This window comes from Bos grunniens, chromosome 25 (genome assembly GCF_055505025.1).
Source record: "Bos grunniens cultivar Pamir isolate PY7600 chromosome 25, Bosgru_T2T1.0, whole genome shotgun sequence".
NCBI lineage: Eukaryota > Metazoa > Chordata > Mammalia > Artiodactyla > Bovidae > Bos > Bos grunniens.
The window spans coordinates 4,882,072-5,425,669 of NC_141189.1; the positions used below are offsets into that span (position 1 = coordinate 4,882,072).

Genomic DNA, 543,598 nt, shown 5'->3' on the forward strand with positions numbered 1-543,598 from the left:
CCATGAATCGCAGCTCGCCAGGCCTCCCTGTCTATCACCAACTCCCGGAGTCTACTCAAACTCATGTCCATTGAGTCGGTGATGCCATCCAGCCATCTCATCCTCTGCCGTCCCCTTCTCCTCCTGCCCCCAATCCCTCCCAGCATCAGGGTCTTTTCCAATGAGTCAGCTCTTCGCATGAGGTGGCCAAAATATTGGAGTTTCAGCTTTAGCATCAGTTCTTCCAATGAACACTCAGGACTGATCTCCTTTAGGATGGACTGGTTGGATCTCCTTGCAGTCCAAGGGACTCTCAAGAGTCTTCTCCAGCACCACAGTTCAAAAGCATCAATTCTTTGGCGCTCAGCTTTCTTTACAGTCCAACTCTCACATCCATACATGACCACTGGAAAAACCATAGCCTTGACCAGACGGACCTTTGTTGGCAAAGTAATGTCTCTGCTTTTGAATATGCATGATATAATTATAATATTCTGCTTTCCACTTTTTTCATTTAATACAGCATGAACATGTCCCTTAGTTTTTTTCTTTCCATGTAGGCCAATATATATTTTCTATTATCTCCAATAGATATATCCAATAACTTATCTTTTTTTTTTTTGGCCTTGCCACCTGCCTTGTGGGATCTTAGTTCCCCAACCAGGGATCAAACCCATGTCCCGTGCAGTCGATGTGCATAGTTCCAACCACTGGACCTCCAGGGAAATTCCTCCCATAACTTATTTAACCTCTTTTCAAGAAGATCCTGACTTTTCCTTTTTTACAAACAACTCCACAGAGTGTATTTCTTATTAGTTGCTTCCTTTATTGATAATTCGTTCCCTTTTATGCTCAGAAAGACCTTCCCCTCCCCAGGATCAGATAAACATTTTCTACTAAATGTCTTGTTTCTTTATGGCTTTTAATTAAACTCTTTAATCCATCTGGAATGTATTTCGATACCATAAAGTAGGAGCTAAGAAGTCTAATTTTATTCTCATTCACAATAACCTAATTGTCCCAGCATCATTAATCAAAGCAGCCAACCCTTCCACATTAATTTGTGAGACCACCTTTAGATTCTGCTAAACTTAGTGATTCTAAACTTATCTCCACGTTGGCTCTCTGTTGGGCTCATTGCTCTGGCTCCCACCCACGTGGGCTGGATGGTCACGGCTCTGTTGGTCACAAGGCATCACTTTGTTGAGTCCCATGGACTCCACCTCCCAGCGCTGGCCACACGTGACAAACAGGAGTAGCCAAGCCTTGGGCCCTTCTCCAGGCTGCGCTGACCGCCTTCACTACCTTTTCCCCACTATGAACAATCCTATATTCCTGTTAAGCCCAGAACTCAGCTCCTCCACGCCCAGCCGCATCCCTCCACGGTCATATCCATACTTAGAAATGTCCCAGCACTTACGTATTCAGCCTCCTCATGCGCAACAGATTGTGTTTTCCGAAGATGGCCTCACCAGTGTATTTATTTATCCTCCATGCTCTTCTTACAGACCTTGACTGACTTGCCCCACCCCGAGAAGTGGAGTCAGAGTGCTGTCCCTGGGAGTCTGGACCCGGCGCTGCCCCATTCAGCAGAGCAGCGTGGGCAGAGGGAGGCCGTGTGACTTCTGGGACAAGGTCACAGAACGGATGCAGCTTCTCCTTCCTTCTCTCCCCCTCTCCCCTCCTTGCTCCTCTCTTTCTCCCTTTCTCTCAGCACTTGCCTTCAAAATCCACTCACTAGTTTTGCAGGAAGCCCAGGCCTCCTGAAGAGGCCATGTGTGGGTGTTCCAGCCCGCAGCCCCACTCCCCTAAGAGTCCAGCGGCTCCAGCCAGTATCAGTGGCCTGACATGTAAGTGGATGAGATGCTTTTGGTACCTGGCCTTCCAGAATTTCAGCTCAGGACCCAAACATTAAAAAGCAAAGACAATGCAAGGAACGGAGGATGGGGAATTACTGATTAATAGGGGCGAAGTTTCTGTCTGGGATAATGAAAAAGTTCTGGAAATACTGGTGATGGTTGTACAAACACCGTGAACATGCCTAAGACCACTGAACTGTATTACTTACGATGATCAAAATGATAAGTTTTATGTTATTTATATTTTGTCACAATAAAAGTAGACACCATACTTATCAACGGTGTGAAACTGGGCAGGTTACGTGATCTCTCTGGATCTCAGTTTCCCGAACCATAAATATGGACATAACAAGTTATTTCAAGGAGTTGTTGTGAGGATTTAACAAGATAAATGCATAATAAATCACTAGCAAAGGCTTGGAACGTCTTTAGGGTTCAAGAAATATTGACTCATTCACTGCTCATAACAGCTCTATAAGGTAGGTATATAGTATCAGTCTTACAATCTCCGTCTCACCACTGGAAAAAGTGAACCGTGGGGAGATCAGGCAGACATGCCCAGGAGTACACAGGTAGTGAGGGGTTGGCCCCTGTGTCTCCTTGCCAGGGCTGTCAGCAGTCCACAGACGAGGCAGCTTAAACAACACAAGTTAATCTTCTCACAGCTCCGGGGGGGAGGAGGTCCAAGATGAGGGTGTCGACAGGGTGGGTTTCTTCCCAGGTCTCTCTCCTTGGCTTAGAGACAGCCGTCTCCCACCCCGTGTCTCCACCTGGTCTCCCCCTGTGCTTCTCTGTCTTCTAATTATAAGGACATGAGTCATAAGAGTTTGGGACCCACCCATATGACCTCATTTAATTGAATCACCTCTTTAGAGGCCCCGTCTCCAACTACAGTCACATTCTAAAGTCCTGGGGCTTGAGACTTCAGCCCATGAATTTGGAGGAGACTCCAGCACTCCAGCCTGGGGAATCCCACAGACAGAGGAGCTTCGCAGGGCTACAGTCCACGAGGTCCCAAAAGAGTCGGACACCTCTGAATGACTAAACAACAACAACAGTTGAGCCCATAACAGTTCCCTTCCTGTTATCTTGGGGTTCTCATTCTGAATGAAGTGGAAGGGTCAGGGACCTGGGTGCCAGCATCTCCTGTTTCTAGGGCCCCGTGTCTAGACCAGGAGGAAACACGCAGTTGGGAAGGTGCATTCAGGGTGGACTGTCTGTTTCATGCGAGGTGAGGCTGACCTGCCTCCACAGCCGCCGTCATCGCCTTGGCAGGACTAGAAAGTGCTGGAAGAACTGTGCAGAGAGACGGTCTTTCAGACAGGTTCAGGCCAGCAGCGTTCAGCTCTACACAAAGACCCGGGAGAAGGGAAAGAGTATCTGTTAGCTAAGTGGAAAAGAACAGACCTTCAATTAATGACTCCCTGGGGGCTGTGGGGGTGAGGCCTGGTAGGGAGGTGGCTAGACAATAAAAATTTCCATCCTCAGTGGCTGTGAAATCCACCGGGGTGTCCTAGAAGAGGAAAGACAGACGTCAAGTAAAAATAAACAAGCAAGATGATTTCAGACAATGACGGGGCGGCCGTGAAGACAGCGAAGCTGTGTGATGGGGTCGGGGGTGATGGGAGGTACCCCGTTTCTGTAGGATGGTCTGGAGGGCCTCTGAGAACAGGTGGCGTTTGAGCAGAGGCCGGAAAGAGGAGTGAGTGGAGGAGAGGCCTGGAGCTGAGTTGCCCTGCCTCGGCACTGTGGATGTTGGGGCAGGATAACTCTTGGCTGTGGGGGCGTCCTGTGCCCTGCGGGGTGATGAGGAGCCACCCGCCTCCACCCTCCCCTCCCCACCTCTGCACTAAGTCATGGAAACCAGAAATGCCTCTAGACATAGTCAAATATCCCCTGGGAGGCAAAATCGCTCCTGTGGAGATCCACCGACCCAGAGGAAGGGCGTTCCGGGAAGAGGGAACAATCAACATGAAGGTTCCCGAGGTGGGAACAAACTCAGCAGATTCTCTGGGAACAGAACTTTCCAGAAGTGGAAGTTTTCAAGGAAGTGACAGTTCAGGGGTGGAGTCCAGGGAGGGAGAGGTGGCTGGAGAGGCAGGCAGGGGCCTGATGCTGTGGGGCGGGGACCTCGCGATCCCCCCCAGGGTGAGGACGGGGAGCAGGTCTGAGGGCAAGCGCTTGAGTGTCCTGGGTCTGCTGTAATAGAGCACACGAACTTGGAGGCTTAAGGCCACAGAAATACATTCTCTTATTCTGGAGTGCATATGTGCATGCTTACTCGCTTCAGTCGTGTCCGACTCTTTGCGACAACACGGGCTGGAGCCCGCCAGGCACCTGTGTCCATGGGGTTCTCCAGGCAAGAATGCTGGAGTGGGTTGCCATTTCCTCCTCCAGGGAGATCTTCCCGACCCAGGAATTAAACCCAGGCTTCCCTCATTGCAGGCGGCTTCTTTACCATCCGAGCCACCAGGGATTGGCAGGCAGGTTCTTTACCGCCAGTGCAACCTGGGAAGCTGTATTCGGGAGGCAAGAGTCCAACATTGAGGTGTCAGCGGGGCCAGGCTCCTTCCTGCCTCTTCCAGCTTTGTGTGGCCCCAGGCCCTCCTGGCTGCGTCACGTGACCTGCTTCTCCCCGTGTCTACTGAACCCACCCCAGCAGGCAAGGAGGACGCGGTGGCGGGGGGTGGGGTGGGGGTGGGGGGGCTGCTTCCGACCCCCCAGGCAAGAAGTGGTGGGGCCTGGGCCAGGGGGCACTGGGGAGACAGAGCGCCTCGGTCAGACTGGGCTGCACACACAGCGGACCCGCTGGCCGTGCCCCCAGCGTCTCCCCCGTCACAGGGCGGATCCAGGCCACCCCAGCCTGGTGCTGTGTGGGGCTCCCCTGCTCTCTCTCCTGCAGCACTCCCGGCGCTCCTGGGCTCAGAAGTTTCTGAGAAAGCACCATTTAGCCCCCGGCTCCCGCCTTCCCTTGAAGCGCTCCTGTGAATATTCTTCAGGAACGGAGGTTAGGAGCCCTGATCTCCGAGCCCAGGGCTACACAGAAGAATGTCGCTGGTTTCGGGGCCTGCCCTCAGCAGCACCGGGCTTGTTTTTCAGGTTTAGGTCAATGGAGGGTTTTTGTTTTCTACAGGAACGAAACCCAGGGCGCTGGGTCTCGTCCTACTGGGAGACATGGGGCATCCTGGCAGATGGGCCCAGGTGTTCTGGGCGTGTCTCGCCCACCCCCGACCCCCACCCCAACCCGCACCGGGAGCCCCTGCCTTCCTGGGGGTGGGGCAGGCCCCCTCCAGGAAGGAATGTTCCACCTAGGGAAGCCCAGCTCCCTCGCCAAGGCCCCCCTGTGGAGGTGGGGGCCGAGGGCAGGCGGGTCTCAGGGTGAAAGGGAGGCATTGAGAGATCAGGGGCGGGGCGCAGAGGCGAATGGGCAGGGGCGGGAGGAGGGGCGTGTCCCGGCCGGTCCCTGGACTGGGGGTGCACGCGCTGCTCAGCCCACAAATCGGAGCAGCCCCCAGGACTTGCCCGACGCAAGCGGAAAGCCCAGGGCTCCGCCGGCACAGAGCTGCCGCTCAGAGCCCGAATTCTTGGATGCAGACAATTCACTTGCTCCCCCGCCACCTCGCCCTTCCACGGCACTCACCGCTCGTGGGGGCACAGGAGCGTTACTGCCCGCGCCTTCCACGGAAACTCAGCACGCAAACCCGCAACTGGCAGACGGCAGGTGACAGGGGACCTCTGACCACCACCCCTGCAGCCCCAGCGCCAGCCGGCGGGGACTCAGCCGAGAACTGCCCCTTCCTGACTGTGCGTGCCCGCTTCTAACTTAGGACCAAGCGGAGCTGCCCTGGCATCACACGAGGCGGCCGGCTGCTCACCCCCAGGCCGACAGCCTCCTGAAAGGGCAGACTTGCAGCCTCTCCCTGCTCCTGCTGGGAGAAGCAGGCGGCGTCTCCGGCATCTCGTGGTTTCTCCCTCTTCCGTGAGGCCCACGGAGTTGTTGTTGTTGTTTTCTTTGCCTTCTCTTTTTATGAAGATGAAATCCACACAACACGAAACTATTTTAAAGTGAACGATTCAGCGGCATTTATTACGTTCACAATGTTGTACGAACACCATCTCAGTCTAGTTTCAGAACATTTTCATGGCCCCCAAAGGCCCACCCACGCTCTCCCCCCAGCCCCTGGGGCTTGGTGGGCCAAGTTTATATGATGCTGACCAAATTATTTTTATTTGGCTGTGCCAGATCTCTGTTGCCACGTGCAGGATCTAGTTCCCTGACCAGGGATCGAACCCTGGCCCCCCTGCATTGGGAGTGTGGAGTCTTAGCCACTGGACCGCCAGGGAAGTACCCTGCTCAGATTATTTTTAACACTCCCCTTCTCTATAAGACAAAATTGTTTTCAGTAATAATTATGGAAAGATGATTATTTTCTAGATTTGTTCCTTGATTTTCAAGCCATCAACAATTTAGGAAAGAATTCATTTCTATTTTTGAAAATGTGATCCCAAATCAGTAGACTATTTCACACGTGAACTAAATGTTAACACTTAATAAAAACATCACACCTTGCAGTTCGCACTTTGTTTCACAGTTCTAAAACGAAATGCAAACCCCCAAGTGGTCCCCTGAGAGGACAAAAGTGAAGAAACTCAAGTTCTGGGTCTGGTCTTTATAATCTCTCTCCCTGGAAGATGAAGAGACACCACGGAGGGGAGAGACACAAACGATACCAAAAGCTGGCTCTAACAGCTCTGCGCCGTTCCAAAGTGGTCTGTGCCCGGTGGGACCAGCTGCCTAAGTGTGAGCTCTGCGTTAACCTCCATGGAGAATGCAGTGCTTGTAAATAAAGATGTGGGGGACATCCCTGGTCACCCAGTGGCTAAGACTCCGAGCTCCCAACGCAGAGGACCTGGGTTTGATTCCTGGTCAGGAAACTAAACCCCACATGCTGCAACTAAGAGTTCTCATGCAGAAACAAAGATCCTGAGTGCCACAACCAAGACCCAGCGTAGCCAAATAAATAAATCTTTCTTTAAAAAAGAAATAAAGACATGCAAATTTGAATTTACATCTGTGTTTTTAAAACCCAACAGTAACTGCAGCAAATTGAACAAAAAGTAAACCAACCATAATCCTTTTTCTCCCCAAAGAGGAGTATTTTATCATTGACATTACTGAGAGTTGTTGGCACAAGGTGATCATAAAAATCAAATGAACATTGGATCAAGCTTATTGTTATTAAATCCTCAGCAGATAACGCCCTTCCTCCTTGCCTGCAGTTGGGGTGGGTGGTCTGCTCCTCCAGCACCGCCCTAGTTTCCCATTGGCTGGGGGCTCCTGGGAGAAAGATGGAAACAGCTTTCCAATCCCTCCCTGGACGCAGAGGGGAAGCCCACAGCCCTGGTGGCAGTTGGTCATCCCCATGTATATCAAGGAGAGCCTGCTGCTGCTAAGTCATTTCAGTCGTGTCCAACTCTGTGCAGCCTACACTTCGCAAAAGAAAGGGAAGAGACAGAAGAAATCAATACTGAAGCGGGCAGGTATCGCCTCTGAATATACATACGGACCTGAATATACATACAGATGCTGAAGGTGAAGCGCCAATGCTTTGGCAACCTGATGGGGAGAGCCAACTCATTAGAAAAGCCCCTGACGCTGGGAAAGATTGAAGGCAGGAGGAGAAGGGGATGACAGAGGATGAGAGCTGGATGGCATCACCAACTCAATGGATGTGAATTTGAGCGCTCTCTGGGAGATGGTGAAGGATAGGGAAGTCTGGCGTGCTGCAGTCCATGGGGTTGCAAAGAGTCGGACACGACTGAGTGACTGAATGACAAATACATACAGACCAACAATGGCCACACCATACAACAAGATAGAACTCTGACCCCCAGCCTCTGCAACACCCAGTCCAGAGCCATCAGGACTTGCCTAGCTGCCAGTTTCTCATGTTCACTCAGCGTATTGTGGTGTTCATTTTATGATGTATGTGGGTTGAATCACCACGTCGAACACCTTAAACTTAGTGTGGTGTGTTAATTGTATCTCAGTAAAACTGGAAGAAAAAAGCACTTTGGGTGACTGAATGCATCGTGGTATCCTGGGTTGGCCCCAGGAACAGAAAAAAGGACATCCGTGGGACAGTTGGTGAAATGTGAATAACGCCTGCGTTCTAGAAGTCAAGCTGATACTGCATGGCCCCAGATCAGAGATCAGATCAGATCAGTCGCTCAGTCGTGTCTGACTCTTTGTGACCCCATGAATCGCAGCACGCCAGGCCTCCCTGTCCATCACCAACTCCCGGAGTTCACTGAGACTCATGTCCATCAAGTCAGTGATACCATCCAGCCATCTCATCCTGTCGTCCCCTTCTCCTCTTGCCCCCAATCCATCCCAGTATCAGAGTCTTCCAATGAGTCAACTCTTCACATGAGGTGGCCAAAGTACTGGAGTTTCAGCTTCAGCATCATTCCTTCCAAAGAAATCCCAGGGCTGATCTCCTTCAGAATGGACTGGTTGGATCTCCTTGCAGTCCAAGGGACTCTCAAAAGTCTCCAACACCACAGTTCAAAAGTATCAATTCTTTGGCATTCAGCCTTCTTCACAGTCCAACTCTCACATCCATACATGACCACAGGAAAAACCATAGCCTTGACTAGACGAACCTTTGTTGGCAAAGTAATGTCTCTGCTTTTCAATATGCTATCTAGGTTGGTCATAACTTTCCTTCCAAGGAGTAAGCGTCTTTTAATTTCATGGCTGCAGTCACCATCTGCAGTGATTTTGGAGCCCAGAAAAATAAAGTCTGACACTGTTTCCACTCTTTCCCCATCTATTTCCCATGAAATGATGGGACTGGATGCCATGATCTTCGTTTTCTGAATGTTGAACTTTAAGTCAACTTTTTCACTTTCCACTTTCACTTTCATCAAGAGGATTATTAGTTCTTCTTCACTTTCTGCCATAAGGGTGGTGTCATCTGCATATCTGAGGTTATTGATATTTTTCCTGGCAATCTTGATTCCAGCTTATGTTTCTTCCAGCCCAGCATTTCTCATGATGTACTCTGCATATAAGTTAAATAAACAGGGTGACAATATACAGCCTTGACGTACTCCTTTTCCTATTTGGAACCAGTCTGTTGTTCCATGTCCAGTTCTAACTGTTGCTTCCTGACCTGCATACAAATTTCTCAAGAGGCAGATCAGGTGGTCTGCCCCAAGGCCCTGCCATTAGCCACATTCCTAGACTGCCTGGTGTGGCCCAAGGCCTCCAGGTAAGTGAAGACACTCATCATCAGCACAGACATTCCACGGATTACAGGTCACTGCCTAGGATCCAAGGGCAAAGGCCAGACCTCTTTGTGGATGGGATCAGTCCTTTACTGCCTATGAACTGTTTAGCATAAAGCCGACTTTGGTGGCTTTGAAATCACCACTGCCTTTCAGCAAAGCCAAAAAGGGGCCAGGGAGGCAGGTTTGAAAAGCCGCAGTTGAGTCCCAGAGACACTGGGGGACCCCGTTCATGGTCCTCCCATCAGTCTTCCTTAAACTTGCCCATCAGTGGCTCCCTGGGCGTCTGGGAACCTTTCCAAACAAGAATGTTTGGAAGGAGCGGGACTTCCCTGACAGTTCAGTGGTTAAGACTCTGTGCTGCCAGTGTGGGCGTGAGTTTGATCCCTGGTCACTGAAGCAGATCCCACATGTGAAAGTGTTAGTCACTCAGTCGTGTCCAACTCTGCGATCCCAGGGACAGTAGCCCGCCAGGCTTCTCTGTCCATGGAATTTTTGAGGCAAGGATTCTGGAGTGGGTAGCCATCTCTTTCTCCAGGGGATCTTTCTACCCCACATCGTGGGGGGACTGTACTCCCCAATGCCATTCACACCTGAGCCCTTGCGTCGTCTCCACAGCTCAGCCCATGTCCCGGCCGGGGTCAGCTCTCCCCTGGAGGAACGTGCAGCCTCCCCGCTGGTTCCTGCATCCCTTCTCCCCGCTCCTCTTCCCTCCTCCCCAGTTCCGTAAGATGTCAATCAGACTGTTTTATCTGTTTCTCCATTCCGAACCTTCAGTGGAGGGTTGAAGATATTAAGGAATTGTTTATTTTTGGTGATGCTGGTATTGTGGATTGTTTTTAAAATCAGACACATTTATCTTGGCGATGCCAGGTGAAATATTGGCAAATGAAAAAGGTAGGGTGTCTGGAATTTGCCGAGTAACAGGGCAAGGGGCAGGAGGAGCTGAGACGGGGGTTGGCCTTGAGTTGAAGATTCGCTAAAGCTGGTGACCAGTGTGTGTGCTGGGGGGCGCGGATGGGGAGCTGTCCTTATAGTCCATCGTCTACGTTTGTATGTTTGACATGTCCCCGGCCAGAAGTTAAGTGGAAAAAACCCTTGGGGGTCCCTTGCAGTGAACTGGACAGAGTCCAAGCCCTGGACCCGTCGCCCCCTCACCCTGTGGTCTGGCCTCTGCTCTCCCCACCCCCACCCTCTCTGGGCACTAGCACACACCCTGCAACACGCCGCACACCAGCTCTAACACTCGCCCCTGGTCTTCCCCTGTACCGAGAGCCCTGAGCTCTGTCCTTAAGTCACTCCAAAAGTCTGCTCTCCCCGGTGCGGGACCCCCAGGCTGGCTGGGTGCCTTGGGGGCTCTCTGCGTATTTACAGCCCCAATCACGTCGTATTTCTGACACTGTTTGCTTATTGCTCAATGCGTTCATTCATTCTAGCAGTCAGTCAATCAGTCTCTATCCAGCATTTTTAGTGAGCATTGAATCCAGCCACTGGGGATACGGTGGGAACCACGTCAGTTTAACCCGGACCAAGATCTGCCTCATTACCGCCCAGGTGATGGAATAAAACAGCTGAGATGGGGAACAATCAATCCACCTGGAACTCCATCCCTGGCTCACAGAACCTGAACTGCAGGAAAAAGAGGCAATGTTGGGCGTTGCATGTCTGAGTAAACGAGCTCAGAGGTTCAGAGTGTCCCAGCGTCCTTTCCGGTGGGCCAGAGACCACACGTTGGACCTCACGGTGACTTGAGGGAAAGTCTCCTCTTTAGGAGTCTCAACAGGGTCCGCTCTCCCCTCCTCAGTGCAGCTCTGGCTGAGAGGTAGGACCCCCAGGCAGCATTCAATCTTGTAGCAATAAAGGAGAATTCTGCAGACACCACATCAAGCCCTGGTGATAAAGGACAGAAACCTTTGACTATTGCCTGTCTCAGAGGCTCTACAACCCTAGACTTGTTTTTAAGATTAAAAAAAAAATTTTTTTTTTTGCACCAGGAGCAGCATGTGGAATCTTAGTTTTCTGACCCAGGATTCAACTTGTGCACTCTGCAGTGGAAACACAGAATCTTAATCACTGGACAGCTAGGGAAGTCCCAGACTTATCTTTTTTAAACGAGGAACTCAAGTGAATTTCAAGGAAAAAAATACCGACACATCATTAAATCCCACAATCTCTCTGAATGTTCTTTTAATCTTTCTTGAGAGCCTTGGGTTTGTACACAGTTGTAATCCATAGGTACAGATATCTGGGGTTGTTTTCTCTTCTTCTTTTTCTTAGTCTGGCGTTTACTGCAGAGACTCCGTGTAGTGTGATGATTTAGCTTAAAGACCTTGTAACTAGCTGCCTGGGTATGAATCCCAGCTTGCTGTGTGCCTCTGGGCAAGTTACTTCATCTCTCTGCCTCCATTTCCTTGTCTGTAAAATCAAGTTGGTGACAGTACCTTCCTCACTGGGCTGATGGCAAGATTAAATTAGTTAATATGTGCGTGCATGGGGCTGGGCCATGGCTAACGCAAGTGGGCAGCTGCCCAAGCCAGAAACTCAGAGCCACACGCTTGCCTCCCCTCCTCCCATATGCAATTGATGACCACGTTCTTTTTTTTTTTTCTTATTTGGCTATGCCAGATTGTAGTTGAGGTCCACGGGATCTTTGATCTTATTTGCGGCGTGTGGGATCTAGTGCCACCAAGGGTGGCACCCAGGCCCCCTGCATTGGGAGCGCGGACTCTTAGCCAGTGGACCACCAGGGAAGTCCTGATGACCGTGTTCTGAGTTGCCTCTAGGGAGGGTTTCTCCAGTCCTCTCCTTTCTTTTCATCTCTGCCGTCGCCACCTAGCCCATCACTTCCTGCTTGAATGGTGCAAGTGTTCTCTCCTGACTGGTCTGCCCTCTTCACTCCATCCTGCTAACTTTTCAAGATAGTGATTTTGTTTCCTTTAGATAAATACCCAGAGGGGGGATTGCTGGATCATATGGAAGTTCTCTTTTTAACTTTATCAGGACCCACCATACTCCTTTCCATAGTGGCTGCAGCAGTTTACATCCCTGTCGACAGAGTGCAAGTTTCCCTCTTCTCAACACCTGTCTCTGGTCGTTTTGACGACAGCCCTCCTAACAGGTGAGACAATAGCTCATTGTGGCCTTGCTCTGCATTTTCCTGGCGATCAGTGATACTGAGCACCTTTGCATGTACCTGTTGGCCACCTGTATGTTGTCCTTGAAAAAAAAATGTTCTGTTCCTCTGCCAATTTTTAATTGGATTATTTGTTTGTTTTTGCTGTTGACTTGTATAAGCTCTTTACATATTTGGGGCATAAACCATTTTATCAGATACATGATTTGCAAATATTTTCTCCCATTCTGAAGGATGCCTTTTCATTTTGTTGATGGTTTTGTTTTCTGTGTAGAAGTGTTTTGGTTTCCTGTAGGTCAGCGTTCTTTATAAATTCCCCCAATATTTGTCCACCCTCCTCTCTCCTTGCATATTTAGCCCCCATTCCTGCCTGTCTCTGAGATGAACCTTTTCTCAGAAATGCCGAAAAATATGTGTGGGAAATGTTTCAAGTGATGGCCCTGGTACATTTGGTGAGCTGTCAGAATTATCTGCCTTTTAGAAAGATGTGTCACTCAAAGATGCTGCCACTAAGAGAGAACGGAATTCTGTGGAGCTGTGTCTGTGTTGTCTGGTACGTAGCCTTTAGCCACATGCGGCTGTTCACATTTAAATGTGAAATTCAGTTACTTTGTATGGTGACGTGGATTCCTTGAGGAGAGAGGCTGCATCTCACCTATTTTATTTTGTACATCCTGCTGCCCCTATTATAAAATCTGGCACAGATTAGCCATTTGATGTTATTTTTAATTTTAAAAACTCATATCTGTGCCAGGATTCCTGCCATGAAGTCTGAGATGGCTTACGAAAGGAAATTGTGCAACAAGATCATCACAACTCAGGAGGATGGAATCAGGGCCAATTAAATGGGGGGGGGGATGAGTGACAGCTAGGGACCAAAGTCAAAAAGCAGTCAAAGGCTGACATAGTTGCTGTACACAATTCTCTTATTTGGCTCAGAGCTTCCTGGCAGGCAACGTGAAAAGGGGAACACCATCAGTCATATGCTGACTATCAGAGATGCCAGACATCTCCCCTTTATTGCATCAGATCTACTCTCAACCCTTCCCTGGGACATTCTCTGCCCTGGGAAGTGGAGCCATGTAGACTACACCAGCAGGTTCCTGTGAACTCCGGCTTCTAGCTGGGTTCACTCCACCAGAGCTCTGGCACAAGATCAGAGGTGAGAGGAGAGTGAGGTAGGGCTAGTCATCTCCCCCTCATCCTTTAAGGGCAAGTTGCCTTGAGTTGGCTGTCATCTCAAGTGAAGGTCATCCCTCCATCCCTAGCTTTCTCCCCTCCTGGGTTCTGGTAACCCCTTCTTCCCTACTCTATCCAGCCAGGGGTGATAACAACTCAACGTTGTCATCCACACCTTTGTAAACAGCTCCATTGTAAATAAATTCTCCTAAAATGATTCTATTCTGAGGGTGCCATCTGGACCCTGAGGGACCTTGGCTGATAAAATATGCATTTCTCGGGGAAGCAAGCTTTTTTGGCCCTAAATTTGAAAGTAAATGTCTCATGTAGAATGTGATGTAGGAGACAGGGAATGAGGGTGGGTGGGTGGTGGTGAACCATGCTCCCCCCAGCAAAGGCAAAATCGGCAATGAATTTCAATGCACCACTTCCTTCATGAGAGCCAGGAGCATCTCATTCATTCAACAAATAATTCTTGAGCACCTACAATGTGCCAGGTACTTCTCTGGATGCTGGGAATTACACTCGAGGACAAAAGGCAGCCTTGTGAAGACAGCTATGTGAGCGGCAGAGGTCCTGCATCCTCATATGTGGCCTTGGGAGGGGCGGCTCTCAAACATCAGCATCTATCCCCTCCCACCCCCCGGAGGCTGGTTTAGACACAGATCATGGGCCCCACCCCCAGTTTCTGTTGCTGGAGGTCCAGGCTGGGGCCTGAGAAGGTGCCTTTCCAACATGTTCCCGGGTGATGTTGATGCCTCTGGCCTGGGTACCACACTGACTTCTGATGCCCAGATCTCAAAGGTGGCACATAGAAGGGCTCTCGGGATGAGCGCATTCTTTTTCTTTTTAATATAAAATTTCTTGACTTGGCTGCGCTGGGTCTTAGCTGTGGCACACAGGCTCTTCCGTCTCTGTTGCAGCACATGGGAGCTTTAGTTGCAGCATGTGGGGTCTAGTTCCCTGACCAGGGATGGAACCCTGGCCACCTGCACTGGGAGTGGAGTCTTAGCCACTAGACCACCAGGGAGGTCCTGGGATGAGCATATTCTTCATGCCCTCTATCAGCGAGGCATGTTCACCTTGTCTTTTGCAGGCCACTTGCTAAAATTCCCTACTCTTGGTTGACTAGGGCTTAGTCATAAGAAACCAGGGGATGTGTGTTTATGAAAACAATGGCACTAATTCTTGGACTCTGGCTGGCATGGGAGTGCTGAAGGATAAGACCCAAACCTTCTAAGTGTTTGGAGATGCTCTTCTGTGTTTCTTCACTCTGGCGGAGGCTGCCAGCTGTCTACCGTATCTGCTGGTCCTTAATTTCCCAGTAAATGGAAGCCTCAAGCCTTAGCTGGCCACGCAGCCACCTAGACAAAGAGCCTACATTCCCCAGCTTCCTTGCAGCTAGGTACGGCCACATGTCTAAGTTCTGACCAATGAGTTTTGTTTTTAATTAAAATGTAACTTGTGTATCATAAAATCCACACTTTTTAAAAAGGAAATTTCAGTGGTTTTCAGTGTCATTCACAAAGTTGTGCAGCCATTCAGTTCAGTTCAGTCGCTCAGTTATTTCCGACTCTTTGTGACCCCATGAACCGTAGGACGCCAGGCCTCCCTGTCCATCACCAACTCCTGGAGTCCACCCAAACCCATGTCCATCAAGTCGATGATGCCATCCAACCATCTCATCCTCTGTTGTTCCCTTCTCTTCCTGCCCTCAATCTTTCCCAGGATCAGGGTCTTTTCCAATGAGTCAGCTCTTCCCATCAGGTGGCCAAAGTATTGGAGTTTCAGCCTCAACATCAGTCCTTCCAATGAACACCCAGGACTGATCTCCTTTAGGATGGACTGGATGGATTTCCTTGCAGTCCAAGGGACTCTCAAGAGTCTTCTCCAACACCAAAGATCAAAGCATAAATTTTTCGGCACTCAGCTTTCTTTATAGTACACCTCTCACATCCATACATGACTACTGGAGAAACCATAGGCTTGACTAGATGGACCTTTGTTGGCAAAATAATGTCTCTGCTTTTTAATATGCTGTCTAGGTTGGTCATAACTTTCCTTCCAAGGAGTAAGCATCTTTTAATTTCATGGCTGCAATCACCATCTGCAGTGATTTTGGAGCCAAAAAAAAAAATAAAGTCAGCCACTGTTTCCCCATCTATCTGCCATGAAGTGATGGGACCAGATGCCATGATCTTTGTTTTCTGAATGTTGAGCTTTAAGCCAACTTTTTCACTCTCCTCTTTTGCTTTCATCAAGAGGCTGTTTAGTTCTTCTTCACTTTCTGCCATAAGGGTGGTGTCATCTGCATATCTGAGGTTATTGATATTTCTCCCAGCAATCTAATCTTGATTACAGCTTGTGCTTCCTCCAGCCCAGCGTTTCTCATGATGTACTCTGCATATAAGTTAAATAAGCAGGGTGACAGTGTACAGCCTTGACGTACTCCTTTTCTATTTGGAACCAGTCTGTTGTTCCATGTCCAGTTCTAACTGTTGCTTCCTGATCTGCATACAGGTTTCTCAAGAGGCAGGTCAGGTGGTCTGGTATTCCCATCTCTCAGAATTTTCCACAGTTTATTGTGATCCACACAGTCAAAGGCTTTGGCATAGTCAGTAAAGCAGAAATAGATGTTTTTCTGGAACTCTCTTGCTTTTGATAGTGCAGCCATTACCCACTATCAAATTCCAGAATGGCTAATGATGTTTAAGTTTCCAAGAACCTTCCTTGAAAGATAGCCGTCACAAACTTTTTGCCCCTTCTTTGTCCTTACTTCCAGTTTGTAATCTGGAATGCGGATATGATGGCTGGAGGTCCGATTGCCACCTTGGACCATGAAGGTGGGACCAGACCCTAGGGATGGCGGCTGCTGCTGCTAAGTCACTTCAGGCATGTACGACTCTGTGCGACCCCGTAGACGGCAGCCCACCAGGCTTCCCCGTCCCTGGGATTCTCCAGGCAAGAACACTGGAGCGGGTTGCCATTAGGGATGGCAGAGTGGGACAAAAAGGAGCCAGGATATCTGAGGCCTTTGTGCTGCCAAGACTGTTTGATCAGACTTTTAAATGCGAAAGGAATAAACCTTTGTCTTGTTTAAGGCTCTCTTATTTGGGAGTCACCCATATTCACAGCTGAACCTAATTTCTAACTGATAACCAGTAATCTGATGAATCAGCTTGGGTTCTCAGTTGTAACCACAGAGACTAATTCTAGCCGGTTTGAGCAGAACATGGATAAAGGGTGTTCACAGAATCTCCAGGAAGACTGGAGAACCTGGCTTGGAGTTTCCACCACCAGGAACAAGCCCCCAGCACACTGCAGAGTCAGTTTAGGTCGGACACCCCTTTAGAAGCGAGCGGCAACCCTTTTGCTTCCCCTCGATCTGGCACTAGAGGCAGTTTCGGACACCCCACTTCAAAGTGGGTGTGCTTGCTACCTGCTTCTCTCTCTAGGCTCTGACTAAGCAGCTGTGCGTCCGATTGGTGGAACATGGTCAGGCGGCAGGACCCTAGCTTCACAGGAGGCTGGGAAATGCTCGGCAGCCTCCCGTCCGTGCTCGCGCCAGGAGCCAGAAAGAATGATAAGAGCCATCCCCCACCCATCTCTGGCATTCCCCGCAAGCTGTCGCCAAACCACAGCCTCAGATAGCTTCTTGCTGAACGGAGCCTCTGGTTTATGTCTGTGTGGAGGGGAATCTCTGATGGATGGGGCGCATCTCCAGGGTTTAATCAGTTGCGCCTTTTAATGCTTTACGTTGCCTGTCCCTTGGGACGTCACCGAGCCCGTGTGGTGCCTTGTGAGGTTCACCTCCATCCCAAGGAGAAGCGTGTGCACCTGTGGCAAGCTGGTCACAGGGAGCAGGGAGCCCCGATCCAGCAGAAAATCCCCCCTAAAACTCCTGCCCCGGAGTTCTGGCTTTCTCTTCTTTATCCTCGAGAGGAGAAGGGCTCGGGCTTCACGACCAGCACTGAGGAACTGCCTCATGATGAGACCTGAACTCAATGCAGGTTTTTCGTCCACAGAGAGCGCTGGGCTCCACTCCTCTGAACATCCTTCCGGCTCCGCCCGATGTTCTGTGGTTCTGTGGTCCTGCAGTTCCTAAACCTCTGGGGTCCTTCCAGGATGCAAGTGTTGTTGACACCAAGGACCGGGAGCCAGAGGACTTCCCAATTGGCCTCCTCTCCATTTCTTATTAATATTAAATAAAATGCCTGCTGGCTCCGCAATTCCATTTCTGGGTGTATATAAACCTCCAAAGAATTGATAGCAGGGACATGAGATCTTTGCACATCCATGTCCCTAAGCAGCGTTATTCACAACAGCCGAAGGGTGGAAGCCACCTGCGTGTCCATCTACAGATGAATGGATAAACATCGTGTGATCTCTCCTTACAATGGAGTATTATTCAGCCTTAAAAAGGAAGGAAATTTTGATGCCTGCTACAACATGGGCCAAGCTAGAAGACATATGCTGGGCGAAATAAACCAGTCACAAAAGGAGAATATTATGTGAGTCCACTTATATGACGCACTTACGAGAGTCAGATTCATCAAGACAGAAGGCAGAATGGTGGGTGCCAGGTTGGGGATGGGGAATGATTGTTTAATGGGGGCAGCGTTTTGGTTTGGAAAGATGAGAAAGTTCTGAAGATGGATCGTGGTGATGGTTGCACAACGCCGTGAATGCACTTAATGCCACCGACCTGCCCATCTAAAAATAAAGCGTCGCGTTCCATGCTTTATATATTTTAGTATAATCATCATTTGAAAACGTCTGCTTGCTGAGAGCCCAGGGTCTTCAAAGACTCTCTCTGCTGGATCTATGTTAGCAGGACTAAAGCCAAGTAACCAACTGCCAAAACATCATCTCTCTCGGTCCACTGATAATTGTAATCAATACACAGAAGACTGACCAGCCAGCCCTGCTCTGTTCTCTCATAAAGAAGGCAGCCCGTGCGGGTGGCCTCGAGCCTGGACCCCCCCGCCCCGAGTCCTCACACCAGACTCATGGAAAGGTGCCGATCTCTGCTGCGATGTTTCAAAACCTGCACAGGATGTCTCGTCTGTCCCCACAGAAGCCAGCTAGCGGCTCCAGCTTCTCTCTGCGCACAGACACAGACACCCAGATTTGAATGAAGACACGACAAATACAATTTCGTCTCCGCGGCTCTATACCTTGCTCAGAAACAACGCAGCAGGGCCAAGTCGAAAAGCTCCCGCCACCACCAGACAACAGCAACCTCGAGTCAGATGCGAAGAGAATACAGGGAGCGTGGCCAACCACCCCGCCAGAAATAAAACACTCCACTGCCCTCAGCCGAGTCAATTATCTCTCTAAAAAAGGGCATTTTTTTTTTTTTTTAACACCTCGCAGCAGGCAGCAGATTTGGAGAGTTGGGTGAGGATAACAGCTCATAATCAAGAGAGCAGAGCCCAAGGTGTACCGTAAAACACGGACTGGCTCAGCTGGGAGCAGCGGCACCCTCGCGCCATCAACACAAATGTTTAGAAACGGATGTTATCGTCCCCGGGTCACCTGGAAGATCTTCCACGAGAGAAAGACAGTTTTAAAAATTCTTCACGATTCTCTACTCGGGAGGCGATGGCTGGTAACCAGGTCTTTGTCCCTGACTGGATGTCTCTGAGTGGAGTCTGTGAATATCCCTCGGCTTAAAAACAAAAATTAATACACACAGAAAGCAAAGCTTCCCCTTTTCCCCTAAAAAATACTTCAGGCTCATTATAGAAAAGTGAGAAACTACCAAAAAAAAAAAAAAGAAAGAAAGAAATGAATAAATTAATAAATAAAGGGAGGCAGAAAAAAATGAAGAAGCATCCGTAGTTCTGCACTTAGAGACAGCCATGTTAGTATCCTAGTATTTTGGTGACTTCCTCCCAGTCCTTATGAATATGAACGATTTGCATATGAATATGAATATGGGACTACGCTGCCTCCTCTGACTTCATATGGCGACATGGCATTTCCCCTCGTTCATGTGGTCACTCCAGTCCGATCACTTCTACCTGATCCCTCTTCTTGTGTTTTAAGGCCTTCTGGCCTCTGGCCTCTGGCCAGGCTCAGTCTCCTGCCTCACACTTCCCTTTCTCATGTGGCCTCAGTGCAATTGTGATTTTCTGGTTTTTATGCCTCCCCGTTTGCGTCTCTGTGCTCGGGGCTGGTGCAAGGCCGTGAGACCCTCCTGGGTACCAAACGGCCAGCCCTCTTGGACCCGGGTTCCCTGGCCAGGCCTCTCATCAGCCAAGGCAACCTCTGGGGACAGTCCCCGTCCCCGCCTCCTTCAGCTCTCTCACCAGCCTGGATATAAATGGCTCAGGAGGCCTCGAGTCTTTTCCTTGAGATGCTTTCTATTTTATTATTCGTTTCATTTGGCTGTGCTGGGTCTTCGTTGCACGGGCTTTTCTCCAGTTGCGGGGGGCTGGGGCTCCTCTCTAGTTTCACCGGCTTCTCAGTGCAGTGGCTTGTCTTGTTGCAGAACTCTGGCTCTTAAGGCGAAAGGGCTTCGGGAGTTGGCACCTGAGCTCAGGGCTTGCAGTTCCAGGGCTCTAGAGCACAGGCTCAATAGTTGTGGCACACGGGCTTAGCTGCCGCAAGGCATGTGGGATCTTCCCGGGTCAGGGATCGAACCCATGTCTTCTGCATTGGCAGGCAAATGATTCCTTACCACTGAGCCACCAGGGAAGTCCTTGAAATGCTTTCTTGAAGGGTAAAGGAGTTCGCGCTTGGTTTTCTGCCCGGGAATCGTTAGCTTACGTGGCTCCTATTCCTTATCCATCTTGATAAGAAGAAAATCCCTGGTGCTTGTTCTCAAAAGAGTCTGGGGTGTGGCCGAGCATGACCCACATAAACACAGCACAGGCAGAGGAGGACAAAGGCCGGTTCCAGGGGTGCCCGGAGGTGTCCACACACCCACGCCCGGCATTCCCAGGAGCCAGAAATCTCCGTCTCCAGCTGAAGGGCTGCTGGAGGTGGTTCGTCCTCTCAGGTCCTACGACAGACCTGCTGTCGGTCCCTGACGCCGGGGCCCCCTCTGCCCTGTCCTTCCTGGGGTCCCACCAGCCCTTCTGGACTGAGACGAGCCTTACCTGTCCACTGGTGGTAGCCTTGCAGTCCCTGAGGACAGGTGAACAGCTGGGACAAGGCCATTCTCCCCCAAGAAGAGAGCAGGAGTGAGGAGGGAGACTGTGGCCCTGGACCCAAGTGAAGTTCATGGAGGAAGGTCAGCCTCCCTGTGAGCCCTTCCTGCTGCTGATCAAAAGCTGCTCGAGAACCTCCCTGGTGCTCCAGTGGTTAAGAATCCACCTTCCGAAGCAGGGAAGACGGGTTTGATCCCCGGTTGGGAGACTAAGATCCCACGTGCTGTGAGGCAACTACTGCCCTCAACTAGAGAAGCCTGAGCTGCAACCAAGACCCAGAACAGCCAGAAACAAACAGCTCTGCCCCCAAGGGCATCCCACAGTCTCTTCATCCTCAGGGAAAACTAAAACGCCCCACTTCCCGCACCTGTAATACGGGCACGGCTCCAGTCCCAGAGGGCCCTTCTGGGATGCAGTGGAGTAACGCACAGGATACATCCGTGTGTCTCCCAGGACACAGCTCATGACGGAGCATCCTCAGCGGTGTCTGGCTTGTCTGTCCCTGGAATCGGAGAGAGGGACACACACTCACCCTTGCGGAAGAGCCGCGGTTCATGGTTACAACTGGATGCGCAAGGAGCAGTAAAAAGGCCGTTTCCAATCAAGCCTGGTAATTTAAAAAATGGCCACAGCTCCCTGTGCTAGAAAGTGATAAAATCACTGAGCATCAGAGAAGGAACCACACCTGTCGGAGGACGTTGGAACCACCCTAAACAGCCTCAGGCACAAGCAGGTGGGGCACGGGGAGGTGCAGGAAGTCACCTGGGCCACCCTGACTTGGGCCCCCGGCAGCTGGGGTGGAGCGCAGGGCCCGCTCGTGATCCGAGGCTTCCTACTGGGCAAGGAGTCCCAAAGAGCCCCGCAGGATCAGGCACCAGCTGCCAACAGCGGCCTGTGGTTTATCTGGGTGACTCCAGCCCCCTTTCTGGCCAGTCTGGTTCTGGGAGAGCTGATTCCTTACTTGTCACTGTCTTTGGGGTCCCATCAAGGCTTTGTTTCCCCAGCCTTTGTGGTCAGACAAATAAAATAAAGTTCCCCTTCCATTGCCCCCTCTCTGGAACACCTCAGGCACCTCAGATGGGACTGGGTGGTATTTGCTGAAAGCTAGGAGTCCCTCTGCCTCGAAGTTTCCACGCCTCGCCTCGTGAAATCCCCTTCTGGCCCCGTGCCAAAGAAGGATCACGTTCACCAGCTGATGGGTCTGGGTGAGGCCCCACGCGACCTGCCCAGCCACCCGGGGCTCACGTGCCAGCCCCGCCCTGGTGAAACTCCCCTGCACAGGCCGGCCTGGCGGGGCTGATGCAGGTGGTCACCCCTGTATGTCAGCCTCTGTTTTACGGGCTTGGGGCAAGGGACGCTGAGCCAGGCAGGGCTTCCCGAAGCAGCCTAGCTCTCCTTGTCTCAGAACACTAACTCCCGACAGCAGAGGCCTTGTCTTCGTGTTCATTCTGGTGCCTGGAGCCCAGCCCAATGCATCACAACCACCTCCTACGTTTGTTGACATCACCAGTGAACGATGGGTGAGGAGCAGAGCACACGCCCTGCCTGAGAGAAGCCCTCAGTCCACAGACACTGGGGGAGGAACCTGAAGAGGCGTGTGGAGAGCAGATGCAAGTTGCATCAACAGCAAGAAGGAAGGGCCTTCTAGGTGGACGGAACACCTCCAAGGTGAGAGGCTCCATGTGAGTAGAACAGAGGCAGGAAGGGCTGCCGGCTTGTCCAGTAGGAGGCCTTGGGTGGACAGGCGCAGGTGATGCCCTTAGGCAGAGTGGTGACGCATCTTCCCTTCGCCTGGGAAGATGACGCTGCGGGAGGTGGATGGGGGCAGAAGGGAGAGGTGCAGAGGGACGTGGTGACCCTCGGGGCGGCGGTGGTCAGGTGAGAGCGGAGTGGAGGTGACAGAGATGCAGGGTGTGTGCTCAGTCGCATCCGACTCTTTGCAACCCTGTGGACCATAGCCCACCAGGCTCCTCTCTCCATGGGATTCTCCAGGCAAGAATACTGGAGCAACTAGCTATTTCCTACTCCGGGGGATCGTCTCGATCCAGAGATTGAACCTGCATTTCTCGTGTCTCCTGCATTGACTGGTGGATTCTTGGCCACTGTGCCACCTGGGAAGCCCAGAGAGAAGCAGAAGGCATCACAGTAAAACCCTGTATCTGGCCGAACAAGGGTAAGAGGGTTCAACCTGCACCAGATTTTCTGGAGAAGCTTCCGGGGTCAGGGGGTGGGTGCCCATCCAGCCCTGCCTCTAGCTCAGCCTGCCGGCTGTGAGGTGGTGCATTGGCTGGACACTTGGGCGTCAGCCCACCTGGGACCCGACACGCCACGAACCCACAGCCACTCAACAGCGGTGGCCGGAGATCCACTGGTGACGGGTGCGTTCCAGCAGTGAGGATGCAGCCGATAACTCAACAGAGAGGGGTCCTCTCACAGGACTTCTGTTTCAATGGAGGCTGACAGGCAATACGCCGACGAGCTCAGAGAGTGAAAACGGCTCTGCGGAATGACGGCATGGAGTCAGGGGTCAGACAGTGACAGGGACAGGTCACCACGGGAGGCAGCAAGCCGAGATGTCCCAGCATGTTCTCTCACTGCCCAGGGCAAGGACCAACTGTAGCTGACGCTTGACAAATTCTTGAGGGTCTGATCCAAGAGCAGGCCCGCGGCTTTGGCTGGACCCACAAGGAGGAGCCGCCAGGGATCCTGGCAGAAGTAGCGGAGACTTGGTTTCAAGGATCCTCTGGTGATGCTCTGAGAGGCTGCATAGGGCTGAGAAGTGGCAGGAGAGCAGTGGATAGCCACAGAAGAGCCGGGCTCGGGCCTGGGCACAAGTAGCCACCAAGGGGGCCGGGCAGGAGGGAAGCGTGAGTCTGGATGACGCAGCTGCCGACACCACCTTGGTGCGCTGTGTCCTGGCCGCTGGGGCCCAGAGCGCACGCCTGCTCCCTTGACCTCACGGCGGCAGGTGACCTCATGGCGGCAGGTGACCTCCCGACTGCCAAGGTTCCTATCAGTTGCGTTCTCAATAGGGGTAGGAATTAGCTGCTGAGCAGGCCAAAGAGAAAAGAAACCCGAGCGTTCATCGCTGGGGGAGCTTCTGTCTCTCGCAGTGGACAGATTTAAATTGTTGAATAACTACTGCCTGCAGGTACCATTTATTCCCCCACCCCGACCTCAGCCCCCACCAGAAAGCAGCCCTAAGAGGGCCTGGGGGGGCGCACGTAGGGCACTTTGGCCCACAGCCCTATCCACAAAAGGTCTTCAGTATATGCTTTTGACGTTACTCAGTTTTTAAATAAATATATATTTATTTATTTGGCTGCATTGGGTCTTCGTGGCGACGTGCACGATTTTTTTTAGTTGCAGCACGCGGGATCTTTGATCTTCGTTGTGGCAGGCAGAATATTTAGTTGCGGCAACGTGGGATCTAGTTCCCTGACCGGGAATCGAACCCCGAGCCCCCTGCATTGGAAATGTGGAGTGTTAGCCTTGGATCACCAGGGAAGTCCCTGACTTTATTCAGTTTTCATTTTGAAACTCAGCAAGGACTCTGGAGCCAGGCTGCCTGAGTTTGGATCCTACCTCTGCCCCTTACTAGCTGTGTGACCTTCACTGAAGTACTTAACCCCTGTTTCTCAGTTTCCTCGTCTGTAAAAAGGGAACGTCAGTAGCTTACACTAGTCACAGAAAGCCACGTATTGAATGATGCCATTTATAGGAAATGCCCAGAGTAGGTAAATCCATAGAGACAAAGGGCCTCCCAGATGGCTCAGTGGTGAAGAATCTGCCTGCCAATGCAGCAGACACAGGAGATGTTTATCTCTGGGTCAGGAAGATCTCCTGGAGGATGGCAACCCACTCCAGTATTTTGGCCTGGAAAATCCCATGGACAGAGGAGTCTGGAGGGACAGTCCACGGGGTCGCCAAGAGTCATACACTTTTGAGCAGGCGTGCTCGGCACGGCACAGTCTAATGTGGTGGCAGGTCGGGTTGGGAGCTCTGCTGCACGAAGTCATTTAGAGACTCAGGCTCCATCTGTCTAATGTCTTCGTCATATACAGACAAAAAGTAGATGGCGTGGTTTCTGAGGACTAGGAGGAGGGACGCAATGGGGAGTGACCGCAAACGTGTACAGAGTTTCTTTTAGGGATGATGAGAATATCCTAAAATTAAAGTTTAAAGAGTTATTACTTACATAGTGCTTAGAGCAGCACCTGACACATAGAAAGTGATTCATAAGTCACTGGTGAGTAAAACTCACTTCCACAAGAAGGCATTCACCCTGTTGAGCTTGGGGGAAAATATGCTTATAACGTGATTTTAAAGTGGTATCTCCTTCCTGAACCTCACTGTCTGTTGAGTAGTTTTTATAAATCCTGTAACTTATCTTGTGGATAGCATTATTCATTCATTCATTTTACCATATTGGTGCCCTTCCCCGCCTCCATAAATGGATGGTGACTCTAGGCTCTGAATGGCCACCACTTCCGGTGAGCTGTCCCTGACTCAGCTGTAGACAAAGGATCTGAAAGGCAACAAAAGGTGAGAATGTCACACAAAGGCATTTAGAAGGAGGGCTGGGGATAAGGTGCGTGGCCTTTGTTTCAGTGGTGGAGGACTAGGAGGAGGTGACTTCCAAGCTGTGTGGTCTCTTTATTTGCTCAGAGCCGAATTAAAGTAATGCAACTACAGAAAGGATTCAGGTCAGGAAGGGGCAGTCATAGGGAGCTTATGGAAGGTGCCCTATGGCAAGACCAATAACAAGTGGTTCTCTAGGGGGAAAAGAGCTCTGATTGGTACTGTTTGCCAATTTCCATCGTGTAAATACTCAAGCTACAGGCATGACAGCACGGGAGTCAGAGCTGGAAAGAAGTGGGCAGCAGTACAGTGTTATGTAGCGTCTCTGCTGTATAGCTATGATAGACGTAAATAACCCCGAAGCATACATAACAGTAAATGTAGTAACATAATTGATTTTTAGTATATGTAGCCTTTGCTTTTAATAATAACTTTGAGATATAATTCACAAACCACAAAGTTTACTCCTTTAAAATTGATTTTAGTATATTCACAGAATTGTGCAATGATCATCATTATTTAATTTTAGAATATTTCAAACAGCCCCCAAAGAAACCCCATACCTATTAGCAGTCAATCCTCATTTCTTGCCTTGGCCTTATGTAGTCACACACCTAATTTCTATCTCTATGGATCTGCTTAAGCTGAATACCTTATAAAAATGGAATCATAAAATATATGAACTTTTGTGACAGGCTCTTTTCACTAAGCGTATGTTTTCAAGGTTCCTCTATGTTGTAACATGTATCAGCACTTCACTCCTTTTTATTGCTGTATAATATTCCACTTCAAGGATATAACATTTTGTCGATTCATTCTTCAGTTGATGGACATTTGTGTAGTTTCCATCTTTTAGTAATATAAATAATGCTGCTGTGAATATCAGTGGACAAGGTCTGATGTGGACATATGTCTTCATTTATAGTCGGTACATATATAGATTTGTTGGGTTGTGTAGTGACTGTATGTTTAATATTTTGAGGAGCTGTCAGATTATTTTCCAAATCGGCTATGCCATTTTATATTCCCATCAGCAAAGAACAGGGGTTCAATTCCTAAACATTCTCACCAACACTTAGGATTTTCTATCTTTTTATATACCACTGACAGGTGTATATTGTCACCCTGCTTATTTAACTTCTATGCAGAGTACATCATGAGAAATGCTGGGCTGGAAGAAGACAAGCTGGAATCAAGATTGCCGGGAGAAATATCAATAACCTCAGATATGCAGATGACACCACCCTTATGGCAGAAAGTGAAGAGGAACTAAAAAGCCTCTTGATGAAAGTGAAAGTGGAGAGTGAAAAAGTTGGCTTAAAGCTCAACATTCAGAAAATGAAGATCATGGCATCTGGTCCCATCACTTCATGGGAAATAGATGGGGAAAGAGTGGAAACAGTGTCAGACTTTATTTTTGGGGGCTCCAAAATCACTGCAGATGGTGACTGCAGCCATGAAATTAAAAGACGCTTACTCTTTGGAAGGAAAGTTATGACCAACCTATATAGCATATTGAAAAGCAAAGACATTACTTTGCCAACAAAGGTTCGTCTAGTCAAGGCTATGGTTTTTCCAGTGGTCATGTATGGATGTCAGAGTTGGACTGTGAAGAAAGCTGAGTGCCAAAGAATTGATGCTTTTGAACTGTGGTGTTGGAGAAGACTCTTGGGAGTCCCCTGGACTGCAAGGAGATCCAACCAGTTCATTCTAAAGGAGATCAGCCCTGGGTGTTCTTTGGAAGGAATGATGCTAAAGCTGAAACTCCAGTACTTTGGCCATCTCATGCGAAGAGTTGACTCATTGGAAAAGACTCTGATGCTGGGAGAGATTGAAGGCAGGAGGAAAAGGGGACAACAGAGAATGAGATGGCTGGATGGCATCACCAACTCGATGGACGTGAATTCGAGTGAACTCCAGGAGATGGCGATGGACAGGGAGGCCCAGCGTGCTGCGATTCATGGGGTCGCAAAGAGTTGGACACGACTGAGCGACTGAACCGAACTGAACTGACAGGACCCTTATAGATACCACTGCCAGAACCCTCTGGATTCACCCATTCAACCCAGTTCAGCCCTGCAAACATTTGGGGTACCTGCTGAATGCCAGATCCCCAGAGATGCACGCTTCTGCAGTACTAAACAAAATCTATATCCCGTGAATCCAGCCCTCGGCCTGAGCTTGCCGGCAGGACAGACAATGGCTGTGTAGTCATTCAAGTGGTGGCTTGGCTTAAAAGAAACATTGGAAAGGACTGGACGCAGGGGAGAACAGCCTTAGGAATGCTGAAGACGTGGCTCCTCATTTTAGGGATCCAATCCCAAGTTGTTCCAAAGGCTGTTTTGTGACTCCTAGAGGAAATTAAACAAAGCAAACAGGTTCTCATTTGCTTTGTAAATTCTCTAACTGGAAGTCTTCAAGACTTCAAGAGAAGTACTGGGCAAAGGTGTGAGCAGTGAGGTAGTTTGTTGGGTAAAGGTTTCCATTAGACACCATCCAAGGAATGTGTACCTTAACCCCTCTTCTGTGAAGTGGAAAGGAAACACGTTTTCTAAAAAACTTTTGGGCCACTTGAATAATAACGAAACCTGCTTTGGGATTGTGATCTGATGTGTTGTGGTTGGAACACACTTTAATTATGACTAACAACGAAGATTATGAGGCAGGGCTTTGGCTGGGCCAGCACTGCTGTGAACACATCCAGGGACTCCTCCCGGGACAACAGCGTGAGCATTCGCCGGCTCCCTGAAACTCAAAGTCCGGAGCTTCCTGATCCCAGTAGAAAGTAGAAGCACAACAGGTGACTGTGTCTCGTTTCTCGACCTTTGCCTTCCTTTCCTTTTGCACATACAGATCAGCAGACAGCCATGGATGCTTTAACCCAGCACTTCCACATTCCAGCTATTTGTTTACTTAGGTGTTTATTGTCTTGCCTTATATGTCCAACAAATACTCCCTGGACATGGTCTGTGTGTCCTCAAGGGATCAGCACCGCAGAGAGCTGGCATTCAAGATGGACTTGAGGCGTCCGGAGAACTGGGGCGGCCCCCCTGCAGCCAGTTGGTAGTGCCCCATCTGATAAGATTCAAGTCAGTCCCTCTCATGCACACACTGGATTATGAGTGTGTTCTCTGGAAAAGCCCAGCATTTTCCCAGCTTCCAAGCTTCTGCTCATTGTTACTTCTACCTGGAAAATAATTTTTCTCTCATCTTTCTGTGGCAGGATGGTCTCTCCTCACCTGCTGGCTGGGCCTTGTCTCTTGGTGGGGAGAGGCGGGCACCCAGGCCAGGCACTACTCCTGTAGAGAATGCCTCCTGGAGCCAGGCCTCCTGCCCATGCCAGGCACCCACAGCTGACACATGCACTGTTCCTGTCTTTAGGGAGCTTACAGTCGCCGGAACCATACAGCCTGGCAGCCGGGATAGCAGTGGGGACTAGGAGATGACAGTCATTTCTCCTGGGGTTGGGAGAGGCCTCCTTAGATGACTGTATTCTTCAGGTGAGTTTCCACCTTGGAAAGGGAGTGTGCCAGATGGCAAAGAAAGGACAGGAAGGGCACTCTTGTCAAGGGGAATATCTTGATCTCAGGAGCCGAATTAGAGGGCGCGAGGGGAGACAGAATTCTATTTTTGTCGAACTGAAATAAAAAAGCCCAAAGCTCCTCCGTGGCTGAATAGGTCAACCTAAGAAGAGTCTAAAACGCCTATTACGAGTAAAAAAGGCTGAAGACAAAAGGGGCCTATTTTTACACATTTTTAAAATACTGAGAAAAAAATTCAGGACGGATTCTGGATGCTTTTCATTGTCTTCTTATACTTAGCTTTAAAAAAAAAATTTTTTTTTTTTTTTTTAATAATTGCTGGCATCCCCTGCTGCCCATGGACGCCTGTGTCTGCAGGGGGCGCACCGGCGGCCACCGTCCCTCCGCCAGGGCGGTGGGCGGGGTCTCCCGGGCCGGTGTGGAACTGACGACTGGCGGGACGGGCTGTCTATCACGGCGTCCCGCCCCCGCCCCCCCCACGTCACATGACGCAGCCCATCATGGCGGTGGGAGCGCGGCCGCCGGGGCCCGCGGCTCTGCAGAGCGGCTGCCGTTGCTGTTGCTGAGAGGCGGCGGCGCGGGCAGGCGGGCGGGCGGGAAGGATGGTGTTTCCGAGGTCGGAGCGGTGGGCGCGGACCAGGAGCCGGGCTGAGGTGTGGCCGAAGCGACGCGTGCCCGAGAGCAGCCGGCGCGGGTGCCGCTGAGGCAGCGGAGGGAGGCAGGACCGACCGGGGGACAGACCGACGGACAGGAGGGAGGGCGACCCGAGAGCCGGCCCCCGGGGCCGCGCGGCGGGCGAGATGCCGGGGCCGCCGCCGCCGCTGCTGCTGTTGTTGCTCCTGGCCGTGGGCCGCGCCGGGGCCGCGCCACTTCCGCAAACAGGTGCAGGTGAGCGGGCCCGGGGCGGGGAGCCGGTGGCGGGGGGCGGCCGGGGAGGAGGCGGCGGGCCCGGCCCGGCCTCGGCGCCGAGGAAGCGGAGGGCCTGCCCGGGGCGGGAGGCCCGGCGGAGCCCATGCTGAGGCGAGGTTCTGCCGCAGGGGCGTGAGGTGGGGGCGGGCTGCCTCTCCAGGGCCGAAGCGGGGGCGAGGCGCTGCGGATGGAGCTCCGGGAAGGCTGCTAGCCGGGCGGCAGCCCCCAGCCCCTCCCCGGGGTAGGCTGCGGTCCCGGCTCTGGACCTGTTGCCCGAAGGTCCTCAGCCTACCTCGCTTCCCGGCAGTTCTGCTTCATTCCCCAGATGTCACCTGCCTCCTGCGCTTCCCCCCCCCCTCACATTTTATAATAAGAACCGTTTCTTAACCCTAATCGTACTTTTAAATGCAAATGAGTTTGGAGAGCTTCGCAGAGTTTCCTTCGCTCCCTGCAACTCTTTCCGAAGTTGTCAATTGATTTCAAAACGCTGTGCTTTTTATTAGAATTGGATCTCTGGGGATGAGAAGGAAGCAGCTCTATAAATATCTTTATTTTAGGAAGCCAGTGATTAGAGTAGCAGCCTTTGAATAACTATTGACAAAATGGCCCAGGGGGTGATTGAAGTTTCTATTTTAGCTATGTCAGTGTGTGATTTTCTTTTTATTTTTCTCCCATCGTTTTCGTTTGTAGTTTATTTTTCCCTATAAAACTTCAATCCAGGAAAACATATCAAGTTGGATAATTTTCTTTTAAGGAAAAAAATAATCTAGGCTAATTTGCTGTTATCTGCTGCTACTGATCGTTGGATTGAGAGGAGACTGAAATTTCACAGAATCATGGAATTTTAGAGATGGAAGAGGCCTTAAAGAAAATTTAGTCCAATTTTTATCGTTTTGCAATTGAAGATAGTGAGGCCCTGGGGGTCCAATGACCTACCCAAGGTGACACAGCTAAATTGTAGGTGGAGCCACAAATAAAACCAAGGTCTTAGATTCCTCTACTTGTGTGATTTTTCTGCTTTACCATATCAAGTCTCTTAGCTGTTTACAATACTCTTGAGGTCAAGAGTTATTTTAGAATGATGTTAATTGGGTACAGAACGTGGAAGGTACTGTCTCTAGTAAAGACATATTTTTCAAGCACATCTACAATGGAAGCTAATACAGTTGTTTCCAGAGACACACCAGGTCATGTCATTGAGTGCCCTTTAGTGGAGTATTAACTGTTATCATTGTAACATATAGTGTATCACTAAATTTCAGCCACTGCCTTAAATCAGATATTTGTGAGGTGAATGCTGTTTTCTGATCTGATAGATAAGAGGAGCGAACATTATGAGGAGTGTGTAGGCAGCCCAGGTAAGAGTCCCAGAAAGTACCTGGGAAGTTATAAAAGAATATAGGGAGGAATGTCAATGTTGATATTGAAAGATATTCATGGTGAAATGGAAAATTAGCTGCAGAGTAGGATAGTGGGTAAAGAATGTGGATGCAGAAGGGATTCAGGAAGTGTCCAGATGACTTTGCAGTTCATCGAACTTTTACATATTTTGGAGAACAGATTCTATGTAGGAACCTTTGGAAATGTGTCTGCCTATAAATCTCTTAACATGTATTTTATTCCCTTCTTTTCAAATTTTATCGAGGTATGAGTAAAAAAATTGACGTTTTTGTTGGAGTGAGACAGCAATCGGGAAAATTAATCTGTAAATATAAATATCAAATCTTGGCATTAAAAAAAAACATAAAGAGCTATTTGGTGACATATAACAGCTCTTGTAGATTTTCCCTTCGTGTTTGTTGCTTGGAGGGTGTTATGGTGAGACTTGCAGCATGTGGATGACAAGTACTTGCCCGGGTTAAATTATTGGGAAAGAAGCACAATCTCACATAGATCTGGGAGTTTGTATTTCCATTCAAAAGAGATTTTTAATATTTGTAATGGAGATGGATTCTTGACCAAGATGTATTAGATCAAGAGAAATAAAGAAACCTTTGAGCTCGGTGATCAAGAAAGAAGAAGCCCTCTGGAACATACATGGGAGATAAAAAAAACAGTTAAACATTGAAAACAGTAACTTTTAAAGCTTTTCATTAACTGGGGGCCTGTACTCCTTACGTAGGGAAGTCTGGCCACTTTCAGATTTCGAGTAGATCCACTGTGTTGGGTCTTTGCCCCCTTGATCTTAATGCTGCTTAAAGTTCTAACTAGTTAATAGTGTCTTGGAGAAAGCATGGCTTATCAACAATAGGTTTGAAAAAGTACTTGCAATTTAGCCCTTGCCATGGGGAAATGAGATGGTTAATTAAAATTGGGCTTTTAAATCGAAATTCGTTTATCCAAAGATTTCTTTGTCATCCAAAATTGTTTCTAGATTCTGAAGTTGAAAAAAGATCATTTACCCATCGGTCATGGTGAGCTTTGTGAATATGCAGATTGCCTTTGCCATCAGGCACGAAGGCATTTCTTGGTTGAATTGCGGCGGTGGATCTCTTTATCACTTAACATCCCTTATGTCCTCCCTGGGGTGGGGGCTCCTTTTCTGAGAATCTGTATTTCTGCAAGGACTGGTTCTCACTTAGGAAGCTTGCGTAAAGAGAAGATGTCCACTGTTATTTACACACACACACACACACTCTTCAGTAGGGGGGGGCTCCTTTTCTGAGAATATGTATTTCTGCAAGAGCTGGTCCTCACTTAGGAAGCTTATGTAAAGAGAGGAAGTCCACTGTTTTTTACACACACTCTTCAGTTACCGAATGTTTTTTAGACACACTCAAGCACTTCAGTTACCAAACTAAGATTACAGTCCGGTCATTCCTACCTTTCTTCTCTTGGAAAATACTTAGGTGCCTTTTGCAAGACTCTGAATTCACATCGTAAAGAAAGATCGGGTACACGTGAGGCATTCCTCCGAGTCCACCGCTCGTTATTAATACCAGGATAGTGGTGAGATTGGGAAACCCACTTGCATTGTTCTGTGGCATGTTAGGTCACAGAGCACAGAGGAAGCTTTTAGCAGCTCCAGATACAGGACCTCACAGAAGTCTGTGAACCCGGTGGGACTCAGCTACTGATTAAACAGTAGCTTGTGAAACCTGGGCTTTTATTTTAGATTAAACAAACAAGCTTGTGTCTTGAAAAAGATTTCTGAAGTAAAGGAAGTGCTCTTTAAAGTATGAATTTTTGTTTGTTTTAACAGCTTCTGAGAAAAATTATTTTCAGCAGATTTTTCGTGCAGATTCTTGTCAGTCTACATGACTGTGAGGCTTGAGATCTGATTTAGGCTGGAAATGCTGTTAATTGATTTCAATTCGTGATACTTTGGGGTTAAATAAGTACTCTTATTTGCCTAGTAATAGGAAATAGGGCCAGCAACTTTGTAGCATCAGCATTGAAGTTATCAAATCTCTGCAGTTTTGCTAACTGTTGATGTAGTTCTCTTGAAATTTAGAGTCCTTGGGCCCTCTGTATCTCCTGTGGGTATAGAGATAGCAGCTTTATATTTAATAATAATAATAATAAACCGCCCTGTAATGTAAATGTCACGTAGGGGATGCCCAGGGTTCTGAAATGGTTAAACAGACAAGTCCTCAAAAAAGTCCCACAGGCAGGCATATAAAAAGGATCCAACTTTTCAGCCCGGTTGGGAGTAAAATTCAGCCTGGTTGGGAGTACCAATCACAGGAGGAGTAGGTCCTGCAGCCAGAACTTGGCCTTTGGAGTTGGTCTGGGTATGAGACCTTCCTCTGCCACTTTAATAGCTTTTAAGACCTTGGCCCGTCACTTGACCTCTCCGAGCTTCTTAGTACTCACTCAACTTTTTAAAAAGGGATAGTGATGATATTTACCTAAGGAGTTGCTATCACAGGGTAGCCATGTCTGCTACAGGTCAGGCCCTTGACAGCGTAGATTTCTTTGTAGATTTGGTGGGTCATCATAGAGTTGACTAATGGTAGGCGCTGTTGTCAAAGAAGGAACTCAGCATGGGAGCCGCTTAAACATGGAGTGCCTGAAACTTACAGATGTTAAAAAAAAAAAGTCTTTGTTTCTCAAAATAACAAGTTGTGATGGGTGAAGATGAGATCCTTTAGAGAGAAATCTGGCTTACTGAAGTATGATCTATAAGCTGGTGGTGTTGCTTCTTGAAATTCACAGCCTTGGGGAATTATGCTAGAAATTTTTAAGATGATCTGGATCAGTGTTCTTTTATATAATAAACCTGTTTTTGAATGTCAAGATGACTAAAGCTCTTGGATGTGAACGACTGCTGGTTTTAACTTATTTAAAGGAACCGCGGGTGATCTAAGTTGGTTTGATCCCAAACAAAAATTGTACACTCGCAGAAAGCATCCGTGAAGGCAGCAGGTTCACCCGGGCTGTGCTCGGACCAGCCCAGGGCTGAGGTTTCCCCTTAGAAAATGTCATTCGGAGAGATGAATGTGACAGACTTGCTTTTTCTCTCTCACTCACTCACTCTTAAAATCATGTGTGTTTGCAGGCTTCTAGTGTTGCTTCACTCGGAAATTTTTATGTATTACTCAGACATGGGGAAAGGGATATTATAGAAAGGAGAAGCTGGACAAGCATTCCTGGTAGAAAACAGACTACTCTATCTGAGGTGGTTTTTCGATTCAAATCTCTATTTTTCTGTGACTCCTCATATGAAGACACTGTAAGAACCCTGAAGAAATGCAGTGAAATCTATGTCGGGGCAAAATATTGGAGTGAAGTATTTTTAAATTGTAGCGAATGACTAATTTGGAACCATGCCTTGGCATTACAGTTATTTGCCACAGAGAGAACAGTCATATCAGAAAAATAACCTCAATCTTTCACAAGAAGGTTCTGTGCAGAGGTTAGCTCAGTGCAGAGATTGCGAATTTCATTTGACTTTATTGTGATTCAAGTGGGGAAACATGAGAACAGCTGATGCCAAACATCTCAGGTGCCTGAACCCACAGCCCGGTGTGCGCCTTTCCTCCTCTGAAAGCCTCTGCCGTTTCTTCTTGGCTGCATAAGAGCGGTTTGCTCCCCTTCTGCCTCCCTGGGGCTTCAGCCGGCTGGTGGTAAACCTTCCATTTTGTTTTTGGCAGCTTGGCACATTTTCATTTTACTATGTTATGTTTGTTTTAAAAGGTTGGAGTTACCATCACATCAGACCCCTTGTGCTGGGGTGGGGCTTGGGTAGCCCCCGGCCTCCAGCCTACGGCCCCTGCTTGGGCAGCATTGGGCAGAGAGGTCATTGCAGCTGGGTTTCTGCTGCCCTGGCCTCTGCTCACCCCACTTCATCACGGGTTTTTTTTTTTTTTTGGCTGCACCAAGAGGCCTGTGGGATCTTAGTTCCTTGGCCAGGAGTGGAACCTGGGCCCTCTACAGTGGAAGGGGCAGTCTTAACCTCTGGACTGCCTGGGAATTCCCCTCACGGCACTTTCTTACTAGCTAAACTGATCTGCTCAGCGTTTGCAAAATATGCTGCTGCGATTCCTGTCTTCCAGTGCTTCACATTCTGTTAGCAGGTGCCTGACTCTTCGCCATGTGTGTCTTAGGTGCTGTCATCTCTTTGTCTTTTCTTTTCTTTTAAACCTCTCTACAACCCCAATTTCCCTGCTAAGACCTCTTTGCCCAGGCTTAGTGATTGCTGGACTTCCCTGGTGGCTCAGATGGTAAAGAATCCACCTATAATGCAAGAGACCTGGCTTTGATTCCCGGGTCGGGAAGATCCTCTGGAGAAGGGAATGGCAACCCACTGCAGTATTCTTGCCTGGAGAAGTCCTTGGACAGAGGAGTCTGGACGGCTACAATCCATGGGGTCACACAGAGTTGGACACGGCTGAGCAACTAACACTTTAGTGTTTACCTCCCCTAATGAACCCCTAGAGTGTCCCCTTGTGGGGCAGGAGGTTCCAGGGGATGCAGGATGAAAACTGGTCTTTTTTTGACATTGGAACTTTTAAATTTATTTTCATTTCATCCTTAATGTTGGCTTTCGTGAAGGTATAGAATACATTGGTACACGAATGCATTTGTATGATTTTGTAAACAAATTTACAAGAAATGGAAGAAATACAGAGAAAACTTACTGGTGAGCTGTGTCATCAAAAAAAGGTTTGGGTTTGTGGTACAAGCCTACCATGTGCATTTATTAAATACCACCTTTGTAAATAAAATTATAACTTGGAGTGTAGTTGGTTTACAATGTTGTGTTAGTTCCAGGTGTATAGCAAAGTGATTCAGTTATACATATAGCTATTCCTTTTCAGATTTTTTTTCCCACTTAGCTTATTACAGTATATTGAGTAGGGTTCCCTCTGCTCTACAGTAGGTCCTTGTTCGTTATCTATTTTAAATATGTGTGAATGTGTTAATCCCAAATTCCTGGTTTATCTCTCCCCCCGCCTTTCCGTGGTGGCCCAAATGGTAAAGAATGCCTGCAATGCAAGAGACCAGAGTTTGATCCCTGGTTCAGGAAGATCGCCTGGAGAAGGAAATGGCAACCCACTCCAGTCTCTTTGCCGGGAGAATTCCATGGACAGAGGAGCCTGGCCAGGCTACAGACCATGAGGTTGCGAAGAGTCAGACATGACTTTTCCTACCACCTGTTCTAAGTCCTGTCTCTTCACCTGGATTGCAAGCCTCAGTATTGCTCGTAATTGCATGGTATCTCACATTTAGTTGAAGTTTGTGGGTGATGCTGAAGTTTGATGAAGGTGGTGCTGGAGAACTGTTTCCCCCAGACCAGTACTCAAGTGTCCATGAGTTAAGACGAGAGGGTGTCAGCTTAGAGCCTCTCATTCTCTTAACTTTACCTTCAGCCAGCCCTGTCCCTCACCCAGAAGGAGGCCGTTTATAGTTGTTTTATTTTTAGTTGTAAATTTTTTTCTTTTAGAACAATTCTAGATTTACAGGAAAGTTGCAAAGATGGTACAAAGAGTCTCTGTGTATCCTTTGTCCAGTTTTCCCTTTTGACATTTGTAACAACCAGGAGCTGGTTCTAATGCACGATTATTAACCAGCGCCCAGACTCTATCAGGTTTCTTTCCTGTTTCCCTGACATCCTTTTTCTTGTTTCGGGATCCCACGTGTGTCTGGTCGTCACATCTCCTTGGGCCCCTCCAGTCTGCTCCCTGTTTTTGGTGATCTTGACACCGTGCGGAGTACTGGTCGGGTGTTTTGTAGCATTATCCCCCCAGCTGGTGCGTGTTGATGTTTTTCTCAGGATGAGGCTGGGCTGCTGTGTTTGTGTGGGAGGAAGCCCGCAGAGTGACAGTACCGTTATCATCACGTCATGTCAAGGGTATGTGCTCTCACGACGATGGGCCCTGGCCCCTTGGCTGAGGTGCTGTTTGTCGGCTGCCGCCTCTGCCAGTCACACACGCCCTTTTCTGTACCGCACATGTGCCCGGCCCCTGCGAGCAATTCGCCACCTCCTTGAGGGAGAAGCATCTATGGAAGTTACTCAGGATTCTGTGTAGGAGATTTAACTGTTCTTCCCTGTGTATTTCCTTGTTCAGTTATTTATATCAGTATGCACATGAGGATATTGATTTTTACACTTTGGGTTATAATTCGATACTGGTATTTGTTTTGCTGCTTAAATGGGCCGTTGGGAGCTCTTTCAGTTGGCTCCTATGTCCTGCAGACACACATCCATCTTTTTTTTCCAAGCACTTCCTTGTTCTCCGGCCCTGTGAGAAGCTGTGGCTCCCCTGCTCCGGTCCACGTCTCTAGGGCTTCCTTTTATTAGAAACCGGGGTCTGGGCCCCGGATTTGCCCACTGCTACTGCTTATAACAGGGTTTTGATCCTCTGCTTCCTGTACCTAATGCCAGGTGCTGGGAAAAGAGAGCAAGCGAGGGATTTGGCGGGACCAGGGGCCTCCTGGGGAGGGGTGACCCTGTGCGTGTTGGACCCTGTCACTTGGCCGCCTTTTAACTTTTTTAACACCGTCGTAAATACTGTACATCCCGTGCTTGTGGTATAATGGTACTGGCAAGAAGTTATTTTTATTTTTAGAGCAAATATTGTTGTTGGGAGCTTTTATTTACTCTCTCCAAGAGCAGCCTCATCTAGAAGAAGATGAGGGAAACCTTTTAAGCTTAAGGCTACAGTTAGAATTACTTCAGGGAGTCTTATCAGCTTTGGAAATTGTTGAACGGGATTATAGGCAACACCTTTAATTGGTGAAAGTTCAGATGAAATGTCCAGTGGCAAGTCACTTGAAGAGCACAGAGGGCTGGAGCCTTGCTTTGATCTTTTTACAGAGCTTTTGGCTTCTTTTCATTTCTTTATTATGGAACATTTCAAACATAACACAGAAGTAGAATAAAGAATATAACGAACCGTCATGTGCCTGTCACCCAGCATGAGCAGCTTTAAATTTATAATGTTGTTCACGTGGGCCTTTTTCACCTGCCTGGCGGTCCCCGTTGGTTTGATATCAGTCCCGGCCATAGTATCAGTTCAGCTGAAAATGTTTCAGGAAAAAATAAAGCTGTTTTTATAAAACAGAATCATTTACGTCAAGATCAGCTGGGTGCTTGTAGAAATGCAGATTTGGGGGCCCCCAGACGCACCAGCTGAATTGGAATTCTGGAGGTTGGCCCAGAAATCTGCATTTGTAATACTTCTGTGGTGATTTCTCCAGCCGCACAACACGAAATGCTTGATCGTGCTGCACTCGCTTTCTGTCGTTCAGTCGTGCCTGACTCTCTGTGACCTCCTGAACTGTCGCCCGCCAGGCTCCTCCTCTGTGTGTGGGGCTCCCCAGGCAAGAACAGTGGAGTGGATTGCCATTCCTTCCTCTAGGGTGTCTTCCCGACCCAGGGAGTGAACCCACGTCTCCTGTGTGTCCTTGGCAGGCAGGTTCTTTCTCACTGAGCCACCTGGGAAGCCTGTCGTCTACTAGAGGCGAGATAATATCAGTTATTTAATAGGAACCTGTTAACTTGGGGAGCTTGTGAGACTCAAGGAAGGAAGAACAATTTAAAATTAAAAAATTAATGTCAACACTTAAGATCTGAAGAGATCTCTGCTCCTGATCACCGTACGTGAATATTGTTCTGAAGAATCTTCCTGTGAGAAGTTATGTGTGCTATAACCACAAAGGAATGTAAAAACTTCAGGGCAGAACACACACCACCTACCACTCCAAAGGCCTTTTTTTTCTTTTCCTCTGTAATTTTAACCCTTTCTCTGGGAGGCGGTGTAAATAATAATCTCTTTACATTTTATAAATACTCTGCATAAGTAATCAGTTATAGAGCTGTGAGCTGGTGGCCTGACAGTCAGCTGCCAGCGCTGTGAGCTGAGTGCCTCGTGGTGCAGATGGGCCTGCCCCGGCCTGCTGGGTCTTAGCCCACTGCAGCCCAGACCAGCAGGGAAACTCGGCAGGTGGAACTCAGGATGCTCCCGGCTCCCCGGGTGACGCGTGTGCACGCTGTGTGAGAGCCCCTGGTTCTCGACCTACAGGACAGCCATGTGGTGTGATAACCATGTCATTAACACTTTACTATAAAAAAAAAGTTAGTTTTTCTCAGCCGGATTCTTTTGGAATAGCTTCATATTTGTAGCCCATTTTATATTTTTCAACAGGTGACTGTTTTTTTAAGCTTGTTGATGTATTTTAATGTATTTGCTGTGAGTGTATTGATATGTACAAAATATGATGAGCTAAAGAAAGAAAACTCTCTCTCAGAATGCTTCAGTGTGACAACTGTGTAATGAGTTGGGTTTGATTAAGGACATCATAGACCCACACACTAGTACAGATAATTTGGGACTTTTTTTTTTTTTGCAACATGTATGCCTTACCTAGGAGAAAAGAATTTGATTTTAAGCATCTAGGCTAGTGATTTTTGAGAGAGAAGTTGCTCTTATCCAAAAGTGAAACCACTGTGATGTCAGTTTTAAAAACTCAGTTTTTTTTTTCTCTCTTTGAGGTCCACGTTCAAAGTCCATTCTGAAAATGTCTTTTTTTCCCTTTTTGCTACACTGAACAGGAGGCTTGCGTTAACGTGCTGTAATTGCAGCCTTTAATTATGGTGAGTGAATCTCTAAGCCATTCTGGACTTAGAAGTCAGAGGTGGATGAGTTTGCAGTTATTCTGCACATTTAAAATATTTCCTCTGACCAACCAGTAATTGTAAAATTCTGTAGCTTCAGCTTCTTACTGTAAAACTGAAGGTTGTGATCTACTGGTTACCTCTCAGATTAGTCTCTGAATTTAAGTTTAAAGCATCTTTCACGCTGCAGATTCTTCCTCAGAACCCTCCATAAATTCAACCTGCGCTCCTTCCAACAGGAAAAAAAAAAACTCCTTTTTCCCAGGGCTGCCTGGCAGTGTGCCTCCTGGAGCGGTTCAGCGTCAGCAGCAAGTGTTACTTTCCAAGGATGCAGCCTGCCGGTTCCGGGCCCAGAACCCCCCGCACCCTCCCCCCCCATCCCGACTCTGACTTTAGACCGTTATTAAAACTCAGCGCACCCGGACACTGATTGCTGGTGAGGCACTGAAAAATAACAAACTTAACGAAAATAGTGCCCTGAGAACACTCCACCAGAGGCCTGCTGCCAGGGTACACGCCAGAAGTCTGTAATTCAACTTGGTTTGCTTTTTAAAAAAAAAAAAAAAATTAACTTCAATAAAAGATCTGATAACCAGTTTTCACCATTTTTCACTCACTGTTCAAGTGAGACACTTGGTGGACTCGTCCAGGTTTGGACTTATAAAATCTTTGTGTGAGAACTTCAGAGCAGAAAGGCCAGTTCTCAGGGGAGGGAGGTGGGGCCCTGGGACAGGGAGCAGTCAGTTCAACGCCGTGGAGCCGTCAGAGCCGGACTTCATCGTGGGCTGAGGGGACCTGACGCCTGCCCGCCCAGTTCTCAGGCGCTCTGCCTCGTGCTCACAGGACACTTTGATTAGAGTGATGCACGTGCATGGCTGCTCCCGGTTATTTTTCCTCTGGATATTTATTTCCGTTTTTTTATCTGAAAGTCCTAGGTGAAATTCAGAGGTATCTATTGTTTAATTGACCCTTGAAATAGTAAATATAATTCCTTATGAGTTAGGAGACTGACATGCCGACTTCCATAATAAGGCTCAGAAAAGCACATTCTTTTTTTTTTTTTTTTAATTTGTTAGAACAACCACTGCTGCCTCTGAGTTGAGTTGCAGTGTTTAATTAAAGGTGATAAAAAATATTTCTGACTTGAAAGAAATCTAATCATAAACTTGTAAATACTCACTTGTGAACACGAAAAGTACTTCAGGTGCTGTGATTAAATCAGTGCTGATGAGGCCTGGACCCTGTCAGGAATCTGCTGGAGGCTGTGGATCCCAGGAAGAGTGCTGGTGAGCAGATGGCTTGTGTACGCATGGTGAAGCGTCTCGGGCAGGTGTCAGGAAATGTGCCTGGCGTCCTGGACACACCTTCCTCAGCTCTGTAAGACCAGCGCCTTGATGGGTGCCCTTGACCCTGTGCTTCCTCAGCTCTGCTTCCTCCCAGGGCTCAGGCAGCTGCAGCAGCTTCCGGGTTCTGTCCTGGACCCTCTCCTGGTTTACTTATATTAGATGATTATTTAATGTGTATATTTTTCTGTATCATAGCTTTATTCTACTTTGGAATAACTTTGTTAGTATAAGTTTTCAGTTCAGTCGCTCAGTCATGTCCAACTCTTTGCGACCCCATGGACTGCGGCACACCAGGCCTCCCTGTCCATCACGAACTCCCAGAGTTTGCTCAAACTCATGTCCATTGAATCAGTGATGCCATCCAGCCATCTCATCCTCTGTCGTCCCCTTTACCTCCTGCCATCAATCTTTCCCAGCATCAGGGTCTTTTCAAATGAGTCAGCTCTTCGCATCAGGTGACCAAAGTATTGGAGTTTCAGCTTCACCATCAGTCCTTCCAATGAGTATTTCAGGACTGATTTCCTTTAGGATAGACTAGTTGGATCTCCTTGCAGTCCAAGGGCCTCAGGAGTAGTTAAAAAAAAAAAAGTGCAAACCATTCTTTCAGTTCTTTTGCTGTTGATCACCACGTTTCTTTCCAAGTCACTTTTAAAATGCTGTCCTCGTCTGCTTTCTGTGCAGCTTGTGCCCCTTGTCTCCATCTGTGTCCACAGCATCGTCATTCCTGTTTGACCCTGTTTCTTTATCCCATTCCTTAAATTTTGTCCCCCCGCCCCAGCGCCTCTGTTTTCTATTCTATTACCCCTGTGTGCTCTGTTTGTATAAGTTAATGCACGTGGATGTTTGTAAAGTGAAAGTGTTCCGGAGCTTATGATAAAAATAGCCTGGTGAGCCCCTGTCCTGTCCTTCCTCATCCCTACTCTTTGCTCCCCCTCATCTTGCTGAAGAACTGTTCCTTGGTTTAAGTAGATACTGAGTTTCTACCGTGGAAGAAGAGAATGTATGTACCCATACACTCTTCCCCTTCTCAGCATCATTGTTTACACTTCTTGGTTAAATCAGCACTCAGCGTTCATATTTCTATGACTACAGATTATTCACAGCTGGCCCTATCGTGTTTCTGATGATTAAATTTCTCTGACATGTCTCGTGTTTCCTGGACGTTGTTGTCATTTCCTGAGTTTTTCGTGCGTGTGTCATTAGTTCGTCCCGCCCTCCTCAGCAAGAGTTGAATCTCCGCTCAGCGGCTGTGCCCGGGCCAGGCCCAGGCGGGGGCTCTGCTGCCGGGCCCTGGGCACCTGACTTCCTGCCTGCGTGCCCTCGGTTCCCCTCCCGGGATGGGAGCTTTGGGGACCTCGTCTCTGCGTTCCGGAAAGTGGCAAGGCGATGCCTTGGCGTGAGTCTTTGCCGTTCGCCCCACTCACCCAGACAGGTGCTCTGCGGGTCTCTTGAATGTGGAGAGAGGGTGTGGTTCCAGAAGAATCTCGTCACACATTTTAAAAGATCCCTTTTCTTTCCCTTCTGGGACTTCTGTTGGTTCAGTGCTGGGCTCCTTGGAGTGAGTCTTGACGCTTTTTGTTCGTGTTTCATCTCTTCCTGCTTCTCTGCGGCTGTCTTTGTTTTTTTCTATTACATTTTATTTCCAGGAGTTTTTCCTCCCCACCCCCTTCTAAATAGCATCTTCTCATGAGTGTAGTATCTTCTTTTATTTCTGAGGGTATTAATTATAGTTTTGTATAGTTTTTTTTTTTTGTTAAACCCTTGTATCGTCTGCCTCCTTCAAGTCCCCTTTTTCTCTCTCTGGGTCCGTCACTTGCTTTGACCGTTTTTCAGGAGGGTTTTCTCAGACGTCAGGTCATCTTTGAGAGCCTGCCTGTGTTGAAGAGTGAGGGGCACTGATGGGAGGTCCTCCACGACCCTTCCCCTCACACTCTGTGTCGCCCCTACCCCCACGTCCTGGGCATCCCCACCCCACTGCCCCGGAATGAGGCGTGCCTCCTGCTCCCCACTCATCTGGGCATCACCCCGTGGGAGCTCTGTGACCTGGGAGAAGCAGCTCTGCCTCTCCAAGGCTCAGCTTCTTCTCTTTAGTGTGGGGCTTCAGATAGACACCCCCACCCCAGCCACAGAAGGTTGCTGTGGGGTTGGTGAGATTAAAACAGTGCCTGGAGCATAGTAAGCACTGCTAAGTGTTAGCTGTTTTCCTAACCACCTGGGGCCAAACCACCATCATCTCTCATGTGAATTCCCTAATATGAGAATGTGTTCCCTGATTACTTGACAGTCTCCCCTGCTTTATTTTTCCACATGGCTCATCACCATCCCAGGTACTGTATGCTTTTTAATTTGCTTGTGGTCTATCTCCCTGCAGGAGAGCAGACGCCGCAAGTGCAGGGCTCCGTTCTTCCCACTTCCGTGCGTCTGAAACCTGCAGCTGTGTCTGTCCTGCAGGAGATGCTTGGTGAACACTTGCTGAATGAGCCAACATCTTGGGGGTTGGGGTCGCTTCCTGATGGGTGAACTTCACAGTTGGGTGATGGAATAGCCGTTTCCATGAGAGACATGCTGGCCCCAGGACTCCTCTGATTATCTGTAGGTCTCTTGTCTTGGGCTGGACGCCTAAGTGTCTGGAAACACCCAGTTGTATTGGGTTAAATTGTGATTAGGTTTGGTTTTCTGTATAATATAAAGACAAAAATCAGGGCATTATCAGGTAGGAGACCCTCGGTACTCTCCCCTTGATGCTCTGCAGAACCTTGTCCACTGGTGTAAGCAGTTTCCGGCTTAGTTATGAAGGTAGTGCTTTATTATGGAGAATTTTGAACATTTGTGAAAGTAGAAAAGTACAGTGAATTTTCTGTACCCCTGCCCCAGTCCATCCGTCCCTTTGGCCAGTCCAACAGCATCCAGACACCATCTGCTTCCTCTCTGAAGAGAGAAGTTTTAAACACACTTTGCCTGGAAATGTGTTTTAATTGGCAAGAGTTTTAAGTTAGACCTTAGGAATTCCTGTCAGAAAGGTTCTAAGACCATTCGCTTCATCAAGGTGTTGTAGGAAATTTTAGAGAAACAGGTGGGCACGTTTTTCTAGGACGTTAAGGGTCAGCCCTGCCTGGGAGGTAAGGAGCATCTAGGTCATCTCTCATTTCCTTTTTGGCCTTCTGTGCAGAAAGTGTTAGCTAAGTGTTGTGAACACAGTACTGCCATTGACTTGCCTGCACGGTGCTGCAGGCTTCAGCGGGAAGTGGCATAGAAAGCCCGAATGTCCCTTTCTCTCGACGTCAGTGGTGCACCGAAGGGAGCGGTTGTGAGGGACGAAGCCCTGGGACACTGGCCCTGCGCTTCTGCTTCTCGGACCAGTGCTGCCTGGTGGGCTGGCGTCCCCGACCGCAGGGAGGTCCTGACTCAGAGTGTTACAAACATCCGACACCGTGGATGACTCCGCACGTCGGCTGTGCTGTCAACCTAATTAAGGTTCTGGTTTCTAAGTGTGGCTCCTGCCGCCGTTTTCCTGTGGTGTGGGGCCTCGGCGCCTGGCGGGCGTTATCTAAACCTGGCATTCCCTTGACCAAGCCATGCCACCATGCTGCGTCGCTCTTCTGCGGTAGCCTCCGTCCTCGTCAGTGCTTTTAAAATTGGAATGAAACGAGCCTCTGGTAACAGATTTTATTGGAAACAGCTGAGAGAAACAGCAGCTTCATCTGAAATGATCTCATTCCCAGGTACTCAAAGCGCACCACGTCTGCAGCTGAGCAAAGGGGGCTGGGCTGACCTTGGAGAGCACGCCACTGATGACCACACCGCGTGGTGTGTTCTTCTGGGTTGTTGATGTCCTGGCTTCTGGGTCTTTGTGGAACCTCTGATCCATCCACATCATGTCAGCACGCTACTTGTTCAGTGCTGGGCTTCACTTTCCCTGCCTCATATTAGAGTTCATCGGAGAGAGTCTAGAGTGTTGAATGTTATTATAAATAGGTGTATTGTTAGGTTGAGAGGCCAGGAAAACCTTTAGTGACTGAAGATTCCATGTACAGGAAACCGTTGATAGATGGGTCTATAATCTTGAGGCGTTAAATAAAAATGTGTGATCTGCTCTGGTGGTCTCCATATTTTTCCTCAAGTAGTATGATGATAATTCATTCGACTCGTCTCCAGGGAGGAGAGCTACTTGTCAGGATGTTGGAAGAGGAAGATGGACTGGATGTCAGGACCGGTTTGGAAGACTGCCGGTCCTTCGCTTCCCCAAGTTCTGCCTGGTCAGTCCGGTGGGCACCAGCTTCAGTTGTCAAGTGGACACCTGAGTGTCTCACGTGTGTCTCCTGAGGGTGAGGGTGAAGAGCAGAAGGGTGATGCGTGTGTGTGGCACTCACTCAAACGGCCGTTCAGTGCGTTCCCGTTTTCACACCACAGCTTCCTGGGAAGCCAGCAAGGAAGGGGAAGGCAGTGGATACTTGTCTCTGATGCCGACAAGGAGGGGTCCCCTGCCAGCGAGGACGGTGTTCCTAAATCAATCCATTTACCGTGTTAGGGGCCCAGCTGAGCCCCCTCCAGCTTGGAAAGGTGACTGTATCGGAGGACCAGGCCTTTGAAGAAGTGACTGTGTTAGAAACGAGGCCGTTAGCTGCTAACCCAGTATGCCTGGGGCCCTCGCTCGAAGAGGAGGTTTGAAGCGAAGAGCCGTCGGACGCTCGCGAGCAGCCGGCCGCGGTCTGCAGGCCCCAGGGGAGGCCTTGGGAGGAGGCGGCCCCGCCGGCCTGGGGCTTGGGCTTCCAGCCTGCAGGGTGCGCGGCGGTCGCGGAAGCTGCCGGCCGTGGTGATCCGTTACGGGGTTCGGGCAGGCTGCCGCCCCGCGTTCAGACCCGCGCAGAGCTGGCGTTGCGTCTGTGAAGGCGGCCGTTGCGGTTCCCGTTCCCAGTGTCGGAGGAGGCCCCGGGGGCTCCTTGTGTGCGGGGGGCCCTCCCCGCGTCCGGCGCCCATGTGGGAGAGGGGCCTCCGAGCCTCCTCCTGCCGCCGGCGGGACCGCTCTGGCGGCTTCACGGGAGAGGAGACCTGCGGAGAGCGGGGCGTGTGGGTCAGATTCTCATCACAGGAGAACGTCGGCTCCGGCAAACGCAGCTTTTAAGACATGGAAGAGTTTTGCGGCTAAACAGGCGTTGCAGAACGGACAGGTGAAGAGTGTGTGGGGAGCTGTGTGTGAGCTGAGGAGCCAGTGGAAAACTGGCGGGGGCGGGGCCCCAGGCTGTGGACTGAGAGTGTGTGGTGGTGGGAGAACCCTTGCTGAGCAAGAGCACAGGGAATGCTACTTTTTGGTCTTATTTGTTTGACCCCAAAAGTCTGAATTTATCCTGTTAACCGGTACGTCTATGATGGATTTTGGGGGAGGGGGAGAAGGTGAACTTGAAGGCTGAGGTGACAGAGGGTCCATCTGGAAGGACTGGGAGTGCCTTTGCTCCCGGTGGAGAGCCTGGCCAGGGTCTAGAGGGCCGGGGACTCTGCACGGCTTGTTAAGGAGCTTGGACTTTGGGCTGATGACCCAGGAAACCCTTCTGTTGAGACAGATGAGAACACAGAGCACCCCTGGCGTCCTCCCTGGAGGCGCCCTCTCTGGCCCGCTGGTGACCTCGTGTGACACTGTCCTGACCTGTTCTCTTTCTTGCTGATTTTTTTTGTTTTCATTTAAACGTACGGCCTGCAGATGGGTTAAACCGAACACCTATCCTGAATTCATGCACCGCAGCCCTAACCTCTGATAACTCAGAGTGTGAACTGATTTACAGACGGGGTCTTACAGAGGTGACGAGGTGAAGATGAGGTTGTGAGGAGGGCTGTGGTTCAGCATGAGCGTGTCCTTGTGCACAGGGGACATTTGGACACAGAGACAGACAGGCACAGGGGGAAGGCCGTGTAAAGATGCCAGGGAGCCGCAGGCCGCGTCCCACAGCCCCACGGAACCAGCCCTGCCCACCCTTCATCTGGGACTTGCAGCCTCCAGAACTGTCTGTGCCAGTTCGTGCTCCGGGACAGCGTTTCCAGCAAACTAACACACGGATTGTAAATTGTTATAGCTACTTTTTTCCCCCCTATTTAAGCTTTACTTAATAGATGTGAAGAAATTATTTAATAAATGAAAAACTTCAAACATACATAAGACCAGACGGGCTACAGTGAGTTCCTGTGTACGCACCTTTCACCCAGCTTGAATCCGCTGGAGGCCAGCCTGCTTCATGCTACCCCCATCACTTTCTCTACCCTCATACTACCTTGAAGCGAATTTCAGACATAGCTAAGTGGGTCACCATCTGTAAGAGGTTAAGACTACTCTTAAGAACAGAAGCAGTGTCGCACTCTTCCCGGGAGAACTAAACCATGCTTCTCTCATGCGGTCACTTGTCAGTGCACAGATTGCCAGCTGTCTCAGTGTTGTCATTTTTTTTTTTTCTTACGGTTTTGAATCATGTTCAGATAACACCTGTACATTGTACTTTGTTGCTATGTCTTTCTTAAACTCTCTTCTAATTCCTTCTTCATCTTTCTTTCTCTCCTTGTAATCCATCAGGTTTTTCTCCTTGAGTGTTTTTCGTAACCTGAATTTTGCTGGTTATGTTCTTGTTATGGAATTCAATGCATTCCACTATTCTATTTCCTGTTAATTGGTATTTAGACCTGGAGGCTTGGTCAGATACAAGTTTGATATTTTGTTACTATTGGGTTGTTTGGTTTGGGCAGTACTTCTGTAGTGGGTGATGGTGTGTTTCTCCATCTGGAGGCACATAATGTCAGATTGTCTTTTTGAATCATTATTGTTCAGTTGCTAAGTTGTGTCCAGCTGTTTGCCATCCTATGGACTGCAGCACACCAGGCTTCCATGTCCTTCATGGTCTTCCTGTCTTCACGGTCTGTTCAGATTCACGTTCATTGAGTCAATGATGCCATCCAACCATCTCATCCTCTGTCATCCCCTTTTCCTGCCCTCGATCTTGCCAGCATCAGGTCTTTTCCAGTGAGTCAGCTCTTCACATCAGGTGGCCAAAGTATTGGAGCTTCAGCATCAGTCCTTCAAATGAATAGTCAGGGTTGATTTCCTTTAGGATTGACTGGTTTGATCACCTTGCAGTCCAAGGGACTCTCAAGAGTCTTCTCCAACACAATTCAAAAGCATTAATTTTTCGGCCCTCAGCCTTCTTTATGGTCCAACTCTCATATCTGTACATGACTACTGGGAAAACCATAGCTTTGACTATATGGACCTTTGTCAGCAAAGGGATGTCTCTGCTTTTTAATATGCTGTCTAGGTTTGTCATAGCTTTCCTTCTAAGGAACAAGAGTCTTTTAATTTCATGGCTGCAGTCACCATCCACAGTGATTTTGGAGCCCAAGAAAATAAAATCTGTCACAGCTTCCAATTTTCCCCCTTCTGTTCGCCATGAAGTGATGGGACTGGATGCCATGATCTTAGTTTTTTGAATGTTGAGTTTCAAGCCAGCTTTTTTGCTCTCTTCTTTTTCTCTCTCCGCATCAAGAGGCTCTTTTGCATTATTAGCTATTGGTAGTGAGTGTCCCATCATGCATAATGCTCCCTGGTGATTCAGATGGTAAAGAATCCACCTGCCAATGCAGGAGACATGGGTTCCATCCCTGGGTGGGGAATATCCCCTGGAGAAGGAAGTGGCAAGCCACTCCAGTATTCTTGCCTAGGAAACTCCGTGGACAGAGGAGGCTGGTGGGCTATAGTCCATGGGTTCGCAGCAGAAGAGTCAGACATGACTTAGTGACTAAACAACAACAACCACAAAATACTATTCTTTTTGTTTTTTGTTTTTTTTTGAAACAACTATTTAAGAATGTAAACACTATTTTTAGCTAGCAGGCCATACCAGAACTAACAGTGGGCAGCATTTTGAGCTATTGGTAGTGACCAGTAGTTTCCTGACCAAACTGACCATAGTTTCCTGATTCCTTTTCTAGGCTATATATACCTGTGACATAAAAGGAAATATCCATTTGGTCTTTGTCCCCTTTTCTGGCCCAGAGTTCCTAAAGCCCTGGGCATTTCCTTACTGGGAGGAATGATAGCATCTGTTATTAATGACAAGCCCCTCCCACCACACCTGAATTTATGTTAATGCAGCGAATGTTCAGTTCAGTTCAGTCACTCAGTCGTGTCCAACTCTTTGCGACCCCATGGACTGCAGCACGCCAGGCTTCCCTGTTCATCACCAACTCCTGCAGTTTGCTTAAACTCATGTCCATCGAGTCAGTGATGCCATCCAACCATCTCATCCTCTGTCATCCCCTTCTCCTCCTGCCTTCAGTCTTTGCCAGCATCAGGGTCTTTTCCAATGTGTCAGTTCTCCGCGTCAGGTGGCCAGAGTATTGGCATTTCAGCTTCAGCATCAATCCTTTCAGTGAATATTCAGGACTGATTTCCTTTAGGGTTGACTGGTTTGACTCTCAAGTGTCTTCTCCAACACCACAGTTCCAAAGCGTTAATTCTTCAGTGCTTAGCTTTCTTTATAGTCCAACTCTCACATCCACACATGGCTACTGGAAAAACCATAGCTTTGACTAGATGGACCTTTGTTGGCAAAGCAGTAATCTCTGCTTTTTAATATGCTGTCTTGGTTGGTCATAGCTTTTCTTCTAAGGAGCAAGCATCTTTTAATTTCATGGCTGCAGTCACCATCTGCATTGATTTTGGAGCCCGAGAAAATAAAGTCTCTCACTGTCTCCATTGTTTCCCCATCTATTTGCCATGAAGTGATGGGACCGGATGCCATGATCTTCATTTTCTGAATGTTGAGTTTTAAGCCAACTTTTCACTCTCCTCTTTCACTTTCATCAAGAGGCTCTTCAGTTCTTCTTCGCTTTCTGCCATAAGGGTGGTGTGTCATCTGCGTATCTGAGGTTATTGCTATTTCTCCCAGCAATCTTAATTCCAGCTTGTGAGAGTGTTGGAACGAATGTTGGCAGGTCCCTAAGTAGCTTCAGGATAGGGACTGGTGGATAGAGGAACTGTATGATTAGAGAATTTGAAGCTTCAGTCTCACCCTTTATGACTTAACCCCTGAGCAACCGAATAGTAAATAGGAGGCAGTTTTCTTTGTAAAAGCGTATCAGCTGGTAACCGAAGAGGGAGTGACAGAATGAGAAGGCCAGCACGTTGCAATCCCCTGTGGATCTTGACACTGATCATCATTTCTTTTTTATCTTTGAACCTTGAAAAATTGTAATTTAATTTGAAAATGGATTCACAAGTGACTCTTCGGTTGATTATGCATATATTCAAGTTCTGATGGGGCTTCTGGGCAGGGCTTTATAATGGTGGAATTAATGATCGGGTGGCACACTTCCCTTACTCTGAGTCATTACTGAGAAATCGTGTTCCCCAGATTACCTGTCTGTAAAACAGATAATATGCACCTACCTCTTTGAGTCTCTCAAGATTTTTAACTTATTAAATCAAGTGCTGGATAGATAACTATTAAAATGGTTTGGGAACTAAAATGAAAACTTACACCGGCTATACCTTTGAGATGCTGTGTGTTTTGCATCGGAGTCTCGGGGAGGCGTACGAAGCACCCCAAACCTCTCATTATCCTTGTTCCCAGTTTGTAATCAGCCAGGCGGCCTCGATGTGCGGAGGAGACACTCCTGTCATTATTGATGTTTTTCCTTAGGCAGTGATTGGTTTGACTTACACGTTTCTGAATGCTTCAGCCTGAGAACGTCAAAGGAAAGCTGCCTTTCTTTACAGTTCCAACCTGCTTAACTGTCACAACGAGGAACCTTCTAGGGGCCTGGTTTGTAGTCTGACCTTGGGGGCCACGGGGGATTTCCTTGTAGTTCCTCTTGTCTAGAATTTGCTTCCTCTCTGCGGTTTGTGCAAACCCAGCTCACCTTGCAACCCACGGGAGGCTGGTTTGATTTCTTCATTTTATGCAAGTTCTTTTTTTGTGGAAGTTTTCTTTGTTGATATACAGAGCTTTTTTTCTCTCTTTTTAAATTACAATATTTTGGGTCAATCAAAAGAAAAATGCTGTCAACGAAATAGTTTTTAGAAGTGGTAAAACTGAAAATTTCTGCTCGAGGCTACCTAGTAAATTTTTCAGGTTATTGATTTAGAATTCTCTCAGTGGGCTGGCTGACACTGAGGTGAAGTAGACTTGTGTACATTGAAGAAATCTGAGTCCAGCAGAGCAGAGGTCCCTGCAGTGTCTTTTTAAAAATTTTTTATTTATTTTTAATTAGAGGATAATTGCCTTACAATCTTGTGTTGGTTTCTGCCACGCGTCCGCATGAATCAGCCATAGGTATGTGTATGTCCCCTCCCTCTTGAACCTTCCTCCCACCTCCCACCCCATCCCACCCCTCTAGGTTGTCACAGAGTCCAGGGAGGGTTTGAGCTCCCTCCCTGCAGTGTCATAACAGAAATAAATACATTATCATGGACGGGCAAAACTCAGCATGACTAGTTATTTTTAACACGGGTATGACTTTTCATGCCTACCTGATGACTCAGAGGAGATAGTTTTATGAATCAGATCATTGAGCTGGCCCTCAGGCAGTTTTGATCAAATGTTATGATAGATGGTAATGATAAAAAGGATGAAAAGAGAGGGAAGAGTTGTTTACTGTTCACTCTGTGGAGTTTGAAGGGGAGCCCCCAATTGTGAACTGCTCTAATTATAGTGAGAGGCTTCCGTCTGAAGCACTTAGGTTAGGCTGTTTTTGAATGTTAGAAACAACGAGACGGAACAGTGTGATATTGAGGGAATTGGGGCGGAGAGGAGGGCTTTTGTCCAGTACTGTGGACCCAGTCTGGCCTGGCCACCTTCTCACCTCGTGTTCCTGGGCACGTCGGTGTCCTTGTTTGGGACACGGAGCTGGTGTCCTGATGATCAAATGAAAATAGCACTTATCCTTTGTGATATCTCAGATGTGACCAGTTATAACATTCCCTTATTTTTCTGCCATTAAGAAAGAAGAAATGCTGCCAGTGAAAACCGCTTCCTCTCAAGTATAAAATCCCCCTGACATGTGGTGGTCTTAAACCGCAGTGGGCAAACCACGTCTTGAAGATCAGTGTGATACAGCGTATGTGCGAGCGCTTTGCCGCATAAGCCTCAGAAGTGGTCTTTGGGCCTTAGCGCACGAGTCAGGGGAGTGAGACGGTTCTGAGAGCCAGCACCAGCGAGCAGCACAGCCCAGGCTGGGCTCGGTTCCTGGAGGCCAGCCCTGCGCTCGGGCTTCTCGCTTGGCTCGCGTTCCCAGATGGACGTCAGTGTCCCTCGTGGGTGAGTTCTGTGGTCTTCCTTGTTCACGTGTGGGTTTCCCTCTGCGTTCAGTCTTGCTGGTCTAGAGCTTGCAGCTTCTGGACAACCCTTGGTTAACGGTGTTGTTTTTAGGAAGGAAGGCTGCAGTGGATTCCAAACCCCCGAACACAGCAGGTTTCACAGAGCTCTCTCTCAAATAGACCTTTTGTTGTTGGAAAAGAATTTAGTCCTGCATTGATGTGCAGGCCTCTTTGCTCTTCAGTGAAGTCATGTTATGTTCGAGAATGTGTTTTACTCACATAGGAGTGTGCTCAATGTTTGTTTTCTTTTCACGTGCTGTTGTCTTGTTTAAGGAAAACGGTGGCATCGTTCCTTCACTTGTCTCCAGGCTTCCTCCTTGGTGCCTTTGAACACATAATTAGCCGTAGGTGGAAAAGTTTGTTTCTGACTTTCCCGTGGCAATCGTTTCACAATATATACGTACATCAAATTATCATGTTGTACACCTTAAACGTACACTGTGCTATATGTTGTATCTCAAAGCAGGAGAGAAAGAAAAGTATATTTCTTTGTAAAACACCAGTAGGTGAGACTGAACGATTTGCTCTAACAAAAAATAGAAAGGTTCAGAGTAAGCCTACTTGAATAAGATGATGTCTAGATAACTGAATCTGTGCTGAAAGTGAGCTGTCAGAGTCTTTATGCTCCCGACAGGGGTTGCAGGCTTCTTATTAGTGGCTCACATGCAGTGTCTACTGCAGATTCTTTTCGAAACAGCCCTCTAAAGATGTAGAAGTTATTCTGAGCTGTCCCCGCCCCCAAGCAGAAACGGGTCACAGGCCGTCGTCGCAGGTGTGTTGTGTTCGGTTTCTCTGTCATGACCGGGGCTCCCTGGAGAAGTGGCTGATTCTAAAGCCAGAAGAGGGAAAATATAAGGGGAGCCTGGAGCCTCCTGTAGCACCAGAATAAGGAAGTGTTGGAGGTTAAAAAAAAAAAAGAGGGGGGCATGTCCGAAGGACCCAGGCATCAGCTTGAAAGAGCTCCCCGCGGGGCCAAAGCTGGAACAATCTGAGCTGCAGAATCATGAGAATAATGGCTTATCACCTGAAGTATAGAACAGAATAAATATCTATGAGTTCATAACTTTATCAATGACTGAAAAGTGCAGAAAGAGGGACGGCTCTCCTTTACAGAAGAGTCCCAAGTAATATGTGTTTAAGGACTAAGGGAAATAGAAAAACCACCATTAGAACATCACAGTGTGGAGGTTTCCAGAGACCCAGTGTGTGGGCAGAGCCTCAGCGCGTCCCCCCTGTTTATCAGTGACTGTAGTCATTTTAACCTACCCCTGCACACCCAGTAACACTGCTCCCTCCAAGAAGCACAGCTGAATGCCCCTCCCCGGGCGTGTGCCCTGGACTCCGTGACCGGCTTCTGAAGAGAGGAATGTGCAAAAGGAAGAGGAGACTGTTCACTGTGGTGGTCTCCACCAGGGACCCCAGGACCCGGCTTCACGTAACCAGTAGTGAGCTGTGCCAATATCACGTGCCCCAGATACGATGTCACGGGCAGGACGTTTCGCCCGGCTGTATTCTAGATTCTTCCCACATACTTGTAACCTCAGTCCAGTTCTGAGAAGACATCAGGCAAGTCCAGTTGAGGGATAGTCTGCAAAGTCACTGACAGATATTCTTCAGAAGCATCACAGTTTTGAAGCACGGACAGAGACATCAGAGGTTGGATGAGACTAGGGCCATGATGAGTAAATGGAACATCGGTGGCCCCGGTTGAATCCTGGCAAAGAAAAAGGGTGTTGATGGGAAAACTGGTAAAGTCCAGGTACAGTTGGGGGTTCAGCTGGTGGTGTAATATGCGTGTCGTTGTCTTAGCTCTGATAAACACGCCATGTAGGATGTTCAGGCAATGGAAGCTGGGGGAAGAGTGTACGGGTATGCTCCGCATTGTCTAACTCTGCTGTAAATCTAAAATTGTTTCGAAATCAGAAGTTAGAGAAAAAGAAGACTCTCAACTTCTTATCCTAGGTTGGTCATCAGCTTTATCTTGAGCATTTGAGAATTATTTTATTAACTGGGATATTATTTATCCCATATTATTAATGGGATATTATTTATCCCATTTATATCTGGCAGAAAATATATTGATTCGCTTATTAAAGTCAATTTTGGAATGCCTGTGTTAACATTGTTTATTTCTCTTTCCAGGGGAGGCACCTGTTGCAGAAATTTCCATGTCTTTTGTGATCCTCTCTGTGGGCAGTTTAATGATATTAATAGTGTTAATTGCGAACTGTGTATCCTGCTGTAAGGACCCGGAAATAGACTTTAAGGTGAGCACAGATGGGAGGAACTTTTAAAGTCATCCCCTGATATGTTTATCGATAGAATAGCTGTATATCATGGTCCCTGGGGAACAGGGGTGGCAATTTTTTTTTTTTTCTGAATGGGCCAGATAGTAACTATTAAAGTGAAATAAAGAGCTGTTGTAAATAGTAAGTGCTGTGGGCCATGCAGTCTCTGTCAAGGCTGCTTAGCTCTCACCTCTGTCGTCGTGGCCACGTGAGCCCCAGACTGCATGGGAGCAAGCGGTCAGCGCTGTGCGTGGGTGAGGCGTCGCATACTCAGTGCGGTAGGCCATCTGCATCTGGCCCCCCGGCGGCAGGTGCCAGCTTGGCCTTGGAGCCTCGTGGACAGTAACTGCCCGCCTGTTTTAATGGAAGTTTTGCTGAGTGAGGAATAAGGAACGGTGATTCAGTTCACTTGCTGTAAAGCCTGTGGGGAGAAGAAGGCCAGTTTTGATTCTTTTTCTAAACTTGCAAGTGCTGGTGAATTTGTGGTTGTTGAATCACTGAAGCCAGGGGAACCCCCAGTGCCTTCTGTTTGTCAGGAGCAGCATATTTCTGTTTACCTCAAGCCCTGAGCTCCCTGAGGAGCAGGAAAGAGCAGTGCTGGTAATAAAGCTGGCCCGGAGTGGGAGGTGGTGGTGGGGGGTGTGCGTGTGATAATATAGAGGTGCTGGCCTGGTAGCTTCTGGGCGGAGTCTGCTGGAAACCAGCTGGGATATCCTCTCTAGAACTTGCAGCTGGCATGCTTTAGGGCTCAGTGAAGACTTATTAAAAAGGAGTACATGAAAGAAGGGGAAAAAGAGGGATGTGTGTGTGCAGAGAAAGTGGTCCTGCAGGTAGAGCTTTAGTGCCTGATGACAGTCGTGGGGCTGCCCATGAGCCCTGAGGACTGAGGTCAGGGTCGGGGGGAGCCTTTTCTGTGGACATATGGACCTTATCTCTCCAGCCTCACACCTGTTTCCTCTGTGTGTCCCCTTTACCTTGGGTTTGGTGGCAGCTCTGAGGATGGAAGATGTGCTGTCCCTTTGGCTGGACGCCAGCGTTACACGTGTTGCGGGGAGAGGAAGGCTGAAGGGGGCTGGAGGAAAACTCCCTAGCACGGGTCATTGTCTCTAGAAGACTCCCCGCCCAGAGGACATGAACACCGAGGCCCTGGAATCGGTGCAGACCCGTCTGGGGGGCCCTGGTGACTGCACCGCCTGGGGGCGCAGTGGCGGGCTCTCAGTCTAGCTGAGGGGCCGCGCACAGACACCTGGCCCTTTGGGGACAGACGTGAAGGCCAATCAGTGTTTCTGAAACCGAAAGCCAGTCTCTCTCTCGCCACGAGACCTCACTCTTGCCTTGAATCGTTGTTACCCCTTGACGCTCAGCGTGGGCCCAGGGCGTCCGTGACGACGCAGACTCGGAGTGTGTGTTTATCAGGCTTCCCCAGGTGACTGCTGCAGCGGCTCAGGGCCCACACTGGACAGAAGACCCCCCAGCCTCACCGTGGGAGAAGGAGGGAGCCACCGGCTAGCACTCGCGGTCTTCCTTTAGACTTGGAAGCGTGGCGCTCCAGAACCCATCGGCCCCGGAAGTCATTTACCGACCAGGAGGCTGCAGCCTGCTCAAGCCGGTGGCCTGCCGGAGCGCGTCCAGGCAGTGCAGGGCATAGCTCAGAGTGACCCAGTGTCCCCTCACGGCCCCATCGCTGTTGCTGTTAAGCTGTGTTACCTCTCTCAGGGAGTTGGTGATGGACAGGGAGGCCTGGCGTGCTGTGATTCACGGGGTCGCAAAGAGTAGGACACGACTGAGCGACTGATCTGATCTGAATGGTATATCACGCACTGCCCAGGTTAGGAGTGATGGGTGAAGTCTTTTCTTAAACGAGAATCTTGAGGAATGTCCGAAGGGGAAACCAGGTGAAGCTCTTCTGTTTAGGGGTGACCTCACAGATTGGAGTGTCCTCCTCTCCCCTCCCCAGTAGACAGTGATGGTGTCCTAACGCATTTGGCAACACCTGTGACGGGTATGAGGACATAAAATGTTACATCAGTGACATCCATCCTTACACCCGGCAGCTTCTCCCGTACACGTGGTGGGGTCGAGGGGGGTGGTACAAAAGAGTGGTCACGTAGAGGGCTGGAAGACAGTCTCGTTCGGCTTCTGCCATGGCGCCTGGCGGGGAAATGCTCATTAATTATCTGAATGAGTGACCTTGATAGTTGTCTGTATCTATGTTAAATTAACACGGACACCAAGACAGGCCCAGCTCACTGAGTGATGACAGCAGGAGTCAGGGTAGCTTTCTGCTGGACAGAGTCAGTTAAAAGGGTTCCGCAGCTCGGTCGGTGCAGCCTCCATTTTAAAGTCGCCATCTTTAGGAAGCCAGGCGTTCTTAGAATGTTTACTGCACTTACGTGCCTCAGAGTTTAATACTCACCTTCATGGTTCAGATCCTGATGGTCTTTCTATCTAGTTTAGTACGTTTATGCATTGTTACTCTTGCAAGATGAATAGGACTCACTTAAAAATATCTTTTCTGTGTCTTTTAACTGTCTTTATTTTGATTGAAATTACAAGAAACCAGAAATACATACACAATCGAAAAATAAATGTTTTTATTCAGTATGCAAAGAGATCTGTGAAAGTGAATAATAGTAGTAAAAAGAATGCCTTAAACTGACCCAGATTCAATCCCTGGGTTAGGAAGATCCCTTGGAGAAGAATACAGCAAGCCCACTCCAGTGTTCTTGCCTGGGGAATTCCACGGACAGAGGAGCCTGGCTAGCCCCAGTCCATGCGGTCATAAAGAGTTGGACATGGCTGAGTGACTAACACTTTCACTTTAAATGAGATGGATGAAACTGGAACCTATTATACAGAGTGAAGTAAGCCAGAAGGAAAAACACCAATACAGTATACTAACGCATATATATGGAATTTAGAAAGATGGTAACAATAACCCTGTGTACGAGACAGCAAAAGAGACACCGATGTATAGATCAGTCTTATGGACTCTGTGGGAGAGGGAGAGGGTGGGGAGATTTGGGAGAATAGCATTGAAACATGTATAATATCATGTATGAAACAAGATGCCAGTCCAGGTTCGATGCACGGTACTGGATGCTTGGGGCTGGTGCACTGGGACGACCCAGAGGGAGGGTAGGGGAGGGAGGAGGGAGGAGGGTTCAGGATGGGGAACGCGGGTATACCTGTGGCGGATTCATTTCGATATTTGGCAAAACTAATACAATATTGTAAAGTTTAAAGATAATAAAATTTAAAAAAATAAGTAAAATTCAAATATTGAGCCTAGAAATTAGAAGTTCTGGGGTCATTTTAGAAAATTTTGCATTTAACTTCCAAGTTGATCAGTTTAAAAAGTTACATATGATATAATTGATTTTCAGATCTTATTTATTGTGTTTAGAGTCACAGAACACAGTTACTTATGCTTTTTGCTTGAAGGCAACATGAATTGGAAAAAAAATTATGGCAGGGTGTTCCCAATGAGTGAATAAATGTTTATGTCTTACGTGTTAGCGTGTATCTTTGGTATTTGCTCTCAAGCTGATTTATATTAGATACAGTATCGCTCTTCCTTTGCTTTAGGAATTTGAAGATAATTTTGATGATGAGATTGATTTTACACCACCAGCAGAAGACACGCCCTCTGTCCAGTCTCCAGCAGAAGTCTTCACACTTTCAGTACCAACGGTCTCACTACCAGCCCCATCACAGTTCCAGCCTTCTGTAGGTAAGGCCGTCCATCCTGATGTCATGTTGCCATGAATAACTTCTGAGTCCTGAGAAAGGAAGCCTTGCTACTAATCATAAAATGATTGGACTGTGGGTCTCCTCTGCTTGCTAATTTTTCTGCCTTCTGCTCTTTGGTGAAGCTCAATTCTGGCAGTCACACTTAAGTTCATTGACATTTCAATTTGTTTCTTTCTTCCTGCTCCTCAGACTGGATAATCTCATTTGACCTGCCTTCAAGTTTACTGATTATCCAAAATCTGTTGTTGAACCCCTCTTGTGAAAATTTTTTTTTTTTTCCAGTTCTTGCACTTTCAGCTCTAAAACTTTATTTGGCTCCTTTTAATAATTTCTCTCACTTTATTGGTCTTCTTTCAATTTCCTGTGGTTCTTTGCCTGTGGTTTCCTTTAGCCCTTTCAGCGTGTTTAAGACACGTGATTTAAGCTCTTGTCCAGTAAGGCCAGTGTCTGTTTTCTCAGGGACACTTTGTTTTAAATTTCCTTTGTAGCAGTTCATGTACCATTATTTATTGTTCTTTATTTGTTTTGCAATTTTCTGTTGAAAACTGGATATTTTGAATAACATGATATGCAAAAAAAAAAAAAGGGAACAAGGAAGAGATGCTGTCTAGGTTCTGACAGCCTGACTCTGTGCCAGGGCAGGTGCCCAGCCTGGCCGCTGACAGCTCTGCCTTAGCCTTCAGTTCCTGCCAGAGGTGACGCCTCTGTTCTTAGGTCTCTTCTGAGCAGATGTCCTTCCCTGAGGATGCACATGGCTCTCTAGGTTGCCCCGTATGTGTAATAATAGCTTTTTAAAAAGAGCTCCTTCCCCCCACCCCAGTTTTCACTGAGCTTTTCCGTGGAAGCTCCAGTTGGTGTACTGTTGCCTAAGTTGTTTTCTGCCCCAGGGGGCAGCACCTTGTCCACCTGGCTTTCCTTGTTTTGAGGCACATGAAGCCTCCCCATCCTGATAGAGCCCAGTTCAGTGGAAGAAGGGGCGCCCCTGCAGCAGGCCTTCCGGGAAGCCCCCGTCAGATCTAGAGAAACACGGTTCCTGGGGAAGGAGGGCACTCTGCTCCCTCTGGGACCAGCACCCACTCTGGCACATGGCTTGTTTTTAAGATGTGCTATGAGGGAGGTGGGATGTAGGTGAACGAAAGGCCACAGAGAAATTCTCCCTTTTTCAGTGGCCTTTCTCCTGGTTCCCTTTGATTGCTCTAAACCTTCACCGTCTTCCAGAGTTCTGATGAGGTGGAGTTTGTGGCAAGAGTTTCAGTGTTTCCAGAGAGGAACAGTCTAGAGATCCCTACTCCCCACCCCACCCCCAACCCCCGTAAAAGTAAAGGCCAGTGAGTGGTGGTGACTGGTGGTTACAGCAGGGCTGTTGATCGGAGTATTTGGTGCTGGAGCTCAGAGTCAGGGCAGGATACTTTTTCACAAATAACTGTCAGTTTTAAAAGTTTCTTTTTTTAATAATTTTGTTTACTTATGTTTTGGCTCTGACGGGCCTTTGTTGCCGGGCGTAGGCTTTTCTCTCATTGCCGCAAGCAGGAGCCTCTCTCTGGTTGCCGCACTGGGGCTTCTCATTGCTGCGGCGTCTCTTGTTGCAGAGCACAGGCTCTGGGGTGTGCGGGCTTCAGCAGCTCTGGGAGGGCTCAGTAGTTGCAGTTCCAGGGCTCTGGAGCACAGGCTCGATAGTTGTGGCTCATGGACTTAGTCGCTCTGCAGCATGTGGGATCTTCCCAGATCGGGGATTGAACCTGTGTCTCCTGCATTGGCAGGCAGCTTCTTTACCACTGAGCCATCAGAGAAGCCCTTAAGTATTTATTTCTGTCTTTATTATCATAAACGTTAAATTTATATTAGCATTTGTACTTTATAGGTAATATACTTATTATGTCTTTTTGTTAAATACTAATCTTTACTTCTTAAATGTTCTTTTTCCTACAGAAGGTTTGAAGTCCCAAGTTGCCCGCCACAGTCTGAACTACATACAGGAAATTGGGAATGGCTGGTTTGGAAAGGTAAAGTCTGCTCACCTTCATTTTTTCCCTCCTGTTACACTGTTAGAATGCAAAGCTGCTTAAGTCTTACTGTGCGTGACATTGCACATCTCTCTACACACTGTGGCATCAATTGACCTCCATTGGCCCCTGAAACCATGTAGGAGTGTGAGCGTCAGCGCTTCTGGGTGTGTGAGTTTCCCCAAGAAGGCCTTCTGTTTCTTTATCAGAGCCTTTTCTAATTGTTGGCATAAGAACGGAAAAGAGATGGGAATTTTAGAAGCTTTTCATCCTCCTCCAATTATTTGTTTTTCCTCCTTCCCCTACGTCCCCATATGACACTTAAAGCACGTTTTAATGGGAAGATAGCATGGTTACAATGAAAACCGTTGTGAAGAACTGTTGCGTTTCTCATCTTTGGCTTTAGGTGCTCCTTGGAGAGATCTACACAGGCACTAGTGTAGCGAGAGTAATCGTGAAGGAGTTAAAAGCAAGCGCAAGCCCAAAGGAACAAGACACTTTCTTGAAAAATGGAGAACCATACTAGTAAGTAAACCATAGCATATGTTTTTTAAATGTGGTCTGTTGAAAATCAGGTGTTTAAAACCACTTTGAGATTTCTGGTTGTAAAATACACAATTTAAATAAGATCCAGAGTCTCATAGCACAAGACCCAATATGTCCAGGTTTCAATCGAAATTACTCATCTTTCCAAGAAAAACTCAGCACAAGTAAGAAAAGGCAGCAGATGGTGGGAATGTGAATTAGTGCCGTCACTATGGAAAACAGTATGGAGATTCCTCAGAAAACTAAAAATAGAGCTACCATATGATCCAGCAGTCTCACCCCTGGGCATATATCTGGACAAAACTGTAATTCAGAAAGGTACATGTACCCCAATATGTTCATAGCAGCACTGTTTGCAATAGCCAAGACACAGGCGCAGCCTAAGTGTTCATAGATGAGTGGATGAAGAAGGGGGTATGCACAGCATATACAGTGACTACTACTCAGCCACAGAAAAGAGGGGAATAATGCCATTTGCAGCAAGTCAGACAGAGAAAGACAAATACCATACGCTATCACTTACATGTGGAACTGAAAGTATGACACAAGCGAACGTATCTACAAAACAGAAAGACTCTCAGGCAGAGAATGGAAGTGTGGTTGCCACTTGGGAGGGGGACTGAGGGAAGGCCGGGCTGGGAGTTGGGATTAGCAGATGCACAGTATTGTATAGAGAACAGGTAAGCATCCAGGTCGAGCTGTTACAGCACAGGGACCTATATTCAATATCCTGAGATAGATCTTAATGGAAAAGAATATGAAAAAGCATGTGTATCTGTAAAACGGAATCATGTTGATGTATAGCAAAAATTAACAAAACATTGAAAATCGACTATACTTCAATAAAATAAATACACAAAGACAACAAATACCAACACCAAGATGAGAGTGATGTTTGGATTATCTGACAAGGATTTTAAAGCAGCCATTGTAAAAATGCTTCTGTGAGCAATTAAATTATAGTGCCCTTGAAACAAATGAAAACATGCAAAGCCTCGGCAAAGATATAGACGACATCAAGAAGACCTGAATGGACCCTTCAGAACTGAAAAAAATAGTAATCAAAATAAAAATTCAGTGGATGAGTTCAACAGCAGAATGGAGAGGACAAAGGAGAAACATCAGTGAAGTTGAAGATAAATATTTATCGCCCAATTCATGCAGCAAAAAGAAAATAAGTTTAAAAAAATGAAAAATGCCTCAAGGACTTGGGGGACTTGAACAAAAGATCACGACGTCCCAGATTGAAAGGAGATAGAAGATGGCTTAAAAAGATGTTTGAAGACGTATTCACTGAAAATTGTTCCACATTTTGCAAAGACAAAACTACAGATTCAAGAAATGGAGCAAATCTCAAACAGGATAAACCCAAAGAAATGTGTGCCAACACACATCATAGTCAAACATCTGAAAACAGAAGACACAAAGTCTCAAAAGCAGGGACAGGGAAGCACTATCTTACCTATGGGGTCGGATTACATTAGAAAAGGGGAGTCTCAAATCAATAATCTCAGCTCATACGTTAAGGGATCAGAAAAAAGGAGCAAAATGAACTAAATGCAAGCAGGAGTAGATATTAAAGAAAAGAGCAGAAAGACAGTAGATAAAAATCAGTGAAACATAGAGCTGGCTCTTTGGAAAGACAGTAAAGTTGGAAAACCTCTAACACCACTGACAGAGAACAGAAGAGAGAGAACACACAGATTCCTAATACCAGGAATGAAACAGACCCTGCAGACATCAAGAGGATAGAACGGGACCAGCAGCTCTAGTGTATGTATTTGACAACTTAGATGAAATGCACCAGTTACTCAAAAAGCACAAGCCGCCACAGCTCACTCAGTATGGAATAGGTTATTTGAATAGAATTATTAAAGAAAGGGAGTTTGAAACCTAAAAACTCTTCAAAAGAATCTCTGGGGTTGGACAGTTTGACCAGAGAATTCTTCAAAGTAGGTGAAAATGGTGCAGTCACTGCAGACACTTTGTTAAAAAACTAAACATACACTGACCCACCATACGTGTGAGTCACAGCTCTCCAGAGAAAAAGAGCCGCGGGGTCTGCAGAGAGGTGGACATCTAGGTGGAGAGACGGACGGATGAATAGGTGGGTGGGTGGGTAGATGGGTAGGTAGATGGGTAGGTGGTGGTAGGTGGATAGGTAGGTGGGTGGTAGGTGGATAGGTAGGTGGGTAGGTGGATAGGTAGGTAGATAAATAGATGAATAGGTAGGTAGGTAGACAGACGGATAGGTAGGTAGGTCGACAGAGGAAAGGCAGGTAGGTAATTTATTTTAAGGAAATGGCTCATGCAGTTACGGAGTCTGGCAAGTCCGCAGGGCGGGGCCAGCAGGCTGGAGACACGGAGCAGAGCCACTGTTACAGTTCAAGCAGGGAGGCTGTCTGCTCACAGTATTTCTTCTTCACTGGGGGAGGCTGGTCTTTGTTCTCTTAAGGTCCTCACCTGATAGGACGAGGCCCACCCACATTCTGGAGCTCCGTCTGCTTTTACTGAAAGCCAACTGATTTAGTGATGATCTCATCCCCAAACGCCCTCACAGAAGTGTCCAGGATAACATTTGACCAAATATCTGTGCACTGTGGCCCAGCCAAGTTGACACAAAATTAACTATCACATCCTATAATCTAGCTGTTGCAATCCTGGGCATTTATCTCAGAGAACTTATTTCCACACAAAATCTCTTGCATGATTGTTTATAGGAGCTTTGTTTATAATAGCCTCAAACTGGGAAAACTAAAATGCCATCCCTAGGTGACTGGTTTGGACAAACTGTGGTCCATCCAACCCATGGAATTCTGCTCAGCGGTAAATGAGAAGGGACCCCTGATGCAGGTGGCAACGTGGGTAATCCTAAAGGCATTATGCTGAGTGAAAAAATCAACCTCAGAAGGCCACACACCGTGTGATTTCATTTACATACATTCATTTACATAATCTTCTGACAATGAGACATGTGGAAAGGAGACCAGATTAGTGGTTGCCAGGGCTGAGGGATGGCTGGGGGGGTTGTCGGGGTGTGACCATGGAGGGTGGCACAGAGAGCTTGGTGGTGGGGGACAGTTGTGTGTTTCTGCTGTGCAGTGGTTGCACGAATCTACACACTTGGCAACAGGACCCAGGCGCACACAGAATACTGCTCCCGAGCGTCAGTGCCCTGGTTTCAGGACTGCATTGTGTTGGGTGTCACCAGGAAGGAAAACTGGGTGAAGGGAGCCTGGGCCCTCTCTGTACTGTCTTTGCAACTTACTCTTATTTCATTATTGTCTTATTCTTATTTCATTATTGTCTTCAAAATAAAGATTAAAAAAAAACCATTTTGGCATATCCTTTTTTTTTTTAGCTTTTAGACAACATATTTTTCAAAAATGTTTGCATATACAATGATTTATAAAAACAGTATATGAACTAGTTACTTAACATGTAGATTGAAATGCTTATTGAATATAGTCCTCCTTTTAAATGCTGCTTCAAAATGATAGCTATAAAGTTAAATTACCAGAGTTAAAAGATTCTGATGACATAAGTTGGTTTAATTTGTGAAAATGTTCACCTGCTTGCCTTTGAATTATGTAATCAATACGTAACTTAGAATGCATCTGTTAAATATAATCTTCTGGTGCACTTTTCAGTTGATCGTATTTAAATTGTTAAGAATGTTCAATTTGGGGCTACTGTTTGCACAGTTTTACTGGCCTGCTCCCTCACGAAAACTGCTGTGACTTTTATTTTTTACCAGTATCCTTCAGCATCCAAACGTCCTCCAGTGTGTCGGACAGTGTGTAGAAGCAATCCCCTATCTTCTGGTGTTCGAGTTCTGTGACCTGGTAAGTTTTAAGTACAAGGTCAAGGTTACGTATTTCAGAAGTTTTTACCAAAGTGTTTCTGGCAGATGGAAATGCTGGATGAGGGATGGCTTTCACTTCTATTCCAAAGAAACATGGTTAACAAACTGTATATATTCGCTTTCAGTGGATTATGTTGCAGTAAACTCTTCCCCGCCCTCTCCCCTAGCCTCAGTGCCTGAGCAAAGTGGTCCGCGTCGGCTCGGGGTCGGATGTAGCTCCCTTCCCGGCTACTTTCATCTCCACTCCAGGGTCAGCGTTTTATTCTATTGTAGCTGCTGCGGGAAATGTGTATTCTGATGATCAGTACAGTATGTCTGTGTGGGTCTTTTGGGTCAAGTTTATGAAGATGTTCAAATCTCCTGTTTCCTCCTTATTTGTGGAGAGGGGGCAAGAGCAGAGGCAGCCTGGGTCAGTTTTCTATTAGGTATTGAGAGGAGTGTTAAAATCTTCTGATTACGTATTTTCCTTATTTTTTTTCTTACAGTTCTAGTTATTCTGTTTCGTACATTTTGATACCTACCGCATCAGGGATACAAATTTAGAATAGATATAACTTCCAGTAATTTGAAACTTTTATTATTATGAAGGGACTCTCTTTAACATTAAAGCATTACTGAGGATAGTTTTTTTAACAATATTAATATAGCTATGCCAGCTTTCTTTTGGTTAGAATTTGCCTGGTTTAGTTCTGCCAATCTTCTGGTTGACATCTCTTGTAAATAGCTTATTGTTAGAATTTTATTAATCTGTCAGTCTTGGTCACTTAAAGTGGAACAGGTTGTCCATTTGTATTTATTGTACCTGCTGTGATGTTTAGAATGTTACCTGCCTATTTTTTATTGTTTTTCCTACCTGATTCAACTTCTATTATTTGCTCTTTTTCTAGCCTTGGTTTGGATTCTTTTTTTTTTTTTGAGGGGGTGATACAGAGTTTATTGAATTAGATTTTTCTATTTACAACTGAGATCACATCTACATACTATTTTGCTAGTCTACATGGGTACATTATTTCTAACAAGTTTAGACTTACGATGAATGGGCTCAGTCATACAAAAGTACAAGCACACACTCACACTAATTGTTTTAAAACATTAGTGCATTCATTATACTCCTCCTATAAAGCCAGCTTTGATTAAAAACCGCTAGTTTCAAAGATCAGTCTGATTTTGAAGATGAACCAAGATACACGAGGTATGATTCTAAAATCCATCTTAGCCATTTTGTACAGTTGCTATCTTACTGGACTATAGTATATATTTTTTAAAAGGACACTGATGAGGGGCACTATCTGGTATTAACTTTAACCAGACAGCTGACTGCCTCCTCCTCCCCCCAAAACCTTTGGCCAAGAGTTCTCCACTGTGAAGACTGAAAGGACCTGGTGATACTACAGCAGCAGTCCCATTATGCTTGGAGGTTACAGAAGCAGGGCCACGTCAACCTTTAATTCTACCACACTAACGCAACTCACGAACGGTTCTGAGATTAGAACATTTACCGCCGTACTCAAAACACTTACAGACATGGAGAGTCAGCTAAAACAGAGGGGAAAAAAAAAGTCATAGGTGGTAGGAATCTTAATTTTTTTTGTTTTAGTTTTCCCCATCTCCTGTTGTAGATACTGTTTCTAATTTGGTGTATGGTTACACCAGAAGTTGCAACATGCACTTTAGGTAACAAAGTTTAAAATTAATGGATTTCACTCTCCTCCGGAGACACCTGCTAGAGCTCTGTCTCCTTGTAAGGAAACCAGAGTCGATCTCACTGTTCTCTGTGGCCCCCGGCGGTTTCTCCCATCATGGAGGCTGCTTCCTGATTGAACACTTGCTGCAGAAAGGCAGCTCCCTGCTCTCACAGGACCCAAAGAGAAAACTGGTCATTGTCCTCTGGGTCTCCTGCTTAGAGGGAGCAGACATGTGATAGTTGCCATTTAGCCGGGTTATTTCATAAAGTGAAAGTGAAGTCGCTCAGTCGTGTCCGACTCTTTGCGACCCCATGGACTGTAGCCTATCAGGCTCATCCGTCCATGGGATTTTCCAGGCAAGAGTGCTGGAGTGGGTTGCTGTTTCCTTCTCCAGGGGATCTTCCCGACCCAGGAATCAAACCCGGGTCTCCCGCATTGCAGGCAGACGCTTTACTGTCTGAGCCACCAGGGAAGCCCAGTATTTCATAAAGGTGTGAGAACAGTGGGGAAGGAGTTCCCTGTTGTGTTTCTGACAGTTTTATTGCACAGTTGATTTTGGTTATCTCAGTGTTATCAGAGGTATAATATGCATGATCCTTGGTTATCATTAAATAGAATATGAAAATAACTCCTTTTAACCTAGCTCTGGGTGACCAGTGTGACAGGTGACCCAGCCTGTGGAGAAAGCACACCAAAGATGCATTTTCACGTGATGAGACAGGTCTGCTTGTCAAAGTTCTGCTTTTGTGAGATATTTAATGGTGTCTTTTTTGGGTCCCTAATTGGCTCCTGATACTGATTATAAACAGCAATGGGAGCACTCTCTGTGAGCGAGCATAAGAGAAATAAGTGGGAGTCACCATCTTCCTGAAATGGCACATTTGCAGGCTAATCGAGGTGGTTTCTAAAACCAGCTCATGTGCTTTGGCATTTTCTTATTCTTCACCCAGTCTGTGCATTCCTGAAAGTCTTACTGGGCAGTGTTGTTGTTTTTCCTGGAATAGTAAAAGCTTGATGTTTTCTTCTGAATGGGTTCAGGTGATGAGTTTAGTTTCATGTCTACGTACATATTCAAATAGTTGAGCACAGAGTCTCATTTTCATGCCTATGTTCATAGCAGCATTATTCACAGTAGCCACGAGGCAAAAGCAGCCCAGGGATCCATCAGTGGATGAACAGATAAGGAAAATTGGGTCTGTCGTGAACTGGAATATTACTCAGTCATAGAAAGGAAGGAAATTCTGACATCTGCTGCCATATGGATGAACCTTGAGGACATTATGCTCAGTGAAATAAGCTAGGTCACAAAAACACAAATACTGTAGGAGTCACTTGCATGAGGTTCCCAGAGTGGTCCCTCCGGGGTGAAGGTGGTAGGGTGGGTGCCGGGGGCTGGGGGAGTTGCTGTTTAGCAGGGAGCAGAGTCTGAGTTTGGGAAGATGAAGAGAGTCCTGAGGGTGGATGGGGGTGAGGGCTGCACGATAGTGTGGATGGACTTAATGCCGTGGAAGTGGACACTGAGAAGTGGTTGAAGGGGTAGCCTTGTGTTACGTGGTTTTTATCACACAAAAGACATTGGTGATCATTTACTTTTATGTAAGGGGCTCTACCAGTGTAACCTACACCCAGCGGAGCCTGGGGTGCTGGTGGAGTCTGTCGGTCAGCACTCAGAATGACCAGTCTCATGTTAAGGAAAGGCTGTTAACCTAGGGAGCCCCCCACCTTGCCTCTGGTGGGGTCACATCTATCTCTGAGGGAGTTCCCTGCTCATCAACTCTGGACCCTAGTATATGTTGGAGAGACCAGCTCCCCAGCAGCAGGGGCTGGGCCTCACTGGGGGCACTGTGGTCAGGGTCTTGGGCTCAGCATGCTCAGAGCCTGGGTGACAGAAATGCTCAGCTCACATTGGGCCCATGAGCCCTGGAGATGCCTGCCTGCCTGGACTGCAGGGATGTCCCCAGAGCACCCCGAGGCCTGGCTTCCCCTGAACCTTGCTCCTGGCCTGGGTGCCCCAGGACCCTCCCAGAAAGAGGCCGGCCTGAGCAGAGGCACGCCATCCAAGGCAGAGGCGCCCTCTGGCCAGGGTCCAGAGGACAGAGGCTGCCGGCCCAGGCTCGGGAACGAGTAGCCGCGGCCACCGTGACAGGGGCCACTGTCTTCACAGGTTCTCAGCAGGTCAGAAGCTGGCGAGGGCACTTTGACCTCTTGCGTCGTCACCAGGCGGGGAACATGCTCAGAGATACCATCTCTTGAGGAGAAAGGAGAGAATGTTTTCGTACTTACTTAGGTCATTCCTTGTGAGATGGAATTACCGGTCTCTTTTTGAAAAACATTTTCTCTTAGAATTTTTATGAAAGCAAGTAAAAAAGTCTGCAGGGTTTGGTAGCTGGCCTGCAGCCACCAACATGTCCTGCCGAGGGTGGGTGCAGTGCTCGTGGGCAGAGGGCTCAGCGCAGGGCGCCGTGTGGAACATGTGGCCGCGGGGGCTGTGGCACGCCCCGGGTGTGTCTTTGGGCAGGCAGCGAGAGTGGGGTCAGGATCACTCACTCAGCAAAAGTGTGTGAGCACCTGTTGGGAACCAAGGGCTGTGCCCCGCGCTCTGGGGAGCACGGCAAGCCACCCCCGTCCTGCCTTTTCCACCTGGAGGGCCAGCTGGGCCTGCCTTCACACGCTCGTCCTGCCACCTGCTTGTGTGTCTCCCTGGAAAGGCCCTAACCTCATGAAGCCTCAGTGTAGGCATCTGTAAAGTGGGCGTGATCCTGCCTCTCCCAGGCCGAACCATAAGATGGTGAATATGAATCGCTGGGCACATAGTAAGTGCTCAGGAAATGGTAGTTAGGTTTATTCATTTTTCTTATTTTCTAAAGTTGATTGTAATTTAAAGGTTTGGTTAGTTCTGTGTAGCGGTTCTAAGTAGGCTTATTGGGGTAGGCTTCACAAAGAAGGTGATGTTTGGTTTGCATGTGGACGGGCGGGTGGATGGACTTTGCTCAGCAAGAAAGGGTCTCAAGGACATGTAAGCCAGGCAGGGGAGCTTGATGGTGTGCACGTGTGGGGTTGGGGGTGAGAGCACCACGATCGGGGAGGCAGATTGGTGTCTGCTGGGAGGGATCGGTTGGAAGGGAGTCGAGCAGAGACCAACCACTGGGAGGTCAGACTGCAGGCCAAGGTGACAGAAGGAAGCAGGTTCCGCACCGCTCTGTCTTGCTTCCATTAAGAGTCAGCAGTTCTGCCTCTGTCCCCAGACCCCGAAGCGGAGATGCAGAGATGAGAGTCTTTGGCCAGGAAACGTTTTTGGCGTCTGGGTAGACTTCCACGCACCTCTGTGACCAGCTGGCTCCAGCAGCTCAGGAGAGGCTCCGGGGCTGATGAAAGCATGGCCTTACCCGCCCAGGTGTTGGCGGGGAGACGGCCCGACAGCGCCGGGCCTCGTGCTGGGCACTGAGTCTTCCGAGCAGGTGCCGCAGCTCCATATTACGGATGAGAAGACTGCGGTGAGGGAGGGACAGGCCCTGCCGGCCACGCCCAGGACCACGCCTTCTCCTGGCTGCCTCCTTGTCGGAGTCACGTGTTTGCCGTGGCGAAGCAGGGATTTTTACTGATGGCTTAATTTTATTCTACATACTTTTGTATCAGGTGGGGTTAATGCCTGTACATTTGTGTTCCATCAGCGGGAAGCCTCCCTGAATTGGCCTTTTGTTCAGAAATGCCATGTCTTGTTCATGAATGAACTTGTGAAGTAAGCCCACGCACGGGGACCGTTCCAGACACATGGAGATGAGTGATGTGCCCTGTGCCTCAGGAGTGTGAGGAGAAGAGAGGGCATGGGCTTACGGTGGAGCAGAGGGGACACGTGGACAGTGTCCCCAACTCATAGCCCGCAGAGGGGACACGTGCCGAATGACGACACGGCATGATCAGGCTTTGCGGTGGGGCGATGTGGGCGGCTGGTGGGGGGGGTGCCGTATTCCCAGGGCCCAGCCAGTGGCCCTCTCCTCCCCAGCATGTGACTGCTGCCCTGGGCCCCGTGGCCCAGGCTTTCTCTGACTATAGGTCCAGGACTTGGTGATGGGTGGTGGTGGGCATCTCGGGACAGAGCAGACTCCAGAATGAGGACTCTGGTTTTGGCTGAATGCCCTGGGAAAATAGAGATGCCAGTTCCTGAGATGGAGCAGATCTCGGAGCTTTGCACTGTGTGCGTTGGGTTGGAGGTGCCTCTCGGGCATCCCAGGAAGGATGTCGAGTGAGCAGCTGACAGATGAGCCTGGGGCTCGGGGGTTGGGGAGGGTCTGAACCAGAGAAGCGTGTGAGAGATGTTCAGTGCCCGTGGGATGATACGCTCACCCGGGAACAGGTGTCGCGGCAAGGAGGGACGAGGACCATGGGCAGAGCCCTGGGTGTGCTGGCGCCTGCTGACCAGGGAGAGGGAGAAGGTTCTGCAGGGGGCCTGGAGAGGAGTGACCGGGGAGCTCAGAAGGAGGAGGCCCTCACTGGGTTCTGAGTGGCTGGGGATAGCTGATGGGAGCAGCTGGAGCCAAGCCTGTTGGGGGTGCGGGGTTCTGGGGGTAGGGAGCAGGCCAGCCGGCAGGCCCAAAGCCCTGTGTCCATAAGAGGGAGGTGGGATGGGCGCAGGAGCCGGGTATGCAGGCAGAGGGGTGCGCGCTGATTCTTTGAGCAGAGACGGGATGGGCTCGGGGAGGGTAATTCTGATGAGAGGAGGTGCTGTGTGGGTGTGGGCGTGGACAGGCGGGTCTCGAGTGCCGCCGAGGGCAGGAGGCGCAGTCCGCGTGAGGAGTGAGGACCCTGGGCTGGCGGTCCCCAGGGCCTCCCGCCTGGTGCAGAGGCTTCATCTCCTCAGTGGGCGCTGGGCGCCTGGCTGTCCGTGCCATTCCTTCGTCCTTTCAGTCAAATTTTTGTGTAAAAACATAAAGTTTTCTCCCAAATCCTTCTGTTAAACGTATGAGCAATTGTAATTTCTAATCTATTTGCTTGTTGGGTCTTTACGCCGTGTTGAAGTGAATTCATGGTTCTCCGTGTCCGGCGGAAAGCTGGACAGAGCACTCAGGGCAGCCGGTGTTGGGGTTTGAGAGGGTCCTCCCGAGGAAGCATCTGAAGGTCCGCGTGCCTTAGTACAGAGGGGGCCAAGCTGCTGCTCTGGTGTCTGAGGTCTCAGTACCAGCGCTTTGCTGCCATCTAGCGTCGTAAGGTTTTCTTGAGTTTCTCACGGAAGGGCATTAGGGAGGATGTGAGAAGTATTTAAAACTTGGATAAAGGGAGCTTTGTTTTGTTTCAGTATACATTGCTGTTCTGTGTTTCTCTTTTTAAATAATAGACCAAAGTAATAATCCCAGTCGACTCGCTAAGCATCATTAAAACGTAAGCCAGATACCTAAATTTTTACAGCTTTATCTGTTTTGGATAGAATAGATCAATTTTTAGTAGTTACAGAAACATCTTTGCTATAGTTGAAGATCTTACACTGATTTTTCTTTTGCACGGTGGTGCCAGGAGAGCGCTGGAGTTCTTTCTAGAACATAGAAGTAGCCCTGGGCCCCTCCCAGCCCATCGCAGGTCTCGACCGTGAGACGCTCATCTGCTCCTCAGGAACCGCTGATGTTGACTCCGCAGGTTAGAGACGTGTTTGCCCGGGCTGTGCTCACCCTCCCCCTCTCCTCCCCACCCCAGTGCAGGTGGGGAGAGACTGAGTTTTTGCCAAGCTGGAAACCTTCAGAGCTGAAGCAAAATCTCCTTCTGTTTATTATACTTTATCTCCTGGTGAAATTTGGGGAGTGGCCTATTGTGGAGAGAAGATAACTTAAGAACAGTGAGTGGTAAGGAATATACTTTAGGTAACCTTGAAAAACAGCTACACCCACTCCGCCGTTCCTGCCTTCATGGCCAAAATCACTTGGGAAGTGTTCGCTGTTGGCTGGAAGCTCCTGTTTGCTTTGAGCATTGGCCAGACGCAGAGCAGCACAGTCCTGCTTTTGTGTGAGGGTGGTTTTTTCCTTAGATGGACATTGAAGGAAGGGGGTTAGACAGATGCCTTTTAAGTTGTCATTTCACTGGTAAGGTGAATAAACTTCAGCTCTCTGTTCTCATATTTCATTTCCGTGTGGGCTACCTTATGAAAATCCCATGAGCCTGTAGTCCCCATACTTTCTGCTGGAGTTTTTCTGGGTTAATTTAATTGTCACCCAACACAGGGTTTATTCCCGCCACTTCTGCACTGGATAGAGCCTAGCCTGGGTGAAGGTGGGTTGGGTGGTGAGGAGAATGTATTTTTCTTAGAGGGGGAAAAAGGTGTTTCTCGTCTGGAGCAGCTTGTAGTTGTGCGGGGGTGCAGAAGGGGAAAGGCTGTGTTTGCAGAGAAGCAGGAGTGCGGCGGTGGGGGTGAGCACCCACCCTGGTCCGGGGCGGCAGCTCCCGTGGCGGAGCAGCTCGCTGAGTCGGGGACAGTCCTAGAGACTTTAGTTGACTTGACATTCGTTCATTCTCGTAAAATAACTGATTTGATCTGCATACTAGTTGGATCCACTCACCAAATAGAATTTTCTTGGCAAGTAAACAGATGAGTGGAAGTGCAGGCACGTTGTTTGTTAGCTCTGTGACCTTGGGCAAAGTTCTCACCCTCCCTAAGCCTCTTCCATGTCCGGAAAGTGCTTCAAACTGTGAGAGTTATTTGCGGTAACAGGTGCAGAAACTCCCAGCACAGTGCTCGACTCCCGCTTGAAAGCTCAGATGGTAACAGTTACTGATACCCACGTTGTTGTTGTTGTTCAGTCGCCACGTCATGCCTGACTCTTTGCAACCCCATGGACTGCAGCATGCCAGGCCTCCCGTCCCTCACCATCTATCACAGTTTGCCCAAGTTCATGTCCATTGAATCGGTGATGCCATCCAACCATCTCATCCTCTGTCACCCTCTTCTCCTTCTGCCTTCAGTCTTTCCCAGCCATGAGAACCCCATGATACCAACATTAACATTCATATAAAGATCATTGAAATGGAATGAAAACAAATTTAGGTTCTTGGTTTGGACTTAGACGTTCCTTTAGAATACACTTAGTATTGAGTGTGGACAAATGCAGCAGAGGAATGTTGTGTTTTAAAGTTTAATTTGGGAGGTTTGATCAGTTTGCTGTCTTCAGTAGCAGTCGTTAGGAGGGCATTCAGTTCTTTTAATTGGTCAAGGAATTTTCTTTCACAGGCATCTTTTTTGACTCACGTGTAAAGAAAACTGAAAGCTTTTGACTTGCTTTTTCTAAATTTTATTAATTGATTATATATAAAGCTTTACCTTGGAATTACATCACATCAATAAATACTTAATCATGTGGTAAGCAGAACATGGAAGATTGCCTCAAAGGTGTATTTCCCCAAAGAGATACATGGTACATGCCCCAGGACATACCACCCTGAGAGTCAGGGGACAGAAACCGAGAAAGGCATGTATGTGTTGGGGGGGGCGGAGTGGGGGTTCCTTCGCGGGTACCCGGGACATTGAAATGCCTGTGTGCTGGGGTCTAAGTGTGAATTTGTTCAATTTCCTGTCCTTTGAACAGACTTAATTAGAGTCACATCATCAATGTTTCTGAAGTGGCCCTAGTGTTCTTTTTCACAGGGGGTGTGGGGGAGCCGGCAAAGAATTGCAGCCATTACCGGCACTTGACAACGCTTTTTCTTCCTTTCCCATCCTTTTTTCTTTCCCTCTCTCCCTCTGTGTTGTTGCTGAGAGCTTCTGTGATGTGACCTCCCCTGGAACCCTTGGAGGTGGTGTGAGCGGCTCCTCTTGCTTACTCTCCATCTTGTTCTTTCAGTGACCTGGGAGTTTCTGTGCCTCTGCAGTAAATGCAAAGTGTGTGTCAGTGTAAAATTATCTCTTTTTATTTTTATTATTTTTTAGCCGTTGTTATCCATGTGTTTCTATAACAAAGGTAAACTAATGTTGAATTTAGAATGATCCTAAAAGAAGAAGGACATTTTCTCAAGCTTTGAAGTATTTGGTTGGAATTGCTTTTTTTGTAATTTTAAATGTGTTCAGTAAGATTCTTAATTAAGCTCAAATCTGAGTAATTTCCAAGAAGTCACATCAGCATCTCTGTCAGCTGAGATGCCCGTCTGTCCCCCTGGTCCTCTCTGGAAACTGACCTGGGCTGGTTCCTGCAGGGCGACCTGAAGGCTTACCTGCGTGGTGGCGAGCCAGAGCCGGCGCGGGGGGACGCACAGACCATGCTGCTACAGAGGCTGGCGTGCGAGATCGCAGCGGGGCTGGCGGCCATGCACAAGCGGCACTTCCTGCACAGGTGGGTCCCTCCGCTCGCGCACCTCCCCCACCCCTAACCCCAAACGTGGCACTGGCTCTGCTGGAAGCCCAAGGAGGACCAGCTTTGGGTGTGAACTTTCAGTTTATAAACAAGACGTCCCCTCCTGCCCAGGGTCAGAACAAGGGTCGAGCTGGGCTCCGTCTAAACCAGCACCAGGGAACAGAGTGCCAATACAGCCTAAGACCTAGAGGTTATTGCCAGAATCTCAAAGCATGCAAATGGGTGTGATGCTCAGAGTCGTGACGGAGCAGTTCCGGTCTCCCTTCCGGACCCCTGCCTTGGCATCCCCCTCGCATCAGCCTCAGGCTCCGCCTCTACCCGCTGGGCGTCGTTGTCACAGTGTGGCCCTTTCCAGTTCTGGAGGAGGGCTCTGAGGGTCTGACGTCATCTTCTGATAGAAGGCCCCAGTGTGGGCCTCTGGTCGGCACTCCGAGAGGCCGCCCTGACTGGGTCGGGGGTGCTGGGGTTGGTGTGAGCAGCACTGGGGTCGGGGTAACACATCTCTCCAGAGATGCGTTTCTGGCCCCACTTGAGCAGCCACAGCTCTCAGAGTGCATCGTATTTTGTTCAGATCATCCACATAATTGTTTTATTTAGGATGGCAAAGGGCTTTGAGTCCTGAGATGATGATTCTTTAAACTCAGAAGGAGACTCCTGCTTGTTCTCCTCCAGCCTTTTCAGCTCTGATTTGTGTTTGAAATGTTTTCTCAGGTCTGTGGACAAATTGGGCAGAGTGTGTGTGTGTATGTGTGTGTGCATGTGTGCGCGCGTGTGCATGCATGTGTGCATGCTCAGTCACGTCTGACTCTTGCGTGCTCAGTTTGTGTGTGTGTATGCACGTGTGCATGCGTGCATGTATACTCAGTCATGTCTGACCGCCCCCCCCCACCCCCCCGGCCAAGGCTCCTCCATCTAATACTGAAGTGGGTTGCCATTTCCTTGTCCAGGGGATTTTCCTGACCCAGGGATCGAACCCATGTCTCCCAAGTCTCCTGCATTGTTAGGCAGGTTCTTTACCACTGAGCTGTCTCTTTAGTTGACTTTAATTAAATCATTTTACTCTTTAACAATCGAAAGACCTGAAAAGGAATACCTGTGTGTACTGACATGGAGACATAGGTTGCACAGGTTGTATATTTTATATATACACATATGTAAAATGTTTTTAAAATACAACACCATTAAAAAAAGAAAATGCTTATATCTGTGGGGGTTTATGTGAATCTCTGTGTGTATGTGTATGAACAGATATGGAAAAATACCTATCAAATTCTTAACATTACTTCAGGGTAGAAAGAAGAAAATTAACACTCTTCTTACATATCTATTTTGTTTGACTTGCACGGTGGGCAGATCATTCTGATAAGGTGCTTTTTAAGACACCTGAAAAAATTATGAATTTCTTCAGGCCCAAGGCAGAAGCCCTTACACAAAACTTCAAAATATAAAGATCTATTTGTTTTATAATGGAAAAATCTTATATTTTGCTTTTTCCCCTTGTAACAGATTAATACCCAGCATATTTGTATTGTTACTCTTATAAAACACAAGTGATGATTACCTAAATAGTGGAGCATTTTCAGAGAAGATCACATCAGAATCAGCAACAAAGTTAACAGAGACAACTGGAAATTGTTTAAAGCCCAGATTGGTTTCTATGATTATATTTTAAAAATTGGCAAAGTAAATGTTACCTTCCTGTGAGTTTCTTTAGGTTAAAGTTTTACTTACTTTAGAATCTTGTTTCAAACAAATAAAGATGATAAATTAACTCACATGATTTGGATGTAATTCAGGTACATAAACTCAAGGTAAAGAAAATTCCTGAAACCATTGACAGCTGTTTCATTTTATTTTAAAAAGTAGCCATATTTTATGTAATTTTGTGTGCTTTATTTTTTTGTTGGTAGCACACTGTAATAGCATTTTATACAGTTGAAGTAGAGTTGGTCTGCAGTGCTGTGTCCCAGGTGTACAGCAGAGTGGCTCAGTTGTATACATGTTTTTCAGATTATTTGTCAGTCTAGGTTGTTATAAGACACTGAGTACATAATAGCATAGTTTTAAGTTGGACTTTGGAATATTTATTTGTTGACTCAAAGTCAAACTTTCTATGTTGGTTGGAAATAGAACTTCCCACACATCGAACTGGAAGCTGATCTAGTAAGGCACTCCCAGTTAATTTTTACTTTTACTTATTGTCTGAGAGAAGACTTAAGCCTGGGTCTTGGGCAGGCTGCGTTTCTGCAGTCAGAGATGGCGGCCGTGAAGGCCACGTAAACAGCAGGGGCTGCCAGTGTGCCACGCTCCGCACCGTCCTGACCTGCTGGCCGAGCGCCTGGGACTTCCTGTGCCCGGCCTGTCAGTCTTCCTGGAGGAGCAGGAAGAAGCCAGCAGGCCACTGTGATGAGTAAGGGCACAGGGCATCCAGCGGGTGGCATGGGCGTGTCTCTTGTAGCTGGAGACCCATGTGACCGTGGCCTTAAGGTGTACCCAGGCCACACTGCATGAGGGGACCTCCTGAGGGACATCCCTGGGGGTCCAGTGGTTGGGACTCAGCGCTTCCTCTGCAGGGGTGCAGGTGCGATTCCTGGTCGGGAGACTAGGATCCCACATGCTGTGTGGTGCGGCCAAAACAACACACGAGACCTCTTTAGGATTTTCCCATTTTAAAGTTAAAAGTTACTTTCTGCTGAGAAACACCGAGGTTAGTAAGTCCTCCAGCCCTCAGAGTGTGGGTGTCCAGTGTTACAGGAGCCCAGCATCTGCAGAACCCAGTTTATGGGGAAGGTGTGTGTGAGAGGGTTAGGGAGGACTGGCCACAGGCCTGGGTTGTAGACCTTGTCTGTGCTGTGACATCAGGGAAGAGAAGCGGGATGCAGACTGACCTGATGAGCAGGGGTGAAAGCTTTCCAGATGCTGAATGAGCCCAGTGGCCTGTTTGTGCTGCGTCTGAATCCCCTGGCCTTGCTCCTCAGCCGCTGCCTCCGCGAGCTGCAGCCACCTTCCAGTGGGAAGCGGCAGAGTCTCTTCACAGCCCACATGGGGATTCATTTTTATGCTGTGGTGGCTGCTGGCGGCGGGTTGGTACAGTGAGCTGAAGCTATTAAGTGGCCTCTCCTTCCTTAATCCTCTGAGCCTGTTTCTTCCCTGAAACAGGGTAATCTTGCCCTGAAGTGCTTTTGTCAGGATTACATAAGATAATGTGGGCCGCGCCCTGGAAGAGTGTTCAGTAATGTTGGGTTGTCGCTTGCTCTTTTGATTAGGAATTCAGGTTCCTGGGAGAGCCTTGGTGGGTAATATGTTAATTGAATAGAGGACAGAGTAGTTTTCAAAACGGCTGCAGCCCCTCTGAGCTACTTCCACAAGACCGATCTCCTGGAGGTGAACGAGCTCTCACGCCAGTGGGAGCTGAGAACAAGCCATGATGTTTCCTTGTGAATCCGGGCGGAAAACTGTTTAGAACACTTCTGTGTACCTGCTGCTCCGCTCACCTGGCGGGGTCCCTGCAGTCACCACTGAGGCCGCCGCACGTGTTACCGCCCAGGGGGACGGAGCCCAAGCTCTGAGGGCCAGGTCAGTTGGCAGCTTTGCTACTAGACCTGTTTTTCAACTTGAAAGAAGAACATACTGGGTATGTTTGTATTTCTTGACCCAAACCAGCCATTGACGTCAAGAGTTAGCTCTGCTGTTAAAAAGTTACACCTTTACGGTTTCCTATTCTTTAGCTTGGTACATTATTGGACCTTGGAGAATATGTATGTTTTACTACTTTTGAGTTGAATTATATCATTTTGACTTTGGACAACACTTTGATGTTTTGAATATTTTGATGTTTAAAAACTGTATTCTTATAAAAACCTTATGAGTTAACCCTTACAGGTTAGCGCACACCCCCTCATTTTTTTTCTTTTTTTTTTGCCAGGGAGAACTGAGGCTCTGGTGTGCTAATTGACTTGCCAGAGTCACACAGTTACGAGTGGTGGAGCCAAGAGTAGGTCTCCGGTCTCTGACTTTGTCCAGTGTTTTTGCACTGTCCTCCGGCGACCAGGATGTTTGGGGTGGGGTACAGGGCGAGTTTAGAGGAAGTTCCCTCGGTCACACCATCGTTTTCCTCCTCAGTACCCACAGTGTTCAGGTAACAAGAGGTGTTTCCTCCTCTTCTCTCTCTCTCTCTCTCTCAGACCATAAGTCGAATTGTAGGAGTTTCACAGTGTCATGTACAGAGAGCCCCAGGCCCTTTGCACATATATCTTTTCACCTTTTACCTGCTTCTCGTTCCCCGTGTCTATAGACATGCAGGGACCCTGTGTGAGGAGAAAGGCGTGGAGGGAGGCGGCCGGCGGCCCTGGAGTGGCTCGAGTGGCTGGAGTGGAAGGTGCCAGGGGCCACCCTGCAGGTGCCCCCCACTGTGGCCTCAGGCTGCCACCCTGCTTCGGATGCCTGCACGCTCCTGGGCGGGGGCCCTGGCACCCAGATCTTCATTCTGCTCCCAGAACAGAGGTGTTGGGAAGGTTGAGGAGGGTCTGTCTGCAGGGGCCTTAGCAGTGCGAGCCAGCGGTGCCCGGAGCCTCTGGGGCAGGACCCACAGTGTCATGCATGTGCGGCTTGTAGTCCAGGGGCCAGGCGGCCAACAGCCCGGCATTCTGCTGCCCGCACGTGGCCACCTGTCCTTCCTTCCTCATCTCCAAAACCCAGGGGCCACCTCTCTCCTTGAGATGGGAGGTTTCTACGGCGCACCTCGTTCTACCACGCTTCGAAGATGCTGCGGGTTTGCTGGACGCACCGCCCCCCACACACACAGATCAGAAGTCTGCAGCAGCCGTCGTCGGGCAGGTCTGGCGGTGCACCTCTCCAGCAGCGCTGCTCGCTTCCTGTCTGCATCACGTCGGGTGGCTCTCACAGTATTTCACACCTTGTCGTCATTGTTTGTTACGATGATCTGTGATCAGTGATCTTCAGCGTTACTATTGAAATTATTTTGACATTTTTTAAGCGATAGTATTTTAAATTAAGGTTTATACATAGCATTTTTTTTTGTTTGTGTTTGCTTTTGGACACATAATAGACTACAGTGTAGTGTGAACATGACTGTTCTATGCACTTGGAAACCTAAAAGTTCATAGACTTGCTTTATCAGGAGAATCTCTTTACTGTGGTGGGCTGGGGCACTGATCCCCCCATGTGCGTGCATTTCGTCTGTAACATTAGAGGTGTCCCGAGGTTTCCCCAGACACTCCACAGGCCTGGTGGAGTGCCGTGAAAACACTGCTTGTAAAGATGGTGTATGGAGGGATTGAATACATCTGACTGGTTTCACTACATCTAACTAATTGAATACATCTAACTGCTTTCTTATCTTGGACTTAAAACTTTTATCGCTTAAAAAACGCCAAAAAAATTACGGTAGTAACACTGAAGGTCAGTGATCACAGATCATTATCACAAACATAATAACAGTGACAAGGTGTGACATACTGTGAGAGCCACCATGGTGTGACACAGACGGGTGTCCACTGAGGTCAGCACGAGGTCGGCGTGTTTATTGAGGACCAGCCGCACAGACCGCAGTGAGCTCTGACCGACTGGTCACGGGTTGTTGTTGACGGTTATTGATGGTGAGAGACAGAAATACTGGCCCTGGAGAGTCGCTTCAGTTCCTTGTGCCTCAGTCTCCTTTTCTGTAAATGGGGACATACCAGTACCCACCTGGGAGGCCTGCTGTGAGGATGAAACGAGTTAACACGTATCAGGTGCAGGAGAAACGCCTGTGTGTAAAGTGCTTTCTGAACACGAGCCGGGATGGTGCGGTGGGATCCGTGGTGGTGCGCACCAGCCACTGGATTCCGCCGGCGTTCGCTCTCGTGTCCTCATCCATGTTGTTTGCTCTATTTCAGACACACGAGCTTTGGAAACTAAAATCACTGAAAATAATTTGATAACGTTTTTGATTTTTGGCCATATAAAGACAAACGTTTTAAATTTTGGACTATGGAAATTCAGTTTCTGAGAACTTTTATTTAAGATTTAAAACTGTAAGTTAGGTATTCAGTTCTATTTTAGTTCAGTGACTTTTTCATTCATATGCCAATTGATAATTTAAAAAATCCCAAGGGTTAAAGCTAAAATCCAAAAAATGTAATCTGCTGTGTCTATGGGAAGTTTTTTTTAGAAAAAGTAGGTTTTTACTTTTCAAGTTAGGCAGTTTTTAAAACTAATTTGTTCTTAAATAAACTGAGTAAATCGTTTTAAGTCAGTCTTGAAAATACGCTCTTTGCCTCCCTCTTGGAGAGGTAGAGTTTGGAAGAGAAGAGAGTGAATTGGAGGGGGCTAAATCACTTATTTAAATCACTTATTTGGGGAAGGCAATGGCAACCCACTCCAGTACTCTTGCCTGGAAAATCCCATGGACGGAGGAGCCTGGTAGGCTGCAGTCCATGGGGTCGCGAAGAGTCGGACACGACTGAGAGACTTCACTTTCACTTTTCACTTTCATGCATCGGAGAAGGAAATGGCAACCCACTCCAGTGTTCTTGCCTGGAGAATACCAGGGACGGCGGAGCCTGGTGGGCTGCCGTCTATGGGGTCGCACAGAGTCGGACTTAGCAGCAGCAGCAGCAGCAAATCACTTATAATGCTTGCATATCTTTGAAAAAGGAGTTAAAACAAACATTTTTAATAATGCAGATTATTTTAGCGTGCTTGAAGTTGTAACTTTATTCTTTACTTGCAGTTAAGAGACTACTACTAGACTATTACTCAGGTAATGTAAGGTATTTAAAATAAATTCAGACAAATTAGCCAGTTTAGAATTCTTCTGTGGTAACTCTAAAAATACCAGGAAATGAGCCATAAGTCTGGTATCAATGCAGAACAAGGTACAAATACATTTAGATTTTAACCTGTTAGCAGTCAGAGTGATTTACCAAAAAAAACCAAAACTGATCATCTCCATTCTTTAAGTAATTAGGAATATGGCGTTGCCTTTTTCTATGAAAAAGGATTTTAAAACATAAATTATTTATCAGGGAACTCAATACACTTACCACCCTGATTTCCCAAGAAAGCCTTTTTCCACAGCAGTTCCATGTCATGTCATCCTGGGTGTTGATTCACCTTGTTCTCATGTTCACTTCACTCTTTCTGTTTTCAGTGACTTAGCCCTGAGAAACTGCTTTCTTACCTCGGACTTAAATGTGAAAGTGGGTGATTATGGAATAGGATTCAGCAGGTACAAGGTAAGCCAGAGGTTTAAGGGTTCTCTCTCTGATCTAATTTAATGCTCATGAAGTGGTCATATCACAAAATGCCATGCCTGTTTGGAAAGGGAGGGTAAATAATTATTGCTGCTATATAATAAAATATACACATCATATATAAATATTTCTGTTACATGTTTGGTAAAATTTCAGCTCAAATCAGTAAGCTTGGGATTTGAGTTTTTCAGCTCTCATAAATATATCCCCCAAAGAAAATAAGTAAAGTACCTGTGAAATTTTTATTTGTGTGTGTTTGTTTAGCCCAGCTGAGTAAGGTGGCTTACTCTGGGGCAAAAAAAAAAAAAAAATTGATGCAAATGTAAGTCTGTTCTTAGTCTCCATAGTAGCTCTAGTATCTTGAGCACTTGCTGTATGCCACCCAGGCACTATGAAGGACTTGCCCGCGTGGTCTCATGTAGTCCTCATTGTAAAGGGAGGGCTGGTGCCTCTTCCTGATCTTACAGGTCAGGAGTGAGGCTCATGTTTGCTGCTTGCTCAAGAGTCACAGAGCTGGTAGATGGTTGAACGTTGACTCAACAGTCTGTCCAATTCGAAAGCCTGCACTCTTACTCATTAACCACCCTGTTCTTCTGCTCAGGAATACAGCCCAGCATAGTTTACAAGATATTTTGCTCAGAGTCTGTGTTCTGTGCATCAGACACGGCGTACTTTCCTTTTCCAGGAAGGGAGACTGAGCAGGTGTTCATGGTTCAGAAACCAGCTCATGAGGCCCAGGAGGCTGATTCAGAGAAACCCTCCACCCACCCTCTGCCCGGAAACTCTGTCTCTGTGTCCATTTCTTTTTCTGACTTGTGTTTTTGGGTAGAGTATGTGTTTTCTGAGAATGACCTGGGATTAAGTTACTGAGCTCACTAGAAGTGTTAGAGAATTCAAAATTCTGTGTGCTTTCTTACAAAACAGGAGGATTATATTGAGACAGATGATAAAAAATTTTTCCCTCTGCGGTGGACTGCTCCAGAATTAGTAACCAGCTTTCAAGACAGACTGCTAACTGCAGATCAAACTAAATATAGTAATATCTGGTATGTATCGATTTACCATTCGATTAGGCTTTTGTTATTAACAGAGTCCTAACTTCTTTCTTCTCAAGTACTTTCTTAAGGGAAAGTATAATAATTGAATGAGATGTAGGAATACCAGTGACTGATGATGTGAAAGACAATTTATTGACATCATAGCAGTGATCCCAGTTTTTGCAATGGTGCAATAACTTTTACCCATTCAATAGTAATAATCTCCATAAAAGCAGGAACCAAGGCTGTTTTCTTTGCCTACTATAGGGCCTTGTTTATAGTAGATGTTTAATAAATATTAATTGAGTGAATGAAAAAACTGAAAGAGGTATGTAAGACTAACAGTTTCTGTTACAGCTTTCTAAATTTATATCTACCTTTTTTTTTGGTGCTGTTGTCCTGCTTTTTCTATTTTTTTTTTGCTTCTTACTTTCTTATGGAATTTTTTTCTTTTCCTCGTAGTTTGGGAGCTGTGTAGTCTATTGCTATGATTGTATTGGCTACCCTAGAAATAACATGCATACTTAACTTAGTCTAACAGTAGTTCTTACTTTGGCCCCTTTCTGAGCAATACAAGGACCCCAGGGTATTTTAACATGCTTTAAATTTACACACACACACACACACACACACACACACACACACACACACACATGCAATTATGTTCATCATTGTGAGGTATCTTATTTTTTTTCTCTTAACCCCACAAGATGTTATTTTTCTTAACATCAGTGTTTGTTTAGGTTTATCCACATAATTAAATCACTTTGCTTTTTTTCTGAAATTTCCCCCAAATCTCAGACCTTCTGTTGGGGCTTACTCTCCTTCTATCTGAAGTATGGCCTTCAGAATTCCCTGTGGTGCAGTCTCCCTGGTAACAGACTCTCAGGTCTTTTTCTGTAGGTCTGAGCATACCTCTGTTTTGTCCTCATTCTTGAAGTGTATTTTTCACTTGGTGACAGTTATTTTCTCTCCGTGTATTGAAGATCTCACTCCACTGTCTTCTGGCTTCCATCGTTGCTCTTGAGAAGTCAGCCGTAAGTCTCCCTAAGCTCTTTGAAGGTAACGTGACTTCTTCTCTCTGGCTGCTTTTAAACTCTTCTCTTTGTCTTTTGTTTTTTTGTAGTTTCACTGTAATATGTGTGGGTGTGGACTTTTTTTGTTTTTCTGCTTGGCATTTCATCTTAGGTGGGTGTTCTCAGCCCTTATCCTCCCAATAACTGCCTCAGCCCCATTTTTTCTTCTTTTGGAAGTCTGATTAGACACGAGTCACGACCTCTTGCTTTGTCTTTTGTCTCTTATTCTCTCCTTCAGCTCCCTGTGCCACACTCTAGATCATTTTTCAGACCTGTGCTCTAGCTGCTAATTCTTGGTCTTTTTAAAATTCCTTCTTCGGCTGTGTCTATTCCTCTATTAAATCTCTCTACTGAATTTTATAGTTCAGGTAATTGGCTTTTCTGTTTTAGGAGGTCTATTTGATTTTTTAAAAAACTGTCCCAGAGTTTTTTAAAGTTCAGTTATGATCTGCATCCGATAATTCCCGTATCTGAGGTCTTCGTGGATTTGATCTTCCTGGTTCTTGATGGTGCCTTGTTTCCTCGGGGCCTTCTGATGGTGAGGATCCTGGAAGCCTGGCCTTGAGAACATTCCCTCAGAGAGGGTGCACCCGTGCTTGTGTCAGCTCTCTGGGTGTCCTGGCTCGGCAGGGACAACAGCAGCCCAGGGCTTTCTGTATTCAGCCTGAGGTCTTTGGGGCACTCGGATGGTGTGAGCTTGGGCTGCGAATCCCAGTAAGGCCAGCTCTGTGGTCACAGCTTCTTCGGGACTGTCCATCCCCCTACCCCTGCCGCAGGCACACGCACACGTGTACTCAACATACATGTACACACACACTCACAGTCACAAACGTGCACTCACTCACAGGGCCTCCGTGCCAAGCCAGCTTGCCCCCCCGGGCTCCTGGGGGGCAGGTGTGTCCCCACCATGGTGAGGAGGTCTCTGTGAGGCCCCCTGTTGGGCAGGGCCAGGGCTTGGGCCTGTGCACCGTTGAGCCTTGCTCGCTACAGACAGGTGTGTGGGTCCCGTGCTCCGGCAGGCGCCACGGTCAGACACAGCGTGGCATTCTTTGTTCTCTGAGCTCCAAGTTCTGTCCAGTGAGTTCTCTGCCGGCTTCTCTGTTGTTGATATGTTTTATACGAAGTTGCCTTTCACGCATCATCCGTATTGTTACTGTTCTCAGTGGGGTGATTGACCTGAAGACTTACCCTGCGTTCCCAGAGACGGAGCCTGCCCATTGTTTCTGATGGGGCGAGAAGCCCTGGCGCAGGGCTGCCAGTGGTGTCAGCTTCTGCCGGAGGCAGGGACCACACTGCCCTGTGCTGGGGGTGACCTGAGGGTCTTGGTTCCATGAGTTTGGTGGAAGAGGGGAGAAGAGCTACAGGACGTTTTTCCTTCCAGAAGAAAGCAGGCCACTGGTCCTTAGGGAGACAGGGAATGGTGGGCAGCGGCTGATACCGCTTTTCCTGAGGAGACTGGGCAGAAAGACGAGGGAATAGGGAGCCGCAGGATGGGCCTTGAAGAGGGGGACACGTCTCATCTTCCTTGGTGGCCTGCGTGAGAAGACGCACGAGGGATGCTGGAGAGAGGTGTTAGGAGTGGGGAGCTGAGAAAGCCCAGGCCTCATGTGCTCTGAAGAGCAGCGGAGGGGCTGAGGAGAGGGCTGGTTCAGGAACAGGCCTTATTGGGGGAGAGAAAGGGCGTCAGGGGTCTGGAGAAGCTGAGGTGGGCAGAGGTACACGCCCAGGATCAGATCAGGTGCTGAAAACACTCACTGTGCCCCAGTCAGAGACTGCCTTTGTGGTCTTTAGCATTTCATGCAAACTTTTTATTTTCCTTAATTAAATAAGTTGGTAATTCCCTAAAGTCATTGACAGTGTCTTAAACTTCTTTTTCATCCAAGATGGCTCTCTGCTCCTAGCAGTTCTGTACCAAGGGCACGTCTCCCTTCTTGAACTGGACTAGAGATTTGGGTTCTTTTATTTCCTTGATAGAAATGCCCTCTCCACCTAGATACTGAATATGTTGATTTACTCACTGATTTGTGAGATAAGCGTAAAGAGAATTTAACTCGTAAGTTATATTGTACTCTGCAGTGTCAAATAATAGATTGATGTATTCAAATACAGCTTATTTTTCTGGTGGGTGTCGGTCATCGTCATGTGAATCATCAGTAGCTACATCTGACAGGAGTCACAGCCACATGAGAGCTTTCTAAGCATGCAGCCATGCCTGCATCTGCCAGCTAAGAGTCCTCAGCGGTGGGTGCTCAGTACCAGCGTCCGGGTGACACAGATGACCAGCCAGGTCCAGGAGCCACTGCAGAAAATAGATTGTAACACACGACGGGAGGGGAGTGGTGGGAAGGAACACGGAGACCACGTAGAGGAGGTATCCCCCCCAACCCACCAGCAAAGGCCATTTCCAAGGGGACAGCGCTGGGCACACGGGCGGGCGGGGCAGGTACAGAGAAGGTGGTCCCTTGCCTGTGGTGACGGTACCCGTAGGCAGTGAGTGATCCGGGCAGGTGGCCTCTTCCACCAAGCAGTGAAGAGTCGTCCTTCCTGATAGCGGAAAGCCCTGAATACTCAGAATAACTACAATAGGAAACACGCAGGTCAACAGGGAAGACCTGTTCACTTTGGAAGTTCCACTGCTTACTACTGTTGTGAATGGGATTCCCCCCCACCGCCACCAAAACCCTCAGAATTCCGTGTGTTTACCCTATATCTAGCCATGTTGCTGAATCCTTTCAAGGCCATTGTGATGATCTTTTATGATTCCTTGAGTTTTAAAGTTGACAGTCATTTGAATGCTTCCTTGTGATTATTCCCTCTAGCTCCACCTAATTATTATTTTTTTTTTTACCTTGGCCGGAACTCCTAAAGTAACATTCTGTTAGTCAGTCTGAGGAGGCGTTCTTGCTGTGGTCCACACCTTAATAGAAGTGCTTGCTTTTTAAGTCATGTTAAAGCTCTATCTTGAATAACCTCTTCCGTAGCCCCTTGTGCTTGAAATGACTGATGGCTGTACGTGTAAAACTGTGGGTGTTACAGATTCAGTATCTGAAGAGAGAAAGATGTGCTTTTTTATTCCCCCACAGGTCCCTGGGTGTGACGCTTTGGGAGCTCTTTGAGAATGCTGCTCAGCCTTATTCCAACCTCTCCAACTTAGATGTTCTCAACCAGGTCATTCGAGAGAGAGACACGAAACTCCCCAAGCCCCAGCTGGAGCAGCCCTACTCCGACAGATGGTGGGTAACTTCACGTCACCTTCTCTCAGAAGGCGAAGAAAGTCTGTCTCCACAAGTCTTAGTTATATATTCCCTGATTTTCAACAGTAAATGTTATGAAAAGCAATCATTTATATATTATTCATGACTGATTTTAGAATTAACATCTAGTTTTTAAAATGTAATACTGTTTAAAAAAAATGTAGAACCAGCAGGAATTTCTGTCTTATACATGTGATAAGAAACTTGTTAAGTCTGAGTTAATTCTAAGAATCAGTTTGAGGGCATTTGCTATCGTGGAATTGTTTTTGAACAAGGCTGTATGTGTGACACTCAGCGTGTGACGAGACAGGTAGCACAGACATGGTTGGGTTTGAATTGGCACCTGAGGCAGTTTGCATAATGTGTGTTGACATTTGCAAAAACAAATTTACTTCTTAAGAATCTCCAGACCCGTTCTTACCTCGGTTTCCAGGTAGAGTCAGGCTCCCCTGTGTCGAGGCCCCTGTCCGTGCCACCCTGTGCTCAGCGGGCGTTGCCCCTGCATCTGGTTGCCCTTATGTGTGGGCACTGCTCAGCCCCTCACCCGACTTGCTAGAACTAACTCACCCAGAATAACTGGATGTTTCTGCCGTAAATTTAATACCATGACATCGTCGTCCTGTCTTCCCTTCCACTCACGGCCGCAGTTTAAGGCGTTGCCCGTATTCAGCCAACCCTTTGAAGACCATCTCCTGGCTGCCACCTACTCTGGGCTTCTGTTTCTGCTCTTGCTCTCCACCCTCAGCTCCTTTGGTGGCCTGAGGGAAGCATGTGCTGCAGAAGGTCGTGGTGTTCCTTTCTGTCGGGGGAATCGTTAGAGAGTAGTCACCACGGCCTGTGTCTGGGTGAGTCCTTGCAAAATAGAGTGAGTAAGTCTCATACGTTAGACACGTGCATCCTTGACTAAGCAGGAGACCGATGGCAGTTGTGTTCAGAGGAGAGCATTTTAGGGCTGCTTGTAAATTCAGTGGCTGAGCGCGTGGAAAACACCAGAAGAACAAACGACAAGGCCAGAAGAATTGCAGTGATGCTGCACAGGGTCCTAAGGATGCAGAAATCAGTGGCCAGATTTTCTCTCTCCATTTCCACTTTCCCCCAGAGCTCACCATGAACCAGACTCCTGCTGGTGGCCAGCAAAGTGATTCAAGTGTTGGGACTTCTTGGGTGTTGAGCTGGCCTAGGGGGTCCTTGTGAGGTCTTTTCTTGTTTTAAAACAATTTGTCATCTGTCCACTAATCTCCTGTCTCGCTCAGGTATGAAGTCTTGCAGTTCTGCTGGCTGTCACCAGATAAGCGGCCAGCAGCGGAGGACGTGCACCGGCTGCTCACCTACCTGCGGATGCAAAGCCAGAGGGACCCGGAAGTGGACTTTGAGCAGCAGTGGAACGCACTCAAGCCCACCGCAAACAGCAGAGACGCTGCAAGTAACGCCGCCTTCCCCATCCTCGACCACTTCACCAGGGACCGGCTCGGCAGAGAGATGGAGGAGGTCCTCACTGTGACCGAGACCAGCCAAGGCCTGAGCTTCGAGTACGTCTGGGAGGCGGCCAAGCACGACCATTTCGACGACCGTAGCCGGGGCCCCCCGGATGAAGCCTTGTCCTACACCAGCATTTTCTTCCCCACGGAAGCGTTTGAGAGCTCGCTCTCAGACCCCGGTCCTGGCAAGCAGGATGACAATGGCCAGGATGTCCCCCTGCGGGCCCCCGGGGTGGTGCCCGTTTTCGATGCCCACAACCTTTCTGTCGGAAGCGACTACTACATCCAGTTAGAGGAAAAAAGCCGTAGCAACTTGGAGCTAGATTACCCGCCCGCTCTGCTCACGACAGAGATGGATAATCCTGAGAGGCTTGGGGATGGCGCATCCCAGTGTCTGACGCTCAGGAGCCTGGAGCTTGAGGAGTCCAGTACAGAGGAGGATTTCTTCCAGAACAGTGCAGACCCCAAAGACGCCAGCAGACCCGAGGAGGCGCACAGCACCAAGAGCCCTGAGAGCCCTTTCAACAGTTTATTTAATGACCTTGACAAGTCAGAGGCTTTGCCCAGTCACCAAAAAATATTTGACTTGATGGAACTAAATGGAGTCCAAGCTGACTTTAAGCCTCCCACCCTGAGTTCAAGTTTGGATGACCCCAAAGAGTCCGTAATCGCACGCCACTTGGAGAGGGAAAAGCCCCGTAAGCTTGACTGTGAGCCTCTTTACTCCACAGACAGACTCGTACACCAAGATGGTTTTGATCAGCTGGACAGTGAAGAGTTGTCAGAAAACTTTTTATTTCTTCAAGAGAAGAACTTACTGAAAGACTCTTTGTCCAGCAAAGAGCATGTAAATGATCTGCAGACAGAACTCAGAAATGCTGGCTTTCCTGAATCCATGTTAGAAACTCCCAGTAGAAAGTCTGTAGAGGCTGAGTCTAAGTTTGCTGAAAATAAACCCTACTCTTCGCTGCAGGAGAGCATCAGCGTTCACAGCAAGGAGTCGGGTGCAGCGCCCAAGGGTGGCACTGGGGCAGCGGCCTCACCTTGCTCCCCACAGCCGCAGGTACCTCCTACCTCGCTCAAAACCCAGGGGCCGCCTCATGATGTCCCCCCGGGGGCGGCCCTGAAGCAGGGCGGAGCCAGGCCCATGCATCCAGAGGGCGGTGTCTGTGAAGATAGCACCTGCCGAGAGGCAAACCCAGACTCCACGCCTGCCCCACCGGACACCCCCGCCCCCACTGGCAACGGGTACCTGGCCCTGACTCAGCACGGGGAGGGGGCCGTGAGCCTGGCCCAGAGCGACCCCAGCCTGGTCCAGGACACCGCTGCCAGCAAGGTGAGTATAGGGAACGGCCTCCCAGAATCGAGGCAGAACTTAAAAAACCAGCTGCCTTTGGAAGACCACGGCCCTCGAGGCCCGCGGGAGAGAGCCCGGGAGGCCGCCGAGGTCCTGGGGCAGCTGGGTCGTAGAGATGCTGCTGCAGAGGAGGGCGGCTTGGTGTCCACCCTCTCCTCAGACTCGGCCAGTCAGGACAGCCTCCTGGAGGACAGCTTGTCGGCGCCCGGCCCTGCCTCTGAGCCGTCTGTGGAGACCCCGGACTCCCTGGATTCCATGGACGTCCATGAGGCTTTCCTGGGCTCCTTAGGGCCTCACGCGCCACAGAAACTCCTGACCCCCGACAAGCCAGCGGACAGTGGTTACGAGACAGAGAACCTGGAGTCCCCCGAGTGGACGCTGCACCCGGCCCCCGAGGGCACTGCGGCGCCCGACACCGCCTCGGCGGGTGAGGACACGCCCACCGGGCTGCCTCCCAAGCCCGTCATCGTCATCTCAGATGCCACCGACAGCCACAGAGGCACGGAGGTGACCTCGCAGACCGCTGCGCCTGCGTCCCAGGGCTCGCACCGAGACTCCGCGTACTTCTCAGACAACGACTCTGAGCCCGACAGGAGGTCGGAGGGGGCCCTGGGCACCTCGGTGTCAGCCCTGGGAGCAGACCAGCCCCTGCCTGAGCCTGGTGTCCCGCTGCAGAGTCCCAGCCCCCTGGACAGCTGCCTGGACAGCAGCAGCAGCCCGCCTGACCCTAGCTGTCCTCCTGCTCCGCAGAAATCCCGTCACTTGGAATCCAGAGAACCCGCAGAACCAGCTCCCCTTGACCCTCCCACACACACACTTCGCCCTGACGACGAGGCTGGCAGCCCCTCGAGTCTGCAGAACTCGGAGCTGAGCAGCGGGGACGACCTCGAGGCCCCCGAGGAGCCCCCCTGCACGCTGGCTTCCACCGGCACTAACACCGACGAGCTCCTGGCGCTGACCCATGCCCCTCTCCGCTGCGGCGGCCCCGCGGCGCCAACTCCAGAGAAGGCCTTGTGCGGCCACTCCGAGGGCCCCAAGCTGAAGGAGCCGGACGTGGAGGGAAAGTACCTGGGGAAGCTCGGCGTGTCGGGCATGCTGGACCTTGCCGAGGATGGGATGGACGCCGACGAGGAGGACGAGAACAGCGAAGACTCGGATGAGGACCTGCGGGCCTTCACCCTGCACAGCCTGAGCTCCGAGTCCGAGGACGAGGCCGAGCACCCGGTGCCCGTGGTCCTCAGCCGCGAGGACGGCCGCCACCTGCGGAGCCTGCTGAAGCCTGTGGACCCGCTGCCCGGCTGCAGGAGGGAGAGGAAGGCGGTGACGTTCTTCGACGACGTCACAGTCTATCTCTTTGACCAGGTATCTGTTCCCTGTCCCCTCCGGGTTGTCATGTTGGAGATTCCAGCATGTGTTGGGGCAACGAGCGTGCTCGGGTTTTCCGACTGCTGTTCTGAGGACACTGACTGTGATTTCTCAGAAAAAGGAGTTTGGGGGTGGTTACAGCATCAGTTTGTGAGGTCTGCACGGGGAACTCCTGTCACGTGAAGGGGAAGGGTCTGCGTGCTCCTCCCGGGTGTCCCGGCAGAGCCGCCCAGTCACTCGTTCTTCCAGAGCAGACGAGTGTCCGTGGGCGGTCGGCAGCAACGCCCACTGCCCAGGAGTGGCTGGAACCGTCCGAGGCTCACAGGTAGCCCTGGAGACACTGACCAGCCGCGGTGCCTGTGGAGCAGGGGTGGGGGTGGCAAGACAGCGGGGCAGGGCGAGAAGGGATCACCTGGCCTCAGCGTTTGTGTTTTGTCAAAAGCTGTTGAAATTCACGGGTCCCTTTCTTCACCTTCTCGGTGCACTTGAATTGTTCCGTTCACAGAGCGGATGACCTGTAGGTGGGATGACAAAAGAGTTATGAATTGTGTGTTGTGAGCAGTGTGGGCAGGTGCTGGGGAAGATGTCTGGGGGTCTCACTGGAGCAGTGAGGTGGACCCAGCCCCGTGGAAGCCGCTGCCTGGTCTACGGAAGGGCTGCACTCGTGTGGTGACTTGGTGGGGAGGAGGTGATGTTTTGATGGGTTCTGGAGACGGGGCAGGATCGCCTAAGAGCCAGACTCAAGGCACGAGAACAAAGGTACGGAAATCAGGTGTGAGACACGCTCAGTAGGTGTGAGATTTGTCATAGAGTGGAAAAGTGGGTCAGGTCCCAAAGAAAGTCCTGAAAATCTTCTGCAGTGGCCAGTCGGTCCCATGCGACTTCCATGGAGTCGTAGCTACCCGTGGGTTCAGACTGATGGCTGGTAGGTACCTTCCTGCTCTTGCTGTACAGCTTCATGAGCCTATTTTGAAGTGGTTTGGTTTTTAAGTGGTTTGAGTTCCTTAGCTCCAGAGTTTTCACTGAGCATCATGGGTTTTGGCAGCTCTGCCTCGGTTATTTCCCCATTGGCTCAGCGGGTGCTTGGTGAACGCTGACTCAACTTACTTGTGACATCACAGCCCAGCAAGTGAATATCTGGGTGCCCCCCTTCCCACGTAGGGTCTCCTTAGCTTCGCTGTGCGTCGGGGGGTCTCCCAGCGTTCCTCACGGGCCCTTCCGTGAGCCTGGTGGGGGTGTTGGACCCTCCGCTCTCGCACAGCCCCCTCTGGACCCACAGTGGGTGGTGACGCTTACTTGCAGGTGAGGTGACACACGGCCACACCATTCAGCCTGTCACAGGGCAGGTGAGCTCTGCGCTCAGTCCTGTGCATCCCAGCGTGGGTCACTGTGACGACAGGGCCTGGCCCGGCGGTGTGGGAGGTAGTGTCACAGCCCAGAGCCCCCGGACTCTGAGGTCCTGGGGCAGACGGGGGAGCTGGGGGTCTGTGTGTTGCGTTTCTTTAGTTCATTTGGTCTACAAAGACATGTTCCTTCAAAAAGAAAAAAAATTCAGTGAGCGTAAGGAAAAATACTTTCTCAGGAAAGATTTTTTTTCAATTTAAAGAACAGAAAAACACTCAAGAAAACCAAACTTCTCAGTAATTGCTACCGCTTCTCTCACATACACACACCAGAAACTAACTTTAAGTGCTGAAAAGCATTTAAGAAAACAAAACTTGTCTGTAATTCCTACTGCTTCACACACACACACGTAAGTGCTCTCCATAACCGCCCCCTGCAGAGTAATAGGACTCTTCCATCCCCACAAGGTCCCTGGTTCCCGCCACATCCGTCCCCTGGCAACCACTGACCTGGAGTTCTGTCTTTTCTAGAACCGTGTAAGTGGCAGGAGTGTTGTTACCGTTTAGTCATTAAGTCGTGTCCGACTCTCTCACAACATAGAGTGTAGCCCGCCAGGCTCCTCCGTCCCCCTGATTTCCCAGGCAAGAAGACTGGAGTGGGTTGCCATTTCCTTCTCCATGGGATCTTGCCGACCCAGAGATAGAACCCATGTCTCGTGTGCTGGGTGGCGGGTCCGTTACGGCTCGGCTGAGCCGCCCCGGAAGGCCGAGGGCGGGATTAGACCGTGTGTGACCTTGAGTGTCCAGAGACTCACTCAGTCCAAAGGTCAGGGAGTCCCCACCGCCGCAGGTTGTTCGTTAACCTGCTGGCCGGTATTTACACCAACTGTTTCTATTCTTATTTTTAATCTTTTTAAAAGTTAAACAGTAAAATTGACGCTTTTTTTTGTACAATGCTGTAAAACTGTAGCGCTCGGGTCACCCTCCCCAGAACCACGAGAGACGCAGCTCCCTCACCCCAGAATACGCCCCGTGCTCGCTCCTGCGCCCTGAGCACCCCTGTATCATTTTACATTCCCACCAGCAGCGTGTGTGACCCAGCATGTAACCTTCGGAGGCTGACTGTTACACTCTGAGCCGTAGAAGGCGTCGCTTGTTGCAGTAGTCCCTTCCTTTTAGACGTGTTCCATCCTGCGGACATGTAATCGTTGTAACCATTTACCTGCGGAAGCACATTTGGTTTTCCGCTTTGGGGCTATCACAAATAAAGCTGCTTTGAATAACTGTAGGTTTTTGTGTGGACACAATTTTTACTTTGAATCTGAGATAAAGGCCCAGGAGTATGATTGTTGGGTTATATGATATGTGTGTGTGTTTAGGCTTTTTTTTTTAATTGAAGTATAACGAGGGACAGGGAAGCCTGGTATGCTGCAGTCCGTGGGGTTGCAAAGAGTTGACCAACGACTTAGTGACTGAACAATAACAATAGTTGATTTATAGTGTATGTTTAGTTTTTAAAGAAAATGACAAACTGTTTTCCAGAGGGGCTGTATCATTTTACATTCCGGACAGCGTACGTGAGGTCTAGTTTCTCGTGGTTTGTTTGTTTTGCTTTGGCCGCACCGTGTGGTTTGTGGGATCTTAGTTCCCCAAGCAGGGAACGCACACGGGCCCGTGGCGGTGAAAGCACCGCGTCTTAACAACTATACTGCCAGGGAATTCTCATTATTTTTTATTTTGGCTTTTCTAACAGACGTGAAGTGATACTGCATCATGGTCTTAAACTGGATCTCCCTATTGGACCGTGATGTTGCTGTCTTTTTGTGGGCTGCTTTGCTATCCACGTGTTCAGTGAGGTGCCCCTTTTGCCCATTTTCTGGGTGAATTCTCTGTGTTCTTTGAATTTTGGAAGTTCTTTATAAGTTCTAGATGAGAGTCCTTTGTCAGATATATGGCTTGGAAATACTTCTCCCAATCTGTAGCTTATATCTTTCACAGAGCAAGGGGTTTTTAAGTTTTGATGAATTCCAGTTTATAATTTTTTTTTTTCTGTTTATGGATCATGCTTTAGGTATCATGTCTAAGTTCTTCACCAAACCCTAATTCCTGAATATTTTCTCTAAAAATTTTATATAGTTTTGCATTTTTCATTTAGATCTGTTACACATTTTGAAATAGTTTTTGTATAATGTTTAGGTTGGGGTTCATTGTTTTGCCTCCGGATGGATGTCCAGTTGTTCCAGCACCATCTGTTGAAAATACTATTCTCTCTCCATTGAATTGCTTTTGCACCTTCATCAAAAGTTAAATGGCCATATTTTTTTTTTAATGGATCTGTTTCTGGACTTTCTGCTCTATTCCATTGATCTGTATGTTTTCCCCTTTACCACAATCTTGGTTCCATTTGCTCCTTGCCAGTATGCAGAAGTGTGGTTGATTTTTGTATGTTGACTCTCTATCCTACTCTACTGATTTATCAGTTCTAGGAATTTTGTTTTCAAATTCCTTGTGGTTTTCTACATGATCAAGCATGTTGCCTGCAAATAGGGACAGGTTTATTCTTTTCCAAACTGTATCTCTTTCATTTCTTTTTCTTACCTTATTACACTAGCTAGGACTTCCAGGACAGTGTTCAATAGAGGGTTTACCTAACATTGCTTGATTTTTCAATATTTAATGAGCCTTGCATTCCTGGGAAGTAAAGCCCACTTGGTTTAAGGTATTCTTGTTACATGTTGCTGGATTTGATTTGCTGGTTATCTTGTGGAGGATTTCATGTTGTGGAGGTCTGCATATTGGTCTGTAATTTTGGGGGGTGTTTGACTACTTGGCTGACTTTACTCTGGTGCTGTCTTTGGTTTGGTGTCAAGGTAATGCTGGTCTCATAAAGTGAGTTGGAAAGTCACAGTCGATTGACTAACACAGGTTGGAACGGTGTGGGTCCACTTACACGTGGGTTTTTTTTACTAAACACCTACCAAATACTACACGATCCAAGATTGGTTGAATCTGTGAATGTAGCACCTTGGGTATCAAGGGGCGATGGTACAGTTACAGGTGGATCCTCAGCTGTGCCGGAATCAGTGCCCTCGCCCCACGGGCATCAGTCGGGTCAGCTGTATTCCCTCTTCTGGGAAGAGATTGTGTGGATTTATTGATCTCTCTCTGAAGAACTGCTTTTGGTTTCATGGCATGTTTTCCTTTGTTTTCTGTTTAATTTTATCAATTTCTATTTTATCTTTTATGTCTTCTGCTTGCTTTGGATTTATTTTGCTCTTTTTCTGGACTCTTCCAGTAGAAGCAAGGGATTTGAGACCTTTTTTTCATTTTACTATTAACATTTAATGTAGTAAGTTGCGTTTTTCATTCAAAATATTTTCTGATTTTCCTTGAGACTTTCCCTTTGACCCAAGGATTACTTATTTAAAAAAAAATACTATTTAATTTCCAAGGGTTGGAGGGTTTTTTTAACCTTTCTGTTACTGATTTCCGGTGTAATCTGTTTTGGTCAGAGAACATGCTTTGGAGGGTTTCAGCTCCTTCCTCTGCGTCGCTTCGTCTGCAGAGCCAGTGTGTGGTCTGTCCTGGTCAGTGGGCCACGTGCACCTGAAAGCGTGTGCTTCACTTCTGCCGGGGGGCTTGTTCTCTGAACGCCACACGCGCTTGGTTCCTTTCTTCTGCACTGTTGCTGATTCTTCTGCTGCTTCTATTCCTTCGTGAGAAGTATTCATTGACGTCTTCGGCTGTAATTACGGATTTGTCTGTTTCTCTTTTCGTTTCTGTCCATTTTTGCTTTGTCCGTTTCATAGTTCTCTTGTTAGTACATTTAGAATTAGTACATCTTCTTGGTGAATTGGCCTTCTGTGTCATGCTGTAATGTCATTCTTTATTCCTTTGTCTGAAAGCTACTCCAGCTTTCTCTTGATTAGTAGTTGCGTGCTGCTGCTTTTTTCCATCTTTATACATACCTGCATCCCTGTAGTTAACAGCAGTTTCTTCTGGAAAGCACGGTTGCTGCTGCTGCTGCTGCTAAGTCACTTCAGTCGTGTCCGACTCTGTGCAACCCCATAGACGGCAGCCCACCAGGCTCCCCCGTCCCTGGGATTCTCCAGGCAAGAACACTGGCATGGGTTGCCATTTCCTTCTCCAATGCAGGAAAGTAAAAAATGAAAGTGAAGTCGCTCAGTCGTGTCCGACTCCTAGCGACCCCATGGACTGCAGCCCACCAGGCCCCTCCATCTGGGATTTTCCAGGCAAGAGTACTGCAGTGGGGTGCCATTGCCTTAGGTGGTTTTAAAATCTGTTCTGAAATTTGTTGTCTTTTTGTTCATCGTTGGTCGTTAAGTCACGTCCAGCTCTTCTGTGACTCTGTGGACTGTAGCCCGACACGCTCCTTCGTGCAGATCTCCCAGGCAAGAATACTGGAGTGGGCTGCCATTTCCTCCTCCCTCTTGTCTTTTAATTGGTATGTTTGGGCCACTTAGGTTTAATAGAATTGTTCAAGTCTGGATGGAGGTGCGCCGCTTCGTTCAGTGCCTGTGTTTGTTCCACTAGTTCTTAACGATTTCCTCTTTCTGCTTTCCTTTTGGTAATCTGAACGGTTTTCAGTCTTCTCTTTTATTTATTGTATTTTTTACTGTATATCTTCTTTTTGTATAGTTTCTGGAATGTTCTTGGAGTTACAATGTACATGCATTTCACCGCCTCCTTAGAATCAGTGTTTGGCCATGTAAAGTGGAGTGTAGGGGCCTCTGTGCTCTGCAGGCCCGTCACCCTCTCCTGGGCCTGTCCTCAAGTTGTCCAGTGTGCCACACGTCCATTGACTGAACACCCTCCCGCAGCGCTCCCTGCTTCACTCCCTGTCATCAGACACGCTTTCAGGAGCTGCAGAGGAGTAGGACTGGGCTCACTCAGGCGGTTACCACTGTTCTTTCTCCATTTCTTATGTCCCGGGTTCCTTTCTGTTAGCATTTCCTTTCTGTTTGTTTGGCTTTTTTTGTTTAAAGCAAATTCCCCTGGTTTTTCTTCACCTGAGAGTCTCTGTATTTCCCACTCATTTCTTAAGGATATTTTTCCTGAGCATGGACTTCTCAGGCCACAGTGTTTCTTTTCAGCATCGTCTCTGACTGCCCTCGGGAGTGTCTTTGTCGTTCAGGAGTATGATTATGGGTTTCTGGATTACAGGCATAGATTTCTTTGTTTCATTTTAAGTTTATAGAGCTTTCTGAACGCGTAGTTTTGTGTCTTTCAGCAGGTTTCAGAAGTTTCCAGGCATTATTTCTTACATACACACATATATTTTATGTATATATATATATATATATATATATATATTTTTTTTTTTTTTTAATACCACACTCTGTCTCTGGGACTCCAATGTTATACCTTTTGGTCTCTATTATATAGGGGCTTCCCTGATGGCTCAGTGGTAAATAACCCACCTGCCAATGCAGGAAATGTGGGTTCGATCCCTGGTTTGGGAAGATCCCCTGGAGGAGGAAATTGTAACCCACTCCAGTATTCTTGCCTGGGAAACCCCATGGACAGAGGAGCTTGGCAGGCTACAGGCCATGGGGTCGCAAAAGAGTTGGACACGACTTAGTGACCAAACAACTAGTCTGTAGGCCCTGAGGCGCCATCCCCTCTCCCCTCCATTCTCTGCTCTCGCTGCTGTTCAGGTTGGATCGTTTCTGAGGATCACATGCACACATCATGTCCTCTCTCACCTCCATCCTGCTGTTGAGTCCAGCTAGTGATCCCAGGGACGGGGGAGCCTGGTGGGCTGCCGTCTATGGGGTCGCACAGAGTTGGACACGACTGAAGCGACTTAGCAGCAGCAGCAGCAGCAGTGAAGTTTTAAATTTTGATGATTGTATTTTTCTATTCCAAAATGTGCATTCCGTTATTTTTATACTCTTCTTTTTGCTGAGACGTTCCCGTTACTTCCGGAGTGTTCTCCCTTACTGTATGGGGCGCATTTATAACAGTCTTCTTCAGGTGATCCTAGCGTCTAAGGATGACTTGGCACTGGCATCTGGCGGTTGTCCTTTCTCCTGTAAATCCAGGTTTTCCTTATTCTCTGTTTGCTCAGTGACTCTAGATTGTACCTTGTATTTTTTCATTATCTGATTCTTTGTCTTGTTTATAGACTCTGTGGAGCATGTAGATGTTTTCATCTTAGAAGGCATTAACCCAGTCGGGTTCAAGTCTCAAGTTCCACACAGCCTCCCTGGGTCTGGGGTCCCCTTTGATAGCCTGTCCTGGGCATGTGCTGCCCCTTGGCCAGACTGGGCCTCGGCAGTGGTCCCCCCGCAGTTCCACCACCAAAGCCTGGTGAGCTGCTTGGGGTCAGGCCTGCCCTGCGTAGCCGGGCTGAGACCCCTGCTCCCCGTGGAGCCCCTGGGCCGTCCCGCATCTTGGGCCTCCTCTCTTTGGTCCTCCTGCCAGAGGGCTGCAGTGTGGGTTACTACACTGCCCTGTGTGGCTGCGAGACCGGAGGACAGGGGGAAAAGGCAGTGGGGGTGGGGGTTCCCCTGCCCTCTGCCCTACGCCCGCTCCTCCAGCTTTAGATGAAGCTCAGCGCCCTTTGGATCACAGGCCCCGGGGTAGCTGGCGGTGGGAGCAAGAGAATGGGGGAAAGAGAAAAATCTGAAATTTCCTCTCCTCTTTTGTAAGCATCAGAAGACCCCCTTCTGCATCTGGAGCCAGAACCCAAGTGTCAGGGGTGGGGTGGGTGGGCAGGCTGTGTGCACAGCTGGCTTGGTGTCCTCACTCCAGCGTCCTCCCCGTCCTGCCCACTGTCCTCCTCCTCCTCAGCCTCCTGGAGCCACTTGATGTGTCTGCGGGGGTTCCAAGCCCATCCATGGGAGGGAAGGGGTGTGGACTCGCCCGTCTGCCCCAGGGTGGGAGGCACGGGTCACAGCTGCTCAGCCCGCCCCCAAGAGCAGGTGTGGGCCGTGGGCCGACGGGACTTGTGTTGGGCTTTTCAGGAAACCCCGACCAAAGAGCTGGGCCACGGCGGGGGAGCTGCACGCAGCCCCGAGCGGAGCAGCCCCGCGCCAGCAGCGGGCTCCCCGCACCTGAGCCGGGGCCTGAACTCCGAGAGCTCCACCGATGAAGAAGGTACTGCACTCGGGGGCAGGCTCAGAAGGCAGTGAAAGATCCATGGGGTGTGAACTGTTCTTGAGGATGACCCCACATACCGCTTTCAGGGACCCCCCTGACCTGGGCGGGGGGCAAGCCTGCGCGTGTGCACAGGGTGGTCTGTGGGCCCCGCCCTGTGCTCTGCTCCTCGGTGAGAGAGGAGGGTGAGTCCTGGCTTACTTCCAGGTGGAGGCTTCGAGTGGGACGACGACTTCTCCCCAGACCCTTTCCTGTCAAGGACGACGAGTCACCTCCTCAGCTCCAAGCCGGCCCTTCAGACCTCCAAGTACTTTTCCCCGCCGCCGCCCCGCAGCGCGGAGCCCAGCTGGCCGCACGCAGCCCCCTACTCCAGGTTCTCCATCACCCCCGCCAGCATCGCCAGCTTCTCGCTCACGCACCTCACGGACTCGGACATGGAGCAGGGAGGTGAGGAGGCCGAGGTGCTGGGGCGGGGGCGCGGCTGAGGGGCTGTCCCGGCGTCCCGGAGAGCGTCATGCAGATCCCTCTGAAGGGCTCACAGCCCGGTGCTCTGGGGCCTGTTCTCTGCTTCCTACTGTCTCCGCCCCCCTGGGCTGGGGGACTAGGGCTGCTCCCCGCTTTCTTCTCCCTTTTCCCTTCTTGCTGTCAGCTCCTGTCTCCCCTCCCGGGTACCCCCCCAAGGGAAGGGCTCTGAAGAACACTTGGCCATGATGTTGGCCTTGAGCCCAAATCCACTGGGGCCCTGCCCCGGGAATGTTGATTTTACCTGGTCTTCGCATGACACCAGGAGGCCTGGGGCGGGGCAGGAGGAATGGGCGGGGCCCTTGGGGTGGTCGCTGGGCATATGGAGCCGTTTTTCCCCCACAACTAGATCGGAAGATACCGGTTAGTAGGTACACTTTCTGATGTGGCGTCTGCAGATCAAACAATAACTCTGAAACATAAAGACCGCTTGTTTGTCCCCGGCCTCGCTGTGCTGATTAGATAGCGGCCATCACCCCCGCTCTGCCGGGGCAGATGTGCGGGCCCGAGCTCTGACACGGAGCCGCGTGTGAGTGCGCACACGTGTCAGCCGGAGTGCCTGCAGGTGCCGCAGGCGGCCAGGCAGGTGGCTGAGGGCCGCCCTTCTGGCTTCAGTTCCTCTTTCTACAGTGAAGATCAGACACCGTCCATGCTATTTTTACCTTTGATGATCCGTTTTAAAACCCAGCTTTGCTTGCTCTCCTTCTAGGAAGCAGCGAAGACGGAGAGAAAGACTAGGCGATGCCTAGGCCCCGCGGACCCAGGCTGTTCCAGCAGCGGTGTCCCGGGCCGGGACGAGGCTGTGGGCGCCTGGCCAGTTCTCCTGTACCAGCTGCCGCCCAGGTCTCCCCTGCCCACCGAAAGGGCTGGCGTGGGGGCTGTGGGCTCCAGGTGGCTTCCGGTTCCCACGTGGAGTGTCCTCCGCATACACACCTGTGTGTCCCGTTTGTGTGCAGGGCCCCGCGGACCACAAGGGGAATTGGCACCAGTGAGCCATATTTATTGTTTTTAAAGAAATCACAAATTGCTTTCTGTAATTGCACTGTGGATAAATGTCCTAAGAGTCCCTGATACTGTACAGAATCTTAAATTATTCAAGGAAAATAAGGCAGGTCAAGCTGGTGCTACCCACTAGTTTGATTTTTTTTTTCTTCTGTTTTAGTTTGTTTGCTCTGCATGGTACTTGTAAAGCTTAAGTATTTTGAGTGTTATGTTGTCTTTAGAAGTTGTTGGAATTGTACATATGGTACTCTTTCGTAAATGATAAATGATTCCGAATGTTAGTATTTTATGTTCTTATAGGAAATATTTTTGATGAGTCGAAAAAGACTGCTCTGTTTCGTTGACTGAATGAAACACATCTCTGTCTGTTCTCTGTGAGGTGGTCTGTCCCTGTTGTAGATGAGGCTTCTCCGAGGAGCTGACGGGCCTTGCAGCCCCTCTGTGTGATTCTCCCGCTCGCCCCTCCCCCGACTTTCAGAAAGCCCTCTTGGTACAAATCAATGGGTGGTTCCCAGAGCCGGCTGCAGTTGGCACGTCCAGCCCCCTCCCAGCTGGGGCCCGAGTCCCCTGTGCTGGGTTTAAGCAGCACAGGTGGCAGTGGCCTGGGGCCCCTGTGGTCACGCCTGCCTTCAGGCGCAAAGAAGCTGCTCCGCGAAGGGCTCTGGGAGCCAAGGCCTGTCTGGGCTCCTCCTGTCTGTGCACTCGAGGTGTTGAGATGCTCACAGCCCCCAGAGCCAGTCCGGATCACGTCTCGCCCGGGTGAGGCTGGTGTCTGGAACCATGGGTACTCACTACACCCCTTGACTGTGAGGGGGGACACGGACACCGGGGAGTCGCCACAGGCAGCCCGTCCTCCCTGTCGGGGCCTGGGGCGGCCCGAGTGGCCGTCACCCGCACTGACCCCTCCCTTCTGTGTTAAGCCCCCAGTTCTCCCCTTGCTATGAGAGGACCGAGCCCGTCCAGTGCAGTGTCGTGGTGTTGGCTGGAGCCCGGCGTCCATGGTGGAAAGCGGCCCTCACCCTGCGGTCCCTGAGTTCTGCTTTGCCCACAGCGGTGCAGCCGGTGCGGAGGGAGGCTGGCATGTGGACGGGGAGCCCCAGAGCATGGGTCCCGCATGCCGGCTGCTCCCCCGGGGTCTCCCGTGCTGACGTGCTTCTCTGGTGTTAGCAGGACGCCGGGCCGACCCTCCAGGCCTCAGGCTGATGCAGGTGTGTTCGCTGGCGAGAGTTTCCGTAATACATCGTGACCTTCGTTATCAAGTCGGGCTTGCTCCCTTTTTACACTAGCAATAACTTTCCAGAGCAGGCCAACTCCAGGTGGCGGGAGCGCCCCTCCCCTCCCCCGTGTGAGCCCGGCACACTGCCAAGCTGGACCCGGGGACACGTGTGTCGAAAAGACAGCTAACAGGGCATTAGGAGGTAATTTTGCCAAAACTGTTGTAACTCTCAATTTCTTGCTATGGAGACTTCCTGTGTGTTCTGAGTTTTTACATCTACCAATCTTGGTTGAAAGAAAAATGAGATGCAAGTACACTAGTTTCGTGGTTTTTTTTTTTTTTTAAATTATAGGTTTAAGGAGTTCAGCTCTAATGACTAAAATCAAGCAGATCCATAGTATATATAGTCTTATACAGTCAGCCCAGGGTAAATTTATTGATTCTCTGGGGCTGTACATTTTTCAGTACGATTAAGGAGATTTTAACAACATAATTCCCATTTTAATTTAAGGTCTGTATCACTCATAAATTGCCAAAAACATTTTATACAAGGGGGTGGGTGCAGGGGTTGGAATAGTAGGTCTTAGTGTGGTGTTGCATGGTTGGGAAGATTTTATATTTATAATAAACACGTGAATTAACATGTTCTTTTGAAAAATCTCAAGCAATACACAGGAAATGATGTACAGGAAATTATGTAGATTAAAAATTTCAGCCCATTTTTGAGATGTCAGCACATGCTTTGTTGTTTGATTCAGTTTCGTTTTACTCAATTGGTTACCAGTAGTGGGTTTCTAAACCACTCCTGTTCTCAGTTACGCAGTGAAATAACATCGGTGGAATTCTCTAGATGATGTCGGTGAGGTTCATCATACCTGGTTCACAGCGGTATTTCCTGGCCTCCTTTGGGATCTGTCGTTCTTTGGGAGAGTTCACGTATCTTAAATCCCACGATAATCTATCCTTCACCTCCTCCCTAGCTAGGTGTTAACTTGTGTTACCCAGCGACTCAGTCACAAGCCAGAAAGAGAAGGGTAGGAAAAGTGCTCCCCCCAGATCCTCCTGAAACTTGGGCTGTACGTCTGGGTGAGAAGCCATTCATCTTAAGGCTGAAGAAGCTCCAGGAAGCTGAATGGAGAACAGAACCCATCTGTTCTATTTTTAAATGTGCAGGCGATTGTTTCTATGGAAATGGATTTATCTCAGAAAAGTCTTTTTCTCTGTCTTGCTGCCATAAAACGCCTTTCAAAACCTCTTCCTTTTATCACCACCTCCCATGGGGTGTCTGTGGGGTTAATGACTTACTGCATGTTTGTCCTGAGGGCCCCGGGGCAAGGGAGGCAGCTCCGGGTTTTCTAAAAGTTCCACGAGTGAACCGAGTATGAGGCTGCAGATGGGGGCTTCGTCACCAGGGGCTTCAGAGCATTAGCCTTCTGAGAAGTAGCCTTAAGGCACGAGTGGGTGTAGGCAGTTACTTCCGATTTAAAACCTCAGAAACACTGTTCCTAAGTGGTAAGGGTGTGGGGGCGGGTTTGGCTCAAGTTTTGGCTCTCAAAAAGGAAAGCTGTCTTTAGTTACATAAGTGAGTTCTCAAAAGATGTGTTGACAGTATTGAATCACCAACAACCTGTTACGTGAATGGCTGGAACACGGTTAAGTTCAGGTTGGCACAGGCACAGACGGATGGCAATCACAGACCGCTGTGAGTAGCCACTGCCTCATCCCAGCTGCCAACGCCCCGCAGGGCTGTCCCACCTCCGAGGATTCACTGTTGTGTTTAGACTCGGTTGTAAGAGGTTCACGGCAATATAACAAGTTAATGAACTTTGAGTTTAAATTGTGTACATTTTTAAATTGTAAGATTTTTACTGTATATTGATGCATAGTGTGATTCAAATAAATTGCTTGTAATTTAAAAACTATTTAATATTCAAAATAAATATAGTTATATATTTATAAACTCTGTCGCTGCACTGATTCTGTGTTCCACTGTGTGAGGCCCGAGGTGGGTGGCCTGGCCCTGCCCCAGAGGATGCTGGAAGCCTGAAGCCCTGGGTCCCTTGCTGCCCTAGTCCCTAGAGATGGGATGCCCTCTGCTGTGCCATACCTAAACCCAGCCCCTTCCACCCTCCCGAGAGCAAGGATTTGTATAGTCACCGGGGGGCTGGTGGGTAGTGTTTGCATTGCTATAAAGTGTGTCTGTAATTCAAGGTGTTTGCACTTACGGATGAACTTCAGAAGCATTTTAATTTCGGAGATCCAGCCTCTATGGAGCTCTAATAAGCCCAGCGGCTAATCAGCTCAAAACCAGCCTTTCTGTGCCCTGAGTGGCCCCTCCTTAATGTCCTGGTCCCAGCTGCCACCAGCCAGGAAGTCAGCCTCCTTGTACCAAAACAGGGGTCTGGCCCCCTGTTGGTTCAGGTTACACCAACTGCGGAGTGGCCCTGGGCAGGTAGATGGAAGAGACCTGTGAACCCCCATTTGGAGAGCCCAAGGGGGGCAGCAAGGGACCCTGTCCCCGAGGTGCGGAGACAGCGCCGACCCTGGGCCTGCAGGGCCCGAGTCCGGGAGGGGGTGGTAGCCCATGGTGTGTGCCACCGTGGGGTACCACCTGCCCTCCGGCTGCCTCCCTTCAGCCCCAAGGAACCCCTGAGCGGTTGCTGCCGTTAACACCGTTTAGTGCTGCCAAAGGTGAGGAAGCTGAGGCCAAGGGCGATTAAGCAGAGCAGGTAGGTGGCAGCCAGTTTTGAGCTCAAGCGGCCGCGCCCCGGAGACCTCCGAAGGAAGACCGCTGATCAGTTGTTGCCCGGTGATCCGCCCACCGGCGGCGGAGCAGGTGCCTCCGGCAGCCTCCGCCCCCTCGCACCTGGGCCGGCGCCGCGGGCTTGGCGGGCGGGCCCGCAGCCCGGGGTGCCGCAGGGGTCCTTCCAAAACGTGGGGTGAGGGTGCGGGGGCGTCCGGGCTGCTGTTCTATCAGGGTGGCGGCCGCGGCCAGTTGGGGACCCTAGCATTACTGCCAAACGGCTGCTCCACGAGTTTGACTTTGGCTCACAACCCCACGGCCGGGTGCTCCCCCTCCGGACCGGCGGGTTCGCGGCGAGGCCTCGGTGCTCCCATCCGACCCGCGGGCCGGGCTGCGGGGGCCAAAGCTCCTCCGGGCCCGGCCGGACCACCGGTTCTCCGCCCGCAGGTGCGCCCCCGCCCCTGCAGCCGGGCGGGACGCACGGACTCCGGCCCCGCCCCGCGCCCGCCCCGCGGGCTCATTTACATGCGGCCGCCGCCCCGCCCGGGTCGCCTAAAGCGACGTGTCCTTGTCCCCCGTGGGCAGCCCCAGCGCCTGCGGCCGCGGATCCCCAGGTAACGGGGGGTGGGGGTGCGGGTGGGGCGGCGGGGAGAGGACCCTGGGGCAGGACCCGGGGTGGCAACTGGAGGGGAAAACCTGGGTCGGGGGTTCGGGTCTGCAGCCCCCCCACCCCCCGGGGCCGCGGCCGTCCATCCCCGTGGTGGGCCTGGGGACTGCTGCGGGCTCTGGCCACCTCTGACCTCCTGACAGCCGCCTCAGGTCCACAGCCATTCTGGCACCAGTGTCCCTGTGTGTGTGACGTCTTGGGGGCAGGACGGCGAGCGTGGTGGGGCCGAGCTGCTGCCTGGCCATCCGGGCAAGCAGGAGGCAGCGTAGCCTCTGGCGGAGGGGCCGCACCTCTGGGTGGTCTCAGCAGAGTGTCAACCGGCCACCTAAGCTCAGTAGGCCCTCAGGCGGCAATGAGGGTCACGGGGCCAGAGAAAGGCCCAGGGGCAAAGCGTATCACCCACCAGATCAGGAAAACGCCTGAGGGGTCGACGTGAGGTCTAGCGGGGCCCCGGGGGTGGGGGTGGGGTCATCTCAGCGCCGCGAGGTGAATGGGAAGGACTCAGGGGTCACTGTGCAATGAGTGGTCGGTCAGCTGCCACTGGGGACAGCTGCCCTGAATGTCCCCTGGCCTGCTGAGTGACTGCGGGGTGGCCTGTGTTCTGGATTTCAGCTCCAAAGGCCTGCTCCCTCTGAGAGCCACCACCTGCAGGACAACCAGTCTGGAGCCATGAAGACCAAGAGCCGGCCACCCCGGCGCCGGGCACCTCCACAAGACCCAGAAGCCACCCCAGGGGAGCGGACGCCCGACAGGCCACCGCCGGGCTCAGGAGGGCCGGACGCGACCAAGGCTCTCCGGAGCCGGACAGCGCGGGCGCAGGGGGCACGGGCGGAGGGCGGGCGCCGGCGGCCAGGGCCGGGGGGCCGGCGGGAAAGCAGCGTCCAGCGGCGGCTGGAGAGCAACGAGCGGGAGCGACAGCGCATGCACAAGCTGAACAACGCCTTCCAGGCGCTGCGCGAGGTCATCCCACACGTGCGTGCTGATAAGAAGCTCTCCAAGATCGAGACCCTCACACTGGCCAAGAACTACATCAAGTCGCTGACCGCCACCATCCTGACCATGTCCAGCGGCCGCCTCCCTGGCCTGGACGGGCCGGGTCCCAAGCTCTACCAGCACTATCAGCAGCAGCAGCAGGCTGCCGGGGGCACGCTTGTGGCCGCCGAGGCCCCGCCCGAGGGCCACCTGCAGAAATACTCCACCCAGATCCACAGCTTCCGCGAGGGCTCCTAGCGCACTGCCGGGGCCTGGGCCCTCCGTGCCCCGGGCTTGGGGTCCCGGATGCTTAGAGCCTCCCTGGACCCGCGCCGGCCCCCCAGGACAAGGCCGGGTGAATCGTGGTCTGGTCCAGGCCGCCGCTCTGGACAGCTCGAGGCCCAAAGCTCCTCCAGGTCCCAGGACCTGCTTTTTCATCGAGTAGGCAGGAGTGGGCCGGCCTTGGTCACTGAATTCTCATCACTCCCACTCTCTCCCCAGGCGAGGGGAAATTCCATGTACAGGGTTGCTTGGGTAAGTTCCCCTGTTACTGCTGAGACCCGGGCCCAGGGAGGAGGATTCCCCCGACCCACACCGCAGCCTCCACATTCTGGGTAAACTGAGGCGCAGAGCAAACACAGCGCAAGACCTAGAGGGGAGTAGGGCTGAGCGGAGGTGCTCAGAGCCTCCAGTTCAGCATCTGTCAGGTGGAAGCCCTTCAGATTTCTTCCTGCTGATTCTAAAGGGAGCTTGTCCAGCTAGAGGGCCGGGGGTCTCTGCTCCCTCCTCCCGGGTGGGGGCTCCTGACTGTGGAAAGTCTGCGGCCAGCGGCGGGGTGTTGAGGGCTCTGGAGACAGGACCGGGTGGGAGAGCAGAGACAGAGGCTGCTCAGGCCTGGTTTCCCTGGAGCGGTCGCGGGTCTACCCCTGCAGGTGGAGGGTCTGTCCCCCGCCTCCCTCAGGGTCCCCCCAGGTCTGCCGCTTGTTGTCGAATCTGTGGTCCTGTCCGTGGCAGACAGGGGTCTGGGCAGACGGTGGTCTGACAGACTTCAGGATGTTCCTGGGTCCTGGCTGCTCTCGGGGGCCCGTGTGGGGCCGCGGGGGCTCCCGTCCCCCACCGGGTGCTCCTCAAAGGTGGGCCTGGGTGGCCTGGCAGGTCTCCGCCGCCTCAGGCCACACTTCCTCCTGTGGCATTCCCACCCCACCGGCCTTGATGGGCTGGGTGACTCTGCTCTCAGCCCTGGCAGCTCGTCTCCCCTGTCCAGTTGCCCAGGGCCAGCCTGGGGAGGGGACGGGGCGGCCCTCAGGCGGGCGCCCCAGCCACAGGGGCTACAGAAAGGCTGGAGCGGGCCTAGAGCCCCCGGGGGCCAGGCCCCTTGTGGGCACTGTGGGTAGAGGCTGAGCCCGGCCGGCGGGTGGAGGGGGGTGGTGGTCACAGCCCAGGACCCCTCCCCGATGGACGGGATAAGCCTCCCAGCCCTGACTGTCTGGACCCCAGCCGCTTCACGTCCTGCCTGTCTTGGCATCAGCCCTGGCTGCATCAAGGGCAGCAGGTGGTGCCCCTGGAAACAGCCATTAGGGGCTTCAGTTCCAACTTTCCAGGTCATCCACCAGCCGGACACCCGCCCCCCGCCGGCCACCGCCAGGCCCCAGGGCCAGGCCCTCTGGAAGGCCCGCCCGGGGAGGCCTGGTCCGGTCCCAGCCCCTCGCCCCAGCCTACCTTCAGCACGGGTGAGGACGGACCCCAGGTGCACCTGGCTTGTCCCCCAGGGGAGGCCACTCAGGAAGGTCAGTGGTTGGTGTCCACCAGTGGGCGCTGACGTCGAGGGCGACTCCAAGCTGGGGACAGATGGGGCCCCTGTGCCCCTGCTGTGGGCGGCGGGGCCGCCTGGAACACGGGACGGGAAGACACACAAGCCTGGAGGCTCTTTTCTGGCTGAGGAGGCCAAGTCAGGCTCAGCTGGTCCCTGAACTTGGTGAATGAGCCAAAGACTGAGCCAAAAGCACGGAGTGGGGGTGGCCCAGCAGAGGCTCCATCCAGGAGGTCATGCCTGGTGACCGGGGGTCTGTGGGTCACCACCTTGCAGGACAAGAGCCTTTGTGACTCTGTCCCAAACTGGCATCTGCTTCCCAGAGGGTCTCCAGGGCCCTGTCGTCTCCTCTGAGGCCGGAGTGCACCTGCCTGCCCTGTGCCCATGTCACGAAGGGGCCCGGAAGGTCCCGGTTCAGATTCGGACTGTTGAATATGGGGAGGGGGCTGGCTGAGCCTGCTGCCGGGTCTGCTCCGTCGACCCTCGACTTAGACTCCCAGCCCAGGCTGAACCTGTGAGGACGCCCGGCCTGGCCTTCCCAGGCTGTGTGTTTCCTGAAGTCGGAGACTCCCGCGTCCTGAGCCCGGGGCCGGCACCTGGGGCCACAGACTCGCAGGCAGACTAGACCTGCGTGAGCTCGGGGGCGCAGGGAATCCGGAACTGCGGCTTGCCTGTGGGGAAAACCTACCTGGAACTGCACGGCCAGTGCCCCCGCTGTAATTATGGTGGAAATGTTTCTTAAATGAGCCCAGTTTGCTTTCATGTTTCTTAATGGCCTCTTCAGATACTAATGAAACCAAAATAAAAGGTCCCATGGGGTGATTGGTGCTTTTGCCCCATGCTCGAGTGGGTGGGGAGCTGTTTTAATCATAGTGGTAGCAGTAAAGAAAAAAAATTATCATGTCCTTGACATTCTGGCATTAAGTTTTTATTGAATAAAGCATCCAAGGAATCAAGATGGTTCAGTGATGCTGAGCTGGGGCGGAATGGGCGCCCTGGAGAACCAGCAATTCACAGCAGAGCAACAGGGCCACCGTAGAAGCAGCCGTAATGCCCACTTAGAGAGACTTGACAACTTGAGTGTAAACAGATAAGAGGGCGCCGACCCTTCACGAGCTTTCCCCGTGCTGCCCCCCAACTCCCGCCTCCTGGGCCCACTTTGAGGCGACCCAGCAGTGGCTGCCAGCTGTCCTCCAGTGCCCCCTGGGGAGGGGATCCCAAGGGACACCTCCTCAGAGTCAGCTTCTGGGCAGCAAACACGAGGCAAACAGCGCACAGCTGAGCCCTCCCGGCGGGCCTCCCGGGGCGGCCAGCGGAGTCGGCTCGTCAGGGTCTCAAAATGAGCAGAGATGGGACATGGGTTCGGACGAATCAAATCACCTGGTTGTGGGAGGCCGACTTGAGGCTTCAAGTGCACCGTTTTTCTGGTAAAAAGCAGCTGTACACTGGGAGTGGGGTCTCTTGTGGGTGGGGTGGGGGGGTGCCTCCCTAGGACTGGGCTCAGGCCTGCCGCCTCCAGGCTCCTCTCGCGGGCCAGTGGTCTCTACCCACCCCACCCCCTGCAACAGGATCTGCCGAGAGAGGAGCCCCCCTGGCCCCCAACCACGCCTGGGAAAGGGTTGACTGAGGGCCGGGGATGCTGACCTTGCAACTGAACAGCAGGCCGGCGGTCCTCCGTCCACCCTGTGAAGACGACACCCCTCCCCAGCATTTATTTCCAACCCCTTCCTTAACTTAGGAAATGAAGTCCTATTTGCGAGCCCTGTTCTGAGAACTGACCGGGCCCAGGCAAAACCGTCCTGAGCCCCGGTGCCGTTTTTCCTGGGGGAGGAGGAGAGTCCCGATGCCATCTGGGGCCATCCAGGGTCGAGGGGGCTCCCTGGGTCCTCTTCCCTGGGGCAGTGTTCCTGGAAGGCTCCAGGCTCCCGCGGCGAAAGGCAGGAGGCAGAGGGGCAGGGGGCAGGCAGTTGAGGCCAAGGCAAGGGGGCCCCCCACCCCACGTTCTCCCCACGGCCGGGGACACGCAGCATCCACAGAGCTTCACATTTCTGGGCCATTTCAGAGCCTCTGAGACGGCCGTGACCTCAGGCCAAGTTCTCTGCATGGACTCTAGAGTCTGGGCCTGGTGACGCCACCCCCCAGATCCACGTTTCGGGGTGTTCTGCGTGAGCACGGCTCCAACAGAAGTTTCACATCAACGTTGGTCTTTGGTGCCCAGTGCCACGGCTGCTCCCAGTGAGGGGAGGCGGCCTCAGCAGCAGACGGGGCCGGGGGTCTGCCACGGGCCACCGGCCACGCTCGGGGGCTGCCCATTCTGCTTGCTGGCTGGCTTCTGGGATGAACTCCTGGGGGCCCTGGTGGCACTGGCCCGGATGGAGAGGTGATCCCAGCCCCCCTGGGAGAAGAGAACAGAGTCACCCAGGGCCACGAGGAGGTCAAAGGGCAGAGACCTTCCCTCCAGGTCGGACCCTTGAGGGGCTCTGCCCAGGGCCCACCCCCACCTGAACCCTGGGTGCCTGGAGACCCCAGCCAGCACAGCCGCCCGATGCCTGCTCACCCCGATGCCGTAATCCCAGCCCTGCCCCTTGGGCTCCAGGGACTGCACGCCCGTGCGGCGACACACGGTTCCGCGGCTCAGGCTGTGGCTCCCCTGGACTTTGTCAGCGATGACCCAGACCTGGAACAGAGACCTGCTGAAGCCCACTCCCTCCCCCTCCTCGCGGCACAGGGTCCATGGGGACAGCAGCAGGGGTGGGGGGGACCAGAACAGGAACCAGACCCCCCCTAGTCCCCGCCCCCAGGGGGAGCATCCACCCTCCATCCCTGTGTCCCCAGACCTGGTCCAGGGGCCCCACAGACACGTGGCGCACGTTGTTGGACACGTGCTCCCAGCTGTCGCCCTGCGGGTGGCTGGGCGTGACCCCCTGGCGGTACCACAGGTTCCCTAGGAGAGAAACGCAGTGGCGTGAGACCCCAAGCGTCTGGACCCCCCTGCAGGGTCTGCGAGGCCGGGAGGTCTGACCGAGAGACGGGCAGGCAGGGTCTCTCTCTCTATCGGCCTGTAGCCTGGGCCAGCCCTGCCCTCCCAGGCCTGCCTGTGCCCCGCTACATCACTCTCGTGCTGGGCCCAGCTGGCACCCTCGTCCTCTGTCCACGCATGAGAACCTGAGGACAAGGAGTTCTTTAAATGACACAGTGACTCAGGCTGGAATAAGAGCCTTGGGATCCAGCTCCTTGCTTTGCTCATGACAGGCCAGGAAAGGGCGCGGGCAGAGCCACTCGGAGTTGGCCTGGGTAAGGGGCAGGGATGGCCCAGGCCAGGCAGGTGACCTCCGAGTCCCAGGCCTGGGTGGCACCATCTAGAAGATGCTCCTGGGCCATGGCGCCGCGCTCTCTGCCCGAGACGCAGGCAGACCTGAGCACCTGGGGAGGGGCTGGTGCTCCCCACCCTGCATGACTCCGGGGAGGGCCTGCAGGGAGGCCAAGCTCAGACTGGCAGCTCTCACGGGGCTCATGAAGGTCTCATGCTGGGGCTTTGGTGGGTAAGGGTCTGATCTCATCTCATTGGGGTGCTCAGGGAACCCCCTCCCCGGGTGACCCCTGGGAATCAGAAGCCACTTGCCGTTTTCGTCCAAGGCGAACACCGAGGTGTGCCCCACGGACACCTGCTTCAACCTCTGTTTGGGAGGAGGTGGGATGTGGTACCAGCAGTCGCCTGCGGTGGGAGATGGGTTGGGATGGGACCTGGAAGCACCACACCTGTCACCCAGGTGCTCCTGGCACACCTGGCCTCCTTTGCAGCTCGCGGGGTCGAGCGGGTGCAGCCAACCTCTGTCCCCAGACCGGGTGGACCACACGAGTGACAGGGCCCGGCGGGAGCTGACCTGGGTCCTGCTGTCCCTTCAATGCCCTGGTCTGCCCGGGGCCCTCCCGAGGCTGCGGCGGCTTCTGATGGGCTGCTAGCCCTAACAGGGAGGGGAAGGTACCCGGCCAGGCATGCGGTGGAAATCCAGCCATAGGCTGCTGTGCGAACCCACTGCTCCAGGTGGAGGGCACGGATAAGCCAGTCACCACCCACCCAGCAATCCCTGTGCCGGACACTGTCCAGATGTCCAGCCAAAAACAAGCCTGCATGACCTTTGCTCCTGGAGAGCAGTCGAGGTCGACACTGTGGATGGGCCGGGGGGGCGCCCAGGCAGGTCCCCTGAGGGGCGGGAGGCCGAGGGTGGTGAAGGACAACCCCGTCACGGGGTGACCACCCCTGGGTCATCCCAGCAGAGGGGGTGTGGACTCTGGGGGTAGCCCAGCCTGGCCCCATGCCGGGTAAACGCTCGTTGATTAAACGGAGCCCCGTCCACCGGCTTCCTCTGGAAGCGGAAGTAGCCGTAGCCGCCCCCTGGCGCTCGACCCAACATGGCGGCGGCGGCGGCGGCGGGCGCAGGGCGACCGCCTGAGGCGAGGGTTCTCACCGTTGGGCCTGGAGGGGGACACGGAGCTGCGGTAGAAGGCGGAGCCGTCCCTCGCCACGGCCCACACCTGGTAGCAGGCGCCGATGGAGACGGAGGTGAAGGGCTGGTCGGTGCCCACGTGCATCCAGCAGAAGCCCTGAGGCGAAGGAGGGATGCTCAGGGCTGCTCCGTCCTGCCTGTCGCCCGCCCGGCCCCAGGGCGGACGGCTCGTCACGCCAACCTCGACCTCAGCTCCAAGTGCCCGCTGGCCTTAGACCACCTCGGGCCACTTCCGGACCCAGGGACCCTCCTGGGCAGGCCCGGGGAGGCCAAAGCCCAGCCCTACCCCCACGGCGGAGGTGTGTCTCGGTAAGAATCCGCTGGACCCCTGAAGGGGGGGCTGGCGGGCCGGGCAGATCCTGGTTTCCCCCACCGGGTGCCCACCTCGGGGTTGAGCTCGGACACACCCAGACGGCACAGCACGTCCCCCTTGTCACTGATGGCCCAGAGCGCGATGTTCAACCCGCTCCCGTGGGCGCCTGGGCTCTCGGGGATGATGGACACATCTCTGAGGGCCACGGAGGTCACCTCCAGCCAGGGCCCAGTGGTCACCAGCTTGCACTTTCTGAGCAGCAGAGAGAGCAAAGCCCCTGTCACCCTGGTGGTGCTGGGAGCCCCAGGGCCACCTGCTCTGGACAGAAGGGGCAGCTAGACCCCTGACCCTGGGAGGACCCACCCTCCTGTGCTGTCTGCCCTGCCCTGGCACCACTCCAAGCCAGCCCCCCCCAACCCCCCAGGATCCTGCAGGGCCCTGCCAATGACATTTCTCTTATTTGTTCTTGAAAACAAACCCTTCAGAAACAGCCCTGGGAGCCCGGGGGCACTTCCTGGGCTGACATTTATTTTGATCCTGTTTTCTCCTCCCCAGTTGTAAATTCCCCTTTTCTTCCACAGGGACTGAGGCCGAGCAGGGAGGGGCGTGGCCACACCCCCCAGTTACCTGCCTTCTCACCTGGCCCAGCACCTTCTCCTGACGAAATCCTTCATGGTTTTGTACTTGTGGTACGAGCTGCAAGAGGAAGAAGCTGAAGTCAGCACCATTCTGTGGAATTTTCTAGAAAGCAACGCTGCACACTCATTCCTTCTCCCGGGGCCTCAGTGTGAGCTAAGCAGGGGCAGCAGGTAACAGGACACCATCCTCCTGCTTCAGGGGCCTCCAGCCCCACCCAGGCCTCCCTCGGGAGGGGGTCTCCCTGGGGTCAGGGTCTCCCTGGGGCTGGGACCTCACTGAGGCCACGACGTGGCAGCTACCTGGAGGTGGGTGGTGGTTTCTAGCTAAGGGGCCTCTGAGCCTCTGAGCCCTCCCCATCCCAGGCCTCATATCACTCTTCTGGGAGCCGTCAAGTTCAGGGCTTGAGGTCAAAGGGAAGGCTCAGATCAGGATAAACCTCCTCCCCGCCGGACTTCATCTGCTCAGAAGCCTCAGCTCAGGCTCTGGTTCGGTCTTTCTCGGCTCCATCCTCCATCTGAACGCGACTCGTGTATCGTGAAGGGCCTGCGCCACTGGGCAGGGTGGAGGGGCTTCGCCCGACTTCGCCAGGCCTGACACTCGGGGCCCCAGCCCCCCTGAGGGCCCCTGCCCACAGAGAGAGAGAGATGCTCACGCAGGGAAGTCACTGGCGTACTGCCACCCCTCCGGGTCCGTGCCGCCAGGGACGCTGAAATCCACGAACCAGTCAGAAACCTGGAGGAACAGGCGGGTCGGTGTGGGCAGACCCTCTACTGCAACCTCTGCCCCACCCCCAGCCCGGAGCTCACCCAGGTCCACTGCAGGGACGGGGGCTTCGTGCTGGCCTTGGTGCACTCCTGCAGGCCCGTGGCGTCACTCCACATGTACCGGTCGGTGGGCAGACCCCTGCACGGGACACCAGGGGTGAGGTGATGCCAGAGAGAGGGGAACACAGCACCGCCACCGCCCGCCGCCCAGGTGCCTGCATCTCCTGTGGGGAGGGGTGGGGCGGGCAGAAACAGAAGGAGCTCCAGACACCAGCCAGCCAGCCCACCAGCCTGGGGCCTGTGGACCCCACCCCCCTTCTCTTGCGTCGTGTGTGGTCGCGTCCTGCGGGCGTGACCTTATTTGGAAAGGGGGTCTCTCCAGAAGGCCTGGCTGAGATGAGACAGTTGCTGAGTGGGCTCTACTCCACTATGACAGCATCCTTACGAAAGAGGAGACTTGGACCCAAGCTTCCCAAATCAGGAAGCTGATGTGAAGACCAGGAGAAGGCCATGTAATGACTAAGTGATGCCGCCACCAGCCAAGGGAACGCCTGAGGCCCCTGGAGCCAGGAGGGAGACTGGAACAGATCCTCTCCACAGCCCTCACGGGGAAGAGACCTGCTGACACCTGACTCAGACTCCGAGGCCTCTGGAACCTAGAGGATGGATGTCTGCTGTTTAAGCTATTAGCCCGTGGGGTTCTGTTACAGCAACACTGCCTGACTGACACTCCCAGCACTCACAGTGCCGGATGGTCTCCCCAGGTGGCTCTGACCCTGGGGAGCCCAAGGACCAAGGTGCGAGTGAGCAAGAAGGGCAGAGGCAGGCAGATCAGCACCTGTGTGGACCCTACACACAGCTGAGGCAGAGGTTTCCAGAACACATGCAGGCATTGCGTATAAGCTGCCTTAGAAGAGCTCAAACCCTGATATCCTGAGATGAACAGAGAGACACAAATATTTACATGTGAGGAAACCCTTTAAACTGTCCGTATGAAAGGTCACAAACGGTCCACCCATCCACGACTGAAGAGAGGTTAGATAAGCCTGTCCACCCTCCGGGATTGAGTTGGGAGGCTGTCACCCACCATCTCTACGTGCCTGACTGTCCCCCTTGCCGCCCCCACTACCAGCAAACGCAGGCATACAGGGACAAGTAGAAGAACACTGCAAGTGGCTGCTATCTGGTTAGTGGGATTAGAGTTTTTATTCTTCATGTTACTTCGTAGTTCTTTTCATCAATTTGAAAAAACAAGGAAATTTAAAAAGTTTGTGCCAGTTATCCTAGTATCAAAAATATGAACCATATAAAAATATAAAAATACCATTTTTAAGATATCAAGACCCTCATCTCGTAGAAAATCACAAAATGTTATTAAAAAGAAATTAAAAGATCTACATAGGACTTCCTTGGTGGTCCAGTGGTTAAGAATCCTCCTGCCAATGCGGAGGACAGGGCTTTGATCCCTGCTGTGGGAAGATTCCCCATGCCATGGGGCAGCTGAATCCACTTAACCACAACTAATTTACTAGAACAACTCACAGAACTCAGGAAAGCTCTCTACTTAGGAGGGAACGCTCGTAGTTTTATTATACCAGGACCAGTGGAAAGAAGAAACCCACAGGGCAAAGTCTTCCCCGGAGGCTCCCCAACGCTGAACTTAGATAAGACTGCTCTGGCCGCTGGAACTCAACGCAACGGCTTTAAGGGCTGAGAAATACCGCAACTTGTTTACTTTCTAAAACAAGCAAAAGAACGTGTCCCAGTAAGAGTGTGAGAAACATGTTTCTATGCTGAGAGAGCAGGAACTAAGAAGAGGCATGCGATCTAGCTTTTCTAGAGTGTCTCCACTTCTGTCCCAGACACAGTGCCACTGACTCTCTTGTCCCAAAGCCTCATGTCTGGAGAGTTAAAATAATTTTTGGTGGAGGCTACACTGTCCTCAGTAGCTTCCATTAAGCAGAACTTTTTTAAAAAGTCAAAGAGCACCAGATGGGATGGGGAGGGGGTGGCCATGTTCTGTCTCTTGACCCTGGTAGTGATTATGTTGGGGTTTGATTTCTGATAAGTCAGTAATACACAGGCTTCCCAGATGGCACTGGTGGTAAAGAACCCGCCTGCCAGTGCACGAGTAGGAGGTGTGAGTTCAGTGCCTGGGTCAGGAAGATCCTCTGGAGGAGGGCACGGCAACCTACTCCAGTATTCTTGCCTGGAGAATCCCATGGACAGAGGCGCCTGGCGGGCCACAGTCCATGGGGTTGCAGAGTCGGACACGACTGAAGCGACTTAGCACGGTGAAGCACGCACACGGTGATAGATGTGGCCGTGTCTATGTATGTCTACATGGACTTCGATAGACACATCTCACCGCATGTATGTATATGCACATTTCATGAGCTTGATATATGTTATGCTCTCCATAACTGAGTTTTTAAAATATGTGTTATACTTAAAGATTCATGGAAAAATCCTGCAGCCAGTCAGATCCAGTTAGTTCCACGCTGGGGGCTGGACGCCAGCTCTCCCACTGCTCGGGACGCGGCTGTCCGACTGGGCCCTGCTTCCGCAGGCGCCCGCGTAGCCTACCTGCTGCTGTAGCCTGTGACGGGGTTCCAGCGCTGGTTCTCGTAGATGTGGACGCACTTCACGTCCCACTGTGTGAAGACGTTGCTGGTGCTGCTGGCCAGGCCTGGGGGGAGAGGAGGTGGTCACACCTAAGCCACACCGGCTGCCCTCCCGGCCAGGTGAGAGTAGGCAAGCGGGCAGCCCGGGAGGGCTTGGTGGGCTGGCTGGCTGGGGTTTCTCTCTTCCTGGGGGCAGGAGAACCTGCCACTCTTCTGCCGCAGCCTCCCAGCCTCTTCCCCCTTCGATCTCACTTACCTGGCACCCGGCAGGTGTGAGGGCCCCCCCAATGCCTTACTAACAGAGGTGCCTTGGACCCCTCACGTGACCCCCACAAACCCCATGTTCTCATCTGTAAGACGGAGACAGAGGGAATTCCTGCCTCACAAGCAGGGATGCCGTTAAGCCCGTGTAGACGTGTGTTCAGCGGTCTCAGTGGACCACAGTTCCAAAGGGCTAGCCACCCTCACTGTGCGGCGTGTGGGCCAGGGCGTGAAGTGTCCCGTTTCAGGCTTTGCTGCTGCCTCCGTTTATCCCTGCCTCTGGCACACAGGGAGCCCACGGGGGTTCAGCAAGCTGTCACCCCCTAAGGCACAGCCCCCACTAGAGAGGGACTGGAATTAAGCCTGGGAATCGAGAGACCGTGGTTCCGGCAGCTGTCCTCCTGAAACCTGCACGGTCTCCGGCTCAGCCGTGGGTGCCCAGGAAGGCTCCTTGGAGGCCAGGCCTTTGTGGGCTCGCACCGTGTGCTTTGGCCCCGGGACGTGGAGGTTGGCAGAGGTGAAGGTCACCCATCAGCCAAGCGTCAGCACGGGGGCAGAGAAGCCAGCCAGGGATTAGAGCGGGGTGGGCCTGGGGGAGAGGGGCCCGCCTTCACCTTGGAAGCAGCCTCCGCCGTAGCCGCCTGTGTAGACCCAGGCCGTGTGGTCGTAGCCGATGCCCCACACCACGCCCCGGCTATTGGCTTCCACCACCCGCAGGTGGCCACCTATCTGCCGCCAGAACCTGCAGCGTGAGGAGAGGGGGACACGTCCAGCAGGCCTCTCCATCCTCGTCCCCTCCCTCCGCGGCCCGCCACGGCTCCCGTTTGACTCAGCTTTGGTCTCCAGTGACGGACGCGACTGAGAACGAGGGAACCTGCTCGGCTTCCCCAGGGGGATTAACCAGCTAAGGGGGCCCAGAGCGGGAGCAGGAGCCGGTCAGGCCTGCGGTGGGCAGGGCCTTCAGGAGTCCCTGTCCGTGGAGCTGTGTGGGTAACGGGGACGGTTGTGGGGAGCTGAGGTCGGCACCCTGAGTTCCCACGCCCCGGGTCGGGGCAGGTCATGGCAGAGCAGAGTGAGCCACCGCATGGGCCGGCATGGTCTCCCAGATGTGGGGGGTGTGGCCACCTAGGTCGCCTCCTGAGGGCGGAGGCCCTGCACTGTCAGCAGGGGGGCTCGTCTGGGCCCCGGGCACACAGGGCCACCAGGAGCGGACAAGCAGAGGGCGAGCGGACATGCCCTCTCCCTCCTGTGTGGGGCCCCGGCCTCACCCATGTGCCCCCAGTCCTCGTGCGCTCTGGGTGACGGGGGGCAGCGGCAGGACCGGAGCCCTGTGTCCCAGGACTCTGCTCACACTGTCCCCCTCGGGGGGGGCCACACCTGCCTCACCCCCAAGCCCTGCCATGTTCTTGATGCCCGCTTGGGGTCCTCGCACAGGTCGGGCCGGTGGGAACCCACATCTGGGGTCAGGCCAGGCCCCAGCCCTCAGCCCCCAGGCCTCAGCCCCCAGCCCAGTCGGGTGCAGCCCACACACATCTGGTCGCAGGGCAGCCGGCGCTCAAGGCCCTCGAGGTCCGGACTGGGCTCGCTCACAAAGATGTCCCCCTTGCAGGTGACGGACCAGATGGCCTGTGGGGAGGGGCGGCCGTGCATCCTCCGGCTCTCGCAGCAGGACAGGTTGAGCAGGGTGAGCTGGCGAGGGGGCAGGCGGGTCAGCGAGACCGGGCTGGCCCCAAGATGGCGGCCCCCGCCCCCGCCCAAGGGACCCCCGCCCGCTCACCCAGTCGCTCATGTCCTGCTCGGTGGCAGCGGCCAGGCGCACGGGCCACCTCTGCCGCGTTCTCTCGGGGGTGTACAGGGCGAAGGAGTGCTTGGCCTCACTGAACACGGGGACCAGCGCCGTCACCTCGTTGAGGAACACGTGGATGTACTGCATGCAGAGCGGGGGTCAGCGGGACCCTGGGTGGAGCCCGGCGCCGTGGGGGAACAGGGACAGAGGGCCTTGGGGGCCCCAGAACGATGGGGCTCCGTGCGCAGTGGGAGGCACGGCCACTGTGGGGGCTCGCTCCTGAGCAGAAACCTGAGTGACCTTTTTGATGTTTAGGACTGGATTGATTTGGTTCAAACCCCAGCCCTGGTGGGAGTTTGACTCTGCCTCCAGAACCTGCTCCCTCCTCTGGAACTGGAGGGCCGGCACATTATGCCCCCACTGCCCGGGATGCGGCCACCAGCTCCCTTCCCTGGAAGACCCCTCCCCTACACACGGCACCACCCCCCCCGTACCTCCCCCTCCCCTAGACACCCCACCCCATTCTCCCCTAGACACCCCCACCGTACCTCGCCCCTCCCCAGACACCCCCCACCTCCCCAGCCCCTCCACAACACCCCCACCACCTTCTTCTCCTCATGGACCACGTAGTAGATGAAGAGGATGCTGTCCTGAGCCCCGTCATGGCCCGTGAGCTGCTCCAGGGCCACGTGGACATCCATCCACTTGTGGGGTTTCCAGTCACACCACCACTGCAGGGCCCCGGTCTTCACCCACACAGACTAGGGCAGAGCCGGGAGCACAGGGGTACGGAGTCACAGGCCGGCCCCGGGGGCCCCAACACTCCAGCCCTGCACCCAGCACCCCAGGGCCACCCTGCTCCCTTCGTTGCCTCAGGGGGCACTGGCCCCCCCCCCACTTCACCCTAAGAACAGAAGTGACACCATCAGACACCCGCCCGGAGCCAGGCCCCCAGCCAGCAGGTTCTGTGAGTCTGGGGGTCAGCACCCCACTACCCTCTGCACAGGGTGGGGAAACTGAGGCCCCGGGTGGTTCTGTGCCCAATGCGGGGACCCACACCAGCCAAGACGGGGCCAGGTCCTCTGTGCTGGGAGCATGGTGAGGCCGCGTACAACTCTCCTCGGGGCGGGCGTGCAGCAGGCACTTAATGGATGCCTGCTGGAGGAAGTGCCCCGAGCGTTGCGCACCTGCTCCACCGCTTGCTCGTAGTGCTGGAAGTTCTCCAGCTCCCGCTTGGTCCTTTCCGTGAGCTGCTGGAAGATCTGCTTCCGCCAGGCGGCCGTCTGGGCCGGTGTGATGGACAGCGAGAGCGTCTGCACCGAGGGGCACAGGCCTGCCGGCCAGCACAGCCTCAGTGCCGGGCGGCAGGCCAGCCTCAGCCCTTTCTTTCCGGAAGGCTAGGCTAGCATCTCTGTGCAATGTCCTGTGAGCCCTCCCTGCCGACATTCACCCTTGTAGGGAAGCTGGTGTCCCCCCACGTCAGCCTGGGACAGCCGCCCCTGCTGGGACGGGGAGGAGAGGGGTGCCAGGCCAATGCCCTTCCTTTCGACTGCCCGACTGGTCGCGGAAGGCTCCAGAAAGACGGGCTGAGCACGGTGGGGGCGCCAGGCTTGCTCCAGATGCCCCCGGGTCACGTCCGTGGCGCTGGGCGGCTGCACTTACCCGACTGGGTGGTGAACCACTTCAGTGTGGTGTGGGCCTCCACGGCACAGCCTCCGCCGGACACCCAGGCCCACAGTGCGTGGCAGTCGGCGCTGTCCGGCTCCTCCAGGCCTAGCGGGAGGAGCCTCAGCGAGGAGAGGTCGGTGGCCTCCGGAAAGTTGGCAGTTGCGTGGCTGGGCCCTTTCCAGGACTCCTTCCCACGCAGCCCAGCTGGGCTGGAGGCAGGGCCGGGGACCTCCCAGGAGGCATCCGTATCGCCGGGACCACAGGACTCAGCACTGCCCCTCACTTCGTTGCCAAAGAAGCAGCCGGCGCTGGAAGGAAGGGGGCAACCTGTGACTCCCTTGGACACATACTGTGGGACCCCCTGGGCAAATCACTGCCTCTTTGCCACAGACACCAAAACCTTCTCCCCAGGGAGCAGGAACCCCAGGAACTTGGAAAGGTCTCTGCGTCACACCCGGACCAACCAAACCAATGTATCTTGGGTGGAGATCTGGCAGCGTTGTGGCTTTTTTATTGAGGGATGTAAAATGTACCATTTAAAATTATAAAATGCAGTGGCATCATGTACATTTGCAGTGTTGTGGAACCACAACCAACTTCCAGAACCTCACTGCCCCAGATGTAAACTCTGTAGCCATTAAAGAGGCCCTCTCCACTCTCCTCTTTTCCCCCTAGCCGGCTCGAAGTCTCCATGGACCCGCCTGTCCCTGACACTTCACGCTCATGGCATGGTCAGACTGTGGCCTTTTGTGACCACTGCCGCTTAGTTTAATGATGGCAAGGGTCATCTGTGCTGTAGCGGGTGTCAGCTCTTCATTCCTTCTTATTGTTAGATAATATTCCATTGTATGGATACACTGTTTTATCCATCAATTCTTCCACTGACAGACATTTGAGTTGTTTCCACATTTTGGCTATTGTGAGTATAAGGGGTGCGTCAGTCGCTCAGGCGTGTCCAACTCTTTGCGACCCCACGGGCTCTAGCCCACCAAGCTCCCCTGTCCACGGGATTCTCCAGATGAGAACACTGGAGTGGGTTGTCATTTCCTTCTCCAGGGGATCTTCCTGACCTGGGGATCGAACCTGCGTCTCCTGCATTGGCAGGCGAATTCCTTACCACTAGCAACCCCTGGGAAGCTCATCCGTGCTGCGATAAATATTCGTGAACAAACTTTTGCTTAAACGTCTGTTCGGTTCTTCTGGGCCTCTTTCTGGGGCTGAAACTGCTGGGTCCTGTGGTAGCTCCGTGGTTAGCCTCGTGAGGAGCTGCCACGCTCTTCTCCAAAGTGGCCTCCGCGTCGTTCACACCCCCAGCAGTGCAGGGCAGGAGGGCGCCGGCTTCTCCACATCCTGGCAACACTGATTCTGTCTCTGCTTTTGATTATAGCTGTTCTGGTGGGTGTGAAGTGGTATCCAACGTGTTTCATTTTGTCTTTGTAACGTGGTTTTGTTTGTGTTTCCCTCATGCCTCGTGACGTCAGGCATCTTTTCCTCTGCTTGTGGCCACTCACGTACCTACTATGCAGAAGCATGTGTTCAAGTCTTTCTCCTCCCTGCTTTTTCTTTTCGTTTATTTGGTGCCTTGGGCCTTAGTTGAGGCGCGTGGGACCTTTGATCCTCATTGTGGCATGCACACTCTGTTTTTAAAAATACACGTTTATGTATCTGGCTGCATTGGGTACTGGTTGCGGCACGCGAAATCGTCGTTTTGGGATCTTTCTTTGTGTCTCATGGACTCTCCAGTTGTGGCACGTGGGATCCTAGTTCCTCAGCCAAGAAAAGAAGGGCATTGCAGGGCAGATCCTTAGCCGTGGGAGCTCCAGGGAAGTCCCCCCTTGGCCCTTTGCAGTTGTTTTTATCTGTTGTTGAGTTGCAAGAGCCCTTTATGTATTCTAGATAGTAAGCCTTGTCAAATATATGATTTCCAGTATTTTCTCCCATCCTTTCGATTTTTTCATTTTCTTGAAGTGTCCTGAAGTGAAGTCGCTCAGTCGTGTCCGACTCTTTGCAACCCCATAGACTGTAGCCTACCAGGCTCCTCTGTCCATGGGATTTTCCAGGCAAGAGTACTGGAGTGGGGTGCCATTTCCTTCTCCAGAAGTGTCCTTAGAGGCACAGAATTTTCTTAATGTTGATGAACTCTGACTTCTCTATGTTTCCTTTAGTTTCTCGTGCTTTGGGTGTCATATTTAAGAGGCCGTTGCCAAACCCAAGGTCACAAAGATCTGGCATCAATGGTTTTGGAAGTTCTCAGCTGATTCCAGTGTGCTGACCACTTAGAAAACTACTGGCTGAAGAGCTGCAACCCGCAGGTAAACCCCACCTGGCCGGCCTCCTGGCCCCTCTAGGCTGCCGGTGCAGCCGAGTGCTGACCGCTGAGCTAGGGGAGCGGAGGGTGGAGACCAGCGTCTGAGGGGGCCCAAGCTGCAGACAGGATCGCGGGCAGCCCCTGTCACAGAGCAGAGGCGGTGCCGGCTGAGGCGCTGGGTCACCTGCCAGCGTTCCCCTGGTCAGCGGGCAGGACTGGGCCGTGTCCCCCCTCTAACCCCAGGGAGCCCAGGGCGTGGTCCCCAGAGCTAGGGCCGGGCACACCTGGGACCTTGCGAGAAAAGCAGAACCTCGAAAAGGAAGCTCTGAGGGCTGGGCGTGGGGATCCCAGGGAGTTAGGCCTCCAGGAGTTCTGGGCTCAGTCCCAGGCCTCGCCTCCTGCTTAGAGACCCTTCACCTTCCTTCCTGCTCTCCTCTCCTCGGACACAGGGCCTGAGCATCCCGGGAAAGGAAGCCTTATCTCGCCCAGACCCTGAGGCTTTGAGACCAACAGCCAGCCCACTCGGGACAGCCCCAAGCCCCGTATGGACGGACGCCCTGGCCTCGCCAAGCTGCCCACTCCCGCCTCCCACGCACAGCGCTTGCCCTTGGGCCCGGTAGGACCCCGGCCCAGGAGGGGAGGAGGCCCACTGCCGCAGGTTGCCATGGGTCCGGCCTGACGCCCTCCTGCCTCCTCCCACCCTGCCCGCCCAGCCCGGCCTGCCAAGCCCGTCAGCGTCACCTGTGGAGGCTGAAGGAGCTGCCGGACAGCGAGCGGTCGCCCTCCCGGCCGGCAACGATAACCTTCCACGTCTTCCCGCTGAGCTCGCTCTGGGTGACGCCCTGACGGAAGTACAGGGCCCGGTCCACACAGCCGATGCCCCAGACCTGCACAGAGAGGTACTGCTGAGTGGGCGGTGCGGAGCCCCCTTCCTGTGGGGGGTGGGGGGACCGCGTGGGGCGAGCACCCCGGGTCTAGGACACATCTCGGGGTGTTCCTGGGAAGGGCCTGGGGGCTGTGTGCCGAGTACAGGACTCGGATGCAGGAAGCAGAGGCCACAGGGGCCGGGGCGGGTGCAGCTCCAAGTCCTAGGGAAGCAGGGACCCCTGCCTGGCTCCACAACCTCAGGCCGACTCAGGGCTTTGGGGCACCAGGGTCCACAGAGGTGCCAGTGCTGGTGGGCGCTGCGTGGGGATGGACTCCCACCCGTGTCCCCATCCTCCGTGTGGCATTTTGTGAGAACGAAGCTGCTCCCCAAGTGAACCCAGAGGATGCTCCTGGTCTTTCTGAAGCGGCAAAATAGCCTTCTTGATTCCAATCTCATTTTTAGGGGGAAGATGGCCAAGCAAGCCTCCTGCCCTCTATCTTTGGGCGCTGAGGAAGGTGGGTACGTGGGTAGCTGAGGGGCCCAGAGAAGGGGCCCTGGCTCTGGGGGTGCCCGAAGGCAGAGCCGTGGCCCCAGGAGACCTTGCTGTGGAGATCATAGCATCTCTGTCACTTGGTCATGGCCCATGGCCTCTGTGATCAGGCCCGTGGGCACCAGCTAGCGCCCACCTCGCCCCTGCCCATTGTGCCCAGCCCACCAGGGCGGGTGAGGAGGGTGAGTGGGCACAGGAAAGGCTGCCACCCCTGCACCCCGGAAGCACTTTTAGAGCAACGGGAAAGGCGTCACCCGCACCCTCAAGTCTTAAAAGTAGCCAAACCTCTGTCTACGAGGAGGAGGCTACCCTGTAGGAACCGTGCTTGTGGTGCTCGTGATGCCGGCGAGACACCGCTGCTAGAGTTGGAAAATGCTTTGCCCTTTACCTGTGCGCAAATACCTCTTAGCACGCTTCCCAGGCTCCAGGGTGAACGCCCTGCCCAGATCGTGCTCGTGACCACTGCTCTGGGGCTCAGCCGGAATCGGCCCCCCAGCTGCCCTCGTGGGCTTGCAGTGTGTGCCGGCCCTAGCCCCCTCCCCTAGCGGCCTCACGAGCAGGCCTAGTGGAAAGGGACAGTGGGGAGCAGGGAGCACCCGCTCTGAGGCTGCCCTGCCGACCACGGCTCAGAACCACACACACCTGGTCATTCAGGCCCACGTTCACCATCATCATTTCTCCAAACATCTCGATCCAGCTGGTGCCACAGGGATTGTGAGAGTTGACACCTCTTCGGAACCAAACCTGGGAAATCAGAAATAAACACACCCCCCTGGAGTGCCACTCAAATGAAAGGGTTTTTTTTCTTTCTTTAAAGTCTCAGGAAGAATAAATGAGTAATTTGGTCCTTTGGTTCAGGCCACAGATGAGCACAGCACACCATTCAGAAAGGATGCCCTTGGGCCTCCCTGGTGGCTCAGCGGTGAATCCCCCTGCCAATGCACAGGACACAGATGTGATCCCTGATCCAGGAGGGCCTACCTGCCGCAGAGCAACTAGGCCCGAGTGCCACAACCACTGAGCCTGTCTCTAGAGCCGCACCGCGCCGGGCTCTGCAACAAGGGAAGCCCCTTCAGTGAGAGGCCCGCGCACTGCGGCTGGGGGGCAACCCTCACTCCCTGCAACTGGAGGAAAGCCCCAACAACCGAGACCCAACACAGAAAAAATAAATGATTCTTTTAAAAAAGAAAGAAAAGATGCCCTGGGATGAGAGATAGTGGAAGCAAGAAGAAAAGAGATTGTGAAAGCAACTCAAAATAAGCTTATTTCACTGGACTTGCCTCCGATAAGGTAAAAATGAGCACTTCCTGACGGGAGGGGGAGGCAGTCAGTCAGCTGAGAGTCTGCTTCTGATATTTGGAATGCTGTGGCCTGTTGAGGGACAGTCATTCTGTGCTTGCTACAGGGGTGCAGGCAAGGCGGGGGAGGGGTCACCAAAGAGCTCAGAGATCATCTGCGACAACAGCAGAAAAACGCACAGGGTTCGACTGATGCCGGCTATGTTCTAAAGAGGATAATTTTATTTACTTTTTAACTACTGGCAGTGCTGGGTCTGTTGCCGTGTTGGCTTTTCTCTGGTCGTGGTGAGCATGGCTATTTATAGTTTGGGTACAAGGGCTTCTCATGTGGTGGCTTCTCTCGTTGCAGGGCATGGGCTCTGGAGCTCGAGGGCTCAATAGGTGTGGCCCACGAGCTTAGCTGCTCTGCATCATGTGGGATCTTCCTGGATCAGGGATCGAACCCATGTCTCCTGAATGGCAGGCGAATTCTTTACCACCAGGCCACTAGGGCAGCCCTGAAGAGTTAAGACCACACTCACAAGGACAAAAACCCACATGACCGTCAACATTAAACTGAGCCCTCAGACCCAGCCCCAGGGACCGTCTTACCTTCCGGTCCTTAGTGACGGCCCAGACCACGCAGACGCCCGTGGAGACATGCAGGATCCCATTTTCAGACGTGGGCGGCTCCACTGTGGACCAGGAACTTCCTACCCGACCCCAGGAGGAAGTGCAGGCAGCCCCCATCACTAGGAGCTCGGGGGTGGGTGGGGGGTTGAAGCCGGGCGCCCCCTACCCGCCTCTCCCAGCACAGCACGCAGAGCCGCCCACCTTTGGGGTTGTTCCTGTTGATTCCTTCCCGAACCAAGGCCTGGCCCTCCCAGAGCGTCACCCACAGCAGGTCGTGGGGCCCACAGCTGATCTGAACCGCCTCCCCGGGGGTGTCCACCAGGGACCACGACGAGCCTTCGGGGTTGTGGTGGCTGACGTTCTCTCTGTACCATACCTGGGAGGCGAGGGATACCAGCAGGGTCAGGCCAGAGCTCCATGCCACCTCAGCTTCCAGAATTCGGCTGTATCTGCATCAGCCTGTGCACAGCCCAAACGTGGGGGTCTCCAGAGGACCCGGGGTCTCGAGGGGACCATCCAGATCTCCCTCACTTTGTCCCCGCTGCCATCCAGAGCCTCGAGCCAGATCAGACGTCTCCTGCCTATGCTAGAATACGCGACGCCGACACGTGGATTTTGGCGGTCCCAGGGGACAGACCTCTTTTGTCACCTGCTTGACTTGTGAGAACTCCAGCCCTGGCCTGGGTGTCCTGAGCCCTCTAGTGGCCAAATGCTCTCAGCACACCTGTCTCTAAGAGAAACAGGGGGCTGGGTGGCTAGATAAGAAAACCTTCAACCCTCCTTTTTAGGAATGTTGGACTTCCCTGGTGGCTCAGACGGTAAAGCGCCTGTCTGCAATGCGGGAGACCTGGGTTCGATCCCTGGGTTGGGAAGATCCCCTGGAGAAGGAAATGGCAATCCACTCCAGTACTATGGCCTGGAAAATCCCATGGACAGAGGAGCCTGGTAGGCTACAGTCCAGGGGGTCGCAAAGAGTCGGACAAGACTGAGCGACTTCACTTTCACTTTTCAAGCTGCAAGGAGATCAAACCAGTCAATCCTAAAAGAAATCAATCCTGAATATTCATAGAAAGACTGATGCTGAAGCTCCAATACTTTGGCCACCTAATGCGAAGAGCCGACTCATTGGAAAAGACTCTGATTGAAGGCAGGAGGGGATGAGAGATAGTTGGATGGCATCACTGACTCAATGGACATGAGCTTGAGCAAGCCCCAGGAGATGGTGAAGGACAGGGAAGCCTGGTGTGCTGCAGTCCATAGGGTTGCAAAGAGTCAGACACAACTGAGTGACCTGAACAACAACAAAAATGTTCTTTGGGCTTCCCTGGTGGCTCAGATAGTATAAGAATCTGCCTGCAATGCAGGAGACCTAGGTTCAATCCCTGGGTCAGGAAGATCCCCTGGAGAAGGAACTGGCAACCCACTCCAGTATTCTTGCCTAAAAATTCCATGGACAGAGGAGCCTGGTGGGCTATAGTCCATGGGGTCACAAAAGAGTTGGATATGACTAGAAAAACACTTCACTTCAAAATGTTCTTTGCAAGGACTGATGCTGAAGCTCCAATACTTTAGTCACATGATGAGAAGAGCCACCTCATTGGGAAAGACCCTGATGCGGGAAAGGCTGAAGGACAAAAGAGAAGGGCGTGACAGAGGATGAGATGGTTAGATGGCATCACTGACTCAGTGAACACGGAGCTGAGCAAACTGGGAGATAGTACTGGAAAAACAGGGAAGCCTGCTGTGCTGCAGTCCACGGGGTCCAAAGAGTCGGACAGGACTTAGCAACTGAGTAACAACAACAAAATGTTCTTTCTGTCCTTAACTGGATGACAGGGAGCATAATCCGATATTTAAGATGGAACCACCTGCTTCTATTGCCCAAACCATGTGGCTCATTTCATCTGGAGGGGGCGGCATGTCTCTGTGGTCCTGGAGGGCGGGGGTCCACGGCCTTCCAACCCTGTCACCTCAAGTTTTCTTTAAAAATTCTTTATTAGTGAGATTTATTACTCATTAATTTTATTTATAAACTTTAAATTCTATGCTATCTCAGCACAGTACTATAATATTTTTGAAATATGTAACATGGTCTCGCTTATGATAATGAATAAAACACTTCCAATGACTTAGTATAAACACTATTTTCCAAGGGAGAAAAGGGACACTGGAGTGCATAGGTTATAACTCTCTCACCATCGCCCTCATGCGTTCCATGTAATGGGCCCTATTTGCACATGAAGTTTTGCTGGGTGCTTCTTCAGACAGTTTACTGCTGCTGCTAAGTCGCTTCAGTCGTGTCTGACTCTGTGCGACCCCATAGACCGCAGCCCACCAGGCTCCCCCGTCCCTGGGATTCTCCAGACAAGAACGCTGGAGTGGGTTGCCATTTCCTCCTCCAATGCATGAAAGTGAAAAGTGAAAGTGAAGTCGCTCAGTCATGTCCGACTCTTCGCAACCCCATGGACTGCAGCCTACCAGGCTCCTCCGTCCATGGGATTTTCCAGACGAGAGTACTGGAGTGGGTGCCATCGCCTTCTCCTCCAGTGACTGAACCAGCGGCTGGATCCACAGCCCCCCACACTGCAGAACCAGTCCTGGGCAGCCCCCCTCCTGCTGCCTGCTGGGTTTGACCCGACTGTCTGCCCAACTTCGCCCAAAGCCCAGGTCCTGGTTCCACCTTTAATGGACTGCAGGAGTGACACAGGGGAGTGCTGGCTCACACCCAGCACGGCTCTCAAACCTGTTCTCCCCTCTCTCTGCATCCAGGTGGCCCCGCAGTGGCGCTGCATCCGGTCCAGCTCCCCAGCACCCTTCAGTGTGGCTAAGAGAAAGCCACTACGGGGTGGCCTCGGCCTGGACCGAGCAGGACCTGGAGGTAGGCCTGATAAACACCCGCTGGGACTGCTCCAGAGCCATCCAGAGAGCTTTGATCAGTTTACATTTAGAGCACTGAGGACTCAGAGTGTTAGATCCCTGCACCCAGGACCGTCTGTGTCGCTGTCACTGCTGCCGCCAGGGGTGGGTTTCGTTTCTTTGAATCACATTTCCTAGATCACAAGCTCCCGAGTGAAGACGCTCCTCTCCTCTCTAAACCTGCCCCCATCCACCCATCTATCCACCCATCCGAAAGCCTTGCATCCATCCATCCATCACCCACCCATCTACCCATCTATCTACCCACCCACCCACCCACCTAGTAATCCACTATCCATTCATCCATATACCTGTCTACCAACCCATCTGCTCATCCACCCATCCATGCATTCATCCACGTAACTATCCATCCATTTATACACACACACCCACCTATCCACACCCCTCTGCATCCATCCACTTATCCACCCATCCTACCCACCCACCCTTAATATACTGGACACTGCTGTGTGGGAGGCACCACAGGGCACTGGGAAGGGAGCCTAGCCTTGCTCTGAGGAGCCAAGCCTGATGCGACCCAGCCCAGGGTGGGCGCCAACCAAGGCTCCAGGTGCTCAGAGGAGGGACAGGCCAGGACCAGGCACGCAGGGAGCTCAGAGGCCTCTAGGAGGACGAGGACCCAGGGGGTCCCCAGGACAGCAGGGTCGCAGGACGGGGGACTGTGGGGCCCCCAGCGACATGCCACCTGCTCAGGCAGCCCCCACTGCTGGGACAGGACATGAAGAGGGCCCAGGGAGCGCCCTCCTTCGTCCTCCCGGGAGGCCGGCGGGGGCAGCCTCTCCCCCACCCGCTCCGTGGGCGGCCGGTCCGCCACCTCCCACCCGCAGCTCTGGGGTGGCCTTACCTTTCCCTGCAGGGTCACGGCCCACACGGAGAGGCGGCCCACGGGCTCGTCTGTGACCTCCCACCCGCCCACAGAGAGGTCACTGAAGGGGTCAGGCAGTTGCTGGGGGTCGTCCTCCGAAGGGATCTGCATGGAAGGGGTGGGAGGCAGGAGGCCTCAGTGCCCGTGGGCGCCTGGGCCCGGGGCGGCGCTGGTCCGCTCCTGCGAGCCCCCACCCCGGCTGCCCGCCAGCCCTCAGCACGTGCCCTCTGTCCTCTAGCCTGGCTCTGCTGACTTCACAGGAAGGGCAGCATTGGGCGGAGGGCCCCTCTGCCGTGTCCTCCCCTCCACCAGCCCCAGGCTGGGCTGCTGGCCCCAAGGGCTCACAGTGGCCCCCACTTTGCTGTGACTCCATCTTCCACAGAGAAGGAGCTAACCCCAGAACACGGCCGTGGGGTGGGGGCTCCCGTGACCCTGGCCGTCGCCCTGCTGCCTGGCTGCTCGCACCCCAGGGCCAGGCAGGCTGGGCTGGCAGCCCCACCTCGTGGCATGGGCCCTCCAGAGAGGTCGGGCGAGGGTCTGAGGCCTTCCTCTCATTCAAGGCCCCCGAGCACCCCAGTCCAGGCCTCACACCCCTTGGTTGGTTTTTCTGGGTCACTGGAAAAATACAAGGGCCTGAGTGGCTCCTGCATGGGGTGGGGTTGGGGGATGGGGGAGGAAGATGTACCAGATCGAGTCTCAGTCCGGGACAGGGCAGTCCAGAGACCAGGGCAACGCCCTGCTGTGCTGCCCTGGGCCACAGTCTGGCCCGGCTCCCGCAGCGGCCACCTCCCAAAGGAAGGGACACTGGGTCACAGCGTTCAACACTGGAGGGGGTCAGAGGCCAGGCCCCAGGCTAGGCGTGCGGGTCCACGCGCCCTCCCCGCACAGGCCCACCACCTACGTGCCCCTGGCCCCGCAGGCCCCAGACCTTGGCCCAGGCGTCCTGAGACTTGTATCTCCTGTACCGGATCCACCGCCGGCGCCGCACGCAGGAATTCCACTTCTTGTCCCTCGTGTAAGCGGCAGGGAAGTCGATGGCATATGTCCAGCCCTGAAACATCAAGGTGGGGGTGGGGGGCTCTGGAAGTTTCCCGGGGAAGGCCAGGAAAGAGCTGGGGAAGGGGAGCGGGATGGTGGGGGGAGGCAGGAAAGAGCTGGGGAAGGGGAGCGGGATGGGGGGGTAGGCAGGGAAGAGCTGGGGAAGGGGAGCAGGATGGGGGCGGGGAGGCAGGGAAGAGCTGGGGAAGGGGAGCGGGATTTGGGGGGGAAAGAGCTGGGGAAGGGGAGCGGGATGGGGGGGGAAAGAGCTGGGGAAGGGGAGCAGGATGGGGGGGGGAGGCAGGAAAGAGCTGGGGAAGGGGAGCAGGATGGGGGGGGGAGGCAGGAAAGAGCTGGGGAAGGGGAGCGGGATGGGGGGGGAAGAGCTGGGGAAGGGGAGCGGGATTGGGGAAGGGGAGTGGGGGGGGGGAGGCAGGAAAGAGCTGGGGAAGGGGAGCGGGATGGGGGGGGGAAGGCCAGAGAAGAGCTGGGGAAGGGGAGCGGGATGGCGGGGGGAAGAGCTGGGGAAGGGGAGCGGGAGTGGGGGGGGCAGCGTGTGGCCTGAAGCGTCACCCGTGGGCCCCGTCCAGCAAGCAGGGAGCGCGCGGCCCAGGGCGAGGCCCAATGCCACGGGGCGCGGGGACAGCACTGGGGGTACGGGGAGCCCCGCCGGCAAGACCCGAGTTCACCTACCCCTTTCTCCGTGGGTTCCCCTCCAAAATTCTCATCCACGTACCAGTCCGACTCCCACTCCCAGTGCAGCGAGGGCAGTGCCACCCCATCCAGCGGCCGGTGCTGGAGCCCACTCACGTCGCTCCACGGCCAGCGGTCACTTGGCAGGAGCGTCTCACAGAAGCCGCCCACGGGGTTCCAGCGCTGCAGGCGGAGGCAGAGACTGGCCTTAGGCCCGGGCGGTGAAGGGCTCTCCAGGGTCAGCAGGGCCCTCGCCTCGTCTCCAGGACAGGAAGTGAGCAGACGGCCACCAGAACCGCAACCTGAAGGGCAGGGACCTGCCACCCTGGGTGGTGGGGGGCACGGCTGTTGTGAGCTCCCGGAACCCGCCCCGGAGCCTGTGCAGACCCGGCCAGTGGCCTGGGTGAGGACAGGACGCGGCGGGCTGCAGCAGCTGCGCGGCCTGATCTCAGCAGACTGAAGGGAACAGGCGGGAACAGGCCAGGCGTCGGGGGTGCAGGCCTGATCTCAGCAGACTGAAGGGAACAGGCGGGAACAGGCCAGGCGTCGGGGGTGCAGGGCTGTCTCCCGGCGACCCCGCCACCCCTCGGACCCACCTGATTCTCATAGGCCTCCTCCTGGCAGCGGATGGGGACATCGCTGGCACCCACGAGCACGTACACCTGGTGGTCACAGGCGATGCCCCAGCAGCAGTCCCTGGCCGCGCTGACCCGCTTGAACTCCAGCTGGGCGTCCCTGCACGGCTCCCAGTGCTGCCCGGCCGTGGACAGCGTGAACACCCTCCCGAACAGGTCCACTGCCCACAGCGCCGAGCTGGGCATGGCCGCGGGGGCTGAGGGGAGAGAGGCAGGAGGGCGAGGTCAGTGGGCACGGCCGCTCCAGGACCCTGGCCCCGGGGACTGCCTGGTGAGGCAGGGAACCCCGGGGTGATGCTCTCTTGCTGCAGGAGGCTGAGCACCCTCCCCACCCCCCAGCAAAGCAAGGGCAGAACCCAGCTTCAGTCCAGGTTCCTTTTCTGTTCTTTGCCTTTTCTCCCTCTCATGGTAAGGATTTTTTTTTTCTCGAAATATACAAAAAAATCCAGAAAAAAAAAATATGTACTATCCAAATACCTCCTGCCCCCAGTTTAATGAATAGTGTTGTCATTGGGTCACAGTTTGCATCTTTCTTGTCTAAAGAATAAATGACAGGTTGCAGATCTAATGAATCCTTGAAAGGCCTCCCCATAGGCCCCACCCTCTGGTGCACAGGGTCCCCCTCACATTGGCGGGGCCCCCCATGATCCCCCTTCCTCTGGGTTTGGTAGGGGCGTCCGCACAGGCCCGGCACCCCAGCCAGAGTCCTGTGTGATCCTGTAGGAGCCGCTCGATTGAGCGGGTGGCAGGGATGGCAGGGGCCTGTCTTTACCCGCCTTCGGTGGCCACCTCCCCCTGACCCCCTCCTCCTGCCATTCTCCGCTGCTGTTCCTTCTCTCCTTTCCCCTTCTGCTTCGTGGAGGGTGTGCAGGCCCACACCTGTGCTCTGCCACTGACACCGCACAGAGCCCCGTGGGGCTTCTGGGCACAGGGCCTTCGTTTCTTTGACTGTAGAGGATGGCCTTCATTCAGCCTTCATTCCCTGAGTTCCAAGGGGCAGATTCAAGCAGTTGGTAATTAGGGAAGGGAGGGACAGTCCAGAGCAGCCTTGGGGCAAGGCCCTGGTTCCCATCACACACCACAGTACCTTTAAGCTACCCTGCAGACACTGAAACCCCCTCCAGGTGGGAGAAGTTAATGATTAACCATAGTATGCTTCCCACAAGCACGCAGACCCCAGGCCATTGGACCTGAAGGTTGATGACGCTGAAGGCTGATGATGGTGGTGCTGACCTCACCACCAACCCATCAGCTTATCCATGAGCTTACCACACCCTCTTTGGACAATTACTGCAAAACTTGTCACTACGTTCCCCACGTGGGGACGCATGTATCTGAGGGCGTTTAGCCTGCTGTGGTCCCCCTTGCCTGGCAGAGCAGTAAAGCTACCCTTTTTAACTTCACCCGGAACTCTGTTGTCATTGCTCAGTTGCTAAGTTATGTCTGACTCTCTGCGACCCCTGGACTGCACCATGCCAGGATCCTCTGTCCTCCACTATTTCTCGGAGTTTGCTCAAGTTTATGTCCATTGAGTTGGACGTGAACCTCTCTAACCATCTTATCCTCTGCCACCCTCTTCTCCGTTTGCCTTCAGTCTTTCCCAGCATCAGGGTCTGTCTCCAAGATCCAGTGTGGCACTGGTGTACAGAGAAGCTGAGCTTTCAGCATCACCACTGACCGCCCCCCACCCCCCAACCCTGGGGCCGACGGGGCTGCTGCTCCCTGGAGCGTGACTCCTGGAGCCGCGTCAAGGCCACGTGGCCAGACCTACGGCAGCAAAACAGAGCAGCTGGATGAGGGCAGCTGGGGGAGTCACAGCGAGCAGCTCTGCCTGATGGAGCAGCCCCAACACCCAAGACCGAGCAGCGCCGCAAAAGGAGGACATAGCTTGTCTGACTTGGAAACTGGAGCGACCAGAAGACGGAGCCTGGGTGCCTCACAGCTGGAGCCAGGCCGTTCTGCTCGAGATGCCCGGGGGCACAGAAAGCGTGACAACTGGAATGGCTACATGGGTGACGGAGCACCTCTGAAAACAGGAGCAACTGCTGTGAGCAACTAGGCTCGTCTGGAACAAAGTGTGTCTTACAAACATGGAGAAGAGAGTGTGGGCTGCAAGGAAGTGACTGAAGGATAAATAGGAAGTCGGGAAGTGGAGCACGCGCCAAACTTTGGAAAACACCCAGGACAGGCAGTGGCGACAGGAAGAATGGAGAAACGTGATGCTTCCACCTGGGGCACCAACATCCAGGTCAAACATATGGGAAGTCAGGACGCCAGCTTTCTGAAGCCATTTGAAAACTGGCAACTTCATCTGGGTGCCTGAGCTGGGACTCCTGAGATAGCTGTGGCACCTCCAGATGCCTTCTGCTCTTCCCTGGTCAAGCCTGAGAGTCCACTCTCCCCCTGAAGCATTTACTCTGTGACTCAAGAGTCCCAGAGTCACACTGGACCCAGACTGTGGGAATTTGGGTCCTGGCCCCACTACCATCTAGCATGAACAAGAGTCCACTGACTAACCTCTCTGTGCCTCGGTCTCCTAATCTGGAAAAGGCAGAAAGGAGAACTGACCTACTTATGTAGTTGTTGTGAGACCTGAAAGAGGTAACATAGGCACAGAGTTATACCAGATTGCTCAGCACCCAGCAGGAACTCAACGAGTGTCACTGAAATCATTTACTTCTGGGCATTTACTATCCCAGACTGCCAATCTTCTCTCTCTTAAAAACAAACAAACAAAAAAAGCCCTTTCTGGTCAGTCTGAGTCCTTGACCTCCTCATTTCCTCTGTATCTCCCAGTGCTCTGCACAAAGTGAGTGTTTATTCAAAGTTACAGAAAATCACTGCCACCTACATTCACTGACTCCCTGCGCTAAGATGGAAATGCGGTTCCGGGGAAGCCAAATGTCACACATGCTTCAGGTTAAAAGTAAGGTCCTAGGTCATGCTTCCCTGGTGGCTCAGTGGTAAAGAATCCGCCTGCCAATGCAGGAGACACAGGTTTGATCCCTGGGTTGGGAAGATCCCCTGGAGAAGGAAATGGCAACCCAGTCCAGTATTCTTGCCTGGGAAAGCCCATGGACAGAGGAGCCTGGTGGGCTCCCAGAGTCAGACACGACTTAGCGACTACACAACAACACAACAACAAAGCTTCTAACAGGTGGACAGGTATGCGATAAGGCGAGTATGTTAAGCTGTCAATGGTAGAGTCCAGGTGGAGATGAGTATGTGGGTGCTTACTGTATAATTCTTTCAATTTGACTATGTTTGACAATCCTCTTCATAAGTTGTTGGGGAAAAGTAAGAGTTTTACATAGGGAAAGGCGGTATGTCAGTTCCCATGGTGATTTTTTTTTAATAAAAAAAATTTTTATTTATTATTAGGCTGTGCTGGGTCTTAACTGCGGCACATGGGGTCTTTAGTTGCAGCATGTGGGATGTGGGAGCCTGGAGTCTTAGCCTTTGGGCCACCAGGGGAGTCCCCCATGGAGACATTTTTAATGTGAACCCAGTCTTCAAAGAGATTTCTTGGCTCACTGTACAAGTAACGTGAGGTCAGGCCCAGTCTGCATCTTGAGCTCAATGAATGATGATGCTGAACTTAGTTATTTGGAAATGACTAAGCGGTCATTTCCAAACAGACATAATTGAGCCTTCTGGGCAGCTAACAAACAGAAGACTCACCTGGGGGTGATGTTTGTAAACTCCCTCTGGAGTAGAAAATCCTGGTGCACATCACTTCCCAGCTAAAGATGACAGGAGGTAGCCATCCTTGGTTAGTCCCACCTCCTTGACCAAGATGTGGTCTCAATTTCTCATAAGCCAGTTTCTGGCTGTGAGGTGATGGGGTAACACGTCTAGGGACATCGGGTCACTGGGTCAGAGGACTCTTGAATGGGAGGTTGAAGCATTGAGTTCCACAATTCTAGGATTTCTTGGTTTTGTAGAAGTGAAGAGGTAGAGGCAACATCTCCCAAGCAAGTGACCTCCGATTCACCAAGAAATTCTGCATGATGAATTCCAGTTGGTGCCTCAGTCATTCTACTCAGAAGACTTGCTGGCCACCCTCAGAACCATCTGCCTTTCTGCACGGTTAATTAACAGATTCCTTCAGAGAAGTGGAGGTACCCAAGGGAAGGTGGGGGTGGAGAGAGTAGGCTGGGGTGTGGTAGAGGAAGGGAGAGAGTCCCAAAGGAGAGCCTGAAGCGTTTATTTCCCAGTCGCCTTAGGACTGCTTCCTGCAAGGTTTTCTGATGTTTTTTTTTTTTTCTTTTTATCACACCCTGTCACACCCATCCCCTGGTCAGAGAAAACCCTTTGCTACTAAAGCGGCTCACTGCCTGCCTGACAATTGTGAGGGCTGCTGGGAGGCAATGTTAGGGTCAAAGCGGTGGGAAGAAACAGGACATGCAAGATAGTTTAGCCCTTCCTGAGGAGCTGGGTCCATCCTCTCCCACATTTGGCAGCTCAGAAAATAACCCCCCGGCTGTCTGATCTGGGCGGTCAGCCTGGTTTCACTCTGGTTCCCAGTGGTGGGGCGACAGGTGGGCCCCTTGCCCGGCCACCAGTAGCATCTCAGCGCCAGCCCTGACCATCTGCCTGAGCTAATCCCAGGACAAGCAGCTTTGCTGTCATAACTGCCCACAGGAGAGGAGACGGGCTCGATCCTCTCCACCCTCCAGCCTCTTCCCAAGTCACTCCAGGGCAGATGCTGGTTGGGGTGTCATGTTGGGGCGGGGGGCCGGGGGCGGTGCGCCCGCGGGTGTGCAGCAAAGAGCACCAGCACAGCCCCTTCCCCACTCGGCACGCGTGGGACAAACGCAGTTGCTGCCTCAGCCGCCCCAACCTCTGCAGGAGGGACCGAGGCGCCCATCTGACCTCTCGGCCACCGCTGCACTCACCTGCGGGAGAGGGGCACCGCGCGGGCGGGGTCGCGGCGATTGCTCCTCGGCGGCTGGAGAGCGGCCCGGCCCTCCCGCGAGGCGGAGGAGACCGTGGGCAGGAAGCGGCTGCCAGACCCACGCCCATTGGTCAGCTTTGCAGTGACGCAAAAGACTGCAGGCGCGCTATTGGCTGCGGCCTACTGCGTCCTCAGCCGGCCTCTGGATCTCGTCGGGGTCGCGCGCCCGCCCACTTCCGGGGTCTGATTGAAGTGCTGCGAAGCCGCGGTAGTTCCGCGCTCTTCCCGCGATCCCGGGGCCGAGGCGGCCCCGCACATGGTCCACAGGCCCCCGGGACCTGGCCGATCGCCTCCTGAGGTTGCCGGCCGCCCCCAGGGTCTACCCATTGGAGCAGGCGGTGTGTTCTCAGGGCCGCAGGCGAGGAGCGGGGCAGGGTCGGGAGGCGCCTGGGTGCACAGCCCTGCAGGGACTGGAGGAGCGGGCTGCAGGGTAGTGGCGCGAGCCGGCTTGTGGGCGCTTGGAATCAGGCACCAAAACAGGTGTCTAGGTGGTTTCCACCTAATCGAAACGTCGTCTTGCCTACACATAAAGCTTTAACCTTCTTGGGGAAAATCCCAGGACAGGTGATTTTGTGAGTACAACATGGTGTGGTAGCAATAACAAGTCACCAATTTGTTCCGGTTCTGTGTTGCCAGTGTTTAACTACCCTCGAACACCTATTTCGAGGTAACTTTATGTAGTAATGCCAACATGTGAGTGCTCGATGGGTGCAAGCCTCTGGTGTAGGTGCTGTACGTGGACCTTCTCAGTTCATCTCTCCAACAACCCAGAGAAGTAGGAGATGATTTCCCCAAAGCTGGGCTGGAGAAAGAAAAATGAAAGCAAAAAAGATGTGATTGAGGAAAGGCCAGGCACAGCCAGACACAGAGGCTGAAGCAGTATCAGTTGGACTGTGCTTCTCTCCCTTTTTCTCTGGTTCTTGTTCCTTTCTGGGGACCCACAGGGGAAGCCCCACATGGATTGTCTCCAGAGGGAGAAAAAGCTGAAGCCTCTGGGTCACCCTGGATGGCTCTGCGGAATCGTGTGTGTTATGAGGGAATGGCATGTGTGGACTGACTGAGCCTGGAGAACTGGGGTGTTTTGGATAATATGTTTGTGTTCTCCCAGGATTCATAATTTGAAGGCGATGGCACCCCACTCCAGTACTCTTGCCTGGAAAATCCCATGGACAGAGGAGCCTGGTAGACCGCAGTCCATGGCGTCGCAAGGAATCAGACACGACTGAGCAACTTCACTTTCACTTTTCACTTTCATGCACTGGAGAAGGAAATGGCAACCCACTCCACTGTTTTTGCCTGGAGAATCCCAGGGACGGGGGAGCCTGGTGGGCTGCCGTCTATGGGGTCCCACAGAGTCGGACACGACTGAAGTGACTTAGCAGCAGCAGCAGGATTCATAATTGAAACTCGGATCCCTTTAGAGATAGGACCTTTGAGAGGATTAAGTCATGAAGGTGGAGCCCTCATGAGGAGACTAGAAGACCTCACAGCCCTGCCTCTTGTAATGCTATAGCAAAGAGGGTGGCTGTCCTCAAGCCAGGGAGCAGGCTGTCCCCTGACGCCGTATCTACTAGTGCCTTGATCTTGGACTCTCAGCTTCCAGAATTGTGAGAAATATTTGTTGTTTAACTACCCAGTCTGTGGTATTTTTGTTGTAGCAGTCTGAGCTGAGACCCATAGCATAAGGGCCCAGCCAGACAGAGGGGGTGGTTCCTCAGAGGAGAATTGGAGTACTGTTAGCAGGAGCGTGAATGGCCACTGGTCTGCAGAAACATTAGTCTTAAAGTAGAAAGAACTAGATCCTGTTCTGCGCGTGACACTTTGTAGCTGTTTCCTCTCTCTGGCCTTGGGTTCTGCTTTAGAACAGGCCATTGACTTAGGAGCTCTCCAAGGTCCTTGCAGTGTTCTGTGCTGTGACAGAGTTCGTGCCATTTTTCCTGGATTCAGGGTCTGCCAAGTGGATCTTCTGGGGACCTGTGTTCCTCCCCAGCCCCACCCCCACTCCCCAGTCCTTCCAGCCTTTGCAGAGCTGACCTTTCAGTTACTGTCAGGAGGTCTGCATTTTTCTGTCCTCACCACAACTGATCATCCTCATTCTTGTTTCTGCTTTTTAAAATCTCAACTTTCATTTCCTGTTTCTTCTCCATCCTAGCTTTGCCACTTCTGTCCCCGGAGTTCAGATTCCAGGTCCATCGCTTGCTATGTGAGTCACTCAGCTCCTGTATCCTTATCTACAAAGTGGGAAAACATCATCATCTGTACCTTTGGGTGGTGCCGAGGATGAAGTGAGGAAGTGTGTATAGATCGCTTACAGCAGTGCCTGGCTCCCAGTGAGGACTCGTATATTTCTAGTGTTATTATCATCTCTGTGTAATTGGGCTGGTGAACTTGGCCATTAGTATCACTGCTTTGTGAGAGTTCCAGAAACACTTTAGACTAAACAACCCTGGATCCAGCACCCTTCCGGATGATTGGTAGAGAGCTCCTGTCAGGATGGTGGACATTACTGTGTATATTCTGCTGTTTGGGGCAGAGAGGCATGGCTGGACTGATGGCCAGGATGGGCTGACTGGATGTCTCCAGCGGTTGCCCATCAACCATAGGAAAGAGCTGAGGTTCTTCCTGATGGCTTCCCCCACCTGGCTTCCCCTTCCGTGGTAGCCTCAGCTCCCCTGAACCTTTCAGCTTGAGCCTTGGCAGAGCTCCATATGCGGGCCCTCCCGTGCTCCATCAGACCCCTCGGCTTCCTGCACACAGACCCCGCTGTCCCACACGTCCTGTCCACCTTCCTTCTTCCACTGTCCATTCTCATGCCACCTTAAGTCTCAGATCAAAGGTCAGATCTTACCAAGGGAAAATAGACCTGAGTCTACACCCTCATACTTTGCACATTCTCCATTCTAGCCCCTCCTGTGTCATATGCCAATTGTTTGTCTTCCCATCTGTCTCCCTGACCACACCATGAGATCTCCGAGGGAGTGCCTCTCTTACTTATGTTGGAATTTCCAGGGCTTTATGATTGCTCAGCACACAACAGGTACTTGATTTTTATAAAGGAATGAATATCCCTCCCTCAGTCCCCCAGAAAGAAGGGTAAATTCATACATTGAGAAATGTTGGAAGAGCCTGAACGAAAGGGCAGAGATTAGCAGAACTGACTCACACACATTCACCCCATGGCTGCATTTCAGCCCCCCCATCAGCAATGTGTGGGGCTGTCTTCACCCACTCGTGACATGGTAGGCTGTCTACCGTGAGCTAAGCTGAGGTGCTTACGTTGTTCTTAAACTGCAATGGCATTTCTCTTTGTTAGCCACTGATGTTTCCTTTCTCTGTGGACATTATTTTTCACTGGGAGTAAACGCTTACTCACAAGCAGAACACAGTCTTTTCACTTTAATTCTGCTTACAGTCGTTCCTCCCTCTGTAAAGCCAGTCAGTCATATGTTGGCCATGAAACCGGCGCTCCTGGGGCGGGACCCTGGGCAGCCTCGCTCCTCAGCTTGACGACCCCTTCTCACCACTCTGCCAGTGCTGGCTGGCCCCCGGGGCAGCCCACGCCATACAGCTCCTTCCTTTACTCTGCTGATGAATCGGATTTCAACACTTTTGTTTTTCACTTGATACTTAAGAGATAAAGCAGCTAAAAATGTAGGATTTCCCCCATCTATGGTAGAGAAAAACTTGCAGAAACACTGTGTAGAAAGTGCAGCTCATGTGCATGTCCAGATTCACACAGCCAACGTCAGCCACCCGTGCCTTCACGTGAAGAGGGGATGTTTTGTATCTAAGAGAAAACCTACACAACCTCTAACAAACAGCGAGCTAAACCTGGAGCCAGCGACAGTCACTATCAGCTGCCTGACCCCCACCCAGTCATGCAAAGTCATGTAAACACGGCCGAGTCAAACGTTCACGTGACAGACATTTTAGGAGTGCTCACTGTGTCCGGCCCTACTGGGGGTTCAGATTGGTCAAGAGACCTCTTCATCTGGATGAAAAGGTCCAATCGGGGAGAGAGAAATAGGTGAGAAGGCAGAAAAGGCTGTAACCTGTAGGGGTTTATTTGAGTTGGGTGTATAAAGGCAGATAATCAAGGGTTAAGGAGGATAAACTGATGAGGTCAGTGGTGAAGTACAAGGGTCAGGAGTGGACCAAGAAGCCCAGGTTAATATGCTTAACATAAGCTACACTCCAACAAACAACATAAAACTTGCACTCATGGGACTTCCCTGGTGGTTGGTGGCTAAGACTCCCCACCAGTGCAGGGGGCCCTGGTTCAGTCCCTGGTCAGGGAACTAGATCCCACATGCCGCAACTAAGACCCAGCACAGCCAAATAAACAAACTTGCACTCGTACCTTCAAGTCCCTAATGTTTATATACCTGTGGAATACAGGTCTGGATATTTATCTGTTCTCCACCAGAAGCCTTTCAGGCAGGGCCCACCTTCCACTTGCCTTATGCTTCACCCTGTACCCCACCAGGTGACGCCTACTGGTCAGGAGCAGTTTGAGGAGCTTCTCATGGCACTAAGTGAAGTGAAGTGAAGCCGCTCAGTCGTGTCTGACTCTCTGGGACCCCATGAACTGTAGCCTGCCAGGCTCGTCCGTCCATGAGATTTTCCAGGCAAGAATACTGGAGTGGGTTGTCATTTCCTTCTCCAGGGGATCTTCCCCACCCAGGGATCCAACCTGGGTCTCCCACATTGCTGGCAAACTCCTTACCCTCTGAGCTACCAGGGAAGTCAAATGGCACTAAAGTCTCACAGAATATTCAAAACCAGACCGCGATCTGTGTTAGACCTGCATAAAAAAGGCGTGTTCTGTATATTTGACTCCAGGAATATAATTTTCCCAGCACACCAGTTGCACCTAAAATGTGCTTCATTGTCAAGATATTTACAGACGAAGTTTTTCACTAAGCTACTCCAGAGTGGCGTTTCCCATCCCAGACCCCATCAGCAACCCTCTAGCATAGAAGAGGAGCCCTGCCCACGGCCAGCACCACAGGTATCATCTACCCTGGAAGAAAAGCTTAAGGAAATTCTACAGGAATTTCTACAGGAAATTCTGCAGTAAATTCTTTTACTTTTGAGAGTAAAAGCGATGCTTATTGGGACAGATGCTAAGAAAAGGGGCACACACCGAGACGTGACCACGCTAATCACAGGGCCAAGTGTACGAGACCAAACAAAGCATCATGAAGACAGTATAAGAGAACATCCTAACAATCTTGAGGGAAGGGAGGATTTCAACAAAAGATGCAAAAAGCACCAACCTTAAAGGAAAAAATTAATATACTCAATTACTTTGTTATTTAGTTGCTAGATCAGATCAGATCAGATCAGTCGCTCAGTCGTGTCTGACTCTTTGCAACCCCATGAATCGCAGCACGCCAGGCCTCCCTGTCCATCACCAACTCTCGGAGTTCACTCAGACTCATGTCCATCGAGTCAGTGATGCCATCCAGCCATCTCATCCTCTGTCGTCCCCTTCTCCTCCTGCCCCCAATCCCTCCCAGCATCAGAGTCTTTCCCAATGAGTCAGCTCTTCGCATGAGGTGGCCAAAGTACTGGAGTTTCAGCTGTAGCATCATTCCCTCCAAAGAAATCCCAGGGCTGATCTCCTTCAGAATGGACTGGTTGGATCTCCTTGCAGTCCAAGGGACTCTCAAGAGTCTTCTCCAACACCACAGTTCAAAAGCATCAATTCTTCGGTGCTCAGCTTTCTTCACAGTCCAACTCTCACATCCATACATGACCACTGGAAAAACCTTAGCCTTGACTAGATGGACCTTTTTTGGCAAAGAAATGTCTCTGCTTTTCAATATGCTATCTAGGTTGGTCATAACTTTTCTTCCAAGGAGTAAGCATTGTTTAATTTCATGGCTGCAGTCACCATCTGCAGTGATTTTGGAACCCCCAAAAATAAAGTCTGACACTGTTTCCACTGTTTGCCCATCTATTTCCCATGAAGTGATGGGACCGGATGCCATGATCTTCATTTTCTGAATGTTGAGCTTTAAGCCAACTTTTTCACTTTCCTCTTTCACTTTCATCAAGAGGCTTTTTAGTTCCTCTTCACTTTCTGCCATAAGGGTGGTGTCATGTGCATACCTGAGGTTATTGATATTTCTCCCAGCAATCTTGATTCCAGCTTGTGCTTCTTCCAGCCCAGCGTTTCTCATGATGTACTCTGCATAGAAGTTAAATAAACAGGGTGACAATATACAGCCTTGATGTACTCCTTTTCCTATTTGGAAACAGTCTCTTGTTCCATGTCCAGTTCTAACTGTTGCTTCCTGACCTGCATACACATTTCTCAAGAGGCAGATCAGGTGGTCTGGTATTCCCATCTCTTTCAGAATTTTCCACAGTTTATTGTGATCCACACAGTCAAAGGCTTTGGCATAGTCAATAAAGCAGAAATAGATGTTTTTCTGGAACTCTCTTGCTCTTTCCGTGATTCAGCAGATATTGGCAATTTGATCTCTGGTTCCTCTGCCTTTTCTAAAACCACCTTGAACATCTGGAAGTTCATGGTTCACATATTGCTGAAGCCTGGCTTGGAGAATTTTGAGCATTACTTTACTAGCGTGTGAGATGAGTGCAGTTGTGCGGTCGTTTGAGCATTCTTTGGCATTGCCTTTCTTTGGGATTGGAATGAAAACTGACCTTTTCCAGTCCTGTGGCCACTGCTGAGTTTTCCAAATTTGCTGGCATATTGAGTGCAGCACTTTCACAGCATCATCTTTCAGGATTTGAAATAGCTCAACTGGAATTCCATCACCTCCACTAGCTTTGTTTGTAGTGATGCTTTCTAAGGCCCACTTGACTTCACATTCCAGGATGTCTAGCTCTAGATTAGTGATCACACCATCGTGATTATCTGGGTCGTGAAGATCTTTTTTGTACAGTTCTTCTGTGTATTCTTGCCACCTCTTCTTAATATCTTCTGCTTCTGTTAGGTCCATACCATTTCTGTCCTTTTTCAAGCCCATCTTTGCATGAAATGTTCCCTCGGTATCTCTAATTTTCTTGAAGGGATCTCTAGTCTTTCCCATTCTGTTGTTTTCCTCTATTTCTTTGCATTGATCGCTGAGGAAGGCTTTCTTATCTCTTCTTGCTATTCTTTGGAACTCTGCATTCAGATGCTTATATCTTTCCTTTTCTTCTTTGCTTTTCGCTTCTCTTCTTTTCACAGCTATTTGTAAGGCCTCCCCAGACAGCCATTTTGCTTTTTTGCATTTCTTTTCCACGGGGATGGTCTTGATCCCTGTCTCCTGTACAATGTCATGAACCTCCGTCCATAGTTCATCAGGCACTCTATCTATCAGATCTAGTCCCTTAAATCTATTTCTTACTTCCACTGTATAATCATAAGGGACTTGATTTAGGTCATACCTGAATGGTCGAGTGGTTTTCCCTACTTTCTTCAATTTAAGTCTGAATTCGGCAATAAGGAGTTCATGATTTGAGCCACAGTCAGCTCCTGGTCTTGTTTTTGTTGACTGTATAGAGCTTCTTCATCTTTGGCTGCAAGGATATAATCAATCTGATTTTGGTGTTGACCATCTGGTGATGTCCATGTGTAGAGTGTTCTCTTGTGTTGTTGGAAGAGGGTGTTTGCTATGACCAGTGCATTTTCTTGGCAAAACTCTATTAGTCTTTGCCCTGCTTCATTCCGTATTCCAAGGCCAAATTTGCCTGTTACTCCAGCTGGTTTGTGACTTCCTACTTTTGCATTCCAGTCCTCTATAATGAAAAGGACATCTTTTTTGGGTGTTAGTTCTAAAAGGTCTTGTAGATCTTCATAGAACCGTTCAACTTCAGCTTCTTCAGCGTTACTGTTTGGGGCATAGACTTGGATTACTGTGATATTGAATAGTTTGCCTTGGAAACGAACAGAGATCATTCTGTCGTTTTTGAGATTGCATCCAAGTACTGCATTTCGGACTCTTTTGTTGACCATGATGGCCACTCCATTTCTTCTAAGGGATTCCTGCCCACAGTAGTAGATATAATGGTCATCTGAGTTAAATTCACCCATTCCAGTCCATTTTAGTTCGCTGATTCCTAGAATGTCAACGTTCACTCTCGCCATCTCCTGTTTGACCACTTCCAATTTGCCTTGATTCATGGACCTGACATTCCAGGTTCCTATGCAATATTGCTCTTTACAGCATTGGACCTTGCTTCTATCACCAGTCACATCCACAGCTGGGTATTGTTTTTGCTTTGGCTCCATCCCTTCATTCTTTCTGGAGTTATTTCTCCACTGATCTCCAGTAGCATATTGGGCACCTACTGACCTGGGGAGTTCTTCTTTCAATCCTATCATTTTGCCTTTTCATACTGTTCATGGGGTTCTCAAGGCAAGAATACTGAAGTGGTTTGCCATTCCCTTCTCCGGTGGACCACATTGTGTCAGACCTTTCCACCATGCCCGCCCGTCTTGGGTGGCCCCACGGGGCATGACATATATATATACACACACACACACATACACATACATCCACTCTTTTTTAGATTCTCTCCCATACAGGACATTAGAGAGTATTGCATAGACTTCCCTGTGCTATACAGTAGGTTCTTATTAGTTCTCTGCTTCACATGTAGTAGTGTGTGTATGTCAGTCCCAATCTCCCAGTTTGTCTCTCCCCCTTCAAGTACTTTAAAATTGAAAACTTCTGTTGATCATTAAGAGGGTGAAAAGGCAAACCACCTTGAGATCGACATATACACAGTTACATTTAAAATAGATAACCAACAAGGTCCCACTGTATAGCACAGAGAACTCTGCTCAATATTATGTAGCAGCCTGGATGAGAAGGGAGTTTAGGGGAGAGTGGATACGTGTATGGGTGAGTCCCTTTGCTGTTCACCTGAAACTATCACAGTATTGTTAATCAGCTATACTCCAATATAAAATTAAAAGTTTTTAAATAAATAAAATATTAACAAACAAGGCAACCCACTCCAGTACTCTTGCCTGGAAAATCCCATGGACGGAGGAGCCTGGAAGGCTGCAGTCCCTGGGGTTGCTAAGAGTCGGACACGACTGAGCGACTTCATTTTCACTTTTCACTTTCATGCATTGGAGAAGGAAATGGCAACCCACTCCAGTGTTCTTGCCTGGAGAATCGCAGGGATGGGGGAGCCTGGTGGGCTGCCGTCTATGGGGTCGCACAGGGTCAGACACGACTGAAGCAACTTAGCATAGCATAGCATTAAGAAACAAACAAACCCCCAAATGGCAAACCACCAAGCCGGAGAAGATATTTGCAACACCTGTTGCCAACAAAGAGCCAAGATCTAGATTATCAAAAGAACGCCCGTCAATCAGTATGAACGAGACAAAACACTTAAAAAAAAAAGCAAAGGACTCGAATCAACTTTTAAGAAAAAAAAGGGGGGGAAATATGGATGGTCAGTAAGTGTAGGGAAAAGTGCTCGACCTCAGCAAGCAGAGACATGCAGATAAAACCCACAATGCGACACCCCCCAGGAAGGCCACATGGAACTGTGGGCTGACGCTGTCACTGGGGAAACTGGTCTGACATCATCACTTATCTCTGACGCCGAAGCTGGGACTGGCCCGGGGACAGTATCGCCTTAGATCGTACACACAGCAGGAGCGGGTGCAAGAGCGTTCTCAGCAGCCGTGTCTGGCACGGCCCGAGTGTCCATCACCAGTAGAATGGATGAATAAATGTGGCCTATTTATTTATATTTGGGATATTATTGGTAACAACAAAAACAGAATGAGGCACAACAGTGTAACAACGTGGGTGAATCTTAAACACGTGCCAAGTAAACAAGCCAGAGCCCCAGAGAGCCTTGTACGATCCTTTTACAGGTGAAACTCAAAAATAGGCAAGAACTTAATTATAACATCAAGGGATGTACGTTTAATGGTCAAAGCATCAAGACAGTGAGTACCGTAATGTCACCATAGCAACCGGGATGTAGATGCCTTTGGTGGCACTAAAGGGACATACTGAGGCTTTGGGATTGTTGCCAACATTCCAGTTCTTGACCCATGTGGTGATTACATGTTTTGCTTTAAAATAATTCACATTTACATCTTCTATATTTTTCTCTGTGTTTTATATTTTACAATTTAAAAAGGTCTTTCCTTTTCTTTTTTGAAAAGGATGTATAGTAAAAGTGACTGTCCTAGTTTTGCATGAGTGGGATGACTTACCAATGACAGCATCACATGATTTTTTTTTCTTTTGGCCTCACTCTCAGCTTGTGGAATCAAACCCGTGTCCCATGCGTTGGGGAGGTGGAGTCTTATCCACTGGACCGCTAAGGAAGTCCCCCACACGTGATTTTTAAAAAGGCCGTAGCTGGAACAGTCCAGAAGATAAGACAAGACGAGGTGAGCTGGGAATCTGAGGCAGAGAGAGAACTCTGGGGTCACAGTGACACCAACGTTGAAGATGACGAGAAGCTTGAGTTAAAAGTCATTTCCAGAAAAGTAAGAGTGAGAAAAGTTTTTTCAAGATAATAATTTATCCCAAATGTGGCTTGAAAATAAGTACCTGAAGCCAAGTTAGCAAATATTATAGGCATGTATCTCATTCTCATCCTCAAAAAACTGAGCCCAAGTGAACCCCATCCTTTGCAGGTACTTCTCTTGGGGAAAGAGGAAGGTCCTCTGAGTTCACACAGCCCCTGAGCCCTGCCTGACAGCATCCTTGGGTTCCCCGAGGGAGAGTAATTTGCCCACGTTCACACGGCCGCTCAGGATTCTTGGGTCACAAACCAAACCATAAAAGAGGATCCCTGGTGATGGGTTTTGTTTAGCTTGTGGAGTCCGCACCGGGCTGCCAAACCAAGTTCAGAAAACAGGCAGAAGCCAAGGGCCCCTGGGAGCTCCGGGGGCCATCTGATCAGGAGGGGTGTAGTGCGGCTTTCAGGGCATTAGGGTTTCTCTGATGGGGCGGTAGTTTAGCCAAGGCCAGGATACAGTGAAGGTGTGAGGATGCGGGGGAGGGAAGTGGACAAAACGATCGTCAAGTGCAAAGGCCCGGAAGCAGGGACTTTGGCCAGCTGACTGTAGCCAGGGCAAAGACGGCCTAGAGGGAGGTGGCCTCTGGGGCCATGGCGAACCTATGAGCTCATACTGATGCTCTGCAGGGACCCGTTACTGTGAAGGGTGCACAAGGCTGGTTGTAACACAGGAGTGGAGGAGTAATGTGTCTGTGTGCATGCTAAGTCGCTTCGGTCATGTCAGATTCTGAGACCCCATGGACTGTAGCCCGTCAGGCTTCTCTGGCCACAGGGATTCTCCAGGCAAGGACACTGTACTGGAGTGAGTTGCCATGCCCTCCACCAGCAGATCTTCCCAACACAGGGATCAAACCCAGGTCTCTCTTGTCCCCTGCGTTAGCAGGAGGGTTCTTCACGCTGGTGCCACCTGGGCAGCTGGGGGAGTGACAGACTGTGTTTAGCTCTCACTGATTTCACCATCTACTCAGGGTGGTCCCTGAGGTCTCTGCCCCTCCCCCATAAAACCCCTTCCCTGGAATGGGGGCTGACGTGTAACAACCTTCTAGCTGGCAGAATAACGCAAAGAGAAAGGGATTTTGCAGGTGTAATTCCAATACCACATCAGTTGAGTCTTGAGTTATTCAGAATGAAGATTATCCTGGGTGAGCTTGGCTTATTTATGTAAAAGCCCTTTGCAGAGGGACTTCACTCTTGGAGGCAAGAAACTCTCTCTCCTGATGGCCTTGCGGAAGCAAATAGCCAGGCTGTGAGCAGCCCCTGGAGGACCATGGGCAGCCTCTAAATCCAAGGGCGGCCCACAGTCAAGAAGCCGGTGCCCTCCATCAGCAGCTTCCAAGAAGTGAATCCGGCTGGCAGCTTGCATGAACTGAGCAGATCATTCTCACTTAGACCTCCAGGTAAGATTGCAGCCCAGTCAATCGCAAACTTGTGAGACCCCCGAGCAGATGACCAGTGAAGTTGAGCCCAGACTCCTGACCCCGAGAACTGTGAGACCATTGATGGGGTGCTGTGTTCAGCTGCTAAGTCTGTGGTCTTCTGTTGGGCAGCACAGAAAGCTAATCCAGGGGCAGCTGCTAGCACAGAGCTGTGCTGTCCTCCTCCCATTATAAAGTGATGCTGCTTACTTGTTTCTGTCGAAGTAGAAACCAGTAACTGCATGGACCAAGGGACAAAGCCACTGGCCCCCCAGAAAGCGGGAAGTGTCCACACTGGTGGTCACTCGAGAAGCAGGAGGGGTCTGCCCTAGCACTCACACAGAGCAGCCAGGGAAGGGGTGGGCTCAGCAGGGTGCTCCCAGATCCTGCAGCCGTCTCCCCAGGTGTCCAGGAGGACTCAACCCTTCATTTCATTAGGCAGCCTTGTTAATTTTCACACAATACTAACAGAGCAAACATAACTCTTTAATAACGCTAACAGGTCAAGTCACTAATTCATAATGATAGGACTGCGTTAGTCAAACATAAAAACCCAGAGATGGATTATGTAATGGCCCAAGAATTTCGCTTGGCTTTTTCTATAAGAAGTTACAGAATACCATCAAGCAGGACTACAGATGGCATCATTTTAGGGGAGAAACAAGCTGGAAAAGGACTGAAACCTAACTGAAGGGTTTGAGCTTTCAAATCTGATCGATGCAGCAAATGATGTTTACTTATAAACAGCATCTTTAGTCTGATGGCCCTGGGAAGAGCAGTCCAGATCCGGCTGCATCCAGGAATTCCTCCATCTATAACCAAAATGCCTTAATCCAGCTGATGAGAGATGGTGTTCCTCTTCTCTGGGGGCTTCAGTCCTGGAAAAGTATCAAAATAAATATAGCTGTAATCTGAAAAAGGTATTTGAAAAAAAAAAGAGAGGGAATAATGAAGATGTTAGTTAAATCCATGATGTTGCTACTTGGGGTAAGAGGTTGGCTTGGTAATCATTGCATTAATATATGCTTTATTTGTTGTCTGAGGTGTTTGCAATATTCAAAAGAATCTAACCATGCCACACTTATAACTGCAGGTTACATTGTTTAATGTAACTGTTTAATGTAACTGTTTAATGTAATTGTTTAATGTAATTGTTTAATGTAAAGAGAACTACTTTAATGTATTTGTAATTGTTATTTAGATGTGCCAAAAAAGAGAGATTTGTAAAATCTGGTTCACTGAACATGAATTGAGTTCAACAGAGTGCACGGCGCATGGGCAGTCCTGGGAAATCATCAACAAGGGAAAGGAGACTGCAGTCTGATCTGAGGGGGGCCTGGCCTTTGAACGAGCGGGGGCATATACACTGGTCAGACGGAGGATGGAGATCATGGGATCTCGGAGGAGGAGCCAAGCTCTCCAGGGAGAAAAGCAAATTGCACAACAAAACAGAAAGGTGAGCCCATGTGGGGAAAAAGTCAACCCTTGTCAAATTACATGCATGCATGTTTTTCTTTAGTCGCTAAGTCTTATCCAACTCTTTGTGACCCCATGGACTGCAGCCCACCAGGCTCCTCTGTCCATGGGATTCTCCAGGCAAGAATACTGGAGTGGGTGGCCATTTCCTTCTCCAGGGGATCTTCGCGACCCAGGGATCGAACCCACATCTCCTGAGCCTCCTGCATTGCAGGCAGATTCTTTACCACTGAGCCACTTGGGAAGCCTCGCATATACATGTAACAAGAGCGATGACAATTCCCACCTTAAACCACTCGCCAAAACTTCTGGGGCGGGGGGGTGGGCGGGCCGCACCCACGGTCAGTGCTGTGTGTGCCACGTCCGCGCGGGGCCCCCAGCAGCGCCTGGGCTCCGAGGCAGCCCCACACTCTGCTGACGGCCGCCCACTCAGCCATGTCCCCTCACAGAGATCCGATGAAGTACCTCATTTTACTTGGGAGTCCCTGGGACTGCAAGGAGATCCAACCAGTCCATCCTAAAGGAGATAAGTCCTGGGTGTTTATTGGAAGGACTGAAGCTGAAGCTGAGGCTCCAATGCGTTGGCCACCTGATGTGAAGAGCCTATTCATCGGAAAAGACCCTGATGCTGGGGAAGATTGAAGGTGGGAGGATAAGGGGACAACAGAGGAGATGGCTGGATGGCATCACCGACTCAATGGACATGAGTTTGAGCAAGCTCGGGGAGTTGGTGATGGACAGGGAGGCCTGCTGTGCTGTAGTCCGTGGGGTCGCAAAGAGTTGGACACGACTGGGCAACTGAACTGACTGACCGCATTTTACAGGTGAGGAAACTGAGTCACAAGTGGGCTCCTCCTTAGTGGGCCAGGACACGCAGCCCCGAGATGGAAGAGCAGGCTGTGTCCCTTTTAAAAGAGAGACCACACCGTTAACACCTGCAACAGGCTACAGGCCCTGGTTCCGCCAGGTAGGAAGGCAGAAGGAGACCGTTTTAGGAAAGGGCGCCTCTTCTAAATGAGAGGTGAGGGCTACTTAGTGGGAGGCACCAAAGACCCAGTCCTATGCTGCAGCGTCCAGGTCAGCTGACTGTAATCGTGTGACCTGCAGGGAAAGCCCAGCCTTGGAAGCGGTTTCCTCGGGCAGGGCAGCCCATGGGGAGCCCCGGAGCCCTTCACGTGGCCACATCTGTTAGCACTGTTCGCGGCAGCAGCTGAAAGTACTGATGGTCGTGATCACGGGTCACGCCTCTGGGCTCCTCTCTGGCTCCATGCACAGACCCTGGGCCCTTCCTCCTGGCGGAGCTGCAGAACCCCCGTCCTTTCCTTGGGTGTCCCTGGAAACTGGGAAGGAACTTGTCCTCAGAAAGCAAGGGGAGCCACCACGGAAGCAAAGTAGGGAGCGGCGGATCCATTCGAGGGGCGCCTGCTTCCTGGGGCCTCAGCGCTCTGCTTGCTGACAGTCCTCCCCGCCGCCCTGGGGGACGGGAGAGCCTGCCCCCTTGGGTCCTCACCTGGCTGCTCTGGGGCTTGGGCTGCTTCTGCTGCTTAGTTGCCGAGACTCTTCTGTGACCCCCTGGACTGTAGCCTGCCAGGGTCCTCAGTCCATGGGATTTGCCAGGCAAGAGTACTGGAGTGGGTTGCTGTTTCCTTCTCCAGGAGATCTTCCCAACGCAGGGATCAAACCCACGTCTCCTGCGTTGGCAGGCATAGCCACCGGGGAAGCCCCTACCACTCGTTTTTGTTAGTTGCTCAGTCTTGTCTGACTCTTGGCGACCCCCTGGACCGTAGCCTGCCAGGCTCCTCTGTCCACAGAAGTCTCCAGGCAAGAATACCACTCCTAAGTCGTGGCTTTTATCAAGGATCCCCTGGACAGTGGTATTAAACGGGCTCCTCTCTGAGTGCCCCAGCTGCCAGAGGTGGAATCCGGACTGTGGCTTCTTCCCAGCGGTGGCGACTGCAGGCTCAGAACCTGAGAACCCTGGATTGTGAGGCCGCATTCTATGCCCCCGCGGCCCACCCTGCCCCACTCCTCCCGGCCTTCTGCCCGCAATGGCCCCGGCCCCGGGGCCTTCTGTGTCCCTCATTCATGTCGCCCCCAGCCTCCTGCTCTCTTCTACTGGAGCGTAAGGGCGCTCTTCCTGGCCCCATCCGCAGGCTCCCTCCTCCCGCCCAGGGGCCCCTTGCTGAAGCCAGCCATGTCCACCGTGCAGGCGGCAGGTAGGAGCGGGGATGGAGGGGGTGGGGGAGAGGGTCCCCTCTCCTTCCTGAGGACCCCTGCCCTCCTCAGTCCTCCAGGCCCCCCGTTTTCAAAGCCAGGGCTGTGTGGCTTCTGCTTCTCTCTGCGGTTGCAGGAAAAACGAGCTGTAGGGCTCGCTGACAGAATAATGACCAAGAGTGCAGATCGAGGCCCTCCCGCACCCTGCAGGGCCCTGAGCGAGCACGTGCTGGGGGGTGGCCCACAGAGGGCCCCTCCTGACCCCAGGCTGTGCCCTTTCCTCTCGGCGTGAGAGTGGTCATTCACTTGCCCCCAGCCAGAGAGGTGCCCAGGTGTCACCAAATTCACTGCTTTGGTAAAGTGTCACAAGTCCGTGCGGCGGCAGATTTCAGAGAGAAATCCCTTCTGTCAGTCTGAGTACCTTTCACTAACATCTGGCAGAGGGTGGAAATTCTGTCATCACAGAAAATAGAGCGGGTCCCAAAGAGCAGGTGTCGTCTTAACAAGCATCTCCCTACTATCTGGACACTGGCTTTTTAAGACTTTTTCAACGTGGACCATTTTTACATCTTTATTGAGTCTGCTACAACACTGCTTCTGTTTTTGTGTTTTGTATTTTTGGCCACGAGGCATGTGGGATCTCAGCTCTGGATCAGGGACCAAACCTGCCTCCCTTGCATTAGAAGGTCGAGTCTTAACCACTGGACCACCAGGGAAGTCCCTGGGTCCTTTGCTTTTGTAAAACTGGGAGTGGCCTTCGGGAATGATCCAGACCTATTTCTAGCCCAAGGGGCACAACCTCATGGTCTCTGGAGCAGAGGGACCTAGGTGTGACCCCTCCCAGGCAGGCGACCTTGAGCTCCATTACATGTTCATGGAACATCCGGCAGGTTCCAGGCACTGGGGTGCAGAAATAAGACACCAGGGGCTCAGTGGACCCGACTCAGTGGGGAGATGAACCGTCTCCCCAGGTTGGGGTGGTGCCCAAGCGTCACAGCCCTGATACGAAGTGGGGGCCCCTGCGGTGTCCACCCGCTCTCCGAGTGGGACACACGGACTACGCCCTTGAAACGGCGATTCTGCCGTGGAAGGTGAGGTGAACCTGCCCCCAGGAGGGGGACACTGTTATAATCCTGAGGGATGTGCAGTGTCTCTGTGTAAGGAAGCCGGGCTTCCAGAGGCGAGGCGACTTGTCAAGTCACACGGGGAGCGTGTGGGACAGGCAGAGCGGGGACCGGAGCTCGCTTCCTCCCGCAGAAGCACCCTGCTCTGCCCCTCTGAACGCAGTAGTGACGAGGGGCATTCGGTTCGCCTTGCGTGTGGTCGCCACAAACGTGCGGACCTCGTGTTTTAGCCCGTACTTGGTCTAGACACGCCAGTGACATCTTTTGGTACTGTAGGGCTGCTCAGAGGTGTTGAGTACAGCTGCTTGGCAACTTACTTAGCTAGAAACTTGCCATCCACAACTAGCTCTGTTCCTGTGAGAATTACTAGGAAATTCTGACTTCAAGAGATGATTTCTGTGATCCACTGCAAGAGTGAATGCGTTCCTCCGGGCAGGATTATGCAGAGAGGCCCACCTCTGAGAGAATGAAGGGTGTGAAGGTGTTTTACTTTTAGATCTTATTTTAAGTGATGTAGTTTTGGCTGCAGTGGGTCTTCGTTGCTGCAAGTGGGCTTTCTCTAGTTGAGGCAAATGGGGGCTCCTCCCGTTGCGGTGTGCGGGCTTGCACTGCGGTGGCTTCTCTTCTCGGGGAACGCGGGCTCTACAGCGCACAGGCTCAGTAGTTGTGGTTCCAAGGCTTAGTCGCCCCATGGCACACGGGATCTTCGTCCCTGGACGAGGGATCGAACCCATGTTTCCCGCATTGGCAGGCGGATTCTTAACCACTGAACCACCACGGAAGTCCCAGTATGGATTTAAATACAGTAATACATCCAGGCAGACCCCAGAGGTATTTTGGGTTTTGGTTCACCGCAATAAAGTGAGTCACAATTTTTTTTTCTTTCCGCAGTGCATATAAAAGTTATGCTTACAACACCCTGTGGTCTAATAGCATTATGTCTAAAAAACATACATACCTTAATTTTTCTATTGAAGGATAATGCTTGACAGAATTTTGTTGTTTTCTGTCAAACCTCAACATGAATCAGCCATAGGTATACATGTATCCCCTCCCTTTTGAACCTCCTTCCCCATCCCCATACCTTAAAGATACTTTATTAAAAAATACTAACCAACCCCTGAGCCTTTAGTGAGTCACAGCTGTGACATCAAAGATCATTGATCACAGATCACCATCACAAATGTAATAATAATGAACCAACTTGAAATATTGGGACTGTTACCAAAATGTGACACCGACACGAGGTGAGCATGTGCTGCTGTAAAACTGGCTCTGACAGACTTGCCATGGGCTTCACTTTCTTTAATTAAAAAAAAAAAAAAAAGCAGTATCTGCAAAGTGCACTGGACGAGGTCTTGCCTTCACTTTCAGTAAGACTCACCACGTGACTTGCATAAAATTGTCGCCTGTGTGGTATAAAAAGCATCTGTGCTTAATTTATAAAACATTTAGAAAGATTTGTCTAGTAGAACCATAAGGCTGGCCACAGGCTTACCATCAAACCGAAAACTCGATGTTTATCTAAGAGAAACATTTAGCAAATATTTGGTAAGGGCTTTCTCTGAGGCAGGCAGTCTGTAATCAGTTACAGTCTTGGATTTTGAAATGATATTTGCTTCCTCCTCCTTTTTTTTTTTTTTTTTGCCACAATCCCAACCATGTGAGACTGTAACTTCTTGAATGTGTGAGCAGCCCATGTGATGGGCTGTTAGCACTTCTCAAAGCCTGCCAGAAAGGGCACCATCCTGGTTTTGGTTTTCTCTGACTACAGCTGAGGACAGTTCTTGGCGACTGTCAAGGTCTGCAGGGAGGACAGTGGCAGCTTCTCTGCCCGCCCCGCCAAAACCCTCCTCCTGAGCCAGGGGATAGCGCGTCCACTACCTGACCACGTGGACCCAACCACGTGCCCTGCTGAGGGCTCGCAGCAAAAACATGCACACATACCAGTTAAAACCATATTCTCACTTCTGTGGAACTGGCAATGCTAAGATATATATTTTTTTGGTTAATGTACTCATGATGTAAAAGTGGATTAGGAGCAAAATTTCAGCAATCTGAAAAATATGCACAGGAGGAAGGTATTTTTTTTTTTCTATTTTTAAAAATGTTTGACTTTGCTGGGTCTTCGTTGTGGCGCGGGCTTCTCTCTAGCTGTGGCCCCTGGCAGCACACGGGCTGCTCACTGCCGTGGTTCTCCTGCTGCGGAAGCACGGGCTCTAGGGCCTGCAGGCTTGCACAGTCACGGATTCTGGACTCCAGAGCACAAGCTCAGTAGTTGTGGCACATGGGCTTAGTTGCTTATCGGCACGTGGGATCTTCTGGGAACAGGGATCGAACCCGCATCTCCTGCACTGGCACACAGATTCTTTACTGCTGTGCCATCTGGGAAGCCTGAGGAGGTATGTTGCCAAGTCTTCTTGAAGAACATGTTTCTGTTAAAATGAGCATCCAGTGGCTGGCTTCTCTGGCGCACCTGGCATGGAGGCCCGGTTCATTCGGGTCAGGAGTGCTGGATCTGGGATGCAGAGACCCACCTTCCGTGGCTCGGGGACCGTGGAAAGGCCCTGCCACCTCTCTGCCCAGGTTTCCTCGTTAAGTGGTTGGGGGACTTCTTGGGATGGCCCCGGGATGAGCTGAGGTAGGAGGTGGCTTGGAGGTGAGGTTACTCCCAGAAGCGGGTCTTGCTTCCTGTTTCACACAGAGGCCATTGGAAGAAAGCGTCCCCTCCACCCATGCGCCACCTGCACAGGCACCCACGTCTCCAGGATCCCGCCAGGGACCCCATCCCCTTTCTCCCCCTCCCCCAGCCCCTCCTCCCACTCCCCCTCAGCATCTGATTGTTCCCACCAACTTACAAACCTGCTGTTACTTCCCCTTCCATTCAAACACCTGCAAACTCGCAACACACAAGAGCTGGTCCTTTTGGCCTCCTGTGGGTAGACTCTCCCACCTCCTTCTATACCTGCGCACCTTCCGGCCCGGCCTGCTTTGAATACCAGTGTAACACGGCCCATCCTGCTCACCCAACCCCCAGCACCTACCGCTTTGCAGCCCCGGCCCATTAAAGCATCAGCTCCATGAGCTGGGCAGTCACTGGTGGTGTTGCCTCCTGGGGCAGAGTGTCTGCTCCAGAACACTTGGGGGTGAGCGGACACTGAGATGGTCTCAGGTCTGTATTCGAAGGGCAGCGCCTCTCAGATGCGCATGCTTTCCTTTGCTCAGTCTCTCTCCATGGTATGTAAGTTTCAAGTGTTGCTGGGCTCCTTTGCCTCCTTACCTGTCCACCCTGGGGCTCCCCCCCTTTTTTTCTTGATACCTTAAGAAAAAAATCATTTATTTGGCTGTGCCAGGTCTTAGTTGCAGCGTGTGGGATCTAGTTCCCTGACTGGGGATTGAACCCAGGCCCCCTGCATTGGGAGTGCAGTGTCTTCTCTGCTGGCTCCTCTCAATCCACAGCCACCACCATCACCTGAGCCAGAAACCTGAGCATCCGGAGTCTCCCATATCCACTCTGGAAGTTGCCGGGTCTTAACAGGCTCTCCACCTCCCTCACACCTTGACTCTCCTGTCTCCCCAGCTGTCCCTTCCCCATTGATTCCCCAGCCTCCTTTCATTCCACGCTGCTGCCAGTCATTTTCCTAGTAGTAAATCTGATGCTCCTACTGCCCTGTTCTGCTCCCAGCAATTCGGCCTCCCCCCGGGGCTCCGGCCATGGCAGGTGACTTGGTGTCTCAGCAGGTAGTGGTTGCTGCTCTCTGGACCGCAGTTCACTCTTCCAGGCATGCTTATCCCCAGGCCTTCCTTCCAGGTGAGGCAGCCAGGGCCCATGGGCACCTCTAAATGACCGCTCAAGCCTCGCTGCACTGCCTTTGTGAGTTTTTACTGTCTGGCTGCTTCTCTTCTGCATCCCTGACCAGTTATCTTTGTCCCTTGCAATCTGTGCTCGGGTGGGGAGGCGGAGCTGGGAGAGCAGGTTCCCATCACCTGGCTCAGTGATGGGGAGGGGCCTGCTTGTTGGGAAACCCCACGTCCTCTCATTCACAGATATGGGTTTCCAAGCTCCAGTGGAGGCACCGCTGGGGGTAGAAATCTGTTATAGGAAGAGAAGGGAGCCAAAGGTTATGGTTCTGTGGAGTTTGATCTGTAAACAAAGACACTGGAGAAAGGGAAAATTAACCCTGAAATTGAGGGAACATCTGCCAACTTAACTGGAGTTGGATAGGAAAGGCTTAGGGGAGGGGGGGACGGGGGAAGGATGCCCCCCACCTTGTGTCCACAGCTGACCAGTATTAGGGGGCCTGCCCAGAGCCCACTTTTTCTCCTTGGTGAGGCTTTGGGTTGACCCTGTTTTCCCTGGGGCGCGGCGGGGGGGTGGGGGGGCTCTTGGTTTCACTGCTGTCACTGTGGTTGGTTACAGCTCAGACTTCTGGGAAGGCATGGCCTCCCTAGACCTCTCTGGCCGGAAGTCGCTGGCCACTCGAGTCCAGCCTCCATTCTGGACTGGGAGCCCTCCCCACCCCCATCTGGCTGCCCCTTGTCCCTCCCCACAGGCTTGTGGGGAGGCCTGCAGTTGAGCAGTACTGGGATGACAGGTGTGGATGGGGTCCCAGGAGCTACACTCCTGATAAAGAATCACGATGCTGTCTTATGAAAAGTTAAAAATGAGGTGGGGTCTGAGAGCTGTCCCTGAGCTAGATCAAGGTGCTGGTCAGGTGAGAAGGCTGGGAAACCCCAAATGCTGCAGAAGGCGGGGAATGGGTGCAGGGGGAGCCATGGTGTGGCCCCAGCATGCACGTCTGTCAGGTTCAAGTTTATTACCAAACTATCAAGCGCTGGGTGCGACAGGCCCAGGGCTTCCGTCAGGGCGTGCGGCCCAGAGGCCTTGGAGGTCCCGTTTAGGTCCCTCCTTTCTGAGCTGTCTCCGGACTGTGGACCGGGGGTCAGTACTTCCCGAGTTGCTGGGAAGACTGTGAACCCAGGAAGAGCAGGGGGCCGCGCCCGCCGTCCCCAACAATGCAGTATTTGTAATCAGAGGCCACAACCCCATACATGACCGATTTATCAAAATAAAACCGAGGCACTGAACGCCAGCTGGGCGCGAGCAGGCCCGGCTTGCCGCAGCTTCCACTGACCCTGGGTGCTGCCCGACCCCGACCCGGGTCGCTCTGGAGGCTGAGTCCCCGGTTCTCCGCCCCTGGCGAAGACGACCAAGGGGCGGCCCGGGGACCCGAGCCGCCGGGCCCGTCCTCCGGGCCGCCCCTGCCCATGGGCCCCGGCCCTGCTCCGGGACGGGTGGGTTCGGGCCCCCGGACGCCTGGCGGGCCTGGGGTCTCCGTCCTCTGAGATCAGGACCTGGCGCTGGGAGAACGCGGCCAACAGGCCATGAGGTGACGGCGCTGGCGCGGTGCCTCTGGAAGTCTTGCGTGTTCGTGTGTCTGGGGGGATCTCCTCGGGGTGTGAGGCCCGAGGCCGCGGAGGTGGAGTTGGGGCCCCCGGTTGGGGAGGCGCGCCGGGTCTTCATCGACAAGGCGGCCGAAGAGGGAGCGGCCCCTTTAAGCGCCGCCGGCCCCGCCCCCTGCGTCTCCCCCTACTTCCCGCCCCCGCGGGACGCCCAGCGGGGAGGTGCGCTGGGTCTCCGTCGACTAGCGGCCCGCGGGGCGGCCGAGGGAGGGCGCGGCCCCTTTAAGCGCCGCCGGCCCCGCCCCCCGCGCCTCCCCCCGCCCCCGCGGGAGCCGCGCCACGTGACCCGGGTCTTGTGACCGGCGGGGGAGGCGCGGGGGGAAGCCCGCGGCGCCCGCCTCCAGGGGCCCAGCCCCGCCGCCGCCGCCGCCGCCGCCGCCGCAGCCGCTGCCTCCGCCGCCGCCCGCGAGCTGCGGGTCCCGCCGCCGGGCGTCCGCGCGTCCGAGCGAGCCGCAGTCCGGGGCGAGTCCGAGCGGGAGCCGAGCCGGGCGCGGGGGGCGCCGCCCGCCATGGACCACAAGCCCCTGCTGCAGGAGCGGCCGCCCGCCTACAACCTGGAGGCCGGCCAGGGCGAGTTCGCGTGCGCCCCGCACGGCTACGGCGCCATCGCCGCCGCCCCGCCGCCGCCCTACCCCTACCTCGTCACAGGTGGGCCGGGGCCGGGCCCGGGGCGCGGGCCGGGGGCCTGGGAGCGAACTTCGGGCGGAGTTCCACCGCGACCTTTAACCCCGAAACCAACTTTTCTCCGGACGTGGCGTCGGCGGGGGGCGCGGTCGAGGGAAGACCCCGGGGTCCGGACCGTGCAGGGGGTCGGGGACGACGCCGTTCTGGGAACTGGAGGTCGGGCCCCCGAATTTGGGCACCGCCCGACTGCCCTGAGCCCATCTGCGGGTCGCTCGCGCCCAGTTCGCTCTTCTTGGAAGCACGTCCATCTCTTTGCAGTTTTTAAGTTTATTAAGGAGGCGCTGTCCACAAGTTAACGTTTAATTAAAGCTTATAGTGGGCATTTAGTGGACGCAGCTGTCGTTCTAATTTTGAAAAGGATGCGAGCATTTGGTGGGGAGGGGGGAGGGCAGGAGAAGTGGACCTCAGACCCTCTTTCCTCCCTGCCCTCTTCTGATGTGTCTTCCTGCCCACAGGGATACCCACCCACCACCCCAGGGTCTACAACATCCACAGTCGGAATGTCACCCGGTACCCTGCCAATTCCATCGTTGTGGTCGGAGGCTGCCCAGTCTGCAGGTATGTCCCAGGCCTGGGGGCTCCAGAAGTCACTAAGGACACGCTCACAGCCTCATAAAGGCAGGATCTGGGGGAGACATGGTCAGTCTCCGGCCAAGCTGCTGACCTGAGCCGTGGGAGAGAGCGTGCCGGTGGTCCTTGGGTCCGTCCAGGGTTCGTGTGGCAGAGGGGACTGGGTGTCCGTCCCTCTCCTCCCGTTGCTGTGCTTTTGGGGCCATTGAGCCCCATGGGGATGGGATTCAGAAATGGCAGCAGTTGGACGGACTGCCTGCTATCCCTGGTTCTGGAACCTGCAAGGTGGCTCTGTGGTTGCTTCTCGAAGGTGGCCAGAGGTTCCCTTTTCCCTGGGAAGGGTCCGTTTGGAGAGCTGGGCAGGAGAGTCCAGACTCAGGTGACCAGTGTCTTGGAGGAGCTGAAGGGTTGGGGGTGACGGGTAAGGGCTGCTCCATCCACATCTGGCCGGCAGCCGTGCAAGGACAGGGACATCGAGGTTCTTTGTTTGGGTGGGAGCGGTATTTTATGTCCTTAAAAGTCCAGCCGCCAGAATCTTCTGGTTTTATAGGGTTTGAGACATAGCTACTAGATGCTGTCCTGAGGGTTCAAATTTCTTGTCCTTGGTGGATTCTAGTGCATGGACGGTTCCAGAAGTCAGGGCAGATTTAGCCAGAACCGGGTTTTCCATCTGCCAGGGGGCAGCCTGTAGGGGTGGGGGTGTGGGTGCGGAAGTCAGAGTTGGTGAGATGGAATTGAGAAACTCTGGTTTCCTTAGTTTCAAAAGTGTATCAGGAAGGCCCCAAGCAGCGTCCAAGGGAAGTTAACAGTTTTGAGTTTTGGGCATCAGCCGTCTGGGGAGGCCTGGAGGGCTGGGGAAGGAGGACGCCTAGGAATGGGGGCAGAACTGGACCCCCAGAGGCAGCCACGCGCTTGCTGAGGGGCCGGTGGGCAGGGGAGAGCCCTCTGGGTTGCGGTGGCCGGGGCACCCTGAGTGGTGGACCTGAAGCAGGTGTGTCTTCTGACACGGCTGGCGACAGTCTGGCCTTTGGAGAACGTGAAGAGGGAAGGGAGACAACTGGCCACCTGCAGAGCCGCTCCCTGCCCCAGGCACCTGTGGGTGGCAGAGCCGATCGGTTGGAGGCACGTGGATGGGCTTGGAGTGGGGAGGCGTGGCCCGGGAGGCTGGTCACGAGCTGCGGGGCAGGGCATGGGTCAAGGCTGGTCGTGGCCAAGAGAGCCATCGGGGGAAGTGGCACAGCGGGGTGGGGAGAGGGAACCAGTGTGCTTGGCTTCCAGATGGGTCCTGGGCGCTCAGGCTTGTGTGTGCGGCACAGCTGGTTGACTCCAGGGGCTTGTTTTGGGCATGAGCAGCCTCAAGCCATCTCCTAGTCGAAGGAGGGCATCAGGCTGGCAGCCGAGGAGTCTGAGGAAGGCCCCTGGAGCGGAGCCCTCCACCTGGGGTTTCAGCGTCTCAGAGCGGGGCCCAGCCTTCTGGGAGCCAGGCTCCCGTCCTGGCCGTGCCAGCTGCTGGCGGGCCCGGTGCCCCATCTGGGTAGGGGGACGCTGGTGGATGCTCCAGGGTCTGGCTGGCCCCGGGCCCTGGATGGAGGAGGGGAGACCAGCAACAGGTTCTGGGGGCTGAGATCCCCGGGCTCCTCAGGACGGGAGATTCCCATGGGGTGGGACCCTGGTTCCTGCTCTCAGCCCTGTCCCTCTGCTCTTCTGGGGAAGGGCTTGGGCTTGGGGCTGACGAAGGCTGGGGTGGGGGGGCCCTGCATCCAGAACTGGCTTCCTTCGTTGGGTTGGGGTCGCAGTCCTCCCGGCCTCGGGACAGTGGGTGCAGCGAGAGGGGAGCGCACGTACTGAGGACAAGTTTTGGGGCCTCGGTCGGGCCTGACCCCCTTGCTGCCTCTGAGGCGCGTCCTCCGCGGCCCTGATGTTGTCAGAGAACAGAGGGCAGCAGCCGGGCTACTCTGCAAGGGTGCTGCCCCGCTGCAGGGCCCCCTGCTGCCACAGGCCAGGGGCCAGGTGTGTCCAAGGAGCCTCTGTGGGTCTGGGGAGTCGGCACCTCGAGGAGGCTGGGGAGGGTCCCCCGGGGACTGGCTGGCCCGTCTGGCGGCGGTGGGTTGGGAGATAGGCAGCTTGTCCTGTGACCGTGTTCCTTCCTTCCCAGCCCCCCCACCTGGCCATTCTGCCCTGGGAGCCTGGCGGGCATCTGCAGGAGTCACACGCCCGTGATTCCCTGAGCGAGGCCCCTGCCACTTGTTCCTCGGCCGCCGTCGGAGCCGCGTGGGCAGCCCGACCCCATCGCCTTTCATTAGCAGCAGCAGACGAGTGTGCGCACACATCCCCTGGCCGCCCTCGGCCCCTGTGGGCCGTGCACCGCCTGGCCCAGGCCTTGGCCTTGGCCTCGGCCCCGGCTCTGAGGTGGTCCTCCCCCGGCGCGGGGCCTGTCCCGGGATGCGGGACCCGGTGGCAGGGCTGCGGGGGGCGGGCCTGTGCACAGGGCCCCTGGCCCGGTGTGGAAGCCAGAGGTGAGTCCAGGCCTAGGGTCCTGCTGGGCACCGCTCGGTGTTGGTCCTGGGGTGACCGGGCGGTGAGGGGGCTCCAGGGTGGCCGGGGTCTTGGAAGCTGAGACGGGCACGCAGGGGACAGCCGTGGGGGGGCAGATGCTGCCCGCAGGTCAGGGCAGCGAGGAGGCCAGCGCCCCAGCCTCCCCTGCCCAGGGGCATCCCCGGCCTGATGGTCCACAGTGGGCGGGGTGCGCAGAGCTGGCGGGTCCCCTTGTTACCCGCCTCCCCGGAGCTCTTGAGACCTGCCCCGGGGAAGGCCTGCTTGGAGTCGGGCCCTGGGACCCCGGGTGGGGCACATGTGTCCTGAGGGGACGAGACGTGACCTGGTCTAAGGGGGCTGCCCAGTGCTTTGGGGTGCCCTGCCCTGTCCCCACCTGGCTCCAGGCTCATGGCTCCTGGAGGAGGCGGAGTCCTCTGGCCTCTGCCCAGGAGGCTGGCTGGTGCTGCTGCCGCCACCGGGGTTCGGAGGGCGGGGGGCTCAGAGAGCAGGGCCCCTGGCTGGGTCTGGGCTGTTCGTGGCCCCACCAGGTTTTGGTCCAGCTTCCTGGGGAGGAAGCCCCACCTGGCCGAGCGCCCAGCTTCTCTGTGAGGTCAGAGGCAGCGAGATGCGTGTGTTCAGTTACCTGATTTTTCCAGCTTCCATATCTTTTTCACCTCTGTTGCGGAGGAACACGGACAGGGCTTTGCTTAGTCTGGATTCAGAAGCTATTGGTAAAGAGCTGAGCTGATCGGGGCTTCTGAGGGGCTTGGAGGAGGAGACACCAGATTGCTCAGGAGGGGCTGGCAGGATGGGTGGGGGGGCCCACAGGGACTGGGTGGTCTGTACTCTGGGGCTTGTTGCTGTGTCAGGATTGGCCTAGAGACCAGGCTGAGTTTCTCAGTTTAAAAAAAGTAAATCACATCCACTCTGCTTTTGCGGTCCAGGCAGGCAGCACCTGTCGTCAGCAGCGAACGTTTCTGCAGCAGGATACGTTCGCGTGAAGCAGACACGTTGAGACTGTAAACGGCCGCATGGTAGTTGAGGTCACAGTGGCTGTGAGCTGAGTGTGTTACCAGCTTTGTTAAAAAGTCCCGCGTTCAGAGCCTTCGGTGTTTGAGGCTGTAGCTCAGGTGTGGGCTCAGGGTGCAGGTGAAGCTTGTGGGCTCCTGGTCCCTGGGGCAGCAGGGTGTGAGCAGAGCCTCCCTCCCTGCCCAAGGGGAGCGACCCGGCACCTCCCCAGAGACTTGGGGGTGGCCTGGCCCCCCCTGGGGGAGAGGTGAAGGGGAGTCGTCCGTCAAACCCGGACTCCCACCAAGGGCGTGGGAAGGGCTGCCCTCTGCTCTGGCTGGAGGGAAGGATCTGCACAGAACGCGCCGCAGGTCTGCGGGCTGAGGCGTGTGGGGCGCGGGGCGGGCGGTCGGGGCCCCCACGTCTGTGCCCTCAGGCCGCGGAGGGGCCCGATGAGAGCCTGCCCCCTGTGCCGTGTAGACCGGGTCTGGGTCGGGTGGGGCTGCTGTTTGACCCTTGACCCCAGAGGCCAGGAGACATCCCAGAGGGGCTGTCTGTGTGGACAGACAGGGCGGCTGGGCCGGCCCTGCCCATGCCCTGGGGGGAGGTGGACGCCTCCAGGTTTCTCCAGCCTGGCGTGCCCCTCATGTCCTGGAGCCCCCGAGGGGACGCACAGGGTTCTAGGCTCTGCCTCTTAGCAGTTTGGGCCTTAAGTGAGATGACAGGGCGTCCAGCTTGGGTGGGTGCTCGGGGAGTGTCTGTCGTTGGGTCCCCCTGTTCCTGGAGGGGCACGAGGCACCCAGTGACCCTGGGGCAGGCCTCTCCTGAAAGGTCTCAACTGGTGCAGCTGACCCAGCAGGAGGCCTGGGCCCTTGTCCCCCATTTCCCCCTTGGATGTTCTGACCAAGCAGACAAACCACTGACTTGGGTTCAGCCACAGGTAGAGAAGGTGGGATAGGTGCCCCGAGGGGCCCTGGCCCCCCAGCCATGCTCCAGTGGCCTGAGGGGCACCCCCGCCTGCGTGGGGCCCTGGCGGTGGCATCCCCCAGCCCCCCAAGCGTGGCTCTGGTGCTTTCTCAGCGGGGGCTCCTGCCTCCTGGGCTGCGGGCCCTGGAGCCAGGCAGGTGCAGCCTGGGTGGGCAGGGGCTCAGAGGTGTGGTGCCAGCCCTGTGCTTCCCCTTGGAGTGGGCCTGGCTACTGCCCAGCTGCTTGGACCTTTCCTGAACTCAGCGCAGGTCTCCAGGGGAGGGCAGACAGCCGGAGGTTTCCCGAGAACCCCCTTTGACTTTCTGCAGCGTCCTGGGGCGCTGGAGGGAGAGTGTGCGTGTTTCCTTGAGGCAGTTCCTGCCGGCGTTTGTGGGCGCTGGGGCTTCAGGAGGATGGGGAGGGCGTGGGGTGGGTGGGTCCCTGTTCTCCCACAGCGCTGCCCCCCGCAGCTCCGGGGCGGGAGGGAAGCGGTTCTGGGGATGGGGGCTGGCATCAGGCGTCTCACTGCAGCCGTCAGGGCACATGGCAGCTCCTGCTCCACCCGCCTTGGGGGCCTTGGAGAAGGACCCCGGCCCTGGGTGGTGACCTCTTGGGGATGTGGTTGGGGGCTGGCCCCTCGTGGTCCTGGGGGTCATACATTGGGCACATGGAGGGTTAATGTGACTTTTTCCAAATTTTCCAAAGAGGGGTTTTGAGATTAAACCTCCCAAGGTAAGTGACATGGTGTGAACCTGAGTGGTTTCTGCCCCCTCCTCCCACAGTAAAAGCCACACACAATCCAAACTATCACTGTCCCGGAATTTCCCTCTAAGGAGTGGAAAAATAAGTCTAAAACTTTCCAACAGTGGGAAAAACACTGTACAGTGGCTTGGGTTTCGTGTTCTTAGGATGTAAGTGTTTATGGGAACCAGCACTTGCTGCTCGTTCCTCATCTGAGAGAACACATGGCTGAGCGCTCCGCCGGCGCCCCCCGCGTCTCCTCTGCAGCGGCGCCCTGACCGCGCGCCCCCTGTCTCCGCAGGGTCGGGGTCCTGGAGGACTCGTTCACCTTCCTGGGCATCTTCTTGGCCATCGTCCTGTTCCCCTTTGGGTTCATCTGCTGTTTCGCCTTGAGGAAGCGAAGATGCCCCAACTGTGGAGCCAACTTCACTTAAAGGGAAGAGCACACCCGGCTCTCCCACACCCTGCTTTTTCTAATGTAAATGTCGTGTACAATAGCTTTATCTGATGAAGCTCCTGGACTGTTTTGTACAGTGAGGCGGGTGGACTGGGCGGGCGAGGAGGGGCACAGGGAGGAGTCGGAGTGAGGACGTGGGCAGCTCCGCTCCCAGGCGACGATGCTCAATAAAGCACTGCTTTTATTTTTCGCAGTCTTCAATTTGAGAAAGGGGAGAAATACTGTTTTAAATAAATGAGATCCATACCATTGTTTACCTGGTTTTGCTTATTCAGTGTATGCACACTGTCACAAAAGAGCCTCCCCAGCCCTGACCCCCCAACACCGTCCAGGTCGGGTGACCTTCCCTTACACAGCTCAAAAAGTGCTCGTTTTCAAGTTTTATTCTTGCAATGAAGCCTGATACCTTGACATTTGCAGAGCACGCAGCCCATGCTCAGGACCCACCGCCTGGCCTCTGTCCTGTGAGCAGGGGAGTGTGCGCGGCCTGGGGACCCCAGGTCCCAAGACCCCCTGCGCCGCGGTCTCACAGCTGCATGACCGCCAAAGCGGGTGCGGGACCCCCGCCCCTTCACGAGCCTCCAGAGCCTCCCCACTATGCCTCCCTGCCTCCACGGTGGGAAGGAAACGGCCCCATGAAGGGAGAGGAGCCGGGCCCGTGATGGACCCGAGCGTCTTGGCTGGCGGACGCGGTGGCTGCTGCTGGACAGCTGCCCCGAGGGCCCTCACGTGGCCCCAGACCCCCGCCACCGAGGGGTCATCTGCGTGGCCCACCAGCCGCGAGGACAGCACCAGCCTCGGGAGCGCCACGCCTCACACTGTCTACCTGCGCTCAGTCGTTCTCGCGCTTAGAGAGGAACGACATCACGGCAGAACCGAGAGCCGCCATCAGGAGCGAGACCCCGCGGCGACCAGCCTGGGTGTGTGTTTGCCCCTCATCCCCTCCTCCAGGTGGCGCCGGCCTGACAGCAGAGCCGACCCAGCGCTGCCCTGACTGCAGGGCCCCGGCGCGCAGGGTGGGGCTGGGCTGGAATGCTCCCCCCGGCCGGCTTTATTCGGGCTGTTGGCCGTCTCAGTACCGACTGAAAAGGAGAGAGACTTGTACCCGGAGAGGTTTCGGAGTAAACAGTGCTGGAGGTAATTTTGGTCAACTAGCTTAGCGAGAGGCATCTGGTTCCCGCCCGTGGAGTCTCCCGAGGCAGGTGCCACCCTGTGAACCAGGCCCCTGTGAGGCACAGCCCGGCGGGTTTCCGTGGGTCATTCTAGTTAGGTAACAGTACCAAGCTGAGTCCCTCTGAGAACTACTCAAGTACTAAGACCCCAGCTGTGACAGGGCCAGGCGGAACCTCAGGGCTCTAGAGCTGTCTAAATCGTGAGAACCTGTGGGATGCTTCATCTTGGCTAGGGCTATAGTAAACAGAAATTTTAAAGTTAAGTTAAAAGAATTAAGTGTTGTACAATATCCTCATAATTTATATTAAGATTATTTGCATGCTAGGATGCAAATTTATATAGTATTTTCTTTGAACATAATGCTATTTAAGAACACATGCTTTATAAAACTGTGATCTCATTTGCATTTGGGTGCAGAAAGCCAGTCACAAAAGCATCCACTGTCCCTTACTCTGGCTATTAATAATCAGAATATTAAAAAGTGATACAGTAAGGATTAGAACCAAATTTACTATTTTTGAACAGAATAGGAAAAAACTTTTAAATGATTGAGTTGTAACTAAACTATGATTTATCTTAAAGAAATGTGTAAACCCAACTATGTTAACTTAGAAAATGTGCTGATTTGCTCAAGTAGAATACACGCAAAATCAGACGCCCTCTGGTGAAGTTTTACACCTGGACGGCGCTTGTCACACACAAACCTATCGTTCCCCAGCGAGGGCCCAGCGGGGAACCAGGAGGATGCTGGAGCCGCCTTCTCATCGGATGATTGGCGCTGAGCGGTCATTCGTCACTGTTGGGCGGAGTTTCACAGTAGCAAAGGGGTTCTCTCCACTGCGGGGGAGAAAAAAATGCTGGCAGAAATACTCCAAGACAGGGATTTGATGTGAAAACAGCCAATGACTACCCTTGCTCTGTAACACACACTTTAAAATTTCAGGCATTTTCTGAATATTATACAGTTCGTTCTGGGATGGTTCTCTCCATGCCACCTGTTATAAGCACTGATTTGTTTTGTTTTGGACTTGGAGGGGACTGATCCCGAGGCCTCAGGCCTGTGGGTCGGGCGCTGGATGGGCTTGGCTTCTGCCTTGATCCAAAGGGAGGGCCCGTCCTGGAAGGCTCTCCCACCACCACCCTCCCCTGCACCCTAGGCAGGACCACAGAGAGGAGGGCACCCCTCTGTCAGAGGTGGGCACTTCCCTGGCGGTTGGGTGGTTAGGACTCAGCACAGTCACTGCCAAGGGCCCAAGTTCAGTCCCTGGTCGGGAACTAAGGTCGCGAGCCCAGGCCGCCTAGGCTGAGCTGGGAGTAGAGGCCCTTAGGGAGGAAGTTAACTTACCTGAGGAAAGGAGGCTTTGCAAACCCATTTGCATTGTTCTGTGGGAAAGAGAAAGAGGACGTTTTCATAAGACCTGAGGGTACAGACATCTGAAGCCCACATGCTGCTGAAAGCAGAGCAGAGAGCTGCCCCGTCTCCACTCCCTGGGGAGGAGTCATCTAAGTCCCCTGAGGGATCAGGGCCAGAACGGGAGGCGCTGGGCGCTGCTGCTCGCCTGGTCTGCCTGCGGTTAGGGGTGGCTTCCTGGAGCGTGGTCCTGACAGGTGCCGTGAGGAGCAGTAAGTCAGAAGGAAGCCTTGTTGGGTTTTGGTGCCCACAGACTGGTGCCAACGGCCAGCCAGAGACCTGAGCTCGTAGGAAGTCCTGTCGGTGTGGGGGTTGGGGTGGACGGAGCAGCACAGGCGCCGTCTCCACCTTGGGGCATCGCCCGGCCCTCCCGGGGCTCGGTCCCCACGTGGCCAGGGGCCAGGTGAGGGTGTGTCCTCACCCCCCAGACCTCTGCTCTGGCTCCCGCACGGGCTCGCTGTCGGAGCTGGCAGCCCAGGAGGGAGCAGTGTCACGCCGGGTGACCAGCGCTCCCTGGGCGGCTCTGCGCGGTGCCGGAAGTACAGCCCCTCGAGGCAGAGGGCCTGGGGCCCCGGGCTGCTTTCAGACCTCTGCCTGCAGGCCTGGGCCTCTGGACACCGTGGCCTGGACCCGGGGCCAGCCAGCTCATCCTGAGGGGGCACCTCGCCGCCAGGGCACTCAGCCTGGCACCCCGATTCCCTGTCTCCCCTTCGGGGGGAAGCCCAGAGCAGCTGCCCCGCTTGTCAGCATGACCCCAGGCCTGTCCCCACAGGGCATGCTCAGCAGGCCTCGGCGTAGGCTGTTCCTGTGTTACGGGGGATGGAGGGCTCATTTACGATTCTACAGACATTCCCTGATGCCTGCTGTGCAGCCCCACTTGTGCTCAGGGCGCCAGGTGGGGAGGCTGAGTCCTGGCTGTGGCTCAGGGGTGGTGGGTGTGTCCTCCCACCTGGGAAGCGTTCTTCCTGCTGAGACTTCCACCCCGGATGCGGCCTCCGCAGGGCAGGTAACGGAAACTCCCTTCCTGCCCGTCCCCAGGGCAGGACACTGTCCCCCCTCCCCTGTGTGCCCTCATCTTAGAAAAGGCCCCTGCTTGCTGAATGTCGGCACCCCCGCTGCCCTCGAGGCAGAAACCTTGGAGCTCGACTGAACTGTGAACCGAGCTTAATCGGGGTCTCACGAGCTGTGTCATCTGGGGACACGACACTCAAAGAACAAGATGGTGAAGTAGATGCATCCAAGTCCAGCCCTGGTGGGGAAGTGGCAAGAAGTAACAGCCTATGCCGTGAGGAAGGAGGGAAAAATGACTCTTAACGGGCCGCCTGAAGCCACCGGCCCTGGTGTGCATCCTGTGCCCCCTCAAGCCCACTCCAGTTGGTACAAGCCACACACACGCACGCGGGCACCAAGATACCAGCTGGGCGCTGGGAGCACCCTGTCCTAACAAGAGGGCTGTCAGGCAAGGCATCTCTGACATAAAAATCATCAATCACATAAAAAGCAGCAGTGCTTTCTTAGCTCAGTCTCCTAAGGCAATAGAAGTAAAAGCAAAAACAAAACAAATAGGACCTAGTCCAACTTACACGCTTTTTGCACAGCGAAGGAAACCATCAACAAAACGGAAAGACAGCCTACAGTCTGGGAGAAAGTCTTTGCAAATGATTCTGCCAACAAAAGCTTGCTTTCCGAAATGTACAAATAGCTCACACAAGTTAAAGTGTTAACCGCTCAGTCGTGTCCAGCTCTTTGCGACCCCACGGACTAAAGGCTGCCAGGCTTCTCTGTCCATGGGATTTTCTGGGCGGGAATACTGGAGTGGGTAGCCATTTCCTTCTCCAGGAGATCTTCCTGATCAAGGGATCGAACCCAGGTCTCCTATATTGCAGGTGTATTCTTCACTGTCTGAGCCACTTACCCAGCCAGCTTGTACAATGCAATAACAAAAACAACCCAGTCCAAAGGTGGACAGAAGACTTATCAAATAGATACTTCTCCAGAGAAGACACACAGATGGCCAACACGCACATGAAGAGGTGCTCAACATCACTAATTACTAGAGAAATGCAAATCCAAGCTGCGATGAGGTACAACCCTCCCGTGGGCTAGAACAGTCATTGTTAAAATGCCTACAAATGACAAATGCTGGAGAGGGTGTGGGGAAAGGGGAGCCCACCTACACTGTTGGTGGGGATGTAAAATGGTGTAGTCACTGTGGAGAGCGGAGAGCAGTGTGGAGGGTCCTTGAAAAACTGAAAACAGACTTGCCCTCTGATCCAGCAACTGCACCCCTGGGCATATGTCCGGATGGCCTAGAGGGAGGGTATGGGGAGGGAGGAGGGAGGAGGGTTCAGGATGGGGAGCACAGGTATACCTGTGGCGGATTCATTTCGATGTTGGGCAAAACTAATACAATATTGTAAAGTTTAAAAATAAAATTAAAAAAAAAATGTAATTCAAAGAGCTGCACGCACCCCAGCATTCACAGCACCAGCTGGGAGGCAGCCCCCGGGGTACCCTAAGCATCCCGGTGTTCAAACAAAACTTCGGGTGACTGACCGTGCTCGGTGGTTGTGTGAATGCAGAGTCTGCACGTAACCGCTGTGACGTCAAGCTGCTGTGCCCGCTTCCCTGGACCCCAGCGTTTGGCCCTGGTTTTCTGCAGCGTTATCAGCTGCTGTAAACAGCTTAAGGAAGAGGAATTACCAGCCCTGCTGGGCCTGAGAACCTCTGAGATATGGAATCCCAGGGCTCAGGCTTCGGCCCTCGGGGCTCCTGGACAGGCCTGTCGTGGGACCTGCTCCTTGACCCTCACCTTCCGGATCGGTTTCTAAATGGAATCTCGTTCTCTTTCGAGTGAGCTCTACCAGGCTGTCCCGTATGGCGGCTGCTTGCCATGTGACTAATTAACACGAATTTAAAATCCGAGCCTCGGTTCCTTCTTTGCACTCTCCACTTCTCAAGTGCTCAGCAGCCCGTGTCCAGTGGCCACTCTGCTGGCCTGCCTGGTTCTGGAACATTTCTGTCTGACCCATCAACTCTCTGGGTGGTTTACTGACGCACAGATGACTCAACTCTGTGCCTCCTGTCTTTGCAAGAGGCCACCAGGACCCGGTGAAAAACGGGCATCTGCACCTGCCCCGAGGGGCTCTCCTGGGGGCAGCACCGGTTACCCGTCTGCCCTGCAGCTTGACTGCCGCTTTGGCCTGGTACCGCTTCGACCCAGTACCAGTGAGATGCAGGAGCTCGTCTCACAGACAGGACAGGGCGGGCAGAGGCGGCGGTGTCGAAGGCTGTGACAGAGGTGCAGTTTCATCTCCGGCAGTTTGCAGAGGATCGTGAAATATTACTTCCCGAGATGAAGCGACAGAAATGGAATAGGAGTCAGCCGTCACCCAGTCACCAGAGCCTGTGCTGCCACCCGCAGGCCTTGGGTTTCCTCAGAGCTCTTCCTCCAGGACTCAGCTCATGTGCTCGCCCCTAGGAAGCCACTTTGGATGCCCCACCCTGGAGCTGGAGCCCTCCCCGCCTCCTGCCCCTACACTTCCTCCATGGCCCCTGCATCACTGCTCCCTGGACTGGACTCCTGGGTTGGTTTGTCTCCCTGGAGCCTGGTGCAGGCCTGGACTGTGATCAGCTCGTCAGGGAACGCGCCCCGGTCGAGGCCGGGGGACCTGCAGGCCCTCTTCGCGTGCCGGGTGGCCATGTTCCCGAAGGTTTCAGTCGGTCAGTGGAGTCTGACGCCGTGGAAATGTGCGCTGCTAACGTCGCTGTGACCTTGCTATAGATATCAACTCTATGCCTGTTCCCTCTTCATGGAAGGTTTTGCTTATCATGAAACAAAGTGTTCATCAACACTCATTCTGACATTTGCAAAACCAGCGACAACCAATCACCATGGGAACTCACACAAGGAGGGCCTTTTCATTAGATAGGTAGGGCTGTTAATATTCTTCCAAGAAATCAAAAATTAAAGGCCACTGATAAAAAAATCAAAGACTGAAAAAGGCCTTCCGGCTTGTGAGACAGAACTAAGGGGGCCTGACCCGAGTGCCAGGGCTGCGCTGGCCTCACACAATGAGTTAGGAGTTCTCTCCTCTTTACTTGTAAGGACAGTTGGAGCAGGTCTGGCATTCATTCTTTGAACGTTTCACAGGATTCACCAGTGAAGCCATCGGGTTACAGGCTTTGTTAGGAGACCTTAAGTTACTGACTCGAGGGTGACAGGACACGGTGGGGAGCAGGCTTCTGCCTGGGGGCCGCCAGGACTGCATAGACAGGAGCCCAGAGGCTGAGCTTAGGCCCCACACCCGGTCCTGGTGGAAGGGCAGCAGCTTCCATGAGGACTTGCCGGGGCGGGGGGGGGAGGCGGCCACTAGGCCACCCTGGGCCTAGGGAGAGAGACGTACTTAAGGCTCTGCTGCTCAAGGAAGTGGAAGGAATAAAAAGGTGGGTGCAGTGTACAAGGCTGTGCAGCTGGTCCTTGTGCTTCCCAAGATGGCCTCCTGGTGCTGACAGTCTGTTATGATCCAGCCAACAGGGAGGTTTAAAAATAAAGTTAGAGCTCATTTAAACTGCCAAATGCTTAATAACGAACATCATCACGGACTGTGCCGACATCTAAAGCCAGGATTTTTTTTCACTCTATCCATTCAGTGTGGTGAGAACCACACCGATGCCTTCTTCATTGAGCTTCATCCACGTGGTAAAAACACTGAAAGTTAAAACATGTTTTCTTCTGAATTCAGTGCTGTTAGCTAAAATGTGTTTTCATTTATAATTCCAGTGTTAGCTACGATTTTAGGGCAAGATTCTTTTACCTTAAAAGGCAGTATACAGGCAGACCTCATTTTATTGCACTTGACTGTGCTTCACAGATACTGGGTTTTTTTTTCCCCTTACAAATGGAAGGTTTGTGGCAAGTCTGCTGGCACCATTTTTCCAATGGCATTTGCTCAGGTCATGTCTGTGTCGCGCGCTGCAGCACTCCGGGCTTTTCGTTATTATCACAGTCACAGTGATCACTGATTAGTGGCCTTTTGTGTCACTGCTACAATGCACTGAGACTCAGCTAATCGGCATTTTTATCAAAGTGTTTTTCAATTAAGGTATATACATCGCTTTTTTAGACACAACGCTATTGCACACCCAACAGACTGCATGTATGTAAACATAACTCTTACACACACTGGGAAACCAGAAAGCTCATGGGACCTGCTTTATCGAGACGGTCTGGAAGCTAACCCATTACATCTGAGGCCTGTCTGTGCAACCTTTATCAAGTTACAGAACTGTGTGGCCATTATCATCAATGGTTGTCATCACAGAAGGAAACCACCAGACTGGCCCGCAGATGGACTGGCCACCACCACAGATGAAATGCTCCCGCCACACAAAACCGGCCAACAAACAACAATGGCAGATTCTGACCCCGGCTGGAAACAAGGGAGAAAGGGGAACTCAATACAGGACACCATGTGGACGTAAGCAGCAAAATCCAGACTGGGGACAACCTCCAGGACTAGTAACCTGGGTTTTCTACGTAGAGATGACACAGAGATCTCTAGGTACGGAAAGGCGAGTCATGAGACTTGGCCAGATCACCAGCGATGGTGTGGGGAGCTGGCCTGGGTCCAGATTCAAACAACGATACCATCAAGAAATTTTTAATGAGACAATCAGAAATTTGAAGTGACCAGGTGATGATATCCAGGAGTTAATGCAATTTTAAACAATACGATAGTTGGTTTTGTGAGAAAAGAGGACCTTTAACGTATTTACAGATGAAATAATACGAAGTCTGGAACTGGCTTTGCTGATCTGGGAATGTGTAGGGAGGAGACGAAGCAAGATTTATAAATGAATTATATATAAATCTGGGGGACCAAATCAGTAGATTATTCTTTCCACTTTCACGTGTGTGTGAATTTTTCCATAAAAAAAGTTGAAAATCAAATCCAGAAGAAGACACTGCAGACCAGCAGGCCCACACCTGTGCGCCTGGATCCTGAGTTTTGTGACATGCAAATTGTAAGTTGATTTTTTTTTTCAGCACAATGAATTTTTATGCTTTTAGAAGTGCCTTAAGATCATTTCCAAATAGTTTGAGTATTGTTTTAAAATATACCAGGCCCTTTAATGAAATAGCATTTCAGATCTGCCCTTTCAAGCAGCATCTCCAGTTTTGACATCTCTCACCAACAAAATGGGAAAGCTCCCTATCCTTCTGAAAGTAATTTCTGGAGTTAGAAAGCTGGAGTGATTTGCAGTGATGACAGTGAAAACAAGGAGTCACGCAGTGTGCTTATCTAGGAAGAGAAGCCAAAGACATTTCTGAATGAGATTCCAAAGTGGCATTTCCAGGACCCAAATCCGCACTGCAGCCTGCGAGGAGGCAGGCATGGTCCCCCCGTACCTGGGGCCCATCTTTCAGAGCCTCATTCCCTGTAACCGACTCCGCCCGGCACCACTCAGAGGCGAACAGAGGCCCCCGGGGGTGGTGACACCCCATGGGGGTGCATGGCTCCTGCAAGCACCACAGAAAGAACAAACCCATGACAAAGAAGAAGCGGTCGAAGCGGCCCAGGCTTATTACAGCACCAACCGCTTATGTGCCCTCGTCTCCGGAGCACACTCACCGTCTCCCTCTGAGAAACAGCTACGGCACAGAGTCTCTTCTTTCAAACCTGCTCAGCGCCACTCCGCCTGCCCTGAGGGCCACCTTTCCCTTGGCACTGAGATAGCAAACGTCGGCCACTCCGCCCCAAGTCTGCCCTCCCCGCTGGCACAGGGGACCCGCGTCCCTGCTCCTGGCGGGCCAGCCCCTTCCTTCTCAGTCAGCCCCTTTTCCTCCATCCTCTCCGCCTTCTCTGCTGTATAATCTATATTGTGGGAAAAGAGGACAAGAACCCCCTCTAGACTCCTGCCGAGTACACCCCGCTGGAGCTGTAAACTCTGGCTCCTCCTGTCTGGGAGGCGCCTCTCTTGGCTCCTGGTCTCGGGGCTTGCACCCGCCTCAGGACGATGGCTCTGGCTGCGGAAGTGGCCTCAGCGGGCAGCGCTCCCCAGGAAATCGCCCCAGCTAAGGTCCTGGCCCAGAGCTCTCGGCGGGGCTAGTGGGGGCACCCGGCTGCCTCTGCCTTCCAGATGCTTCCACAGCTGGGGACACAGCCCACCTCATCACTGAGTCAGCATCCCAGGAAAACTGACCCCTGACCTCCATCCAAGTTGTCTCTGCACCCCCTGTCCTCATGGCACCTGGCTCCATTCCCCCACGGAGCTCCCAGCTCTGACATTTTTGTCTATCTCTCACTGTCTGCTGCTTATCTTATCACTAGAGCCTAAGCTCCAGCAGAGCCAGAGCTGGACTGTTTATCTCAGCTCCTCCAGAGCCCACCGGGCCTGGCTTGAAGACAAAGTCACTGTCTCTGGGATGGATGAAGTGACTCATGGCCTCTGTCCCAGTCCCGGGACACAGTTCCTGAAGGCGTGGTGATTAGATCACTACTGTGGACCTTCAGTCTTCCTCCAGAAAACAATATGAAAACTGAAGAAAGTGCAGAGAAAGGTGATTAGCGGACGAAAGGATTGTAGACATGATCAAAAGCAGGAGAGCTTGAAACCGGACACAGTCTGGGAAACGATGGATCTCGTAGGTGCCAGCCATCATTTACAGATGAGATAAAAACAAGAGGAGCACAGAAGTTAAGGCGGCTGAAAGGCTGCGTGACAGACAGAATCTGCAGGCCCTGGGAGCAAGTGCGTGCCCCGCCCGAGGGTCACCCCCTTCCTGCTCGGAGGGAAAGGGGCCCCGCACCCCAGAGCCCACTCGGCAGATCGGGGACCTACTCACAGGAGGCGTGCTTTCTGGTTTGGGCACCGGGGCTTTATGGTTAGAAGCCTTCTGGGAGATGTCTTCTCTCTCAGCGGCGGCTGCTCCCGTGGACAGACACTCCAGGTAGTCCGGCGGGGGGATCACGACGCTGCTCTTTTCCGCCAAGTTCGTGGTGCTCACGCTGCGGACAGGCGCCAAGCTAGCGACAGGAATGGAGGACGTGGGTTAGAGGAGACCTGTCCCTGCACCCCAGGCATCCTGCGTCTCCTCCGGCAGGAACTGTGTGGATTAGATATCCACAGTGGTGGGGCAAGAGGAGATTACCACACACACAGCACTGCAGTGTTTCTCGACTGACTGTTAATCGCTAAGTCGTGTTCTACTCTTTGTGACCCCGTGGACTGTAACCCGCCAGCTCCTCTGTGCAAGGGATTTCCCAGGCAACAGTCAGTGTTTCTGTGTGCCAGTGTTTCTGCTGGCTTGCACATGTACATTCAAAAGAGATTCTTTAAGAGACCTGACAAAAGGAGAGGAAAACTAGCTCCATTAGAGGCTGACTCTTGATCCAATTTAAGAAAATATAGCGAAAGCACTGAGCATGCCAGAGTTTCAGCACCCTGAAGACACTCAGTCTCGTTTCTTGGCCAGTGGCAGCTGAGCTGTTCTGCAAAGGACAGACACACAGCTGGCCGTGAGCAAGGGTCACGGAAGGACTTGGGGCAGTGTCTGCGGTCCTGGGGACAGCGGGATGGGTCGGGGGGTTGTTCTGACACGGCAGACACCGTGGCCAAGGCGGTTTGTGGTCAAGGTGATGCCACGTTCTGTTGGGACATGTTTCTGAGGACCCGAGGGACAGCCAGCTAACTCACACAGAGATCTTCCTGTTTCGGCCGGGAGAGACCTGCCTACATTAGTCTCGTCCTGGCTCCATCACTTCTGGCTCCCTGTGCCCGTTTCCTCAATTTTCAATAGGGGCCCCACCTCACAAGGTCGTGTGAGAAAGAAACGACCTGGTCAGTGCAGGTGGCCAGCTCCTGAGCAGCAGTGCCAGTCATTCCTGGGTGGGACACAGAGGTGCTGAGTGGAGCCCCTTGATGTGACTCGAGCCACAGGAGCAGACACGGTGGCTCAGGGAGCACGAGAAGGAAAAAGGACGAGGGTGGGTCCCAAGGACCCCACGTCTGAGCAGAGGGCAGAGGAAAGGCCTGAGAGGGGACTGAAGACAGGTGGCTGGCGAGGGAAAGAGAGAAGAGGGCAAATGCAGGAGAACGTTCCGGCACACGTGTTCACCAGTGCAGACAGGCCAGGCGCGTGGCCTGGGGCTTCACTGTGGTGGGCAGCGGGACTGGGAGGGACCGTGGGCCAGGAAGGGGGCGTCTCTTCCCAGCAGAGGGTAGCGCCAGGACGACAGGAAATCGGGAAGGAACAGGCAGGGAGCAGCACCCGCACCCGCCAGCCCGGCCGTGGCGTCGCCGCAGGCTCTGCCGCTCGTCCAGATCCACCCCCATGTGCGTGCGGACCCGGGGTCCTGGCGAGCCCCGCCGGCCGAGCTGCAGGCGCTCCTACCTTGGCGCCAGCTCACTCGCGGCCTCCTCCTCGTTCTCCTCCAGCAGCTTCGTGTAGGATGACGGGAACCAGCCCCTCCTGCAGGCAAGAGCGGGGGGAAGACGACCTTGCTGGGGTGGCCGACATGCAGGCCACAGACATGCCTGCAACGGCCTGGGGGCCGCTCGGGGCCGGGGGTGGTGGGGTCGGCTGGGCCACTTGCGTCCCATCCCATCAGAGGCGTCTTACACGTCATTTCTATTTGGATCCCCTTTGTGTCTTTTGTTTCCATTTCGGTTTAAACTTAGTACCTGAATAATCTACACAGAAACTCAGTTTAACCTTCTAGGAAGGCTTGTGCACACACAGTTGGAATGAGGACACTGGCATTCACACGAACTCATGTGCCAGATCTCATATACAGCGTTATCCTGAGAAATCTGAAGTCACATACCAACGAGTGCCTTTACTTTCAGAGGTGACTCCTGTACGCGCATCAAATCTATAGGACTCCCTGGTGGTCCAGTGGCTAAGACTCCATGCTTCAGTGCAGGGGGCAGGGGCTCAGTTCCGGGTTGGGGAACTAAGATCCCATGTGCCATGCAGTATGGCCAAAATTTTTTAAAAACTTATCTCTATATGCACACACATGCAGAACACAGCTTGGGAACAACGCAGATAGACAATGGCAGCTAACTAGGCTAGAACTGTCACTGAAGTGTGGCCTCGCTGGGGCGGAGGCACTCAACTGCCCTCAAGGACGGCCTTGACGGGAGCCCTCGGGGTGGGGACAGCCCGGCCCGGGACCCACATTTTGGTGCTGTCGTGCTCCCCGTACATCCAGCCGTCCTTCTCCTCGGAGATGAGCAGCGTGATGACGTCTCCCTGTGCGAAGCTGAGCAAGGTCTGGTTAGCGCCGGCCGTGTGCGGAAAGATGGTTTTCACTTTCTGCTTTTTCACCATGTTCAGTCCGGAGGCCATGGAAACCGATCGCGGCAAATTGGGGTCAACGGAAGAACCTGTGGGAAGCAAGCAGGGCAGCTATGAGTTTTTCAAGAATGACTGGGCGAGTTCAAAGGTGCCCACCCCAGAAACCCGGCCACCCCATGTCACCAGCGCACTCATTCCACTGAGATGCCAATTGGTTCTATCCCCACACTTCCACCTGTGGCTGGACAGACAGCAACAGACAGGGAGAGCGCCTAAGCCTGGCCCGAGGCCTCTTGGAGGAGGAGCCTGTGGCCAAAGGCTCTTCAGACCAAGAGGATAAAGCCGTGTGGCCCAGCCTCACCCGCACGGAGTCTCTCGGGATGGCCCATAGAGGCCAGTGCTCCATACCACCCAGCCTGCACCTCTCCCCGCCCCGCTCGCCCACCACAGCTCGTGGAAGCGCTGTCAGGCACCAGCTCAGACCAGACTGCCCAGAGCCTGTGCCACGAGAGAGGAGGACGCTGGGGACAGCGTGGCCGCTCAGCCGCGAGTGGGGCAGCACGTGCTGACCCCGCCCCCTGTGGACCGACCCCTCCCTCAGCGCCCAGGCCGACCCGGGAACCAGACGAGCCCCACGCTGGTGGCCAGGCTCCACAGCCATCGCTGCGCGGTCAGGTCTCAGCTCAAATGCAGGCTGGTCTTTACCAGCCCACCCTAACGCCCGCAAAAAAATGGAATGGAAACATTTTTTTCCAGATATCTTTTTTTCCACTCAAATTTTGCTAGCCTACTATTTACTATAAAACAATGCAAAATCTCTTTCTTCATCGTCCTCGGAAATTTTTGACACTACAATGTAAACTCTGCTCTCTGCTTGACATGCCGCCTACTCTAATTATCAAGGTTGCGCCGGATCCAGTGATTTTCATTTAGCTTTTCCAACAAGAACCAAAGAGTCCTGTGAGTGGCCGGGCGGCACGCAGTGCTGTATGCTTTCACCCTATGTTATATGTACAGAACTCGCGGTCTTCAAAGGTGAGTGACTACAGTGTCATCTTTGCAGCTGACATTCTGAAAGTCTCATCTCTTCCCCAACAGCTGCACGCAGTGGACAGCCTGTGGACTCTGGCTAGCAGTGCCCTGTGTGACTGCCGTGACCTTCACCCCCAAGGGGCCTGTGAGACCCCCACATGCCCAGTGCCACCACAGTCTTGAGGTCCTCGACGCCAAACTGCAGGCAAGAGTGGAGCCTAGCTGAAGCCATCAGAAATGCCTGCAGACAAGACGTGTTCCTGATTTACTCAGAGTGTGTCAGCTGGGTTAAGAAATGTTAACAGTTGAAACTGAAGCCTCCAGAAAGCATGAAATGCTTTGTTCAGTCAGTTTAGTTCAGTCGCTTAGTCGTGTCCGACTCTTTGCGACCCCATGAATCGAAGCACGCCAGGCCTCCCTGTCCATCACCAACTCCCGGAGTCCACCCAAACTCATGGCCATCAAGTTGGTGATGCCATCCAGCCATCTCATCTTCTGTCGTCCCCTTCTCCTCTTGCCCCCAATCCCTCCCAGCATCAGAGTCTTTTCCAATGAGTCAACTCTTTGCATGAGGTGGCCAAAGTACTGGAGTTTCAGCTTCAGCATCAGTCCTTCCAATGAATACCCAGGACTGATCTCCTTTAGAATGGACTGGTTGGATCTCCTTGCAGTTCAAGGGACTCCCAAGAGTCTTCTCCAACACCACAGTTCAAAAGCATCAATTCTTCAGCGCTCAGCTTTCTTCACAGTCCAACTCTCACATCTATACATGACCACTGGAAAAACCATAGCCTTGACTAGACGGACCTTTGTTGGCAAAGTATGTTTGCTTTTCAATATGCTATCTAGGTTGCTCATAACTTTGTTGGCAAAGTATGTTTGCTTTTCAATATGCTATCTAGGTTGCTCATAACTTTCCTTCCAAGGAGTAAGTGTCTTTTAATTTCATGGCTGCAATCACCAACTGCAGTGATTTTGGAGCCCCCAAAAATAAAGTCTGACACTGTTTCCCCATCTAATTCCCATGAAGTGATGGGACCGGATGCCATGATCTTCGTTTTCTGAATGTTGAGCTTTAAGCCAACTTTTGTACTCTCCTCTTTCACTTTCATCAAGAGACTTTTTAGTTCCTCTTCACTTTCTGCCATAAGGGTGGTGTCATCTGCATATCTGAGGTTATTGATATTTCTCCTGGCAGTCTGGATTCCAGCTTGTGTTTCTTCCAGCCCAGCGTTTCTCATGATGTACTCTGCAGAGAAGTTAAACAAGCAGGGTGACAATATACAGTCTTGACGTACTCCTTTTCCTGTTTGGAACCAGTCTGTTGTTCCATGTCCAGTTCTAACTGTTGCTTCCTGACCTGCATATAGGTTTCTCAAGAGGCAGGTCAGGTGGTCTGGTATTCCTATCTCTTTCAGAATTTTCCACAGTTTATTGTGATCCACACAGTCAAAGGCTTTGGCATAGTCAATAAAGCAGGAATAGATGTTTTTCTGGAACTCTCTTGCTTTTTCGACGATCCAGCGGATGTTCAAGCTGGTTTTAAAACCAGCTTGAACATCTGGAGGTTCACGGTTCACGTACTGCTGAAGCCTGGCTTGGAGAATTTTGACATGCTCTGTTAGTGATGATGAAAAACACTGAGTATAATTCAATCGCAGCCTACCGGTGAGACCAGGAACCACAACTGTGATATGTGAATTTCTATCATCTGTTTCGTCCTTTCATTGAAAAGAGGAGATTTTATCTCAGCTGCCAGTGGATATGGAACACAGCGTGAGGCTCTCTTCTAAGCATGTATTGAAAATGTAACACCTTTCAATACTATGTTTATGGAAACATCTGTCAGCATACAGAAGTCATATCTGTTGATGCAACGTCCTACAGTTTTATTTTTTATTTTATTTTTTTTTTGTTTGACTCCACTCTTATGAAGTTCTTAGAATAGGCAAATTCACAGAGAAAGAAAGTAAAATACAGGTTACGAAGAAATAGGGATGTTACTTAACCGGTAGACTTTCAGCTTGAGTTTTATTTTTTTTTATTTTTTTTAGTTTTAGAATCAACCTGGACCCTGTCTGGAGGTGTGAGTTCCCCTGAGCCAGTGTGGACCGGTGCTACCACACACGTGGATTTACTTCTAGCTTACAACGTGCATGTGGGCTAAGTTGCTTCAGTCATGGCCGACTCTTTGTGACTCATGGGATGTAGATCTCAAGGCACACTTACCTAAATATTTAAGAAATTTAAAGGTATTTTAAAGGAAATTCAACTAAACAGCTCACCTGTTAAATTATTTTTTCTTTCTGAGTTCTGTGCGACTGTGGCTGGGTTCTTAAACAGATCGATCAAAGGGCTGGTCAAGGCTCTGGCTGAAGGAGCCGCGGGGATCTTTGGTGGGTATTTAGAAAGGCTGTCACAATCTTGCCCAACCTGTAAAAAATCCCTTATTAGTTTAATCCGAGTATAACCCAGCAATGGCATTAGAGATCGGTCCCCAGGGCTGTTTTGTATTACATGCTTTAGATTCCATTTTCTTCCCCAAATTCTCTTCTTTGCAGGGTAATGCCCCATTTTTAATTATTTTAAGAATACCCCCTTCTTTTGTCTATTTATTTATTTATTTTGGCTGCCCGTGCATCTTAGTTCCCTGACCAGGGACTGGACCCTCGTCCCCTGCAGTGGAAGTGCAGAGTCTTACCCACTGGCCCCCAGGGAAGTCCCCCACCTTTTAAAGCAGTTACTCCCCATTCCCCCAGCCCCTGAACAGCACTCATCTACTTTCTGTCTCTGTGGGTTTCGAGGCTCCCTTTTAAATGCTGCTTGGCTCGAGGCTTCTCCATTTAAAAGTATTTTTCCACAGAATTTTGAGTGCATTAGTCCATTACTTTCTGACACCTAGTTTTCTAAAAAGAAGTCTGGTTTCAGTGGGATTCTCTTTTCTTTGTAATAAGTAATCCATTTTCCCCTCCCTGAAAGTTTTCAGAATCCTCTGTTGCTAACATTCTGCTGCCTGTTGAGGTTCTGGCCTTTGCGATCCAGCCAGGATCACCCTGCCTGCTGCGTAACAGGCCAGACTGTCAAGGTCATTTCTTACGCACAGCGGTTGGCGCTGGGCGGGGGGAGAAGTGGCGTGGGTCTGGGGACAGGCCCAGCCTCGGGGAGGGAGAGGGGCCACGTCTGGTGCTTGCACTGCTGGAAGGGTGAAGTCGCATTGAGGAAAGGTAGGCCCTGGAAATGGTACGGGTGGCCCGTGATTTCCACTGACAAAGGCGGCCTTGCTCTGTTGTGCAAATCTGGCTGAAATCTTGAGGTGATGACTAGCTCTTACCATGCTGCTTCTCTCGATCATGGGTGAAGGCAGGGGTGTTCCGGACATCGGGGTGGAGATGGGGGTCTTAATTTCTTCGATCATGTTCATGATTTTTTCTGGCACTTTGGTGACATCACTACAGGTTTCTTGCCACCGAGGCAGTTTGGAATTGATCAGTTCTGCAGACTATAAATTCAAAAGAAACAAAACCAAAGACAAACAAACGTGTATTGTTAGAAAGACTGACACAAATGGTAACTACTACTACTCAGATTCCTGGCTTACCACCGGAAGTGTGGGAGCGAGGAGTTAAATTCAGCAGTAGCTGAAGCATCTGTGAGGATCTGCTGTGTCTTATTTGCTGAGGAGCACGTAGGCTCCTGTTGTAAAGGGATTTCCTGTCTCCCTCAGTGTGGGTAGAGTTCAGGCTGATACAAGGATTGTTGATGGTTCAGAAGTTCAGAACTAACACCGAAGGTGGAGCAATCTGTGTTAACCCCCATGTTTCTCAGGGGCCCGAGAACTGCCGACCCCTGTGTCTTCCTCCCACCCCTTCCATGAGAAGCGCCTCTGATGGAGCAAGAGGACCAGGAGTGGACTTAACTCCAGAGAAGGAGGCGTGGTGCCCTGGAGGGTGACTCAGATCTGTCCTGAGAAGGTGCTCTACGGGACGGGGGGACCAGAGGCGGAGCATGGTAGTTCTCTGGAGTCACCGCAGTGCTGAGTGGAAGTCCTGACCACAGCCCGGCGGGGCCCTTGGGCAGGCAGCAGCTGGGTGCAGAGGCTTAGGAAGACAGCGCTGAGACTGCCCAGCCCTAGAGGTGGAGGTGTCTGTCCTGCCTCCCACAGCCTGGCTCTTCCTCTGACTGGACTCCCGGATTCCCGGGAGCCCTTATAAGACCCCCCTTTCTAGGCGGCAATTTAGTTGAAAGAGGGAAGTAGAGCATCTTTTGTGAAACTATTTTCGTAACAACTGTACTGTTTTCATCTAGACTCTGTGTTCATCAGGCATGGTCTGGGGGTGCCGATACGAATCCTGAACCCTGCCCCTTGCCCCACTCCTGTCCCCTGCCTGTGGCCTGGACACGCCAGGGACCAACGGCCTTGGCTACTGTGTCCAAGGAGCCACTGAAAGCGCTGGGGCCAGAGAAGGCTCCAAAGAGACTCCTGGTAGAGAAAGAAGGGAATTTGGCTCGCGTCACGAGGTAAAACGTAACTGGGACCCAAGGTTCAGTGTGCGGAAGACTCTGTCAACTACCAGAGCTCTCTGCAAATAGATCAAGTTGCCCCGTTGCTGGGGGAGGCGGGCTGTCGTCACAGAGAGCTTCAAGGCTGCTTCTGGCCCCCACCGGTGGACCCCCTCACCGTGGAAACAGTGCCGAAGCTACTACAGAAGTGCTGGGGACAGATGTCGTCATCGAATGCAGCAGGTTTGTTTTTCTTTTCTGTGACAGTTGGAGACCTTGGCTATTTAGATTTGGTAGCTGAATGTTCCTTCAAGTTTATGGAGTACGTAACTATGATATATGCATGCATACAAGGCCAGGTTCCCCTCAAAAGGAAGCAGCCCGATATCCAAGCTTTTAGAACGCTTCTCACATGATGGAGTGCTCTCTAAATTACTTCATCATGAATAACAGTGAATATTTGACCTCAGTCACTGCTAGTTTTGGATGCTTACAGAAGCCAAATAGATTCCATAGTTTTATTAAAAAAAGAAAAAAAGGTGGGAAGGAAATCCAGGACACAGTTTGTGATGACTCCTGGAAGGACGGCCTCACAACTGCACGTGCTGAAGGAGGGTGACAGCACTGGTTACGGGGCTGATGGCGTCAGGAGCACACACACCCTGAGGAGAGTGACAGAGGACCCCATCCAGCGGTCCTGAAGCTGTGACGGGGTCTGTGGTCTAGGGCAGGATATCCAGCAACACCGTCTACACGGACCCCCAGGCGAGCCTCTCAGACCACCCCGGTGGGGTCCGGGCTGGCGGGACTCACCCCGTGGTTCTGGTGAAGACACTGATGCTGAAGATGCATCAGGGAGAGTCTGAGAGAGGCTGGCTCATGGGTGAGAAAAGGGGAAAAGTGCCATTTCTCAGCCGTTGATTAAATATGAGTGGGTGTTACTAAATTCAACATGATAAGCAAACATTTGACCATTTCATCTACATTTCTAAAAGTTTACTCATTCAAGTTGGTCAAAAATGATTTCCTTAGAATTCTTTCCTTGGCAAAATGAGCCCCTTGCTTTATACTGGGCACCTATGGAAGGTTAAGCACGTCGAGGGCGTTTAAATGTGAGGAAGACATTTGCTGCTGCGCCCACCTGCATGTGGTAATGGTGTATCTGACTCGAAAAGCTGCAGTGCTTGTCGACTAGAAAGCAGAAGCGCCTTTTCTCTTCAAGCAGGGCTTCTTTGCAACCATCTGCAATAAATTTCTGGATTTCATTCTGGCGAGAAGTAATGGTTTCTACATACTAGGAAAATAAATAATAATTATACAAGTATGACATGAGGAACCAAACAGCTACCCAGCCTGACACTTATCTCCTGCCATCTTTACAGAGGATTTATTTTGATAATGGAGTGAATGCTGAAGGCAGATAAACATTAGACAGACCAACAGAGCCCTAACCTGATCTGAGCAGGTATCAACATTCTCATTAAGGTCCCTGACCCATGCCTGGAGAGAGGTTCCCAAAGGCTCTACATTCCACTTGGCAATTTGCATAAAATATTACTTTTACTCCAGGGACAGGATCATGTTTCACTGGACAATAACGCCTTTTGGAACCAGAAAGTTCAAGATCAAATCACATTTACAAGTGCCAACCATGTGAGTTAACCGAAGCCTCACTTTTCCCATCTGTAAAATGGGGACACAATGCTTATCACTCTCCCAAAGTCAGGAGAAAACACCAGTGCTCTTGACTAATTATTCTTAACTCTGGGGAACTCTGCGGCCTTCAGCTCCCACCAAGTCAAAATGCTTAGTTTTGACTTTCAGCAGCAGCACATCTGATGGATAAAGTATAGGCTGACTGAGATAAGCATGCCTCCCATTAACTGTATAAACCATCCACCCCAAAATAAAGTAACACAGTGCTGAAAGGTTTACCTCAATCTCTTTGCATTCATATTTGAATGGATTTCGTCCTCCTTGACTTTTCCTTCTTATCTTCTTCAATTCAGCTTGCGATTTCTCCAGAGAATCTAATCTATGCCTGTGTTCTGCTTGGTATCTTTTGAGAGTCGCCTGTAAGGTAAACGTTGCACCTGTTTTCCGGTCTGGCTGTGTTTTAACGGGGTACTGCAGCCTTCATACTCACTGCCCCGCCAGCTCAACCATGGGGAAGCTCTCCTTAGGCTCAGCCATCAGGCGAGCGCAGCCTCCCTGAAAACTCAGTTCCCCTCCCCAGGCGCCCTCCACCCAGGGCAGGTGCAGCAAAACCTGGTCCTCACATTCATATATTTCACATCAAGCTCTGTCTTCTTCTCCAGCTCATAGATAATCTCCTTATGGAATTTTTTGAACTGTGAACACAAGTGAAAAGTTGAGACCAGGTTTGAGACTTGAAGCAAAATAAAATAAGTATATTTGGTAAATAGAAAAACCGTTCACATACATTTTCATCAAGACTCTCGTTGAGTTTCTTGTGGATACTCGAAATCTCTATAAGAACATGGCCTGTGAACAAAATCAGGGATGTTAGGATGAAAAGCCACCGTGTGGTGTGTTGTAAAGATACGAGAGGAAGTAAACTGGTGGGTGAGGTCTAGTCCACAGCTGCTCCCAGGGCAGGTGGGCACCAGGCCCCGGGGCACTGGGAACACTGGCTGTGGCCCAACAGCAGGGGTGGACACCCGATGACAACACCACCACAACACAACACTCCACAACGCCCGCCAGCTCTGCCTTCAAACTCCCCTTGTCCTCTCGCTATTTACCCATTTCCTAAGCTGAAGCCTACTTATCCGGTTTAATTGTTAAATTCTCTTATAAAAGATTATTGGTCATTATAGTAACTAATTATAGGAACAAATGACTCATTTTTGATCTAATCCCCTGGGTAATCTGATTATCTGTCAGGCATAAAAGATAAAGGTTATTTTCTTTTTCTTATATTAGTTCTTTTATCACTCTGGAAAATCTAAAAAAAAAAAAAAAAAAAATCTGGGAAACTGCAGCAGGGACCTTGTTCTGTCTCCTGGGGCTACATATTCCAGGACAAAGGAGTTATTGCTCCAAAAAGCAACTAGATGCTCCAGGTGCATCTCTTGCAGCGTGTGGCAGAGTGCTGCCTCCTGGCTTCTAGAAGGAAGGGAACAAGAGCCTCCCTCTGCCAACGGAGGTCTCTACAGGAACCAAATGGGCCTGATATCCAAGAACTGGGAGCAACAGCGTCAGGACCACCACCAAGTCATACCACACCACACAACGTGCCGGGGGGACCATCCTACAGTTCAGTGGGCAGGTGAAAAGGAACTCTTTGGGCAAAACTGAACGGCTGTTGAGGAGGGAGAATGAAGAGGATGACTACGGCAGACGTGGGGAAAGAGGGAAAGACTGCAGACTGGACTCGGGCTTCGGCGAGCACCTCTGTGCAAAGGACTCTATCGTGCCCAGCTCTGGGGACACCTCAGAACATCTGACTCTAGGAGAGCCAGCCCAGGCTCCTCCCTCATCTTCAGACTCAGAAATTCAACCCATCCTGAACACGCCCACCTGCCATCCCATCGGGCACCTCGTGTTCAGCATGCCTACCGGTACACTCACCATATTCTCTAACCCCAGCTCCGGGCTGCAAGCCAGCCAGTCCTAGGGGTTGACGCCCCGCCCGTGTGTCACACTCACGGACAAAGACTCACTCCCTGGTGCCATCGCTTGGGCCAGCTTGGGGGTGGAACCGCGCCCTGATTCATCCTGTTTCCTTGGGTGACAAACGTGCCAGCCCTCCCCTGCCCAGCAGAGGCGGCCCATGGGGATGACATGGGACGTCCGTGTTCGCTAGACAACCTGCTCCAGCAGAGGTGGGGGAGTCTCCCCAGACGCCCCGCCCCACACGTGTCAACCTGCCAGCTGGACCTCGGAGGAGCTGCCCTCCTCTTTCTAGCTCTCATTTCTCCTGACTACCAGCCCGTTCTCTTCTGGATCTTCTTCCTCCCAGGTGCCAGGGGGCTCTCCAATTCTACATGTAAAATGTCACTCCCTCCCATGGTGTCCCAGATAAACCAACTCCTCAGCCTGAAGCCCACCATGAATGGTGTTGCTGAAAATGACCATGGTAGGTGGTGAGGACAGAGAATCTCCTGGAAGGATATAACTGGGTTAATAGGTTAGAGGTACGGAAGCCCCTAGGCACCATGTGATTCCAAGAACTGCTGCTGGATAAGCATGAGTGTGAGGGCCCCCGCCAGGGTATCAAGGCACCCACTGTGCATCTTCAGTGATCCTGACTCCATTTATCCTGTGATTCCGTTCTCCTAAAGCTCACCATGAAACAAATACACAAACCAAGCTCTTCACAAAGGAAGCCTTTATCTGACCAAGAATATAATTACATTAATGTCGTTTCATGTATTGAAATAATCTGAGGTGAAATATTAATAAACTTCACATCTATTTTAAACCCATAAATAACTCCCAGTTGGAGATGAATAATAAACAACAACAAAAACCAATTATTTGAAAATCAAGCACTCTATTCTGAGCAAATCAGATCTACTTAAAATAATTTTGCTTAAATCAGTCAGAATGATTCAGGCTAGGAGGAAAGTGTTCACAATTTTTTTTTTCATGTTGTCAAGAACTTTATTTCTACAATCTTATATAACATCGACCTCCGAGATATGTGCTGCCATAAGTCTGGGCTTGTGAGAACACCAGCACTGTTGAAGCGGGTGATCGGCCTGACCTGAGAGCCCCGGCTGCCTGCACCCCTCCTCATTCTCCCCTCCTGCCCACGCCCCCTCCCCACTGCAGAGCCTGATGGAAGGGCCCAGTGAAACAGACCATTCACTCTGCGGGCAGGAACGGAACACCTAGCCTTACCCCTGCTAAGTCCCTCACTGTTGGTGGAATTTAAATGCCGACCTCAGAGCAGCAACTTCTGAGTCCTCAGGCATAAAAAGGATTAAAAAGCATCTTTCCTGTGATTATGCAAGCTGCCCAAAGAGTATCTTGGAACAGAAAATGAAAACAGCCTTTATGTTCAATGTACAGAAGTTTACTCTTAATAAAGCAAGTGTTACTTTATGTCTGAGATGTGGAATCACACGTTTTACCCTTAGCTCCATAACCTACTTTTTCATAAATTACATTTAGGAAGAAAAAACTTGTTTTGAAAAAAGAAAGAGCAGTTGAGAAAGCATAGCCCAGAATCCAGTGGAGCAAAACTAAGTAAATGCCCAAACAGGAGTCTACGTGCCGGTCCCAGGAACTACAGCACTGTATGTACAGGATCAGTCATTTCCTTTTTGTCCCTTTTAGGTTTTGAGTCAATATTTTGGGAAGAAACTCATAGTAAGTACAGTAATGTGACCCAGTCTGAATAAATTATATTCTTAAATGGCAGTATTAAAGGAATTGAAATATATACTTATTTTTCAAAATCATGATGTTGATACAACTAAAAAGTCAATGTCTACCATCAATTTTTTCTCTAAAATTCATACAAATAATAGCTATTGGTGGTAAACTCTAATTCTAGGAACCATGAACAGATCTAACATTTTGGACAATACTGTATGAAGATACACATGTTTAGCCAATAGACAGTATGGACTTTAAAAAACAAAATTTTGAAAAGTATTACCTGTATGAACACAAGGTTTTCATCTGAAACATGGGTTAGTCATGGCACTATTAATATATTTTCAACTAGGAAATTATTCATCAGTTCATGGTGCAAGTTTAGAGGAGCCAGAGGGAAACTACTAGCAGACTTCGGGGACACAGAACATGTAGGCGTAAGTGTTATTTCTCATTTATATTTGATCATGGATACTCACAACGTCTGTTATTTCTGGAGAGTGCAGAGCAATGACTGAGTCACACGCTATTTCCTCCATGTGACTTCAAGTGGAATCGGACAATAAAATGACAAGGTGGAAGCCAACCCACTATGGGCCTAAAGTTACACCGTATGAATTAAAGGAAAAGTGATTACAATAAAGAGTTACTGTAAAAAGGCCATACTTTTCCTGAGAGTTTTCCAAATACCTAATGTGATGCAGAAAAAATATAATGAAAGTAAAAGCAAATTATACACAGGTGGGAGATGTTAAAAAAAAAAACAAAACCAGATGCACTCAGGGTTATCAACACTGAGTTAGCACAGAGCCTGTCGTTAGTAACCAGCAACAGGCGACCCAACCTGCCAGCGTCTCAGAACATCTCTCAGCGCTGTCCACCCAAGCCCCTGGGTGCAGGTGGATGGAGGGGCTCCTCTCTCGTCACTGTGGAAGTTGTGCAAATAAACAACGTGCAGACAGGCACGATGCCAAAGGAGCGAGCGGGTGGTAACCAGAACATGCTCTTCACAGGCTTGGGTGGGTGTGATTCTGTCCTGAACACTGAAGAGAAACCCTGGCTGGTAAGGTGTGTGTGCCCAGGCAGAGGAGCAAGTGAGCCCCATAATGCATGACATACGCCAACAGAACCCCCCCACTCAACAAGCCATTTTCTGGGTGAGCACTCATCTTCCCGAAATAAAATCCACGTATGAGGCTGTCAACCTGTAACTAGTCACCGTGTTTTACTATTTTTTGCTCCTTATACAAATATGGCGTGCGTGCTTGGCTGTATCTGACTCTTGGCGACCCATGGACTGTAGTCCGCCAGGTTCCTCTGTCCATGGAATTTTCCAGGCAAGAATACTGGAGTGGGTTGCCATTTCTTCCTTCAGGGGATCTTCCTGACCCAGGGATCGAACCGGTGTCTCTTATGTCTCCTGCATCAGCAGCAGATTCTTTAGCATTGGCGCCACCTGGTAAGCCTTATATGTTATATATATATATATGTTTGTGTGTGTGTGTGTGTGTGTATCTTTTAAATGCTTTGGAAGAACTCTTAAGACTTACAGAATGAGAGAAATAGACACCAAACTCTTCTAAGCTCATCTCCTCTCTCATTGACACCCCCCCCTTTATTCCCAGGGTCCCCAAAGGAAAATTTTCAATCTCCCACCATCAAACAGACTACACTCCACTTTCTTCCGCCTCACAGCTTTTCACAATACTGTAGTTAAAGGGACTCCATCAGGATCCATCCATTATGAAAACAGGCATACCTGACTCCTGTTGGTTAGAACCAACTGTAAGGGCACTTCTGGCTTCTGCTCCAATGCATAAAAAGCTTTGAAGTTGTCACTCCCTTACTCACAACAAAAAACAAGCTAAACACACTGAAAAACAACTCTCAGATTCATCAGAGAATTAGAATGATGTGGAAAATCAGAGTTTACAGGGAGTAGAAACTGATGCTGGAGCCACGGTTGCCAGGAACGCAAGGGGTAAATGAGGAATCACTGGAGGCTCCGTGTGGAGAGTTAAAAACAACGCAGGCTCACTTCTCAGGAGTTTCGTCTCTAGGAGGCACCCCCACCCCCCAACCAAGTTTGTATTGTAAGGAATGGAGAAAATTCCTCTGGGGCTTCTGGTGGTGGGGAGGGGAAAGTGTTTTGAAATTTGCTCAGTTATCCTGTTCTTGCTCTGTTCTGAGTAAGGAAGGCTAGCCCTCCAGGGAAACACTTTTCTAAGCCTTATCTGATCTGGGGAAGGACAATTAGCTACCTGCAACCCCTCTCGCTTTCCTGTCTCAAGTAAGGAGAGGGGAAAAAAGCCTGAGAAACTCTTCGGAAGGTCATGACCCCCATACTGTGGCCCACCAAAAACCAGTAATACACCACAAAACAACCAAAATGGAGATTTAAACATGGGATTATAAAGGATGCTCCTCCTTTCCAATACTTTACCACGTCACCCATCAACAGGACTCCAGGATAATAACAGTGGGTTATAACACTCCATTTAGGAGGATTTTCAAAAGCAACCCAAAGACAACGAGGGGGACAAAAATAATGGAGAAAGGGCAGTCCTTTTAGCAAAGGGTGCTAAACTAGATACCCACTTGCAGAGAAACAAATCTAGAGCCTGACCGTACATTTTTCATAAAAAGCAACTCAAAATGGAGCACACACCTAAATGTAAAATGCCAAACAATAAAACTTTAAGAAGATAAAGCCAGAGAAAATTCACATGACTTTGGTTTAGCACTGAGTTTTTAGCTATCACGCCAAAAGCATGATTCGTGAAAGAAAAAACTGGCAAGCTGGACTTCATTAAAATCACAAACTTCTGGTCTACAAAAATTACTGTTAGTAGAATGAAAAGACAAGTTCACAGACTGGGAGGAAATATCCACAACACACATATCTGATAAAGGACTTGTATCCCAAATAATAAAGACCATTTAAAGCTCAAACATAACAAAAACAGCTCAGTTAAAATGTAAGTTATACAGATGGCAAATAAGCATATGACAAGATGCTCTCCATGTCATATGGGAACTTACAAATTAAAACGAGATACCAGCACACACCTGTCAGAATGGCTGTAACCCAGAATGCTGACAGCACCAGATGCCGCTGTGGAGCAACAGGAGCGCTCCTTCAGGACGGGTGGGAACGCAGAGCTTCCTGCGGCTTCAAGGCAGGCAGTTTCTTACCCAGGTAAACAGTCTTCCTCAATTTATTCGAACTATTCTTATATTCAAAACTAGTCTTATCCTAGTAATTGTACTCCTAGGTGTCTACTCAAATGCCTAGAATTATTACGTCTGTGGAAAAACCTGTATATGAATACCTAAAGCAGCGTTATTCATACTGCCAAAACCTGGAAACAACCCAACTCAGTGGATAAACCAACTGTGGCACGTGTGTACAACTGAATGTTCTTCAGGGACTAAAAAGAAACCAAAGAAACCAGCTGGTAAACCACAAAAAGATGGAGGAATTTTAAATATATGTTGCTTAGTGAAAGAAGCCAGTCTGAAAAGGCTGCCTAATATGCAATTCCAACTAAATGACATTCTGGAAAAGGCACAACTATAGAAACATTGATGGGAAAAAAAAAAGAATCAGTGACTGCCAAAGGTTGGTAGGGGTGCACTTTATGTATTTGTCAAGCTCATAGAGGCCCAGTGTAAACTATGGTCTTTAGTTAATCATGTGCCAGGCTTGGTCCATCATTTGTGACGAATGCACCACACCGGTGCAGGACTTAAAAACAGAGCAAACAGTGAGCAGGGGAGAGAGCAGGGTGACAACTCTGTGAGGTCTCGCAGTTCTGTGTAAACCTAAAAGCACTCTAAAAAATAAAGCCTATTAATTAAAAATAAATTTGTGGCAGTCGCGTGGGCCCTGCAGTGATTAGGAACCAGCCCCTCGCTGGGAGGAACACACATGCGGCGTCGGAAGCTTCTGGCAGTTACACATGGAAGACAAGTGGATCTCCCGATTCCGTTACCTGTGTGCCGGCCCCCCACCCAGGTGCCCGCCAGGAACATACAGGCCTTAAGAGTCTGGTCGTTAATGAATACACTGAATCAATGCATTGAAGGCTGACTGCAGTAAAGCATGGAAGTTCAGTGATGGCAAGAGAAGAAAACCAGTGAAAGCTGGACCCCTCAGAAGGTGGCATCTGTAGTGTTTGATTCTACTGCTATACGCATCCTGGTTACAGAAGTGCCTACAGGAAAAATGACTTTGGTGGAACCCACATGCCTGGGCCCTAACCTCTGGGCGTTCATCTGCAGCCTCAGCAGAGCCGGCTGTCACCTGGGGCTGTTTCTACCCACAGGGCCTCCAGGAGCAAATTCCTGGCATCTTTGGTTTCTTATCACCAAGATTTAATAACACTGAGGTCCAGTCTCAGAGGCTCCTGAGCCACAAACAAGATAATTAAAAAAAAAAGAAAACGAGACATTTTTGTTTATAAAATTTTCAGTTTGCCAAGCAAGAAGCTACAATCCCAGACTCCGTGGGTTCAGTGCCAGACACCTGGCAACCTGAGTTGTGAGGATTAAGTATCCTGATAAGGGAAACGTACCATGAGCAAGACACATACTAGACTCTTAGTATTTGACACCTTCCAGCTTCCTGACCTCTGGTAAAGATTGGGAGAGGCAGGGAGAAGCTGGTATAAACTACTTGTTTGGGAAGTGTGGCAGTAAAAGAAAAGTGGATTAAGGAGGTCGCTAGAAAAAGAAACATTAAAACATTTTTTCTTTTTTAAGAGACATTTTTCTGAATAAGGTCTGAAGAAAGAATAAATGGAAACTAATAAACCCCATAGGACTGACATGCTGAATTAATTTTAAGCTTATGTAAGAATGCTTTTAAAGATAAAATATTACTATTATCCTAACATAGAGAAGGCTGAGCGCTGAAGAATTGATGCTTTTGAATTGTGGTGCTGGATAAGATTCTTCAGAATCCCTTGGACAGCAAGGAGATCAAACCAGTCAAACCTAAAGGAAATCAACTCTGAATATTCATTGGAAGGACTGATGCTGAAGCTCCAGTACTTTGGCCACCTGATGCAAAGAGCCGACTCATTGGAAAAGACCCTGATGCTGGGAAAGATTGAAGCAAAAGGAGAAGGGGACAACAGAGGATGAGCTGGTTAGATAGCATCACTGACTCAATGTACATGAATTGGAACAAACTTGGGAGATAGTGGAAGATAGAAGAGCCTGGTGTGCTGCAGCCCACAGGATCGCAACGTCGGACTCGACTTAGTGACTAAACAACAACAAATTATTCTAATAACAGGACTTAACTCTCAATGGGAATTATCATTAGAAACCCTTCTGGATATTTTAGAATCAAGTCTTTTCAGGTAGGTGCAGAGCAAATGCAATCCTACAATATCAGAGATCTAGTCTTACAATACCTAAGGTAATACCTAGGAAAGATGTCCATTCAGAAGATTTTAACTAAGTATTATTTTTAAGTAGGGTAGAGATTTGGGGTTTAGGTGATAATTCTGTCATTAGATTGGTTCAGGAAGCAAACTGAATGTTCATTTTCTACTTCATTGTTGATTAGCAATTAAAATAATTTAGCCTACCTGCTGTAAATAAGTGCTGTCAAGTTAAAGTACAGGATTTGTAATGAAGATATTAAAAGTTGGATGTTAATGCACTACTCTTATTTTAGCTAAAAGAACAATGTTTATTCAAGTGTATATACTATATATCAGATAATTGATCAGTTTTGCATCCATATACAGATTGCAAGCAGTTGTCTTCTTACATGTGAATGCAAAATACAGCATTAAAAGATTAGTTATATCACGTGAGGTACGTTAACATTAATTATTCATTTTCCTTTTTCATCGCTTAGTAGATTAAGGCTAAAAGACAACCATTTTGAAGCCAGTAAAAATGAAAGCAAGAGCATTAGTAATAATGAATGAAGGTGACAACCAGTTATTCTTACAGAGTCACTAATGAACTGTAGGCATTTTCATTTAAATATTAAAAATGCTACACCTGAAAGATGCAAATTATTTAAAATAATTAAAACAGGACCCTGAAACACAACAGTGAGGTCAACACAGAGAAAAGTCACTGAGAAACAGTTTCAATTCAGTATTAACAGTAAAAACCACCTTAAAATTTTTGAGTGAATTTTTTCAAAAGACTACAGCTGTCTCAGTTTAAAGCAACTAGCTCTAATTAGGCAAGTTTAAAAACACGAAATAAAACAAAGCTTCTGCTCCCAGTGGAAGGCCATTAATCTAAAACCACACACCCCAGGTGCATGTTGGTTAGTTCTATTATGATGTGAATTTAAGGGAGACTCCACAAAATCCAGAATCCATTTCATTCTCTCTCTTACTCCACAGAGACAACAGGAACACAGAGTAAGAACAAGCAGAGTAACCCGGTGCTCTCACAGTCCAGCATTCTTTACCTTTTTCCAGCTCAGAGGGGAGAGCACATCTCTGATGCTCACAGGGTCAGCACGTGCAGGCTGCCTCACAGAAATGGCCTCGCTTAGTCCTCACCAGCTCAGAGGGAGGAGCTCTGTTATCCACTGAGCGGAGGCGGGAGCTCAGACAGAGGCCTTGGAGGACTTTCCCCAAATGACACAAGTACTAAAGGCGGTGGGGCTGGAATCTGGACTCATGTCTGACCCCGAGCCTGCGCCCTTGACCCCCTTGCATCCTCACTCCAGCATGAGAAAGGACCTGGATTTTCCCACTGGGCCCCGAGGACAGAATGATGCCCGGCACGTGTGAAATACAGGGAAAGGCAAGTCTCCCAGCATCTGCTGGGACGCTTTAATTAGTAGGGCTTTTTTTGATTGGAACAGCTGCCTGGTGGGAGGGGCGGTGTGTGGCTGGCATCACAGAGGCACGGATGCACTGGGGAGGGCTGGCCTGGCGGCTTGAAGCCATTTCAGCTCAATGTGTCGGTTATGCAGGAAGTAAAGCTAAAGGGGCAGGACTGCCTCCCCAGGGCAACAGGTGACAACCGGCCTCCCGCACCTGTCGTGGCCCAAACACACACACACACAGGCCCAAGTGGCCAAACAGAGCAGTCAGTGGCCAGCCTGCTTCTGGCACCTGAACTTTTTGAAACAAAAAATGCTTTAGGAAAGGAGCCATCAAAAGATGATGACCCATCGCAAATGGCAGGGACCCCACGCCTGCAGCCCAGCTCACACTGGAGAAGGGCGCTCTGGAAAGGGTCCCTACTGGCAAGTTCCTGGCGCTGTGAGGCATTCTGGGGGTGGGGAGGGCTGCTCCCTGCCTCCCTGGACCGTCTGTGAGGTGGACGTGTAAACAAACAGCCCCTGACAGAACCCGGTGAGACTCAGACGAGGACACAGAAGTGAAGCATCTGGCACGCTGTGATGCTCACAACTGCTGGCTTCCTCCCAGCTGAGGGAAGCCACAGGGCACACTGTCGCGTCTCAGTGATCCTGGGTGAGCAAACGGGCCCGTCTTGTCCACGGGGGTGGAGAACTACACGCTCCCACAGGGAACTCCGGACTCACATTTCCTCTGGGTCTAGCAGGCATCCAAACCTGAGACCTTGGAAAGCCACCCTGACCTGGCAGCCAATGCCCAGTCCCGCCCAGCATTCCTGCTCGCCTGCACTGGTACCACAGCTTCCTGCCCTGTCTCCCTGTTCCCACCCTTCTACAGTCTCTTCTGTGGGCAGAAGCCAGAGAGAGCCTTTTAAAGCCTAAGTCAAACCTTTTCATTCTGGGGTTCAAAATCTCCAGAAGCTCCCCACCCCTACCTCAGGTTAAAAGACAACATTCTTACCATGACCTACAAGGCCCCACGGGACCTGTCCCACCCCTGTAAGCCCCTCTCCAGCCCTCAGCCCCTCTCTCTCCAGCCTTAACTGCACCTCTACCGACTCGCTTCCAAACTGCGACCCAAACTCACAAGGCCTCAGGAACGCTGCACTTCCAGCCTCCAAGGGACTACTCTCCCTGGACATCTGCCTGCCACTCTCCCTCTAGCCCGTACCTCCTTGACCCCCTACCCAAACTGGCTACATCCCATCCCTCTTTTCCATCACTCATCGGCCCCTCACCTTATTACCACCTGGCAAATCAGACCTGTTTACCACCCACTAGAACGCGAGTTCCCAAGAGCAGGGACCTTTACCTGTTGATTTATGCCTAAGTGACCAGAACAACGCCTATCAATTGAGCGCTCACTGAATTGAACATACTGATATTTAAATGAGGAAAGAAAAACTACTGCAATCCCTTGATTACTGAATACTGGGTTTTATGTACTTTTCAGAAAACCATAGAAGGGCTTTTTTTTGTTCCTGTTGTTAAAGGACAATTTTTCATGAAAGCAAAGAAGAAACAAACCCTGTCCTCATCCCAACACTACTGTGCTCACCCTCCTCCCCAGCACAGGGGCTCTACCTCGGTACCAACAGAGGAAAACTGAACGGAGTGAGACGGAGGCAGCCATCAAAATGATGATCACATGGATTACTTATGAATTCAAAGAAATACACGTGAAAGGCTCAATCAAAACAGCAGTGCCCCCTCAGTATTCACAGCAGCACTAATCACACTAGCCAAGACATGGAAGCAACCTCAGTGTCCATCGACAGATGAATGGATAAAGAAGATGTCATGTATACACATATACACAATGGCATATACTCAGCCACTAAAAATAATGAAACCATGCCATTTGCAGCAACATGATGGACCTGGAGATGGTCATACTAAGTGGAGTAAGTCAAAGACAAACATCATATGGTACCGCTTATATGTGGAATCTAAAAAAAAAAAAGGTGCCGATGAATTTATTTACAAAACAGAAACAGACTACAGCCACAGCAAGCAAACTTATGGTTACAAAGGGGAGAGCAGGGAGAGGGATAAATTCGGAGTCTGGGATTAGCAGATACAAACTACTGCACATGAATGAGTAAGGTCCTGCTGTATAGTGTAGGGAACTATAGTCAGTATCTTGTAGTAAATGGAAAAGAATCTGAAAAGGAATATATAGATATATAAAGTGAATCACTTTGCCGTACACCACAAATACAACATTGTAAATCAACTATACTTAGATTAAAAAAAAAAGCAGTGCCCAAGATAGTTTATATAACCACAGATTTTAATTATGTTAAAACAGCTATTTTAAAAGCATAAAGATCAAAACTATTTAAGTTCATTTTTCAGTAAAAGTATTAATTTTTAAAAAACTTGAAGTGTATTTTCACAGTCATTATCAAATGGTTTCTAAACTTCCTAGAGGACTCATAAGTTGTTTTTAAATATTAATATAAAATGGAAAGTTGGGCAAGATGTAGTAAAGAATAAGAGATAATATTAAAACATTCAATCATATACATATGAAGAGAAAAAAAGAAACCTTACCTAGTGTGTCACAGATTTCTATTGTTATAAAAATGGAAGCTGCTATCAGCCACGACTCTGAGTTATAAACACCTGAGTCATGGATATATGTGTGTCGTCTTACTACACTCAACAGTTACAGAAACAGACCTATTCCAGGCATCAAGAGTCCAGTTTTTAGTTGTAAAGAGCGTGCCATTTAGTTTGCCTCTTTAGTCATCTCATAATTTTTAATCTTTGAACTTATGCTCCTAAAACATCAGTCAGCTTTTCATCATGCAGAAACCTTTTAGACCTAATAATGCCGTTATTTCAATTTGAAATGAGACATAGGAACACAGAACCTGTAGCCTATCACTCAAAATAATAACTCTAACCTGTATATCCAAAATCTCCCATGATCCTCTCCACGAGCCCTGAATCCTGGCAAGCTGAACTTGCCCCGTCCCTCTGCTCCCTCCGGCAGAACCCACCCCTTCCGCCTCTGGGCTGACCACAGGATTACAGCACCCCCTGACTCAGCAGCTCCTCCGCCCGCAGATATGATCGCCCCCTCCCATGGAATCCTGTAGCTTTGTACCTTTCACTCTTGGCCCTTGCTCCTGTGTTAAAGCTGTGTGTGTGTATATTTTCATAATCTCCCATACTAAGCTGTAGATATCCTGAAGGTGGGGATCAAGTTTACTAAGCTTGTAAATGACAGTCATGGTTTCAAGAAAGCCTAGAGAAACCTGATTCATAGGGTCAAAAGGGAGGAGCCCAACACCCTTATCTGATACACTCATTCAGTCCATCAACAAGCATTTCCAAGCTCATCCTGGAGCCTGCTTCTCTCATCCTTGCCTCGCTGTGGGAGCAGAGGTGCCACACCTGCGGTAGCTGCTGTTCCCTCCTGCTCTGGACTTTCCCTGGAGCAGACACCACTGGACTACCATCAGGATACCCAGCTTCAGAATCCTCTGAGACATTACTGTAAGCACAGCTGTTCACAACTCCTTAGCAGGTTTTTACAGAAGGACTGGTGCCAAGGCCATTTTCTACACTGAGCAAAATGCTGGCTTCCTGGGACTTCCCTGGTGGTCCAGTGGCTAGGACTCTGAGCTCCCAGTGCAGGGGCCAGGGCTCCATCCCTGGTCAGGGAACTAGATCCCACATGCCACAGCTAAGAGTTCAAATGCTGCAGCTAAGACCCGGGGCAGCCAAGTGTATAGAAAATACCAAGTGCGGGCTTCCTGGGACTTGCTTCCACTGGATTTCAGGAACAGTATGTGTATATCTTCTGCTACACACCCAGGCTTCCAGGGTTTAAAGACTACTTTTGTAATTCATTTTCTGTGTAGAAATCCAACTTTTGTCAGATCTGCTTTAAGGAGTAGAAAATTCCAAATTCAAAATTACCAACAGGGTTTTTAAAGATGTCATGAAACTGAGAGGCCTTAAAGCTGAGACCTGAAGTCTATAGGAAACCCTTCATTCACCAGGGAATCGGCCAACTGGAATTCAAACCCCAGCTTCACTACTAACTAGCCGTGTGAGATTATTTAACCTAAGTTCTCATTTTCTTGTTGATAAAAAGTGGGAACGATACCTCCCACCTCAGAGGACTGCTGTGAGAATTCAGTGAGACTTCTGAATTTCCATTAATGCCAACACAGTCCACCAGAGGTTTCTCACACTGAGACACAGCTGGCATGTCATGACGCACTAGTCTCAGGGGTGCAACATGACGCTGTGATGTCTGCACACACTGCAAAGCGGGCACCACGAGAAGGCCAGCGGCCCTGCTACACAGTGCTACCGAAAAATGCTGTGTATGTGATAAGGAGTTTTACTCTCTTGGCAACTTTCAAATATACATGATGACATTATTGACTATAGTCATCTTGCTTTATGTACATTACATGCCAATGACTCACTCATTTTACAACTCAAAATTCATTTACCATGTTATTCATTCTGAGTTGGGTGGGGCCAACTAAAACCCTTCACAGAGGGCTGGGAAATGTGCACAACTAGCCTCTCAAATTATTACAGTGTCTATTATATTGTTTTTAGTGTGAATTAGTTAGGGCACCCCATATACTGAAGAGTTAACAGAAGTGGCATACTTATGTTTCTTGGCAATAGAATATACATAATCTAAATTTACCAATGGTGACATTAAGTACATTCACAATGTCGTACAACCATCAATTATCCAGTTCAAAAACGTTTCACCACCTGAAAAGGAAACCCTGTACCTATTGAGCAGTCACTCCCCACTGTCCCCTCCCTCAACCCCCAGCAACTACCAATCTGCTTTTTCTCTTAAGGACTTGCTGATTCGAATTTTTGAATGAGTGGAATCTTAAATATGTGGCCTTTCAATCTGGTTTCCGTCACTTAGGATGTTTCCAAGTTCCGTCCATGTTTCAGCACGCGTCAAGACGTCATGCTTTTTTACGTGTGAGTAACATTCCATGAGCTCATTCCATGATTGGGGGCAAGAGGAGCAGGGGACGACAGAGGATGAGATGGGTGGATGGCATCACTGACTCGATGGACGTGAGTCTGAGTGAACTCCGGGAGTTGGTGATGGACAGGGAGGCCTGGCGTGCTTCGATTCATGGGGTCGCAAAGAGTCGGACACGACTGAGCGACTGATCTGATCTGATCTAAACATTCCATAGCGTGGATGCACAGTGTTTCGTTTATCGATTCATCAGCCGCTGGGCGTTTGGGTGGTTTCCACCTTGTGCCTGCTGGGAATAACGTGAAAGTCCTGTGTGGGCATACATTTGTCTTGAGTAGACCTTTAAGGGGTGGAGTTGCTGGGTCATAAGTTCCTGTTTTGAGGAACTGATAAACTCTTTTCCAATGCAGCTGCTCCATTTCACACACACCCCCCCCCCCACACCAAAGCGCAAGTGTTCCCGTTTCTCTACCAACACGTGCTGGCGTCTCTTTAATTACAGCTGTTGTTGGGTGTGGAGTGGTACCTCACTGTGGTTATGATGTGCAGATCCCTAATGGCTAATGATGTTGAGCATCTTTTCATGTGCTCCTTGGCATTCTTCCTTTTTTTTTTTTAATTGAGGGATAGTTGATTTGCACTGGCCTCCTTACTTTTAATAATTCTGTTAAGTCATTCAGACCAGGAAAGAGTACCTGAGGAAATGCATTTACTTCCAAATGGCTGAAGACCAGAAACATTCAGAACCCCTCCTGGGCTCACAAGGAACCGACCATGACCCCCACAGCGCCCCCAGTGTGCTTGAGAACAGGTGTCCAGCAGGATCAGGGCAGGCCACACCCACACCGCGATTCTGGCCGCTCCCGTCTCGGGTGTGTCCCTCTCCCTTGACCCCTGTGGGCCTCCTCAGCCGGTCAAAGCGGCCACAGCCTGTGCGTGTCTGGCGCTTCTGACCAAAGCCACTCTTCCTTGGCGTAAGGTCCCTTCGCCTCCTCTTTCTGCGTTAGCACTTCGTGTTTTTGTTTCTGCCTCCTAATTTGAGGCCGAGCATAGCGCCACGAGTAGAGTAAGTCACCTGCGAGGGTTTGGGAGAGGGCACAGGTGGCTCTTGTGAAAGGGATGAGGCTGTCACGAGGCAGTGCCCCGGGGCCGCCCCACCTGGTGGAGACCGGACAATGGCGGCGCCCCTGACCGGCTGCTCTTCAGCAGCATTTCCTTCTCCAGGGGATCTTCCTGACTCAGAGATTGAACCCGCATCTCCTGCATGGCAGGTGGATTCTTTACTGCTGAGCTACCGGGGAAGCCCTTTCATACCTGTGAAAGTGAAAGTGAAGTCGCTCAGTCGTGTCCGACTCTTGAGACCCCATGGACTGCAGCCTACCAGGCTCTGGTCCATGGGATTCTCCAGGGAAGAGTACTGGAGTCAGTGCCATTTCCTTCTCCAGGGGATCTTCCCGACCCAGGGACTGAACCTGGGTCTTCCGCACTGCAGGCTGACACTTTACTGTCTGAGCCACCAGGGGAGTTTCATACCTGTTGTTTTTGCTAATTGTAATACATCACTGCACATACGGTTACTTCAAAGCTGGGAGAAGGAATACCTTTCTTATAACCTCTCTGTAGAGAGGTACAATTTACAATCCAGAACACCTTCTCACAGTTTTAGGAATTTATATAAGTGGAAGTGAGAAATAGATTTAAGGGCCTAGATCTGATAGATAGAGTGCCTGATGAACTATGGATGGAGGTTCGTGACATCGTACAGGAGACAGGGATCAAGACCATTCCCATAGAAAAGAAATGCAAAAAAGCAAAATGGCTGTCTGGGGAGGCCTTACAAATAGCTGTGAAAAGAAGAGAAGCGAAAAGCAAAGGAGAAAAGGAAAGATATAAACATCTGAATGCAGAGTTCCAAAGAACAGCAAGAAGAGATAAGAATGCCTTCTTCAGCGATCAATGCAAAGAAAAAGAGGAAAACAACAGAATGGGAAAGACTAGGGATCTCTTCAAGAAAATCAGAGATATCAAAGGAACATTTCATGCAAAGATGATCTCAATAAAGGACAGAAATGGTATGGACCTAACAGAAGCAGAAGATATTAAGAAGAGGTGGCAAGAATACACAGAAGAACTGTACAAAAAAGATCTTCACGACCCAGATAATCACGATGGTGTGATCACTCACCTAGAGCCAGACATCCTGGAACGTGAAGTCAAGTGGGCCTTAGAAAGCATCACTACAAACAAAGCTAGTGGAGGTGATGGAATTCCAGTTGGGCTATTCCAAATCCTAAAAGATGATGCTGTGAAAGTGCTGCACTCAATATGCCAGCAAAGTTGGAAAACTCAGCAGTGGCCACAGGACTGGAAAAGGTCAGTTTTCATTCCAATCCCAAAGAAAGGCAATGCCAAAGAATGCTCAAACTACCGCACAATTGCACTCATCTCACACGCTAGTAAAGTAATGCTCAAAATTCTCCAAGCCAGGCTTCAGCAATACGTGAACCGTGAACTTCCTGATGTTCAAGCTGGTTTTAGAAAAGGCAGAGGAACCAGAGATCAAATTGCCAACATCTGCTGGATCATGGAAAAAGCAAGAGAGTTCCAGAAAAACATCTATTTCTGCTTTATTGACTATGCCAAAGCCTTTGACTGTGTGGATCACAATAAACTGTGGAAAATTCTGAGAGAGATGGGAATACCAGACCACCTGATCTGCCTCTTGAGAAATATGTATGCAGGTCAGGAAGCAACAGTTAGAACTGGACATGGAACAAGAGACTGTTTCCAAATAGGAAAAGGAGTACATCAAGGCTGTATATTGTCACCCTGTTTATTTAACTTCTATGCAGAGTACATCATGAGAAACGCTGGACTAGGAGAAACACAAGTTGGAATCAAGATTTCCGGGAGAAAATCAATAACCTCAGATATGCAGATAACACCACCCTTATGGCAGAAAGTGAAGAGGAACTCAAAAGCCTATTGATGAAAGTGAAAGTGGAGAGTGAAAAAGTTGGCTTAAAGCTCAACATTCAGAAAATGAAGATCATGGCATCCGGTCCCACCACTTCATGGGAAATAGATGGGGAAACAGGGGAAACAGTGTCAGACTTTATTTTTCTGGGCTCCAAAATCACTACAGATGGTGACTGCAGCCATGAAATTAAAAGACGCTTACTCCTTGGAAGGAAAGTTATGACCAACCTAGATAGCATAATCAAAAGCAGAGACATTACTTTGCCAACAAAGATTCGTCTAGTCAAGGCTATGGTTTTTCCTGTGGTCATGTGTGGATGTGAGAGTTGGACTGTGAAGAAGGCTGAGCGCCGAAGAATGGATGCTTTTGAACTGTGGTGTTGGAGAAGACTCTTGAGAGTCCCTTGGACTGCAAGGAGATCCAACCAGTCCATTCTGAAGGAGATCAGCCCTGGGATTTCTTTGGAAAGAATAATGCTAAAGCTGAAACTCCAGTACTTTGGCCACCTCATGCAAAGAGTTGACTCATTGGGAAAGACTGATGCTGGGAGGGATTGGGGACAGGAGGAGAAGGGGACGACAGAGGATGAGATGGCTGGATGGCATCACTGACTCAATGGACGTGAGTCTCAGTGAAATCCGGGAGTTGGTGATGGACAGGGAGGCCTGGCGTGCTGCGATTCATGGGGTCGCAAAGAGTTGGACACGACTGAGCGACTGATCTGATCTGATCTGATATCAATATGCCTGAGGGCTTCCCAGGTGGCTCAGCGTAAAGATCCCAACTGCAATACAGGAGACGAGGGTTCAATCCCTGGGTTGGGAAGATCCCCTGGAGGAGGGCATGGCATCCCACTCCAGTATTCTTGCCTGGAAAATCCCATGAACAGAGAAGCCTGGTGGGCTGCAGTCCATGGGGTCACAAAGAGTTGGGCATGACTGAAGCAACTCTGCATACCAGTATGCCTAGATGATATAGGGACTTCCGTGGTATGTGTTTATAGATGTTATAAATTATACATTCACAAATTGTAAGCCCATCTTTCTCCATAGTTAGACCTTTTTTGCTTCAAAAGAGGTGAAATTGCCACTTGAAAATTGAAATGGTAAGTCATTTACAAAGTTGGAATAAATGGTCATGTAATGTTTCTAATATGAAATACAAAGCCTTGATTATATCTGATGAAAACACAAAATACAGACTCTTGCATGAAGAATCAGTTTCAGATTGTATGATGTTTTACTGTTTTACACAATCTTTTATCTGAACTATAATGGACAGGACGATCTGACACCATAAAATTAATCACTTCAGAAAAAGCTCCTCTTTTCGACGCATAGAAAATTAAATCAGCATAATAGGCTGAGCCGCTGACAGACTTCCTGGGCTCCATTTAACCTGCCATTAACCAGATAAGTGACTTTGGCAAGTTATCTAACTCTCTTTGAATACCAGTATCCTCATCTGTAAAGTGAAAATAATAATAGCACCTGCTTTAGAGAATTATCACAGTGAGCAAAGGAGTTCATATGCATTTGGCAGGCACAAAGTTAAGCAAATAAAATAAATTCCTTATTAACTCTTTCCTATTTTTGTGGGAAGGAGTTTAATCTCTTTAAAGTGAGCCTTACCTGCAACTAAAAGATAAATGGTTTTGATCAATAACAACTGCTTTGGCTCAACTTAGCTTTCTCATTGCCTCTGGTATTAATTCTATTTTACCTAAATTTTAGGAATCTGTTTGAGATACTTCTCTGAATAAACAACATTTCTTTAAAAATATTTCAGGTTTTTTTTTTTTTTTTTCCCCATGCTCTTATTTTTAAGACCCAAGACTGTCAGGTTGGATTTTGAGTATCAACAAGACAAAAGTGTAATAAACATTTTTTTAAACTGCATATCAATAACAAAAGCAAACCTATGATTGTCTAGGTTCCCTGATGCTGAAGAGATAAAATCTTCTGTTTTGTGCTTAATTTAGGAAATTGGCCTAAACAATTTAATACATGCTTCAGAATAATGTTAATAGCTGGCTGAATTGGAGCAAAGTAACATAGTCTATGGCACCCCACTCCAGTACTCTTGCCTGGAAAATCCCATGGACAGAGGAGCCTGGTAGGCTGCAGTCCATGGGGTCGAAAAGAGTCGGACACGACTGAGCGACTTCACTTTCACTTTTCACTTTCCTGCACTGGAGAAGGAAATGGCAACCCACTCCAGTGTTCTTGCCTGGAGAATCCCAGGGACGGGGGAGCCTGGTGGGCTGCCGTCTATGGGGTCACACAGAGTCAGACACGACTGAAGTGACTTAGCAACATAGTCTAAATGATGTGACCTTGAGGTTCTTACACCTCACAGGAAATCTGTCAGCTCCCCAAAGCAGAAAGTGAAAGTAAAAGTGAAGTCGCTCAGTCGAGTCTGACTCTTTTGGACCCCATGGACTGTAGCCCATCAGGCTCCTCCCTCCATGGGATTCTCCAGGCAAGAGTACTGGAGTGGGTTGCCATTTCCTTCTCCAGGGGATCTTCCTGACCCAGGGATCGAACCCTGGTCTCCCGCATTGCAGGCAGACGCTTTAACCTCTGAGCCACCAGGGAAGCCCTTCCCCAAAGCAGAGTTCCCTTTTATTCCTTGAGAAATAAATGAGAACAAGCTTTATTTTTCTATGGTTTAAAGATGAAAAAACGGATTCAGTTTCTTTTGAATATTTTGCCAAAATATTTTCCCCTGATCATTTCTGTTTTCCCTTTCCAACCTTTTCCATATTTTCTAAGTTTTTAAAAATAAACGTCATTTGATTTAAAGACAAAACTGGAAGTTTTAGACAAACTTCAGTTTCCTCTTTTAAACCAGCACTGTTCCTAGAGTGGAACTGTGTACCTGTGATAAAGATTTATGTGCACAGTTCCAGGTACACACCCTGACGACCTGAGTCACATGAACATTATTCATATGACTTACTCTTTGACAAACACAGCGGATTAAAATATTTTACCTGCCAAATCCTGACTGCAGAGCTCTGGTCTTTGGCTTTGCGTTTGTTTGTTCGTTCCTCCCTCCTGACAGGGCAAGGCAGTTTTGCCCCTGAGCTGTTTGCCCGCTGTGGTTCCTAGGACTGTGCTGTGATGTGTGTTAACCCCAAGCACTTAGTAGCAGTCTGTAGGAACAATCCCAGAAAGTGCAGTCCTAAACCCAGGTGGTTAAGGAGCTGCTCTTTCTTTGGAGAGAAGGATATTAAACCCCTCACATGGTCGCTGGTCTTGACTTAAGCAACAGGATGGCCCTACAGGCCTTCCACTGTCAGATAAGGGCATGCCAGGGGCCAGGCCACAGACAGTTCAGGTCTCAGAGGCCGAACTCCTCTGCAGCCTGACAGCAGCTGCAGACAACCACGAACAAGTGGGCACGGGCGGGTCCCACTCAAATTTCAGTTACCTGTCGGTGCTGGCCAGCCCCTTGGCTCTAGTTTGCTCAGTTAAGGTACAACTGATAAAAGGTGAGGCTTCAGTAAAATTAATTTGAAGGTAATTTCAAAATATATGCTAATTCTTATTAGAAATCTTCAAGTGATAGCATTTAGCACAAAAATGATTAAAAGTTGGCATTTCTCTTGAATCATTAAAATATTTTTCTATCAGTTTCAATTACAGTTGGACAAAGTAATGACACATTTTCTCAATATTTTCTACAATAGGAGAACAGACTTTATTCATAAGGGACCTTTAAGTTTCAAGAAAAAACCATCAGGAATGACTTCCTTGGGAGAAGGATATATAGAAAGAAAAAATATATATATATTTTATATATATAAATATATATATATATAATTTTCTGACCTACAGATAATTAAAACCTGCTGTTATTTCTTAAGTTTTAGACAATTAGAATAGCTTATAAATTTTAGATATTTAAAGTATTTTCTATAAAGTCTGAGTCACTTCCCCATAAAATTGGCAGAATAACTTTGTATGAATATGAAGAAAATAAAGGAGCATTTCTATTGCTTTGCAGTTCTAAATATCTTAAAAGAGTTTTATCAAATGGTAAGTCCTATTATATCAATTATTTTTATTTTCTAGGAAGTAAACATAATTTAAATCAGAGAAGCACCACTATTACTTGGCATTTCTACTTTTCATTTCTTGGTGACTTTCTTTTTTTTTTTTTTCTTGGTGACTTTCAATGACCAAACCTTTATACCTCCATAGGTGACCCCAACATGCAAGAGAACAATGAGATGACAAAAAACCCCTTCCAGAAAGACTCTCTCATGAATGATAATCAAGAGGCTACAAAGCACCAGCAGAATTAGACTGTCAAGAACCCCAAACTGCATAGATAATAAAAAGGATCAAAACAGAAAACAAATTTTTTTTAAAAAGTTGACCAGCAAATGCAATAACTAAAAGACAAATAACTCAATTAAAAATGGGCAAAGATCTGAATAGACATTTCTCCAAAGAAGATACGTAATGGCCAGTAAGAATGTGAAAAGATGCTTGATATCAGTAGCTACTAAGGAAATGTGAATCAAAATCCAAATGAGGTAGTACTTCATACTTCCTACGATGGTTACAACACAAAACCAACCAACCAACCAAACAAAAAGACAACAACAAGTGTTGGCAAGATGTAAAGAAACTGGGCCCCTCATACACGGCTGGTAGAATGTATGTGCTCAGGTGCTCCATCATGTCCAACTCTTTGTGGCCCCAAGGACTGAAGCTCTCCAGGCTCCTTCTGTTCATGGAATTTTCCAGGCAAGAATACTGGAGTGGGTTGCTATTTCCTACTCCAGTGGATCTTCCTGACCCAGGAACTGAACCCCTATCTATTGTGTCTCCTGCACTGGCAGGCAGATTCTTTACCACTAGCGCTATCTGGGAAGTCTGGTGGAATGTATAATGGTGCACTCCATTTGAAAAACAGTCTGGCAGTTCCTCAAAGGGTTATATTTAGAGTTAGGATATGAACCAGCAATTCTACTCCTAAGTTTATACCCAAGAGATGGAAAAATGTAGGTAAACACAAAATCTGTACACAAATGTTCATAGTAGCAGTATTTTTAGTAGCTAAGAGGTAGAAGAAACCCAAATGTCCATCAACTGATAAAATTAAATGTGGTAGATCTATACAATATTCCATTTATATGAAATGTTTAGCAAAACCATACCTATAATAGACAAAATATATTAATGGTTAAATATGGCTGGAGTTTGGAGAAGGCAATGGCACCCCACTCCAGCACTCTTGCCTGGACAATCCCATGGATGGGGGAGCCTGGTGGGCTGCCATCTATGGGGTCGCACAGAGTCAGACACGACTGAAGTGACTTAGCAGCAGCATGGCTGGAGTTGGGGGTGAATAGGAAGTGACTGCTAATGGGTATGAGATTTCTTTTAGGAGTGAGAAAAATATTCTGAAGTTGACTCTGATGATAATTTAAAACTTTGTGAATATACTAAAAATCACTAAACTATATGACTTTAATGGGTGAACTGTACTATGTATTAATTAGATCTCAATAAAACAATTATTAAAATATGATAAAATTAATTTGGATAGTAATGACAAAGAATGAAATTGAAAACTCAACAGAATTGACTAGAAAAAAAATTTAAATGCCATATACAGTAGGCCTTTCAAAAACACCATAAGTATATAAAAATGCATATATAAAAATGTATAAGACTTCTACAAAAAAAACCTACAAAACAGTGCTAACAGAAATTTTTAAAGTTCCAAGTCAATTTTCCATTTCCTTATCCATTTATAACTAACAGTAAGAGAGTTTTTAGTGTTTCTGACAAACATTTTTAAAGGTCACAGGACAATCATAATTTCTCCCACTGATTAAGATGGCTTTGCATAGTTTTAACTTGTATGGCCATCTTGTGGTCTTGCCTATATTTAAAATTAATGAGTTAAATGTATCATTTCAGAAATTAGAACAGTAGAGTAATCCCAAAGATGGTACAAGGAAGAAACTGAGGGTAAGAGTAGAGATTAATGAAATAGAAAATGAAGATACAATAGAGAGAATTGAAAAAATCTGTTCATGAGGAATCAAGGATAATCAAGGCAAAATGTGTATTCTTATGAACATATCACCCACTTCATGGAAGAGAATAATGCCGATGAAAACAAGCGACACAGATTTTTGAGTTCTCAAACACTTGTGAATGTATGAAGTGACGAGAGAGGCATCTTTCTGGTCTAAGAGACTTCAGAGCACACTCTCTCCTTCCGTCTCCCGGCCACCCAGAATGTGTCGGCGCCCGCTCCCTCGGTCCTGCCCCCACTCACGAGGGGGAGTGTGGCCTGCAGAGGTGCAGGCTGACACGGCGCTGTAGCAGCGCGAGCCTCGCTGAGCCTCTCTCAGGTGGTGGGCAGCCTCAGGGGAAAGGAAGACCTGGCAGGCCTCCCGGCCTGCTCAAGGGTTGTTCTTGGACGGCACCTGGGTTGCCCACCACCCTTGCCCAGAGGTCATGACCTCACAGCCCCCGCTGCCTTCCTTGGCGGCCGCGCATATGGCTGCCCCCAGAGGTTATCTCACGCCCGTGCAGAAGCCGTGACGGCCAGGCTGACTCTTCCAGTCTATGGGCTCCCCGAGGAAACGCGGGCTGAGCGCCCGCCCTGGGAAGTAGACCTGAGAGGTCACGTCCACCGCCGGGACTCCCGAGGATGAGACGAGGCAATGTGCTCACAGCACACACTTACCAAGACCAGAGTTTCTACACGAAGCACAGCAGTCCAAAGGTTAAGCAACAGCCGTTAAGAAGCCAAACGTCATGTCTGTAACACTTCTGGTATTTCCATCTTCCTTGACCTGTGACACCTGGTGTTCCTGGGTGGGCCCCTAGACCACTGAGCTCGAAACAGCACCCGTGCCGCCCCTCCCTAGGCTTTGGCTGCTCAGACACCTCTCAGTCATCTCCTCCAAAAGGTCCCCACCGAGTGGTTTCCATTTTCTTCCTCTTCAGCGACCTGACTGGCTGCCTCTTTCCTTTCCCTTGGCTGCAGGGACGCGCAGTCAAGTGCGGAGGTAAGGAGCCCAGATTCTCAAGTCGGACCACCTGCTAACTGTGTGGTCGGGCACACACTCCCCTGCAGGTCTTAACACCAATACCACACGGTCAGAAACCAGACAAGAGAATCTTCTTGAAAAACAAGAAAGACACAATCTACTTTAGGTCTTTCTCTTTTTCCTATGAATTTCCTCTGCTCTTCCATACAGGAATTTAAACAGAAACAGGGTAGTATTTTAGTCTAAACATTAACAATAAGATAAACTAAGTGAATCAAAAGCAGAACATGTCAGGCCTCCAAAAGCACCTCCAACAAGGACAGAACTTTCTCATGGAATGGCTGCGAGTGGAAAATTAAGTATATGATACAGTGAATATAAGTGAAAAGGGCAACTTGGAACAAAAATGAAACATAGCAAGTAATTTCCATCCCCTCTGAATGAAACACATACGCACGAAGGCTTTCCTCATTGAAGCTGAAGTTTTAAGACTATGTTTATAACAACACGGTTGCTGTGGAAACAGTTGATTCAACAGTATGAACTCACAGCTGAATCAAGTAAGGTGTGGAACAGAAGTCTTATTCAAACAGTGGCAAGAACCATAAAACATTAAAAAGGCACACTGAATGATGGTGAGTCAAAGCACCGTATGTTTTAGCCTAAGGATCAGGCATTTTTTTTGCCTGACGCCTGACACAAATAGGATGTTTCTTTTGAATTAAGTTCTATTTTTGGAACCTATAATCAGTCCAATCATCCCTCAAATGTCCTAAGTTTTACTGCTTCTGTCTACATAACAGCATGTAATTTTTTTTTACACTGTATTTTATTAAATTCATCCACTTTGGATGGGGTTACTAGAATTCAGATCTTGCCAGAGCATGCAGAAGTTATGGCACCAACAGAAGACTACTCAGGGTTTTGAAAATTTTCTGCATGTAACCGATTCTATTACATATCGCAGTACTGACTTATTCATCATTCAGCATCACTTCAGGCTTTGGCTACAGGTTTCAAGACTATGAACTCTTTGAGTACAGAAGTTGTCAGAGAATGTTAACAAGGGCCCACATCCACTGCCTTACCCAGCAGCCCAGCCTCCAACCCCAGAACCGTCACCACACCTCGAACTTGTTCCATGGCTTTTATGGGTCAGTTAAGAGCTTTCCAAGCGATCGTGGAAAAACACCGTATCTAAAAAACCCTCAAGACACTTAGCACAGAAACCCATTATCTGAACCTTGCACACATGCTCCTTTGCCCTGCCTCTGCTTCCCGGTCCACTTTTTAACTGGAGAGGGGTGCACTTTTCTTTAAAAAGGAAGCACACACTGTGCCAATCCTTTCCTCTGGTTTTCTGAACCCTTCAAATTCTGACACACACTGTGAAGTCGGAAATGTTACCCTTTGTCAAGTAAGATGTGTTCAACAAGTTTTTAAAATCATGCTTCTGTGTGAGGCTCTGGAGACGGCACAGTGAGAGAGGTCTGTACGGAGAAGCCTCGGTGCGCCCGGGTGTGGCTGCCTGCACCCTCTGCGAGTGCACAGGGGATCCATTCATACCAGCAAAACCGGAAAAATCACAACCGAGGGCGACTGGGGAAGCAGCGACGGCCAAGAGCAGAGCGTAAAGGAGCCGGACTCTGCGGGGTGACTCACAGGAAACGCTCTGCCAGCGGCGGGAGGCCTGGTGTTCACCCCTCCAGTTAGGAATCTAGGTCAGGGCTCCCGGGCTTCATGCTTCAAGGGGGACCTGGGGCCCAAACCTCAGGGGCAGAAGCCCAGTTCCCAGTGGCCTGCCCTCATCTAAGCCTCCACTGTGGACAGACCGCAGAGGCGAAGGAACCCGAGTGCCCCCTTTCTATTTTGCATTTGTGCCACTTCTCCGTGTGCTCTTCTCCAGGTTTGCACGACGGCAGCCCAGGAACCGCGGCTCAAGTTAGGTGGACAGGTAATGGACGGTCAGCTTACCCAGCTCTGTTGACACGGGGGACCCGGTGGCAATCTCCCCAATCTTGGCCACTCCATCGTAGTAGGCTCTTCCTGCCAGGATCATAGCTAGAGAGGGAAGGTGGCACACAGAATAGTCACTTACACACAGAAAGGAGGAAGCGATACAGGTTTCCTTCCAAACACCTGAGTCCCTTGTGGCCAAGGCGAGTATGGCTGAGAGGGCAGGGGTGGTGCTCGAGAGCTCTGCCAGGTGGAGGACCCCCCCACCGGATGGCACCCAGGGCACCCTTGCCTCTGACCAGCCCTGGGAACCTTCAGCCACAGGGGCTGGAGGCCCAGAGGAGCTGCTCTCGACGCCAGTCCCAGAGCGGCTGTGTTCCTAACACAGGCTCAAGGCTGGGACATGTCCACTCCAGCCAGCTGGTCACTTACAGCAACACAAGCCTGCAACACTGTTAGCTGGAGGGGCTTGTATGGGGTGGCCTAGGCACCCAGGCCTTTGACGGCAATTTTACTTTTTCCTGTTGAAACAGATAATCTAAGGCACAAGCAACTACCATATTGTTGCCAGGAGAAAAGTGTATGAAATCTGAAATGCATTATCATTTCAAAAAACAACGCAATTACCTGAAAAATAACCGAATGCTCTGCTTTTCTTTCCCCTCCTTTTTGGCAGAGACAGGAAAACTTATCTTAAAAATCACATTTCTCCTTTAAAACTACATTATAAGGTATAGAAATCTGCTTTTGATTTGGTTTACTTTTTCTTTCCTTTTTTTTGGGGGGGTGGGCGGTGGTTGGAGAGCATGTCGAAAGCAAGACAAATCTGGGTTTGAATTCCACTGTTACTTCCAACTAACTAACATGACCTTGGTGGGCAAGTGAAACAAAGGAGGTTAATCTAAAAATGCCATAATAGCATGTGTATTGGACAAACTAGTTGAAGCTGCTAATACCAATCCCTTCTTTTACTTTACAGCAGGCTGGGTTTCAGGAGACTCTTGGTATGCAGTAAGCAAGATTTTCAATAAGACCTAGGCTATTTAGTGTGACTTTGGAGAAAATATTTTATCTTGCTCAAAGGCTGGCTTCTTACAGAGACCTCACTTTGCCTGGGAGCCTTGGAAATCACAGGATTTTGGAGATAAAAGATCCCTAAGCAATCTCCTCTCACTGAGAAGAAAACCTGAGGCCACACCAGCCACTCTGCCTCCGTGTAGAGCGGGAATTGTTTTCAAAGATGGATTTTAAAAGATATTTCAAGTTGAAAAAAGGTGGAAGAGGTCATAGACTTAATTAATCTACAAGTCTGGTCGAAGATGCTGCTGAGGCTAAGTCGTGTCAGTCATGTCCGACTCTGTGCGACCCCATAGACAGCAGCCCAGCAGGCTCCTCCGTCCCTGGGATTTTCCAGGCAAGAACACTGGAGTGGGTTGCCATTGCCAAAAAAGTAGGAGTTTCATGGCAAATAGATGAATCTATTTTTGCAGGTCTTGAGAGTTAAAAAACTACAAAAGTTACAGCTTTTACTTCATACATATATACAAATAAGTTTAGGAAATGTAATGATCTACTACAGTATTATTTCATAAGACTGAGGATGGCAGAAAGCAAAAAGACTACAGAGCCTCCTGATGAAAGTGAAAGAGGAGAGTGAAAAAGTTGGCTTAAAACTCAACATTCAGAAAACTAAGATCATGGCATCTGGTCCCATCACTTCATGGCAAGTAGATGGGGAAACAAAGGAAACAGTGACAGACTTTATTTTTTGGAGCTCCAAAGTCACTGCAGATGGTGACTGCAGCCATGAAATTAAAAGATGCTTACTCCTTGGAAGAAAAGTTATGACCAACCGAGATAGCATATTAAAAAGCAGAGATATTACTTTGCCAACAAAGGTCTATCTAATCAAAGCTATGATTTTTCCAGTAGCCATGTGTGGATGTGAGAGTTGGACTATAAAGAAAACTGAGGGCCGAAGAATTGATGCTTTTGAACTGTGGTGTTGGAGAAGACTTTTGAGAGTCCCTTGGACTGCAAGGAGATCCAACCAGTCCATCCTAAAGGAGATCAGTCCTGAATATTCATTGGAAGGACTGATGCCAAAGCTGAAACTCCAATACCTTGGCCACCTGATGCGAAGAACTGACTCATTTGAAAAAACCCTGATGCTTGGAAAGATTGAAGGCGGGAGGAAAAGGGGACGACAGAGGGTGAGATTGTTGGGTGGCATCACCGACTCAATGGATGTGAGTGTGAGTAAACTCTGGAAGTTGGTGATGGACAGGGAAGTCTGGCATGCTGCAGTCCATGGGGTTGCAGGGAGTTGGACATGACTGAGTGACTGAACTGAACTGAGGATAACCATAAAGCATAATTATAAAAAAAGAGCAACAACAAATAGCATTTAGGTAGACTTTCCAATTCGCCACTTAAATTAATTAATCTACCAGACGGCATTAAGACCCAGGGTGCTGATGTTAACACCCTGTTTCATGAAGGGGAGCAGAGCAGAGACATTCTGGGCCAGACCTAAGGTCAGTGAAGAAACAGAGGCAGTGCACGCAAGGCCAGCTGGCATGGTCACTTCCTCGGTTCAAATCACAGTGCTTTTTGACTCTTTGGTCTCAGCTAGCACTGAAAAAGAGGTGCCTCCACCTAAAAACAAGGCTTATAGCCAGTAAGCTGTCAAGTTAATGTATATAATATTTTAGTGGGAAGATTTAAAATTGTGAGGTACTGATAAGCTGCAAAGCAAATTAGCAGGAGAAGGGTAATACAGGATTACACAACACAAACAAAATTTTTGGTCTGTATCCACATACTACATTGAAATTTTTTCAATTACAACAGTTTCGAATTTTTCCAGTTTCACTAACTGTTGACTTATGTTTAAAACTATTAAATCTTCTTAGTCTAGTAAAATATCCTGCTTTTATGATAAAGCTGTATTAATGTAAAAATTATCCAGAAAAAAAAAGAAACTGGTATTTTCATAATTGTACTCCCTCTTGTGAATATATTAGAGATTTTATACAGGCTACTGTTTTAAGGAATGAAGCTCATTAGTTCTCATTTAGTGGCTGACCAGCTATTTCATCAACCTAAACTACACACTTCCACCAGAAAAATTTTCCTTAAAATATGATTTCACTAGGTTACAGTTCTGCTCAAAAAGCTTCAGTGGCCTCCCACTGCCCAGGGGGAGCCTGTCTCACTCCACAGAGTTCATCGTGGATTTTTATAATTGTGGCCTTCAATGAATCACACCTCCCAGCTGGTGGTGGTGTCTAGGACACAGAGGAGTGGTTTGGTCATGTGACTTGCTTTGGCCAATGGGGTACAAGCAGGCATAACTCCCTCGGGGCTTGTACTCTTGGGACCGCCGGCCAGGCCTGAGAAAGGAGGTGAGCCCAGCCCTGGCCCCAGCTGATTCTGACTGCAATGCAGAGTCTCGGGCATACAGGCAACTGTACCGCCTTCACAGGACCATGGGAAATAGCGAACTACTGTCATGTGAAGCCATCAAACTCAGCGGCGGCGTGTACACAGCAACAGGTAACCGACGCTGCATCCAGATGCGCTAATAATGGGACCTCACTCCACCTTAAGTTTTCTACTCCCCACGCTCTGCACCCACGCGAGTGTGGACCCCGGGGCTCGGCTTGCAGGCTGCCTCTTCTGTACGCAGCACCAGAAAGCAGCGGCTGCCTGCTGCCCCTGTCAGCCCGCTCAGCCACGCACGGCCTCCCGCCTGCTCTCCTGACCTCCCGCTCAGACCCCCTGACTGTGCTCTTCATCAGCAGTGCCTGCTGCCTCACTGCACACGTGGCCTCCTTGACTGTACTACAGATTCTTACCAAGGACTTGACACGTTTCATTGAAGTTTCTCAATGGCTTCAGCTAAAAACAGATGGCCTGCAGAAATTCTGGAAACACCTTATGAAGTGCAAAATAGGCCTCAGGAGGTATTAAAGTGATAAGAGGCCTCTGGGGAGAAGTCCTGTTAGCAGGAGGCTAAGCTGTGGGCTGTTCACTGCTTCACTTTATAAATTTCTGTCTCAGAGAGGCAGCTCATGCTAGAAAGGAAAAAAACAATTGCAGGTCAGAGTGCTCTCCTTCATGGTGATGGATAAGGTGATGACTTTGTGTTCTTGTGACTAGGTGTGATCATCAGGGGAGTAAAAAGTCAAAGTGTTAGTCGCCCAGTCATACTCAACACTTTGTGAGCCCATGGACTGTAGCCTGCCAGGCTCTTCTGTCCATGGAATTCTCCAGGCAAAAATACTGGAGTGGGTAGCCATTCCCTTCTCCAGGGGATCTTCCTGACTCAGGGATCACACTGGGGTCTCCAGCATTACAGGTGGATTCTTTAGCTTCTGAGCTACCAGGGAAGGCCCCCACCCCCTCATCAGGGGAGAGTCAGCTTGCAAAACAAGGCTCCAGCTTGTTAAAAGAGGGAGGGGGCACCCACAGAAGTTATCCATACTGCCGGGGGTGTGAGGGAGGAAAAGGCCAGGTCTGCTGCACTTCCTGACGCTGGACACTGGCCGAGAGCACCAAGATCCAGAGGAAAGTCAACAAGCGGTTTATGGCGGCAGCGACTGCAACAGCAGAGCGCCTGTCATCCAACGTCCCAAGTCTTGCCAGTAACCTCCCCTTTCCTGGCACATGCCCAGGCTGAGGGTGTGAGGGCGCAGGTTTATTTTCAAAACATCACCAGGGAGCAGCCAGAGGTGGGCGTATTGTGAAGGACAGAAGCAAGACGGGGAGAAAAGACACAGAGCTTGACTTGAAGGCTTCTTCAAATCTTACTGTTGGAAACTAAGCTTTCTACTTATGTTACATGCTGGTCCCAGTGAATCAGGGTAGATGGTGAAACTGGGATCTGAATGTTTGGCGGGTGGGTGACACGTGCTACCTATGGAGAACGGTTCTGACCGTGTTAGAATTTGGTGATTATTTTCAAGATGATCACTGACAACACCCGCCTTGGGGAGGGAATGCATGTGTAGACGCACATCACCTTCCTCAAACGAAATCTGTTCAAACCAGCAACTGACTCTAGGTCACAGAGAGACAAAAGCCAATGCTTGAGTCCATTTTAAATGAGAATCTAAGTTCAACTTTTAATTTAGATGTTTTTCCATTCAGGCTAAACATCTTATTTCTCATATTACTAGCAAAAGGGATACATCGCCCCCCACCCAACGATACAAAGATCAGAAATTCTTCTATATAAATAAAAAGGAGAGTAATTCCTATGCTTTAGGATCCTAACATTTTAACTACCTCTTTAATATATTGGCTTACAAAGAATTTGGTGTATAAAGTAGAAAACATGTTTATATTTTAATGATATAAAAGATTAAGCAGTTTCAAGAAGCAAAATCTGATGTTTAAGATATGTCACTTAGTCTATTATTCAGTTCATTCATTTCAAATAAACTAATATCCTACCATTGCAAAGTCCTGTAGATTAATTATAAACTGTACCAATTTAAAGATATTTTAGAAATTCAGTAACAAGTATTTACAAATAATTAAGTAAAATATTTAATGAGTAATTGTACGCCCTCTATATTTATAAATTTAGAAAACAGACACTTACCATTAACAGCTTTTTCATAATTTTTCCCTAGGTTTATTAAATTTCGTAGCCCAGGATTGAACTGTTCCATTACATTCTGAAAAACAAACAAAAAACCAAATTAAGAAAGTAAGTGACCACTAGAGCAAGTAACCTTTAGAGGTCGTCACTGCATAGCCGAGGATCCCCATGTGTGCCCAGTGGTACCGTCCACAAAGTCATGGATGCTGATTCAAAAGCAGGAAAGAGCACATCCATCCTGACTGAGGGAACTGGTGCGGCCACGTGACCCTGGCCACGCCTGCCCTGGAGCTGCCTAGAACTAACTGTAAATGGAGTCTGCAGCAGACATACAGTCCCCACAAAGCACACCCTGCAGGGGGCTGTCAGTTCAGAAGCCAATGCTCCTTTTGGGTTTAGGTAAGTTAATGGCTGTCACACTAGTGATAGGAAACACAGGTGCATGACAGGAACGTAAGTATATGGACAGTGTTTTGGCTATCAATAAAGAAGATTTTTGGTCCATAAAGAAGGCTGAGTGCCAAAGAATTGATGCTTTCAAACTGTGGTGTTGGAGAAGACTCTTAAGAGTCCCTTGCAAGGAGATCCAACCAGTCAGTCCTAAAGGAAATCAAGCCTGAATATTCGTTGTAAGGACTGATGCTTAAGTTGAAGCTCCAATACTTTGGCTACCTCACCTGATGCGAAGGGCCAACTCACTGGAAAAGACCCTGGTGCTGGGAAAGATTGAAGGCGGGAGGAGAAGGGGGTGGCAGAGGATGAGATGGTTGGATAGCATCACTGACTCAATGGACAGGAATTTGAGCAAGGGAACAGACATTTCTAAGAGCTGTTTTTGCTCTGCAATTACTAGGAGAGGGATGGGTGTGGATGGCTCTAGGACACAGGACAGCCGGGAACGTTCTTTGTAGGTGGTCACTGGCATTTTCTCCTGGCCATCAGTTCATTCATTACATATTTGTGGAGTGTGCACCAGGGCCTGTGCTCACAGCAGTGGAGGTGGAGACGTGGTTTCCCATTCTGGGCTTCATGATGCTCTTATCTCTGCAGATGTCACGCATTTCATTTTTAAAAGTGTAAGTTCAACATCAATAGAAGGTCATAAACAGAGAGAGAAGCGCTATGACAAGTATAAGACAGGCAACTATTTAGAACACTAGTCTAAATTTAAAACGCTATCCTAAATCTGATGTTACAAATAAGAAATCATTCCTATGAGGCTCTGAATATATTTGGTGACTGAATGTATTTGTCCCACCTACAAACAATAAGCTTCAAAATATTAATCTTTCCAGGTAGACCAGTCAAATCTCTTTACCGCCCACCTCAACCAAAATGTGTACCTTGTTTGTAAAGGCCCAAGCAACAAAGAATAAAAAAACCACACAACTTTCAAAGGGGCAGAAACATGACACATGTATTTTTCGGGATAAAGAGGTTCTCCATTACATGTTAGCAGGGGAGAAAGAACATAATAACTTTTATTATAACTGTTCTTTGTTAAAGAACATTATAACTTTTATTTAATATTATTAAAAGTTTATTTATCAACTTTTATTTTATTAGACAAAAAATGGAAAATAATTCCTGCCTCAACCCTTCTGCACCCCTGGCCTTACTCCCATGTAACAGCTCCATTGAAAGTCCTCTTCTGTATTTACTGCCATAGTTTTGATTAATATTCTTGACTTTTTGACTTTGGACAATAACCACTGGCCTTCTGCTACAGTAAACAACTCTACTTTCCTTGTTTCCAGTATTCCCTACATAACAGCAGTTTCCTGGAAAATCAATAGTCAATATTTATTATGACTTTGTAAATACTGGTCACTACAATGTAAGGAATGTACCAAGAATGGTGCTTCCTTTCTTGATACACCTTTTTGTTTCTCCTGAGATTAACAAGTCTCATTCCAATGCCTCCTTAGATTTTTCCATGCATCTTCCTCATACTCCATGAGATCTAACAGAAGCCTATGACATCTTTCAAGCCGAAGTTGTCGGTTAATCTTCATTTTTTTTCTCCCAGAACATCCCCAAGCACTCTCTGTCCTCGCTCAGCGTGGCCTGGCCGTCTCCCGCCACGCTGTCGCCCTCACATGTCCCTTTTTGGTCTCCCGTGTGACGAGAGTCTCATTAGCTGGATTCCACATCTTCCTCTTTCTTCATTTATCCCTATTTGCTGGAGATCATTCTCTAAGAATGACCTGAGAAATGACATAGGAGGTAGATGTGAGTCCCCATGTGTCTGAAATTATATTTACCTTGATGTTTGATTGGTATTTCGCTGGGCAGAGTATTTCAGGTTGAAAGTGATTTTCCCATAGGATTTAAAAGATATTGCTCCTTATATATTACTGTCTTTATTTTTAAAATAATTTTATTTATTTTCAGCTGTGCTGGGTCTTTGCTGCTGCATAGGTTTTTCTCTAGCTGCAGCAAGCACAGGCTCTAGGGCGTGCCAGTAGCCAAGGCTCCTGGGCTCGGGAGCACAGGCTCAGCAGCTGCGGCACATCAGCTTAGTTGCGCTGAGGCAAGTGGGAGCCTCCTGGATCCAGGGAGCCAACCTGCGTCTCCTGCACTGGCAGGAGGACCCCTTACCACTGAGTCACCAGGGAAGCCCTCCACTGTCTTTAATATCCAGTTTTGCTCCTGAGAAGTCAGCTGTCATTTGTATATGACTTTTTTTTTTTTTTTTTTGATGAGATGGGGCAGGGGAAGGGGCTTATTTCTGGAACCCTTCTCTTTATTCCTGTGTTCTGAAACTACACAGTGGTCTGTCTCAGTGTGGGTATTTTTTTAATTTACTTTACTGGCACTCAAGCAGACCCTACCCATAGAGAAAAGTACATCCTTCAGGGCTGAAAAACGTTTCTGTTTGATTCTCATCTCTTCATTCTCTGGAACTCTGAGAAGGATTTCATATAACCTGGATTTATTCTCTAATCATCTTACCCTTTTCCTCTGATTTTTCGTTTTTTGTTCTGTCTCTGACAGATAGCCTCAACTTTACTTTCCAACTCTTCTGCTTTTAAAACTTTTGATATATTTTTGGGCTCTTTCAAGTTTTTTGATTATTCCTTTTAAAAGGCATCCTGTTCTTGTTTTATGGATGTGGTATCATCTCTTATCTGAATAAACTGTAATTTGAGGGCTATGACCTGCCAGTCCCCTACTGCTGGGTATCTAACGGTCTTTCATGTTGGAGGCATTCCTTACGTGTCTGGTGATCCTTGACTATCAGTTTGTATTTAGGAATCAAGCCCTAAAGCGCTGGCTGGAAGTGTGCGCATGTGCATTCAGGGTGGCTATTGACTAGGAGGCTTCATTCAAAACAACTGGACAGCGAGTCAGCTGTAAAGAAACTGGCCAAGAGACAGTAGCCAAGGGCCAATGGGTCTCTCCAGAGAAACTTCTAACTTCCTATCCCTGGGGGTGGGCAGGGGGTGGAAACAGCAGTCACCAGGGAGCCGGCTTTCCCAGGTCTGGAAGGCCGTTGGGTATCCCACAGTTCACTGTGCTGACTTCTTCCTGAGTTTCAGTCCCTTGGCTGGGGTCTCCAAGTCGAGAGCAGCGCTGAGTAACACATCCTGAGACTGCACCTTGGCTGCCAGGCAGAGGGAGCAGCTGTGACAGTGGTGGCTGGGGCAGCCAGGGGGCCTGGAGGTGAGCCGCCTGTGTCACGCCTGTCCCAGCCCTGTGGCTCCCTCCTCCTGTGGGACCTGCTCTGCAGCCCGGGGGGCTCTCTGGGGTGAAGGGCTCAGTTCTCTGCGGCACTCCTCTCTGCAGGCTCTTTCGGTTCGTGTAAGGCAGTTATCGTACCTCTGTCCATTTCTATCACTCCAAATTTCTTTAGGCTTTTGGTCAATAGATATTTCCTTTCTCAGGTATCTACATTATGGATTTACAGGGGGTTAAGTTCCTTTGCCATCATTTTAATGTATTCTCGGAAAAGAAGAAAAACATATGAGGTCAATGGGCCACGCTTAACTGGAAGTCCACTTAGCTTGTCTTGCTAGAGCCAGTCAGCTGAGCCTCCTTCACAGGCAGAGCCATGAAGCCCCAGAGCCGAGGCTGCCCTCTCACCAGTCCCCTGGCAAGCCAGTCAGTCTTAGCACTTGATCACAGGGACCTGTTGCCATAGCTGCTATTTCTCTCATCTTTCCTTAATTCTTTTAAGTTTTTACTTTTGAAATAGCTTAAGGCACACAACTAGTTATAAAAACTGTATAAAAGGTCCCATGTATGCTTCCACCAATGGGAACTTAAACGGCCAAAGTACATCATCTAAACCAGGAAACCAACATTGGTACAACACAGTTAAACTACAGACCTTATTTGGATTTACCAGTTGTTATACCTCTAATTTGCAGGGTGTGTGCCTTGTTTCTATGAAGTTTTATCACACGAATAGATTTGTATAACCGTCACCACAATTATGATACAGAACTCTTCCAATAACACAAAGGTCTCCAGGATGCTACCCCTTTATAATAAAGCCCAATCACCCTAACCCCTGGCAACCACTGATCTCAATCATCATAATTTTGTCACTGTGAGGATGTAATATAGGTGGAGTTGTACAGTATGTGGCCTTTAGAGACTAATTTTTCCACTCAGCACAATGTCCTTAAGAACCACCCAAGTTGCTGGGTGTATCACCAGCTTATTCCTTTCTCTTCCGTCAGTGGTCCAGGGCATGGGTGTATCACAGTCTATCCACTACACCATCGACCATCTGGGTTGTTTTCAGCAATCACAAATAACCCTGATGTGGACAATCACGTACAGACTTGTGAGTGAGCGTAAGCGTTCCTACCTCTAGAATAAACACCTGGTAGTTCAACCGCCGCGTCACACAGGAGGTGGTGTGTAACTTCACGGGGAGCTGCCAAGCTGTTTTCCAGAGCTGGCTGTACTGTTTTACATTCCCATAGGCAATGGATGAGATTTCAGTAATTTTTAAAATGTAATAACTTCATTAGAAAATGGTTGCTTTCCAATAAAAAAACTATTTTGAAACATCATTTAAAATTCTTACAATAATCTTATTTATTATTCTTACAATAATCTTATGTGCCTGAGTCTAGATGGTAATATGTACAAGGATACCAATACAGAGCAACCTGCCTTCTAGCAGACAAGCAGTCACAAAAAGAAGCTAAGCTCTGTTGTTCTTTCCTAAAATTATTCTTAGTTCAAAATAGAATTTGATTTCTTGACAGAATTCTTGGACTGTTTACGTATAACTCCTCTCTTAAAATTTCAAAAACAATGAATTCATGAGAACTTTCAAAGTTAATACCAAGCATAAACCATTATCCAAATGATTCAACTGCAAAAAAGTTCAACTAAGGCAAGAGACCACCACTCTCTTGTGAGAAAAAAACACAAGAATTTTTAAGCTTGAAGATCAAGATATACTTCAATTCTTTATTTTAGGTTTTGCTACAGAAATGGTTCCCCTGGAAATTCTGGCCTCTTTGAATAGTGGAAAATCCACTTCTCCACTGGCTGTTGGCCATTAATCTAGCTATTTTAGCTGAAGTACATGTATTTTTAAACTCAGGAACAGAAAAGCAGTGTGGCTGTCATAATTCACAATCTGCAAAATTTTTATCATAGCAATGAATGTCCTTGTGAATTGGACAAGTCCTAAATTTTGAGGGGGAGGGCAGTAGTTGGGTCAAAGGCCATGCGTGTCAAGGCTTGCCAAGACCTGAATTGTTTATAGAGACTCAAATTTAGATTCAAGAGCAGTAATGAACAAATCCATTTTAAGTTTGGCACAAAGAATAAAAGGCTTAAGATTCCAAGTATAAAAACAAAATACATTATAAAAGGCATTATGGGGCCAAGAATCACTATTTTGTTACCATCAATAACAAAAGCCTAGGAAATATTCCAACAGTTACTGCTCAGTGAGGGGGATAATGTGTCAAAGCAGTCTGAACCAAAATGAGTTTCCTTTCTATTCAAGGAGGAACATGGATCTTCTAGGCTAAAAAAGACGACTGGCAACATCTCTGTTGTACCTGTGCTGCACCTCATAGTGAAGAGGGTTGGTTCTGTCACAAGAGCTCTGGGCCTTAGGGAATTTGTCCCTAGCTAGTCCCCAGACCACTGAGGAAAAGGCCACTGAGAACCTACAGGCACATCCCACCAGATTTCTAGTTGCTCCGTTTAGCTCATAGTTACAGGTCATAATTGTAAAAGGTATTACACAATCTTATGATGGTTTCAACTTTCTCACCATTTAGATTTTTCTTTCATTATTAAAAAGTATTACCTTTACCAGTATGAAACTACAGGATATTTATAAAGCATAAATACAAATATGACTAGACAGATAGTTAAACTGAGCTGACCTTACATTCCTAAGCAGTAGTTTCTCTTTCCATTTCTTTTGTCAATTCTCTACAAGACCAAGGACAAATTGATATTTCAGCTGTTTAACTTTTCTCAGTTGAAAAGTGTGGGTTATAGTTACACTAGAATAAGCTTTAAAAGTGATTTAAGAATCTCTAATATGGGGCTTTTTATAACTTGATTCAGGTACTGTATGTATCTTTGAAATTTTTGATATTTTATTTTAAATAATCTCATGTGAATTAATCTAACAATGTCACAAATCTTAAACAAGGTACCCTTTAATTTCATGTGACATGAATACTTGTTCATAAGGGCTAACTATAGTTTCCAGTGGTCATGTATGGATGTGAGAGATGGGCCATAAAGAAGGCTGAGCACTGAAGAATTGACGCTTTTGAACTGTGGTGTTGGAGAAGACTCTTGAGAGTCCCTTGGACTGCAAAGAGATCAAACCAATCAACCCTAAAGGAAATCAATCCTGAATATTCATTGGAAGGACTGATGCTGAAGCTCCAATACTTTGGCCTCCTGATGTGAAGAGCTGACTCATTAGAAAAGATGCTGATCCTGGGGATGATTGAAGGCAAGAGAAGGGGTGACAGAGGATGAGATGGTTAGATGGCATCACCGACTCAATGGACATGAGTTTGAGCAAGCTCTAGGAGATGGTGAAGGAGAGGGAAGCCTGATGTGCTGCAGTGCATGGAGTCACAGAGTCAGACACGACTGAGTGACTCAACAACAACAGGGCTAACTGAGATTACTTCTAGATAGAAGTCATTTGTATTAATAGAAAATCTCACTTCCTTCTTCCAGGTGTTTTTGGAAGCTGCAGTTTCTAGACTGACATCATCAGTATGATTACGTCCCCTGCCTTTAGAGAAAGCTGTTGTTGTTTAGTTGCTAAGTCGTGTCCAACTCTTTTGTGGCCCATGGACTGCAGCCTCCCAGGCTCCTCTGTCCATGGGCTTTCCCAGGCAACAATGCTGGACTGGGTTGCCATTTCCTTCTCCAGGGGCTCTTTCTGACCCAGGGATCAAACCGCACCTCCCGCATTGCAGGTGGGTTCTTTACCACTGAGCCACCTTGGGGAGCCCTTAGGGAAAGTAATGGTGAGTAAATCTGGCAAAAGGGCAGATGCCTGTGGACTAACTGATGGTCTGGAGAGCCATGTGTTAATGCCCATCTTGAACGAGGAGCAGAAGCCAAGAAAATTAGAAACTGAGATGTTTTTGTTTGAAATATTAAGTTAGAGAAAAAGTATTTATATTCAAAGATATAAATACAGAAAAATGCTTCCCACCAGTCGAATGTGAACAGTCTGTATGATCTGTCTAGGCTACCAGCTATCACAGATCAATTAGTATCATCTGAGTGCCGAAGAACTGATGCTTTCAAATTGTGGTGCTGGATAAGACTCTAGAGAGTCCCTTGGACAGCAAGGAGATCAAATCAGTCAATCCTAAAGAAAATCAACCCTGAATCTTCATTGGAAGGACTGTTGCTAAAGTTGAAGCTTCAATACATTGGCCACCTGATGGGAAGAACTGACTCATTGCAAAAGACCCTGATGCTGGGAAAAATTGAAGGCAGGAGAGGGGATGGCAGAGGGTGAGATGGTTAGGTAGCATTACAGACTCAATGGACATGAATTTGAGCAAACTCCAGGAGATAGTGGATGACAGGGAAGCCTGGTGTACTGCAGTCCACGGGGTTGCAAAGAGTCAGACACGACTTAGCAACTGAACAACAAATAATTTGTAACATGCCATCCCAGTAGCAATGAACATGAGGGGTCGGGGAACATTGCATAAAAACACTATGGCCTCGAATCCTTGGGCAAATCACATCTATCCTTGCTGAGCCCCAGTCTCCTCCTCTGTAAGGTGGCAAAAACTCATTTTTACCTCATGACGGGTATGAGGATTCCGTGAAATAATAACTAACATTTATGGAACACTTACTGTGCGCTCTTCAGGGCACCTGACTCCTAGTGCACTGAATCAACTACAGTAATTAACGTTGCAAGACAGGAGCTCGGAAGTATTAGTCTGCTCTTCAGAGGGATGAGCACTCCTATTTACATAGACGTCTCCAGGCACCACCGCTTCCTCTCAGAAAGGTGAAAACAAATGATCCGGGCTCTCCTGCCTCAAAGTGTCACGTCAGGGTGAGAGAGACCATGAGTACAGAAACCTCCAGAAGCAGGCGGTACCAAGAAAACTGGAGGTGTAATTATTATCTGCTCTATCCAGTTGGAAACTCGATTCCTTTTTTCTTTCTGAGATGCATTTTGATGCTCCAGAGTCTATGTTTTAGGCTCTAGGCCTGGCACCTCACTTGGGTTCTCTCTTCAGACCCTAACAATACAACAGTTATCACCCCCATTTTACAGATGAGACATGAAACTTTGAGATGTGAAATATAAAAACCTCCCCAAAGGTCCCATAGGTAGAATCAGGCCCAGGCACTAACCTTTGCACTCACCCCTCAGGCCTCCAGATAAGTTCTTTGAGGAGGATTATGCAATAAAGTGAGATAAAAAATGCTTTTATGACAGAGATCACTATTTTAGGGTAAGAAATTATGCAAGTTTCTACAATATTTTCTTTGGGGAAGAATCTTACCCTTGATTTGTTGCTGTTGTTTAGTTGCTATGTCATGCCTGACTCTTTGCAACCTCATGAACTGTAGCCCACCAGGCTCCCCTGTCCATGGGATTTCCCAGGCAAAGGCAAGAATACTGGGTGAGTTGCCATTTCCTTCTCCAGGGGATCTTCCCAACAAGGGATCGAACCCACACCTCCTGCTCCTGCATTGGTAGGCAGATTCTTTTACCGCTGAGCCACCAGGGAAACTCCTCTTGATGTTAGATGAATATAATTAATCTTCTAATAGTTACACAATATGGACAAGTTCTACCCAGGCAAACAAATATTTCTGACTTTCTCCTTTTCTTTCCCTTAAAAAAAGGGAAGGAGTAGGGGAGAAAAAGAAGATTCTCCAACTACCTGTAGTCCTCCCAGGAATCAGTAATGGTTAACTCTGTCATGTTGATTTCCTTTGCTGAAAAGGAATTAAAATGTTACAGAACTACATAGCAAAACTACAAGGTGTTTTAACCACCCCATCCAAGTCTCATATCTTTTTTACCTACCCACAGGGAACCGCTAATTGACTGGAAACTTTCTAACTCACTTTATACACACATATATTTAGTCAGGATTGGTAATTTTGCTTGAGCATTTAATTAAATAAATAGTATCATATAATAAATTTTACTGTCACATCTTACTTTTAAAAATATTCAATGTTATACTTCAGAAACCTGTTGACCTTGATATGTGTTAACTGAGTTTATTCCTATTTAACTTCTTTCTGTATCCCTTTGTGATGGCTAATTTTGTGTGTCTGCTACCGTACCTAGTTAGTCGACTGAATACTAATTTAGGTGTTGTTGTGTAGGACTTCTGAAGATGTGGTTAACCACCAGTAGCCTTTAGGAGATTATCCTCCATAATCTGTGTGGGCTTCACTCAATCCATTGAAAGGCTTTAAGAATAAAACTGAGGTTTCCCTGAGGAAGAAGACATTCTGCTCATAGACTTCCAGCTGCTGGATTACCCTATAATTTCAGATTTTCCAGACCCCCACAACCACATAAGCCAATTTTTTTGACTTCCTCATCTAAGTGACATCTAGAGGGCTTACAAATTACTGCTAACACCAACTGTTTGGCAAGAAGCTGTCCATGTCTGTGCACATGGGGAAGAATTTACCTAGAAAGAATCACTGGGCACAGAGTACATGATAGATTTTTCACTTTTGTTCGATATTGTCAAACACTTTCTCCAAAGTGGCTGCAGCAATCTGTGCTCCTACAACCACCGTACTATTTTGCCATGATCACCAACACTTGGTGTTATCACACTTTTTTGCCTGATAGGTGAAAAGTACTGTTTAAGTACCATAAACTGTTTCCCTTGTCAGCATTAAAAAAGGACCCAGGACTGAACTATCTAAGCAGGGGAAGAGACATAAAGGTAGTTCCCTGGTGGCTCAGCTGGTAAAGAATCTGCCTACAAAGCGGGAGACCTGGGTTTGATCCCTGGGTTGGGAAGATCCCCTGGAGAAGGGAATGGCAACCCACTCTAGTATTCTTGCCTGGAGAATCCCCATGGACACAGGAGCCTGGAGGGCTACAGTCCATGGGGTCGCAGAGAGTCAGACATGACTAAGCATAGAGAACACACAGAGAGCCCGAGTCTACCATGGAGGAAAGTCAAGAGTGACTTCTGTCCTTTTCACCACAGGGTAGGACCAGGCACGGAGAGCATGGCTATGGCCCGCAATCAAGGGCTGCCGCCACCCCTCCCCACCCCCATCGCTGTGCTCCAGACGCAGTGGCCTCTGGGCTGTGCTCTCAACAGGCCAAAGCGAGGGTCCTGCTCTCCTGCCTGCAGGCTTTTCTCCTGGACACCCGGCCACCTTGGTCTCAGAGACGCTTCCTCGACCTTCCTCCTCCTCCTCTTTCCAGGTCTGCTTCTTGCTTCTCTTTCCTCAACAGGCTTTTCTCTACCTTACAGGATACTACCTGTGTACTCTGTCTCCCTAGTAAAAACTAAGGAAATGAATTAAGGTCAAGGATCACTGCACTTCCAGCACCAAGCACAGGCTTGAACCGTCTAATGCCCAAGCTGTGCTCACAGTGGCAGTTGTTGAATTCTTTTAGAATGATGTAACAGCTGTGTGTGCTCCTGGATGAGCCGGCTGCATGTAGTGCCTTCAGCTCATCTGATGGGCACACAGACTCAATGACTAGGCGGGCTGATCAGCCATGGCCAGGATCCCCAGAGTGAGGGAATGCACTGCTCGTGGCTTCATTAGCTCAACCTGAGGCTCATTGAAGCTGCAAGACGCTGCCCTTTACCTATTAAGTCATAACAGGCTTTGCTGTTGTTTAGTCACTAAGTCTCACCTGACTGGAGTCCGCCAGGCTTCTGTCCACGGGATTTCCCAGGCAAGAATACTGGAGTGGGTTGCCATTTTCTCCTCTAGGGGATCTTCCTAATCCAGGGATTGAACCCATGTCTCCTGCATTGATTGGAAGGTGGATTCTTTATCACTGAGCCACCAGGGAAGCCCTGTAACAGGCTTACAAAGCCTATAAATGCCATTCTTTCCTTGTGAATTTTGCTTCCCAACTCTACGTTTCTCCAAATTGACATTTAAATTACTTTTTAAATATTTAGGTGATAATATAGTTTTCAAAAAAATACCTTGCTGGCAACAATTCAAATGTCCATTAACTGGTGAACAGGTGAAGAAACATGATACATCCATAGATGGAATAAAAATGCCATAAAAAATGAGTAAAGTACAACATGGATAAACTCCATTATCCAAAAGTGAAAGAAACTGGTCACAAAAAACTACCTATTATTGTATGATTCCATTTCTATGAAATATCTAGAAAAGACAAAGAAAATATTTTAGTGATTGCCCGGGGCTGGGGTTGAGAATGAGAAATGACAGCAAATGGGCACAAAAGACCTTTGTGGGATGATGGAAATGTTGTAAAATAGGCTTGTGGTAATAGCAGCACAATTCTGTAAATTGACTAAAAAATTATTGAATTGTACATTTAAAATGAAAATAGGCTTGTGGTAATAGCAGCACAATTCTGTAAATTGACTAAAAAATTATTGAATTGTACATTTAAAATGAGTGAATTTTATAGTTTATAAGTTACACCTCAATAAAGATGTTTAAAAAAAAACAACACAAAAAACAAACAGTAACAAAAATCCTTGACAGCTCTTCTCAACATCCCGGGCTGCTCAGGGTGTATGTGTACACGTAATCGCTCGGTTCTGTCCGATTCTTTGTGAGCCCATGGACTGTAGCCCGCTTGGCTTCTCTGTCCATGGAATTTTTCAGACAAGAATACTGGAGTGGGTTGCCATTTCCTCCTCCAGAGGATCTTTCCTGACCCAGGGATTGAACTCACATTTCCTTCAGCTCCTACACCAGCAGGCGATTCTTTACCACTGAGCCACCTGGGAAGACTTTTGTCCTTACACCTGGGCAGACTGTAACCTTCATCAAGGCTACAGAGCTGTGATTTCTGACTAGCCTCCTGCGCACCGAAAAGTCAGATGTGATCAGACGCAGGCCATCTACTGTCCTCTGTGAACACTGGTCCAGGACCAGACGGAACGACGCTCCTGGTCTGAAGAGCACTTAAGCCCATGTAGCTTCAGCAGCAACTTTCGCCACTCAGTCAATCAGATCCATTAGTAGAAAGGAAACCCAGCCATCTGGAGACAAATCTCCTGCTGGATTAGTGGTTGTCTCTCCAGTTACCATTGAGGAAGGAGTTTGGCAAAGCTTCTCCAGGCAAAAAATTCCTTATTGTGTCCCTCTCAAAGGACAGCTTCAGAAACTTTGACTTTAACATTGTTTTGCCTTCCTTTTTCCTTTCCTTTCTTCATCCATACCAGGCTTTGGCTTATAGATAATTACTTCTGCCAAGTCGGTCCTTCATTCAGAGGACAAAAGGCATGCTAGAAATGATGCCATGAGGTGCCAAGGGTCCCAGGCTCCGCCCCCGCCACATGGCCTCTGCCCAAGCAGCCACTGGGCCAGTGGTTAGTAAAGCACAGGGCCAGCTCTCTGGGCTTAGCCTCTCCTAGAACATTCTGAGAGAGTTCAGAGAACCTGGTAGGTCCTAAGCTCCTTAAGAACCAATCAAGTGATGCGAAGCAGAGTGACCTGAACCAGAAAGGTATGTACTGCTACCTCTTAAGATCCGTTAACTAGAAGCAGTCACATCTCCGGGATCTTTTATTTCATTGTTTAAAGACACAGGGTTCTATAACAAAACTCCACCTTCCCTACTCATTTAGGCCACCAAAACTGCTCTGAAGCCAAGCACAATTAAGCAGAATAAAAAGGTCCCAACACACTGGGGTGAGAAAGAAGTGGGTTCTGTAACTGTTCAAATCTTTTGGACAAAATTATCAAACCCGTCAAGAAAATGATGTCCCAGGGCTATCCCGCCCAGTAAACTACGGCACTAGGTTTCAATGGTTGTTCTTTTAAGAAAATTGTGGAGGGAGAATCATGTTATAGGCAATCAGTGTTCACGATCCTCTGGTAACATAATGTGGGGAAAACCCAACAGCCTGAACCCTATTCAACACTATAAAGTTTCATTTTACTGTAAACACCAGACAAAAGTTTCACATCTGTCTGTGAGTGGAATCATCTGAAACCACTTTTCCTTGTGGTTTTAAGTGTAGATGATTATACCGGGTCCAAGGTCCAGCCAGTACTGTGACTCCACACAGTTGCATGAATTTCAGGGCAGCACCGAGAGCAAGCAATCCCAGCTTGCCAACTGCCAGTGTTATCGGATGCGGAAGCAATGCCTGGTCCATACTGGCTTCCATCAGCAAGGGGATCCGGGGACACTGCCCCAGAATTTAAGCAACTTTTGGACCTTTAACTTCAAAGGAAGTAATACCTGAGCGTCAGAAGTTAAAAAAGAATTACTTCTTGAAATTCCAGCTATGATAATACTAGTACCCATTTTCGCTTGGTTCCTAGAGGTCCATGTTCTTATTTGAAAGAAGGGAAATAATCCTTCCTATAGCCACAGTGCCAGGACAACTACTGCATAACTTTCAATCAGAACCTGGAGATCACCTTCTTTTCTGGTATTTGTGTGTATGTGTGTGTGGGGAGACCAATCTATCATGGCAATGATAGATACTAGATAATGTGGACTTACGGATCACTTCACTTTGCCTGGGAAATCCCACTGACAGAGGGGCCTGACAGGCTACAGTCCACGGGGCGGCAAAGAGTTGACATAGCTGAATGACCGACACACTTTCAGGGGCTTCCCAAGTGGTGCTAGTGGTAATGAACCTGCTTGCCAACGCAGGAGACATGAGACGTGGGTTTGATCCCTGGGTCGGAAAGATCCCCTGGAGGAGGAAATGGCAACACACTCTAGTATTCTTGCCTGGAGAACCCCATGGATAGAGGAGCGTTGGGCTACAGTCCATGGAGTCACAAAGAGCTGGACAGAACTGAAGTGACTTAACATACACACAACTTTGTAAAGTCTTCATATTTGGGCCTTTGAAACAATAGCCTTGGTCAATCCTTACGACTCACATACAGTGAGCTTGGCCCTATGCTCGACGTACAGGACCTAAAGGTGACTGAAGGAAAAGCTCCCTTAGACTTTGAAAATGCAGAGTCTGAAGGAGACAGGAATGAAAAAAATTCCCAGGCAATCTAGATTGACATCGTAAAAATAAGAAATGCAAATATCTTTAATATAACTTGAGTATCATTTACAAGTATATGACTTTACCAAGATAGATGGTATCTATTAAGGAAACAGCGACTGATTAGTTACTAGGTTTAAAATAGCTGTCAACAGACACATACTTTGAAGGCTGTAGGGTGCGCTAGACCATTTGGTTAAGTGTTCCTGTCTGCCCAGTTATTAATTTAAAAAGGTGTGTCATGGAGTTAAAAGCAATGAAACTACAGGAAGAATGTCTTATGTGCTGAGCTGTGTTTGTTCAGAAAGTCCCCAAGTATTGATACGTAATGAGCAACAGGAACTTTACGAGACCGAAGTCCAGTAGACTCTTGAACAATGAGAGGGTTAGGGGCACCCGTTCTCGCCATGGTTGAAAATATGAGTATAGTCGGCCCTCCATATCCACAGATTCCATCAATACAGCAATACTGATTTTACTACTGAGAAAAATCCAAGTATAAGTGAACCTGAGAAAGTTCAAACCTGTGTTGTTCAATGGTCAGCAGTAAATTACTGATTTCAAATATCCAGCGATATTCCTTTTTTTAGTTTACTGGTTCTTTCCAAACACCACTCTTACATGATACCTGGAACAATTTTAATGAATGTCCCTCAATCAGAGCCCATGAGACGGGTCATTCTGCTTTGCATTAAAATCCAAGCCCTTGCAATCAGAAAGAGTTCACAAACTCAAAATAATGTAAAAATAGCTTGCTTGTTTTAAATATAGTTCTGTTGCTGGTAAGGGGAATCAAACTTCTGGAACTTCTGCGATGTGTTGTTTCTCACCTTCCCTCATACAGCCAGCTTTACCAAGGCTGCTTACAAACTACCTAAGAAACCCCTCCTGAACTTAACTCGCTCACACATCCCTCTTTTTCTCCTTCCTCCCAACACTAGGACAAAGTAAACAAGTCCGAAGAACAGAACCGGTAAAAGTAGGCCACCTCCAGTACCGCAAGTGCAGAAGGCACGAGGCGGCGGAACTGATGGCCCCGCGCAGGCTGAGGCCAAGGGAACGGCACTGTTGTCCTGCCATAAACTATAAACTCGAGAACAGCACAGGCTCTGTTTCTTCTCCAGGGTGGTTCCCATGGGTGACCTCTGTGCTTGGCACAGCCTGGTGCACAAGAGAGCTGCTGAAGGAATGAATGTAGATGGGAAGCTGGCGCATCCCTAACAGTTGCTTGGAACATGGTAGCTGTGATCGTCAGTGCAACTGCAGTTCCACCCACCACGGAGCAGGTGAGGGTTTCATTACAACTGTGTGATGAGCACACAACTTCTGTATTTACCCAACAAATATTTTTAAGTTCTTACTGTGCCATCAGCACGATGAGAGATTTCAAAAAATCCTCAAGGAGTGTACAGCTCATTGACCAAGAGAAAAATTTGTGCCAATAATATCAACACTATTCATTTATCCACTTATGTGTTGGTCACTCTGCTAGATGCTGAGGATAAGCAGTAAACAAGACAGATGAAAATCAACACAGGTAGGGTGGTTATGGGCTAGCAAACAAAAAATAACTACTGTTTGCAGTTAACACACTGTCCTAACAACTTTTGTATCCATATAATCTACACAACAGTCATATGAGGTGGGTGAAAACCGAAGGCAAGGTCAAACAGAGGAATACATCATCGAGCACATACAGGAATCTGGGGTAACACAAAGGATGGGTCGGCTCGCTGTAGAAGTCGTCAGTCCTAGGGGCACAGCAGTGGGACTGAATGTCATATAAGAACAAGCGTTTTGTATGCTTAAAGTGTCTATGCACTTAGAAATAGATTGTACCATCAGACATAGTTGTGTCTGGCACTCCAAGTGTAAGACGAAGCCATGGAAAAAATAAACCATTTGGTCCATTAAAACCATTAAAGTTTTGTTTTTTTAATTGCAGCACTTAAATATAAAGAATTATCATTTTCCTGATTTTCTTTTGTCCTTTGAACTTTTGTGGCCAGAAAGGGATTGGTTAGCTTAGACCTCAGGCATCTGAATCCAACAGGTGACCAGGGTGGTCTCTGGTCCTCCTCTCCCCTCTCCCCAGAGACCGGGGCTTCCCTCCCTGTAACTCAGGAGGGGCCAGGGTGGCTTGTAGCTGAACTCATAAGCTGAGATCTGTCCTGACGTCCAGTCCCAGTCTGTTACAGGTTTATTACAGGCAGTATGTTATCATCTGAACTTCTATCCCTTCTAGCGTTGGCAGGTTTCTGATCCCACTTTCGTACCTTTTCTTCCTGGCACACATCTCTTCCTGCATTTGTACTGTTCACGGATACAGCTGCACCTTGAAAGGGATCAGCTGCTTGCTTGCAACATCAGGCATAAGAGTTTGAAAAGACAGTTGTAAGAACTAGAATTTTTCTAGTTGTTGGATTTTTCTTCTGCTGCATTCATAGTTTCAGGTTACTAAAAGTTAAACACGTGCTCCCCACAAAGAAAAGTTAAGAGAAAATGGTAAGATTTTAAGTTAGGTTTACCCTTAGAAAGTCAGTTTGCAAAACAGAGGAAGCGACACATTTTAGGTTAGTTTTTAAAATTTTTTATCCATTAATATGGAATAGATTTATCAATTTCTAAGGGTTTTTTTAAGCTTAAATATTATAAACATAATCCACTCACATAAAACACTCCAGAAGGCAGAGTGTAAGACAGACATAAAAAGCCCCTCTTCCTCTACCCTAGAATTAACCACAGCTATCCTTTCGTATTTAACTTATATGCAGAGTACATCATGAGAAACGCTGGGCTGGAAGAAGCACAAGCTGGAATCAAGATTGCCAGGAGAAATATCAATGACCTCAGATATGCAGGTGACACCACCCTTATGGCAGAAAGTGAAGAGGAACTAAAAAGCCTCTAGATGAAGGTGAAAGAGGAGAGTGAGACAGTTGACTTAAAGCTCAACATTCAGAAAACGAAGATCATGGCATCCGGTCCCATCACTTCATGGGAAATAGATGGGGAAACAGTGTCAGACTTTATTTTTCTGCACTCCAAAATCACTACAGATGGTGACGGCAGCCATGAAATTAAAAGACACTTACTCCTTGGAAGAAAAGTTATGACCAACCTAGATAGCATATTCAAAAGCAGAGACATTACTTTGCTAACAAAGGTTCGTCTAGTCAAGGCTATGGTTTTTCCTGTGGTCATGTAGGGATGTGAGCGTTGGACTGTGAAGAAAGCTGAGTGCAGAAGAATGGATGCTTTTGAACTGTGGTGTTGGAGAAGACTCTTGAGAGTCCCTTGGACTGCAAGGAGATCCAACCAGTCCATTCTGAAGGAGATCAGCCCTGAAACTCCAGTACTTTGGCCACCTCACGTGAAGAGTTGACTCATTGGAAAAGACTCTGATGCTGGGAGGGATTGGGGGCAAGAGGAGAAGGGGACAACAGAGGATGAGATGGCTGGATGGCATCACTGACTTGATGGAAGTGAGTCTGAGTGAACTCCAGGAGTTGGTGATGGACAGGGAGGCCTGGCGTGCTGCGATTCATGGGGTCGCAAAGAGTCAGACACGACTGAGCTACTGAACTGAACTGAACTGATCCTTTCGTATTTTAGTGAAGGAATTGCTACCGTTTAGGGACTTTTATGAATCCCAGGGACGGTGGAGCCCGGTGGGCTGCCGTCTATGGGGTCGCACAGAGTCGGACACGACTGAAGCAACTTAGCAGCAGCAGGGACTTTTAACCTCCAACGTACCACACAAATAAAACCATTTTAAGCAACAAACATAAGGGCACCCTCACTCACCAGCTGTTCTTTCTCAGCACATAGCTCTGAGCCGTGCTGTGAGCAATCCCTTACATCTCCGAGGGATGCTTTTTTTTTTTTTAAAGTTTGCTCTCTGGATTGGGAACACATTCTTGTGATATTTTTCATTTATTTTCGAAGGAGAGAGAAACCAGCAACATTTCACCTCATTTCCACAAGTCTCACCTTTATCCACAAGATTTGAGTTATAACCAGAACACAGTCCTTAAAATAATGATAAACCAGAAAGACAGACTCAATGTCTGGAAAATGTAAAGAGAATGATAAAATCAAGGCTGAGGAAAGTAAGAACAAAAGTATATAGGCCTCAAGGGCTGCAGAGCTGTAATTACTGCAGACATATCAAGTACAAAGTTTATAGGGGAAATTACACCCATGACTGCCAGACATGAAATATCGGGTGTTTTCCCGGCCAACGTCCACAAACTACCCTGTTATAGGTTTTATACATGTTTTACTATTTTTTTTTTTTAAAAACTCTCTATGGGATATATGCATATCATATGTATATATATATATGATATGTATATATAAAGGAAGCCATTTTAAAACATCTACTTACTTGGTTGAGGTTCAGGAAAGGTACATTCTCACACAACCAGATTACAGCATGGCCTGGGATGTTTTCTGGAGGGAATTTTGCAATGTATAGCAAATATGTTGACTACCCCTCCCTCAAACTCCTGCAGGGGATTTAGCTTAAGGAAAAGATCCCAGATTTGTGCAAGTTTCACCTACAATGGTGTTCACAGCAGTACTTTAATAGCAAGGTATTGGCAACGACCTAACATCCAAGAAGAGGCGGGTGGATGAATAAATTCTGACGAAGAATGGAGAGTCCTCGAAATGATGAAGCACACAATACTGACTGACATGGAAAGATGCACTGAAAAATATCTGAAAGAGTGACAGTACGAGTTAGTAGTGTGGGATTCTGGCTAACTTACTTTCAGTGTAAATATCCACAGAAATTTTGGAAATCCTCTGGTCTCAGTAAAATATAGTTTTTTTCCCCAATACTTTCTATATTATTTCTATATATATCTATATAAAAATATCAGTTTTCAAGAGCCTCTAAGATTAAAACCAGCACACACAAATAAATAAAACATGGATAACTGTGGGAAATGCAGAGATGTTTAATCTGGGGGACTTGTTCTCAAGCATGAACAATCTAGTGTGGAGAAGACCCAAATTAAAAATAACATTTCCTTTAGAAAAAAGTACTAGTCTTGAAGCCTCTTAGCTGTAACTCACTGAAATGCTTTTAAAAACTAATCTATTGTGCCTGTAACAGTAAAGTATGTTTTTAAGAAAAGTCACACAGAAAGGAAAAGTTCAGTTCAGTCGCTCAGTCATATCCAACTCTTTGCGACCCCATGAACCACAGCACACCAGGCCTCCCTGTCTATCACCAACTCCCAGAGTTTACCGAAACCCATGTCCATTGAGTCGGTGATGCCATCCAACCATCTCATCCTCTATCGTCCCCTTCTCCTCCTGCCTTCAATTTTTCCCAGCATCAGGGTCTTTTCAAGAGTCAGCTCTTCGCATCAGGTGACCAAAGTACTGGAGTTTCAGCTTCAACATCAGTCCTTCCAATGAACACCCAGGACTGATCTCCTTTAGAATGGACTGGCTGGATCTCCTTGCAGTCCAAGGGACTCTCAAGAGTCTTCTCCAACACCACAGTTCAAAAGCATCCATTCTTCGGCGCTCAGCCTTCTTCACAGTCCAACTCTCACATCCATACATGACCACAGGAAAAACCATAGCCTTGACTAGACGAATCTTTGTTGGCAAAGTAATGTCTCTGCTTTTGATTATGCTATCTAGGTTGGTCATAACTTTCCTTCCAAGGAGTAAGCGCCTTTTAATTTCATGGCTGCAGTCACCGTCTGTAGTGATTTTGGAGCCCAGAAAAATAAAGTCTGACACTGTTTCCACTGTTTCCCCATCTATTTCCCATGAAGTGATGGGACAGGATGCCATGATCTTCGTTGGTCATAACTCTTAATACTCAATTAACTAGAAAGTTCAAATAACTCTGATTCTATACCCCCAGCAGTCTAGTTCATTTAATTATGGTTCATCTATGCCTCCCAAACCTCTTACACAAGAAAACTTTTTTTTTTTTTTTGGTATATGAGAATTTATTACTACCGTGCTTTCGTCACCAAAATTTATTATCTTGGTCTTTCCTTCTTGCCTTTGTATTAAGGCAAAAGTGAGACACTGGCTATTTTGACAACCTTAAAAAGGATTCCAGAAATGTCACCAACATGACATTTGTTTGCAACCATATCCAGCAACCAGAACTTCATCATTTTCCTCAATAAAATTCAAGCAACCATCATTGGGTAAAAAAGCCGTTTTTTTTTTGGCCATTCTTGATTAGCTGAACCCTGACACACTTCTTGATGGAAGAATTTGGCTGTTTGGCTTCAACTCCTATTTTTTTGAGCACAATTCCCTTGGCATGAAAGTGCCGCCAAAAGGGCTGGCCTTCAGGGCTGTGCCCAAATGGGCTTTCTTGTACTGTTCATCACGCCACTTGTGGTCTCGTCGGTGACTACGGAGCTTCCTGGCAGTATGAAGACTGCAACACTTGTCCATCCTGCCAGCGCCACGGGCCTGAGCCCACAAGAAAACCTTTTGATGTGTTCAGCTATGAGAGTCTGAGAGTCCATAAACTGAAATTTATCTTTTATTCTACTGAACACTACCACTGATGCCTCTCTCAGGCATCTGATCCCTATGTCTCTATTCTGTCTTTGAGTCTGTCTTCGAATCCCCCAGGGAGATGGCGTTCCTGCTGCGGTTACAGACCTCCAACCAGCAAGCCTGGGGCACAACCAGCAAGCCTGGGGCAAACTGTTTCACCTTGAATTTATTTTTTCTTTAACTTTTGCATATACCCATCAGAGCCGCCAAAATGAAAAGGAAGGAAAATATCAACTGTTGGTGAGGTTGTAGAGCAACCAACCGGAACTCTCACACACTTCTGGTGGGAATGTAAACGGATGCAACCACTTTGGCAGACAGCTTAGCAGTTTCTGCCAAAGCTGAATAAATATTTAAATACCTGATAATCCGGGAACTCCACTCCTCTGTGTAGACACCCAAGAGAAATGAGGGCCTATGCCCACCAGACTCGTACTATTCATAATATCCTTGAGTTGTCTGAAAACAATCCAAACACCCCTCAAAGAAGAACAGACTGTGATACAGTCACACCTTGTAATACTACACAGTGAAAGAAAAACTAATGGCAACTACTGCTATGATATGGATGGATGGATCCAAAGAACATATTGAGTGAAAGGAGGCAGACAAGATAAGCCAAACTAGCCTGTGCTGCCATAAGTTAGGAGAGTAGCTATCCTGGAGTGGGTACAGTGGCTGGAAGGGGGCATGAGAGGGGCTTCGGGGGCTGGTCACGGTCTACTTCTTGATCTGGGTGCTGGTTACACATGTGGGTTCAGTTTGTGACAATTCAGTGAGCTATAAAAGCCTAAGCAAACCTTTCAGTATGTAGATTAAAGTTCAATAAAAAGTTTTAGGTCCTACTAAACAACAAGGTCCTACTGTACAGCATAGGGGACTATGTTCAATATCCTGTGAACCATAATGGAAAAGGATCTTAAAAAAGAATGTACATATATATATAACTGAATCACTGCTATACAGTAGACATTAACACACTGTAAATCTTTAACTGTACTTCAGTAAAAATAAAAAATAAAGGTTTAGAAATAAAAATGTATTTCCAAATGTAAATAGGTAAGTTCAACGAATATTTGTGTTGCTTTTATAATGAGTTTACATTTGAATAGAATAAATAGCTGTGTGGAATTCTGAGGGGAAAAAGCAATCCAAATGGTTGCAACTGCACACTCATCAGTCTCCCCTGCAGGTCTGTGTGCAGTTCATTATGACAGAAGTGCAGGGTAAGAACTGACACCCAAGCCTGGAATAACATCATACATGTAAAGTCAGAGGCAACCTGGAACTTGTGCATGGTGTCACAAGTCTGAGTGGCCCCAGCCTTGTTAATAAAGGATGCTGCTCTGTCCGCACAGTAATGTTATCATAGTTCTAAAACCTCTTTCCAATCAAGAAAAGATGTTATGAAAAAAAAATTAAAAAAAAAAAAAAAGATGTTATGACAGGAAAAGACACTCATTATTTGGCTTTGTGTTTACAGACAAGATGTTATAACACTGGGCTGTGCGGTTTAATATTTGATACCTGGCAACCCTTTCTGCTACCTGGCACCTTATTCTTACAATTCCCTTTTTTAGTCATCATGGAGCCCAAATTGTCTAAGTTTCTGCAGATGCTATTTTATCTTCAGCATACCTGAAGCAAGCAGTGTTATGGGAACAGATGAAGATACCAAGCAGCCAACACGGCAATGGCCATAAACATAAACAGCGACCAAAAGCTTCCAAAAAAAAAAAGTGAAAGTGTTAGTTGCTCAGTCGCATCCGACTTCGTGACCCCATGGACCATAGCCCACCAGGCTCTGGTCCATGGGATTCTCCAGGCAAGAATACTGGAGTGGGTAGCCATTTCCTTCTCCAGGGGATCTTCCCGACCCAGGGATCGAACCTGGGTCTCCTGAATTGAAGGTAGATTCTTTACTGTCTGAACCACCAGCTTCAAAGCCTAGATCTATATGCCACAGGCCACAATGGAAGCCAACCAGGCAGGACTTTCACTGAAACATCCCCACTTAAACCCAAGCTAAGAAAATAAGCCACCATTACACAAGCAAAACTGAGCACACAGGTGTAGACTGCTTGCTTTACCCAGTGAAAGAACCAAAGTCCCTCATTTTCTTACCTGAAGGTTTGTTCACAATATGCTGCTGATGATGAGTTAGCACAACAAACTTTGGGTGACACCTTAGGCACCAAAGTATGAAAATGTAACTGGTTTGCACATTTGTTGGCTACCACAAACTAAATTCCTATACCAAGGAATGGGGATGGAGGCTGGCAGGGGAACTGGCCTGTGGGCACTGATATCTCAGACTTTGGGCCTCACTTTCTCAACAGTAAATAAACAGGCCCACCTAGAGGGCTGATGTGTAATTAGAATGAAACAAATGCTCTATGAAGTGTCAAGGGAGGGAGGGGGGAGCCTGGCACAGGACAGGAGCTTACTAAATTAGTTAAAGGCTCATTTCTTCATCAAGTATGTACACCTGTTAGGTGTCAGGAACTGTGTGCTAGGTGCTCAGAGCCAAACAAAGCTTCTTTCCTTTGGGAGCTCACATTTGAGCTGGAGTAGAGATAAACATACATGATAAATAAATATATATTATATGCTAAGGGTTTCCCTGGGGGCTCAGTGGGAAAGAATCTGTCTGCCAATGCAGGAGACTCAGGTTTGATCAGGAAGATGACCTGGAGAAGGAAAGGGCTACCCATGCTAGTATTCTTGCCTGGGAAATCCCGTGGACAGAGGAGCCTGGTGGCCTATAGTCCATGGGGTCACAAAAGAGTCAGACAAGGCTTAGCAACTGAACAACAATATATGCTAAGGCAGTGAGCACTACAGGTGTGAGTGTGGGGGTCGCTGGGAGACGGATGGGGTTGTCTTCAATTTTAAAGCTGAGTGGAACTCGGAGGAGGTGACATTTAAACAAAGACCTCTGTGTCCCTCCCCCCATCACTGCTGCTTCAGCAAGATTAATGGAGGGGTGACATCACATCCAGTCCTCCTTAACTTCCTCAGACCAACAGGTCTAACTTCCAGCAAGGCTGTGGTTACTTCGGTGTGTGTGTGGTTACTTTTAATTAAGGGTTTTTGTTTTTTAAACTTTACTTCTTCCTTGTACCACTAAAGCATGCATTCATCAGAAAACCCATGCCAAATCACAAGCAAGCTGCTGAGGGAAATTATGGGTGTCGTATAGACTGAAGTGTGGGGAGGGATCTTTGGCTTAATTCTAATTAGCACCAGTGACACTACCTGACGTTTTGGGGCTTACTATCCTGCCATTTGCTCGTAAGGTCGTAAAACACACATCCTCCTGGGATTTAGTATGGTTCTCTGGTAACCATTTGTCTAAGTACACATTGAAAAAAACTCAGCAAATGCTTAAATAAATATTTAAAGATATTTGATACTGCATACAGAGGATCACACTACTTCAAAACCCCCCTTTTTCTCTAAAGAATTTATTCCTTTATTTCAAAGTTAAAGAAATTTGAGTATTAAAAAACATCAAAACCCATGCGAGTCATAAAATCTCATTTGTAGGCGGCTTTTGTAAATGCACCTGGTTAGACTGCATTTCTATTAGTAAAACATTCTAACTTGCCAGGTAACATCAAGATCTCTTCCAGGTTCATCCACATTGCTGGGAGATTCTTACCATATTAAACTTAAATTGTTTTCAGGTTTGGTTTTGAGGGGTTTGGGGGAGGAAGAACCTGAAGAGGAGGTGGTGAAAAGATGATGGGCTTTCAATCAGATCTGTGAAATTTCACTGTGCATTTCTATCATAGTCAAGGCATGAGCTAGTGGCATTCACTTTATAGATTATATATAAACTTGCTGTCTGGGGCTGTAAATTATTATCCCGCCATCCCAACCTAAACCTGACCCTAAAACATTAACAAGGAAATGGTGATTAAAGTCAGTCAATAAACATCTGTGAGCTTTTAGTATGTTTTAAGACACCTGGGAATGGAAAGCAATAATGTACAGGTCTCTGATCGTCAGGGTATCACAGCCTTTCAAAATACGAAAATGATTTACAATGTTTTACGGAGAAGGAAATGGCAACCCATTTCAGTATTCTTGCCTGGGGAATCCTATGGACAGAGGAGCCTGGTGGGCTACAGTCCATGGGGTCACAAAGAGTTGAACAAAACTTAGCGACTAAGCAACAGTGCTGATAAACATGCATAACCCAAACTATGAAATCCACACCTTCTTCCTCTTGCCTCAGTTCTTTGGGTAATGCAAAATTGATATCTGTGGGATTGTAATTCACTTGAGCACAGCCCCTCTGCTGAGTCACCACTAAAAGTGACAGTGAAGAAGAACTGGGAGAAAAAGCAGAGAAGAGTGACTTCAGGATTAGATGCCTGAGTCATATCTCATCTCAGATTGGAAAGATATACCAGCCTGTGTCTTGGAGGCGCGGGGGCGGGGGTGTGTGTGTGTGTGTGCAATTCTACTCAAATTTGCAATGATCTCCTTTCCTCAATAACGTACAGTTTTACTGTCCTTTATTGACAGTCATCAGAATAGCCACAACTCCCAAGTCGAAGAGTAACAACATGATATTAACACAGTCAACAGCCCACACATTCCTACCCCCACCATCTTCAGGATCATCTAAACAATCTCAACAGAAAGGTAAAATCTTAACGTTCAAATTTCTGGGATTTCTAAAACCTGCCTTCTTCTAAGGAAACATGAATAAGGACCAGATTTTGGTCACGGTTACTTAGCTGAGAATGCTATGACAACTGTATTTACTGTGTTTAGTGTGAATGCAGTATAGTCCATATGTGACAGGACTTGTGTATTCAAACAAAGGGAACCAGTCTTTTGAACAAAGGATTATGAACCTATTTTCATGCTTTTATTCTTACCCAACAAAAGTCAATAAACCTCTCTGATTTCAGGAATTCACTTGCAAATTCAATCGCAAATCTAGGAACTAAATTTTAGGGTTAAAAAAAAAAAAAAGTAATCTATACAAATGACCCAACTGTGGGTCTTAAAAATGGCTACAAATGCATTCGGAGAACTTGGGTTCCATGAGCCTAAGCCGAATTAAAACAAAAGTTGTTTTGTGTTCTATTAATAGCAGATGATTAAACACATATCTTATTTCAAACTGGAATTCATTTATACGTACTTAAACTTACTAAACTGGCCACTAATCCTAAATCTGTGTTTCTGAAAACATTCTCTCGTAATAAGTGCAAGTTAAGAGAATGACCATCAACGCATTGCTTAAGGTTGGGTCAACTTTATTCAAACCTCGGACGTTCTTAGACTCCCATTAACCTGCCCCAAATAATCGATATCTGAAAGCCAAATTGAACGTAAAGCTGAGTGAGGCAGGGTCTCTAGAAGGGAGAGAGTCTCAAACCTTTCCAGTGAAGTTCTGGGGCCGGTGGCGCCCCCCGCAGGCCCCAGGGCCGAGCCCCGCTCACCTGGCGCTGGCTAATTACCTGGGAGTTTCCCCCTGCATTCTCGAAGGAAACTCAAGCTCGGCTCTCCGAGAAGTCATGCGCCGCAGCCGCACCGGCGAGGCCACCGACCCCGAGGGGAAGATGTGGGGAAGACGCGCCCCAGGGGCGACACAGGACCCTCCCGCCCCGAAGACGTTTGGTTGTGAAATGTGTAATTTGCCGGGCGTCTCCTGCGCCGGGAGGGAGAGGAGGGGACCGGGTAAAGAAAGGAGGGGGAGGGGAGGACATTCCCGTGTAAAGTCCCCTCCTCACCTCGAAGGTGAAGGATCCCGACCGTTCCCCCGGGCGAGGACTGCCGGCCGCCGGCGGGGCGTCCCCGCTTCCCCGGCCTCGAACCCCGAACCCCGGCTCCCCCAGGGCTCCGGACCTCTCCCCGCACCCCCAGCCTCGAACCCTGGAGCCCCAGTCTTCCGCCCTCAAACCCCGACGCCCCCACGGTCCCAGCCTCTTCGCCCCCGAACCCCCGGCCCCCCACTCCCCAGTCCCCGCATCTCCCGCCCTCGAACCCCGGCTCCCCCAGGGTCCCGGGCCCGCTTACCCGGTAGGTGCTCTCGGTGAGCCGGTTCACCTCCTCCGGCCCCCGCGACATGGCTGCAGCCGCCGGGCGGGCGAACGCGGGAGGACGCGGCCGGGCCTCGTGGCCGCCCGACCCTGGGCGGCTGTGAAGCGCCGGGGCGCGGCTGAGGGGCCCTCAAGCGTCGGCTGCTTCCACAGCTGTCGGCCGGGAAGTGCAAGTCGCGCGACCCGGCGGCCAAAACGTCAAAACTTGAAGCGCTACTGACGCGGCCGCCGGCGAGGAGCTGAGGAAACTCGGCCAGACTCGGCCGGAGCGGGCAGGGCGGGCCCCGCGGCCCCACCTGAGGCGGGCGGGGTGGGCGGGGCGGCCGCGAGGCGGGGCGGCCGGGCGGGCGGGGCGGCCCCACCTGAGGCGCCCTGGGCGGTGGGGAGGAGGCGGGCCGAGCCGTGGTGGGCGGGGCAGTGAGCCCCGTGTGGGCGGGGCGGAGGCGCGCCAGGCCAAGTGGGCGGGGCGTCTCCACCTGAGGCGCTGGAAAGCTAGGACCCCGACCGCGTGAGGGGTCCATGGCGGGCTCGAGAAGCTGTTCCGCTTTCAGCCCGCACCGTAGGCGGTCACACCTCTGTGGCCCTAGAGCTCTCTAGTGCCCCTCGCAGTGCTGGCGACAGGGGCCCTGACGCCCACGTTCTCCGCGGGTGCTGTGTCCCCCAGTTGTACTCATTTCCCTTCTTGACCCCTTCCTGCCCTCCCGTATCCCCGACCTCAGAGATCTGAGCGACCTCAGGACAAAGGCTCTCATAGATGGGGGAAAGGGGCAGCCGCTTGCAATCCTTTTTGGAAGTTCCTGATAATGTGAAAAAAATCAATAAAATGCCACGGTCTGGTTACAGAAATGGCAGTACGTTTTCAAACTTAGATTTAAAAAGGACTTTTAAATTAGTGCAATGTAACCGTGCTAGTCACAAGATCGTTAAAAGATTCAGAAGCCCCTAATGAACACAGGTTCACTACTACTATAGGTTGGAGAAGGCAATGGCACCCCACTCCAGTACTCTTGCCTGGAGAATTCCAGGGAAGGGAGAGCCTGGTGGGCCGCCGTCTATGGGGTCGCACAGAGTCGGACACGACTGAAACGACTTAGCAGCAGCAGTGAACGCAGGTATAGTGGAGGTAATGCTCTTCCTTAGGGCGGCTCCTGAAGCTCCCTGTTCTATCTCCACCTCAACCCCAGCCTGAGGACCCCAAACAGGCTTCTCCCAGCCTGAAACACTACTTGGTATCTGAGATCCTCACCCAGCCAGAGCAGGAGATCTTCTGTATCTAAAAAACTTCTATCTGGGTGGAATTTCATCTTTTATGGGCTATGATGAAGCTTCTAAATGCTCCCGTTATAAAATTCACTGGGAAACATACACAAAGAAAGCACTGTGTTGGCCTAGATGGGAATATGAAAGCATGAGATGCAGCTAGATTTAGGACAGAATCAGCCACTTGGATTCCGGGACAAGGTTATCGTGTTTTGCAAGCTATAAAGCGTACTGTGATTGAGAACCAAAAGGTAATGGATCCTTGGGTGTTGGAGCCCTTAGGTTTGGGGCAGTGGAAGCAGCTACCTCTCCTCAACAGATTTCCAGCATCTGACTCATGAGATTTGCCTGGTGGGTCTTATTTGCCATATTGAGTGAACTGATGACCTTACCATTATCAGCGTTGCGTACTGGGCTCTTCAAGGATGTCTGTCAGCTTTCATTTAAACTTGAAAATCGCTTCCTTAACTTTGCGGGTCGGTCACCTTTTGTGTTAGAACCTCCCTCCAGGCCTTCTGATGAATGGGATCATTTCACCCTCTGCTGCAAGGCAGTCAACCGAGGAGCCAGAAACAGAGCAGAGGCTTAACTTTAACACCCCACAGCTCAGCTAGGAAGAGACAGCAGTTAACAAACTGCTTTAAAACCAGCACATCTCAGATGGCCCAGTTTGTTTGTTGAGACTGGAATCTGATCGAAGGGCCACGTTCACAAGTGTAGGCAGACCTTCTAACAGATATCTATATTAATGAAATCTCCCTTATGGAAATAATTTCCTGGTTGCTCCTTTAGAAGTCTTAGAGAATGGTCAGCTCTTGGTCTGTATCAATATTAGGACTGGTGCCGCTGAGTCCCCAAGAACAAATGAGTATTGATTATCTGCTCTGTGCCAGGCGCCCTGCTGAGGGCCATAGTGAAGTACAAAGTGTACTGGCCTTGACTCAAGACCTTAAAACAAGTGCAGGAAGTAGAATTTAAGGAGGACTGCAATGAACGCTGTAGTACAGTCAAATGTACTGTAAGTCTACAAAGATGAGAACACCCTCAAAAATCCACATATGTTAGGCTCCTCAGGTGTGTGTGTTGGTTTCATGCAAACTTGAAAACCCACAGTCTTCGTTGTTCTGAGGTTTAATGATGCTCAATGTGAAGTGAAGTGAATCAATGGAAAGGGATGACACAGGAGAAGGTGAGAAGCCGGTTGTAACTGCTGAGAAAGCACTGTAGCTGCTCTCCAATTGCCCAGAACCCAGGCCTGAAGAGCAGGCCTGGCCTCACTGGAAATCAGCTCCACACCTCCCCAGGGGCAGACAACCAAGGTTTTCTCGTTTAGCTCCTGCTGCTGCTGCTACTAAGTCGCTTCAGTCATGTCTGACTCTGTGCGACCCCATGGACTGCAGCCTACCAGGCTCCTCCGGCCATGGGATTTTCCAGGCAAGAAGAGTACTGGAGTGGGTTGCCATTGCCTTCTCTGCTCTTGGCTCCTATTTGAGTTTAAATAACCAAAAATCCTGTTTACGTTAATGAAAGTTGCAAGATGCAATTGCTGGTGACAGTATCAATGAGATTCTGAAAGCCACACTCCAAACAGGCTCTTGTGTTGGGGTGTCTGCCTTCTTCTTCTGAACTTTCTTTGGCTGAGCTTACAGCCTGCCCAAGGGCTGTCTGCCCTGATGGGCGCTCTGGGGTGTCCACGAGGATTGTACTGTGTTTTGTGACCAAAGAGGTCCCTGCCAATAACAGCAGTTTGGGGCAAATTCCCATTTAAAGACCAAGAGAATTTGCTGTATGATGCAGGGAGCTCAACCCAACATTCTGTGACAACCTAGAGGGATGGGATGGGGTGGGGGGTGGGAGGGAGATTCAAGAGGGAGGGGCATATGTATACCTGTGGCTGACTCATGCTGATGTGTGACAGAAACCAGCACAGCATTGTAAAGCACTTATCCTCAATTAAAAATAAAAATGCAAGAAAGAACACACACACACACGTGATAAAGACCAAGAGAGGGGATGGGGCTTTAAGTGTTCTTATTTTGAAAAAGCAAATGTGACTTGAAAATTCCCTTACCTTTCCAATGCAAACAGCGCTGACTCCTGCCCCATTCCAAATCGATTCTGCTGTAGAGTTTTTTCCTTATTTTTTTTTTCCTTAGTTCCCCAACCAGAGATTGAACCCTGTCGTTTGCAGTGAAAGGACAGAGTCCTAACCATTGATTGCTGGGGAATTCCCCTGCTGTAGAGTTCTTCACTTGCCGTTTCCTCTGTCTAGAATGTTCTCCCCACTACAGTATTTCCTGGAAATGTGAAGCTCGGCCTAGAGGGACCTTCCTTGACCTGAAGTAGTATTCCAAGCCATCTCTAACACAGCATTCTGTTTTAATTCTAATAGTGCTTGCCACTAGCTAGCTGTGCTACATGCTGTGCTAAGTCACTTCAGTCGTGTCCGACTCTGTGCAAGCCTATGGACTGTAGCCTGCCAGATTCCTCTGTCCATGGGATTCGCCAGGCAAGAATACTGGAATAGGTTGCCATGCCCTCTTCCAGGGGATCTTCCCCACCCAGGGGTCAAACCTGTGTCTCCTGCATCTCCTGCACTGCAGGTAGATTCTTTACCACTGAGCCACAGGGGCTTCCCAGGTGGGGCTAGTGGTAAAGAACCTACCTGCCAATGCAGGAGAAGCGGGTTCCATCCCTGGGTCAGGAAGATCCCCTGGAGAAGGAAATGGCAACCCACTCCAGTGTTCTTAAGCTAGAGAATCCCATGGACAGAGGAGCCTGGCAGGCTACATTCCATGGACTCACAGAGTCAGACACGACTGAAGGGATTTAGCGCAAGCCACTGGGGAAGCCCTATTGCTCACTATAGTAGGCTAAAATAAAGATTCCCCAGGATGTTCAAGCCCTAATCCTCGGAGGAACGTGTCAGTGCTACTTTGTATGACAAATGGGACTCTGCAAATATGATCAAGGTAAGGGTTTGGAGAGGAGGGGATTGTTTGGGATTTTCTGGATGGACCAGTTAGCATCACAAAATTCCTTACAGGAGGGACACATGAGAAGCTGGAGGAGGAGGAAATATGATGTAAGAGACTGGAGTGATGTACTTTAAAGAGGGATGAGGAGGCTACAAGCTGAGAAACACAGGAGGCCACTAGAAGTTGGAAAAGGCAAGTATGTGGGTTCTCCCTTCAGAGGAACTAGGGCCAGAGGGCAGTAGCCCTGCTGACATCTTGGTTTCAGCCAAGACTTTTCAGACATCTGCCCAGAACTTCAGGAGAATAACTGTGTACAGTTTTAGGCCACTGAATTTGTAGTATTTGTTACAGGAGCTAGGAGTCATGTACGGATGTGAGAGTTGGACCATAAAGAAGGCTGAGCACCAAAGAACTGATGTTTCCGAACTGTGGTGCTGGAGAATGCTCTTGAGAGTCCCCTGGACTGCAAACCAGTCAATCCTAAAGGAAATCAACCCTGAATATACATTGGAAGAACTGATACTGAAGCTGAAGCTCCAATATTTTGGCCACCTGATGCGAAGAGTTGACTCATTGGAAAAGACCCTGATGCTGGAAAAGATTGAGGGCAGGAGGAGAAGGTTGTGACCTAGGATGAGATTGTTGGATGGCATTATCTACTCAAAGGACATGAATTTGAGCAAACTTGGGGTTGGTAAAGGACAGGGAAGCCTGGCGTGCTGCAGTCCATGGAGTCACAAAGAGCTGGACACGACTGAACAACTGAACAGCAACGGGAAACGAAGACACTAGCTAGTCTTTTTCTTGTTCGTCTTTTTGTTGATTGTCTCTTCCCACCCACAACCCATCTGAAGAACTTAAGACACCCTTCAGTGCCCCAAGGGCAGGCTGATTTTTGACTTGTTCATTGCAGGCTGCCCAGTCCCTGGCACATAGCTTTTGCTCAATAAATGTTAGGAGGATGAGTTTATCAGAAAGCCAAGATGCTCTTCATTTCATGAGAAATCAGCTGCATCAGAGTTTGCTTTCTTCAGTTAAAAAAAAAAAAACAATAAAATAGACCACTGCAAAACAAATCATGGGTCTGAAGTCTAGAAGAGAATATACAGATTCTAGATTCCACAGCTGTCAATAGGTAACAAAGCACTGGCATGAACAGAATGTATTTCGTCTTCTTACTGAGCTGTCACCATACTTTATATACCCTGGGTACAAGTCCCTTGTCAGCTATATGGATTGACAATTATATTCCACTCTTCTGTGGGTTGTCTTTTAGCTTCCTGGATATTGTCCTTTGAAGCACGAAAAAATTTTAAGACTTACCTATTTTTTCCTTTCGTTGCGTTTGATTATGGTATCATATCTAAGGAACCATTGCCTAACTAAGGTCACACAGATTTACCCCGATATTTTCTTCTAAGAGTTTTAGAGTTTTAGGTCTACGGATTCATTGTGAGTTAATTTTGAGGTGTAGCAGAAGGGTCCATTCATCCTTTAGCCTGTGGACGTCCAGTGGTTCTAGCACCATTGGCTGAAAAGATGGCTCTTTCCCCCATTGGACTGTCTTGTGACTCATGTGAAAAATCACTTGACCACCACTGTCAGCTTCCCCAGTGGCTTTGATAAACTGTAAGGGTTTATTTCTTGACTTTCAGTTCTGCTCACTTGCTCTATCTTACCACTATACTGCCACCCTATCTTATTGTAGCTTTGTGGTAAGTTTTGAAATCAGGAAGTGTGAGTCCTCTAATTTTGTCTTTTATGCTTTGTTTTTTTTTTAATCTTTTTCAAGATGGTTTTGGCTATTCTGGGTGTCTTTTTCTTTTAAAGGCTTATTTATTTAATTTTTGGCTGTGCTGGGTCTTTGTGGCTGCAAGCGGACTTTCTCTGGTTGCGGCGAGTGGGGGCTACTCTTCATTGCAGTGCGTGGGCTTCTTATTGCGGTGGCTTCTCTTGTGGCGCATGAGCTCTGGGCGGACGGGCTTCAGTAGCTGCAGCGCATGGGCTCAGTAGTTGCGGCTGTCGGGATCTAGAGCGCTGGCTCAGTAAGTTCTGGCACAGCCGCTTACTTGCACCGTGGCCAGTGGGATCTTCCTGGACCAGGGATTGAACCTGTGTCGCCTGCACTGACAGGTGGATTCTTAGCCAACAGACCACTAGGGAAGCCGTATCTGGGTGTCTTGTACTTCCATATCAGTTTTAGGATTTGCTTAACAGTTTATGCAGGAAAAGCATTGAGGATTTTAATAAGGGTTTTTATTGATTCTGTCAATCAGTTTGGGAAGCATTACCATCTTAACCACATTACATTTTCTGATCCATGAACACGGAGTGTCCTTCCATTTATTTAGGTTTTTCTTCTTTAAACAATGCTTTGTGACTTTCAGAGTATAAGTTTACTTCCTTTGCTCAGTTTATTCCTTGAGTATTTTCTTTTGGATGCTATTGTAAATGGAATTGCTTTTTCATTTTCAGACCGTTCATTGTAAGTATACAGACATGTAATTGATTCTTGTTATTTGATGTTATAACTCACTACATTGTTCAACTTGTTCATTAGTTCTAGAAGTTATCAGATTGAGGAAATTCCCTTTTATTCCTAGTCTGTTGAAAGTTATTATCATGAAAGGGCATTGGATTTTGTCAAATGATTTTTCTGTGTCCATTGAGATGATCGTGTGTTTTTTGACCTTTATTCTGTGAAATAATCAACAATGGTTGATTTTTATGTGTTGAATCCACCTTGCATTCCTGGGAAATTTTCCACTCAGTCATCATATATAATACTTCTTTTTTGTTGCTGGATTCAGTTTGCTAGTATTTTGTTGATGGCTCTTATGTCTGCATTCATAGGGAATACTGGTGTATTGTTTTCTTCTGATGTCTTAGACTGATTTTGATAATGCCAGCACTATAGAGGGAGTTGGGAAGTGTTCCCTCATCTTCTGTTTTTTGGAAGAGTCTATGAAGAATTGGTATTTATTTTTCTTTGAATGTTTAGTAGAATTTACCAGTGAAACCACTGAGGTCTGAACTTTGCTTTGTGGGAATTTAAAAAATTACTAATCCAATCTCTTGCCATAGATCTTCCGGTTTTTTTTGCAGAGTGTTATTTCCTTAGGTTTCTATTCCTTCATCTCTGAATCATTTACAGTATTACTTTATAGTCTCTACCAGATAGTTCTGTGTGGTTTTTGCTTGTTTAATCTTGCCTGGTTTGGTTGTTTTTTGTTTCATTCAGCATGGTTGATTCTGCTGATTGTCTATCATGGAGGCTCCATCAATTCCTTATCTATTTTGGTAATGTTTTATTATGGGGTCATCTTCACTAATGATCCATTTTTGTCATTAAGAAGCCCAGGTGGGATGAGTTGTAAAGTTCTCCTCCAGGAAACTTTTGTACATGTCCCTGCTAGGCACTCTAAGCAGCTCACCACTGAAAAAGGTAAAATTCAGGCTCTGCACCTGCCCAGTGTCACAGGCCTGGGCTCCTGATTGCTCTTAGGATATTTCTTTCTCCTTAAGACCCCATTTAAGGCACTTCCGTGGTGGTCCAGGAAAGTCTCCGTGCTGCCAGTGCCAAGAGTCCGGGTTAGATCCCTGGTCTGGGAACTAGACCCCACGTGCTGCAACTAAAAGGTCCCGCGTGCCACAGTGAAGACCGAAGATTCCACGTGCTGCAGTTATTCACAAGAACCGGCACAGCCAAATACACAAATAAAATAAAAGAATAAATAAGAAAGAACATTCATTCTATCTTTATCAATACAATCAATTTAAAAAGACCCCAACTAAGTAAAACTCCTCTGTCCTCCTTACCGGGGCCAATAAGTATTTTCAAATGCCCCTCTTACTGACATGTGGTCTTTGGAGGGTCCCACTGTATGAATGGGTCTCAGCGTCTGCTCTCCTTCTTGCACAGATAAATGGGCTTCCCCGCTGGGTCAGCGGTGAGGAATCCACCTGCAATGCAGGAGACGAGAGTTCAACCCCTGGGTGGGGAAGATCCCCTGCAGGAGGAAATGGCAATCTACTCCAGTATTCTATCGTAGAGAATCCCATGTACAAAGGAACCTGGTGGGCTGTATAGTCCATGGGGTCGCAAAAGGTTGGACACGACTGAAGCAACTTAGCACGGAAGCGTACAGATAAAACACCTCACATTTGAAACACCTGGGAGCGTTTCCAGCTCCCACACGTCCATGCACACCCCTAAGGGTGGCCATATCCTCTGTCCCGGGGCTTGGTTTCCTCCTTTGTGTTTTTGGTGTCTCTTTTCTTGCAAACTCAGCTGTGTATTATATATTCTTGTTACGTTTTATCTATCCTTTAAGGAATTTGTGACTGGAGAAATTCTGGGTAGTCCAGTCAGCTGGAAACCTAAAACCGCCTCTGTAGTTTCCTTGTGAGACTGCTCGTGGAGAGATAAGGGCTGGGGGAGGAGGAAGGATTCTGTACCAGTCTGTCTGTCCGTGTGCAGGACCCGGCAAGGCAGTTTTCACTTCTCGGCCTGTTTTTTTTCCACCTCTGAAAATAGGGTAGTTGGTCTTCAAGTTAGTTTTAGTTCTAAAATTGTCTGATTTTTTTTTTTTTAAACTTCTGTCCAGATGTCTAGATGTCTCCAGGTGCGGCTGGCCTGTATAAAGAGAGACTCTGCCAGAGGCCAAGATAACCTGAGCATTCTTTACTCGAGAAGGCCCAAGGGCAGAAAGGAGGACAGCGGTCTGTTGTTCTGAAGACACCACTATGAGTTGGCATCACGGGCAAATGGCCAGTCTGTGGAAGTGGATCTGCCTGGCCTATCTTCTTCTGCTTGTCTTGATTTTTTCCACAGGAAAGTATCAGCAGAAAAAGTTCCAGACTGTCTTTTCCTAAGCAGATTTGTTTTCTGTGTTTAGCAAATTCCAAACATCGACCACAACTGCAAACTTCCTCTTCGGACTTAATAAAGTGTTGCCCTGTATACCTGATATTTTCCCTTGATAAACAAGTGCAATAAATTCTAGAACAACTTTACGTTCACCAAGGGCTTTTTCTGAGAGAGAAAACTTGGAGAAAGATGCTCTGAGATGCTTTTACAGAAGTCTACAAAGCCAGATAAGCAATTCTCATTTTCTTTCCTGTCCTTGGCAACCCACTCCAGTATTCTTGCGTAGGAAATCGTATGGACAGAAGAGCCTGGCGGGCTACAGTCTATGGGGTCGTGAAAGAGTCGGACACGACTGAGTGACTGAGCAACGACCTTGCCGTCACAGCAGGAAAGCCACACCACCACCTGATTGTCAAGCAGTTCCTCAATGTGATCAGCAGGGGGCGCTGAGGGGTGTGATATAATAGTCTCTTCCACCAGGATGATGTCTTTCAACGTTTTAATTCTCTTTCAGGGAGAGCAGAAGCCTGTCTCTGATGAACTTTTCTTTTTCTGCATGCCCACTTGTCACACACCCGTGTTTGGATCCGTGCGCCTGCGAGGTGCCACCTCACCATGCAGGCCCCTTCAGCGCTGGGCCCTGACATTTTCAGTAATTTGTTTTCAGAACAACTCAGACCTTCTGTAACATTTCCCTCTGTCTACACGGAGCCTCTGCTCTGACTCTGAATTTCCACGGGTCTGTGAGAGTAATAAACAATGAGAGAATGCAACCTTTTCCTAAAAGGGGAAGTATTAGCCCTGGGGATCTTGAAATTCAGCACAAAGTGAAAATTTCCATTAGGCAAATGCATACAACGATAAATAATTTAGCAAAGACCTTGAGTAGTAATTTATGTTTCGTTAAAAATGTCCCCAACCTATTGACATTGACCAGGAAGTACAAGAAAGCTTGAAGATCAATGGAAACCCTGCTGAGCCCTAAAGGCAGACTTTGCCATGTAAGCTGGTTTGTAACGTCCCCTGAGTACCCCACGACTATAAAACTTTTAGGATGCGTTGGCTATGATGTCAGGCAGTACCTGGGGCCCAAATTCATGGTGGAAAGAGCTTTGCTATTTTAATACTCTCCATAGGATGCACTTACCAATTAAAAGCTTGCATTCTAGGCCTTCTCTGTTGTATTAATATTTAGAGGTATTTGAAGTCCCTCGTGGGTTTCCCAGGTGGTGCTAGTGGTAAAGAACCCGCCTGCCAATGCAGGAGATGTAAGAGACCTGAGTTCCACCCCTGGGTTGGGAAGATCCCTTGGAGCAGAAAATGGCAACCTGCCCCAGTATCCTTGCCTGGAAAATTCCAGGGACAGAGGAGCCTGGCGGGCTACAGGCCACAGGGCTGCAGAGAGTCAGACACGACTGAGCCCACACACACACACACACACACACAGTCCCTGCTGGTCCAGTGGCTAAAACTCCCCACTCCCAAGGGAGGGGGCTCGAGTGCCATCCCTGGTCAGGGAACTAGACCGCACATGCTGCAAGTGACACTCTGCGCAGCTAAACACATGGATAAATAAAGTCCACAGTTGCGATGACCTTGGTAAGGCAAGAAGCAGGCACGGAAGGGCACGTTTTCTATGCGGGCTGGAGTTGGGAAAGCCAAAACAGACACAGTTCTGGCCAAAGAAATGAAGTAAACAAAGATCTACTGGGGTTGGGGGAAGAAACAAAACAGTTAGGGGTTTAGGAAGCCAATTGCTTGGCGCCCAGATAACTTCCCAGAAAGCAGGTGTGACATCAGCGATGCCGTCTTGCAAGCTCAACGTGGCAAACAAGAGTGACATCAACAAATGATGGAGAGAGAATGAATGGGACCCCAGCAGTGAGCACTGGATTTTCTATTCTTTGCAGTTGAGAGCATCCCTAAGTCACATATATATTGTCATTAAAATTTGGGAGAATTGGGGATTGTGTTGAAGTTATTGTATCTTCAGATGAAAAATCCAAATGGTGAAAAAGGGCTTCTTGAAACTTTCAATATATTTACATTTCTTCATCTGGAGAACAAGCAGATTTCGGAAATACAATGAAAAAGACCCATGAACTGTCAAATAAGAACGTGATTATGGAGACCAAAGAGGAGAATGTTATTAAAATTAGGACTCTCTTGGAAAATCCCCTATTGTGAGTTTATATCCTTAGGCCACTTTCCCAGAGCATTTTTATTTTACTGAAATCAAAACACAATTTTATACTCACTTTTTTTTCCCAAGAAGTATATTTCTGAATCATTTTTCAAAGTTGGCAAATAAAAACCTCGTTGAGATAAATCACCTGCTTCACTTCTGAGTCAGCCATCATTCCCACAAAAACAAAAACAATGGCACTGTCCCCAGGGGCCCTGAGTAGAAAGTGTTCCTGCATTATTATTAGCTAAAATAAGAGATCCATCTCTAGGCCTGTAATTGAGTTCATCATTCTTGGAGGATTTAACCTATAGTAGCTGCTGCTGCTGCTGCTAAGTCACTTCAGTCGTGTGGAAGCCCACCAGGCTCCCCCGTCCCTGGGATTCTCCAGGCAAGAATACTGGAGTGGGTTACCATTTCCTTCTCCAGTGCAGGAAAGTGAAAAGTTAAAGTGAAGTCGCTCAGTCATATCCGACTCTTAGTGACCTCATGGACTGCAGCCTACCAGGCTCCTCCGTCCATGGGATTTTCCAGGTAAGAGTACTGGAGTGGGGTGCCATTGCCTTCTCCGACCTATAGTAGCAGCTTTCTTCAAAAAATGAAAGGAGATGAGATTTCGGAACGAAGTATCACAACTCCTGAGGTCATTCAGACCTTTGATATTAAGCAGACCAAATATTTGTGCGTATTTCCTTTCCTTCTGACTGAGATAGATGTTGAGCTCTTAGGTCAACTCTTGGGTGTAACCTTAGTGGAATTCTTCCTCCATACAGCTGGAAAAAGTAATGGCATTGGTGCCTTGTGATGTTTCCAGGCTGTGGTCTCCTGACGCGACATCGGGGTAGCCCTAGGCTCCTGGGCCCTGTCCCCACGGTGGCTTGGTGACAGGAGTCTCCTGCTGCCCTTGAAAGGGGAAAGAGCATGCCCGATATGGCTGGAAGGGCATTGGACGGCAGGCCTGGTGAATTTCATTTCTGTATAATGATGACAGCCCCTGGGTGATCTGGAGCAAGTCACATTCTGTCCCTGGGCCTCTGGGTCCTGATCAATTGGAAGGAGGGTGGACAGTCCTGCAGATGACCCTCAGGGCAGCGAGGGCCCCCTTTCACGGCATTTCTCCAGGGAGGCAGCTATCCGGCCAGGCTCCCCCTCAAAATACACAGGAGTCAGAAGCAGCTGTGTGGGGCTGGCCGTGGCCCTGTCCAGGGACTGCAGGGCCCCCAGGCTGCAGGAAGGTCACGGGTTCACGTGCTGGGGCTGCAGCTGCCTCTCCCCGCCCCTCCCCTGACAGGCTGCCTTTGATCTCCAGCCTGTTTTGGCTCCACTGTCAACAGAGAGACCTGCTGGCATGTTCTTTCCCTTCACCTTCAGGCCCCGAGCCTGGTTGGTCGAAAGACATGGAATTTCCACACCCTCACAGGTTGTGCAACTACCCTGCAGACACATTTTACATTTAATTATTGTTATCATTACTTTCAGCAGAGTGAACACTTGTAGATTTATTAGGTTTTTCGATGGCCCACCCATCTGAGTCAGTGACCTTTAGCAATTGTGATGGGAGAGAAAGGGATGAGCTACAGAGTGGCTGGATGACCAGGCTGAAAGCAGTCATTCCTGGGCCTCTGTTTGGAGAAGCCTTCTTTGGAAGAAGCTGGGAGCCTGCTGGAATTTGAACCCACATGTAAGAGATCTCAGTTCCCGGATGGATTTGTTCCAACCTGGTCTGCCCGCCTCTCTGTGGAATCTCTCTCTGCTCTCTCTGCCTTTTGAAATTATTTCTCCAGGCTGGATTTGGCTGCCTCTGCCACCAGCGAGTAAGCAGACCCTCCTGTCACCTGCTGGCTGGGTCTTTGGGCAGGACACTTGCCCACTGTGAGCCTTTTTTTTTCCTCTCTCTCATTTGAGACAGGGGAATGAGACGCTGTGAGTTTTATACACAGGGCATGGACAGAGGCTGCCACGAAGTGCTGAGTGAGGGGTGGGTATTCTTTTTTTTTTTTTACAGCTCTATTTAGATGATAGCAGGAGAGTGAGAGAGAGAGAGAGAGAGAGAAAGAAAACAGCGAGCGCATGCACGCGGGAGAGAGAGTCCCAGGGGTGGGTATTCTGAGATGCCCCTTCGCTGACCTTCCTTACATCAGCAGCCGTGTCTCACCTGTAGGGTTTCACTCCGGTTGGGTGACTCCAGATGCTTGCCTGTTTGGGTGGGTCCCAGCAAGACTCATCTTGACCAGCAGCTCACCCTTGAGTCACCACCAGGAAGCCCGGGATGGATGTGATGACATCAGTAAACACAGCCAGTCATGGATAATGGGGGTGGCTCTGTTTGCCTTGGAGATAAACCCCACCACCCCAGCTGGGCTTCTGTGGGCGAGGCGGAGGATGCCAAGCCCCGGGTGTCAACTTGGTGTGATGACATGTCTGTGGAGGGACCCCAGCATCTCAGGGTGGGAGACATCCTCGGGGGGCGTCCTGTCACGTTGCTCAGGAATCTAGAGGTGGGAAGTTGCATCCTTGGCTGTGTGGGGAAGAACACCCAGGAGCAGCCAGGCCTGTTTCACCTGATTCACTGCTCTGCTCTAGTCTCCCCTGGCGTCACTGTTTTCCTTTGAAGTCCAACCAGAGAATCCCATAATCCCTCGTTCCTGTCCATATGGGTCTCAGCTCAAAGATGGTGGCCCCTTGAGGGCAGGGTGGGTTCCTAGCCCAGTGCCCACCTCCATCACGGCAGAGAAACGTGCGTGAGCCAGTCTTCTCCCCCGGGGTTAAAGGAGTCACAGTTGGCACTGGAGTTTGCCGTTTTCCTCAGGGCCATGGAATTCTTGGTGATGACCTGCTTCTGGACCCCAGGTCCTCGTGCCGCCCGGCCCCTGGCTGATGTGGCCAGTGCCCCTGGGTCAGCTCCCGGGCTCTCCTCGGGGCCAGACTGGTGAGACACAGAACTGCCCTGTGAGCCCTCCTGGAGCCCGAGGCGGATGGAAAGATCAGGAGAACAGATCCTGTCTGTATTTGAGGATTTGCTAATTTGTTCATCATAGATTTTTTTTTTTTTTGCAATAATTTTGATTTTCTAAAATGCTGCATTAAGGTATCTCGATCACCGAGTCACTTGGCGCTCCCTTCAGGTTGATGCCAAGTCAGCTGCCTCCTTTGCCTCACTCGTCCAGTCCTGTTCTTCCTGCATGATCTCCCATTGCTGCCCATGAGTCAGAGAGATAGAGGAGATGATCGCCCCAGGCTGCCCAGTCCTGGAGTTTCAGCCTGCCCTGCAGGGAAAGTCAAAAGGCCTTTCTCTACGATGTGCATAGATGAACCTTCTTATGTATTCTTGCCTGGAAAATCCCACGGACAGAGGAGACAGGTGGGCTTCAGTCCATGGGGTCGCAAAGAGCACAACTCTTTGCATGACATCAAACCTTCCTGAGCGCCAGCTGGCTCCTGGGATCCAGGAGGGCCAGGTGTGTGCCAGCAGCCCTTACTGCCCACTCTGTCCACTAGATGGCGCACTGACCGCGCGGGTGAGCATGGTGCCCCCTCCACCCCTCCTCCCAGGGCCCAGCTTTTCTGAATTGCTGGCCAGTGTGGAGACCACCTGTTCAGCTGATCCCCACTGCAGGCCCAAAGCACAGAGGAGACTGAGGCTCAGAGAGGTGAGGTGACCCACCTGCTGCCCTTAACATACTAACATTGGCCCTGGGGTCTGGCTTTGTACCTGACATACCCCAAATCCCTTCTTTCTGGGCCACCTGTTCTTGGTCTGTGTTAAAGGCACCTTTGCCAACCTGGTGAAAGCCATAGGACCCTTCCTTGGAAAAAAAATTGAAAAGAATTTCATGGGCTTCCAGAACAGGGCCAGGCATAGATTAAGAACTCTTTTCCTGCATGTTTGCAGTATATGCATGCGATGTGGGATTTATAGTTATACACTTTGTTTCAGATAGCATCTAACCATGTAATCCATCCATTGCTTCGAGAAATATTCATTAAGCACCTACTACGTGAAAACCACTGTTCCAGGTGCTAGAGATACTTTGTGAAGCTGACGTTCTGGGGTGGGAGGCGGGGTGGTGTGGAACAAATGATAAAAAGAGGCAAAGTTGTAGTGGTTATTAGTGCTGTAAATAAATCACCCCAACCTTTTTGGCACCAGGGACCGGTTTTGTGGAAGGCAATTTTTCCACGGACAGAGGGGGAGGTTTGGGGATGATTCAAGGGCCTTATACTTACTGTGCACTTTATTTCTGTTACTGTTACATCAGCTCCATCTCAGCTCATCAGGCGTTAGGTCCTGGAGGCCGGGGACCCCTGCTCTAAATGGTCCTAGTTCTCTGTCTTCTGGGCACACGGTAAGATTCTGCTCCCTGGTCTTGTGGTTGGGTGAGACCACGCGGCTGGTTCGCCAGTGAATTGCGAGACGTGATGTTACTTCCGGGCCAGAGCATTTAGTTGTTGATGTGAGACCCCTCTCCCCAACCCGCCCCCAGAGCTTTCCCTCCCCTCTGATGTGGAAACTGGACACATTGCAGATGGAGGTTGTGTAGTCAGCCTAGGTCCCTGAGACTCTAGAGCAGGACAGACAAGATTTGTTTCTTTAAGTCACTGAAATTTTGAGGGTCTTTGTTACTGTAACATAACCCAGTCTATTCTGATTGATACAATAATAAGTATGTAAATTACATGATGAAATTATAAAGATTGCCAGGAGGAGATTAGAACCACAGGGAAAAGAAACTGCTGAGCATGATAAGTTGTATTGCAAGGGGAAGGCAAGTGAACTTTATTTTTTAAATCAATTAATTGAGGGGGGGCCTGTGCTGCACAGCATGTGCGATCTTAGTTCCATAACAAGTGATTAAACCTGAACCCTTAAAAAAAAAAAAACCTGAACCCCTGACGTAGAAACGCGGATTCTTAACCACTAGGCTACCAGGGAAGTCCCCTGCGCCCCCCTTTTAAGCGGAACTTAAAATAGGGCAATCAAGTTAGGAGGCTTCATTGAGAAAGAGATCTTTGAAAAGGAAGTGAACCTTGCAGGTGTCTGGGAAGAAAAAATGTGTCCCAGGCTGTTCCTGGGACAGCCAGGGGGAACAGCCAGGGTAAAGGCTGGAGCTGTTTGGTGGTTTGAGAAACAGCAAAGGATCATATGATTGGAGAAAAGTGTGGGGTGGGGTCCGAGAAGTACCAGGGCCTTCTTAGGGGGAGCCTCATGGCCACGAAGGACTTTGCCATGTTCTTTGAGTGAAAGAGGGAGCCATCACAGGGGCTTGAGCCCACAACCATCATGATAGAATGGACGATTTCAAGGGGTCCAGCCTGGCATCTGTGCCGAGACTGAATGGGGAGGAGTCCTGCGGGGCAGGATGGAGGGTGCCTATGAAGGGGCTATGCGTATTTCAGGTGACATCTGTTGGTGGCTCACGTGGGGTGGCAAGAGCAGAGGTGGCGAGAAGTGGTCAGATGGTCAGATCCTGGATATGTTTTGAAGACGGAACTGTGAGATTTCCTGATGCACAGCATGAGGGGTCGGATGGAGGGCTTTTGGCCTCAGCAAATAGGAGGATGGGATGGCTATCAGCTGAGGGAGGGAGGTACTGATGGGGCACTCCGGGGGAAGATCAGGACCTGGGTCCATGCTGAGTTTCAGATGTCTATTAGAAAAGTCAGAAAGCAGGAAGGGAGAGAAACAGAAAGGATGAAGTGGCACTGGGGAAGCAGGAGCGGGAGGGAGAGAAGATACACCAGTAAGGAAATATTACTGGACCCCTATCTTAAATTCACTTGGATTTTTTCTTCAGCGTGCTAAGTCGCTTCAGTCGTGTTTGACTCTTTGCAACCCTATGGACTATAGCCCGCCAGGCTCCTCTGTCCGTGGGATTCTCCAGGCAAGAATGCTGGAGTGGGTTGCTGCACCCTCCTCCAGGGGATCTTCCTGACCCAGGGATCAAACCCGCATCTCATGTCTCCTGCATTGACATGCAGGTTCTTTACCACTAGCACCATCTTAGGCTGGTTATAAAGAGAAACTCTGACGTGAAGCTTTATAGCCAGGGCCGATTCTAAGGGCTTTAGATGAGAATTAGGGAAAACCACATGATGAGTTTACTGTTACCTTTGATGGTGTCCGGCTTCCCAGGTGGCTCAGACAGTAAAGAATCTCCCTGCAATGTGGGAGACCCAGGTTTGATCCCTGGGTCGGGAAGATCCCGTGGAGAAGGGAATGGCAACCCACTCCAGTATTCTTGCCTGGAGAATCCCAAGGACAGAGGAGCCTGGTGGGCTACAGTCCCTAGGGTTGCACAGAGTCAGACACGACTGAGTGACTAAAACTTTCACTCTGACGGTGTCAGGGAGGTTATTCTGTTCTGTTTTAGGAATGCCAAGGACATGATCCATTATGTTATGCAATGCTCCTGCATTCTGATAAATTTCATCTTTTGCTAAGTCCTGGGAGAAGCTCTGCTTTCCTTGAGGAACTGATGTACATCTTCTCTCTCCAAAACAAAAATCATGAAAAGATTGTCTCTTTTCTCTCCAGCTGCCAGGGATCTCAAAGCCAAATGTGAAACTCGACTTTATTACCCACTTGGGCCTGTGAAGTTTGCATATTTGTTTTTTACTTTCCCTCCCCTTGGCTTCTTTCTTTTAATTCCCAGGGTTAGTTTTTTAAATTTTAACTTTATCATGCGTTCTTGCTAGAGTTGCCTCTAATCTATATGGAATGAGGTGGAGTGTAAAATAAAGAAAGGGATGTAATTGAATAGTGTTGCTTTTTAATAACAATGCAACTCATTTATAAATGAAAAAGATATTGAAAATTTGTCTCTAATTTCTTATATGCAGTCTTGAATTCCAGCCGACTTTCACTATAAAATTGAAACTGTGTTCCTCAAGGAAAAAGAATCCTAGTCCTGAAATGTTATAAAAATCGCACGTTCAATTGCAGAAAATATGTAAAGTCACATATCTTAAAGAAAGCAAGCTATTGTAAGATGCTGAGAACAGTATTTAAAATAAATCACAGAATACAAATACAAAATAACTGGAGTTGTTCTAATGTTTTGTATGTGGTCAGCCTCATCCAACTCTTTTGCAAGCCCAAGGACTGTAACCTGCCAGGCTCCTCTGTCCATGGAATTTCCCAGGCTAGAATACTGGAGAGGGTTGCCATTTCCTTCTCCAGGGGAACCTCCTGACCCAGGGATCAGAATCTGCGTCTCTTTTATTGGCTGGTGGATTCTTTACCACTGAACCACCTGCGAGCCCTTTTAGGATGAGGATTTAAAGACTGCAGGAAAAAGAATGGGTCTTCCAAAGAGGACATGCTGTTTCGTGAGACTTTGCAGCTTACACTTTCTCTGGAATTACTGAAGCAGGTTTCACAGAGCTCAGTTAGCCTTCACTTTGCCACATACCTATAACACCTGTCTTCTTAGCCTATCAATATTGGTTCTTCAAATCAATCCCTTTAATAAACTTATTTAGAGAGGAAATGATCTAAGTAATATGTAGTGGGTATGAATTCATGGGTTTGCTGTTTTCTTAATGTACATTAAAATCAATTCGTAAGTAATTAAATGAAAACATGGTTCAGCGTGTTCCCCTGAAAGCACCTCTTTCACCCCATGCCGCGCATATAGTGAGTGAGGGGTTTAGTCCTACAGAGTGATTCCTGGGTATAATCTTTGAGAAAGGTCTTAAGAAAGTCTGCTGCGGACTTCCCTGGTGGTACTGTGGATAAGAATCTGTCTGCTAATGCAGGAGACACGGGTTCCATCCCTGGTCCGGGAAGATTCCACGTGCCACGGGGCAACTGAGCCCATGTACCACAACTACTGAGCCCTTGTGCCTAGAGCCTGTGCTCTGCAACGAGAGAAGCCACCGCCATGAGAAGCCCATGCGCCACAAAGAAGAGTAACCCTGCTCTCTGCGGCTAGACAAAGCTTTGCGCAGCCCCAAATAAATAAATTAATAAATGATCTTAAAAAAAGAAAGCCAGCTGGGATGAGTACACCCCGCTCCAGTGCGGTCACCACCCATATCTAATCCCTCTCCGGGTCTCCCTGTTATGCAGCTCACCCACTGGGGCCAGCTGTAGGAATGACATCATTGGTTTCCAATAGTGACTTTTAAACCTGATTTTTGGAGCCATGGGTCTCAACTGTGGTCCCTGGACTGTCAGCATCAGTTAGCACCTGGGCGCTTGTGAGAGATGTACATTGTTGGACACCACCCCAGTCCTGCAGGGGGATCCCAGTGGATGCTGACGTTTGAGGACCACTGTTCTAGAACCCCGTTGTTCAGTCAACAGAAGACCATCAGCAAGGAGACCCAGTTCTGAAACCAACTAGTTGTGCCTGCGTGCATGCTCAATCGCTTCAATCGTGTCCGACTCTATGCGACCCCATGGATTGTAGCCTGCCAGGCTCCTCTGTCCATGGGATTCTCCAGGCAAGAATACTGGAGTGGATTGCCATTTCCTTCTCCAGGGGTTCTTCCTGACCCCGGGATGGAACCCGCATCGATCTTCTGCATTGGTAGGTTGGTTCTTTACCACGAGCGCTACCTGGAAGCCCCAACTAGCTGTGCCCCAGTGTCAAAATGCTCACAGACTCCATTTCCTCATCCATAGCATGAGGAAATGCCTGGTCCTGAGCAGAGGTTCCCAGCCCAGAGGTACATCAGAAACCTCTGAGCAGCTTCTCAAATGTGTTGCCATACGCCAGAGGCTGCTATACAGTCAGCCCTCCGTATCCATGGGTTCCACATGTGTACCCAATCAACCTCGGATTTACATAGTATTTACAACTATTTACATACTATTTACAACTATTTACATAACATTTACACTGTGTTAGGTATTACAAGGGGCTTCCCTGGTGGCTCAGTGGTAAAGAATCTACCTGCAACACAGGAGCCAAGCTGCAGATTTGATCCCTGGGTGGGGAAGATCCCCTGGAGGAGGAAATGGCAACCCACTCCAGTATTCTTGCCTGGAGAATCCCCATGGACAGAGGAGCCTGGCGGGCTACAGTCCACGGAGTTGCAAAAGAGTTAGACAGGACTTAGCGACTAAACAACAATACAGTATTATAAGTAATTATACAGTATTATAAGATGATTACAAGTTTGTGGTAGGGTGGGCCAAATACTACACCATTTCATATAAGGGATTTGAACACCCTTGGATTTTAGAATCCTCCAGGGTCCTAGAATCCCCCTCTGATACCAAAGGGGTGACTGTACTTTATAATTATGTTAAGGTCGGGAACAGGCAAAACCAAATCTGTAACGGAAACAATCAGAACAGTGGTTGTCTGGGGGAGATTGGAGGGGCGATTGGCTGGGGAGGGGCAGGAGGGAACTTTCTGGGTTGATGGTGACATTCTGTCTCAATGGGAATATGGGTCAAAGGTGTATGTATTTGTCAAAAATGTATTAAGTGGTATGCTGAAGATATGCACGTTTTATTGTATGCATGTTTTACCCCAAAAGAAAAACAAAGGGGCTGAAACAAATATTGGACTCCAGTTAATAGTTTACATGCTGAAGAGTTGAGGGGTGAAATGCAGTGATGTCCCAATTCATTCTGAAATACATCAAAATATAAGATGGCCTGCTGACTGGACAGAGAAATGGCTGGCTGAACAGGTATGTGGACAAAATGAGTATATTAAAATGTGAGTTGGAGAATCCAGATTATGGCTATATGGGTATTCACTGCAAAGTTCTTTCAATTATTCATTAAGTTTGACAATTTTTATCATAAAATGTGGGAGGGAAAATCCCGATGCTGATATTTTTATGCTCAAATTGATTAAATCAGTATCCTTCCTAAGCTAAAACTTCTCCCATTGGAGCGAGGTATGTTTCTTTGTCCAAGGTAGCAGATAAAAATTTTTTTGAGTATAGCTGATTTACAGCATTGCCTTAGTTTCAGGCGTTCAGCAAAGTGAATCAATTTTACCTACAAGGTAGCAGTTTTTAAGCTGTTCACGTGGACATTCTGGGGAAGTGGTGACACATGGGGAGATGGTTGGGTTTTTTTATGCCTGATAATGAATTTACTGGGCTGGAATCTTCCAACAGGTAATGAGAATGTGAAAGGCGTAGGTGGTGGACCTGGGCGTCACTGCTGTCAGAACTGCCCCGCCCTTCAGCTGCAGGCATGGGGGCCCCCGGCTGCCCCCTGTTCTCTGGGCACAGACCTGGGCCTCCTCTGCAGAGCGTCTACTTGCCTCCACCACCAGAGGGAGCTGTCATCCCAGCAGTTTCGGAAGCGCGGGCACTATTGGAACGCCGCGGGGAGTGCTTCTCTGCGTCCCCTCGAGGGGATTACAGGGCTGCTCCCACCATGCCTTGCTTCCCCAGTTAACCCATCGCTCCCAGGGGACTGAGCCTGCAGGCCATGGACCCTTTTTCCAGATCTGCACGCTCGCTGACTCAACACACCTCCCCGCTCCCCTTGTCCTCCAACTTGACCCATGGCACCGTGGGATCCGTGGCCAGCAAAGCCCCCTTGAGTGTCACCTCTTCCGGGGACGTTCTCCTGTTCTCCTGGCTCGCCGTCTCCCCTGGGCCCTCCCCTGGGTGCTATTTCTCCTCCCCTCACACCCTGGCAGTGCACAATCCGGAAGGGCTCAGGATCCTTTCTGCCTCCAAGGCATTTCTCGTCCTTCTCATTCAAAACAGCGTGTGGCCTTCTGTCCACCTGCTGGTCAGCTCCTTCACTGAGGACACAGGCAGCTGGCTCTGTTTCCTCCTCCTCCTTATTGTCCATGACCCACGTGGACGGACCATCTGACCCCCTGGTCTCGCTGTCTTGCTTGCCTCACCTCCAGTGACCTTTCCAACACTCCCACCCAGCCCCACTTCCTGTGCTCACACCCGGGACCCCTGACTTCATCTGGAAAAGAGACCCAAGCGCCCCCTCCCACCCCGGCTCTAGCGCCGCCCGCCCCTCCCCCCCCCCCCCCCCCCCCAGCCTCATCCAGAGCTCGCCTGGTCTCAGGGAATGACTCCCTCCCTTGCTCGTCTCCCCTCCCTCCCCTCTCTCCTGCCCTTGGCCCCGCCCCTGGGCAGACCCCAGCGTGGCTGACACTCACGGGCAGGCACCCTTGCTCCCCTACCCTCTGCCGTGACTTCACCCCTCCTCCTCTGCCCGCGGTCCTACCTGCGTCTCCCCTGCAGCTGAGCGACACCCACGTCTCCACCTTCACCAGGAAACCGGAGCCAGAGCGGGGCTGTATCACCATCCTCCCACCGTCTGCACTGATCGCGCCTTCTCCCCCCGGAAGCCAGCTGCCCCCAGCTCTGGGGCCCACCCCTTCTCGCTGCCCAAGCTTGTCGCTCTTATTGGATCCCTGTTTTCTAGTTAGCAGGAAGTTTTCACTAGAGGGTGCAGAACTGGCCCTAGAGCTGAGGACCCAAATGGCTCTGAAGTTTTCGACTTCCCCCTGGCTAAGGTCGGGTGTGGGAGGGTCTCCTCTCAGTGCACAGTCTTTCCCGTGGCCCTGGTCTTTGGTCTACACGTGTCCCTCTCGGGTTGTCTTCCTGGAATTAATGAACTCTGAGGCAGAACAGCATCTCAAAGCTCTCCCAGCCAGGCATGTCCTCATCCGCCCACCCCTGCCTGCTCCTGGTCCAGATATTCCCTGCCCCTCCCCCGGCAGGTGAGGAAAGGGACACCTCCGTGTCCACGAGGACATACCTGAGATAATGCAGCCGGAGCTCCTGGCACTCTGGTGATGCCTGCTGCCCTGGGACGGTCCTCACAGCTGTGTAGAGGGCACGCCTGCGGATGTTCTCCACCATCACTGCACCTGGGGAGGCAGAGGCCCCTGGGTGTCCTCATTTGGGGAGGGGGCAGGGCAGGCGACCAGAAACCCCACAGAATATTGCCCACCAGCCGGGGGTGGGGCGGCAGGGGTAACAGGTTATATGGACCCACAGCAGCGTTTTTAAAGCCAGGAGCTGCCTGGAAACAGGAACACCGTGGGGTCCACAGGGCTTGTATTTGTGTCCATTAAAACACCTGCACCCCAAACAATGCAGGCGTTTCAGAACACATGTGAATTCAGGTGTGTGTGTGGTACCCGTCAGAGTTGGTATATGTGGAAGCGGGACGTGGGGATGACAGACGCAGGGAGACAAGTGCCGATGTGGGCCGGTGGGCTGGAGAATGGGGTACCTTCGGCCCTCTCAGCTGAACCCCCTACACCTAACCCAGCAAGGTGACCTCACCTGTGCCTCTGGCTCCAGTCTCCCCTATGCAGTCCAGACCCAGGTGCAGCCCACAGATCCACACTCTCCTGGGCCGCATAGCCCCCTCAGAAACACGTGTCTGTTGGTAAAAGCCGAGAGGCCACTCCTTGCTGGGACCGTAACTGAGGTCCTAACCACTGAAAAACAAGAAGGCTCCAGTACGCACCACCTGCTGGCATGTTCCCGTTCCCAGTGATGCTTAGGACCCTGCTGGCCCTCGAGCTCCTGGGGTCTGGCCGGCCCAGCCTTGGGGAGCTGCACACGTTGTGTGTGCCATGCGCATTAGGGACACCTTGGGACACGGTATCGGCCTTCCTACCTGGGACACGAGGGGGCCTCAGGGGCTGGTCTCTTAAGGCCGGGAGTCCCGACGACGGTGAGCTGGGACCGGGGGGCCTGGGGGTGTCCTGATCCCTCCTGTCTGCAGGGTGACTGATTCCAGAGCTACTGGGGTGAGCGAGGAGTTGGAAAGAGACGCACACGGTCAGGGGGCTCTCGGGGGCCTGATGGGGCCACCCCACTGCCCACGACCTGCCAAAGGCGGCAGGAGGGGACAGGGCCCCAGAGGCAGAGCGAGGGTCAGCCGAGGAGCCGGGGGCGTGTCACTGTGGAGGGGCCCTCACCGAAGGCAGACCTGTCCCCTTGGCCCTTGTGAGGACGTGGGAGGGTTGCTCTCCTTTCATGCAGAAGTTCCTGTTGGGGGCCAGAGTGAGGTACTCCGCCCGTGACAAAGGTCATAAGGAAGGAGGCTCGACGTATGCAAAGGCGGGATCGAGCCTCAGGAGTCCCCCTGGAACTCCTCGAGCATCTACCCCCATAACCAGAGCCTGCCTATTTTACTACTTTGTGCTCTTACCTACACCTCTGACTTTACGGGGGGCTGTCCCCCACCACCTCTTTCGGAGAAGGAGTTAACCTAGAGCTCCAGTCAATAAAAACTCTTGGGTGTGACAAGAGTGTTTTAACCTACAAACTCCTCTGAAGGTTCTCTAGCCTGCCTGACAGGCTCGTCCGGCCACATGTGATTGCTCACAGCCTCCCAACCGTGAGAGGCACGAGATGCTTTAAACCCTCTAAAAACAGGTTCCTTAGAAAAGTTAGAAAACTATAAGTATAATGGGCTGATTAGAAATTGTATTGGTGAAGGGTTTTTCATTTGTTGAGCCAATGTTTGTTGCTAAGTCTCCACATCCCCTGCCCTTACACACATTAATGAATATATAGAAGAAATAAGTATTAACCTTTGATATTAATCACGTTAGACCTTAGGCTAAGTAAATTCTTTCCTTAACTAAAACCCACTACACCCTCACCCTATAGGAATGTAACTTTATTTGGGTGGTGTCTGTTTTGAGAATAATCAGCCCTGGAGAAATAAGTGTCCTGGTTGACTGACCGCTGTCACAAGGAGAGGGTCGTAAATTGTCAGCAGGCCCCCCTGGCCAGAAGATGATGTAACACCCCTAAGACCTCTGTATACATTTGTATGAAGCACCTGACTTTGATAAAAGTCAGGACTGCTGACCCCGCGTGACTTTTGCATAACATCTCAGTGTATAAAAGTAGACCATGGAAAATAAAGAATTGGGATCAGTTTCTCGAAATACTGGTCTCCCCATGTCGCTCTCTCTCTCACTCTGGTTGAGTCTCCATCTGGAGCGCGGAACCCACCATGCTTACTAATTATGCCTGGGCTTCTAAGATCCGACCGGGGAGGCCTCAGTGTCTCCTCTCCTTCGGGAGAACGGAAGGACGCCTGCGGCCTACGTAAGTGGTGCAAACTTCTTGTCTTGAAGTTTTATTGGTCTCCCGCGTAAACCAAGCTACTCAGCCTCTTTTCTCCACTGAATTTTCCTACTGAGCTATCCTCATCCTATTACTCTTTATATCTTTGATAAAATATTTAAATAAATAGGTCGCCGACGCCGTCCCCGCTTCGAATACCCTGGATCAGCCGGGGCAGGACCCCGGCAAGTCCCCTGAGATTGGACGTTCTCGTGAGAATGTCGTTTATGCAGACGCCAGTTTGCAGGTGAGAACTTCCACGTTCATGGCTGTGGGTGGGACATACATCCCACCTTTTCATGGAGTGAATCAGGAATTTGGAAAATCACTCTCACTTTTGTACAAAGCTCAAAAGGTTCCCTCTACAGAAATTTGCAGTTGAAAAAGAAGGCGAGTTGCCAAGGGGGCAGGGGAGGGACAGAGTGGGAGTTTGAGGTTAGCAGATGCAAACTGTTATATATAGAATGGATTAAAAAAAAACAAGGTCCTGCTGTAGAGCGCAGTATCAATATCCTGTGAAAAACCACAGTGGAAAAGAATATGAAAAAGATTATATATATATGTATAACTAAGTCTCCTTGTTGTACAGCAGAAATTAATACAACCTTGTAGATCAACTATACTTCAATAATTTCTTTTTTAAAAAAGAAGGCAGAAGTCTGATCTCCTGTTTCTTGCAGGTGAATTAATTGCTTCTCATCCTGTAGTATTTAGAGAATAGGGATGACGAGCTGAGGGGGAAGGAGAGAAAAATAACCTCTTAAAAAAGAGATGTTTTTAGGCACAAAAAGGAAACTGTATTAATTAAGGTTCTCCAGAGAAACAGAACCTATATATATATATATATATATATATATACACACACACCCTGTGATCCAGTGAAGTTGATACATATAATTAACCATCACGGAAACCTCCTTCCTACCCGCTAAGAAAGACAAGATGATCTTCTAAAAGGAGCAGACTCAGACGATGAGGGACCTCTGGGTGCCGAGCCTGGGTACCTCGAGTGGCTGCACAGGAGGACTTCTGGGTATGGACCAAGTGGGTCCTTCTAGAACCTTCTAGGAACTGTTCCTCTCAACCTATGGTCTAGCACAGCTTTGCACTGGAAAGCACACAGCGCGCTCTGCTGGGATTCTAATAGAATCAGAAAGCAGAAATGTTTGGTTTTTCTCAAGTTGAAATTTAAAATGTTTCCCAGGGTTCATTTACATTGCAGTTCATTCAGTAATAATTTGTAGCCACCAATGGTAATATTATTATTTTAAATCCTTTCTAATGGGCTGACCATGAATAGCCAGCCTTATGTTGGCTCATGGTGGAAAATCAGGCCAGGCCAAGGTGGGGCACCCTTGGGATTTTGGGGTCCTTCTTCCCATATGAGGCCAGATGCTGCCTACACAGACCCCATGGAAGAAACTGCTTCTGAGGCTGGGGTCAAACTCACCTCCACCCCAGGGTCCAGGCCTCACAGGTGCCACGGCAGGACCTGGCCATCCCCTCTGGGCCTAATGACCCAAGTGGTGGGCTGCTCTGCAGGGATTTGGGACAAAAGACCAATTGTCCACATCCTCCAGCCCCAGAAGATGCAACTGGAGACAGGCAGGGAGCAAGACAGACCACGTCGATCCCCGAGCCTAAGACCCAGCTGGCCCAGACTGAGCTCCTGGCTGCCTCATGAGAGAAGAGAGAGTGGCCGGCCCTGCGCTCTGCCTGTTACATCCGAGCTGGGGGAGGAGGAGGGGACCAAGGAGGAGTGTTGGCTGGGTCCCATCACTGAGTCTCATCGCTCCCTAGGTTCACCGGCATCACAGGTCAAAGGAGAGAGGCAAGTCCTGGGGACGTGTGAGCCCTTAGATGACAGGGACCTTCCCACTAGTGAAAGGGCTCCAAACTGGCCCTGGACCCTGACCCCTCCTCCCTGGCTCACAGATGGGGGCTGGGGTCAAGTCAGGAGAGCTTCCTGAGTGAGCTTTCGCCCCAGAAGACAGACAAAAGCCAGGTGAAAATATGTTTGCAAAACTACTTTATAGGGACTCCCGTGGCAGTCCAGAGGTTAGGGCTTTGCCTTCCAATGCAGGTGGCGCAGGTTCAGTCCCTGGTCAGGGAGCTAAGATGCCTCAAGGCCAGAGGCATCATAAAACCAGAACATAAAACAGAAACAAGATTGTTGTTCAGTTGCTAAGTCAGGTCTGACTCTTGGCAACCCCATGGACTACAGCATGCCAGGCTCCTCTGTCCTTCCCTAACTTCCAGAGTTTGCTCAAATTCATGTCCATTGAGTATCTGACCATCTCATCCTCTGTCAGCCTCTTCTCCTGTCCTCAATCTTTCCCAGCATCAGGGTCTTTTCCAATGTGTCGGCTCTTTGTATCAGGTGGTCAAAGTACTGGAGCTTCAGCTTCAGCATCAATCCTTCCAATGAGTATTCAGGGTTGATTTCCTTTCGGATTGACTGGTTTGATCTCCCTGCAGTCCAAGAGTTCTCTAGCACTACAATTAGAAAGCATCAGTCCTTCGGGGCTCCGCCTTTTTTATGGTCCAGCTCTCACATCTGTACATGACTACTGCAAAAACCATAGCTTTGACCAGACAGACGTTTGTCAGCCAAGTGATGTCTGCTTTTTAATATGCTGTCTAGGTTGTCAACAAGATTGTAACAAATTCAATAAAGACTTTTAAAACAGTCCACATAAAAAAAATCTTTAAAAAACAAACAAAAAAAACCCTGTTGTATAAATCATGAAGTGCAACATATTCAAAGGATATAATTTTAAGAGAGGTGGAGGAGAACTGTGGCTTTAATCCAGGGAAGTTTCCGGAATCAGATCTCTCTTGCCCGGATCCTGACTGTGGAGGATGCTGGTTAGATGTGGAGAATACTTCTTTCAGTCTAGTAGAAGCAGGTGGGTATTTCTGTAGCGGGTTTTCCTAGACCAGGTGGGTAGAGTCCTTTATCTAAAAGGGCCTCCGGTTACAGTGGAATTGCCTCATCTGATGCCCCTGGAGACAGAGACAGCTCGGCCGAGAGCTTGCTTTCCACTCCACCTCACGCCAGCAGGAGACAGAAGCTCCTAAGACCTTAAAGGAAACCAGGGCAGCCATAAACTCTATTTACAGCCTTCGAGGGCCTGAGAGAAATGCTGAGAAAAATGAGTTGCTGAAAGAACCAGATAGTTATTCTTTTTTTTTTTTTTTACCTGAAAATAAAAACTCACCACTGAATCATAAAGCGGGCTGACCGCGAGGCCTCCAGCTGGAAGGGTCGCTGAGGGCCTGCAGGCACCAGCTGGGGCCTGGGGGGCAGTTTCTCTTCTCGCCGGGACCCCCGCTTGCTTGGGGTGCAAGCGGAGCTTCCTGTCTCGCCCACGTCCAGCCGTGCCCACCTCCACCTTCTTCCCAGCGGTCTCGTGTCCTCCTTTCTGACGGTGCTTCCCTCGACCGCTCCCTTTCCTTTTTATGAAATGTGTTTCTCCATCCGCCTACTTCCTTTCTGCTTCCTAGGAGTGTTGACCGATGCACCGAAGTGATGGAATCACATAAAACCTGCCAGAAAGTGCCTGAGCACAGGGAAGCTTGTGCCCCCAGCATGGCAGCCCCAGGCGCTGTGGCTAAGGGAAGATGGGCTGCAGCCCCGAGTCCAGATGACCCGCAGGGGCCTGGGGGCTGGGGCAGCTCCAGGGAGCACTGGGCTGGGTCAGCGGCAGCGGGAGTCGGAGGGTTCAGAGCGGCCCAGGGCAGGACCCGCTGGTGACCACCAGACCCCCCTACCCCAGGAGCTCAGGGCCCAGGTGGGCAGAGACGTGGGCAGAGGGCACTTTGCAGAGATTGGGGTTAAGGGGGCGTGGGGACAGAGGGAGTCTGACACCCTGGGGGCAGCCGACATCCGGGGTGCCGGGGGCTCGGAGCTGCTCCAGAACCCTCCTCATGGCTGTGCTTCTCTCCCACACTCACCCCTGACCCCTGGTGGGAGCGGTGGATGAGGTCCTGACGTGGATCCCCCTCCCATCTGGGATGCTGCTGGTGCTCACTTCACGGGACACCCACTCACCCGGCAGATGCTGTCTGAAGTCTTCAGGGTCGAGCAGAGGGTGTAGGCTCACCGACTCTGGGCGCCTCCACCACTGACAAGCTGTGTGACCCTGGGCAAGTGACTTGAACTCTCCGTGCCTCGGTTTCCTCATCTGTAAAGGTTAAATGAGGTAATGTTTGTAAAGCATTTGGCTGAGCGCCTGGCATACAGTAAACACGGTATGTATGTTTGTTCAGTAAAGAAGCTGGGAGACCAGGGATGTCCCTGACCCCATGCAGCCTTCACTCAGGGATGGAGACCAACAATAGACATGTGAGCCGATAAGTTACAGAACTGCAGCAGCAGGAGGAGATTAAATCAGCAACGGGACACAGCGTGAGCTGCAGGTCGCGGAGCATTATTTTAACCCAGGAAGTCAAGGGAGGCCTTCCAGAGGAGGGGCATCTGCACGGAGACCAAAATGATGAGCGTGACTAGCTGTGCAAAGATCAGAGCGTTGGATTCCAGGCAGTGGGCACAGCACACGCCAAGGGCTGGTGCGATGGGGCAAAGTCAGGCGGATGTGGCTGGAGCCCAGCGGGCACTGGGGGACGTTATGTGTGAAAGAGGTTGAGAGAAGCAGGTCCCGTGGGGGCTGTGGTCCTGGGAAGGGATTGGGATTTTTTCTAATTGCAATAGGAGACTGTACTCACTTCCTTGGCTTCCCTGGTGGCTCAGCAGTAAACAATCCTCCTGCCAATGCAGGTGACTTGGGTTCGATCCTCTGGGTTGGGAAGATCCCCTGGAGAAGGAAATGGCAACCCACTCCAGTATTCTTGCCTGGGAAATCCCATGGAGGGAGGAGCCGGGCGGGCTACAGTCTACAGGGTCGCAAAAGAGTCAGACACGATTCAGACTAAACAATAACAATTCATTTCTTCGGGCTGTAGCAACAAAGTACCACAAACTTGGTGATTTAAGACAGGAATGTGTTCTTTCCCAGTTGTGGAGGCCGGAAGTCCAAAATCAGGATATTGGCTACAGTCTCTCTGCAGAATCCAGTGGCGGGTCTTTCCCTGCCTATTCCAGCCTCTAAAGATGGGCCTAAGTGTTCTTTGGCTGCGGGTGCCTCCTTCCAGGCTCCATCTTCACCTGGTCTGTGTGTGTGGGTCTCTGTGTCTTCTTTGTATAAGGGCATTAATCATCGGAGTTACAATCTAAATCCAATGTGATAGCGTCTTGAGATCTTTAACTTAATCACATCTGCAAGACCCTATTTCCAACTAAGATAACATTCACAGATGCCCAGGGTTAGGTGTGTGCTCAGTCATGTCCAACTCTTTGCAACCCTGTGGACTGCAACCCACCAGGCTCCTCTGTCCATAGAATTATCCTGGCAAGAATACTGGAACAGGTTACCATTTCCTCCTCCAGGGGATTTTCCCGACCCAGGATTTTGAGCCTGTGTCTTCTGTGTCTTCTGCTTTTGTCAGGCGGATTCTTTACCACTGAGCCACCTGGGAAGGCCTTGGACACAATTCAATTCACTGGACGTCTATGCAGAGGGGATCTATACGACCTGACTTTTGATTTAACAGGGTCGTGCTGACTGCTGTGCGGAAAAGAGCACAAAGATGGGGAGGCAAGTTATGAGGGGGCGGGGGTGGCTCTTGCAGGCAACATGGCCAGGGGTGATGGGTGAGCAGGAGAAAAGGCGTTTTCCTGTTGAACATAAACAATTTCATGGATCACCAACCTCAGATGAGGCCCCTCTGTGCCCATGATGGGTCAAGACGGCAGCAACACCCTTCCGAAATCACATCCGAAACAGACGAAACGTGGACACCATCCAAACTGCACAATCAAACATCCCCCTCCCAGCTAATATGACGCGCTCTCTTGTTTAACTAATCACAATCCCAGCTAATATGACGCTCTCTCTTGTTTAATCAATCACAATCCCAGCTAATATGACTCTCTCTCTTGTTTAACCAATCACAATCCCAGCTAATATGACGCTCTCTCTTGTTTTAACCAATCACAAGTCCAGCTTCTCCCCATCTGTCTCACAGTCTAGATAAGAATTATTGAGATGCCCAATCAGAGCATCACCCTGACTCCCTGACGGCGTCCAGTCCAGGGTGAAGCCTTGCTTCCCCGGACCCCCACCCAGATCACACACCAGAAGCCCAAGTCCTGTGGTGTGATGGGTCCTGACTGAGATGCCCCATGTTCCCAGGCTGTGTTCAGCCTTGCTGCGTGGAACCAGGAACCAGGCCAACCCGGTTCAACCACAGCTGCGCTCCTGGTGGTCTCTGGCTGAAGGGCAGGGCGTGCTCTGTGGGTGTGGGCCCAGCGCCCTGAGCTGGGTGTGATGCTGTGCTGCTGCTCTATTGAAATTCTTAATCGGTTTTGAACGGGGGGCTCTGTACGTTCATTTTTCACTGGGCCCTGAAAATTCTGTAGCTGGTTCTGCTGAGGAGTACTCACAGTGGCTGATGCCAGGGTCGCTCGGGTGGACAGTGAAAAGTGGGTGGGTTCAGGACTTCCTTGGCCAAAAAAGAAAAAGTGGAAAAATTTAAGGAAGAGGGAGAGAAACCTTGAGTTTGGGGCTGTGTACACTGTGCCCTTTATCAAAAGGGAAGACGTTGGGTGGTGAGGTCCAGCAGGTTTGGGAGTGGGACCGGGGGGCCAAGAGTCTCCATTTGGTGAAAATATACTTCTTATCGGGCCTCCCTGGTGGCTCAGCTGGTAAGGAATCTGCCTGCAAGGTGGGAGACCTGGGTTCGATCTCTGGGTTGGGAAGAGCCCTTGGAGAAGGGAAAGGCTACCCCCTCCAGTATTCTGGCCTGGAGAAGTCCATGGACATAGTCCATGGGATCGCCGAGAGTCGGACACGACTGAGCGACTTTCACTTTCACACTTCTTACCACACATTGGGAAACAGACATGCCTCAGGACAGCAAAGCCCATGCACCAGAACCACCGAGCCTGTGTTCTAGAACTCGTGAGCCACGACTACTGCAGCCCGCGCGCCCTGGAGCCTGTGCTCTGCAGCAAGAGGAGCCACCGCCACGAGCAGCCCGAGCCCCGCAACTAGAGAGCAGCCCCCATTCGCTGCAACTAGAGAAAAGCCCTCACACAGCAACCCGGCACAGCCAAAGACAAATAAATAAAAAAAATATAGAAATGGCAATTTGGGGGGAAAAGGAAAGATAACATTTGAAAAAAAAAATGGTGACTCAATACTGCTGTTTTGCAAGCTATTACCATGGAGGACGGGGGCAGGGGAGAAAGTACTGAGTATAGGGGACTTAGGGATCTTTCTGTAACATTTCTTAACTGTACAAGAATCTACAACTATCTCAAAATTAAAACTTTAATTAAAAATCGGTGACCCAGAAAATCAGGAGGAGGATGGAACGCCAGGCAGCTCCGGGCAGGTGCTGCTCATTCGTATTCATCGGCTCTCGAATCTGCAAGGAGCTGGGGTGCGGCTGAAGGCGGGGTCCGTGGGGTCAGTGGCAACAGCTGTGGATCCTGAGTGTCCCTCTTGCTGTTCTCGAGGTGGGGCTTGTGGCGTGGGGAAGATCTCATCTCTCCGAAGCCCTGCCAAGCACCGGGCATGGACCTGATGGAGGAAAGTTCCATGAAGAAAGTGACTCTGGCACTCAGTCCCTTTAGCTGGTTCAGGTCCCTGCAGCAGGGGGTCAGACACGGGGAGTCTGGGGACCATGACTGGGAGCAGAGGCCAGAATGACTTCAGTCGGTCCCCACTTTTATGCCCCCATTAGCCAGGCTCGGGCTGCCTGAGGTGGGGGTGGGGAGCACCTCATCTTGATATTTGCAGATTTATTCACAGAATTCCCCACACATCTGGATGAGAATATATGACTTGCCCCCGGAGGAAATAGTTAAATGATTGCTAAACCACAAAATGTTCCTGTAAAATTTGCTTCCATATTTTATTAGACGCAGATGAGCATGAATTATTGTGAAGCCAACAGGAGGGTTTGCAAATTCAGTTCTTGCTTTTCCATAAACAGCTCTTCCGTGTCTAGATAGTTATGGCAAGGTTTTAATGAATGTTGGCTTGTGATGGAACTGCTGAATAACTCATTCATTTATCCATTCATCCATCCATCCACCCACCCAACATTTATTAGGCATCCACTGTATGCCAAGTGTGTGTTAGTTGCTCAGTCATGTCTGACTCTTTGAGACCCCATAGAAGGTAGCCCTCCAGGCTCCTCTGTCCATGGAATTCTCCAAGAATACTGGAGTGGGTTGCCATTCCCTTCTGCAGAGGATCTTCTCAACCCAGGGATTGAACCTGGGTCTCCTGCATTGCAGGCAGATTCTTTACCTTCTGAGCCACCCAGCTAATACCAGCTAAATTGCAGCTCAGGTATCGTTCTTGTTGACTTGCCTTCACCATCAGATGTACAAGGCTGTTGTGAGATGAGCCAGTTTTGGGCTTTACTGTCGTGGGAGGGACACCCTTTTGGGGGAGTGGGCTTTCTTTCATGTATCTCAGGAGGCCACTGGCCACAGAGAAGAGGGAACATTTCCTCATACCTGATTGTGGTTGGATATGCTACCTAACATTAAATTATTCTTTCTTAAGATCTTCTCATTTGTGTCAAGGTGTGAAATTTCTTGGGGAAAAAGTGGACACAGTTGAACAAGACTAGCTTTCAAGTTGAATGGGTCTTATTGGTTTCTCACACTCTGTGGGGTTCTGTCAAATTGATCCTGGCAGGGCAGGCCACGAGGTCTGCTTTCCACTCAGACTGCCCAGCACAAGGCTCTGAGAAGCTGGGGATAAGAGAAGAAGCAACATTTGTTCCTCCTCCCTCGTTTGGCAGTTGAGCAACAAGGATGGCTTGTAAGATCCAGGAAACCAGAGAGACTGGGGACCCTTTCACCATGCTCCCTCTGCCCCCTAAAGACAGGAGTAGGGTTTATGTCTGCTGCCTTGGCCTGAGCTGTGGATGGGAACATGGTCACCAATGACAGGGGGCTGGGCTCACCCCACTGGGACCCTGGCCTTGGAGGGCTCTGTGGCTCTGCAAGCTGACACTCTGTGGGGGGAGCGTGGAGTCTGCCTTGAGAAAGACTTCTTAAAGAGAAAGCAAGAGGTAGAGGACTTCCCTGGTGGTGAGCGGTCAGGAATCCACCTGCCAATGCAGGGGACACAGGACCAACCCGTGGTCCGGAAAGATCCCACGTGCCTCGGGGCAGCTGAGCCCGTGCCTCAAGTCCTGCAGCCCACGTGCCCTCGAACCTCTGCTCTGCAACCAAGGAGCCACTGCAGTGAGAAGCCTGTACCCAGCAACCAAGGGGAGCCCCCGCTCGCCGCAGCAGAGGAAAGTCCAAGAGCAGCAACAAGGACCCAGCACAGCCAAAAGTAAGTTAATAAATAAATTAATTTAAAAAGGCCAGAGGGGGAAGGGTGCCCAGTGGTGTCCCCTCTGCTGCGCGGGTGATGTCTGGGGTTCTCACGCAGCCTGCGTGGTGCCTGAGCAAAGGAGTCCCTCCTGCCCCCAGTTTGTGGGCAGAGAGATGGCCCCGCAAGTCCAGGAACACATCCAAGATCACCCAGTGCGTCCTGGAGGCCAGACTGAAACTTACCATCCTTCCTCCGTACCGCGGCTTCCCAGACAGGGGCTCTGTGTGTCGACCTTTTCCCAAGGCAGACGTGGCTGGAAAACCAAGGACTGGGGGTGTCAGTGAGGAGGTCCCTGGGCAGGGCGGGGTGCCCTTCACTGCACCTGTCCGCAGGTGAGGTCAGTTGAGAGTGACCTGGGAACGTCCAGAAGCATCACCTTCCATCCAAAGACTACGGTTCATGATCAGGCCTGGCAGACACACGTGCTCTCCTCTCCATTCCAAGTAGTGGGCGACTGGGTTGCTGAGACATTCAGGAAACAGAGTTGGTTAGAAATAGGAATTCAGACGAATTGCTCCTGAAATCCAGAGGGCCCGGGGAGGTGGTGCGGGAGGAGGGATGCCTGGTTCTTAGGACTCAAGAGCTCAGCAGCAGCCCTTTTGGTTCAAGCTTGGAAATTCATACTGAAAAGGGCTGGCTCCCTCCTCCCTCCGTCTTTTGTTCTGTTCAGTCCTTGGTGGACCGGATGAGGCCACCTGCGCTGGGGAGGACCATCGGCTGGACTGAATCCAAGTGCTAATCTCATCCAGGAACACCCAGGAGGAGTGTTTAATCTGGGGATCTCCTCAGCCAGTCAAGTGGACACATTAAATAACCACCACCGCTTTCTTCCTTTCATTCATGAAATTAGAGGCATGGTCTTTGGTAGCTCAGTTGATTTCCTGGGGGAGAGGAGGAAACACAGAGTTCCTGGTGCCTAGGTTAGGGCGGAATTCTTGGAGGAAGACGTGGAAAGAGGAGCTTCCCTGGTGGCTCGATGGTAAAAAAAAAAAAAAAAAAATCTGCCTCCGATGCAGGAGACCCAGGTTCCATCCCTGGGTCTTGGGTCGGGAAGATCCCCTGGAGGAGGAAATGGCAACCCGCTCCAGTATTCTTGCCTGGAAAATCCCATGAACAAAGGAACCCGGCGGGCTACAGTCCAGGGGGTTGCAAAGAGACGGACACAACTGAGCGACTAAGACTTTCAACACTTTCAGAGGAGCCAGGACAGCTCTTGGGGAGGAGAGGTTGAAGTAGAAACACAGGAAAGGGTAAATGAAGATGCACCGGTGTGTGACATTCTTTGAGGGTCACAAGCAAAGGTCAGAATATCTTTTGATAGTTTGTTTCTTGGAATGTGCTGCCAGGTGGGATGATGGGATTAATCTAGATACTTTTTTTTTAAGTTTTAAAAAGTGTTTTTTTTTTTGCTGTGGACCATTTTTTAAAAATCTTTGTCGAATTTGTCACAACATTGCTTTTTTTTATGTTTCGCTATTCTGGCGGACACGACTGAGCGACTGATCTGATCTGATCTGATTCTGGCTGAGAGGCATGCGGGATTTTAGCTCCCCAACCAGCCATAGAACCTGTAGCCCCTGCACTGGAAGGCAGAGTCTTACCCACTGCACGGCCAGGGAAATCCTTAATTTGGATGCATTTGGAGAGTGGCCATCAGAATTTGAGAACTCAGGTGTTGTGTTTAATTGTACCTCCTATTAAAATAATCACTCAAGATCTGAGCTCTGGGTAATAAAGGATGTGACTGGTTCCTGGGAGGGAGCTTGGAAATCTTGGGAACTTCCTGAATGATAGGAGTGTCTGTTATTTCTCAGGGACTCCTAAGGTCACACCTAGGTTTACGATGGGGGTGGCCACGCCACAGAGACCAACCCTATGACTAGCAGGCTGGGTCCTTGAGCCAGGTGATGTCAGCATGTTTCGATCTGAATGTTTGTGTTTCCCTCAAATTCACATGTTGAAATTCTAACCTCTAACCTGATGGTATTAGGAGATGGGCCCTTTGGGAGGTGATCAGGTCAGGAGGGTGGAGGTCTTGTGAATGGGACTGCGTACTTATGAAAGAGGCCCCAGGGAGCGTCCTAGGCTCCCTGGCCACATGAGGACACCGTGAAAAGATGGCCATCTGTGAACCAGGAAGTGAGCTTTCAGCAGACACTGAATCGCCTGGTGACATGATCCCACACTTTCCAGTCTCCAGAACTGTGAGAAGTAAATGCTTGTTGTTTCTAAGCCCCCCAGTGTAGGTGTTATAGACTGTTGTTACAGCCAGCCAGTCTACAATGAAATGCAGACTTACAGTTTATATATATAGTCTGTACTTTGTTCCAGTAGCAAGAATGGAGCCAGGCACAGCCCGCACTTTGGGGATGGGTGGGGGAGGAGGGTTGGAGAGTGAGTTCAATCACGTGGCCAGTGACTCAACTCGTCATACTTACAATGAAACCCCGATAAAAGCTCTGGCCCCTGACCTTGGTGGAGCTTCCTAATTGAGTCCACGGGTATGCAGGAGGCTGACACATTCAGATTTTATGGCGAGAGGGCGCAGAAGACCCTCCCAGAACCTCGCCCTGGGGCCTCTTCATTTGGCTGGTCCTGACCTGCACCCTTTATAATAAAACTGTAACCAGAAGGATGGGCTTCCCTGGTGCTAAAAGAATCTGCCTGCCAATGCAGATTTGATCCCTGGGTTAGGAAGATCCCCTGGAGAAGGAAATGGCAGCCCACTCCAGGACTCTTGCCTGGGAAATCCCATGGACAGAGGAGCCTGGAGGGCTATTGTTCATGGGGTCGCTTAGCAACTAAACAACAAAAACCGGAAGGACAGCCTTACCAGCAAACTGTTGAGACCGACGGGGGTTGGGAAAACCTTCCAGATTTGTGGCCAATTGGTCAGAATTGTGGGTGGGCTGGAGACCGCCAAAGTGTGGCTGGTGTCTGAAGTGGGGGCAGTCTTGCCAGGGACCGTGCCCGTGAACCTGTGAAATCTCCTCTAACTCCAGGTGGTTAGAGTCAGAACTGTGCTGCGTTAACTGCAGAGACACGAGAACGCCACACCTCACTGCATCTCTCTCAACAAGAAGAATCTCTCACGAGCTGAGTTTGTGTCAGGCATGGCGGTGGGGTCCACACATCCCACCTAACTGTTGAATGTCATGTTACTAAAGGGATTCATGAAGCTTAGAATATTGCTAGTGTCAAAGGGGCGACACTGTGAAAAACACACTGAGATCGGAATTACTATTTTTAGGTGGGTGCACAGATTTGGAGGACCAGATTTTCATATAAATTCATTAAAACAAGGAAGTCTAAATGCTTCGTGAAATGAAGGGCTGCAGAGTAATTTTCAGCCTTGTTTTAAGAGGTATTCAGTTGGTGAAGACTTGGAAAGGATGCTGGCGGCTGACAACCTTGCCCTATCCTTAGGTCTCCTGGGATGTGCCAGCTTGCTGACTGCTAGGCTGGGGTACACTGTTGGCTGGCACTTGGGGCACAGTCTACCAAGAGCAGGAGGATGGGCTTAGGGATATCCTGGTCCTCACGGGGCCCAGGAAGAGAACAGGTGGGTGAGGGCCTGCGTGATCCCACGTTAACGTGTTCCTGGACTGGAAGCGAGGCCCCGCCTGTCTGTAGGGTGGACAGTCCCTCTTGTAAGGACACTCTCACTGGACCGGCGCCTCCTGTGATTCAGCTGATCTCAACTCTAACCTTAATAAGCAAAGTGAAAGTCGCTCAGTCGTGTCCGACTCTTTGTGACCCCATGGATTTTACAGTCCATGGAATTCTCCAGGCCAGAATACTGGAGTGGGCAGCCTTTCCCTTCTCCAGGGGATCTTCCCAACCCAGGGACTGAACTCAGGTCTCCCGCCTTGCAGGCAGATTCTTTACCAGCTGAGCCACCAGGGAAGCCCAACCTTAATAATGACATCTGCTTCCAAATGAGGTCACCTTCTGAGGTACTCGGTGGAGATGAACTTTGTGGGGACACCAGCTGACCCATTACATCCTCTAAATGTCTATCAATCGGTAGACAGATCAAGGGAATCAGAAGAGGCCCACTGTCTGTGTTATCACAGCAGAGCTGGGCTGGGAGTGAGGTTATCTCAATGGGAAGACAGAACATTTATAAACTCCTGAGACTGTCCCCAAGCACAGGAGGTCCAAGGCCGCTGCCCCCTCTACTCTGAAGAATCTGCTGGACATCCTTCTCTCTTTCTGTTGTCCTCAGCTCTTCAGGAAGAAGCCGAACCCTTTATTTACAGTCTAAAGAGATGACCTGAGCAAGGACTAATGGGTTAAGCCCAGGGACAAGATGACAGTTCTCTTCTGCCTTCTCAGTCCCAACAAAGGCTCTAAGAAGAGACCAGGATGCTGTGGGCTGGAGCCGAGGGCTGGACGGGGCCCAGGGCAGGCTCGCCCCTCCGTCGTCCGTCCCACCCTAAAACCAGCTAGAGCCCCCAGCAGAGAGCAGTGCTGCAGCCGCTAAGCAAGGTTAGGGTTTTGCATTTCAAAGGGCAAGTGGTTTCTGTCTCCAGGCAACTTGTAATTCTTTTGTTCAAAGAATAAAAGCACAGTTGGAGACCAGAGAGGGGTATCAGGACTCTAAGAGTTCCGAAATCAGAGGGCGTTCCCAGCTCTCTGCCTGACTTCCTCTACCGACCCCGCTACTGACTCCCGCTGGGCCTGTGGGGGGAGTCTGGTCTTCACCAACACATGGGCAGAGCCAGAGCAGAACTCAGGTCTGCCCTGCCCTGACCCTGGATATCGGCTCCCTCTGGGTGCCTCACTTGCCTCACTCCCCTTGCAGGGGCGGGGGTGGGGCGGGGGTTCTTACCTTTGTTCTCTGCCTCTCTGGTCCGGCCTGCAGGTGGCCCCTCTTTGCCGGCTGTCTGTCTGTGTCTGGGAGGCAGGCTGGTGGCTGTCAACAAGAAGCATCAGGATTCAGCCAGGCCATGGCCCACCTGGCGAGTGGGGCAGGTTTTTCCACCCCCCACCCCCCCCACCCCCGCTCTCCTAGCTTTGCAGGACTATTCCCTGGGGGACAGTGTGGGTGACCCTGGAGACAGGAGGGAGAGGAGCTCAGGATTGCAGATATTGAACCAGGGCCAATCTGAGGAGAAGTCAGAGGGTTTGAGGGGTCGTGGACAATCTCCCAGGGAGTCCCCACGGCCAGCCCAGGGCACAAGAGGGTCAGGGTGGGGGCGAGGGTGGAGGGCCCAGTCCAGCCTTGAAGAGCATCTGCCTCAAGAAGGATTAAATAATGAAACACCGCAGCTACTTACAGAACCACTGTCCGAAGGGTGCTTGTGAATTCTCTTTGATTTCTCCTTTGCACCCACGGAGTGTTCCTGCCTTCTGGGGACCTGAGACTCCAGACTGGCCTAGAGTTTGATTCTTGGTCCAGCAGGCTGCTCCAGAGGCAGAAAACATCCAGACTTCCTGGGCCCCCAGTGCACCCCAGCCAGTCGGGATTGCTGGAGTTGCCGCTGGGATGCCCCGTGCCCCCCTCCAACCCCGCCCCCCAGGCACGTGAGCCATTCTCTAGGGGGTGTCACAGACAACCCCAGTGAGGAAAAGAGAAACCTCCTGTGTATTTTTTTTTTTAACAAAGAGTGAACTTGTTAGTTACTCAGGTGACAAGAGAGTAGAGAAGCTAAAAGGTAAAATCAGGCAACTCAGGACAAGTGGTCTCTCTGAATACCCTGTAGTATGTGGTTTGCACAGAGAAAAGCAGATCAGAAATCAGTGGGATACCACCTGGGGGGTGGTTTTCAGTCAGGAGGGCACACTTTTCCCAATTCCAGGTTGGGTGATTTGCCCAGGGCCCCCAGGGGCTGGGTGGTGGAGCTAGGACCACCCAGGTTGTCGGGTCTCTTGGCTGCTTTGCCCAGTCTGGGTCTCTGGTGAAGGCTGTAGGCAAAGGCTCTCCTGGTTAGGCCAGGATGAGAGACCCCATTCCTGTTCCCAAAACAGCCACAGAGCCGGAGGAGCATTGCTTGGTGAGAGATGGGAACGCTGAGGCTCTTAGGCCTTGGGGGCCCCGCCCTTGGTGAGACAGGCCTGCCTCTCCCCCGCTCCCACCCCCCCACCCACCGCAGTCACCCAGGAGGGCCACTGAAGGACAAAGCCGGAAAGAGGCCCCAGCGCCTCGTCAGCTGGCATCACTCTCCGCCCTCCCCGGGCACTTTACACATTCAGAACCTATTTTAGAAGCAGCAGCTCATCCGATTCTCTTTAATGCACTTCCAGGCAGCACAGATGTGCATCAGGGAAAGAACGTTCCTGGAACCAAAGCGCTTCTGTGGGCTCATGATCTGCTCCCCGGGCGCCCACTCCCAGGCCAAGCGCCCCCCATGAATCACGCATGAGAGCTGGTGGCTGCCGTGCATTCGGGAGGCAGAGGGTCAGGGCTCCAGCTGTGGGGGGGTGGGTGCAGGCCTGAAACCGGGAAGCGCTGGAGGCCGGGGGCGGGGGGAGGTGAAGCGTCCAGAGCCCTGCCCCCGGGTCACGTGGGACCGGCCCCTGGCTCCCGCCCCTCCCGCAGCGGTCGTCCGCGTGCGACAGACTTTAGTGAACGGAGGACTTGGCGCCTGAACAGTCCCAGATGGACTGGCTGGCGGGGAGGAAACCGACGGATGACAAAACAAAGCGGCGGGGAGGGGGCGGACGCGCCACAGGTGAGGAGAGGACGAGCGGCCAGGCTAATGAGAGATTCAGAGCCAGGCGGCAACTCCCGGATCAAAACCGGCGCAGGGGGCTCGTTAAAACACACAGAGACATAAATTACGCCCTGCGAGCGCCTGTCCTGAAAAGCGTGTTAGCCAGACAGGCAGATGATGGAGGGAAGATGTCTGATGTTTCTGTCGGTTGCAAAAATACATGTTTTTGATTCGGAGGGGGAGGCACCAAAGTCCATGATTTAACTTTTAAGGGAATTTTCAAAGTTTCTTTTTTCTACTAACCAAAGCTGAAAAATGTGTCCCTGGAAAGGAACATGAAAACATGTTACTGAGAGATTTAGTCTCTCCCTTCCATGAAGTGAAGGAAGTAGGAGGCTAGACCAGCCAAGTGGGTGTTCCCACCTGCTGTGGGTGCCCTGGGGGAGGGCCTGGGGTGGGAGCAGGGCTCGGATCCAGTGTCCTTTACTCACTGCAGGCTCCTAGGCTGCAAGACCCGGGCTCTTTCTCTGACTCATCACAACCCACTTGCTGGAAGGCATGGAGCTACCTGTCTCGGGGCACCCCCGCCCCCGCCCCCAGATTCCCCCCCACCGCCCCCACCCGCCCTGGTAGATAAGGACTCAAGAGAAACCAGCAGGAGTGGACCTAAGGTCTGGGAGGCCTGAAGCTCAGACCACTGAGGGAGTCTCAGGAAGGATAAGCACACCACGTATGTAGGTATGAAAGTAAATGTTGATTTAGAATGAGAAAGGAAATCACACAAGGAACCGGGGCCCTGGAAATCCTGGTCTCTTCCTGCAGTGTCTTTAGCAATTTAAGAGACATGCTTGCTGGTTCCAAGCTGACTTCTCTCCCCACCCAGGACACTCTGTGACTCCCAGCATCTTCTAGCTCTCCCAGGGGCCCAAGCAAAGGAGAGGTCTTGACATTTGGGGCTTCATCTGCCCCTGGAAATGAGGCTGCCTAGAAAAGTCACCTCTCTGCCTTGGCTGGGATATGCCTGCGGTGGGATCCAAGGTCTGTAAGGAAACGAGGGGCAGGAGGGTTTGGAAAGACCTAGAACTGTGCTCTGGGATTTGGGAGCGGTTGCCCAGAGGCGGCCAGGTTTGCGGGTTTGCAATTTCAGCTGATGGAAATCTGACCAATTGAATCCCACCCTGTTCAGAGAAAGATCACGTAACAAGTAGGGGCTGGTGAGCTGAGGCCTGGAGGAGACAGCAGTGGGCAGAGCTGTCTGGCTGGGGCCAGGAAGGGGGCGTCTTGGCTCCGGCATCCGGTTGTCTGCCAAGGCTGACCCCTGGCCTGGGAGATGGAGCCTCCGGTGGCCTAGACCCAGAGTTTCCCCTAACCCCCAGGCTTACCTCACTCTCCGTGTTCTGGGCTAATCCAGGGAATCTGTGACATCACAGTCAGACTCCCAGAGGTCTGCCTGCTGGACAGGAGAGTGCAGGATGTGGAATAAGGTCTGTCCATCCAGAGTGTCCGGCTGATGGTAGCCTGGCTCTCATGCCCGAGAGAGAGAGAGGGCATCGATCTGTCAACCCACACAGCCCACAGCTGTATTTCTCAAAGCAATTCACTAAATTGACATTGTGGCTTTTATTTATCACTTTCTTTGAACTTGGTTCATGCCAGCTCACCCCCAAGAGAGATGGGGCCATTTCACAGTGCTCACAGAATCACGTCTGGTGCAGAGCCATAAATATCACTCGAAGGAATGGAAATTAGACTTTGAGCCTGCTAGAGAAGGCTGTGCACCCAGACAGGAATGAATTCCCAAAGAAAATGGCCACCTTGAGAGGGACAGACTTGGGGAGCAGCTGGCTGGGCCTGGGTTCTCTCTCTGATTTGTCATAGTGAAGCGTGGGTTTTTTTCTTTTTTAAAAAAATAACGTATTTATTTATTCATTTTGTTTTTGATTGTGCTGGGCCTGTGTTGCTTCCTGCGGGCTTTCTCTAATTGCAGTGAGCGGGGACTGCTCTTCGTTGTGGCACGTGGGCTCCTCCGTGCGGTGGTCTCTCTCGCTGCAGAGCACCGGCTTTAGGCGCAGGGTCTTTGGTAGTGGCAGCAGGTGGGCTCAGCGGTCGTGGTGCACAGGCTCAGCTGCTGCACGGCAACTGGAATCTTCCCAGACCCGGGATCGAACCTGGGTCTCCTGCATTGGCAGGTGGATTCTTGCCCACTATATCCTTTTTAAAAATTTTTATTGGAGTGTATGCTAGTAGATTTATTATAATGCTGTGTTAGTTTCAGGCGTGCAGCAAAGTGAACCACTTATACACATATCCACTCTTTTTTAGATTCTTTTCCCATATAGGCCTTGAGAGTTTTAAATAGAGACCCCTGTGCTATACAGCAGGTTCTTACTAGCTATCTGTTTTATAGATGGTAGTGTGTATGAGTCATGGGCGAAAGTGGAAACTGCCTCAGAAACGTGGGCACCCCTCAGTTACCGGCTGACCTGTGTACCTCCCCCCATTCATTTGTGGGAGTCCTCGCCCCAGCATCTCAGACTGAGGCTCTGTTTGGAGACAGCGCCTTTCAAGAGGTGGTCATGTTACAGTGAGGTTGACAGCCACCTCGGAATGCTGCTTCTGGGGTCCCGGAGCTGAGGGCTCTGTGCGTGCCCTGCAGGAAGCTCACCCAGCGCACCCCAGGGCTGGCCTCCCTGCCCGCCTTCCAGAGCCGTCTGTGCTTTCCGCTGGCACCATGCCCGCTTAGGGAGACCCTGGTCTTCTCTGCCCTGTTTGTCCCGGCTGTGCCACCTCACGCCACACCCAGAGGCACCCATACCTGTGTGTATGGAGAGGACACAGAGGATTTCGAATTCTCTACCGACGTGACGTCAGCCACCCCCGGTTTGGGGGAAGAAGCCGCTGGGGCCACATTGATTACAATCCCATTTACACTTTGTGAGTGGAGGTCATGCAGATGTCAGGGTTGTTTACTCCAAGGAGCCCACGACCAGAGTGCCAGCCTGGCCCAGGCCAGCCCCTGCATGGGAAGCCACGAGTCTGTCTCTGGGTACACTTCAAATGAAGCAAACTCTCCGCTGGTTCTGACACCACTTTGCCGCCCGCTGCTTCTGAGCAGGTTCTGAGCGACTGCCCAGATGTCTCATTCTAGAAGATTGCGTGTTTGTGGAAAGCTAGCGGAACAGGATGTAACCGCCAGGGAGAAAGAGCAGGGAGTTGTACACCAATGAGGGGAGGGTCATTTCTTAACTGTGTCCCGTTTCGTGTGAGCTCAATAAATGTACACGTGAGCTGAAAAAATATTAAGATGAAGTCATATGGGTGCGTCCTAACCGAATAGGACTCATGTCCTATTAAGAAGAGGAGATTAGGACACAGACACACAGAGAGGGAAGACCACGCGTAGGCACAGGGGGGTGATGGCTGTCTACAAGCGGACGAGAGAGGCCTCGGAAGAAACCGACCCTGCTCACACCTTGATCTTGGACTTCCAGCCTCTGGGACCTGGGAGAAAATAATGTCTGTTATTGAAGCTGCCCAGTCTGTGGTCTTTGCTAAGTCAACCAGAGCAAAGCGACGCATCTTTCACCCCCTGCTGGCCCCCGTGGAGTCCTGTTGACAAGGATGCCTGAATTCTGGAGCTGCTCCCTTCTCTCCACCCCTTGCCTGCAAACTCCATCTCTTACCCACATGGCCAAGACAGCCTCTTCCACTCTGCAGCCAGAAGGGGATGTCCTTTCTTTTATTTTTTGGCTGCAGCACGTGGCATGTGGGCTCTTATTTCCCTGACCGGGATCAAAGCTGTGTCCCCTGGAGTGGAGGTGCAGAGTACTAACCACTGGGCTGCCAGGGAAGCCCCCAGGGTGGTTTTCTAAACTGACCACCTTCCTTCCCAGCTTGAAGACCCCCATGCCTCCCCACTGACCAAAGATAAGCCCCAAACTCTTGAACATGGAACTCTGAGCCCCCTTCCTCCTCCCTGGCCTCATCTGCCCCCATTCCTGCTTCCTCCTTTGCTGCAAATTGTCTGCTCTCCCCCGACGCCCTGCACTTTCGGGTCTATGTAACAAAGTACCACAGATGGGGAGTGGGGAGAGGGTTTAAAAAATATACATTTATTGCCTCCCAGATCTGGAGGCCAAAGACCAAGATCAAGGTGTGCGTAGGGTTGGTTCCTTCCCAGCACAGTGAGGATCTGCTCCAGGCCTCTCTCCTGGGCTTGTGGATGGCCGTCTTCTCTTGGTGCCTGCACGTGGCATCTCTTGGAATGACTGCCCCTTGCTCCTCATTGTCCCCATATGAGGACACAGGTCATAATGACCTCATCTTAACTAATTACATATGCAAGGACCCTGTTTCCACCTATGGGCACATTCTGAGGTGCTGGGGGTCAGGACTGCAACATACAACATTTTGGGAACACAGTTAAACCCTTTCCCCTTGGATATGCTGTTGCCTCCATCCGACATGTTCTTTTTTCTGGAAGCTCAGTCTTCCTAGAAGATCTAGTCCCAGCTGGACCCTGTCCCACCGCTGTGCCCTCTGCATCCTCCCTTTACCCCTGACCTGTGCATCCAGGCTCTGCCCCCCTGGGTCCCGCCCCGCCCCTGCCCCCCTGGACCATGCCCCGGGCCCACCTCTTTTGCACCCTCTACCAGGCTGGCCCAGACTGTGGGAGTGTGGAGTTGCAGCACCTCACCCCGCTTCCTTCGCTCCCCCCAAACCTCAGGTACCTCGGATCCCCCTCCACCTTATCCTTTAATTCTGCTCATCTTCCTTCTCCTTCTGCCGTTGTTTGTTTCCAGAATTAATGAGACTGAAATAACTTTTCAGAACTTTGGGGGGTTCGGGGGCGTCTCTTCAGGAAGCAGGAGATGCCTGGGGGAAGCCAGGCGCTCCTGAGTTGGTGGAGGCTTTCTTCAGCGTTCTGGGGCCCAGGCGGCTCCCCGGAGGAGTGCTTCTGTGTGATGCAGTCTGCGGACGCCTCCTGCTGATGTCAAGCCCCCCCGCTGGGGGCAGGAGGAATGTTAATGACAGCCGCTCCCCTCTGGGTAATCTGCCAACCGTGTTCCCACCACAGGCTGATTGCATCCTTATTAAAAAACGAAAGGCAAAAAAAAAAAAAAAAAGAATCACGCTGGCATTGTCGCTATCCCGTTTTTAAAGACTGGGAAACTGAGGTCCGCCTCTTTGGAACCAGGAGATGTAAAGGGAAAGCAGGGAGGCGGCCTTGGGCTTGAACAGAGAACTGGGGTCCTGGACTGAGACCTCAATAAGGGAGGGCACACAGAGGGAAGGGGGCAGAGACCAGCACAGCTGTCTCTGTGCTTGTTAGCCTCCAGGCCAAGTCCGGCACCCAGACCGCGCCCAGGAACAACTGCTGGCCTGTGCAGGGGCCCACCAGACCCCCACGAAGGGAGAGGAGCTCCGTTCCACCCCAGACCCTGGTCCTGTAACTGACCAAAAAAGGAGCTCCCACATTCTCCAGGTCTCCTTTATTTGAAAAGCCGTTTCTAGTAACACCATCAAAGCGGCCAGCTGACCAGACCCAGGGAGCGGCTGTCTCAAGGAAACAGTAAACCAGATGAAAGATGACTTCCTCATATTCGGTTGACATGCTTTATGTGCGATGCCTCTTATGACAACAGAAGGTGTATAAAAAGGCTCTGTTACAGTTTCCTGGAAATAATAAAATAACTTGGAGGGACTGGTAAGCCAAGGAACCTGCAGATGAATGAATAGCCATAAAAGAGAACTTCCCTCATATTTCATGAGGTTGCAGCTTGGCTGTCTGGCAGGTGAGGAAGGAAAAGGGGGATTATTTCGAGAACCGTTTATGATGCGTCCAGAAGTGTCCAGCTCATTGTAGGATCAGCGTTCAGACTGCAATGAAGGGCACGAGCATTACAGTTTTCTCTCTTTAAATATCCTTTTGGGAGACAGCAGTTTTAGGAGAGTATCTGGGGCTTCCCTGATGACTCAGTGGGTAAAGAATCCTCCTGCAATGCAGGAGACAATGGAGGCATGGATTTTATCCCTGGGTTGTAAAGATACCCTGGAAGAGAAAATGGCAACCCACTCTGGTATTCTTGCTTGGGAAATCCCAGAGTTGGACATAACTGAACGACTGAGCACACACATAAAATCTAATGAATACCGGTTACCCTCTGTGGGGTGGGTATCCATGTTCAGACTCGATAGCGTGCTGTGCCACCTTGTGGGGAGCGATCATTACCTCCGTGTTACAAATGGGGAAACTGAGGCTCTGACAGGTGCAGGGACTGCCCAAGGCCTCAGAATAAACAAGAAACAGGACTGGGAATCATCCTAAGGCTTGGCTAACTTCCAAGTCCCCGTCCTGTGGTCACATAGTCATCAGTTCAGTTCAGTCGCTCAGTTATGTCTGACTCTTTTCGACCCCATCGACTGCAGCACGCCAGGCCTCCCTGTCCATCACCAAGTCCTGGAGCTTGTTCTAACTCATGTCCATCGAGTCGGTGATGCCATCCAACCATCTCATCCTCTGTTACCCCCTTCTCCTTCTGCCTTCAATCTTTCCCAGCATCAGGGTCTTTTCCACTGAGTCAGTTCTTCACATCAGGTGGCCAAAGTATTGGAGTTTCAGCTTCAGCATCAGTCCTTCCAATGAATATTTAGGACTGATTTCCTTTAGGATGGACTGGTTGCATCTCCTTGCTGTCAAGGGACTCTCAAGAGTCTTCTCCAACACCACAGTTCAAAAGCATCAATTCTTTGGCACTCAGCTTTCTTTATAGTCCAGTTCACATCCATACATGACTACTTAAGGAGTTCATGATCTGAGCTGCAGTCAGCTCCCAGTGTTGCTGACTATATAGAGCTTCTCCATCTTTGGCTGCAAAGAATATAATCAATCTGATTTTGGTATTGACCATTGGTGATGTTCATGTGTAGAGTCTTCTCTCATGTTGTTGGAAGAGGGTGTTAGCTATGACTGGTGTGTTCTCTTGGCAAAACTCTATTAGCCTTTGTCCTGCTTCATTCTGTACCCCAAGGCCTAATTTGCCTGTTACTCCAGGTATCTCTTGACTTCCTACTTTTGCATTCCAGTCCCCTATGATGAAAAGGACATCTTTTTTGGGTGTTAGTTCTAGAATGTCTTGTAGGTCTTCATAGAACTGTTCAACTTCAGCTTCTTCAGTGTTACTGGTCAGGGCATAGACTTGGATTACCGTGATATTGAATGGTTTGCCTTGGAAATGAACTTGGTCATTTTTGAGATTGTATCCAAGTACTGCATTTCAGAGTCTTTTGTTGACTATGATGGCTACTTCATTTCTTCTAAGGGATTCCTGCCCACAGTAGTAGATATACTAGTCATCTGAGTTAAATTCACCCATTCCAGTCCATCTTAGTTCACTGATTCCTAGAATGTCGACGTTCACTCTTGCCATCTCCTGTTTGACCACTTCCAATTTGCAATTCATGAACCTAACATCCCAGGTTCCTATGCAATATTGTTCTTTACAGCATCAGACTTTATTTCCATCACCAGTCACATCCACAACTGGGCGTGTTTTTGCTTTGGCTCTATCTTTTCATACTTTCTGGAGTTATTTCTCCACTCTTCTCCAGTAGCATATTGGGCACCTACCGACCTGGGGAGCTCATCTTTCAGTGTCATATCTTTTTGCCTTTTCATAATGTTCACGGGGGTTCTCAAGGCAAGAATACTGAAGTGGTTTGCCATTCCCTTCTCCAGTGGACCACATTTTGTCGGAAGTCTCCACCATGACCCGTCTGTCTTGGGTGGCCCCACACGGCATGGCTCATAGTTTCATTGAGTTAGACCAGGTTTGGTCCTTGTGATCAGTTTGGTTAGTTTTCTGTAGTTGTGGTTTTCACTCTGTGTGCCCTGTGGTGGATAAGGATTAGCTTATCAAAGCTTCCTGATGGGAGAGACTGACTGTGGGGGAAACTGGGTCTTGTTTTGCTGTGTGGGGGCATGCTCAGTAAATCTTTAATCCAATTTTCCGTTGATGGGTGGGGCTGTATGCCCTCCCTGTTTTTTGACCGAGACCAAACTATGGTGGAGGTAACGAGGATAATGGGGGCCTCCTTCAAAAGGCCCTGTGCACGCACTGCCACGCTCAGTGCCCTGACCCTGCAGCAGGCCACTGCTGACCTACGCCTCTGCCAGAGACTCCTGGGTCTCCACAGGCAAGTCTGGGTCAGTCTCCTGTTGGGTCACTGCTCCTTTCTCCTGGGTCCTGGTGCACAGGGTTCTGTTTGTGCCCGCCAAGAGTCTGTTTCCCAGTCCTGTGGAAGTTCCGGCGGCTCTATGGTGGGGTTGATGGCGACCTCCTCCAAGAGGCCTCTGCCACACCCAGGTCTGCTGCACCAGAGCCCCCGCCCTGCGGCAGGCCCCTGCCGACCCGCACCTCCGCAGGAGGCGCTCAGGTACTCAAAGGCAGGTCTGGCTCAGTCTCGGTAGGGTCTCCTGCTGTGCACAAGGTTTGTTTGAGCCTGCTGAGCGTCTATGGCAGGTATGGGATTTGATTCTAAACGTGTTTTCGCCCCTCCTACTGTCTTGCTGTGGCTTCGCCTTTGCCCTTGGACATGGGATATCTTTTTTTGGTGGGATCCAACATTCTCCTGTTGATGGTTGCTCAGCGGTGAGTTGTAATTTTGGAGTTCTCGCAGGAGAAGATGCGTGCACGTCCGAGGCAGCAAGGGGACTCGTGTGCACCGGTCAGCCGGGGGAGCAGTAGGGACCCGCAAGCAGGCACCGCTTCCTGTTCCCTGTTCCAGGAAAGCCAGGAAAAGGAGGACTGGCGAGAGCTTGACAGATGCCTGGCTTCAGACTGGAAGACCAGTCACCTGTCATTCCTGGACTCTGCACTGCATCTGTCAAAGAAAGAACACCCAAGAGAAGGAAAACAAAGGAAAAAATACCCCAGAATTCCTAAAGAACAATATAAAACCTGAAGTATAGAGAGCAGTTTACCCAAGGCCAAGTCAGTATTGATGGTCACATCATCATATAAAGGTTTGAAACTAACTTATTCTCTTCAAATTGTACTTTAAAATATGCAATGTGAAAGCTCCTCTAAGAAGACTTGGAAACAAAAGCTTCTGCTACCAAAATAAAATCCAATTAAAAAAAGCCACTCATTAGACCCTAATAGGATATGTTCATTAAGATTATTGGCTCCATGTTAGTTTTCTTTGCACTTGCTAATTTTAAATATTTTTAAATATGTGACAAGACAGACCTGAAATTATTCATCTATTATGGTAACATCTCAGTGTTTAATGTATTTTCAACACCTTGTAAAGCGATGTCTCACTTTGGTGTCTTTCTTGTCCCCCCTCCCTTTTTTCTATCTAAAGTTAGAGCTGGGTTAACAGATATGGAAATGAAGAGCCAGTGTGGAGGTGGGGCTCTCCTTCTAGGAATGGCTCTTTTTCTTAGCTTCATTTCTGGTGGCACTTGGTCTTTGGTGCTGCATGGGCTTTCCTCTCGTCGTGGCGAGCAGGGGCTACTCTTGCGCAGGCTTCTCACTGTGGTGGCTGCTCTTGTTGCGGAGCACGGGCTTTAGGGCACGTGGGCTGCAGTAGTGTGGCTCATTGGCTCTAAGGCACAGGCCCAAGAGCTGTGGTGCACAGACGCATTGCTTTGTGGCACGTGGGATCTTCCCAGACCAGGGACTGCACTTGCTTTGGGAGGCATGGATCCTTTACCACTGAGCCATCAGGGAAGCCCCTCTAGGGATGTTTTATTCCAGTTCCTTGAGTTGATTTTTTTCCATTTTATTTGGGTATAACTGGAAGTATGCAAAGTGAAAGTCACTCAGTTGTGTCTGATTCTTTGCGACCCTATGGGCTATACAGTCCATGGAATTCTCCAGGCCAGGATACTACAGTGGGCAGCCTTTCCCTTCTCCAGAGGATCTTCCCAACCCAGGGACTGAACCCAGGTCTCCCGCACTGCAGGCGGATTCTTTACCAGCTGAGCCACAAGTATGCAAAAGCCTACATAATTCAAGTGGACATTTTGATCTGTTTTGACATAGGTATATATATCTCCATCAAGATAAAAGTTTCCGGGGGACTTCCCTGGTGGTCCAGTGGTTAAGACTTCACCTTCCAATGCAGGGTGTTCAGGTTCACTCCCTGGCTGGGGAGCTAAGATCCCACATGTCTTAGGGCCAAAAAACCAAAAATATAAAACAGAAGCAATACTGCAACAAACTCAATGAAGGCTTAAAAAAACTGTCCACATAAAAAAATATTAAAAAAAAAATTTCTGTCATGCTCCCCTCAAGTTTTCCTCCTGCTCTTCTGTAATTCATCCCCTCCCTTCCTATCCCCAGGCGATCACTTATCAATCTTCTGATTACTTTGCATTTTTAAAGAATTTTATATAAGGTCATACAGTATGAATTTTTTTCCACCTTAGTTTAGTGATTTGAGACTCATTCACACTGTTCTGTATCAATAGTCTGTTCCTTTTTTCTTGCTGAGTAGTATTCCATTGAATGGATATACCAAAATTTCTTAATCCATTCACCCATTGATAGACATTTTGATCATTTCCAGCTTTTGGCTAGTTTGAATAAAGCTGCCGTGGACAGGTATATGAGTCTTTGTGTGGACATGATCTCATCCCTTTTGGGTAAACACCTAAGACTGGGTTATATGGCAGGTACATCCTTAACTTCCTAAGGAAACGGTCAGACTGTTCTGTAAGGTAGGCGTACATTGTACATTCCCACTGGCCATGAATGAAAGTTCTCCTTGATCCAGATCCCTGTCAATTCTGGCATTGATTTTAATGTATAGTTCTGGCCTCTGCCAGGGAATAAACCTCGGGCTTATTTAATGATTGTCAAAGTCCCTTCAATGTTGCCTTCTAACTGTCTTCTTGCTCACTGCTCCTACCTTATCAATGCTCTCCTCCTAACTGGCCTTCTCTAGGGTTCTTTCTCCCTCCAACCCAGCCTCTGTGTCAGCCTGCAAGGTCTCTTCAAGATGCAACACTGCAGGTGCACTTGCCTTGTTTAGGACCAAGTCGTGGTTTCCCAGTTGTGAGAATACACCTCTCCCAGAATACAATTATGATCCTGCAAGACCTGCCCTGCTGGCTCACCCCAGGCCCCAGTTCCCAGAATCCAGTCTTCCTTCTGATCTTTTTTAATTTAATTTTTAAAATATTTATTAATTTGGCTGTGCCGCTCGGGCTTTTCCTGTAGTTGCAGCGAGTGGGGGCAGTGTTCGGGCTTCTCGTGGCAGTGGCTCCCCTTGTTGCGGAGCACAGGCTCTAGGGTGCACAGACTTCAGTAGTTGTGGCCCCTGGGCTCTAGAGCACAGGCTCGGGAGTTGCAGCAGACAAGCTTAGTTGCTGCACAGCATGTGGGATCCTCCCAGACCAGGGATCGAACCTGTGTCTCCTGCATTGGCAGGCAGATTCTTTATCACTGAGCCACCAGGGAAGCTGCCTTTCTGTTCTTTTCATAGCTAAATTCAACCAGAATACATGCTTTGCTTGGTTCCTACCTGATGTACCCACACAGTTTTATGATTTTTTTTTAATTTGGAATAACTTGTCAATATTAAAAACATAAAAATCCATAAGAACCTTAATGGGCAGGCATTCCCCGTGCAACAGAAGTGAGCTAGAGTGGGTGGCTGCCTCTTTAAGACAGCGTGGGCGCCTGCCCACACCTCACCCTGTGAGGGTCCCTCCTTTTCTTGCACCTGCTCTTCTCCACTCATCTTTGCTAAATTCACACCTGTTCCTCTCCCAGATCCGACCTGAAAAGGGGAAGCTTCTGCATCTCCCATCCTTCCTCCAGTGCAGGGACCCCGTACAGGCAAGGGCAGTCTCCATATCGTGTGTGTGCCATGGAGGCACGCCCTCTCTCTTTCTGTCCCTTGACTTGGTGAGATCAGTCTGCTGACCTTTCGGGACTCCTGGGATGCAAACACAAAGCCATTTCAGTCTCTCGGGAGGCGATTACAGCAGCCCTGTAAGCAGGAAGACAGTTCATATTAGTTTTTGATGTAGGAAATAGGATTTTCAAGTCTGCAGCGAGATAAAGATTAGGTTGCGAGAGGTAAGCATTCTGGAAGTTACTGCAGCTCCCCTTTCAGTAGATCAGGAAGCAGGCCTGGTGGCCTGAATCAGGGAAACCTGCCCTCCCAGCTCCGTGTCTTGTGCAGGAGGAAGGATGTGGGCACAGGGAGCTGAGCTGTGTCACACACGCCTCTCCCTGGGCTGGAAGTGCACGCAGGTAGGGCATTACACAGAGGCTTCTGTTTCAGTTTCTTTTCAGGACCTGGTTTGGGGGAGCGGCCTGTCAGACCGCCCTGCCCCAGCTGGTAGAAAGAGGGAAGCCCTGAGTCCCCCTCCTCCAAGTGCCCCTGTTTCCACATGACGTGGGTGGGACCAGAAATACATCCTTTTGAGAGGGATGAGAAAGCTGGACTTCTGGTTTGACCTGGGGTTGGGGCCTGTGGGCAGGGACAGATGGGTGTGGTAGGACCAACCTCCTCTGCCCTGGTTGGGGATGGGGTACAGCACCTCTCCTAGAGGCAAGAATGGTCAGGGTCAACTGCAGTTCTGACCAGACTCCAGGAGAACAGAGCTCCCCCACCCCTTCACCCAGTGACAGACTCTGGCAAGAGGCAGGTCTGCACACAGACCCTGGGGGCAGGGCCACCTTGTGGGCGTGTGGCCTGTGCACACCACCGGGCCTGCACTCAGAAGGGCACGAGCTTAGTTTAATGCTCTGCTGTCACCGTCTTGAAATTCTTAGCAGTTTTTGAACAAAACAAAATTTTCCTTTGGCTCTGAGCCCTGAGAATTATGTAGCCAGTTTTCAGGAGACCAGCCGAGGTTCATCCGAGGATGAGATGGAGGCCAGGGCCCCTTCCCGCTAGTGCTACAAGGTCGTGAAACCACCTGCTGTCCACATTAGCCACCTGGAAGGTCTGGGGGGACTTTTGGAGGACTGGCGGACAGGGAAACCCTAAAGAGATTAAAGGGACTATTGAGATTAGGGAAGGATGCTGTGTTTGCTGAATTGGGCTAAAGTTTGTTTTCTTCTCTTCTCTCCCCTCCCCTTCCTCCAGCTACAAGCGGGCCTGGGAGGAAGTTCAGATGAGTTTATAGACAATATTTACAGAGGAACACAGAGGTTACACTTGGCACATCTGTATAGCGTGGGAATCTGTGTGATCTGGCCACAAGTGACGGATCTCTGCTTTTCACCCAGTTGGCAAGATCAAGGAAAAAGCTACAATAACCCGATCTTAGAGGAATAAGTGGCAGTCGTTTAGGTAGGTATGCAAAAGTGTCCTGATGTCCACCAAAAGACATGCGTTTTAGTGTTCCCAGCAGCACTTTTCATAAAAGCCTCAAACTGGAAACTACCCACTTGGCCAGCAGCAGCAGAATGGAAAATTGTGGTAGATTCACACAAGGAAATACTGTATGGCAATATGAGTAATCTACGAGCACACGAGGAACATGGATAAATCTCACAAATGTAATGCTGAGGGAAGAAGCCAGACACAAAAGAGTACATGCGTATGATTCCACTCAGATGAAGTGCAAAACCTGCAAAAGTATTCAGAAGTCAGAGACACCCTTGGGTCCTCCAATGAGTAGGGACTAGGAAGGGAAATGCAAGAAACTTTTCAGGGTGCTGGAGATGTTCTATTTCTTGACCTAGGCACTGATTACCGGAGCTCTGTATGATTATTATACTTTAATAAAAAGTTTAAAAAATTTTTAAAAAGAAGCAGTTGTTAACAAAGAGGGAAAGGGACTGATAAGAAAAAGAAAGATGCCTCTAGACTGGTGTGCTGGTGACCGGGCACCTCCTGGGCTGGGGAGAGAGCGAGCTGAGCACCTGGTTGCCTAGGGACACCCTGCATCCCCTCAGGAAGTTGGAAGAGATGATGAAGGTGATGGAAGTTTTCTTCTGTTTAGTGATGGAGCAGCCGGTCAGGAAAGGGAGGGGAGGGGAGTCCAGGACCCGGGAACAGAACGTTCTGGCTGATGCAGGAAGGACAGACCATTAGTTCTGTCCAAACAGTTCCATTTGCTGGAAAGGCTTCTTCCTGTAAGCCTCAGAGAGGCTGGTACCAGCTCGGGAAGACAAAGGTAGTATTGGGAGGAAGGAACAGATGTTCCTGAGAAGACAACTGGAAACTGAGGTTCCGCAAAGAAGAGGGGGATCCTGGGAGGAGCAGTCTATAAGAGAAGGTACCCCATTAGTCCCGGATTTACTTCTTTGAATCTTGCTAAGTGTTACACTGCCTTTCCTCCAAGTGATGCACAGAGTGATTTTAACAAAGGATAACGATTTCCATAGGAAAAGTTATGGCCATGCACAGAGTGATTTTAACAAAGGATAACGATTTCCACTGGAAAAGTCATGGGCGCCAAGGGGCCACTGCTCTTGCCTCTGGACAGAGCCATGTCCTCATGATCCTAGACCTGCTTTTGAGATTCTCTGGAGATGGCGCTTCTGCAATCTGTCTTGGTGCTCATTCTCGTGCTCAGGAAAGCAGCCTTTGTGTCCACCCTAAATCCCTTCTGAGGCAACATTTCCTCTTGTTCGAGGCTCAGATGAGAAGGCATGAGGCAGGACCTCCAGCTGAGGGTGACTGTGCTGTCCTGGGGGGAGGGGTGCCCAGCTTCAGTTACCCAGAGGGAGGCCGGCAGCAGCGTCCCTAACCACCCCGAGGTGTGGAGGAAGGTCACTGGGCAGCCCAGCGACACCTTCCTCAGGAGACGCGGCGAGACGGGATGGCCCGGGAGCCCAGCCTATCACACGGGCCCCGTGCAGTGGGGAAAGCCTGCCCACGGCCCCCGAGACTCTCCCCTGAACTGCCAACCTCCGAATCCCTTCTTAGCCACTCGATTTACCTTCCCTGTGTGGCAGTCTTACAGTCTGTAAAATGGGATGGACAGTAATGGTCCTTAGCTCGCCTGGTCGTCATGACAGTGAAGTGAGACAGCACATAGACCATGCCCGGCACAGCACCCACACGTGGGCAGGAGCTTGGCGAGTGTTAATAGGACTGTTTTCCGGGAAGGGATATGCTGGATGGGTAGATAAGCCCAACCCCCCCACCCCCTCCTCCCAGGTCTGCCTCTCCAACTGGTTATTCCTGCCCGCTTGTGGCTCTTTAACGTTAACTTAAAATTAAATAAGATTAAAAATAAATGCAGTTATTGATTGCACAAGCCACATGGCCAGTGCTCAGGAGCCTCACGTGGCCAGAGGCTGCCATATTGGATGGTGTAGAGAGAGAATGTCACCCTCCGTCCCTGCAGAATGTTCGACAGGACAGTGTTGTTTAGATCAGTGAGCAGAGCAGGTGCCTAAAAGGAACAGAAGTAGGGCAGGCAGGCTTTAAAGGGGGTGAAGTTTGGGGTCCACAGGAGGCGTCCCTCTGCGTGTTGAGTAGGAGGCATCACGTGGGTGGGAGCCAATGATGAGAGGGTCGGAGAACACACAGCCCTCCCCAGCCTGCCCGTGGGACCCAGGATGCAGGCTTCATCCTCCACCCTCCCAGACAGCCCGCGGGTGCGACAGTGAGTGGGGTCACTCAGAAGGCTGGGCACGTGTTCCCTGCCTGCCCTGCTCCCCGCGGGACTGCGGAGGCAGCGCCTTGAATTTCCTCAGCAGTACGGTGCGAACAGGCAGTTACACCAAGTCCTCATTTGTCCTCCCTAAGTGCTAAGTGATCGGTGATCCATCGAGGCTCTGATAATTTCTGAAGGGCTCTTTTACGAGATCGCTGATAAAGTTCTGAAATGATCATGCCTATTTAGGGGAAGATAACAGCCGGAGTGGGGCCGTGAGTTTGTCAGAAGAAATTCCAGCCGGGTGGGCGTTTAAGGAAGGAGATGAAGTCAGCGTTGGGAGACAATGAATTAGATGGCCGGATGTGTCACTGTAATAATGATGAATAATAAATGGCTGAGAAGCTGCTGTAATTCACAGAGCAGGAGAGGAGCAGAGAGAGGGAAATTTACGGCCTTGGAGTGCTGAGGGAAAGAGAATGCCTCAGACGTGCCTTGGTCTTTTGAAAAGAGGCCTTCTTGAAGACGTACTCCAGGAGAAAAAAAAAGAAACAAGCCTCTTGTCAAAAGCATCTGAATTTCCTGGAGACAAAGGATCTCTGGCTGTTGCAGACTGTCCCTCTGCCCTCTCCCCACCAGCTCCTGCCCTGCCCCCCCAGAATTAGGGCAGCGGTGGGCACAGGCTGCCTCCCCACCCTTCTCTGCCCATGGGCCACGGTCAGGGTGAGGAGAGCCACCAGCTGGAAAAGGACTTTGGGAGATGGGTTTCAAGAGTTTCAAGAGCGCAAGGAGGCTGCTATTTTTTTTTACTAGGGTCCAGGGGTTGCCGTCTTAATATCCATTCAGGGCAACCACTGGAAAAGCCACGAGTCAGAAATAAAATGGGCCTCAGCTCTGTGGATCGATGTGGGTCTTTAATCATTTATTCATGGTCTTCAGGGGATCATAGGCTCGGCCGGTGCGGGAAGACGAGGAAGGGGCACCTGCCAGCTCACCGCGCCCCCACCCCGCCCCCGCAAGCCCTTCCTGCCAGCCTGCAAAGGCGCGTGAGCAGCTCCCAGTTTACACAAATCTGCCCTGACCTCCCCTCTCCTCCCAGCTCTGCCCCGTCTCTGGGCTCCGGGTCAGAGCACAGACTGTCAATCAGCTTGCTGCCCTTGCCATATCTGTCCATCTGCACAGCCGCCGTCGGCTGCCCCCGTGAGATTGCGCACGACGGAGTCACCTCTGAGTGCTGGGTGTCCAGAACGAACAGCGCCACCCTCGCTGGGCTCCTGGCAGCATCCAGCACGCGCGGCCGTGACCTCTTTTCTGAACATTTTCTTTCTTGGCTTCTGGGACCTCGCCTTCCCCTGGGGTCTGTGACTTGTGTCCGGCTCTTAAATTATAAAGGTGACTGAGTGACCACGGGGAGAGGATAATGCCATTGAAGGAACTTTACTGTTGCTCACAGTTCCCCTGGAAACAGGCACACGGCCACACAGGGCTGGGAGGGGAAGCACCAGAGTCAGGAAGGAGGGGACAGCACAGGCCGAGTCCTTTATCTGCAATCCTGGGGGCGGGGAGGGGGGTTGGGGGGAGAGGCAGGGCAAGGGAACAGCCCAGGACCGGCTGGTTGGAATAAGGGTGGCATTCTAGGGTCTGAGCTACCGGGTGGTCTGGTGATTTAAGGCAGAGAAAGTGTTGGCTCGGTGGGTAAGAGTTAGATAAATGTTGGGGTTCTGGACTTGGGATTGTTAGAAAATTTGTCATATGATTTTTGTGTGCACACAAAAGCTAGACCAAGTTGTAAACAATCTGTTAATCTGGCCCCATGATTAATAGATGTCAAACAGACACCTACAAAATCTAAGAAAACTCAGACGATGGTTTGCTCCAGCCTTTTGGCAGCTTCTAATAGTCCTTAGTGGAAGCACATCCATCATAGGAATTGGCAGATGCTGCACGTCACCACCCAGTAACCCTGCTCAGCCCCCTCGCAGACTCTCTCGGCTGGACCGTTGGTATAGCACGATTCTCTCCTGACTCCCAAGTCCACGAGGCCGCCAGTGGCAAGTTTTCCTAGAGTCTGCCCAGAACCCCCCCACGGGACGTACTTGTCGATGGACTCCGGCCTGAGAGCCAGCCGCCAACATCTGCATCCCCCTGGCTGACGGCTTTCTCCGAAGCTGTCCACAGCTAGGGCATTGTTGCCTCCCGAGAGTCATCCTCATCTGGCAACTGCAGGAGTGGGAAGTTACACACCCGAGCCTCCCTGCCCTCTCAGAATTCTCCAGCAGGTCAACGTCTATCGCCCACAAAAGGAACTGACTTGACAACAAACACCACAGACTAGGTGGGAGCGACAGAAATGTATTTACTCACCGTCCTGAAGTCTGGGAGTCTGAGATCATGTTGTCTGCAGGGTGGGTTCCTGTTGAGGCCTCTCTTTCTGGCTTGCAGACAGCAGCCTTCTCGCTGTGTCCACACACGGCCTGTTCTCTGTGCTGAGAGAAAGAGAGACTATTTATAATCGTAACGTGCATGCGTGCTAAGTCACCTCAGTCATGTCCGATTCTGTGTGACCCCATGGACTGTAGCCTGCCAGGCTCCTCTGTCCATGGGGATTCTCCAGGCAAGAATACTGGAGTGGGTTGCCATGCCCTCCTCCAGGGGATCTTCCTGGCCCAGGGATAGAACTCGTATCTCCTGCACTGCAGGCAGATTCTTTACCTGCTGAGTCACTGGGAAAGCCCTATAAGTGTGTAACAGGGAAGAACAAATCAGATTCCATATTGGATTTGTTTCTTTCACTTTAACCTTTTGCTACAAGCTGAGAATGCTGCCTATGGCCTGAAATATATAGGATAGTCCACTCTCAAGACTGACCTTTAAAGCTAGAACACTTTCCCATTCATACAGAGATAAGAAGATGAAGAACAGATGGGAATTCCCTGTGGTCCAGCGGTTGAGAATCTGCCCTCGGATGCAGCGGATGTGGGTTCAGGGAACTAAGATCCCACATGCCACAATGCAGCTAAGCCCGCATGCTCCAACTGAAGGATCCCACGTGCCGCAACTAAGACCCGAGGCAGCCAAATAAATTTTTGTTACAGTTGCAGAACAGAAAATAGCATTTGTCTTGTTGGAGGTTTATAAGACATTGTGACCTGACCTACATGGACAGCTGTAAGAACAAAAATTCCGACACCAAGAACTTTGCAACAACCAGTCACACCCCTTCTCCTTTTAGTATAGAAGAAGCCTGAGTCCTAACTGGAATGAGATGGTTCTTTGGGACGCTAGTCCATCATCTTCTCAGTCTGCTGGTCTTCTGAATAAAGTCGTTCTCCTTGCCTCAACAACTCATCTCTCCATCTACTGGCCTGTCGAGTGGGCGAGCAGTATGTGCTTGGACTCTGTAACATAACGATGCCATTCCTATCGGGGCAGCGACTCACCCTGTGACTTCACTTCACCCTAATCACCTCCCTAAAGGCCCTGTCTCCAAACACAGTCACACTGGGGGCTAGGGCTTCCATGTGGGAATTTTGAGGGGGCAAAACGCCTGCCCTGCCTCACTGCTATCCCCAGGTGGGTGCTTCCTGGGTCTGGGGTCCTCTCATCTCGCGTCTGTTCTGAGATGCGGCTGAAATGTCCTGGTGCTTCTCAGACTGTCCTCTCTGGACCACAGGCTCTCTAACCGAAGATGGTACAAGCCTCCTCCCACCACCCCTCCTAGTAAGGTGAGTGGCGGAGTGGTGAGTCCCAGCTCCCACCAAGGACTCCAGCCTGGGGACAGTCTCTCCCTCCTGGCTCCCGGCCTGGGCCTCCCCCAACCCCCAATCCCGCATTCCTGGACTCTCTGCCACCCCCATCAGGGATTTGGATGGCTCTGACTGGCCTGCACCTTCCAGGGGGCAGGAAGCCATCATCGGGGCCAGTCACAGAGCTCTTGAATCCCACATGCCTGATGCAGCCGATGGGGAAGGTAGGGGAGGCCCTTCTGCTGGCCACCCCTGGAAAACAGAGGCCTGTGCCAGGGCTGGGACTAAGCCTCCCCCGATGAGCCCTCTCAGCTCTGCCCTGGCCCAACTGGGCCCTGGCTGAGAAGGAGGGGCCCCTCCCTCAGGGTTCCAGGACCCTGGAGTGGGGAGAGGCCTCTCAGAGTGCACAGTGCAGCCCACCCATTACTGATGCAGCCCTGGGCTGCCCTCTCTGCAGCCGCTGCACTTGGTTGTAAATTCTAGTTTGGTTTCAGAGTAGCAGGAACCCAGCGCTGTAGCCCTAGAAGGGGAGGCTCGTGTTCCTGGGTCTCTGGATCCTGGAGTCTCAGTCAGCAAAGCTGATGGCCTGTTGTACTACGGATGGCTTCTTGGGGAAGGCTCCTTGTCTCCATCCATCCTGATAGTTGGGGAGGGAGGTGGATTTCAGTGAGTGCCCACAACTCTCTGCCCCCATCCAGAGGTCCTGTGGCCCACGGGGTCCAGGTCATTGCTCTGTGTCTGGGTGTTGAAGGCTGAGGTTAAAATGCTAGGCTGTGGGCTTCCCTGGAGATCTGATGGTTAAGAATCCGCCTTGCAATGCAGGAGACACTGGTTCAATCTCTGATCTGAAAAAAATCTCACGTGCCAAGGGACAACTAAGCCTGTGCACCACAACTCCTTACGTCCACGCTCCCTAGAGCCTGCGAGCCACGGCAAGAGAAGCCACCACAGTGAGAAGCCCGTACGCAGCCACAAAGAGTGGCCCCCGATCACTGCAACGAGAGAGTCCATGTGCCGCGATGAAGACCCAGAGCAGCCAAACCTTTAAAAGAATTTTTTTTTTTTTTTTAAATGCTAGGTTGTAGTTTGTACACAGCACGAGATGGGATGGAAGAGCCAGGGGGCTACTGCTACGATGTCAGTCACCAGCCACTGGCCACAGGCGGCTCTTTATATTAAAATCAACGTCAAAATGCAGTCAAATTAACCATATTCAAGTCCTCAGCAGCTGCAGTATCGGGCAGCTCAGATACAGAGCATTTCCATTGTCGTATAACGTTCTCCTGGCCGGGGCCGGCCTCGAATACTCAGTGCTGGCTGGCCTCATGGGCGAGCACCAGTGCTTCGCAGCCCTCGTGAACAGACGTGTGCCCTGGATGCTTGCTCAACACGCAGCTTCCTGGAGAGAGAGGCCCCCTGCCCAGCTCCCCGGCCTGTGGCCTCCTTCCCTCCACCCCCTCCCGTCTTCTGCTTTTCTCCTGGCCCCCACCATGGCCCTTCCTAGGCTCCCAGGGCGAGGCTGGCCTACGGATGGATCTACTTGCCCGCATTAACCATTTCCAGGGTCGGGGGGGCGCTGGGGAGTGGAGGTGGGTGTGGTGTGGCCGCCCCTCTGCGCTGCCTGTGTGGTTCTGGGGGTGCTGCCCTCCCCTCCCCCCGGAACTGTGCCCAGAGCGGGACCCATGTGCCTGGGGGATCTGCCAGAGTGACTGGAAAGATCTGACCACCATGCGCTTTATTGTACCCCCTCTCCCCAGATGTATCTGTTGAAGTCCTAACACTTCAGAATATGACTGTTGGGAGATATGGTCTAATATATATTTATCTACCCACAGCTCACCCCTAGGGCTCCTGAGTCCACAGGTCTGCAGCGGGCCGAAGAATATGTATTTTTTAAACTCTCAAGATTTTTTTTTAATTAGAAACTTCAGGAAAAGCTGCAGAAATGGGAGAGTCCCCGTACACCCCTCACTGAGGTCCCCCCACAGTGCCATCTTCCCTAACCGTGACACAGTGAGGAGACCCGACAGTTAACATGGCTGCAGGACCAACTGCTGAACTGCAGGCTCTGTTCGCAGCCCCCCATTTACTACTGTCTTTCTGTTCCAGGATCCGACCCAGGACTCACTGCGTTTCATGGCTACTTCTCTTCCAATCCGGCCTCCCGAGGTGATTCTGACGCGGTGATTCAGGGCCGTCTCCCATAAGACTCTGGCCCATGGATTCATCCCAGGAGACGGCAGGAGGCCGAGGACGGGGGCCCTGAGGACGGGGACCCTGAGGACGGTGGCCCTGGGGCGGGCAGGTGCTGATGGAGCAGAGGGCTTGGTGGGGTAGATCGGGAGAGGCGGTGCTTCAGGGGCCCCGGGCCTCAGCGGTGTGTGTGCATGTCTGCGTGCACGTGAGCGCATGCAGACACACACCTGTGTGTCCATGTGCATGTTCATGCGTCTGTGTGTGCAAGCGTGTGATGGCAGATGCGTGTCTGCATGCCTGGGTGTTTGCAGTCATCTCTGTGTGCACATGTGCGGGTGGGCACATGTGTTGAGTTGGGTGGTGAAGAGCAGTGAGACCGGGGGATCTTGAGGCCAGCAGAGCAGCTGCCAGTGCAGGGGACGCCTTCCCCCTCCCCCAAGAAAACCCCAAAGTCTCTTCACTACCAAGTAAGCATCTAATGTCATAACAAACCAACATTAAAGACTTCTAAAAGCAACATGAAACTAAACTAACTTCGTGAAAATTAGGGGAGGCACATGAGGGTGTAAGGTGTGTTAAGCATCCTGCAACTTGATGACCCAGGGTAACCTTTTAGGGTCCTGGAGATGCCAGTGAACTGCAGGCTTAATAGGGTAAGAATCCATGTTAAAAATGTAAGAGCTAAAATACTAGGAAAAGAATGTATGCCTTCCAAAAATAGAGGAGGGGAAAGGGCAACGTTTACCGAGAGCTTGCTGTGCTGCTGCTGCTCTGGGGAGCTCTCCCCACGGTCTTCCGCGTTTTGTTTTATTTTTAATGTCCATTTCACAGATGGGAAAGTGGAGGCACTGAGAGCTCGGGGAGCCTGCCAAGGGTCACTGGTTCCAGGATAAGGGTCAAGGCAGTTTGGCCCAGTGACCTCGAGCCCATCGTCTCCCTGGGGAAGAAGAAAAAAGCAAAGGAAAAGTGTAAGAAACATAAGCATGTACGGGGCACACGTTCTTCTCAACCCCCATAGACACGCTGAAGAGACGGAAGCTGGGGCTCCGAGGCGGTGTGGCCAAGTCACCTCAGGGGAGAGGTGGGATGGCGTCGGGAGCCCAGTGTAGCCTTCCAGCCCATCGCCCCACACAACCCTTCACCCGGAGCCAGCGAGTGGCCCTGGCAACAGCAAAGAAGTGAAAATACAGGGCTGCTTGTATCCTTAATAATAGAAGAGGCCAGTCACTGTAATCAAGCTGGAGACCACCCAGGACATCAGCTAACACATCGTAGGAAGAACAGCAGCTTCCAGATGCTCCCTGGAGCTGAGCCCAGAGCAGTGCCTGCAGTGCGGGCCGGGAGCTCATCTCTGGAACAGGATTTTTAAGGGCCCTGCTTCATCACAGGTCACCTAGTCGGCTACTCTGAGCACGTCGCTTTTGAGATTCATTTAAGCAATATTTGCTTCTCTGCCATATTCAACAAATCCAAACCAGTTTTGTTTTGTTTTTTTGTTTTTTTTTTGAGTCATAGAGGGACATAAGCACAGAAAAGCTATTTATTTGCCTCGCAAACAAGCTTCCTGTTTCACACTGAGACCACCAAGGTATCTGCAGGCATGTATTTCATTGTTCTCTGAAGGCAGAAGTAATATATGTTCATTCTCTAAGCTTGGAAAATACAGAAAAGGACAAGAAGGAAATTCAAAGTCACCCATAATTTGGAGACTACACCTGTCAGCCCTTCTGCGTATATAAACATGTCTTTTAAACATAAAAGTCTACAATTTATTGTATATGTTATTATAGGTATAATATACATGTTATATGTACTTAGAGATACATACGTATGAGGAAAACTTAAAGGAAAAGATTAGGGTAGTGATTAATAGGGGGAGTGAGGGGGCTGACAGGGAGGAGAGACAGGGACTCACATAAACAGGCCACATCTGTATTTTAAGCTGGGTGGCGGGTTCTTAGGCTCCCCAGGTGGTCCAGTGGTAAAGAAATCGCCTGCCAATGCAGGAGACGCAAGAGACATGGGTTCGATCCCTAGGTCGGGAAGATCCTCTGGAGAAGGAAATGGCAATCTGCTCCAGTATTCAAGCCTGGAAAATCCCATGGACAGAGGAGCCTGGCGGGCTACAGGCTATGAGGTTGGACTTGACTGAGCGACTGAGCATGCATGTGGGTAGGCACAGTGAGCATCTGGGTGTGTAGTGTTCTTTAAACGATATATAAAGATTATATCTCTTTTTGGCATATGGTACAGTTTACAGTTAAAGCATCCTGTTTTTAATGGCATCTCCCCTCCCTTGTTTATGTGACAAACACTTGCTGGGCACCTCCTCCATTCCCGGCATTAGGATTCACTGTGGATCGATGCACAAAGACCCCGTCCCTGGGAGCCCGTGTTTGAGTGGAGAGGAGACAGCGCAGCTCGGGGGGGCTGAGCGGGGCAGTTTGTAATTGTCACAGAATGGTCAGGGGATGCTCACTGAGAAGGTGACGATGGAGTAGAGACCGGGAGGAGCTGAGAGAAGTTGTCACTTAGGTCTCTAGGGGCAGACCTCCCAGGAAGCAGAAACAGCCAGGGCATGACCCCGAGGCGGGAGTGCCCTGGGGGGATTCGGGAACCAGGAGGAGCCCCTGTGTTGTAGCAGCGGAGGGCAGGGGCAGGAGAGGGAGGCAGGTGAGAGGGAAACAGAAAAGAGACCAGAGGCCAGCCTGCGGAGGGATCACTGACCCCTGTGGAGGGATGGGTCAGCATCGCAGGACCTGGCTTTTCTCCCAGGGAAATGGGCAGCCCCGGAGGATTCTGAGCAGAGAGCTGGTGTGATCTCACAGAGTCACTCTGGCTGCCGTTGAGAATGGATTTTGGGGTGGCGGGGGGCAGAAGGAGGGAGACCACTTAAGAGGCCTGAGACGGGGGTGATTCGGGTGGAGGTGGTGAGATGTGAGTGGATTCTGGGTCTTTCCTGAAGACGGAGCCCATGGAACTTCCTGTTGGATTGGATGTGGGCGCAGGAGAGGAATCAACGCTGCTGCCAGGATTTTTGACCTGAACAAGGGGGACACTGGAGCGGTGATCTTCCCCCAGATGAGGAAGGCTGCGTGAGGGGCGGAGGGGGCAAGAGGAGAACCACTGCGGTGGGGTGGTCCCTGGAGGCCGAAGGATGGGGTACTGAGAAAAGGGTGCTGCCCACGGGTCAGATGAGACCAGATGGAGAACCGACGTCAGATTCAGGAACTTGACGGCCCCTTTCTGGTGAATGTCATAGGTGGAATGGTGACCCCTCCAAAATACGGTCCCTGCTGCCTGTGAACATGACCTCATTTGCAAAAGGGACTTTTCAGATGGAATTAAGGAAAAGATCTTGAGATGAGCGCACCCTGGATTTAGCGTGGGCCCTAAACCCAGTGCCGTGTGTCTTACACGAGACAGAAAAGGAGAAGACGTCCAGGGAAGAAGGCCCTTGACAGTGGAGGCCGAGACTGGGCGATGCAGGTCGTCAGGGGCTGCTGGCCGCCCCCAGCCCAGAGGAGAGGGGCTGGACCTCGTTCTCCCTCAGAGCCGCCAGAAGGAACAAGCCTGCTGACCCCGTGACTCTGGATTCCTGGCCTTCTGAGCCGAAGTTCTCTTGTTTTAAGGGACCCAGTGTGCGGTGGTGCTTTGTTCGGCCGCCCAGAAAGTTAATACAGCAGAGGAGTTGGGGAGTGGGTGGGAATCCTGGTTGGCTTAAGAGAGGACTGGGGCTGGGGGCTGGGGAGGGAGGCGGGGTGGGGGGACGAGGTTTGGGTGTTGTGGGCGCAGGAGCTGGTGCCCGTGTGGCTGAGACACTGGGGTTTGGGGAGGGAGGCTCCCTCCTGTCTGCTTTGATTTTCCTGAAGCATGGAGTGACCATTTCCCACGTCTTCACATTTTACATCATTTTAGAATTTTTATATAAACTGATGGATTATTGAAGATCATTCCATTATTCATTGGGTGAGACACGCTTACCTTTTGAGAGCAAGCATCATTTTCTATCAATCCTTTGAAGTGCCTGGGGCTTCCTGGCACCAGCCACATGCCCCCACCTCCAGGAGCCGGGAGAGGAGCCCTTGGCCTGTGGATTCTGCATGCAGTGTGGACAGGTGCCCCGTGTCCCAGGCCTGGAATCCAATCGATTCCTGGGGCGATGGAGGCTTACAGCTGTTGGGGTTTCAGACAGCCAGCTCTGTCTCTCAACAGCCTCACCTACTTGCTTAAAATTCCAGAATTTAATCATCACGCTCAGCATAAAAATAAGAGGGGTAGGTGGCGGGAGGGGAAAATACTGATGGAAATGTGTGGGACCACAGGCCCCAGCTTGAGGTGGGAAGTGTGTTTATTCCCCCGGCTGAGCAGAGTGGATTCTGGCATTGAAGCTGATGGCTCTGTGCAGCTGGTCACCCAAGCGCCAGCCAGCCCACTGCTTCATCCACGTGGGTGCAGCGGGGGATGTGGGACCATCCTGCCAAGGTTGCAAAGCCAGTCCTTCGAGAGATGATGCAACCCTCCCAGCAGGGCCTGTGAACAAGGCCATGAATCCCTGCGGGGTGACATCTGTCCTGGTTCTCCCTGGTCCATGCAACGGTTTCTCTGAGGCAGTTTTGACTATGTACACACACATTTTGCTTGGAGCACCAGCCCTTCACCCCCAGGAAATCTGGGGCGTCCTTGCGTTGGTTCATTGTTTCATGCCGCCTCTCACTAAAGGCGTTACTGATCTCCTGTCATGCGTGGGTCACCCTGCTTCGTGTCAAATAAAACAACTGATTCCCAAATACTGTTTCCACCAAGTGATCCAGGCAATTGACTAGAGGGTTTAGCGTCTCCGTGGACTAGAGGTCCTTGTGCAGACTAACACATTTGGATGGGTTTAGCCCTGGCTGCAATAAGCTTTAAATGTGGCTTCCTGTGAACAATAGAGCAAATCATTCATCAATTCTGCACACCTCCAGGGCCACTTCTCAGGGGTGTTGCTGGGTCTTCAAAAATGTTTCCACTCCTGAGGCAAAAAGACTGGCTGTTCCAGGACCCTGGTTTTGATCAGTGTTGCAAGCATCTTCTTCCTCGATGCCAGGCAGTGTCTGAGACCAGCATTGCTCTGTGTTTCTGAATTGCCACCCTGCCAAGAAATAAATCCACCAGGTTCTACGACTTAGCCTTCAGAGCTCTCATCTCCCACTCTTTCCCTGGCTTGTACTCGGAGGCATTCCAATTGAGAGGCTTGTCTGCCTGGAAGTCAAGGAAGCCGGTCCGGCTCTGAATTACCGGTGTGGGGTTTTCACTTTTATTTATAGGACGTGTTGTCTGGGATGAGCCAAGTGCTGGATCTTCCAGGGGATCATGGAGGAAACATTCCCACACATTTTGAAATTCTTCTCTCTGTCTGAACAAGAGGTTGCAGAGGAGAAATTTACCTTTTTTTTTTTTTTTAATCACGATAAGAAAAGCATCCTGGCTGGTAGTCGAATGAACATGCTGTCAAGCGGCCACAAGAACAGAGTTTGCAGAGGCTTCTACGTATTCACAGGGATGGCCCTTTCCTACCAGTCCACAAATTTTTCCTAGACTTACTTTGGTGCTGATGTTGTGTGTCCTATGGCTATTTCTAATATCACACTCAGAATTATAGTTGGCACCAGAGGAGGGGCTGATGATCCACAACTGGATGAAAGAACATGCCATCTTCTCTGACTTTCTTGTCATCCAGGCCCGAGCTAGTTAGAACCAGATTTCTACTCTCCCCCAGCTTACAGCAGCATTTCAGGCCATGCGGGAAGATGAGAGGGGCTGGGACTATGGTAACTCGAGTTTGTGCTGGGAGGCTGAGCCTCTGGGCTGGGAGATGTCCATCACTTAGAGAACGGTGTGGTTGGAGGTGCTGCTGCTTGTGAATGTATGACATGTATACGTGGTCCCAGCTACTTTCAGCCAAACATTGTTTTTTATTATTATTAATATTAAATGAAAGTGCTTTTGGCTGTTAAGAAAACAGCTCTATATAACGCCTAAGTATAATGATCACATCCTCAATACAGTTGATAAGATCTCCCGTATGGAAAACCAGTGTTTTTACCCTTGCTTTTTATCATTTGCCAGTGTGATAGGTATAATGAGAACATCCATCTACGTGGATTAATAAAAATAAAATTTACTGCCTCTTCCTGACATTAATATCATCCTGGATTGCATGACGCCCCTTTTCTCTGTGATTAATTTGGGCTTTTGAAAGACTTTGCTGTATTCATCTAAGATAGCAGTTGAACAGGGTCTAATTGCTGGGGCCTGGTGGTGGAAATTGGTACCGGTGCATCGATTGGCAAGGGCAGAAGGGACCGCAGGAGCCTGCCGATCTGTAAGCAGCACTCAGCTTCCTGACGTGTGGCTGAAGGTCTTCCCTGAGCCGAGGACACCGGCATTTTGGAGGTTCTGAAAACAGACATCATACACTGAGAATGCAAGCTTCGGAGGGAATGAGGGCAGGTAAATAGGGTGCCGTACATCCTCATTAAGACAGGTGTTGGTGGGAACTAGAAGACTGACAGTCTTCATCTGATGTGCCACTTCTCAAGGCACAGGGGATAGATCGTAAGAGACAGTCGATGCCGCATTTTCTCCGCCAGGAATGTCTGTTAGTCAGCAGATCTGCACATTGACGGCACAGATAGTAACTGATACTCGTAATTATGACCCCCAGGCAACACAAGTTCCTGGCGAGACTCTGTGTCTGTCGGAGCCAGATTAAATTATGGTCACTGAGGTTTTCGTGCCAAATGCACTTGATTGCTTTATAATTCTTTGAGAAAGGGAGATGTGTGGAAGGTACGGATGTGATGCTCCATTAAGCAGGATATCTGATTGAGACGGGAGGTCTCATCCGAATGTGCTCCTAAAATGTAGAAATGACAGCTCATGGAGGGCAGTTTCCCTTATGGTGGTGACGGTGGGAGGGGATGGAGAGGCAGGCTGGGCTGCCAAGAGCTGACCATGGAAGGGGGACAGGGAAAGAACCCCTAACCCACAGGGTCTCTGTACATTATGGGGAAGAGCTCATGGACAGGAGTCCCTGCAGATTATGACATGCAGAAATGTGCCCGGGCCTCAAAGGACCCGGCAGCTCCCACTCTGTCAACCAACCAAAATGCCTGCCCAGTATGGGACTCTGGGGAGTTCTGATGCTCAGTGACCTAGGCATGTGGGCAGAGTCCAGATTTCCTGTCCGGGCTGTGTGGGGCTTGGCGGGGTAGCGGCCTGCTCAGCGGCAGCTCAGCAAGGGATGATCTTAGAACAGCTCGTCAAGGGATGGTCTCAGAACCCAGCCTCCTGCCTTCCGGGGCCAGGTTTTCCCCCACACCTGTCTCCGTGTGTCAGCACCAATGATGGCGAGCCCACTCCTGCCTCAGGACCTTTGCACAGGTGCTTCTCACTGTCTGGAGTGTTCATGTCCTTGATGCTTGCATGATGGGCTCCTTAGTCATCCCGTTTACGTTATGGATGGTGTCATTTTTTTTCATTTCATTTATTGATTTATCTTTGGCCGTGCTGGGTCTTCGTTGCCGTGTGGGCTTTGCTCTAGCTGCGGCGAGTGGGGCTGCTCTCTAGTCGTGGCGCGCTGGTTTGTCACTGCAGTGGCTTCCCTTGCTGCGGAGCACGGGCTCGAGGACACACGGGCTTCAGTAGTTGCGATGCCTGGACTCAGTAGTCGCAGCTCCCGGACCCTAGAGCACAGGCTCAATAGTTGTCAGACACAGGCTTAGTTGCTGCACAGCATGTGGGATCTTCCCAGACTAGGGATTGAACTTGTGTCTGCCGAACTTTATTGGCAGGTGGATTCTTTACCACTGAGCCACCAAGGAAGCCCTGGAGGCTGTCTTAATGTTGACCTTCCCTGACAGCCCCATCTACAGTGGGGTCACCTTCCATGACGTTATCTTATATTCATACCCTGCACATGCGCCTCACATCTCGTATCTCCCCAAGTTTCTTGTTTGGAGTTTATCGTCTATGTCTCCACGAGGGCAGGGGACTTCCGGGCTCCTCTCAGCTGTTTCCCAGGCAGAAAGCCCACTGTGAATGCTCATCACAACTTGGTGAAAGCAACAAAGTTGTGAATTGTTTTGGGTGATTGTGGCCTGACCATACAGTCAAATCCATCCATCCATCCACCCACACACATCCAAATCCAGGAGTGGGAGGCCAGAGCTAGGGCCCTCAGCTGACAGTCCTTCCCTGACATATGGATGGATGACGATGTGGAGGAGAATACTTTTGGGGGACAGGAAAGCGCTCACAATGCGGGTGCTGCTTCAGGCTAGAGGGAGGCCGGGCACGCTGTGGGCAATGTCCCCCTCTGGTGATGGGCACAAGGCAAGACTTGCACAGCCCCCTCCCTGGACTGCTAGCCAAAGGCTTTTCATGAAATTGAGTGACAGGTGACAAAAGCAAAAGCAAATCAATAACAAACCCAAAAATACCCCCCAAAACCCTACGTAAGCTCTCCCCAGGAAATATCAGAACAGGGGAACCAAGGATTAAGGAGATGTCCCCAGAGAGGGCCCCAGATTCTTCTGCACCAGCATGATGGAGAAGAAAGCGGGCAAGTCCAAAATAAGAACTTGGGTGGACACAGCCCTGGTCTGCTCTGTGCACACGTGTGGCCTCAGGAGAGTCCTCCCTGTGGCTGGCCTGCATGACTGACAGTTGCCTCTCCAGCCTCTTCCAGGGATGCAGTAAAGGCCTCACGCTCCAGTGGACACAGGGAGGCTTCGTATGTGGTGTAAATGTCGAGCGGTTATTACCGGACACAGGCCCTGCTCACAAGCTGGTGATCACAACTCAACTCCTCACGGCAACACTGGTCTAAATTATGACAAACATGTCCTGTTCCAGGTTGGTCCTTGGAGTCAGAGGCTCTTGCATCCTTAGACTAGCAAGCAGTCATGTCCAGCTTGAGTAATAGAAACAATAGTGACAAGGACGAGCCTGAATAATAGGAATAAGAGTAAGATCCACGTCGGCAATACTGACAGTTTGCGTTTATGCGGAACGGTCCATGGCCAGACGCTGTGCTGGATGCTGTGTGTACGCTGTATCCAGTCGATGCCAGGCCCTCAGAGTGCCCGCTGTCACTGCCCATGTCATCAATGATGCACGGAGACTCAAAGAAGTTAAATTTCTTACCTATGCACACTCACCATGCTGGCAGGTAGCAGAGCCTGGATTTGAACCCTGAAGTCTGACACCCAAGCCTCCCTCTGAGCCACCAAGATTCTTGGTCTCTTCTCTAGAGACCGAGGAGGGCTGGTCACGTGGGGGCAGTGACGGGGGGCATTTTGCTCCCTGTCTGGGACTGATGATGACACTCACCCACGCCCGATGGCTGGAAAGTTCCCAGTAGGGCCTCCATCTAGTGCTAATGGTTCTGAAAAACAAAGAAAGGGTACAAAAGTGTTTAAACGGAAACGCCCAAATTCAGGAGGGAGAACATTACAACACTGCTCTCTATCACAGTTGCGTTGTGGTTAAGACACTCCTTTCCCTCATGTCGGTCGGACAAATTCCCTTAACTGCTTCTGGGTTCCCTTGTTTGAAGGTGAAGGTCATTGACAGGAACTTCTTGTCTCAAGGTTGTGCCAGGCAGCCTCGTGTGCAATAAACAATATAGGGTGGACCCAGCAAAACAGCTAGTTGAGTTGCCAAGTCGTGTCTAACCATTCTGCCACCCCATGGGCTTCCCACGGGATTTCCCAGGCAGGAATACTGGTGTGGGTTGCCGTTTCTTTCTCCAGAGGATCTTCCTGACCCAGGAATCGAACCCGCAGCTCCTGCCACATCTCCTGCATTGCAGGCGTTCTCTTTACCGCTGAGCCACTGGGGAAGCCCGGACTAGCTCTCAAAGGCCCCATGGGCATCTGGAGCGGGGCGGAGGAGCAGATGGAGCTGGTTCAAGTCTGTCTGCATCTTCCTCACGTGGGACCATGGCAGGTTACTTAACCACCCCCAGGCCTCAGTTTTCTCTTCTGTAAAGTGGGAGCAATATGTCCATCACATGGCCTTCTTGAGGAGGAGGAACAGTCTGTGTGATATGCCTGATGTTGAGTTGGTTTTCAACACAGAGTAGCCTCTCTGATGATTAGGATCCCATGAATTTTGAACAAGGTGGCAAGCAGAAAAGCATTTCCAGGGACATCTGCCCCTACTGTGCAGCACTTCTGAGAGCCAGGGACCTTGTCTGTCCTGACGAGGGAGCTCCTGACCATGCCCGCTGCTGCTGCCCGTTTGTCCAGGATTCTGCCCCCCAGGAACTGTGACCAGTTGTGCGGACCAAGGAGTTCCCCATGAGTGAACCCCCGATGGGCCATCCCTCCTGCACATCTAAGAAGGCCCCACTGGGGTGTAGTGGGGAGTGAGCAGGCTGGGGGACACCGTTTGGCGGGCTTCTTGGGTATAGAGTGACCATCACCTGGGAGTGGAAGAGAGGCCCTAGAGGGAGGGGTCTTGACAAATGCATCCTGGTGGAGACTGAAATAGGACAAACAGGGTCTCGTCAGAATTCACGTCCTTCCCCAAACCTCAGAATGCGACCTTATTTGGGAATCCAGTCATTAGAGATGCAAATAGTTGAGGTCACTGGAGTAGGAGCCTTATCCAATATGACTGGGATCCCTAACATGAGAGGAGAAGAGACAGAGATGCAGACAGATGATGGCCACGTGACCGCAGAGACAGAGACTGCAGTGAGGCAGCCACAAGCCAGGATGGGTGGCGGCCACCGGAAGCCCGCAGTGAGGCGCACAGCAGAGGTCCCTTCAGAGCCCCCAGGAAGCAGCCAGCCCTGCTGACATCTTCATTCTGGACGCATGGCCCCCAAACAAAGCAAAGTTTATTTCTGCTGTTTTAAGTGACCAGGTTTGTGGGACTTTGTTATGGCAACCACAGGAGATGAATACAGTGATTTTTCAGGGAGTGTGCAGAGAGGATCTGCAGAGATGGGCTCTCGGGTCCCTTGGGCAGAAGAAGAAGGACGTCCTGAGCTCCAGAAAATAGCACCTACGTGTGACACTTCAATAGATAGAGCAGCCGGTGCTCAGGAGACACACAGGTTAATGGAACAGAATAAGTTCAGTGACAGCCTGGCCTCTGTGTGGAAATGTGCATGGTGTTTCAGATCAGAGGGGGAGAGAGAGACTCTCTAATAAATGGAATTACAATAACTTGGTCTAGAAAGATGAAGCTGGAGTCCCTGACAACCCTCCTTATGTGAAAATGAATTCTATATGGATCAGAGGCTTAGATGTGTTATCTGAAAAAAAAAAAAAAAGCCACAGTTTCTGGAGTGGAACAGACATACATTTTCTTATTTGTAATAAATACAGCTAAAACACTCAAATGCTATATGGAAAACAAACCTAAGAAGCCAATGAAAGGTGGAGAGAATGGTATGGTGCTGAGTTAACCTGTTTTCTTGTGGCCTCAAATATCCCAGACTGGGTGCTGGAGAAGCCAGCAAACTAGAAATGCCAACAGGTGCAGATTAAAAACACCCTGAGGAAAATCTGTTCTCTCTCTAGACAAAAGAACCAGGAAAGGGGCAGCCTAGCAAAGTGGGAATTTTTAGACAATAATTGCTATAATCCTGCCAAACACTGCAGAAAATGCTGCAGTCCCAGCCCACCCTGCCAGCAAAGGCTGAGGGAGAAGCCTGCTGGGCTCTAATGAGATGCCCCAATCCACCCCACTCCCTGGGGTGGCGGCAGAGAAGCCCCTAGGAGGGACTTTCATCCCTACTGGTGGTAACGGGACCCCTCCCTCTGTGGGTCTGCTGAAGACTGTGCTGGGGGTGAGCTTCACATGGTGGTGACAAGCGGCCCGTCCCCATCCCTACTGGGGTGCTGTCAGGGGAGGTCTGGAGGGGGACCTGAACTTCCATCCTCACCCTGAAGTAATGATGTGGCACCAACTCCTTCTCCTTCCAGAGTCACGTCCGAGGAGGCCTGGCAAACAGAAGATTTAAATAATACCCAAGAGTCTCAAAACACAATACCAAAAACATCCAGGTTTCCACAGAAAAATCACTTATCATACCAAAATCCAGGAATATCTCAACTTGAACGAGATAAGGCAATCAAGAGACACCAGAGCTGAGATGGCACAGATGTTAGAATCAGCTAAGATTTTAAAGCAGCCGTCATAAAAATGCTTCAGAGGATGGCCCGAGAGACCATCACACTAAGGGAAGTAAGTCAGGAAGAGAAAGGCAAATACCATACGGTCTCACCCGTATGTGGACCTAAAACACGACACACAGGGACTTATCTACAAAACAACAGAGTCACCAGACACAGAGAACAGACTCGTGGTTGCTAAGTGGGAGTCTGGAATTGGCAGATGCCAACTATTATATGTAAGAGAGATAAACAGCAAGGGCCACGGCACAGCACAGGGAGCTGCATTCAATATCCTCTGATAAAGCATAATGGGAAAGAACACGAAAAAGAATGGATCTGTGTAACTGAGTCACTTTGCTGTATAGCAGAAATTAACACATTGTAAATCATCTACACTTTAACAAAAAAATAAAAAACGCTTCAACAAGCCATAATGAATGTCCTTGAAACAAATGAAAACAGAAGACATCTTAGCAAAGAACTAGAAAGTCCCAGCAAAGAGATAGAATACACTAGTAATAATAAAAAAGGACCAAATGGAAAATGTATAACTTAAAAATATAATAATCAAAACAAAAGCTTGATGGAGAAGTTCAACAGCAAAATGATGGGACAGAGGAAAAGATGAGTGAATTTTGATGAGAGAACAATAGAAATGACCTGGTCTGAACAACAGAGAGAAACTAGACTGAAAAACAGCAGCAACAGCAACAAGGAAATAACAGAACCTTGGGGAACAGAGGGATGATGATGAAAGACCTGACATCCACTCCATAGACGTTCTGGGAGGAGAAGGAAGAAGGGATCAGGCTGAAAAATTATTCAAAGAAATAAGGGCTGAAAACTCCCCAAATTTGGCAGGAGACACACATCTATGGATGCAAGAAACGGATTAACCCCAAACAGGTTGCACAAAAATTCATGTCAAGACACATCAAAATAGAATTTCTAAGAACTAAAGGTAAATAAACGATCTTGAATGCAGTGAAACAACACCTTACGTATATGAGGAAAATACTTAGAATTACAGTAGATTTCTTATAAGAAACTAGAACAGCACAATATTTTTCAAAAGCTTACAGAAAACAACTGTCAATCCAGAATCTCCATGAAAATATCCTTCAGTGGTGAAGGGGAAATTAAGAACATCTCAGCGGAAGGAAAACCAAGAGAATTTGTCACTAGCTGACCTATCGTTAAAGAACGGCTAAAGAAAATTCTTGAAACAGAAACAAATGATAGAAGGAATCTCGAAATACCAGGAATGAAGAAAAGACAATAGAAAGAGTAAAAATTTGGGTAAATACATAGACTCCTTTCTCTTGAGTGTTCTAAAGGATGTTTGATGATAAAGCAAAAATTATAATACTTTCTGATGAAGTACTCAATATACTTAGAGGAGATATTTATGACAATTGTAAGTGGAGAATGTAAAGGGACATAAAGGGAAGTAAGCGTTACATACTTCATTTGAACTGATTGAATGTTGACATTGGTAGACTATGATCTGATATGTATATATAATAAGATTCCTAAAAAAGTATAGAAAAAGACACATTCAAAAATGCTATTTATAAATCAAAATGGAATTCTAAAAAATGTTCAAGTAACTTACAGGAAGGCAAAAAAAAAAAACAAAAAAACACACACACACACAAAGAAATGAGAAACAGAGAATGAACAAAAAACAAAAAATAAAATGTCAGACTTCGGCACTAACCTATCAATAATTACATTAAGTGCAAATGGTCTAAATATACCAATTGAAAGAGATTGGCAGAATAAATTAGAAGACAGCTGCACTGGAAGATAATTTGGCAGTTTTTTAAAAAATCAAACATACACTTAGCTTATGACCAAGCAATTGCACTCCTGGTATTTATCCCAGAGAAATCAAACATGTTCACAGAGAAGCCTGATTGTTCATAGAAGCTTTGTTTATAAAAGCCCCAAGTTGAAAAAACCCAAATGCACTATGATAGGTGGGTAATCACTTAAACTGTGGAATGGCCATATCAAGGAATACTACTCAGCAGTAAAAAGGAATGAACTCTTGATACAGGCATTATGAAGTTCTCAAGGGTATTATGTTGAGTGAAAAGAGCCAACCTCAAGACTTTACATACTGTATGATTTCACTTATATAAAGTTTTTACAAGGACAAAACTATAGAGATAGAGAACAGATGAGAGGTTGTGCAGGGTTAGAGGTGATGGGGGAAAGGAAGATGGGTCTGATAAGAGAGGGGAGACGGGAGACGGGAGAGGACAGGGACCTCTCTGCTCTATCCTCGCAACTGGCTATGAATCTATGATTGATTGTTTCAGAATAAAACGTTAAAAACAAGAAAGGCATAAAAATTACAGAAGAACATGCATGAAAAAAAATCACTTAGAACTCAGAAAGGAAAGAATCAATAAATTGAGCTACATAAAAATAAGACTTCTGTTCGGTAGAATAGACCGTAACAGAGTCAAGAGACAGATAAAAATCTGGGAAAACATATTTGCAACATCTGTGGCAGACAAATGTGACAGGCCAGTTTCCCAGCCTCACGGAGTTCACATAAATCAACAAGAAAAAATAACCCAATAGAAAAATGGGCAAAGGATGTGAACGGGCAATTTACTGAAAAATAAATACAAATGGCCAATAAATGTGGGAAAGCTGCCCAGCCTCGTTCTTAATGAAGGAAATCTAAAACAAACAACAGCGAAATGTGTTGTGCGGTTATCAGATTAACAAAAGTGGAAAACTGTGATGCCCTAGGGCTGGCGATGATGGAGAAGTAGACACTTTCCTACCCAGTAGGTGGGAGCGTAAATCAGTGTACGCTTTCCAGAAGACAATTAGGGAGTAATTATGAGAATTAAAAATACTCACAGCAATCCCACTTCTGAGCAGTTATCCTAAAAGCACACCCGCAAGTTTCTCCAGATAACATGCCCCAGGATATTTCTGCACCAATATTTGCATTATATTTATAAAACAGTGTCTGGCACATAGCAAGTGCTGGGTGAGCATTTATTAAACAAATCAATAGAGGAATTCTACTGAAAAGTTCTCTAAAAGGAACAAATAGCATGTGTACAAAAAGACTCCTTTTTGTATTTAAAAATAAGTATATGTGGTTGCATGTGGATATTTGCACAACACCTGTGTATTTCAGTACAGAAGTGGGAAGGAAGATTTTACTTAATTTCTTAATTTTGTTCCTGTGAGACTGAACTGTGGTTCAGTAAATAGTCATCTCCCTCCCTCTTCCCTTTGGGGTGAAGTAGACGGCCCTGTTTGGGTTTGGTCATGTGATTTGCTTTAGCCAATAAAATGCGAGCAAATGTACAAACAGGCTTTATGTACGCTTTTGTGCTTTGGCTCGACATCTTGTACTTCTGATGCTGGCATGACAAGAACATTCTCTGAGTGATCACTGGTCCTCGTTAGAGAGACCTGGAGACCCACAGACTGAAGCAGGGCTGCTCCAGCCAACTTGCAGAACTGTACAAGAGAGAAGTGTCACTGCGAGCCGCTAAGACTCAAAGACGACTTGTTACACGGCACTATTACTACAGCAGGTGACTAACGCAGTACCGCTCCAAACTTTTTTTATCTTTTCCAAATCTTACATATGCATGTGTGTATATATTTTTTACTTTTATATATTTTTCTTTACCATATATAATCATTTTTATTTACTTTAATTATTAAAGATGTCAATAGGTAGGTGAATTTTGAATTTTCTTTAAATACTAAAAATATTAATAAATGTTATATTTTTAAAAAGGAGGTTTGGAAGGCGGCCAGGGAAGAGTTTTATTTATGACAGTTGTGGGGAGACTTGGATGCCACGTACGACAGAAGTCTATGCTTCTTTGCTTTTCACTGAAGTCTGCATATCACTTTGCAGCTGGCGCAGTCACCTGCAGGTGAGAGCTTGGTCTGGGAGGCTGCCTGATGCCCCCTCAGGCCTGGCACGTGCCCAGGTGCCATCCCTAAGCAGAAGGGCCTTTCTCGGGTGGTGCTGGATAGCTGTGGTGCAGGTGAGGTCATCCAAGGGGGAGCAAAGCTTGGGAGAAGCGAGCTCAGGACGCCCCCGAGGTGTGGGGAGAGGGCATGCCGTCACCGGCTGTCTGCAGGTCATCGCAGGAACTCGGAACCAAGCTCGGGACGTGGAACTCGCCCTGCAGGCAGCTGTTCCTGAAACCACGACACACCCCTGGGGGCTGAATGTCAAGTGAGGTGGGATCTGAGGGGATCTGGGGCTCCTACCAGCCTGGAGCCCATGAGCCAAAGTCCCAGAATCACACGGGACTTGCCTCCGTGTGACTCCCTCTCCTCTGCTGCTTGGGGTCAGCAGTGGCCGCTGAGCCAGGAGAGCTGTCTCTGAGGTGGGGGGCACTCAGCCCAGCCCGCCTGGTCCACACCCAGCTGTCACAGGACAGACGAGCAGTGTCCCGACTGTGCGCCACCAGACTGGCTAAGGCTGGGTACCCCGTTCCCCAGACTCTCTTCCTCTGAGTGACTTCTGGTTAAAGGCAGATATGAGAGGACCTTGCCAAAGATTTGGAAGGTAGCGGGGAGGCTGCAGCCACTGCTCTCAGAAGCTCGTGCAGCTTATACTTATGACGCCGAGGGTGGGTACCACCAACCCACTCCCCTCTGCATTGGGTCCAGCTCACCTCCCAGCCACTGGCCCTGCTGACCAACCATGGCCCCAGGCCCCCCACCAGGGTAGACATCAGCCTCGGGTTTAGGGACACCCCGTGCTAGAGGCGGGCTCAACTGGGTGTGCTTCTTCTCCCGGGGGCTCCTACCTGACAACGCAGGCCAGGCATGAGAAGAAAAGGGATGGTTTCACCTCTCTGGTTTCACAGGCCTGAAGTCAAGGTCATTTTATAGCTGGTGTGAACATAGCTAAAAGCCCAATAACAGGATGCAGGCCTGTGCAGGAAAGGCAATTAGCAAAGACATTTCTTGCACCTCTGTTCTCACTTACCTAATTCTTGTCTAATTAAATGAGATGCTTTGATTATAATAAAGGCAGCCGCTCCTACAGACCTGGAGACTTGCTCAGCTAGAGGACTCACACAGGAATTGGTAGCAAAAGTTCTTACTTTTGGTTTAAAAAAAAAAAAAAGAGCTTTCCTTTATAATAGAAACAGAGCACAGAATTTTGACTTGTGAGTGTGTAATTTTTCTTCCCTTTTGATGCCCCTTAGCGCGGGGGATCTATTCTTTAGCCCAGTGGGCCCCAACCTTTTTGGGACCAGAGTCTGGCTTCGTAGAAGACAATTTTTCCACAGCTGGGGTGCGGTAGGGGTTTGGTTCAGGCTGTAACTCGAGCGATAAGGAGCAATGGAGATTTGTCCGCTGCTTGCCTCCTACTCTGCAGCCTGGTTCCTACTAGGCCTGGGGGCTGGAGAACCCTCCTCTAGCTCCCGTGGTATAAAGCAAGTTCCAGAATAGATTTAGAAGCACCTCTGGACTCCGTCTGCATTCACGGATGTCGTTTTCGGACACTCACCCTGTTAACCCTCAGGGCCGCTGTGCCAGCACTGCCCTTTTTGTTGTTTTTTAGATAAATATACGGTGATGCCCCCAGTTCTAAACGTTTTTTTCTGCTCCTCTGCTCACCTTTCTCCCTCTTTTCTATCCAAACTGGCACAGGAACTCGTTTGCTGTGAAGGAGTTGGCGATGGGGGGAGAGCTAATGGAAAGCTGGTGTTTACTCTGTGATTGGCATGCAGGCCCGCCTCAGGCTCATGAAGATGTTCTGTTTTTTTTTTTTTTTTTTTTTAATTTTTAAAACGTATAAAAACGATTTCACCATAACAGAGGTGCTCAGTTATAAACCAAGCTGAACGGAAGAGCTTCGGCTGAAGAGCGGCCGTCTCCTGACATACACCCCGCACCCCACCTCCCGTCCTGCACGCTCCTGGACAGCCTTTCTCAACAGTCCCTGCCTGAGCTGCTCCGGTGGCCGTGGCCGGAAGCCTAGACGGTGGTACGCTTCTTCCTCTGCTTCTTCACTTGTCCAGCTAGAGAGTGGCTACTGTCCTTGCTGGGGTCTGTGAGGGTTTAATTGACTTACTCACCCTCTTCTCCGCCTCCCCCAGTGAGGGACAGGTATGTTCTTTTTCTTACCTAAGTTGGTTCCCTGAATGGCGGTTGGGGAGGGGTCTCTTAACACCAGGTGGGGCATGCCGAAAGCTGGGCTTCCTGTGGGGGTGGGTGGGTGGTGCCCAGGTGCCCTGAATCCCTGTTGGAGGTAGGCAATTCTGGGGCACAATCCCTCTGTCCTGAGGGCCCAGTGGTCTGCAGGGCAGATGTTTCATAACCATCGCACGCCCAGTCCCCTTCTTGTTCCAGCCACCCACCCTCTCAAAGGCCAGGGGCTCCCCTGCTCCTCTGAATCCTGTCTCCTTCATTACTCCCCTGCTTCATTTCATGGCTCCGCGTGGCCCCATCCACTTTCTTATCTTCCAGAAAACTGCTGAACTTTCTCATTCACTGATGACCATCCCTCGTGGGTACATTTCTCTCTTACTTCTCTTTATTTCTCTCCTTTACTCAGTCTGTCTCTGCAACGGGAAGACCACATTGTCACATCAGCGTCTTAAACAGGTCTCAAGACACCAAACAGAGGCTTGAGGTTGGCAGCCAGAGCCGGCCCCGGGCGGACAGTCTACAAAGGGAACCTGCCCACGATCTTCCTATAATGGCTTGCCTGAGCCTTTCTCGGGTCCCTTTATAGATGTTCCGGGTGATTCCATCTTGGCTTTAAAACAATTGCTCGCCCCGGGGGCAATTTGGGGAGTTTCAAGTCATCTTTTAAATGGTGGTGATGAACTGGCTGTCGGGCGAAACCAACCTACGCGTCTCTTGCTCCCATGAAGATGGTCTGTCTGCCCACGAGTGGGCATCTTTCTGCCTGCCTGGTGGGTCATTCAGGGGCAACCAGATTTTGTGAAGCTGAGAGTTTTGAACGATTTCATGACTGTCTTGCCTCTTGTGGCCAGCAGGGGGCAGCACCACACACTGACGGTGAGCAGGACGAAGCCAGGTGTGAACAGGGGACCCTATAGACCTGTCAGAGGTTAAGACCGACCCCGTCTCTTCTGCCTTTGGCAAGTCTCTGGCCCTATAGTAACTAGAAATGAGCTCAAGGGATTCTTTGTCCAAATACACTTGAGTCCTTCACATGAGGCCAGCATACAGCAGCAGCACGGTGTCCGTCTAGGACCTGAACCGAGAGACTGGAGTGAGGGTGTGCCGGGCCATCATCCACCACATCTGAGGACCACTTTGTGTCTCTCACGGGACACAGACGCCCACCGGGGTGGCTCATGGCCTCACCTGGCTGAAGGTGCTTCATCAGGACTCCCTGGTGTGGCCCTGGAAGCCCCTCGTCTGCCCCCCGAGTGACAAGTGCGCCAGGACGGATCCACCCTCTCAGGAGAGGCTGTTCCACGGTTGTGGGTTTCCTCAGGGTGTTTTTCTTTCTTCTGCATCTTCTCCTTTTTCTGGATGGGATTATGGCTGTTGCTGCCAGTGTTCCCAAATCTCGTGTTGGGTGCTGTGGACCTGTAAGGTTAATTGGGCCAGAGTCTGATTGTGTGGGGAAGATCCCCTGAAGGAGGGCATGGTAACCTACTCCAGTATCCTTGCCTGGAGAAACCAGAGGATGCAGGAGCCTGGACAGAGGAGCCTGGCAGGCTACAGTCCACAGGGTTGCAGAGTCGGACACGACTGAAGTGACCTAGCACAGCACAGCTGATTGGGTTGCATTGTCTTGGACGAGAGCAGGCTGCCCAGAGATTAATTTTCTCTGCAGTGACTGTGGCCTGACTTTCCTGGTAAAGTGTGAACCTCTGTTGACATTGGTGCCCTGCAGTTCAACCTGAATGTCAGGGCTCGGCCGCTCAGCTCTGGAGTGGGCGGGGGGTGGTGGCGGGGGACGAGGACAAGAAGAGGCACCAGGCAGACTGGACACCCTTGATCCAGACACTGCTCTGAGGCCTGCTCGTCTCTTGGGGGAAGACTGCAGATGTGGGGTCAGAGAGTCCTGGGTTCGAATTCTTGCTTCTCATGCCCCTTGGGCGTGTCACTTGGCCTGGCCCAGCCTCAGCAGCCTGCCCTGGGAGACGAGGCCACTGCACGGGGCCATGGTGAGGTGACTGAGAGGGGACAGGGCAAGACGCCCAGGACACACTCGGGGCCAAATGCCTTCCTTCTCTCTGCTCCAAAGGGCTACCGGGCCCTGGGATTGCTCCTCCTTAGTGTTGAGTGGAGCACAACATGCTCCTCTGGGACATTCACCTGAGCTGAATGGTTTAAGCTGCATGTGACCCACCAACCTGTTTTAATGGCTGCTATACCCTTCCCCCTTGTTTTCACACCACTGGGGAATGCCAGTCCGGGGTGCGGCGAGCTGGCACGGGGCCCTGGCTCCCGCTCCCTCACCTGACAACCACCTGGAAGCCCTCCCTCTCCCTGCCCAGCAGCCTCTGTCCTGAGTCCCTTGTGGTGCTGAGGCTTTGGCTTGGGCTCTGCTTTCAGTGGCTACCAGGGCGAGCCCAGATAAGAAAGGAAATATGTTTTCTTGGCTTATACTGCAGTGGGAGAGGCTGTAAACAAAAAGCAGAATACATGAGGAGATCCTTATAGCAGGCTAGGGGTGCCCAGTGTTATGGGAAAAGGAAAAGTTGTGGGGAGCCAAGGCTGAGAGTACAGCCCGGCGGTGGGTAGGGGCTGCAATATCCAATAAGGTCAGGCCTGTGAGGGGAGGCCTCAGCGGGAAGGTGACCTTTGAGCAAAGACCTGAAGGACATAAGTAGCCAAGTGGAGATCTGGGGGGAGAGGCTCAGTGCAAAGGTCCTGGGGCTGGAGTGTGGCCAGTGGAAGCTGAGTGAAAAAGCATCGAAGGATCCTGGTTTCCACTTTGAATGAGATGAGAGGCACTGCAGGATTTCACTAAAAGGAGTGACGCTATGTGCTGGGGGGAGGTGAGGGCAGAGAGGGCCATCCAGTTAGCAAGTGACTAGAGTAACTCACGTGTGAGATGACGGTGACCTGGACCAGGGTGGTTGCCAGGAGTGGTGAGAGGTGATCGGATGTGGGGTGTGAGGGAAAGAGAGGGGTCCAGGATGGCTTCAGGCTTTGGCGCAGAAGAAGGGAACCCGGAAGAATGGGGCTGCCATCAACCAGGATGGGGAAGACCAGGTGAGGAGCAGGTTTTAGACGGAAGATCAAGGGTTCGGTTTTGGACTGACTGGGTTTGGATAGCTATAAGACATGGAGATTCTCTATTCCATGGAGATGCTCTGGAGGCAGCTGGGTATGAGTCCAGAGTTTGGGAGGAAGATTCCAGCTAGTGATGTACAACTGGCAGCCATCAGTCTAGGATGGAACTCAGAGCCGTGAGACTGAAGGAGGAGGAGGGCATGTGAAGAGGAGAGGAGGACCGAGGTCTGAGCCCTGGGGCCCTCTGAAGTCAAGAAGTCAGAGAGAAGAGAAGGAACCAGCCCAGAGGGCTGCGAAGCTGCCAGGGGTCACTGCTGACCTTGGCAAGAGCACCATGATGGGCTGAATTGTGTCCTCCCCCAACCCCGCCCCAGTTCACATGTTGAAGCCCTACCCCAGGACTGCAAAATGTGACTGCATTTAGAGAAGGGAGTTTAAAGGGGGGTAATTATGATGAAAAGAGGTCACTAGAGGTGGCCCTACCCCAGCAGGACTGGTGTCTTTATAAGAGGTGGAGATTAGGACACAGACCATGTGAGGCCACAGCGGGAAGCGGCAATCCATACACCAAGGAGAGGAGCCTCGGGAGATACCGGCCCTGCGGCCACCTTGATCTTGGCCTTCCTGCCTCCAGAACTGTTGAGAAATACACTTCTGTTGTTTAAGCCCCTAATCTGATGTGCTTGTTATGGTGACTGGAGTAGGCGAATTCAAGCATCTTCAGAGGAGTGGTGGGCAAACCCCAGATGAATGGGCTTAAGAGATCGCGGGAAGGGAGGCCGGCAGATGGGAGGGTGTGGAGAACTTGTCAGAGTTTTACTATAAAGAAGAGCAAAGACAGAGTGGTAACTTTCAGAAGAAGTGGGATCAGGGGGTTTTTCTTTCCTTTAAAAATGTCTTCTCTTTTTTTTTTTTCAGACAAGAGACAGAACAGCTTATTTTTTCGAAGCTGGGAATGATCCCAAAGATGTCACAAAAGTGATGACGCCACAGGAGAGAGAGGGGCTGTTGCTGGAGTGAGGACCGTGGTTGGTGGAAGGCACGGTCTGGTGTCCAGAGGAAGGCCTGGCTCAGAAACGCCTGGAAACACTCAGAAATGCCTAGTCTACCTGCGGAAAAGGCAAAGTTTATGGGCCTGGCTTGTCAGGGAAATAAAGAAGAGGATGCGTGGCCGGGCCAGCACACCCTTCAGTTATCTCTGCCTTTGTCCTTTTTTTACAGCTCGGGTAAGTTGTAAAACACTGATAACGATGCAAATGATTCCTGTCCATCGAAATGCAAATGAAGTGTAACTCCTGGAAAGCAATTTATTACAGCCCTGTGGACAGATGGGTTTTGCATCTATCTGGAAATTCATTTCAGAGTTCTTTTTTGTGATTCTTTCAATTCACCTTTAAACCACTGGTAACATTTTACTGGTTCCCTCATTAATTAATGAGCTAAATAAGCTATTTGGCAGGTGTTCATTTTATAGGTGTATAAGAGTCATAACTGTACCTTAAAAATTTCCTTTTTAAGATGTCAATAGATGCGATGAAATAAAAACCATATTTTATGGCAAGATGAGAAAGATCTAAACAAAATTCTTCTTTGCCTGATTGGGCCTCCTCCTCCCCTTTTGTGTGGACTGTGCGGCCACTCACCAGACCTCCTAAGGACAGAACATTCCTTCTTAATCTCATCAAGGGCTACAACTCTTAAGGAGATAATCTCACTACTTAATCTTGTAAGAGGCCATGAGAACTATAACCCACAGCTTGCTTTGTGTGTGCAGATCTGGGCTGGGTAAACTGTCAGTAATAAGTCATTTGATGTATAAACCTTTGTCCAAAAACTTAGATAACTGAGCTTTGCCCTCTAACAGGCAGAACAGTCCTCAGAGCTTTCTGAAAGACTGTCTCCTGGGTTATAGTCCTCAGGTAGGCTGGAATAAAATTTTCCATTTCTTCCTTGGATCTACTGCTGATTAATTATTTTGTTGACAGCTGCTGAGTGTCTTTGCGTATTCTCTTGATGGGTTAAATTTTCCCCTGACATTGGAGCTCAGAGCACTGGAGCAAAAGCAGACTCCCTCCACCACCTCCCCTGCCCCCCCATTCCACCGCACCCCCCCTGCCCCCGAGCAAACCCTTCCCTGGGAAGTGCTGAGTGACAGGTGGAGACACGGCCCCCATGGAGGAACTCTGTGGGTACATCCCTGCGCTGAGTCCCGGCCTTCCCGAGTGCCCCTGAGCCCATGTGGTGGAGGAAGCCTCCACTGTACTCTGGCTGCAGGCAGAAACACAATGCATCATATTTCACCCCCAAATCCCCACTGGCCCAGAAATCTCTAATTTGGTTTATTTACCCACGTGACTACAACCCTGATGAAGGTGGGGCAATCCCAGTGGGCTCGTGTGACCCCAGGGGGACGACACCTCCCTTACACAGGCCTGGTCCTGAGCTGAGGCTACTGTGGAGTCCTATACCAAGGTCACAGGTGTGGAGCCCTGTACCAAGGTCACAGGATAAGAATCTATGGAACTGACCAAGCCCCATGGCAACTGGTGCCATGGGCCTCCACATATAAACCTGCCAGTTCCCTGAGCCCCACCCTATAGCATCCTAACCAATCACTTAATGCCCCCATTCCTCCAGGAATTTTCTCTGTATTGAGGCTATAAAAATTGGCTACTAGCCAGCCAAAGGCTTCAGCTCTCCCTTGAGCCGGCCCACTGTTCTAACAGCTTCTCCCTCTCTAATAAACTTTATTCTCCTCTCATTCTGCCTCACGTCTGGAAATTCTTTTCTAACCCGTGCTCGGACCACGACAGCTACTGCAGGACAAATAAGCACTGAGCTATGCCCTCAGCCCACCTCCCCGCCAGGACTCCCTTCTGGGACATGTATCTGGTGTACCCTTCTGAAATATATAAAAAAGCCTCAGTGTTCTAGGATCTGATTATGTTTGGCCTTGTACAGCCTTCTCAGAAACATCACGCCTGCTTCTGGGTGTACATACATCTATTGCTCTGTGGCCTCCTCCAGTCCTTAAAACTCTACTCAATTTTTCAGGCCTGGGCCAAGTGCCACCACCTCCAGGCAGCCTTACCAGACTGCTCACAGATGGAATGGACTGCTCTCTTCTCTGAAGCTCAGATCCCTTTTCCACTCTGACTGCATTTAGATGTTTAGATCTGGGTTCCTCTACGAGGCTCGATCAGTCACTCATTTACAAATCCATTTGGCTGAAGGTGACTGAGTACCTGCCATGTACAGGCCTGGAGCCTGTACTGCAGGCAGGTTTACATTCCCAGCGCCGAGCAAGCACCTGCCTGCCTGGTAACAGGCGTTTGGTAAATAAGTAGATGCTGGGGACCCGTCTGCCCGCCCTCTTGTACTCAGCACATCTCTGTTTAGGATGTGTTTCGCTGCTCACACGTTAATGAACATGCTTTCTCCCTCGATGGGAGAGCTGAGGTGGTGTGGAAACTGTTGTCAGACTGTTGGAATTGCCCGCTGCTCTGGCCTGGGCCCCAGGCCACCTGGTTCCCACGCTGGCTGCACTCCGGGGAAGCCTGCCCAGCCCTGCCATCCCCCTCTGCGGCCTCTGAAGAGGTGAGGACAGTCGGTCGGCTTGCTTGCGCCTGTCCAGGTGATGTGGCTGCCTCATCACCTGCATCGGCCTCCTGAGGCGACTGTAACGAAGTTTCACCAGCCGGGTAGGTGGTGAAGACACCCAAAACTTCTCTCCCAGTTCTGAAGAACGGAAGTCCAAAATCAGGGTGTCGGCAGGACCCCACCCCCTCCACTGGCTCTGGGGGAGATCCTTCCTCACCTCTGCAAGCTTCTGGGGGCTCCTGTGTTCCTTGGCCTGTGGACATATCACTCCACAATCTCTGTTGGTTGTTTAGTCGCTAAGCTGTGTCTGACTCTTAGAGACCCCCATGGACTGTAGCCAGCCAGGCTCCTCTCTCCAGGGATTTCCCAGGCGCGAATACTGGAGGGGGTTGCCTTTCCCTTCTCCAGGGGATCTTCCCGATTCAGGGATTGAACCCACGTCTTCCGCATCGGCAGGCAGATTCTTTGCCGCTGAGCCACCTGGGAAGCCTCACGGCCTTCTTCAGGGTGTCTCCCGCAGCGTCTTGCCTTTTGAAGACACTTGTCACTGTTGCAGAGCCCACTCTTAATGACATCTTCAAAGATCCTAGTTCCAAGTGAGGTCATGTTCCGAGGTGCTGGGTGGTCATGAATTTAGGGGGACTCTATTTAACCACTGAACAGCCTTTGCGGGCAGACGTCTGGCATCGCGCACGTTCCCAGAGCTCTGCCACGGGTATGCAGCAGGGCTGGGACCCTCTTGTGGCAGCCGCCCCCCTGGTCCACAGTCAGGACTCTCTGTCAGCCCTGCCTGGGGGCCCTGAGGCCCTGGGCTCCGGCTGGGGCTGAACCCAGAGTCCTGCTCAGGTCCCCAGTTCTGCACATGCGTCTCTTCACAGAGAGACAGGCGTCTCCCGCGGTGCGTGCCCTGGTTGTCCTTGGGCTGCCCTGTGTCCGGGTGAGCAATGCCACCCGAGGGGGCCCGGTCTGGCATTCTGCAAGCAGAGTGTGACATTCCTAGCCAGCCCTGGAGCCTCTGGGGGCAGCTCTGTTTTCCGACATATAAATTACTGTACTGTTGCAAGCATCAGTTGTAAACACAAGTAAGCGCTGTGTCACAAATCCACTTTTATTAAAAAATAAAATTTTCAGTGTTATGGGTCCATTTTTTCCACTAAATGAGGGTGACCAAAACATCTGAGGGAGAAAAATAAAAGGCAACTCTTCACCAATCAGAGTGCAGGGACTCTAAATGCATGTGTGAAAGTGAAAATAGCCATTCCAAAATTTTATGTTAATTCAGCTCTGGATATGACTCAGCTGGTAGAGAAGCAAGTGAAACGTGGCTCTTCATCAGGCTGTTCGGAGTGTCGTCCTTGGGGGAGAAGTACGAGTAGGGCCTTGTCTGTTTACATTCATTGCTGTGAGCATCTCTGCCCTGAAGCACCCAGATGAGGCCCCACCCTCCTGCGCAGCAATCTTTTCTTAGGAACAGAATCAGTTTGTGTGAGCTTCTTACAAAGGTCACAGTGTCTGGGCATGAGGTGTCTAAGGAACCTGGGCGCCTGGGGCTGAGAGCCTGGTGGGGCTCTGTCCCACGCTTCCCAGTTCAGCCTCTCTGAGCTCCAGGCTCCTCCTTGGTATCCTGGAATGGCGCCAGCAGCCACCTCAAACTGTGCTGTGAGGATTAAATGCCTCTTCCAGGAGAAGGGCCTAGCACAGGGCTGGCACGTGCAGTGGGCGCTCTGTGAAGCCAGTCACTATTATCCATACTCATTTGATGAGTGCACAGACAGATGTGAAATTATCTGCCATAGCGGGTGGGCCTTCAGCTCCATCGGAATCACTCCTGGTGAGGAGTGTCTTCTCCCCTTGCAAACTCTTGTGAAATGGTTATCAGATGTGAACCCAGGCGCTCTGCCTGCTCTTCGCAGTCAACCCTCACCGCAGAACCACCATAATCAGAATTCTTACTGTGAGCTGCTCTTTAAAGTAAACAACCAATTCACACCCCGAGAACTTACAGATTGGTAGGATATAAATACATCAATTTGTTTTAAGCTGTCGGAGAGAAGACTGACATTTTTAGCATTGAGAAGGGCTGAATCACGGTCTAGAGGGATGCGATCGGATTGACTGCTTGGAGGGGTCAAGTGTAATTTTAGAGTAGAATTAGTATGATTCGTGATAGAGCTGCTACACCTACCCCCTACCCCACAAATTCAGTTCCAGGCAAGGATTTTGTCTCTTCTCATTTAGCCATTTTCCAAAAAGTTTAAGATGTGCTTTTGGAGGGAGGTGTCTGTGAGTTGTGAAGAGTCTGAAATTGCCTCTTCCCATGAGTGTGTCTTTGTTCCAAATGTCAAAGTCATGGGGCAACACCCGCATGACACCTGAGTGATGGCTCAACAGAGCCTAGATCCCTGAGGTTACAATCAGTTCCTTCCGTTATCCCACCATTTCTTCAGGGAGTGGACTGGGAAGAGCCCCAGCAGGACAAATGAGCTTGCAGGAAGTACTAAAGGGGACATCCACGAAAGAGTGAAGGACTTTAAAGCCACGTGCACCTTGCACACTATTATGAAGGAGGAACAGAATTCAGAAAGCCTTAACCTGTTTCCTCATCTGTTTGACCTGGCTGCCTTCCTGATGGACCTCTTGGGCATCAGCTGAGGAGAAGGTGCCTTGGAAATGTCAGGGCGCTGGTCACATCTTGGGGACTGCTGGATGCTTGCTGCCCTGGGACGTTCCCGGCCCCTCCTCCTGGCTTTCCCCTCTGCCTTCCCATAAGAGGGATTGATTTCAGGGTCTGAGATCACGTCTACAGACCAAGGCTACTTTGAAAGTAAAACCAGCTGAATTGGGGCCAGGTGCCTCTTTCTTGACCTGTTTTCAGGGAAGGAAAGTCTAGAATCAATAATTGGAGCTTTGGATTAGTTCAACTTCATTTTTCAAAACATCCAGCTCAGGACTGAAGCATTCCTAAGCCCTGACTCTTCCTCCTGCGGCTCGCGCAGTGCTTTGTGGGGTAAGTCCTCACCCCGAGACCCTTTGCTGTTGAAGGAAGAAGGCTGTATGAACCCAGATGCAGCTCTCTCTGTGTAATAGGTTAGCCAGAAGCACAATATTTGGATGATCCTCAAATTATTCCGCTCAGATTTATTTCAAGTGTGGATTTAGTTTCTCTCCTGCAGTGTGACCAGTTGGTAAGGACGTATTTTGCCCAGGTAACTCGTTCTACTCTGGCCCAAGTGAGGTGCAGCAACGAGAGACGTGAAATCTTCGATTTGAGAAAGGAAAGAGCATAGGTTCTGAAGTGTAGCACCTGCCAGCAGGGGAAGGTCCCAGGGGAAGCCTGTGAACAGATTCTATAAAGTTTTAATAGCTCAAAACCCAAGAAGACAGAATTAAATGCAAGCTGGGGACCAACTCTTCTTGACCATATAAAATGTGAGGAGATCTCCATATCAACTCCGGCTGCTCCTTGGATTTTGGGGGGCAGAACGTGGACGTTTTGGAATTTCAAGGCACACATGAGTCTTTCCGATCTCATCAAGAGAGATGGAGCCATTTGCTGGACATGCGGATGAGTACAAGTAGCCTGTGGCTGAGGACCCACACGATAGTAAATATGATCACAGAGTAGAGGATTGCAGCTTCTCGGTGATGAGCACAGGTTCATCACGTTTGCGCCTCGTGCTTTAGTATTATAAGAAAGCTCATTTTCTCTTCCTTTCTGCTGTGTTGTCAGGCAATGATGTTGAATGTTGGCTTCATGCCCTTGGCAGTCATGCTACCTACCTACCTGACCGCCTCGTCAAAATAAAATAACAGCCCTTCTGTGCTTGCGGGTTTATTCAGGGAATCCAAGCAATGGTGTGTTTGTAACTGGGTGACTTCTGTTCCTAAAGCAAGAGGGGGCCTAGGGCTATAGGCCAGATGGCATCAGAGCTGGTAGGCATCGCCTCCCCCCTGAGCAGGGCCAGGCGCCCACCCTGCTTGGACGTGGCTGTGGGCTGAGCATACTGTGCTTTGTGTCTGGGTTTTCTTGATGAAGTAGCTCTGAGCACATCGGCATCTGAATCAGATATCTGCCACATTTGGAGAAGGGGCTGCTCCTCCAGGGCCTCCATGATGCAGAGCAGATGCCTCAGCCCAATGGGCAGCATCCTCCGTGATCTGGAGGCACCTGCCCTGCGCCCTAGTCCCGGCCGCACCGCCTGCCTCTGTTGCAATGGACGACTCCCCATCCTGGTTCAGACACTGCGTCCTCTGTCTCAGCGCCTTTGCATGTGTTAGTCCATCTGCTCTGATGCCTTTTCCTGCAATCTCTGTCAACTTCGAACCTCTTCTTCAAGGCCCACCTCATGTGCCATCTCTGTCACTTCCCTCCCTGTCCTCACCGGCTCTGCAATAATACCTCCTATTGCATTTTGCTTTGAATCACGCCTATCTGAGTTTCTGTCTCTGGTGCTCCATTTAAGATTCCCAAGAGCAGGAACCTGTATGACTCAGAGTAGGTGCCAATTAACCTTAGTTAAGAGTATGGCCTTTGTAGTCACACCTACTGGTATTCAAACCCGAGTTCTGCCTCTTCATAGCTGTGTGACTTTGGGGAAGTTACTTAACCTCTCTGGGCTCCAGTTATATATAATATATTATATATTAATATATCACATAATATATCATATATATTTATATGATATATATAACTGGAGTTATATATATTAATACATCATATTATATATCATATGTATATAACTGGAGTTATATATATAATATGTATATATTATATATTGATATAATATTATATATATATTTTTTCTAGTGCTTACAATGTGTCAGACCCAGTGCCGAATGCGTTATACACGTTATCTTGTTTATAGAATGTAATTCCTCCTTTTATGATGGAGACCATCATAGAAGGTCTTTACTTTGGTTTTGGTGGAATGATCATGAGATAATTCTCAGAGGCTGCTCATGGCTTTGGGCCATTGCCAGCCCAGCTGGGTGGATAAGACCTCTCAAGAGAACACGTAACTCAATAACTCACTGAGTACTGTGAGACATTCTATGGAATTATTGAACCCGAGCGGGTTGTGATAATCCCTGAATTTGTAGCCAGTTGGTCAGAAGTGCAGGTGGCTGGGGACCCCTAGAAGTGTGGCTGGTATCTGAAATTAGGGTGGCTTTGGGGAAGCCCTTTACTTACAGAATCAGTGCCACGCACCCCCGCCCACCCCCGCCCCCACCAGGGCTAGCCAGAGCTGAACTGCAGTATAGCCAGGAGGTCTCCCCTTCCCCAATAGGGAAATACCGCCTCACACAGTCCATCAAGGAGCTGGGAGCTCCTGATCCTCTCTGCCAGTGGGGGCTGGTATGGCCAGAGAGCTTTGTTTTGCCCAACTGACCCCCATGCTGGGGATAAGCAGGCTTTAGAGGGAACCTTTGGCCTGAAAAGACCAATTACTTCTTATGTCCTCAACTCGAGGTGCCCTGAACCACCAAACGGCCCAGAAACCAAGGGCACAAATGAACGCAATAGCCTTTCCCGAGTGCCAGAGGAGCCCTGAGTGAGTGTGTGTGCTGGGGTCTTCACTGTGATCGGGGGTGACAGTGTGGACGCAGGCTGAGGTCACACATCCTGGCGGTGCTCTTCTTTGTAGAGTTTCTTTCTAACTGGGCGGAGACTTGCCTCGGCAGCTGCTGAGCTCTCAGGTCTAACTTATTTGAGGCTTAATCACCCACAGTACCGTCGAAGCCCTGTTCTTTTTGTGTGGCTAAAAAAATACAACATCCAGACATGGCTTGGTTGTGCTCTGTCTACATTGCATTTAAAACACCTCTGCCCATGTGGGGTACCCACACGGGCCAGGTTTCACATTAGGAGTGTGAGCTTTAAAAAAAAAAAAAAGGCACAGGGAAAGGTTCAGACCTCACTCTGGAAGGTCTTATTTCATAGGAAGAGATAGTGAGATCCTCGATTCCTTTTATCACACAGCCCAGAGGGAGTCGTGCAAATGGACTTGAAGGGCCGAATGTATGTTTCTGGAGTGTTCAGTCCTCCAGGACTTGCACACCATCTGAAAGGGAAGTGCATGCTTTCAGCGGTGGATCTAAATCCCTTTAAAGGTCTTAATCCCACTGTGCTCACTGTCAGCTGGAGCAAAGCCAACACCCCGCACGGCCAGCTCCCCGCTGCTGCCTCCTGCTCTGCTCTTTGTTTTCTTTTCGATGCATAAACATCTGTTTCCTCGCGTCTCCTATCACCCAAGAATGGAAGGAAGCCTTGGATAGGCAAGGATCTGGTCTGTATTTTTTCTCTGTCACAACTCCAGACTGGGCATGTTGTCAGCACACAGTAGGAGCTTAATGAATGTTTGACAAGGAAACCTCCTAACCTTCCTCCCTTCTCGGGCCTCATCCCTTTTCACCTGCCTCATCCCTCACCTGCGTCACAGCTCGGGTAACAGGTGACCTGAGAGGACATTTATTTCCAGCCCCCAGGTCTAGCCTGGCCCCCAAGGGATCCTCCGCGTTACTTGTATTCTGTGATTCCCTCTTCCTCCAACATCCTCCTTGCCATGGATCTTCAAGGCCTCCTGGACATAGGGTGCCCAGACCCTCTCCTTGCCTCACAGTCTTCCTTCCTCTTGTTTCATCTTCGGCTCAGCCCTCGCCCCTCCGCCTGCCACGGTGCCATGCACAGAAGGGAGCTTGGGAACCACTGGGCAAAAATGTCAGCCATCCTGTATCCACCACACTGGGCCTCACACCAAGCAAGGCCTTCCCTTTTAAAGACTTCCCATATATATAGTGTGCGCCATAAGTTCTTTTCATAGTAACTTGAATGGAGCTGCAGCCAGTTGAGGGGAAAAAAAATCTGTTTTTCATCTAGTGGAGAAAACAATCCAATAACAGGGAACTCAGCCATTTGCACATCCGGATCCTTTTACCACAAATGGCTTAAGCGCCTGGGCACGCGGCTATACCCCTTCTAGATGGTCTGGGCGCCAGAGCCAAATGAAATTCCAGGCGGCGGGGGACGGAGCTCTCCTCGGCTTCCTGGAACCGTGGTCACCGAGGAGACTTGATATTAGCAGTGACTGCAAATGGCCAGGAACCTGGTAATTGCTCATCAGAGTTGGTGCCCAGAGGCTGGGGTGGGGGTGGGGGATGATGGGGGCCGACTTTGGGAGAGACGAGCCTGCACCCAGCAGAGATGCCATAGGGAACAGGGAGGCAGGCAGAGCAGGCGGTTAATGAGACGTTAAAGTTTGACAGCAGTTCACAGCACATGCTAGAAAACCCGCCTGCCGTCCTCTTCTTGGGTTTGCCCTTTTTTTTGAGGGGACATAGGGGTGGGAGGGCAAATAAACGTTTATGCTATTGAAAAGCTCTGCTGTGGTTACCTCCAGAAGACGGGGGTCAAATCCCCAAAAGACCTGGACAGTGGAGCCTATTTCCTACTCATCACCTTGGGAGGGTGAGCGTACCTTCTCGGGGCCTGTGTCCGGTAACTGGTCCCCTGTAGCCTGCGCACACGTGACTGGGTTTGCCCAGGCCTCACTGACTCAGAGCACTGATTCACCCTCTACTGCAGCCATCTGCACCTGTTTTCTACAAACTATGCCTTTCAGTGAAATTAACAAGAACAGCAATGACAGTCGCCGTTTCCTCATTCATCACAGTAGCTGAGAAGGGGCAATGAGATAAGCAAGGTTCAGGGAAGGGTGGAGATGGGCTTCCCTGGCGGCTCAGCAGTAAGAATCCCCTGGCAATGCAGGGGATGCGGGTTTGATCCTTGGGTTGGAAAGATCCCCTGAAGAAGGAAATAGCAGCCCACTCCAGTACTCTCGCCTGGAGAATCCCATGGACAGAGGAGCCTGGCAGTCCATGCGGTTGCAAAGAGTTGGACGTGACTGAATGACTAAAACAACAGTGGAAATGTGGGGGACGGGGGTGGTCAGGTCCTCCTGCAGTCAAACCCTGCTAGTCACCACCAGAGTCTGACTTGGGTTCTTCCTCCACAGCTCAGCAGAGATTGACTGTGAGCATTTTCTTCACCCAAAGCCCATGGGGGCCCTGACTCTCAGTGGCCACTGACCTTTACTCTCAAGAGGGGTCCTGTTTACTCTGCCCAAGGTCCCATCATGGGAAGTCTGGGTGTTTGATGAGAGATTTGTTGGAGATTACACAGGGTTTCTTCAGTTCCTACAGTCTGTAAACTTGAAATGACCTGGACTTATGGGCACAGGCCACTTCTTACCTTTATTTTTTAAAAAATCTTAAACAAAGTCAAGCTTTCTTTAGCACGCCACAAGTATTTCCAACAGAAGTGCTCTCTCCCCAGCCTTCTCCTCCTCGGCACCCAGGTTTTCAGTGATTTCTGGCTGCTCAGAATCCCCACTGGGGACCTAGGACCTCTTCTCCCAGGAGAGCCTTTTTCTTCACACTTAACAGCATCCCGAGTTGCCTACCTGTCGGGAGAAGAGCTTGGGCTCTCCTGCCATCTAAACTAAGAAACTAGATAACACACACTAAGTTATTAAAGACTAACAATTGGTGCAGCGCCTTGACATCCCCAGAAAAGATACAGGAGAACAGGATTCTGACTGAGGATGAAACGGGCCTCACCGTGGGCCCTGGGGGAGAGGTTTGGGATAGAAACGTAACAACACTGCAGAGTGACTCTGCTGTCACAGAGGCTGGGCCACAGAGAGAGGATGACAGTGTAATTCCCGGAGCCCCTGCTGGGCCTTTAGACCCCTTTGTGTCTCAGTTTGCCTTTTTTCTTCTTCAACTTGCTTTTTGCATCTCTCTGTGTGCAATCCGTGTCTCTGGAGAGAAGGGGCTCACTTCTTGCAGGCAAGGAGGGGTCTGCAACCTTTCTAAGCCTAGCGGGGCGGTGGGCAAGAGAATCTGGGAGTAAGAACAGAAATAAGTGAATGCTGGGCTGGGAGGTGGTCCTGTGAGAAGAGGGCATCAGGAAGGACAGATGATGCCACTCACTGGTTCCTTTCATCACCTGAGGGCTGCTGTGTGAGGGAAGGGGCAGGGACATGAGATGGGAGAGGGACAGGCGCCTGTCAAGCTAAGTGGGAACAGCCCGGAGTAAACAGATCACAGCCACAGGGCAGTCTAGTGGAGCTGCCAATCATTGCAGCTCAACTCAGGGATTGGCTCAAGGTGCAGTCACATGACTCAAGCTAGGCCAATCAGAGTGCTTCCCTAGGATTCTGAATGTGGAGCCAGAGGAGGTGTATTCCTTCCTCTTGGGCTGCTAAGCTGTGAGAGTGTGGGTTCGAGCTGCTGTGTCTGAGCACCTTCCTTTTAGAATGAAAAAGCTCATCACAGTGGGAGGGGAAGAAGCTGATGTGTGAAGGGAAACAGAAGCAAGAGACCAGGTGGGGAGGCCTGGTGGTGTTCAACCCCCCAGAGCCCCCTCCCCATCCCTGTGGCTTTTGGAGTGGGGGAAATGAAGAGGCGGGGAGAGAACCAGGAGAGACATGCGGCAGAAACTGAGATGTACTGTGTGTGTGAGGGGGGGGCTCAAAAAGAAAGGCGTGGTCACACGTGGAGAATGACAGCAGGAAGCCACTCGCTGGCTTGGCAACGAGGGTTTTACCAGGACTTTGGCCGGGCAGCTGGGAGAGCTCTCTGCTAGCCAGAACACTGTCCACTGACCTACAGTTGTCAAGAGCGGTGTATTGTTCTGATTTCCCAGAGGCGCCATATGCAGTGACCTTGGGAGTCTCCCTCTCTCTCTCGAGTCGTTCACTGAGGGCCAGCCTCTGCCCTACATACTAAATGGATGCGTGGAGGGCAGAGGCAGATGCAGTCCTTGTCCACATAGGGTCTGGCAGGGATTCAGGCATATAATGTGCAGTTCCTGTGCCTGTGAGGAAGGTCAAAGGAGAACAACCGGGGCTGTGGGAGCTTGGCTTCACAGAGGTGGCAGCAGGGATGGCAAAAACTTAGGAGGATCACAGCCTGAGTGCCTTTGAGTGCCGTATTCGTGCCTTAATTAGGTGGAGGCTTCTGTATTTCTCAGTGTTTTCACATCTCTTTATTTGACCCTAAATGCAACTATTTCAGGAAAGGAAAGCAAAAATCGCAATTGCTGTTTATAATGAAATCCCAGAATAACTGACTCTTGAAGTGGCAAGGGAAGGGAATATCATTTCTTGAGCATCTACATAGTTCCAACTATGTGCTAGGAACTTTTCAATGATCACATCTGCACTCCCACTCCACTGCCCCTCTGTCCATGGGATTCTCCAGGCAAGAATACTGGAATGGGTTGCCATTCCCTTCTCCAGGGGATCTTCCTGACCCAGGGAAGCCCATCAGGTTGATGCATTACCTCTTTTATTGATGGCAGACCGTGGTGCAGGGTGACACAGATTTTTGTCTCTTAGTAGAGAGCTCCCACCTTTGTAGGAAGCCATTTCCCAGCATTTTCCATTGGATTGAATCTGTTAGGACTGTCAGAAAAAGAAAACTCATCTTATTCTAGCTCCACCACCAAAGGGGATTGACTGACTCACGAACTGGGAAGATTCAGAGGGAGGATGGATTTCAGGGTTGGCTTGATTCAGCAGCTCAACAATGTTATCAAGCACCTTGTTTTCATTCAGTCTTTGCCCTCCAAGATAGTATAGAAGCCTGGACTATAAGCAGTTTCCCTCATGGTGGCAAAAAGGCCTCCCAGGTTCTAACCCTCACAACTGCTACCATATCTCTTCTTCAGACTCTTTCAGAAAAGCAAGGAAACTTTTCCCCACTCCAGGAATTTCCTAGCAAATTTTCCTGTGTCATTGCTCCAAATTATGTCATTCCTCCATTCCCAAGGCAATATCAGGAATATGTTGGGCTGACCCACTGAATTCTGGGTCATGTGGAACAGTCACTGAGGCATGGGGGATGAGATCACCCTGACTGTCTGGACGGCCAAAGCTGGCCCCATGCAAAGGTGGCCAGCTTGATGTTTCATGGGATTCTGGTCCTGTCACGCTTGGACGGGGGATGCTGGTGGGTAGCCAACAGAGCCCCCAGGGATGCTCACGGCTTATTTTCCATGTTCACGGGACTGAACGAACAGCTTTGCATAGTCACTGAAGCAGAATAGCCGCTGATTGGATGCACGAGTGCGTTTCTGGCCTCTTAGGGAAGGAAACAACCAAATGAAGAGGCTCTCAAAGGACTTGATGTCCTCAATGGTTTCTGGAGGACATTTTCCTCAATCCTGGCAGAACTGTGCAGTCAGGAACAGAGCCTGCATCTGGGCCTGTAATTACCTATTTAGTTCAGGCACAGGAGCCCTTGGGCAGGTGGGAGGAGGGGAAGGTGCGTGCCTCTGCCTGGGTGCTCTTGGAGCCGGCAGCACCAGGCCGTGGGCAGTCGTGGCCCAAGGACAACTCATCCAGGTAAGGAAACTCAGGTGCCCGGGGTGCTTGAGAAGGCGCTCACCTTGGCACCCAGCCTCCTCCAACCCAGAGGGCACATCAACTCCACTTTCATCAGGTGCAGACAAAGAGAAGGCTGGTAGTTAATTCTGAGCCCCAGGCTGTTCTGTGCATTTTCTCCTTTACTGCCTGGAACTGGTTCAAGTTCACCCAGGTCCTGGCTCGGGGAGTGCCCACAGGCTCCTCTTGATTGCTGCATTCATTTACCCAGGCGGCAGTCCCTCTCTGAGCCAGGCTGTGGGGGGGCAAAGACGGGTGGTGGCCCCTCCCTGCTGAAGTGTGGGGTCAAGCTGGGGAGGGGAGGTGCTTAGAGGTGTACCTGGTAGAGAGAAGCTTGGGAAGCGTGGCCATCCGGGGCGGGGTGTGGTTGCTGAGCTCTGAAAGGGCTTGGCATTGTTGAGGGACGGAGGTGCCATGGGAGGGGAGGGGGATAGGCGGTGTGTGGACAGGGAGGGGCCGTGGTAGTAAATGAGACTATAGGGTAAACTGAGGCTGGGCCGTAAAGGCCTCGGTGGAGAGTCTCAACAGGGTAGGAGGTGGAGAGCTGTGCCAAGTCTGTGGGCAGATGGGTTGACAGGACCAGATGTGGATGCCAGGCAGGGTGTGGTGATGAGAGGGAGCAAGTCAGAGAGGAGGGAGCGTGAGGAAGGCGGGGTCAAGGCAGAGATGATTTCCTAGTGGACGTGGTGGGTGGCAAGAGGCAAGGTCGCCTTCAAGGCATTTGTATCTGGCTTAGAAAATTCAGTTAGAGGACAAAGGTGCCAGGAGAGGGAGATGATGGCTCAGAGTTGAGGTGCACTTGGGTCACCAGGAGCGTCCGGAGGACACAGCACACTCGCAGGAAAGGGATGGGGACGTGGGAGTTGGCACACCACCATTTTCTATTTTGCACACTCCCTTCCAGTCTCTGTTCCTGTGAGAGGCAGTTACAGCTTCAGAGCACTGACGACCTGGGCTGACAAGGATGGCAAGTTTTACTGAGCTGAGCCTCATTTCCTGGTCTGGTGTGGGGAGAACGGTCTCTATCACAAGGCTGTCTCCAGAGTTAACTGAGACGATGAGCTTATTAGCCGGAGCCTGGCATACGCCACGTGAGCACGACACGGCAGCAGCCGTTGTAATCACACGTCTGCGTGCTTCAGGTTGCTGTGGCATCAGGGCCATCGCTTTCTAACCCACATCACCCCACCAGCCCCCAGGACAGGAATGGCCCTGTCAGCTGCCTCCTTAGAAACCAGGGGAAGTGATGCTTCTCTTGAGGGAGAAGAGGGAGGCTTTGCTGTGGGAGTTCGCTTCTCCAGGTCATGCTCTCCACGACAGAAGCGGCTGCGATGCTTCACATGAAGCACACGGGGGACTCGACGTGGTCTCCTGACTGCCCTTCCCCACTCCTTTCTGCCCGGGGGGCGGGACCACCGGACATAGGGTCAGGTGGGGGCTTTTTGGTTTTGACAATTAGTTGTTTTAGCTGGAGTATAAGTGATTAACAACGCTGTGTTACTTTCAGGTGTACAGCGAAATGATTCAGTTGTACATATACATTTATCTATTCTTTTTAAAATTCTTTTCCCATTCAGGTTGTTATGTAATATTGAGCAAAGTTCCCTGTGCTATACAGCAGGCCTTGTTGGTTATCCATTGTAGATACAGAAGTGTGTTCACGTCAATCCCAAATTCCCTAACTATCCTTCCTTACCCCTCCCCCTTGGTAACCATAAATTCATTTTCTAAGCCTGTGAGTCTGTTTCTGTTTTATAAATAGTATCTGTCAATGACATGACAGACAATGGATTAGTCTCCAAAATTTACAAATAGCTCATGCCGTTTAATATCATAAAAACAAATAACCCAAGCAAAAATGGGCAGAAGACCTAAACAGACATTTCTCCAAAGAAGACATACAGATGGCCAAGAGGCACGTGAAAAGATGCTCAACATCACTAATTGTTAGGGAAATGCAAGTCAAGACTACAATGAGATATCGCCTCACCCGGTCAGAATGACTGTCAACAAAAAAATTCACAAACAACAAATGCTAGTGAGGGTGTGGCGAGAAGGGAGCCCTCTGACCCTGGGCGGGAAGGGGGCCCTCCGACCCTGAGCGGGAAGGGGGCCCTCAGGCCCTGGGCGGGAAGGGAGCCCTCCAACCCTGTCAGTGGGAATGTAAATTGGTGCAGCCACTGTGGAGAACAGTATGGAGGTTCCTTAAAAAACTAAAAATTGAGCTACTATATGATCCAGCAACCCCACTCCTGGACATATATTCAGAGAGAAACATGTTCGAAAGGATACATGCACCCCAGTGTTCATTGCAGTACTGTTTACAACAGCCCAGACAGGGAGGCAACCGAAATGCCCATCAACAGAGGAATGGATAAAGAAGAAGTGGTGTATGTACACAGGGCCTCCCCCGAGGCACTAGTGGTAAAGAACCCGCTGCCAATGCAGGACACGTAAGAGACGTGGATTCGATCCCTGGGCTGGGAAGATCCCCTGGAGGAGGGCATGGCAACCCATTCTAGTATTCTTGCCTGGAGAATCCCATGGACAGAGGAGGCCAGTAGGCTACAGTCCATGGGGTCCCACAGAGTTGGACACGACTGAAGCGACCTAACACACATGCATATACACAATGGAATATTATTCAACCACAAAAAAGAATGAAATAATGCCATTTGCAGAAATATGGATGGACCTGGACCTAGAGAATGCTGTACTGAGTGAAATAAGTCAGAGAAAGACAAATATCGTATGATATCTCTTATATGCTGCTGCCGCTAAGTCGCTTCAGTCGTGTCCGACTCTGTGCGACCCCATAGACGGCAGCCCACCAGGCTCCCCCGTCCCTGGGATTCTCCAGGCAAGAACGCTGGAGTGGGTTGCCATTTCCTTCTCCAAGGCATGAAAGTGAAAAGTGAAAGTGAAGTCACTCAGTCTGGTCCGACTCTTAGTGACCTCATGGACTGCAGCCTACCAGGCTCCTCCATCCAGGGGATTTTCTAGGCAAGAGTACTGGAGTGGCGTGCCATTGCCTTCTCCGCACTTATATGCAGAACCCCCCCCAAAAAACCAATACAAATGAGCTTAATTACAAACCAGGGTCAGAGGGTTTTACACAATGTAATGCACTCACACAGTGGAGGACTGTTCTCCAACGTGACACCAGCACCAACACGCTGATGCATCAGTGCTTCAGTCGAAGGGAGCTGCTGTCTGGCCCTCGGGAGGGACAGGCACTGCTTGGGTGTTCAGACAGTTTGCTTTAGACAACAAGAAGCGTGCACCTGGTCCAGCGGAACGGCTGATCCAAATCTCCTGCTTTGGTGGCTCGTGAGTTCAGTGGAAATAAGGGAGCAGCAGTAACAAAGGCTTGCATTAACCACGGGGCGGACAGGACTAAGGGGCAGCAACTGCCTGGGGTCCTTCCCCAGGGCCTCTGTGTGTCCAGAGCACCAGGACCTGTTCAGCTCCAGCCTCAGTCAGACCTCAAAGGCTGTTCCCGAAAGACGATCCAGAATTCAAGGGATGGGCTGGGGATCAGTGGTGAGAAGAATTCTTCCAGTGAAAATATCCCGGAACATCTGGTTTGCCTGCGTCAGTTGCATTCTGTATAGCTTCTCTGACACCTCATCAGATGCATACTAAGTAGAGGGTTTGGCTTACCCCTTTAATAATGCCAGCGGAACAAGAGGCACGCGTCTGAGCATCCTTGAGGCTCTGGCAGGTATTCCGTCCACAGTATATTCAGCAAGTTCTTCATTTACCAGCGTAATTAACCCCCCACTGTGGACTTGACTTTATGCTAATTGCTGAAGGGGCTAATCACGCACCCTGGATGGAGGGTTGGATGGGTAGATGGATGAATGAATGAATGAGTGAAGAGCAGGACACGTGTGTCCTGTCCTCAAGTCATCACAGGATTCCTCACGTTTCCTCGCTGTGTCATAACTAACTGGCAGCATTTTCACTTACTCGTCCTGTCTGGTCCACACTGTAAATGCTTAGGTAGAGTCAGTTACAGTGTGTGAACATCTTACCAACACCAGGTGAGGCGTGAGGACTTCCTGGTTCCCCATGAGTGGCTTCGCTTCTTTGTGTTTTTGCTAAGTTTTGCTGGCAGAAAAGATAGCCCAGTGCCCAGGGGAGAATTTAAACCCAAGTAGACTTTGTGTCTCAGACAACAGCGGATTCTTCCCTTTCGAGCGGTTTATTAGATCCTGCCCAGGGTAGAGTGGACCACTTCCTGGAGGGTTTGTAACACTCTAGGGAAAATCTTAAAATGACGCACAGGGAAGGAAATGCTGGGTGGAGCAGGGCAGACCGTGGGCATTCTTTATTTGAGAAAGTCATGCCATCTGGGAGAACTATTGCCAAAGACTAATACTGAGACACGCTGCCAATGTCAGAATTGAAATCCAGGGCACCCAATTAATCTTGGTTTCCACGGCAACCAACAGAGTGAGGCCCCCCTCCCCCTGCACTGCCTCCTTACTCCCTCAACTCACCCAGGCAGGGAGGTATCTACAAGAGGCTTGGGGGAGAGAGAAACATGGGGCACTTGCGGGGGCGGGGGGAGACAAATAAGGACGTGACTTTGGTGGCTTCAGCCAGGACCTCCAAGGTCCTTGAAGGGAGTGGGGTCCAAACTGCATTCCTCCCATTGTGATCCTAAAGACCAGGAAATTTCCAGAAGAACCCATTAGGGCAGGCCTGCTCTGTTCAAGGGAAGGAGAGGAAAGAGTTCAGGCCAGAGATGAGGAACTAAAGCAGGGACAATCGTATTTAAAAATTGTTAACTAATTTGGTGGTGTTTGGAGGTCACACTGGCTTTGGGATGTCTTAGATCCTGTGTTCCAGAGGAACCACTAATTGATGGCAGGGGTGGGGCTGTACTGGTTCCAATTTATATGTATATAGAGAGAGATTGGCTAATTTAAGAGAAGGCAAAACAAAACTGTGTGTCTTGGAGGATCCCTTGATCCATGGCTGCTGGCCTTGGCTTTGAGACACTGCTGGCTCGCATTCAAGAGTCTGTGCTAATTGACATTTGTCTCCTCTTCTCCACGAAGGCCACCACCCTTGTGTCATTAGGACACTGGCACCACAACTATTTCTAAGGCGGAGCGGTAGTTTCTTTCTGTCAGAGCCAGGCGCTGCAGCAATTATCAGAAAAGAAGAAAATAGTCGGATGAGGAACTTGCTTTGTAGGCTTGACGAAATTAATAGACTAGCCTCGTGACCAGATAGACTTTCCTTTTATCAGCACCGGGAAGTTCTCAGGCATCCGTCTGCTTAGCACAAAGGAGCCCAGATCTCTTTATTTCTGTCCGACTCCTTCCCTGCCCCCAAACCCTGGCTGGATGTTCGACAAGACACACTCAACAGCAACAAGACGACTCCTCTGACAAAGAAGCCGAGGCCTGGGAGATGGATCTGAGAGGCTAGTGAGAGGGGCTCATTTTTCTAACTCCATTATGGGCACTATTGGTTGGAGAAGCAATTTTTTTAAAATGTGCCATCTTCACGCAGTGTAAAGTTTTGAAGTGTTTGCCCTCCAATTACTGCAGCAGTGGCAGGATGTGGATTAATTCGGAAATAAGGAAAAACTTTGGGGGAGGTGGAGGGGACCTCTCTGGTGGGAGGCTGGGGGCACACTTCCCAGGTAGCCAAGTTAATGGGGACTAATGAGCTGCTGGAGCAGAATAATCAGCTGTGCCCCTGTAAGCCAGCCTGAGCATGGCTTTGTGGAAGGCCCAGGGTGCCTCCCTGCCCTGAGATGCTGAGGTCTTGGTTCCCAAGCGCCCCTTGTATGGCTTGCTCCTCCCATAGGTGCTGCGTGCCCCTCAGTTCACAGCTGGGAGGAGCCTCCCCCACAGGGCTGTGGATGAGCACAGCCTCATGGTCCCAGCATCACCCTTCCTCCTGCATTGGAACAATGGAAATGATCGGCATGTGACAGGCTGACCCAAGACAAAGCTGGGTCTTGACTTCCCTGCTCATTAGGTTTGGACAGATCCTTTACCCTCTGTGAGCCTCAGTTTTCTCATCTATAACACGGGCACAGTAACGACCCACTTACATCACCACCTATGTAAATCGGTATTGAGGATTAAATAAGATAACATGTGAAATCAGAAGCTGTACAGTGCTCTTACATTTGCTGTTCTGTTGTTCTTGGCTGCTGCCTGCTGTGCTGCGTCAAGGGCACCTTTGGAAAGAAGACAGGAGTGGGGAGAGTCCAAGGGGAGAGAGAATTCTTCTGATACCCAACAGTGTGTTCTCCTCCTGGCTCAGCCACTAGAGTCCTGAGGGTGTTCTGATAGCCATTCTCGACCTAAATCAGAATTCTTCCACCTTCCTGAAAAGGTGAGACTGAGGGCTTCCCTGGTGGCTCAGTGGTAAAGAATCCACCTGCCAATGCAGGAGACACAGGTTTGATCTCTGATCTGGGAAGATCCCACATGCTGCGAAGCAACTAAGCCCATGCACCACAAATTCTGAGCCTGTGCTCTAGAGCCCGGGAGTTGCAATTACTGAGCCCACGTGCCACAATTACTGAAACCTGCATGGCCTAGAACCCATGCTCTGCAAGAAGGGAAGCCACTGCAATGAGAAGCCTGCATACCACGACTAGAGAGTAGCCCTGCTCGCTGAAACTAGAGAAAAAGCCCTCGCAGCAACAAAGACCCAGCGCAATAAAAAATAAAATAAATACATTAAATTATTAAAAAAAAAAAAAAGTGAAATCGAAAGGCCAAGGAATCTCCTGCTTCCTCTGGAACTGCATTAAGGGCTCCCACCCGGGGGCAGTGCACTGTTTGGATCCCTGTCTCTCTCGTAGCCAAAGACAGTGAACAACCCGATAGCAGGAGCCAGGCTGCTCGGCCCACATGTGGTCCACTGTGGTCCCCTTGACCACTTTGCTGGAGGAGCAGCTGAGACCCCAAGGGCCGCCCAGGAGGTGAAAGTTGTTTCTCATTTCTATCTGATTTCCTGTGATCAAAAGATGCCCCCTGACCAGTAAAATGCTGTTGAAAATGCTCCAGCAGACCTGGTGGACACCAATTAACCTCAGAGATGGGAGCAGGAACGGGAACAGGCTGTCCCCTCCCCACCAGGTACGTGGAGAGAAGAGGGCACATTCTGCTCCCTTATTGAATGCATAGCAAAAAAAAAAAAGTGAGTAAAAGCCGAACAGAACAGTCAGTGGAGGCTCAAGTGTTCGCTTCTGAATGGTGCTCAGGCAGCGGGCACAGCGTCTGCTCACGGACACAGCACTGTCTTCAGAGATGAGTGGGACACCGTGGCCTCCTCGGGTGGCATGCCCGGTCGGGCGGGGGCTCTCAGGCGGGGAGCAGCGTTCGCAGATGTGCGGGGGGAGGAAGGCCGGGGGCTGGGTGGGTGATCAGCTGGGGACAGGGTGGGGGGGCTCTGGGGCTGGAGTTCTGGCCGCCCAGACAGCCAGAAGAGCTTTTCTTTGTTGGTCTCCGGGCAGATAGAGAGAGCACCCACCTTGTTGCGGGGTGCGAGTCCTGTGACGTCCGCACGCCGGCCTCGTGAATTCACTCTGGGGCCAGCGTGACTCACGGCCTTGAATCAGCCATTGTTGAGTCTGAGGGAGGCGAGTGGGGAAATCAATGGAAGAAGGTGTCGGGGAGAGAACGTCCTGTTCTGAGCTCGGTGAGAAGAGTCCTGGCGGGGACGGTGATACAGGAGACGTCCTTGAGAATTCTCAGACTGTCAGGCTGAGCGGAGGGAGGGAGTCGCTGTTAGCCCACAAGGGGAGGAGCGACAACCCACTCGCTCGCAGTCACGAGTAAACTCTCTCTGTGACGAGCACCGTTCTAGGCGCTGCAGACGCCCTGGAGGTCGAGACATCATCCTTCCCCCTGCGCTTCATGGGGACACAGACAGTGAAGATGGGCGCTGTCGCGTTACTGTCCCTGAAACTCCTGGAAGCCAGTACTCAGTCCACATAGGTGTGTTGAGATCGTTGGAAAAATCCTGTCTTAGTCCATTTGGGCTGTTATAATAAATACTGCAGACTGGGCGCCTTATGAACAACAAACGTATCTTTCTTAGAGTTCTGGAAGCTGAGAACTCCAGGATCATGGCGCCAACAGATCTGATGTTTAGTGAGAGCTTCCTGGTTCCCAGACGGCACCTTCTCCCTGGCTCTTCGCTTGGTAGAAGGGGCTGGGTGCTCTGTGGGGGTCTCTTTTATTAGGGCAAAAGTCCCATGTATCAGAGCTCCATCCTCATGACCTAATCACCTCCCAGAGGCTCCTAATGACATCTTCTAATAACATTGCCTCTGGTGGTAAGGTCTCAACATATGAATTTGGGGTGGCCACAACCACCCAAACCATGCGTGTGTTAGTAGCTCAGTCATGTCTGACTCTTTGCGACCCTGTGGACTGTGGCCTGCCAGGCTCCTCTGTCTATGGAATTCTCCAGGCAAGAATACTGGGGTGGGTAGCCATTCCCTTCTCCAAAAATCTTCGTGACCCAGGGATCGAACCTGGGTCTCCACAGCAAATTCTAAGATGAATAATCCATGGTCCCTGCCCACGAGGTCCAGCTGTCTCGTGGAGGAGCCAGCGGGGCAATAGAGAAGCACCCCAAAGCAACTGGACAGTGAGGGAAAGAAGGTTCACCTTGGAGCTGAATTATGGACTCGAGACCTCCTGCGTCAGAGCTGAGGAGGCAAAGTCACCTTAAGAGACAGTCGTCAGTCAGCAGGACTGTAATTGAATTTAATGCATAACTTCTATATAGAAGGATTCCGTTGAGCAGAAGGAAAGTCACCCGAGAGGCCCTCCCCCACCCGCCCCAGCACTGCCTGGCGATTCAGTGACGCCCTGGCTTGGTCCCCAGCGCAGGGACTTCTTGTGGCTCAGAGGCACTTCCCGGGCTGCCTGCGGGGGGCAGGTGGCATTATTTGTGCACAGCTCATCCTTCCTTTTCTGCCCTTCACTGTGGCTTCCCTGAGAGGGAATCTAATCCACACTGGTTGTCTTTGACCTTGGCCTGCTTCAACCAATGGAATGCTAGTGCATGATGTGAGCGGGGCTTTCAACAGCCTCACACAGCTTGCCTGCCTCCTGTCATTTGCCAGAAGAGTTCCCCCCTGTAACCCTTTTAGTCTGGTTTCAGAATAAGATAACACATGGAGATGACCTGAACCCTGCCTGCAGCCTGAAGAAATAAAGCCTCTGGAGTCTACCTGAAAACATGTGAATGGAAAATGAACGGTTTTGTTTTTAGGTCACTGAGCTGTTAGGCTTGTTACCCAGCATCATGGTTCTGGAAACCTGACTCATACACAGAACCTGATGTGGGTAAAGGCTTTAATTGCAGAACGGTTTAACTGCTTACTTCTGCTCTGGCTCCTGGTTCTCTAAGCCACCTTCTGCTTATAGTTTAGCTCCCTATACAGTGTGCTGATCAGAGAGAAGGAGCTGGTTGGGCCTGTGTTAATATTATTAGTTTGATTTCTCCTCATAAATGATCATGCTGTGAGTCTTGTGAGTGGTTAAGAGAGACAGGCCAGAGGCTGATCCCCTCTGAAACTCCAGAAAGTTCCTCTGGAGGGCTGCAGTGTGCAGCTGAGCAGTGCACCCCAGCAAAAGCCCTGAGGCTATGTCCAAGCAGCCTCTTTGTGGTTTGATGGCTGACCAACCTGCCTTAAGCCACACGGCTCAGCCAGAAGACACTCATCAAAGCCAAGTTCACAAATCACTGTAACACCAGGTGGCATCACCAGGATGAGATAGTCATGCCTGGTTACAGTAGTGGCTCTCAGTTCAGAGAGATGATGTGCTATGACATCTCATCGTTTCCAGTGGCAAGGTTCTAGTGAGGGGAGTTGGAGGGTAGGGTGTAATCATGGTAATATTAGTAATGTGACAATTAGTGAATAGACTTATCACTTTAATGAATCCTGTTTTAATAGAAATCATTCAACTGCGTGGAAAACATGCTAATTTGGGGTTTTCTTGTGTGTGGACTTTTTATTCAGAAAGTCTGGCCAATTGGACCATGTCTCTAGATTAAGCACCATTATTTATCTGCTGGAAGTGTTCCAAATTTCAGGTACGAAACCTAGAAGGAAAGAAATAGCTTCTGTGTGTAAACTTTGTCAAACCCAACCTATAGTGTGGCAGGTGTTAGTTAATCTTAATCTCTAAGGCTTTATGGGAGAAGGAAATGGCAACCCACTCCAGTGTTCTTGCCTGGAGAATCCCAGGGATGGCGGAGCCTTGTGGGCTGCCGTCTATGGGGTCGCACAGAGTCGGACATGACTGAAGCGACTTAGCAGCAGCAGCAGCTAACACCTTATGAGGATTCTTTTGTCAGATCAATGTGCTGAGGGACATCAGGTAACCTGGGAGCAGTTGGCACATTTTGAGGGGTGGGAAGAAGACCAGCAAAGCCATCTTTATAGTTTTGCCTTTATCTTTTTGATATCCAAAGAGATCATTATGTGTAACTCATGTGGCCCCAAAGGACTGACAGAGCATCTTCCTGTAAGAGGGGGCTGCCATGAACACACGGGTCAAGAAATGCTGGTGACCCAGACTTGTCATTCTGCTCTTTACTCTTTAGCAAAAGGAGGAAGTAGGCAGGGGAGAGTGCATGGAGCTAGAGATCAAGTGTTTAATTTCTTTTTGTTTTCAAATTTAAGCTATTTTAGGGTCATCATCCAGCCTTTTTTGGAGTCTTCCCATAAAGTAGAGATGGATGAGCAACTGTGGTTTCTAGAGAGGGGAGAGGAAGCAGGAAGCTCCATCACTGGGCCACTGTCCCTGTCTCCCCACCCACGGAAGGACCTCGTGGCTCAGGTTCTCTGAGTTCTGTCAGAGAACTGTGCCCTAAGTTCTCTCTTCACCAGTCGCTTTGTTTGGTCACTATGTTGTGTCCAGCCCTGTGACCCCATGGACTGCAGAACGCTAGGCTCCTTTGTCCTCCACTATCTGTCAGAGCTTGCTCAAATTCGTGTCCATTGAGTTGGTGATGCTACCTAACCATCTCATTCTCTGTCACCCTCTTCTCCTTCTACCTTCAATGTTTCCCAGCATCAGGGTCTTTTTCAAGGAGTTGGCTCTTCCCATCAGGTGGTCCAAGTATTGTAGCTTCGGCTTCAGCATCAGTCCTTCCAATGAATATTTAGGATTGACGTCCTTTAGGATTGACTGGTTTGATCTTGCAATTCAAGGGACTCTCAAGAGTCTTCTCCAACACCACAGTTCAAAAGCATCAATTCTTCGACACTCAGTCTTCTTTACAGTCCAACTCTCACATCCATACATGACTACTGGAAAAACCATAGCTTTGACTATAAGGGACCTTTGTTGGCAAAGTGATATCTCTGCTTTTTAATACACTGTCTAGGTTTGTCATAGCCTTCCTTCCAAGGAGCAAGTGTCTTTTAATTTCATGGCTCCAGAAACCATCCGCAGTGGTTTTGGAGACCAAGAAAATAAAAATCGGTCACTGCTTCTTTTTTCAGCCCTTGCTTGGCAAGTGCTTATTGTCCACCCTGTGTGCTCAGCATTGTACTAAGTGTCACAATCCTGTGAAAACAGTTTAGTGGATTTTTGCAAGGTTTCTGCGTTAGTCTGCTAGGGCTGCCATAAAGTATCACAGACTGGGTAGCTTAAGCAACAGATATTTGTTTTCTCATAGTTCTAGGAGCTAGAATTCCAAGATCAAGGTGCCAGCAGGTTGGTTTCTGGTGAAGCCTCTCCTGCTGGCTTGGAGAAGGCTACCTTCCCTTTGCCCTCACAGAGATCTCTGATGTCTCTTCCTCTTCTTATAAGGACATAGGTCCCGTCAGATTAGGGTCCTATCCTTATGATCACTTATAATCTTATCACCTCTGTAAAGGCTATATCTCCAAATACAGTCATATTGGGAATTAGGGCTTCAACATACAAATTTTGGAGGACACAATTCAGTCCATAACAGTCTCCTTCTGAAATCTTAGGATTTTTTTTTAAAAGAATTTGAATCACAAATAATTTTAGTCCGAGTGAGACTTTCCTTTGGCTAACACATCTACCCTCACCTAAAGTCTGTGGGGCAACTGAGAAAACTAAATTAAAGACCCTATATTTCCAAATACACAAAGTGCAGATCAGTGAGGTGGGTCCACACACTACTCATATCTCCAGGGCCCCTCACAGGCTTGCGGGCTAGGGCATCATTCCAACAGCCCTGTCAGAGACCACTTACACTCCTGGCACGCCAAAGCAGGTGTGCCCCCCAGATGGGATGAACAAATGAGTGAACACGTGAGTGAGTGAGTGTTGATGGCCTCCACCGAAAATAGTGAACGCCAAATACACAGGAGTTTTTAAAATTTTATTCATATTTACTTATTTATGGCTGCAACTGGGTCTTCATTCCTTTCTGAAGTTGCGGAAGCAGGCTTCTCATTGCAGTGACTTCTCTTGTTGCAGAGCATGGGCTGTAGGGCATCTGGGCTCAGTAGTTGGTTTCTGGGCTCTAGACCACAGGCTTGATAGTTGTGGCCCACAGGCTTAGTTGCTCTGTGGCATGTGGAATCTTCCCAGACCAAGGATCGAACCCGTGGTTCCCTGCATTGGCAGGTGGAATTTTATCCATTGCACCACCAGGGAAATCCCCCCAATACACAGGCTTTTAATAATAATAATAAAAGACTTACTGTCCACCTTTTGTCTGTCATTCCCACAATTTGGGGTTTGAATCTGCACATCTCATTTTTTCAGCTCTGGGTTTATTTTACTTCATGTGCTTCAGGAAGGGCAGAGCTCTCTCTACGACTCTGTGAAGCGAGCCTCAGGTAAACTGCAGAGGTGTGAAGAGCACCTGTCTAAGAAGATCTATAAGGCATCTCCTGTAGGTCTTTAATCCAGTTCCTTCTGGGTGTGTGGCATTGGCAGTTCATAAAGGTTCAATTGGACGCCGACAAGTGGGAATGGAGTTCCTCTTCATGTGGCTGGTGAGATGGTGAGCTTCTTTTTTCTTTTTTTCTTCTTTTGCTTTGCAGTGTTCACATGCTTATTTTGAGCTCTAAGATGGCTGGGACTCTAAAGGATCAGACTAATGCTATTCAATAATCAAGGAGAAGGCTGTTTATAAAAACCTGTTTAAGGATTCTGCTGGCTTAACTTTAAGCTACGTACCAACTGCACTATGTAAGAAGAATGTGCAGCCTAGGTCTAGTTCCCAACGACTTATGTTAATGACAAAACATTGCATAAGTTTTTGAGCTATTTGCGATAAATTAAGCAAATTAAGTCTGCCCTGCAAAACTTGAATTGGAATGAAGCTATTAGAGTAGGATTCCTACTCTAGCAAAACTGTATAATTAAATGTAGAAGACATAATAAATATTTGATAAACCCAATGCTACTTACATCCACTGAGTGCCTACTATGTATGTATAAGGTATAATGTTCAGTGCTACAAGGTTTACGAGAAAAGAAAAAAAACACTTTATCAAGGACCTTTGGCTTCTCAAGTATGTTATGTCACAATAATGTAACAGTACACAGGTTTTTTTTAATCCGCTTACACATTGTCTCTGTAGGACTCAGTTTCCCCTATATACAATTGCACCTCAACGAAGCTCTGTGGAAATGAACAAGTAAAACAAAGTTCCGACCTTAAGACTAGCTTGGAAAATGTTGGCAGAGCTTAAATAATGCTGTTAAAAACGTTAATTTAAACATGGTATTCTAGCTGAGAGCCAAAACAAAGGAACGGAATTCACTCACGGGCTCCTCTGCCAGGGGTATACGTGCACACTGTCTTTGGCTGATCTAATTCTCTCTTCGGCTTGAAATGTTTTCCCAAAGCTCACATGGAGAAATCCACCAAGAGAGAACGGTGTTCTCTCACCTACTGAACTCAATCTGGACTCGAGAGCAGATGAATAACACTAGCTCCTCTCAAAAAGGCCATTATTACCGCTAGGATTCTTTTTTCCTCCCCTCTCTCTTCCTGCACACGCCAAAGGGCTCTATAGAAAGTCTCCATAATTTGCTCCTTTGTGTTTCTCATTAGGGCCCGAGAGGAACCCTACTGAGCTCCCCTGACATTATCTCCGTCCACCTGAGGCCTGTGTGTTTTGAAATGTCATCTTGCTTGAGAGATAATACCAGCTCTGATTGTGTCAGTCACAGAGCTGGGCATGGAATAAGTAAGTGAAGACAGACTCTAAGATAAAGTCAAGGTCGTTCATGCATGTTAAAGAAATGGGGCCCTTACTATGTTCCAGGAAGTATGGGGCCAAACTGGTGTTACCAGCGCAAACTTGGGGTGACCTCAGTGTTTGCCCCTGGTAAGAAGTGGGTTTGAGCCCCTCCGCCGTGAAGAGGAGGAATCAGGGGAAACGAAACCTCGTAACTATGACAACCACAGAGAGCAAAAGCCAGAGGTGAGCTGGATCTGTCAAGGCCGACGGTACACAGGTGAGGCTGGTCCGCACCCACTGGGGCAGTTGCCACAGCCTCATGTTGTTTGAAGACTGCAGGTGGCTCCCACATGCCCCGGTGCAGGGGTCCCAGCAACTGCAGGGGCTGCCAGACAGTGTCTCTGTTTGTTGCTGAGGTCTGCCTCCCACAGCAGGCCTGCCACCCATCACCCACCTCCTGTGAACGAGAGCAGGGCACCACACACCTCTCCAGCTTCCCAGCCAGGACACGCCGCTGCACGGTTCTCCTTGGTGCTGCAGAGCGGGCAGCACCGGACAAGGCCGGCTGGGCGCCTCAGATCCCAGGACACTAAGAACGTGGAGGGCCAGCAACTGCTCCTGCTCCCTCATTTACAGCCCCCCTCACTTGGGGGGTCTCCCATCTCCTTGGCTCAGGGACTCCAGAGGGAAATATACACGATCGATCTGGTGAGTCTCAGAGATAATTTAATCCCACATTTGCATTTGTAATCTCAAAAGTATAGGCACCAGGCAAGTACATATATGTGTAATTCCAACTTGTTTAAGACCATAAGGTGTCATGGAGCATGGTTTGAACTGGCTACCTCTTAAAGGAATTCACCCCCTCACTCTGAAAAACCAAATCAAAGCAAAATGAAATGGGTAGCCTAAACAAAACACATCTGTGGGCACCAAATGTCCCTCATGACACCAATATGCTATTCCTGATCTGGTCTACACCCTTATTTGATGGATGGAGAGACTGAGTCCCAACGGGAAATGTTACCTGTTCCTAGGGCAGGACTAGAGGCCTGGTTACCTAAATTTCCATCCATGGTTGGCAACCCCACACAGCCTAACTCATTATCTGTTGGGCGTAGGCAGTGGATATTGTGAGATTTCTGAGTACCAAATCTTCAGAGTGTTGACACCAAGCCCCACCTTATTGGGACTGTCTGAGAAAGCCTGAGCTTTCTTCCCTGGGAAGGGCTCACATACAGGCAAGGCAGGACGACCTCTGTGGCTCCGTGTCTCCATCTGTAACCCGGAGATGAAGCCTCCCAATCTGTCTACTTTATGTTATGAGAGGTTTCTTAAAGGGGCAGGGGACTAGAGACAAGGCCAGTGTGCAGATGAAATGAGTCGATATGGAAATCCCTGGGAACAGTGCCTGATGCAAAGTATTCACTCCCTGTAAGTTATCACTGTAGCATTGCCGTGTCAATATTACTGTTTGACACGGTCTAAGACACGGTTGGTAAAATGAAAATGTTACCCAGAAGCCAAACTAATGGCGAACGCCTCAAAGCAAACTTCTTATGTGATCCACATGGCATACCAAGGAAAATCACAAGGACAGAAATTACACAGCGCAGCCAGGAAAATAGAATAATGAAAGCCAAGCAGTAATGCTATCCAGGGTAAACCTATTCACCAGCCAGGAAGATAAGAATTGAGCAAATTTGTTCTCGAGAAAGATACAGCAGAGAGCTTTCTCTGAAAAAGAAAAATTGAACATTCTGCATTCTGAGACCTCTTAGGAAAGAAAATTTCCTTTAGTAAATACTTCATATTCAAAATGATCATGAGCCACAAAAGGCATTTTTCCTCAAGCGAACTGAGGGGCATTTTTCCTCAAGTGAACTGACAAAGTTTCTTATAAATTAAAAAGTTTTGGGACTTCCCTGGTGGTCCAGTGGCTAAGATTGTGCTCCCAATGCAGGGGGCCTGGGTTGAGTCCTCAGTCAAGGAACTAGATCCCACCCATCACAACTGAAAAAAAAAAAAAAAAAGGATTCCACGTGCCACAGTAAAGATCCAGAACATGGCAACAAAATCCTGCGTGCTGCCACCAAGACACAGCAGTCAAATAAAAAACAAACCAACCAACCTTTTCCCCCCACAGTGGAATGAATTCACTGTAAGCTACTAATATGAACACACTTTTTCAGCTATCTGAAGCCTCCGGTCTGGGGCTGGGTTTCTGCTGCAGGAAGTCTACGGGCAGCTGAACTTCTGGGCCTTTTGGGCTGTCCTCCCACACCTGCCATAGCACTCGGGCATTCCTACCTCACTGAACTCGCACTCCTGCTCTCCTCTGAGCTCCCAAGACGTGTCCCACTAGCGTGCTGGCCCCTTCACCAGGGGTCCTTGCCGGGGTGTTGAGTGCAGAACATCTGTAGACGTGTTTTCACATCAGCAAGCTCTCCCTCGTCCAGTCTGATGCCCCCTCCCCTGTCAGCTCCCCCTCGCCCCCGATCTAGTCCCATAGCCCTTTCCTCTTGGGGAACAATCCCCTTCATCCCTTAGCAGGCCCTGTGCTTCCCCAGATGGGTTGTGTTAGGACTTGACCCCTGAGGTTGGCCTGGTGCCCAGAGGGGAGGAGAGGGCACATCCTGGGGAGTGGGCACACACTGCCTTGAGAGGCTGAGCCTTCTGTGTGGTCTCTCAGCTAGCCTCTAAGCAAAGCCATGGGCCACAGCTGCAGGGAGGGGGGTTTCCAGGGGTCTGGGGCTTCAGGGCTTTCAAGTACATCTGCCCAGATGACCCCGTCTCAGTCCTCAGGGTCCCACGCCTTCTGACTCAGAGCTTGTGCTGACACAGCAGACTTGCTGGGGCTGAGAATCCGCTGTGCCCTGGAGGACTGGGGCTACTGCCACGTGAAGTCCTGGGCCTGGCTTCTCCTGCCTTCTGGATGCAGGAGATAAGAGTCTCTTTATATACTGTTTTGAAGGCACTCTGAATTCCACAGTTGGCTTTGTATGGTTTTTCTCTGAGGCATCAATGGCACTCATTAGAAAGCATCTCATTTCGTTGGGCTCATTCGTTTCATTATGTTATCTCATGCCCTTGACCTCTCAAAAGCTGAGCTATTCATTGGCCCTGCCAGGACACCCTACCCCACCCAGCCCCCTTCACCAGCCACAAGCCTTCACAGCTGTGGGGCCACAGCTCACCAGGGCTGACAGAGCGCCACCACCTGTGAACCGCCTCAGGCCGGCCACCTGGTGGGGGATGCAGGTCTTCCCTGGACCACCCCCGATCCCAGCTCTTTCCTGGGAAACAGGCTCTGAGATGCTGAGTGGAGCAGGCAGGAAGTTTCCTGGGGAGCCTGGGGGTGGGCAAGGAAGGATGAGGACCCTGAACTGGGACATGGCTGCACCACAGACGCTCTGGGGCTGGGACGCGCTCAGAGTCGTCCCGAGGGCACAGGGCCTGAGCCTTGATGCCCTCAATCGGTCGTCTGACGTGGCTGCCCCGGAGAAGCAGCGTGGCTCTAGGGGGAGGCGACTCTTCCCAGACAGGGACTGGGCTGAGGGCTACTGTCAGCCACCTCCCCAGGCAGCTGAGTGACCGGTGGGCCCTTGGGGCCCCCTAGGGGCACACACATGTGGCGCGGCCTCCGTTTGTTGGTGCAGCCAGCCCCTCATCACCTCCCTCCACCCCAGGCTCCTCCTCGTTTTCCAGCCAGTCACCTTTCCAAAAGGGGAGTCTGATCCCATCCTGCCTAAAACCCTTTCACGGCTTCCCAGGGCCCTCAGAATAGTCCGGTCGCCTTATCATGGCTCATAAGGCTTTGCATGATCTGACTTCTGCTTATCTTTGCAGCCTCATTTTTGGACATGTCCTTTGAATGTTCAGCTTCTGACCTTAGGAAGGCCTTTTGGCTTCCTAAGGCTGTACCAATCCTGTGCATTAACGCGCGCGCGTGTGTAATGCCCCTTCTGCCCTTACCTCCTTCGTCCTCATAACCACTCGCTCAAGCACATTTGACCTGCTAACACTTCCTCTCCTTCACTCTCTACTTCGTGTATTCCCTAGAACAAGGGTCTCCAACCCCTGGGGCCATGGACCAGTACTGGTCTTAGGCCTGTTAGGAACGCGGCCACACAGCAGGAGGTGGGCTGCAGGTGAGTGAGCAGCGAAGCATCGTCTGTATTTACAGCCAGTCCCCATCGCTCAGATTACCACCTGAGCTCCGCCTCCGGTCAGATCAGTGGCGGCATTAGATTCTCAGAGGATCTTGAACCCTACTGTGAACTGCGCGTCACGCGAGCGGTTTCCGAGGGAAAACTTGTGTGCTCCTTCTGAGAGTCATCCCCCTGCCTCACCTGTGGAAAAGCTGTCTTCCACGAAACTGGTTCCTGGCACCAACAGGGTTGAGGACCGCTGTTCTAGAAGTCTTTGCGATGCCCCAGTGTAAGTTGGGAGCTCCTCTTCGCTGCCTCTCATCCTCTCGCGTGTGTCCACCAGCCACACGATGCACAGCCTCCCTGGGAGACAATGACATTCACTGTCTTAGCCATCGCTGTATTTCCAGCTCCTCACGGGTGCCCTGCTCATAGTCTCCTAAATGAACGAGTGAATACATGCGGGTGGGCAGTGGAGCACTGAGCAGAAGGGAAAGATAGATGGACGCTATGGCAGGCAATTACACCTTTGGTCAAACAGAGAGCGTGGGACTTGTTCTCAGTGCAGATTCTGAGCACATAGGATAGAGGTGTCTACCGAGCTCGTGAGGAAGACGAACTCACCTGGCAGAAATGGGATTCAACACTGACCTTTACAGAAGTGCCCGGCGCTGCTCTGGCTGTGGGAACTGTGGGCGAAAGGCCAGGGATCTGGAGGGCATCTCAAAGAAGCCAACCAAACAGGCGAGGAGTTGAAGTGATTTCTGCAGAAAGAGAGACTGAACAAGTTAGGGACCTGGCTTGGAAGGTGGAGGCCCAGGGCACAGGGTGGAAGTCTCTGAAGTAATGTAGGACACGTGTGCACAGACTGAGGTGTGGGGCAGGGGGCACTGGAATCACAGGTGTCTGAGGCCTTGAGGACAGGGATGTGAGGATGCATAAACACTTTGTACGGCAGGAAGAAGACGTGTGTGCAGAGGCAAAAACGAGCACATCCATCACTTTGAGAAGACCTGGGGAGTCTCATCTCTGCCTTGCCCCTTCTACAAAGGTCAGGGGAGCACTATATAGAGGGGTCACTCCTCTCTGGAGTTGCTTCTTTCAAGAGCCCCACACAGCCTTGGAAGCATCCAGAGAAACATCTGGTTGGCGTTTGCTAACAGGTCTTTCAGCTACTGAAACGACATAAATAATTTGGCAGAATACTTTGGCTTTTAGTAGAAAACAAACTCAAAGTGGGGTCTTCAAGAATACTGAACCCCTTTTGAATGTGACATAACCTCCCAGGACAGTCATCTATTATTTTGAAGAAAAAAAATTCCAGTCCTCTAAGCTCCAGTTTCCTTCTCTGTAAAACTGGATTGTTTTAAGGATTAAATAACTTAACATATGTGAAGTGCTTAGAGCCATATACTTGGCACACAGTAAGTGCTTAATAAATATTTATATATGCAATTATTCTTATTACTTTAGAAGCAGCAGCATGGCATCATGGAAAAGATATGTCATCTCTAGAGATGTGGCTTCAAATGCGGGCTCCACAACTTACTAATTATGAGATCATTCACCCATTTATCTCTTTGGCTTCCTCAACTCTAAGAAAGTACCCTATGCAGCGTTGTTATTGGTATCAAATAGCAAAACATCTAAGAAAATCCTGCATATGTTTTAAAGTGCTGTCTGTGAGTTAGAGGGACTTCCCAGGTGACGCAGTGGTAAGGAATCTGTCTGCCAGTGCGGGAGACTGAAGTTTGATCCCTGGGTGGGGGAAGATCCCCTGGAGAAGGAAATGGCAACCCATCCAGTATTCTCACCTGGAGAATCCCATGGACAGAGCAGCCTGGCGGGCTACATACAGTCTATGGAGTCACAAAGAGCTGAGCACTCATAAGCATGATTGAGTTAGAAGAGGTGTGCATGCGTGTGTGTGTTCCTTTCAGCAGTTTTTGTTGAGTGTCTGTGTCTTTTAAGATGATCATTTGAGACCGGGGGTGATGCTTGGTGGATGCTTTCTGAGGAGAGGATAGATAAGTAGGCAGAGCGGCGATGCCATACCCACGTGGACAAGCCCATGCACAGACCCCCGGAGGCAGCCTTCCTGTCTCCCTCTACGGAGTAAGGATGGTGGTAAAATGGTAAAAAAGCAGCAATGTCACCTCTCTTGTCTGTCACCATTCTCAGTCTCTCAGACCCTGACTCCATGAGGATAATAGCTATGCCCTGCCGCAGCCGTCTCAGAATGTGCCTCTGGCCTGGCGGAGGTGGAATCCTCTTCTGACACCAGGGATGCTAAGCCAGTAGAAAACCACCTGCTTCCACATGCTCACTCTTATCTGGGGTGTTTTTCTTATCTCTTGACAACAGACGTTGTATCAGAATTGCTTCCCCGACATTAACCAGGTATTTGGTTCACGATACTTCCGGTGTTGCAGTGCAGTGAAGGACAAGCCCCAGAGCCATGAATTCCCATGAATGTGTGGTACCCTCTGCTGAACCCAGGCCCCATCTCTGCCCTGTACTATATATGCCTGGAATAGACAGATCACCCCTATAAACTGTGAACTCGAATCTTTTCCAGACACCATTAAATGTGATGTTAACAATGAGAAGTAGACAAGAGAAGGCTTTCAAACCTTGAAGCTGTGTTTCAGAAATAGTTACAGATAGAGATATAAGCTATTAGGCCTTTTCCCAAAAGGCCATGCGTAGAATGAAAAATCCATCTCACCATGGATGAAAGAAAAATAAGAAATAGGATTCTTTTTTTGACACAGTATTGGTATAATAAAGGGCAAACTGAACACGTACAAGTCCTTGACATTTATGAGTCACCAGATTGGTCGATGATATCACTTTATCAGATCTCTTCATTTTTGTGGTTACCACTACTGCTACTACTACTACTAGTACCAGTAATACTAGTTTAGTATTTCTACTACTACTACTAATTATTATTATTGCTGCTGTTGACCAGGTGCCATGCTCTGGTACAAAAAGAGTATTTCCTCTAACCCCCGAAACAACCCAATGAGACGATGTTAATTAGTAAGCTCTTAACAGGAAAGGTTGTAGATGGTGACTGCAACCATGAAATGAAAAGATGCTTGCTCCTTGGAAGAAAAGCTATGACCAACCTAGACAGCATATTAAAAAGCAGAGACATTACTTTGCCAACAAAGGTCTGTCTAGTCAAAGCTATGGTTTTTCCGGTAGTCATGTATAGATGTGAGAGTTGGACCATAATGAAGTCTGAGTGTAGGAGAATTGATGCTTTTGAACTGTGCTGTTGGAGAAGACTCTTGAGAGTCCCTTGGACTGCAAGGAGATCCAACCAGTCCATCCTAAAAGAAATCAGTCCTGAATATTCATTGGAAGGACTGATGCTGAAGCTGAAACTCCAATACTTCAACTATCTGATGCGAAGAGGTGACTCATTAGAAAAGACCCTGATGCTGGGAAAGACTGAAGAAAGGAGGCGAAGGGGACAACAGAGGATGAGATGATTTCATGGCATGACCGACTCGATGGACATGAGTTTGAGCAAGCTCCAGGAGATGGTGAAGGACAGGGAAGCCTGGTGTGCTGCAGTCCAAGGGGTCAAAAAGAGCTGAACACGACTGAGTGACTGAATAACAACAAACAGGAGAGGAAATTAAATATCAGCAGTTAGGTAATTGGCCCCAAGTTACAAGACTGGTAGAGATGAAGCCAGGGTTTGAACAGAGGCTGTTTAATCTGAAGTCTGGATTCTCCAACTGTATACAACGCCACTGCTGGCTGTGGGCTTTCTTTTTCAGCATCACGTTCACAATTTAACAGTTACTCTTCGCTTGGTGAGAAACACTGGCTACATGAAGACGGAAAACAACAGCATTCCCTGCACACCCATGTGCAGAGGGATCCGAGCCCCCGATTCCACGGCCTTGGGTTTTGTATTGGAAAGCAGCAGGGTTTGGGGGCTTCTCTCCAAGGTCCAGTTCTCATCTCTCCGTTTCCTGAAACAGCTGCAGCTCCCCCTTCTGCCTTCCAGCTCCGAGATTTTATTGTTCTCGTCTCCTTTGCTGTCTCTTTATCCTTGCAGCTCATGTCCTTTTTAGTCCCTCTGCTGCCATTTTAAGTGAGGTTGCAGGAGGGTATTTAATCCACCAGGTTTTACTGAACTCTCAGGATATAGATTAAGTGAATAAAGCACAGCAGGGAAAAAAATACAAAGATGTCTCTTTTCTATATATGACAAAGGGAGAAAGAAAAAAGAACAAAACTGTAATACATGAATTCATATATTTGTACTTGTGTGTGAATTTCAATAGCTCCCTGCCACTGACATTAGTTATGAGTTATACCAGGGAAGTTGTGTTAGAGAGGAGGGGGAACGCTATTATTTTAAAATTTATTTACCCCTTGGGACTTCCCTGGTGATTCAGCGGTTAAGACTCTGTGCTTCCAATTTAGGAAGTGAAGGTTCAGTCCCTGGTGAGGGAAGTAGGATCCCACACACCTCGTGGGATAACCAAAATAAAATAAATGAATCTTGGAAGTGCTTTGCTGAACAGTGGACAACGAATCAGAAACTAGCTCTTTTTTTTTTTTTAGCAAAAATAGGGACAAGAAAAAAGGTACAATCAACAGCCCTGCTGACCCTTTCTTCCATCTAGATCACTGAAGAAATTTCTATGGGTGCTACATTGAAACAAATAAATAAATAAGTTTATTTACCCCTGAGTTATTTGAACTATTACAACGAGCAAGAATTACCTGTGAAATTTAAAAATATTGAAAAGATACTTGCTTTGCACAAACTGACTTTTTGATTTGCACAGTGACCTGCGGGACCATCCAGGGGATGACAGGCCTGGGTTTCAGCAAAGAAACAGTCAAAACTCCCAGGTGTTGTCTCAGATTCAGGCTGGGTCTACACAAAGCCAGCAAGATCCAAATATTCAAGTTTCTGAGAGCTGGACTGTGGCCTGTTTTTAACCTGATATTTGGTGAAGTATAAATGAAGGGTCATCAGCCCTGACCACACATTAGACTTGCCCTGAATGCCTAAGAATATGAGCAGCAGAAAGACTGACAAAACCCTTCACGGCCCCGCCATCAGACTAACTAAATCCCCAGGTGAGTCTAAAGGACAGGCAGGGTTGAGACTCATTTACGCAGATATGATTTTAATCCATTGAAAAAAATCAGTTAAACCAGCTGATGTCATTCAGATCTTAAAGACAGGTTGAGTTACTAAATTTTTAAAATTCTTCAACTTTCTGACATCACACAGCACAATCTCGTGGAAGTTTTTAGTCTGTGCCTCAATATATAGCCTTTGCTAGAACCCCAGTGGTCAACTGAACAGTATATCTCAGAGCATTTGCAAGCTGGATGCTCTCTCACGGCCTCAGAGATACTGCAACTCTTCATTTTACAGATGAGGGAATGTCGCCCAGAGGTATTCTTTCACAGATTTACTGTATTGGGGTGGGTAGGGAGGAAAGAAAGAGTGGCAGAAAGAATGTGTGTGCTGAGAGTGAGTTGCGGGGAGGAAGGCAGGGAGAGAGAAGGAAGGAGGGAAAGTGAATGGTATAAAAGACTCGTATTACTGTCACAATTTTATATAACTGTCTTTTCCTGTATTATGTCAGGAAGGTTCTCTAAGGATCGGTTTTACTAACCTTGAAAAAAAAAAATCACTCAAGGTCCAAGTAAATTGTTGAGAATTGCTTATCTCTGCTTCCTTGTGGGTTTGCACTAACTCAAGTCCTAGATTTGGCCTCTTGCAGAAAGAAAAGAATAATTTTTTTTTTTTAATTCTACATCTTTTACCCAATGTGCTTCTCTAAGAGGTGACATTTTCTCCTTTGTGGCTTTATTGAAAGTATTTTGTTTCAGGAAGTAATCCTCTTGACTTAACCTGCAATGTCCCTGAACAAATGGTGTGCTGTGTGAACAGGCTGCCAGCTTATATCTGAGAGCCATGGAAGGCTTGACTATTGTGTTTTTCTTATTGAGGTCGAAGTGAGTAATAAGACAAGGTGGTTCACAGCAGGAAACAGGTTACTCATGTCATGAGCCGGGACTGTTAGTTCAGAAGGGAGGAAGGAAATTAACGCTCATTGGATGAAAATGTATTCTTTGGTTTTCCTCTATTAAAATCACATTACATTTCCATGCTAGGCCCCACTACAAATGTCATAGAATGTGATATGTTATCTCAAATGCGTATTTATGGCTTCTCCGGTGTATCTATTAACCTTTACATATAGTTATATCATATACTGCATTATTTAGATTTATAGAATCCCATATGCACAAAAGTGCATCTGTTTATTCATGTTATATTAGATGTACCAATGTGATCATTGGCTTATGTTTTTCCTCCATTTTTCATGATGCTTTATTGAGGTATGTTGTTGGTGGTGGTGTTTAGTGGCTAAGGCACGTCCAGCTCTTTCTCGACCCCATTTACTGTAGCCCACCAGGCCCCTCTATCCAGGGGATTTCTGAGCCAAGAATACTGGAGTGGGCTGTCATTTCCTTTCCAGGGGATCTTCTTGACCCAGGAATCGATCTCGAGTCTCCTGCATTGCGGGTGGGTTCTTTACTGCTGAACTGCCAGGGAAGCTGCATTGAGGTATAATCGACATGAAATAAACTTCACATATTTAAAGCGTGCAATTTGGCTAAGTTTTTAACATACGTATACACCGTGAAACCACCACCACAATTGATATAATGAATATATCCATCACTTCTGGAAGTCTTCTGTGAGCCATGTGTAATCCCTCTTAGCCCCTTTCTAGTAGCATGTTCTCCTTGCTTCTTGTTCAGCTGCTGAGTTGTGTCCAACTCTTTGCGACCCCATGGACTGCGGCACATCAGGCTTCCCTGTCCTTGACTATCTCCCAGAGTTTGCTCAAATGGACTCATGTCCGTTAAGTTGGTGATGCCGTCCAACCATCTCATCCTCTGTCGTCCCCTTTTCCTCTTGCCTTCAATCTGTCCCAGCATCAAGGTCTTTTTCAATGAGTTGGCTCTTCACATCAGGTGGCCAAAGTATTGGAGCTTTAGCTTCAGTTTCAGTCCTTCCAGTGAATATTCAGGGTTGATTTCTTTAGAATTGACTGGTTTGACTCCTTGCTGTCCAAGGGACTCTCAAGAGTCTTCTTCAATACCATAATTTGAAAGCATCAACTCTTTGGCTCTGAGCCTTCTTTATAGTCCAACTCTCATATTCATGCATGACCACTGGAAAAACCATTAGGATGGCATCATTTGCATATCTGAGATTTGACTATATGGACCTTTGTTGCCAAAGTGATGTCTCTGCTTTTTAATATGCGGTCTATGTTTGTCATAGCTTTCCTTCCAAGGAGCAAGCACCTTTTAATTTCATGGCTGCAGTCATCACCTGCAGTGATTTTGGAGCCCAAGAAAATAAAATCTGCCACTGTTGCCATTTTTCACCCATCTATTTGCCATGAAGTGATGAGACTAGATGTCATGATCTTAGTTTTTTGAATGTTGAGTTCTAAGCCAGCTTTTTCACTCTCCTCTTTCACATTCATCAAGAGGCTCTTTAGTTCCTCTTCGCTTTCTAACCATTAGGGTGGCATCATTTGCATATCTGAGGCTGTGATATTTTTTTCTGCAATCTTGATTCCAGATTGTGCTCATCCAGCCCGGCATTTCACATGATGTACTCTGCATAGAAGTTAAATAAGCAGGGTGACAATATACAGCCTTGACGTAGTCCTTTCCCAATTTTGAACCAGTCAGTGGTTCCATGTCCGGTTCTAACGTTGCTTCTTGACCCACATACAGTTTTCTCAGGAGGCAGGTAAGGCGGTCTGGTACTCCCATCTCTTTAAGAATTTTGATTCATACGGTCAAAGGCTTTAGTGTAGTCAATGAAGCAGAAGTAGATGGTTTTCTGGAATTCCCTTGCCTTCTCTACGATCCAACAGATGTTGGCAATTTGATCTCTGGTCCCTCTGTCTTTTCTAAATCCAGTTGTACATCTGAAAGTTCTCTGTTCACATACTTTTGAAGCCTAGCTTGAAGGATTTTGAGCATTGCCTTGCCAACATGTGAAATGAGCACAGTTGTGTGGTAGTCTGAACATTCTTTGGCACTGCCCTTCTTTGCTTTGCCTTCCCCTTGCTTATCTGCTTTAATTTTGCACTCTGTAGAATTTTATATAAATGGAATCATGAGAATACTCTTTTCTTTCTCTAGCTCCTTTCAGTCAGCATAATTATTTTGAGATTCACCCCTATTGATGCATATATGCTGATAGCTCATTCCAATTTATTGATGAGTATTTACTATAATTTACTTACCCATCAGGGCTTCCCTTGTGGCTCAGCCGGTAAAGAATCCACCTGCAATGCAAAGGAGACCTGGGTTCAATCCCTGGGTTGGGAAGATCCCCTGGAGAAAGGAAAGGCTACCCACTCCAGTATTCTGGCCTGGAGAAGTCCATGGGGTCGAAAAGAGTCGGACACAACTAGCGCCTTTCACTTACCCATCAATTTACTGATGCACACTTGGATTGTTTCCACCTTCCAGCTATTACAAATCAAGCTGTGATAAACAGTCACACACAATGTTTTGTGTGAACATAGCTTTAATGTCTCTTTGGTAAAGGCCTTGCAGTAGAATGGCTGGGCCATATGTACAGCACATGTTTAACTTTTTTTTTTTTTTTTATAATTCTTTGCCTTTGTTTTATTTTTTTTAATTTTATTTTTAAACTTTACAATATTGTGCTGGTTTTGCCAAATATTGAAATGAATCCACCACAGGTATACACGTGTTCCCCATCCTGAACCCTCCTCCCTCCTCCCTCCCCATACCATCCCTCTGGGTCGTCCCAGTGCACCAGCCCCAAGCATCCAGTATCGTGCATCGAACCTGGACTGGCGACTCATTTCATACATGATAGTATACATGTTTCAATGCCATTCTCCCAAATCTTCCCACCCTCTCCCTCTCCCACAGAGTCCATAAGACTGTTCTATACATCAGTGTCTCTTTTGCTGTCTTGTATACAGGGTTATTGTTACCATCATATATTTAACTTTTTAGGAAACAAAACTTTCCCACAGTGATTGTATCATTTTCTACTCTGTAGCAGTGTATGAGCGTTCAGGCTGTTCCACATCCTTGCCAACACTTAATAGGGTAAGTCTCTTTATTTTAGACATTCTGGTGGGTGTGAGTGGTATCTCGTGGTATAAACATGCATTTCCTCAATGACTAATGAATGCTGAACATCTTTTCATATGCTTATTAGCCATATATATATATATTTATATGTATCTTTGGTGAGGTATCTGTTTAAATCTTTTGCTACTTATGAGCTGAGTTTTTGTTCCTTATGATTAAAGTTTTAACAATTCTTTATATATTTTGAATACAAGTGTTTGGTCAGATTTATAAAGTGAAAATATTTTCTCCAAGTCTATGGCTTTTAAAAAACTCATTTACTAGTGCCTTTTAAAGAGCAAAAGTTCTTAATTTGTGTGAAATCTAATGGATTATCCTTAAAAAACGGATTGTGCTGTTGGTGTTGTATCTAAGCAATCTTTGCCTAACCCAAGGTCACAAAGATTTTCTGTGAATCTTCTGGAAGTGTCTATAGCTTTCAGTTCAGTTCAGTTGCTCAGTTGTGTCCAACTCTTTGCGACCCCATGGACTGCAGCACGCCAGGGTTCCCTGTCCAGCACCAACTCCCAGAGCTTACTCAAACTCATGTCCATTGAGTCGGTGATGCCATCCAACCATCTTATCCTCTGTCATCCCCTTCTCCTCCCACCTTCAATCTTCCTCAGCATCAGGGTCTTTTCTAATGAGTTGACTCTACGCATCAGGTGGCCAAAGTACTGGAGTTTCAGCTTCAGCATCAGTCCTTCCAATGAATACTCAGGACTGATTTCCTTTAGGATTGACTGGTTGGATCTCCTTGCAGTCCAAGAGACTCTCAAGAGTCTTCTCCATCACCACAGTTCAAAAGCATCAATTCTTCAGCACTCAGCTTTATTTATAGTCCAACTCTCACATCAATACATGACTACTGGAAAAACCATAGTTTTGACTAGACGGAAATTTATTGGCAAAGTAATGTCTCTGCTTTTTAATATGCTGTCTAGGTTGGTCTTTAGGCCTAATATTTAGATTTATAATCTATTTTTAATATTATGTGGGGAATGGACCAAAGTTCGGTGTTTTTGTTTTTTTTTTTTGGCATAGGAATAAAAAAAACTTTTTTTAACTTTTCCTTTCTCCATTAGACTTTGCACCTTAGTTAGAAATCCACTGACTATATATGTGGGGACTATTTATGGACTTTTTAGTCTGTATCATTGATCTATTTACCTCGCATTATTCCAAAACCACATTATCCTGATTACTTGCAGCTTTAAAATAAGAGCTGCAATCAGATAGTGTAAGACCTCTAACTTTGTTCTTTTTTTTCAAAAATGTTTTGTCTGTTATAGGTCCTTTGAATCTCATATGAGTTTTCTAAGTAGGTTATTGATTTCTACAAAATAGCTTTCTAGAATTTTGATTAGGATTACATTGAATCTTGAGGTGAAACCTGAGAGAACTGACATCTTAACAATGGTGAATCTTCCAGTCCACAAACATGGCATATTTCTCCATTTACTAGGGAATTCTTTAATTTTTTCCTTAGCAACATTTTGTAGTTTTTAGTATACTAGTCTTGCATATCTTTTGTTAGAAATTTCTAAGTGTTTCATATTTGTGGTGCTCTTATAAATTTAAAATTCCCAATTGCTGCTAGTATATAGAAATATCACAGATTTGTGTACATTGATCTTTAATCCTGAAATCTTCAACTCATTTTTTAGTTCTAGTAGCTTTTTTTTTTTTTTGTAGATTCCATAGGATCTTCTCCATAGACAATCATGTAGTTTATGTAGTTACCATTTCTGGTGTTCATTATTCCTTCATTTATATCTATATATCCACCTGGAATATTTCTTCTTATGCTTAAAGACTTCCTTTGACACTTATTTTCTTTTTAAAATTTACTTGACTGCATCAGGTCTTAGTTTCGGCACATGGGCTGCAAAGAGCCCAGGCTTCAGTAGTTGTGGCACGCAGACTCTCTCGTGGGGGCGCACAGACTTGGTTGCCCCTCGGCACGTGGAATCTCAGTTCTCCAACCAGGGATCGAGCCTGTCTCCTCTGCATTGCAGGTTGGATTCTTAACCGTTGACCATCAGGGAAGTCCCCTCTTTTAACATTTCTTATACTGAGATTTCTGAGAAGGCAATGGCACCCCACTCCAGTACTCTTGCCTGGAAAATCCCATGGATGGAGGAGCCTGGAAGGCTGCAGTCCATGGGGTCGCGAAGAGTCAGACACGACCGAACGACTTCACTTTCACTTTTTACTTGCATGCATTGGAGAAGGAAATGGCAACCCATTCCAGTGTTTTTGCCTGGAGAATCCCAGGGACGGGGGAGCCTGGTGGGCTGCCGTCTATGGGGTCGCACAGAGTCGGACACGACTGAAGTGACTTAGCAGCAGCAGCAGCAGCATACTGAGATCTGCTGGTGATAATTTTCTGTGACTTCAAATGTCTGGAGAAGTCTATATTTTTCTTCAGTCTTTGGAAGATATTTTTATTGGGTTATAGAAGTCTAGATTGACAGATTTTTCTCTCAGTAATTTAAAGATGTTCTAGCTGCTTTTAGGGCTTCCCTGATAGCTTTTAATACTTTTCTCTTTATCACTGGTTTTAAGAAATTTGGCTGTGTGTCTCAGTGTAATTGTATTCACATTTATCATGCCTTGGATTCACTGAGTTCCTGGATCTATGCATTTATAGTTTTTGTCAGTTTTGGAAACTTTTGGGCTATTATTTCTTCAAACATTTTTTTCTGCCCCCTTTCTTTCTTCTCTCTGTCCCAGACTACAGTGACTTCACTGGGTTATTTTAGATGACCCAAAAGATAAACAACTGTAGCCCACAGAGAAGACATAGTGAAGTCGACGCAATTGGTCTTTGATACATCCTTGCAGAAGAGGTGGACAAAGAAATAATCAAGGTAAGATGGGAAACATGCTGGATGAAAAGTCCGAAGTTCCTTGTTCAAACTGCAGCAAATTAACTATGTGACTTTAGGTTAGTCCCTATATCTTTATGGATCTCAACATTCTCAACCCTAGAATCTGGGAGTAGTTCTTTTCTTTTTCTCATTTACAAGTCTGCTTTTATTTTTTTAAAAAACTTTAAATGCTTTATTTTGTATTGGGATATAACTGATTAACAATATTATACTAGTTCAGGTAATCATCCAAGGGACTCAGCCACATGTACACATGTATCCATTCTGGGAGTGGTTCCAAATGACACCCAAGCTTCCCTCTAATTTACACCATTTTTGATTCTGGGTAAATTTTGGTGAGAGGAGAGGGAAGGGAAAACGGCAATCTCATATCCTCACACATGCCTAGCATCTGTTCATCTTCTCCCCTCTGAGTTAACTAGTCTGAACAATTTGAGCTCAACAGAGTTAGGGAACTAGAGTATTTGGACCAATCCTGTCACTGAAAACAATTAAAATCTGCTTTGAAAAATTCCTTTCAGGGGGAGAGATATATTAAGAGTTTGGGATTAACAGATACAAATAGCTAAACATGGGGAACAATATTTAATATCTTGTAATAAGCTATAACGGAAACAATCTGAAGTGTATATATATACACACTAAACTATTATAAATCATTTTGCTGGACACTGGAGAAGGGAATGGCAAACCACTTCAGTACTCTTGCCTTGAGAACCCCATGAACAGTATGAAAAGGCAAAAAGATAGGACACTGGAAAGATGAACGCCCCAGGTTGGTACGTGCCCAATATGCTACTGGAGATCAGTGGGGAAATAACTCCAGAAAGAATGAAGAAATGGAGCCAGATCAAAACCAATACCCAGTTGTGGATGTGATAGGTGATGGAAGTAAAGTCTGATGCTGTAAAGAGCAATATTGCATAGGAACCTGGACTGTTAGGTCCATGAATCAAGGCAAACTGGAAGTGGTCAAACAGGAGATGGCAAGAGTGAACATGGACATTTTAGGAATCAGTGAACTAAAATGGACTGCAGTGGGTGAATTTAACTCAGATGACCATTGTATCTACCACTGGGGGCAAGAATCCCTTAGAAGAAATGGAGTAGCCCTCATAATCAACAAGTCTGAAATGCAGTACTTGGGTGCAATCTCAAAAATAACAGAATGATCTCTATTCATTTCCAAGGCAAACCATTCACTATCACAGTAATCCAAGTCTATGGTCTGACCAGTAACGCTGAAGAAGCTGAAGTTGAGTGGTTCTATGAAGACCTACAAGACCTTCTTGAACTAACACCCAAAAAAAGATGTCCTTTTCATCATAGGAGACTGGAATGCAAAGGTAGGAAGTCAAGAAATACCTAGAGTAAAAGGAAAATTTGGCCCTGGAGTACTGAATGAAGCAGGGCAAAGGCTAATAGAGTTTTGCCAAGAGAATGCAGTGGTTATAGCAAATACCTTCTTCCAACGACACAAGCGAAGACTCTACACATGGACATCACCAGATGGTCAATACTGAAGTCGGACTGATTATATTCTTTGCAGCCAAAGGTGGGGAAGCTCTATACAGTCAGCAAAAACAAGACAAAGAGCTGACTGTGGCTCAGATCATGAACTCCTCATGCCAAATTGAGACTTGAAGAAAGTAGGGAAACCACTAGATCATCCAGGTATGACCTAAATCAAATCCCTTATGATTTTACAGTAGAAGTGACAAATAGATTCAAGGGCCTAGATCTGATAGAGTGCCTGAAGAATTATGGATGGAGGTTCGTGACATTGTACAGGAGGCAGTGATCAAGATCATCCCCCAAAAAAAGAAATGCAAAAAGGCAAAATGGTTATCTGAGGAGGCCTTACAAATAGCTGTGAAAAGAAGAGAAGTGAAAGGCAAAGGAGAAAAGGAAAGATATATCCATTTGAATGCAGAGTTACAAAGAATAGCAAGGAGAGATAAGAAAGCCTTCCTCAGTGATCAATGCAAAGAAATAGAGGAAAACAACAGAATGGGAGAGACTAAAGATCTCTTCAAGAAAATTAGAGATACCAAGGGACCATTTCATACAAAGATGGGCACCATAAAGGACAGAAATTGTATGGACCTAACAGATATTAAGAAGAGGTGGCAGGAACACATAGAACTATACAAAAAAGATCTTCATGAACCAGATAATGATGATGGTGTGATCACTCACCTAGAGCCAGACATCCTGGAATGTGAAGTCAAGTGGGCCTTAGGAAGCATCACTACAAACAAAGCTAGTGGATGGGATGGAATTCCAGTTGAGCTATTTCAAATCCTTAAAGATGATGCTGTGAAAGTGCTGCACTCAATATGCCAGCAAATTTGGAAAACTCAACAGTGGCTACAGAACTGGAAAAGGTCAGTTTTCATTCTAATCCCAAAGAAAGGCAATGCCAAAGAATGCTCAAACTACCACACAATTGCACTCATCTCACACGCTAGCAAAGTAATGCTCAAAATTCTCCAAGCTAGGCTTCAACAGTACGTGAACTGTGAACTTCCAGATTCTCAAGCTGGATTTAAAAAAGGCAGAGGAACCAGAGGTCAAATTGCCAATATCCCTTGGATCATCAAAAAAGCAAGATAGTTCCAGAAAAACACCTACTTCTGCTTTATTGACTATGCCAAAGCCTTTGACTGTGTCTATCACAACAAACTGTGGAAAATTCTTAAAGAGATGGAAATAACAGACCACCTGACCTGCCTCCTGAGAAATCTGTATGCAGGTCAAGAAGCAACAGTTAGAACTGGATACAGAACAACAGATTGGTTCCAAATTGGGAAAGGACTATGTCGAGGCTGTTTATTGTCACCCTGCTTATTTAACTTATATGCAGAGTACATCATGAGAAATGCTGGGCTGGATGAGCACAAGCTGGAATCAAGATTGCCAGGAGAAATAACCTCAGATATGCAGATGACACCACACTTACGGCAGAAAGCAAAGAACTTAAGAGCCTCTTGATGAATGTGAAAGAGGAGAGTGAAAAAGTTGGCTTAAAACTCAACATTCAGAAAACTAAGATCATGGCATCTGGTCCCATCAGTTCATAGCAAATAGATGGGGAAACAATGGAAACAGTGACAGACTTTATCTTGGGGGGCTCCAAAATCACTACAGATGGTGACTGTAGCCATGAAATTAAAAGACGCTGGCTCCTTGGAAGAAAAGTTATGACCAGCATATTAAAAAAACAGCATTAAAAAGCAGCATATTAAAAAACAGAGACATTACTTTGCCAACAAAGGTCCATCTAGTCAAAGCTATGGTTTTTCCAGTAGTCATGTATGGATGTGAGAGTTGGATAAAGAAAGCTGAGCACCGAATAATTGATGCTTTTGAACTATGGTGTTGGAGAAGACTCTTAAGAGTCTCTTGGACTGCAAGGAGATCCAACTAGTCAATCCTAAAGGAAATCAGTCCTGAGTATTCATTGGAAGGACTGATGCTGAAGTTGGAACTCCAATACTTTGGCCACCTGATGCGTAGAGCCAACTAATTAGAAAAGACCCTGATGCTGGGGAATATTGAAGGTGGGAGAAGGGGATGACAGAAGATGAGATGGTTGGATGGCATCACCGACTCAATGGACATGAGTTTGAGTAAGCTCTGGAAGTTGGTGCTGGACAGGGAGGCCTGGTGTACTGCAGTCCAGGAGGTTGCAAAGAGTCAGACACGACTAAGTGACTGAACTGAACTTGTTGTACACTGGTATCTAATACAACATTGTAAATCAACTATACTTTAATTTTTAAAAATTATTTATTATTTATTTATTTATTTGATTGAACTGGGTCCTAGTGTGGGATCCTGGCATGTGGGATCTAGTTCCCTGACCAGGGATCAAACCCAGGCCCCCTGCACTGGGAGTGTAGAGTCTTAGCCACTGAACCACCAGGCAAATCCCTATACTTCAGTTTTTTTAAAAAATTCCTTTAAAACATCAAAGAGCCTGAGAAGATAGTAAGAAAGTCCTAGGGAAATCAGAAACTGAGAGAAATATGCAGAATACTGAGGCCACACTTGGCCACGAAGGGAATTGATTTATTACTGCCCTAAGTCCCTACAGATAGGGGTGTTCCAGTGGACTGGGAATTTGATGGCATAATTTATCTTCACCCAACTTATGCAATAATGACCAAAAGAACAGGCTCCATTTCCACAATGAATCCGTTATTTAGTATTAGTTGTGTTCAAAGATTAGGATGTTCAGTCTGGAATGAAAATTGGCATTATATAAGAGGGTACTGGCTGAGCTTTTAGATCATCAACTACTTGACATGATCTCAAGTTCTTATTTCACAGTCAGTTCTTAAACCATATTCCCTAGTCCTTCTACAGATACTAGAAAAGATGTCAAATTTCGAAGGGCAGGCCCTCCCCCTCATTCTGCTGCTAACTTTTTTGGTTGCTTTTCATTTCTTCCACCAGAGAGATGTGTTGTGAAATTGAGTTTCAATACCATTCTTTTCCAAACTGCCAGCTCAGATACTGATCAGAAAACAGGTCAATGTGCTAGCTCTTAACAAAACCATTTCTGTTTTAGATTTGTCAAAATAGCCTTCTAAAGGCATGTGATGATGATTGATGATTCAAGACTTAAGGGGGGGATCACTTTTAATTTGGGCTAAGAGGACATACAAGCCCTTTGTATCTTGGAGCTATCAATATTAGCCCATGGGGATAGGAGGGTCATAGGAAAAAACTCCTGCTCAACCCAAGTCAACCCAAGAGTTGTGTTTACAGTAAACACTATAGCTCCAGAATAATAGCAACCAGGGTACAAGAAATATTGGAGGTAAATCATCATTTTGCTTTGTAGTTCCAAAATTCCACTTGCAATGTCTGTGTGTCTTTGTAGCTTAGGTGGTGGCTGAGGTTCCACATTGCTGTTGTTGCTTAGTCACTAAGTCATGTCTGACTCTTTCAGGACCCCATGGACTGTAGCCCGCCAGGCTGCTCTGTCCATGGGATTTCCCAGGCAAGAATACTGGAGTGGATCGTCATTTCCTTCTCCAGGGGGTCTTCCTGACCCAGAGATTGAATGTTTGTCTCCCGAATTGCAGGCAGATTCTTTACCACTGAGCCATCAGGGAAGCCTGAGGTTCCATAAGGAGTGTTAATTACAATGATGTAGACAGAATAATTGAGGCTTATTCCCATGGAAAAACCTTTTCAGGCTTATTCTGTTTTTGGATCCTGCTTTTCAAAGGATACTCTTGGGTGAGGCCATCTCACCATTCTCTAATTCCCTAAGAGGAAGTCAAAGTTAGGGGGGCTTCCATTTCTCTAGTTTTTCCTGGACTTACACATTTCCCCTGTGTAATTAAAAATGCAATGTGGTAGCCTTGCCTGAAGTTTTCAGAAGCAAATCAGACCACCGAGTAATCCTCTGTCTCAAGAAGCTAGGATACCACTATTCATGGAAATATTGGGTGAAGCACACAGCCCCTCTACACAACAACACACCTTTCACAACAAATATTCATTGAGTACCTATGATGTGTCAGGCACTATTCTAGTGCTAGAGACACAGAAGTAAACAAAAATAAAGTGTTAATCCTTTATCACTGTCTATTGAGGAAATATTACCAGTTTACTAGCCACTTTATAAGCAAAAACTTCAGCAAGATTTGAAGCAACATGAATTACATTTATGCAATAATTTGAAGATTAATGTTGACTTCAATTGCAAAGGAAATTACAGTTTCCCCACCCCACCACCCACCCCTGCCATAACCCTCAGCAAACACACATTCTTTACACTTCCTGGCCTAGGTTGTTTTCAAATCAGGACTCATGATACTGCTTATTTGTTTAAAAATAAAGATTAAACATCAAAGCATGAGCTGCAATTTCAAGTAGTATACTAAATACATATTTATTTTGTTATGGGGTTTGGAAATTCAGAGAATTCTTTCCAGTGCCAAAATGGCAAAGAAAAATATGAAATATAATAAAAAAGAATGAGGCCTAAGCTTTGACCTAAAATACCACACATTGACTCAGATTCTTTTGCTTTCATATGTCATGAGAGGTTTTTGGTCTTTTTTTTTTTTTTTTTTAAGCATTAAATTGACCTTATCTGTCAAACCCAAAGACTCAAGGCTGCAGTACAGCATTATTCCTTTGTTCTCAGAACCCTTTTACTACTTTATGTAGTTTTTAGGAAGCTAGACTTAAAAACTAATAACACAGTATCTCTTTCCACAAAAGATTTTTCCTTCATCCTAAGCACTTTTAAATATTTCTTAATAAATCCCAACTGGGATTCATTTGAGTTGGGGAGTAAAATAGAGATGGTCTAACTGGTTCTTATTGAAGAGGGGAAAAAAGTGGCTGGGGAATTTATTTGTTTTAGGTGTCTTAAGTTTCAGGAAAAATGTCCTCTCTTCTCTTCACCCAGAAGGCTTGTTCATTAGCCGGACTGAATCACAGAGCAAAGAGAGTCTGGATGGAATAGGCTGCCATCTCTGCAACAAAAGCAGGGATGTACATGAAGGGTCCCTTCATGTGGTCTAGGGCTGAGTGGAGATGGTGACGAGATATCTGGGACACACATGAGCACACTTTCCTAATGGAAGCTGGTAACAGTGCAGTTCCTCTCTGATTAGCAATCTAAAATATGCAGTCTCTTTGCACATTTTTTTCCAGCAAAGGCTGTTCCAGGTATGAACATCAGGATTCTAGGGGGAATAACTGATTCAGCTGAGATGAAAGAGCCAATAAAATTTTTAGCTTGGAGCTCAAGGATGCACTGAACCTAATGTATTGAGAATAAATGTCATTGGAGAACTTATTTTATCTCTGACCCTCTAACTTCAATGGCTCCTAGGGCTCAGAACCTCTGACGGTACTCAGAGAGAGTTTCATTCTTTTGTAATTTCACATTAACCCCCAGAAGAAAAAAAAAAAAACACTAACCCTTCCCCACCATTTCTGTGACACTTCCATCTGGGTATCCAGATGGGAGCATTTCAGAAAGTCTGGAATGTGTAGACATTTCAGACACAAATTTCCACTTTCCTTTGCTCAATTTAAAAAAAAATTGTTACTACTCACACTTTGTTCATTCTTGAAAGCAACAATTGTGGTCACTCAGCCAAAATAAAGACCCTGTCTTTCCTTATGGATGCTAGATGAGTGATATCTACTGGAAATGAGATAAATTTATCTTAAGGTATCCTTGGAAACAGAGAACAGACTTGGAACAGAGGACTAAAAGTCAGAGATTACCAACTACATCTCTTGTTTTCTTCCCAGTGGTTTTAACTTCCCTTCTCTTGCTTGCTCCTTCAGATGCTCAACACTTTCTATCTGCTATGCCTTTCATTATTCCTTTCAAGGGTTAATTCCCAACTTCTCCATGAAACCGCCCTTGCAATTCCAATACTATGACTTTCTTCCCGCAAAAAACACTAGTTATGTATTGAGCAAAACTTTGTTTCTCTTTCATAGCACTACCCCTGTTGAGGACTTCCCAGGTGGCGCAGTGGCAAAGAATCTGCCTGCCAATGCAGGGGATGCAGGAGATTTGATCCCTGGGTCAGGAAGATCCCCTGGAGAAGGAAATGGCAACCCACTCCAGTATTCTTGCCTGGAAAATTCCATGCACAGAGGAGCTTGGTGGGCTACAGTTCATGGGGTTGAAAAGGGTAGGACACGACTGAGCACACACACCCAAACACACACCACTGTTGTGCACAAAGATACCCAACAAGACATTTACTGAAAGGAGGAAGTACAACAGACCTAGATGTTGCTCTTAAGGAGCTCATAGCCCAGTACAGCAGGTAATTATAATAAAGGCTGAAGGAGCAAGAGAAATAAGGAACACAAAGACAAACTGCTGCTGCTGCTACTGCTAAGTCGCTTCAGTCGTGTCGGACTCTGTGCAACCCCATAGACGGCAGCCCATCAGGCTCCACCGTCCCTGGGATTCTCAGGCAAGAACACTGGAGTGGGTTGCCATTCTGTCCTTTATAATGTCATTTCAGACTGAGTAAAATCATGTAAACTTTGTGGACAAGGTGACATGTATGGCAGAGCTGTGTAGGATGGATGAGTTTTGTGTCTTCAGAACTGGTGGGAAGGTCATTACAGATGTAGACAAGACCAGAGCTCCAAATCTGAAGGATGGAAAGTGTGCATCATATATGAAAAGCATAGTTTACTTTGATTAGAGTGAAGGGTAGATTAAGAGACATAGTAGGGAAAGGGATGACTAAGAAGTTTTTGGGAGACAGATAATGGAGACTAAAGAGTTTACAAACATGCATAAGGAGATACTGAGGCTTCTGAGCAGAAGGGTAAAGTGCTTTAGAGTTGTGCTTCAGGAAAACTGATCCGGCAATAGAATGTAAGCTGAAATGGAGGTGGCAGACGTGCAGAGTTTAGTTAGGAGGTAACCATATAGTTTAGAATAAAAGTAATGAGGTTGTATCAGTGAAGATAGAGTTGACATATTGTAAAAGGAGAATTAGAACTTAGAAATGGACTAGAATTTGAATGGATTTGGAACACTGGGAAGGAGATTCCAAAGTTTTAAATTTGGATGACTTGAGAAGCATTAATACATGAAGAAAAGATGAAGAAAAGAGAGATGGGGAAGAGAAAAATTAATTTAGTTGAGGACATATTGAGTTAGGATTGCTGGTAACATATCCTTGAGATGTCTGGCATGCGATTGGTTTATCACATTTATCATGAAGCTCTGTAAAAATCAGGAAAAAAGACTAACATAGAGACCAGAGCTGAAAGTACAAAACTGTTCGGACACATGTACAGGTAATGAAAGAAGATCCAGAGAAGAAAGAATAAATTCCCAGAAAGCAAGAAAAAAAAATCAGAAGAATACAATATCATAGAAAGCAATAATATAAAGTTTTAATTAAAAAAAAGAGAGAGACTTAGCCAGCAATGTTGAATGCTATAATGAGTTCCAGGAGAAATATATGAAAATGATCATTGGATCAGGCATGGCAAATTATTAATTTTAAGAAAGCTATTTTTGAAGAAGCTAAGCCTGTTAAAGGGTTAATTAGTAAGCTAGGGAGGGGTACAGAGAAAAGAGCCTTTGACTGGGAACCAGAGAACCTCAGTGTCAGCTTGGCTCTGCTGTTAAGTGGCCATATGACCTTTTGACCCTTCTTAAACTATTTCCTGGAGAAGGCAATGGCACCCCACTCCAGTACTCTTGCCTGGAAAATCCCATGGACAGAGGAGCCTGGTAGGCTGCAGTCCATGGGGTCGAAAAGAGTCGGACAGGACTGAGCGATTTCACTTTCACTTTTCACTTTCCTGCATTGGAGAAGGAAATGGCAACCCACTCCAGTGTTCTTGCCTGGAGAATCCCAGGGACGGGGGAGCCTGGTGGGCTGCCGTCTATGGGGTCTCACAGAGTCGGACACGACTGAAGCAACTTAGCAGCAGTAGCAGCAAACTACTTCCTAAACTTCAAAATTCTATAAAAATCTGTCAACTCTCACTTTCAGAGGTTGAAGCAAGCTACTCATGTACCTAGACCACACAGTGACACTGAGCTACAAATATTTATTAGATACATGTCAATTTCACTAGCTGTAGTCTGTGTAAAACTGAGGCCCTTTCTGTTTTCTAATATAGAAAAACTGAGACTATGTTCTCAGAGTATTTCCTCCAAGAAAACCAAGATGATGAGGTTTCCTCCTCCAGTTCCTCCCATCCCCTGTCATCCTTAACTTTTAAAAACTGAGCTAAGACATTATCCTCAGTTTATCCAGTGTCTTGTTCTAATGCTTAAAGTCAGAGAATGCCACCAAAAGCCTCTTTTTTGTTTGTTGAAATCAGTTGGGTCATATTAATAATCAATCCCCTTAAATCATGGCTTTCCAGTCACATGTGATCATACACTAATACAGGAACACTTCCTGAAACTCAGTGTCTCATATCACATGCTCCCAAAATTAAACCAGAAATATGTTATCTGAGAAGAACCCAGATGCATTGAAGAAAGAACATTTGCTTTATTTGGTGGCCCTGTTTCTACTGGGATCCCTTAGCAGTACAAATGCAGAGTCACTGCAAATCTTTTATTAAGGTCCAGGCACATTTATTTTTGTTGTTGTTCAGTCATTAAGTTGTGTCCGACTCTTTGTGACCCCATTGACTGCAGCATGTCCAGCTCCTCTGTCCTCCACTATCTCCTGGAATTTGCTCTAATTCATGTCCATTGAGTTGGTGATGCTATCTAACCATCTCATATTCTACCTCCCCCTTCTCCTCCTGCCCTCATTTTCCCCCAGCATTAGGATCTTTTCCAATGAGTGGACTCTTTGCATCAGGTGGTACATATATTAAGTTAATGTTGATGTAAAATAGTTCATTTTGACTGAATCCTCTGATTAAAGTTAATAAATACAATGGCTTATCTTAAATAAACACACACAAATTAGGAAAACATTCTCTTGCTGAGATATCAGTAAGTTTTTCTGAAATTTTCATCTTGCCTTTCCTCCAAAGATGCTGGTGTTTTCTTTCCCAAGAATCCTTTCTTACTTGGTGTCATAGAAAATAAAGGACATTTTTAAAAGCTTTTTTTAAATGCATATAATTCATCTTTGAATTCAGTGGTGAAAGAGGGAAGAAAAGGATAATCAGGATCTATTTTGCACCTGTTCTATGCCAAACATGTTCACATACATTACCTTAAGCCTGACAATACTTTGTAGTAAATTAAGCTTTGATGTTCAAGTTGAGAAAACTGAGGCTCACAGGGGTTAAGCTATCCTCTCAAGGTCAAATGGAAAGTTATTAAAACTAGAATTGAAGCAACTGCTGTCTGACTCTGAAGCTTAAGCACTTTCTACTTGACCATGCAGTTCATTCTAATAAAAAATCCACTCTTGAGAGGGTCTTAGCATTTTAAGCATAACAGATTATTATTTAGAATTTTTTAAAAGATTACTAGTTAGGATTCTCTGGAACCTCCAAATTCTGTTGTATGTGCACTGAATCCTACATTAAAAAAAAAAAAACAAAAACAGAAACAGCCACCACCAACCACACACTCTTAGTTCTCCCTCTTAATTGAAATTCAGAACCGAGGACAGTTCCTGAGTCATGTTTGCAGGAAGTTGTCCTTGGATTCTGTGAGTGAGCTCACATCCCCATTCTTGACTTCCCAAGTGGCACTGAGAAAGAGAGGAGGAAATGTAAAAAAGTATAAGATGGGATCCTCTGACACCATGGTGGAAATTAGCACATTTCCCAGAAGACCAAGATAAAAATGCATGTGAGAAGAACCAGAGAACCAAACAGATGGGGCAATAAAATGGAGGCGGAATAAGCTCATCAGGATTCCCAGCACACGGTTTATCTCCATAGTGGGCTCTCAGCTAACCTGGGAGCCAGGAGACATAGTGAATGAGTGGGTGGTTACTATGCTGCAGCATGTTACACTAAGAGATTAGGTGGAGCTGATTCACAGCTGCAGATCTGCACGACTTTTCAAGTGAAGGAGATTCTGTGGGCCCTGATCTCTGCCACACACGTAACCACCCTCATAGGTGGCATGAGTCAGATATTCAGGGTCCTTCAGGTAGACGAGGTTACTGTACTGTGAGTAAATCGAGGATGAAGCTCCATGTTGTCAAGAGCAGATTTCAACCCCAGCTATGGCCTCTCCTTGTGTGAAGGCTTACCTGCTGTATCACAAATGCTCTGCTTTCCCAGAGTCACCCTTGGTTACAGGTGGTTCACAACACAAAAGGAAAGAACAAGGTTCTGGAATGTTTATCATACCGAACAGTGATTCTTTCTCAAATTACCAGTCCTCGAGCATCGTCAGAAGGGCCTTTGGAGAGTCTGCTCTAATCCCTTCTTCTCATACACAAGGAAACTGATGTCCAGAGAGGAGAAATGGCTTGTCCCAAACCACTTAGCTAGTGACAGAGTTGGTATGAGGGCTCATTCCTGAGCCAGCAGACTTTCCACTGCGCCAGGAAAACAAAACAAAGCCCCAAAGAGCATAGACCCTGTTCAGTAAGCCCTCTCATTATACTGCCTCTGAAGGGTATAACATCTCAAATGCCTGGGTCGTTCCATCTGGGCCTTAGCAGTTTCACTGTAACTTCTCATATTGAAAATCTTCGGAGAAACTTGAGTAAATACTTAGGGATATATGCTTTGTTATTTCTGAGTCTTCTTGTCCACTGTTTTCTTCATTCAGGAGGAAATTAGAATTCTGGAAATACAGTCGATTTTATTTAATTATTAAAGGAACAAGCCTCTATTTCAAGTTGCAAATATGACTCTATCAGTCTATGCCAAGAAAGGCTATATGGAAAAATACAAGCATACTACCCTAATTGTCACATCCAATTAAGATCCACCAAGGACTGTGAGTTAAAAAAACATCAAACCTGTGAGTGAAAATTTGAAAAGTCAAAGCCTTATCTGAATAATTCTGAACATGTCTGGATTTGGTGCATTGTGGAATCATTTAAAATGTAACATTTTAAGTGCATTGCAACTTTGTTACCTTCATTTTGCAATCTGTGTATAGGAGGGCTCATTTGAACTTGGGGAGTTTTTTAAGGAGCTGAAGTAAAAAGGATGTAGGAGGAATGAATCTATTCAAGGTCATACTTAAAATTTGAAAGGGATACTTTCAGGTGTTGCTGATCAAGAGACATTAGCCCATCATCCACCCCCAACCCCTACATTTTCTACTAATGAATATTCTTACCTGAGCCATCATTACTTCCACTGTCCTCTGCCTCTGGTGGTATGTAGACCAGATTTCCTGTCTCTAATGTTTATCCACGAAGAGATTTTCATGTATAGAACTTTTCTGGTAATTTAGCAACATTATCCTTGAAAATCCCACAACTATTTACATAACAGAAGTTATTGTTTGAAGTGCAAAGCAGGTCAAAAATTCGGTTTCTGGAGATTAATCACTGCAGTCTATTTTACATTATCATAATAATTTCATTTATTTTGATATAGTTTGTTTTCAGAATCAACCTCAGCTTCTGTGCAGAAATGACAAATCCATTTGTTTCGGGTATAATGGATAATATTATTAATGACCTTGCCACAGGATTTCTTAAAAACAGAGAAAAAAAGTAAAAGATTTCCATTTTCAATGTGCAGTAAACCAGCTCTGTCTGTTGCTTTGCATCAAAATCTCTGTGAACTTGTTTGCAAACAACAGCCCAGATTCTGAAACCAATCTGCTCCTGCTTTGGGGGGTTTCTCTCTGCCTCTGTTCCCTCCAAGAGTCTGAGGACAGCGTCTCTAACGGGGACACTGGACACGGTGGGCACCCTCTTCCCGAGGGTGGGGCGCTGTTTCACCATGTTGGCACCATGGCGACGACTGCGGGTCGGATCAAGGCCCATGTGGCCCAAGCCTTGCTGCGGAGATCACCACCCGGCGGGCTGGCGCCGGGACCCGCGCCAGACAGCCCTGCGAGTGGCCTCGCGACTCCGCGCCCCAAGCTGGACGGAACGTGGCGCGAGGGTGCGCGGGCGACCCCTCCTCGCCGTCGGCATCTGCCGCCTGTTTCTGGTAGCCGCAGACCTGAGAATTCTTTCCGAGACGGGACTGCGGACGCGACCTGTCGTGCCTCTTTCCCGCCTTTGGGGTGAGGTGGCCGCGGCCCTGCCCCAGGTGGCCCACGCCGGCCGCGGGCGGGCGGGCGGCGACGGCAGCCCAAGGTTCGAGTCCCGCCCGGGGCGCCTCCTCTTTTGTGAAACGGGGGTCGTCCCCGCCCGGGAGCTGAGGCGAACGCAGAGCGAGGCCTGGCGCCCTCAGAGCCGCCTCAGGGGCCGCAGGGGCACCAGGGGGCTCTTGGCTTCTCCACAGCCCACGACGCGGACGTCCGAGGGGGGTTCCGAGGGGGCGCCTGGACTCGTCGGCCGAGGCCCCTGAAGGCACCCAGGACCTTTTTTTTTTTTTTTTTTTTAACCTCAGCCGTGCCCTCCTGAGGGCCGCGGGCCCCAAGCTAGCGCCCCCGGCTCCGGCCCACGCGCCCGCCCGCTGGTACGCAGCTCGGCGAGTAGGCGCCCCCGCCCCGCCCCTGCGTGACGCGCGCCAGGCTGGGCCAATCAGAGCTCGCGGCGCCGCGCCCCACGCGCCGGGGCCCCCGCCCTTCCAGCTTAAGAAAGGGCGCGCGGGCCGGGCCGGGTCAGAGCGTAGAGCCGGACGGAGCGCGCGGCTTACGCGACGGCTGGCGGCTTCAGCGGGCTCCCGCGCTCACGTTGCCCTCGAGCGGCGAGCCCGGCCGCAGCCCACCGCGCAGGCGCCCCCCGCCGCGCGCCCCGACGGCGCCGGCTAGCCGGCCTGCCCGCGGACGGTGGAGTGAGCGCAGCGGCAACGGCGGGATGCTGGCGCTACTGGCCGCCGGCGTGGTGCTCGCCGTGGCCGCCGGAGCCCAGGACGGCCCGGCGCCCAGCAACCGTTTCGTGTGCACGGCGTTGCCCCCGGAGGCGGCGCGCGCCGGCTGCCCGCTGCCCGCGATGCCCATGCAGGGGGGCGCGCTGAGCCCCGAGGAGGAGCTGCGGGCCGCGGTGCTGCAGCTGCGTGAGACCGTCGTACAGCAGAAAGAGACGCTGGGCTCGCAGCGCGAGGCCATCCGCGAGCTCACGGCCAAGCTGGCGCGCTGCGAGGGGCTGGCAGGGGGCAAGGCGCCGGGCCGGGCAGCCTCGGGCAAGGACACCATGGGCGATCTGCCGCGGGACCCCGGCCACGTCGTGGAGCAGCTCAGCCGCTCTCTGCAGACCCTCAAAGACCGCCTGGAGAGCCTGGAGGTAGCAGGGCGCGGGGTCCCTGGGGGGACGACCCCGAGGAGCGGGGCAGAGGAGAGGCGCGTGGTCTTGCCCTCTGGGCTGCGCGGGACACCGCCGCCCGGGCGCGCTCGGACGCCAGGCGAGCTGGGTTTGGGGTCAGGGACGCTCTCGGTCTGGCTCCGAAACTTAACTTGCGTGGCTCGCATCCCTCCTCCCCATCCCTTTGCTGGAAGGAAAAGGTTAAATTCCCGCCCACCCCACCCAGCCGTGCCAGGCCTGCCAGCTATGGGGCCATTCACTCCCCGAGGTCCAGCCTGGCGAATGGGGACGGCCCCCCCCTCTCTCTTTATAAATCTCCCCGTCTCCCCGAGCCGGACGCGCTCCTGGACCTTGTCTCAGGGGACAGGCAGCTTCCGCGGGAGGTCAGCAGCCCCGGGCGTCCGGTGTTACCTTTTATAAATCAAATTCGGCTGGACCAGAGCAGGCGGAGGCCCCGGGGTCTCGGCGGAAGGCGAACGTGGGCGGGTCACGGTTCACACCAGGCGCACCTCTAAGCTGGTTAACTTCAAAGACGCTGTCCCCCAATTGCGCGCGCGGATCCTAGGGTGCTCCTCCCGATTGCTCTGGGGGAAGAGACTTTCTTCCCTTTTCGGAAGGTGTCTGCAGTTTGGAACTTTGAGAGAAATCTTCATTTAATTTCCATCTTTACTCTCCGCCCCGTTTAAGAAATGTGGATGTTTCTGTTACACACGTTCACAAAAATACTTCTTAGCAAAACTAGATTCCAATTACAGGTGGTAATTATTGCAAAATTATTTGAGAGTTTCCTCTGGCATGATGGCTAAATACAGTATTTGCAGCATCTGTATATCCCTCGATTCATTATGATTAATAAGAGCTAACGTTTCTGGAACACTAAATATGCGCCAGGCATATTATCTAATTTTAACCCGTGCAACAACCCCCCCAGGCAGATCCTATAATCTGTTTTACAATTTGGAACACTTAGAGGGAGGGGTAGACAGCTTGCCAAGGACTGGTGGCTAGACAGCAGCCGGCATCCTCCAGAGCCAGCAGAATGGTAGAGGAATAAAAGAAATAGGAGGTGAGGATTTAAAAGCAGCATTAAAAGCGAAGGTTCCTGGAATTCAGACTAGCCCTGTTTTAAAGTTCTCATTTTCCAGTAACATCTCTGCAAGCATAGTCATGCACTTTTGGGCCCTACCGGAACTTGGAGGTTGCGGGGGTTGGGGAGGGGGGTGCTAGGTGAAAGCTCGTCTTCTTTGAGGACCATTTGATTACCTCTTTAAAAAAAAAAAAAAAAAATCCTAGCTGTATTTTGGTCCTTACTTGAGAATGATAGATGTTGGTAAAATTTTTGACTTTTTAGTGAGAGGAGGAACACAGCTTCCTGAGAAGGGAAATGAGATTACTAAATTTAAAATATTGCAGCAGAGTAATTGCTGTTTGACTTTAAATCCTTTCCGTACCCCCCACCCCCCCACAAATGAGTGAAATGCTCCCGTTCCCGCCATTGACACGATTTAATATTCCTATTTGGGAAGCTTCTCCCTATGTGGTGGGGGCCATTAGAGCTCCATTTCACAGTTCCTTTTTAAACTGGCCCTAATACTTCTCCCGCCTGTGCCCCCCACCCCCTTCCCTCCTCCACCGAAAGCACCAGCTCCGAGCGAACGTGTCCAACGCGGTGCTGCCCGGCGACTTTCGGGAGGTGCTCCAGCGGCGGCTGGGGGAGCTGGAGAGACAGCTGCTGCGCAAGGTGGCCGAGCTGGAGGACGAGAAGTCCCTGCTCCACAACGAGACCTCGGCTCACCGCCAGAAGACGGAGAGCGCCCTGAAGGCGCTGCTGCAGAGGGTGACCGAGCTGGAGCGAGGTGAGCGCCGGGCTGGTGTCTCTGCCGCCCCCTTGCGGCCGTCCATCAGCCGCCTCTCCACCCCCCCTCCACCACCCCCACCCCCCGCCCCGCCCCCAGTCCATCGTCTTGGTACTTGGCTGCCGTGTAAGGGGGTGAAGCGGAGCTCAGAGCAAGGGAGGGCAGGCCCGGAGGAGCCCGTGGCACTGCCATCATGCCCCCTGACAGACGCGGCCACTTGGGCCCCTGAGGGAGTGGTCACTGCTAGACCCCTGCCTGGTGACTCTTGGCGGGGAGCTCTGCTCCTGAGTTTGCCCGGTTTTGAGACTGCTCTCCCGTCCTCACCTCTGATCCTCCAATGCTGGGGGCAGAAAACCACCGGACTCCTTACCGTCCCAGCCGCAGCCCGCCTCCCCCTCCTGCCTCTCACCTCTCAGGCCAGGTGTTGCTGTTTCAACCTGAGTCATCTCGTGGTGCACAGAGTGTGCCCTGTCAGAGACTCGGTGGAGATAGAAGGGGCACTGCTAGCGGCTGGGAGGGTCCTGGTTTTCATTACTTGTGCTCAGACCCGTTGTCAGCAGTGATTGTGGCCCTGCCTGCCTGGTGGTTCCTGGCTGTTTGAGCAAACAATTGGGGTGACTGATAACAGCCATCTCTGGAATTAACCCTGTCCCCAGCCCCACTGGCATTGTCCATGAAAAAGCAAGACACTCAAGATCCGCTCGTCCAGTCTGATTTCTGACCTCCTGCCACACAGGCATTTCAGTCCCTTAACTAGACCCTGCAGCGGACTCTGAGTCTCTTTCTCTTCTCTGCTCAGATTCTCGTGGGTGAGTTTCTCCCACAGGAAAAGGAAGGGAAGGGATCAAGGGCCCTAGATCATTCAGACTGTGCTGGGTGTGAAGTTTTAGGTTTGCTGGTTGTGGGTATAGGATTATAACCTTTCAAATGCACTAACCGGATAAGGGCAGCTTCTGATGACTCAGTTGTATGATTTGGCAGGTGAATGTCCAGTGGCAGAATGTCCGCATACTCTTCCAGCCACGTCGGCTCAGCTGGGCCAGATGGAGGCATCCAAGGAGAGAGTGTTTCTGTTTCATTTGATTTAGTCGTTTTTTCAGCAGCACCCCCAAAGTCAAAGGGTTCCTTCATCCCTCTCCTGCTCTCCTCTTCCAGGAAAGCCTATTCTTCCTTCCTTACCATTATTATTGCACTTGGATTCTTGAGTTAAAAAAAGTCCTCTCTGCCTCACCTCCCTTGCTGGGTGACCTCAGGAAGCTCCTTAGGTCTCAAAGGCCTTCCCCAAAGGGAGAGCAGCTGGAACTTACCTCTCTGTCACTGGGCAGGAGGAGAGGAAGGCACCGTTGGGGCCAGGGATGGGTGGCTCACCTTCCCTTGCCCAGCTTCGCCCTCGTGGGACCTGCAGGCCGAGGGAGCAGGCACACTGCAGTTACTCAGTACCTTGACGGGAGGGGATGGCTGCAGAGTGAGGGGAGGGCTTTGCCAGAGACCTTGGTGGCGGTGTACCTTGCTTGGCCTGGTGGCTGAGTTGCTACAAGGAAGTGGGTTAACGGAAGCAGGTTAGTAGAAGTCTACTGAGTCGAGTGTGGGAGACAGGACTCTTGTTATACCCATTTCATAGATGAGAAAGAGTGCTCCGAAGTTCTCAGCCAGACCTGTCATCTGTCTCAGGGAGAGGGGGTCGAGGTGGGGCCCAGGCTACCGGCTAATGGACGGCAACAGGCACATAACGCCGCCCCTCCCCATCTTGTTCTGTGACTCCAGGGTGGTTCTGAGTTTCACATGGGTTCCTCCAAATTCCTTCATCGTGGCTTTGGCCACCCAGGGGCTGCCCCTTTGTGACTCTCCCTCCCGACCTTGGTGTGTCTGTTCGCAGCCAGAAAGCCACAGTGAGGCCTCACCTCAGCCAGTCTGATTCCTGCACCCATGCTCATGGGTGCTGCGGAGCCTGCGGAGCTTGCCTGGCACAGAGGGGAGGTCCGTGTCCAAACTAGAGCTGGACTCCACAAGGACAGGGCCATTCTTACAGAGCCTGCAGACCCTGGCAGTGAGCAGTGGCTCAGGGTCCGCTGCCTCTCGACCCCTGGATGAGAGCTCTAGAATCCTGTGTGCTCCACCCAGCCCTGGGGTGAGTCTTTGAGGAAGGTGATCATTTGTCTTCTGAGCAGTTCTCTGTGTCTGTCATGTATGTGACAGGTGTGAGCAGAGACGGAAGCTGCCAGCCCCCAAATGTACCATGAGTAGAAAGCACACTGTGTTCCTTAGAAGCATCCTGCTGAGCCCAGGGGAGACAGACCTCAACCACACACGGAGGGGGACCCTGGGGGTTCTCTGGTCTTCCGTGCACCATTTCCTGCCTGTTAAGTGCCTGTTTTGTGCCAGATGCCAGGCTCTGAGCTCCACGTTCTGTGTCTCCTGTAATCCCCGCGACAACCCAGTGAGATGGGATTTGGTTAGATGAGGGACTGAGTCAGAACCGAGTGACACCCGCTTTCACGTGGCCAGCAGACTGCAGAGCTGGGGTGGTGGTAGGCGGCGACCCCCAAGGACCAGAGTCACGGAGACTGCAGCCTACAGTGGCATGTGGGCCTCAGCCCTGCTGGGCGGGAGGCTCCTCCCAGCCCAATACTGAGCTTCCAACCCTGCGTGTGGATGCTCCTGCCGCCCAGGTCCCAAGGGTGCTCGCTTTCTTTACTGGGAGACCTGCTCATCTGTGGGGGCCTCAGGACTCCGGGTGCTCCAGCCAGGCAGAGCCCAGCTCAGAGCGGAAGTAAACGCTGGAACCCTTGTCTCTTAGCCCCAGGCTGCTCCCCATCCTTGGCTTGTCGGCCACCTGCAGTCTCTGATTTATCGGTCAGGCCCTTTAATTCCTTAATTGGTTTTAACTAAGTTTCCTCTGAACCTCCAAGCTGTTTTATATGAATAGAGGGCGCCGGCTTTCAGTGTATAGCTGCCCCTTGGCTCTCCCAGCGTTGATGGAACCAATCTGTTATCACTGGGCTAATGATATTACCGACCCCGAGTCTGATCAAATCAGCAAGCCTGCCCATCTGCAAGGAGAGAAGCCATTTCCCTGTATTAGATAATCACATCCCATGAAAACACAAGCATTTGCACATTAAGTATTTGCAGCTGCATGTCTTGGGAAGTACAACTTCCATTCCTGGCTCTGTCATTTGCGGGCTGTGTGACCTGGGGTAAGTTGGTACCCTTTTCTGAGCCTTGCTGCTGCCACTGTGAAATTTGCAAAATCAGGGATCCAGGACTTTCTGGGTCTCTCAGCTTTGCTTCAGCCTCACAGGGGGCCCATCTCAGCATAACCTCTGGCCTGGCCCTGCCCTCAGCTTCCCCAGGCAACAAGGTCTTCCCACCCGTCTCCCGGCACTCTGCAGCCTTGGGAGGTCAGGAGGGATCAGGCAAGACTGCATAGTCAGCAGATAGAAATAAATACTACATATGAAGCTTAGACTCTGATGTTTCTACATTGCCCGTTCCAGAGAGGTCAGAAGGTCCTCGGGTGGGGTGTGAACTGTGCACCAAAGAGCTTCTCTCACGTGTCTGTGTTCCTCACTGTGGCAGCAAATGAGTCTGGGGTGGGACTTCCCTGGCAGTCCAGCGGTTAAGACTTTGCTTTCCAGTGCAGGCAGTGCAGGTTCAATCCCTGGTTGGGGGAGCTAAAATCCCACATGACTCATGGCCAAAAAACCAAAACATAAAACACAGAAACATTGTTATAACAAACTCAATGAAGGCTTTAAAAATGTCCCACATCAAAAATCTTTTTTTAAAAAATGAGACTGGGGGCTCGTGGTGGAGAATGGTTCATCCATTCTGGCTCCTGTTCTCCAGAGCAGGGCGAGGAAGGAGCAGATTTCATCCATTAGTGACACAGGCAGTATGGTTCCAGGCCGGGAGAGCCTGCCTGTCTTTGATGAAATGAGGATCCTCTGGCCCCTCGTCAGCGCTTAATAAATACTTGTTGAAGGAGTGACGGGCATTTAGGTTCCTTCCCTGGCAGCATCTGGTCCCCAAAAAGAGAGAAGCTTTTGCTGTGATGGTGCACAGAGTCTGCAGTCCCCTGCAAATGCTGGGATCTGTGATAAGCACACAGTGGCTTGTCCTCTGTGTTTAGTTATGATATTGTTAATTTCAAGCTTCAACCAAAACTGTACCAAAAATGACTTAGACCTATTTAAGAGTTTCAGTTGTTCGCCAAAGGTTTCGGAAGCACCACATGCTTGGGGACAGCCCCAGGTAGGCCCCAAGGGATCAAGGCTCAGGGAGGGTGGGCTCACCTCAGTGGGTCAGGAATCTGCTTCCTGCTGGAAATGGGTCAGTAAACTTGGTTTTCTCTCGAGGAGGGACGGGCAGATCCTGAGCAAAGCAATTCACTCAGGGATTTAGTCCAAAAGCCACTTCTGAGTTCAGCTGTAATATCGAGTCACAGGTGCCTGACTCCTTTACCTCAGGCAGTGGCAATTCTTCTGGGGGAGAAGTGACATGGACTCGGTGGACAAGTGTTTATGGAGCGCCGGGGTCCCACCTCCAAGCCCAAGTCCAGCAGGCCCCCTCCCAGCCCTGCTGAAGGAGCCAGATTTCTAGGAAACAGCAGAGGCAACAGAACATCGCTGAGGAAGGGTTTTTTGGCTTAGTTTAACCAGAAGGTTAAATCCAGCGTGCCTCTTCCCCCTTCCTCGAGCTTCCAAGAGCAGGGATGTGCCTGTTTCCCACTTCAGCACCTTGGACAGCGGTCAGTCTATAGCAGGTGCCCTGTGCTTAGGGGACCCGCTTGCAGGGAGGGGGTCCAGGTCAACTGCTGCTCTGGGCTGTGCTGGTTTTGGGGAAAGAGACGGGGGCGCTCACACGCTGTCAACCCCTCCTCCCCATCCCGCTCGCCCCACCACCACCCCCAGGCAACAGTGCTTTCAAGTCGCCGGATGCGTTCAAAGTGTCCCTGCCCCTCCGCACGAACTACCTGTACGGCAAGATCAAGAAGACGCTGCCTGAGCTGTATGCCTTCACCATCTGCCTGTGGTTGCGGTCCAGTGCCTCGCCGGGCATCGGCACCCCGTTCTCTTATGCCGTGCCCGGGCAGGCCAATGAGATCGTGCTGATTGAGTGGGGCAACAACCCCATCGAGCTGCTCATCAATGACAAGGTGAGCTCACTGGGACGGCCGCCACCCTCCCCCCTATCCAGGCGGCCATCAAGGTTGGGATGCTGCAGGAAGTCTGACATCTGACCACAAGGCTATCCTTTCCCCAAAGGGGACGGTTTGGCCCTGACTCAGTCCCACTCTGGGCAGGTGACCGAGCAGGGGGCAGGGGGCCAGGCAGCTGTAGCTTGTGGGTATCCAAGCGGTGAGTCCCACCAAGAAGCCACGGAGGGTCAGAGTGAACTGGGCCTCCTCGGGACAGCCTGAGTTTTCAGGGGCCCTCAGGCCAGTCAGTCAGGGCGGTTCCCCAGGAATAGGGGAGGGTGTGTGTTTGTGTATGTGTGTGCGATTGTGTGATATTTCTCATTAGCATGTCTTTCGGGGGCGGGGGGAGCTTGAAATACATTTACATACAGTAGAATTTATACTTTTTAGTTCAACCAGTTTTGACAAATGCATAACTGTGTAACCACCACAATTAAAATATAAAACAGTTTCCCCTTTACCCAGATTTCCTCCTTTCCCTTTTTTAAATTGGAAGATAATTGCTTTACAATGTTGTGTTGATTTTTGTTCCCTTTTATAGTCACCTCCTGCTCCCACCCCAGCCTGAGGCAACCACCCATCCGTCTCCTGTCCCTCCAGTCCTGCCTTTTCCAGAGTAAATGTCCCTTTTTGATAGACTGGCTTATTTTGACATTCAGGAACATGGTCTCCTTAAGAGATCAGCTCTGGGCGTCTGTGGGACCCTCCTGCAGCCTCACTTAAATGTAAGGCGGGCTGCATGTCACCCAACATGCAGCCTCACATCCTCCTTCCTGGTGCTGAGTGGCGGATGGCTGCACAGCCCCAGAGGGCTCACCGGGCACTCGGCCCCCACCCTGCCTGTCTCTACTGAACTACTCTGGCTGGAGTTTGTTTAAGTGGGAAACGCTACAGAATCCACCTGAGGGGCTCCTTCCGGCAGTGACCACGTCCTTGAGCTGGGGATTAATTGTTCTAAATGACGCGCTTGGACAAAGCAGAGCCGAGAGCCTTGTTTTCCTCTTGGTTTCGATGTCGTGTAAATAGCCAATTCCTGGGAGGGAGCTCCGGGTTGCTAGGACACCAACAGTAACAACATGATGCTTGATGGCAGAGCTGGTCTGTAGAGGACTTACAGGACCTCGGGGAGATGGTGTGGGGCGGAAGGGCCCTGTGTGCACTCCTACCCTCCCCCCAACGCTCACACATAGTGGTGGGTGGCCTGCCCAGGGGGACACACACACGCGTAGATCCCCAAGTGTCACAATGGCTGTTGGGACCCTACCAGCAGAGTGTAGGTGCCTGGTCTGACTGTTTTTCAAAGAAGTTGCCCAGTAGAGCTCTGACTTCCCTTTGGGGTCTCCAGGAGGACACACACGTGTGTAGATCCCCAAGTGTCGTGATGGCTGTTGGGACATTACTAGCAGAGTGTAGATGCCTGGTCTGACTGTTTTCTAAAGAAGTTGCCCAGTAGAGCTCTGACTTCCTTTGGGGTCTCCAGCAAGGGGCGTTCAGAACGAGCATGAGAGCAGGGAGCTGTCCGTCTCATCTGCTTGGTCTGCACAGTATCCCAGACCCTCAGCCAAGCCAGGATCCAAGCGTGTCCAGTCGAGAGCAGGGTCCCCCTGGGGTCAGCAGCTTGTACCCAGCCTACCCCTTTCCCTTTAAGAGTCTGTGATGTATATGGTGTCTCTAGTCCAAGGGTCCCTGTGAGCTTGCAGGGTTGGGCATGTTACCCACAGAGCAGAGAGGGGGGAGATCAGAAGGGACCCCCACTTTCCGATGAGAGCAGCAGTGGGCTCATGGCCTCCAGTGCCCCCAGGTCCGACTCCTGGGGACCCTGAGGGGCCCTCATCTGCATGTTGCCACCCACAGGTCGCCCAGCTGCCCCTGTTTGTCAGTGACGGCAAGTGGCACCACATCTGTGTCACCTGGACGACACGGGACGGCATGTGGGAGGCCTTCCAGGACGGGGAGAAGCTGGGCACCGGGGAGAACCTGGCCCCGTGGCACCCCATCAAGCCAGGCGGTGTGCTCATCCTCGGGCAGGAGCAGGTGAGTGCAGCGGCTGGCCACACAGCACATGGCTGTCTCCCCGCCCGGGGCCCTGCCCAGCCTTCTGCCTGCCGGACCTGGCCTTGGTCACCGCGGCATGACAGCTGGGCTGGACACCTGGGGTCCCCTCTGGCCTAACTCCGGCTGTCCTGTGGCCTGAGGGGGTGAGGGCAGGGATGGGGACACGTCCTGCCCTTCCTAGCAGGGACCAGGTTGGTGTGGTGGGTTCTGTAGATTCTAGAGTGGAGTCTGTCCAACACAGGCAGGAGTGTCCCCGGAGCCCCAGGGACGCCGGGCCATCTCTGGCCCTTTGGCCTCTGCCTGCCGCTATATTGACTTGGGATGCTGGGCCCTGGCTGGTACTGGCATCTTCCAGGGGCTCCTGGCTCAGGGTCATGACCTTGATCCCCAGCACAGCCACCTGGGGAACCACATCTATGGTTGAGACGGGTCGGGGGCTCAGAGGCCGCCCTCAGAAAGCTCGCCCCTGGAGCGGAGGGCAGAGAAGAGTTCACGTCTCAGCCCGTGTTTGGGGTTTGCTGGTGGAAATCAAGGGAATAGACCCCGGTCCTCTGGGGGGCCTTGAGTTGGGGCTCTTGGCTCTCTCCGCACCCCCCCCCAGACACTTCCCTTCTACTTCTCCCCTGGGAGGGGCTGGGAGTCAAGCGACCCGGGTCCAGTTCCAGCTCAGGGGCCTTGGAGGATCTCTCTCATTAGTCTCCCCTCCGTAAAGTGGGGTGGTTTGAGCCACGCCCTCTCCTGGGCCTCATGAGACCCTTTGGAAGCAGCAGGACTCAGTGGTCAGGGGGTGCCATCTGAGTCAGGGGAGTCCGCCCCTGCCCCACGTCCCTTTCAAGCTGGCGCTCCCCCGCCAGGCCGGTCACATGCCTGGGAGACGGGACAGACATGTCCGCCCCGAGCCTGCCCCCACGCACTGTGTCCCCCTTCCCCAGGACACAGTCGGCGGCAGGTTCGATGCCACGCAGGCATTTGTAGGGGAGCTCAGCCAGTTCAACATCTGGGACCGCGTCCTCCGTGCACAGGAGATCATCAACATCGCCAACTGCTCCACGAACATGCCGGGCAACATCATCCCCTGGGTGGACAACAACGTGGACGTGTTCGGAGGAGCTTCCAAGTGGCCGGTGGAGACCTGCGAGGAGCGTCTCCTTGACTTGTAGCCACCCGCCCCTCTGTCCAGGAGGCAGGGGCCGGGCCGTTCTCCTCATGCCCCAAGTGGAACTGGGCACGAACCTCCTGCCACAGTGGGCGGGGGGCCCCCAAAGCCCCTCCCAGAGCATCTCTAAGCCTGAGGCTCTGTGGCAGCATCTGTCACCAGCTTATCTGTTCCGAACCACGATTTTGTTGGTTTGGGGCAGGGAGGAAGCCCTGAGCTGCAGGTGGACGGATTCCTGACTCCTGCCGTGGAGGGACTCCTGCTCAGAACCCCTGTGAACGCTAGCGCGCCCCAACCCTGCCCGCTGTCACGGATCCCTGGTGTCTCGTGTGCGCCGTCTGTCCGTCCCCTTCGAAGGCTGTGCATCGTCCTGCCGGAGCGGCCGTGTCCCTGGTGTGTCGCATACACCCTTGCTGTCAGCTGAGCACGCAGCGAAGCCCCGCCCTTCTCCCCCTCACCCGCCCAAAAAAGGGTCTTTCTCTTGGTGTTCTTTACGCTGTGACTCTTTCTGTCCCAGGAACTCCTGAGCTTGTAGAGGAAGGCAGGCTGTCCAGACACTGCCCTGCCTGATCTCCGAGGTGGAGGGCGCATCCACAGCTCCAGGGAGGGGGCTGTGAACAGGAACCCTGGACACAGAAGGGCCCGGGCCACTGTCCCCCCGCCCTCTGTCAGCTTGCCCTCTGACCTGCGCTTTGGCGGAATCCTGGCTGGCTTTGAAAGGTGTCTTTTTCCCACTGGTGCCAAAAGTGCAGCTTTTACAACCATGCCATGTGGTTTGGAAATTTATTTTTTTTACCACCCCCACTGCCCCAAACAGAAAAGAGCAGCCATTAAGCCGCCCCGGTTTTTTGACATCTCGCCCCACTGTGAGGCACGTGCTCATTTTAATTCAAGTGGATTCCTGTGAGCATCCGACTGTCTCCACTATTTCCCCCAGAACTACTTCTTCAGGAAACGGATGTCGTTGGCTGGTGCCTGCTCAGTGACTCCAGACTGCTTATAGTTTATTGGACAGAGGACATCATTTATTTTAAAAGATAGATGTGGTTCAGTGGGGAAATTTATACAGCTAAATATTATATATTTTATTCTTCATACATGTTCAAAGTGCAGATCTGTGAAAGTTCCATTTGTAGGACCAAGCTGACATGCCCATCCTAACACTGTATGCTACAAGAGCTCTTCTGATGATGGGATTTTGATTAAAATGCACTGGAAGACAGCCTCGGTGTCTGCTTTCTCCATGTCTGGGGCTGAGGGCAGGGAGCACTGGGGCTTCGCAACCTCTGGCGGAAGGCTGGCTTCTCTGGTCAGCCTGGGCTGAGCCCCAGAGGGCAGCCGCAGGGGAGCGGAGAACACCTGGGGGAGGGTGTGGTGCTGGACACCCTCGCCTCCCCAGCCCCAGCCAGCTCAGTCTGGGGGTGCATTGCAGGCTCCACCCAGTCTCTCTGTCCCCAGCCTGTCCCTGTCATCTCGACTGGGAATCCAGCTTCACTTGATGACCCTGCCCTAGATGGGACACCTGTTCAGCACCTACTCTGTGCATTGTTCTTGTTTAGTCGCTAAATCATGTCCAACTCTTTGCAACCTTGTGGACTGTAGCCCTCCAGGTTCCTCTGTCCATGGGATTTCCCAGGCAAGAATACCAGAGAGGGTTGCCATTTCCTTCTCTGGGTGATCTTCCTGACCCAGGGGTTGAACGCACGTCTCCAGCATTGGTAGATGGGTTCTTTACCACTGAGCCACCAAGGAAGTCTGCTCGGTGTATGCTCTGCCATAAAATCTCATTTAATCCTATTCACAACCCCCTGAAAGAGTTTACCCCAGTTGACAGGTGAATACATGGAACAATTAAAACATGACTTTGGGAACACACAACTGACCCAGGGCAGAGCTGGGACCCAAGCCAGCCTGTGACTCTGAAGTTCCCTCCACTCCCACCCCCGCCTTCTGGCCTTTGGCTCCGAGGGGACCCAGTGCCAACGTGCTGTGCCAGTGCCTCTGTCTGTGTCCACTGGCCCTGGCATATGTGTCAATGCTTTTCCTCATCTCCCCCAAGGTCAGGAATGCCCCCCTCATAAGCACTTTCTACTTTGTATCTTTATTCCATTTCAGCAGCTGCAGAGTATAACTCAGTTTGTCCCTTTCCCAAATGGAAACACCTGAATGTCTATTTTAAGGGCGCAGAGTCCAGTCTTGGAACCAAACGACACCATGGGCTGGGTGTACTCGATACTGAGGCCGCAGTGGAAGCCGTGACTTCTAAAACCAAGCTCATCCCTGGGTCGCTGAGGTCCCTGGAGTCCACTTTCAATGTTGTGTATTATGACCTGGCAGGAACTCAATCATTCGTGTTGGGTGGAACATGAAATTGGGCCAGATTCCCTGCTTGGGGGCCCGTGGAATCCAAAAGTGCTGAGATCAGGTGGAGAGTGGTTTATTTGGAAGCTCCTTCATGATGAAACCAGCAGCTACTCAGATCTCCCCCTGAACGGTGCTGAGGAGTTTTCTTATTTCTCACCCATGCTAAGCACTGGGCTCACCTTACCTGATTCCCTGACATGGCCTCTTCCAGGAGCAAACCTTTGCATCAGGGCTTTGAACCCCTGCTGAGTCAGATAATTTCCTTCCTGCAGTTGGAGAAGCTCTGAACCCAGAACATGGGACCAAAGTACTCCTTCCAGAACACTGAGCTCTGCCACAACCAAAGATCCCGCATGCTGCAACAAAGATCAAAGATCCCCTGCCACAGCTGAGACTTGGCACAGCCGGAAAAGAAAAAAAAAGGCTGTAGGTGGTCAGTGCTGGGGGCTGGGCATTTTCCATGGGGGTCTTCTTCCTTCATGATTCCTTGCTCCACATTCAGCTGTGAACGAACCAACGCGGCCATTGACCTCAACCTCGATGGCTCAGAGAACCACCAGTTGACTGCCTGAGGTTGGTGTTGCTCAGTCACACGGAAGCGATTTAATCGTTACTGGGGACTTCAACATAACAAGGCAGCCTGTCAAGGCCAGGACTGTGCGTGTTTGGTTATGTGACTTTGGCCTTGACAGGCTGCTGGCTTCCCATTGTTTTCTTCAGGAAGCACTAGGCAAATTTACCGGAGGGTTTTACTTCTCTCTACAAAGCAGCAGTCCTGGTCTCTGTCGCTGTCAGTGCAAATATTCATGAGCACATTTTAAAACCTTGTTCAAGCAGAAATAAAACACAGAAGACTAAAGCTTGTGGGTAGATTGACATTTCCTTGTCACTCATCATATACCAGAGACCAGGTCCTGCGGGAATAATGCACCCCAAACCCTGGCTTTCTGTGCTTAAGGGAGTGGCGTGGGTCATGAAGGGTCTGTGTCTTGGCAAGACTCAGGACTGGCAAGAAATACTGCATTTACTTTCTTTGAAGTCTATTTATCATCAGATACCATATATATAACAGACATGTAATACATAGGCACAGTTTAAAAAGTCATCATAAATTGCGTACCAACAACCAACGGCTCTATTTAAGAAATGTTTGTTCAGGAACTTCCCTGGTGGTCCAGAGAAGGCGATGGCACCCCACTCTAGTTCTCTTGCCTGGAAAACCCCATGGACGGAGGAGCCTGGTGGGCTGCAGTCCATGGGGTCGCTAAGAGTCAGACATGACTGAGCGACTTCACTTTCACTTTTCACTTTCATGCATTGGAGAAGGAAATGGCAACCCACTCCAGTGTTCTTGCCTGGAGAATCCCAGGGACGGGGGAGCCTGGTGGGCTGCCGTCTCTGGGGTCGCACAGAGTCGGACACGACGAAGCGACTTAGCAGCAGCAGCAGCTGGTGGTCCAGTGCCTAAGACTCCTTAGGCAGGCCTCCTCCCAAGGCAGGGCGCCTGGGTTCCTGCCTGTCTCTTGTTGTTCTGTCACTAAGTCCTGTCTGACTCTTTGCGACCCCATGGACTACAGCAGGCCAGGCATCCCTGTCTAGGGACAGTGGAATGACTGAGTGGTATCTGTCTGCCCCCAAAAGGGCAATGGATCTGACTTGGGGGGAGCTCTCCGAAGTCCTTCCTTTGGGAACAGGCACTATGAGCCCTTGGAGTCTCTGCTGTTTTGAACTGGCCTGTAGGCCTTCGGTTGGAGCGGGGTGGTCCCCTGGGGTCAGCCACGCCCCCGGAGGTTGACCACGCCCCCTGGAGACAAGGGCACGCCCAGTTCCTTCCCAGCCGGCTTTGTCTTTCTACCCCGGGGGACCGAGGGCCACACGGTTGCTGCAGACGCAGCCGTCATTTTCCCCAGGGCAGCAGCGCTGGTTCCCAAGCCACCCGTTAGAAGCCAGGGCCTCTGGCAAAGCAGAAGAATCGAGGTAAGGCTTAACCATAGTTTGCAATCAAAAAGATCCCATCCTCCTGGACCCAGGACAGGTCTGCGCAGCGTGGGTGTGGCGGGGTGCGCTCAGGAAACACCCCCACCTCCACCCGCCCTCACCCCCAACCTCGTGGACAGAGTGCCATGTGCCTGTGGTCCCTCAGACAGGAGCTTTCGGAGCCCAGGGACCTCTCCTCATAGCCGCACCTCCTGCTCTATTTTAGGAGTTTCCAGTGCAAGAAATAGGAAAATGGAATAAATAAATATATTCTTGCTTCCAGATGAGAGAGGAGGCAGAGTGGAGAGGGCTCTGAGGAAACTTTCAGAGCAGTGTCTCCTGAGAACATTCAGACTGTCTCCCAGCTTGGGCAAGGTGGGGGCCCTGCTTACCTGTGGGGAGACTGAGGCCCCAAATTTCTAAAACAGCTAAGATTCAATTCCAGGCCTTCAGTACCTTCTGTGTGCTTGGTCTGTACACTTTCTTCTCTTAATAATATGATGTAACCTTTTTGTTTGTTTTTTTGTTTGTTGTTTTGTTGCTAAGTCATGCCCGGCTCTTTGCAACGCCATGGACTGTAGCACACCAGGCTCCTCTGCCTGTGGGATTCTCTAGGCAAGAATACTGGAGTGGGAGCCATTTCCTTCTCCAGGGCATCTTTCCAACCCAGGGATCGAACCCATGTCTCCTTCTTGGCAGGTGAATTCTTTACTGCTGAGCCACCAGGAGGCCAATCTTTTTTTTTTTTTTTTCACTAGAATGTAATTTAAAATATTGGCCTATTTACAAATCAAGGTGTGTACATGAAGCGGCTGACCTGGAAAGCCCAGGTGAGGGGGCTGGCCTGTGGCGAGAGCCCTGATTCCTTCCTCAGGCTTCTGCAGGGAACGCTGAACCCCTTCTCAGCAGCTCAGAGTCTGCTTCCCTGGCTTCTCTCTGCTGAGACACTGTCCAGGCCCTGACCCAGATTCCAGTTAAGCCCCAAGCTTGTCCGCACAGAAGCACCCGACAGCCATTGTTCACAACCTCTCAGCTGGTGACAGCTGGTCGGGGAGGGCCTCCTGGCCTGACGACAGCAGGCCTGGGTGGCTGGCTTCTGGGTCCAGCTGCTCTTGCTGTGTGTCCTTGAGCAAGCCACTGCTCCTCTCTGGGCCACCTGGACGGTGGCCTGGAGCTCCTGACATCTCTTCAATCTGGAATCCAATTGAGGGGGTGGTCTTTACAACAGTTCCTCATGATGATGCTCCAAGGCAGCTGACCTTTAGATAAGCTACCTGACTTTCTCTAAAAAGGCAGACAAGTCTGTTATTCCCATTTTACAGATGAAAAAAACTGAGGCTCGAGAAAAAGAAGGAACTTATTAGTGCAGAGGTCCACCCAGAATCTGGCCCTGGACATGCTGTCCTGAAGGCATGTTTCAGGCAGAAACCCAGGGCCTGGGCCAGAGATGGGGAATGTGCCCCCCTCAGTAGAGGAGTTATTACTGGAAGCATCCGTGTGCCCCCTGGGGACAGCCCCCAGGCCATCTGCAGACACCCAGGACAAAGCCCTGTTTCCTGTTTCCCTCCCTACCTCTCTCTCTCTCTCTCTCTCTCTCTCAATCAGCAAATATTTGCTATTGTTCATGAGCTGCTGCCATGGTTACAGGCATCCCGGGAGCTGAGGGTCCAAGTTGGACTTTAAACTCTTTAAAATTCAAGACCTAGAGTAAACAGCTTCTCGAAACCTCAGTCCTGTAGTCCCCATCATGCCATGCTTTGAGCCCTTTGCTGGCTGAGGGGTGGGAGAGGTGGAGGAGGGACCCCACAGCCCTGAGTAGGGGAAAGAGAGCCTGAAGTCACACAGGCCCCACTTCCAGCCCCAGGGTTGACCCCTGCTCTGAAAAGTGCCACCCCTAGGCAGCTTCCAGTGACCCCAGCGGACTGAGTTCTGAGAATCCCTCCACCTCAGCTGTGGATCCTGAGTGAGGCAGGGTTCTTTGAGCCTTAGTTTGCTCATCCATAAAATAGGGGTGATTATAAAATAAGCACCCCAGGACTTTTTTTTTGAAGTATAGTGATAAGCATTGTTGTGCCAATCTCTGCTGTCCAGCAAAGTGACCCAGTTATACGGGTATGTACATTCCTTTTTTATATTCTTTTCCTTTCTGGTTGATCACAGGGTATCGAGTACGGTTTACTGTGCTGTACGGTAGGACCTTGTTGTTTACCCATTTTAATTGTAATAGTTTTCAGGGACTTCCCAGGGGGTCCAGTGACTAAGACTCTGAGCTCCCAAAGCAAAGGGCCCAGGTTCAAGCCCTGGTCAGGAAATTAGATCCCACATGCCACAACTTAAAAAAAAAAAAAAAGAAGAAATCCCAAGTGCTACAGTTGCAGATTAAAAATTCTCAGTGCTGCAACTAAGACCCAATGCAGCCAAATAAATATTTTTAAAATAATAAATAAATAAATGTAATAATTTGCATCTTCCAACCCCAAACTCCGAGTCCATCCCTCTCCTTCCTCCCTCCCCTTTTTCAACCACAAGTCTGTTCTCTGCATCGATGAGGCTGTTTCTGTTTGTTGTTGTTCAGTCACTAAGTTGTGTCCGACTATTTAAGACCCCATGGACTGCAGCACACCAGGCATTCCCTGTCCATCACCAACTCCCAGAGCTTGCTCAAACTCCTGTCCATCGAGTCGGTGATACCATCCAACCATCTCATCCTCTGTCGTCCCCTTCTCCTCTTGCCTTCAATCTTTCCCAGCATCAGGGTCTTTTCCAATGAGTCGGCTCTTTGCATCAGGTGGCCAAAGTATTGGAGCTTCAGCTTCAGCATCAGTCCTTCCAGTGAATGTTCAGGGTTGTCGAGCTACATTTTAGATTCCACGTATAAGTGATATCCTGTGGTATTTGTCTTTCTCTGTCTGACTTACTTCGGTTAGATGATACTCTCTAGTTGCATCCATGTTGCTGCAAATGGTAGTATTTCCCCAGGGCTTATTTTGAGGAGTAAAGCCGTCAGCTGAGAACATACGCGCTGAGTGGGAACATGTGAAGTGGATAGAAATCCAGAGGTCTGGTTACAATGGATGCAAATGCCCAAGGTTACTCCTCTACACAACTTCTCTGAGAGACTGGGGGCCAGTGATTTGACATGTTGGAGCAGCCGTTTCCTGCCTGTATAATGAGACAGCCATCACTACACAGCGTAGACTTGCTCTGAGGATTGGAAGAGCTGAGATGAGCGTTAGTCATCCCTTGTCGCGTGACAAATTCCTCGCAAACTGAGCGGCTGAAGACAGCAAACTTTATTATCTCAGGGTCTCCATGGGTCAGGAATGCGGGAGTGGCTTAGCTAGGTGGTTCTCGTTCAGGATCCTTTGTGAAGTGACGGCTGGGATGTTGGCCGGGCTGCAGTCTCTGAAGGCCCCGCTGGACTGGAAGACCTCCTTTCCTCACGCGGCTATGGGCAGGTGGCCTCAGTCTGTACCAGGTGGGTCGCTCTAGACAGGGCAGCTGACTTCCCACAATTATTCCGAGAGCACCTCGGATCTTCTGTAATCTAATCTCAGAAACATCTGCTGTCTTCTACGGGTCCCACAGACCAACCTTGGTGCCACATGTGGGCGGGGTCTGCTCAAGACGGCGCACACAGGAGGTGGAGTTCCCAGGGGCCACCTTCAAGGTTGGCTGCACCCCAGGAAAAGGTGGTACTGGGACCTAGTGACTCCTCAGTATGTGGGGGCAGTCCAGTCATTATGCAGGGTGCAAACCCAGAACCGGGAGCGTCTCAGGCTGGAGAAGCCTAATGACTTAGGCTGGAGACTTAGGCAGGAAGGAAAGACCAGACCCACACCTGGGGCTCCAGGCCCAATGAAGGCACAACTCCCTGGGGCCAGGCCAGGAGACTTGACCACCAGATCAAGGGCCGGGAGTGAGGACGCAGAGCAGGAGTCAGAGATCAGGTAGGATCAGGCAGCCTGGGTCAGTTATGGCTGAGAAGCCACGTGGACCATCCCCGCCCCTTTCTTCTCCCAAAGTGGCCGAAGCCCAGAGGGCGCTCTGTGGAGCAGGGAGTCAGGCTGGGGTGCAGGGGATGCCCTGGACCTTCTTGTCCCTGGAGACACTCTCTGAAGTTGCAGACAGCCCTGGTCGCCGTGTGAGCTCTGGCCGTGACGAGCCGGCCCTGCTTGGTCTCTTACCGCTGCTTTCTGATGTGAGTCTGTGCCAAGCCTCAGGCAGCAGCCGCCTTGCCTGCAGTTTCCTGAGCATCTCATTACTCGCCTGTGTTCCTGCCGCTTCATTCACCCTCCTTGGGGCCCAGGAATGAATTCAATGATCATCGAAGCGCCAGGGAGATGCCAAGAGCCTGGAATGAGATTCTCTCCATGCACCAACGCCCTCCCATTGCCTGAGACTCCGCTCAAATAACATGGCCCCAGAGAGGCTCTCCTGGACCCCGTCTCAAATGCTCCATGCTTTCTAAGTTCGACTTTGTTTTGCCTTCTCCAGAGCAGACTGCTCTGCACCATTCCCTCATGTCAGTCAGTTCAGTCACTCAGTCATGTCTGATTTTTTGCAACCCATGGACTGCAGCACGCCAGGCTTCCCTGTGCATCACCAGTTCCCAGACCTTGCTCAAACGCATGTCCATTGAGTCGGTGATGCCATCCAACCATCTCATCCTCTGTTGCCCCCCCTTCTCCTCCTGCCCTCAATCTTACCTAGCATCAGAGTCTTTTCCAATCAGTCAGTTCTTTCCATCAGGTGGCCAAAGTATTGGAGTTTCAGCTTCAGCATCAGTGCTTCCAATGAATATTCAGGACTGATTTCCTTTAGGATGGACTGGTTGGATCTCCTTGCAGTCCAAGGGACTCTCAAGAGTCTTCTCCATCACCACAGTTCAAAAGCATCAATTCTTCAGCACTCAGCTTTCTTTATGATCCAACTGTCACATCCATACATGACTACTGGAAAAACCATAGCTTTAACTAGATGGACCTTTGTTGGCAAAGTAATGTCTCTGCTTTTTAATATGCTAAAAAGTTGGTCATAGCTTTTCATCCAAGAAGCAAGCATCTTCTAATTTCATGGGTGCAATCACCATCTGCAATGATTATGGAGCCCAAGAAAGTAAAGTCTGTCACTGTTTCCATTGTTTCCCCGTCTATTTGCCATGAAGTGATATAGCGACATATTGATTGCTTGTTTTTGATTGACTGATTGATGACTTGATCACTATTGTCTCCCCTGGGACTGGAAGCTCCTGAAGAAGGAGGAAGCAGGTCTGTATTATTCATTCTGCCTTCCCCAGAGCCCAGCCCCCTGCAGCACCTAGCAGGTTCTCATGTAAGTGTCTGCAGAAAGTGAATGAAGAAGGGAAGAGGTCATACTTCCCTGAAGAGCGCCTGCCAGGCCCGATGGAGTGGCTGTTACATTTTGAGACAGGGACAAGGACCAGCATGACCTCTGAGGGTACCTGGGATCAGCTTTTCCAGCTACAATTTCAGACCCAGGCCATGTTGCCTTTAAGTCACAAGAGAAGCTGCCCCATTTCCATTTCCATTGGCGCTAGTGGTAAAGAACCTGCCTACCGATGCAAGAGACAGAAGAGATGCAGGTTCAATCCCTGGGTTGAGAAGATCCCCTGACAGAGGGCATGGCTACCCACTCCAGTATTCTTGCCTGGAGAATCCCATGGACAGAGGAGCCTGGCGGGCTACAAAGGGGCTGCAAAGAGTTGGACAGGACTGAATCGAATTAGCACATAGACTCATAATCACCCCCAAATGAGTGGCGGGGACAGCAAATATTAAACCCCAGTTAGCAGGGAAGCAAAGGAAAAAAGGAGACAAACACCACATCTGCTGGAATGTCAATCATGTTTCCAGCATCAACATGAACATTTTAACAGCCTTTCTTTGAGCCCACTGAGTTTCCAGGCTTTTCTATTGGGTAAATGTGGGCGATCGCTGGTAAAAGTGGGGGAAGCAGTGTGACTTAGCAAGAAGAATGAAGGCGCTACTGGTCTGCCATCTGGCTACTGTGGGTACAATTGCCAGCTGTGCAGCTATTAAGTGCTTGCTGTGTGCTAAGCCCCAGAGAAGGTCCTGGTAAGGTCCCAAGATGTTAGGGCCTGCTCAGGCTGTGGCCCCAAGTGAATGTCCTTTCTTCCCCATCTCTCTAAACTCTAAAGTCAGCTCATCCTCAGACCCTGCTGCTTTCTGCCTCCTCCAGGAAGTGTCCCTGAACACTGATTCTCCCCTGCATCTGCACAGCAATTCAGAGTGTGCTGGATCCTCTGGCCCCCAGCATTCTTTAACCCCCTTCTCCACTGTGTCAGGCAGGGGAGGCCACACCTGCCCCCAGGGCTGGGCCCTGGCTGTCCTAAGCCAACTAGAGGAACCCTGCTGGGTGCTGGGCACGCTGGAGGCCGAAAGCATGTCATCAGGCTTCTGTTGTCTCTGAGGAGCTGGCCTTGTCCTGTGTGGGTGGGACAGAGACTCTGCCTACAGGCGTCACCAGGGCCCCAGGAGTGACTGTGACCTGAGCATGGACCTGCTTTCTTTGGCCTTGCCCCAGACATAGCCAGGGGCTGCTTTCTTTTTGGGGGGAAGGGGCCTCCTGGGATCATGGAAGTCTAGGAAGTCATGGAAGTCATGGGGTCTAGGAAGGAGGCTGGCCGACCCCCTGACCGCCCTCTGTCCTGAGGTCACTTCCTTACTGAGGAGGGGCAGGAAAGGGCCTCAGGGACTGTGCCACTCATGCTGCCCTGGACCCACTGTGCAATGGCATGAGGATGGGGTCTCTGAAGCCCCCTGGGAAGGATGCTGGGCTTCGGCGTCTAACGGGCTTGGCTGGTCTCCCTAAGTGCCCCCCACAGGTGGCTGATCTGTCCACACCCAGGCAGCAGCATCAGCCCCGCCATTCCCAGCAGTGCTGCCTGCCCCAGCGCCTCTGTTTATGGGGAATCAGAGCTCAGAAATGTGGCCAGTGCTGTCCTAGGTCTTTGCTCAAAACTCAACAACCCCCACTTTTAGCAGGAATTAGCATAAATCTTTAGGTTGTGGGGTCCAGACGTAAGAAAGGAAGCAATAGAGAGAGACAAACAAAAAAATCCAGGCGGATCCAAACGGACCAAGGTGGGGGCGAATCTGACCTCCAACAGACCTTGAGTCTCACACTGTGTATTGAACGACAGACCAGACAGTGGAGACCAAACAAGGACAAAAAGAGGGGGCACCCCACTCCCTCGGAAAGCCCTGCCCCTGCCCCACAGACTGTCTGTGCCTCCTTACTATGAATCTCGCTCCCCCTCCCTTGTCTCTACTCTTTAAAATTAAATCCCCATCGCCAAGTGGGCAGGAAGTTGATCTGTGCGCGAAGTTCCCCTTCTCCACACTTTGGCTACTGAATAAAGCTTGTGCTGCATGGACCTCAGTGTGTTTGGAGATGAGGTCTTGAGGAGGGTCAATGGGCTGTGGGGCCCTAATCTGATAAGATTGCTGTCTTATAAGAAGAGGAACAGGGAGACTTCCCTGGTAGTCCAGTGGCTAAGACTCCGAGCTCCCAATGCAGGCCCCCTGGGTTCAATCCCTGGTCGGGGAACTGGATCCTACGTGCCACAGCTAAAAGACCCAGCATGCCACTACTAAACATCCTGTGTGCTGTATCTGGGACCCGGTGCAGCCAAATAAGTAAATAAAAATAAATATCTCTTTAAAAAAATAATAAAAGGAACAGGGTCCTCCCTGGCAGTCCCAGTGACTAAGACTTCATCTTATAATGCAATGGGTACAATTTCCATCCTTGGTTGGGGAGCAAAGGTCTCACCTGCCTCTCGGCCAAAAAACACAAGACATAAAAAATCAAAAGCAATATTGTAACAAATTCAATAAAGACTTTAAAAAATGGTCCACATTAAAAAAAAAAAGTCTTTAAAAAAGAGGAACAGTGTAGTCAATATCTTCTAATGACTTATAATGGAAAAGAATCTGAAAAAGATTATGTATGTATAACCAAATCACTTTGCTGTTCTCCTGAAACATTGTGAATCAACTATATTTCAATAAAAAATTTTTTTTAAAGGAAAGAGAAGAACAGACACCAGCGCTCTCTCCCTTTGCCATATGAGGACATGGTGAGAAGGCAGCCATCTGCAAGCCAAGAGAAGCCTCAGGATGAAACCTCGTGGCCAGCACTTTGATCTTGGACTTCCAGCGTCCAGAACTGGGAGAAGTCAGTTTCTGTTTAAGCGCAGCAGTCTTGGGTGTTCTGTCATGACAGTCTGGGCAGAATAAGACAATAATGATGACTTTAACCAACACTGTGGAGCACCTACAATGTGCCAGGCACTATTTCAGAAAATTTAAAGAAATCCCTGGACTTCTCTGGCCATCCAGTGGCGAAGACCCCATGCTTCCAATGCAGGGGGCGCAGGTTTGATTCCTGGTCAGGGAACTAAGATCTCACAAGCCACACGGTGGAGTAAAAAAAAAAAACAAACCAAGAAATTTCTGCTACGATGGAGTTCATATTCTAGTAAATGTGTTACATGATAATATGTATGCAATATCCATCTATCTATCCATCTATCATAGATATAGTAAAATTGTCAGATGGTAATTGTACTAATCAGGGTTCTCTAGAGAGACAACCAACAGGATATATATAAATAGAGCAGCAGGTGCCAAGACCCTGCAGTGAGAACAGAGAGTAGGAAGAACCCATGTGTGGCAGAAGGAGGGAGGTGGTGAGACAGGAGTGGGGGAGGTCTCCAAGGCCGAAGCTTCTGGAACACCCCAGTGAGGACTCTGGATTCTATTCAGCGTCCTGGAAGCTGCTGGAGGGTGGAGACCCTGGTGTCATCTGACAGGTGTTCATGGGACCGTCCTGGCTGCCGTGGGGACAGGGAGGACAAGGAGCCTGTCCTACCGACTCAGGAGGGAAGTGACGGTGGCTGAGCCCAGGGAGGCGGCAGTGGGGGTGGTGAGGAGGGCTTGGATGCTGGATCGATTCTGAAAGTAGAACCGACAGGGTTTCCCGGCAGATCGGCTGTGGGTGCGAGAGGAGGAGGGCGTGAGGATGACTCAGGTTCGGGCGGGAACTCGGGGGACGGCGAAGCGATGCCATCGGCTGAGACGGAGCACCAAGGAGGGGGGGTGGTGATGTGGTCAAGTGTCGGCCGTGAAGACGGAGGTGTGCGTGGCATCAAGTGGAGGCGTGTGCAGGTGTGCGCAGGTGTGTGCAGGTGTGCCTGCAGGTGCCCAGAGGTTGGGAGACAGTCAGGCTGTGGTTAGGAACGTGGGAGATCCAGGCATGGAGGCTGCACTGAAGGGAGTCGAGGTGGGGCCCTGGGTCCTGAGGGGCGCTCCTGGGTGAGAGGTCAGGAGAGCAGAGGAACAGAGCAGGAGCTGCTGGTCACAGAAAGAGCAGGTGGAGGGTAGAGTCCTGGGGAAAAGCATTCAGCGTGTTTCTGAAAGGAGAGAGAGACCCGCACTGGAAGGCATACCACCCCCCCAACAAATTCACGCCCACCTGGAGGCTCAGCGTGTGACCATAGACGAAGCGTCTTCGCAGGTGTGATCAGTTGAGATGAGATCACACGGGATCAGGGTGGCCCTCCATCCGGTGACAGGCGTCTCTTGTTTTGTTTTGATTTTTGGCTGTGCTGGATCTTCATGGCTGCGTGGGCTTTTCTCTAGCTGCAGAGAGCGGGGCCTGCTCTTGGATGTGTGTGTGGCTTCCCATTGCAGTGGCTTCTCTTGTGGAGCACGGGCTCTAGGGCGCACGGGCTTCAGCAGTCATGGTGCACAGGCTGAGTTGCCCCGTGGCAGGTGGGATCTTCCCAGACCAGGGACCGAACCCGTGTCTCCTGCATTGGCAGGCAGATTCTTTACCACTGAGCCACCAGGGAAGCCCTGCTTGGCATCTAATTAGAAGAAGAGAGGACATACAGAGACACAGAGGAGAAGGGAGGTGATGGCAGAGGTAGAGATCAGAGTGATGCATCCACAATCGGAGGACACCGAGGGCTGCCGGGGGGCCCCCAGAAGCCGGAAGAGGCCTGGGGAGGATGCTCCATCAGACTCTGGAGGGGGAGTGTGGCCCCAGCAGCATCCTGCCTGTGGCCTTCTGGCCTCCAGCCCTGAGAGAACAAATGCCTGTTGTTTTAATCCACCCAGTTTTGAAGATGCTTTGTTCTTGCAGCCCCAGGAATGTAACAGGTGGGTACCCAGGTGACGCCCAGCCCACCCCAGGGGACATCCTTAGCCAGAGGGTAGGCACCCTGGCCCTCCTCTGCCGCTGGGACACTAGTGACCCTCTGTGGGAAGACTCTAGAGGGGTCACCGGTGACCTCTGTCCAGGGGACCAGGGCTAGGGTGCCCTTCTGCTGCTTTTCAGCGAGCCCCTTCCCTGCCTTGTTGCCTTACCGGATGAATGGCTGTAACGGCATGTGCTAGACTCTTACTAAAAAAATACTTTGTTGTTTATCTGAATTTGGATTTAACTGGGCCTTGTGTGTTTTTATTTGCTCAACATGGCAACGCTGCTCCCTCTCCACTTGTTCCGGCGCCCAGGATTTGTGGCTGGGCCCACGTCGGCCTCCCAATGTAGCCCCTCCCCCGCCTCTGCCTCCCCCCCCACACCACTCCGTTTCTCGTCGGCCGTGTGCAGACACACTTTCCTGTTACACCTACGTCCCCGCGCACGAGGAGTCTTAGGGAGACAGTACAGTTGTCATGGGGAAAAAAAATGGAAAGAATTCAGAGTTCATTAGGCAAGTTAATCAAGTTGCCCAACCATGCCTCGCCTCTCCTGGGAGCCATCTGGCCCTCCCTGGGCAATGCTGGGCCAGGGAACAGGACAGGAGGACCTGGGTGATCGTCACCGCACGCCCGGGAGGAGCGGCGATGGTCAGGACCCCCCACTGGCTCTCACACTCCTCTGCCTTCAAGCGAGACCCCCAGATGCTGCCCTTCCACCATGTTTCTTGAGCCCCTGCTGTCTGCCCCTAACTCCCCACACCCCCACCCCCAGGTACTGGGGCAGCTGGACGGTGCCCATTCTCACAGGGCTGATATTCCAGGGGGAGGCAGTCAACACAGAAGTGAGAACTTAGGGAATAACCACCTCTCAGCTGCAGGGCTATGCTCCCACCCCCACATCCCACCAAGTTCCCTGGCTGCCCGACTCCCCATTTAGAGGGAAGCCAGCCTTGGGTGAAGCCCAAGACAGAGCAGAGAGACAGAAGAATCCGGGTCCTTGGTGTGGTCAAACAGCTGAATTGAGCCCAACTTCGAAGCCCACCTCCTCAGCACTTTTCAGTTTTCTGAGTTAATAAAGACCCTTTTGGGGGCTTCTCTGGTGGCTCAGATGGTAAAGAATCTGCCTGTAATGCAGGAGACTCAGGTTCGATTTCCTGGGTCTGGAAGATCCCCTGGAGAAGGAAATGGCAACCCACTCCAGTGTTCTTGCCTGGAGAATCCCATGGTCAGTGGAGCCTGGCAGGCTACAGTCCAAGGGGTTGTAAAGAATCGGACATGACCGAGTGAATAATGCTTTCACTCTCACATTAAAGACCCTTTTAGTTTAAGGAAGTATAAGTGAAGAGCTTAAAGAGCTTAAGCGCTCTGACTGACCACTTAAAGAGCTCTGACTCATATGATCCTTTATTTCAAATGTTCCCACCGATGGGACCCAGCAGGTCTGTGATTCCCAGGCCATGGGTCATGGCAGCCCACAAGGATGGTGAACAGGAGTAACCCGAAGTCCCCCATCAATGAGGGCATCCCAGAACCTCTCACAGGTTCAAGTTCACAGGGTCAAGTTCACATCTTTCTTCTCACCACTTGAGACGGGGGCCTTAGGACTGACTCTTGGGCTCCTTGGGGCGGAGTCATTCACTGGGTGACCAGTGTCACCTGCTGTACCAGCAGATCGTCATGGCTACAGCTCAGCTCCCCGAGTGGCTGGGTACCAGCGTCTGGAAGGATGCATGAGGGTGATGCTCTGGGCTGGTCCCCAGGCCCTGAAGAGTCCTGCTTGAGCCTGGAGTCTCACATGGTCCCTTTCAGCTTCTGGCCCTGAGACCTGACCTCAGGTGGGGCAGGAGATGGAGACTGGAGATGAAAGAGGACACACCCCAGAGATCACTCAGGGTCAGCATGGGAACGAGGCACACCCTCCTCTGGGAGTTTTTTTTTTTTCTAATTTTTTTATTGTGGCAAAATATGCACAACATAAAATGTATCATCTTAACCATTTTTAAGCCAACGGTTCCGTGATATCGAATACAGTCAAAATGGGAAATTCCCTGGTGGCCCAGGGGTTAGGACTTGGCACTTTCAATGCCAGGGTCCCCGGTTCGATCCTTGGTCATAGAACTAAGATCCCACATGCCACACCATGCGACCAAAAAGAGTTTTTTTAATAAATAAATAGTCTTGACATTGTACAACCATCACTACCATCATCTCCAGAACTCTTTTCATCTTCTGAAATGGAAACTCCATGCCCGTTAAACACTGCTCCCCATTCTCCCTCATCTCAGCCCCTGGCGGCCATTCTACCTTTCGTCTCTATGAATCTGACTACTCTAGGGACATCCTATGAGTGGGATCATACAGTATTCGATTTGTGTGTGTGTGACTGCTTTATTTTTTTTACCGTGATGTCTTCAAGATTCAGCCGCATGTGCCACAAATTCCTTCCTTTTAAGGCTGCTTAATATTCCATTGTGTGAGCAGACCACATTTTGCTTATCCGTTCATCTGTTGATGGATACGTGGGTTGCGTCCACGTCTTGGCTACTGTGAATAATGCTGCAATGACACGGGTGTGCTTTCCTGGCATTTTCGAATGAGGGGCTGTGTACAGAGGTAGAGGCGGGACTGAGGAATCAACCAGGAAGGGTGATACACACACAGACTCCCGAAAGTGGGAAGCGGTCACCACCTCCAGGCCTGATGGGCAAGGGCAGGGAACTGTAGCTTCTAGAACCACAGCAAAGCAGACAGGAAGCAAGGCCATTGCTGATGGGGCGATGATACCTGAACATCTCCTCCAGCTCTCGGATCCACTGGTGCCTTCCAATGGAGGCTGAGTGTATTAGTCAGATATCGCCATGTTGAGGCTGGTAACAAACAACCCCAGGTTTCAGTGGCTTACAGAACAGTCATTTATTCTCACAGCTCAGCAGGTCTTCACTCACATCTCATATTCCCTTCTGTGGCCCGGGCTGAGGGGCTGCAGCTGCCCAGGGCATGTTCTTTCCATGAAAGGCAGGGGCCTGAGAAGGCAGGCCAAGCTGCACAAGCACATTAGGGATCTCTGTACAGCTCCTACATTAGCCTGCCCTTGGCCATGCCCACAGCTAGTAGGCGGGAAGCCCACTCTGTCTGCCCCTAGACCCTGGCAAAGGTTTGGGAGTGCATTTCTGCTACAGGGGAGTGAAGAATCGTGATCAAGAAGTCAGTCCACTCGGAGGGTGGGGTAAGTCTGTGGAGTCAGGCTCCGGCACCCAGGGAGCGGTGGAGATCCGAGGGCTGATCAAAGCGAGTAGCTGGCAGCTTGATGCCCTCTTCAGCCTCCTCTTCCCTCCTCCCGAGTGAGTCAGCATCACCCCCTCCCCTCCGCCCCCATGCCTCTCTGCAGATGGATCTGATGGGGAGGCTCTCAGTGCCCCTGATCAGAGGCCAGGAAGGGTTAACTGGAGGGCTGTGCCGAGTCACAGTCGGAGAGAGACTTTTTCAAAGACTTGATAAATAAATCACAGCTCATGTTTAATTCAAAGCCCCCGCTGCCTACAGAGAACACAGGGAAGAAGCCATCTTTCAATTAAAACAGCTCTGAGGGGCTTCTCGCACTCTCCTGGGGGCCTCCTGGGCTCCTCCACTCCGACCTGGCTGGAGGCCCCCGCAGGGAGGGTGGACATGATCCTGCCCTGCTTCCCAAACAGGCTGAGAATAGGAATCAGACTCGGATCCTGGTCATCTGGGATGGCAGCCTCAGTCTTGGTCCCCCTCCTTTCTCATCTCACACTGTCCCCTCCATATCACTTTCTCTTAGAAGCCAGAGCTCTTATCCTTAGGTGATGCTTTTGTGGGTTTTACTTGTTTCTTTATCATCTGTCTCCTCTGATGGGTTGTCATCTCCATGTGAGTAGAAACTGGGCTCATCTGTTTGAAATGCAGCACCCAGAGCAGCAATTAGCACATCGTAGGTCCACAAGGACTTCACTGGTGGCTCAGTGGTAATGAGCCAATGCAGGAGATGCGGGTTCGATCCCTAGGTCGAGAAGATTCCCTGGAGAAGAAAATGGCTACCCACTCCGGTATTCTTGCTTGGGAAATCCCATGGAGAGCAGAGCCTGGTGGGCTACATTCCGTGGGGTCATAGAAGAGTCGGACATTACTTAGCAATTAAACAACAACAAGGTGCTCAGTAAATGTTCGTTTGGGAGCCTTTTCTCTTCCAGATTAAGTACCCCTAGGTCCTGCAGTTTCACTTGGGAAGCAGGAAGCTGAACATTGCTTGACCCCCACCAGCGCTCTGAGCTCTGAGTCTCTGGGGAACCGCAAGAAGGCCAGAGGAGGTGCTGACCCACACACACCAGGGCCTGTGACAGGACAGCGCTGCGCTGGGCACTTCGTAAGGTTGGAACTTCTTGGCCTCCCCAGAGCCCGTTTTACAGATGGGCAAACCAAGGCACAGTGAGATAAAGTCACCTTCTCCACCTGGCACCTTCAGAGTGTCAGAGACAGGATTTGAACCCATGGCTCAGACGGTAATCTGCCTGCAATGCAGGAGGCCCATGTTCGATCCCTGGGTTGGGATGATCCCCCAGAGAAGGGATGGCAACCCACTCCGGTATTCTTGCCTGGAGAATCCTATGGACAAAAGAGGCTGGCGGGCTGCAATCCAGGGGGTCACAAAGAGTAGGACACGACTGAGCGGCTAACACTTTGACTTTCCAGTGCTTCTAGAGCTAACACCCTGAGTCACTCTTCTGGAAGGTGAGAGCTTTTTATAACCACCGGGTGGTGGGAAGCATGAGTTATCGCATCCCTCAAGAGGCTGGCTTTCAGAAATCCCAAGTGGCAAAAATCAGGCCCAGGGATGAAAGAAAGATCAACTCTCCCCCTTGGGGAATGAGATCAAAATAAACTCTCAGCCAATATTTTGGACTTGAAACCTGTTCTTTTGTATTTGCCGAAAACATACTCTGTTTCCAGCACAGCACTTGCTTTTATGAGCGGGCCTTGGTGCCAGCATTCAGCAGACACTTTAGGTGATCTCATCCTCTCACTAATATTGTGCAGTTGATGGTCCTCATCCCCACTTTCCCTGTGAGAAAACTGAAGCCCCAAAGGTTGAGGTCTGGTCATCCCGCTAAGGAGTGTTAGAGTCAGGAATTGAACCTGTGACCTCAGAATCATGCTATTTCCACAATAATCCCCCAGCCAATGTACTATTAGCTGTTATCATCATCACTAACATTTAATGAGCACTTACTATGTGCTGGACTGTGTGGTTAGCATTTACAGTCATTAACGCTGATCCTAAATACGACTCTAGTCAGCAAATACTATTTTTATCCCCATTTTAAAGATGAGGAAATTAAGGCCCAGATAGCTAAGGAACTATTTTAAAATTGGGATCCCCCAGTGGTTCAGATGGTAAAGAAACTGCCTACAGTACGGGAGACCCAGGTTTGATCCGTGGGTCAGGAAGATCCCCTGGAGAGGGGAATGGCTAACCACGCCAGTGTTCTTGCCTGGAGAATTCCATGGACAGAGGAGCCTGGCGGGCTACAGTCCATGGGGTCGCAGAGTTGGACACGACTGAGCAACTAACACTATATTATTATTCAGATATGGTGAGACCAGCAGCGATGACTGCCATTGGAAAGATAGTTTGGGAGCTTCCCTGGTGGTCCAGCGGCCAAGACTCCATGTTCCCAACGCATGGAGCCCAGGTTCAATCCCTGGTCAGGGAAGTAGATCCTGCATGCTGTAACTGAGACCCAGAGCAGCCAAATTTAAAAAAAAAGAAAAGAGAGCTTGTCACACGAAGTTTCTGAGAGGAGGGGGCATGCTCTGCAGGGCCACATGGGGAGAACCAAGGTCAGCCAGGCAGCAGAGGGAGTGAGGGAACACCATGAGCAAGGACCTTTGGGTGGTTTCCACAGGGAGGCAGGCTTAGGATGGGCTAATGTGGATAATTCCAGTGGCTCTGAAGCAATAGGGCTGTTCCTACTTGCCTGGCACCTGGTCCTGGGGTGATGAGGGCAGGTGGATTCTGGGCCAGAGTGTGAGAGCCTCACAGAGGAGGGGTTGAGAGTATGAGCTCTGGATGGGTTGGTTTGCATATAGAAGTAAAGGGTGAGTCCTCTACCATCTCTAAGAACTGGTTGGGCCATCCCTCCAAGGTCAACAAGGCTCCGGATGTTAAAACGTCTGCATCACCAGCTCAATACAGGAACTCGGCCCAGGTCACTCAGAAGAGGATTTGAAATCTTAGATCAGCTCATTTCTAAGCCTTCGTTGTCACTTGACAACCAGATCTCCTCTCTGCAGCTGAATATTTGCTCATGCGTCATGGGAAGAACTCAGGGGAGAGCAGCTGCAAACAATACCATCTGAACAGAGGTGAGGCCAGGAGGAAGGCTGTCGCGGGGAGCAGGCGGGAACTGGGAAGTCTGTTTATCTGGAGCTTTCTCCAGCCGGCCGAGGAGTCCCCAAGACGGCTGTTCTGAGCGGGCATCCCCGTTGATTCTATTGTCCTTTCAATTTGGGAGGAAACCAGGAACACCTGACAGAAGCTCAAATCTCCTTCCCTTAAACAAAGAGCCCAGATTGGATTCAAAGTCCCCACTGCGAGGCTGAGCCACGTCCTGACTCTGCTCTGACACTGGAGTGTGGCGTCCACATTATTCGGGCTCGGCAGCTGGAAGGGAACGCACAGCCCGGATTCAAATAGCAGCATCTGTTAGTGTCTCCCAGGAGAAAAATTCTCCTTTTGTTGCATATTAAGTCATTAAAGCTCCAAAAAGAAAGAGGGACATTCATTTCCCCACCATATGCAGACAATATTTTAATGCAAAGGTACCAAGGGAAACGGGCCAGGCGTTTGGATAACAGGCTGGAGAAGGAATGTCAGGCACGCGGGATTCGCTGAGCACCCGAATCTGTCTGTCCCCTGCAGGTGGGTTTCTGAAGTCCGGGCTGGTTCTGTGCAACCATATACTTCGGGTTTCTTTCTGTTTCCCAGGACTAAGGCGGGCTGGAGACCACCCTGGGGTGTCAGACTCAAGCCTAAGTCATTGTTCCAAACCCTTGTCCAGATCCCTTTTGATCCATTTCCCCCAGAATGCTGCCAGCCTCCTGGATCGCTAGGTTGGAATCCCCCTGTCAGCGGTCCAGCCCGCCGCCGACCTTAAGCCACCTACTAGAAGAATATGCTTTGTGTTCAGCAGCCCTGGGTTTGAAAACCCACTCTGACTGCCTAAGCAGCCATGTGACTTGGTTGAGACTTGGCATCTCTGGGCCTCAGTGTTCTCATCTGTTAAATGGGGGCAGAGCTCGGTGACATCTGGTGTCGTGAGGTCCAAAGCTGGTGTTGGCATCTGTCCACACCGAGCACTTCCTGGGGAGCCGGGGGGAGGTGCACCTGGTCCCTCACCTTCCGATGGCCAAACGGGTGATGCTTGTTCTTTCCGTCCCACTGTGCTCGTCAGGTATTTTGATGGAAGAACAGGCAGCAGTGGGTCACATGACCTTGTCGTGTGGGCCCCTCTCTTGGGCCCTTTTGCTTCTCATACCTGATGATACGGCTTCCCAGGTGGCTCTAGTGGTAAAGAACCCTCCTGCCAATGCAGGAGACATATGAGACGTGGATTTGATCCCTGGGTTGGTAAGATCCCCTGGAGAAAGGCATGGCAACCCACCCCAGTATTCTTGCCTGGAGAATGCCACGGACTGCAGCCTGGTGGGCTACAGTCCATGGGGTTGCAAAGAGCTGGACATGACTGAAGCGGCTAGGCAGCAGCAGAAAAAGAAGACAAGGGAAAGGGTGTTGTGAGTGGCTTTGGGCTTTCGATCCTCACTGTCTGCCAGAGATGGGCAGATCTGGCAACCTCACTTAGAACATGACCTTGCACAGAGGATTCATTTGAACTTCTGTTTATTCATTTGGAAAATGAGGACAATAGCAACACCTCCGTTCCAGGACAGCAGAGCCTGGAATACGTACGTATTTAATGCATGATAAATATCATGATAATTATTATAATGGGAAAACAATATTTACATGAAAGGCAGGCAGAGGGCTTAGTTAATGTACTTCTGGAAAATTACTGAACTGTCCCAAATTACACTGAAATATATTCTGAAGTGTCCCTGACGAGGCAGCTTGGTGTCTTACTTGAAGAGGCCTGAGGCGGAGGAGGGTGAAAACTGCTACCCTGTCTTCCTTTGAAGCCTGTCGGGGAGCCACAGCAGGGAGTCAGCAGAGCAAGGGTGTGACCCTCGAGGTCCTGGGGCCACGTGAGAGGCCTACCTGGGAGCATCGCAGAGCTGGAATCACCCAGATGCACGCCCAGCCCACCCTTCTCCCCACTGGAGCCAGAACCCTCCCCAGCCCTACCCTGACCCCCACTTCCTGTGTTTGTGTTTGCTTCTTCTGTTTTTGAATAAACAGGAGAAAGATGAAAAGAAAGCTGGAGGCTGCCGATCCCGCTGTGGGAGCGTCTCATTTCTGCTCTGACGCTCACGTGCAGCACGCAGGAAGCAGCGGAGGAACCGGCTTCACTCAGGAGCGGGGGGCTGCAACCAGGGCAGCCCCTGGGGTCCTGTGGGGAGGACCAGGGAGTAAGAAGACCAGGCAGACAGAATTCCTGCTCCGGCCCTGGCTTATCTGGCCCGATGGCCTCAAAGAGCCCCTCAAAGGGACCAAGAGAGGGAGAGTGGACGAGACTGATGAGCCCTGGGCCACCCAAGACCATCCTGGCTGGGGCCGTAACGTGGACACATCCCGGGGCTGTGTGGAGGCAGCAGCCGCAACCCCTGTGTCCCGAGCAGGAGGGGCCTGACAGGTGCTCCAGAGATTCAGATTGGGTGGGAGGCACCAGGTGCTGCTGCAGAGACGGACTGGGCCTGATGGAGAGCTGGCCCGAAGCTCGTCCTGACTCACTGTGGCGTGCGTCCTGTGTCCTGAAACCTCCAGGGCCTGGCCTCCCTCTGCCCAATGCTCCTTTGCAATAGGAAGGTCTGTGAGGGACCAGACAGAGCGTCCTATCCAGTCACATCATTCATGGACACTCAGCATACATTCAGCACCGACTGTATGCACTGCCCTGGGCCAGACAGGCTTGCTGGCTGGCCTTGGAGGCTGCCAAGTGTCTGTATGCAGCTCTCGATTTTCATTTAAAATCCACTGGTTTTTACCTCTGGCACGTTTTCTTTAGAAATGACTCGGAGTTCAGTCACTCGGAGAGAGACACAAAGGAAAAATTAAATTAGAAGTAAAAGAGTCCTAATGGCAAATCCAAACAGATACGACGCAGCTGGCTCTTGGGAAATCAGCCTCCCCACGTGGGGCTGGATCTGGGGAGGGAATCAGAGGCTTTTGCCTCTGTCTGAGGTCTGTGGGCTGAGCCGCTCCCGGGAACAGCTTAGCCCATCCCCCACACCGGCCCCCACCCACCCCCAGAGCCTGACCTAGAACCAGAATCGACCTACTTATTTGAAATTCTCTTTAACCCCCAAGGTCATTCCTGCCTCAGGGTCTTCGCACTTGTTTTTCTCTCAGCCAAGGAAAGGCTGAACTTAAACTTGTTTTTTTTTTTTTTTTTCCAAACTTCAAACTTTTTATTTATGTATTGGGTATAGCCGATGAACAACGTCGAGGTAGTTTCAGGTGAACGCCAAAGGGCTTCAGCCACACAAGTATACACATGTATCCATTCTCCCCCAAACCTCCCTCCCGTCCAGGCTGCCACGTAACGTTGAGCAGAGTTCCCTGTGCTATAGAACAGATCCTTGTTAGTTATCCATTTTAAATACAGCAGAGTGTACATGACCTTCCCTAACTCCCTAACTATTCCTTCCCCCACACCCCCACTGTCGGCAACCATAATGAACTTGAACTTGTATGCAAGCCACTTAACCTTCCTGTGCCTCGGTTTCCCCTTTTGTAAACTGCGGGGTGATAGTAACGTTGCTTGTCTTAGAGTGGGTGTAAACGCCAAGTGTGACTTCCCAGGCGACACAGTGATAAAGCATCCGCCTGCCAAGCAGGAGACATGAGTTTGATCCTTGGGTCGGGAAGATCCCCTGGAGAAGAAAATAGCAACCCACTCCAGTATCTTTGCCTGGAAAATCTCATGAACAGAGGGACCTGATGGGCACAGTCCACGGGGTTGCAAAAGAGTTGGACACAGCTGAGCGACTAAAACACAACAACAAAACGTTAAGTGAGACCATGTACAGGGAGCCTCAGAACAAAGCTCAACGCAGGATAGCAACAAACCAACGTCACTGTCGGGACAGTCTGCGCTCTCAGCCCCCTCGGGCCATGTGGCCATGGGACATCGCTCACCCCCGTTGCTGTGCTCCCCTTGGCCGCAGCACCTGTCACAGTCTCTGAAGTCAACCAGTTGAAGAATTGTGTCTCCCTGGTGGGAGCACCTTCTTCCCTTGGAAACCCTCTCTCCATGGCCACCTCCTCTGAGAAGCCTTCCTGGATTCCTGGGCAGAGACTCCTATTTCCTTTGCGCTCCAGTGCTCTGCCGAGACTGGAGCCAGGTGACAGAGCACTGACTCACAAGCCATTTGGGGCCACTTTAGGGACACACCCTCTTGCCCCAGCCGAACTCTGCTGCCAATATTTTAACTGCAACCCCCTAAGAGACCCTAAGCCAGAACCACTGACTGCGTCGCTCCTGAATTCCCCGAGTACAGAGAGCACGACGGTAAATGTTCGTTGTTTGAAACTGTTAGGAGTTGGGCTGATCTTTTTTCTGCAGTAATAGGTAACTAACACAGTGTGTAAATACTCCAGGAGACAGCACTGGGCTCTGATGGGGTCCTGGGGTCCCCCCATAGGATTAATCCCCGCATCTCATTTTCCCATCCCGTCACTTTCCCTCCCAATAAACCACTTTGTCCTCAAATTCTTGTCTCAGAGCCGGCTTCTAGGGACCCCAACCCAAGACATGAGGAGCACTCAAAGGCTCCTCCCCGAGGCCTTGGCTCAGCATCACTGACTCACCCGTGGCTTCTACAGAGAGCGTGTCTGGACACAGCTTGTCCAGCCCCATGGACCCTGAGTCTTGGGCCCAGCTTCTCCTTCAGGTAACACACGTCCCAGGAAAATTCCTTCCTCCTGGGGTCCTTGGGCAGAAAAAAATGCCTCCTGAATCCAAGCTGAGGCGTCAGCACTTAAGACCTGGGGGGTCCCAAAGGTATCCTGGGCCCCTTCCGGCTTCCCTCTGGCTCACGGCTCCCTCCCCTCACCTGAGCCCAGGGCTTACCACCAGGCTTCCCGAATCCACACCACCATTCTGCAGCTGGTACAGAGAAAGTGTCCCCACCAGGGATTAATTCTCAAGTGTATGTAAATGCTGCAACAAATAACTTTCAAATTATTTTTAAAATGTGCCTGAATTAATTCACAGTCACTCTTTGTTCTCTACGGTGTCTGAACCCACAGATGCTTGGAGCACAGCCGCCATCCTTGGCTATTACGTGGATTTTTTTGACGTCAGCAAAGGGCCGTCCCATTATAAAGAGTGGGACCACCTGCTGCAACATAGGCCCGTATGCATCATTGTGGTGACAGTCGTGGGCAGGGCCAGGTCAGGAGGGGAGTTGGGAGGCAGGGGATGGTATTCTCCACCCGCTGTCTTATTAATACATACATTGTCCGTGTTTTCCAAAGGAGCTGAGACTACAAATGGAGATCTTGCTGTTAGACTTGGGGTTTGATTTTTGTTCTGAAAATGAGGGCACTGAGGCCTTGGTGTCAGGACTTCATGGGGCCTTGGCTGTTGATTGTCCCGCTTTTGCTTTAGGGAGCAGTGTCCAGGGCCCCCAGCAAGTCTGCCGTGTACAGTTGCTCGGGTTGGAGACACATAGGTTCCAAGCATATGTAAGGTCTCTTCAGAACATTCTTCTTTCCTGCTATTTTCCTGCTTGTTTATTTTTCTCTCTCCCCCACAGTGCTGAGACCTCATCACCTCTGTGCCCAGAGCCTGGCTGAGGCTGAGTCATCAATATTGCCACCAGAGCCATTGTGCAAACCACACAGGTGGTCTGAATTCTCCAGGAGCCCTGTGAAAACAGCAAAATGCAACAGAAGAGACGAATTTTAATAGTACATTTTCTTTAACTCAATCTATCCAAAACATTTATCACCTCAACATATAATCAATATAAAAATGATCAACAAAACATTTTATACTCACTGCATATCTCAATTCAGACCTAAATTTTCATTAGAAATTCTTGGTCTGTATTTAGACTCCATAAACTTTGCAGTTGAGAAAAAGGAGATTCAAATGTCCAAGTTGTCCCAAGCATTCTTAAGAGTTTTCCAATAACTATATCAAGTAGCTCTTCTAAAATTTAAATGAACTAATAACACCTGAAATTTAAAAATGAAAAGTTCAGCTCCTTGGTCACACGATCTGGCATTTCAAGTGTCCAGTAGCCACACGTGGCCAGTGTGCTGAATAATGCAGATGCAGAATGTTCCACTGGGGCAAGAAGCTTTGCTGGATGGGATAAATCCAGGCTTTTGTGTTCTCTGGGCTGGGGCACTGACTACTGGTTTATCCAGTAGTCACGTGCAAATATGAGAGTTGGACCATGAAGAAAGCTGAGCGCCGAAGAATTGATGCTTTTGAACTGTGGTGTTGGACAAGACTCTTGAGAGTCCCTTGGACTGCAAGGAGATCCAACCAGTCAATCCTAAAGGAAATCAACCCGCAATATACATTGGAAGGGCTAATGCTAAAGTTGAAGCTCCAATACTTTGGCCACCTGATGTGAAGAGCCGACTCACTGGAAAAGACCCTGATGCTGGGAAAGACTGAGGGCAAAAGGAGAAGAGGGCAGCAGAGGATGAGATGGTTAGATAGCATCACTGACTCAGTGGACATGAGTTTGAGCAAACTCCAGGAGATGGTGAAGGAGAGGGAAGCCCAGTGTGCTGTAGTCCATGGGGTCGCAAATAGTCAGACATGACTGATTAATGATGAAAACACATCTGGATGTTGATTCAGACTCTCAGGGGTTTGGGATCAGGGCACACACTTCACATGGCCCCAAAATGCACCCCCCCCACTGCTAAACTTGCAGTACTTTGACAAAACCCCAACAAAATTCTGCAAACAGCATGGGTAGGAAAACTCAGATCCTTTCCAGCTCAGAATGAGAAGGCAGATTGATCTGATATTCTCTCTAGAAGTTTGTTTCCTCGAATCGATGGGGATTCAAAGCCTAAAAATTTTAAGTCTGCTTTTGAGAGACAAATGCTTCCAAGAGCACACGGAAAAGCCAAGTCTGAGGTGAGCACTTCAGTAAGCAATTCTAGGCTGGGCCCACGTGGTCCATTTTCCATGACACGTGAGGGTGGCTGGGTGGGTTGTCAGGACCTCAAGCCAGTGGCAGACCGCACTTTGGGCTGGCCACAGGCTACCCTTTTAATTTATTGACCACTGTCCCAGGGCCTTGGTCTACTGGTGGGAATCTCCCCTCAGACCCAAACAAATAAATAATTCATCCCCAAAGCGGCACATTTGCTGGAATGGCTTAGATTAAAAAATCCCTAAAATGTGTATTTAATTTGGATTTGGTGAGGCTGTTACCAGCCTTGGACAGCATTAGAATTAAAATAAAATTTGGAGTCTTAGGAGACAACCAAAAAGCGACTCTCTGACTCCAGACGTTGTCCAACCCTGGACCCTTCTCACTCTGGTCTTTCCTAATGCTAAGTCTGGAGGCGACGCGTGGCTGTATCTTTATGGCCAAGGCTGATCCCTGGCCGAGTCTGCCTAATTACTGTGTTGGAGTGTGTGTAGCACCTGCTTCCAGGGCTGGCAGAACTGAAGCGATGCGCTATGTAATATTTATGGTTCCTGTAAAATTCACAGAATAATTGGTGGTGCTTGGCATTTGGGGTTGTTTTCAATAGAGGCTCCCAGCCTTGGCAGCACGAATGCCCCGCCCTGGCCTCTGCCCCCAGGGTCAGGCCCAGCCTCAGTGGGGTGGGGTGGGGGTGGGGGGAAATTGCTCATTGGCGCCCCCTGGGGGTGCAGCTCAGTGATGGAATTACAACCCCACTTAGAGATACTTGGAAGCTAGTCCTCCATGCGTTCACTCAGGATCCTCAAGACTGCCCTGCGTTGGTTGACTTTTATGATGTGCCTATGGAAGCTGGCAGATAGATGGGGAAGAAGTAGAAACAGTGACAGACTTTATTTTCTTGGGCTCCAAAATCACTGCAGATGATGAGTACAGCCATGAAATTTAAAATCACTTGCTCCTTGAGAGAAAAGCTATGACAAACCTACACAGCATATTAAAAAGCAGAGACGTTACTTAGTCAACAGAGGTTCATATAGTCAAAGCTATGGTTTTTTCAGTAGTCATGTACGGATTGAGTTGTACCATAAATACGGCTGAGTGCTGAAGAACTGATGCTTTCAAACTGTGGTACTGGAGAATACTCTTGAGTGTCCCTTGGACTGCAAGGAGATCCAACCAGTCAATCTTAAAGGAAATCAGTCCTGAATATTCATTGGAAGGACTGATGCTGAAGCCGAAGCTCCAATACTTTGGCCACCTGATGTGAAGATCTTTTCATTGGAAAAGATCCTGGTGCTGGGAAAGATTGAAGGCAGGAGGAGCAGGGGGTGGCAGAGGATGAGATGGTTGGATGGCATTACTGGCCTGATGGACATGAGTTTGAGCAGACTCTGGAAGATCGTGAAGGACAGGGAAGCCTGGCATGCTATAGTCTATGGGGTCACACAGAGTCGGATGTGACTGAACTGACTTAACAGAAGTCAGTAGGAAAGATTTAGAGTGGACAAAAGGGAAGGCGCAGACGTGCACCAGCTGGCCTAGGGGGCCTGGGGCAGGCTCACGGGAGCAGGCACCCTATGTGACTAGTTTGGGGAGTATATTTGGCTTTCTCTGGTGGGCTCTAAATTGGAAGCAGGGACAAAATCAGGGAAGTTGCCAGGGGATAAAGTCCCAGCCGTCTCAGGCTGTGATTTAGATGAATTCTGCTTCTCATAGTCGTCTGACTGTTGCTGCTTGTTTCAGTCTCTCCTCTCTGAATGCTCTGTTCCACCTTAGAATAAGGACTTCTTTCCATCAGGAAGGCATCATAGACATGAATACTTGATCTTAGTCTGGAAGGAGCGGGAGAAATGAGTTTTGCTGGGAAAAGACATTCCAGGCAGAGGAAACAATATCCAATTTGATACCACGTAAATGAACGAATGAATGAGTGTGTGAGTGAATCAGCAAAGCTCCTTTATCCAACCAGTGTGCTTCCTTGCAAACCAAGAAGTTGGCTTCCTCGGTGACTAGGATGTAATTTAGTTCCTAATGAGCTCTTGAGAGTGCTTCATAATTAAGGAGTTTCCAGCGGGCAGTCTTCCTGCTGACAGGTACTTAGAGGACACACTGCCGCTTTGGTGAGTGGACTGAGGTTGGTGATTTACCAAAGTGAAAACTAATGAGATTCCGCAGTCACCGGGCTTTATGTGCAGCCATATAACACCGGCCTAATTATACACGTGTGTCCTTAAATTGGACCCAAAGCTGAAAAGGATGCTTTTGGTAACAAATGCAAAAGAATAACAAAGCCATAAAAAGATGCTTGGTGCCCAGCACATGTGCGTGAAAGCCACCTTAATGGAGTGTCTGTTTCTACGAACTCTGTCATCTAGGGTCTCTTCTGTTACTCCCCAATCTGACTTTTCCTGCTTAAAGTTGGGCAGTGGCCCAGTCTTGGGGTTCTCCCCACGTCTCAACCACCAGTGTCCATGAAAGCTCCGTGCTAGCTGGGAGCAGTTCTTGTACTTTCCGTGACTTCGAGCGGTGTTGTTGGGTAATCACAGAGCTTAAAATGTGATCATACTAAGATTTCACTTTAGCCTTTCTAAGCTGGTAATTTTACAGAAGGCCCACAGAATGACATTCATTACATTAATTGTAAAATCTTTTAACTGAGGGTTCTATCTGCAAACAGATAGAGGCTGGTGGGGAGGGACTGGCGGTAAGCCTGCGTCCTCATCTGAGCCCAGTTTTTCTTCTATAAATGAGGGGCTGGGTCCAGGCTCTCTCCTTGTTCAGTTCAGTTCAGTCACTCAGTCATGTCCAATTCTTTGCGACCCCATGGACTGCAGCACACCAGGCTTCCCTGTCCATCACCAACTCCCAGAGCTTACTCAAACTCATGTCCACTGAGTCAGTGATGTCATCCAACCATCTCATCCTCTGTCGTCCCCTTCTCTTGCCTTCAATCTTTCCCACCATCAGGGTCTTTTCCAGTGAGTCAGTTCTTTACATTAGATGGCCAAAGTATTGGAGTTTCAACTTCAGCATCAGTCCTTCCAGTGAATATTCAGGACTGATCTGCTTTAGGATGGACTGGTTGGATCTCCTTGCAGTCCAAGGGACTCTCAAGAGTCTTGTCCAACACCACAGTTCAAAAGCATCAGTTCTTCGGTGCTCAGCTTTCTTTATAGTCCAACTCTCACATCCACACATGACTACTGGAAAAACCATAGCTTTGACTAGACGAACCTTTGTTAGCAAAGTAATGTCTCTGCTTTTTAATATGCTGTCTAGGTTGGTCATAACTTTTCTTCCATGGAGCAAGCATCTTTTAATTTCATGGCTGCAGTCACCATCTGCAGTGATTTTGGAGCCCCCAGAAATAAAGTCTGTCACTGTTTCCACTGTTTCCCATCTATTTGCCGTGAAGTGATGGGACCAGATGCCATGATCTTAGTTTTCTGAATGTTGAGTTATAAGTCAACTTTTTCACTCTCCTCTTTCACTTTCATCGAGAGGCTCTTTAGTTCTTCTTTGCTTTCTGCCATAAGTGTGGTGTCATCTGCATATCTGTGGTTATTTATATTTCTCCCAGCAATCTTGATTCCAGCTTGTGCTTCATCCAGTCTAGCATTTCTCATGATGTACTCTGCATATAAGCACTCTCCTTGTAAGACCCCCTCAGATTCTAAAACTCCAATTTACTCCTCAGGATGTGACTTCTGTAGCTTGTCTTAGCCCCATGTTGTATGAGTGGATCTGGACATTGGTGGAAAAGCTGAAAAACAGACTCCCAGGACATTCTGGCTATGCTGGAGACCTCTCTCTCCTTCCTTCACTTGCCTTAAGGAAAGTAACTCCAGGGGAATGCTCTGTTATTCTTTCCTGGCACTCGAGTAGACTCTGAAATCCTGGAGACAGTCTGTTTAGGGGATGAGCTGGGGCGTTTGGGGTAGCCATCTAGGCAAATTTCCCAGTGCTTTTTGTATTTGTTTTTGCAGAAGCAAGATAAGCTGTCCTCTGGGGAGGTTATCGGGAGGAAACCAAGCTGAAGAAGGTCTCTGAGGCCTTATAGCAGGAGGTAGGCTGGGGTAACCTCATCAGATGGGTGGGACTGGCTGGATAGATGGAAAGAGACAAGGATTTTGGAGAAGAAAAGCAGTGTGAGTGAAGGGTTGCAAGTGGGAAAGACCCAAGAATTTCTGGCTGGTGTGCCTACTTAGAGTCGTGAGTTCCTTTAAAGAAGCAAGTCATATGGGACTTCCCTGGTTGTCCAGTGGTTAAGAATCTGCCTTGCAATACAGGGGACTCAGGTTCGATCCCTGGTCTGGGAGCTAAGATCCCACATGCCATGGAGGAACTAAGTCCACAAACCACAACTAGAGAGTCCATGTGCCGCCTGATGCAATGAAGATCCAGGTAAGGAAACTTAGACCTAATGCAGCCAAATAAATAAAACAAAAAATAATAAAATTTTATGTAAATTTTTTATATAAATTATATAAAATATATAATTATATAATCTTATTTTATATACAATAAATAAATGTGTTTTTTTATATAAAAAAGAAAGAAACAAGTCACAGCCAGACACCCCTGGGACACCCCTCTGGACCAGGACCTCCTTTAAGGCAAGTGCAGGAAGGAGAGGGAAGTCTCCAGTGAAGCACTCAAGGTGCTGGGCCTGGTCGGCCTGGGAGGAACCCTTTCCAGGTGTCCTCCTGCAGGAGGACAGTCCATGGCAGAAATGGGCCCTGAAGAGGAGCTGGTCTCCTGGTGTTCCAGGGTCTATACCCCTCCTCCAGCAGGGGGGCGCTCCACCTGCACCCGCAAATTAATCCACTTCTGACTCCAGGTCCCCTTATCCCAACTCATCCCAGAATACGGCTCCAAGCAGCATCGGATAAGTAAATAGGTAGAACCAGTTTAGAAATCCGTCAGTACCTACTGATGCCTACCCTGCCCTGTAGCCCAACGATTCCACTCCACAGATGTGAAGGAGTATGTAGGTGCCACCAGACCAAGCCACCAGCCTTCTCAGCAGCTTTTGTATGAATTGCTCCATACAAGCTGGAACCAACTCAGATGTCCATCCACAGCAGAATGCATGACATATTGTGGGGCTTTCATGCAAGTGGAACACCACTTGGGCCATCACAGGGAACAAAGCACCAACAGCCACCACAGCCCGGATGAATCTCACAGGCTGGATGTTGAGCCAGTGAAACCACGCGCGAGGATTCCAAACCACAGGGTAGTTGTTTGAAAGTTGTGCTCAGTTGCTCAGTTGTGTCCGCGTCTTTGTGACCCCCTAGGCTATAGCCCTCCAGTCTCCTCTGTCCATGGGATTTCCCCAGCAAGAATACTGGAGTCGGTTGCCATTTCCTCCTCCAGGAGACCTTCCCAATACAGGAATCGAACCTGTGTCTCCTGCACTGCAGGCTGATTCTTTACCGCTGAGCCACCTGAGACCACATGCAAAGCTATTTCGTGGTGATAGAAGCCAAGATAGTGACTGCCTCGGGGTGGGAGGGTGATGCTGACTGGGTGGGGGTACCCCCATCTGTAGGGCCTTCTAGGGGCTGAAAATACTGTGTGTTTTCCTGTGGGTGATGACTGCCTGATAGTATTTGTGTGAAAATTCATTAAGCTCCTCTCTTAAGGTTTGCGTGCTTTATTGTAGGTGAATTAAACCCTGATAAATATGGGTGGGAAAAAAAATACAATGGGATGGTATATACTAAAGAATTTTAACCTTTGCTCAGAGAGGTCTAGTCTTTGCCCTCAGCTCCTAGGAGGTGATCTTTAAGCCCCTGGAATGTTCTGCCTGATAAGAGCGTCTTCATTTACCTGGGGGGCCTTGGGTCATACCAGATGATCTAACAATGTGATTTAGGGTAGGGGATTGGGTTCATATCGGGTCAGCTTGACCTCCAGAGGGACTGGAGACTGAGCTCAGTCATGCCGAGTCAACTGTGTCTGTGTGATGCAGCCTGATAAAGACTGGAGACCAGGGCTCGGGGAGCTTCCCCAGTGGGCAGTACCCCTGCTCGCTGTTACTGGAAGATGTCAGCACTGTCCTGCCTCCCCTGGGTGGGGACAGCTGGAAGCTCCATGTTAGGAATTTCTAAGACTCTGCCCGGGAGCACGGATTTTTGTCCTTTGCTGTATGCAATAGATCACAACCAGGCATGTAACAGGAGAAGGCAATGGCACCTCACTCCAGTACTCTTGCCTGGAAAATCCCATGGACAGAGGAGCCTGGTGGGCTGCAGTCCATGGGGCCGCTAAGAGTCGGACACGACTGAGCGACTTCACTTTCACTTTTAACTTTCATGCATTGGAGAAGGAAATGGCAACCCACTCCAGTGTTCTTGCCTGGAGAATCTCAGGGACAGGGGAGCCTGGTGGGCTGCTGTCTATGGGGTCACGCAGAGTCGGACATGACTGAAGTGACTTAGCAGCAGCAGCAGCAGGCATGTCACAGCTCCGAGTGTGTTCCATGCATTCTTTTAGTGAATTACCCAACCAGAGGGTGGCCTTGGAGCCCACTGGTGTCAGAAGCGAGAGTGGGACTTCCCTGCTGGCTCAGGGGTTAAGAGTCTGTCTGCCAATGCTGGGGACCTGGGTTCAATCCCTGGTCTGGGAAGATTCCACATGCTGTGGGGCAGCTAAGCCCTCACGGGGCCATGAGGGGAGCCTGAGTGCTCCAACTACCGAAGCCAGTGCTCCCTAGACCCCGTGCGCCATGAGAGAAGCCACCGCAATGAACAGCCTGCACACCACACACCAGAGAAAGCCTGAGTGCAGCAACGAAGACCCAGCGCAGCCAGAAAAGAAATAATAAATAAATAAATAGTTTTTAAAAAAGAAGTGCGTGGTTTTGCGGACCATTTGCAAGGTACACACCGAACACCTGGCCGTGGAGTGGGGAGGAGTCCCACGGGGCCCTTTGCAGCAGCTACGCCTCCTCAGAACTTCAGGTGGCTGCCACCTGGGTCTCAGATAGTCCCACTTCTCTGTTGATTTCAGCAAACAAGCAGATCCATTTCTGCGGCACTGAGAGACGGACCCTCTGTGGATCCTCCCTCCCTGTGAGCCTCACCCTTTGGTCCCAGATTCCTCCTCCTCCACCTCCTCCTCCCTGGTCACCTGTCCCGGGAGGAAAGAGAGTGTTTCCGAGAAGTTCCCATCTGAAGTCAGTCTTCTTAGATCCCATCAGACTGTCATCCTCGGGTACCCATAGAATCTGAGAAAGTAAATGAGGACCGGAGATAATTTATTGGGACGACTGTGGATAGCAAACGATTATGTGTATCTACTGGTTTGTTTTCCAAATCTGGTCACCAGGCCAAAGAAACATAATTAATTTCTTGGTTCCAAAGAGACAGTTCCACCCATGATACACATCTTTAATTAGCCCAACACAGCAGTTGTGCCCTGGTACTTTATTTCAGGGAACTCAACGCCGACACATTAATGGAAGGTGGTGCAGACTCTGGGGTAAGGATAAACGTGATTATAAAGGCCTGAAATGAAAGTGGTTACTTAAACAAGATAAGCACCGGGTTTTCTTTCTTAGAAGTGAAATAATCAGCTGTGTATCTAAGAGAGAAATGAAAATGAAATGCAGAGTAGAATCCATTAGGAGAAAAGATGAGGAAGGTAAAGAGGTTTAGGGACTGTCCTTAGTAAATCACTTGAGGGTATATTTTGCAGATGGTGGAAAATCCAGTACAAACACGCTTGAGCTAAGCAAGATTTGTCCTCTTATGAAATGGCAGGGTTCTGCCGCAGGCCGTCTGAGCAGGCTCTGACCCAGTTTCTCTGCTGTTCTCCTGTCTTCCCTTCTCCGCTTGTTGGCTTATTCCTTGGGCTGGTTTCCCTCATGGTCACAAGATGGCTGCCAGCAGACTTGCAGCTGCAGGTGTCATCCTTCTCATGGTGAGGGGAGGGAAGGGAGAGGATGTGAAGAATGAGTTAGAGAACAGCTTGCCACAACTGAAGTAAAAATGTCCTGTGCTCTGCTCTGATTGTATCAACGTAGCTGGGATCTGACTGGTGTAGGTGGCTGACCCAGATCTGTACCAACTCAAGGGACAGCACCAGGAGAAGCAAATGCTGAGTGTGATGAGAAAGGAGGAATGTATTGATACCGACAATATTTGGAAACATAAAACAATAGGATTATCTGAGGAGAGCTTGCCAGAGACTTGTCAAAGGCGTGAGCTGGGGACAGGAAAACCAGGAGGCTGGGGCAGTGCCTGGACCCCATGATTTCCAGAGGGTCCAGGGGCAGGAGAGAGAATCCCACACTCTAATAGGAGGCAGCCATGGTCACCGAGACTGACGCCGTAGAGGCTCAAGGGGAGAGGGCCTGTGGCCCTGGTCATGGGAAGCAGCCAGCCTGCAGTGACTCTGCCTAAAGAGAGCTGAGGATTCCGTACACAGACGTTCCCCCCTCTATCACCAGCTGGGCTGCCCATCACTGAACCCAACGAGAAGACAGGGGGTAAGAAGCCAATAGGTGTGGCCTCACAGGGCAGCCCTTGGCAGAGAGCAGCATGGAAGAGCATGGAAGAGGGTCCAGAGACAGAAGGGGAATCCCACACTCTGTTAGGGTGGCGCTGGGTGCTGAGTGGCAACTTGACTCCTGGCTACATCTCCCCCCGGGACCTACAGGACCAGATGAGCTGTCAGCAAGGGGTCAGACCTGCTTCCTCGGCAAGCCTGAGGTCCTGATAGGTGAGCACTCTAGGACCAATAGAAGTTTGCTCTTATAATCAGAGAGCTTCCCTGGTGGTGCAGTGGTAAAGAACCCACCTGCAATACAGGAGATGCGGATTTGATGCCTGGACTGAGAAGATTCCCTGGAGTAGGAAATGGAAACCCACTTCAGTATTCTTGCCTGGAAAATTCCATGGACAGAGGAGCCTGGCGGGCTACAGTCTATGGTCTGCAAAGTGTCAGATACAACTGAGTGCACACACACACACACACACACACTCATAATCAGAAAGTTGTGACCGTAACACATAAAGACAGATCAGCTTTCAAATCATGAGTCTGCCTTTGGTAAATGGTAAGCCTTGTGAAACAGAACTTCGTCTCTTTATACCCTGCTTCTTCATTCATAAGCAGAGGTAGATAATACAACCATAGGATTTTTAGGGGGCATTCAGTTGGATAATGTATGTAAAAAGCCTGGCATGTAGTTCAGATCAGATCAGATCAGTCACTGAGTCTTGTCCGACTCTTTGCCACCCCATGAATCGCAGCACGCCAGGCCTCCCTGTCCATCACCAACTCCCGGAGTTCACTGAGACTCGAATTCATCGAGTCAGTGATGCCATCTCATCCTCTGTCGTCCCCTTCTCCTCTTGCCCCCAATCCCTCCCAGCATCAGAGTCTTTTCCAATGAGTCAACTCTTCGCATGAGGTGGCCAAAGTACTGGAGTTTCAGCTTTAGCATCATTCCTTCCAAAGAAATCCCAGGGCTGATCTCCTTCAGAATGGACTAGTTGGATCTCCTTGCAGTCCAAGGAACTCTCAAGAGTCTTCTCCAACACCACAGTTCAAAAGCATCAATTCTTCCATGCTCAGCCTTCTTCACAGTCCAACTCTCACATCCATACATGACCACAGGAAAAACCATAGCCTTAACTAGATGAACCTTTGTTGGCAAAGTAATGTCTCTGCTTTTGAATACGCTATCTAGGTTGGTCATAACTTTCCTTCCAAGGAGTAAGCGTCTTTTAATTTCATGGCTGCAGTCACCATCTGCAGTGATTTTGGGGCCCCCAAAAATAAAGTCTGACATTGTTTCCACTGTTTCCCCATCTATTTCCCATGAAGTGATGGGACCAGATGCCATGATCTTCGTTTTCTGAATGTTGAGCTTTAAGCCAACTTTTTCACTCTCCTCTTTCACTTTCATCAAGAGGCTTTTGAGTTCCTCTTCACTTTCTGCCAAAAGGGTGGTGTCATCTGCATATCTGAGGTTATTGATATTTCTCCCGGCAATCTTGATTCCAGCTTGTGCTTCTTCCAGTCCAGCGTTTCTCATGATGTACTCTGCATAGAATTTAAATAAGCAGGGTGACAATACACAGCCTTGACGTACTCCTTTTCCTAGTTGGAACCAGTCTGTTGTTCCATGTGCACAATAAATGACGTTACTACTTTCAACTGTGACACACTGTGATACATTCACATTGTGCAGGGGGGCATGTACAGCATCGTCTTCCTACAGACCCATCCGTGTGGTTCCATTCCTTGTTGAGACTGCATCCATGCTAAATCACTTCAGTTGTGTCCAACTCTTTGTGACCCTATGGATCATAGCGCACCAGGCCCCTCTGTCCATGGGATTCTCCAGGCATGAACACCGGAGTGGGTCGTCATGCCCTCCTGCAGGGGATCTTCCAACCCAAGGAATGAACTCGTGTCTCTTACTTCTCCTCATTGGCAGGTGGGTTCTTTACCACCGTTACCACCTGTTAAGACTGCATAGTATTCCAATTCATGAACACATCACAATTTGTAACGTGTATGTCTATTCATTTGTTGATGGATGTTTGAACTATCTCTGATTTGAATATTGAGCTATTAAGAATAAAGTTTCCATGAACATTCATGCACAGGTCTTTGTGCGGACATATAGATTCATTTCTCTTAGGTGAATGCCTAGGAGTGAAATCACTGAGTTGTGTGGTAAGTGTATGTTTAACGTTACAAGGTAGACTGTTTTCCAAAATGGTTGTATATTTTTCAGCCCGACCAACAACATATGAGAATTCTAGTTGCTCCAGCTCCTTGTCAACATTTGTCATGGTCAGTTTGACATTTTAGCCACTCAAGGGGCTATATAGCAGCGTCTCTTTGTGATTTTACATTGCAGTTCCCTGATGACTAATGATGTTCACCATCTCTTCATGAGTTTATTGGCCTTTTGTGTGTTAATGTTTTTGAAGTCTGTCTCCTACATAAGCCAAAAAAAGCGTTGCAGTCATTTTCCTGGCCCTGCTTATAACTAACCTGTAGTCATGTGATCTAGACTTGACCAATCAGATGCACCCAGTCCAGTCTGTACTTTAGGAGCTGATGGTTGGGTCAAGTGAGGCCAGTAGAGTCCATTTTAGCATCAAGGGGAACGGTAGCTGCCATGATACCAATGGCCACATCCAGAGGCCAGTGACCTGTGTCAAACATAAAAGTGGAGGCCAACCTACTGGATTTTTGGCGGGTGCAGCTGCAGAAGTGTCACCAAGCCAGTTCTGTGGCTGACGCTGAGCCAGCCTCCCCAGGTCTTGCCTTTGATCCTGGGATCACCCAACCTCCTATCCTTCTTGCATCAGCCACATCCACCAAGTCCATTTCTATCCTCTCAATTCGGGCACAGCATTGAACTCATGGTAGGTGGCCTTGTGCATGAGTCTCTCCCAGCGGAGAGTTAAATCTGTCAAATTCCTGGTGTCCTGGAAACGCCCAAGACTCTGACTTTCTCCCTGAGAATGAGAACTGTTGAATTAGTGTGCTGCCCGTCACCGTGGCCATCGCTGGCTTGGCGTGCTTTCAACTTCTTTGCCAAAGGCCTCGACAATAAAAGACACTGTTGCAAATGAAATCTTATAATTGTCTTTTTTAAGAGGGCTGTCTTCCAAGGCCTGGATCTCTGCCCTCATTTGCATTTGGATTTGGAAAATCAATACAGGATGGTAAGTATTTTATTTTTTAATAATCTGATAGCATGCAAATACACTTTCCATTTCCCAGCTTCTTTCCCTTCGCTAACCTCTGTGCTCTGGACAAAATAAGAACAAGAGAACAAAGGCTCACTAACTGAAAATGCAGCTGTGTGAGTTTCTCTGGGATTTATCCTTTGGGTATTGCTGCAAGTTTCAAAGATAGACCGTGCACTTGACACAGTCCTTAAGTACCCCATGGGAGAGCATTCCCCAGGGCTGAGTCCAGGTTTTGCCAGATCTGAAGCATATAGGATCTGGTGGGGGAGGGGGTCTGTCTTTAAAAAGAGAGAACAAATGAATTCCATTAGCTTCTCAGTACGTCTATTTCTAGCTACCACTGCTATTCTTCAAACATCAGCAGCTAATTCTAGATTCTGATGAGGGGCCAAGGTTTACCTTTCAATGGGTCCAGGTTTTAACTTTCCACCCATTGCTTCTTCCAAGGTGGGGCGAGGGAAATCTGACACCCCTGGCCATGGCTTCTGACCAGCTATGTGTTTTTTATCATCTCTTAATAGATTTGGGGGAGGAGTGGGGGGAAGGACAACAAATGTTTATTCCCTTCTCTAAGGGCCATGTTGGGCTTCCCTGGGAGCTCGATGGTGAAGAATCCACCTGCAATGCAGGAGATATGAGTTCGATTCCTGGGTTGGGACAATCCCTCCAGAGAAGGAAATGGCAACACACTCCAGTATTCTTGCCTGAGAACCCCATGGACAGAGGAGCCTGGCGGGCTACAGTCCACGGGGGTCGCAAAGAGTCGGACACAACTGAGTGACTTTGATTACATTATTACAAATGGCACCACAGGGTCACAGCAGCTCATTCCCGGCCCAGACACCCCGGTCCTGCTCTCCCCAGTAATCATTTCGTCTATTGGATTGGAGTCAGGCAGGTCCTCTCTTAGGCTCCTATTCTGACACCTCTTTGTTTCAGAACAAATTTCGCTTGTGCCGAAAGAGGCCCTAAAGCTGTCTCACAGCCTCAGATAACACCTTTTCCTTGATCAGGACTCAAAGTCTGTCCTGGGGACATTGCAGGTCTGCAGTAGAGAAGAGGGTAGGATGAAGAAGAACAGCTGGGGATGGGGATGGGGGTGGAGAATGGAGGGAAGATGGCCCACACTTTTCAGCATGCCCTGTGGTTCGAACCTGTGGCTTACACGGACTGGAGACCAAACCCAATGTTCCAACCTGGGCCAGCTTCTCATCCTCTCTGGGGCTGGATTTCCCCATATAATGTCTTCATGCGGGATGCTGCCAGGAGGAAATGGGAGGTACTAATAAAGCATAGCCTGGTGCCTGATTATATTATTAAATAGGGTCCCATCTCCATCACCACCTCCTCCAGGAAGCCCCCTCTGACTGCATCCACTGCCGAGACCACCCTCCCCTACAAAACCACGGCATCTGCTGGCTGCAGCCCTTGTTTCTCTCTTCATCACGGCTGCCTTGTTTTATTCCACATTTCATCGGTTGCATGCAGAAAATGCTAATTCTGTGGGCTGGCCCCCAGGGGACAGACAACACGCAAGCTCTGAATCTGTGATGAAGCCATCGCGCCTTTGATGGAAACAGAAGATGAAACGCAGTCTGCCTCAAATCCCGAGGAGACGGGGGCCCGGCATGCAATATTTAAACGGCCCTTTCATGAAAGGGAGCTACCCCAGCTCTTAACATCAATGTTCGAGAAAGTCAGACTTGATTTCCAAACTCAGACTGATGTTTGGGTGCATTTCGTGTTTTAAATACTCATTTCTACCGCCTTGATATTTTCATTCATTTCCTTTCAAGTTTTACAAGCACAAAGTGCCATCATCGGGTGCTCTGTCGGGAGGCAGGACACAGGAGCAGGGGGGACTCGGCCCATCCTAAGAGAGAATTTGATTGTCCCTGAGAGGGCAGGGACACTGACCCCTCTGACCTGGAGACGGGTAATACCCGGGTCTGGTTTGCACTAAGCCCGATAGTTGGTGTACACTGGATTCAGGGTGGGCTATGCATGTCCTCAGTCGTGTCCGACTCTTTGCGACCCCATGGACTGTAGCCCCCATGTCCATGGACTGTAGGCTCCTCTGTCCATGGGGTGCTCCAGGCAAGAATACTGGAGTGGGTTGCTGTTTCCTCCTCTAGGGGATCTTCCCCACCCAGGGATCGAACCGGCATCTTCCATGTCTCCTGCATTGGCAGGTGGATTCTTTACCACCTGCACCACCTAGGAAGCGTGTGGATTCAGAGTCACACACTGCTCTTCTTTGCTCTCTCTTTCCTCCTTTCTTTCCACTTCTTTTTTCCCCTAACAACTTGATTTTTAATTTGTTTATTTCTTGATTAGAGGAAAATTGCTTTACAATGTTGTGTTGGTATCTGCCGTACAATAACCAAATCAGCCATAATTACACATGTATCACCTCCCTCTTGAGCATCCCCCGACCCTCACCCCTCTAAGTCGTCACAGTGCACCAGGCTGGGCTCCCTGGGTATAGGGTAACTCCCGAGCAGCCCTCTATTTTACACGCAGTAGTGTAGATACATCGATGCTACTTTCCCATTCATCCCACGCTCTCCTTCCGATTCTCCTTTAATTGAGGAAAAAAAAGCTTTCAATTAAGTGGACAGATCTAAGTGCCCAGGTGAGTGGATGTTTATGCATGTGAGTCCTTTAACTGCCAACCAGACAAAGATGTAGAACATTTGTTGCCCTGGAGGGACTTCTAGGTCCCTTCTTAGTCAGCCTCCCTGTAGGTAACCACCATCCCGACCTCTATGGCCTAAGATTTATCTTCCCTGGTTTTCAGCTTCATATAAGTGAAGCTTGACCGCATTTCTGGCACTGACCACATCTTCACAGGAGAAGCCGTGTCAGACAGGTACTTATCAGTAAAGGTGACTGCGTTTAGAGATAAAAAGTTTGCATGTAATTTGCCATGTATCACGTTTGAGAATTAAATGCAATGCAGTAATTTGTACTGCTGCCCTGAGAACATCATGTGTTTTCTGGAACAAGCTTCGCACACAGAAAGTCAATAAGCCAACCTTCCTTCAAACGCAGGCAAGTATGCAATTTATTGTTATTTCCATTTAGCTGAAATATTATTACCGTTACAAAAAAAGAGTCCAGACCTTAAGATTTGAGCTTCTTTTCTAAGACTTTATTCACTTATTTGCTCTACTGGGTCTTAGTTGCAGCACGTGGGGCTTTTAATTGCAGCAAGTAGGGTCTGGTTCCCTGACCTGGGATCAGACACGGCCCCCCGCATGGGGAGACATGGAGTCTCAGCCACTGGACCACCAGGGACGTCCCTCAAATGGATTTTTTAAAAATCTCAAACCAAATGACATTTTACGTGGGGAAAGACTAATTTTCACATAATTTGGTGATCATCCATCTCTGTGGCTCAAGACAAATGCTTGTTAGTCATTCTGTAATAAGCTGGAGTCAAAGTTTATCACTTACATTAAACATTGCAAATAAAAGGAAAGGGGTGATTTCCTTTTAACGGAATACTCCATATGCCACGCCAAAATTACAGAAGTAATTGGGGGTGTGAGAAACACTATTTAATCATGGCTGATGTTCTGCTATGAAACACAATCCTTTTACTGAATTGTGTTTTGGGGAATTCAGCCGACCCTTTGGCACCTGAAAGAAGGATTTGCCATAAATAAAAGCTCCAGGTCAATTTCACTTAGCGGTGAGTGATTTCTTTCCCATGCCACTGGATTATTAAAGCTGAGATTTGTGTTTCATCTCAAGGCAGGAAATTAATCACATCACGTACCAGGACTCTATGTAAAGGAATACTTCGTGTGGTCCCATTTATTTCAAGAAGGAAAATGTAGTTAAGCATTTAAATTAAATAAACGGATTGACGTTACAGCAATTACCAAGGAACGACTTTTGTCACACAGCAAAGAGAATGCATTAAAGATATGAACAGCTGTCTCTCAGTTTAAGCGCATATATGATGCAAAATTCAGGAAATGACTTTTTGTGTTCTGGTGAGATTCAAACTGCAAAATTAATAGAACCCACCCATAAATACAAGTTTCAGAACTGTAAAGAGGTTTGGACACTTTCACTGAAGCATAAGGTTTTGGCAAATGGATCCACTTCTCTGTAATGCAACGAAAGCAGGCTTCTTGTTACTTAAATATTGTGCTAGTAATAATTTGCACTATAAGGATATCACTTATGTACTAAATCCAAGCGCATCATTTTGTGTAGCAGTTGAAATTCAGTCATTTCTGGGTTTTCTTTCAACTGCTACACAAAATGATGCGCTGGGATTTAGTAAACCAGATGCAATGAAGTTCACAGGCCAGTGATGACTTTTTAATCGAGCTCAAAAGTCAGTTTTTGAATTGGCTCGCTAGAAATGCCTTATCAACAACAGATTTCTTTTCTGGGGGAAAATGTGATTCCCACCTCCACTCCCTAGGGAAATAGCTTATGTTTTTTAAATAGCATATATATATATATATATGACCAGCCTGAGGACCTTGGTCCTAATGTTTACGCCTACTCTTGCAATAATTTCACTGGAAAGCTTCTGGCCCCTCCAAGAGGGTCCCTGTGCTGTTCCCCACAACGTCTTAGCCCCCTTTGAGGTATCACACTTTCCAAACCTTCTCAGCCGTTTCTCAGTATTTGACTATTCTGGGCTTTCTTTCAGTACCTCTATGTGTCACTGAGGCCATGCTCTGAGTTTCTCCCAGCACCCTCTTGCCCATTCCAGTCTCATGAGCCCCCTGTCCTTGGGGCTGGGAGCCTGACTGTTGTCCAGAGGAGCCCGCTTTGTGCAGGCCCCAGGGGATGAAGGATTATCTCATATACAGACACTCGTGCCTGCTGGCGGTAAAGCAAAGCTGTCCACCAGAGGTTGTTGGAATAAACATTTTCTGAAGCACTGAAGCTTGCCCTTTGAAATGGCTGTGTGTTTATATCTTCTATGGAAATGTTGCTGGAATGTGCTATGTATTCCCCAATAGTCTTAGGGCTGTAGCTCAGCCTTTTGTGGCCAACATCCGATTCTTGCCATGTGAGTCTTGTGCAAACTTGTCGCTGGACCAGCCTACAAGGGGGAGAGGCAGTGAGTGTCTGCTTCAAGCTGAAAACACCATGTGCATGTGACACTGGCTTCTGATTTTGAATTTTCCTCTGTAGGCATCCATCCTGCGGGCAGACATCCCATCTCCCTTGCTTCCCCCCACCATTTTATTTTGCTGCTTCTAATACCTGGGGACTGGGAAGCAAGATAACTGAGGTTTGTTTGCACTTTTTGTAAAACAACAACAACAAAAAATGTTAATAGTATCAAGGTAAGATTCTGAGCCATTCTCCAGGACTATTACTATTATTATAACATTATCATCCTTTGCCTATGTACCTTCCTCCACCTTCACAAAGAATTTGAAACATTTTGTATCCTTTCCCATATTTGTAACTGATATCTAAAACGTTTCATAAATGCAAATGGTTGCAAAGCATAAAGTTTCCTCTGCATTGTAAATATTGACATTTTAAAAAGAAAATTTGTATCTCACTTGTATCAGTTGGAATCTGATACTTCCGCCTGACCCCAGAAACCAGGCTCTGGATTTCCCCCAGTGCAGCTTAATGGCCATGGTCAGTTGTCATTCATTTGGAAGATACACGGACAGTCTCTATTCTAGCACAAATTTTGTAACTTTCATGTCTCTCCTTGAATTCACTTCCACTCCATTTCCCCCACAGAATTGTATTCTAATGTAATATATTTTAACGCTTCAAGTATTTTATTAATCACCCTATTATAATTCTCTCAACAAAAAGCCAAGAAGTTAAAATTACATTTTTTAAATTACCTGTGATCATAAAGCTCTGGAGTTTTAAAAAAAAATTGTTTGATTTCTATTTCAAGCTAATGGTGTAATTGTGAGTAGCCAACCTATCAAAGGGCATCCCTGGTGGCTCCGGCAGTCAAGAATCCACCTGCCATGTGGGAGACCTGGGTCTGATCTCTGGATTGAGAAGATCCCCTGGAGGAGGGCATGGCAACCCACTCTAGTGTTCTTGCCTGGAGAATCCCCATGGACAGAGAAGCCTGGCAGGCTACAGTCCGTGAGGTCACAGAGTCGGACATGACTGAGCGACTAAGCACAGCACACAGCACAACCTATCAAAACCAATTCACTACACATTTTAATATTAATAAATAATTATTAAGCATAAAAATAAAATGTTCTTAGAACTGCATGTCTCAATAAGATATATGGGGGCTGTCTTTTTTCTCCCTTGGCTGTTAATTCATGAGTCCATGATTGAGCATTATTCTTGCTTTGATGGGCCGAAATTCAGCATCAATCTTTCAATTTTTTTTAACGTAAGCTTTAAAAAGTATGTTGGTTAGTCACTAAGTTGTGTCTGACTCTTTTGTGACCCTGTGAACTGTAGCCCACCAGGCTCCTCTGTCCATTGGATTTCCCAGGCAAGAATACTGGAGTAGGGTGCCATTTCCTACTCCAGGGGATCTTCTCAACCCAGGGATTGAACCCTCATCTCCTGCATCGGCAGGCGGATTCTTTACCACTGAGCCACCAAGGAAGTCCTTAAAAATTATACAGGTTCACAAAATGAGATGGGAATGGAAGGGGTTTCATTTGATGCTTTGAAATCCTTCAGAGTTGTGTGCTGAAATTAATATCACGATCCATCATCAAAAACATTTCCATCAGCTGACAATGTCAAATGGCCTTTTTTCAAGCAGACTAAAGCTCGGTATCAGAAGCACTCTGATTTGCACTGTTCTCCCTCTGCCCTGAGTACGGGTCCAGGTAGAGGCAGAGAGACTTTTCTTTATGCTGTGAAATGGGAAAAGTCATCTTCAAAAGGCAAGGCTGATAAAGGAAGTCTTCATTGCAGCTGCCTTCTCAAGCTGAGAACAGTCTAGGAAACTGATTCCTTCAGAGCCCCTGTGTGTCGGGGTTAAGACAAGGGTGCAGGAGTTCCTTGAAACTTTGCCTTCGAACACCAGCCAGGTGAGCACTTGGATCGATGGGGGACTGCCCCTCCTGGACCCCTCTCTGCTCTGTCTCCAGGGCCTGCCCAACGCAATCCGTCGGTTATGGAAGCAAAGACGTGATGCTGAAAGGTGGCAGATTGCTGGACTGGGAAACCCACGATGGCTGTCATTATGTGAAGCCCAAGCTAATGATTAAAGATGGGAGGCCAAGCAGGCTTTGCCTCTATGGTGCCAACCATCAGCTGGCCCGAGTTTTCAAGTTGTTTCTTTCTTTAAAAGAGTCATTTTATTTATTTGTTTTTGACTCTGCTGGGTCTTTGCTGTTGCATGGGCTTTTCTCTAGCTGCAGAGAGCAAGGGCTGCTCTATGGTTGTGGTGGACCGGCTTCTCACTGCTGTGACTTTCTCCTTGCAGAGCACGGGCTCTAGGCATGACACTTTGGTAGTTGTGGCTCTCAGGGTCTAGAGCACAGGCTCAGTGTTTGTGGCGCATGGGCTTAGTTGCTCTGCAGCATGGAATCTTCCTGAATCAGGGATCAAACCCTTGTCTCCTGCATTGACAGGTGGATTCTTACCACCAAGCCACCAGGGAAGCCCTGGAGATGTCCAGCAGAGCTACTTGGCGATTGTCATCAGCAGAGCTGAAACCCACTTCAGGTACCTATTAGGTTATTCATGGGTTCATTTATTTGTCGTCAGTGGAGAATGAGGCATTCACTGGGTTTCCACCCCCGATGTTTTCCCCACCTTGAACCGAGCGCTGGGTGAAACAAGGATGAGGACTGAGAGTCTCCTGCCTTCAGGGACCTCACCATGGGGAAGGGAATGCAGGCAGGTAAACGACAACCTCCACCCCTGCCCCTGGCATGGAAATCCAAGCCCCGGGCGTGGCTGGAGAAAAGGAGATTCAGGATCTGGTGGGCTTCTTGGCCCTTCACACTGTTCTGGACAAGGACCCCCATGTCTTCCCATTTGGACAGTGGGGGGTTGGGAGACTCAGATCACCAAGGGTTCCCCAGACTCTGACCCTCACCTTCCAGAACTGTGTCTCCTTAAAACATGATGTCAGATAATTTTCAGATTGTTGAGGGGCTCCTCCCCCAGTGTCCTCGACTACGGGACCTCCCCAGGTGGGTGCCCCTTGGCTCCCCACCCTAAACCAGAGTCTGGGCTTTGTCAAGTAATGAGATTTATCCAACTGTCCCTGTTTTCTTGTCTGTCTGGTACTGGGTTGGCCGAAAAGTTCGAGTTTTTCTGTAAGACATTATGGAAAATAAATCCGTAAAATAAAGAGTTGACTTTAAAAGCTTCAATTAGTTGAGTATTTGCCACCTGGCCCTAGGGTACAATGGTTTTCAATCTCTGTCTCTGTCTTTCTCTCTCTCCCCTCCCCTGCTTCTTCGTATTCTCCTTTCTTTTCTTTTTTTTTTGAGACTAGACTTATGGAGGCATAATTCACAGACAATAAAACTCACTCTTCTTCTCATGCATTTCTATCTTGTGCATTTCTGTGAGTTTGGACAAACACCTACAGTGTGTAACTGCTACAGTCAGGATATAGTATATTTTCATCATACTAAAAAATCCCCCCTCATCCCTCTGGAATCGACCCCTCTGCTTCCCCCGTCCTGGCAACCACAGATGCGTTCTCCAAGCCTAGAGTGTTTCCTTTTCCAGATTGTCCTATAAATGGAATCATACAATATGTTGCCTTTTGGGGCTGGCTTCCTTCACTCAGCAGAATACATACGCGATTTCACGTATGTCCCACAGATTGTTTATCTCATCCTCAGCTCAGGGATCTTGGGGTTGTTTCCAGTTTTTGCAGAGATGACTAGAACTGCTGTGGAGATCAGAGGACTGAGGCTTCATTTCTCTTGGATGGAGAAATCCTTCATTTCCCAGGATGGCACGGCTGGGTGGGATGCTAAATATGTTTCACTTAGTGGTTCTCAACTGTGGGTGACCTTGACTCTTAGAGGACACTCAGGGATGCTGGGGTCACCTTGGGTTGTCACACCTGGGGGCAGGGCAGGGGGTGGAGTAATGCTAAACATCATACAGCCTACATGACAGGCCCCGAATAGAAAACCACCGGGCCCAAATGTCAATAGAGCTGAGGGTAACAGGGACTTCTCTGGCAGTCCAATGGTTAAGACTCCACATTTCCAATGCAGGGGACCTAGGTTCGATCCCTGCTTGGGGAACTAAGATCTTGCATGTTGTACGGGTGGCCAAATAAAATAAATTTAAGGATATTTCTTAAAAAAAAAAAAAGATGAAGAAGGAAGTCCAACTTTAACTTTTTAAGAAGCCTCCAATGTGCCTCCCAAAGTGGTGGTACGATTTTGCACCAACAATGAGTGTTCCCATTGCTTCACATCCTCATCAGCATTTGATTGTTTCTCTCTCTATTTAAGATTTGAGCCCTGCTAATAGGTAGGAGTCGGACATGACTGAGCGACTTCACTTTCACTTTTCACTTTCATGCACTGGAGAAGGAAATGGCAGCCCACTCCAGTGTTCCTGCCTGGAGAATCCCAGGGACGGGGGAGCCTGGTGGGCTGCCGTCTATAGGGTCTCCCAGAGTCGGACACGACTGAAGCGACTTAGCAGCAGCAGCAATAGGTAATAGGAGGTGTGTCATAGTGTCTCCTTGTGGTTTAATTTCCCTGGTGACTGATGATGTTGAGTGTCTATTTATGTGCTTATGGTCTATTGGCCATCCATGTACTTACTTTAGTGAAGTGTCTGTTCAAATCTTTTGCCCATTTTTAATTGGGTGTTTGTTTTCTTACTACAAACGTCTTTTTAAATTTTTTCTAATTTTTATTTAAATGTGGTTGATTTACAATATTGTGTTAGTTTCAGGTATATAGTAAAGTGATTCATATATATATATTCTTTTTTATATTATTTTCCTTTATAGGTTATTATACCATATTGGATATAGTTCCCTATGCTATACAGTAGGTCCTTGTTGGTTATCTATTTTTAATATAATACTGTGTATATTTTAATTCCAAACTCCTAATGTATCCCTCCCCCTTCCCTTTTGGTTCATTTCAGTTCACTCCCTCAGTTGTGTCTGACTCTTTGCGATCCCATGGACTGCAGCACGCCAGGCTTCTCTGTCCATCACCAACTCCCAGAGCTTGCTCAAACTCACGTCCATCAAGTCGGTCATGCCATCCAACCATCTCATCCTCTGTCATTCCCTTCTCCTCCTGCTTTCAATCTTTCCCAGCATCAGGGTCTTTTCCAATGAGTCAGTTCTTCACATCAGGTGCCCAAAGTATTGGAACTTCAGCTTCAGCATCAGTCCTTCCAATGAATATTCAGGACTGATTTCCTTTAGGATGGATTGGTTGGATCTCCTTGCAGTCCAAGGGACTCTCAAGAGTCCTCTCCAGCACCACATTTCAAAAGCATCAGTTCTTCAGCACTCAGCTTTCTCCACAGTCCAACTGTCACATCCATATATGACTACTGGAAAAACCATAGCTTTGACTAGATGGACCTTTGTTGGCAAAGTAACATCTCTGCTTTTTAATATGCTGACTACGTTGGTCATAGCTTTTCTTCCAAAAAGCAAGTGTCTTTTAATTTCACGGCTGCAGTCACCATCTGCAGTGATTTTGAAGTCCAAGAAAATAAAATCTGTCATGGTTTGCATTGTTTCCCCATCTATTTGCCATGAAGTTATGGGACTGGATGCCATGATCTTCGTTTTTTGAATGTTGAATTTTAAGCCAGCTTTTTCAGTCTCCTCTTTCACTTTCATCAAGAGGCTCTTTAGTTCCTCTTCACTTTCTGCCATAAGGGTGGTGTCATCTGCATATCTGAGGTTATTGATATTTCTCCCGGCAATCTTGATTCCAGCTTGTGCTTCAAAGGAGTAGGTCAAGGTCCCTTTTGGTAACCATGAGTTTGTTTTCTATGTCTGCAAGTCTATTTCTGTTTTGTAAATAATCTAATTTGTACCACTTTCTTAGATTCCACATCTAAGTGATATCATCTGATATTTGTCTCTCTCTGTCTGACTTACTTAACTTAGTATGACAATCTCTGAAAGTAAAAGAGAAAATGTTAGTCACTCAGTCGTGTCCAACTCTTTGCGACTCCATGGACTGTAGTCTGCCAGGCTTCTCTGTCCATGGGATTTTCCAGGCAAGAATACTGGAGCAGGTTGCCATCCCCTTCTGCAGGGGATCTTCCCAACCCAAGGATCAAACCCAGTTCTCCTGCATTGCAGGCAGATTCTTTACCATGATAGTCTGGACTATAGACATTTTTTTATTTCCTTCCTTTTGAAGTCCTGTACCTGTGAGGCAGATTTGATAACTCATATTTTATACATGACGAAGTGAGACTGTGATGTCACAGGCCATGTGGCTGGCCCTAGGCTCCTTTCCCCCTCCCCCGGACCCCTCCCCCCACCCAGGCTTGCTTGCTCTGAGCTTGTGCTCTGAGCCCTGATCAGTATCCAATTCCTTCCCTCCCTCCCCCTCCCTCTTTCCTTCTCTTTCTTTCCTTTTCCCTCCTCTATCCTTCATTCTCTCCTTTCATTCTCCTTTGGAAAACAAGCACTTTCTTTGAAAAATCAAGAAGGAAGGCAAACCAGTTTTTTTTTTTTAAAGGAAACAAATTCTGCGTACTTTTTGATGAATGCTGGCCTACTTAGCTCAGGGGAAGAATTTGAGAGCAGAAATTTCTTTGCTTTTCTTGGCCAGAACTCATGCCGAGATGTTTGGGGGGTTATATTATTATTTTGACAGAGCCAAGAATTACTTGGATGAAAAATCGGCCCCAACTGGAGTGGGTGCGTGATTTCATGGCAGGAACCGAGGGGCGAGGTTAGCGAGGGCTTGGCTAGACTGGATGCGGATTAATAGCTCAGCTTCTGCTTTCTTGCAAATTTGAGATATTGGCTGTGTTTCCTTGGCTGTGACTTAATAATTGCAACCTGGGTTCCTAGGAAGCCTGCGTTCTCCTCTAAATGAGCAACATAAAAAGCTAGTTTCCAAATACAGGCAGCATGAGACACATTGAGCAGAGTTAGCATCAGAACCTCATCAACAACAGAAGAAAGAGGGGAGCACTGGGGCTCCTGGGTGGCAGGGCTGCTGGATCAACTGAGTCAATAAATTTCCCAAAGGATCAGGGTCTCCAGCTCCATCGCTCACACACCATGGTGCCTCCTGTGTAGGGCCAATGACCCTGGCCCCTGCTAGGAAGACCCAGGAAGGCACAGCATGCAGGGTCAGGACTGGGGCCCGTCGTTGCATGTCAGAAGCCCCCAGATCTCCCTCCTTCTCTTTCCAATCCACTTCCACATTGTTCATTTGCTGGGGCTTTCTAATGCCTTTTTTCTTCCTGACACCAAAACCAGATGTCTTTTCCAACACCAGCCAATTCTCCAGCTTTCCCCTTCACCAACTGGGTGTCCCACAGGTTAAGGACCCAGCCCCACAAGACTGCCACTGGCAAATTCTAGGAACCAACTGTACTTTTGGCCAACTGGGTATATAAATCCAGAAGTTTCCATGCCTCCTTCTCAGGTTCAATGATTCACTAGAACAACTCACACAACTTGGGAGAACACTTTGTTTACATTTGCTGGTTTATTATAAGAGACAAAAGAACTGCCAAGGGAAGAGATGCACAGGCAGGTATGGGGGAGGGGCATGGAGCCCCATGCCCTCCAGGCCCACTGTCCTCCCAAAGTCAACTGCTGCTGCTGCTGCTGCGTCGCTTCAGTCATGTCCGACTCTGTGTGACCCCATAGACGGCAGCCCAACAGGCTTCCCCGTTCTTGGGATTCTCCAGGCAAGAACACTGGAATGGGCTGCCATTTCCTTCTCCAATGCATGAAAGTGAAAAGTGAAAGTGAAGTTGCTCAGTCGTGTCTGACTCTAGCGATCCCATGGACTGCAACAGTATTCACCAAACCAGAAGCTCACAAAACCTCAGTTGCCTGTTTATAACTCAATCTCCCTCTCCTTCCCCTCCCTAGAGGTAGGCTGTGGTGGTAAAGCTGAAAGTTCCCACCCGCAGATCCTATGTTCTTTTCTGGTGACCAGCCCCATCCTGAAGCTACCTAGGGTAGAATCCCACCTAGAAAGAAAAAAGTGAAAGTGTTAGTCACTCCATTATGTCGGACCCTTTGGGCCACCACCTCCCCCACCACCACCCCACCATGGACTGTAGCCCGCCAGGTTCCTTGGTCAAGGGGATTCTCCAGGCAAGAATACTGGAGTGGGTGACCATTCCCTTGTCCAGGGAATCTTCCTGATCCAGGGATCAAACCTGCATTGCAGGTCTGATCTCTTGCATTGGGTCTCCTGCATTGCAGGCAGATTCTTTACCATCTGAGCCATCAGGGCTACACCTGGGTCACCTCAATGGTGTAAATTCAGGTGTGGTGGAAAAGGGATCATAGCAGGGGGTGACCCGTGGTCCTGGAAGGGGGCGGGAGGGGCAGGAGTCATGGAAGATGGGGGAGGTCAGGATGGAGGCATGGTCATGAACTGGGAGGGCCTGAAGCAGGGGCATCGACCTGGGCACCAAAAGTGGAGGAGGAGGTGAAGGGAGAGTGGGCTGTGCAAAAGCTGGCATCAGGGGGGCAGCCGGCCAGACCAGGAGCCCCAGGTTGCCCAGAAGGGCCCCTCCCTTGGGCAGGCACGCAACTTTGCCAAGGGAGGAGGGCGGAGGGCCACCAGGCCACATGGCTACCAGAGGTTGGGACCCAGAGAGCAGAGTCACGAGGGTGGCCAGGCACAAGGTCAGAAGGGTCAGTCAGTCCAGCTGCCATCAGAGGCACCCGGAGTGTGGTCCTGGAGCACGGCCATTGTCGCTGACCCCAGGGAAGAGACCAGCCTTAGAAGCCAGTACAGAAGGGCCACCAGGAGCCCCGCCCCCGCCCCGACTGGCAGAAGGCTGGAGGCAGGCTACCCACGCCCCTCAGTCACAGTGACGTGTGGGGCTTCTGGGCTGTCACCCTGACCCCAACAGAGGCTGAAGACCCCACGGGAAGCAGGTAGACCAGGCCCCAGGCGACTCTTCAGGAGCCATCAGCGAAGCTGCTCCAAGCCCCTCACCATGCAGGCTCCTGGGGAACCAGGGCCTGAAGATACCATGACTCATTAGCTTTTATTTTTAGGTTTATGCCACAGAAGATGTGCAGTAAGGAGATCAGCTTAAATGTCTTGCTATATAAAAAGGCTGATGGGGAGTAAAAGGGTGGTGGGAGGGGGTGGGGGGAAGAGAGGAAAAAGTCAGACAGACCCGGACAGACAGAGATGAGGAGAAAGGAAAGAAGAAACACATCGAGGTGTGAGCAAAGATTTCCTCCAAGTGTCAAGATTAGGGATAATCTTAAAATATCTTTACAAAGAATATATATTATTTTTTATAATCAGAAAAGAATATGTATTAAGACAGAAGGTATAAGAAGGCCTGAGAAAGACCTCCAGGATCAATGCTGTGCAGGCCTTCGACCTAAGTGACCAGCCTTGCAGTGAAGAAGACCACCTCATTCTCAGGGATTTCAGAGAAAGTTCTGGAACCATCACAGGCCACAGACATGCCCCTGAAACTGAAGCGGGGTGGCTGTCAGCTTCCAAGATGGCGCCCAATCTCTCTTGCCTCCTGGTGTTCGTACCCTGTGACCCCTCTCTCCACAAACAAGGCTGATCTGTGTAAACAAGAGGATGTTGTGGAAATGATGGAAAGTGACTTCTGTTTTGTTTGTTTGTTTGTTTCTGATATTTATTTATTTGGCTGAGCCGGGTCTTAGTTGCGGCATGTGGGATCTAATTCCCTGACCAGGGATCGAACCCAGCCCCCTGCATTGGGAGTGCAGACTCTTAGCCACTGGGCCAGCAGGGAAGTCTCTGGAACATGACTTCTGAGGCTAGGCTATAAAGAACGTTGTAGCTCTGCCTCGTTCATCTTAGATCTCTGACTCCAGGCAAAGTTAGGCACGGTGTCGCGAGGACACTCAAGCAGTCCCCGTGGAGAGCCTGTTGTTGAGAAGGACTGAGGCCTCCCACCAATGGTCAACACCAACATGCCAGTCACACGCGTGACTCTCCCAGCCCCAGTCAAGCCTTCAGGTAGACAGCAGGCCTGGCCTGACCACCTGCCTGCAGTCTCATGAGAGACCTGGAGCCAGAACCACCCCGCAAAGCGGCTCCTGAGTTCCTGACTCACAGAAACATGATGTAATGAACGTTCCTTTGTCCTTTTAAGCTGCTATTCTGATGTAACTTTTCAGGCAGCAACAGATAATGACTACAAATGACGCCTTTAATTGGAAAGGCCCTGGTCACAAGCTTAGCCCCAGAGCCAAGCTTGTGGGCCTTGCTACCCAAGCCCCAGGCCTGAACGGGAAGGAAGGAAGAAGACATTGATGCCAATAGATGTTACGGGGCCTGAGGAGACCTTAAGGGGAGGGGAGTCAGGGCAGTCAGTGCACAGGTAGGATCCGATCCTGCTTTCCATTTTGCTTTGTCAGTGTGAGTATTTTTTTCATTAATTTTAATTAAAAAAAATTATTGCATTAAAATGTTATTTATCTCAGTTGCTGAGTTTCAGATCAGATCAGATCAGTCGCTCAGTCGTGTCCGACTCTTTGCGACCCCATGAATCGCAGCACGCCAGGCCTCCCTGTCCATCACCAACTCCCGGAGTTCACTGAGACTCGCATCCATTGAGTCAGTGATGCCATCTCATCCTCTGTCGTCCCCTTCTCTTCCTGCCCCCAATCCCTTCCAGCATCAGAGTCTTTTCCAATGAGTCAACTCTTCGCATGAGGTGGCCAAAGTACTGGAGTTTCAGCTTTAGCATCATTCCTTCCAAAGAAATCCCAGGGCTGATCTCCTTCAGAATGGACTGGTTGGATCTCCTTGCAGTCCAAGGAACTCTCAAGAGTCTTCTCCAACACCACAGTTCAAAAGCATCAATTCTTCCGTGCTCAGCCTTCTTCACAGTCCAACTCTTACATCCATACCTGACCACAGGAAAAACCATAGCCTTGACTAGACGGATCTTTTTTGGCAAAGTAATGTCTCTGCTTTTCAATATGCTATCTAGGTTGGTCATAACTTTCCTTCCAAGGAGTAAGCGTCTTTTAATTTCATGGCTGCAGTCACCATCTGCAGTGATTTTGGAGCCCAGAAAAATAAAGTCGGACACTGTTTCCACTGTTTCCCCATCTATTTCCCATGAAGTGGTGGGACCAGTTGCCATGATCTTCGTTTTCTGAATGTTGAGCTTTAAGCCAACTTTTTCACTCTCCACTTTCACGTTCATCAAGAGGCTTTTGAGTTCCTCTTCATTTTCTGCCATAAGGGTGGTGTCATCTGCATATCTGAGGTTATTGATATTACTCCCTGCAATCTTGATTCCAGCTTGTGTTTCTTCCAGCCCAGCGTTTCTGAGTTTAGGGCACCCCTTAAGTTGAGTATCTGAGGTGAGCGCCTCACTCACCAGAACCTAGTCCTGGCCCTGCTCTGTGGTCAGGCCCCAGCCCCACCCCCAGGCCTAAGTTATCCTCCTCTGTGCTTGCCTGTGGGGGTGGGGAGGGTGATAAGTTGCCCTCTCCGCTCACTGTGGTCACACGATGCCTGATCCTCCAGGTCCTGCACAGCTTCTCCATTTGATTATCAAGAGCTCTGCTGTCAAACATGGCAGCCGTCGGCCGCATGAGTCCACTGAGCTCGTGAAAAGTGGCCCATCGAGACCGAGAGGTGCCGTAGTGTATAATACACACCCGCAGGACCTCCCCGGTGGTGCAGTGGCTAAGGCGCCACTCTCAATGCACGGGGCCCGGGTTCGATCCCCTGGTCAGGGAACCAGATCCCACGTGCTGTGACTAAGGGTTTGACTGCCACAGCTAAACATCCCGCATCCTGCAACTAAGACTCAGAGCAGCCATGTAAATAAATAAATGTTTTTTTAAAAGAGAGAAATTTCTGATTTCCAAAGAGTTGTGGCGTCTGCATTCATTGACATGGAGCCCATACCCAGAAAGCTACAGCAGCTCCTACGGCCTCCTGGGAATCACAAGAAAAGTGAAATAAAGTCATTTCCACATGTTCTTCAAACAGTGTGGTGTCACTTCTGGGGTCTGAGGAGGTGGCATGTGGGGTGGCCCCCTGAGTCATGGGGAAGAGGGGTCTGTCCTCCCGGTTTCCCCACCCCACTGAGACCCTCCCTGACAAGAGTCCCTCTCTGCGCATCCATCTCTCCAGCCCTGAGCCCCCTCGCTCTTACCTTACCTTCAGGACTGGGGGAGGTTGAGTCACACTGAAGGAGCTTGACAAGATGGCTCACTGATGTGTTTTATTTTAATAATCAACCGCACCAGACGCTCCTCCAGTGAGACTGCTCACTTGAGTTGTGATCAAAACAGCAACTGGAAAGTCACTTTATTAAACCATAAATGTGCGCCGCAAATCACCACTACATTAGCCCTCCGCGGAAGCTGCGCAGAACCCTGCCTGCTGCTTTAACTCGGCGAGGAAGGGAAAGGTAACACCTTGGAACACTGGCTCATCAGGCTTTAAAAAATCCCCGGTGCGTCTGTCCTACCGCGTTTGGCTGAATTGGCACGTGTGCGCATGCGCACACGCGTGCGCCCACGGTGCTGGGAGCGGAGGCTGGGCGTGAGAGGCGCCTTCGGTACCTCCGCAGGCGGTGGTGGTCCCCATCACAGCCTGCCTGTCCACCGGTCCTGCTGGTGAAGACCAGAGTCAGCCAGTCTCAGGACTGGCCACATCAGGATGCCCCTGTGTGTAACACCTGCCTTGGAGCAATGACCATCTGGAGACCTACACGGCAAACCAAGCTGGTAGCCCCTCCCCAAAGTGTTCTTGAGAATTCCTTCGTTTGTCTTGGACTCAGTTAATTTAGCTGTAAAATGGTGGGGAAATTGGTGGTTTTCAAACTGTGCCCATGGAACCCTAGCAGAGGCACCTCAGTGACTCCTGTGGTGATCCAGGGGCTCCAAGCTCTCCACCTTGACTTGCACTCGAACAATGATTTTTTATTAATATTTAGTTTTATTTATTTGGCTGCTCCAGGTCTCAGCTGCAGCACATAGGATCTTGATCTTCACTGTGGCATTCAGAATCTTTGAGCTGCAGCATGTGAACTCTTAGTGACAGCATGTGGGGTCTGCTTCCCCGACCAGGGATCAAACCTGGGCCCCCTGCCCTGGGAGTGTGGAGCCTTAGCTGCTGGACCACCAGGGAAGTCCCCAACCCAAACAATTCTACCTTTATCTGTTTTGTATGTCATGGGGAAGGGAGGGAGAGATAAAGGGAATCTAAACCAAAAACTAAAATACACTCGACTTAATGGCTTCCAAGGACATTTCTGATTCTATTGTCCAGGAGATTGTGAATCCGGGACCTTCAGGGACAAGAATATCAGGGGAGGGTCACCTCCACTGTCCCATGGTGGTGTCTTGTGACTCGTCTTGCATCCTAATCAACCCAGGGCTTGTGGTTTGTTACCATGTCTGGCTGCTCGCCTTTTCCCTGCAGAGTCTGGCAGAGGAATGAAGGTGCTTCTACGTCAGTCTTCAGTCCCATGCTTACGGCAGACATCACCAATCAATTTCCATTCTCGATTGCTGAGCCCAGATTTCATTCTTCTCATCCCACTGTTGCAGACAGCCACTGCCAATCGACACGCAAAGGCGTGCAAGATACAGCCTATGTGCCTTTCTCCTTCCCTTCTTGGTAGAAAAAGTCCCTGAAAATGTGAGTACTGGCCTTTCTGTGACTTGACATGATGCTCTTCAAAACATCTCCTTTCTTGTTCAGAGATAAGCTCAAAGAAGATGTGTCTGTTCTGGCCAGTCTCCAAAACAGCCCCAGCGGTCCTCATCTCCTGGTATTGACATCCTGGTGTGGTGAACGGAGCTGAACTATGCAGCCAATAGGACGCTGTGGAAATGACACAGTGGCTTCAGACTCTCAATCACAAAAGGTACTGTGCCTTCCACCATGCTCTCTCTTGGATCCCTTCGCTCTGTGGGAGACGAACTGCCATGTTGTAAGGATACTCAAGCCACCCTGTGAGGGAGTCCATATAGCAAGGCACTGATGCCTCCACCCACAGCCAACACTTCATTTACCCGCCATGTGACTGAGCCTCCAGAGAGCAGATTCTCCAGCCCCAGTCTAGCCTCTAGACAACTGCAGCACCAAAAGACGTCTTAACTGAACCTTGTGAGACACCCCTGCACCAGACTCAGCCAGCTAAGCCATGCTCCAATTCCTGACCCACGGAAATTGTGTGAGGTGATACATATGCCTTCTTTAAAGCTGCTCAATTTGGGGATAATTTGTTATGCAGCCATAGGTAACTAATACATTACCTGAATTCACACCTGCTAGGAAGACCCCAGCACAAAGAGAGACAGCTCGGTGACGCCCTGCCTGACTATGGACTATCAGAGGATAATCTGGCCCCAAACAAGGTGGGGTGTTAGTAAGAACACAGAGTTTTTTGTTTTGTTTGTTTTGACCGTGCTGGGTCTTTGTTGCTGTGCCTGGGCTTTCTCTAGTTGCAGTAGCGGGGGCCACTCTCTAGTTGCGGTAGCGGGCTTCTCACTACGGTGGCTTTTCTTGCTGTGGAGCACAGGCTCTAGAACTCAGTAGTTGTGGCTCTTGGGCTTAGTTGCTCCGAGGCACATGCAATCTTCCTAGACCAGGGATCGAACCTGTGTCCCCTGCATTGGTAGGCAGATTCATAACAACTGGGCCACCAGGGAAATCCAGTGGGAGTTTTTCGACACAGCTTCAACTTACCCAGTAATTCCTCACTGTGGTGTTTCTTTTCCCTCTACCCCTGCCCGGACAAGCACATCTCTGATTGTTATTTATTCATCAAAAGCAGAAGCCTCCCACCCCAAGAACTAATCATCTAAAATCACAATGATGACCCCCCCCAAAAAAAGAGAAGAGACTGAATAAAAGCAAGAAAAATATGCATTTTGGTTTCTCTTCACCCTTTCCCTTTTTTATTAAAATACTTGTCCATCACGATTATGAATCTTGAACTCTAATGAGCCACCAGTATTACCATTGTTTATTACTTTTATGTGAGATCTTTTTTTTTTATTATTTGTTTGGGCTGAAGCCCAGTCATAGATTTACTGCTTTCCTCATGACTGGTCTTAAAATATTTGATTTCAGCTGTCAGAATGCAAATAACTCCAGATATCCTCATTAAATGGAGACACTGAGGAGGGTTTTATTGTTGGGAGGAAAATGGTGAATAAAAAATGATGCTGATAACATTAAAATGGTCTCGGTATTAACAAAAGAAAAGAGAAGAAAAGAAAGAGGCTGGAAAAGGAGGATCAGGGAGGGGGAAGTGGTTGTAGCTAACAGCCTGATCCATTTCATCTTAAAATCTAGAGAGTCTCCTCCATTTAGCCCCCTTTTCATCTGTCCTTGAAGTTTAATTCCTACCTTTCTGGTTGTCTCTACAATGTCTTCCCCACAATAATTTTACTTGGAGAGGGAGGACCCACCTGACCCCCACGGTGCGTTCAATCAACAGACTCTCTGAAAATTTCCGGTGATTCTTGACACCCGGCAGCCAGATCTGTGACTGCCCCCTCACGCCCCCCAGCACCGGAAGGATTGCATAGGCTGTAATTGCTATGCAAATGTTTGCCAAGTAACAAGTAAGTGACAGATGTGTTCTATGCAGTTTATCAGCATGTCACCAACACGACCACGTTGGCATCCTGCCTAAACCTGGCAAGGGAGATCTTACGCCCATTTCACAGATGAGGTTATTGAGGTTCCCTAAATATCCCAGCATCACAGGGCTGGTCATTAAGGATCAAAAGCCAGGTGTTCTTACTCCAACTCCCGGCACTTTCTTCTGTATCACAACAAAACCGGAAAAGGGAGAATGGAGTTGAAAATAAGGTGTGTTTGACATTGAGAAAGTCACAGAGAGGAAGAGAAGCAGGCACAGTCAACCCTGTGACTGGTTGGTACAGCCTGGAATCTAAGGACATCCTGCAGAAACATTCCCGTCGGCAGCACAACGCATCTTCCAGAAGCCTGCCTGCTGTAACGTCAGGGTACACTGTTGGCTTCCTCTGATGGCAGCATCTTCAATGCTGACTGCTGGGGAGGCAGGGAGAAGGCAGCAGAGCCCTCTTCCAAAGGGTCAGCCCAGTTGCCTATTGCTTCCTACCTGGACATCTCCCCCCTCAGCACCCCTAGCAGAGTTGCTCCCACCCTGGCAGCACGCTGGGCTTACCTGGGCAGCTTTAACCGAATACTGATCCCCAGGCCCTGTCCCAGAGAGTCTGGGATTCAAAGACACAGCAGGAGCAAGAATGTCTGCCCCAGGGAGAGGTGGTCATCTCTAGGAAGAACGTTCCAGCTTCATGACCCCTGGGAATCCTCATCTCCTGTGTGTCCTGCATTGGCAGGCGGATCCTTTACCACCGAGCCACCTCCGAGTGTTACCATATTTCAGTAATTTTCACATTCTTGCATTAGTCAGGATAGGAAAGGCTTTGCGCATTAAAAAACTAACCCTCACGTCTCTGACTGAATTAAGACTTTGCTCAGTCGTGTCCGACTCTCTGCAACCCCATGGACTATATAGTCCATGGAATTCTCCAGGCCAGAATACTGGAGTGGGTAGCCTTTCCCTTCTCCAGGGGATCTTCCCAACCCAGGGACTGAACCCAGGTCTCCCGCATTACAGGAAGATTCTTTATCAGCTGAGCCACCAGGGAAGCCCAAAAATACTGGGGTGGGTAGCCTATCCCTTCTCCAGGAGATCTTCCCAACCCAAGAATCAAACCGGGGGTCTACTGCATTGCAGGAGGATTCTTTACCAACTGAGCTACTAGGGAAGCCCAGGCAGGCAGGGCCAGAGGAGGGGCCAGATTTGCTTTGCTCCACGCAGTCACGCAGGGAGCCAGGCTGACGGAGGCCTCCAAGTTACTGAGATGGGGAAGAAGGCAGACTGGAGAGTCACCCCATCTTTTCAGGGCCTCACCTTGGAAGTGACACTCGCCACTTCTTTTCCATCATTGGTCAGATCTGATCCTACAGCCCGGCCTCACTGCCAGAGTGCAACTTCCGAGAGCTGGGATGAAGAGAAGAGCAGAAGATTGGTGAACTCGCGTGACGTCCACCCCACATCCTCACCCCCTTTTCCTTTCTAGCTAGAACATGGACCTAGCCAGCACACCTCATTCAAAGCACCCGCTGCAGCCAGGTGGGTCAGGTTGGCAGAGATCCAATTTGAACCTTTCTGCTCCTTCTCATTTCTTCCAGGGGGATCTGACTTTTGCCTGAACTATTTCTGCATCTTCTTACAGCGTTGCTGGCAACAAATGTTACAAATTTCTGTGGACTTTGCCACACTCCTTATGCTCGGATTTTATGTCCAGACTCAGTTCATTTTAAGGTTCTTTATTTAACCAACTTTATGGCTACACCTACAAGTTTGAATGGGTATGGGGGTGGGGGGTAAGTTGGTCTGATGACAGTATCTTTGATAGAATACTGGCGCTTATACCATCAGTTGAGCTGATTTAACAGAATTTATAATGTATTCAGCAGTTGATGGCTTGAGCCTAATTGAACACAAATTTATAATGCCATCCAGTGTTGTAATTAAAATGTAAAATTAGCTCATCAGATACTGTGTACACACACTCTCTCACAAGGCCTCCGTTTTGCGTATGGTCAATTACATTTTCAAAGTGGAATCCTCAGAAGACTCCACCAGATGAATGGACAGGAAAAGAAATCAACCAAGGACTTGAGCTGGCTCCAAACTGACCAGGAAAACACTCAGAAAATTGTTTTCAAACAAGGAAAGACATTAATTTTCCGAGGTGCTGATTTTGGACTGTGATTAATCTTCCATGCTATTTGGGTTATCACGGAATTATGGGAGCTGGCCACAAGGGGTGGGGCAGGAGTGGGGGGATTGAGTGCATTAAAAAAGAATTGTCCGTGTGTCTCTGTCCAGAGTCCAGGTCATGCAAGAAAGAGAAAATAGGACCTTCCCCATGCCACCCCTCAAACAAAACAAGTCCTTAATGATGATCTGCAGACACAGATAATCATTAATTCCAATTGGTCTTCTTGCTATGTGGTGACTTACCTGTCGTGAGGGCATCTTCAGGCTTAAAATTACATTTTGAGCCTAGAAACACTCCTTCTGTAAATATTGTTAAAGAATAATTAGAGATAGAAGGGAGCGATGCTGGTAATGGGGAAACCGTTCTCACCACGGGGCTCATGTTTGCCTTCTGCCGTGGTAGAATAGAGGAGCCCTTTCTTCAACTCGGGAGACACAGGAAGGGATGAACTAGCTGTGGGACTTCTTGAGTGCTCCCTTTTATTTGGGGGTGTGAACACCTGTCTGTTTCGGGAAGGGGCTCTTCCACCCCAGCCTGTCCCCTCCTCTCTCCCCACTGCTCCTGGTGGTGTTGGGTTGTATCTGGAGTTAGCTGAGCTTAAGGGTAAGACCCCCAACTTCAAGTTCAGGGGATTCCCTCAAATCTCTCCCAGGTTCTATAATTCACTAGAACAAGTCACAAGATGCAGGAAAGCACTGTACTCACAATTACAGTCTTATTGGAGCAGAAGGATGCACTTGAGAACCAGCCAAATGAAGGCTTTGGCTTTGGCCAGATCTGGGAGGTGTCCAACTGTGAAGCTTCTGCCGTCTTCTCCCCAGAGTCCTGACACTGTTAACCCTCCTGGCCATGCTGTGTGACACACTCAGTATATTGCCAACCAAGGACGCTCATCCAAACTTCCACGTCCAGAGTTCTTACTGGGGCTTCATTACGTAGGCGTGATTGAATCTCTGGCCGCATGATTGAATTTCCAGCCCCCTCCTCCAACCTCTGAGGTCAAGCTGATTTTCACGGTTTAGAGCTCCAAGCTTCTAATCACGTAGTTGGTCTTTCCATTTGGCCAGCCCCCATTCGCAGTCATCTCCGTATAACTTAAACTATCCTAGGGTCCTCCACACTTCACCTCATTAGTATAAACGATCGTCAGGTGTGGTCTGAGGACCCCAGATTGAATCCCAAAGACCCTTCTCTCACTTGGGAAGCTCCAGATGCTAAGACATTACCTCCTGGGAGTCAGGACAAAAGCCAATCTCTCTTTAGGGGAGACGGAATTTCTTACTGCACAAAGCGGCATCCCCCACAGAAGGAAGAATCAGTTTAGTTCAGTTCAGTCGCTCAGTCGTGTCTGACTCTCTGCGACCCCATGAATCGCAGCATGCCAGACCTCCCTGTCCATCACCAACTCCAGGAGTTCACTCAGACTCACGTCCATCAAGTCAGTGATGCTATCCAGCCATCTCATCCTCTGTTGTCCCCTTCTCCTCCTGCCCCCAGTCCCTCCCAGAATCAGGGTCTTTTCCAATGAGTCAACTCTTCGCATGACGTGGCCAAAGCATTGGAGTTTCAGCTTTAGCATCAGTCCTTCCAGTGAACACCCAGGACTGATCTCCTTTAGATTAAAATATGCTTACTCCTTGGAAGGAAAGTTATGACCAACCTAGATAGCATATTCAAAAGCAGAGACATTACTTTGCCAACAAAGGTCCATCTAGTCAAGGCTATGTTTTTCCCAGTGGTCATGTATGGATGTGAGAGTTGGACTGTGAAAAAAGCTCAGTGCTGAAGAACTGATGCTTTTGAACTGTGGTGTTGGAGAAGACTCTTGAGAGTCCCTTGGACTGCAAAGAGATCCGACCAGTCCATTCTAAAGAAGTAAGAATAGCTGTGTCTTATCTGGGGTCACCTTTGAGCAGGCCCAGTCAGAGATGCCCAGAGAGCCCAAGCCCATCTCCCCAGGACCCGGATTGGTCCTCATACTCACTGGCGAGGACCTGCTCCATGCCAGGTGACAAAGAGGAGCCCCCAACTCTTCACTCGGGGGCTCCTGAGCTGCACGTGCTTCCACTGAGAGCATCTACTCCCTGGAAGGGTTGGGCTGGATGGGAATGGGGTCTCCAGTCTGCAGTGGGGGCTTTCTGTTGGGGAGCCAGGCAGGGCATCGGGGTCAGTGCCCAAGCCGGAAAGCCCCCTTAAGCTTCAGTGGGCATCAGCGTGGTGTGGGGTGTCACCTGTCACTTTCACAGCTGATACAGGTTTCAAGCCTCCATAGAGAGGGTAACTGCTCCAACAGGAACCTCACCAGGGGTGTTCACGGTAAAGGGGCAGCCCAGGTGGGCTGGGGGCTCCCTCCAGGTGGCACAGGCTTGGAGAAGGGACACCCCATCCAGGCTGCTCACACAGAACCTGAGGAAGACCAGACCTCAACAAGGAGAACAGCTCCACTTACCTGGAGAGACTGGTTCTTGGTTATCTTCACCCTTCTCTCAGCTTTTCATAGCTTTTATTTCACACAAGCACATCAGCTCCCCGGCGTGCGTGCCAGGAGAGGCGAGGGCCCCTGTCAAACGGACCTCATCCCCGAGGCTGATGCCATGATCCACGTGGACTCACATCCCCTCCCATCACCAACGCCCTACCAGGCCCCCGGCAAGTCTTCATCTCTCACAGATCCGTACCAAGGTACCGCAGACTTCAGCTGCTTAAACAACAGAAACCCACTGTCCTAAAGCCCTAGAGGTCTAGGTGTCAGCAGGGTTGGGTCTTAGGGCTTTGAGGGAAGGGTCTGTTCCAGGCCTCTCTCCTAGCCTCTGGATGTTCCAGCTTATGGTGATGTAATGCTGCAGTTCACATGCTGTTCTGTGTGTGTGTGTGTGTGTGTTGGGTGTGTTGTGTACGCCTGTGTCTCCATTTTCCCCTTTTGTTGAGGCTACCCATCACATTGGATTAGAGCCTACCCCAGTGACCCTTATTTTAACTCTGTGAAGACCCTAATGATCTCGAAGGTCACATTCCGAGGCAGGGGCCTTAAGAACGGCAACATATGGGTGGGGGAGGGGAGCCCAAATTGAACCCATAGCACAGTGGCCCCCAGCCTACATCACAGCCTCCCCTGGTGGTGACCAGAGCCCTTATTCCGTGGAATTGCCTCTCCTATGAGGCTCCTACACGCCTTCAGACAGTTCCAACCTGCCCCGTGGAGAGGCGGGGGACATCAGACATCAGAGCTTTTATCCAGGCCATTGTTACAGATGGCGCCTCTGATAGCTGCGTTTTAATACCTTCTCAGCAACATCCCCCACACACACCCCACCTCTCTCTGACCAGAAGCCTTGTGTAATCAGGGGCCCCACAAGCTGCCAACTGGGAGGGAGGTCGGGTATCTGTGATCTGAGCTGCTGGGAATGGGGGGTATTAATAGAGGAGGGCATACTGGCAGAGCAGGGGAAGGCACCAGGTGGCCAGTCTACATCCAGCCTCAGACGTGCCTACAGACACAGCAGCAGTTATGATTTAACCAGAAATCAGGTCCCTACTCTCTATTCTTAAGAGCCCCCTGGACTGCAAGGAGATCAACCCGGTCCATCCTAAAGAAAATCAACCCTGAATATTCATTGGAAGGACTGGTGCTGAAGCTGAAGCTCCAATACTTTGGCCACCTGATGCGAAGAGCCGACTCCTTGGAAAATATCCTGATGCTGGGAAAGATCGAGGGCAGGAGGAGACGGGGGTGATAGAGGATGAGGTGCTTGGTTGGTATCACCGACTCAACGGACATGAGTTTGAGTAAATTCTGGGAGACAGTGAAGGACAGGGAGGCCTGGCATGTTACAGCCTATGGGGTCGCAAGGTGTCAGACATGACTTAGCGACTGAACAACAACAAAAAAGCCCTCGACAATATGATTATTCTCTTTCCTGGCCTTTTTCACAGGTGATGGAGAAGGTTCCCATGGATGCATCCTGTGGGCATGTCAAATGAGTGTGTCCCACCCTTATTCCTTCTCGGTTTGTAAACACACATGCAGCCAACCCTCGCTTCTGTGGACCACAGCCTGGAAGGGACAGAAACTGCACATCTGTCGCCAGCACTCACTTGAAGAGTATGTAACTGTGTTCTTCAATGCCCCACATTCATTTCTCGCTCCTCAAGTCGTGGGCTGAATGATAAGATAATGGTAAACTAGATGACTTATATTTTCCAGCAAACACGAGTACCTCGTGCCTTTGAGCCCAGCTCCTCAGTGCCTCTGAAGGGCTCTGAAGGTCGTGGGCCCTGAGGACTTGCTGTGACGTGGCAGCCAGTCATATAGCATGTCCCCAAATCTGGCTGGGATAAAGCCACTCCTCCCTACCAAGGTATGACGGTCAAGCTGAAAGACAATCTGTTTCCTGGCTACTGCCAGTGCTGGGTCAAGGGCAGCCTTGGGCGCGAGGAGCCCCAGCCCAGCAGCTGTCCGGCACGTGGGTGAGGGTGGGCGGAGCAGGGGACAGACGGTGTGAATACAAAGGCAGTTGTTGTAATATCATCACCGCCATGCCCCACGGAGGGTCTGGACCAGGCTGAGCTCTCCATCCTCATCAGCTCCTTTACTTTGCACAAAATCCCTGTGAGGTCTGTGTCTTGAGCACCACCTTATAGATGAGGAAGCTGGTTGGGAGAAGTGAAGTAACCAGCTTAAGGGCAAGGTCAAAGCTGCCATTCACACTTGGTCCTGCCTGTTCCCAGCCTGGACTCCATCCCCCATTGTGCTCACAGCCTCCCGCCAGGAGTCCAGGAAGAGCTGAGCCTGTGACTAGCTTCCTAATTACTTTTCCCCACCCCCCGCCCCCCATGTGCTGCAACAACACGCACAAGACCCCATCTGCGGCGATGTCTCTCAGCTCCCCAGCACGCCCTGCACCACACGCCTTCATTAAGCAAGCTAATTACTTGCCAACTTGAGAGCCCAATCAGGCCTACTGCGGGAGATGCCTCTGGGTCTGCTCTGACCATGGAAGCCCCAGGGCACCCCTGGCTCCCACGTGGGACCTGGCCTGGGGCTGTCTCAACATCCCATAACCCCCCCCACCCCGTTCATCATCTGGCTGTAGACCGACAGGCAGAAGGAGCCTTAGTCTGGGCAGGGATGTCCATAGAGCCCAAGGGATGTCCACGAGGGAAGGAGTGAGCGTGTCTGAAAACACTTTCAACAACAGACAAGCCTCCTTTGCCATGGAAATAGCTCTTCTCGTTTGCTTTGCACCTACTGTGCGCAGGCCGGGGTTGAAGGCAGGGGTCTCTGAGGTACCCACATAAGAGCATTTGGGTTTGGCTCTAGACCCCAGACAATGCCTTTGTCCATTCCTTGTAATTCCACCTCCCACCCCAGCAGGCTCAACCCTGCTTCACTTGTCCAGACCCCCAAAGTTCCTTCTGTAATAAGGATATATGTGATGTCTGCCCACAACAGTCACTCAGCACTTCACAATTTACAAACTCTTTTATATCCTAACTTACAGGAATCCTCTCTGAACAAGCTTGTACCCACTTTACAGATGAATACACTGACATGGAGAAGGAGGAAATATATTAGAACTCTTCTGGTAGCAAGTAACAAAGAAACTCCTAGATAATTAGATTGGGAGGAAGTGTTAAATCTTGGGTTACACAATTGTAAATTGAGGAGTAGAGTAAGATGGCTTCAGGTAGAGTTAGATCTAGGTGCTTAAATGAGTCATCAATAATCTCCCTGCCCTCAGTTCTTGACTCTAGGCCCCTCTGGGCTGGCTTTAGTCTCAGACAGACTCTGTCCTCAGAGTGCAGAAGGACCAGTGGCTACTCCCGGCTTCTGTCCCATCAATGCATCACCACGCTGAGCAGGTCATAGTGAGGCAGGGATTGGCCCCTGCTTTCCTGCCCTCAGCACCTTGTGTGAAGACTCACAGAGACCACCCCACCCCTACTGCTGACCTGGTCTGGCCGAGCTTGCTGGCCCAGGCTCCCTTAGACCATCCTGCCTGACAGGGCAAGACCTGAGACTCTCTAGTCCCCTAGAATCCCTCCCTCCCACCACCCACTCTGTCCATACCACTGACACTCTCGTTCCATGCCCAGCCACTGTGCTCTGCTCTGAGTCCTCCAAAGAAGCTCTGCACGGAACCCTCCCTGACTGCGGCCGAGGCCTGCCTCCTTTCCAGCGACGTCACAACAAGCACCACACAGCCTGCCGCCCTCTGTGCATGAGTCTACTCTTCCTACCAGGGCCCAAGAACTCTCTAGAACACGCCTGTTTTCAGCTCAGCTCCTGACCTCCTCAAAGGCGCTGGCACACAGCCTTCTGAATGAACGGGCTCGTGGTTGATGAGCATGCTGATGGAGGCAGCCCTGTGCACACGCTGGAGGCCACGGGCACCGGACTTCAGTGGGTGCCAGCCAGCTGGGGCTCTGCATGGCTCCATCTCAATGACGTGGGGGGAACCTTCCAGCTCACATGTGTGCTCAAGAGGCACCTCCATTCGCAATGGCTCCCCAAACCCTCCAGCCAGGAGCCTGGGAGTGCATGGTGAGTGTCAGTCTGCAGGTGGTCTCCTAGCAGAGCTCCATGCAGAATGGAGGGTTAACCAGCAGCCTCAGCAACCCGGCACAGGAGCCACGCGTAGGCTAAGGGCTGCACTCAAGGGAGTGGGGACCCTCCCCAAGAAGGCTGTGAGCTGCCCAATCACCCCCAACCCAACCCCCTCCCCAACCCCTAGCCCCCTCCGCAGGTGGACCCTCCCTGAGGCTGGAAGGTCTGGCAGACAGCAGCTAACACAACAGTTTCTGGAACTCATTTGAATTTATCCCTCACCTGACCCTCCTGCCAATGCAGGAGACATAAGAGAAGCAGGTTCCATCCCTGGGTGGGGAAGATCCCCTGGAGGAGGGCATGGCAACCCACTCCAGCATTCCTGCCTGGAGAATCCCATGATCAGAGGAGCCTGACAGGTTATAATCCATGGGGTCTCAAAGACTTGGACACGACTAAACCGACCCAGCAAACATGCACACACACACACCTGACCCAGAACGTGGAAGAACTTGGGGACCCAAGCTGGGCTCGCAGCAGAAACCCGACAGATGTTCGTGGAAGCCAAAGGGCCCTCGATGTACCGGCCTTGGCCCCCTCTGTAACACCCACTTCTTCCCCTCCCTTGCGGTTTTCCCCACACCGTCCTGAGGCCAGCGGCCGCAGAACAGGCGGGCGTGGCTGCCATGGCGTGGGAAGCAGGCGGGCTTTCCCACTGGCTGCCCCGCTGAGATTCGATGGTGGGGACAGAAGTGGACATTAGGAAATAGTAACGCTGCAACTTAGGGTACTGGGGTGCGAGCAGAGGAGGTGAGATTCTGGACGTGCTCTGAAGGGGGCGCCCTTGAGACTTGTAGATGAATTGAGGGAAGTCAGTTGCCCTGAACTCCACCAGGCAGGCCTTTGGGAGGGCTTGAGGCCGCGGAGGAGGTATTGGAAATTCAGTCTGGAGGCTGATGTCTAAGCAGACATCCAAGGGAAGGAGTCAGAAAGGCAGTGGTACCCCAGAGCTTGCAGTTTCAAGGGAGGTGTGGTCCGGTATGTGTCAGTTGCTCAGTCATGTCTGACTCTTTGCGACCCCTTGGACTGTAGCCCACCAGGCTCCTCTGTCCAAGAATTCTCCAGACAAGACTACTGGAGTGGGTTGCCCTGCCCTCCTCCAGGGGATCTTCCCGACCTAGGGATCAAACCCGGGTCTCCTGCATTGCAGGCAGAGGCTTTACCATCTGAGCCACCATGGAAGCCCCAGCGGGGGCGGGGGCGGGGGGGGGGGGTGGGGACGGAATACACTTAGAGCTCTTTGATGAATTGATGGCTTTGAGACTCTCTGTGGTCGGAGATCCTAGCCCTGGGGCTCAGTTAGGGGGTTGGTGGGTGAGGGGAGAGGTGGGGTCAAGAGAGAAACCAACCTGCATGGTGTGCTTAGTAGCTCAGTCGTGTCCGACTCTTTTCAACCCCATGGACTGTAGCCCATCAGGCTCTTCTGTCCGTGGGGATTCTCCAGGCAAGAATACTGGAGTGGGTTGTCATTTCCTTCTCCAGCAGATCTTCCTGACCCAGGGATCGAACCGGGATCTGCTGCATGGCAGGCAGATTCTTTACCAACTGAGCTCCCAGGGAAGCCCCAACCTGCCTGGTGGGAGGCACGCAGAAGAATGTTTTCCCAGGAGGCAGAAGTAAGCGACCGTATGGCTTCAGAGTGGAAGTTGCGGATCGGGGGAAGGCAGGAGTTAGGGTGAGGAGGGCGGATGGGGATTAACACTCTGGATTTAGCAGCGGGGAGGTCCCGGGGCTTCGGGGAGCTGCTCCCAAGGATCGGCGTGGGCCAAACCTACCTGGAATGGGTTTAAGAGATGGGAGGGGCGGGGGTTGGTGGGGAGAACGCGCGCCTGGGGGAACTTTGTTGCAAAGTGAAGCCAAGCCGGAAGAAGGGCCGGAGCTGGAGCAGGAAGAGGGGCTGGGAGGAGAGGCTTTTCACGCGGCAGGAATCCCGGGCCCCCCACTCCCCTGCGCATCCACAGCGCGGAGTGCGAAGTCGTGCTTTTACCAGACTCAGAAGGACTCCAGGCGGCCCACGAGCCGCACCAACGGCCACCCCCGGACAGATGCCGCCGCTCGCCCGCCCGCCCGTGACTCCCTGGCGCCGATGCAGGGCCTCCTGGCAAACCCGCGTCGGCCCCCTCCTCCCCCGCCCTACCTAGCTGAATAATTTAGGCGCTATTCTGAGTTAAAACCAAAGAAAGCAATTTGGAGTGACTAACTCCTCGAGAAATTTATGTTCCCCCAAATGTCTTGCTGGTAACAATGCTGGAAGCCATTTATCCCCTTAATTTCAGAGGCGCTGCTTCTGGAAGGAGCTCTTGGGCTGAGATGGTCTCTTTTTTTTTTCTCCAGGCAGGCCCCCCTAGGGGGTGGGGGCCGGGGTCAGGGTGGGCCACATGACTCCTGGAGGGACGTCTAGACCAGCCTCGCGGACAGGGGCCGGTTCCTGAGAGACCACGGCATCACCCATGTAGCCATTCACAAGGTGGCCTCAGAACTTCACAGTTGGAAAGGTTGGAAGGGGGATGCTGAGCTCAGCTGGACTGCAGCAGTATGATATATGAGCAGGTCCCCGTGAACCAGGGGCTTCAGAAAGGTGACAAGGAACTGCAGGGGCTCCAGGTGAGCATGAAGGATGGTCTGGGAGAACATAAATGGGGCAGGGAGAAGAGATGGAGGGGTCAAGGGGGGAGAAAGCCCCATCTCTGCCCCTGCAAACCTGCCCCAGCTCCCCAGAGAGAGCCCTCACCCACTCTGGGCCCCCAGCCCCTCATCCTTCCCTGAACCCAGCCCTGTCCCGACTGGACTGGGAGCATCTGGGTCCAGATTGGCCTTTCCCTGGCCTGGACACTTGCCAAGTGTGAGTCTGGGAGGAGAGGTATCCAGCAGAGGAACAACCGGTACAAAGGCCCCGAGGTCCCACATTTCTCCGTGTGTTCCGGCAGCGAGGAGACCAGCAGAAGTGGCGGGACCTGGGTCTGATCCTTGTCGTGCTCAGCACTGGCCTGGCACACAGTAGGAGCCTTAAGGATGGCAGGTGAATGAATGGGGAGGGGGTAGATAAAGAGGCGCATACGGTGGGGAGATGGCCCCTGCCCATCACAATGGCTCTATGATGCTCTGGAGCTGAAATGTGCCCCCTGTCCTGCTCTGAGCATGGGGCGGCCATGGAGTCTGGCCTTCGTCCTGCTGACTTCCTCCAGGACTGTTGGGAGATGGGCGTCAGGACCCTGATGATGAACCCAGGCTGGTGGCCCCTGCCTGCCTGGCACACAGGCACCGCTCCCACAGGGCCTCGGTCTCCTCCTTTGTAAGATGGGGAGGCAGGGGGCATTCCAAAGTGGGGACTGAGGTGGGGAGAGGGTAGGTCTCAGAGAATCTGGCTCTTGTGATAGCCCTGTGGAGCAGGGCATGTTTCCTTCCAGAAGAGACTGGGCGTGGCAGGGACCTCCCTGGGGACTCCAGAACATCTTGGGGTCACCCTAGGGAAGGCACTAGAGACAGAGACAGGAGCCTGGGAACCCCACAGTCCCCAGCCGCAAGCTCTGAGCTGGGGCAGGAGGCAGAAGATGGACCCGCCTCCATCCTGTGGGAGAAGCAAGAGCTGCAGAGATGGACCGTGAAGGCTTCCACCCAGCTGATATATGGGGCTGCTTCATTCTCTCTCGAAGAAGCACGTCCCCATCAGCGAGGGGCTCATCGGGGAGGGAGGCTTTGATTCCTCAGTAAACGAACCACCTCATTGAATGGAGCATCGTGGCACGCTGGGCACCCCCCACAGGCCTCCTCATTAACTCTCACGATCCTCAGGTAGGCCGTTTGTCTCTGTCTTTAAAAAGTGGGGAATAAGCTCAGAGAGGTAGAGTGACTACCCAAAAGCCACGCAGCATGGGGATGACTGAGTTGGTATTCAAACACAGGTTTCTCCGGCTCCTAGTGGATTCTACCAACCCACTGTCTGATATCTGCTCCTGAATCCTGATCTCAAGAAATAAAGTTTTGAGGTTGGAGAAAATATTCCATTTTCACCTTGAAAGGATGAGTCTCCTGTCCCCAGAGTTCAAAAGGGCTTCAGTTACTCTTCCTACTGTCATATTTCCCAGGAGGAATCAAAGGCGCTAAATTTATGGTGTCTGAAGTGAAATTTATGGTGTTTAAAGCGACTTCTCGAGCATCCCAATAAAGGCTCTGATTTATAACTAACGCATTGTTTTAAACGCATTATAAATGATAAAAATCGGGCCTGCCAATGCACCTCATGAGAAGTCATATTAAGGGAGGAAAAGAAACGGTGAGATTAGATGTTGCATTAAAAGATAGAGTGATGGATTAAGGCCCAGAGTGTGAATTTAGTGTGACTTGCCAGAAAAAGTTGGGGAGCTGTAAATCTAAAGTGACAATCTGTGTACAGTGGACCAATATTTGTCACTTTTATTATACTTTGTTCAGAATTGGTGATGGGTCATTATTTAGACACACACACCAACAATGCTCAATAAAGCTCAGAAGTGGAAGCTTCTTCTGGTAAGGATACAGGCTAACAGACTTCCCTGGCAGTCCAGTGGTTAAAACTCCATGCTTCCACTGCAGGGGGTACGGGTTCAACCCCTGGTCAGGAAACTAAGATCCTACATGCCCTGCAGTGCAGCTCCGCCCCCCACAAAAGGGGAGGGGGATACAGGGTAAAACCTCAACTCCGAACCACAATGTCAGCTCAGAGGCCATTGCATAATGGAATATTCTCCCCGTCGTATTCAGAAAACATTCCAAACCCATAAAATGTGGGAAAGGCTCTCAGAGGGTCCCCAACCATTCTCAGGAAGCGAGGGGAGGGTGACACCCACATCTTCCGAGTGGCGGAGGCCCACCCCCGCCCATGTCAGCATCCTCATCAATAGCAATAGCAGTGACGATGATCAGAGGGCCTGGCATTGCTCCTGGTCACTTGTTCAAAGAGCTTCTGAGAGCAAAGGTGGCTGGAACCAAGGGCATGCTGGCTCTTCACCTTGGGAGGTCGCAAGTCCCTGTCTTGATCAGAGATACTAGGCTAGATTGGATTGTTGTTCCCAACTCTCTCCTCTCTCTGTACCTGGATAACAGATTCATGCTCTCTGCTCTGTGACTTGCAGTATTTCTCACTGTGGGAGGGATACACGTCCCTGCCAGAAAGAGAACCCCCGTAGTCCCAGTCCCAGCTCCCTAATCATATATGTCCTGTAGGTAGCACCTCACTCTACTTTCTATTTTAAGGTAACTCCAATCACCTCCTAATCCACCCCAGGCCTGGACCTCCCAAGAGGCTCACAGGAAACCTCCTTCCCCCAAGAAAGTCATTTTGATTGACTATATTTCTGTTCCCCCAGATTCAAGCTTTTGTCAGTTCTGTCAAGCGAGTTTCTTTGTCATAGTGCTTTTAAAGAACCCTAGAATTTCTCTACCAAGGTTCCCCATGGAGCCCCAGAGCCAGACCTTCTTATGAGATGTTTTTAGAACCCACAGAGACCTGTGGAAGTGGGGCAGGGGAGGGGAGACAGAACTGGAAACCTAGCCAAAACGCTATTCCTTCTCTTTCATTCCCTCCACTCTAGATTGGCATGTGGCTAATGAGAAAACTATTTCATGGGGGCTCCTTGTGGACCCTGCCCCCAGCACGCTCATTTTTTGTGTGGTCTCTTCCCATAGGCTCTGGGCTTGGTCATGTGACCAAGAAGAGTCTTGCAGATTAGGGCTTGCACTCTTGGAGATTCCCTCTTGAAACCCTAACCTACCTTGCAGGCAAGAGAGAACTGCCCGGCCAGCCCTCAGCTGTTCCAGACATCCCAACTGAAGCGCCAGGCATGCAGGTAAAGCCACCTGGAAATCTTCAACCCCAACCAAGCAGCTGCATGAGGAATCTCAGATGAGATCAGCAGAAGAACCATGCAACTGAGCCCAACCCAGATAACAGAATGAATAAATGATGGTTGGGGGGTGGTGTGTCACACAGTGTGATGGACTGACGTAGATGTGTGAATTTTTTGACATCCCCTTGTCCCACTCATCCTTGGGCTTAGCAGAGGGTCCTCACAGGTCCTCTTGAGGGTCCCTTCTTACGAAAGACCCATGGTCTCTCCTTCCCATCCCTGTCCTCTTAGAGGGGACAGCAGACAGGGTGGTTTGCAGGGAGGATGTTTTTCCAGATATCCCTCTAGTCAACAGGATCTCTTGGGAACTAGAGAGCTCTTTGATCCCACCTTTCCTGGAGCACTACCCCCTACCCTGCCTACTCATAAGCAGAAAAGATCTCGCAGACAAATGCATGTACACCCATTTTCTTTTCATCCCCCGCTTTGAAGGATTTATTCCCCTGCTGGCAGAGGGATGTCCATCAGGGCATCACAGAAACGGGCTCAGTGTTGACCCATCCCCGCCCCCAAATCAGCCACTTTCATCTGTCGCCAATGGGAAGGTTTTCATACAAACCTTCCAGGGAAGGCATTTTGATCACAGTTCACGAAACTTCAGTCATTTTCCCTGAACCCAGTCATCCTACTTCCAGGAACCAACCCTGAAGATACACAACAAACCGTATGACAGAGAAATTCTGGGAATTGTAGCAGTATCTGTAGAAACACTCATAGAACAGAGAGCTGTTGAGAAACCTGTGGTCTGTTCACATAGTGGCTATGTAGTTGTCAAAAAAAAAAAAGAAAATTAAGATCTCTATGTCTCGATGTGGAAAGAGTCCCAGAATGCATTAAGTTAAAAAAAAAAAAGATAAGAAAACAGTATTTACCGTGGAGTTATTTTTTTGTGTAAGAAAGAAAAGGAAAAGAAATACATGTACACACGTATCTGCTCATTTTTGCAAACAGAAACACTGGAGGATATCCTCAAAATTAATGAAATTGGTTACCGACGGGGTGGGTGTGGATCAGGTACTTCTCTGACCGAACCTTTTAAATACAGTTTTCACTTTTGTGTCAAAAGTTAACAGGGTTGGGGGGGAAGGGAAATGCCTAAAAATAACTAGGAACATAAACGAACCACACTGTGTATCAAACTGAAAACATAACTGTAGAGATTTTTTGGAAAAAAAAAAATGTTGAATAGTTAATAGTTACTCTATGTTTTAAACAATTCCTCACCAGCGTCTTTAATGGACCAGGCAAGCCTAGTCCATCACGGGCACCCAATAAAAGCTTTCTGGAGTAAATTAATGAATGAATGGCTCAAGGACAAAGACAGGAAGCTGAGAGTCCTGTTCTCCCCCAGCCCAGCTGTCTCTGCCCTTCACAGTTTATACAGCACGGCTTCCCAGGTCGCACAAGTGGTGAAGAACGTGCCAGTCAGTACAAGAGACTCGGGTCCGGTCCCTGGATCAGGAAGATCCCCTGGAGGAGGGCACAGCAACCCACTCCAGTATTGTTGCCTTGCACATCCCATGGACAGAGGAGCCTGGGGAGCTACAGTCTATAGGGTCGCAGAGTCCGACGCGACTTCGTGTGCACCCAAGGTCTGTTAAAAGCAATTTCATATCGAAAAAACGAGCCACAGGTGGTATCTGTGGCCCACACTCCTGCGCACCCTGCCCCCAGCAAGATTTTAACACCCCCCCTGCTGACTTCTTCCCGTTTTCTGTCCTGGTTCCCCTTCTGCCTTACCTGCCTCCCGGGGAAGACTTTCCTTAATAAAACACTGGCCATTTTATGTTTGCTGGGGCTGTGGTCACAAAGCACCACATGCTGGCGGCTTCCACAACAAAAATGTAAGTCGTGTGTGGAGGCTGGAACTGTGAGGTCAAGGTGTCGGGGGCGGGGGGGTTCCTCTGCACCCACTTTCCTTGGCTTGTCGATGACCATCCTCTCCCCGGGTCCACATGTGGTCTTTCCTCTGCGGGTCTCTGTGCCCAAATGTCCCCTTTTTGGAAGGACACCAGTTGTGGACAAGAGCCCACGGTCATGCCTGCATCACAATCATCTGCAAAGACCCTATTTCCTAATTCACAGGGACTGGGGGTCAGGACCTCGATATCTTTTGGGGACACAATTCGACCCCTAACACTTGCATATGACCCTGACTTAGACCAGTGCATTGCTGATTGCTAGCAGGACTGGTGCAAGGATTAATTATCAATACACATCAAGCACGAACCACAATGTTGGGGACAAAGCAAGTAAGTATACGATTGTTTTTATTATTATGATTGCTATACATTGAGGCATGGTTTCCACTCTCTTGAACACCCTACTGCTGTATGGCTGAGCCCCCTTCACTGTTCACCTGAAACTACCACAACATTGTTAGTCGGCTATGCCCCAATACAAAATTAAAAATTAAAAAAAAAAATACCCTACTGCTGGCCACTGAGCTGGTGCCATCCCACCTACCAGTCAGTTTTCATCCTGTCCTCAATTGTGAGTGCTTACCAGGCTTACCAGTCCCATAAAACAAAGCGAAGGTCTCGTTCTGTGTCTCCGAGCTTGGAAGAGGCAAAAATCACTTATGGAAAGATTAAAGCCAAGGAAGAAAACGACCCACGCCACAGGGACAAAGGTTACCTCGTCCTCAGGATGCCAGCAGCCTCACTGCTGTCAGCAGATGCGATCATAAAAAGTGAGGACCCTCCAGAGCCTCCTCGTCATATTTACAACTGTGCGTGGGACCGAGGAATGCCCAAGGAGGAGGCGCACGTGCTGAGTTGGCAGGTATCAGGGTCTTAAAGGGATGGAAGCAGCGAGCTGGCGTTTTCTACGCTGCTCTGAAGTCAGCGGGGTGGGGGGAGGGGTGCAGTTTAGGAGGAGGGATGGGGGCAGGGAGGACTCCCCTTTGACAGCAGGCAACACAGGGCCACTTTTGCAGGAAGCCCAGGCGGGTGTCCATACGGGTCCACCCAGCAGGCACGTGTCCTGGCCCCAGCATTCAGTCGCGGTTTGAGCACCGTGGTGGAGACCGCTCCACTTTCCCCCTTGTCAAATATTATTTCAAAGCGGCTGGAGAGGCGGGGGTGGGGGGTGGGGGGGAGCTCTGAGCGTGCGGTAGGCGGGGCCGCAGCTCTCGGCTTAGTTCAAGGTGCAGAGGTCCTCCGCGCCCGACGCCGAATGAAATAATGCATTTGTGCATGAAAAGAGAATCTCGGAACAAAAGACCGAGAGCACTGCGTGTCCCACTCTTGGCCTTGGTGATGCTTGACATTTCTGGGAAATGAATTTAGCGCAACAACCAACAATTCAAAACGTTGCGCTAAACAACCGATGCGAATAGAAGCGGTGGGAGAAGAAACAGCGGTGAAGACGGAGCGCGTCCTAAAATAGTCCGCGTTGGCTGCTGCGTCCACGCGAGCAGGGGGAGGCAGGTTGTCAAGGGAGCTTTATTAAAGCAGAGACAGAGGCAGGCGCGAGGGCGGGCTATTGAGGAAGCGTATGCGTGCGGGGGCGGGGGGGGGGGGTGAGGAGGATTCGTTCTGATGAATTCAGATTTATCATGCGTAAACTCCCGGAGAATGGTCCAGATTCCACTTCCGAGCCCCCAGGGCCTGGCCGCTGGCCAAGCCGTGACCACCGTGTCCCACGGCCGGTCCCACGGGCCCCGCCTGCTCAACCTGTCCAAAATGGAAGTAATCCCCCAGCACACCCGATCTCACTGCCTTCACCATTCCCCACCTCCCCTTTTCCCACCCCCATCCAACCTGCTTCCACCTAGAGGCAGCCTTGGGCCAGGAGGATGGGTACAGGCTTGGAAGCCGCTCTACCAGGGGTCTGGGTTCAAATCCTGACTCTGACACTTACTGGGCTTCCAGGGGGCCCTAGTGGTAAAGAACCCGCCTGCCAAAGCCGGAGACGTAAGAGACACAGGTTCCATCCCTGGGGCGGGAAGATCCCCTGGAGGAGGGCATGACAATCCACTCCGTTATTATTGCCTGGAGAATCCCATGGACAGAGGAGCCTGGCGGGTTAAGTTCTAGTCCTGTCTCCTTGAGCAAGTTCTTTTCTCTGAGCCTCAGTATCCCCTTCTGTGAAATGGGTATAACAGCCGCACCTGCTTCCAGGGGCTTCAAACTTGTCACAGTGGAGAGCTGCGCCTGCTCAACACAAACTGCTCAAAAATCGTTGACTATTGTTATCATTAGTACCTCATTGCTCAATGGCAGCCCACTCCAGTACTCTTGCCTGGAAAATCCCATGGATAGAGGAGCCTGGTAGGCTGCAGTCCATGGGGTCGCTGAGAGTCGGACACGACTGAGAGACTTCACTTTCACTTTTCACTTTCATGCACTGGAGAAGGAAATGGCAACCCACTCCAGTGTTCTTGCCTGGAGAATCCCAGGGACGGGGGAGCCTGGTGGGCTGCCAGACGTCTATGGGGTCGCACAGAGTCGGACACAACTGAAGCGACTTAGCAGCAGCAGCAGCAGCTCTCAAATAAACCCTGTTTCTCTGTCTCCGCTGTGCCTTCCTGCAGAACTGCTTAGACCACCTCCATTCATTCATGCATCCCTCTCCTCCCCTCCCAGCAGCCAGGGAAGAGGCCAGCAGGTGGGGTCCAACCCTGGCCAGGACCATCCCTACCCCCCATCTCAGAGGGCTGAGGGATGGCCCATGCCCTCCTCTTGAGACCTTTCCAATCCTTCCCAGTCCCTACATACTCTCACCTTGGAGGCTGTAGTTTATTGAATGTGTCCCCCCAAAATTCATGTTTACCCCAAACCTCAGACTTCGACCTTACTCAAAAATAGGGTTTTTACAGACATCATCAAGTTAAATCAGCTCACACTGGATTCGTGCTCAGTTGCTCAGTCGTGTTCAACTCTTTTGCGACCCCATGGACTGCAGCCTGCCAGGCTCCTCTGTCCATGGGATTTCCCAGGCGAGAGTACTGGGAGTAGATTGCCATTCCCTTCTCCAGAGGATCTTCCCAACTCAGGAACTAGACTCTCATCTCCTGCACTGGCAGTGAATTCTTTACCGCTGAGCCACCTGGGAAGCCCATTAGAGTGGGCCCTAAATCCAAGGAGAGGCATCCTTATAAGATGAGGAGAGGGCACAGAGAGGTACACTCAGAGAAGGCAGCCGTGCATGGAAGCAAAGACGAGTGATGCCGCCACCAGAAGCCAGAAGAGGCTAGGAAGCATCCTCCCCTAGAGCGTGTGGAGGGAGCGCCGCCCGCCCACACCTTGACTTCAGACTAGGGGCCTCCAGAACCCTGAGAGAATGAATGCCTGTTATTTGAGGCCAATCGGTTTGTGCTTGTTTGTTCAGCAGCCCCAGGAAACTAAGACAAGGCCATCGCACCTCGTGAGCACCCATGTCCCTCATTAAATACCGTTTACAGCCAATAACATAGGAGTCAAACCATGTCCCTGCCGACTAGCAGCCCTCCGTGACATTTTGTAGATGTTTCATTAAATTTGTATTGATTACGATTTTGCAATTTCTTTTCCGTATTTCACAGCCAATGATGGCTTTCGCCAGGTTTCAAATGTTTTCTCAGCCTTTGAAAAGCCTACTGCCCGAGGGCCCTGTGCCCCTGAGGCCTGATGGATGGAACACCCCATCCCCCTCACTGCCCTCCCTCCTGCCGGTGCCCTGAGGACCACAGTCAGGTGCCCAGGGCCTGGCCAAGGGACCCCTCCAGAGCCCTGAAGAAGTTTGGCCAAGGGGCATGGGCTGCAGGTCAGCGGAGACCCTCTCTAGCCCCCCTGGCCTCCTCCAAGCCTCTGGAGTGTGATGGAGATGGAGATGCTGGGAGAACAAAGGTCAATGCCTGACCCTGGGGGCAGCCCCTAGTCTGCGCTGCCTTCCCGGTGTTGATTTCCCTCCCCCACCCTTGGCTCAGCAGCCCCCTCTTCGCAGCTCTCCCGTGCCCCCCGAGTTGCTGCCTGGTCACCACGTGAAGGGCCCCTCCAGCCCAGCACCCTGCTCGACACTATGTTCACGAGATCCTTGGGGAATCTCCAGCTGCATCCCTGCAGGGCAGGGTGGAGGTGCACGGTCTAGCCGCTCCTGGTGCTTCCTTCCCCGCTGGCAGCCGGAGCCCGGATCCACTCTGCAAGAATGGGGTCAGTGTGGTTGCAGAATCCCACTTCCTGCTGCGGTGGGAGGACCCCGACCTCTCCCCTGTGAGGTCAGGAAACAAAGCTGGGGGTACTCTTCGGGCCTTGAAAACACCTGCTGAGGCAGAACAAAGGCTCACCTCCGCTTCTGAACCAAGGAAAGCAACGGCAGCACAGGCGATGAGCCCAGCACGGGCTCCGTGGGCTCCCTGTCTCTTCATAATGAAGTGTTCTGGCCAGTCCTGCTTCATAGGTTGCTGAGCAGGGATCGAACAGCACCTGGAGTTACTATTATTTGGCTCCCAAGCCTTCTCCCCTTTCTCCCTCCTGCGGCCATAACTCTCCTAAACATTATCTCACAGTCTATGCACCCTGGGTGCGCTCCACGCACCCAAGCCGTGATGGAGTCAGGGTGTCCTGGTAAAGCGGAAGCTGCAGGTCAAAGGTGAGCCAGCTGGGTTTGCCTGGCCCTGCTCTTCTTATCCTTGCATCCTGGGCAGCTTTCACCTCCCTTCTTCCTCCATCCTTCCTTGGGCATCTCGTCTGCTCTCTCCATGGACCCTGGAAACTTCCCCAGCACCCCCAACACATCTCCCAAGGGACACCTGTCTGCCTGTCGGTAAGCCAGGGCCTGGCATGTGGCTGGACAGGGCAGGTGCCCTTAGATACCTGCAGAGGGCATGAATGAGGAGAGTCCCCACCCCTAGGAGGAGGCCCAAGTTACACCCAGCAAGTGAACCAGTTTGCTTTCTTCATTGCTGACTTGGAGCCATCACTGGTGACCTGTAACCTCCCAGGGGGAGACCCAGAACCCCAGATCCCATCGACCTTGGGACTTAACCATCCAGTCTTCAGGGCATCCACCTGTGTGAGGGCACCCGCATCACCCTTGCAGCCCTGCACTGCGGCCATGGGACAAGAGTTACTCCTCTCACCTGGGGTGCCACCCCCTCCACCCCCAACCCGGGCCATTTTGACAGATTCCGCTTGTAAACATGGAGACGAACAGCACTTAGATGCCCGATCTCTACAGCTCTTTCCATTGTAAAGCCCCAAGACCTCAATATCTATGCTAACTTTTAACTTCCTTTTAACTAAGAATTATCTCAGAGGTAATTGCTTCCATCACATTGATGCAGATCAAGGCAGAGTAAATGAAATGTAAAGCAAAATTCGCCCGAAACCTCTTCCTTGTCGCCTTTGAATAATAGGATGACAAAGCAACTATTTGATCTCTCGGGCTTAGAGTTTTTATTGCTGGACATCTCGAAAGGAGATGTGATTATAGGGCCTATTTATCAAAAAGATTAAGGAAATCGAGGAATGGGAATTGGTTTGCAAGAGTTCTGGAAATTATATCAACGTGACCCTCTAGGTCTGCATTTTTCATGCTGTGTCCAGCAAGTTTCTCGCATCCTGCTGTTTTCCCTCCTCCCTCCCAGCTCCCCAGATCAATGCTCATGAATAAGGTTGATCCAGAGGGACTGTAAGAGCAAGAGCCGACAGAGAACCCCTGCCTCCCATCCCAGGACGGAAGGATGGAAGCCTGGCCGACCCGACGCAAGGCTGGCTGGCGGGAGAAAGACTTGTTTTCCTCAAACTGTGTTACCAAGGATACGGCATCCAGTCCTCCGAATCTGAATGAAAAAGCCTGGTTTCCGGTTTTTTGTGTGTGCATTTCATAATTTAGAATATGTTTGGTTTTCATTTTCAACTCGGCCTGCCGGCCCATCCTCCCCACAGCTCTGCAAACTCACCCATAATGAACATGAATAAATCAAACCTTCTCAGCTTCAGCTGCCACACCGGGAGGAATTTGGGGGTGTTGGGATGATCAAAGGGTTCTCCTGGTTGGGGGTTCTCAAGACTTACCTGGGGACTGTTACTCCAGGGACTTTTACAAAATGCACATGCTTAGTCCCCACTCCCAGGGTAAGGCCCAGTAGGTCTTATGGAAGTTCCCTGGATGGTTCCGGGGCACACCCTGCTTGAGAACCAAGTCTAGTACTCTCACTTCCGGTGAGGCAATGGTGGCCCTATGGGGCTGGGGAGGGGGATGGGGAAGTGTCCAGGAACAGATGGCCATTAACAGCCGCCCCCGGCAGTGCAGGGGAGACGGAAGCAGAGGTGCTGTTCCTGGCTCTGCCTCTTGCCAGCTGTGTGACCTTGGGCAAGTTGCTTGATGTCTGTGGTAAACTTCCTTAGCTTAAAAAATGGGGGCAGTACAGCCTGTCTTTTTGCTGGGCTGGGGAGAGGCTTATGGGAGATCACACCAGTGTATATAGGATCCCCCCGCAGCCCCGCCACCACCATCCAGTATTACTACGTCCAGCACATGTCTCTGTTGAGCCTGGACCATAATGAAGTGGGGCCTTGGAGGTGCTGCACCCCAAGTTCCCAGGGCTTCTGCCTTAGCTGGCCACTCTAGACGTCTCCAGGGATGGCCGTCTCTGGCCCCATCTGCCCTCCAGGGGACAGCGAGCCATCCAGGATGCTGGGAGTGCCCTGGCTGCCCAGGCCCCCCTGCTTGATTCTTTCTGAGCCTGGAGACGCACACACAGTTTCCCCACCTTGGCTGCTAGAAGTGACATCTTTGCACCCACAGCCCCTCTGCCAAAGGCTCTGCAAACCCCACGAGTGCCTTTCTGGAAAAGAGCTCCCCACCTTGAAGGCTGTGTTAGTTTCCTAGGCTGTCATGACAAATAGCCACAGACCGGGTGGCTTAAGACAACAGACATTTGTCTTTTCACGGTTCTGGAGGCCCAAAGTGCAAAGTCAAGGTGTCAGCAGGGTTGGTTCTTTTTGGAACTTCTGAGGGAGAATCTAGCCCACGCCTCTCTTCTCTTCTGGGGGCTACCATCAATCTTTGCTGTTCTTTCTCCAGCTTGTAGAAGCATCACCCCAATTTCTGCCTCTGTTGTCACATGGCTTTCTTCCCCCTTGAGTCTGTCTTCTGTCTCTTATCAGGACACTTGCCATTGGACTTAGGGTCCACCCAGTGAGTACGGAGAAGGCGATGGCACCCCACTCCAGTACTCTTGCCTGGAAAATCCCATGGACGGAGGAGCCTGGTAGGCTGCAGTCCATGGGGTTGTGAAGAGTCGGACACGACTGAGAGACTTCACTTTCACTTTTCACTTTCATGCATTGGAGAAGGAAATGGCAACCCATTCCAGTGTTCTTGCCTGGAGAATCCCAGGGACGGGGAAGCCTGGTGGGCTGCCGTCTATGGGGTCGTGCAGAGTAGGACACGACTGAAGACTGAAGCGACTTAGCAGCAGCAGCAATGAATACAGATGATCGCATCTTGAAATCCTTCACTTAATTATATCTGCAAAGACCCGTTTTCCAAATACTGTCACATTCACAAGCACTGGAGGTTAGGACTGAAAATATCTTTGGGGGATCACAATTCAACCCACTTCAGAGGGGATTTCGGGCTTCCCCAGTGGCTCGGTTGTAAAGAAACTGTAATGCAGGAAATGCAGGTTTGATCCCTGGATGGGGAAGATCCCCTGGAGGAGGGCATGGCAACCCCCTCTGGTATTCTTGCCTGGAGAATCCCATACAGAGGAACCTGGCGGGCTACAGTCCATGGGGCTGCAAAGAATCTGACACGACTGAAGAGACTGAGCATGCGTGCATAGGAGATTTTTAATTCCTGTACTTTCTCAATTCTTAGAGTTTTCTTTCCTTATAAATTTTAATGTTTACACCCACATGTATCTTACAATGCAGCATTTCTGCCTCCCCTCAAGCTGCTATTAAATCAGTGGTAGTTGTGTCTTCTCGTCTATCATGAACTGACATAGTGCTGGTCAAAGGAAGCTCTTGGGCCTCCAGGTTGGGGACCCCTTTTGCTGGAGGCCGGAGATGGGAGGGCCCGAGGCCAGTCTCGTCCTCTGCCTCGGCACGGCCACTTGCCAGCCAAGGTGTGCCACCCCAGACTGAGACTCCGAGGGCTCTGGACCAGGTCTCCCCTCGGGGCGGGGGGCAGCTTTGCTTTCTCACCACCACTCCTGTTGGCTGTTGGTTCTGGGGCCAGCACCCCACAGCCTACAGCCCTCCAGGGAGGTGGGGGAAGCAGGGGAGGGCCCTGCAGCAAACCCCGCAGCAATTACTTTTCATTAATTCTCTCATTTGTTTCCCATCGCCCTTCTCACCCCAAGGGGCTCACTCATGACCCTTTGAACCCCAGTGGTTAGAAATGTCATGACCTCAGAGAGGACCCCACTGTCCCAAGCCATGTCCCTCCCTTCTCATCCCATCATGTATACACACAGCCAGTCCTTCTTGACCCCGACCATTGTAATCATTTTGCTAATTTTTTGTTGTATTTTTGTCGTTCTTGCCAATCAAGCTCTAGCTTCATGAGCGCAGTGCCCCCAGTCCACTCATTCATCTCAACTTCAAGCACAGCCTTGACTCTAGAAAGCACACAGCAAATGACTGAATGAATGAATGAGCAAACGAATAAGTGACTTCAATCCACAAGACACCCCCAGGAGAGATTTCACAGCCCAGGACGCTGAGTTCAGGTAGGTATAACAGATGGGGAGACCATGCAGGTCTTCAATGGGACTCCAAAGTCTTCCTAGCAACAACCACACAAGCTCATTAGACACGGCTGGCCATGCTATCAGAGCTGATTCACAGAGGGTCCCCATCAGGAGAAGAGCAGGCTCAGTGTGGTGACACTCAGCCCTGCTCCTCAGGGTCCAGCCTGGGGGTCCTGGACAGTAGACCCCAATGTGACAGTCTCCTTGCAGACCCCCCCTGACACACCCCACAAGAAAGACCAACTCAGCATCCCCACACCAATGTTCTGGGACTCCTGCTCCCAGCTGGTGACTGAGGGTGACAGGGTAGGAGATGGGGGCTCCAGGCCTGCCCACAACCACCTCACAAGCCCCCCCTTTAAACCTGCATGGTATCTAGAACAGCTCCACCCACCTTGCTTTTCTACCCTCGCACCTGCCCTCGGAGTCCACCTTACACTGTGGGCTTACTGCCCTCCAGTCTTTCCTGACACCCTCCCCAATTTTTTCCCCTGGGCGTGTGTCCAATAAAATTCTAACAGGGTCTTGGCATCCACTTTTCAAGGGATCTGGTGTGTATGTTGGGGGATGTCCCATCTGTTTCTGAGGAGATCTCTAGGGCCAGGGCTCCAACTGTCATTCTCTGTGGGAGCTGGGGCTGGAGACAGGAAGCCCTGGCTGAGCCCCTCGAAGCTGGCAATGTGCTGGCAACTGGGCCTCCAGGTTGCGGGTGCTGAGAAGGGAGAAGCTTGCAGAATTAGAGGCTTTCAAATTGCAACTGCTAGCACTGGACTCAAACGGGCTGCAGCGTTATAAAAAATCAAAGGTTCATGTATTAAAACTGAAACTGGAAAACCCAGGGAGGTTACACTCCTCGCCCGGCTGATGCAGGACTCGAGCCTGCACTGGAGCCTGGTGCAGAGCCAAGCATCCACAGGAAGGTGCTACCTTCTAGTAGCAGGATTGCCGCTTCCAGCTCGGGAGAAAAGCCCGTGTGACACTGCTATGCTTCTGATTGGCCTGACTTAGGTCACATGCCCACCTCTGACCAATCACTGGGGTTAGGGGGAATTAAGTGATCTGATTGGCCAGACCGGGATCACGTGTCCATCATTGGGCCCGCCAGGTGGAGTTTACCTGCTGCAGTCCACGTGGACCACAGGTGGAGTGCAGTTACCTATGGGGAAAGTCAGGATGCTGGTGCTACAAGAGGACCTGAAGGGTGGCAGCATTGTCAGCTCCGCTGGGGGAGCCCCAGGCCCCACAGGCACCCATTACATAGAGTCAAGGCTCAGATAGGGGCAAGGACCTGAGACGTCCTGGCATGTTCCAGAACTTTCCGGAGCCTCACCTACCTCCCAGATCAATGGAAAACTGGGATCGTGAGGAGAGTTGGGATAGGAGAGGCTGTGTCAGAGACGGGGTTGGTCCTGAGGATACAGAACAGATATGCAGAGTCAGCATTAACAAGGAAGAGAAAGGGCTTGGAGAGGAAGGGGGTCCGAGGGGGACGCAGCCAAGAAGCCCAGAGTGTATAGTGTATACACATCTGTTAAGACTCTGTGAAGCAAATAAATAAACGAGGACCCCTAGTCTAGCCGGCCAGGTTAATCTTGATAAATGAGTCTACACCCTGAGGCCCCTCATCTGCTCAGAATCCACAGCCACCTGATATTAATGTCCCTTTGATGCCTTTCACAGCTGGGCCCTGATATTTCCTGGTTCGGGACAACAGGGCATTTGGATTTTTTTTTTAATGGCAGAATCTAGCAGCTAATTAGGCCATTACTCTTCAAAGATTTAATTTGCTTTGATGGGCCAATCTATAATTATATTTCCAAACAGCTTCTATTTAATTACTGCACAAAATGAATGAGGTCCTTGAGCAATTTGCGTCTGATAAACTCACCTCCTGTTTTAGTTCCTGAGACAAAGAAAGACAGGGGGTGGGGGGCCGGGGTGGGGGCGGAGAAGACAGATGGATGGGGTTGGGGATGGGGGCTGACACCTCTGGAGGCAAGTATCCCCCCCCAGGAAAAGTGTTGCTGGGATCGTGTGGCTGAAACCACAGGAAGGACCACAGTGGGAAAAATGAGGCCCTGCCTCCCTCTGGAGGGAATCAACAGATGGTCAGGGTGTTGGGGAGGGCAGTTATCACTAGAATGGAAGCCCCAGGAGGGCATAGATTTTTCTCTGTCTTCACTTCCGTAGTCCAGGTGCCTTGAGCAGAGCTTGGCTGCCAGTAGGTGCTCAGGCAACACCTCTTCAGCAGGTGCATCGTGTAGACCTGATGGAAGTCAAGGTTCTGTTGCGGAGAAGGCAAGTTGTTCATTTACACCCTGGCCCTCTGACAGCTCATGACCTAGTGAATCTCACAGCCCCCAGGGCAACTGTGGTCAAACAGCTCAGCATCCATTCCCCCCTTTTCTGGGGATGGCTCTCTCGTTTCATCTTGAGGGGCCACCTTGCCTCCTGAACTCTCTCCTGGTGGGTGTCATGAGTTGACTGATGTCTCCCCTCCCCACAGTCACGTGTTGACGTCGTAACCCCGAGTTCTTCTGTGTGTGACCTTACTGGGAAGGAGGGTCATTACAGCCATCATTAGTCAAGATGAGGTCACCCTGGACGAGGGTGGGTGGGCTGCAATCCAATACGACTGGCGTCCCTATAAAAAGGGGAAATTTGAACATGGACACAAACACAGAGAGAATGCAGGATGAAGACTAGAATGATGCTGCCACAAGCCAAGAAGCTATCTGAAGCTGAGAGAAGCCTGGAACGGGTGCCCACAGGGAGGAGCACAGCGCTGCTGACCACCTTGATCTTGGACGTCCAACCTCCAGAACTGAGGAACAGTGTGTTTCTGGTGGTTAAGCCTCCCAGTTTGCAGTGTTTTTTTAATTTACTTTTTATTGGACTATACTTGCTTTACAGTGTTCATTTCTGCTACCCAATCATATACACACATATCAGCTATACGAATACAAATATCCCCTCCATCCTGAGCCTCCCTCCCACGCCCCGTCCCACCCCTCTAGGTCATCGCAAAGCATGAGCTGAGCTCCCCGAGTTTGCGGGACTTTTCACGGCAGGCCTAGCAAACTCCTACAGCAGGAGCATCAAACCCAACCCCCTCACCTGCTGCAGGCAAGATGCTGGTCAGGTGACCCCCCTCCCTGAAAGGTGACCCCCATGGCCATCAGTGAGTCCAGGCATTCTCCACCAGCTGGGTAAGTCTCCTGTGGGGAATTTCTTTCCTACCTCCCCTTCAACTCTCTGGGTTATCTCCCCAGAACCTCCTGAGAACTTTGAGGGGCTTTCTGAATTCAGAATGTTTTTTTATCTTGCTGTCAGTCAGATGTGCCTGACTGACGTCAGAACCAAGAGCTGTCCCTGGAAATCGGGTCTCTAGGCAGGGAGGGGGCGAAATCTCCCTGCCTCCCTGCGCAGCGGGCTTGCTCACGATGGAGTCATCGGCTCCCTCCTGCCCCAACCACACATGTTATTGCGCTCATACAGATCATGTGACTGGACCAGGGGATGCTGCAGTGAATAAGGCAGCAGGAAGGGAGATGATTAAGTGAGCAATTTCAGTACAGCGGGGTGGGCGTTGTGATGAGAAGAGAGGGCGTGGGCACACAGATGAGGGGCAACTCACTCGGGGTGGGTGGAGTGGGTGGTCAAAAACACCGAGAGAGCAAGGCTGCCAAAGTCAGGAGAGGACGGAGCTGGGGGGACCTGCTATCCTGTTTGCCTGGGACTGTCCTGGTGGTAACGTTGAAAGTCCTGGGTGCTGGGAAGCCCCAGGCAATGGGGGGAGTCGGTGCCAGGACAGGGCAACCAGGGGATACTTTGTGACTGGAGTGGAGAGAAGGGGTTAGGCCCTGAGTGGCCAGGGAGGTGATACAAGCAGTGATTCTGAGCCTCTCTGGGGTTGGGGGTGACAGACCTGCTCCGAGACCCTGATGAGTACCGCGGACGCGCACCTCCAACTGATGTACACGGCTGCTTCCGGCGCTTTTCTCAGGCACACGGACTATGTTGTGAGCAGCTTCATGGTTTCTGCAGATCCTGAGGTCCAGTGCTCCTCGCCTCCTGTCTATCAACAGCCCAGCTCCTCAGGCCACCTGTCCCTCCAAGAAACTCCCCCTGTGCTCAAGGTAATTTCCAGGTCAGCTGCGTTCAAGTCAGTTTATACCTATGGCAAGTAGGTAGTGGACCCAGGGTTCAAGCTTGGGGAGATCTGATGCCTAGAACTTGGTGTTGTCTACTGTCTCGATGCCTGATGTATGTGTGTGTGAGAGAGAGAGAGTATGAGAAAGGTATTCATCACGCCCCTTTTTATTTGAAGACAATATTAATAGATGAAGGAACAGCCTGCATTTGCCTGAAATACGAATGTGTAAGCAACTGTGTTCTATTCCAGAAGCTCCACCGAGGAAGTGGAGCCTGATGTGCTGTGATGGATTCTCAGGGCAGCTGGACAGCTGTGCTCTCTCTTCTCCAAGGGGAGGGAGGTCACCAGTCTCTGGCTTTACCAGCAGCATCCAGAGCCCAGGAAAGAAACTGCGTTATTAATCGTGTCCATCATGACACTTGGGCTTCCCAGGTGGCTCAGTGATAAAGAATCCACCTGCCAAAAAAATAAAAAATAAAAAAAAAAAAGAATCCACCTGCCAATGCAGGAAACTCCAGAAGATTCCCCTGGGTCAGGAAGATCCCTTAGAGAAGGAAATAGCAACCCACTCCAGGGTTCTTGCCTGGGTAATCCCGTGGACAGAGGAGCCTGGAGGGCTGCAGTCCGTGGGGTTGCAAAGAGTCCGACACAACTTGGCGACTAAACAACAACAAGAACAAATCATGACACTGAATCCAGGAAGCAGACAGGTTGGAACAACTAGGAAAACACACAGTAAATAACACAACCCAAGAAGGGAGGGACTTTTCTGCTTTCTCTTCAAAGTGACTGGGCGGGGGTGGGCGTTGATTATTGATGGAGTTTCAAGGTCTCTGGAAAAAGAGACAGAAATGTCTGGGGCTCCTGGGGAGGTGGATGTCACAGGCTGAAGATGCTGGAGGCTGGTCTGGAGTGATTTCTGGAGGTCCTAAAACTGATGTGACCTATAAATTACACCAATAGAAAACCCCTAAGGTCGGGCTTTAAAGCACTTGGAGTTTTCGCAGCCAGCAGCCAGAGGCCTGGCATTCAACAGCGGGGGCTGGGCCTGGACAGCAGATGGGCCCTCTCTGTGCCAAAAGAGTGTCACTGCCTGCAGTGCAAACCCACATGCTGGGATGAGACAGAGTTGGTCTGGCTCTGGCCCCCAGCCTTCGAGCCAAGCCGCTGGCCACCATCCTGTGTTCTGGCCTCTCCAGGGACCCCCCACTGGCTGGTGCTTCCCTGCCCTGAGCAGGGCCATTTTGCTCGGACACCAGCCTGGCTGCCCAGCCATCATTCTCACTGCCTGTGATGGATGAACTGGGAGGCAGAGGCATCGATCCAGCCCTAACGATAACCAGGACCGTAGGCGGTGCTTTCAGGGGGTGGCCAGAAAAGAAACACTTTAGCCACAGGTCAAAGTGGAGGGAGACCCAGGCAGACTCCGCTGCAGCCTCACCGGCCTGAAACAACCCCGGGAAAGAAATGGACCCCGCTGGAGGCCGCAGGGAGGAGGCAGCAGATGCCGGCTCCCGCTGGTGCTGCCGGACCACCTCGGGCAAGAGTCTGGCCTCATCCTCCCCATTCTAACAGCCCACCTCCCTGGGCTGTTAGAGGGACTAAATGATGGACAATGGATTATTTTGCTTGGCCCACCATAACACACTAACGCAGACTGAGTGGCTTACACAACAAAACTTTATGTTTGCACGGGCTGGAAGTCTGAGATCAAGGTGTCAGCAGGTCGGTCCCCCCTGAGGCCTCTGTCCTTGGCTTGTGGATGGATGTCTTCTCTCTGTGTCCTCACGTGGTCCTCCCTCTGTGATTCTGTGTCCTCGTCTCCTCTTCTTCTAAGAACACCAGTCATCTGGATTAGAGCCCACCCCAGTGACCTTGTTTTAACTTAATCTCCTGTCTCCAGATACAGTCACATCCTGAGGTACTAGAACAATGGGACCTCACTGTGTGAATTTTTAAGAGGACATAATTCAGCCCGTAACAAATGAGGGGCTGCATAGAGATGCCAGACACAGTGAAGGGGGTTAATAAACTGAGGCGAGTGTGATTCGGGGCTACTGAGAAGGCAAGAGGAATTCAGAGGGTTGAAGACTCTGCCGAGGTCCAGCATCTTAGCCCTTCTCTCCACGGGGAATCAATCCATCCTGGTCTTCTGCCGTCAATCCTTGCAAAATCATCGGCAAGTTGGTGACAATTCTCTGCAATGAAAACACCACCAAGGCTTTTGGCGTAGTGTTTCAAATCTGGATTTCAGTCGACATGCCCCCCACCCCCACCCCAGGGGCCCGGGTGAAGGAGAGCAGGCGTTTTAGAGTCCAGACAGTCTGATGCATTTTGCCGGGCGCTGCTCGTGTGTCCCGCTGTGAGAGGTGTTGTCTCCAGCGTGTGTTCACTGTCACAGAACAGGGCTCTTGCCCCAACTAAGCCACACTGTTGAATAATGGAATTACTTCTCCCCCATCCTGCCTGGAGGCTCTCAGTAGCTGCAGGATCTGGATTCTTCAGAATGGAGCAGAGGCTCCCCGCTCCAGCTCTTTGCCTCCCCAGGCATGAGATTTCTCCCAAGGAGCCTTTGGGTCACATTGCTACCCATCAGCGCTCCTTTCTTTTTTCCCTTGGAAATCGGATGAGATCAAAGGGTCACCAACAACGCCTGAAGACAGTGAGAAGGCAGGCCTCAGCCAGCTCCACGCCCCCGCGCCACGCTGCTGCTGATTCCTCTGGGAGGAAAGGCTGGGCTTCTCCTGCATGGGAGAAGCTCCGGCCCCCCTGCAGATTCATAAGCGGCAGTCCAGGTAATAGGTGGATGAATGCCTCCAAAATGAACACAAAACTGCCATACGACCCAATATTTCTACTTCTGAGCTAAAGCCCGAAACAGTTAATCACACACACACGTGTTCACAGCAGCGTCATTCACTGTAGCCAGAAGATGGAGGCAACTCATGCGTCCGTGGACAGATGAATCAAGTGTGGTCTGTCCACACAAGGGAGGATCACTCAGCCTTAAACAGGAAGGGAATTCTGTCGCAAGATAGATGCACCCTGAGGACCTTATACTCAGTGAAATAAGCCAGTCACAGAAAGGTAAATAGGGTAGGATTCCACTTACGTGAGCTCCTTGAAGGAGTCAGATTCATAGAGACAGAGAGTAGCAGGGTGGATCCCAGAAGCCAGGGAGGGGGAGATGGGGGGTTCGTGTTTAAAGGGGACAGAGGGCACTTTTACAAGATGAAAAAGCTCCGGACATGGATGGTGGTGGGGGCTGTCCAACAGGGTCAGTGTCCTTAGGGCCACTGAGCTGCTTACCTAAAAACGGCCAAAACAGTACATATTCTATTTCACTAATGGTACAAATGAAGCGCTGGGAAGTGGTTAAGAGGCGTTACTCTCCCTGCTGCAGGTAGGACGGCCCAGTGGGCACCCTCTGTCTGGGCAAACCCAGGGTGGGATCCCAGGTGTCCTGGTGCTGAGCCGCCCACTCTGGAATCTAGAAGAAGACCCCCCCTCAACCCCGTGTCAATAAACCCCCAGGCCCAGAGCACTCTGGGTCCCTGTCGTATGAGATTAAATTCAGAGATCGGGGCCCCGGGGAGGTATCGAGGCCAGTGCCCACAGGGAGGCCCGGCTGCTGCGTCCGGTCTTTGTGTCCAGCTGTGATGGAGGCCGTTGGAGGGCACGAGCGGTCCAGACCAGTCGCTGCATGTGGGGACGGAGGCTGGCAGGGCAGGGGATGCGGGGTCTGGGCAGAGGCTCCAAGGACTGGATGTGGCCGTGGGGAAGGTCAGAGCAGCTCTGCGTCCGTGGGGTCCTTTTAAGGCCGCAAGTTGCGGCTCAGAGTGACCTCAGGCCTGTCCCTGCTGGTCCCCAGGTTTCCTCCTCTGTCACACAAGGGTGGGTGGTCGCTAAGGACTGTCCCAGGAAGACAGACATTTGCGGGTCTGTGTGGAAACCGAGTGTGTCCTGAAGGTGTGGAACGTCAGAGCCGGAGGAGGGTGGGAGACGCCTGGGTGGTCACCTGGCCAGCGCTGCCCAGTGACCTGGAGAGCTCGTCCCAGGGACTGTGGGCCCCGCTGCCCTCGAGTCGGCTCTGGGGGCTTTGTGGGGGGCCTGCTCCCTAACTTTGCAGGGCCCTGCTCCCAACTTTGTGCAGGCTTTGCTCCCAGCTTGAATGTCCCTCGCAACACTGCTGAGCCTGGCGTCTCCCCACCTCTCATTTCCCAGGTGAGGCCCAGTTAAGGTGAGGGGGGGTCCTCAGGAAAGGTTTCCTGAAAATGAGTACACTGGAGGCAGCAGGTCCTGTTCTTTCATTGCCTGGGATCTGAGGCCAGGCGGGAGGTGGGGCAGGGGCACACGGCAGGTCTGGGAGTCATCCCTGTCTTCTGTAGCATCTTCATCGCCATGACAACACTAGCCACCAGCTCAGGAGGTGCTCCAGGCACCACTGCTTTACATGTGATTTCTAATCCCTCTGGGCTTCCCTGGTGGCTCTGTCGGTAAAGAATCTGCCTGCAACGCGGGAGACCTGGGTTCCACCTCTGGGTGGGGAAGATCCCCCGGAGAAGGAAATGGCAACCCTCTCCAGTATTCTGTCCTGGAGAATCCCATGGACAGAGGAGCCTGGGGGGCTACAGTCCGTGGGGTCGCAATGAGTCAGACAAGACTGAGCGACAAAGCCCATAAGACAGCCTTTCAAGGAACTTGCTACTGTCTCCATTTTATGGATGAGAACATGGAGGCTCAGAGGGGTAGGCTCCAGGTGACACAGCAGGGAAGAGATGGGGCCGGGAGCTGAGCCTGGGTTAAGACCACACATCGCGTAGCCCCGCAGTCTGGAAGTGAGCATGGTGGGTGGATGCAGGGAGCCCTGGATCGTGGTGGAGGGTCAGCCACTGGGCTCAGCAAACACTGCTGGTTGAGAAACCCAGGAGCCACCCCTGCCCCCGAAGCGGGGAACACAGCCACCAGCACCTGGATGGAGCAGCCAGCAAGGGTGCCACCTCCAAGGCTGGCGCTTCCTCTCACGGTGAGCCGCAGGGGGCCACTCCGAGGGGCTGCACGCTGGGTACCTTCCCTCAGCCAGCCCCGTCCATCCCTGCTCCCCGCTGCTCTAGGCTGGGGGTCTGTCCTTACCCTCCCCCCAACACACACCCTGCCCCCGGAGCTGCTCAGTTCTGCCCACAGGCCTCGGCCCAGTTTCCAGACCTCCCAGGGAGGCACAGAAGGCTCTCAGCGGGCCCAGGCTGGGTCTGAATTAGGTTGCTGTTGATGTTATTATCTGGGGAGAAATGTTCATTTCCAGCCCCCACACCGTGCCCACAGACCGGGCTCCCTCCTATCCAGAGCCCATGTGACTGATTCCAAGGGGAGGGGGTAGAAACTCGATTTGATTCTTGTTCCAGGAGGGAGGGGTAGGGCTCCAGTCTGGCTGGCGGGCTCCAGGGGCTCTGGCATGTTGGGTGGGCTGCTTGGAGCTGGGGAGGGGGGAGTTGGAGGGGAGCAGACAGATGGGCTTGCCCGGGGTGGAGATTTGGAAACCACACCAGGGGGTCTGGGGGGGCCACCGCTCAGGGGCCCAGTGTCGGAGTCCCAGCCCTGGAACAGGCAGTGGGCGTGAAAAGTCAGCCTGACCTGAGCTCCAGCCACAGGTGCGGGAAGCCAAGGACCTCGGGTCCCTTGCCTAAGAAAGCAGGCAAGGTCTTTTTATTCCTCCTTCAAGGATAGCTTCTCCCCTCCAGCTCCCCTCCAGGGGAGACCCTGGGTCTGTGCAGGTCTGTGCCCTGGATGCAGAAATCCCCACCCTTCAGCGGTGTCTGGAGTTGGGGGTCCTGGCCCCTGCCTCCCGGACACACAGCTGAACCGCACAGCCCCCTGCGGGCAGGTTCATGGGCTGGGTGAGCAGCGAAATACACACCCCCTGGCCCCTGGCCTGGCCTGTCACACCTTCCTCCACGCTCCCTCCTTCCCTGGCTTCCAGGGCTCTAGGCGAAGATGTGACATCCGATGGGAAGGAGCCTGGGCCCCTGCGTGACCACATGGAGCAGAGCATCCACAAAACCTACTTCCGGCTGAGCCAAGAGTGAGAAGGAAGCCTTTCCTGTGGGGAGTCACTGAAGATGGGGGCTGGCCTGGGAGCTTTTTGGTGCCTCTTGGGGGGCCTGGAGGAGGCAGCCGAACGGAGGGCTTCCCATGGCTCCATGAGCAGCAGAGGCTTCAGATGAAGGAGAAGCAGAAGGTCTTACGGGGGGCACCCGAGGACCCCAGACCTACTGGGGGGCTGACCAGGGGTGAGGTCCCCCAGGACAAGTGAGGCAGGTGCCTACAAATGGGAGGCCATCGCGGGCACCAGAGTGGGGCTGGGACACTTCGGCCTCCAACAGAGGGGAGGGGCCTTGGGGAAAGAAGATGGGAGGGGCCCCCAATCCTGCAAAGGTTTGTGGGTCCAGAGCCTTCTCCAAGTGTGGCGGGTGGGCTGGAACACCTGGAGACCCCCGCCCTCAGTCCCTGCTGTTCTAAACATGGGCCGAGGACAGAGGAGGGGTCCTGCCAGTTACAGGCAGCAGGGCCAAGCCCACAGCTGGTCCAGAAATGCTCTTCTCTTCAAGAGTGCACATGGGGACTTCGCTAGTGGTCCAGTGGCTGTTTGTGCTCCCAATGCAGGGGGCCCAGGTTCAATCCTTGGTCAGGGAACTAGATCCCAGGTGCTGAAACTAAGAGTTTGCATGCCGCAGCTAAAGCTCCCACGTGCCGCAACTAAGACCTGGTCTGGCCAAATTAATTTATTATTTTTTAAAAATAGAGCATATGTGGGCCCGCCCTCTCCGGGGCTTCCTCTTCTGAATCAGGGTCCCTGCCCCACCTTGGGTTAGAAGGGAGGGTCTTCTTATGCTGCCAGGGAACTGAGCTCCTTGGCTCTTCCACCTCACAGCCAGCCTGCCTCACCCAGCATCAGCCTTCGCTGCTCTGCCCAGTCCTGACTGAGCCTGGAGAAGCTGGGTGCACTGGGGGTGTGGGGTGTGGAGTGGGGACGGTACCCAGGTTGGAGGAACAGAGAGCTCTTCCAGAGAAACTGGGTGCCAGAAAATTAACGTGTCCTCCTGGGACAGCCGTGGTTACAGCAGGACAGCCCATCACAGAACAAGATGTTTGAAAGTTTAAAAGGCGGTCTGCTTCCTGGATCTGTCGCCCGAACATCTCTCCATGCCCAGGGTAACACAAACCTTGAAACTTACTGCTTACATGCTCCTAGTGATGAAGAACTCACTACCTCAAAAGGAAGACGTTTTAGTCAAAGAGACAAGACCAACTGTTTGTACTTTCTGAAGATAAATGCTTCTTGCCAAGCAGAGCAGGGGAAGTCTCTCCTGGTTCTGGTGAAGAACAAGGGCTCTGGACTCAGACCAGACAAGTCTCAGCTCCACTTCTTATCAGCTATGTGTTATTGGACAAGCGCTCGGTGTCTCTGGACCTGTTTTGTCATCTCCTTTTTTTCAATGGATGTAATAATCGTACCTTCTTCACAAGGCTATTGAGAGGATAAAATCAAATAACCCATCTAAAGTACGAGGCACAGTTTCTGCCACTTGACAGGTGCTTGATAAATGTTAGGGATTATCACCTGACTCTATGAAATATAAATTCCTTAAGCCTGAAAATAGGAATCTAAATCAAATTGGAGCTTGGCCTCATGGATTCTACAGAAAAGAGTTTCTGCATTTACTCAGGTAATGAAGGATTCTTGGGATTCCCCCACAGGAGGTTTCCTGGAAAGGTATGGGGTGAAGCTTTTCAAGTCTTTATTTTGAGTTACAAGAGTGACCGTTACGGAGCGTTCATCTCCTGCAGGTCAGTGCTCAGCAAGCATTTTCAGAATCCTATTCCAACCTCCATGGGCTGCGTGAGGCTCCAGGGCTATCTTAGCCCAGGTTTTCTAGAAAATAGAACCCGAGGCAAGACTTCAGTGCTAACAGGTTACTGGAAGGTGCAGTCCCAGGGCGATGAGAGTGAGGTTGGGCAGAGGAGAGAGGATGCAGGAGACATCACATAATGATACACTTCTGGGCCGGCCACTGCTTCACCCATTGCAAGAAGGGCCCCAGGGAGGTCTCCCAGTAGGTTTACAGCAAGAAAGCCAAGCCTCAGAACGACATCTCCAAAGGAGGAAAGGAGAATTTATCCCCCAGCTTCATCCCATCTTTCATCTCCTTTAGCCTAAGTTGGCCCCAGGGGGACTTAAGTTCCCCCCAACCAAGTGCATCACCAAGTACCTTTAGGTGACTGTAGGGGGAAGCCCGGGCCATGCTCTCCCCTGCAGGGAGTCAGGAAGAGGTTAAAAGGGCAGCAGCTGCAGCCACAACCTGAGATCCCTGTGAACAAACAGCGTGGTCCCAGGAGAGCGAGAGGCAGTGGAGACCCCGAGCTGCATGCCCAGTGTCCTTCCCAGTGCCTGTTCCACCCTGGCCCCCAACTCTGCTCTTTCTTTCTTCAAAAGTGCCGCTTCCCTGGCGGTCCAGTGGTTGAGACTTTGCCTTCCAACACAGGGGGTGTGTATTCCTTCCTTGGTCGGGGAGCTAAGATCTCACATGCCTCGTGGCCAAAAAAACAAAACACACAAAAAAACAGAAGCAATATTGCAACAAATTCAATGAAGACTTTAAAAATGGCCCACAGTAGGGGGAAAAAAATCTTTTAAAAAAAGCTGCCAATTATATTCCAATAAAGAAATGTTAAAAAGAAGGGGAAAAAAAGCTGCAGAGAACAGCTGCCTCAGGGTCCTTTGAAATTCGCTGTGAAGACGATGCGGCAGACTCTTGGGTTGGGAGGCTGAGCAATCTGGATGGGAATACTCGCTCCACAAGCAACTCACTTTGGATATCTCACCCTGGACTTCTGCCTTCACATGGTTTTACTTGTGTTTGTGTGCATGTGCATGCGTGTATGCACACATATGTACACACCCGTGTGCATCTGGGTCTCTTCCTCTCCCACAAGGACACCAGTGACTGAGTCAGGAGTGAAATCACGTTACCATCTGCACCCAGCTTTCTCACCCGCAGTTTGGGCGCCGGGCAGTCTCCTGAGATGGCCAGGATGAACCACACCCCCCAGTGTTTACGCCCTCTGGCGGGTCCTTCCCGAGGTGGGATGGCAGCAGTGTGCCGATCCAGGTCTGGCCTGCCCCCCTTTCCGCTTCCTCCCTCTTGGATCCTGCGCTTTGGGGAGCTCAGGGCCACCACCTGAAGGTCCAGGTCCCTCTCCCCAGGAAGATGATGTGGAGAGAGGCCAGACTCTTCTACCACATGGAGCAGAGAGATGCCTAGCCCGGGTCCGGTCTCACCTGCGGATGATGCCAGCCCAGCCATGATCTGTTGACAACATGAGAGACTTGAAGTGAGATCAGAAGAAGCACTGCCCTGCGGAGCCCAGCCGGCCCACAGCCCCGTGAGAGATAACAGGAGGGCAGCTTGGGGTGGCTCCTTATGTGGCAACAGGTAAGTGAAACGGCAGATGTACCCTCTGCCTCCACAGGGCTGAAATCTGCAAAACAAAAACAGAAACAAAAACCTCCCGTGAAATGTCAATGGGAGGTCAGTTCAAGAAGCATGTGTTTGAGGGTCCACAGCAAGGCACCGGGTGGGGGACAGGGGGTTTGGGGTGGAGGGGCTTGGTTGCTCTCATTTCCCGCTCCAATCCACTGTCCCCTCTGTGATACTCAGAGCTAAGGACTGTGGGCTTGTTGGAAGCAGCAGGACCCAAAGAGATTGCAAACTCGAGCGTCTGTAGGGACACAGGGCTGGGCCGGAAAAAAGAAGCGGGGCGGCCCTCGCCCACCGGATCCAGCAGTGTCACAGAGAGGCCACTCAGCCCAGTCACCTGGGCCCTGGGCCTGGCAGGGCCACAGGGAGTGGCCACAGCCCACATGCAGCCCTGGAGGTCACTGATCCAGCCCAGCTCTCTGCATAGACAGGGCCCAGAGAGGACACGGTCCTGCCCAAGCTTGCACAGCGAGACAGTGGCAATCATCTGGCCTGCTCCTAGGTCCTGGTCCCCATCCCGGGCTCCTCCTGCACCCCGATTCCCGGCTGAGGTTGTCCAGGCAAGAGGAGTGGCCGCCTGGGGCACACACTCCAGGCTGGACCCAGGCAGAGAGAGGCTGTAGGGCCGCCCCGACTCAGCATCCTGTCACCTCCGGCTCTGAGCGCAGCTGGACGCGATCTGACTTGCTGTCAATGGTTGTCATCTGCCCTGGCAACAAGCCAAGGCTGTTACATGAGTGCCGTTGCCATGGAAACCATGAATCAGGGCCACAGTTTGCACAGCCAGACATGTGAGGGGCTCTCGAGGGCTTCTCTGCCAACGGGAAAGGCAATGCCTCTCATTACTGCAGTGGAGAGAGGGGGAGGGTAGAGGGAAGGGGAGGGGCCTGGGTGGAGGGGCGGGGCCTGGGTGAAAGGGGCGTGGCCGGGGAAGGAAGGGGCGGGGCACGATGGGGAGGAAAGGGGGTCGGGAGAGAGGAAATAGTGAGAGGGACAGTGCAGCCCTAGGACCGTCTTGGGGGCTTCCACACCCAGACCACAGTGCAGAGGGGTGTCTCCCGCTATGCACCCAAATCTGCCACTTACTGTACCCAAGAAGTCAAACTCCCAGAGACCAGAACCCGGGGTTGCACCCACAGATGCAGCCTTTTAGCAACAAGGGGATTGGGGTTGGGGGGGCTCTGGATTGTGGGGTTCCACCTGAGAGGCCAGCCAGCACATCTGTTTTTCCCCCAAGGTGCATAGAGGTTTGGGGATGTGCCCAGAGTCACCTGGTGGGGTCGCATGGAGCCAGGCAGCCTCTCCCAGGCTCTCACCATCGTCTGGCGGGCAGGCGGGTGCAGGCCTGCCGGCTCTGGAGGAGCCCGGGTCCACACAGGGTCCGCCACGTGGCCTGGGCCCAGCAGAGAGCAACCCAACACCCGCATCTGCCCGGGGCACCCGCCCTGTGTTGGTGAGCGCACAGACAGGGCCCAAGGTGAGCCCATGCTGACCTCGCCACCACGCCCTGTGGCGTACCCCCTGGTCCGGAACCTCACCCTTCCTGGAAACAGGGCAGACCCCACCCCAGGGAGGACCCACCGCCTGCAGACACCCAAGTCCCTGGGTGAGCTGGAGGTGAGCGCAGTGGTCCCTGCTCCTCCTGGGCCACCATTCTCTCGAGTCTTTACCGAGGCCTCCTGCCAAAGGCCGCAGAGCTCACAGAAGGGCACCTGGGCTTTGAACTGATTGCTTGGCGATGACAGTTGTCACAGCGGTGAGCCAGTGAGCCACTGAGCACAGGCTCGGTCGCCGACCACCCGAGGGAAGCGTGACATCAGTCCTCCCACATCCGATGCTGGAAGGCTGCTGCACACTGCTTGGCTGCCCCTGGAACAGGCCTGTGGGCGCCCCTGGAGGACCGAAGAGATGCAGGATGCCCGGGGTCGGGGATTGGCCACACGCCCCTTCTCTGACCACGCGGCTCCTCGGCTCCAGAGGTGGGAGAGGGCAGGGGGCTGTGTCCCTGCTTTGGGCTGCAGCCACTTAGCTGGAGGGAGGTGCTCCAGGTCTTTCTGCTGGTTTGCTGAGTGAGCAACCAGAAGTTAGGTGAAAGCTTCAGGGTGCCAGGAAAGAAAGCTGAGCATCGCAGGCTGGCTTCCTGGGACCAGTTATCGCTGGTCCTCTAGCCTCAGGGACGAGAAGCACCTGCCCACCTTCGTGGCCCGGGGCTGAGACTTTCCATCGAGGAATGAATAAAGCCAGCGCATGTCCATGTACAGGTAGCTCTTCAGCCCCGGAGCTGGGCAGGCCTGGAGCTGAGGGACCCACCCCCTTCCAGTGCCGGATGCCTGGGATTGGCAAGCCCCTTCCTCTTCTCAGTAACAGACAACCCACCTGGTCCAGCCCCCGCTGTTCTCCAAAGACAGGTAAGTACCACCGGTGCTTCAGAATGGACAGAGATGATGAACTGGTACCATGCAGCCTGCCATCAAGCCCAGTGTTTCTCAACGTATTTTCCTTTATCACCTTCGTAAAGGAGACCTTTTAGACCCCTTTTTAACTAATCGTCTCTTTCCCTGTGAAACTAAATACTAAGAAATATGATTTTGTCATGTAGCGAGTAGCACTGAGCTTTGGATGGACACAAATCATTATAATAGCTAAGATTGTCATATTTTGTAATATTGTAATAGTAATTTTGTAATATTTTTTGCACCCTCCTCCCAGAACTGATTTTAGCCCTGTGGGGTACTGACACCCCACTGAGAACAAATGGTCTTGTCAATGTGTCCGTGTTGCCCACTTCGGGGTGGCGCCCTTTGTCCATTAGACGCTCCACGATGGGCTCCTGGACTGGGCACCGTGGCCAGAATGTCCTCCAACTAGTCTGTGCCCCGAGGTACTCATTCCAGGAGGGGACAGAAGACAGAGGAGGGGGTACTTAGAAGATGGGGTGCTGGGGAGATTTGAGCCTGGAAGGGAGCAGAGAAGTACTTTCAGGAAGCAGGGGGACTGGTCCCCACAGTGTGGTCCAGGTACTGGGAACCGTCAGGGTGCACAGGGGGCCCATCTCTCAGAAGCACGCTCACGGGAGGGGGATGGAGAAATCGTTTCCGTTCGCTGATGTGGTGGTATCGCTCATGGCCACCTCCCAGGACCGCTTCCCAGTGCGGGCTCCGGGCAGGGCGCAGTGGGAGCTGGCATCGGAAGAGGAGAGGTGAACTGTCCTAGCCCGTGTGCTGGGCCAGAGTCCCAGCGGAGGAGAGTGCGTGGTGACCGAGCCACAGACGGGGCAGGACGGCGCTGGGCGCGTGCCTCCAGCCTGTCTCTGTGCGTGTGCGCATGCTCAGTCGTGTTCAACCCTTTGCAACCCCATAGACTGTAGCCTGCCAGGCTCCTCTGTCCATGGGATTCTCCAGGCAAGAATACTGGAGTGGGTGGCCATTTTCTCTTTCGGGAATGTTCCTGATCTAGGGATCGAACCCGTGTCTCCTGCATCTCCTGGGTCGGCAAGAGGATTCTTTACCATGGCGCCACCTGCGAAGCCCATGTCTTTCTGAGGTCTCAGCTTTCTGGCCACACACCTGTACTTCCTGGAGAATTCCATGGACAGAAGAGACTGGCGGGCGACGTCCATGGGGTCGCAAAAGAGTCGGATACGACTGAGTGACTAACACTTTCGCTATTTTTTGTTTTTAAGAAGAGAAGGAATGGTATTCATCAGGAAGGCCATAGCCATTCCCAGTGCTTTTTAGTTAAGTGAAAGATGAGGATCTGACTTCCTTAAAGAGGAACCCCTCCTTCCTCTTCCCCAAAATGTCGCATCCGGAGGGGTGTGGATGGCAAGCGTGGGGGAGGGGACACATTGAGAGTCGGCGGGGGGCCGAGGAGGTACACCTGCAGACTCAGTAGCTGGGGCTGGAGCTGATCCATTCCCCCCCACCTCCTGTCAATGAGCCTAAAGCTCAAATGGGAAGTTTTAACATATTCCTTAATTAGAACCCGACTTTGTTCTCAGCTGCCCACCCGTGCCGGCCCCAACAAAACCAGGCAACATTGTTGTCTGTATGCTTATGAGACGGACCCACTGGAAGGGCGCATTCCAAATGAGATTACATCTTATACATGTTTAATGTACTGTTCTTGCCATTTAGAATGCGGGTCTATTAAAATAGTGGGGAGGGAAAATTGACTCTCAGAGCTGGGTGCGGGGAGGATAGATCACTGGTGAAATGAATAATATATTAACAGAATAATGATGTTGCTCCTCATATTAATCGTATAAATCACAGGATTCTCGGGCTGTCGGCAGAAGTTTAAAAAAAAAAAGCCGATTTCTAGTTTTCTGGAAGACGGAGGCCCATGGGGGTGTGTGTGGAAGCTGGCTGCCTTGTGGCCACATCGGATATGAAATTGAGGTTTTCTGGACGCTCTGACGAAGCTGCCAAGGACCTGGGACTTCCCCCTGAAGGAGTGGGAAGGTTGTAACTCAGTTCCAGTCTGCATCCCTTACCAATGCCAAGGGTGCACAGAAATATGAATGAGATGTGGTCCCCTGCCCACTGGGGCCAGAGGGACAGGAATGTACACAGAGGGCTCAGAAGTGGGCCAAACCCACCCACCACTGACTCACGTGCCTGCGTGCCTAGTCACTCAGTCACGTCCAACTCTTTGCGACCCCGTGGACCAGATTCCTCTGTCCAAGGGATTCTCCAGGCGAGACTACTGGAGTGGATTGCCACTTCCTTCTCCAGGGGATTTTCCCCACCCAGGGATTGAACCCGGGTCTCCTGCATTGGCAGGTGGATTCTTTACCATCTGAGCCACCAGGGAAGCCCCACCGCTGACCCACATAGGTGTTCTAACAACTGCCAGGACCACATCTCACCTGGGCAATCACCAGCCGGGTTCGATGCTGGGTCACTGAACGTGCTCAGGGCAGTGAACCCCGGGGGTCCATGGCGGGTGCTGGCCAGAGTCTGTGGCTGCAGCCTTGCCCTCCTCCCGCCCCCGCTGTGTTCCTGGCAGGGACCATGTCTGAGTGTGGAACTGTGCCCAGCACAGCCAGCCCCATCCTGGGAAGATGCAAGGGGCAGAACTCAGGCATCAGCAGCCTGTGAGGCAAAAAGGTCTCCATGGCAACCAAACCCCGCCCCCAGAGGGGGGTCACTGGCTTTGGTTTTCCAGGCCCTGGGAGGGCAGCTGGAACCCACAAGCTGGAAAAACTGGGGTGCAGACCAAAGGCAGTGAGCCCTGGATCACAGGCTCCCCAGGCCCCAGCCGGGAAGCCATGGAAAGGAGGTCGAAGCCCGGGAGCCCATCTCCCCCTTCCTCCAGTGCTAGGATGGCTCTTAAAGCCTGGAGCCCTAAGGAGATCTCAGCCCTGTGTCTGGAGGGCAGTGAGCTGTGGTGTGGGGGACAGCGGGGGGCGGCAAGACTCAGGCAGCGGGAGCAGGATGCAGGCTAGGAATCCTGAGAGGTGTGTCCTCAGGTGGAGGAAAGAGGACAGAAACCCTGGGCTCCTGTAGTTCTCCCCCCAGGAGGCTTCGAATGCCCATCCCTGCTAGCTGGGGGGTGCCTGACTGTCAGCATCCCCAGAGATGTAGAACAGATCCCAGTGCATGAAGTTCTGTCTCCATGTGGGGAAAATTAGGGAAACAGGGGCTCAGAAAGGACACCAGCTGTCCCCCGGTGAGGCCAGGGCAGAGCAGGTGGCAGAACACAGCTGTCCTGATTTCCAGACCAGCCTCGTTCTGCTTCACCAATCATCCTGGGAGGTTTAAAAACTACCAACGCCCAGGCTCTTCCCCAGGCCAGTGAAGTCAGGGTCTCATAAGTCCCCGGTGGCTCAGCGGTAAAGAATCTACATATCAATGCTGGAGACATGGGTTCGATCCCTGGGCCAGGAAGATCTCCCGGAGGAGGAAATGGCAACCCACTCCAGTGTTCTTGCCTGGAGAATCCCTTGGATGAAGGAGCCTGGCAGACCCCAGTCTATGAGGTTGTAAAGAGGCAGACACGACTGAACACAGATACACACAGGCAGCAGCACTGGGATTTTGTCAGCGTCATATCACTGGGCAAGCAGGGTGGCTCTGCTGCTCAGTCACCGGCCTGTCCCCTGGCTGGCCTGATCCCTTGGCTGCAGAGTTCTCAACAGTATTTGAAAACGCTGCCTTAGACAGAGCAACTTATGAACCCTCTCCTTGCAATTTTATCTACACCAGTCGCTTGCATGGCAGACTGCCTCTCTGTTGATGGCTCCAAGGTCACATCTAAATAATCAGAAGTTCTCAACTAGCGGAGAAACATTCAACTTCCTATTTTTCTGGGAAGAGTTACCCCTCCCCTAACACACGTTCCCCCCATCCCCCTCGTGGGGGGTTAGTCTCTCTCCTCCCCTCTTCCCCAGGGCCCCTCCTGGCTGCTCTTCACCCAGGGCACTGGGCACCTGCGTCCACATCACCTCCCCCCAGCCACCCTTGGCCATGAACTCCACTCCTAACTCCTCCCATCCCCCGACCCGGAAGTTCCTGACCAAGTGATGACCATCAGTTGAACTTGAGAAATAAAGATGAAAGGCTGAGGCTTCTCCACTGAGGGCTTTGATGGACTCTGACCTGCCCACCTTGATGTCATTGTCAAAGACGGAGCCTTGAAATCTTCTTCTTTGGGGATCTGAAGCCCTGTGAACGTCTGTGTTCTGAGAAGTTGCGCGTAGCTACCTCTGGGTCATTTTAAGAAATGTCTCGGGGACTTCCCTGGTGGTCCAGTGGTTGAGACTCCACACCTCCAGTGCAGGAGGTTCCATCCCTGGTCCTGCCACATGGTGAGCACCACCCCCCCACACACAAAGAAAAGACTCCACTTTCCTTCATCCTAATTTACACAAAGTGCTTTAGGGGTGCTGTGCACTAAATGTTTGTGTCGCCCTACCAAATTCATATGTTGAAATCCTAACCCTCAATATGATGGTATTTGAAGGTGGGGCCTTTGGGAGGTGTTTAGGTCATAGGGGTAGAGCCCTCATGAACGGACTGGTGCTCTTTTAAGAAACCCCAGGGAGACTTCTCTGGCGGTCCAGTGGTTAAGATTCCGAGATTCCACTGCAGGGGGCATGGGTTCGATCCCTGGTCAGGGAACTGAGATCCTGCATGCTTTGTGGCACAGTCAAAAATAAAATATTAATCAAAAATAAATAAGAAGAGACCCCGGAAGCTCCCTCACGCCTGCACCCACGTGAGACGGCCGTCTGTGACCCAGGAAGCAGTTCCTCACCAGACACCAAATCTGCCAACCTGCCTTGATCTTGGACTGCCTGGCCTCGGAACTGTGAGAAATGAACTCACATTGTTTCTAAGCCTCCAGTCTCTGGGAGTTTGTTACAGCCGCCTGAGTGGACCAAAATGATAGGTCTACAAAAGTCAGCAAGCAGCCGCGATGCCCTGCCAGACCACAGACGCTGTGTAAAGTCCTCATCGGAAATGTAAACTGGCAGAGGCCTTGAATGGTCATCGGAAACTTACTACCAGGCGAGCAGTGATGCCGAGGGGCAAGGAGAGCAGAAAGGGCAAGGTCGTTTTTTTAATCCAGTTCTTATTGCATCTATTTGTTTATTTTTGGCTGAGCTGGGTCTTCATCGCTGCCTGCGGGCTTTCTCGAGTTGCGGCGAGTGGGGGCTACTCTTCATCGCCGCGCGCGGGTTTCTCATTTCAGTGGCTTCTCTTGCTGCAGAGCACGGCCTCTAGGCTCACGGGCTTCCGTAGCTGCGCCTCACGGGCTCTAGAGCGTGAGTTCAGTGGGCGTGGCTCACAGGCTTAGTTGCTCCATGGCACGTGGGGATCTTAGCTGCCCAGTCGGAGACCTAACCAGTGCCCCCTGCATTGGCAGGTGGATTCTTAGCCACGGGACCACCAGGGAAGTCCAAGGGGGAGGTCTTGATTCTGGTTGTGCAGCTTCCTGGCTCCACAGACCTGGGCTTCTCTGCATCTGCCTCTGCACTCACACACCTTCCTCCAGAGGCTGCCCAGGATGTTTGGGAGTTGGCGGGGGAGGGGGAGTGTGGGGTGGGGAGGCGGTGATGGTCTGCATGTGCAATGACTCCACGGGCTGTAGGGGACTCTACCAGCCAGGATATTTGCAAACACCATGCACAGGCCGGCCCGCTTTCTGGGGAAGCATGAGAAGTGGAGAAGGAAGAGGAGGGTGGCCTTGGGGGCCTGGGCTGTATATGGAAAGCCCAGCTGGGATCCAGGTTGCATCTGAAAGTGTTTTGAAGGTAGACAGCAATGGCAACCCACTCCAGTATTCTTGCCTGGGAAATCCCATAGACAGAGGAGCCTGGGGCGGGGGCGGCGCCAGGGTTGGGGGTTTGGGGAGTTACAGTCCATAGCGTGGCAAAGAGTCAAACACGGCTAAAGTGACTTAGCATGCACACATGCAATGGAACATTCTAGGTCTGTTGGAACACTTCCTGCAGGCTGGAATTGAAGGAATGAAGAAGGAGGGGCATTCTATCCCTGTCTCATAAAAAAGCAGCACAAGCCATCCTCAACTACTCCTGGCCCCATGAAAGGCCTAATTTCCATCCACCTATAACTTTATTAGGCTCCTCCGAGCTATTCATCAGACAAGCCTGTCTTGAAAAGCGGTGTGTAGTGGCTTTTATTAAAATGTCTTCCCCGTGGCTCACACATTAGGTTTTATGGTCCTGCACACAGATCAGATCAGCCTTCACAATGGTAAAGAGCCAGCTCCCTTGCGCTGGGACCCACAGAGGTTACAGTGAGACCCTGGGAGACCAGATGTCCGGTCGCACCGTTTCCCCGGAACATGGGCCTCAGCATCTGGAATGGGTCCTTGCTGCAACTCTAGGAGTTTGGGTAAAATTTTCCATCGAAGTGCAGCCAGCTGACTCTTATGCAGCACCAACCCCAGCCCCCAACTCCCAGCTGCCCTGCCCTTCAGACACATGCTGGAGCCAATGTATATTTTTGGAAACTGGTCCCTGGGTGGAGCCTGGAGAGTCTGGATAAGGGGTGGCCAGGCTGCTAAAAGACTGTGACGGGCAGGCAAGTCCCGAGAGCACAGGGCTTGGCCAGTTGTGAAAAATCTGGAGGGGGAGGGACTAGACTGATGGAGAGGTCAGCGGTGGAGGTAGGGGGCGCCTGACACCACCCCCTGCATCGGAGGGCCAAGGGGCCTTCAGACACAAATGCAGGTCTCTGTCTCCAAAAAAAAAAGTCCTGAGGGAGCGGGTGGGAACTGGCCGGCTCTGAGGCTTTGCCACTGATGGAGCAAATGACTGAGGCTCTCAGCCTCAGTCTCTTCACCTGTTAAAATGGGGCTCTCCATCCCACCCATCCCTCACCCCCGCCCCGGCCATGCTGCTGGGTCATTGGCAGGGTTAAAGCAGACAGATCTCAAAAACCATTTAGTGATAGGCTTGGCACATCAGAAGCCCGGGGCTCAACCGGGATGTGTTGACAAATGGATAAGGTGTGTTTGAAAGAGAGAGAGAGGTTGGTCTGGGGTCACCTGAAGGATTGGCCTGAGACACCAGGATGACGGAGCAGCCGTCAACGGAGACGGGAAAGAGGGGGAGGAGCAAGTCGCAGGGGACTGAAGCTGAAAGGAGGCTCGCCCTGAGTCTGTTGGGAGCCCATCTCAGGAGACAGGAAGGGGGTGGAGGGCAGGCAAGTGGGAGATCCAAGGACCACCACCGTGCCCACTGCCACCACCCATCTGCCTTCAAGCACTTGTCCTCAGGGAGGGGTGCCCAGTGGAAGCCCCTCCTCGGAAAGCCAGGAACTCCCACTCCTGCACAGGCCCGTGCTCATTAGCACACATCTCAGGAGAGAGGTAACACCTTCAGAGAGGCGATCGCTGTGACCCCTTCTCATGACGGGCAGATACCACAGCCCGAGCCTCTAACACAGCCAAGAATCCGCGAAGAGGCAGTTGCTACCTGGTCCTGCCGCCTGCTTTCTCCTCGATGGGGCTCCCCGTCTCCTGACTCAGCCCGGAGCCTGCTTGGTCATTCTGCAACAAAGGCCCAGCTCTCCCGGTAAAGAACCGAATTCCTCTCGCTCCAGAAATAAACTCTATACATCTGCCTGCCTGTGGCCTCACATCTCTTCCTCTCCCTTCTCAGCACGAGGCTCGGGCTCTTTATAATTCATCAAAAAGGCCACACGTAATGAGCTCCACTCTTAACTCTGCAGCCAGGGCTGTCGGCTTACTTTTTAAGAACCCTTACATCTGTGTCATCCAGAGTCAGGTATGGGGGTGAGTTGGCACCGCCCTCTTCCTGAGGACCAATCATGTGTGAGGGCCTGGGCTGGGGGCTTCCCTAGAAGCAGTCTCACAGAATCCTCTTGAGGAACGCTGGAAGGAAGGTGCCTGCCTGCCCATTCTGCAGGTGTGAAAACTGAGGCACCATGAGGTAGTGTCTTGTTTGAAGTGTCTTGGCAGATGTCCAGTGAAGAGTCAACCTCATCCGAAGAGACGTCTGGACTTTGCTCTCAGCTCCTAGAAGGTGATCTCTAAGCCCTTGGAATGTCCTGCCCAATAATAAGTGTGTCTTTTTGGGGGGTCTTAGACCGTGTCAGAAAGTCCAACGACATGATTTAGGGTTGGGGCTTTGACCTCCAGAGGGGCTGGCAACCAAGCCCAGCCACATCAGAAGTCAACCATATCTAAGTGATGGAGCCCCAGTAAAGACTCTGGACACCAAGCTCGGGGAGCATCTCTGTGTGTGTTGCCATGTCGCTGCCAGGAGATGTTAGTGTTTTCCCCAAGCTTACCCGCCCTCCTGGACTCTGCCCCATGTGTCTCTGCCCTTGGCTGAGCTTAATCTGAATCTTTTCTGTAATAAACCCTAACCATGAGCGCAAGCACCTGGGGTTTCCCAGGTCGCGCTAGTGGTGAAGAACTCGCCTGCCAATGCAAGAGACTGTAAGAGACGTGGGAAGATTCCCTGGAAGAGGGCGTGACAACCCACTCCAGTATTCTTGCCTGGAGAATCCCATAGACAGAGGAGCCTGGCGGGCTACAGTCCACGGGGTCACAAAGAGTCAGACATGACAGAGTGACTTGTCACACATGCTGCATTCAGGATGCTTTCATCTCGAGGACCTTACCTAATGATGTCTGCACAGGCTCTGTTTCCAAGTAAGGTCACGTTCTGAGGTCTGAGTGGACATGAGTTGTTTTTTGTTTTTTTTTTTGGCAGGAGGACACTGTTCAACCCACTACCCCGGCATCTCCCCTAATAAGATGCGATCTGGGCATCTGATTGCCGGTGGACCTGCACTAACACACCCTCTGTGGGCCGGGCATCATGCTAGATGCTAGAACTACAAAGGTGGACCTCCCAGAAGTGGCCCCCGGCCTCACGGGACAGACGATTTGGGAAGGGGGCAGGTGAGGAGGATCCAGTGGGGGAGGAAGTGTATCGGGGCACTGGGACCCCTCTCTCCACCCCGCTTCCCTGCTCCCGGGGCGGGGATCTAGCCCAGAGGAAGAAAGACCCGGTTCAGCAGCACCTGGTTCTGCAGCCTTGGCTTCTAGGGTGCACGTGTCCAGAAGGCGGTCGCATGCATGAAAACGCCAGGGAGCCTCTTCCTCTCACTGCCTCTCCGGCACCCGAAATAAATGAAAAAAGAGACATTCCTGGCAGGGTCTGCGGAGGAACTCCACGGCAGGAATGAGAATTGGCTGCAGCCTCTGAGAAATCCTCGCCTGGGAAGGGATTTCTAGGATAGCACACCTCGAGGAATGGAAAATGCCGGGAGTGAGGCTGGGGGGGTGGGGGGTGAGGCTGCCGCCCAGCCTGTCTGCATGTGGTCGCACCCCCGCCCGCCACGTGCACACCTATGCAGGTGTGTGCACACCTGTGGCCGGGCGTGAGCGTGCAGGCGAGCGCGGGGGGCAGCCCAGAGCACGCACATCTGCTGCTGTCTGCCCGCCTGCCAGCCTCTCCTGTCACCCCCAGGCCCGCTGGCCAGCTAGGTCACCTTGTCCTGCTACGTCTGCATGAAACTGGCCCTGGCCCCCGTCCAGGATCTGGGAGGACCGCCAGCCTCGCGCCACTCCCCGGGAAATCTCTACAGGCCGACATGGCTCCGGGCCCGCCTGGCACCGAGTCCCACTTTCTCTGAATACTCCATCTGCCCTGTGCCAGCCGTCCTTCTCCAGGTGTCTCGTTCGCACAGGTTCAGGGACTCACCACCACAGGGGGCTTTTTTCCAGGTTCCATCGCAGCCTCAGTTACTTAACATTTTAAAACAGATCTTTAATTCAGTCACTGGAAGACTTTTCATTGTATTTGGAAGAACTCGGGGATGTGAATCTACTTTTCCAGTTGTTGCTGTTCAGCCTCTAAGTAGTGTCCGACTCTTTGCGACCCCATGGACTGCTGCACACCAGGCTTCCCTGTCCTCACCATCTCCCGGAGTTTGCTCAAACTCATGTCCATTGGGGCAGTGATGCTATTTTAACCATTTCATCCTCTGTTGTCCCCTTCTCCTCCCACCCTCGATCTTTCCCAGCATCGGGGTCTTTTCCAGTGAGTCGGCTACACTTTATGAAATCTAAGGTCAAGGCGGTAGATGCTGTTAGAGGAAGGTACACACTCCAATTAGTGAAAACAATAGTACAAAACCAAGAAGTACAAACACCTCCCTAACAGACGGTGTGGATTACGTGCTGGGATGATGATCCTGTGGAAACCCTGTGTTAAAGAAAATAGATGAGTGAAATCACCCGGCCTGCTTATTTTCATTTTTTCAGTGTGGACATTAGAACATTTAAAGTTACACAACACTGGCTTCTCTGGTGGCTCAGTGGATGAGTCCGCCTGCCAGTGAAAGAGGCATGGGTTCGATTCCTGGTCCAGGAAGATCCCACGTGCTGTGGAGCAACTAATTCCATGCACCTCAACCACTGAGCCTGCGCTCTAGAGCCCGGGAGCCACAAGTACTGAGTTCACACATACAGCCTGTGCTCCGCAACGAGAGAAGCCTCCAGGGTCTTTTCCAATGAGTCGGCTACACTTTATGAAATCTAAGGTCAATGAAAAACACTCCAACTGCAACTAGAGAATAGCCCCTGCTCTCCACAACTAGCAGAGCGATGAAGACCCAGCACAGATAAATAAATAATTGTAAAAACAGAAACAAAATAAAATGACACAGGACTTCTGGGACGGTTCAATGGTTTGGACTCCATGCTTCCACTGCAGGGGGTGTAGGTTCGATCCCTAGTCAGGGAACGAAGATCCCACATGCCACTCAGTGTGGGCCAGAAAATAGAAAAAAGAAAAGGCAAAATAAAATGAGTATGTGCCTTGAGTGTATTTCTAGGGCTTGGAGGGATAGATAGTGAGCTGAGAGGTCGGCAGTGGGTATGGAGATCTTGTTGGCTCAATACTGATTAAAAAAAATTACTTTTAAGGCAAAACAAGAAAAATTTTAAACATGAAATTCTCTCTCTGCCCCTTTGAGCCCCTGCCCTCTCCCCTTTAATGAGCATCGTGCACCTGCGTTACATACTAACTAGGTCTCCTTAGAAGACACAGGAATACCTACTGACCAAAAAAAAAAAAAAGAAAGAAAAGAAAAAGAAAAAAAAGCAATTTCCTCCCAACACCAGCAAGATAACTCCTTAGGAGATAACAATCCTTTCTCAATTCTGTAAGGGGTCACAGCAACCCACAACTCACCTTGTTGGACTATATAAGCTGTCGATATGTTACTCTGATGCATAACCCTTTGTCTCAAACGTTTAGGTAGCTGTGCCTTGACCTCTAACCATCCTAGGAGCGTTCTGAAAGACTGGCCCCCAGGTTATAATCCTCAGGTTAGCTCAAATAAAATTTTCCATTTCTTTCTTAGATTGACTATTGATTAATTTTCGTGGACAGCACAGTTGGAACATCTACCTGGGTAATGGAGAGCCACAGCAGGTGTTGGAGCAGAGGCTGACATCGGCTGACAGGCTGAGACATCGGTGCCCAGGAAGATCCCTCTGACAGTCACTCTGGGGGGAGTCATTGTCACCGAGGTCAGCAGACATGACCGTGGCTTGGATTAGGATGGTGGCTACAGAGATGGAGAAAAACTGCTTGTCTCCCATGTAAGGGGGCTTTGCCGACATTTCATGAAAAACTTCTGCTCTTAATTTTCTTGCACATTTCCTAAAGATATTTATAACCATCCAAAGGTATTTTCAACAGGAAATGGCAAGATTTCTAATTTCCCCTGGTGGATCAGTGGTAAAGAATTGGCCTGCAATACAGGAGACACCAGAGACATGAGTTCAATCCCTGGCTTGGGAAGATCCTCTGAAGAAGGGCATGGCAACCCACTCCACTATTTCTGCCTGGAGAATTCCCATGGACAGAGGAGCCTGGTGGGCTACAGTCCATGGGCTCACAGAATCAGACATGACTGAGCTACTTAGCAGAGCACACAATTTCCCCAAGATCCGCATTTTCAGTGTCTCCCAGGGAACTCATCTATCATGGAACCCTCTGAAGACTCAGTCTCTACAAAGCGTAAGCTAACTCACTCAGACTCCAGTTCCCCTCTGCCAATTTCCTGGGCTGACCTGCAAATTTCATCTCACTGTTTCCCTTAGGTCTCTGGTTTCTTTTTGCCAAAACATCTGCTTTTATCTCATCAGCCACCCCCCAGAATGTACAGAGGACTGGAAAAGTTCCTTGGGTGGGCTCGTGTCTGTTCCAAACAAAACTGGGGCCCTTGTCCTAAGGAAAATGGGAAGAATGGTGGGTGGGCAGACAACTGGTCACCTCCACTGAGAAAGTCCAGGGAAGAGAGGGAGAGAAGGGACCACGAGCGGGGGAGGAGGGAACCAAGGAGAGCTGAGGGCTTGTAGGTTTCAGGGAGGACCGGCCGCTGCCCAGGACCCAATGCTGTTGAGCGCCAAGCGGGATGAGGGCAGCACTGGGGGCATAACGCCTGGCTCTCAAAGATGGTCTATAAGTGTTTGGTGATAACGTGGGTTTAGCCACGTGACCGTTACTGATGACCTTGGGAAGACCAGTTTCAGAGGGGAGGGGAGTGGGAATTCTTGCCGGAAGTTTGGCTAGCAGGGTGGGGCGGGGGCAGAGCCAGAGAGAGAATGGTGGAGAGGAGTGTGTTGTATTTGGCTCTGAATCCCAGCACCTGGCATTATTATAATCATGCCAGCATGCGCGTGAGAAGGCTAAGGCGCAGGACTGAGGCTAAGACCAAGAAGGGGGCGTTCCAGGTTACCAGCGGGGACCGAGATTTCATCCCGAGTGGCCACCGCCCAGTGGGTCTCCCCACCCCCCCAACTCTCTCCTTCTCCCACTCCTTCCCTTCACCCTCTTTTTCTTTAAGCAGCAGGCGCTTTGATAACCTGGCCTTTTAGGAGCTAAACAAACCAAAGCTGCAGACTTTTATTTTGTTTTGTTTTTAACAAAAGAACTCATTGAATAAGCAATGGGCTTTTCTGCAGCTATTTTTAAAGATGGAGCTGCAGGCAAGGCTTCGAGGAAGATCACAGAGAGCGACCTTCTGAAGGTCACCGACCACTTCCTGGGGTTGGGGGGGATGGGGAAGCCAGAGCTGGCAGGGCACCTCCCGGACCCCAAAGGCTGGGGCCCATCAGAAGGCGGAGGTCCTGGGTGCGGTTCCTAGAACTCACCTCCATCCCGTGTGGCCCCCATCCTTGGCAGTGTCCTCAGCCTGCTCCTTTGGCCGAGGGACTTTGTGACCTATGACATCACTGACCTAGCAATGACCAGCACCCTGGGCTGTATGTGATCCAGAAGGAGGGGCTGTAACTGCCCCACCCCCTCCACTGTCTCCTCACCTCTCTTCCTCCTGCGGGCTCCCACCTCTGACCCCATGGATGACTCTTTTTTATCAATTCACCCCTCACCTGTGCGCCCTCTATGGACATTGCTGCACGTCCTGGTACCTGGTCACCGCACGCACACACATCGGATGCCCTGTCCCACCCTGGGAACCAAGACCTCCAACCTGGTCCCTGCCTTCCTGCAGTTCCAAGGTCAGGGTCAACATTCCTGGGAACAAAGCGCTCTCACACACATTCATGCACTTAATTCCCGGCCACTTCCAAGGAAGGCATCATCTCCAGGGAAACTGAGGCTCAGAGAGGTCGGCGGCTGCATGTGCCCCGGTGGGACGCAAGCTGGAGCTCTTTCCATCTCCGTGGTTCCTTACAAAATGCACGGTGTTCCTTCTCCCTCCATAGAGCTCTGGTCCAGGGGACTTGGAAGGTTCTGGAACTCCTTGTGAGCTTATGTCTGGGATGTGCTGCCAATGGTGTGTTGAATCACATCCAGGTGGGGAAGCACCAGTCCAGCTTTTGTGTGTCCATGACCCTGACTCCCTGGGCCTCAGTTTCCCTGGCTGTAGATTGGGTTGATAATATACTAGTAGTAGTAGCAGTTACTATGTATTTTTTAAAGTTTATTTTGCACTGGAGCATGGGCTTCCCAGATGGCACTGGTGGTAAAGAATCTGCCTGTCGATGCAAGAGAGGCAAGAGACTTGGGTTCAATCCCTAAGTTGAGAAGATCCCCTCGAGTAGGAAATGGCAACCTGCTCCAATATTCTTGCCTGGAGAATGCCATGGACGGAGGAGCCTGTTGGGCTACAGCCATGGGGTCACAAAGAGTCAGACACGACTGAGCGACTGAGCACAAACACATAGTTGATTTAGAATGCTGCTTTAATTTCAGGTGAACAGCAAAGCGATTCAGTTGTATTGAATAAGTATTTATTGTTTACTTGCTGAGCCATGTCTGATTCTTTGTGACCCATGGGACTGTAGCCCGCCAGGCTCCTCTGTCCATGGGATTTTCCAGGCAAGAATACTGGAATGGGTTGCTATTTCCTTCTCCAGGGGATTGAATATGTGTCACAGTTACTGTTTCCTGGGTCCTAAGTGTTCTTGCCTGGAGAATCCCAGGGACAGGAGAGCCTTGTGGGCTGCCACCTATGGGGTCGCATAGAGTCGGACACGACTGAAGTGACTTAGCAGCAGCAGCAGCAGCAACCATGGAGCATGGGGCATGGGGCACAGAGTCCCCTAGGTTGGCACCATGATTTCCCCCAAAGGAGACAGGGAAACCAAGGCTCAGAAGAGCAAAATGACTTATCCAAGGTCACACATTTGCAAAGATCTGAACCCAGGCAGCCCCACTTGGATGGTCTTGCAGGGCTGTTGGGAGGATGTAAGAGCCTGGGACCAGGACCTTGAACCCTCTGTTTCTGCTCTCTACCCAACTACAGGGCCTTCCCCTCCCCCTCCTTGGAGCCCTGGCGCCCCCTGGTGGTCAGAGAAGCCATTGTGGCCCCACCTCCGTCACGGCCACACCTGGGACAGGTGGGTCCCTCTGGAAGCCCGAGGACCAGCCGCTGGGGAGCCCACCAGGACGGGTGGCAGCCCGGCGAGCCAGGAAGTCAAATCCCAGCCCTGCTGCCTCACAGTGGCTCTGCTACCTTGGGCAGAGATATCACTCAGGCAGGAGACACCACTGAGTGATTCATTTATGCGTCCTTTTTGTTGAATTTCCCCCTGCCCGGTTCCCAGAAAAGAGCAAGCCTCCGAGTTCCTCTGCCTCCAGGTCTTTGAGTCAGTTAATCCTGCCTTCTGGCTTGTATGCTGAATGTTGACCTAGAGGTGATTACTCAGGGCCAACCATTGGGGCACCCGGGGTGGGAGAGGGTGGATACCGTCCAGCATCCAGCGGCACCATGTTCCCAAGAATCCAGCCTGTCTGAACACAAAAGCACTTTTTCCAACAACGTAAGCTCCCGTTTAGAACTGAAGGTGGGTGGGCAGGCTTCTGACATCACCTGCTCAAGACCTCCTGAAACCTACATTGAGTCATCAGCAACCGTCTCCCAAGAGTGTTAAATAAAGATAAATCCAGACTCAGGAAGACAGACTCTATTCAAAAGGATCAGCCGGTGGAGACAAGCAGTTCAGGTCATCATTATGAGGCAAAGAAAAGGATTTTGAGCATCTGCGTCTGGCCATGGGTTGTCATGGGCAAAAATGGGGGTAGGGCGAAGAAGGGTAACTCTTTGCAATAAGCCATCTTCCTGAGTGCAAAGGAGGTGGCAGGGGTGTGGAGGGGGGAGCGTCCCATTAACCTCTATTGTTTCTTGGGAGCTCAAGCCTCAGGTTAAAAAATCCAACGTTGTCAAGAGTGAGGGCACTGGTGTCATTGTGGGTTGAACCTGAAGGCAGGAAGAATGTTAATTGTGTCCAAGGTGAAATATAAGAATAAATGGATCACAGGCAAGAACCTTTTTTCCTAATACATGTTAAAAGCTGGCAGAAACGTGTAGGTCACCCTGGGTAGAGCTGGTGGTGATGCTACCAAAAGGCACTCCAGGCTCTTTGTAGCTCCCCTCAGCCTCTCCCACCTTGAGCTCAGAATCCCAGAGCATCTCCCAGGGAAGCCTGGTGATCTTCTGACAGAAGAGCCACATGTGGCCAGCAGAACCCTCGTGGCTGTGGTCTGGGATGCTGGGCACCGGCCAGGTTTCAGGCATGTTCCCCAGGGAGAATGTGAAGAAGAGGCACCAGCTCCTGACAGCCCGTGGCTCTTTCTGTGTTTCCCTGGGGGCCCTTCAGCGTTTTAGAACTGATTCCAACCTGTTTGGGGCCAGAAGGCTGTGGTTTCTGTTTGAGAGAAGACACAGCACCTGCCCCACCCTCCTGGGGGTGGGGGGTGGGCTAGGAGTGGCCTGGTCCCCATCAAACGCTCTTTGGGAGTCTGGGGGTCTGGGGGTATTGGAGATCAGCTGGAAACGACAGCCGGAGCTGGAGCCGCAGAGCCTTCCAGAGGCCCGGGCGCCCATCCCCTGCTCTGCAGCTAGCTTATAGCACCCCCTGCTGCCGGTTCCTGGAAGCACACTGGACTTCGGGGAAGAAAATGAAAAGACCGCAAAGATGGCATCCAATCCATCCGCCTGCAAGGGAGGCAGGGAGGCCGCTTGTTCCCCGGGGCCTCCACAATCCTAACTCACCACTGACTCGGACTCTGATATGTGCCCAACCTGCTGGGAAAAAAGGACACGTGTTTCCCAGTTCTTCTGGGCCCCTGTGCCAGGCTTGTCAATGCTGCCCGAACGTTCTCCGAATGACTGCTTGGAAAATGCACCCATTTGCTTTTCTTTTGTTGGGGGAGAAAAAATGCATGAAATTCACATAACATTCAACGGGTCACTTTAAAGTGAACGATTCAGTAGCATTCAATGCATTTGGAATGTTGTACAACCACCTTTCTGTGGTTTCAAAACTTTGTTCACCATCCCCAACAATGCCCACTACCCATTAAACCAGGGGTTCCCAACCTCCAAATTCTAACATTTGATGATCTGAGGTGGAACTGATATAATAATAATAGAAATAAAGTGCACAAAAATGTAATGTGCTTGAATTAGCCCGAAACCACCCACCTCCCCCCGCCCCAACCCTGGTCCCTGGAAAAGTTGTCTTCCTCGAAACCAGTACTGTGCCAAAGAGGTTGCAGACAGTTGGATTAAATAATCCCTTCCCCAGCAAAAAAAAGAAAATTTATCCCAATATTTGTCCCAGAATGTGGTGACTCACCTAATGGAGCTCCCAGCAGAAGCCCCTGTGATATTCATGTATTAAATCATGTCTTACCATTAAGTCAGAAACATGTCCCCTAACCCTAACTAAACAGTCCCCTAACCCTGTTGCCAGTTGTATGTGTACAGTATGAATATAATAAATGTTATTCCCCATATTTTGTAAAAAAAATCCCTTCCCATTCCTCCCTCCCTCCTCCAACCCCCAGCAACCACCAATCTGCTTTCTCTCTCTATGAATTTGCCTGTTCTGGACACAATACAAATGGAATAATGACACATGTGTAGCCTTTCACGGCGGACTTCTTTCACTGAGCATAATACTTTTGCGGTTTATTCTTATTGTAGCGGCATTTCATTAGTTTTTAAGGCCAAATAATATTCCACTGAGGGCCTCCCAGATGGCGCAGTGGAAAAGAATCTGCCTACCAATGCAGGAGACTCAGGAGATACAGGCTCAGTCCCTGGGTCAGGTCGAGAAGATCCCCTGGAGCAGGAAATGACAACCCACTCCAGTACCCTTGCCTGGAAAATTCCATGGCCAGAGGAGCCTGGCGGGCCACAAAGAGGTTGCATGGGGTTGCAAAGAGTCGGACATGACTGAGAGACTGAGCACACACGCAATATTCCATATTCCACGCGGTATGTACCACAGTTTGCTCATTCATTCTCTTGCTGATGTATATGTGAGCTCTTTCCACCTTTGGGCTCTTGAGAGTAGGGCTGCCATGAACATTCATGAACAAGTGTCGGAGTCTCTGTTTTCAGTTCTTTTAGGCATACATCTAGGGGTGGAATTGCTGGGTCATATGGCAATTCTAGGTTCAGTCCCTGGGTTGGGAAGATCCCCTGGAGGAGGGTGTGGCAATCCATCCTAGTGTTCTTGCCTGGAGAATCCCATGGACAGAGGAGCCTGGCCCACAGGGTCACAAAAAGTCAGACACGACTGAGCACATGTGGATACGTGGTAATTCTATGTTGAACTTTTTCAGGAACTGCCAAAACTATCTAGCAGTTTACATTCTCACCAGCGACGTACGAGGGTTCCTGTGCGTCCCCATACTTGCCGTTTTCTGTTTCGGTTTGATCGCGTTTCGTTTTCTCTGTTAGAGCCATCCCAGTGGGCATGAAGTGGCTTCTCATTGTGGTTTTGTGTTTGCCCTATGACTAATGATACTGAGCATCTTTTCATGTGTTTATTGGCCATTTGTATGTCTTCTTTAGAGAAGTGTCTATTCGAGTCCTTGGCTCGTTTGTCACTTGCATGGTTGGTCTTATAGACATTGAGCTGTGAGAGTTCAGTCTTTATACAAATCGTGCAACACAAAGAAACTAGAGCTTGGACAGGTTAAGTCGCTTGCCCGAGGTCTGGGAGCCAGGCCGGGGCTCCGGTCTACACCTCACCCCACCTCCCGTGTACTAAGTCACTCAGTCGTGTCTGACTTTTTGTGACCCTATGGACTGCAGCCTGCCAGGCTCCTCTGTCCGTGGGATTCGCCAGGCAAGAATACTGGAGTGGGTTTCCATTTCCTTCTCCAGGGGATCTTCTCAATCCAGGGATCAAACCCACATTTCACTATATCTTCTGCCCTGGCAGGCGGGTTCTTTACCACTAGGGCCAGCTGGGAAGCCCACCTCAGCTGCAATTGGATTCTTTTCGTGGCTGGAGCTGTTGGCTTGTGCTGACCTGCGGACACCTCAGAAAAACTATTAGGGAAGGAAGAGATGAGAAAGAACAATGCAGGTTCCTCTCCTGCAAGGACTTCCCAAGGGCAAGGGTCCTGGGGATGCCTTCCATCCTGGAAAGGGTAGGATGTTCTGGAAGCTGATTCCCAGGTAGGCTCCTTCAGCTGTCAGTGTGAGCATGCATGTGCATGTGGCGTGTGCCTGTGTATTCACACGTGTGCACAGGTGCATGCATCTGTGGGTGCTTCAGCTGCCAGGACCCACACCCTCCGTGGCCCTTGTATTCCTCTGGCGCCCACAGGCTGCCCTGGAAGGAGGAAACTGCAGAAGCATGGCTGAGAAGGGCTGCCACCTGCTGGTCACTCTGGGAACTGCAGGCAGGTGGCCCGTGGGGACCTGACACGTGGTCTCCTGGGTCAGGCGCCCCGGGAAGGATCCTTCTCTCTGGGACAAAGAAAGCAGAGTCCCTTGTCCCCCCTGTGCTCCCCAAGGACCGCCCCAGGGTACAGCTACAGGGGTCTGATAGCCTTCTTGACACCCTGAGCTCCTCTGCAGTCAGACCCAGTCATCAGAATAAATCAGAATGTTTTTGAAAGCATAATAGTAAATAATTGGAATCCAAAGGCAACCAGTTATCAAAATGGCAGTTGTAATATATGTGCTCAGTGAAATAATATCCAGCAGCAAGTCTAATAACAACTGTAATTCTGAAGGCATGATCAGCATAAATGTCGTTTTGAGAGATTCACAATTGGAATGTGATGTGAACGCATTTGTGATTGTTACTGATGGCAAAGCCCCAGAAACTGCTGACAACAGTTTCGGTCCTATATTTATGACCTTGATTTGATTAAAGGTTTCTAACAGCAGAGATGTCATTTCTCCCATCCAAGCTCGTGAATTCTCTCCATAGGTCCCTTGGGAATCAGGCACCCTCAGGTTAAGAGCCCCAGACTCAGATCCTGCCTGGTGGTCCCAGCTCCTCCTCAGCCCCTTAGCCAGGCTCCAGCACAGCTGTGGCCCCTGCCGTACCTTTCAGAGCCTGGCTGCCTCCCTCCCACCCTCTGATCCCCGCCCCCAACACAGAACAAGACATCATCCTCAGAAGACAGCCATGGGCTTCCCGCTCTGATGATGAACAAGACCTCATCTGAACTTGATCACATCTGTAGAGACTCTGTTTCCACAGAAGGGCCCATTCACCAATTCAGGGTGGATATAAATTTCAGGAGAGTCACTTCCCAATACTTTGGCCACTTGATGCCAAGAGCCGACTCACTGGAAAACACCCTGATGCTGGGAAAGATTGAGGGCAGGAGGAGAAGGGGGCGACAGAGGATGAGACGGTTGGGTGGCATCACTGAGGCAATGGACGTGAGTTTGAGCAAGGTTTGGGAGATGGTGAAGGATAGGGAAGCCTGGCATGCTACAGTCCATGAGGTTGCAAAGAGTCAGACACAACTTAGCGACTGAACAATAACAACAGCTAGTCAACCCAGAATAGATGAATTCATCGACCTTGCCTTGGATCTTCCTAGACACCCGGGCATGTCTGGGGTGATAGGCTTCTTCAAGGAAAACGTGGCTCTTAACAGGTACCAGCAAAAATACATTCAGTTGCTTCTGCTCCTGACATCCTGTGGTCATTAGAACCTGCAGCCTCTCATTAGCCATGGCGAAGTCCCTCCTAGAAGTGTAGGCTGCTGGGAATAGCTGCCCAGCCCTTTTGCCATCTGGGGCTGGGATGTAGGTGTAGGGTGAACTAATATAGAACCCTGACAGTTCTCAGACAGAGGAGAAACATCATAAGACATCCCTTATACGTAGCATCTAAAAAGAAACAATACAAATGAACTTACAAAACAGAAACAGACCCACCGACTTAGAGAACGAACTTGCGGTTGCCAGGCGGAGGGGTGGTTAGGGAGTTTGGGATGGACACGTGCACACTGCTACATTTAAAATGGATAACCAACGAGGACCCACTGTATAGCACATGGAACCCTGCTCAGTGTTATGTGGCAGCCTGGATGGGAGGCGAGTTTGGGGGAGAGTGGATACATGTGTATATATATATGGCTATGCTATTCACGTAAAACTATCACAACATTGTTAATTGGCTAAATCCAGGTGCTTATTCGCTCATTTGTATCCGACTCTTTGAAACCCTAAGGACCGTAGCCCACTAAGCTAAAAGTCCATGGGACTTTTCAGGGAGGAATACTGGAGTGGGTTGCCATTTCCTCCTCCAGGGGATCTTCCCAACCCAAGGATCTAACGCGCATCTCCTGTTTCCTGCGTTGCAAGGGGATTCTTTACCGCTGAGCCATCAGGGAAGCCAGGCAGCACTAGTGATAAAGAACTCGGCTGCCAATGCAGGAGACGTAAGAGACATGGGTTCAATCCCTGGGTGGGCAAGAGCCCCTGGCATGTACGGCAACTCATTCCAGTGTTCTGGCCTGGAGAATCGCATGCACGGAGGAGCCTGGTGGGCTACAGTTCAAAGGGTTGCAAAGAGTTGGACACAACTGAACGACTAAGCATGCAAACTGAATCTCTTTTCTCAAACCTAAGTCCTAGTGTTTGAACAAAGTTCAAGAGGCCCTGCTGGAGACAGGAAGCTCTCACACTTGAGGGTGCACTGGGGCTGCCTGCTCCTCGGAGCTGTTTCGGGTGTGGCATGGGGCCCAGGGATCAGTATTTCCAAGTTCCCAGGTGCGGCCTACGTCCCACCCTGACCAGGAGTCACCCCCAGAGTCTCAGACTTAAGAGTCACCTGGGGGCGCCTGGACCCACCTCCAGGGGACCCTCAGGAGCCCGATCGTCTGTGAGGCAGCCTAAGCGGCAGTTTGAGAACCACTGGTCCAAACCGAGACCAGAGCCCGGGACAGCGGCTCCATCCCGTGCACCTGCCAGAGAATGTGTTGGGGAAGTCCTGCTACATCCAAGAACCTCTCCTGCTGCCTGCAAGGCACAAACGTCCAGGCACGGAAAAGAAGAGACTCAGCCACCCGCTCAAGGCTTGGCTATCGTCAGAGCACACAAGCTTTATTCAGCAATAACGGCAGTATTTATGAGTATGAGCTGTACAACGGTGGGGATGCTGTCTTCAGCGGAGTCTGAGAGCAAACAATTATGCTGACAGAGCCCGGCCTCCGCGGCCCTGCTCCCTCCCCAGACAGGCCCAGGTTGCTCCCCACTCCTGCACGGTGGATGGGGTCCCGACCATGGGCTCCCTCTGTGCCCACACTCTCTGCACCTGACCTGCCTCCCCCAGGCCACTGGGCCAAAGGGAGAGGGGTGGACTGGTCCCCCACCCTGGGCTCCATCCAGTCCTCTTCCCTCTCAAGGCCACCCTGGGAGCAGTTAAGGGGGCAAGAACTCTGTCCCCCGCACAGGGTACCCAAGTTTCCCCCCAGCCTGACTCTTTTGCCACAGAGCCTCTTCCTCAATGCAAGTTGACAGGGACTCAATAAAAGAAAGTGCTGTCTACGAAGCACTTCACACTCACAAAGCATTAGCCCTGCCCCCCACCCGACCCCCAGCAAGCAGACGGGGAACAGGGTTTCCTCAGAAGGGGACCCAGGAGCCCCTGGGACAGCACACAAAGGCAGGAGCCAGGCCCCCGAGCTGTCGGGGCCACGTGGGAAAGGTCAGGTTTCCTTTTAGCTCTGATCGAGGGGACATCTCAGCAAGCAACTAACTGAGAGAGGGGAAGTCGTCTGAAACGTCTGGGTGACGTCATGCGTGCTTGTCCCTGTATGTAAGATCTTTCGTGATGTAGCCTTAAATTAACCATTTGTGAGCTTCCTCCTAGCCCTCTGACCTGGGCAGGGCTGCCTGGGGGAGGGAAGTGTGAACCCCAGATGGACGGCAAATGTGCCAAATAGGGGAGAAATCTGTGAGGGGCAGCGGGCACACCTAGGGGAGAACACGGACCACGTCCAGTGTCGGAGTCCCACTTGGGGGCCTCCTCAAAGGCAAGGGGTGGGGCAGGGCTGACCGAAAGGGGCTTCCGGCCGCATGGATGGATGGATTGCTGGGAGGTGGGACTGAGCGGGGCTTGTGGAGGCGGCTAGACTGTACAGATGGATGACCGGTCAGGGCGGATGGCCCCGCACTCATGGCGTGCACCAGCCTGCCCCCGACACTGCCCAAAATTCCTGGTCAGCAGTCAGTTAACACTGAAACTGGGTTGGGGGTGGGCGGCGCTCAGACCGTGTAAGTTTTGACAGACTTGTAGAGGGGAGGCAGCAGCCCATGGTTCTCGCGGACGACCTCCAGGTACTCAGACTGCGTCTCCAGTAAGAAGGGCCCACAGCACATCTGGCAGCAGCACCGGACTCCAGTGGGCGGCTCCGGGTTCTTGTCAGACATGGGGGAAAAGTCAAAATCAGCCACCTATGGTGAATAAAACCCCACAGGTCAATCACCCTCCCGCCCACCTGCAGCCCCGTGAGGTGGCCTTACGAGCTCAGCAGCCTGGCTGGGCAGCCTCTTACAAGCTCAGCTGCCTGGTTGCTGCACGCACAGAAACACCTTTCGGACACTACCCGGGGCTTCCCTGTGCCCTTGGCTTTTCTGCTTTCTGGGTTTCCCCTGCTTTTGGCTGCCCTCTCCTTTACCAGTTTGTGGGCATGGCAGGCAGGCCAAGGGCAAGCAGAGTAGGAGGTAAGTGACATCAGAAGCAACCAAGTTTATCAACGGGGCCCCAGTTACAGATGCTTCATGGGTACTTCAGCCCCAGCCCTGGGGTCTTGCTCTGACATCCAGAGCACCTCCTAGACCCCCTGGTCTCCCCCTCGCCCTCTCTGCAGATCCTCTCCTGTCAAGGCCAGGAGTCCAGCGCCCCCACCCCACCGAGCACCCACCTCCACCATGTCCTTCTGGTGAGCAGCATTCCTCAGGGTCATGTACATGATGAAGGCCAGCATCATGGTGATGAGCGTGGCACACGGGAAAGCAAAGACAGCCGGCTGGATGCCTAGGAGGAAGAGGGGGTTGAGCCATGAGCCTGGGCAGTCAGTGCTGAATACCAGCTCTCAGGGTACAGCTCGGGGGAGAGAACAGAGCCCACCAGAGCCGTTTCCCTCTTTGTGTACATGCGTCCCAGTCAGGCAACTCCAATAGGCAAATCCAGGATTTCACAAAACCCAAGGTAGGGTCTGTTGGGGTTTTAAAGCGGTACTTGATAGAAACTTTCAAAGGGTGCAACTGAATTTCCCACCAGAGCGTGGGCTGGACTCATAGCAACTTGCTTCTAAACAGCGGCAGAGGACAGAGGGGTGACGTACAACTTCCAAGCCTAGACCATGAAAGACCCAGCAGCTTCCTCCTTTCTCTCTGGGGTGACTTGTGTTGGGGAAGGAGGCCAGGGCATGAGGACACCCAAGCATCCCTGTGACCTCCAGCAGCTCTGGGCCTGCTCACTTAGATCCTATTGCGGAGAAGCCACAGGGCAGAGCAAGAAGAGCCCAGCGGGTCCTGGGTTCAAATCTCGGCTCTGCCCAGGTGACCTGACAGTCATGCTGACCCACGAGGTGGCCGTGGAGATGCAACCAGGTGAGGCAGGTGCAAGGCAGCTGATCAGCAAGTGTGGGTTCCTTCTCACCCTTCTCCCACTCTCCTCCGGGTAGAGACACCACCACACACCAAAAGGATCTGTCTCTGAGGAAAGGCAGCATGGATTACCTGCAGTGCCAGCTTTCCACACAGGACGCAGGGGATCCCAGGCGCTCAGTGCCCAGGAGGTGCGGGGGAGTCAGGGCCCAAGGCCCCCAGGGATGCCCGCAGGTCAAAGAGTCTACCTGGCACACAGGGTCAGCCAGGGCCCAGGGCAGAGCATGGAGTCGGCTCAAGGAGTAGGGACTGGGAGACTGAAGGGGGTGGTAACACATCTGGTGCATTGATAAGAGTCAACCTTGGGGAAAGTGCAGCTGGCGGGGGGGGGTCCTCTTTAATATACACAGGGTGGGACCTGGCTGAGCATCTGAAAGACCATCCCTAGGGCCTGGGATCCTTTCTCCTCTACAGAAGAAAGCCCTCTTCTGGGGGAGGACATTTCCAGAGGACCCCCTGGAAGTGAAGGGGAGAACCTGGTGCTGTCATCAGTCAATCCCACGGCTGCAAGCCAGCAGCTGGACTATGTGACTGTTTGGAGAAGAGTATGCCCGGGGGGAAGGCTGGGCACCCAATTGAATGGGAAAGACTGCACTGCACACTTTCTGAGCTGCCTGCACTCCCTGGGAGACTTCTGACAGCCCAGTGAAGCCAGCACAGTCGCCATCGGAGATGCTTGTTTTGGTGAAAGTGAAAACACTGAGACGCAGGTGATGGGGTGGGTGTGACGGCAGTGAAGGATGGAGGGCTCGTGCTGGGGACAAGGGAGGCAGAGGTCACGTGTGGGAGGGACGCTGCCCACTGGCAGCACTGGTGGCAACACGAGAGCTGAAGTTGGGATGATCCCAGGGCACAACGGTATGGATGGCACTGGCCCAAATGGTGGGTGCCGGGGCTGGGAGCAGGGGCATTGACAGGGGTGCTGGCGGTGGCTGGGGTGGTTGCTACGGCAGCGCTGACTCTGGCTCGTGAAGACGTTACGGCTAGTGGTGCTGGTGTTGAGAGTGGTGTTGCTGGGACTGAAGGCGGCTGCTGTCGCGGGGCTAGAGCAGTGGCCGATGGCACTAGAGTTTGGTGGTGGTGCTGTGGGTGGTCGGCAACGGTGCTGATTGGGGCCGGCAGGGTTACCGATGATTCTAGTAATAGTGGGATTGGCTGCTGACGGCCATTGGTGGACCGAGGGTGACTGGCGATGGTGGCAGGATTGACTGATTTCTGCTGGGAGCAGAGGCAAAGTGTCACTTACTGGAGGGCCACACCTGGATCTTGTGGTACTGGTGCGTCTTGCTGATGACGTTCTCAGCCTGGATGCTGAAGCAGTAGTCCCCGGGATCCCGGAAGATGTGGGTCAGGTTGTAAGCCGTGCTGTCCACGGACACCGGGTGGCATTCCCCTTCCTCCAGCGGGAGGCACTCGGGCTTAAGACGCCAGCACACGTTCAGAGGGGGGCTGCAGGGAAATGGGGGGGATGTTTTTTCAGCTTGCCAAAGGGTGTGAGCACAGACCAAGTCCAAGAAAGGTCAGGCAGTCGTGAACTTCAGTGTTCTTTCCAGGTGCCCAGGCCTCCAGGAACATGGTAGTACATTAGAGATGGCCCGAGACTGCAAGGGGAGGCCAGGGCAGTGACACATACAGGGACATGCACAGACTGCTGGGCGAGGCAGAATGCATGCTCCAGTGATGCCCTTGGTGTGTCAAGGGGACAGAGAAGCACGCTCTCAATGAGGAAGTCAGGGAAGGCTTTCTGGAGGAGGTGGCATTTGAGTAGGGTCTGAAAGGATAAGTGGGCTTTCTATAGGTTTGAAGGGGTGAGGGCATTCCCACACTGCAGACAGCCCCACAAGGCCAGTGTTCCCTCCCCTGGACCCTGAGAACGGAGTCATGTTGTGACTCTTCCATGGCCCAGTGAAGGGTGGGCTCGTCACTCCATGTGTTCCCTAACTTGGGTCCCCTCAGGGATGAAATCCAGTTGTCACGTATGGATGTGACAGTTGGACTATAAAGAAAGTTGAGCACTGAAGAACTGATGCTTTTCAACTGTGGTCCTGGAGAAGACTCTTGAGAGTCCCTTGGACTGCAAGGAGATCCAAGCAGTCCATCCTAAAGGAAATCAGTCCTGAACATTCACTGGAAGGACTGATGCTGAAGCTGAAACTCAATACTTTGGCCACCTGATGGAAAGAATTGACTCATCTGAAGAGACCCTGATGCTGGGAAAGATTGAGGGCAGGAGGAGAAATGGACAACAGAAGATGAGATGGTTGGATGGCATCACTGACTCGATGGACATAAGTTTGAGCAAGCTCTGGGAGTTGGTGATGGACAGGGAAGCCTGGGGTGCTGTAGTCCATGGGGTTGCAGAGTCGGACACAACTGAACGACTGAACTGAACTGAAACAAAGTCAGGAGCCTCTCAGCGGGAGTGTGGACAGGACCACAGATCAGGCACAGTGTGCTCCAGGCTTCACTCACCTCCCCAGGAAGTTCAAGGTCACTACCATCTTTTGGAAGGTCTGAATTAGGTTGGGCCCGAAGACTTGGATGCCTCGAAGGGTTTCTGAAAAGCAAAGAAGATGACCTCGTTATACCTGGTGGCTGACGACAGCTGTCTCGGGGTTCCCGGGGTTCCTGGGCTGTGCAACCACCACCCTGTCCACTTGGCCCCCCGGAAGGGCAGGTCACAGGTCACATCCAGAGTCCTGCTTCCCCATCAGCAGCAGATGCTGGAGCTGCTTAGACTGAGACCGCTGGGGGAAGCCAGAAGGACTCTGGTAAGCAGGACCTGGGGCTGGCTTAGGATAACCACCTCCCTCCCCACCATCTGGGCTGTGTGTGGGGCAGGGGACCAGCATCCTGTTAGCATGACTGAGAAATCGGCTGCAGCTGCCCCAGTGCCCCGTCTTGACAAAGCCAGGAGCGGCGGGTCTGGAGGCTCCCTCCCGGTGCAGCCGACTGGGGCCGTCCCATTCCCGACAGGACAATGTAGCCGGAAAGAGAGAGTGATGGGGATGCACCCTATCACGGCACAGTGTCTGCGCTCTGCCACTCGGTGCCCCCAACCTCCTCCGTGGCCTTCAGGGCCCTCTTAGAAGTGGGCAATGACAGACCCTCACAGGGCTGCCAAGGGAGCTGAAGAGAGGCTGTGCAAGCCACTCTGATCTGTGTGTGCTCCAGCCCTGGAAGGAGTGGTACCCAGGGCTCCTTGACGAGCCAAACACTCAACCCACACCAACCCCTCGAGACTCACCTTGCAGCTTCAGCGAGGCAGAGAAGTCACCCGTCTTCTGCAGAATGCCCTTCCCGGCGTCCGGCGTGACCTGCTCCCACCCTGCCACCACCTTGACCTTCACAGTGAAGGATCCAATGATGGAATAGTTATAATAGACAGTACCATCTCTGGTCACCATCTGGGTGCTGTACGGTGTTGGGGAGGGGAGAGATGACAGAAGTGATCCACGTGACTTTTTAGGATCAGCGGTTGGGTGTACAGTGACACATTCAGACCAATGTCATTTTGCAAGCAAAAATGTCACCTCAGCAGCAGTCCCCAGGGCCAGCCAGGCCATGAGGTCAGCTGACCTACATGGGTGGAGTGGCTGTTGGTCATCTTTGGACTTGTAAGTTACAGGTAGAAGAACTCTTAGCAACAGGCGCCTGTTACCTGCCAGGAAGTGCTTTGCAACCCCATCCAGACCAAGGAAAGACCGTGTGTTAGATAGAGATGATCTGGGAAGGGGAGAAATATGAACTTTGGAGTTAAGACAAATCTGGCTTTGAATCTCAGCTCCAAATTTCCTATCTACATAACTCTCAGCCTTACTTTTCTCATCTGTAGAACAGGAAGAATCATACCTCCATCTTAAGTTATGACTTTTTCCTCTACAATTACCTGAATCACTTTGAAAGGAACTTGAGTAACAATAAAGAAAATATTTTTGTTGATTTGTTGATGCTCTTTATATATGAAGTTTATATACCTTCCAAATATTTTCTTCCAGTTTAACCATTATCTTTCGGCTCAACTTGCTTCTTTCATTTCAAATTTTAAATCTGATGATGCCAAACTTAGCATTTTTTTTTTCCTTTACAGTTTCTACCTTTTATTTGTATTCTTAGAAATGCCTTCTCCACTGCCAAACTATTCAATTGCAGGGGATCATCGCCTACATTCCAATCTAGTCCTCGTTTATTATGTTTACTGTTTACTATTTTAAATCTGTAAATTTGGAACAAGTTTTGTTAGGGATTAGACTGGCTCACACTGTTCCCCAGGGACCACGAGTTTGGCATAGAGCAGGTGTGCAAGGCATGTTCGGAGTGAGAGTGAGCAGGTGAAGATAGCAGAGTACAGAGCACTCCACACAGGCCAGAACTCTGGGCCATCAAAGGGGGTCAGAACATACCCGTCTCCGAAGTCCCAGCTGTAGAGGAACGAGGCGTTCTTGAAGAAGTTGCTGGGGTCGTGGAGGAGGAAGGAGACTTTAAGGACTGTCTTGGTGAGGTAGGAGCTGGGCCAGGGCAGGGAGGTGTTCTGGGTGACCACAAGGTTCCCCACGAGGAACTCTGGGAGGGAGAAACCACGGGAGGGTGAGTCCCCCGCCCCCAGGGTGGAGGAGGGCAGAGCCATGTGCCAGCTGGCAGGGCAGCCTCTCCCCCACCCGACCTCCTGACTGTCACCGTTGTGGTAACAAGAGGGGACCCTGCAGGTCTCCGAACACAGAGGCATACACCCCCCTCCTAGGCACTGCCCCAGGCCAGTGGATGCTGGTGAAGACTCACTTCCTGTCTTACACGTACAGTTCGCTCCTGTACCCCTTTCACCAGGACCCTGAACTTTCTGGCGCCAAAGATGCCCAGGACCAGAAGGAAATGCACAGGCTTTTAAATCAATTCTTGGGAAATACTTCAAAGTACTAGATGAGCCTAGAAAAAAACGAGCATTTCTACTGACCACATGTGTTGTTTAGTCACTAAGTCGTGTCTGACACTTTGCGACCCCATGGACTGTAGCCCGCCAGGCTCCTCTGTCCGTGGGATTCTCCAGGCAAGAATCCTGGAGTGGGTTGCCATTTCCTTCTCCTGGGGATCTTCCCAACCCAGGGATGGAACCACATCTCAGGCACTGCAGGTGGATTCCTTACCACTGAGCCACCTGGGAAGCCCATTGCCAAGTACACATGTGTACATATTTAAGGTATACATACATTAAACAGTTGATCAAATTGGTCATAGAATTTCATTTTGATCTTTAAAAATTTACAAGCATGAGTACTCTCTCAGGCTAAAACACACTCTTTGTAAAGATCATTATTATTACAAATTATATCAGTATTCTTACAGTTGCATACTTAGCTTGTTGCTATTTTCCTCTGTTATTATAGAAACTGTGATGAACACTTTCGTGCATAAACCATTACCCAAATGGAGGTTTATTACCTGAAGATAAGTTCTTTAATAGATTGTAGGGATTTCCCTGGGGCGTCTTCCCTGGTAGCTCAGCTGGTAAAGTATCTGCCTGCAATGCAGGAGATGCCGGTTTGATTCCTGGGTCAGGAAGATCCCCTGGAGAAGGGATAGGCAACCCACTCCAATATTCTTGGGCTTCCCTGGTGGCTCAGACAGTAAAGAATCCGCCTGCAGTGTGGGAGACCTGGGTTTGATCCCTGGGTCGGGAAGATCCCCTGGAGGAGGGCACGGCAACTGACTCCAGTATTCTTGCCTGGAGAATCCCATGGACAGAAGAGCCTGGCAGACTACAGTCCATGGGGTTGCAAAGGAATGATTCAACACAGCATAGCACAGGGACTTCCCTGGTGGTCCAGTGGCTTAGACTCCACACTTCCAAGGTAGGGAGCCTGGGAACTAGATTCCACATGCTACAATTAAGAGTTCCCATGCTGGAACTAAAGATCCTGCATGCAGATAAGACCCAGTGCAGCCAAATAAATAAGAAGAAAAAATTGATTGTAAACTCCAAGAAAGCAGGGAGTTCTTGGAAATAGAGAGAACGGAGGGAGGGTGTGAGGGAGGAAGAAGGGAAAAAAGAGAAGGGTAGGGTAGGGGGGATAGGGAAAGAGAGAAAGAGAAAGAAGGATCGGAAGACTAAAATAACTTACAGCCATTGATACATTTGGATCATCTCCTCTCCCAAGGCCTGTATTAGTTGACACCCCAGTAGCAAATATGCACTTTGTGTTCATTTCAGCACAGCCCTGCCAGCAGTGGGTATTACCATCTTCTGATCCTTTGTTAACTCAACTGATAGCAACTGAAAACCATGGGTCTAATCTGCCCATGTGTGATGGTTGTGATGCCTGTGCCAGGCTGGTTGTTTTCTCTGCCCCAAGAGCCTGAAGGCAAATCAGCGAGGAGGGAAGGTCCTCACCTGTGATGGGGAGGACGAGGAGGCTCCTGGCCACAGGCTGGCACATCCCACAGTCGGCGGCAGTGACCCAGACGGAGATTGGGAAGTCCCCGGGCACGCTCCCCACGACGCGGATGGTGGAGCTGAAAGCCTCGTCCGCCTTCCCCGTGAGCAGCAGCGGGGTGTGGATCCAGTGGAAGCGGTAGAGGTGGGTGCTGGTGGGCAGGGCCAGGCTGCCGTTGTCATCGGCCACCAGGCTGGCCATGATGGTCACCTCTGCCCCCGTGGTGGCAGGGCCATCGGTGGTGAGCTGAAGTTCATACAGGCCTAGGAACCCAGAAACAAAGGCTGTGTTTCAGGAGAGGGCATGGCCAGGAGCCGCACTGCCCCACGCTGCGTGGGCGTCTATTCATCTCATGGGTGGAGAAACTGAGTCAGGTCAAGGGACAAGCCCAAGGATTATACGATTAGCACATTGCCAAGTGGAGACTCGAACCCAGGCCCGGCTGACTCCAAACCCACACTCTTTCCACTGTCTCAATTTATTTTCTTTTTTCATGCCAGCCACGCAGGGCCTTACAGAGCATGAGTCTGCTGACCTGGCCAGGTTTCTCAGCTACAAAAATGACTATCAGTTCATGTCACAGGAGGAAACACTGCAGCTGCTGCCCAAAAAGGCGCCCTCCCGCATCACCCACTCTTTGGGCCCGAGCTTTACATGTGAAACAAAATTCCAAGTTGAAACACAGAGCTGAATCTGGATCCCCTTAGAGGCCTCATGCCTTGGCAGGGCAGAACAAGCCTCGGGAGGAAGGGTCACTGTGATCCAAGACTGGGCCCTTCTCTTTGGTCTCAGTCTGCAAATCCACAAACTGAGAGCTTCTAGATCTGAGCCACCCGATACGGTTGGTTCCACTGCCACGTGGGGCTCCTGAAGCTTCAGTCAAAAGGAAACAAACTTCAAACCCACTCTCTTGGTCGCACTGGCCATGTTCCAAGGGCTCAACGGCCGCATGTGGCCAAGGGTCACGAGAGAGGACACTGTGGATACAGATCTTTGTTATCACAGAAAGGCTCCATGGGACCACACGTTCTCAGGGACCTCCAGGGTCTTGGCCGGGGTCAGCACGGGAGCGCTCTGATTCCAGCTGGGCCCGCTCCTTGAGGAACTTGAACTGACATATTGGGCATACAGCTCTTACAGGGAACCTGGGAATTAAGACTTGCAGGTTGCAAGCAGAGAACAGGGCCTGGGGACTTCCCTGGTGGTCCAGTGGCTAAGACTCTGCACTCCCAATGCAGGGGGCCTGGGTTCAATCCCTGGTCAGGGAACTAGATCCCTCATGTCATAACTGAGAAAAAAAAAAAAAAAGACTCCTCATGCTGCAACTGAAAAAAAGATCCTGCATGCTGCAACAAAGAAGAAAGATCCCATGTGCCTCAAGGAAGACCTGGCATGGCCAAATAATATAAATAAATAATTTTCTTAAATAAACAAATATTTTTTCAAAAGAGAGAGAGAGAACAGGGCCTTGTGGACATGGAATGGAGACCATGTAAGAGGCCTTTTAAATAATACTCCCCACCCGACCAAGACCATTCAGTCTTACACTGAATGTAAGACTAATTATAATCTGAAAATACAGAAAGGTATAAAATTTTTTTAAAAAAGAAAACTTTTAAAATAATCAGCAACGGTCCCTCTTACTATATTTGGACAATTTTCTGCTATTTTTTCAAATGATGCTTACTCTGAGATTATTCCACTGTTGTTGCTGGTTTTGCATATCAAGCATCTTCCTAAGTTATTATGCTTCACCTGCTTTAGATAACTGAAGATTTTTATCATACTCACGGGTAAGATTTTAAAAATCAGGTTTATTTCCATCATAAAAGTTAAGACAGGGACTTCCCTGGAATCTTCAGTGGTTAAGATCCCATGCCCCCAATGCAGGGGGCATGGGTTCAATCTCTGGCTGGGGAACTAAAATCTCGCATGCCACACAGCACAGCGTGGCCACACACACGCAAAGTAATACATGCACATGAAGAATATTAGAAGTGTCCTATTACCCTACCCCCCAAAAAAAACAACAGCTGCTAACAGATTAAGGTCCTCTGGCTCTTTTTCATGCACCAAAGTTCCAACTTCGTCAGCATCACCCTCTGCACACAACTCTGCGTGATTTTTTTTCCACATGACACATCAAAAGGATGTCCGCGGGGGTCCTAACGTGAACTTCAGTGGTTGCAAGATAATCCCTCAAGCAGGTGTATCTGAATTCCCAGAACTCTTCCCTCTCCTCAATAACACTACTGCGTGTTTCGGTAACTCTTTTCCTGCAGTTTGGGTTTTCCTCTTCAGGTGCGATGTCTGAAGGGCTTGTGAGGTTAGAGACTGTCCAGCCTGTGGCAGGGCACACCTGGGCAGATGAGGTGATACAGAAGGAAGGGAGGAGGGACCACAACACCCACCCCCATCATTTCAGCCCCTCCCACCTCTCCCTTTCCCAGGCATAGGCACCCCCTCCCTTGACTTCTGGTACCTCCTAAATGCTGATGGAACCCAGGAACAGTGACTTCAATTCTACTAAGCAGTAATGTAGTAGCTACTAACCACATGCCATTATGTTTAATCACTTAAATGTAATTAATACTAAAAAATTCAGTCCCTCCATTGCACCAGAGCCATATTTCAAGCACTCAAGAGCCATAGCTCTCCCGGACAGCACAGATGGAAAATATATCCTTCATCATCCAAAGTTCTGTAGGCCAGGGATGCAGCAGCAGTCCCCAGGCTTTTTGGCACCTGGGGCCAGTTTCGTGGAAGATACTTCTCCCACTGAGCTGGGTAGGGAGCGGGGTAGGGATGTTTTCAGGATGATTCAAGAGTATCATGTTTATTGTGCACTTCATTTCTCTCATTACTACATCAGCTCCACTTCAGATCATCAGGCATTAATCCCAGAGGCTGGGGTCCCCGGCTCTAGACCCCCTGGCTTTCTCCCCTCCCAAACCTACCATTCTCAGTACCTGTCATTCTCTGTCTGGTTAGAGGGTCCCTGGGCCCCTGCTACTCTCGCTGCTCCTCTCCATCACTACGAACACTTGTGTGTGTGTGTGTCCTCAGTCGCTCAGTTGTGTCTGACTCTTTGCGACCCCATGGACTGTAGCCTGCCAGGCTCCTCTGTCCATGGGATTATCTAGGCAAGAATACTGGTGTGGGTTGCCATTTCCTCCTCCAGGGGATCTTCCCAACCCAGGGATCGAGCCCATGTCTCTTGTGTCTCCTGCACTGGCAGGCGATTCTTTACCACTAGCGCCATCCTGGGGAGCCCCCATCCAGTAGATGACTGCTCCATCCTACCCGCTGACCCTTGGCCTCCAGTTCTGCCCTACTCTCAGCCACCCCAGCAAGCAGCTTCCTGCACAGTTCATCTGATCACGGGCTGGCCTCCCGGTAGAGGGAATCCACATTCATGTCTTGGCACATCCATGCTGTAGCTTTAATACTTGCTCTGTCCTTCATAGCCTCAAGGCCTTTGCACATGCTGTCCCCACTGCTCTTCTTCACCTAGCTGTCTGTGGATATAACTTCTTCCAGGAAGCCCTCCCTGACTCCTACCCCCCTGCCCCGCACCCTCATCTTTTCAGCACTCTTCCAACAGCTTGGCACACAGCTCACCCTGGGTTGGGATAGACATTTCCTCATTTCCCCTAACTGCACTGCAAGCTCCCTGAGGGCAGGACAGGGGTCATCCCCGTCTCCTCCTAGCCTAGTCAAGCACTCGGCACCAAGTAGCGGTTGGACACTGTGCTGTGGAGTGGCACCTGGAGAGAAGGGTGTGGCAGGGGTACCAGCCCACCTGGTGCTGCCCTAGGAAACTCTTCATCCAGGTGCTGCAGACTGAGCCCCTTCCTTGGGCCCCACCCCACAGCTCTGAGGGGACCCAGAAGTATAGGACGTGCCCCCTGCCCTTGTGGGGTTCACGAGAGACCTGTTGATTCAGCCAAACTGGAAGGTGACTGAGTGGGTCCTCAGCTGGATCCCATTCACCCTGCGACACCATGTCGCCTGCCCCTACTGGGGACTCTGTCTCCAGCCTTTTGGTCACTCATGTTACACATCGGTTCCGAATCCCTTTCCTTGATGCCATATTTTGAATTATAAAGTCATCTGAGCTAGCATTGCAAAAGGGACCAGCAGTGTCTTAATCTCAAAGAGAGAATTCCAGACAGAAGTCTCTCCAAGAAAACACAGTGTATGGCTGAGTCCCTTTGCTGTCCACCTGAAATTATCACCATGTTATTAATCTGCTATGCTACTGCTGCTGCTAAGTCACTTCAGTTGTGTCCAACTCTGTGTGACCCCATAGACGGCCACCCACCAGGCTCCCTCGTCCCTGGGATTCTCCAGGCAAGAACACTGGAGTGGGTTGCCATTTCCTTCTCCAGTGCATGAAGGTGAAAAGTGAAAGTGAAGTCGCTCAGTCGTGTCCGACTCTTCTCGACCCCGTGGACTGCAGCCTACCAGGCTCCTCTGTCCATGGGATTTTCCAGGCAAGAGTACTAGAGTGGGGTGCCATTGCCTTCTCCAATTAATCTGCTATACTCCAACATAAAATAAAAGCTAAAAAAAAAAATAAACTTTCAAAGATTCTTTAAATTGAAAAAAACAAACAAACAAACAGTGTAGATTTTACACTGGGGAACCTGAATCCCCAAGGGCTCCCAGGGGATAACGCTACTGCCTGGGGTCAGAGAAAATCTGCATTGCCCCAGGCTAAGTTCCTCTGGCTGGGGGACAGCCTCTGGCGGTGGTGGGGGGCCAGCCTTTGGCCAGGCTGCTGCAGAAGGAGGTGCTGAGATGAGAGGCCATTTCCACCCTTCCCCCTCTTGCTCTTGCCCACCGTCTCCCCCCCTACAAGGAGAGGCGCGTGGACCAGAGCAAGGCTGGCAGGTGGCAGGGACATTCGGCTGCATGCTAATGGCCAGCCAGCATCTGCAGCAAGATGGGCGCATGTCAGCACGATGATGAGGACGAGACGACGCGGATCGGTTGCCAGGGGAATGGAATAGGGGGGCAGCCGTCTCAGCTGGGCGGAGGGACGGGGTGGGGGAGGGCAGGGGATGTGGCTACAGCAAACGCAGCTACAGCAGCAGTGGCCCAGCTCCTGGGAGCCGTCCCCTGCACCACCTATCCAAACGCTGAGACTCCAAGGGTACTTTGTGTTTTTGTTTTTTAAAGCAGGTATTTCACAGCCCCTGGGTGATGCTGCCCCTCGTCTTCAGGGTCTCAGAATTGTCCAGAATCTGAAATGCGCCATGAAGTCTTTGCCACCTGTGGCTGAAGGGACCAAGCCCGGGTCGGGTAACCTACCCGTCGAAATCCATGTTTCCTGTTCTGGAGTCCAGGTGCCCTGGCCTTGGAGTATAGAGCAGCCCAGGCCAGGCTTGAGGGACCCCACAGGCACCCCAGTGGCCCAGAGCTGAGAGGGCCACAGCAAGATGTGAAGTGGCAAGAGCCACGAAGCTTGACCCATGGAAAAATGCCCACCAGCAGGCTCCCTTGGATTCCACCTGGAGCATGTACATACTCCCTGACCACACAGCCTGCAGGGGCCCTAGAACCTTCTAGAAAAGGGTTACATGGGCCTTTGCACCTTGCACATGTTGTCAGCCCAAAACACTTCCCAAAGTACCTCTGAAGTGTGAACAACACAACCTGGAATTAATGAATGGTCCAGGACACCGACTTCTGACTTTAACCCTTGGTACAGGAAGCGTGCCTGAGTCTGACTCAGACCTGGGGAGGCTGCAAAAGGGCTTCTGAATCTTTCTCTCCTGTGGGTTTTCCCCAACCGCATCTCAGTTGTTTCGACTGTATCATGGGTGCAGTAGGCCAGGCTGGGAACTACATATGATTTCCAAAGAATTAATCCCCTCCTACTTTTTTTTTTCTGGCAATTTAGGCCACACTGATCATTTCTGGACATCTGTAAACCTAACAGACAAGAGACCTCATTTCTATGTGAATATCCAGGGAGAAGCAGATTATCCCGACCAAGCACAAAATTCTCTTAACATTCACTCCTAAGATGCAGGGTTTTTACTTTCCCTTGTGGCTTTCATTTCACAAGTTAGGATTCCATCTCTTCTTCTCTCTACCATTCTTTGAAGGTGGGATGGGGCATGATGAACATATTGGATAATACTGAATAGCTGCATTCAATAATCTTGAACGCACCCAATAGCTGCCAACAGTCTACTCCAAACTCTCCAACCTGGGTCCCCTTTATTTTGTCGCCAAAATGGCCCAGAAAAGTGGGGTGCTGGCCTTCGGGCGGTGAGGAGGTGGGGATGCTAGAAGCACAGCCCCGGGGGACACGGAGTGTTACCCAGCGGATTCAGCTCGGGGTCCATTTTGGAAACCATTCCCAGAGAGGAAATGGCAGGCTGGCTTCCCGGGCTCTGAAAATCGCATCCCTCCGCCCCCAACCACCACCCCGAAGCCGACAGGAGCTGGGTGGCACGCCTCTCCCAATAAGGCAACATTGGAGGCAATCTGGCCGCACTCCCTGGGGTCTGTGGCGTGACGACTGACCCCAGCATCCCCGGTCCCCCCGCAGCATCCTCCCCCACCTCCAGCGGCTTGGAGGCTCCCAGGCTCCGGGATGGAGGCCTCGGCCACCACGCCGTTCTTAGGGCAGGGCCGATCTGGAGGGCCTGCAGAAGCGAGGGGCGCGGGGAGCCCCCCAAGTGCCGGCGACTTCAGGGGACAGGGGTGAAGGGACAGGCCCGTCGGGCCGTGGTCCCCTCCACAGTGCGCGGCCTCGGGAGAGGAGGGAGGTGAGCACAGGGCGCAGGGCGCCACCTCCGCAGCCCCGGCTCCCGGCGAGGCCGCCGGCTCCAGACCGCCCCGAGGCCCCCGGCGCGCGGCCGACCGGGGAGGGCGGCCGGCCGATCCGCGCGGCGCCTTACCTGCGGCCACCCTAGCCGGGGCCAAGGGCAGGAGGCAGGCTAGCCAGAGGATGCGGCCGAGGCGCGGCCAGAGCGCCAGGGCCATGGCGGCGCCAGGAGCCGCTGGAACGCCGAGGGGACGCGGCTGGACTCGACTGCGGCGGCGGCCTCGCCTGGGGCGCGCGGCGAGGGCGGTGCGGGGAGGTGCGGGCGCGGCGCAGGCTCGTCCTCGCCTCGGATCGCGGAGTCTCTGCGCGTCGCCGCCGCCCACGGCCCGCCGCGCCGACCCCGGCCCACGTCAGCCGCGTTGCGCCCCCTCCCCGGCCCCCGCTGCACCCTGCCTCTCTCCGCGATCCTCCCGGCTCCCCCCGGGCCCCAGCTCCTCCAATCTGCGCCCCCTCCTCCCTCCCGTCGCCGCGCCCCTCCTCTCCCCTCGATCCCTCCCCTCCCCGGTGCCCGCTCCTCCAGTCGGCGCCCCCTCCCCTCCAAGCGTCCGTGCCCGCGCCCGGCGACTCTGACTCAGCGTCCCCAGAGGCGCGCGCGACGCTGCGAAACCTCTAGAAGGGCCCTTTGGGCTCTTTCTCCAGGCGCCTTCGCTCATGACGCACACGGCTTGGAGATGCTGCCCTCCGTTCAAGAAACGCTGAGGAGCCACCGTGTGCCCGGAGCTGGGCGGTGGACCTGAGAACTGTGTCCCTCCAGAGAGAAGGACCCGAGCACAGGGGCCCAGGCGCAGGCGTTGGCACTGATGCCCTTCCTCTGGTTACCCTCTCTGCACCTGCTGCAAAATGAGGCTTATGTCCCTGGGCCCACAGCGCTGTCAGAGGCCTTGCGACGCTCA

At 50.3% G+C, this 543,598-nt stretch overlaps 8 protein-coding genes, 14 long non-coding RNA genes and 1 pseudogene across 50 annotated transcripts; 15 read left to right on the top strand and 8 right to left on the bottom strand.

Annotated features, from left to right (window-relative positions):
- Positions 1 to 3,395: 3,395 nt before the first annotated feature.
- LOC147344771 (uncharacterized) lies at positions 3,396 to 6,410 on the top strand. Its single transcript, XM_086373803.1, has 4 exons — positions 3,396 to 3,466; positions 4,284 to 4,845; positions 5,433 to 5,559; positions 5,666 to 6,410. Exons 1-4 carry the CDS (start codon positions 3,396 to 3,398, stop codon positions 5,905 to 5,907), a joined length of 1,002 nt encoding a protein of 333 aa, XP_086229929.1. The 3' UTR covers positions 5,908 to 6,410.
- Positions 6,411 to 27,786: 21,376 nt separating this feature from the next.
- On the top strand, positions 27,787 to 104,849 carry LMTK2 (lemur tail kinase 2). 5 transcript variants are annotated; one of them, XM_086373928.1, is made up of 14 exons: positions 27,787 to 29,611; positions 54,537 to 54,661; positions 58,271 to 58,415; positions 60,365 to 60,438; positions 60,845 to 60,963; positions 64,742 to 64,829; positions 74,704 to 74,840; positions 82,015 to 82,099; positions 83,042 to 83,163; positions 87,314 to 87,463; positions 88,738 to 91,681; positions 100,017 to 100,149; positions 100,357 to 100,596; positions 101,381 to 104,849. In XM_086373928.1, exons 1-14 carry the CDS (start codon positions 29,524 to 29,526, stop codon positions 101,407 to 101,409), a joined length of 4,479 nt encoding a protein of 1,492 aa, XP_086230054.1. In that variant the 5' UTR covers positions 27,787 to 29,523; the 3' UTR covers positions 101,410 to 104,849. The 5 variants fall into 5 exon arrangements, with proteins under 5 accessions (XP_086230054.1, XP_086230055.1, XP_086230057.1 ...); XM_086373929.1 differs by having other exon boundaries at positions 27,787 to 29,605; XM_086373931.1 differs by lacking the exon at positions 27,787 to 29,611 and adding an exon at positions 42,315 to 42,437.
- On the bottom strand, positions 74,203 to 77,834 carry LOC147344773 (uncharacterized). Its single transcript, XR_015154294.1, has 2 exons — positions 77,750 to 77,834; positions 74,203 to 74,376 (listed from the first exon to the last, which is right to left on the bottom strand). It is a non-coding gene; the product is annotated as an uncharacterized LOC147344773 (long non-coding RNA).
- On the bottom strand, positions 91,676 to 93,794 carry LOC147344774 (uncharacterized). 2 transcript variants are annotated; one of them, XR_015154288.1, is made up of 3 exons: positions 93,538 to 93,794; positions 92,981 to 93,216; positions 91,676 to 92,199 (listed from the first exon to the last, which is right to left on the bottom strand). It is a non-coding gene; the product is annotated as an uncharacterized LOC147344774 (long non-coding RNA). The 2 variants fall into 2 exon arrangements; XR_015154289.1 differs by having other exon boundaries at positions 92,792 to 93,216; positions 93,538 to 93,747.
- Positions 104,850 to 105,853: 1,004 nt separating the features above from the next.
- Positions 105,854 to 109,903, top strand: BHLHA15 (basic helix-loop-helix family member a15). 2 transcript variants are annotated; one of them, XM_086373943.1, is made up of 3 exons: positions 106,037 to 106,246; positions 106,630 to 106,633; positions 106,912 to 109,903. In XM_086373943.1, the coding sequence occupies exons 1-3, from the start codon at positions 106,158 to 106,160 to the stop codon at positions 107,527 to 107,529; spliced, it is 711 nt and encodes a 236-aa protein (XP_086230069.1). In that variant the 5' UTR covers positions 106,037 to 106,157; the 3' UTR covers positions 107,530 to 109,903. The 2 variants fall into 2 exon arrangements, with proteins under 2 accessions (XP_086230068.1, XP_086230069.1); XM_086373942.1 differs by lacking the exon at positions 106,630 to 106,633 and having other exon boundaries at positions 105,854 to 106,246.
- Positions 109,904 to 109,987: 84 nt separating this feature from the next.
- Positions 109,988 to 138,488, bottom strand: TECPR1 (tectonin beta-propeller repeat containing 1). Of its 10 annotated transcripts, none has more exons than XR_015154272.1 (25): positions 138,347 to 138,488; positions 133,410 to 133,645; positions 132,814 to 132,996; positions 132,011 to 132,133; positions 131,062 to 131,187; positions 127,482 to 127,656; positions 127,260 to 127,360; positions 126,013 to 126,114; positions 124,694 to 124,839; positions 121,639 to 121,952; positions 121,164 to 121,309; positions 120,582 to 120,737; positions 119,968 to 120,117; positions 119,722 to 119,879; positions 118,805 to 118,932; positions 117,892 to 117,994; positions 115,348 to 115,444; positions 115,194 to 115,273; positions 114,542 to 114,598; positions 113,974 to 114,154; positions 113,551 to 113,686; positions 112,704 to 112,825; positions 111,919 to 112,025; positions 111,639 to 111,758; positions 109,988 to 111,476 (listed from the first exon to the last, which is right to left on the bottom strand). XR_015154272.1 is itself a non-coding variant. In XM_086373933.1 (25 exons), exons 1-25 carry the CDS (start codon positions 138,471 to 138,473, stop codon positions 111,333 to 111,335), a joined length of 3,489 nt encoding a protein of 1,162 aa, XP_086230059.1. In that variant the 5' UTR covers positions 138,474 to 138,488; the 3' UTR covers positions 109,988 to 111,332. The 10 variants fall into 10 exon arrangements, 2 of the variants coding, with proteins under 2 accessions (XP_086230059.1, XP_086230060.1); XR_015154275.1 differs by having other exon boundaries at positions 112,704 to 112,796; positions 114,530 to 114,598; XR_015154279.1 differs by having other exon boundaries at positions 112,704 to 112,796; positions 115,348 to 115,529.
- Positions 125,281 to 126,540, top strand: LOC147344777 (uncharacterized). Its single transcript, XR_015154293.1, has 2 exons — positions 125,281 to 125,335; positions 126,229 to 126,540. It is a non-coding gene; the product is annotated as an uncharacterized LOC147344777 (long non-coding RNA).
- Positions 138,489 to 138,573: 85 nt separating the features above from the next.
- Positions 138,574 to 151,881, top strand: LOC147344778 (uncharacterized). Its single transcript, XR_015154287.1, has 4 exons — positions 138,574 to 138,743; positions 148,660 to 148,792; positions 150,095 to 150,323; positions 151,543 to 151,881. It is a non-coding gene; the product is annotated as an uncharacterized LOC147344778 (long non-coding RNA).
- A 4,909-nt stretch (positions 151,882 to 156,790) lies between these two features.
- BRI3 (brain protein I3) lies at positions 156,791 to 167,833 on the top strand. Of its 7 annotated transcripts, none has more exons than XR_015154285.1 (4): positions 156,791 to 158,966; positions 161,758 to 161,860; positions 164,028 to 164,388; positions 167,424 to 167,833. XR_015154285.1 is itself a non-coding variant. In XM_086373939.1 (4 exons), exons 1-4 carry the CDS (start codon positions 160,541 to 160,543, stop codon positions 167,513 to 167,515), a joined length of 561 nt encoding a protein of 186 aa, XP_086230065.1. In that variant the 5' UTR covers positions 160,298 to 160,540; the 3' UTR covers positions 167,516 to 167,833. The 7 variants fall into 7 exon arrangements, 4 of the variants coding, with proteins under 4 accessions (XP_086230067.1, XP_086230065.1, XP_086230064.1 ...); XM_086373939.1 differs by lacking the exon at positions 156,791 to 158,966 and adding an exon at positions 160,298 to 160,545; XR_015154282.1 differs by lacking the exon at positions 156,791 to 158,966 and adding an exon at positions 160,955 to 161,458.
- On the bottom strand, positions 159,025 to 160,712 carry LOC147344780 (uncharacterized). Its single transcript, XR_015154290.1, has 2 exons — positions 160,511 to 160,712; positions 159,025 to 159,248 (listed from the first exon to the last, which is right to left on the bottom strand). It is a non-coding gene; the product is annotated as an uncharacterized LOC147344780 (long non-coding RNA).
- A 114-nt stretch (positions 167,834 to 167,947) lies between the features above and the next one.
- BAIAP2L1 (BAR/IMD domain containing adaptor protein 2 like 1) lies at positions 167,948 to 248,356 on the bottom strand. Of its 3 annotated transcripts, XM_086373936.1 has the most exons (15): positions 248,031 to 248,356; positions 220,762 to 220,837; positions 219,011 to 219,229; positions 215,169 to 215,255; positions 188,445 to 188,506; positions 188,281 to 188,352; positions 187,937 to 188,074; positions 187,143 to 187,295; positions 184,833 to 185,000; positions 183,787 to 183,934; positions 180,351 to 180,558; positions 179,561 to 179,638; positions 178,013 to 178,193; positions 170,098 to 170,135; positions 167,948 to 169,589 (listed from the first exon to the last, which is right to left on the bottom strand). In XM_086373936.1, exons 4-15 carry the CDS (start codon positions 215,251 to 215,253, stop codon positions 169,514 to 169,516), a joined length of 1,407 nt encoding a protein of 468 aa, XP_086230062.1. In that variant the 5' UTR covers positions 215,254 to 215,255; positions 219,011 to 219,229; positions 220,762 to 220,837; positions 248,031 to 248,356; the 3' UTR covers positions 167,948 to 169,513. The 3 variants fall into 3 exon arrangements, with proteins under 3 accessions (XP_086230062.1, XP_086230061.1, XP_086230063.1); XM_086373935.1 differs by lacking the exon at positions 219,011 to 219,229; XM_086373937.1 differs by lacking the exons at positions 215,169 to 215,255; positions 219,011 to 219,229; positions 220,762 to 220,837; positions 248,031 to 248,356 and adding an exon at positions 197,799 to 198,119.
- LOC147344782 (uncharacterized) lies at positions 184,652 to 186,019 on the top strand. Its single transcript, XR_015154291.1, has 3 exons — positions 184,652 to 184,725; positions 185,327 to 185,472; positions 185,807 to 186,019. It is a non-coding gene; the product is annotated as an uncharacterized LOC147344782 (long non-coding RNA).
- Positions 187,361 to 187,941, top strand: LOC147344783 (uncharacterized). The gene is made up of 2 exons (XR_015154295.1): positions 187,361 to 187,466; positions 187,571 to 187,941. It is a non-coding gene; the product is annotated as an uncharacterized LOC147344783 (long non-coding RNA).
- On the bottom strand, positions 241,283 to 242,028 carry LOC147344784 (small ribosomal subunit protein uS12 pseudogene; annotated as a pseudogene).
- A 5,588-nt stretch (positions 248,357 to 253,944) lies between the features above and the next one.
- Positions 253,945 to 257,307, top strand: LOC147344785 (uncharacterized). The gene is made up of 2 exons (XR_015154296.1): positions 253,945 to 254,006; positions 256,899 to 257,307. It is a non-coding gene; the product is annotated as an uncharacterized LOC147344785 (long non-coding RNA).
- A 3,615-nt stretch (positions 257,308 to 260,922) lies between these two features.
- Positions 260,923 to 267,337, top strand: LOC147344786 (uncharacterized). Of its 2 annotated transcripts, none has more exons than XR_015154299.1 (3): positions 260,923 to 261,027; positions 263,606 to 263,692; positions 267,105 to 267,337. It is a non-coding gene; the product is annotated as an uncharacterized LOC147344786 (long non-coding RNA). The 2 variants fall into 2 exon arrangements; XR_015154297.1 differs by lacking the exon at positions 260,923 to 261,027 and adding an exon at positions 262,845 to 262,996.
- A 4,897-nt stretch (positions 267,338 to 272,234) lies between these two features.
- LOC147344787 (uncharacterized) lies at positions 272,235 to 276,985 on the top strand. The gene is made up of 2 exons (XR_015154300.1): positions 272,235 to 273,639; positions 274,973 to 276,985. It is a non-coding gene; the product is annotated as an uncharacterized LOC147344787 (long non-coding RNA).
- A 3,787-nt stretch (positions 276,986 to 280,772) lies between these two features.
- On the bottom strand, positions 280,773 to 289,239 carry LOC147344788 (uncharacterized). 2 transcript variants are annotated; one of them, XR_015154301.1, is made up of 5 exons: positions 288,142 to 289,239; positions 287,694 to 287,777; positions 283,236 to 283,321; positions 283,042 to 283,112; positions 280,773 to 281,038 (listed from the first exon to the last, which is right to left on the bottom strand). It is a non-coding gene; the product is annotated as an uncharacterized LOC147344788 (long non-coding RNA). The 2 variants fall into 2 exon arrangements; XR_015154302.1 differs by lacking the exons at positions 287,694 to 287,777; positions 288,142 to 289,239 and having other exon boundaries at positions 283,236 to 283,368.
- Positions 289,240 to 289,392: 153 nt separating this feature from the next.
- LOC147344789 (uncharacterized) lies at positions 289,393 to 303,299 on the top strand. The gene is made up of 2 exons (XR_015154303.1): positions 289,393 to 289,536; positions 302,632 to 303,299. It is a non-coding gene; the product is annotated as an uncharacterized LOC147344789 (long non-coding RNA).
- An 88,823-nt stretch (positions 303,300 to 392,122) lies between these two features.
- NPTX2 (neuronal pentraxin 2) lies at positions 392,123 to 404,272 on the top strand. Of its 2 annotated transcripts, XM_086373944.1 has the most exons (5): positions 392,123 to 392,765; positions 394,423 to 394,639; positions 399,553 to 399,797; positions 401,694 to 401,873; positions 402,827 to 404,272. In XM_086373944.1, exons 1-5 carry the CDS (start codon positions 392,340 to 392,342, stop codon positions 403,052 to 403,054), a joined length of 1,296 nt encoding a protein of 431 aa, XP_086230070.1. In that variant the 5' UTR covers positions 392,123 to 392,339; the 3' UTR covers positions 403,055 to 404,272. The 2 variants fall into 2 exon arrangements, with proteins under 2 accessions (XP_086230070.1, XP_086230071.1); XM_086373945.1 differs by lacking the exons at positions 401,694 to 401,873; positions 402,827 to 404,272 and adding an exon at positions 400,381 to 400,529 and having other exon boundaries at positions 392,152 to 392,765.
- Positions 404,273 to 407,238: 2,966 nt separating this feature from the next.
- LOC147344791 (uncharacterized) lies at positions 407,239 to 415,937 on the top strand. The gene is made up of 2 exons (XR_015155008.1): positions 407,239 to 407,391; positions 415,465 to 415,937. It is a non-coding gene; the product is annotated as an uncharacterized LOC147344791 (long non-coding RNA).
- Positions 415,938 to 460,236: 44,299 nt separating this feature from the next.
- On the top strand, positions 460,237 to 465,691 carry LOC147344792 (uncharacterized). Of its 2 annotated transcripts, XR_015155010.1 has the most exons (3): positions 460,260 to 460,556; positions 461,536 to 461,701; positions 465,034 to 465,691. It is a non-coding gene; the product is annotated as an uncharacterized LOC147344792 (long non-coding RNA). The 2 variants fall into 2 exon arrangements; XR_015155009.1 differs by lacking the exon at positions 465,034 to 465,691 and having other exon boundaries at positions 460,237 to 460,556; positions 461,536 to 463,548.
- A 61,150-nt stretch (positions 465,692 to 526,841) lies between these two features.
- TMEM130 (transmembrane protein 130) lies at positions 526,842 to 542,932 on the bottom strand. Of its 2 annotated transcripts, none has more exons than XM_086373969.1 (8): positions 542,779 to 542,932; positions 535,819 to 536,124; positions 533,837 to 533,996; positions 532,681 to 532,847; positions 531,906 to 531,990; positions 530,680 to 530,882; positions 528,686 to 528,798; positions 526,842 to 528,179 (listed from the first exon to the last, which is right to left on the bottom strand). In XM_086373969.1, the coding sequence occupies exons 1-8, from the start codon at positions 542,861 to 542,863 to the stop codon at positions 528,027 to 528,029; spliced, it is 1,272 nt and encodes a 423-aa protein (XP_086230095.1). In that variant the 5' UTR covers positions 542,864 to 542,932; the 3' UTR covers positions 526,842 to 528,026. The 2 variants fall into 2 exon arrangements, with proteins under 2 accessions (XP_086230095.1, XP_086230094.1); XM_086373968.1 differs by having other exon boundaries at positions 526,842 to 528,215.
- Positions 542,933 to 543,598: the final 666 nt, after the last annotated feature.

Excerpts from the sequence above, each read along its gene's own strand:
- LOC147344771 (XM_086373803.1), top strand. The coding sequence starts at position 3,396 with ATGATTTCAGACAATGACGGGGCGGCCGTGAAGACAGCGAAGCTGTGT. Across the intron at positions 4,846-5,432 it reads AATATTCTTCAGGAACGGAG|ACAATTCACTTGCTCCCCCG; the intron begins GTTAGGAGCCCT and ends TCTTGGATGCAG. Across the intron at positions 5,560-5,665 it reads CCGCAACTGGCAGACGGCAG|GACCAAGCGGAGCTGCCCTG; the intron begins GTGACAGGGGAC and ends CTTCTAACTTAG.
- LMTK2 (XM_086373928.1), top strand. The coding sequence starts at position 29,524 with ATGCCGGGGCCGCCGCCGCCGCTGCTGCTGTTGTTGCTCCTGGCCGTG. Across the intron at positions 60,439-60,844 it reads GGAATGGCTGGTTTGGAAAG|GTGCTCCTTGGAGAGATCTA; the intron begins GTAAAGTCTGCT and ends CTTTGGCTTTAG. Across the intron at positions 100,150-100,356 it reads GAGCTCCACCGATGAAGAAG|GTGGAGGCTTCGAGTGGGAC; the intron begins GTACTGCACTCG and ends GCTTACTTCCAG.
- BHLHA15 (XM_086373943.1), top strand. The coding sequence starts at position 106,158 with ATGCGGCCGCCGCCCCGCCCGGGTCGCCTAAAGCGACGTGTCCTTGTC.
- TECPR1 (XM_086373933.1), bottom strand. The coding sequence starts at position 138,473 with ATGGGCGTGGGTCTGGCAGCCGCTTCCTGCCCACGGTCTCCTCCGCCT. Across the intron at positions 131,188-132,010 it reads CTCAGGACGCCTGGGCCAAG|ATCCCTTCGGAGGACGACCC; the intron begins GTCTGGGGCCTG and ends CCTTCCATGCAG. Across the intron at positions 127,657-131,061 it reads CCGTGACCCTGCAGGGAAAG|GTATGGTACAGAGAGAACGT; the intron begins GTAAGGCCACCC and ends CTCGCCTCCCAG.
- BRI3 (XM_086373938.1), top strand. The coding sequence starts at position 161,128 with ATGGACCACAAGCCCCTGCTGCAGGAGCGGCCGCCCGCCTACAACCTG. Across the intron at positions 161,459-161,757 it reads CGCCGTTCTGGGAACTGGAG|GGATACCCACCCACCACCCC; the intron begins GTCGGGCCCCCG and ends TCCTGCCCACAG. Across the intron at positions 161,861-167,423 it reads GGAGGCTGCCCAGTCTGCAG|GGTCGGGGTCCTGGAGGACT; the intron begins GTATGTCCCAGG and ends CTGTCTCCGCAG.
- BAIAP2L1 (XM_086373935.1), bottom strand. The coding sequence starts at position 248,081 with ATGTCGCGGGGGCCGGAGGAGGTGAACCGGCTCACCGAGAGCACCTAC. Across the intron at positions 187,296-187,936 it reads ATGAATGCAAAGAGATTGAG|TATGTAGAAACCATTACTTC; the intron begins GTAAACCTTTCA and ends TTATTTTCCTAG. Across the intron at positions 183,935-184,832 it reads TGATCGAGAGAAGCAGCATG|GTTGGGCAAGATTGTGACAG; the intron begins GTAAGAGCTAGT and ends GATTTTTTACAG.
- NPTX2 (XM_086373944.1), top strand. The coding sequence starts at position 392,340 with ATGCTGGCGCTACTGGCCGCCGGCGTGGTGCTCGCCGTGGCCGCCGGA. Across the intron at positions 394,640-399,552 it reads GGTGACCGAGCTGGAGCGAG|GCAACAGTGCTTTCAAGTCG; the intron begins GTGAGCGCCGGG and ends CACCACCCCCAG. Across the intron at positions 401,874-402,826 it reads TCATCCTCGGGCAGGAGCAG|GACACAGTCGGCGGCAGGTT; the intron begins GTGAGTGCAGCG and ends CCCCTTCCCCAG.
- TMEM130 (XM_086373968.1), bottom strand. The coding sequence starts at position 542,863 with ATGGCCCTGGCGCTCTGGCCGCGCCTCGGCCGCATCCTCTGGCTAGCC. Across the intron at positions 531,991-532,680 it reads TGCCTCGCTGAAGCTGCAAG|AAACCCTTCGAGGCATCCAA; the intron begins GTGAGTCTCGAG and ends TTTGCTTTTCAG. Across the intron at positions 528,216-528,685 it reads ACCAGAAGGACATGGTGGAG|GTGGCTGATTTTGACTTTTC; the intron begins GTGGGTGCTCGG and ends TATTCACCATAG.